Here is a 576,716-nt window from a genome sequence, read left to right on the forward strand (position 1 = left end):
CTACTGCATTATACAAAGGCAACAACGACTTTCTTTCCTACTGTTGAAATAGTTGGTTCCTAAAATGCCCTTACCTAATATTCAAGGGCACAAAGCTAGAAAATAACACCAGCTTTAGGATTCTCTTGCCTATTTTGGAAAGATCCCTGGTGGAGCAGTAGTTAAACGGTGGTTGGTAATGGAAAGGTCAATTGTTTGAACCCACCAGTTGCTCTAGGGGAGAAAGATATGCCAGTCTGCTTCCATTAAGATCTTTGTTGTTGTGTGCCCTTGAGTAGATTCCCACGAGTCTGTAAAGACTTACAGTCTTGGAAACCCTATGGGGCAGTTCTACTCTGTCCTACAGGGTTGCTAGCAGTCTGAACTGACTTAACAGCAGTGGGTTTGGTTTAATAGGGGTGTTGTGACGATTAAATGAGATAATGCATGTAAAACCCTTAGCACAGTGTTTGGGACACCGAATAAGAGCTAAGGAATAGTCGCTAGAATTATTTTTCAGCTCTGGTGAACTCCTGATGGCCCAAATCCTTTCTTTTGCAGGTGCAAAAATTAAGCCTCAAGAGAACTGACTTCCTAAGTCTGTCCTAATGGTATTGTCTCGATAAGCAGCTTAGCTGCGCGCATTAGGTATCTGGGGTATTGGCAGGGCCCGGGGGCATGAACCCGCTGACTCTGGTCTGCAGAGAACTGGACGAGGTTTGAACCGCAAGGTATTAAAGGCTGCGCTGCACCAACGGGGCTGGAGATGGCCGGTTGTGTGCTAACAGCACGCATCACAGACAGAAGCCGTTCGTCTACCTCTATTCTGCTGGAAGCAGCAAGACCCCGACACGCAGTGGGTTGTCAACTCTAGGCTGAGGGCGAGGCAAATAAGGGTTGAGCGCAAATCCCGGCTAGATCCATTTCATACTTTTATTCTTCTCCAAAGGGGTCGAGCTTCTTCTTCAGGGCTGAAGACAGCGAGGCATTAAAACCTAACGGGGTGCCTCGGGCAGGAGTAGAGTACCCCCCCGCCCCAGGCCACTGAGGCCGCCATGCGTTTTCCCGGGCTCCGGGGACGCCCATTTCTCGCTCCAGACTAGTACGAGCTCCCGGCCCTGCAGGCAGGAGTGAGGGCGGCCACGCTCGGCCCCTCACTGCTTCCCGCCACGCCGCTGTGGGACCCTCAGGCAGCCCGCTGCGCACAGCTACGGGGCTAGTCTCCCTAAGATGGCGGCGAGGCAGCCCCTTCCCGCCCGCCATCGCGCTCCTCCGCGCAGTGACCTCAAGGCACGCGCGGGACCAAGGACGGAGAGCAGGGCGCGAAGGCGGCGCGGACCCTCCGGCCCGCCGCGGGCCCAGGAGCCCTGAATCGCCCACCAGGGACGCGACAATCGAGAAGGCAGCCGCCACCCGGGACACCACCGTTTCCTCAGGAGCGAAACAGCAGCGGCACATCCGGGTCCCTCGGCTCGCCCCGCCCCGGAAGTGACGCTCAGGCGGGGGGGCGGAGGCCTCTCTTCAAAGTGAAGCTTTCCTCCGCCATGGCTCGTCTACCTACAAAGTGTCTGGGAGCGCCCTCACTGGCTCAGCCGTTACTCTCTCGCGCTCGGGGGCTTCTTTGCGCAAAGCTGGCTGTCGGGACGCCCAGCTCTCGTCTCACAAAGGAAAAATGCCCGTCGCGCCCACCGCTACCCTGAACTCCCCTCCAGCCTCAGCAGCGCGCGTTTAGCATCCCTCCGCGGGGACTCTCCGTAACCTGGGCCGCCGAGGCGCCTCTCTGCGGAACCACTCCGCGGGTCCAGCCCTCCCGCCGGGCCTGTCAGTCAGCGCCGGGCCCGCCTCTTCCGGCGGCCGCGGGCCCGCCTCCTGCCCGCTCCTCCCCGCCCCTCCCGTGCGAGTGTCTCCCTCTCCCTCTCGCTCCCTCTCTCTCTCCCTCTCTCTCTCTTTTGTGAGTTATAGCAACCGTTGCCTTGTGAATCAAGCGCCATAGTCACCGTAGTCCTGGCGACTGTTACCCATCAACAACAACTACTCCTCTCCTCCTCCTCCTCCTCCTCTTCCTCCTCCTCCTCCTCCCCACCACCACCATCTCCATCACCCACCAACAACACCACAGTAATCCACAGCCGAGGTGAATATGCCGCCGTGTCTACATGTGTGTGCGGGCGCGGGGGCCGTGTGGACGCGTGTGTGTGTGTCCGTGGGGCGAGCCGAGCGCCGCGCGGGGCCGCTCCTGACGCCGGGCCCGCGGCTCGGCCGGCGTGTTTACAGCGGTCCGGGCGGCGGGCACCGGGCTGCCCGGCCCCGGGGCGCCCCCAGGCCGCTGCGGCCGCGGCGCCGCCGGAGGGACGGGGCGTTCGTCCTTTCTTTCTTTGCTGCTCCTCTTTCTGCCCGCGGCGGGCTTGGTGCTCCCCTGCAAGGCGCAGGAGGCGACAGTGTGCAGGGGAGACCCGGGAGCCGGGGGGTGGTGGCGGTGCTGTCGGTCACTTGTAGGGCCTGCCGATGGGTTTTGTTATCTTCCTCCTCGTCCAGGGGTGAACTTTTCCCACCGCCCGTTGCCTGCCTGCCTTGTTGTTTTGGGGCCCCTCTTTGCCTTGTGCTCAGTGGGCTGGCTCTGCTGTGAGCATCACCAGCTTTTCCTTTTCATTTTTATTTTTTTTATCTTTTTTAACATGTATTTTCTTTGTGCTGCTGCAAGGAGTCTTCCTATCCATGCAACTCTCTGCCCTCCCCGCCTTTCTGCCCCCCCACAGCCCGTGCACACACTGGAACCGGGGGCCTCTGGCTTGGCTGGGCTCTTCAGGCTGCGCTGGGAAAGAGGTGGCTTTTTTTTTTTTTTTGAAGTCCCTCTCTTTTTGGGGTGTGTGTGCTTGTGACTTGAACCGGATGCAGGGCATCTGTGATAGTTGGACTCGTAGCTCTTGACAGTGCTTTATCCGTGCTGGGGAGGTGGGGGTGGGAGGGGTGGCCGTGAGGTTCCCACCGTGGAGTGTTGGCAATTTTCATTGTGTTTATGAGACTTTGTGCGTGGTCAACAGGGAGAGGACATGAGAACGCGTTGTGAGAACTCCGTTTACAGTGTTATTCGTGACAGTTATGGTACTTTCAGACTTTTTTCCCTCTCTCTTTCTCTCTTTTTTTTTCTTTTTCGTACTCTCTCTTCCTTTTCCTTTGAGAGTTGAAATTGAAGTCAAGTTGTTCATAAAGAATGTATGAAGCTTCTCAACTTGAAACGTGTGTGTATTTCACTTTCTTTGTGTCTGTTGAGATCTAGGCATGAGTGTACTTAACGTATTCTTTTTTATTTTCTTTGGATGGTGACTTAAACCTGCCCAGGACAGAGAACTTTTTTTTCCTTTTAAGTTTTTCTTTTAAAAAATTATTTTCCTCCGTGGATTTGAATACCTATGAGTACGGTTTATGGTTAGAGTTAACCTCGTTTTACGGGTTTCCTAAATTTGTTCACATTGCTGTCTAATTTTTAGTTAATGGATTATCAGCAAAGCGTTTTGAAAATGAATGTGTGCTAAAACAAATACAGTGTACAGTTCTAGTTTCACATATTGAAGCTTCCAATTTGGGATTTAACAATATTAAATAGCCTTTCTAACAGCAAACGTATTGGTTTAAGTGACAGCAGCTTTTGAATAATATGACAGTATTAATACTTTTTGAGATTGTCAGCGAGCAAGTTGGGTAATTGTAATGCTATTAAGGCTAATATTTTGTAAAATGAGAGTTTGGAGCTTTAATAAAAACTTTTAATTCGTTTCTTTACGGATGATATTTTAGACGAAGATGATATTTGTTCTGAAAGGAATCTTAGCGCATTCAGACTCCTTTATCCACTCCCTCCCCAACCGGGGTTTCCTGCAAATCTCTAATACTAACTTGTGTTTTTTTTCCTGTTCAGATGAGTGTCAAATGCCTGCACACTTTGGATGGCGAAGCTACTGGGTCCCATAAACTCTCTGAAGTTAATAAGAGTTTTGCTGTCTTGAGAGAGTTTCAGAGCTTATGCTATCTAATAGCATAACGGGCTTCTAGTTAAATAGATTATATGGTATCATGTGATTGTTTAATGTTTTTATTTGCAGCGTCCAAGAAATTTTGTGAGGCATTTCACTCATTACACACACTGCGGGTTTCCTATAAATGTAGATTTTCATTCCCAGGTTGATTTGAGGGCAGAACGTAAATGGAATTCGCTTACTTACCCGTTTTCAAAAGCATACGTGTGGGATGAAAGTTGCCGTGAAGCTGCTCTGGGAGCCAGTCGGCATTATGTATATGGATTGATTGATTAGGTAATAACCAGAAATACTCACAAATGGTGATGGGAGAGATTAAACACAACGGCAGACAGTTAGCATTTTTCGGCATTATGTATATGGATTGATCGGCATTATGTATATGGATTGATTGATTAGGTAATAACCAGAAATACTCACAAATGGTGATGGGAGAGATTAAACACAACGGCAGACAGTTAGCATTTAGTTTATTCTTTCTTTAAATTTTTTCCTGGGAGGGACTGTATTGGGTGTCGATAATCTCCTGTGCTCTCAGTTTTGAGACTAATAGGAGTCCGTGAGAATGACCGTGCTTTGAAACTAAAACTATGAGATGGAAGTCACCTGGAACTTGTGGAGATGAGAATTGTGACTCAGTGTATGCCATGATGCCTACCTCAGTCTTTTGGGGATTGTTCTGCCTGTGAATTGAGCTAAAGGGTATAGGCACATTTATGTAACACCTTTGTGAGTGTGGAATAAACTAACATGCATTACTAGCAGTTTTTGCATTGTTGCACACTGTTTTTGTTATATGGGGCAGTTATACCTAAAAACAGTATATTATTCCTCCAGGATTCACATAGCCTCATACTCTCCTTAGGTATGCAAACAAGCTTTATAGACTTACAAAGTTTAATATACTTTAAACAATTTTTTTTTTTGCCCTAAACAAATTTAGTGTGGTAATTTTGTTTTAGCCGTTAAGAAAACCCAGTGAATCTCAAATTGAGATAGATGCAATGCTTTATTTAACTATTGATTCCTGTTACTTTTTGGTAACATTTTTCATTATTCTTGAGAAAGTTGGCAAGGTGTATGCTTTCCTCTCAGCTTTCAACTGAAAAATCAGTAAGTGGATGGTAATGATTTTTGCTATTCAAATTTTGAAGTGTGTGTGTGTGTGTGAGAGAGAGGGTATTTAAGAGAGTGGATATGGTATCAAATGTGTGGGAAGAGTTTAAAAAAAAAGCTTTCCTGAACAATCTAATCTGAATGTTCCTTTGTTCCTGGTGTCCGTAGTAAGAATATGTTACAAAAAATGAGACCACCAAAGGAGTAAACTTTTACACGAGGAAGAGCCTGCTAGTTATTTTGTTTTCATACTCTTAGACTAAAAAAAAAAAAAAAAAATCCTCCATTGACTCTGTTACTTTAAAAATAAATACTTAGTTTCCCTAACTGAATTATTTGCCTTTAACTCTGTTTGGTATATGCTCCCAGAGGCTATCACAAAAGGGATTTTAAATTCCTCTCTGTTCACAGGTGCATAGTGTTCCCATATTTTGGAAATCCAAGATGAAGTGGATTTGACTAAATCTAGCTTGTAAGGGACAGATGGCTGCTTTAACAGGTGTCACTTTCATTTCTAGTGCATTGTGTTGGCACCTCCAGTGGTTCACAAAAGGGCTCTCTAAAGCAGGTGGCATCCTTTCCTTTTGTCGTTTTAGTCTAATCTACTTTTAGAGTTTATCATTTTCCTAGGAAGAGAGGCCTTTTTTTTTTTTTTTAAGTAAAAGTTGAACTACCGAAATCAAGATTAGTCACTTAACATAACTTTTGCTTTTTAGCATCATTCTATTTTCAAGCTGCATAAGCTGTGGATCTTTTTCCAAAAACACTTACTGGTTCTTAGTGGTAATGGTAAATTCTTTTCGAATCTAGAAAAAGCACCCAGGAGCACCGTATACACTCAGGAAACGAATCAAATTAATCTGAAGCAAAAAAACCAGAGCAGATTTAAATAAGCCTGAACATGCCAAGTTAACTTTTCCAATTTTTTTTTTTTTTTTGAACAACAGTGTTATTTTAGCTTGAATGCTATATGTGGAAAATGGGTGCTCTTTCCGTTGTTTGAATATTTGAAATATTTTCAAGCCAGAACATTTTCTTGACCCACTTCAGATGGCTGCTCTATAGTTTTTAATGGTCTTTTAAAATGAAACTTGTTTTTAAGCACAGATGTTTAAAAACATGTACTGCAGTCAATGAAACAGTGTCACCCTGTTGGTTTCTAAGGCTCGTTTTTGCTCTGTGATTCCGTCCTTTTGTGGGAATTTTATAGATCTTATCACAGATGCACCAGAGGGTGCTGTGCTGTTGGCAACGTGAGACTATTATCACTGAGAATGTGAATTGATGAGAAGTTTTACTTAAATAAAAGTTTTTAGTTATATATGCATTCAAGCATATAATAGCCTTGTTTCTGTGGAGCTTAAAATTTAATATATTGTCTTTATTGGAAGTTTTATATCAAGCCCTATTTCTCTCTTGTACTAATATATATTAAAAAAATATATATATTTTTTACTAATATGTATTAGCACACCATATTACAGTATCAAGATTGAGATCTGTGGCATTGTTTGAATGCTCACGCTAGTCCCTTAGGCATGTATATCGATCATCTTCTTAAGCTGGTATTTCAATCTCTATCTCAAAAATTTAGTAACTTGAGAATCTTAATATTTAGGCAATAAGGCTTTGTCATCTGAGTTTATTATTGGCGCATAGCAATATCTTGTACATTCTTGTAACATTTTTATATGGCATAATTAAATGGTGATATGCTTTTTTTATGGTATAATCTAAAAACTGCACCTGAAAAGTATAGGTGGTTTTAATAGTTATTAATAAAAAGAAAATAATAAAGTACTAGAGAATTTGGTTCCCAAATTGCATGTGAATGTACAGTTTGTTGTTATTAGAGTAGTTTGGTTATTTAATTTGGCTTTGTCCAGACTGTCTGCCTCGCTGTGTCATATACTTCTGCTGGGAGTGATCAGACATGGCCTCCTGAATCCGAATGATTGTTCGGTGATGGTTTATTGACGAGGACTGTTGAATCCAATCTTCTGAGCTTCTGGCATCTTTGACTTTCGTTCCTCAGCAATATATACTCTAACAGACAAATGCTGGAACTGTGATAGTATCTTCTTTAAGTAAGCTTAGGAAAGATGGGGTTTCCCAGCTATATCATATAAACTTTTTTGTCCTGATAATGGATGTACCTATACTGTTATCCCACCCAGATTTAACTACAGTCAGCTAATGGTAATATTTTGTAAAAGTAACTTCCTGTGGAGGCATGGCACTTGGGTCGTGATGCTGCGAGCACAGCGTCACTGGAGAATAACATTATTTTGAAATACCAGTCTTGCTAAAGTAGATTAAGCATTTTTCTTTTTAAGAAAATTCCTGCTTTTCTAATATAATCCTACAGTTTATCAGGTAGTTTGTGCCATTGAGATTTTAAAAGCATGTTATGTACCAAGTTGTGTTGCTTGAAAAGCTTTACCTTGTCTTTGACGTTTTATGTTTCATGTTAAGGAACAAGATGTACTTAATGAAAATGAACCTGTTAAACAATTGAATTGTATTTAGAGTATCTGTAAGTAAGTGGGTGTACGTTTTGCTCTTTAAATGGATGGAGTAAGTATGTTAGTTAAGAACACAGGCTCTGGAGTTACATCCCAGATGGGCTTACAAACAGTGTGACCTTGGAAAAGTTATTTACCCTCACTGCACCTCAGTTTTCTCATCTGAAAAATAGGATCAGTAGTGCCTGCCTTATGGCGTTTTGTGAGGATAAAAGGAGATATTCCATGTAATGTGCTTTGCTCAGTATTTGACACAGAATACATGCTAACTACATGTTAGCTGTTATCCTTTAGGGAATACTGAGAAGATACCTGTTCTATTCTCCTTGCCACCCAGGAATCCTTTTAATATATTCCTCTGGCCATCTCCTTTCTAAATGGACTCAAAGTTTTGAAAGACTTTGCCCACTAATTTATATTCATTACGTAGTCATCCCCCACCCCCCCTTTAAAACTGTATCAAAGACTTGAAGCTATCAGTCATAGATTGGGATTACCATTTGATGTAACTGGTCTTGTGAGCACGCTGAGTTAAAAGAGTGCAAGCGCAGAGTTGTGGTTTAGTTTTATTCTGCATTATAATGGACTCCTTTTACAACTTTTGAAAAACTCGCCTGGTCCAGGGATCTCAGACCAAGAACTAATGACGCAACATTTCATAAACTCTTACACTTTCCATTGTCCCTTTCAGTGTTTAATTTACGTTTCTTTTTTCATCTCTGCTATACATGAATTACTCTGAAAACATTTTGAACCATATTTGTAAACTTTATGCTAAATGCTGTCGTATGTATATTGTATCTAATATATATACTTAGTATGTATTATATGTAATAGTCCAGTCAGTTGTGTAAAAATGAGTTCATTAAGAAATTATTCAATAATTTTGTAATACACTGCTTAAACCAAAACCAAACCAAGCCCAGTGCCGTTGAGTAGATTCCAACTCCTAGCGACTCTATAGGACAGAGTAGAGCTGCCCCATAGAGTATCCAAGGAGTGCCTGGCGGATTTGAACTGCCGACCCTTTGGTTAGCAGCCGTAGCACTTAACCACTACACCAAATACACTGCTTAGAACTATTATTATTTAACCCAAAGGGTAGAAAAACACGTGAAGTCACTTCTTGTATATCTGCAGCAATAAGTAATTTTGGAATAATTTGCAAACACCAGTTTTGGGTTTTGTCAGAGAGCTTTGGGGCATTTTTTTTTTAACATGCTAACATGCAGTATGAAAATAGGGAAAAGTCAACTTTGGCTCCCTTCTTTCAAGTTAAAAATGTTTAAAGGAACACTTCCATGTTGGCTATTATATCTAAAGTTGCTATTCAGTGATTTCTGTTTGTTTATGAGCATTTTGATTAAGAATGAAGTATTTTGTCCTCATTTTAGAGTGACCTGAAAAGCCCTCATCTTTCTCCAACTGGACATGTGCTCTCTGCGTTTCAGCTGAAGATTGACCTGATCCTGTACATCGTGGTTTTTGCTGAGAGCGCTGTGTGTTGTACAGACTTTTAGCCTGCCTCACTCACTTTGCATGCCCCCATCCTCCCCACTCCTGTTTAGTGTTTACTGAATTATGTGACTCTCCTTACCTGATTTTTATACAGAATTACCCCCAGCATGTAAATTAAGCCGAGGCTCAGCTCAGCCATCTCCTCTGCTTCCTTTCTCTGGTGAATCTGACAAATGTTCTTAATAGTGGGTAAACCAAACAAAAGCCAAACCCAGTGCCGTCGAGTCGATTCTGACTCATAGCGACCCTACAAGGCAGAGTGGAACTGCCCTGTAGAGTTTCCAAGGAGCACCTGGCGGATTCGAACTGCCGACCCTTTGGTTAGCAGCCGTGGCACTTAACCACTACGCCAACAGTGGGTAAGGCTGTTAAATGTGATGTAGATGATCAGGTCTGTGATACTCTTACCATTTCCAGTCATCTCTTGTTTTCTTGTGAGTTCTATCCCTCTGACTGCCCTGCGGGACGGATACAGAGCCTTGTTCCAGTAGTGATGTAACCTGAGCATGTTTTGGATCCAGAAGGTTCTCTTCCTAGTCCTGGCTTCTGACTAAGCACTTCAGGGTTAACCTTCTAGTTGAGTACAACACTGTTGTCAGTCTCATATGCCTGCTTACTGCTCATGCTTAGCTTCTGGATTGTTTTTTTCTCACTACATTCACTAGAAGCTGTAATACGTAGTCAGAACTCCTTGACTTTGCTTTACAGTGTCTGGTCAAGGTTACCCGAGGTCCCTGGTGCTTCCTGTATAGGCAGAAATGGGGGAAGGAATCACAGGAGCCAAGTCCAAGAAACCAAAGAGAGTGAGGCAGTAGGCCTGAAAATAAAAGTGTGTTAGTTGGTGAGAGAAGAGAGATGATGTGGAAGGAGAGAAGGGAACTAGCCGAGAAAGAACGGACTTCAGAAGTACTATCCAAAGGAAGATTGTTGTTGGGTGCTGTGGAGTCAATTCCAACTCATAGCGAGTCTATGTGACAGAGTAGAGCTGCCCCACAAGATTTCTTAGCTGTAATATTTACAGAGGCAGATCCCCAGGTCTTTCTTCCGCGAAACCACTGGGTAGATTCTAACTGCCAGCCTTTCAGTTAACAGCCAAGCACTTAACAGTTGCACCACCGGGGTCCTTCAAAGGAGGGTAAAGAGAAAACAAAGGTCCTGTTCTGGTACTCTGTATTCCACTAACTTTAAACCCTTAGGCTAGTCACTCGAGCTCTAAGTCTCAGGTTCTCCATCTGTGAAATGGGTCAATAGGGTTATATGACCTCAGAAACTCTTCCCAGCTCTTGTCTATGTTTCCGTGGCAAGATTGACCCCAGGGAAAGGGAAGCATGCCAGTAACACGGAGCTAGAAATTAATATTTACCGTTGGTGTCAAAGGTTAGCATGTTGCTTGCCACTTCTAACGGAAACAACAAAGAAAACCTAGAGCCTGGATCTAGAGTAGTGGCCATCCATACCTATGACAAAGTCTCAGAAGGTTCCACCATTCCAGTGGCCCCTTTGGGGGAACTGTGGCCAGGTGCCCTGATTTCTTCACCCATGTGGGAATTAGCTGACTGTCACAGTTGAGTTCCTGCCTGAGCCAGCTCCTCCACGTGTGTGTGCCAGACAAGTGTCTGACAGTTGGGGCTTCTGCCTGTTGCTCACTAATGAGATATTTAAAACAGGACATGATTTCCTAAGTATGTGGATATGCAGTTGGTCAGAGAGAGAGACCAAGACAACCTAGCAAGCGACTGTCTCTCACCTCAGAAACAGTCAACATTTAGGTTTATGTTGATCTCATTTGTCAACATTTCTTCCCAGTTATTAAATCCTTGACTTTTTCTCTCCCTTCATGCTCTTCAGCTGGTTTTTGAAAAGACCTGAAATCCTGCTCAGGAGTCTGAGCAAGTTCCCAGAGCCTTTGGACTCCGCTGGGGCCCTGCTCTGGGAAGGATGGCTCTGTCCACACTCTTAGTGTTTTTCCACCAGTTACATTGTTGCTTTTCTTTCCTGAATTTCGTTTATACTCAGATAAGCATGATTTTTATTCAAGTTTGGTAGCAGAAAATTTATAGTGCCTTTTGGGCAAGAAGTAGGCATTTTCACACTAGATAGTGTTAATTTGGTAAGTTTAGACTTACCAAGGTTTTAGAGTGTGGCAGGCTGGGAGAGGAAGCCTTTTTTGCCTTAGTTCAGGATAAATTATACATTCTGCTTATCTCTGCTCTTCTAGCAGTCCACTTGGGGAGTTTATAAAACTCCCCAAATACTGTTGATTTTTCTAATTATTTTTGAGTGATACTTTTTATTGAGTAATATATTTTCTGAGCTACCTTTCAAATGTGACTGCTTGATAGCATTCATACAGTGCAGTGTAATAACCACCATCCTCAAAAATGTATCTGGTCCTCTGTAGTGATCATCACTAACATGCAAAGCCATTTGAGAAACTCTTTGCTTGGTAGTTCAGTTTCTTCTCTGCTTTAGTTGGGGTGGAGAGAAGGTTTGCTGGAGAAGGGCAGCAGAAGCAGACACCTTTAGAAATTGTACCCTTTTCCCATGGTAAGATGCATTGCATGCTGTCCCCAGCTCCTTCTCTTGGAATATGGATTTTTTTTTTGGGTGGGGGGAGGAGGGGAGCGAGGTGGGGGACTGGGACATGGGGATGAGAGACAGAAGTCACTCAGGTGATCGAGCCTTTGTCCAGGTCCGTTTCCTTTTGTGGTATGGAATTGTGCAGAGTACATATACTTTTGTGGGGATAGGCATATTTTACTTTATCTTTGTCAGTGATTCCTTTTCTCCTAAAGGATGAGTGTATTTCTATGTGTCCGGCCCGTATATTAGTGGCTGAGAAATCTTCTCTTTTGAGGCTCCAATTTGTAATTTAGTTATGCACAAATATTTAAAAGTAGGAGTAAAAGAAAGCAGTACTGAGAAAATCTAGTTCATATGCCAAGTAATGGAAGCAATGCCTTAATAAATCCACCTCTACGTTTTGCTTTGGGTAGATGGTTTTGTGGATATATTTTTGCAGTAGAACCTAGGTTTTTCCTCTGCTCCTATTGATGCCAACATTTTAAAGATCCAGAGAGGGTAATCTGTCAAATCCGGGCTTCACTGATTGGCATCTGATTATATCTGATGACAGTCTTAGAGATGGGTTTTAATGAAGTGTCAACTTAAGGGCCAGTAATAAAAAAGCATGTGAAAAGATATCAAGTGATCTGAAAATCAGCTGTACCATTTTAAATGTACAATATTTATTTGATGTGCCCCAATGAAAACCCAGAATGAAAAATTCACACCCAGAACGAGATAAACTTAAAGATTCTTAGGTTTGCAGCCTGCTTATATTGCATGCTTCTGAAGGGCTTTCAAAAACATTTTGTTAAAAAAGTCACCTTAACATATTCTCAGGGTGAATTTATAGTAAGAAAAATAGAATTTAGCTTAGATTTGTGTGTGTGTGTGTGTGTGTGTGTGTGTAGACCTTTAGAAGGTCATTCTAATTTGTTTTGCGTGGTGCTGTAGAATCTTCACCAGTATCATTTTGTTGACTAGTTATTGCGTTGTACATATCCTGGGACAGTACTTGGAACATTTGACATTCCTGCCCTGGTCCGGTTTTCTTTAAAGAGGGGCAGATAATTAGAGAAAATGTTTGATTCAAGTTCTGTGGATGACCTTCATGTGATTTTGGGAACAGTTTTTGATAGTCCCTCATATGATGGTTTTGAGGCCACCTTTAGTTAATAAAGACCATGAATACTGACATTGAATTAAATGTTAAAAACAAAAATCACAGTTTGTTCCAATTATAGTAGGTTAAGATTCTGTGCTCCCGGGTCAACATTTGCTCTGTTCCTTTATTTTTAGAAGTCTGCCAAGTTTGAAATATAAAACCTTTCAAATAATGTCGAATGAGTAGAGCTGGATAATAGATGTGGATTTAGGTTTCAGCCAGGGTTTGAGAGCCATATGGCTTGGAGATGAGGTGAGATTTTTCTGTCTTTGAACTTGGAAGGAGACGTGTTTCAGCGTTGTGATTGGATTAGGCTTGCCTGAGCATGTGTTGGGGTGGATGGAAGTGTGAGTGACCATGAACAGGAGCTGCAGGTCAGTCATCGGTGAGAGAGGTTGCTGTGTGATGCTCACACTCTGCCCACCTCCAGTCCTGCTGCCTGGGGTCAGCTTTGAAGGAAATGTTTTTCTTGGGTGCTGTAAGCCTCTTGATTAAATTCTGCTTTTGTTACTGTCCATTGAACTCTTGAATTCTCCAAGCCCTATAGCATGGTCTTGTGCAAGGTGAGCTTTGGGAGTTCTGGTTTACAGACCTTGGAAAGAGTGCCAATAGATGTCACACCATGCCTAGAACAGCACCCTAATCTGAAGCAGTGGGGTAAACCCAAACCAAACTCACTGCTGTCTAGTCCATTCTGACTCATAGCCACCCTGTACGACAGAGGAGAACTATCCCGTAGGGTTTCCAAGGCTGTAATCTTTACAGAAGCAGACTGTCACATCTTTCTCCCGTGGAGCAGCTGGTGGGTTCAAACTGCCAACCTTTTGGTTGGCAACCGAGTGCTTAACCACTGTGCCACCAGGGTTCCTTGGAGGGGGGTAAGAGTGAGGGAAAATAGGGGCCCGATCAGCAAAAACCGTTAGAAAAACTGGAGTCTGAAAAGTGACTAGCATGACGTGGAGAAAACGAAGGGTCATTTTAGGGGCTGGATGAGAAAGCTTGTTCACCATAATCATATCTATAATATTACCACGACTGCCGTTAACGGCATTATTTCTAATATTTTGCTTCAAAAACATTCTGGTGGAGGCCTAAGAAATAATTGAAAACATTAGTCTATAAGCCTGTACTTTAAAAATCATTGCCCTTAAGCTTTATTTTTGAACAGAGAATTAGAAGATTTAAATCAATGTATATTTATGGCCAATACAATTTTGGTTAATTTAGGAATCTTGAAATGGCTCAGATTTTCATTGGGATTTAAGGAGTATCTTGAAAGAAAATAGAGAAAAGAGGCATTAGATACGAATCACATATTTCTAGCTATGTGGGCGTATTTTTTAAGGTTTCAAATTGTAGATGGCTACAAGAGTGACAGAGATGGTATTTGTGTATCAATGAGGATAAAAAAGAAGGTAGGAAGAGATACTGAAAAATGGATTTGGGTGAAATTAGTGGAGAATTTGGAAATAAAGATAACGATGAGGTAAGGTGTTAAAGTAGACTGGTGAAATAATTTGTTGGATGATGAACCATCTTTTTCTTTCTTTCTTTTTTTAACCTTACTGTTACTTTTAACTAGTAGGGGAACCTGATGAACAGATTGTAGTTAATTCCTTTATGGGTACCCCATTTGTTCCTTTATTTGTTGGAAATATTTACAGTAAGGCTCTGGGAACTTCCACTATAGTATGTGGGGTTTGGCTATTATTAAATATATACAGGAAAACATTAAATTGAGATGTTGTAGTAGGTTTTCTTGTAGTTATTTTATTATTATAAAATAATACAATATTAGCATACAAAATAGACAAAATTGATACATTTAATTGAGATAGCTTATTGAGATAACTTATCTGTTAGCTGGAAACCCTGGTGGCATAGTGGTTAAGTGCTACAGCTGCTAACCAAAACGTCAGTAGTTTGAGTCCACCAGGTGCTCCTTGGAACCTTGATGGGGCAGTTCCACTTGTCCTACAGGGTCACTATGAGTTGGCATCAACTTGTCACACAGCATTTTAGATCAGGAAGCTTGTTCTCAGTTGCTGGTCAAGTCTTTTGTTTAATAATTCCAGGCTCGTCTACTTACTGACTTAAAAAGGGGAGCAGGCAAAAGGACAGCAGCCGATGTTTGCAGGACACAGGGCAAAACCTGGATTTGCACCTCACAGCTGAAGCGGGGTTCATCTTTGTACTTCATTGTCTTCACTTGTTTGTGGGTAAATTTAGGTAAATAGGTAAGAGCCATTTTGTGAGTTGATAAGGGAAGAGAACCAACTGGCTTCTGGAATATTCCCTTCAAAGTTAGCTATTCGGTTGGTGGGATCTACCAAAGTCATTTGTAATAAAACGTGAAGAGCAAGCCATTGGCAAGGGCTAAAAAATGATTTACAGCACCATTCAGTGCCATGGCATGTTTCCTATTCGTTATCTTCAGGGAGTAAGGAGGTGCCCTTAGTTTCTTTCTTTGATTGAGACCAGACAGGTGTGAAAGAAGCTCATGTTCAAGGCTAAAGTCTAAGGCAAAAACCAAACCCCAAAGCCCCAAACAAACCTGTATTCGTGTTGGAAACTGTTCTGTAATGAGCAAACTAATATGTATAGCAAAGAGGGATTAATGGTATTTTAATACACAACACAAGACTTAGACCAAAATATCCTTATTTAAAAGCTGGTGTTTCCTTGTTCTTTTAATCTAATTAAATGATTAAGGCATGAAGAAGTAAATACATTAAATAGGGTCTGCATTTTCTAGTTTATGCAACTTAATTGTTAAACTTACTTCTCTCTTATCCAAAAGGTTCAATAGAAATGTAAAAGTCTTCATAAAATATTTTACGGCAGTCTCTTAAAATATTTCTACTACAGGGTAACCAGCCAAACTGAGGAATATAGTGCTACAAAGGAACAAAATGATGCGCTAATTAAATGATCTTATCCCATGACTAAACCTCCATTTCTTTTCTCAAAGGGTGATATTTAATCCTTTCTGCCACTAGGAAACATCTAAGTTAAGTGATCCTGGGTATTAGACTTTCATATACTTGAGCTTTCCAGAAGTAGAGGGAAGATACAATGTATGCAAGAGAGCACCAATAGAAAGTTTAATCAGCCAGACAGTGTTTGAATAAAACATGGAAGTAACCCTGCAGAACCAAAGAGCATGGAATATACCCGCTGATTTTGATAATATTTATAGAAGATTTTGATAGAAATTGGAGCCCTAGTGGCCTCAGTCGTTAAGAGCTCGGCTGCTAACCAGAAGGTCGGCAGTTTGAATCCACCAGCTGCTCCTTGGAAACCCTATGGGGCAGTTCTACTCTGTGTTCTAGGGTCCCTGTGAGTCGGAATAGATTCGATGGCAACGGGTTGATATGAATTTAATGTGATATTAGCTTAAATGTTATTTGTGGTATTTTTTCTGTGCTTTTAGGTACCTTATACTTAAGTATACTTTTGCTTTTTACTTTTATTGTTACTACTGTGTTTTAGGTGAAGGTTTACAGCTCAAGTTAGTTTTTCATACAAAAACTTATACACACATTGTTATGAGAACCTAGTTACTATCCCTATAATGTGCCCGCACTTTCCCCCTTTCTACCCCAGATTTCCCATGTCCGTTCAGTCAGCTTCTGTCCCTTTCTGCCTTCTCATCTCGCCTCTGGACAGAGCTGCCCATTTAGTCTTGTGTATCTTCTTGAACTAAGAAGCACACTCTTCACGAGTATTATTTTATGCGTCATAGTCCGGTCTAATCTTTGTTGGAAGAGTTGGCTTCGGGAATGGTTTTAATCCTGGGTTAACAGAGCCTAGGGGCCGTGTCTTCTGGGATTCTTCCAGAATCAGTCAGACCGTTAAGTCTGGTGTTTTTACTAGAACTTCAGTTCTGCACCCCACTTTTCTCCTGCTCCGTCAGTGACTCTCTGTTGTGTTCCCTGTCAGGGCAGTCGTTGGTAGCCAGGCACCATCTAGTTCTTCTGGTCTCAGGCTGCTGCAGTCTCTGGTTTATGTGGCCTTTTCTGTCTCTTGGAAACTCTGGTGGCATAGTGGTTAAGAGATATGGCTGCTGACTGAAAAAAGGTCAGCAGTTTGGGATCCACCAGGCGCTCCTTGGAAACTCTATGGGGCAGTTCTGCTCTGTCCTGTAGGGTCGCTATGAGTCGGAATTGACTCAACAGCAATGGGTTTGGTTTGGTGTTTGAGTTTTGTCTCTTAGGCTAATATTTTCCTTGTGTCTTTGGTGTTGTCCATTCTCCTTTGCTCCTGCTTTTTATTATTTTACATCCCATGTGGTATCAATAGAACCACAGGCAATTTTATTCTAACGTTTAAAAGTTGTTTCTGTTTTTTTTCAAAATAGTCTACCATGGAGTTTACGATATGGTAGAGCATAAAAACCAGCCATTTTCATTGAAAGAATGATAACATATTGGTCTACCTCTATATTGAAGTAACTCCGCAATAGCAAACAACTTAATATTCTAATTTGGAAGGACACCATCTCTTCACATGGAAAACCCGCTGCTGTAGCGACCCGACAGGACAGAGTAGAACCCCGCCCCACCGCGCCCCGCCCCGCCCCGCCCCGTAGGGTTTCCAACGCTATAATCTTTATGGAGGCAAACTGCCGCATCTTTTTCGTATGGAGCAGCTGGTGGGCCTGAACCCGTTGACCTTTTGGTTAGCAGCTGAGTGCTTAACCACTACACCACCTGAGTTCTTCGGTCTAATACTAGTATCACATTAAAGTGAGGATAAAGGTATGCTTGAATGAAGAGGTTATAACTAGTCTTCCTTTAAAGGCTCCCGTTTGTCCACTTCAGGACAGCAAAAGAGAAATGCTTAATGGTGTGGCCTCCAGGTGTACTTGAAAACTCATGTAGAATTAAAACAAACACACCCATGTTAGGGAAAAGCTACAGCATGGTAAGAAATTAGAAATCAAGAACCTTTTCATATTTTCTGTGGAGAAAAGAATTATGACACCAGTAAATCGATTTGTGGGCAGTGTTGTCGTCTTCTGGTGCTGATGTAACGAATATCACAAGTGGGAGGCTTTAACAGACAAGTTTATTTTCTCACATTTATTTAAACCCATTGCCATTGAGTTGATTCTGATTCATAACAGTCCCCACCAGGGGTCCTTCTTCACGTGTATGTCATAATCACTATATTTAGTGGAAAAAAAATTCTTAGGCCTGGCCTGAGCCTCTTTATGTTTTTGATGAGGGTAAGGGTGGTTCTGTTCATTCTAAACCCACTGCTGTTGAGTCCATTCCGACTCATAGCGACCTTACGGGGTAGAACTGCCGCGTAGTGTTTCCAAGACTGTAAATCTTTACAGAAGCTGACTGTCACAGTTTCTTAAGATTATGGTAAAATCTAGTTATTAATTTTTAAAATTTGAAACATTTGTTCCTGTGGGTCACTCTCTGGTGGGACAACCGCAGAGCACTGGCAGCAGACACAGGTGTTTACAAGCTGAGGCTTGCCCAGCTGGGCTTTAAAGAAAGGTGTTGCCGTGCTCTTAAGAGTGAGCCAGCAGAAAAGGGGCATGTGAAAGACTGCTCTTTATCCCATAACAACCAGAAGCAAGACTAGCAGCCATGCCCGTTATACCACTTCGCATTTCCTTAATCTGAGTTTTTGGAAGGAGATACTGTTTACTGATTAATAGAATGAGACTGTGCAGGAATAAGTAATCGCCACAATTTTGTCTTAATGTTTTATTTGTGTGTGTGTGTTTTAGAAGTAAACCTTTAAGGTCAAATGAGCTTAGTTTTGGTATCCTTTGTGATAAAGATGAACAGTTTGAGCACGTAGACTGTTAATTATTTGAAAGACTACATCTAGAATAGTCCAAGAAAATGACAACCACTGAACTTTCCAGTGGTAACCTGATGCTCTTGCCAGCTTCATCTGCGGTACCAAATCTGAAAGGATACATTTATATAAAACAAGAGTAGGTTTCCTATAGGGGAAAACCGTTTGTCATTTGCTCTTAACAAGGTAAATCCCCAGGGAAAAACCTTTCTTGTAAAACCGTTCCCTTTGGGTTTATCCTCACCCTCAGTAAAAATGGAGATATGATAAACAAAGGTATGATGAAATATGAGTTAGCTCTTGCGTTTTTGCCTAGAAGTTCCTCATTCTTCATGATTTATCATTTAATTTTTATTTAATGCTGCTGTTTCATTGAGTTAAAAGAGACTCAGAATACAGTGCGTTAAATTGATTTTGCTTTATGCTAATTGAAAAGTTTTTTTGTCTTAGTGGCGGAGTCAGATTAATTTACTTTTATATTAAACTATATTCCCAATATGCTGACCCATGAATATATTGGCCGATGAAATAGTATGGAAACCACAAATGCTAACAGATTGCTAAATACTTGCAAGTCTTAAATGGAGGTTTGCATACAGCTGCTGACTTCTAAGATTTGGGTACTGGAGTAACTAAATACTATGCTACCATATTTGTTGAATATAAAGAGGAAAAGCCTAAAATATTGAATATAGCCCTAATATCTTAATATCTGATGAGTTAGTAATTAAGGTACATTTTAAAGTGTTTCTAAATATGGAATAATAGAATCCTCTAAAAAGAAGTTAGTTTGGAGTTTTTCAAAGAGCCCAGCGTTCTGTATTTCTCTGGATCAGAGTCTTTCAGGATTCCTCATTGCCTATTCGGCATATTCATTTAAGAAATATTTATTGAGTTCCAAGATGTGCAACAAGACTGCCTGTAGGCTTTGCTGTCAGGAAGCCTACGGTCTGGTGTACATTCAAAGGCCCCTCACAACTACGTTTCCAAACTTCGGCTTCACCACTCTGTGACTTTTCTGTCTAGATTGTTTTCAAAAAGTATTTAATGGCATGAATTTATGAATTTTGGATATTTCTTCAAATATAGCATCATCTAGCAGGCAGTAGATTTGGGTGGATCTTTAATCAAGGTCTCTGTTCCTCTTTCTTTTTCCAGTGATGTTTTCTTCCCTGTCTATGTACATGTGTTTGAATCTCATGTGTATGTATGTACATGGGAAATTCACGACTTCCTGGGATTTCCATCCTGTCTGGGAAGACTCATTTCTTAGTTTCAGAAGTTAGGGAGTGTCTTTTAAGACCCAGCACCACCTGCCTGTTTCCTAGTTGTGGCCAGGTGGGGAATTCATAATACCGCTTAATATGGGAGAGACGTGGGATGTTATGGGAGTTTTGCTTTGCGGGGGCTCCTTTGAACACCCCGTGCCTCTTGACTTCTGCTGCTGCCTAACCTCCCTGTACCCGCTGGGGCCCCCAGGTGCAGGATCCAGACCTGGATCCCAGGGTTGCACCAAAGCAGCTAGTGGTGTCAGAGGGCAGTTACTGCATTGCAGTCGTCAAACCCGCGGCTGCGTTTGTGATACTCCGCTGATGGCCACACTGTGAAAGGTGGGGCATCCTGGTTTGATGTCCGCTCCAGAGACTTTAGGAACCTTGCTGGCACAATGGTTAAGGGCTTGGCTGCTAACTGAAAGGGGGGGCAGTTCGAACCCACCAGCAACTTCACGGGGTAAAGACCTGATAATCTGCTCCCATAAAGCTTACAGCCTAGAACACCTTGGAGGGAAGTTCCACTTTGTCACATGGGGTCACTGTGGGTCGGAATCGACTTGACCGCTCACAACAACAACAACAGAGACTTTACCCCCAAAACCTTTGTTTTTTATATGGAGCTTTATAGATCCATTCAGCCCCCTTTTGAATGAGTGTATTTTCATTCTGTTCCATCTCTGGAGGTGGTGAGTTTGATGAATTTACTACTTATCCTGAGATAACCTAGGAGCCCTGGTGGCACAGTGGTTAAGTGCTCAGCTGCTAACCAAAAGGTCAGTGGTTCAAACCCACCAGCCTCTCTGCTGGAGAAAAAGTGGCAGTCTGCTTCTGTAAAGATTTACAGCCTTGGAAACCCTATGGAGCAGTTCTGCTCTGCCCTATAGAGTGGCTCCGAGTCCGAATTGACCCAGTGGCAGTGGGTTTGGTTTTTGTTTTTTGGAGAAGTAATCTTAACCTCATTCAAGAACGTGCCTTCAGTTTCTGTGATGAGTTTTGGTGTGCAAGCTGATTTTTAATTCTTACAGTCATTCATTCACCCATTGAGCCAATGTTTGCACCTACAGCGTGGGCCAAGCAGTGAACTGCTGTGGGCGATACAACAGTGAGCAAACCCGTCCTGTCTCTGCCCGTGAGGAGCTCGTGTTCTAACAACTGGGCATGAGGGAAATGGAAGATATGAGTATGTATTGTAACAGATGGCTATAGCTGTGGAGAAAAATAAAGCAAGAGAGGGCGAGACAGGGGGCGGCTGATGGGATGGCAGGGCTTGCAGTTTTAAATAGGGTAGTTAGGAAGACCTCACAGAGAAGGTAACATTTGAACAAAGACCTGAAGGAGGTTAAGTTCTGGATATTCCTTTAAATGTAACTTTATGTATTTATAGTATAGATGCTTTGATTGATGCTAGCCTGCCTTCCATACTGAAGAAGCTGAATTTTTTCACATCTGTCCTCATATAATACATTTCTGTCTTTTTCTTTCCTCCCTTCATCATTTTTATATGCCTTTCCCTGAATATGTAACCTTTTTATCTATATATATTTTGAGGTGCATTGACCCAAGCTATGAATTTCCTTAAGAAAACAAGCAGGTTAAGAGACCCTTTCAAAAACTACGTTTAGTTTTATTTTGAAGGGGTAGATGCGTGTTAAGTTCAAGTTCACCCTACATGTTTCTAAGTCGGAGGTACTTAGAAATACCTGTAACTGTCACTAAAACATATCCTGAATGATTGGATTTATACATGAATTATTGAAAGTAAAAACCACGATTAATAGGCAAATAGGAGTTAGCATTTGCCAGACTGCTAGTTTGCGCCTATGGATAATTGGAGAAAATCTTCCCTCATGATGGCCTCTACGACCACAGTGCACTTCCGTGTCTTAGCAGATGGGGCGCTGGGATGGCATTGTTTACACACCATAGGTACATCTGTCGTTATCTAGTCATCTCTAATCAGGGGTTGGTGGGTTGAATTTATTTGTGGAACTTCGTATATACAAAAAGACACAAATGAGAGGTTATTTAGACAAATAAAAATTACTAGTGGAGGCAAATTGCCTTGAATTCTGTTATTTTGACAAATATGCTGGTATTTTTAGAACGGGGTTTTCAGTGTATTCGTGTCAAAATCATATTTTCCATTTCAATTCAGTGTCAGAAATCCAGCATTATGTGCCTGTCATCCATTATGAAATGTACAGGTTGACAGGATTTGAGGCCATTGTACTGCATTGGAATACTTCAAAAATGGAACAAAGTATAAAATACATATATATTTTTTAACATATTTAAGTTAAGGAAATAGAAACTGGTGTGGAAGCTTAAAAACAGACTTGCATTTCTCTGTTTGAGCGTACAGAATTAGATATACAATACTTACTTCTAATCTTGGTTTCTATCCTTGAAGGTGGGTTGAATGATTATACTTGCAAATATGCCGAGTCGGCTGTGCCCATATTTTAGCAACCTCTAGGCCAGAGTCTCTTGAACTTGAGTAACTAGTTATTTCTGACATTTAAAAAAAAAAAATCAAACCAAATTTAGCATCATCGCTTGTTTGCTGCACCTCCATGTTTATGAAAAAATAATTGAGTTATAAGAGACTTGGTGCATGGAGCCTCCTCCTCTCATGTGTCCCCCTCACCTTTTTATTAAGGAAAACATTAAACACATACAAAAAGAGAATGGTGAAATGAATTCCCATGGATCCATCACTCTGCTTTTTAATGGTTAACAACTCCTGGTCAGTCTCGTTTCCCTATTCCCCTTTACTTTACCTGCTACCTATCATTTCTCACTTTTTACCTGTGGAAAGGGACCCAGATCAAGCTGAGGGCCGAGTCAGGGTTAGCATCAGACTTCTGGTCGCTTCCTCTACAGTATTACCATGTTGCGTCTGCCCCGTCGCCCCGTGGAGGGCTAGATGAAAAAAAAATGGTCAAAGAATAAAGTTTAGTTCCCAGATAAGTATCATTTACGCTTTCGAATTGTGAACTTCAGTATTTCTGGCCTCTGATTTTGAGTTGGAATGAAACATAATCTTTCAAGTTCAGTACAGGTAGTCCCTGACTTTTGACATATCTGAGTTATGGAGTTATGGCGAACCTCACTTACGATTGTCTTTTTTTTTTTTGTACATCTTATCATTGGTAATATTGCAGTTCGTAATTTGCTGATGTTATCTTTCTCACATGTTCACTTGCAGATGTTCAATTTTATGATTTACTGTTGAAAACACTGTCAGATTTATAAAGATACTCATAATAAAAGGCAGTAATAATGAAAACTAAAAAAAAAAAAAGGTATTTGACTTATGTCAGAACTGACTTAGGATGGAATTGTGGGATTGAGTCATTGAAACAGAACCCCCTCATAAGTTGGGGACTGCCTATACAGACTCCACCAAGATCCTTTCCTAGTGCTCTGTGAGAAAGTAGTTTCTTCCTTCATTAAGATGGCTTCATTTATGTCTTCTGAAGATTTCCTATGTGTTTTTCTCTTTCATCAGAAATTGTGAAATATCTATGAGTTTTGGCGTCCATGATATTATGCAGCTGAAATTACCCCTGATGTTTTTGGAATAGTACTTCAAGATGCCTTTTCAGCATCCTCAAAATGCATTTGAAAAAAAAATTTTTTGATCCAATACTGATCTTTTTAAAGTTTTAAAATCTATAAAAGTGAATAATTGTAGTTAAAAATAAAATTTTTAATTTGAAAAGTTGTTTTTTAGTGTTTTTAACTGATATCACTCTTTTAGTCAGTTGCTTTATTGCTTTTAATAAATTTCAATATTAAAAAACCTAAGTGTAGACATCCTTTGTACATCAGCATCCTTTTTGACCTCGGCTAAACAAATTAGAGACATAAATTGGAAGAAACATACATTGGCAAATATCTGTCAGTAGAAAGGAGAAATTATGTTAAATTTATGAGTCTTGGTGTTTTTTTTCTTTTTTACTTGGAAAGATATGACTAATAAAGAGAGTTCTAACTTGTAAGTCATCCCTTACCAACACTGATTATGTAGTATATCAGAAAGCCTACAATTCTTGATAAAATGTTATTGAAATAAAAAAAAATCAGAATTCAGTTTTATTCAGCAAAATTTTTTGAAGATTTTTTTTTTTAAGGCAAGTGGATATATGGAAATGAATCAAATATGATATGCAAGTCCAAGAAAACTAAAATTTGCAGCTGGAAAAAAGGCTTCACTCCTTGGGTAGATAAGGCATTCTCTGTGGCTACATAGTCTTGTCGTTTCTCTTAAGGATACTACGCTTTAAATTTCGGCGATATAGCTTTGGGGATGCCAGGGCCGGTGAACGCCAGAAGCACTCTCCAGAGACTCTTCCAGTATGGAATAGGCACCCCTGCCAGTTTTGTTTATCTTTTCCCCATTGCTTTTTAGTTAGTGCTTAACAGGATCCTTTCTACTCTGTCCTGTAGGGTCGCTAGGAGTCGGAATCGACTCGACGGCACTGGGTTTTCTGGGTTTTAACAGGATCCTAAGTATTAATGTAGCAGGTTTAGAACTTTGATTCTTTCTGATCGGATTCTTCCAGCATTATTAATACACTCGACTGGTAATTGACCAAACATTAAATAACTGCATTGAATGTTAATACCATTTGCCTAACACATACCCTGTGACCCGTATACTCATAAGTAGAACCTGATTTTCATAACTTTGTTAACTTCTGTGTGTAAGTATGTGTGTGCATACTTGTTCCTGTGTCTTTTAATGCTTCGTTCTTGTTTGGAAAAAAAAAAAATCAATTTCTTTTAAAAATATTTTCATACATTAGCCCCTACAACTTCAGAATTCAGCTAAAGTTCTCTTATCCTAAAGGAGAATGGAAAACGATTCAAATTACCTCTTTGTGAAATTGAACAGAGTGAAGTCTTCAAGTTACTAGTAACTTGGTGGCTACATCCTGTCTACCAGCTTCACTGCATCTTTTAAGAAGAGCCTTCTGCCCTGAGTTGTTGCATGCCTTCTTATGGGGTAAGAGTCGAGTTTTCAAATTCCACTTGCTTCACAAAATTGTGGTGTATTTCTGATAAACTACTCTCCTCATTTACAGGAAAGTTACATTAATTGTTGTGAATTTATGTGAATAAAGGATAATTTAATCTTTAAAGTTATGTCATTTATATCTGATAGGATAGATTTTAGATTTATAAAGTTATTGGACATACAATTTTCATGTTTTCTCTTTTTTCCTCAATCATCATGTGTCCTTCTGCAAGTATTCTTTCAGTTATTCCCTTTCTAATGGATTCCTGTTTCTCAGCGATTCTCTCTCCCTGTCCATTTTCTCCCTCTGGGATTTTTCTGTTCTGCTCTGCTCAGCTTTCCTTCCAGGGTGTTTCAGTTCTAAACCTTCTTAACCCACACATTCTCTCCTCCTCGTCCTCAGTTCTTTGGTCAGATGTTGCCTTGGCTCCTCTCAGCTGCTTCAGCTCGCCTTTATTATTGGGTTCTTTGTCCTTTTTTTGGATAGTTCTTCCACATTCCTCTGGTTGTTGCTTCTCGGTACTTTTAGAGAAACGCTTAATTCCCTGGACTCTGCTTCCTGTGGTGTGTAATGAGAAGAGGGAATGAAAGGAGCCGTGGAAGGACAGATAACCGTGGCCCTTTAAAAAAGGCTGAGGTATTGCAGTTGACAGATTACTTAAAAAAGTGCCCCGACTCAGAGGAGTTGGACAGAAGGGCTGTCGCCAACAAGGTAGAGAAAATATTCTCTGCCCTTTTTTTTTTTTTAAATTTTATTTTTAGCTTTCAAAAGTTGCAGGTAATATAAATATATCAAAGTATCTTTAGAAAGTTCTGGATGGATTTTCATAGTTAAAATGATTATTGTTTAATCATGTATTAGTTTCCTTTATCTGTAGTCTTTGATATTTTGTGGTAGAAGACAAACTTCTTTTTCTCTTAAAACACTTTACGAAAAAGGCCTGTCACATAAAAGTAAATATAATTTCATCTTTTGCAGGAGATAGAATTCTTCCCTTAACCTAGGGCCAGTTTTCAAATTCCATCTATTTCACAAAATTGCAGTATATTTCTGATAAACTACTCTTCTCATTTACAGGAAAGTTATACTATCTAATTGTAGTGAATTTATGTGAATAAAGGATAATTTAATCTTTAAAGTTATGTCATTTACATCTGATAGGATAAATTTTAGATTTAATGTAAAACCACTATTGACCAAAAGGGATGAAAAGAAAAACAAAGAGTAATCTGTTTTTATGATAAAAATTGGAATTTCTTCAGTTTCTCAAAGATTTTTTTTTTGGAGGGGGGTTGTTTTTTAGTTTTAGTAACTTCATGACTTCTGGATTTAATTTATTTTTCTATTATCAGAGTTTATATAAATACAATATGGCTTTGTTTTTTTAAAATCATAGTCGAAGGTTCTTAATACTGCTTTTTTCCTGAAACTTTCTCAGTCCAGTTATATCCATTATAACCTTTTAGGGGACTAAGAAAAAACCACTGCTGTCGAGTCAGTTCCTCATAGGGCACTATAAAGAAGTAAAAACTTGCAAAGCGTAGGTGGTATAATTGAAATGTAGATCATAATCTGTTCTTTGTTTGTTTTACCAAATTAGTTAGGGATTCTGAGGATACTTGTTGAATATTTGTGTATGTTTAGCATTTTGTGCCTTTGTTAAAAATCTCTCAGTGTGACTTGTTTTTAATAGGATGTGTCTTGAATGTTGGGCCAATCACTCTTGAAAAGTATTAAGCCCTTTAAACATACTGGTCAGCCCCGTAGAGAGAAGCCTACAGGTTTATTAGTACTCCTTAGCCTGAAGGCACAGCATACCCTTTTAGGTTGCACGGCAACAGACTCCTAGCAACCATACGAGATTGAATCTCTAAGAGTGACCAGGCCGGATGTGATAATGAAGCAAGAGGTACAAACAGTTGTCATGGTTTTCTTTTCACAGTAAGCTGGTTTGATTTGGGGAAGCTTAGCCTTTCAAAATGGGCAAAACTTCTTATAAAAAAACTACCACTGTTTGTGCACAGGACTTCTGGCATTAAAATACCAATAATAGTACTAAATTGAAAAAGCTACAGGCTCCAAAAAATAGCAAAAAAGAAAGTATGCTCAAAATAAAACAAAACAAAAAGTTAAAAGTATGATTACATCAAGAAGTCTTCAGAGAAGTAGTTTTTAAAGAGTTTATTTTTTTTAAATCAAATTCGAAATTTAGCTGTAGCAAAGTAATTATAGTGAGTGTGATTTGTAAACGGTACAAATCATAATATTAGCACTTTTTCTTTGGAATCCTCTATTTTAATTTTGCAGCAACTCCTTATAATTTTGTATATGTAATTGAACAGGGTGTTTATGTAGAACTGATGATTATAATAGATGGAAAATTTATCTAACAGAATAGGCTATTTGAATTATATGTAAACATTGCTTTTTGAAATTATGAACTAATAACTAATAGAACAGATAATTTATTTTTTAAAAAGTAATAAAATATGCAGTCTTCTGCAGTGATAGTAAAAGTATCTGTGATATCCCTGAAGCTGTAGCGTTGGGCTGTAACTTTGTCAATACTTCTCATGTGTAGCCTTTAGTATAAGTTTGCTGATATGACCATGAAAAGGAAATTAATTCAGATACATTCACAGCCTGGAACAGGATGCCTCCATCAAAAGAAACAGATCCTCTGGTGGCTGCTCGAGTTAGGAGTAGACCTCCAGCCTTTGACAGCAGTAAGCTGTAAACACACACACGCTAATACCCTTGATTTGTTCATCTTTTGTGTCAGCATTTGGAAAAGATTGTTAAAGTGGCAGTTATAGTAAAGACTGGCAATTACAGTAAAGAGCAGAAATGAGGTATTTGTGACCTATTATATTTCATTAAAAGACTTCCTTATTAAAACAGCACTGCTTACTCTGATTACTTGACAGCTGCCCTGAACAGATTGGAAAATACACAGCTTCAGCGGAAGGTAAAATCCACCTCTTGAGCAAGCACGTGGCGTAGAACAAGTCAACAGTGTAGTATAAACTATTTTTTTTTAAGCAATAAATTTGCTTTAGGTAGAGATGTTTGGCGGTAATTCAGTGACATGCTCTTTTGTATTCCTGTAATAATTGCTTACTCACGGGGGCTTTTCCCATTGAGATATTTAGTACGCCCACCTAACGTCATACTGGCATCCTACTACCAAAATCCAAAAAAAAACCCAAACCCGTTGCTGTCAAGGCGAGTCCAGCTTGTAGCAACCCTGTAGCTCAGAGTAAAACTGCCCCATAGAGTTTTTAAGGAGCTGCTGGTGGATTTGAACTGCTGACCTTTTGGTAAGTAGCCGAGCTCTTAACTACCGTGCTTTTATTATGAGGCATAGATCCAGGAATCGGCATGTAAATACTACCTTTACCAGGTCGAACCTGAACTTTGGGAAGCTTCACCATTAGCTTAATGAATTTCTGAAATATTTTAAATGTTTTTTTTTATCCCATAATAATGCAGTAGAGCCGTAGTGAGTTTAACACTTGAATTCAGGCATCCCTTTGGCCACAACATAGAATTGTCAGCTTTTCTAGAGAAAAATTTATGTGCCTCTTGCTACCTTAAATATTATTTCTGAAGTTTTTACTGCTGCTGACTTTGTTCCATCTGTATTTTGCAGAGTGGCTGCGCTGCACTCTGTGGAATAGCTGTGCCTGTCAGATATTCTGTATTGTAGGTTAGCAGTGAAGCAGCCCAGCCTGCACAGTGTAATAGTTCATAGCTCTGTTCTACATCCCAAGGCGTGGGCTACATGCTGTGTAGAGTAGACCATGACTAGAATCACAAAGAGCCCTGGTGGCACAGTGGTTAAGCATTCAGCTGCTAACCAAACGGTTGGTGGTTCAAACCCCGCAGCTGCTTCGTGGGAGAAAGATGTTACAGTCTGCTGGGTAAAGATGACAGCTTTGGAAACCCTGTGGGGCAGCTCAGCTGTGTCCTACAGGGTTGCTATGAGCTGGAACTGACTGGATGGCAACGGGTTTTACGAATGAAATCACAGCTCGCCCTTGAAGACAGACACACAGGTTCAGGATGAAGCAGACTTGAGGGAAGATTACCTCCCTCATCTAGTCTTGCATGTAGATTCCTGTCAGCACCACCACAGTATTGACAGAAGGCTGTTGGCGTTGCTTGTACGGAACTGGGAAACTTCCAGAAAGACCCAAATTCTACTCTGTGAGACACTCTTATACCACATAGCTACATCACACTTATACTGCATGGCTGATTCCACATACACAGGTATCTGTGACCACTTCCTGTATCTTTAGTTTGAAAAATAAAACTACCTGGTGCAGGTTGCATGAGGTATGTCAGGCTGCAAACCTTTTAGGAATAGGTGTGACTCCTAGACTTTGGAGTAAGACAGACCTGAGTTCAAATTCTCACTGTCGTTTGGTAAGTAATTATCCTTAAACAAATTCTTTAACTACTTTGATCTCTGATCCCTTATGTCAAAACAGGGATATTACCTACCATGTAGGGTTATAAAATGAGGTAGGTGGATAAAGCGAGCTTAGCACAGCAGCCTAGAATCGGCACTCAGCTTGGGGTAGCTAGTATTGTGATCATCTTTCTTGCCTAGTCCTATGGCATGTGAGGCAGAGAGAGTGGCAGCTGAAAATAGTAACATGGAACTAGAGTTAATCAGAAACAAATCAGAAATGTTTTCAAAGAGGAATGTTACGTACTTCATATCAAGTCATTTTCAGTAGTGGTTGGTGGGTAGGATTTCTTAGTTAAACTGTTAGAAAGTGATCCCTCTTCACAGATTCCATCTGGGGGCAGGATCTTTAAAGAGAACAAGGGTAATAATTGAAGGGGGAAGAAAAGCATTGACAGATTAAAATACTTAGTGCCGTGCATGAAGAGTGGACTTCAAAGAATAGAGAAAATTTAATTATTTTAGTAAGTATGTAGGGTAAGCCTGTCATTATTTAAACACTTAGTCTGTCTTCAAATCTGTCTTCCATGTAAAAGACTGTAGAAGAAGAGGTGAGTGAACTGCCAGGCTTCCGTTGTGGACCTGAGAGAACTGGAAATGAATATCCATGGCTTCTGCTGAGCAACAAGGTGACAGCGGACTCCCGTAAAAATCTGGTTACCTCTGGTTGTTTTTGTCCTCCTCCTTAAAAAATGTACACGCTCATAGATTTACAAAATATTATAGTTTAACTTTTCATATATTCTCTTGGTGCTTAAGGGATCATAAAGGCATTTAATGAGAAGAGAATATTTGTGAAGGGAGTAGAAGTGTTTTGAAATATAATAAAGGTTTGAAGTAGCTAGTGGAATTAAGCTGGTTTAGGCAATGGCTATCCTGTTTCGATTCTTTGAGGCAAGTGATGCCAGCCCAAGCTTAAGGAAAGAAATAGGTACAGAACGTACTTAACTTTGCCTTGATATTTTAAGAGTGTGAAAAGTACCAGGCTAAAGTGACACTTCGAGCCTGGGGGAATGGCTCTTAGCACTACGCAGATGAAGGCTCTCAGACAGAGCCAGTAGCTGTTAGGAGCAGTTCTGCAATTTTTGAATTAATGACTTTTTTCTTGAGTACTACTTATGTGCTTATATTGCTAAACTGTTTACTGACATCAATTTAAGAGTTACATATCACCCAAAAAAGTAAACTCAGAAATTTTAAACTTCAGAGTTAAAGTAGATAACAGCTATTACTTGACCTCAGTGAATGTCTTAACTCTGACTTACCTTGTATGTAAGGTGTAACTGTCCATTTGTAGAACATCATTATACCTCTATGCTTAGTTGAGTATTTATGTCCAGCTCAGGGAAGGTTCATTCCTACATTAGCTTCAGAAATTTTCTCGCCGCATAGAATTTTTTTCTCCTAAAAATGGAGACGTTCATACTTTGGAGTTACTGCTCTTTGCTTGATATTCTTAGCACTTGGAGCGGTTGGACCGGGGGAAAATATAATATGTATACATATGTATTTACGTATATATGTATGTGTGCACACATATACGTATGTAGTCTCAATATAAAGAATTCTGACTTTAGACTACCCTGAAAAGAAGCCCATGCTTTTGTCTTTGTGTCTGTGTGTGCGTGTGTGTGTGCTTTTGTATATGTATCATATACATATGTGCATCAGGGTTGTGTCCTTTCACCATGCTTATTCAGTCTACGCTGAGAAATGATCCGAGAAGCTGGATTATATAAAGAAGACAGCATCAGGATTGGAGGAAGACTCATTAACAATTTGCAGTATGCAGATGACACAGCCCTGTTTGCTGAAAGTGAAAAGGACTTTGAAGTACTTACTGATGAAGAGCAAAGACTTACACCCTTCAATATGGATTACATCTCAAAATAAAACCATTGCCTGTTGCTGTCAAGTCAATTCTGACTCATAGCGACCTATGGGATGGAGTAGAACTGCCCCATAGGGTTTTCAGGGAGCAGCTGGTGGATTCAAACTGCTGACATTTTGGTTAGCAGCCAAGCTCTTAAAACACTGTGCCACCAGGCTGTCTTTCCTCAATACGAAGAAAACAAAACTCCTCGCAACTGGACCAAAAAGCAACATCATGATAAATGGAGAAAATATTGAAATTGTGAAGGATTTTATTTTACTTGGATCAAGAATCAACACCCATGAAAGCAGCAGTCAAGAAATCAAAGCATTGCATTGAGCAAATCTGCTGCAAAAGACCTCTTTGAAGTGTTTAAAAGCAAAGATGTCACCTTGAAGACTAAGGCGCACCTGACCCAAGCCATGGTGTTTTCAGTTACCTCATAGGCATGTGAAACCTGGACAGTGAATAAGACTGAAGGAAAATTGACGCCTTTGAATTAGGGTATTGGCAAGGAATATTGAATATACCATGGATTGTCAGAAGAACGAACAAGCCTGTCTTGGAAGAAATTCAGCCAGAGTGCTCCCTGGAAGTGAAGATGGCGAGACTTTGTCTCATGTACTCCGGACATATTATCAAGAGGGACCAGTCCCTGGAGAAGGACATCATGCTTGGTAAACTAGAGGGTCAAGGAAAAAGAGGAAGACCCTCAACGAGATGGATTGACACAATGGCTGCAACAGTGAGCTCAACCATAGCAATGATTGTAAGGATGGTGCAGGACCAGGCAGTGTTTTTTCTCTCGTTTGTAGGGTCGCTATGAGTTGGAACTGACTCGACAGCCCCTAACAACAACAGTAACAACAACGTATTATTATCTCAAAATGAAGAATTCTAACTTCAGACTACACTGAAAAGAAGCCCATGCCTTATATGTATATATATATTCCTTTTTCTTTATACTTTTCTGTATGTGTACGTATATAGAGAAAAGAGCATGGGCTTCTTCTAAAGGTAGAATTCTTGATTTTGAGATAATTGCTAGGTGAGAAAACGCTAATTAAACTATGAAACTAATCCAAGCTCTCACTGTTGGTAAGTTCTTTTAATACCAAAGTATTTTATGCAAGCTGTATACTCTGTATGAGGAGCCCTTGTAGTTCAACAATTAAGCCCTGGGCTGCTAGCCTGAAAGGTTGGTGTTTTGAAGCCACCAGCCACTCCATTGGAGAAAGCTGTGGCAATCTGCCTCTGTAAAGATTTATAGCCTTGGAAACCATATGGGGCAGTTTTACTCTGTCACATGGGTTGCCATGAGTCGAAATCGACTCAATGGCGTCCAACAAAATAACTATATGGTTCTAAAAATATGGTCAAAGGACCTCTGAGTGTTACCAACCCAACGAGGTCCTCCTTTTTTCAACTACGTAACTGTGTGAGACTGAATTTTCTTCATGTACTTCAGCCAAAACAGCCTATTGAGTGTAGAAGTAGATCTAAGAATCCAGTTGTCTTCTATTAAGCAAGACATTAAAAGAAATTTGCAAAAACTTAAAGTGATGACTCTCTTCTCATTAAATCTTTTGCCTTTTGAAAAATCTAGATATATTTCATAAAGACGTTTTTATGTTCATGTGTAATGGTTTTATTGTACTTTGAAAATTACTGAGTGTTATATTTCTGCATTTTGTTTTCTAATACGATAAATAGGGATAAATATGTCATTGTTGTTGGGGGCTATCAAGTCGATTCTGACTCATAGGACCCTATATGATGGAGTAGAACTGCACATAGGGTTTCTTAGGCTGTAGTGTTTATGGGAGCAGATCGCCAGGTCTTTTCTGGTAGGCTTGAACTGCTGACCTTTTAGTTAGCAGCCAAGCACTTAACCATTGTGCCACCAGAGCTCCTAAACATAGATAGAGCTAGTGATATTATAGAGCCTGCTCCTACCACCTTGAGAGAGCCAGTTGCTTATACCATCCCAGCTCTGCCTTCAGCGATGTCATCTTGCTAGCTTGAAACTTGTCTTGCTGGAAATCGGCAGACACACAAATCTGGCCTTCTGGGGGGTGGGGGGGGGGACGGGAAGGAAGCGAGTTGGTTGCTAAGCATTTACTGGCACACCGCTGAATAAAAAGTTCTTGGGGTTCTCAGTAATTTTAAGCTCTAACAGGAGCCCTGGTGGTGCAGTGGTTAAGAGTTACGGCTGCTAACCTAAAGGTCGGCAGTTTGAATCCACCAGCTGCTCCATGGAAACCCTGTGGGACAGTTGTACCCTGCCCTGTAGGTAGGGTCACTATGAGTTGGAATCGACTCCATGGCAACATTTTTTTTTTTTAAATGGGTTATAAGACCCAAAATTGTTTGTTATAAAACAACTGGTGCTTACTACTATGCAATGCAAACTTACACAAGTCTATGCGGCTGTATGGTCGAGCAGGATCTCCAGCCAGCCACTGTCTCTAGTCCCACTTCCTGTACTGCCGTCTAACAAGATGAACTCCATAAAGTGATTGGAAGTCAAAGGGTATGTCTTGCCCCTTTTATGGTTCTCAACCATGCTAAGTACATAGCTTAATTACTTGCTGGCTGACTTTATTAGAGACTTTATTATGGGGATATAGAAAAGGGAAAAAAGAAAAAAAAGATTCTGTGATCGAGTAGTTAGAGAAGCCTTCAGTGAGGAAAATCTTAAATCTTCATGAGTTGGGTCTTAAAGGTTGTTTTGGAGTTATATGGGCTGTGAGCAAGGGATTAAGCACCTGCTGGAGACTGGTGCGTTCTGGCTGTGATCTCGTTGGGTGGAGTCATCAGTTTGAAGAGTTTATTGGGGAATAGTGAAGCAGATGGAGTGGAAAGGAAAATTAGGCTAGGGATTTGGAACTTATCTGGATAAAGCATAACCAGCCAGTGTGTATTTTTTAAAGTCGGTCAGATGTGAAGATGAAAATGGCCCTTTAGTGATTAACCTGGCAGATCGTGCAAGCAAGGAATGGGTCTGAAGTCGGGTAAACATGTCTTAATCATTGCAGAGAAAGTATGGGGTGAAGAACTTGGGCTTTTACTTCAGCAGGACCTTGTCTCATGTTACTTTCAATTCATCCATAAGAAGTAGATAACACCTGGCCAGTGGGGTTGTAGGCATTACAAAGAGCCTCGCATAGATGCCTGCCTGTGTGCTGGGACCCTCAGAGAGAGGTGCTTTTGCTACCACTACTGCTGTTGAAAAACCAAACCCATTGCCACTGAATCCATTCTAACTCACAACAACTCATAGGACAGAGCCGAAGTGCCCCATAGGGTTTCCAAGAAGTAGTGGCTGGTGGATTCGAACTGCGCACCTTTTGGTTAGCAGCCAAGCTCGTATTTACTGCTACTACTATTATAATAATTATTATTGCTTGGGAGGTTATAATGAGCCTGGGGGACCATCAGTGGAAATAGGATGGGAGGCGGGCCCATCCCTAACACTAATAGAGCAAGAATACAAATGGCAACTTATTATATTTCTAAATATTTAGATGTTGCAAATCCGCTAACAAACTGTGAAATAAAACACACTCTAACCTCCTAACTTAACCAGTATACCTTTACAATAGGCTGGGTGGCGGCCGGATTTTAATTTAGGATTCTCAGATTTCTCTGGACTCGGCTTTAGAACTTAATGGCAGAGGCAGAACTGGCTCCCTCTCTCCCCTTGTCACTGTCCCGCAGCCCACTCCCTTGTCCCCGTATCCTAGATGTTTTCCCATGGCATGCCCATACGCCCACCTTCCCAGCAAGCTGGCCGCACCCCTTAGGAGCTCCCTGTAGTTCACTGCCCACCTAGGGGTGTGGCTGCCTGCACCTCCTTCTGCCCTGGGTGGGATAGCCCAGGGCTGAGCAAGGAGTTTGGGGTCCCGGAACCTCTGGAGGCAGAGTCTAGAGGTCTCGGGAAGCATGACCCTGGACCTTGAGCCATCACACATCCTGTATAAATTATGACCTGATGTATAAAAAGCAGAAGATTTTAATGTATCCAGTATGAGATCTCAGTGATTTTGCAGTAGATTTATTTTGCATGTCAGAGTTTGAGATATATTTTCCCGTTTTTTGATGGCTGATGAGTTCTTGCCTCAAGAGCAGTGCCTGTTCCAGAGAGCCCAAGTAGGCTGTCCACAGTGCAAGGACCAGGCCGGTGGCCACTCTCGCCTGGCTCTTCGGGTAGTGCTGCAGGGGCCCCTCTGAGAGGGTGACCAATCAGCAGGCCTTGTTTACTCTTGGTTGTGGGGTATGAGAAAATGGGAGTGAAGAAAATGATCAAGTACTGGGTTCCAGGAGCCTTGCAGAGCCATGGGGACAGCCTGGGAGCAGGTGAGGTGGCACTCACCATTGTACCCTCCAGCACCTCGTCACCTCCCAGCATGCTGCCCAGCACAGCGTAGTGAGTCCATGCATATTGAAGGACCTGATAGGATATTTCGAATAGCAGTGCCAGAGAGGAGAAGAAAGTCATCGTAGAACGTTTCCGAAACAAGGAAAGTAAGTCCTTGTGAGGCCAGTGTCGAGCTTTGGGTATTTGGGAGGGAGCAACTTGCTCTGATTGGCATGTTAGCCTGTGAGCTACTGGTGTGTGGGGACCATGCATATTTCGTTGTGTGTGTGTGGTACCTAACATAGTAGCTGGTCTTTCTTAAATGAGTAATTGAATAAAATTAAACAGAAGCAGGCTTTTAAGAAGCTCATTGGGTTTTAAGGTCACAGTGAAGATGTAGCAAAGACAAATTTGTATCATCGGTGAACTAGCATGGTAGCTGAGGACTTGTAATAATTTGAGAAACAAGGGAGCCTGAGCAGTTGTGATGGTGTCAGAATGAAGGGGAGAGCAGGGAAGTATGTCTTCAAAGAGGAGGCTGGATTTGTAGCCTGCTTAGACGGCGGAAGCGACACAGATACCTGGTAGTTAAGCCTAAGTTTCCTAACCTGATACTCACTTCAGAACTTGGGTATAGGGGAGGGTGGTTTGAGAAGAAGGTTAGAAGTAAAACAGTAGGTAGAATTATCTTGCAAACATATTTAATTGCAGTTACGGATAGCTCGTAGTCATTTCGCACAAACTTGTTAGGATGTACTGTTCACTCATGTAGTTTATAATAATAACTGTGCATTTTATAATGCCAATAAAGCTGTCAATTTGTGAAATGACGCTAATAAGTAACAGGAAAATCTGACAATAGGGTTAAAGTCGCCAAGTTCTTTTTGAGAACTCTGGCGTGTCGCTTAGCGTAGGTGACTGCGTTTTTGCTGTGTCCGACTTGTAATCGCCCAAATAAATACGCAGCAAACGCCTGTGATTGTTGTGGTGTGCCCCATCTTGTCCTGTCAAGTAGCCCCAAGTGTGTGTGTTCAGACTCTTGCCTGTTCACGTGTACTCAGCTGTGCCTGCTTGCCTTGTTAGTTTTTTACGTGAAGTGGAACACTATAAAAATTTATAGCAACTGTCACTTCGTGTCACCTTTACCTTCAAAAAAAAAAAAAAAACCCAAAAAACCAAAACAAAAAACAGAACTAATTTATGCCAGACAGCTTTGCTGCTGTTTGTAGTTAATTAGGAAGCCCTGGTGGCACAGTGGTTGAGAGCTATGGCTACTAACCAGAAGGCCTGACTGTGGGCATTGTTATCACACCTAATAGTAATAAAAGCTGACACGCGTCTAGAGAAAAGGGTTTCCATAGCATGCTTCTATTAAAAGTGCTTAAAAACCGGCTGCCGTCAAGTTGGTTCCGATTCATAGCAACCCTACAGGACAGAGTAGAACTGCCCCATAGGGCTTCCAGGGAGCCGCTGGTGGATTTCAACTGCTGCGTTTTTGGTTAGCAGCTGAGCTCTTAACTGCTGTGCCACCAGGGCTCCTAAAGTACTTACAGGTATGTTTATTGAAAATAGTTTTAGAGGGCATTAGCCAGTAGATGTGTCGGTAGAGTCCTTCCTTTGGGAAAGAGGTGGTAGATCAGTTGGGGCCAAATTATGGAGATTCTTGAATTATGCCAAGAGAAGCAATTTCTGTATGCATCTCTCCTCCCACTGTTTTTTCCTTTCATCTGATTTTTGGGCTTTCTTTCATTTTGGCAGCATTAAAGTCCTTCATTGTATGTGAAATAAGGAAGCATTTTAGGGAGCAGGGTGGTAGGGAAGGGCAAACCTGTTTGTCGTTAAATATCGCATAGCATGTAGCACAGTAGTGATAACATACCTTATATTTACATAGGAGGCCACAGCTTACAAATTTCTTTAGTGGATCATCCTATTTAACTTTTCACAACTATGTCAGTTGTGTGGCATAGGGTTTGTCTCTATTTTAAATGTGGAAACAGGCTGAGAGGTTAAGAAAGACTCATGAAGTTGCACAACTAGTCAGTGGCGGATCTAGGATGTGAGCCCGTGTCTTGTGACTCTTATTCAAGTATTCTTAACCAATATGTTAGTAATTATGTCTCCCAAGCAAAGAAGTCCACCAGGCATCACCTTAGGGAATGATTGGAGGTAGAGTTGGTGGCCTGCAGGGCAGGCCCACTGTTGCCTGGTTTTCTATTGGGACTCTGAGCACTATTTCTTTGGAAGACAGTTTTAAAGCTGCTGTTGTCTGCTGTGTTTCTTTGAGAGAGGACTATTAGAATAGCAATCTCTACCTCTTGTTTGTATATTTTGCTAGAAGAGATGATCGAGGTTGTGTACCTCTTTTCACACAGCTGAACTCAAAAGTGGAGGTAGTGGGGTAGTCTACTCATGCCTGATTGAGAGTTGCCGTTACCCTGTGTAAACAGCGAGTATAACTAACAAGCTCCCGAGTTAACGCACGAAGCAATGCTGGAGTTTTTGGAGCCATGGAACCGAAGTCTCCGGGACCTTCTATCTGCAAGTTATTTCTCAAAGTGCGTTGTGTGGCACTTAAACATTTCTACTTCACTTATAGTGTTTTAAAAATGAAGTTTTATGAGAAATTACAGATTCTCAATAATGGGTGAGTAGAAACAGTCCCTTTGCAGATTTTAGAATTTTAAATTTGTCATTTGAGAGGAATAAAGTGTAAATTTCCGTTCAACACTAGTCTCAACTGCTTTTTGAGCAATATTTTTGTATTAAAAGTGGTAACATTTGAAAGTTCACAAAACTTCTTGCTTGTGATAGTTGGCATTACTTCAAATGAAAATAATTGTATTCTGCTCATAAGAATTATGCAGGCTTAATGTACAGCATTCAGGAAATACAGAAAGGTACAAAGAAGAAGGTGGAGAAGAATCAGAATCCCACCGCGCAGCGGTTGCCACTGTTCAGATTCTGTCACAGCTCGGATTTCTCTCAGCGAGTGCCCCTGTACTCACTCTCGGTGATCTTGGGCAAGCGTGTCCTCGTGTTCTCTCTTAGACACCAAAGTACAGGCACTTGCTTAGAAAATCTGAACATACAATATGTTTTTTAATTTGACACATCCTGAATATATCCCTTCTCGTTAGTAAATAAAAGTTTTATATCTTTTTGACTATATTGTTGTTGTTAGGTGCTGTTGAGTTGGTTCTGGCTCATAGCGACCCTATAGGACAGTAGAACTGCCCCCATAGGGTTTCCAAGGAGCGGCTGGTGGATTTGAACTGCCGACCTTCTGGTTAGCAGCTGAGCCCTTAACCACTACGCCGCCAGGGTAGTGCATTGTACGATAGCCCCACTATCTATTTAAGCAATTGCCCATTTAGACATGTAGGTGGTACCTTTTTCTCTCTCACAATCCCTATTTTTTTATGTGCCGATATTATAATTGTAATTGCAGCAAACCTATCTAATGAATACGAGCAATTCATCACCTTCCTCATCCACAAAATAACTTCCTACCTGAAAATACCAAATAGTACTGAAGTGCCCTGTGGCGCAATGGTTAAGCATTCGGCTGCTAACCAAAAAAGTTGGCAGCTCCAATCTACCAGCCTTAACTTGGAAACCCTACTGGGCAGTTCTGCCCAGACCTATAGGGTCGCTGTAGGTTGGAGTCGACCCGACGGCGATGGTTTTTGTTTTTTTTAGTAATACCAAGATGGTATCCTGTACTTTGGTATTTTGATTAATTATTGTGTGCGCATTTTTGTGCATCGTCCAATTATTTCCTTTATGAGAAGTTTTAGGAAGTTAGTTGCTGTTTAAAGGCTGGGTGCGTTAAGCCTGTCTTTCTCGGATACCAGATTGCTCTCCAGAAAGGTTGAGCCATTTTATACTTTTGGCAGTAGTGCTCCAGTGGCTCTGTTTCTTTGCGTGCTCTCTGACACTCAGTGTGATCAATCTTTTTGATTTTTGCCAATCTGATAGTTAAAAAAGAATCTCATTTGAATTTCTTTGAGAACTAAAGACAAAAACCAAAACTTTAGAAAGTATATTTTTAGCCATTCTGTTTATTTTGTGAATAGGCCATTTTTGTTTTTAGTCTGTGGCAGGGGCTTCTCCTCCCCTTCCTTCAAGAGCTCTCTTTATCATGTAAGAATGTGAACTTTTGCCATTCAGTCTGCACACATTTTTGCCATTTAAAAATATTGGTTAGGGTTTTTTTTTTTTTAATTTAGTGAGGTTTACTTTTTTTTTCAATATAAATACATCATTTTAAAACAATTGGCATTTCCAAAGTATAGAATGACTATTATAGCTAATATTGACTTAAATTGACTTATTAGATGAGTTAAAGATTTAGGTGCTTAAAAAAATGAAGGTAATACAGGTAGGCTTCAATAACTTTTTATAATCTTAGGGGAAGAATATCAACAGTATTTTCAGATGGGAAGCCATTTTGTGGAGAAGATGGTGATGGATTGTGCGTGTTAATCAGACATGTTCAGTGTGATTACGGCTATAGTAGCCGCATGTAAAAATAGGAATTGTGGGAGGGAAGTACTTTGATATAGTTGAAAGACTCCTGGGTTTTTAAAGACAGATAGACCTGGCTTTGTTTATTTGTTCCTTAATTTAGACATCAAATACTTGTCAAATATCTATTATACGTTGGACATTAATACTGGACTTACCACTTATTAGCTGTTTGACCACAGGCAAGTTACTTACAGTCGCCAAGTCTCAATTTGTTTATCTGTAAAAGAGGGATAGTACCTATCTTGTTTAGTTTTTGTAAGGGTTAGTGATAGTTCACCTGACACATAATTGGGCAACAACAGATGGAAGCCAGTATTAGTGTTATTATTCTTCACAGTAACAAAACATAATGTGCTTTAGCCCATTATTTATGCATAATATCATTGCCATGGTAGCAGTTTAGCATATGGAGTAATTAACTATGATTATTATAATTTTATTAACAGAGGAAATAGAGCGTAGCTAGTTGACTATACTTAGGGCTCTTTCAGGTAAGTAATACCTCCTTATATTTGTATAGCAGTTTACAGTTTTCAAAGTTCTGTCTCATTTCCTGTCTCAATTGTTCTGTACGATGTTCCTATGAGATAGATGGAGCACTGTAATTTTCCCTGTTTCACAAATGAGGAAGCTGAAGCTTGAGCGATGAGTTGACTTGTCCAAGATCATGTGGCTTGTAAGTGATTAATCCTGTTCGTCCTTCCACCTAAAATTAAGATTCTCACTGAGCCCAGGTTGACCTCAGTTAGGGTAGAAGCAGAGAATGGAATCTGACTGTAATTGCCCAGCCTTGAGTTAGCTTTGGCTATCTTGTAGTGTCTTGTGGTTGCTCCCGTTCCAGCCTTCTGAATGTTGGTAGTCGTGTTTCGGTGGTCTGTTACATGGGGGGGCCTCCAGTGAACCATGCCTCTTCATCATCATGCCCTTTCGTAGCCCCTTTTAATCTGTGGTAGGCCTGTGACTTGCTTTAACCAACAGGATGCAGCAGAATTAAAGCTCTGCCAGTTTCGTGGGACCCGAGCCATCATTTAAGAAATCCAGCTACCCTGCTAGAGAGAGACTATGTGGAGAAACCATGTGGAGAAGGAGAGGCCTTGAGATTACGTGGAGAGAGAAGCCCAGTCATCCTGGTTCCCACCTGCCAGTGGAATGCAGCTGCATGCATGACCACCAACAAGATGAGCAGAAGAACTGCCTAGTTGAGCCCAGCCCAGATTGCAGAACTATGGTTGTTTTAAGCAAATAAATTTGGGGGTTGTTTGATACACAGCAGTAGGTAAGAAAAAGAAGCACAGCAATGTTCTTGAAAATAAAAGTTTTGCTAAGGAGTGTTCACTTTTCTTGGCATAGTTTGACAGTTTCAGTTTTTCCCTGGCTTGCTAACATCAACCAGCACAGAAGAGAGGTAATAGTTACAACTCCTTTCCCTTCCCAAAACTCATTTTACTCTAACTTAGTAACTACATGGGTTTGGTGTGTACTTGGGTGAATATGAGGTAAGCCCAATCTCTTGTAGTGAGTCTGTCATGGAAGTCTCAGGAGATAGTGTGGCCTCCTATGTTGAGGTCTCTGATTCCACTTCTCTGCTTACCTTCCCAATCCCAGGCTTCTCTGGCTCTTTTTTGTCCCTGACAGTCGGAGTTGAATTGGATTTGGCCTAGGTCAGCCCAGTAAGAAAAGATGGAATGGCCTTTCTTCCTCACTTGAACTTGGTTTCTGTCGTTCAGAAAAGATTTGGGTGGCCTTTTGGGGCGAAGGGTGGATCTAAGACCAAGAACCACCTTTATTTTCAGTGATTCATGTATTAGTTACCAGGAGAGATGAGCATGGCTCGGGGGCTGCATGCAGTTTATTTTTTACCCCTCCCAGATCAGTTTTAGTTTTACTTACCTTCAAATATTGCGATATAGATTTTTTAAAAAAGTTTCTACTGGAAGTACCAAGGGGAGGGGCAGGGAAAAAACACCAAACCCATTGCTGTGGAGTTGATTCTTACTGATTGCGACCCTATAGGACAGAGTAGAACTGCCCCGTAGAGTTTGCAGGGAGTGCCTAGTGGATTCAAACTGCTGACCTTTTGGTTAGCAGCTGTAGCACTTAACCGCTACGCCACCAGAGTTTCCAATAATTGGATTAAAAAAATCTACATGTGTAATTTAGTAATCAGATCAGGTTTTGGGGGGGTAAGAGGCTTAAAATGCTTTTTTTTATTAAAAACTTCATGAATATAGGTTTAAACGTATTACGGAGCTTGATCAATTTCCAGAATGGCTGAGCAAGGACCTCGGTGAACTTGATCTCCCTCTAAAACGGCAAAACCACAAACTACAGGCAAAACAAACAACTAACTCAACCATTTCAGAGTTCTGACAATTAACCAAAGCCACAAAATGAATTGAAAGTGGTCTATCCAAGAGAAACTACTGAACCTTGCTAGGATAGTGGGGTCCGTGACATTTTAACTTGGGACTGTTCCCATCTCCTGTTCCTCCCCAGCTCAGTGGTGTAGCCAACAGCTGGCAGTATTACAGACAACAGAGAGATCTGACCACTTCTGGAGCACCAGTAAAAGCGCCGTCCCCAGAGCATAGTTAATATTTTGTCCAAGCCTGCAGCTCCCTGGGAAATCTCTATTCTCAGAGTGTAGTGGCTATTTGATTTGACTGGGGAGCTCAGCTCATCTGGGGGAAAGAAAAAGCTTACCCCGGGGCATTACCAAAACAATAGCAAACTGTTGGCAACATCTCAGCTGCTTAAGGCTGATCTCAGCTGGGGCAGAAAAGATCCTGGCCAGGAATTTAAAAGGAAATCCTGGAAAACTGGGTAACTAAAGGGTACTTTAAAAAGCTCCGATGTATTTCAGGATATATAAAAGGCTGTGCAATGTCCAAAGCTGTGTGCATGCCCAGGAAAGACCTGCAAAATTAGAGGACTCCAGTCACTCACCTCTGGCTGACCTTGAGGCTCTGTGTAAGCAGAAAGTAAAGGTGTACCTTCTCACACAGACTCCTTTGGCGAAGGGTGGATGATATATAGGTGAGGCATACTGAACAGTCATTAATAACTATGAAGTTATATTGACTCAGGTGTGACTCCCAGGAAGCAGGCTTAAAAATAAAAACAAGAACTTAAAAAATAAAACATTAGCAGAGCAGTCAGTAACCACACACTGTAGGGAATACAGAATCTACCAAATTAGTTCCTGAAAGTGCTAACTAAATAAGGAGCAACAACAAACATAGCTACAATAAGCCAGCAGCAAAAAATCTTGGGAGAGGCCTGGAGGAATCTGATGCTGGAGTGCTTACAGTATATTACTTAATACAGTGTCCAGTTTTCAACGAAAAAATTATGAGACATGCAAGTCAACAGGACCTTATGCCACATACTCTGGTTAAAAAAGCAGCCAACAGAAAAATGTCCCTGAGGGAGCCTAGATTTTGTACTTAGTAGACAAAGACCTTAAATCAGCCATTATATTGTCCAAAGAACTGAAGGAAACTATGTCTAAAGAACCAAAGGAAAGTAGGAACACAATGTCCCATGACAAAGAGAGTATCAATAAAAAGAAATTATTAAAAAGAACCCCGTAGAAATTCTGGAGTTTAAAAGTATAATAACTGAAATGAAAAATTTATTAAAGCGGCCCAATGCGAGATTTGAGCTGGCAGATGAAAAAAATCAGTAAACTTGAAGATAGGTTAACATAGATTATCCAGCCTGAGAAGCAGAACAGAAAAATAAAAATGAACAGAGCTCAGAGACCTACGGGACCCCATCAGGTGTACCGGGGGTGGGGGTGATGTTGTCGAATCATCTGACTCATGGTGACTCCGTGTGTGTCAGAAAAGACCTGTGCTCCATGGGGCTTCCAGTGACTGATTTTTCAGAAGTAGATGACTAGGCCTTCTGCGGCACCTCTGGGTGGACTTGAACCTATAACCTATCAGTAGTAGCCTAGTGCATTAACTGCACTATCCAGGGATTTCAAGTGTACCGGCATACACATAACGGGAAGCTCAGAAGGAGAAGAGAAAGGGGCAGAAAGGATATTTGAAGAAATGATGAAAAATACTAACCTACACATTCAAGAAGCTCAACAAATTCCAAGTAGAATAAACTCAGATCCACATGTAAACGCTAATAGATTTACAAAAGTCAAGAACAAAGAGAATGTCTTGAAAGCAGCGAGAGAAAAAGGATTTATCATGTACAGGGATCCTTAGTAAGGAGCCTTTGACTTCTCTTCAGCTGACCGCAGACACCATGAAGGCCTAGGATGTCTACAAAGTGCTGAGAGAAAGACTGTCAATCAAGAATTCTGTATCTATAGAGCTAAACTCTCCTTTAAAAATAAAGGAGAAATTAAGGCATTTCCAGACAAACAAGAACTGAGAGAATTCATTGCTGGACAACCTGCCCTGTAAGAAATTATGTTAATATGGTGGAATGATTTGGAAAAGAGCAGCGAGGATGGTTGCACAACTTGAAGAATATAACCAGTGTTACTGAATTGTAGGTATAGGAATTGTTGAGATGGTGTATGTTGTGTTCTGTATATTTTTACCACAATAAAATAAAATAAGAAAGGGAGTCCTTAGGCTGAACTGAAAGGACAGTAGATGGTAACTCTAATTCCCATGAAGAAATAAAGAGCAACATAAACATATTTCTGCATAGGTATTTTGAAAGATACATATAAAAATATATATTATCTTTGTAACTCTCACCTGGTTTAAAAGACGACTATGTTTAACGGTAATTATAACACTATTGATGGGCTTTTAACATATAAAGATATAATTTGTATGACAATAATACAAAGGAGGGGGAAGGAATGGAAGTATATTGGAGGAAGAAATTGGTGTGCATTGAAATTAAGTTAGTATTAATCCAAACTTGTTGTGTGTCATTGAGTCGATTCTGATTCATAGCGACCTTCTAGGACAGAGTGGAACTGCCCTGTAGGGTTTTCCAAGGAGCGGCTGGTGGATTTGAACTTTTAAATAAAATGCAAATTGTAATCCCCAGGACAAGAACTAAGAAAATAATTCAAAAAATGAGTAAAAGAAAGAACAAGGGAATTAAAAAGGTGCATTAGAAAATACGTATTTAGTACAAAAGAAGGCAGGAATCCAGGAGTAGGTGTTCCAGAGCCCAAAGTTACCATTCTAGAATGAGATTATGACGTGGAATTTCCGTGTTAACTAACAGAGTCATGTAATCTTTAAGGAGAAGTGTTCCCAATAGGCATATTGGTTCGTGGGTCCTCTTTGGGCTTATAATTTTATTTTATTTTGGTGGTATATCTATAAAACAGTTTGCTATTTTAACCATTTTTCAGTGCATCGGTTACATTCAAAATGTTGTACAGCTATCACCACTACTTCCAAAACTCCCGTCATCCCAGACGGAAATTCTGTACCTACTCAGCAATAACTCCCTATTCCCGTCTCACCAGCGGGTGGTAACTTCTAATCTGCTTTCTGTCTCTGTGAATTTGCCTAGAGTAGCACTATAGGGTCGCTATGAGTCGGGATCGACTCGACGGCACTGGGTTTGGTTTAGATATTTCATAGTTTGTCCCTCTCTGCTGGCGTATTTTACTTAGCATAATGTCTTCAAGATTCATCCATGCTGTAGCATGTTAGAACTTCATCTCTCTTTATGGGTGAATAATGTTCCCTTTTTTTATGTATAGATCGCATTGTGCTTACCCATTCACCTGTGATGGACGCTTGGCTTGTTCCACCTTTTGGCTATTGTGAATAGTGCCGCTCTGAACATTGGTGTGTAGCTGTTGGTCACTGTCGGGTGCTGTTGAGTTGATTTTCGACTCATAGCGACTCCATGTGACAGAGCAGCACTGCCCGCATGTGGTTTTCTAAGCTGTAATCTTTATAGAAGCAGATTTGCAGGTCTTTCTTCCGTGGAGCCTCTGGGTGAGTTGGAACCGCCAACCTTTTGGTTAGTAGCCGAGTGCTAAACCATTGCATCACCAGGGCTCCCTATGTCTAGTGGGATTGTGGGTCAGCTTTTTTGAGAAACTGCCAACCTGTTTTCCACAGTGGCCGCACTGTTTTGCACTCCCAGCAGCAGTGGGTGAGTGTTCCAGCTTCTCCGCTTCCTCGCCAACACTTCTTATTTTCCAGTCTTTGGTACTAGCTGTCCTTGGGGGTGTGAAGGGAGTGGCGTTTCACTGTGGATTTGATTTCTGTTTCCCTGATGACTAGTGATGTGGAGTATCTTTCATTTGTTTCAGTAGAGCCTTAATTTTATGATACCATTAGATATCATTCTTCAATAGATTTTAAAAATACAGAATTAGAAAAATACATCAAAGTGTCATCCATGTGAAAAGATTCCATTGACCCTTCGTTCTTAAACTGTAACTTTGTTGTTCTGGGCATAAGACAGCACTGTGTAGAAAGGAGGGACACCCTTTATGTTTCTGAAGGTTTGGGCACCCCAAGTTTAGTCCTTTCCCTTCTGGGCTTGCTGTGGTGCTGAACAGGTTTCAGAGGAGCTTCTAGACTAAGACAGATTGGGAAGAAAGGCCTGGCGATCTACTTCTCAAAAATCAGCCAGTGAAAACCCTGTGGGTCACAATAGTCTGATCCTGTTGTTTATGGGATCGCCACGAGTTGGGGCCGACTTGGCATCAGCTAACGACAATGAAAATGTGGAAGAGAAAAGATGAGCAGAAGGCTTGAGGGACTAGGGAGGAGCATGAGGAAAGGGCATCTGGAGAAAAATGCAAATAGGATGGGGCTGTCAGCAAGAGAAATGTTTTAGACAGAATATTTCAGCCGTCTTGAGGGGTATTTCTGTCTGCAGCTTCCATAATATGTGGCTTCCTGTCAGCCGTTCTCCATGGGTGTCCAGCCCAGTAGAGTTGGGATCCCATAACAAGGAATTGTTCGCTGCAATTTAGTGCTGCCACATTTAAAACATATTACGTATGCCTTCAGAAAATAAAACCCACATTTAGCTTTGTGGTGTGAAGAATGTTTAACTGTATCAGACAATATATGTGATTTCCTTGTTATGTGAAGAGTGATTAAATTGAATTTTCTTACTGATTTAAACTATAGTTCAAAAATGAGGCTCTCAGTCTTTTTTCTATCACAGCACAGTTGAAGAATATAGCACATTTGCGTCAGTAATGATGGCTCATTCAATGGGGAGCATCCCTCTGGGTGAGAATCATTCTTAAAAAAATTCTCCAAGTAATTTTAACATGGTATACCCCCTTTCATTACAAGTAACAAATTGAAATCAGATTCCTAAAATCTTATATAAATTCATATTATTAAGAGAGTACAGGGATTAAAATCGAACCTTCTTTTGTGAGACTTTTTTTTTTCCTGAAACAATTTATAGTAAGCCTTTTCAGTAATTTCTTCTTCTATTACCTTATCAGAGTTTTCAAGAGATTTTCATCCCTAGGTTCTTTTTTTTTTTTTGAACATTTTATTATGGTTTAGGTGAAAGTTTACAGAGCAAAATGGTTTCCCATTCAATAGTTTATACACAGGTTGCTTCATGACATTGGTGGCAATCCCCTCAATGTGTTAGCACTCTTCCTCCTTCCTCCCTGTGTTCCCCATTTCCATTTGTCCAGCTTTTCTGCCCCTTCTTGCCTTCTGAACTATGCTTTCGGACAAATGCTGCCCTTTTGTTCTCGCAAGGTTGGTTGTTTTGAGGAGCACCTTCCTTATGGATGTTATTGTTCCCTTTATGGGCCTGTCTGTGATTTGACTGGAAGTGATCTCCAGGAGTGGTTCAGTTCTCAGTTTGAAGGATGTCTAAGGGCCATAGTCTTGGGGATGCCACTGGTCTCTATCAGACCAGTAAATCTGATTTTTTTATAAATTTGAATTTTGTTCTGCACTTTTTTCCCACTTTGTCCAGGGCATCTACTGTGAAGTCAGAGTGCTAGGTAGTGATAACTGGGCACCATCTAATTCTTCTAGTCTCAAGCTAATGGAGATGGTGGCTCATGTGGTCCGTTAGTCCTTTGGACTAGTTGTTTCCTTGAGTCTTTGGTTTTCTTCATTCTTTGGTCTAGACGGGAAGAGAGTGATAGTTGTAAGCTTTTAAGACCCCAGTCACTACACACCAGGGTAGAATGCAGAACACTGTTTTCATGGGCTGTGTTATGCCAAATGACCTAGGTGTCCCCCGAGACTATGGTTCTAAGCCCCCAATCTTAGGTGAGGTATTCGGTCATGGCTAAGAAGTTTCCATGACTGCCTCCTGTGTGCTTTGTTATATATATGGATATATATGCAGTATATAGAAATATGTATGTAGAAATGTCCACGGCCAAACCTATATGTGCTTGTAGGTGTGATCCCCTGTGTCATCCCACACCTGTTCAGCTTACATATCTGCTTATGTATCTACTAGTAAGTTATTGTCTCTTATTACTATTGCGGAAACCCTGGTGGCACAGTGGTTAAGTGCAACAGCTGCTAACCAAAGGGTCAGCAGTTCGAATCCACCAGGCACTCCTTGGAAACTCCATGGGGCAGTTCTACTCTGTCCCGTAGGGTCGCTATGAGTCGGAATCGACTCAACGGCACTGGCTTTGGTTTTTTGGTTTTATTACTGTTGTTGCAGGATTAGGTATGTAATGGTGTTACTGTTGTTGCGTATTACTCTTGCGTACCTCTCAGTGTCTTCCTTTGCCTTGGTCATGTTGTGCTGACTTCCCCCATATTGTATATTGTCTTTCCCTTCACCAAGGTACTATGTGTCTACTATTTAGTTAGTGATTTTCCCTTCCTCCTCCTCCCATCCCTGGTAACCTTCAAAGAATATTTCTTTCTGTGTGTGAACCTTTTCTTGACTTTTTATAATAGTGGCCTCATGCAATATTTGTCCTTTTGTGATTGACTTTTTTCACTCAGCATGATGTCCTCCAGGTTCATCCATGTTGTGAGACATTTCACGGATTCATCATTATTCTTTAATGTTGCGTGGTATTCCATTGTGTGTATCTGCCACAGTTTATTTATTCATTCATTCGTTGATAGACACTTAGATTGTTTCCAACTTTTTGCTGTTGTGAATAATGCTACAGTGAACATGAGTGTGCATATGTCTGTGTCATGGCTCTTGTTTCTCTAAGATACATACCTAGGAGTGGAATTGTTGGGTCAAATGGTATTTCTATTTCTAGCTTTGTATGGATGTGCCATACTGTTTCCCACAGCAGTTGTACCCTTTTACATTCCCACCAGCTGTGTATGAGAGTTCCAGTCTCCCCACAGCCTCTCCAGCATTTGTTGTTTTCTGTTTTTTGATCTGTGCTGTTATTACTGGGTGAGATGGTGTCTCATTGTAGTTTTGATTTGCATCTCTCACTTTGAGTAGGAATCGACTTGATGGCAATGGGTTTTTGGGTTAATGGCTAATGATCCTGTACATCTTCATGTATTTGTTGGCCTCCTGAATATCCTCTCTGCTGAAGTATCTGTTCATGTCCTTTGGCCATTTTTTAACTGGATTATTTGTCTTTTTGTTATTTAAGTGTTGATGTTTTCTATAGATTTTAGAGATTAGTCCCTCGTCGGATATGTCATTGCCAGAATTTTTTGCCAGTCTGTGGGTTCTCTTCTTACGCTTTTGGCGAAGTCTTTTGATGCACCTAAGTGTTTAATTTTTAGGAAGTCCTAGTTGTCTAGTTTATATTCTTCTGTTTGTGTATTTTTAATTATGCTTGATAGTCTATTTTTTGCCGTAAATTAGGGTCCATAGGTTTGCCCCTGTTTTTTCTTCCATGATCTTTATATTTTAGCTTTTACATTTAGGTCTTTGATCCATTTTGAGTTAGTTTTTATATATGGTGTGAGGTAAAGATGCTACTTCATTTGTATGCAAATGGATATCCAGTTTTGCTAGCACCATTTGTTAAAGAGACTCTCTCTTCCCCATCTAAGGGACTGTGACCCTTTGTCAAAGATCAACTGTCCATAGATGGATGGATTTACTTTTGGGCTCTCGATTCTGTTCCATTGGTCTGCGTCTCTGTTGTGCCAATACCATGCTGTTTTGACTACCATGGCTGTGTAGTAGATTCTGAGATCAGGCAGTGTGAGATCTCTTACTTTGTTCTTCTTCATTAATGCTTTGTTTATCCAGGGCCTCTTCCTTCCCGTATAAAGTTGGTGATTAGTTTTTCCATCTTGTTAAAGAAAGCTGTTGGAATTTGGATTGGAATTGTGTTACTTATATCTGTAGGTCACTTTGGGTAGTATTGACATTTTTGTAATGTCAAGTGTTCTTATCCATGTACATGGTGTGTTTTTCTATTTATGTAAGTCTCTTTTAGTGTCTTGCCGTAGTGTTTTGTTGTTTTCTTTGTATATATCTTTTACGTCCCTGATTAGATTTATTTCTAAGTGTTTTTCCCTTTTGGGGGCTATTGTAAATGGTATTGCTTCCTTGATTTCCTTTTTGGAGTTCTTATTGTCAGTGTAGAGGAATCCCACTGATACTTGTATGTATTCCTAGGTTTTTATTACAATGCAAACATGTTTCATTTTTAACTTCTTCTCATTTACTTCCTAAAGAAACGGAGTAGCTATTTCAGGAGGTTTTCCCATAATTTTTGCAAATCTTTATAGCTTGCTCCCTGACCTTAAACATTAGAACACTGATTGGGCCAGTGTTCTAAACATATTAGAATGAATATATAAAACCTGACATTTGAATTCCTTCATATTTTAACATACATGGTCCATTACTGGAATTTATAAGACCCTACATGAACGCGTCGCCACCTTATTATGTAGAAATATGGCCCTGTTTTTGTTTCTGCCTCTAGTTTCTAAAATGTTAAACTTGCTTTAGCGGAGTCTTCTTAATGGTGGTTGTAGCCACTGGGCCGGCTGGTCTGCTTCTCTGCTTCTGAGCAGTCCATAAGTTCCCCATCTTTGGATATATCCTTCGATGTGTACCTAATGTGTTCCTCAGTTCTCTCTGAACATGGTTGTCTCCGTCTCACTTATCCTACTGCATTTGCTTGTGAGTCTTACCATTTTCCACGTCTCTTGTCCAAGTGGAACTGTATTGTCATAAACATTGTTTCGGTGCTAGTAGACTAGCTAATTTGTTGTACTGTGGTGGCTTGCGGGTTGCTGTGATGCTGGAAGCTATGCCACTGGTATTTCAAATACTAGCAGGGTCACCCATGGTGGACAGGCTTCAGCAGAGCTTCCAGACTAAGACAGACTATTAAGAAAGGCCTAAAGATCTACTTCTGAAAATTAGCCAGTGAAAACCCTGTGGATCACAACAGAATATTATCCAACTCACTTGTTTTGGGCACGTCATGAGGAGGGATCACTTGCTGCGTTGCTGAAGGAGGACATCATGTCTGGTGAAATGGAGCACCAGTGAGGGAATGGGAGACCCGTGGTGAGTTGGATTTGCACAACAGCTGCAACATGGACTCGAGCCTGTTAGCGATCGTGAGGGTAATGTAGGACCAGGCAGTGTTCCATTCTGGTGTGCATAAAATCGATTTGAGTTGGAGTCAGCTTCACGGCACCTAACAACAACAACACAGCTTATAGATGATGTTCATGATTGTGTTCAAGAAGACAGATTTAATGCTTGTAATCCTTCTAGTTTTGAAATCTATGTAAGTTTGAGCATTTTCTGTTTTGTAGACCTTTAGTCGATTGGGGTCCCTAGTGTTATATTGTTTCTAACATGTCTTTGACTCCTCGAAAGAACGTACTGTAATATTGTAAGATCAGAGGGGGAAAAACAAAACAAAAACACTGCCTCGGAGGCTGATTTGTATTTACGTTTTGACTCAGCCACTGTTAGCAGAATGATCTTTACTTATATTTCTTATCCTCTCTAAGCCAGAAATCTCATTTGTACCTTGGGGATAATGATACATAACCTTTGCTTTTAAAGGCTTCAATGATATTGGGAACTTGTATTTTTCGGAAGTCTTTTGCTGGTGGCGTAGTGGTTAAGTGCTACGGCTGCTAACCAAGAGGTTGGCAGTTCAAATCCTCCAGGTGCACCTTGGAAACTCTATGGGGCAGTTCTACTCTGTGCTATAGGGTCACTATGAGTCGGAATTGACTCGATGGCAGTGGGTTTGGTTTGGCAAAAAAAGGCTAGGACCTTTTGATTAGAACTGGTGTCTTTCCTTATAGTATATAGGTTTGCTTATTACAACTCTAAGTGATCTATCTTGCATAAACTTACATGTGTAACAAATAATTTCCAGTTTTTTTTCAATGTAGATTAAAAAGTTAAGATAATAGCAAAGCGATTTTTTTTTTTTTTTTTAATTTCAGTGGTTCTCAAAGTATGGTTCTCAGACCAGCAGCATGAGCGTTGCCTCTTAAACATGCATATTCTTCAGTTTCAGCCCAGACCTGCTAAATCAGACACTGTGGGGAGGGGCCCAGCAACCTCCATCCTGAGGCCTGAGAACCACTGTTCTCTATTCATGATTTTCCTCAGTCTTCTCCATTTCTCTCACCTTTGCCTGTTTCAACAGGAAATGTTTGTAGCAACACAACTTTATCAAATCTATGCAAAGCATTTGACTTAGTTTTTATAGATGCAAGACCTTGTGTTTTTGCTTTCATGGTTTACTGTGCTTCCATGGTTTATCTAATATTAAATTAGCTAATTACCGTAGTGTTGTTGTTGCTGTCATTAGGTGCCATCGAGTCAGTTTCGACTCATGGAGAACCCACGCAACAGAGGAGAACTGCCCCATAGGGTTTTCTAGGCTGTAATCTTTATGGGAGTAGATCACCAAGTCTTTTGCCCCTGGAGCTGCTGGGTGCATTCGAACCACCAGCCTTCTCTTTGTTAGGCTGGGGAACAAATAGTACTGGTTCTTGGTGAACACAGAACTTGAGTTGGAACAGAAGTGTGAGGGATATACAGGGTGCCTACAGGCTGTGAGTTTTCTGAATGACGTGAGAGAATGGAGAGCAAGGGCTCACATAGCCACCTGAGTAAGTAAAGGTTGGTGAAAAGCACTTCTCTTGGGTATTGTTCTGTGCTGGCTTAGATCTCTCGGATCTATTCATCCTTATAGTCCCCAAACTCAATACGCATGTAATGGTATCTTAGACTTTTGTAAGTTTCTAGGTAGGCAGCCTTCTTACCTGGAGTTTGAACGCTGTGTTTCATAGCCCCCAGGCCTCTCAGGTCAGTACTGTGGAGAAAAAGAGAACCCAGCAGTTCATATGGGAGGCGTGTGTCTGTTACTGTTATCACACCACACAGAAGACTGCACAGCAGCTAGTACCTGAATTAGAAAACAGATGGAAATGTTCTTTCCTAGCCCCAGACTCTACCTTTTGCCCCAGGTAGCTTATAGTGCCTACTTTGATTTTGTGGAATCCTGTTATATGTGAGAATAATTCAATTCAGCACATCACCATGGCCATTGCCACCAAAGTGCAGGTAAAATATTTGCCCACCATTGAGATCCTTAAGGAGTTACGTAAGTTGATCCAGAATCTGGCCTGTCGAAAGCATTGCTCTTTGCCAACGTTCTGGATGGAGTTCTGATAGAGCTGCTTTTTAATGTATGTCTTAATTATTTGTGTATTTTTAATCACATTGCTAATCTCACAAAGGGAAAGGGCCCAAATAGCCTTTCTAAATTAAGTCTGGATCACCATGTTACTGCAACAGTTGGGTCCAAGTACTGCTGTGCAACATTAATAGAAAACTACCTAATGCAGAGAAAATAACTATTGCATAACAGCTTCAGGATACTGTAACAGTTGCCCAGTCAGAGCTGTGCTGGTCCCACTGGAGTTGCTCAGATATGGATGTGAGATTGCCTAGGATACATTCTTTGGAGACTCAGCAACCCTATCAGTCTACCAAAAGAATAATAGCTGCTATAAATCCGTGTATAAAATGATGAACGTTTCTTAAATGCTTAAAATAGACTGTGAGTTTTTGTTAGAGATAGGCTCTAACTCTGCATATTTGATCCACATACCATAAACTATTTCATTTTTTTTAAAGAATTTTATTGTGCTTTAAGTGAAAATTTACAAATCAGGTCAGTCTCTCACACAAAAACTTATATACACCTTGCTACATACTCCCAGTTGCTCTCTCCCTGATGAGACAGCCCACTCTCTCCCTACACTCTCTCTTTTTGTGTCCATTTCGCCAGCTTCTAACCCCCTCATCTCCCCTCCAGGGAGTCTCAACTGTCCACCTGATCCAAGAAGCTCACTCTTCACTGTCATCCCTCTCCAATGCATTGTCCAGTCCAATCCCTGTCTGAAGAGTTGGCTTTTGGGAATGGTTCCTGTCCTGGGCCAACAGAAGGTCTGGGGCCCATGAACACCAGGGTCCTTCTAGTCTCAGTCAGACCAATAAGTGTGGTCTTTCTACGAAAACCTGGGCTCTGCATCCCACTGGTCTCCTGCTCCCTCAGGGGTTCTCTGTTGTGTTCCCTGTCAGGGCAGTCATCGGTTGTAGCCAGGCACCATCTAGTTCTTCTGGTCTCAGGCTGATGTAGTCTTTGGTTTATGTGGCCATTTCTGTCTCTTGGGCATGTAGCTACCTTGTGTCCTTGGTGTTCTTCATTCTCCTTTGATCCAGGTGGGTTGAGACCAATTGACGCATCTTAGATGGCCACTTGGTAGTGTTTAAGACCCCAGACGCCTCTCTCCAAGGTGGGATGCAGCTTGTTTTCTTAACAGATTTTATTATGCCAATTGACTTAGATGTCCCCTGAAACCATGGTCCCCAAACCCCTGTCCCTGCTATACTGGCCTTTGAAACATTCAGTTTATTCAGGAAACTTCTTTGCTTTTGGTTTAGTCCAGTTGTGCTGACCTCCCCTGTATTGTGTGTTGTCTTCCCTGTCCTATTTCATTTCTACTTTGCCACTTGGAGCAGTGTTTAGAAAATTAACGAACATCTTGGTTTCACTGGAAAACCCAAAGCCAAACCCATTGCAATCAAGTCGATTTCGACACATAGCGACCCTGTAGGACAGAGTAGAACTGCCCTCTAAGGTTTCCAAGGAGTGGCTGGTGGATTTGAACTGTCGACCTTTTGGTTAGCAGCTGAGCTCTTAACTGCTGCACCACCAGGGCTCCAGTTTCATGCAGGACTAGAGAAAGCAAAGAATTATACTGAGAATAGTAATTACTGGATAAGCTAGTGATCTGTGTGCATTATGTCTGTCACTTTATCCTTACAGTACCCTTCTCAAAAAAACCCGTTGCCGTTGAGTTGATTCTGACTCATAGTGACCCTATAGGACAGAGTAGAACTGCCCCATAGAGTTTCCAAGGAGTGCCTGGTGGATTTGAACTTTTGGTTAGCAGCCGTATCACCTAACCACTATGCCACCAAGATTTCCAGTACCTCTTTAGGGTGTTAATTATCTCTATTTTATGGATGAGAAAAGTGGGTTAAGATAGTTTGTGACTTGCCCAAGGTCGTTTACCTAGTAGGTGGTGGAGCTGGGATTTGAACTGTGGTCTCTTCAGCTCTAAAGCTCATGCTTTTAACTACGACTTTACACCTTAATATCCGGTGCTTTAATATTCCTGGCCTGCTTTCAGAAACTTCCCTCGTCCTGTCAATGCCAGAGATAACATTCAATAACTTGACAACGGTGACCTTTCTGAACAAATATAGAGTGTTACAGAACCAGATGGCCCAAGATTACATTTTATTTTTCTGGCTCAAAACAAATTGCCTGCTCTAAGACTGATAAAGTCCAGAAAAGACACTTCTGTGTCCCAGGACTTCATCAGGCCACATGGCCCAGCTAGTGCCCTTTTGCACCAGCCAGCCATGAGTGTAGTCTTACGTCTTCATCCTATAAGTAAGGGCCCAATGAAATGACGATGGGGAGCCAGTTTACGAAATGAGCTCACTGTGGCCTTTGGTAATGGCATTGCACTTGGTAGAAAGGTTCTTCTGCTGTCTCTCCTGTTCAGCGGGTGCAAACAAGGGGAAGGCTGGTTTGCAATTGGACAGATTCCTGAATTCGGCACTCTTTCCTACTGGTGTTTGAGGATGATTTTTCTAACCACTTCATCCTTGATCGTTCAAAATCTGGGTGAGAATCTTCTTGACAGTCTTGAGACAAATGTCTTCAGAAAATAAATTCTATATTGGAAACAGAAGTTACTGTGTCACACATCAGCATAAAAATAATACTTCCATGGGTTCAATTACACTTCATGTGTTTCAGACTTAGAGAGACCAGGTGACACAGGGTAGGCATAGAAATTTTCAAAGGCCTGTTGAAGCCAGTTTAACCACGTCGAACTTGTGATCGACAGTAAATTACAGTGACAGAAGTAGCAGTGGACTTGGAGTCACAGGCCTGTTTGAGACTTGGCTTTGTCATTACTCTCTAAGGATTCTTGAGCAAGTGGTTTCAATTCTCTGCGTCTCAGTTTTCTTACAGGTAAAATGAGGCCCAAGTAATACTATGCACCTGGTTTCGTTGCAGGGTTGTTACGAGGGCCAAATGAGGGGGCATGTGACGGATTTACAGTGATACCTAATGGATGCTGTTATAATGGTGGCATTGAGTATATAATAAGGAATGTCCTGAGTTGAGAGCAGGACAGACGTGCCTTTGGGACTCCATGCAAGTCAGCACAATCTTTTTCAAGCCTCAGTTCTCTTATCTATATAACAGTTCACCTCTCAGAGTTGTGAGAATTATATTAGTGTAGACGCTATTGCTCAGCTTTTATAAGATAGCGATGGAGTAGGAATTACAGCGTTATTCTAAACAGGTTTCAGAAAGTTAGGAAAGAAATAACCAGAGGCTTCTTGTCTGTTCCCAAATACCACAGCAAGGCAAACGATTAGTGTGTTATTAGCGTGCTAGTGGTGGAAGACCGTTGAAGGTCATCTCTGTTGTCCACCTCATTTTAAGACCAGGATCGCTTTCTAATCATATGTTTGTCATTTTCGCCATGTTTATATGCGTGGAGGATAACACTGTCCCAAGCATCATCATCTGTAAAGGATGGCAACCATCTCTCAATCCTCACAGGTGCAGACTTCTAAAAATGTAAAGCCATGTCAAAGAAAAGCTCTGTTTGGCGATGGAATCCTGTTGTGAAAAGAACCTGGGCTTTATGGTCCAATGTTGGGATGCGATCTTGATCCTGTCACTGACTAGTTTGGGGACAATGGGAACTGGTGGTTAGCATAGTATGGCCACCTAACCATGCTATTTCTTCACCCACGACATAGACCAGGTACATCTATACCTTGACCTTGACCAACACTTCATTTTCCTGTGCGATTCTCTGAATCAGATGAGTTTGGCTTTTATGTTATTTATCTTCATCATTCTTGAGCTTTTCTCCCTTGTCCCAAACAGATTTAGGGCAGAGGAATTCAATAGTGATTCCTTGAGATTGTGGGGAGGGGTTGTGGAAAGTCAGAATCTTGGGGACGTGGGTCAGGTGTAGTAAGCAAAGGCTTCCCTGAAAGACTGGTTTAGAGACTGGAACAAAGAGCTGTAATTTTTAAAACTATAATTCTATTAGGCTCCATGTCACACTTTTTTTTCTTACAGTATTGATTCCGTAAGTTTGACTTTGCCTATGTTGATTTGCTCGTATTAGGGGTTACATATGTTTAAAAAATTCATTAGAAAGCTAAATGGGCAGTGTTTTCATTGTGAGATTTTTAAAATAGGGTTAACTGTATTCTTTTGAGAAGGAGCTCTTTTACAGAGAATAACAGAAAAATAATGTTTTATCATGGAAAACTCAGCAAATGCAAAGAATATTTATGTTCATAATCAAGAATAATGACCTTTGTGAGCTTAATACTCAGAGATTCCTTAGTTTGTGTATTGATCATAATAAGCTCGTTTTTCTTTGACTTGATTCTTTTCACCCTGATTTGATATCCTGGAAATTTAAAATTTGAAAAAAGGAAATTCAAAACCAATTAGTTGTTCAGTTTTAGATTCTCATGGGACTCGGTTGAAAAACGGAAGATTGTAGGCGAAGAGAATAACATGCAAACATAGACGCCTGCGATGCAGCGTGAATTTTGTCTCATTTTGCAACATTTTGACTTTGGAATGTGTTTTCTTTTCTCCCTGTCTTTTTGTTAATTAAATAGTTGAACAGAATTTCTGTCATGATCATCTGTGACATATTTTCATTGTGACCAATAATCTATGGGCTTTCAGCTGCATTTTTTTTTTTTTTTAAATGAATTTGTGGGAAGAGGCATTACATCTGTCTGTGTTTTGGCCACACTGACTAGAGGATGGCTATTACAAAAAAAACTGGCAGTTGGTTTTTGGAAATATCCAAATGAGCTGGTTACGAGAAGGGATTCAAATGTGTAGTTTTATTATATCCTCCAACTTGTTTTTACGTTGTCCTTCAGAATATTTAATGTTTTGCAATGAAATTGTTTTTTTTTTTGCAAGGAAAAAACAATCAGACAAAAATATGAGGAATGAATGTTTTCAGTTGTCCAAGGCTAATGTTGACTTAAATAGGCCTCGTTCTTCATGGTTGACAGCTGCAGATAATTAGCTTTTTCTTCCTAACAAAGAAAGCAAATGGAGCCGCAAGACATCCATTGCCTTTTCTGTCATCGTCATAATAACGTATGTATTTAACTTCTGCGGTTCCTTAAATTGACTGAGTGCTAAGCTGCCTACATTACGGATAATCGAAGTGACAAATGAAAGCTGTAGCACATACTTGCGTGGCAAAGGGAGCAGTGATTGACAGCCAAGGTCCCCTCCACAAGAAATAGCAGTGTTCTGGAGCTTAAAAAGGGCCAGAGACATAATTCTTAAAATTGTAGTGCAGATTCACGAAATGAATTTTGAGAAGTGATTGCCACTTGGTGTGTTGGAGTGTCTGTGTGCTCTTTGCTCTGGGTGAGGGGCACAGACAGACAGACTCTCACCAGACTGCTGAATATGAGGAAATTCCTTGTAAGCATATTAGTTATTTGTAATTCAAGAGTACAGCCTTGGAAACGCTATGGGGCAGTTCTTACCTGCCATATAGGGTTGCTGTGAGTCAGAATTGACTCGCGGCACACAACAATTCAAGATGAAGGCTTACAAATCATACATGAAATTATGACTTTGGACTCAGTAACTGAAAACCTCCTTTAGCTGTAACTGATTCACTTTTATTTGAACGAAGCCAAGTAATACATCTTTTCAAATGAGGACGTTAAGACCGGAAGTCGAGCTACCCTTCAGTGACCAGATCCGTTTTCACGTGTCATTGGAACCTGAGGAATGGTTTCTGGAAAGGTGATTCCTGTAGGGCTTGGTGGTTTCTGTTGGTCGTATGGTGGCTAAGTGTGACCACCTTTCAGAAGTACTCAGCCCATTCTGCCTGCCCTTTGTCCAGTGACACACGTCCAGAAGCAGTGGTTGAAAAGACACTTGGTAATTGCTGTTGCATGATGCCCTGTGATGAGCCCAGAAGGCTGGGCTTCATATGTACCTTGGAGATGCTTCTTATTTCCATGGCAGCTCTGTGTGTGTGTGTGTGTGTGTGTGTGTGTCTCAGGGAGGGGAGACCCATGTGTCCTGTACACTGGCAACCTCTGCCGGCCACCACAAAGAGCAGCACTGATCTCTGTTCCTTCCCTTCCAGGTTGCGTGTGATTTTATTGGGCTCAGCTCTCACTTCTTTGGTCCTAACCCTTTTTGTTATCCCCTTTTTAAGATGGGTTAATCTATTGAATGTCTTAATTTATAGTTATTAATAAGCTCCTAGGTCAATGTTCTTATCAATAAACTAATATAAATGAAAGAAATTCTTTTAGAACTTGGGAGAAGTTATGAGTATAACTCTGCCTGGAGAAAGATTTCCCATCTAGGAGGTAAGCAAGACTCATCTTTTTGTGGATTTTAAAATACTTTCTCAGTTGTCTTCAGCAAGTCTTCCATGTGATCCAGAGATTAGGTTTACTTGTGACTGACAAACAGGTCTGATCTCCTGAAAGAGCGCTCGACTTAATGATACATGGAATTCAAAAATACTTATTAATTCTTTAGATTTAGGTGTGCCAGCTATCTGAGAGTGTTCCTGAAAGTAGGCATAAAATCTTACTGGGCTTTGTTATAAATATGGACACACCCTGGTTGGCTGGGGGTGGGGGGTGGTGGGGAGCTGTGTACCATTATTTGCTCTAGCCTTTAAAAATTAAAAAAAGAAAAATTTTGTGTTTGGTGTAAGAGTTAAGGTTGTTTTTTTTTTCATATGAATATCCAGTTGTTCTTATTGAAAATATTTTCCGTTTTCTATTGGATTTCCTTTCACCTTTTTTGAAAATCAATTGACATGAACGTGTGGGTCCATTTCTGGACTCCTCTTCTGTTCCATTGATATCTGTGTTGTATACCAATACTACAACTCTCTTGGTTGTTTTCTGTTTCTCTTCTAAATTTTGTTTGTTGTTGTCATTGAGAATATACACAGCAGAACATACACCAATTCAGCAGTTGCTACATGTACAGTTCAGTGACATTGATTACATTCTCAGAATTGTGCGACCATTGTTACTCTGCTTTTCTGAGTTGTTCCTCTCTCATTAACATAAACTCACTGCCCCCAAAGAGTCCTATCTATTCTTTCGAGTTGCTATTGCCAATTTGATCCCATATAGATAGTTCTTAAAAGAGTACAATTCTCAAGGTAGACCTTTTTTTTTTTATTAGCTAAGGTAAACTATTCTTTGGTTTTAAGAAGACTTAGGGGATATTTTTGGTTTAAGGTTTAAAGATTATCTCAGGGCAATAGTTTCAGGGGCTTATGCAGCCCCCTTGGCTCCAGAAAGTCAGGAATCTATGAGAATTTGAAATTCTGTTCTACATTTCCACCCTTTTGGTCAGAATTCTTCTATGGAATCTTTAACCAAAATGTTCAATAATGGTAGCTGGGCACCATCCAGTTCTTCTGGTCTCATGGCAAAGGAGGCAGTTGTTCACGGAGGCAATTAGCCACACGCTCTATATCCTCTTCTATTCCTGAACCTCCTTCTTCCTCTGTTACTCCAGGTGATTAGAGACCAATTGTTGTGCCTTGGATGGCTGCTTGCAAGCTTTTAAGACCCCAGGCACTATGCAGTGAACTAGGAGATAGAAAGGAAGCACTAAACACTTTACCAAGGATACCCCATTTGAAAGGGTTTTTTTTGTTTGTTTAAACATTGCAAGCTTATCTATTCAGATAAATCACAACTGTGTTTTGAATGGGTAAGTTATCAGACATTTGCACCCATGTATAAGTCTTTAACGTATATTTGACTTTTTTTTTTAACAGCTTTGTTTAGGTATAATTTACATACAATATAATCACCAATTTTAAGCATACAGTTTGCTGCACTGACAAATGTATAGTCGTGTACTACCATCACAATAAAAATATAGAATATTTCCATCAATTTTCTTATATAAAGATATATCTGCTTTGTATCTGTATAGTTTTGCCTTTTTCTAGAATTTTGTATAAATGACATCATACAGTATATAGCTTTCTGTACTTGGCTTCTTTCAGATTGGAAACCCTGGTGGTGTAGTGGTTAAGTGCTACGGCTGCTAACCAAAAGGTCAGCAGTTCGAATCCTCCAGGCGCTTCTTGGAAACCCTATGGGGCAGTTCTACTCTGCCCTATAGGGTTGCTATGAGTCGGAATTGACTTGATGGCAGCGGGTTTGGTTTTTTTTTTTCCTTTCTTTCAGATTGTACTTTTTGAATATATCAGTAGTTAGTTCCTTTTTGGAAACCCTGGTGGCGTAGTGGTTAAGTGCTACAGCTGCTAACCAAAAGGTTGGCAGTTTGAATCCACCAGGTGCTTCTTGGAAACTCTGTGGGCAGTCATCCTCTGTCCTGTAGGGTCACTATGAGTTGGAATGGACTCCACGGCAACGGGTACGTTCCTTTTTACTGCTGGGATAAACCCCATTTTGTGGTGATCTATTATCCTTTTTATATGTTGCTAGGTTTAATTTGTTATGGATAGTTTTGTGTCTGTATTCCTGAGAGTAGCTGGTCTGTAGTTTAATTTTCTTATAATGTCTTTGTCTTTTTTTTTTTTTTTAAATCAATAATGCTGGCCTCATAAAATGAGTTGGGAAATATTCCCCCTCTCTTATTTTCTGAAAGAGTAGCACCAATTATTTTATGAATCGAAAGCAAAGTTCGTTTCGTGCTACTGTAACAAGTTATTTTTTGTGACTGAAATAAGAACTGTTTTAACATGTAGCAGGTAAAGGCAGTTCCTTCTTTCAGATATTTTCCAAATTGTAACTTGTCCCTAAAAACAGAACAGCTCCTGCAGGGATGTTGGAAGAGGTGTTGGTGAAGCTTGATGTTCGGCTTTAAAATCTGATAACTTTGGGTTTAACTTCGATTCCAACAATAAATATCTGAAGGCATATTTCATAGAGATGTCAATACTTAACATGACCTTGGTACATTTACAGATTTTTAAGTCTTTTGTCCTTTCTTACAAAGCCATACTTTGTTCATGCTTCAACTTCGTAACGGGCTTGTCTGTGGTAATTGTTTGTGTAGCAGTGTGGCTGATTTTTTTTTTAATCATTGGTTTAGAAGAATCTCTTTCTGATAGTACCTTTTCCTAGCATGAAACCATCCGTTGAAAGTGCACTAGTTCACAAGTTGTGTCTTTTAGGTGAGAAGCCCGGTAGATGTGTTCCAGCTGCCTCGACTCTGCCGCTTAGTCCGGCTGCTGTGACTTGATCTCACTGGACTGCTTTTCACATGTTTGGGTTTAAGCCCTTCTGTTTTCATTCAAGCCGCCTTCTCTGAATGAACTGTAGGATCAGGATGACAAATGCTATTTACTGACTAACTCAGTGTCTGATTAGATTGTTTTTGGAGGGTTGGGAAATTGGATTAGATGAAATCGATTAAGCATATGGGGCAATAAACACAAAATTTATGTTTTCCTACGAATGAAAATAGCCTGTTGTTCTCTTATGTACTTTTTTTTTTTAATAATTGTTATTAAGCTTTAAGTGAACGTTTTACTCTTACGTACTTTTAAGAATATTAAAATGCTGACTTTGCCAAGATCTTGATAAGCATTTCCTCTGTCCAGTCTATCTAGTTTGACTACAGACCCCCTGAGGAGAGACTCTGTGCCCTATAAATCATCCAGCATGTTCTGGCTTTGATAAATACAACGTTTACTACAATAATGAGATTTCAGAACTGCCGGAAAAGTTTAAATGATACAAAATAGGATTTTATGAGGCGCTTAAACAGATCCTTTTTTTTTCTTTTCATTGTTCCTCTTTTAACAACCATGAACTCGAAATTTCTCTCCTATGTAAATTTGCTAAAAGGCTTAGTTTGCAGTAAATAACACTTGCATAATGACGTAAGAAGCAGTAGCTATAACTAACTCACCAAGCTTATTGTTGATGCTTTGTGTTTTCATATTTTATGAAGTGTCTTACCCCATGAGTTGCATTTACAATCATTTACTCTGTGGAGTAATATGAAAAAACAAACAAGATTTACTCTGCTAAAGGCAGCAGCACTGGGTGTTTTAAAGGCAGCAGCACTGGGTGTTTTAAAGGCAGCAGCGGGGCTACTACTGTAGTGTATATTTTAAACGAATATTAATGAAGAGGAAAAAAAGCAGTGTTGACCCTCAGGGTTGTTATAACTTTACTAAGAAATGTCCGATTTTGTAGATGGTGAGAACTTTCCATCTTCCCAGAAAAAGTGTTCAGTGGCCACATTGAAGACATCAAAGTAAGAACGCGATGGACACGTGGAAAGGGATTTAAAAATGTTCTCTCTCGCACGTAGAGTACAGATGGATTGATTACGTGATTGTCTAAGCATCCTTTTTTCTCACGTAGAAACAGTAGCATGTGTACTTGGAGATGAGAAGAAATTAATGAGCAGTTCTTGCAAGAAATTCTGGATTTTTTTTTGTTTCTATAGTGGGCACACATAGCTTATAACTAACTAACTGGATCATGTCTTAATGTAATTAGTGATGCAGCATATTGTTTGCGGGTGTTTTCAGCCCCTAATTTTCCTACTAAGCCTGGGGGGAAGAGAGACAAAGTAGGAACCCGGAGATTCTGTGCAATCCCACCTCAGTTAAGGTGTACGAAGAATGACATGACCGAGTGACATGTAAAGGGTTTTGTTAACTATTTCAGTTTATTCATTTAAAGTGTATGTTAAAGTTTAAAGCTCAGCAAAGTAAATTTGAATATTGAAAAATTAATGTTTTTTCTTCTTGAAAATGTTTATCTTATACGATAAGTGTATCTGGCAGGGGAAAACTGGGCAAGTAGCAGGTTGGTCGTTTTATTGAGTAAGAACATTTTTCTAACAATGACGGTAAATCGAACATGTGACATTCATATTAGTTTATTTTGTTTCATGCATGTGCGTGTTGAAATGCAAGAGCATTTGGGTTTTATTTGAACTCATTTAGTCCCCAGCATAAATCGGTACTGATAATTTGTGTCTCTCATTATAAGAAAATCTGGCATTTTGGTATTGTTGTTGTTGTTCTTAGGTGCCATCAAGTTGGTTCCGACTCATAGTGACCCCGTGTACAGCAGACCGAAACCCTACCTGATCCTGGCCGTCCTCACAGTCGTCGTTATGATTGAGCCCCTGGCTGCAGCCACTGTGTCAGTCCATCTCACTGAGGGCCTTCCTCTTTTTCGCTGACGCTCTACTTTACCAAGCATGATGTCCTTCTCCAGGGACTGATCCTTCCTGGTAACAGGTTGAATATAATTTAATCGATAGAGTCCAGAGGAGATTTAGCATTCTCTGTGAGTGCCTGACAGTTATGTGTTAGGGTTCCTCAGCCTCTGCCTTCCATCGCCTGTGTGTTACGGACTCCACGACAAAACAAATGAATTTTTACTTTCATGTCCAAATTGGGTCATGAGTCAGGGTAACGGGAGAAAGCCAGAGGAAGATAGACCAGGGTCCTTTGGTATAGAACCAGCTTTTGCAACTGTGAACTTATTATAAAAAAGTTTTTTTTTTTTCCCCTCCACTGTGTCACTGTGTAAAAACCCAATACCCATTGCCATTGAGTTGTGGTGCTGTGGTTAAGTGTTCGGCTGTTAACCAAAAGGCTAGCAGTTCGAATCCACCAGCCACTCCTTGAAAACCCTGTGGGTCAGTTCTACTACTCTGGCCTGTACAGTCACTATGAGTCCGAATAGACTTCCCAGCAATAAGTTTGGTTTGATCACATTCCTGGTGGTACAATGGTTAAACGCTTGGCTGCTAACCACAAGATCAATGATTCAAACCTACCAGCTGCACCGCAGGAGAAAGACGTGGCAGTCAGCTTCTGTAAAGGTTACAGCCTTGGAAACCCTTTGGGGCAGTTCTACTCTGTCCTATAAGGTCATTCTGAGTCAGAATTGACTTGACAGCAACTGGCTTTATGTCACTGCATGGTTATCTGAAAACCTTTTTTTTTTTTTTACTCTCTGATTATAAAAACAACACATGTACAAGAGGAAAGAAACTATTACCTGTAATCTCAACACCCATAGATAACAGGTACTACCTTCTTTAGGTTGTAATATTGAAAAAATGAAACTGTATCACAGTCGTTAGTGGAAGATGCCCTGTTTCAAACTTCTCCTGTTGAATTATAATTCATGCTGAGTAGATGGATTATAAGAAAGCAGGATGAGATGATGGATGCTTAGGGGCTGATGTCATATTTCATGGGAGGGTAGAGAATCCCCATCTAACCGTTGAAGCACAGACCAAAAAAGGGGAAAAAGAAGCCAAAACAGTTTGACCTTCATGAGTGTATGTCTGTGGAAATGCAAGGCTGTATAAACCTAATGTATCATTGAACATGTTATGTATCATTTATATAGTACAGTAAACCACTTAGCGTTTTAAAAATTTATTTTGTTTTCAGTTATATTTCTGCATCCACATGAAAAACCATGTCTTTACGATGGAGGGGTGCCTAGTAAGTGTGCCAATTTTATGCTTTTCCACCCTTTCTGCTCAGAATTTCATCAGTAGCATCTTGTCGAGGTGTTTCTTCCACTTTTCACAGATGCAGTTGGGGTAAAAATCAGTCCTGTTTATCTGAATGAGAACCTTTTGGTAAAATTCCTTTGATTCTAAGATAACTAGATGAAATGTGTTGCATAAATCATGTCATAGCAAAGAGTTGTCACCTGGCACCGGGGCTTGATGAAATTTAAACATGTTGGCTCCTTGCCTGTAGTGTTCAGTTGCAGTTCTATAGAAAATCTGCGTGTACAGACGAAGCAGTTCTTGGTGATTCAAGATTCGTCTCTAGCGATAGAGCTTGTGTGAGTTTATTCCAGACATCCCTAGTCTCTGCTCCCAAGGCAGACTCATCAAAGCTTTGCTTTCATTTCTCATTGTTCTTCCTCTGGCTCACTTAGAAGAAGATGGAACAGACTCTCAGCTTGGTAGATCAGCATCTCCTGCAGCGTAGAAATGTTTTCAGTGATATTCCTGCAGGTAGTCAAATGTGGGCTTGAAGATGCTGCTTTTATTTGCAGCTGTTGGCTCCCTGTCAGACCTGGTCTTCACTTTCATCTGTTACCAAAGGCTCCATAGCCACCTTTTCTCATTGGCCATTTAGTCAGCTCTTAGCCTTTTCATACAGCCTGGAAAAGATCTTCTCAGCATTTACAAAAAAGAGCAGTGAACCCGTGTTCTTCGACTCCTGGAGCTGTAGCCTTCACACTGGGCCAGAATTCCTTCCAAAAAACCACTTTAGGTTTTGCCATTCTCAGACTTTAAAATCTCTGTTGCCTATGGAAGAACATACAGACTTTTTTGGACATCAAACAGGTATAAGCATACCCCGCTTAAAAATGTTTGCCCTTTGTTCCCATTTCCCATTCCCAGTGCTCTCCTGCTCCTTAGGTAACTCCTCTGTTCTTTTATCTGAATCCTCTTGTTTGTAAGTGTTCTTATGAAACACGTAGGTTTATTTTGCGTGTGCACAAATTCTGGGTATGTGCACATTCTAAGTTTGCATTGCAAGTATTATACTCTAGACATTATTTATTTTGCCCTCAGCACTGTTTCAAAGATCTATCCATGTTATTGACAGGAGCCTGGGTGGTGCAAGTGGTTTGCAACTGGCTGTTAACCTAAAAGTTGGCAGCTTGAACCCACCCGTTGGCTCCGCAGAAAAAAAGGTCTGGTAAACTGCTTCCATAACAAACCGGAACCAAACCCAGTGCCGTCAAGTCGATTCTGACTCATAGTGACCCTATAGGACAGAGTAGAACTGCCCCATAGAGTTTCCAAGGAGCGCCTGGCAGATTCGAACTGCCGACCCTTTGGTTAGCAGCTGTAGCACTTAACCACTACGCCACCAGGGCTTCCAACTGCTTCCATAAAGATGTAAAAAAAAAAAAAAAACAACAGCAAACCCATTGCCATCGAGCCGATTACAACTCATAGTGACCCTATAGGGCAGGGTAGAAGGTAGAACTGCCCCATAGGGTTTCCAAGGAAGAGCTGGTGGACTCGAACTGCCAACCTTTTGGTTAGCAGCCAAATGGCTTAACCACTGCACCACCAGGGCCCCTCCATAAAGATTACAGCCAAGAAAACCCTATGGAGCAGTGAGGTTGCCTTGAGTCGGGGGGCGGACTTGAGGGCAGCTAACAACGACAATCCATGTTATTGAGTATACATCTTGCTTGTTTCTTCTAACTGCTGCATGTTATTGTTAGGTGCCATCGAGTTATTACCTATGTACAACAGAACGAAACACTGCCCAGTCCCGTGCCACCCACATGATCATTGTTGTGCTTGAGCCCACTGTTGCAGCCACCGTGTCAATCTATCTCATTGAGGGTCTTCCTCTTTTTTGCTGACTCTCTACTTTACCAAGCCTTCTTGGTAAAGTGATATCCTTCTCCAGGGACCAATTCCTCCTGATAACATGTCCAAAGTATGTGAGACATAGTCTCGCCATCCTTGCTTCTAAGGAGCATTCTGGTTGTACTTCTTCCAAGACAGATTTGTTCATTCTTTTGGCGGTCCATGGTATGTATATTCAATATTCTTCACCAACACCACAATTCAAAGGCATCAATTCTTCTTCGGTCTTCCTTATTCACTGTCCAGCTTTCACGTGCACGTGAGGCCATTAAAAACACCATGGCTCGGGTCAGGCGCACCTTAGTCTTCAAGGTGACATCTTTTTAACACTTTAAAGAGGTCTTTTGCAGCAGATTTGCTGCATAGTATTCTGTAAAGAGCATCTGCTTCATTTTGTTCATCCTGGGTGTTGGACACCTAGATCACAAACCCTGTTATAGTTTATTATAAATTATAAGAAAACCCCCACTTTTTTAGGCTGTCTCTTGGAGCTACACTCCATGCATCTAAAATCAGCCACATGGAGCTAATCACTTTCGTTTGAAAATAAACATGCTTTTTCATATTACCACGCCCTTTGCGTGTGCTCTTCCCTGGGATGTTCCTGGTCTTCCAACAGCTGTTACCTGCTCGCTCCTCGAGACTCGGCTAAGATGTCGTTTCTTTGATAAAGACTTCAGCAGCTCTTTCACGCTGAGCTGGTTGTTCTGTGCCCTGGGCTCATGCAGTACTTATTTTTATCTTGGTAATATGGACGCCTGTACCTTTGCTGAGAAGTCTCTGTTTCCCTCTGGATTCCTTGAGGCCTGGGACCAGATCTTAGTCATCTTTGTATCCTTTGCTCCAGTTTGGTGAATCGCACATGTCTGTCAAGCAATTAAACATTTGTTCAATGAGTAAAGCGTGTGGCAGCTCTTTAAAGAGAAATGCTGACATTGCAAGCACAAGTGATTCTTGTAAGCCAGAAAAGTTTGGGGCACAAATACAAAAGTAGTAGAAAACTGAGAGAATGGCATACGGGAGGCTGCATCCTAAAATGCACTGAGGTTTGTAAAGATTCTAAGGACTAAAACATGGTTATGTCCAGATCATGAAGAAAAACCAGAAGAAGCAGATTAGACTGCTGCTTGGGGTCAGATGGTGTCAGGCTGATGGAACGAAGGCAGAGCTATGGAACTCCTCTCCTGGGCTGGTTTCAACTTTTCTATGGAAAGTGATAGTGAAAATGATATTCAGCTTCGGAAGGGAGAATAAAGGTGGTAGCAAGAGATTGAGGTCCAGGGAAGATGAGAAAGCACGCTGATGCTTCCAACAGGCTGATGCCCCAGGGTCAGGGGACCTACAGATCTGAGTGGGTTGGTGGTTTTAAGCAGTTATGGCCAGTACCAGGGGTGTCACGAAACTAAAGATTGTGCAGATGCTGTTTTTAATTTTCAGAAAAGGGGGGGAAGTGGTGTTGTGCACTTATAAGATTGGTGAGTGTCATCTCTGTCTTGCACACTTCTTTAGCTCATCATTAGGCAGGTGGTTTGTGAGGACTTACCCAGGAAGGGGAGGAGTGTTTCCCCAGAGACCACTTGGGCTCACTAGGAACATGTCACATTAGATGTGTATAACTTTTTTTGCCATGTAAGTGGAGTAAGTTGATTTTAGCAAGACTTTGGACCCTGTGTCTCACAATATGTTTATGAAATAGATGGTCAGATTGAGGCTGGGTTGCCATGAGGTAGGTTCATTGAGTTTACTGACTGGATTGATGTCAGTTTGGAGAGGTATTTCTTGTGACATGACATGGCTCCTTCTTTCCCCCGATCCTATTAATCATTTTTATCACTGACTTGGGTGGAACAGGCCCATTGCATTTGCATATCCCATGAAGCTGGGAGCAAAGCTAATAATTTGGATGAGGGGATCAGGATTGAAAAAAAGCTCAGCCATCTGAAACGGTTGGCTGAAATTCAGATAGTCTGTAATAGGGATTAATGTACAATTCTGCATATAGGTTTCTCAAATTACCACACTAGCCAAGAACCAAGTGGACACGTTTGAAGAGCAGGCCATGTGAAGAAGAACTGGGATTTGTGATACGCCTGTCACTGTTATGTCCGTGTCACAGACCGTTTCAATACAAGTGCAGCCTTTAGCGCTTGGAAGGTCCACTCTCTGACAGAAAATATCATGCTGTTGATTTATAGCTTCCAGGTTTTAAGAAGGGTCTGGGAATTTTGTCATAAAAGGAGTAGTCCAAAGAATCATTGACGTCCTTATTAAAATGTAATTTGTTTAAATATTTTTTTTCTTGAGGTAAATGTATATGTAACAAAACGTTTCCCATTTCAACATTTTTCACACGTACAATTCAGTGACATTAACTGTGTTTAAAAAATTAACTTTTGTTAATTATGTATTCATAAAGTCGATCACCAGAATAATGGCTGCTTTCAAATTTTTAAAGACTGAAAGAGAAATTAGCCATGCCTGTATTTATTCAGGAAACCCTGGTGGCGTAGTGGTTAAGTGCTATGGCTGCTAACCAATAGGTAAGCAGTTTGAATCCCCCAGGTGCTCCTTGGAAACCCTGTGGGCACTTCTACTCTGTCCTATAGGGTCGCTATCAGTCGAAATCCACTTGACGGCAGTGGGTTTTGGCAGCGGGGTATTTATTCAGCTTTTAAAAATGTAAAATAAAATAAGGTATTGAGGACCTACTACAGGGATGGGAATTATACCAGGCACTGGGGATATACCCCAAACCAAACCCATTGCCGTCGAGTTGATTCCGACTCATAGCGACTCTATAGGACAGAGTAGAACTGCTCCATCGGGTTTTCAAGGAGCACCTGGAGGATCCGAACTGCCGACCTTTTGGTTGGCAGCTGAGCTCTTAACCACTATGCCACCAGGGTTTCCCAGTAGGGGTATAGTAGTGATTAAAAACAGAAGAACCAACTTCATCCTTACCCTTTGTGGCACTGACAGTCTGAGGAAGAAGGCAGACATTAACCACATAATTACATGAGCGCACGTAACCTGCACCCATGAGAACTGCAGTGCAGTGGAGGTACCCTGCACCCTGAGAGCATGTTGTGAGGACACTTGCCTTGGTTAGTGAGATCAGGGGAGGCCCGCTTGAGGAAGCGGTGCGGGAGGTGAGGATGAGTAGGCATGAACCAGGCGAAGAGATGAGGAAGGAGGGATTCAGGATGAGTGTCATGGTGGTTGTGAGCAACGGAAAGTCAGTCTGGTGCGTGCAGCGTGCACTCCAAACCTGAAGGTCATGGTGAGAAGGTGATTATCTAGGAGCAGTGCAAGGGCATTTGCTGTCCTTACAGAGGGGGGCTGGCTGGCTGATTTCCATTGGGGAGGATGCCTCCTGCATGGAGCGGACTGGATTGAGGCCAGAGAGGATGTGGTAAGCCACAGAGGAAAGGTGCGTGGTGCTGCAGGGTGGACGAGTCAGCGGAAGTGGGGTCCAGCTCTGCAGATCTGTGGGACAGCAGGAAGAGAGCACTGCATTCGGGCAGGAGACTGGGGTATAAGAGCCACAGCTTGCCCCTCACTAGCTTGGTGGCCTTGTGTATATTACCCTGTTCCCCTGTCCCTGATTTAACTGTAAAATATTTTTCTCAGAGGTTTTGTCGGGAGGAGAAGATTTGGTATACACGTGAATGGTTGCGTCTATTTTTATTCTTCTGAGAGATTTGGTAAACATGAATTGATTAAAAAAAAAAAAAAAAGACATTTGAGCATCAATTCTAAGTGCTCGAACAGGAACCAGCTGGATCAGGTGCTGGGTTGACATCCGAGTGGGCCAGAGCGGGCTGGAGCTGATGCCAGCTGAGACTGCCAGTGACAGGAATGCAGATGGCATGAGCTCCCCTTCCTCAGAGCAGTGACAGAAAGCCCTCCCCAAGCAGGCTTGCCCCCACTTCACAGATGGGGAAATCGACTATTTAGGTCGCATGGAGCATTTCCAGGAGAGCAGGACTCAGCCACTCACCTTTCCTTTCCATGGTACTGCGGGCTGAGTGACCTGGATTCCGTAGTGCTGTGAAGGACACATAGCTGAAGTCGTCTAAAACGGACCACTGTTTCTACAGATGAGCTGGGTAGCAAACTTTAGAAAGCCCAAGGCAGTAACAGCTCTTTTTTTTTTTTTTTTAATTAACTCTTTACATAAACTGTTATTTTTAGAAGAGATTTAGAGTTCTAGAAAACCTGTGACTATAGCACAGAGTTCACATGTATCCCATGCTCAGTTTCCCGTATCACTAACAGCTTTCTCCACCGACAAGTTACTCTTTCCCCCTTTCCTTGCCAGAGTCAGTACGTGCAGCCAACACTTAAGGAGAGTGACGCTCCACCTCCCTGAGGATGGATGGAAAAACCAAAAAAAAAAAAAACAACCAAACCCGTTGCCATCAAGTCGATTCCGACTCATAGTGACCCTATAGGACAGAGTAGAACTGCCCCCATAGAGTTTCCAAGGAGCCCCTGGTGAATTTGAGCTGCCTACCTTTTGCACTGGGTTACCTTTTGGTTAACAGCCGTAGCTCTTAACCACTACGCCACCAGGGTTTTCTGGATGGATGGAGAATTCACCTAAATTATTTTGGAATTCTACTCAGGAGATTTGTCTCTCATTTATTTATTTATTCAGTCATTTTTAATATAAGTATGGAGTCATGAGCCCTGGTAGCAGAGTGGTTAAAGCACTCAGCCGCTAAGCAGAAGTTTGGTGGTTCGAACGCACCAGCCACTCCGAGGGATAAAGATGTGGCAGTCTGCTTCTGTAAAGATTTACAGCTTTGGAAACCCTATGGGGGCAATTCTGCTCTGTCCTGTAGGGTCACTACGAGCTGGAATTGACTCTACTGCAGTGGATTTTTGTTTTTTTTTAGTGGAGTCACGGATATTTATTTTATGTCAGATTATACGATCCAATGCACCTTTATTTTATTGCTCAAATTGTTCCAGCTTGGCCGTTGGAAGCTCTTTCAGTTGACTCCTGTGTCTCTGACATACCCCACCAACGTTGTGATTTTTTTTTTTTTCTTTTTGAGTACTTCCCTATTTTCTGGCTCTATATGATGCACCAAACTCACCTTGCATGTTTGCTGCAGTTCTAGAATCTGCCAGTTCCCCAAGGAGCCTTGCTTCCTTTTACTGGAAAACGGTATTAGAAACCAAGGTATGGGTGCCAATTATAATAGCACCTCTTTTAAAACCAAATCTTGAGCAGAAGAGACAGTTCAGCTACCCATCCAAGGGGATACTGAAATAGGGCATTGTAATATTTAGTTGGTTAATATTGTTGGAATGTAACGTGTCAGGTGAACTGAATGGAATGACCCTAAGAATTTTAAAGGGCAAATTCTAAGAAATATTTTGTTACTTTTTAAAAAACATCTATCCTTGATGTCATTTTATTTTATTTTTGGCATCTTTCACCAGAAGCCTAGGGCAAAACTTCAAAACACAGTAATTTGAAACAGGTTGGGATTAACTCTGGGATATTTGAAAGAGTCGATACTCCATTAGGGAAATGAACAAGCTGGGAGTCCAGGAAAGGCACAGAAGTCATATTTATGTAGAGAAGGATACTTTCTTTTATATAAATTAAACATTTTATATTTGTGTATCCAACAGAATTGGAGGAGAGGATTTTTTTTCTTCCCATTTCTGAAGGAAAGAGAAAAGTAATAATAAGAAGAACGGGAGAAAAAAAAAAAGACCATTGGGCATAGTTAAAAGTCTGCACAGTGGTTCTAACTGACTGACGTTGTGTCCGAGGAATTTTCCCTCTTAGAGGTCTGGCCTTTCCACAATTGAGATTTTCTTAATCTGAAGTGTTTGCAAGTCCATTAGAAACTTTTTAAAAAGGTTTTAAACTGATTTGTACGTGTGTTTTTGCAGTTTGAAAACTACAGATGAACGCTTTTTGAAAGCTTATTATTTCATTTTATTTTTGCCCCGTTTGCTAGGTATGTATTATTTCCTTTCGGTCTTCAGCATTTACCATTTCAATAAGCAAGTTGATATTTCATAGGTCATCCAGCAACCTGGTCAGTAGAATCACAGAATTCAGTAGGTGAACGTGTAACACGTATATAGAGTGTAAAAACCAAAATCATTGTCTAAACATTAACCGGATGTTTTTCCTGGGCCATACCTATTATCTGCCTAATCTCTTGTATGTTAATTTTCTGTCTCTGAGTTTAACTGTACAGAACAGCCTTTTAAATCAGTGTAAAGAGAGAAGTGTTGAATTAAACCGATAGTCTACAACGGAAATGGCTAAGAAGCATAAAACTAATGAGGAAGAGAAGCAGGCAGGTAAATACTGAAGCGAAGGTAAATGGAGCGCCCTCTGATGAATAAGCAAACGTGATTCAGTGCATCGAAAATTGAGTGAGGCAGAGATGCCCTGGGAGCCCGCCAATGAAAATAGCTGGAAAGCCTCAAGAGAAATGGAGGTGAGTGTAGACATGGGGAAAACATAAAAGAAAGGCTCAGGGCCAGGGCCGCTGTGGGCCCAAGGCTGGCAGAGGCTCCCAGGAGAATGTGATACGCTGCGCATCTTCTCCGGGATCCCTTGGACATGGTGAAGCCTATGCACAGAGGCCAGGAAACAATTTGGCCTGGGATGTGGCAGAAAGCATATTAAGTGTCCACAGTGTGCTAGGTGCTACGCTCTCAATAGTTCTTGCATCAGTTCTTTGAAGGAGAAGGATATTATGATTTTATAAGCAACCAAAACGAGGCAAGAGCAGCTTGAGAACATGCTGCAAACCACACAGCAAACTTGGCGGTGAACTCAGACCAGGGGCATCGTTTTTTATTTTTATTGTGTTTTAGGTGAAAGTTCACGGCTGAAGGTCTCATAGAAAAATTTGTACACATATTGTTACGTGACATTAGGTGTAGTCCCTTTAATGTGACAGCATACTCCTTTTCACTCCAGGTTTCTTGTGCTCCTGTCCCTTCCTGCCTTCTGTCCTGCCTTTGGACAGGAGCCGCTCATTTGGTCTTGTTTATCTGCTTAAACTAATAAGCACACTCTTTACAAGTATTATTTTATGTTTTATAGTCCAGGCTAATCTTTGTTTGAAGAGTGGTCTTCGAGAATGGTTTAAGTTCTGGGTTAACAGAGCATTTAGGGGCCATGGCCTGGGGAATTCTTCCAGTCTCAGTCAGACCATTAAGTCTGGTCTTTTTGTGTGAATTTGAGTCAGGGGTGTCATTTTTAATTTCAAAGCTGTTTAGGTATCAAGAGGGATACCAGTTCGGAGTAGCATAGGTGCAAACTCCTCTGGCCTAGGACAACCGTCAATATTTCCTGGAATTTCTGGGTAGAATTGGCTAAGAGAAAGGAGTTTAAAATGGCGGTGGATCAGTTTAGGTAGGTTAGAGCCTGTGAACAAGGTGGGTTATGGCAGCATCTGTATCTCAAGAGGCCTGAGAATGGGCGGAGGCTCACAGTGGGGAGTTCTGATGGAGCCCTGGGCCTGGGAGTTGGGTGTCGAAGGTGGAGAGGTGGCTATTTGATCCTTGTCTCACTTCACCTTCACTCTGAGCTCATCGGAATCCTTGCAGAATGAAGAAGGTGATTCATGAGTCTCCTTTTTTTTCTGGAAGAATAATATTTAGGGGTTATTCTTAGACTCTGGTAGTATGTTAGTCCATTTGTGAATGGGACAGGAGAATGACTAAAACCACTGTGAACTATAAGGACATAACATTTTAAAAATGGTGTGTGTATGTTTACAGAGTAAATCTCAAGAAGAAATTTATTTTATGTCTGCAATTCTTGAAGGTAAGTAGGTTAAATGGAGAGAAAGCATGAATTAATCTTGGTTTATTGCTGGACAGACCTCTAGACTGGCCATTGTTTTTTGTTTTAATAAAAATAGTTGTGGTTCCTTGTCTTCCCGTTAGCTCATAGTTGAGAGCTCTGTTGTCTGTGAGACGTATTAGGCTTATTGCCTGATTAAAATTATCCATGAGAGATCAAGCAGATAAAGGACTTTTAGAATAATTAAAAAAGCATCACTGGTCTTTAAAGATGAGATTTCAGAGATTTCTGAACTTACCTGTGGGAAAGTGTGTTTATGTAATTAGATTCCGGTTCTCCGGTGAACCCTTCTTACTTAATTCACACATGGTGCCCTTCCCTTTTATGGAATATTGTCTTCCCACGTAGGCGTGCAGGAAATGTTGAAAGGAGCCAGGACTTGACTGAACTAAAATGTTTCCCTGGGAAGACCCTCACGGGATAAGTTAAAAGGCCAGTCCCCTGCTTCTGTTAACCCAGTGGAGGCAGGAGCAAAGTTGAAAATGGTAAATGGAAAAATCAGAACAAATTGCATACCCGGCGTTCTCAGGCTAGTCTGAGAAAAATTACAGCAGCCCTTGGCAAATAGTCTCCTTTTGTTTAATGTTCAAGGGACATCTTGGCCCAAAGTTATTTTTTTCTCTTTTCATTTTGAAGTCCCAAACGTTCCATTGCTGGGCTCTGTGAAGCTGTTTGGTTATTATCCCCATTTTACTATCATGTTTCAGGGGAAAAAAAAAAGATTATACTTAATGTGGTTTAACATTGTGTCTTCTTTTGTCCTTCTGAAGCAAAGTCCATTGCTATAGACTATTTGAGTACTTTCCTCTATAAAATGCTTCAGTTTTTTTCCCTGGGTGTTTGTTAAAAATACATTTTAGCTCTTCTTGAGAAGGAATCTTTTCTAGCATAAAGCAAAACGTTATTGCTATAATCAGGCAGCATTTTAGAAGAAAATTACCAAGGTGTGAACGTTTTTTTTTCTACCTACACATCTAAAGCATTAATCTCATAGATTAAGGGTTTCTGAACATGTGAACACTTCTTTAGGGAAGGCATTTTCCTCAGCGAGTAAGTAATGTTTTGTTTTCACTCAGCTGTTTGCTTTAGAACATTTCTCATGTAATTAAAATAATTTTTCCATTAGCTCAGAGTGGTTCTTGACTATTTTCATTCTGTCTTATTCTGCTTTAAAAAAAAGAAAAAGAATTAGTTCTGGCCTGGTTTTAACATAAAATAGTAGTATCCAACAGGAAAGGAGCCCTGGTGGGACAAGATTAAGCGTTCGGCTGTTACCCAGAAGGTTGGAGTCCACCAGTGGCTCCTGGGAGAAGGACCTGGTGGTCTGCTCCTGTAAGGATCACAGCCTGGGAAACCCTGTGGGGCAGTTTTACTCAGTCACGTGGGCTCACTATGAGCCCGAATTGACTCACTGGCACACAACAACAACAACATCTAAGAGGAACCCAATTGATGTCCATGCCAGCTCTAGGCAAGAGAATAAGATGATAAAAGAAACCCCTCAAACCAAAATCTGCCGTAAATCACCCCAGTTATGTTAAGATTGGTTTGAGGAACCTAATCAAACATACACTGGAAAGGCACGAAAAGTATTTGAATTGAAACTCATAAAGAATTGAAGAGAAAGGAGCCTGAAGTTTCAATGATGGGAGTTTTTTTTGATGTCTCGTGTTATCTGCAGGAAGACAGCACTAAGCAAGGTTACATACTGAAACGATAAATCCGCGAATAGCCTTGTTTGTGGGAGGAGGTCACGAGAAGGTTATTTCTCTGGCTGTCTTCCTTGACAAGTAATCAGAGGAGTTCACAGAGATTCTAGTTTTTAGACATTTCATAATTTTGAGAATTAATTTTTGCATCAAAGTTTGTATTACCCTTACTTTTGATTAGACTGTTTTGGTCGGACTGCACAATCAAGTAGGCTTAGTAATAGTTGCTTCAATGAAGGCATTGTTTAGGATCCAATCATATAGCATTAACAAGGTTTAGTTTATGTTATAATTGTGACAACTACCATATGTCTGTCATGCACAGTACTATTTCTTTTATGTATGAAAAAAATACCATTACATTTTTCTTATCTTTGTTTCATTTCCGACACTGGCTAGTATATCTCTTTGTTTATTCACCCACCTGCCCATCATCCATCCATTTAGTCAATTAGCATTTGTTGGACCATTTCCATGTATCGCACATGGGGCTGGGGAAACAGGGATGATAACCATCTTTGAGGAGGCTTTTTTTGGTAGAAAACAGACTCACAGAGAGCTAATTACCCATATGAACAGTGATGTACATGCAAAAGAAGGTATATCTAATTGTGACTTTCGTGTGGGACCAGAGAAGACTTCCACAGAGGAGGTGATGCTTAAACTGAGTCTGGGAGGACAAAATTCATTCACCAGGCTGAAAATAAGGGGGTGGGCATGCAGGAAAGTTTGAGGACAGGAATTAGATATGCATCACATTTCTTTAAGGAGTTGCAAATTTTTTTAGTATGTTTGAAATTTAAGGGAGAATTTATTGGAAACAATGCTGGAAAAGTAGACAAGAAGGTCTCCTGTCCACCATATTGAAGAGTTTAGACTTCGCCTGTAAGGAGTTACAAGGCACTGAAGGAGCTGAAGCTGGGTGAGTAACATGAGAAAATTTACACTTTTGAAACATAAATTTGGCACAATTATAGGCCATTGTTTGGAGAGGGAAGAAAGAAAGACATGCGTGCCACGGTCATTAGATGGCTTCTATTTTTTCAGGAACCAGGAAGCAGTTGTACATCATTGGGTTTTGTTCTCAGACACACTTGACTTCAGATCCTGAATCTGAAGATAACCCTAAACTTCTTCAGCTAAGAGTTTTCATCTGTAAACTGGGGGCAATAGGTGTCTTGCAGTATTGAAAGTCCATGTGTTCAAAATGCCTTCCGTAAATTTCCAGACTGAAAATAGCCAGTTGCTGTCGAGACAGCTCCGACTAATTGTGACTCCATGTGCGTTAAGAGTAGAACTGTGCTCCATAGGGTTTTCAGTGTCTTGATTTTTTGAAAGTAAATCACCAGGCCTTTCTGCCAAGGTGATGCTGGGTAGACTTAGATTTCCAGACTTTCAGTTAGCAGCTGAGTGTGTTAACCATTTGTACCATCCAGACTTATAATAGACATTCAATTATTACTGGTTATTGAACTCTTAAGTGCTTAGAATTGAATAGTAAAAATTATAAATGCTCCCAGCACTTAAGAAATTTATAATAGTTTATCCGAAAAAATAAACAAAAAGAAACACACCTTATACAAGTCTTCTTTATTGCTTTCCTTAAGTGAAAGATAACCTCGTTGAAAATAAACAAATCATTCATCGATCCCGCTCATATGCCCCCAAGTATCTTGAACTGTTCAGAGTGTTTGGTGTTACCTGACTTTAAAGTCTGATAAATGTGATTAAATACATTTCCCCCCAAATGGAAGTGTTTGTTCTATTTTTCTAAATACTGCAGAGATCAAGGAATCCTGTCGCCTATTCCAAGTGGAAATTTCTGGTACTAGGTACTACTTCCCTAACAGGTGATCTGTTAAGTTTCTACTTTTCTCCTTCTGTGACTGGAGAGAACTTTACCTTACAAAGCAGTCCGTTCCATATTTGGAAATCTCCAGTTGTCAGAACATTCTGCGTGCGTAGCTGACACCTCTTCCTTTTAATTTGTACTCTATAAAATCTTAACTCTCTCCTGAAGCCACATATGGTAAAACTAATGTGCCTTGTACTTTGCCTTCAGCTGTTTGCCAAAGCCCATCATTCTGCTTTTGACTCTTCCCATTTCTAGGCTTGGTGTATCCCCAGGTTTTCCAGAGTTTGTGATTGTTGATGTTGCTTTTCTTTCTTTTTTAAAAACGGTTTTGTTGAGGTATGTTTGACTTACAATAAACTGCACATATTTAAAGTATACAGTTTTATAAGTTTTAATATATGTATGTATCTGTGAAACAATCACCACAATCAAGATAGTGAATATATTATCACCTCAGAAGTTTCCTTGTGTCCCTTTATAGTATCCCTTTCCTGCCCCTACCCGCCCTCAACAACACTGACACTTCTTCTTGCAATCACTTATCTGTTCTGTCGTTATTGATTGGTTTACGTTTCCTAGAACTTTATATAAATGAAATCATACAGTGTACATTCTTTGGCTTTTTAACTCAGCATAACTATTTTGAGGTTCATCCATATTGTGTGTGAATAATAGTTCATTCTGGTTCCTGATTTTATTATTGAGTAGTATTCCACTGTATGAGTGTATCAAGATTAGTTTACCCATTCCTTGTTTATGAACATTGGATTATGTCCCGTTATTGGCTGTTATAAATAAAGCTGCATGATCATTGGTATAAAAGACTTTATATGGAGAGATGCTTTCTTTTCTCATAGATAAATACCTAGAAATAGAATGATTGCATTGTATCTTTCTCTTTTAAAGAGGCTTCCAAAGTGTTTTTCAAACAGGTTGCACCATTTTGCATTCCCACCAGCAGTGTGTGAGACTTCCAGTTCTTCTGCATCCTTGCCAATACTTGGCATGCTCAGTTTTTACATTTTAGCCATTCTGAAAATCACCATCTAGGGTCGCTATGAGTTGGATTTGACACTAGGGAAATGCAAATTAAAACCACAAAGAGATACCACTACATACCCATTAGAATGGCTAAAATGTAAAAAAAAAAAAAAAAAGCTGACCATACCAAATAATGCAAGGATGCAGAAGGAACTATGAGTTGGAATTGACTCGACATCAATGGGTTTTGGTTTTTTTAGTGGCCAAATACCAGCAGGTTAACCTGTGGTAGACAGATTTCAGCTGAGCTTCCAGACTAAGACAGAAAAGGAAGAAGAACCTGGCGGTCTACTTCTGAAAAAAACTAGCCAGTGCAAATCTTATGAACAGCAGCGGAACACTCTGATATAGCGCCCGAAGATGAGCCTTTCAGGTTGGAAGGCACTCAAAATACGACTGGGGAAGAGCTGCCCCCTCACAGTAGAGTCGACTGTAATGACGTGGATGGAGTAAAACTTTGGGGACCTGCACTTGCTGATGTGGCATGACTCAAAATGAGAGGAAACAGCTACAGACATCCCTTAATAATAGAAAATGTGGAATGTACGAAATATGAATATAGGAAAATTGGAAATCATCAGAAATGTAGTGGGACGCATAAACACCTCTACCCTAGGCATCAGTGAGCTGAAATGGATGACTGTTGGCCATTTTGAATCTGATTATCATATCATCTACTATGCCAGGAATGACAAATTGAAGAGGAGTGGCATTGCATTCATTGTTAAAAAGAATATTTCAAGATCTATCCTGAAGTATAACAGTGTCAGTGATAGGATAATATTCATATGCCTACAAGGAAGATCAGTTAAAATACAACTGTTACTCAAATTTACACACCAATCACTAAGGCCAAAGATGAAGAAATTGAAGGTTTTTACCAACTTCTGCAGTCTGAAATTGATTGAACATGCAATCAGGATGCATTGGTAATTACTGGTGATTGGAATGCAAAAGCTGGAAATGAAGAAGAAGGATCGGTAGTTGGAAAATGTGACCTTGGTAATAGAAATGATGCTGGTGATTGCATGATAGAATTTTGCAAGACCAGTGACTTCTTCATTGCAAATACCTTTTTTCAACAGCTTAAACGGTGTTCTACACCTGGACCTCACTAGATGGAACACACAGGTATCAAATCACTACATCTGTGGAAAGAGACTATGGAAAAGCTCAATATCATCAGTCAGAACAAGGCCAGGGGCCGACTTCAGAAGAAACCATCAATTGCTCACATGCAAGTTCAAGTTGAAGTTGGAGAAAATTAGTACAAGTCCACAAGAGCCAAAGTATGACCTTGAGTATATCCCACTTGAATTTAGACACCATCTCAAGAATAGATTTGACACCTTGAAAACTAATGACTGAAGACTACAGGAGTTGTGGAATGACATCAAGGACGTCACAGATGAAGAAAGCAAGAGGTCATTAAAAAGACAGGAAGGAAAGAAAGAAAAGACCAAGATGGATGTCAGAAGAAACTCTGAAAGTTGCTCATTACATAGAGTAGCTAAAGCGAACGGAAAAAATTGATGAAGTGAAAGAGCTGAACAGATGATTTCAGAGGTCGGCTTGAGAAGACAAAGTGTCATAATGAATAGTGAAAAGACCTGGTGATAGAAAACCAAACGAGTATAACATGCTCGGCATTTCTCAAGCTGAAAGAACTGAAGAAAGAATTCAAGCTCGAGTTGCGATATTGAAGGATTCTACTGGGAAAATACTACAAAATGCAGGAAGCATCAAAAGAAGATGGAAAAAATACACAGAGTCACTGTACCAAAAAAATTTGTCAACACTCAGCCATTTCAGGAGGTAGCGTATCATCAAGAACCAATGGTACTGAAGGAAGAGGTCCAAGCGGCACCGAAAGCATTGGTGAAAAATAAGGCTTTAGGAATTGACAGAATACTGAGATGTTTTAACAAATGGCTGCAGCACTGGAAGTGCTCACTCATCTACACCAAGACATCTGGAAGACAGCTACCTGGCCAACCAACTAGGAGATATCCGTATTTGTACCCATTCCAAAGAAGGGCGATGCAACAAAATGCAGAAATTATCAAACAGTATCATTAATATCATGCACAAGTAAAGTTTTCCTGAAGATCATTCAAAAGTGGTTGCAGCAGTACATTGACACGGAACTGCCAGAAATTCAAGCTGGATTCAGAAGAGAGTGTGGAAAAAGGGATATCATTGCTGATGTCAGATGGATCCTGGCTGAAAGCAGAGAATACCAGAAAGATGTTTACCTGGGTTTAATGACTATGCAAAGGCATTCAGCTGTGTGGATCATAACAAATTATGGATAATGTTGCAAAGAATGGGAGTTTCAGAACACTTAATTGTGCTCATGAGGAACCCGTGCTTAGACCAAGAGGCAGTCATTCAAACAGAACAAGGGGATACTGTGTGTTTTAAAGTCAGGATAGGTGTGTGTCAGGGTTGTATCCTTTCACCACACTTAACCAGGTCTGTATGCTGAACAAATAACCTGAGAATCTGGACTATATGAAGAACAGGGCATCAGGATTGGAGGAAGACTCAGTAACAACCTGTGATACACAGATGACACAACCTTGTTCACTAGAAGTGAAAAGGACTTGAAGCACTTACTGATGAAGATCAAAGACCCCAGCCTTCAGTATGGCTTGCACCTCAACTTAAAGAAAACAAAAATCCTCACAACTGGACCAATAAGTAGCATCATGATGAACTGAGAAAAGGTTGAAATTGTCAAGGATTTCACTTTATTTGGATCCACGATCAACACCCATGGAAGCAGCCGTCAAGAAATCAGATGAAGCATTGCATTGGGAAAATCTGTTTCAAAGTATCTTTATAGTGTTAAGAAATAAAGATGTCACTTTGAGGACTAAGGTGCACCTGACCCAAGCCATGGTGTTTTCAGTTGCCTCATATGCGTGTGAAAGCTGGACAGTGAATAAGGAAGCCTGAAGAAGAATTGTTGCCTTTGAATTATGGTGTTGGCGAAGAATATTGAGTATACCGTAGACTACTAGACAAGGGGAAGATTAACGACAAGGACCTTCCCCCAGAGCTGACGGAGAGAGAAAGCCTTCCCCTGGAGCTGGCACCCAGAATTTGAAGTTATACCCTCCTAAACTGTGAGAAGAGTATGTTTCCACTTGTTAAAAACATCAACTTGTGGTATTTCTGTTACAGCAGCATTAGATAACTAAGAAAGGACTTCTGCATATTTATTTTATACTTTGAGTTATAATTGAGTACTTTTATTTATTTTGTTGCTCAACTCCTTCTAGCTTTGGCCATTGGGAGATCTTTCACATTGGCTCCTTTGTGCCTTTGATTGCTCTCATCTTTTTTTTCCCCTTTTTTCGGGTATCTTATTTTTTGATAGTACAAGATACCTCAGGCTAGTCATATTTTTTTTTTTTTTTTTTTTTTTTTGCCGTACTCCTGGAATCAGCCATTTGTCAAGGTACCCTCTTCCTTTTATTGGAGTATGAAGCTTAGAAACCAAGACTGAGGCACTGGGTATGCTTGTTGCTTGTAGCTACTACTGGGGTGTCACTGCATCTCAGTAATAGAATTAAAAATATATGTATGTATACTAACACAGCCATATGCCATATCTCTACGCAAATAATGTACATGCTACATGTTTTTTTGCCAACTGTGCCCTCCCCATGAGAGACATTTTAGTAAGCATGCTGTGCTAATTTTTTTTACATGTTGCTGTAAAAAAGCTAGCATAGCACACTTATGAAAATATCTTGTGAACGGAGGATGTACTTGGCAAAAAATGTATAACGTGTTATTTGCGTAAATATATGCTACTTATATCTATAATTATTTCTGTATCTATTTGCGTCTGCATTTAAGCTGAATTGATGTGTCTGACTCTAATCCAGTACAACATGTTCATTCTAACACAATTCATTGTGTATCTGTGTTGTCCTTCTCTAAAGAGACCACGTGGTACAAATGGTTAAGCTTTCGCTGCTAGTTGAAAGGTTGGCAGTTTGAACCCAACCAGCGGCTCTGTGGGAGAAAGACCTGACGATCTGCTCCCATAAGGATTGCAGCCTTGAAAACCTCATGGAGTAGCACCACTCTGTCATGTGGTGTTGCTGTCAGTCGAAATTGATTTGACAGCACCTAACAACAACGACGTCCCTCCCTGACGGTGAGAAACCTGACTCCCACCATCCACCATCCATTTACTTACTTGTTCAACTGCACTGTACACGTGAACCAGTTTCAGAATTGTTGACCTATACCCTACAATCCCTTTTGAGTAGATTTTTGGCGTGAGGTATAGGTCAAAGTTCATTTTTTAAAAAATATGGATAGCCAGTTGTTCTAGCAGTAGTTGTTAAAAAGACAATCTTTATTCCACTGAATTGCCTTTGCACTTTTGTCAAAATCAATTGTCCATTCATGTGTGGCCCAATTTTGAGACTCTGTATTCTTTTTCATTGATGTGTTTTTCTTTTCCCAGGTAGCACATTCTCTTGATATTGTAGCTTTATAAGACAGCATATGATTGGGTCTTACTTTGTTGTTGTTGTTAGGTGCTATCAAGTCATAACAAAACACTGCTCGGTCCTGCACCATCCTCATGATCATTGTTACGCTTGAGCGCATTGTTGCAGCCACTGTGTCAGTCTATCTCATTGACAGTCTTCCTCTTTTTTGTTGACCCTCTGTTTTACCAAGCATGAAGTCCTCCTGCAGGGACTGATCCTTCCTGATACCATGTCCAAAGTATGTGAGATGAAGTCTCGCCGTACTTGCTTCTAAGGAGCATTCTGGCTGTAGTTCTTCCAAGAGAGATTTGTTCATTCTTTTAGCAGCCTGTGGTATATTCAACATTCTTCACTAACACAGTAATTTAAAGGTGTGAATTATTCTTCAGTTTTCCTTATTCATTGTCCAGCTTTTGCACATATATCAGGCAACTGAAAACACCATGGCTGCGGTCAGGTGCACCTTACAATCTCTGCCTTTTAACTGGGATTATTTAGATTATTTACATTTAATGTGATTATTAATATGGTTTATTTTATGTCTATTATTTGCTGTTTGCTGTTTGTTTCTTTTTCCCATCTGTTCTTTTTTCATCATTTTTTCTTTTTTGCCTTCTTTGTTAGTTTACTGTTTATCTCATGGTTTCTAGACCCTTTAGCATCCTGGTTGTTCTTCTGGATATGCTTCAATTTATCTTAATATAGATATGAACATATTATGCTAGGTTTTCAAAGCTTGAATGTCTTCTAAGTTCTTTTGACAAGGGATTTATGTTGGCGTTAGGTGCCATTGAGTTGGTTCCAACTCATAGTGATCCTGTGTACAACAGAATAAAACACAGCCTGTTCCTGCACCGTATTTATAATTGTTGCTATGTTTGAGCCCATTGTTGCTGCCACTGTGTCAGTCCATCTCTCTTTTGCTGGCCCTCTACTTTACCAAGCATAATGTTCTTCTCTAGGGACTGATCCCTCCTTATTTCATGCCCAAAGTTTGTGAGACAAAATCTTGCCATCCTTACATCTAAGGAGCATTCTAGTTGTACTTCTTCCAAGACAGATTTGTTCGTCATTCTGGCAGTCCATGGTATAGTCAATATTTTTCCTCAGCACCATAATTCAAAGGCATGGATTCTTCTTTGGTCTTTCTTAGTCACTTTCCAGCTTTTTTATGCATATGAGGCAATTGAAAATACCACTGCTTGAGTCAGATACACATTAGTCCTCAAAGTGACATTTTTGCTTTTTAACACTTACAAGAGGCCTTTTGGAGCAGATTTGCCCAATGCAATGCATCGTTTGATTTATTGACCGCTGCTTCCATGGGTGTTGATTGTGGATCCAAGTAAAATGAAATCCTTGACAATTTCAGTCTTTTCTCTGTTTATCATGATGTTGCTTATTGGTCCAGTTGCCAGGATTTTTGTTTTCTTTATGTTGAGGTATAATCCATACGGAAGGCTGTCGCCTTTGATCTTCATCAGTTAGTGCTTCAAATTCTTTTCACTTTCGGCAGTCAAGGTGTCTCATCTGCATGTTGCAGGTTTTTAATGAGTCTTCTTCCAATCTTAATGCCGTGTGCTTCTTCATATAGTCTGGCTTCTCATAATTTTTGCTCAGCATACAGATTGAGTAAGTATGGTGAAAGATACAACCCTGATGCACACAGTTTCTGATTTTAAACCGTGCTATATCCCCTTGTTCTGTTTGAAGGACTGCCTCTTGGTTTAGGTACCGGTTCTGCATGAGCACGATTACATGTTCTGAAATTCCTATTCTTTACGATGTTATCCATAATTTGTTATGATCCACACAGTTGAATGCCTTTGCATAGTTGATAACGTAGGTAACATATTTCTGGCATACCCATCTGCCATTAGCAATGATATCCCTCCTTCCACGCCATCTTCTGAATCTGACTTGAATTTCTGGCAGGTATTTATTTATTTATTTATTCTTATTTATAGCAGTTATTATTTTACCAGTTCTAAAAAATTGATTGCTAATTTTACATTTTCCAAAGAGTTAGATTTTAAAGTATATTAATGTTTGAGTTGTTGTGGAACGATCATTTTCAAGGTCAACTAGTGGCTTCTGTAGTCTTCCCATTCCATGATGCAAGGCTGTATAAGGAGGTAGCATATTTTGGGTACCAGGGTGCTTCCTCATAAGAACCATATGGAGAGAGTCATGGGGAAGCCAACTTGATTCCTAAGCTTAGCAGTATTTATCTGTTTTGATCTAGGATATTTTTTACAATTCATTCGGGGAGAGGGGAAAATAAAGAAAGAGATATCATTAGGCTTTTCCATCTCCATTTTCCTACCCATTCCTTCCCAGGTAGGAAGATTGGTGGGATAGTATTTTTCAAACAGTTTGGAAACATTTTTGTATCCAATTTTAAACAAATATGTTCATTATGTGTCCAACATGGAGAGAAAGAATTGTAGGTCTTGTAATTCCTGTCAGGAAGAGAACGGTATGAGGAGAAGGGAGAAAGGAGAGGTGAGGTTAGCTATTTTATCAGATTTCAAAATAGGCAAGTAAGGATCTATATTCTGAATCTTATGAAATGGTGAGGTATGAGATCTGTGTGGGCCCCCAAGAAGTCTGTATCTGAAATAGCTCCATTCGCCTTGGCAAGAAACAAGGATAAATAACTTCTTCTTCCCCCTTTCCTGACCTTGCCTGTTTTCCTAGAGGATTTCCTTGAAGTAGCTTTGTCAGCAGAGGATTTTTGTGGAAGTAGCTCTGGTTTCTAGAAGATATGTAAATCAGGATATTCTGGAAGTAGCTCTGGTTTCTAGAAGATATGTAAATCAGGATATTCTTGTTCATTCTGTGTTCTAAGTCTAGTTCTTAAAATTTCAAAGAAATAGAAGGTGGTACATTCCTGTTACATGCAGGTGTTTTCTGCCCTGTTTACCTCAGACAGTTGGACGTCTATGGTGATGATTTGTAAGCTGATGAATGATGCCAAAATCTAAATGCTTCCTGAATATAGTGGAGCCTATAGTCTAGTCTGTGAATATTAAGGCAGCTTGCCAACTAGAGCTGGCTTAATTCTGCAAGCAGGAGCACTTTGCAGAAGGATTCATGGTAATTAACCAATTCAAAGTGCAATATTTTCCTTTCATTAATTTGGCAGAAAACAACTAAATATCTACAGCAAGAATGTTTTTGACATTTTCGTTTTCTTCTTGGAAAATAATGGATACTTTGAATTGTGCTGTAAAAGAGAACTGCTAGTATTTTGTCATTTCCATTTTAACTGCCTAACAAAAATGTTGATTTTTCAATTAGCAATTATTTTTAAAAATTAAGTAGGAAGAGTTGGCTGTAAGGGTGACCAAAATTGATTCACATTGTGAGGTGATTGTCTTGTAGGAGATTATTAGGGAGTTTATTAACTCAGACCCATTTTTTTTTTTTGAATCCCCTTCCCGTACGTCTGAGTTAAAGAATTCCAGTTGGATGTCATAATTTCCTATCCTTCCTCTCTGTTCAACTTCATTTCTAAGCCAAATACTATGTAGCATTTCTTTCTTCCGTCTCTTTTGGGTTAAAGAAATATTTGTTACCTTAATCAACTAATTCCAAGAATTGGTAATTTTTTTACTTTTAAAAAGGCTTACGACTGTGACCTGGCTTGAGATATTTTTGATAATTTTGGAACAAAGAGTCCAATGATGGCAGACTTTTTCCTAGAGGAATTCTAGAAGTAACTATTTGTGTTAGGATATGCTGATCTTCTTATGGAGCCCTGGTGGCAAAATCGTTAAGGGCTCAGCTGCTAACCAAAAGTTCGGCAGTTTGAATCCACCTGCCGCTCCCTGGAAACCCTATGGGGCAGTTCTTTGTCCAGTAGAGTAGCTGTGAATTGGAATTGACTCAGCGGCAGTGGTTTTGGTTTTTTGGGTTTAATCTTCATATAAATGTTCTTGTCTGTTGATAGTGTTTATCCTTTCCCTCCAAATATAACCTGCCCATTTTTTTAATACTCATACCTTTGATTACTAGTCTCTAGTGGTACAGTGGTTAAACGTTCGACTGCTAACCAAAAGGTGGGCAGTTCAAATCTACCAACTAACTGCTCCTTGGAAACCATTGATGATTCCTTAATTTAACACTTTCCTCTCCTACAATTTTTATATATTTTTGACTATATTTTTGTATCTATACTGTCTTTATAAACTGGGTATATTTAGTTAGAAAGGTACTATCTTATTTGAATTTTCCTTTGGTTTTAAGTATCAGAAGCTCATTTTGATCTATCTAAAAACAGAAGTGTGGAAGGATATTATAGGATAACTCCTGAAATCTGAGAGAACATCTTGGTTGCAGGAGGAACTGGAAACCACAATTAGAAAAGCCATTAGGGACCTAGGTAGTACTCTGCTCATCTTTTTATGTTTGCTTCTATTTACATGTCTCTTCCTTCCTCCCACTTTATAGACTTGCATTCAGATGCACATGACTAAAAATAGCCAGTTGTACCAAACTCAAACCCATTGCCATGGAGTTGATTCTGACTCATAGCGACCCTATAGGACAGAGTAGAACTGCCCCATAGGGTCTCCAAGGCTGTAATCTTTACAGAAGCAGACTGCCACATCTTTCTCCCAAGAAACCACTGGTGAGTTGGAACCACCAACCTTTTGCTTAGCAGCCGAGTGCTTAACCACTGCCCTTAATTCATCAGTTAGAGTGACAAGCCTAGAGAGGGAACAATGTCTCTGTCCTGTTCTAAAATCCCAGTAGAGAGAATTTGGGCCAGCTTGGGTCCAGTGTCTACCCCTGATCCAATCGTCTGTTGCTGAAGGGGCACGATCATACAGTACAAACTCGGCTAAGGCTCATGCAAATAAAAGGCCGTCTATTTAAGTTGGGGCGGATACCTCAACAGGTACGTGCATGGTAAAATTAGGATAACTAAAACCAGTGCTCTGTGTCTGTGGTGACATTTGTCCTTAAAGCACGGCTTCAAACTGGTTTCTACTGGTTCAGTCAGGGCCGATGAAGGGAAATGGGAGCGGACCCGAAACTTTACCGTTTGGGTGATACGCCACGGTACCCAGAATGGGAAAAACTACTGGTCGAAGCTATGGAATGCTAGACTCGAAAGAGGGTTAATGAGCGCCTTCAGGACCCTGACAGGTGACAGTGGATTGTTGGCAGGACTGTGGAGAGTGACACACTTTCAAAGCTGCATGGTTGCCGCCATCTTTGAGTGGAGAAGTGCTATTTCTGAATCTGCTCAAAATCTGAAGGCAAGAGATTTGGTTGCTGTGCAACATGGATGCTGTCCCTGTTTTCTAAGAGAGATACTAAGTTTCCGTCTGGGCTTTGACCTGTAATTTTTCTCATTCCAGGTACTGTGATGAGTCACCCAAATTTAAAAAATTGGGGTTTGTTCCGATGACTCTTCCTTGGCCATGACTGAACCAGTTAGAACTGGTTGTAAGCCCTGGTTTAGACTTGAAGGATTAGATAAGGATGTCCTGCCAGGAAAAATAGTATGTACAAACGTCTTGAAACTGAATGAATACCCTAAACTATTGCCCTCAGGCAGTTTTAATCCTTAAACCTCAAACCACAACTTTTCCTGGAAGTCTACTTTGAATTAAACAACAGCTTAGCCTAACTGGTAAAGTAGGTCTGTGTTGAGCATTGTCTCTCTCAAAAATTTATCTATGTGGGGTCAAATTGACAACAGCATCTCAAACGTTTAGATGAGAAGGTTGGGGGGCAGTGAGTTTACGTGAATGGTGGCGGAATGCTTTGGAAAAGCACAGTGAGAACAGTTACAGAACCTGAAGAATATAGCCAGTATCGCTGAATTGTACATGTAGAATTTGTTGAAGCAGCAGTGTATTCTTTCCTGTGTGTATTTTCACAAAAAAATAAATAAAAGCCTTGAAGTGTAAGGAGCATTGAATGCTTAAGGAAGTAAAGGATGGACATGTGGGCGGGATAGAGAAGAAGAGCGTGGGCTGAATTCATCGATCTCAGCTAGCTCCTGACTGTCCACGTGGACCAAGACTGACTTAATGCAGTAACATTCATTAGAAAATCTGTCTCGTCAAAGAGACCGCTACACTTGGTCAGCTCAAATGCTAAGGTGAAGGATGAGCCCACAAAGGGTGACGCACTTAGTGGTGATATGAGGCAGAATGTGACATTCTGTTAGAAGGTTATTCTTTGTTCATTCACTCATTCCTCAAACATATTCGTTGAGTGCTTTATCATGTGTCAGATGTGGTCCTGGGTACTGAGGATGGACAGAGAGTAACAGAGATGAGACCTCTCTTCTCATGGAGCTTATCCTCTGACCAGCATCATCATCAGTCACATGGGAGCTTGTTACAAATGCAGAATCTCAGGTCCCATCCAGGCCTACTGAGTCAGAATTTGGTTTAATACCCCCATGTGACTAGTATGCACAGTAAAGTTTGAGAAGCACTGTTCTAGAGCAGGGATTGGCAAACCACCGCCTTCCTCAAATCCAGCTGTCAACCTGTTTTTGTAAATAATGTTTGACTGGAATACAGCCACGTCCATTCCTTTATGTGTTGTCTGTGGCAGCTTTGGCATTATAAGGGCAGATCTGAGTAGTGGCGACATAGCCTCTGTGGCCCACAAAGCCTGAAATATTATTGTCTGGCCTTTTATAGCCATAAGTGTGCTGAGTCTTGACTGCGTATAAATCAGTCGCTTAAAATGCATGATGGAGGGAGATTAATTTTTACTTGACTGATTGTGAAAAGCTTTATGGAATAGACAGTGTTTGAACCATTCTGAAAAGCAGCAGTTTTAACATACTTTTAGACTATAATGTGTAATCCAAATGAAATACATTGAAGTCTGACATATAAAACACATTAAAAAACTCAAATGAGTCAGACTTTGTAACTGAAATTATTATGAAAAATGGAGGAGCAGGTCGAGGAGATTTAAGGATGTTGGTGTCATTGTAAGGAAATAAAGGAACAATAATGATAGTATGAATCTATTTTTATAATTTTACTGGTTGCTTTTCAGGCATAATAGTTCATTGGATACTGACAGTATTTTGGAGATTTCTAAGGCATATGTTTATATGTCTATCTTATTTATGAGAGAACAGATTTTAAAAAGTCAAGTGTTTTGCTACTGAGTACTTCAGCAGTAGAGCTGGGCTAGGATCTAGGTCTTCTGATTAAAAGATTAAACTTTACTGAAGCCAGTGATCTGGGGATATTCCATGATTAGGTTTCTAGCATGCTATCCATCTTCCGTTCCAAGCTTCAATCCTGAGCACTCAGCTTTTACCTGTCCGAAATATTGGATTTACATGTCATATTTCCTTTGAATGTCCTTGAAAAAAATTTTTTTTGTAACTGCCTTTTTCTATTCCTGAAAATTATTCTAGTCAATCTGGACATATAGAGCATTTCTGTTATAAAACTGTGATGATTCAAATACAGAAAATCACATGCTTGAGTGGCCATGAGTGATGAGTAATTAAGAGAACCTGGAAAAGTGAGCGACCCCGGTAACTAACCCAGCTGAGGTTTGAGACTGAGGGTTCTCAGTGTGATTATCATCTTGGCTCCGCAAATGGGCTGCAGGTTGGAAGCCACCACTTAGCTAGGAACTTGTGACTTTGTGGGCTGCTCAAAAGTGATTGAGGACTTTGAGATAGGAGGAGACACCAAGTCCACTTCTCTCTTCTAGAAAGCAAATGAAAAGCAGATGTAAAGGAGCCGTAAAGATAACATCCACTACCTGGTAGCTTAAACAGCGGCCATGGAGTTGTCTAGCTTTCCAGAATACTACCTGTGCAGTGTCTTCCCAAATACTTTGCAGGTGAATGCAGTTCAGGCAGAAGAAAAAGAAATAGATAAAGATTAGGACCTCCAAGAATTTGCTAGAGGGGATGATGCCTCCCCATCTAATACAGAGAGAAATGCCTGAGACCTCATACCCTAGAATCAGACAAAGAGGTTCTGTAAGGTATTGAGGCTCCCAGTAAACCTGGAAACAGTTGTTAATTTAGATTTATATATATACACACGTGTGTATGTAAAATTCTATTTCATGACTACGTTGGTGTAAAAATGAATATATTAGTGTTGTATGTTAAATCGTTTCTTTGACCTAAGTATTCAGTTTTTTCTTCTGATTTTTTGTAAACTCCTAAAAGTATTGGGGCCTTTGGAACTGTGTGTAATGGAAGCATCAGCCTGTCTGTCTCTTATCATTTCCTTGAGTGAGCATATCTAGTATCTATATCAATTGAGAATCCCTTGCCCAGCAAAAGTATACTCTTGTTTGTGGGACTGTCCATTTTATATTGCCATTGAGTCGGGTCTGACTCACAGCAACCCTATAGGACAGAGTAGAACCGTCCCATAGAGTTTCCAAAGAATGTCTGGTGGATTTGAACTGCTGACCTTTTGGTTAGCAGCCAAGCTCTTAACCACTGCGCCACCAGGGCTCCTTTATATAATTGATTTTGAAAACTTTAGAACTTCATTATGCTTACCTTGATTTCTCATTTAAATCTCTTGTGGTTTGCCTGGGGCACAGACAGATGTTTCCACAGCCTGTTAATGGAAGACCTTTACACTACTGATGGGTGTATGTGGTACTAAGAGCAGATCCAGAAATTGGTAGATGAGGACAATTATTATAACTTGAGGTTTTTCTGAATTTTCTAGTCTTCTTATTTTGACTTGAATAAAAGTAAGAAAAGATACTTCACTAAAGGAATACGAAAGGCAGTGTGATAACAAGGCATTGCTGACGTTTTGCTTATACTATTATTGTTCATGAAAAAGCAAAATAAGTATGGAAGGAAAGATTATTAAAATTAAGTTTAAAAGTTTTTTGCATTAACTTCCCAAACTATAAAACTTGTGATAATGTTAATACTTTAAAGTGTTTCATCATCATTATAAGACCTTAAAGCTCGAAGATATTTTTTGAAAATTATTCTGCATTATATATGCATTTCACTTAGGTTTGTAATTTACACAAACTTGTATGGTATGGGGTGGGGACAGGAAAAGAAATATGAATTGAGAGGAGAAAGAAGAAGAACAGTTTAAAATAACATGGCCAGGAATTTCTACTACTGGCCTTGATGGAATAACCTACTGGACTAACCAACCACCCCCTCGCCAGCTGAAACAATGATAAAACTGAGCAAAATTTATGGTACAGCTATTTTCTGACACTGGACAGCAGGCAGTCCAAGGCTGTGATCCTTGAGAGAAGGGAAAGTCATACAAAGACCTCTACATTTGCCCTGGCTCTCTGCCTAGGGACAGTTCCCTGACTGTCATGGGGACTTGAAATCCAAGCAGAGACAGTGCTACCTCTGACCTGAGAAGGGAGATGTCAGAGTTTATGGCTGCTGAGGCAGGTGGAGTGTGAGGAGCAGCTCACCAGAAAGGAGACAACTGCAAAGAAAGGGGTCCAGAATACTGAGTGTGGGTTTCTCATGAATTTTTGGTGGAGGGATGGACTGTACATGTGCAAGGTGAGACCTTTGGGCCTACCAGAGGGTATTTACTAAGAATCTGAGAATAGAAAAGATGTTAAAGCTTCCTGGGAGAAATTGGAATTCTGTCCCAGACAAAGTAGGGAGACCTCATTAACATTCCAGACAACCAGCTGAGAACCAAAACGTCTATACCTTAGAAGGAGCACATGCTAGAGTAAGACCTACTCTAGCTTCATCCTAACAAGTCTAAAACCAGGTGTCAACAAAATCTACAAGGGAGACAAAGTATGATCCTGTCAAACTAGAAGAGCTTCAGAAACACCTTGGGCTTTCTTCAAAATCATTCCAAGAAAACATATAATATCAAGCCTGAAGAAGCTCATGGTGTTCAGCCAGTAATTGTACTGCTTGAGAAGCAAAGTCAATACTCTTCAGAGGAGCATAGCAGATTTCAGGTTCTCTACGTTGTATAATTCAGTGTCCAGTATACAATACAAAATTGCCAGGTATGCAAAGAGATAGGAAAAAATGTGACCCATAGTCAAGAAAAAATAGTCAGTAGAAGCAGACCCTGAAATGGCCTAATGTTGGATTTAGCAGAGACTTACTATGGTCTTAGTGAGCAGTTAGGGAATCTTGAAAGAGAAATGGCAAATCTAAAAAGCTGAATGGAAATTCTAGAACTGGAAGGAACAATAATTGTAATTAAAAATTCACTGGTTGAGCTTAACAGCGTATTGGAGATGATATTTAAGTCATTGAACTTGAAGGATAGCAATAAAATTCAATCTGAGAAGTAAGAGAAAAAAGATTGAATGAAAATGAACAGAGAATCAGGGACCTAAGGGACAACACCAAATGGTCTAACATATGTGCAACTGGAGTCACAGAAGGAGAAAAGTATGAGAATGAGGCTGGAAAATATTTATAAATAATGCTTGGAAAATTTCCGTATTTGGTCAAAAATACAAACAGATCCAAGAAACTCAGCAAACCCGGAGCAGGATATATAGAATATAATGTGTTAACACCTAGGCGCATTACGGTTAAACTGCTACAATATTTGGTCATTATGCTGGTGGTGAGGGCACTGTCAAGGGGCTCATAGTATTCCACCACTGCTCAGGAGGGCATGTTCCTCATGGGGAAGGGTATGGTTCAGAAAGGTGGGGCTATTTTATACATTTAAAAGTATTGACTCTTAAGGTCTTTCTGCTTGTCATTGTAAAATAATTTGTTTTTCTGATTGTAAAAGTAATCGTGGTCATGGAAGAAAATATAGAACAGTATAGAAATAAAATAAAAATTGCCTGTGAGCCTGTGGCTTTTGACCCTTTCATTCTACCATCCCAATTTTTTCCCCAAATAACATGTATTTATTACGTATAACTTATTTAGTATATATATAGCTTTCTAAAGCGAGCCTCAAACTCTGATCTCTACCTAACATTTTTACATTAAATTGGGACTAATATTATCTTCTCTGTGAGAAAAGCTCAGGAGCTCACAATGAATTTGGCAGAGTCTCTCTCTGTACACACACACACACAATTTTAGAGACATTACAACTATGAATAAGAAATTATTCACAGATTTGCAGAGAATGAAAACCTTAGTTTCTTAATACTGCTATAACAGAAATACCACAAGTGAGTGTCTTTAATGAGCAGAAATTTATTTTTCACGGGTTAGGAGTCTAAATTCAGGACACTGGCTCCAGGGAATGGCTCTTTCTTTGTCGGCTCTGGAGGAAGGTCCTTGTCTCTTTTCAGCTTCTGTTTCTTAGTTCCTTGGAGATCTTCAGGTGGTGTGGCATCTATATTTCCCCATGTGTGCTTGCTTGCTTCTGTACCTAGTCTGTTTTTATATCTCAAGAGTGATTGGGTTTAAGATGCACTGATAATGGCCTCATTAACATAACAAAGAAGACTGTCTTTATAAAACTCCAAATGGGATTATATCCACGGGTGTAGGGGTTAGTATTCCAATATATATTTTGGGGGGACATAATTGAATCCATAACACTGTTTTGTAATTTCTGCTTCTGTATTAGGAATGCATAATGTCTTATTCAGTTATTAAGACAGTTGATTAACTGGTGACAGCACTGGGTTTTGTTGGGATTAACTGGTAGAATGACTGAACTTTGATATTTACTCTCCCTCCTCCCCCATGTTTAAAAGATGCTGCCCTCCTAAAATTTTCCACAGACACCTATGATACTAAATTTTTTTTTCTCATTCAAGTGATATTTGGATGAAATGAAATTGAAATGATTTTGTACCTGAAGGCCACCAAAGACAGCCTCCTATTTCTTTATGCAGAGATTTTTATCGGAGGAATATAAACTGGAATCTGCAGTGGTACTCCAGTTACAAAGTGCTGAGATCAATTAAGTCTTTTCCTACCAGCATTTAATGATTAATTTTTATATGCAATTCTTAACTAAAATATTTAAAATGATGAGTCACATTAATCCTAGGGTCCTCTACTTTTAACAGGTTTCTTTTAGCAGTTTTACCATCTGTAGCTTTGTAATCTGGTTCTGAGATGTTCTATATTTGTATCATCAGAGCTATGATTTTTTGAGAACTGTGACTGAGAATAATAGTGAGAAACTTTATGGAGCAGGGGGCTGCCTTTGTGGTGTCCACCATTTCCTCATCCTTTTAGACTGAACTACCTCTGATCCAGAAGTTGATGGCTCTTTGACCCAACTTCTAGTTGGTTGTGGCAGATCGAATATAGAGATGGCACCGTTTTGTTTTTACCACACCTATAACTCAGTGCCATTAAATCTGGGGACATAGGTGGAGGAGGTCATTGAAATGGATCTGAAGGCATTTGCAAGTTTTAAAATAAGTGCTTATAAAAATTATCTGCATAGGACAAATAAAAGATGTTCAATGAATGGGGAATTAAATTATGTCTGTGTTAACATGAGAACTGGTTGAGTCTATAGACTCAGTTGGTAAATCTGCTGCAAAAGACCCGTTTAAAGTGTTAAAAGCAAAGGTGTCACTTTGAGGACTAAGGTGCGCCTGACCTAAGCCATGGTATTTTCAGTCGCCTCACGTGTATGCAAAAGCTGGACAATGAATAAGACTGCAGAATTAGGAATAAGGAAGACACCTTTGAATTACAGTGTCAGCAAAGAATATTGCATATACCGTGATCTGCCAGAAGAACAAACAAATCTGTCGTAGAAGTACAGTCAGAACTCTCCTTAAAAGCGAGGATGGCGAGCATTCATTTCACGTACTTTGGACATGTTATCAGGAGAGACTAGTCTCTGGAGAAGGACAACATGCTTGGTAAAGTAGAGGGTCAGTGAAAGAGAAGAAGACCTTCAGCGAGATGGATTGACATAGTTTCTGCGACAATAGGCTCAAGCATAACAATGGTTGTGAGGATGGCGCAGGACCAGGCAGTATTTCGTTCTGTTGTAGGTAGGGTCACTGTGAGTTGGAACTGACTGAATGGTACCTGACGACAACAGCATAGACTTAGTTATAAATTCTAAAACCAGTTTTTGCCTTATTGACGTCTTGTAGGTTCTAGTCTATTTTCATTTGCATGAGGTGCCTTTCTCAGTTTTTGTTGCAAGGAATAAAAAATAATAATTAAAAAAAAAAAAAAAAACTGACTCGAATGGGTTTAAGCCACAAATGAGATGGCATTAGTTCATGTAACTCAGAAGTGCAATGATAGGTTACTTCAGGAGTAATCTAGCAGCTCAGTACCTCCCATTTGTCTGTTCTGGCTCCTGCTCTTGGCTTCATTTCGATGCTCCCCTCTTCACTCTGATATGACTTCCAATAGCTCCTGAGGCTTATTTACATATTTAGCCCCATTAGGAAGAACGTAATTATCTGAGTATTTCTAACAAAATTTTTGGTATTTACTCTGATTCAACCATGGTAGGTCATATTTCCACCTCAGAACCGATTGCTCTGTCTCTGATGGTGGAAGATCCTGATTGTCCTATCCAGGATAATGTGTTCATCCCCAGACACAAGGGTGAAGTCCACTTCTTTGAAACCCTTGGACCCTTAAATGAAAGTCATAGCTTCTGGGAACAGAAACCAAACCCAAACCTATTGCTGCCATCAATTCCAACTCAAGATGACTCATGTATTATAGACTTTCTTCCTGAGGGTTTACTTAGCTGTCATCTAAATGAAAGTAGATTGCCAGGCCTTTCTTCTGTGGTACCTTTGGGTGGGTTCAAGCTATCAACCTTTAGCCTAGTAAACCCAAACCCAGTGTCCAGTGCAAACCACTTGCATCAGCTGGGGACCTTTTGGGAAAAGGAAAGAGGAGCATAAATGTGGAGGGAGACGGTTGTCATTGCACATGTTATACGTAAGGTCGCTGTGAGTCTGAGCTGACTCGACAGTAACTAAGAACAATACATGCCATTGCTCTTTACATCTACCTGTAAAGGATGCCTGTAAAGACCTATGTCTTAAATAAGACATGTATGTTCCCTACTGCTTGGCAAAAAACCAAAGATCTATCTCAAATCTCAGCTTTGTTTTCTTCATACCTACCAACACTTAACCAAAAAAACCAAACCTGCTCTAGTCAAGTGGATTCTGACTCATAACAACCCTATAGGACAGAGGAGAGCTGCCCCACAGGGTCCCCAAGGAGTGACTGGTGGATTCAAACTGTCAAGCTTTGGGTTAGCAGCTGAGCTCTTAATCACGTGCCAGGTTCCACCAGCACTTAGGGAAATCTTCTTCCCCTGAATGGTAGGAAAAGCACTATTGTACTGGGAACAATTTTACATTTGCAGGCCACACAGCTTGTTATCTTTTCTGTGTCGAGAGTTTCCTCTTTGGGTTGTTAAGTAATACAACAGCATCAGAAAGTGAATCATCTAACGTATATTTTATTTTCCCATAAGGAAATCTTACCATGAGGTGGTTTATAGCAACCAAAAACTCTGTATTGGATACGTTAGTGATGAATAACAATATGTTTTAAAAAGCAAAGCAGAATTTATTTGAAAAGTATTCTTAAATACCTAAATAGCAAAGACATGATACTGGTCACAACTATAAAGTTCAATAATTTGAAATCATGAAATTTTACTTCAAGTTGTATAAAAGGAAGAAAATACATTCATGTATTCATGAGCCAAGAGGGTTCAGTGTATTGAAAATTATACATATGGTACATTAAATATGTAATTTTAATGTATCAGAAATTTATCATAAAATTAATATGCTAGCTACAATAACAATCTAGTGTTTAAATCACAGTAATCTTGCTTGTTGCCATTAGCTTTGATGAATTAATATAGGCGAAGGGCTTACAATGCTGAGAATTTCAATTGGCTGCTTTTCTGTGCAGTTATAAGCACTAGATAAAATGTTTGCTTTAAAATCTGCATACTCCTGTCATGGACTGAATTATATCCCCCCAAAAACGTGTATATCAATTTGGCCAGGCCATGATTCCCAGTATTGTGTGGTTGACCTCCATTTTGTGATTGTAATTTTATATTAAAGAGGATTAGGGTGGGATTGTCACACCCTAAGGTCATATCCCTGATCCAGTGTAACAGGAGTTTCCCTGGGGTGTGGCCTGTACCACCTTTTATCTTATGAGAGATGAAAGCAAGCGGAGAGTTGGGGACCTCATACCACCAAAAAAGCAGTGCCAGGAGCAGAGCACGTCCTTTGGACCTAGGGTTCCTGCACAGAGAGGCTCCCGGTCAAAGGGAAGACTGATGGCAAGGACCTTCCTCCAGAGCGGATGGAGAAAGCCTTCCCCTGGAGCTGGCACCCTGGATTTGGAATTGTAGCTACTGGACTGTGAGAAAATAAATTTCTCTTTGTTAAAGCCGTCCGCTTGTGGTATTTCTGTTATAGCAGCACTAGATGAGTAAGATAGCTTTAAAATCTACATACCCCTTCTGTCATATATTTTCATAAAATAGACTAGAAAATGTTAACAGTGGTTTTCTCTATGGAGTTGGTTGTCTGGTGATTTAAATTTTCTTCCGTTTTCCTATATTAAAGTTTATTTTACATTTTAGCTAAAAGACTTTTCAGTCCTTTAGAAAAAAATGCTGATGAGAACATGACCTTCCTTAATACTGTCTAAGCATTTGTGCTTAATCAATGGGGATTTCTTCTCCCCTGATTTTACTGGCTTCCCCCAGGTACTCGGTTTTGATTTACTCCTCAAAACTTGGGAAGCTTTGCATTCAGAATACATTGTAAACACTTAACATGATGATGTGGGTAGAACTTCAGTAGTTCATTAATATCTTATTTTGCTGTTTTTTGTGGCACTATTCGTTTATTTTCAGTGTGTGTTCTGGCTGTCACTGAGTGTGGCTAGTCTACCGGGGGCAACCAGTCCAGGGCTACCAGACACTCCAGTGATTCTTCATTGCTGGCCTGCTTTTTATGGCAGATAGTAGGAATATTTGCCTCTGAGGTTTCCACAAGTTTCCTTACTCCTTAGGACAGATTCTGCTGTAGCCACAGAAGAGAACTATCCTATTTGTTGATTTCAGGTTTGACTCAAGAATCTTTGGCTGTGGGGATCAAAAGCTAAGGGATTTAAATGGACAAAAAATGGTTCCTGACCTCTTGGGTTGTCTGAAGAAAAGAACCAGAAATGAGAGGTGAGGAAGTGAACAAGGCGAAGGACTGGTAGAGCAGGCGGTGAGGGAGAAGTGAAGGACCAGGAATGAGAGGTGAGGAAGTGAACAAGGCGAAGGACTGGTAGAGCAGGCGGTGAGGGAGAAGTGAAGGACCAGGAATGAGAGGTGAGGAAGTGAACAAGGCGAAGGACTGGTAGAGCAGGCGGTGAGGGAGAAGTGAAGAACCAGAAATGAGAGGTGAGGAAGTGAACAAGGCGAAGGACTGGCAGAGCAGGCGGTGAGGGAGAAGTGAAGGGGGGATCTGGACAGTGGCTGCTTTTCCTGGGCAGAGCCATCCTTCCTCAGGTTGCTTCCCTTCCTTCATCTCCATGGGATACGGTGATGAAGCTGATAGACTCTGAAACCTGCATTTAGTTTTTGGGAAGATAGCAGCTCATTTCTTGCTGAGTTAATTGTTAAAGTGACCTCACGTAAGCTTGTTAGCCCTATTGCTTCAGTTTCTTCACCTACAAAATGGAGTTACTAATGAAAATACTTAACTACCTCTTCACAGTGCTGTTGTATCAAATAAGATAATACACAGAAAAATACTTCGTAAGTGGCGACACACACAGAGATGCCATCAAGTAATCTTTGACTCACGGTGACCCCATGTGTGTCAGGGTAGAACTGTGCTCCACAGAGTTTTCAGTGGCTGATTTTTCAGGTGTAGATCACTAGACCTTTCTTCCAAGGCACCTCTGGCTGGACATGAACCACCAGCCTTTCAGGTAGCTGCTGAGTGCATTAACCAACCGTTTGTGCCACCCAAGGATTCTGTAAAAGTGTTATCTAAATATTTGATAATGATATTGATGACGGCAGTCAGCCTTCAAAGCTACGTTAGCTTTCTTACTGTACCCTGGGCTGCTTTTCTCAGGTTTCTGCTGTCTTCTTGGTGGGTGTTAGGCTTGGTGAACCATGGAATGTCCCGTTAGTATTATACTTGGGCTAGAGTTTTCCTGGCCTCGGTTACTCTCCCAAGTGGTGAAATCTGACATTTGGTGTAGTTCATCGTCAGAAACTTGGAAGATGCAGCACAAAGGCTGTGAGCACCCATCCACTGCTGGCTGAGTGAAGGATGGGTGGGTGCTGGGAGGCAGCTCACTGGAATGGTGGGACTGTGGAGCCCTGGTGGTGTGCTTCGTCTACCTAGTCCCCGCATTGCCTTCATCGTCGCCATGAAGACAAACGCGCTAGTAATTCTGGGTGTGAAGTGTGTGTGTGTGGTGTGAAGAGAAGGGAAAGGTAGTTTTACAAATGCAAAGGTGGTGGGTGAAATTTCACTCACGTTATTAAAGGCGTAGAAAGTCTAATCACCCACATAGTTCTCAAAACAGTCTAGTAAGAGTTAGTCACACAGATTTGATACTTTATTACCACACTGATTTAGGCTTGTGCCCATTCAGCCAAACTGAGGAGAGGCTTTGGGGTCAGTGTCAAAATGACAGAGCAAGCCTTACAAATAGTAATTTTTATGAAAATACGAAATTTTTTAGATGCTTAGTAAAAATACTCTGTAGGACACATAAGAGACCCTTGAGAATATTTTAATTAAAAAAAAAAAACTTGTCCTTTTGCTACTTGGAAAAAATTATAAAGTATAATCATATCAACTTGGTATTCTTTACAATTTGATAGTACAGCATCTATTTTTGTGCTTTTAGTAATGTATGCAGCGTTGAAAGCACTGAAGTTGCGTAAAATAAAAAATGTGAAATGTGTTGCACATTAATTTTGTTGTTTTCTTATACCAAATGGAATTTGTTCAAGTGGGTATACTGCTGAACGCTGTCTTTTTAGCCATTTAAAAACAAATTTAGAAATAAAAGTCCTGTCTTCTAAAATATAATGCTCAAATCCATGAATTCTGGTTGAATGGGCACATAATAAGGGACAGTTGAGGGCCCCAGGACAGCCCTGACATGCAACTTCAGTCTCGTCTTGTGTCTGGTAGTATTAACTTTGTCGGCTGGTCCAAAAATACTCCATGTAATAGATTAGTTTTCATTGGTTCGTTGTTTCTTGCTTTGAAAAGAAATTGCCGTAGCTTTGTTTTCACATTGGCTTTCAGATCGCTTCTAAGCTTTTTTTTTTTTTTTAACATTTATTAATTGGAATCAACCTGTTTTTCTGTGCTGATATCCTATTTTAATTGATGTTAACTAATTAAAAAAAATTCAAGCCATAGTCTTGACTAATAAGCTTCAAGTAATTATAAATCAACTTTATGTAATAATAGTTGTCATTTGTTGAGCTCTTACTGGGTGTCAGGTACTACTGTAAGCCCATAAAAGGCTTTAACTTGTTACTTTTTTAATCCGTATAATCACTTGAGAAGCAGGAACCTTTTATTCCGATTTTACAGTTTATGCCCAGTTTACTGTTGAGAAAATGGAAGCGTTGGCAATTCATAACTTGCCCAAGATCATGGCACCTGGCTGTGGTGAAGGCAAGCTATGAATTCAGGAAACGTGGCTTGAGAATTCAGTACTTGTAACCATTAAGTGATGTGTACAAATATAGAATACATTCAGATAAAGCACAAAACGCTCGTGTTAATCAGGCATAGCCCAACAAGTGTACGCATCTGTTTTATAAAATCTGTATCTGGTTCTGTTAAGTGAAAATAGGCATTTAAACAACTTAGGTATTTGTAGAATGCAGCTATTAGCAGGGACTGCTTGTTTTTAAATATTTGTGATAAACTCTATTAAACAAATCATACGTGCTTCCTGGAACTGTTTCCTCTGTAAATTTTGTGAGTTTAAAAAATTTAAAAAGAGTTCTGAAACTGCTCCAGTTCTAATATTTTATGAATTTACCACCCTCTTCTATTCTAAATTTCTGATTTTGCTCGCTTGAAAATCTGTTGATTGGTCTATTTCTTTTTTTTTTTCTTTCACTGGTATTTTGTGAGCTGTGGCATTCCACAAATTCTAATATGTTGTTTTCATTTCCTTTCATGTCAAAATAAAATTTCATAATTTCCCTTTTCATTTCTTCTTTGACCCACAGGTTGCTTGCAAGTATGTTACTCAGTTTCCAAATAAAGGGTGATTTTCCTGATTTTTTTTTTGTTACTGATTTTTTATTTAATTCTGTTGTAACCAGAGAACTTTATATGATTTGAGTTCTTTTTAATTTATTGAGATTTGTTCTGTGGCCCAGAATATGTTCTATTTTGAGAAGTGTTCCATGTGCATTTGAGAAGAATGTGTACTCTGCTGTTAGTGGTAGAGTGTTACATTGTTGCTGTTAGGTGCCCTCAAGTCGCTTCGGCCTCATAGCAACCCTACATGGTCCTGTGCCGGCACAATCATTGCTGTGCTTGAGCCCGTTGTTAAAACCACTGTGACAGTCTGTCTAATTGAGGCTCTTCCTCTTTTACCTTAACCTTCTACTTGCCCAAGCATGATGTCCTTCTTCAGGGACTGGACCCTCCTACTAACATGTTCAAAGTACATGAGACTTGGTCTCGCTATCCTCGCTTCAAAGGAGCATTCTGATTGTACTTCTTCCAAGGCAGATGTGTTCGTTCTTCTGGCAGTTCATAGTATATTCAGTATTTTTTACCAACACCATAATTCAAATGTATCAATTCTTCTTCAGTCTTCCTTATTCATTTCCAGCTTTCACATGCATATGAAGTGATTGAGAACACCATGGCTTGGATCAGGCGCACCCTAGTCCTCAAAGTGACATCTTTGCTTTTGAATACTTTAAAGAGGTCTTTTGCAACAGATTGCCCAGTGTTCTATAAATGTCAGTTTGGCCAGCTTGGTTAATAGGATTCAAGTTTTCTATATCCGAACTAGTTTTCTCTCTACTTGTTATATTAGTTATTGAAAGAGGGGTATTAAAATCTCCATCTGCAACAGTACATTTGACTATTTCTCTTTTTCAATTTAAGTTGTTTTTGCTTTATGTGTTTTGAAGTTCTGATAATAGGCCCATAAACATTTAAAATTGTTATGGTCTCTTGATGAATCGATCCTTTTATTATTGTGAAATGACCCCTCTGCATCCCTGGTAATAGCTCTTTGTTTGAAATCTACTTTTTCTGGTATTAATGTAGCATATCTTCTTCCATCCATTTACTTTTAACCTATCTGCATCATATTTGAAGTGTATTTCTTGTAAACAACATTGATTTCCCTCTTGCTGCTTTATATGATTTACCAATCTCTCCTTTGTGTGTTTAAGCTGTGTTGTTCGTGATTTTTGATATGGTTGGGCTTAAATCTACCATGTTGCTGTTTGTTTTCCATTTATCCCATCTATTCTTTGGTCCCCTTTTCCTCTTCTCCTGCCTTCTTTTGGATAAACAATTTTTATGACTCCATCTTAACCTTCTTTATTGACTCATTGCTTCACCTCTTTGTTTTGTTCTTTCAGTAGTTGCTGTATGGTTTACAGTGTGCTTCTTTAACTAAAGGTAACTTCACAGTATACTTTCAAGTAATATTATACCATTTCATGTATAATAGAAGGAAATCTAGTGATTCTCAGCAGTATATGGGGGGATGTGAAGGAGGGCCATATTGGAATCGTGTTGGGTGACTGTGTGGGAACTTTGAGAAACACCTCAGCTCAGATACCCTTCTCCTGGGCTATTGCCCTTCCCACAGAAACACTGATTGCCTTCTTTGTTTTTCTGAAGGAGAAAACTGAGGCTCTGGTTACAGTGACTTAAGTGGCAAAAACAGGTCCAGCAGAGCATAATGTAATGAATACTGGTCTGTAAGTCAGCTAGACCTGCGTTAGAATCCTAACATGGTTACTTACAAGACATGTCACCTTGGATGAGTTATTTAACCACTCTGAATTTCATGTCTGAAATGTGGGTAATAATCACCTCATAGAATTGTTGTTCTCTGTGCTCATAGAGTGTTTGATTTCTATCTTGGTTGTCAAAATTAAATGGCATCGTATTTATAAGCCACCTTATTAAACGTATTGCATTGGGCAAATCTGCTTTAATGAGTAGTGGTTGTGCAGAGGGTTCAGGACCCGGCATTGTTTCGTTTCGTTGTACACAGGGTCACTATGAGTCAGACTGACTCCGAGGCACCTCCTAACAACAATTAAATTGCTTGGCACAATGTGGGATTGAAATGCATGCCATTTGAGGATTATGTAAATAATTTCCTGACTTCCAAGTAAGGGCTCTTGTTTTACATTCGGAGTAAATGATTTCTTCCAACTTCAGTCACTTGTTTAAACCTTAAAGCAGTTTGTGCACCAGTCAGGGAAGAAATAATTGACATAGATGAGGTTACTAGGTGGGGGTGTGATAATTAAATAGATTCAGAATTTGGGGAGATCTGGACAGTGAATGAAACTCCAGAAAAGCAAGCAAGCGGCTAAGACCTTCAGATACATTACCTGCTGCCTTCCAGGCATCTGTAGAAAGAGAGAGGTTGAGGGCTGTAGGCGTGCTGCGAGAGGGAACTCAGCTTGGATCTCACTGAGTTGCATTTGCAAAAAGGCAGTTCATGGTATGAGACTGACACCCGTTGCTGTCAAGTTGATTCTGATTCATCGCGACCCTCTAGGACAGAGCAGAGCTGCCCCATAGGGTTTCCGAGGCTGTAATCTTTATGGAAGCAGACTGCCACATCTTTTTCCCATGGTGCAGCTGGTGGGTTTGAACTGCTGACCTCTTGGCTAGCAGCTGTGCGCTTAACCAGTGAGTCATCAGGGCTCCTAGAGCCTAAGTAAATGAGAAGAAGGACCTAGGACAATAGGTTTGAAAGTCATCTCAATCTGAAAGTAAAAGTTGAAGCTGTGAAATGTGATTCAAGGGGCAGTGTGTGCAGAGAAGACCAAAGAAGGCCAGGATGCATCTGAGGGCACTCGTCATTGTTGGGGGAAAAGAAAGAAGAGGCGGTCAAGGAAATTAACACGTTCCTCACTTTGAGGTCCTTCTTAGCATCTAACAACAGCGACTTGCGTTTGCTGCTGAGAAAATATTTGTCAAATTTATGTTGGGCTTAAGTCTTGAGAGGAGCTCAGGAGGCGCAGTGATTAACCGAACAGTCAGCGTTTTGAACCCACCAGTTGATACGTGGGAGAAAGATATGGAAGTCTGCTTCTGTAAAGTTTTACATCCTTGGTAACCTTAGGAGGCAGTTCTCCTCTATCATGCAGGGTTGCTGTGAGTCGGAATCCACTCCATGGCAGTGGATTTAGGTCTTGAGCAAAATTTAGTTTAAAAAATCGATTGGGAATTGTTATTGTATTCTAAAATGTTAGTGGTAACTAATGCAGCCACCACTGGTCTATCAGTTTGTCATACTGTGGTGGCTTGTCTGTTGCTGTGATGCTGAAATCTGTGCCACCAGTATTTGAAATGCAGCAAGGTCACCCATGGTGGACAGATTTCAGCAGAGTTAGAAAACCAAAAGGGAAGAACACTCTTAGCATTTCTAAAGCTGAAAGAACTCAACAAAGAATTTAGGCCTCAAGTTGCAATATTGAAGGATTCTATGGGCAAAAAATTGAATGATGCAGGAAGCTCAAAAGAAGAAGGAAGAAATTCACAGGAGTCACTGTACCAAAAACAATTGATTGACTTGGTCTCGGGGACATCTAGCTCAATTGGCATAACATAACCTATAAAGAAAATGTTCTATTTCTGACTGAGGTGAGTAGCGACTATGGTCTTAAAAGCCTGCAAGTAACCATCAAAGATACATCTACTGGTCCCATCCCGGCTGGAGCAAAGGAGAATGAAGAAGACCAAAGACACAAAGCAGAGATTAGCCCAAAGGACTAATGGACCACAACTACCACAACCTCCACCAGACTGACCCTGGAACAACCAGATGGTGCCTGATTACCACTGCTGACTGCTTTGGCAGGGATCACAATAGAGGATCCTGGCCAGAACAGGAATAAAAATGTAGAACAAAATTCAAAATCACACACACACACACAAAGACCAGGCTTGCTGGCCTGACAGAGACTGGAGAAACCCTGAGAGTATGGCCCCCAGACACCCTTTTAACTCAGTACTGAAGTCACTCTTGAGGTTCTCATTTCACCTAAAGATTACACAGGTCTAGAGGGCCAACAATAACACGTGGGAGGGATATGCTTCATAGTTCAATTGTGTATGTGAGAGTAATGGGCACACCAGCCAAAAAGCAAAGATGAGAAGGCCGGAAGGGGCAGGAAAACTGGACAAACAGAAATGGGGAGCCTGGGGTGGAGAAGGGGAGAGTGTTGACACATCGTGGGGTTGGCAACCAATGTCACAAAACAATTTGTGTATTAATTATTTAGTGAGAAACTAATTTGCTCTGTAAACTTTCACCTAAATTGCAATTAACCATTTAACCATTCCAGGAGGTAGCATATGATCAAGAACTGATGGCATTGAAGGAAGACATCCAAACTTTTACTGAAGGCATTGACAAAAAACAAGGCTCCAGGAACTGACGGAATACCAATTGAGATGTTTCAACAAACCAATGAAATGCTGGAATCACTCACTTTTCTATGCCAAGAAATTTGGAAGATAGCTACCTGGCCAATCAACCGGAAGAGGTCCATATTCCAGCTCATTTCGAAGACAAGGTGACCCAATGGAATGCGGAAATTGTCGAACAATATCATTAAAATCACATACAAATAAAATTATGCTGAAGATAATTACAAAATGTTTACAGCGGTACATTGACAGGAAACTGCCAGAAATTTGAGCTGGATTCAGAAGAGGACGTGGAACCAGGGATATCACTACTGATGCCAGATGGATCCTGGCTGAGAGCAGAGAATATCAGAAAGATGTTTACCTGTGTTTTCTTGACTATGCGAAGGCATTCGACTGTGTCAGTCATAACAAATTATGGATAGCATTGCAAAGAATGGGAATTCCAGAACACTCAATTCTGCTCACATGGAACCTGTACACCCTGTCCTGCAGGGTCCTAATGAGTTGGATTCCACTCGACGACAACGGGTTTGGTTTTGGGATTTATTTACCCTCCCATATTGAGATATCATACAAAAAAGCATGACAAGTTTTTTCATTGCTGTCTTACTCAAAGTTGCCAAGAGAACTGCTACTCTACAGAACTTAGCTTATATTTGCTGCAGCTCTCTGGACTCTGTGAAGACGTTAAGGCAGTGAACTACGAGGTTAAAGTCCAGATTCAGCAAGCATCTGTCCCCTGTCTCCAAAGAAGAAAGGAAGCCAGGAATGAATGCTTCAGAGAAATTGTGTCCAGGATCTGCAGTGATTTTAGATATTTTTCGCTATTGAGATTCTTTTTTTTTTTTTTGTAATTCTTCCCAAAGCCAGGATGCACATTATGAAAAAGAGTATGACCTAAGTACTGAAGGTGGCTCATTTAAAAATAAAAGAAAAAGGAAAAAGTTCACTTCTGAGCAACTTAAATTACAAACTACAATATGATATTCCTAAAATACCAATTTAAGCCCCAGGTAAAAACTAATTTGTTTATGTCTTCTTGGGAAGCAGCATCAGTCACCTCAGTTATGAATTGCTAATTATTACTGAGCTGTATTTAACAAAATAACTTACTGGGTCAGCCACGTGCACTTAAATAGTTCTACTTGGTGTACAATACATTACACTTTAGCAACCATTTTGATAACATCCTGTGACGATGTAGGTGTTTCTCTTTGGGCAAGTTGGATTGAAAAAAAAAAAAAGAGCTAGCGTCTTGAGAAGAAAAGGTTAAAAATGGAAAAAATTTAGATGTTGCTGTAAAATAAATTTTGAGGAAATTTCTGCACATTTTTTTAAGGAAAAGGTCTTTTTTTGTTAAACTGAGACAAAATTTTCAGTATATAAAATCTGTGTTTCAAGAACCCATTTAAGAAATGCCATTTTTAGTTTCATCAATACAAAACACATTATAATCTTATTTTTTAAAAATTGCCCTGTTCTCTGTATTTATTGATTTTTATTCAACTCACATTAAACCATAAACACAGATTTTCAGCATTGGTGGTAGCTCTGTTAATACTCACTTTGGAAGAAAAATGAGTTTAGCGTTAGAACTGGCAAACCTCAGTGATAAAGTAAGAGCTTTGTACTTTTTTTCTGGAAGTTCGGAGATAGCCCTAAATTTGCCTCTCTTTCTGAGAACAACCTTGTAATGAGCTTGGCACGCTTAACAAATGAGCAGGCTAGTGTTGTTTTGAATGGTGAGGTAGCTTCCGTTGCAGCCACACTGCATTCCTGGAGGTCACCTAGGGGCTCAGAGGCCTCCCTCACTCACAGAGGTTTGGAGCAACAGCTGGGAAAGTTCACAAATGCCAGCTTCACCTTTTGCACTTTTCTCTTCTGACCTTTGGCCAGGGCTTCAGAATGGTTTGTTCCAGTTCAGACCCTCCTGAGAATTTGCTTTTTCATCCCAGATACACAGATCAGAATCTACAGTGTAACAAGATTCCTGGGTGATTCTTAAAAACAAACCTATTGCTGTCAAGCCGATGCTGACTTGTAGCGACCCTATAGGATGGAGTAGAACTGCCTCATAGGGTTTCCAAGGAGCAGCTGGTGGATTCAAACTGCTGACCTTGGTTAGAGCCAAGCTCTTAACCATCATACCACCAGGGCTCCAGGTGATTCCTATGTATAATAAATGTTGAGAACCACTGCTCTGCTAGTGGTTCTCAGAAGTGGTCCCTAACCAGCAGCCTTACCTTTTGTCTTTCTACTGCTAATTACTATTTATGCACTTAGAAACAAAACTAATTACCTTGAAGTCATGTTAAGAGGTAAATTTTGTAATTCATGGTATCCCTAGTGAAGTGATACGGTAGAGCTTCATTTGGAGATTCAAACAGACCATGACGCAAACTATGACTCAACGGTTGTTACGTCGAAGGACTCTGAGAGCCTGCATTTGTTTGAACAATGCCAGGTAAAATAACGTAATACCACCTGACTGGTTCTGCCCTACAGTGCTCTTACTGTAAAGTGGTTCTACATAGTGTTCCTGAGGGTACAAGCCGGGAATATTAGCCCTGTAGATGAGATTTCACATTAAGCTTTCTTTTGAGACTCCAAATATTTTGGCCTTGCGGTATATATGTAAGTATTGAAAAATAGTTAGCTGTCATTTTTGATGTCTGAAATGCAGGGCCTGCAAGATCAAGCCCCATGTGTAAGGTCAAAATCACTTGTTAAGATGTACAAAAGTAATATGAAAGAAAAAAAAAATTTGATACGATTAAGCTGCATTGCTTATTTGGCCTAAATACCTAGAGCTACTTCAAAGGGCTATTGTGTAGGCTACTATTTAACTTTGAGCCTGACTGTCCTTGTTAGGTGCTGCTGATTTTGAATCATAGTGACTTCATGTGACAGAACAGAACTGCCGCATAGGGTCTTTACGGGAGCAGACACCAGGCCTTTCTTCCGTGGAAATGCTGGGTGGGTTCTAACTGCCAACCTTTTGCTTAGCATGTTTTGCCACTAGGGCTCCTAAACCAAACAAAACCCACTGCTGCAGAGTGGATTAGGACTCAGGTCTTTGTATTTGGGAAAAAGAGGAGGAAAGAGGGAAGGGGAGAAGGGAGAAAGGGAAGATGTTTGATTTACTAGTGTGTATTTAAAAAAAAATTATTTCTGTCTTAATTGAAAAAGAATATATCATTTAGTATTGAGGAAACCTTATAAGAAAAGGATATGGAGTTTGCTATGTAAATAACCTTTCGGTTGCATTTAGAAAATACAGTCTTCGTTAATTTGGTACGTGAGAAAAGTGACTCCAGGGAGCCCTGAGAGGTAATCAGCCGGTGTTCTATGTGTTTTTGCATATGGTATGTAAATGTTAGCCTACTGTATGGTACAGTAAGAAGATCATTTGTATTATGTCATCTTCAAAGAATGGCTACAGAGAAAATAATTTCTGAGTAGATTGGGAAGTGTTGGCTTCTACCTTGTTTTAATATCCTTCAGCATTGTAAACGTGCTGTTTCTATTAGGTGTGTACTACTCGTGAGCTATAAAGTCTGACAGTGTGTATCAGATGATTAAAGAAATCAAACAATATGGCTGTTTTAGGAGTTACATTTGTACAGAACAACTTTTAAATCTTTTTAAAAGAAAACGTGAACGTAACATGTAAAGAGGTAATTGCAAAACATTTGAACCTGGATCAATAGTACAGGTTGTGGAAAGCTTGTAAAGGGGCCCCCAAAACTGATCACCCTTCTGGGTATCTCAGACACTTGGCAGTGAAAAGTGCACCTTGTAAAAGCTGTTAGACAAACCATTGCTTTTAAAAGGTTTCTACCTCACACCCCAAAATTACACTTATTTGCTGCAAGTAAAAATTCAGAACTTGTTCCCTGATTATTTTGTTGGTAATTTACTGTTGTGTTGTTGAATTTTCTTTTTTCCCTCCTTCCTGGCAAACCAGAAATGAGTCTTTTGCGTTTCTTTATGTTGGTGTAAACACAGTCACTTTGTGTGTTATAGTTTACATACAGAATTTATGTAATGAAATTCAAAGCCCGAATACTCAGATACTGTGTATAATAACAAAATACTACGCCTGGAACACCCAGATGAATACTCCATGTATCTGTGATAGAAAAAGAAAAGAAAACAAACAAACAAACAAAACAAGGAAAGAAACAAAACAATTTAGTAAGACAATTCAGAATCCCTGCAGAATATAAAATCCAGTGAGCCATTTTAGTTGTTATCTCCACACACACACACACACACACACACACACACACACACACACACACACACACACACACACACACAAAGTTTGCCATACTTGAAATATTGTTAAACACCCAGAAACACTGCCTTATTCATTTATGTAGAAAGAAACTTGGAAACATCTAAGAGACCCTCTTATTTTAGGATTGCATTCTCCATGTTATTTCATTCTTTGTGTTATAAGCACTTTGAGTTTCTGGCAGGCCTGCCTGCTGCTTTTTGAGTGCCTTCCTTCTTCCTTCTCCTGTAAGCCATAGTCTGATTGAAAGAGCTTTTCAGTGGGGGGCAGGGGGAGGGAGGGCAGGAGGAAGGGAGTCCTGAGTTCCAATGCCAACTCTGGCACTAACTGTTCTACCCACTTGGTTCATCGCTCTGAAGTTTGCCTGTGAAATCGGGCCCTCAGCTACGTGGTCTCCTGGATACTTTCTACCTTTAAAATGCTGTGATATTGGGAAGCAAGCCAATTATTTGAGCCCCCCTCTCCCCGGTTTACTGAATGATGAATTCCCTGAATAGACAGTTCTCCTAAAGTCATTTTGTTGAATTTGCCAGGTACTCTGATTTAAATAAATCTTGCTTAATGACCAGTTTTCCAAATCGTCAACTGCCCAATGCATGTTCCTATTAATGACATATGAAGTATATCGCAGATCATGTTGCATAGCATAGTTGCACAAGCCTTTGGTGTTTTTGGTGGGAAGTATTGATTTAGTGTCGTTTTAATTTGGCTTTAATTTTGTGACGGCAGTTTTACTCCAGACATTTGCAGCAGAAATACTTTATCAGTCCAACTGAGTTGCATGCCAAAATTATCATTTATATTTCATATACTGAATGCTTTTCAGTTACTTAATCAGAAGCAACACGTTCATCTAGTTGAATTAGTTGACAAATTTGTGAATTAAGAGAAGTACGTGATACATTTAACTGGATGGAAAACACGCTGAGAGAAATAAACCTGCTCTGCTATCATTCCTAAGGTCCCGGGCGGGGCGAACAGTTTACATTGGACTACTAACTTAGAAGCTGTCAGTTCACACCTACCCAGTGACACTGCGGAAGAAGCCTGTCGATCTGCTTTTGTAAAGAGTACGACCGGGAAAATCCTATGGAGCAGTTCTTCCCTGTAACGCATGGGGTCAGCACAAGTTGGAATTGACTTGATGCAACAGACTTGTTTTTTAGCTATCATTTATAAAAGGAAGCCCTGATGGCTCAGTGATTAAGGCACTCGGCTGCTAACTGAAAGGTTCGAGGTCCAAAACCAGCAGAGGTTCTGGGGCAGAAAGATGTGGCAGTCTGCTTCCGTAGAGACTGACAGCCTTGGAAACCCTACGGGGCCGCTATGAGTCAGAATCGGCAGCAGTGGGTTTGGTGTGGGGGCTTCTTGGTGTCGTTGATAAACTCCATGGCAGTCAGGACAGCGCAGAGCCCTTGTGATTTAAAATAAACAAATGCTGATTCTCGGAAGTCATCAGCCGGAGGATGGACAGAATCTGAGAATCTAGTTCTGTAGTTGGCCACAGTGCTTGGGCTGCAGCAGAATTTCGGGTAAATTAAAATCTCGAATGCGTCAACTTAAACACCAAAGAAATCGGCAAAGACCCTTTAAAACTGTTTTATTCAATACGGATCACTCTCAACAGTAAACATGGTTAAAAGAAACAAGATTAGTGAATTGGTAAATTTACGAAAGTGGCCATTTGGCAAAATCACGTTTTACAAGTTGATTTTTGGCAGAGTCAGAAAAACCAAACCCATTGCCGTTGAGTCGATTTTGACTCATAGTGACCCGAGAGGACAGAGTAGAACTGCTCCATAGGGTTTCCAAGGAGCGGGTGGTGGATTCAGAATGCCAACTTTTTGGTTAGTAGCCGAGCTCTTAACCACTGCGCCCCCAGGGTGCCTGTCGAGTAGACCTAGTGTTGTGACACCCCCAGCACTGTCTCTGGCAGTGGTGGGGAGCAATGAGGCTTTAATGGAAGAGCTGTACTGTCTTTGGAATTAGAGTACTTTTTCCTCAGCCACATCCTATGGCCCAAGTTGGAACCGTTTGAAAGGTCTTCTGCCTCTGTGTGTTTCTGTGTGTGTGACTTTGTGTTCAACCTGACTTTTGACCCCAAAGACCCATTGTCTGTGTGTGGCAGGGTTTGCGTGAGACCTGGCTACCACAACACAGACTTTTCGAGTTATTGAAGAACTATAAGTAAAGGTTAGGGTCAGAATGGAGACATTGATTTTTATTTTTACTCTGCTCTTGTGGTCACTAGCAGAATATGTGACTGAAGCAACCAAATGAACAGGTCAAGGCGTGTGATGAATGACTTGTCTTATGCAAAGGAAAGGTGACCCTGTGCTCCAGGAAGGATACAGATGATGAGTGGACCGGGTGACTACTGTATGGTATAGCTTTGGGGCTGCAGCTTTCCCTAAAGCTCTGTCATCTTCTCAACTATTGCACTTTACTGCAATGCCATTCGGGAGTAGAGCTAAATGTATTTCACTTTGTGGCTGTATGTAAAGGTCAGGGAGCAGCAACCCCTAACGCAGGTGCCAAAGACCCACCTGAGAGCCAGTCTTTTAGTGAATGAACTGGTTGGAACCGTCTCTTCTTTTGGCTTTTGTGAAGCTTCCACCAGTCCTTCTTGTTCCTTTAGTAGTGGAGTTGATAAAGTTGAGTACCTGAGACACCAGCTCCTAGCTTTCAGAAAGAAAAGACATAGTGCTTGTGCACATCTCACTGTCGACGTTTTCGGAGCCCTGGTTCTGGTTCCAACGAGCCTATCTGTGCTGCTGCTTCGGCAAAGGCCATGTAGAGAAGTCCCGTAAGTCAGGGGTTGTAGGAGTCTTAGCAGAGATGCACGGAATAGAACGGCAGCCATCTTGTCAGGTACTCCATGTTCCTGGAGATGAAATGAAGATTTTTTTCAGAGGATAATATATCCTCTTAAACTATTAACTGAGTTAAAAAAAATTGCAGTATGTCCAATTCCTATAATGTGGATGATTACGAATGTAGAAAACACGGGTACTCTAGACAGGGCTGCATCACAGTTGGTCCGTGAAACATTTAAACTGCCATAAGCCCAATACTGTATATGGCTAGGGTAAAAAAAGAAAAAGAGCAAACAAACAAAAAAAAAAACCCACTTGGCTCCTGGAACCTAGTAGGTGGTAGAGTATATTCAGGTCCTTACTCTGGCCATTTTTATCTGTGTGAACTTGAGGCTTATACAGTTATTTAAGCTCACTGTGCTGCAGTTTTCTCACCTATAAAAAATGGAATGATACTACTACCTACCTCATAGGTCTACAGGACAGATCAAATAGTGCCTGTAAAGCCCTTACATGGCAATGTTTTAGCTAATTAGTAACATTACAACCCTATGGAGTGCGACTCTACTCTGGGGGTCACCATGATTCGGAGTCCACTGGAGGGCAACTGGTCTGGCTTTTTTGGTTAATTAGCAACTAGAGGTTTCCTAGCATACCTTTTTTTTTTTTTTTTTGGTATGCAAAAAGTTTGAATGATTCTTAAGAGAACATAGAAGAATTGTCAGTTGAATGTTGCCAAGCTCAAATAAGTTTCAAGTGGTTAATTAATGGTGCAGTTAGGGCAAGTACTATTAGGCTAATTACTTATTCTTAGCAATTCAGCTATGAAAATTAAAGGTGGCTGAGTGCTTCTGTCTCATAAAAACTAAAGAAGCATACCAAGCCACCTCTTCTAAAATAACATGGTATGGTAATTAGAACAGTGGACCTAGAGTCCACAATTCTGGGACTCGGGTACACTTATTAAAAGTCAGTAAATGATGTGGCAGAAGGCTCAGAGCAGTGCCTGAAGACTCCATTTGTTCATCTGAGTTGATTTAATCCTTATCTTGTTTCTTTATATATTTATATATATATACACACAAAATCTTTTGAGATTTACAAATCTGGGAGTATGTGAGCTATAAAATTCTGGTGAAATAGAAATTGAAAGTGAAGTTAAATTAGAAAAAAAATTCTTTATAACTTGATTGGAAATGCCTATAATAGGTAATTGTATTTATACAGAATTTTTCAAGTATGGAATGTCTCTGATACAACATACTCCAATAGGAATGTTTCAGTAAGGTCTTAAACTCCCTCCCTTTGGAAACTCAACTAATTAAACGTCCTCCGTGTGTTAGGCATCATGGCACATTCAAAGGCAGTAAAGGTAAGCAAGTCCATGTGCTCATGGGGTTTATAACCTGATTGGAGAGATGCATTACACTACGATAATTCCTGTGCACTGAGTAAGGATAGGGTGCTATAGGAACACCAGAGGGACAGCAGGCCCAGACTTGGTAAGAGGAGCAGGCGGAGTGGTGGGTGGTTGACAGGCTGTCTGGAGGAAGTGTCATGGATGCTGAGACCTGAAAGATGAAGTGAAGATGAGATGAGGTGTTTTAAAGCAGAGGATACCACTTCTTCGAATGCCAACTGAGGGTAGTTCTATGTGGCTGGATTGTATATACTCTTGGCAAAATATTAGACAGGAGTTTTATTTTAAAAAGCCTTATAAGCCTTGGTAAGTGGTTTACAGTTTATTCTGAGGGCACTGGGAGCCTATTGGAGGAAGCAACCTGAACTCTGGGACCTGTGTGATAAGATGGGGACATGTGGATAGATTTTTTTGAGTGATAATTAGAAAGCAGAATCATTGGGTTCAGTGATCGATTAAATTTCAGGGACGAGAGAGAAAAGAAGTCTGACTCTTACTTTTTGATCTCTTTAAGGAGAAAAAAATACCAAGATCACTGAATCCTAAGATTGCTACTTTTGTCTAATGAAATCAATAGATTTTGAATTTATGGAGAGACCATGTTTCTCCCACAGTGTGTAACAGTAGTTACTGACAGAAGGTTTATTAGGAATGATGAAAACTTAAGCTGGGCTCTGATGATTCCATTTGAACAGTTGGATTTGTAATGATGATAGGCATTGTCTTAGTTATCTAGTGCTCCTGTAACAGAAAGACCACAAGTGGATGGCTTTAACAAACAGAAATTTATTCTCTCACAGTTTAGGAGGCTAGATATCCCAATTCAGGGCACCAGCTCCAGGGGAATGCTTTCTGTCTCTGTCAGTTCTGGGGCAAGGTCCTTTGCCACCAGCCTTCCCCTGGTCTAGGAGCTTCTCAGCACAGGGACCTGGGGCCAAAGGACACGCCCCACTCCCGGCTCTTCTTTCTTGGTGGTAGTAGGTCCCCCCCTCTCTCTACTTCTCTCTACTTTTATCTCTTGTAAGATAAAAGGTCTAACAGACCACACCCCAGGGAAAGTCACCTTATATTAGATCAGGGCCCTGACCTGAGTAAGGGTATTGTATCCCACTCTAATCCTCTTTAACATAACCTAATCTTGCCTCCTTAACCACAGGTGGAGATTAGGCTTTACAACTCATAGGAAAATTACATCAGATCACAAAATGGAGAATAACCACACAATGCTGGGAATCATGGCCTAGCCAAAACCAAAAAACCCAAACCCATTGCTGTTGAGTTGATTCCGACTCATAGAGACTTTATCAGACAGAGTAGAACTGCCCCGTAGAGTTTCCAAGGAGTGCCTGGTGGATTTGAACTGCCGACCTTTTGGTTAGCAGCCATAGCATTTAACCACACTACACCACCAGGCCTAGCCAAGTTGACAGATATTTTGCGGGGACACAGTTCAATCCATGACAGCTATGGAAGAAAAACAGCTTGATGGGTAGTTAAAAATCCAAAACTAGCTCAGTAGAAGGAATGGTATCGGCTGGAGTTACAGATTTGGGGGAGTTGTTCCTACATAGGCAGTAGTTATTAATAGCTAAACTCATCATCCTTCAAAACAAAGTGTTGAGAGGGCAGAAGGTTCAAAGTGAAGAAATGAAACTTTTGAGGGAAACTGGACTGCCTGGCCAGATAGGTTGGAAAGAAAGAAAAAAGAAGAAAACGTCTTAAAAGGCAAAGGGGAAGAGCTTTTGAAGAAGAAAGATTAATTTCAAGTATAATTTGATAGTACAGTGAGTCTGAAAACCAAGAAAAGGTCATAGAATTTGTGGGTTAAGAAATTGGTTCTTACTAACTTCGGGAAAGACGGCCTTCATACAGTGATGTGATGAAAACCAGGTATCAGGGCATCAGGAGTTGAGTAGATTTTGCAGAAATGGAGGTAGTGACAGTAGAGAACTCTTTTGAACAAGTTTGCTGATAAAAGTAAGGAGACTGATGAGAACCATTACTCTTAATGTACTACCAGAGTTCAAGGAAGCGTTCTCCCCCCAACTCTCAGGGGAGACCATCAACATATAATAAGAAAAAAAAAACCCAGACCCATTGCCATCAAGTCAGTTCTGACTCATAGCGACCCTATAGGACAGAGTAGGACTGTCTCATAGGGTTTCCAAGGTGCGCCTGGTGGATTTGAACTGCTGGCCTTTTGGCTAGCAGCTGTAGCTCTTAACTGCTGTGCCATCAGGGCTTCCAATGTGTAATAAGAGGAGGAGGGAAAAATGAAAATGAAGCTCCTTATGTGAAATTTCACACTTTCTGAAATATCAGAGGACAATAGCTGCTTTTCATCTTAAAGAGTTTATAGTTGATCTTAAGCATTTTAATAATCTCAGTTAGGGTAGTAACTAAAGTTATGAGATAGCCTTAGATAGCCTGCTTTAGAAGGTATAGCTCTGTACACCAAGGAGTTTTTAAAGACACTATTGATTCTGGGGGAAACCCTGGTGGCATAGGCGTAAAGAGCTACAGCTGCTAAGCAAAGGTCGGCAGTTGGAATCCACCAGGTGCTCCTTGGAAACCCTATGGGGCAGTTCTGCTCTGTCCTATAGAGTCGCCATGAGTTGGAACCGATTTGACGGCAGTGGGTTTTTTTTTTTTTTTTTAATTGATTCTGGAGTCAAAAAAATGCTTTAGACTCAAATTGGAAGGACACCATATACACAGCACATCACCAATTCCCCTAAAATAAGCACCAAAGGAACACTGTTTTTAGTTCACTGTCCCTGACTTATTTCTAATATTGCTGGTTTTTCCAGAGAAATAATTTTTTTGTCAAGTAGATGACAATATAAAGTTGGTCAGATTTTTCAATCTGTTTTTAATTTCACCCTTTGGCCAAGTCTTTATTCCAAGTGTGCTGTTGTTGTAGAGTGCTGTTGAGTAGGTTTTTACTCATAACGATCCCGTGTGACAGTAGGACTGCCCCGTGGAGTTTCCTAGACTGTAGTCTTTATGGGAGCAGATCAGCAGGTCTTTCTCCTGCAGAGCCACTGGGTTGGTTCGAACTGCCAACCTTTTGGCTAGCAGCCGAATGCTTAACCATTTGCCCCACCAGGGCTTCCCTTCCAAGTATATACATATGCATTTTTATAATGAAATTTTAATCAGTGTAAACATTCAATTTGATCCATCACACTGTTTTACAGCAAGAATTTGTGTGTGAATATAGATTGTTTTTAAAGTCCACCTACTCCCATGTGCACATTTGCCAAAAACTGGGAGTAATGATAGTTCAGTTTTTTCAGATACTGTACATTTGAAGTGGGATAAGTTGTTTCCATTATTAGCTGTGTTATTATACAGTATTATTTTCCCCTTTTAGATGTGTTGATCTCTTTGAACTTGTCATTAGAATAGCTAAGAGCTACAAAGGGCTCTATTCTCCCCTTTTATTAACAAATGAAAGACCAATAAAAAAGATACAGGGGAGAAAAAAGAGTGAAAAACTGCTCTGTGGGCAAGATAATCTAGGAAGAAAGTTGTCATTGGAGCCTTTCTTGGTGTGAAGAAAATGAATTCCTGATCTGGCCTTTGTTTCCTGTAAAATCCAGAGGGTGTCCTCCCCATGTTGGGGCCACATTGGTTGTTTCCTTTATGGCTCTTTGAGTAATGCTGTCTTTGAAGCTCATGGTTGCCTTCCCTTTGCTCCTGCCCCATCTAAAGTGAGACCACTTGGAAGCCCAAGAAGGCAAGATATTCTCATTTGTCAACCCAAAACAGAAAGGAGGATGGGTACTTCAGAGTGTGGCTAGAAGCACACTAGGCAGTATGGAGGAAAAAAGAGAAACACTAAGTGTTCAGGGTGTAGGAAGCATGAACAGCTGCCACTGGGGTGGATTTGGAAAGGGCATACTTGTTGGCTTGGTGGCACTGAACATCTAGATGTTCCCCCACCTGGATCTTCTCCTCAGTTTGACGTCTTTGGGAAGAGGCAGCATTGATGTTGACGGTTTGTACGCAAAGGAGCAGGATTGAAATTCATGTCTTGGCTCTAGATTTGACATAGGTACCAGGCAGGGTTATAGAGAAAAAGGGTCACATTTGACATTTGGGAATATGCATTATCATAGCAGCATGAATTATAAAGGTTATAGAGCTGGTAGTGAATGGATCTATAGATACTATCTCCAGAGATATTTTTAAAACAACCTATTACATTAGAAGGGGAGCCCTGGTGGCACAACGGTTAAGTGCTTGGCTGCTGACTGACAGGTTGGCAGTTTGAACCCACCCAGTGGCTCCATGGGAGAAAGACCCTGGTGATCTGCTCCCATGAAGATTACAGCCTAGGAAACCCTATGGAACAATTCTGCTCTGTCACGTGGGGTTGTCATGAGTCAGAAGCAACTCGATGGTACACAACAACAACAATACAGCATTTCATTAGAGACATTAAAAACATTGTTTTTTAGACCCCCTTGAAAGTTTTGAGCCACATAGCAGTAGAAAGGGAGGCAGAGCTCTTGGCCTGCGATGGAACAGATCAAATCCTGTCTTTACTGCTCTCCTTGAGATCACAACGGCAATATTAGTTTACAGAATTTCAGACTGACTTTTGGGGACAGCTCCAGGGTGAGATGGGTCTCTGGAGCCCACGTTGCTTTTGACCCACAAAGCCTAGGGCAAGGTAGATGCCACACAAAATTTATGGCCATTGGCTCGGGAAGGCACGTATTTCAGGAGCCATTGGGAATAATGCCCTTCCCATGGCCTGTTGTTGTTGTTAGGTGCCGTTGAGTTGGTTCCTACTCATAGTGACCCTATGCACAACAGAACCAAACACTGCCTGGTCCTGAGCCATCCTTACAGTCGTTGCTATGCTTGAGCTCATTGTTGCAGCCACTGTGTCAATCCACTTCATTGAGGGTCTTCCTCTTTTCCGCTGACCCCATACTCTGCCAAGCATGATGTCCTTCTCCAGGGACTGATCCTTCCTGACAACATGTCCAAAGTATGTAAGATGCAGTCTTGCCATCCTTGCTTCTAAGGAGCATTCTGGTGTACTTCTAAGACAGATTTGTTTGTTCTTTTGGCAGTCCATGGTATATTCAATATTCTTCACCAACACCACAATTGAAAGGCATCAGTTCTTCTTCAGTCTTCCTTATTCATTGTCCAGCTTTCACATGCGTATGATGCCATTGAAAATACCATGGCTTGGGTCAGGCGCACCTTAGTCTTCAAGGTGACATCTTTGCTTTTCAGAACTTTAAAGAGGCCCTTTGCAGCAGATTTACCCAATGTAATGCGTCTTTTGATTTCTTAACTGCTGCTTCCATGGCTGTTGATTGTGGATCCGAGTAAAATGAAATCTTTGATAACTTCAGTCAGTTCTCCATTTATCATGATGTTGCTCATTGGTCCAGTTGTGAGGATTTTTGTTTTCCTTATGTTGAGGTGGAATCCATACTGAAGGCTGTGGTCTTTGATCTTCATTAGTAAGTGCTTCAAATCCTCTTCACTTTCAGCAAGCAAGGTTGTGTCATCCACATAACGCACGTTGTTAATGAGTCTTCCTCCAATCCTGATGTCCCATTCTTCGTATAGGCCAGCTTCTCGGATTATTTGTTCAGCATACAGATTGAATAGGTATGGTGAAAGATTGCAGCCCTGGCGCCCACCTTTCCTGACTTTAAACCGATCAGTATCCCCTTGTTCTGTCTGAACCACTGCCTCTTGATCTATGTAAAGGTTCCTTGTGAGCACAATTAAGTGTTCTGGAATTCCCATTTTTCGCAGCGTTATCCATAATTTGTTATGATCCACACAGTCGAATGCCTTTGCACAGTCAATAAAACACAGGTAAACATCCTTCTGGTATTCTCTGCTTTCAGCCAGGATCCATCTGACATCAGCAATGATATCCCTGGTTCCATGTCCTCTTCTGAAACCGGCCTGAATTTCTGACCCTTCCCTGTCGATATACCGCTGCAGCCGTTTTTGAATGATCTTCAGCAAAATTTTGCTTGCGTGTGATATTAATGCTATTGTTCTATAATTTCCACATTCAGTTGGATCACCTTTCCTTGGGAACAGGCATAAATATGCATCTCTTCCAATCAGTTGGCCAGGAAACCGTCTTCCATATTTCTTGGCATAGACGAGTGAGCACCTCCAGCGCTGCATTTGTTTGTTGAAACATCTCAATTGATATTTCATCAATTCCTGGAGCCTTGTTTTTCACCAATGCCTTCAGAGCAGCTTGGACTTCTTCCTTCAGCACCGTCGGTTCCTGACTATATGCCACCTCTTGAAATGGTTGAACATCGACTAATTTTTTTTGGTATAATGACTCTGTGTATTCCTTCCATCTTCTTTTGATGCTTCCTGCGTCGTTTAAGATTTTCCCCATGGAATCCTTCACTATTGCAACTCGGGGCTTGAGTTTTTTTTTCTTCCCATAGCCTAGTTTGTCCTAAAGAAAATCGTGGAAGAGTCAATGCATTTTAAATATATATATATATGTATATATATATAAATTTTCTGATTCAAAATGCACTGTCATTATAGAAAGTTTATAAGGACTTATAAATGTATAAAATAGAAATTTAAAACTCTTATTATCCCACTCCTCTGAGGTAACCAGTGTTATAGTTAGCAGCATATACCTTAAGAAGTTTTCCTAAGCTTGTCATTCTGTCTCTGTAAATAAAATTCCATCATGGGCATATATACTATTTGGCAACCTACTTTTATGCTTATGACATTGTAGGTGTTGTATCATATTGGTTTTTGTAGATCTGATTCTGTATAGTATTCCATTGAAGGGATATAGACTGGAACAATATATTAGTCCCCCAATTATGGATATTTTGATTGCTTATTGTAAATGATACTTATTGCTGCTATAAATGATACTCCAGTGAACATCTTTGTGCTTGCATATACTTTACATACATGCACACTGACTTATCTGGGCCCTTTTTGTTTTCATAGGATGAATTTAAATTCTTAAGTAAATGGGTTTGTATATTATTTCCCTTTTCATCTGTAAAATATTTTATAAATACAAGGTGAGTGCTGAACACTTTTAGCCCAGTGTCCTAGTCATCTAGTGCTGCTGTAACAGAAATACCAGAAACAGAAAGTAGATGGTTTTAACAAAGAGAAGTTTATTCTCTCATAGCCTAGTAGGCTACAAGTGCAAACTCCAGATGTCAGCTCCAGGGGAAGCCTTTCTCTCTCTGTCCCGTCTGGAGGAAGATTCTTGTCATCCCCTGGTCGAGGAGCTCCTCAGGCACAGGGACCCCAGGTTCAAAGGACATGCTCTGCTCACTGCACCACTTTCTTCTTGGTACGAGATCCCCAGCTCTCTGCTTGATTGCCTTTCCTTTTATTGCTTGTAAGATAAAAGGTAGGGCGGGCCACACCCCAGGGAAACTCCCTTTACGTTGGATCAGGGATGTGGCCTTAGTAAGGGTGTTACATCCCACCCTAATCCTCTTTAACATAAAATTACAATCACGAAATGGAGGACAACCACAAAATACTGAGAATCATGGCCTAACCAAGTGGATACACCAGTTTTTGGGGGGGACACAATTCATACCATGACACCCAGGACATGCTTTTTTCATGTTGTAAAAATTACTGCTTTGATGATTTCACAATAGAGTATACTGATGACATACAGGGCACATGATGCAGATTTGTAATTCATGTGACGTTTGTGTCTAAGGGTTCAAATATACAATTCCTGCCTGTGTGTGCAAAGTTTCTGTAGATGACTGAATCTGTTTATTTTGCTAATGTGGCCTCACTGTGGCCTAGCAGGGTGATGAAGGGTCCCCCTTGTTGGAGTGAAGCCAACCTGGACTTGAATCCTGTCTTAATCTCTTAATAGATCTTCATAGTGACTCTGGGCAAATTACTTTATCCCTGGAAGTCTTACTTTCCTTTCCTTTAGGGTGGGAATATCTACTTCATGGGGGAAATTAATAAGAATTAACCTATCACATAGTACATGTTCGACAAATGGTAGCTATTCTTTTTATTTCATGTATTAGTGAAGATGATAATGTTGTTTTTGTTAGGTGCCATCAAGTTGGTTCCAACTCATAGTGACCCTGGGCACAACAGAATGAAACATTGCCTGGTCCTGTGCCATCCTCACAATTGTTTTGCTTGAGCCCATTGTTGCAGCCATTGTGACAATCCATCTAGTTGAAGGCCTTCCTCTTTTTTGCTAATCCTCTACTTTACCAGGAATGAATGATGCACGTCTCCAGGGACTGATACCTGCTGATATCATGTCCAAGGTATGTGAGACATAGTCTCAACAGCTTTGCTTTTAAGGAGCATTCTGGCAGTACTTCGAAGACAGATTTTTTCGTTCTTTTGGTAGTCCATGGTATATTCAATATTCTCCAACACCATAATTCAAAGGCATCAATTCTTCTTTGATCTTCCTTATTCATTGTCTACTTTTCGCATGTATTTGAGGTGATTGAAAACACCAAGGCTTGGGTCAAGAGCACTTCAGTCTTCAAGGTGATATATTTGCTTTTTAACACTTTGAAGAGATCTTTTGCAGCAGATTTGCGCAGTGCAATGTGTGGTTTGATTTCTTGGCTGCTGCTTCCATAGGTGTTGATTGTGGATTCAAGTAAAATGAAAGCCTTGACAAAGTCAGTCTTTCCTCCATTTATCTTGATGTTGCTTATTGGTCCAGTGGTGAGGGTTTTTGTTTTATGTTGAGGTGTAATCCATGCTGAAGGCTGTAGTCTTTGATCTTCATTAGTAAGTACAGCAATTCCTCTTCATTTTCAGCAAGCAAGGTTGCATTAATAACGCAGGTTGTTAATGAGTCTTCCTCCAATACTGATGCCCCTTTCTTCTTCTTATAGTCTGGCTTCTTGGATTATTTGCTCAGTATACAGATTGAATAAATATGGTGAAAGAATATAGCCCTGACGCACACCTTTCCGGACTTTAAACACTGCTTCTTGATCTATGTACAGGTTCCTCATGAGCACAATTAAGTGTTCTGGAATTCCCATTCTTTGCAATGTTATCCACGATTCGTTAAGATCTACACAGTCGAATGCCTTTGCATAGTCTATAAAACACAGGTATACATCTTTATGGTATTCTCTGCTTTTAGCCAGGATCCATCTGACGTCAGCAATGATATCCCTGGTTCCATGTCCTCTCCTGAACCTGGCTTGAATTTCTGGCAGTTCCCTGTCAATGTACTGCTGCAGCCATTTTCGAATGATATTCAACAAAATTTTCTTAGGGTAATATTAATGATATTGCTTCATAATTTCCGCATTGTTTTTGGATCACCTTTGTTTAGAATATGCATAATATGGATCTCTTCCAATCGGTTGTCCAGGTAGCTGTCTTCCAAATTTCTTGGTGTAGACGAGTGAGCACCTCCAGTGCTGCAGCTGCATCCATGTGTTGGAACACCTCAGTTGGTATTCCCTCAGTTCCTGGAGACTTGTTTTTCCACAGTGCCTTCAGTGCAGATTGGAATTTTCCTTCAGTACCGTCGATTCCTGATCACATGTTGCCTCCTGGAATGGTTGGATGTTGACCAATTCTTTTTAATATAGTGACTCTGTGTATTCCTTCCATCTTGTTTTGATGTTTTCTGTGTCATTTAATATCTTCCTTATAGAATCCTTTGATATTACAACTCGAGGCTTGAATTTTTTCTTCCGTTCTTTCGGCTTGAGAAATGGCCGGGTGTGTTCTTCCCTTTTGGCTTTCTAACTCCAGGTCTTTGTGCATGTCATCATAATACTTTACTTTGTCTTCTTGAGCTGCCCTTTGAAATCTTCTGTTCAGCTCTTTTACTTCATCATTTCTTCTGTTTGCTTTAGCTACTGGATATTCAAGAGGAAGTTTCAGAGTCTCCTGACATCATTTTTGTCTTTTCTGTTTTTTTAATGACCTTTTGCTTTCATCATGTATGATGTCCTTGATATCATTCCACAACCCATCTGGTCTTTGGTCGTTAGTGTTCAGTGTGTCAAAACTGTTCTTGAGATTGCCTCTAAATTCAGGTGGGATATACTCAAGGTTGTACTTTGGCTCTGGTGGATTTGTTCTAATTTTCTTCAGCTTCAGCTTGAACTTGCTTATGAGCAATTGATGGCCTGTAATAGATCTGTGATAAAATGCTCACTGTTTATCATCTTTCAGTTCTTTGTGTTATTGTCATTAAATGCTCCATCCATTAGATTCCTGTTGTTCTCAACATTGGATTGACCAAAAGGCAAATTTATAACTTTGCCTCATAGATTTTGGTAAAGATCTTTATATCATTTTGTGGTCAGGTCCTCCTTACCGTAGTAAAAGGTGATGTTTTTGTTAGTTGTTGAATTGATTCCAACTCACGGCAACCCTGGGTGGTGCAAACAGTTAAGTGCTGGACTGCTAGCTGAAAGGTTGGCAGTTCGAACCTACCCAGAAGCACCTGGTGATCATGGAGCAGCCCTATTCTGCACACTCGGGGCCACCAATAGTAAAGGGTGTAGGGTTAGGATGCTTAAATGTTTTCTTGGTCTGTTTGTCTGGCTTTATTTTTCTTCATTTTTAGCTATTATTTGGGCATGGCCTGCTTTTAGTCTGTCCCCATGATGTGCTTATTATTATTAATTCATGAATGTGAATTTATTCAGCGCAGCAGGTGACTGGACAAGAACTTAGTTCTCATTTCCATGGAATTACCCTGTACCTGATGACAACTTGTCTTGGCAGCTGGAAATAAGTAACAACAAAATAATTGTCATATCATTTCAGCACTTTGGCTCCAGTTGTGTGTTAATGGATTGTTGTGTTTTATTTTTTAAGTAATCACTCCTTTAAGATAAAACCTGCTACAGTCATTTGATTTGATTTTTCTTCTCCAAAAGAAGCAGTGTTTCATAATCTATTCTGAGTCACGGGAAGATTTAGTTAAGAGAAAACCTTTATTTGAAAAGTGAGAAAAGTTACCCAGGCAACCTGTATGTGTTACAGTGTGCTGATTAACCATCAGCAGCAGCATTAATCACCGTCATGGGTTATCACAGGAAGATGACGACCGCCACACAGTCTGCGCTGTGATCGTGCCACAGCTTTTCCACAGATCAGTTTAGTACAAAAGATGGACATAGGAGGGTTACAACGTCAAACCTAAATAAAAGGCAGAGCTTTTGTACTAGAGAAAAATCGGGGATTTTCTTTTTATAGCCCTTCATTTACTTGATTTATTGATTTGATAACGCTCTGTGTTTTCCGCTGAACAAACTTTTCACGGAGCTGTGTTTTAAATAACGAAGGCTTGGTGTTTGACTACAGGTTATAGCTTAACTGGTTTCTTTCATTTGTACTAGGTGTGGAAGGGGAAAAGCCAAGTCATAGTGCTTTATATCTGTAGGTAAATGAATCAACTCAGTATATCTTTGCCATACTTTAAAAAATATCCAAATTATCGCATGATTAAACAACTTCAAAATTTCTAGTATAACTCAATATTTTACGTTATGCTGTTTTCTTTGAAAGTTATTTAATATCTTTAGATTTTTTTTTTTAGAAATGGAAATATTCTCTATTTTTTTAAATCATCTACTCCAAAAGAATCAGAAATATGTACATTTCATTCTAATTTTATGTTCAGGGAAGTAAGTGCTGGTATTTATTTTTTACAAAAAGTATTTCTCGTTTTAGTTGTCTAATTTTAAGAATTGGAGATTTTAAATGCTATAGGCCTTGCTTACTAATATTTATTTCAAAACATTTATTCCGAAATCCTGGTGCCTGATCACAGTATGGAAACCCTGGCAGCGTAGTGGTTAGGTGCTACGGCTCCTAACCAAAGGGTCGGCAGTTCGAATCTGCCAGGCGCTCCTTGGAAACCCTATGGGGCAGTTGTACCCTGTCCTGTTGGGTCGCTATGAGTCGCAATCGACTCGACGGCACTGGGTTTGGTTTTGGGTTTTGGTTGATCACAGTATTGGTGATAAAGGTTTCATGTTTTCATCCTGTAGAATTTCATCTGTAATGATTTTGGATCTTACTCTGTGTAAAAGCACACAGGTGTTAAACTCTTTATTCCATATTTAAAAAATAATAATTTTCAATGATAAAAAATTTTCTTCCTTTACTGTAAATGGCATTCCTATGATCTTATGTTAAATGAGGTTTCCAGTCCTTTTGTAAATAATTTATTCTTGAGTAGAGTCACATTTTAGATGTGATTTATTTTTACTATACGTATTAAGTGACTGGAAACCCTGGTTGTGTAGTGGTTACATGCTACAGCTACTAATCCAAAAGTTGGCAGTTCGAATCCATCAGGTGCTCCTTGGAAACCCTATGGGGCAGTTCTACTTTGTCCTGTAGGGTTGCTATGAGTTGGAATCGACTTAATGGCAATGGGTTTTCTTTCCTTTCTTTTTTTTTTTAATTATTAAGTGACTATCATAATAGTTTTGGTTGAAGCAGGACTTGGAAGCAGCATCTTTTGTCTTTGTATATTAAAGAAAAAGGAAGGGAAGTCTCTGCTGTACTAGAAATTAAATTACAGATATTTATTTTCTATGTGGGGTGAAAACCTGTTTCATTCTTCAGTGTCAAAAGCAATACAGTCAATGTAATGGAACCAAACTTTGTAAACTTTGTGTTTTAGGAGAGCCAATTCTGTCAAGGGAAAAGGCCCCAGTAAAATCAGGCGGCTATTACCTGTCATTAAACTAGCCCAGTTATGTGGTTCTGTTTGAGAAGTAATTGATTAGGCCAGGCTATTAAAGCATCGAATCTGGCATGCACATTGTAGGTGACGAAAGGAATCCTACTGTGCATTTGAGTGTATTTGGTCTGAGAGGACCTTCAGGAAGCTCCACAAAGGGCGTGTGAATGCCTCCAAACTTGCAATATGCATGTTTGTTCCCGACACATGGCTTTGCTAGGTTTTGCCCATCAGGTTGAAGAAATGCTAATCTTGTCGCATTCAGCAGCTGGGTTTTTGCAATATTCTTTTCCTTCTCCTAGGGGTTAATTAGCTTTCTTTCAAAAATGTGGCCTATTTAGCTGTAGATTGGAATGATTCAGCCAGAGCTGGCTGTACAAAGCAGAACCCTTAACAGGCGGGTGTGTCCAACTGCTTAATTAGCCAGAATAAAAAGGTCCTTTGTCAGACAAGCATCTGTTGCTCATGACACACCTGACAGCCACATTAGGCAAGGATGACTAGACTGAAACTGTGCATGCCTCTCCTGCAAGAATATCGGGCTCATTTACATACGGGCTGCATCCTTGACAAGCTGCAGGGGTTTATTTAGCTTATCAGAATGGACTAATGTGACTGCAGTTGTGACTGATAAACAAATATCACTTGAAAGGAGGCTGTGAAGGAACTTAACTAACCAAATTACTCCCAAACATAAACAAAGCCCCAGAACCCACCGCTGGGTGAATGGGAGCACCTCACATGGATACATAAGCCATTATGCGCGGCCTAGAACAAAACGTGAAAATGAAGCATACTAAGACACTACCGTTGCTTTGCAGAAGTGTTGGAAAGCTACCAGAATACTTTGAATGTGTCAGTGGGTTTAAATGATCTGCTTAGCAAAATTTGGCAGGAAGGTTAGACTCCCCAAACATGCTTTAACATTCTAATTAATATGCCATTAAATCAAGCCTTCAGAATTAATCAGGTAAAATGCCTCTGGCAAAATACTTATTAGTTGGGTTGTTTTATGGCCTCAGCAGAACGAGAGGAAGTATTTCCTCACTGTAGTGCTAGAGAGGGATGTCTGTCCATTGCTGTTGGAATTGCAGATTAAATATAGTGGATTAAGAACCCCGAAGATTTTGCTGTTCTGGATCAGCAGTTTCAGGGAGCCCTGTTGTCATTATGATACTGCAAAGCAATCTACGGTGAATTTCGTCAGAGCCAGAACTCAGTGGGACTGCCTTGTTTTTAAAAAAAAAAAAAAAAGTTTTTATAGGCCTCGTAAATTTTCCACCTTTGACAGGGTGCAGTCTTACCACTTTTCTATTGCTCTCTGTTAGTGGAAAATATTTGCATTTTCCTTCTCTGGCAAGTTTCCACCTTACACACGTTCTGGCTTTCACAGGTTTTACAGTTTATAGTGGTTGACATCCTGGGCTGTAGGGCCGGACAGACCTAGGATTGAATTGAGGATCTTCCCCTTACTTATAAAGCCCAAAGTCTGGCTTTGGACAAGTTACTTAATCTCTCTGTGTCTCAGCTTCTTTGTTTGTCGAGTGGGAATGATAACACCTGCGTTAGGGGGCTCTTCTGAGGAGTAAATGAGAAAATGTATTTAAAGCAGTTAGCACAGCGCCCAGCTCTTGGAAAAGGCTATTAAATGAGACACCTGGTTGTGGTTATGACCTTTAGAGCCAATCTGTGGTTGAGAGCCACCTGTTAGGGCAAAGAAAGCCACTTCCTCAAAGCCGACGAAGACAATGGAATCGGAGGAGAATGAGATTGTGTCGATTAGGAAAAAAATAGAGACAAAACTGAGGGGCCAAGCTCTCATCAATTGGCAGGACGCTATCCTGCAAGAGCCAAGGAGATCTGACCATTGAGCAGTAACTTGGGAGTCGACAAGTGATGTTCCAGGAAAATTACTGGCCGTCCTGGGTCAGGCTTGGTGTGCCAGTTTCCATGTGGCTGTAGATGGAGCTAGAGGCTTGATGGAAGTTCTCCAGGAAGCCGTAGCTTTAAGTCTGCAAGCCATTGTTTCTCACACCTTTCTTATCCGCCTGATTGATAATGTATAGATTGCTCCTGCTAAATAGTGGAGATATTTTTCCTTCTAGTTTACCATTTTCACTTTATTTCTTCTGTGCAAGGTCTGTTATGAAACTCAGGACTTCCAACATGGCCTAGTATTTTCAGTGCGTGGGCGTTAGTGCTGCGTCCAAACCCCCTTCACTGTTTCCTAGCTTAGGCTGCAGGACGTAACATCGCTGGGCCTCAGCTGACTCGTGTAAAATGAGGAAAGTCATAGTTCCAGTCACTTAGTTACGCACTGCTGTTAGTGAAGTGGTCAAAGCTTGGGTGTTACTCCTGTGTATAAAATAGGTGGATCAGTCATCGTTATTGTCTCAAAACCCAAAAAAGGCATTTTCCACTTGCAGTCTGGGTTTGTAGGACTAGATTTCTCCCGAGGACTAGGCTTCTCCAAAAGGAGCCACAAACTCAAATGCCTATGGAGGCCAGGCAAGTGAATGAGTAAAAGTCACTTAGTTAAATACTTTCTATAAAAACATACGATGTATTAAAAAACCCACTGCCGTCGAGTCGATGCTGACTCATAGCGACCCGGGGTCTGTAGAACAGAGTAGAACTGCCCCATAGAGTTTCCAAGGAGTGCCTGGCAGATTCGAACTGCTGACCTCTTGGTTAGCAGCCGTACTACTTAACCACTACGCCACCAGGGTTTCCATATGATATATAGACCCAGCCTTTCCAAGTGTTCAGAATTTTCAACAGAATATGGAAATTAGTTTTTTAACACAAAGTGTTCTGATTTCAACTGCTGGTAATTGAAAATTTTCATTTGTGATCTCTGTAAGCCAAACAAACCCTATTCGTGGAGTCTAGTAGCAGTACGTGAGAGGCCAGTTTCTATATCTGTGGCTTATATCTTCTGACAGTGCTCTCTCAGGTGACTTATGGGGAGTTGTTAGGGATTGTTTTAAAAGTATGTTTAATTTTTAAAGAGGTGTTCTTTACATTCTTGCATGTGTTTGGTCTTGTAGGGTAAAAACATCACAAAGCTTAGTAAAGCAAAAAGAAAATTTCATTAGGCATATATTCAGAAAATCTGAATATAATATCTTAGTATGGGTCATATACCAAAAAGGGGTGTGGATTGTGCACAACGCAGTATATGGGAAGGTTCCAAGCCAGCACGTGGGGAAGTCAGAGGAGCTGGTTTAGGGTGGGACGCCCTGGGTGGTGCAGATTGTTAAGTGTTTGACTACTAGCCAAAAGGTGGCAGTTCGAACCCATCCAGAGGCACCTAGGAAGATAGGCCTGGTGCTCTGCTTCCGAAAGGTCACAGCCTTGAAAGCCCTATGGAGCACAGTTCTACTCTGCACACATGGGGTCACCATGATTTGGGACCAACTTGATGACAATTACAAAAAGTTTCAGGATAAGTGACTTTACTCTTAGACACTTGCTCGCCCTTGACTGAGCAGTTTAAATAAGAATCCAGATAGGCAACACTGTTTTCCTCATCTATTCCTGACGAAGACCAGCAGCCATCTCGGAGTTGGAGGAGAGGCTGAGCAAGCGTCATTGAAGACCTTCTCTCTCGTCTTCTTTGTTCCTCACTCATAGGTCCTCCGCTGAAGCACAAATGACGTTGATAGTCTCTAAGTGTGTAATGACTTGAAGGGCGTTGCCTTTACTTTCTTCTTTTGGGAGGGTATTTTTTTCCCCCTCTGAAGGGATAAAGATGAAGAGGGACACGTAGGGTCCTTAATTTGTGTGTCCTCTGCCTCAACTTTTGAGAGCCATTAGTCCTCCAATAGTCTTAATTAGGCATGTTTTATGTACTGAACACTGCCATTTTCAGTCACTTCCAGGCATATATATGGTCTCAGTGCTAGTCCAAAGGATACAGTTGGGGTCCTACATGCCAGCCTGAAGCACGGATGTGTGCGTGTGTACACGTGCAAGCAAGCACATGTTCTCAGTGTGTTTTGGAGGTCAATGCTACTTTTTAAAAAAATGAGCCACCATTTAACATTTGGGAGATTGCACATAAAAGCCTGAATTTCCAGCTGCTTTTGTAAAATCAGAAGAACCGGCAGTTGCAGATTGGCCTTCCCACGTATTCACAATTGCCTGGAGCTGAACTTTACTACTCCGTGTGAATGGGAAGTTAGCCACAGTCTCTGCGACTTTCGTTTTATCTTGTAAACCTCCTAGCCACCTTGGCTTTGTGTATCTGAGGTTTCTCATCTGGAAAATGCACTTTGTGACATGGACTTATTTATGGATTAACGTGTAAAACATTTAGAAGTGTCCATAAGGTTAGATAATCAGTACTAGCTAGCTGTTGCTGCCGTTACCTTTTTTTTTTTTTTAAATAACTTTTATTAAGCTTCAAGTGAACGTTTACAAATCCAATCATTCTGTCACATATAAGTTTACATACATCTCACTCCCTACTCCCACTTGCTCTCCCCCTCTTGAGTCAGCCCTTTCAGTCTCTCCTTTCTTGACAATTTTGCGGCTTCCCTCTCTCTCTATCCTCCCATCCCCCCTCCAGACAAGAGTTGTCAACACAATCTCAAGTGTCCACCTGATATAATTAGCTCACTCTTCATCAGCATCTCTCTCCCACCCGCTGACCAGTCCCTTTCATGTCTGATGAGTTGTCTTCGGGGATGGTTCCTGTCCTGTGCCAACAGAAGGTCTGGGGAGCATGGCCGCCGGGATTCTTCCAGTCTCAGTCAGACCATTAAGTTTGGTCTTTTTATGAGAATTTGGGGTCTGTATCCCACTGATCTCCTGCTCCCTCAGGGGTCCTCTGCTGTGCTCCCTGTCAGGGCAGTCATCGATTGTGGCCGGGCACCAACTAGTTCTTCTGGTCTCAGGATGATGTAGGTCTCTGGTTCATGTGGCCCTTTCTGTCTCTTGGGCTCTTAGTTGTCGTGTGGCCTTGGTGTTCTTCATTTTCCTTTGCTCCAGGTGGGTTGAGACCAATTGCTGCATCTTAGATGGCCGCTTGTTAGCATTTAAGACCCCAGACGCCACATTTCAAAGTGGGATGCAGAATAATTTCATAATAGAATTATTTTGCCAATTGACTTAGAAGTCCCCGCAAACCATGTTCCCCAGACCCTCGCGCTTGCTCCGCTGACCTTTGAAGCATTCATTTTATCCCGGAAACTTCTTTGCTTTTGGTCCAGTCCAATAGAGCTGACCTTCCATGTATTGAGTGTTGTCTTTCCCTTCACCTAAAGCAGTTCTTATCTACTGATTAATAAATAAAAAACCCTCTCCCACCCTCCCTTCCTCCCCCCCCCGTAACCACAAAAGTATGTATTCTTCTCAGGTTTACTATTTCTCAAGATCTTATAATAGTGGTCTCATACAATATTTGTCCTTTTGCCTCTGACTAATTTCGCTCAGCATAATGCCTTCCAGGTTCCTCCATGTTATGAAATGTTTCAGAGATTCGTCACTGTTCTTCATCTATGCGTAGTATTCCATTGTGTGAATATACCACAATTTATTTACCCATTCATCCGTTGATGGACACCTTGGTTGCTTCCAACTTTTTGCTATTGTAAACAGAGCTGCAATAAACATGGGTGTGCATATATCTGTTTGTATGAAGGCTCTTGTATCTCTAGGGTATATTCCTAGGAGTGGGATTTCTGGGTTGTATGGTAGTTCTATTGCTAACTGTTTAAGATAACGCCAGATAGATTTCCAAAGTGGTTGTACCATTTTACATTCCCACCAGCAGTGTATGAGAGTTCCAATCTCTCCGCAGCCTCTCCAACATTTATTATTTTGTGTTTTTTGGATTAATGCCAGTCTAGTTGGAGTGAGATGGAATCTCATCGTAGTTTTAATTTGCATTTCTCTAATGGCTAATGATCGAGAGCATTTTCTCATGTATCTGTTGGCTGCCTGAATATCTTCTTTAGAGAAATGTGTGTTCATATCCTTTGCCCACTTCTTGATTGGGTTGTTTGTCTTTTTGTGGTTGCCGTTACCTTTTGTACGGGCTAAGATTTATTTTGCTGCTTTAGAGTTTGGACTTAAAAAGAAAGAAAATGCTCAGTCACTTTCAGTGAGCCCAATGTCGAGGTCTCAAAGGAAAAACGAGCACAGATTCCAAGTGAAAAGACCCAGTCCTAAGTCTCCTCGAGTGAGTCTCTGAACCTCTCTGGGCTTTCATTTCCTCATCCCTAAAATAAGAAGAATTAGACTCAGTATCTTCAGAGGTCCATTTCTAAAATTGAATGAGATGATAGAAAAGATATGGGGGAAAATTGAAAGAGGTTGTGCTGTGACAAAGAAAACCAAACCTGTTGCAGTTGAGTTGATTCTAACTCATATGACAGAGTAGAACTGCTCCATAGGGTTTCCAAGGCTGTCATCTTTATGGAAGCAGACTGGCACATCTTTCTCCCTCAGAGCGACTGGTGGGTTGAAACCACCGACCTTTCATTTACCAGCCAAGCACTTAACCACTGCCTCACCAGGGTTCCTCAAAGATGCTGAGAGGGGTTAATTTTCTCCTTGAAAGAACTGAGCACTCTTTCAGAATTTCCTTACAGAAAATGAATGTTTACCACCCTGCTCACGGATTTAAACCACAGTGCAGTATTTTTCTTCGACTACCAATTAAATATCGCCTTTGCCCCCAGGAAAGAAAAATTAGAATTCTGGTTACTGCACCATAACAAAGACATCCATATATATTTACTCTGTTGAATGTTTAAGTAGCAAAAGGGGATGTCAAGACCAGGAGACCGGAGGAAGCTCACCTGTTAGAGTAAATACTGCTGCCAAATGTAACCCTATGTTGGTAGGTCAGACTCAGGGGAACTGGACAAATGTGGCCTGGTGAATTGTGAATGAGAGAAAAATTTCATGTCTTTGTGTATAAAACTCCTTTATGTGTCAGTGGTTTCCCCACCTTTCAAAATATGAACCATTATTGGTACTTGGGTATCTTTGTGTTTAAGAATATAATTGAACTTTGATTTTAGTACCATATCATGCTACAGTCAGAGAAGATTCATGGACTTGATCCTTTGGCTAAGCTGTAGGGTATATCAGTTCGTTTTTGGATATGCATTTTTTTTTTTTTTAGATCACCTAATAATAAACTTTAAAGTTGAAAAGGACCTTTGAAATAATTTATGCTAAACTGTACATCTCTGGTGACACCCTGATAGCCTATAAAAGTGTCTAGAAAGTATAGTTCATCACATATTTGCCTCCAGTTAGGCTGTGTGTTCTGAGAATTAAGAGTATCTTGACATAATTTTCAGCCATAGTTTATAATGGAGTGGAAGCAATTTATATGAGGCCCAAGGAAGGCAGATTTCAGTTAAATTCAACCTTTGTAGCCCTAGGATAAGAGCTACTCATGGAGATTTTTTAAAAATGTGGATTAGTAATTTTCTCTATTCATTTAAATAGTGGCCAAAATCACTAAGATGTATGGAATATTATGGCAGTACGTTGGTGTGAGAGGTATTCAAAGGGTTGAACATTAGTCCTGGTCTAGGATGTTAAGAATAAATGTAATGAAGATAGCATATGCAAAGAGAACATTCTAAGCTTTATTTATCTTTTAATGTATTTCAGCGACCATCATGCAGACATCAGAGACTGGGTCAGACACAGGCTCGACGGTGACTTTACAAACCTCCGTGGCTAGTCAAGCAGCCGTGCCCACACAGGTGGTACAGCAAGTCCCAGTCCAACAGCAGGTAAGGAGCTGTCGCTCTCCAAGAAGGTGCTCTTGAACATGGCCGTGTCCAAAGGTTCTTTGGGCTAAGCTTCCTTTCTTCATGGGGTGCTACCGTAGCATAGTCCAGCTCTTAGCTCCAGTCTTCAGATGCTTCTCGAGCATTTCCTGGGCGAGCCAGGCTCTGTGCTAGGCTGTAGGGATGCAAAAATGAATACTTAAATAGAATCCCTGTTCTCAAAGAGCCTGCCTTACCTGCCAAAGAGAATATTTTTTTCTGCCTTGACCGCCGTAATTAGGTTTTCCCTTCCTCTCCTCGCCTCTCTTTTCTTTATCATAACTTCTTACTTCTTTCATATTGAAATGTCAGCAACAATACTTTTTTAAAAAAATATAATTGGCTTGCAGTAATACTTAATAAAGGAGAAGATGTGTGTACCTTCCGGGCAGGGATTTTGCCTTTGTGGTATTTTAGAAAGTGCCTTGTGCTTTCTGGTGGGTGATAATACTGTTTAATGAAAATAAAATTATCTTAAAGGTCTGGGGATCTGACTCATCCCATTTAAAAACTTGGGAATGAGTTCTGCCACTTTTATTCATACTCAGGGGAGTTGGCTTGTATTGGAAAGATGCTCAGAAAATAATGCCATTCATTCCTGTTTATGCTTCTGCTTGCGGATTGTGAACACATTGGCCTGTCATTTCTCCCAAGAGTGGTGAGAAAACAAGTGAGAAAGATCGTATGTCATGTAGCATTCTCTTGAGACGCGAGATTTGCCTGTGATTTCTTAGTATCAAGGAAAATCTCAACAAATATTACTCTTCCAATTGTACATTAGTAGTTAGGGAGAAAGACATCTTTTCCTAAATGATTGCAGAGATTCAAGGTCATATTATTTTTGGGTGATAGGAGTGGGATGGACAGAGAGCGCTAGAGTCACAAAGAGCTGGACGTTTAGACTCTCACAGGTAAGTGAAGATATCTGAAATATTTTTTTTAACCATTCTTTTTTTTTCTTCTTCTTGTGGTAAAAATGTTTATAACACAACGTTTGCCAATTCAGCCTTTTTTACATGTACCGTTCAGTGACACCAGTTAGATTAATCATGTCTTCTATTTTCCTGGATTGCTACTGAGAGGTCCAAAGCTATTCTGATTTCTCATCCTCTGTGTGTGCCCTATGTGATTTTTTTTTCTCTGAAAGTTAATAGAATGTTTTAAATCCCAGTTTCTTGACATCTCATGATGTGCCTTGATGTGAGCCTATTTTCATACATTGTGCTGGAACCTTGATGGCCCTTTTCATTTTGGACATTCACGTTCTCTTCTGGAAATTTCCATCACCAGTATCGATCCTTTGCCACATTCTCCATCACCATTAACCATTTACTCAGTGCTTTCTAAACAACCACTCTTTTTTTCCCCCTCTCCCTTTCTGCCGTTTACCATTGTTTTTTTTTCTTAACATGCTCCTCTTTCTGGTCCCTACCATACACACCTGTCCTTCTAGTTCCTCATGCTGCTGATATGTTAGGTTGAACTACATGCAATTTTGATTTGAAAAAACAACAGTTTCATATGTTTCAGTGTAGGCGTTATGTTTTAATTTTGGTAGACCAACATTCAGTGCTTTCGTTACTATGACGTTATAAATGCTTTTCCAATCTAGCCGTGTAATAAACTGTGATTACCTTCCTTTCCTGCAAAATTATCTTCCCCGGGTTGCATGATTCTGATTCTTCTTAAAGAAGTCTCGTGTCAAGCATTCTGACCCACACTGCACTCTGGATTAAATGCCCTTTGCTCAGCTGCCCTCCTGGGATTTCCCTTCACCATCATCCTGGGAATTGCCTTCCCTCCTTTCTATGTTGGCTCTCCTGTTTCCTGTATCCATGTCTTCAGCTCTTTCTTAACTCCTTTGGGGGAGCACAACTCCCAGTTACCTCCTAAGAAATGGGAAATGTTTGAGCTCTTATGTGTCTGAGAAGGAGTTTATTCTATCTTCACAGTTGTTTGGTGGTTGGGTCGAGGTAGAGCTTTGGGTTGGAAAATTTGTTTCTTTAGGATTTTGAAGGGATTGCTCTGTTGTCTTCTAGTTTCCTGGGTTGCTATTGAGAGGTCCAAAGCCATTCCGATTTCTGACCTGTTCTGTGACTTGTTGTTGTTGGTAGGTACCTTTGAGTCAGTTCTGACTCATAGCAACCCTATGTACAACTAAATGAAACACTACCTGGCCCTGCACCGTCCTCGCAATTGTTGCAATGGTTGAGCCAACTGTTTCAGCCACCATGTCAGTCCATCTTGTTGAGGGTCTTTCCCTTTTTTGCTGACTCTCTACTTTACCAAGCATGATGTCCTTCTCCAGGGACTGGTCCCTCCTGATAACATGTCCAAAGTTATGTAAGACTCAGTCTCGCCATCCTTGCTTCTAAGGAGCATTCTGGCTGTACTTCTTCCAAGACAGATGTGTTCATTCTTTCCTAGTATCAAGGAAAATCTTCAACAAATACTAACTTTTACAGTTGTAAATAAGTAGTTAGGGGTATACGAACATGATGTATTCAATATTCTTCACCAGCTTCCTAATTCAAAGGCATCAGTTCACCTTTGGTCTTCTTTATTCGCTTGCCTGTCAGTTTGTCATACTGTAGTGGCTTAAGTGTTGCTATGATGCTGGAAGCAATGCCACTTGTATTTCAAACATCAGCAGGGTCACCCGTGGTGGACAAGTTTCAGCGGAGCTTCTAGACTCAGACAGACTAGGAAGAAGGACCTGGTAATCTACTTCTGCTAAAAAAAAAAAAAAAACAGCCAGTGAAATCCTTATAGATAGCAGCAGAACATTGTATGTGCCCTATGTGGTTTTTTTCTCCCTGAAAGTTAATAGAATGTTTTAAATCCCGGTTTCTTGAAATTCCATGATGTGCCTCGATGGGAGCCTGTTTGCATACGTGGTGCTAGAAGCTCGGTGGGCCTTTTCATTTTGGACATTCAGGCTCTCTCCCGGAAATTTTCTTCAACGTTTTCATATATGATTACCTCTGCTCTGTTTTCTCTTTCTCAACTTTCTTATTCTACTTTCGATTTCATCTTCCAACCCATCTATTACTTTTCATTTATGCTATCACATTTTTAATATTCAAGAGCTTTTAAAAATTTTTCTGTTATGTTCCTTTTCATAATATCCTGCTTTATTTCTTGGTTATAATAGCTTTCTTTTTTCTCTGAAGATATTTATTTTTTCTAATTGCTGTCACTGAGATTTTCTTCTCCTTCCATTATCTGTTTCCGTCAGGATGCTCTGTTCTGTTTGTTTCTTTTTGTCTCTGTTTTTCGTATTAAAAGCTTTTCTCAGATATCTGGTAGTTTGTCGGAATCGACTCAATGGCAGTGGCTTTGGTTTTTTATTTTGGTATCCATATTTTAAGGAGCTCTGGTGGCACAGTGGGTAAGCACTTGGCTGCTAACTGGGAATTGTGGCAGTCTGAATACACCGGCCGCTCCGGTGGAGATAAGACCTTGGTGATCTGATCCTGTAAAGCCTACAGGCGAGGTAACCCTATGGTGCAGTTTTACTCTGCCCTATAGGGTCTCTATGAGTCAGAATCTACTCAATGGCATGTAACATCAATATCCATATTTAAAATGTGGGGATAAAAAGCTGTTTTGAATACATGAGTGGGTTTTGTTGATTTCAATATAACATCATCTGACCAGGTTTTTAAATTGGGGACCCTCTGATGTTTAGTATCTTCGTTTTGCCTCTTGGGCTGGTCGTATTTTTCAAAGAAGACTCGTCCAGTTTCCTGCTTGCTGGGTGAAAGCTTGGCTGCCAGCATTCTGGATACTTAGAGGGCAGAGGAGAGTTGGGCACTTCTGGTGCTTATTTGCTTCACCATCTCTTTTCTGTATGCTGTCACCTGTGCTTGACCTCCCGCAGGGCAGCAGTTACAGCAAAGAATCAACCTCCAAACTTTCAGCAAAGGCGGAGAAGGCCAGTCACCTCCTGCGTAGGGCTGTTGGAGGGGACCTGGAGATCTGATTGTTTCTTGAATAGTATCACCTTTTATATTAAATACATATATGAAAAACAAAACTTTATATTGCTACCGCCAGTGGAAAATCAGTATCACCAGCTGTGAATAGAAGATCACACACACACACACACACACACACACACACACACACACTTCATTCATGTCTTCCTGTCGTCACGAGTCAAAATCAACACGGAGGCACTTAACAACAGCAACACCTGGACTGCCTTTGGAAGATGTTGTACTTTGCCATATGGCTCGCCCCCAACAGGAGTATATTCTAGTCCCTCAAGTTAGCTCTTTCCTCTGGGACTTTCTAGGCAGGTGAGACCTTATGTCACCTTACACCAAGCATAGAAGGTGAGATCTCTCATTTTCTCTTTGTGAATAAAGTGTTTTATTTCACCTAGTCGGTTCGTGTGAGATTTGCTTGGGGACTCTTCCCGTATGGTCTTTCTAGACTTATTTGGGAGGATTCCCCCCCGCCCCCGCCCCGCCATTTTATTGTTTTTCTTTCCTTTTTATTCCCACTAGGACAGTATCATGTTTGAAGCTCTCCAGTTCATTCTGGCGGTATCTCTGGGATATAAGTTGTCTATAACAGACAAGACAAATGCTGTTAATTTCTTAGGGATGTAACATGAGCTCAGTTGTTAATATACAGCTGTCATCTCGAGTTTTCAGACTGTAGTGGAATGCCTTTAAAAGCTCCTAGGTTTTGTTACTGACTCGTGTTGAATGTTGAAATTGTGGCATTGATGTCAGAGACAGTTATTCCTGTTGATTCAACTTTGTGTTGTGCCCTTGCTTTGGCCATTTTGACATAAAGAGAAAGCCTGTAGCAATTTTTTTTTTTAATGTTGAGACACTCAATATTAAATATTTTGGAGTGTTGAGAAAACAGAAAATTTCAAGATCCTGGTATACGCTGTTCAGTTTCTTCAAAGCCCTAACTGTTCTAATTTAATAAGTATGGCATAAAATGTTGATTATAAAATTATTTCTGTGGTATTTAGTTTATTCTTTATGACCTCAAGACTCAATATGTTACCTTTTCTAAGACTCTTATGATTCAGGAATGAAGAATTTTGAGCATAGAATAGCAAAGTCTGGTTAGATTATACTTTATCCAATTTCCTATTTTATGCAGTAGTTTTTATTATTATGCAAAACATTATAGAGTTTCAACTTCCAAATATGGATGTTGTTGCCCAATTCAATAAAATCTCTAAAATATTCCAGTTGAATTGTGTAGAAACCAAAATTTTGATATTATCTGTGCTATCATCTTTATAAAAAGATGTTTTAGACTGATAAGTCTGTGTAGAATATGATTTAACTAGAAAGGGACATGCCCCGGCCCTGTCCCCCTGCCTTGAGTTACTTGTTAAGCTTCTTGTAGTTTATTCTTCAATGGGTGGTGCAGATGCTTAGGTGCATGGCTACTAACCAAAAGATTGGTGGTTGGAATCTACCCAGAGGCACCTCAGGTGAAAAGCCTGGTGGCCGTCTACTACCAAAACATCAGTTTGTGGAGCACAGGTCTACTCTGCCACGTGTGCTTGCAGTGAGGTGGAATCGACTTGATGACAACTGGTTTGAGTGTTTGTTTGTTTGTTTGCTCTAGAACTGAATTAAAAACCCAGGAGAGGGAAAAGGGAGAATGTCTTTATTCCATTCTCTCCCTTTAAAAAAAAAAAAAAAAAAATTACTGTCTAGTTGATTTCGACTCATAGCAATCCTATGCCAAAAAACCCCCCCCGAAACCCCCGAAAAACCCAAACCCCTTGCCACTGAGTCTATTCTGACTCAAAACAACCCTACAGGACAGACTAGAACTGCCCCGTAGGTTTCCAAGGAGTGGCTGGTGGATTCGAACTGCTGACCTCTTAGTTGACAGGCTAGCTCTTAACTACTGTGCCACCAGGGCTCCATAGAGACCCTATACGACAGAGTAGGACTGCCACATAGAGTTTTCAGGGAGCACCTGGTGGATTCGATCTGCTTACCTTTTGGTTAGCAGTGGTAGCTCACCATAGCTCTTAACCCCTGGACCACCAGGACGCTCTCTCTTAGCCAGCCCAAATTAGGTAGAACCTAGACAGAAGTCAGATCTTTTATTCTTTGTTTTAATCTTAGTCTCCAATTATCCCATGGATGCTGCCGACCTTGAGAATGATTCCTAAATCACTAGGAACCAGGACTCCAAGATCTTTTCCTCCCTGTCAAGTTTCCTAGTTACTTTGGGACTGGGTCCTCTTTCTCTGCCTGTCTTACCTTTTCCTTGGAGAAATGTTTTCATTTCACAAATGTTTTCCCCTCAATGTGGCAGGTATGTTGTTTCTATACAGCTTCTTCTAAACAATACCTCCTATGTACGGTGGAGCCTGGGCCTGAGAGGCTTCTGTCTGAGTTCAAAGAAGGGTTATTTTTCCCAACAAGCTTTGAACACTTCTGTTACTCAGAGACTGTGGTTTTTACCTTTTCCTGCCCAGGGGCTCAGAGGGTTTGGGTGGTGTTTGGTAAGTAACCGGGACACTGGAAACCTCTTTTTATGTGATAAAAGCTCATTCAGGATTACCGTTCAGGAAAGCACCTTTATTTTTGTATAAATCTCCTAGCAAGGCATGATTCTTTGTCTATAATGAGTTATGAAAATGGATGGTGTGGCTATGTGGCTATATTGTTTCTCTTCAGTCACTAGCAATCTATCACATGTTTAGCATTTTTCCCTAAATTATGGTCCGTTTTGCAGAATGAACATATTATTTCTGTGGCCATAGAAATAAATGATATTTTCTTTGGGGCACAGCTCCAACCAGAGTTGTCAGTTAGGTTCCAGGAAAAGGTCAGTCTTCAAGAAGGATAAACGTTAAATGAATCATCTCTAATAGATCTATTTATTATGGGTATCTCTAAAATGATGCTTCAGCCTCTAGGGAATAACTTTTAGGAATTGAAGTTTAATGCGAATCCTTCTGAGATCCTCGTATTCCTTAGACCTTATCGGATTTAGATAAATAAAAGTCCATTCCTCTCTTTCAGTGGTGAGTCATTTGCTTCCTCACTTCTGTTTACCATATTCATATCACCACAAAGAGACTGTGATAATTAGTAATATACTCATGGGGAAGTTTTTTGGTAGAAGCAAAAAAAAAAAAGATTTCCTTTTGTGTGTTAAACCCATAACAGAATATTCTATTGGATCAAAAATTCGGTCAGCCATATCTAAGATGGGTCCCTTTGCTCGTTTGGGGCTCCAAGCCTGAGGTAATGCCCTATTTTGTTCTTGCCTTTTTCTTTCCTTTTTGCTCAAGGTTGAGATCTGCTTTCTGCACATCCTTGCTTGGATGGACATGAATAGAATTCTTTTCATTTGAGACCATTATCTCCTATAATCAGCAGAAACAAAGACATTTTTCCCTGGTTTGCTCTTACTTGGGACTTAATTCCCATTGGCTTGGTTCCCTGAGGGGACAATGTTCTCATAATTAAGACTGTGGCGGACATCCTAAAAGATGGGGTTACATTTTTAAATGAATTCCAGTTGAATGCTTAAAAAAAGAAAAAAAAGCAACCAAAAAAAACAAAACAATGATTTTAGCTCGTGAAAAGTATATTTTTAGAACCAGAGCTGCTGATTTTTAGTATTCATTATAAAAAGGTAAGGTATTTCAAAGGAACATGGTGGTTTACAATTGAAATAAATTTTGCTGTGCCAGTCTGCTACAAAGGCCTTTGAGTTGATCATCTTTACTGAATATTTGTAAAAATAAAATATTTGTAAAAATACTGTTTAAATATTTTGAGTAGTAGTTTTCTCTGTTGAGTGATTAAAAAATTTTTTTTCCATCTGGAGTTTGATCATTGTGCTGAGTTCTATATGCCATATTTTAAGAGAAATGTGTCAGGGACAAGGAGCCCTGGTGCACAGTGGTTAAGCACTCAGCTGCTAACTGAAAGGATGGGAGTTCGAATCCACCAGCCAATTCATTGGAGAAAAGACCTGGCAATCTGCTCTTGTAAAAATTACAGTTTAGAAAACCGTATGGGGCAGTTCTGCTCTGTCCTGTAGGGGCACTATCAGAATCAACTCCATGACAACAGATTTTTTTTTTTTTTGGTACCAGGGACTGTGCTAAGTACTGGGGTTTCAAAGGTAATTCAGTATGGTCCCTGATCTCAGAAAACCAGCTTTAAAAGGAAATAGATGATGTTGTTATAGAACTGGATTCAGAATGCCTCAGGAGCAGAGACGGAAATTGTTCTTGGGAGTGAGAGTCAGAGGTGTCTTCACCAAGGATACAGTAACACTTGAGTTGCATGTTGAAGGAAAGCTTGGGGTTTGCAAGAAAAATAATCGTTATTTCTGATAGAGAAAGGCATAAAAGAGCTCAATAGAAATCCGAATCTGTACAGAGCAGGGGGCCTGGGAGGTGAGGACGTGGAACAGTATTGGCCAAGGATGCCCTGTGGAGGCTGAGTCAGATGACCCATTTATTGTGCCTCCTGGTGTTCCCCTTCCCTCTTCAGCTGACTTAGCTCTCTATGTATTCTCCCACTGTCGATTTCCTGATAGAATCACATGGACTTGTCTGCTCCGTTTCCCTGTATCTGACCACTTCTTAGCTCCATGAACAGTGTGAACGTTATCCACGTAACATCGATACTCTGCACTTCTGGCAAAGCCAGTTCAACCATTTTCTTAGGATCTTTTTGGATTTTTCTCTGACATTTCATACTGCTCACTATTATCTTCTTCCATGGCTTTCGTGCTTCCTGTAAGCTAATTTTTAATACCCAGTATAAAAAAGTAAGACATTCTGCCTACTTCTTTGAGTGCCTTTTCATTAAGGGGAGCAGCAGATTTTGTAAAGATTTTGTACATAGTGTTGCTAGGAGCTGGAACCGACTCGATGACACCCAACAACAGCAACATAAAGTGGGCTTCATAGTCAGAAGGTTATAGATTCAATTCCTGGCTCCAACCCTTTCTAGTTATGTGTCTTCAGGCAAATTGTTTAACCCTTCTGATATTCCAAGTTCCACATCTATAAACTACGGGCAATATAGAGTTATAGACATTAAATAATGTATGTATGAAGTAATTCATGACAGTGGTATTATTGTTAGTTGCCGTCTACTTGGCTCCAACTCATGGTGACAGTACAGCAGAATGAAACATTGACCAGTCCTGTGCCATTTTCATGATTGCTGGCATGTTTGAGTCCATGATTATGGCTATTTGTCAGTCAGTCTCACTGAGGGTTTCTCTCGTTTTTGTTGACCTTCTACTTTATGGCATATGATGTCCTTATCTAGGGATTGATCTTTCACGGTGACATGTCCAAAGTAAGCAAGATGAAGTTTTGCGATCCTTGCTTCTAAGAGCATTCCAGTTTTATTTCTTCTAAGACTGCTTTATGACAGTAGGGTCGCTCTGAGTCGGAATCGACTCAACGGCAATGAGCTTGGTTTTGTTTTTTTAATACGTTTATTATTGTTTTTACTACTACTATTATTTATTATTATTAGTAGTAGTGATACTAGTATACTCTGATTCTTCCAATAAAAAAATTTGGGTTTTTTTTGGCCTCTTTTTTCTGTAAGGTTTGACCTTTGGGCCTCTCTTTTTACCCTCACTGTCCAGTAACTAACTCAACCTTTGCAGCTCTTTCTTTTAATCTTAAAACCAGTGAGCCTCTCACCATCTTTACTAAGCATACACCCATGTCCCTCCCTATAGTGCACTGGATTGTGAATCAGGGAAGCTCAGGCTCCAGACTACACCAACACCAGCTTGTTCTGACTTGCAGGGGACGTTTTGGTGTCTGCTACTCTGAATTCAGGGTGGTAGCTCCAGGGGAAGGCTTTCTTTCTCGGTGACTCTGGGGGAAGGTCCTTGTTATCAGTCTTCCCCAAATTTAGGAGCTTCTCAGTTCAGGAACCCTGGGTCCAAAGGACGGACTATTCTCCTGGCACCACTTTCTTGGTGGTATGAGGTCCCTCTGTCTCTCTGCTTGCTTCTCTTTTATATCTCAAAAGAGGCTGACTTAAGACACAAGCTAATCTTATAGATTGAGTCCTGCCTCATTAACGTCATGGAGGTAGGATTTACAACACATGGGAAAATCACATCAGATGACAAAACAGTGAACAATCACACAATACTGGGAATCATGGCCTAGCCAAGTTGACACGTATTTTGGGGGGACACAATTCAATCCATGACAGGAATACTGCTGGTATTTTATCCAGCTCATGCAATACAATTATTTTGGATGAAGTGTGGTGTTGTGGTAGAATATAATGCCTTAGGAAATAAAGGTGAGAATAGTATATGAGTGTCTTAGCTAGCATGATTGGAATTCGAGTTTTCAGTTAGAAGATATGTAAACTATCCATATAGTGAAACTATGCCAAGGACGTCTCTGAAGTGAAGTGTAGGAGTTTTTTTTTCCTTAACACATCACTTAGCTGTATAGAGTTATTTTAGTTGACTCCGTGATTTTGTTCTTAGGGATATGTAATTCATTTCCCATGAATATCTAATCTGTTTATCAAACTGTCAACTTCAATATCAGTACCTTTTTCCTTGGGAAGTTCAGCTTGTCCTATAAAATTTTTCATGCAAGTGGAGAGTAGAAAACTTTAGGATAGCTGGCACTTCTGTTTAACATATAGTATGAACAATTTGAAACATAATTTAAACAGAGCACTCTTGCCAAAGCAAACAGTGGAATTCACTGTCGGTGCTAAAAATTCACTCTTAGTATTATTGTTGTTGTTAGTTGCCATCGAGTAGTTTCTGACTTAAGGCAGCCCCACATGTGCAGAATAGAATTCCATAAGGTTTTCAAGGCTGTGACTTTTCAGAAGCAGATCACCAGGCCTGTCTTCTGAGGTGCCTCTGGGTGAGTTCAGATCGTCAACCTTTCAGCTGGTAGTCGAGCACTTAACCGTTCATGCCACTGAGGGACGACTCCCAATAGATCTGAGCATATTTATCTTCAGTGTCTGAAAGAATACAGAAGCTTTAAGGCCCAAATCAACATTTTATTTATGGGCTGAGTGGGTTAAGAAAATCTTGCCAAAGAAAGTGACTTTTAAGCTAAGATTTGAAGAACAGAGGTAACCAGTGGGAGAATAAAAGGAAGTGTTTTCTGAGGGTGTGTGTGTGTGTGTGTGTGTATGAAGGCCTTGAAGTAGGAGAGAGCCTAGTGGGTTTGTGGAGCTGAAACAGGGTCCAAATAGCTGGAGAAGAGAGTGGGAGGAGGGTCAATGATGAGAGACGAGGTGTGGAGCTACGGGGCACACTAACTCAGGAGGATTCCTGGGCTTATGAATTGTTTTTCAGTCCGCAGTATAAACTATTTAAGTTTTCAGCAGTAGCTGTCATTCTGACACTGTCTACCGTTCTGCTTCTGTCAGAAATCCAGATGAAACAACTAACCATTACAATAGCTGCCATCTGTGGAGCACCTTGTACGCCAGGCCCCGTGGTTGATGCTTGGCTCATTATCCGTAAAGCTTGAAGCAACCTTGAGAAGTAGGTGCCATTATCTACCTTTAACGGTGAGGAAACTGAGACTCAAAGAATTTAAATAACTTGGCTTTGGATAGCAGTCACTCGGCCTTGACACTGTGCTTATACTCGAGAAACATACTCAAAGGCAGTAATTACAAAATATACGTGTATGCGGTTGATGTTGTATTTCTTTTGGGAGTGGGAGGATTTGTATCATCCTTTCAGCAAATGAATCCTTCTTAAACGTAACTTTGTGAAACCAGTAAATGCTTGAGGAACAGTAGGTGCTCAGTATATATTGGAAGAGTTTACTGAGGAGTATAAACGCTGAGGTGTTCTGATTGAACCATGGTGTGTGTGGATGGGGAAAGGCCTAGGCTTTGTCCCAGTAGCTGCCTCTTGTCCCTGACAGCAGCTCCTGAGATGCCTTTATGGGACCTCTAGGGATATATGCCTGGTGGTGCAGTGGTTAGGCATGCAGCTGCTAACTGAAGGGTAGGTGGTTCGAACCCACCAACTGCTCTGTGAGGGATCTGCTCCATAAAGATTACAGCCTGGGAAACGCTACAGTGTAGTTCTACTCCGTCCTGTAGGGTCGCTGTGAGTTGAAATTGACTTGACAGCACACAACAACAGCAACAGCAGTGATATGGGACACAGTGTGGGCATCATCTCCTCTCCTGGATTCTTCTGTAGCCAGATGAATCGCTCATCGGGATTCTTCAAGCCATTTCCCTGTCTCACACTGGCGTATCAGAAGATTAATTTCATGGAACACATACCACATCCTTTCTATCCACGAAAAATGGTTGTTTTGCCCTTCTTTTTATACAGGGCCTGTCTTAAAAATAGACACACATGGAAGGCCTTTTTGTTTCCTCCCTCCCTCCCTTCCTTTCTTATTGTGCTTTAAGTGAAAGTTTACAAATCAAGTCAGTCTCTCATATAAAAATTTATACACACCTTGCTGTATACTCCTAGTTGCCCTCCCCCTAATGAGACAGCACACTCCTTCTCTCCACCCTGTATTCCCCATGTCCATTCATCCAGCTTCTGTCCTCCTCTGCCCTCTCATCCCCCTCCAGACAGAAGCTGCCCACATAGTCTCATGTATCTACTTGAGCCAAGAAACTCACTCCTCACCAGTATCTTTTTCTGTCTTATAGTCCAGCCCAATCCCTGTCTGAAGAGTTGGCTTTGGGAATGGTTCCAGTCTTGGGCTAACAGAAGGTCTGGGGACCATGACTTCTGGGGTCCTTCTAGCTTCAGTCAGACCATTGTCTTGTCTTTTTAGGGGAATTTGTGGTCTGCATCCCACTGCTCCCCTGCTCCATCAGGGATTCTGTGTTGTGTCCCCTGTCATGGCATCATCGGTTGTAGCCAGGCACCATCTAGTTCTTCTGGTCTCAGGCTGATGCAGTCTCTGATTGATGTGGCCCTGTCTCTTGGGCTCATAATTACCTGTGTCTTTGGTGTTCTTCGTTGTCCTTTGCCCCAGGTAGGATGAGACCAATTGATGCATCTTAGATGGCCTTTTTATTTTCTTTAAAAACTTGTTGACCTCAGTCAGATCCATCATCCTGCAGAGACTCATGGCTCATTTTCCTTATAGCACTCATGGACTGATGGCCTTCCTGTTCGAAGAAAATCAGAATTGCTGTCTTTGCCATGGCTGCTAGTCGCTCAGCCTGAAATGGGATGATGGTCAACTAACATACGTGTCTTCAGCTAGGGCTTCCTTTGTAATTATCTTTTTCCTTGTCTTTCTTTATTTACTGCTTGGTGTTGTGGGTTATGAAGTGTTGCTAAGTTTTGGTCCTATTAAATCTGTGCTTTTCATTATTAGCGATTTTATCTTTTTAAAAATAGTAGGATGACAGAAGAGAAATGAAACGAGAAAATTATGCATGAGAAAAGGTAGCACTTCAAATGTGAGAAGGTAAGGTGATTCTTACATAAAAATGAGTATTAATATAACTAGTTTTAAAGAGATAGCAACCTGCTTGTGAATTTCAAGTTCGCTTTGCATCTCATTCTTAGCAGAATTAAACTACAGTTCAGACTAAAATGAGTTTTGTTGTAAACAAAGCTATAACAGCTATAAAGGGAAATGATAGAGCAAAATGATTTATGAAATTTTTAGAAACAATAGTAAATAAAATACAGTGAAACCTGTGAGAGCTGGAACTTGGCAAGACTGCCTTGTTTTTCCAGGTCTCAAAAATTTTCCGCCTTTGACGGATTGCCGTCTTACCACTTTTCTGTCACTCGTTTTAGTGGAAAAGATTTTTGAGTTTTCCTTCCCTGACAGGTATCCATCTTACACAGGTTCCAGCTTTCAAAGGTTTTACTGTAATTTTACAAACCTAAGCTTTAGTTTCCAGAAACAGTGATTTTTAAAGAATTTTTGGGGGGACTGAACAGACCATTGATTGCAGTCCTGTGTATCACCCTTAGTTATTCTCTGCAAAGCCTTTTACCAATAATTTTGGGAATGTTTTTCTCTTGTTGCTTTTGCAGTTATTTTGTAGGCTTTGCTTTGACTTTTAGGTTCACTACGGTGCTTGTTAACTGAGTGTTCAGTGAGTTGGTAGGCAGCTACAATATTTAAAACTTATGATGACTTAATTTTTTTCTCAGCAATTTTATAAATACAGTTCACAAAAAGCTAGGGTTTCTACAGCTATTTAGCTTTAATTAGATATGAAAAATAAGAAAGCGCAAGAGTGTTTGAGACATTGAGGAACCCTATCTAGACAGAGTACCCCTACCCTAAGTGCTCGTATAAAAATAGCTACTCACAATGCTAATTAGATGGTCCTTAAGTAATTGTCTTAGATCCCAGGAGACAGTTTATTTCACATGTGGAAAATGTATTTAATGTTTGAGCTTATGTATTTTTAGTAAGCAGGAAATAGAATGACAATAGAATGATGTGAAATTTATTCAGTTTAAAGAATCCTCTTACCAGCTTGTGTTAAGAGGACTGAGAATTATGGGTGGCTGCTATGTGAATTCAAATCAATTTCCTAAATGCAGAGGGGCTGCAGTGTGCCACTCATGGAGCTAGACAAGATGAGGGTGCTACGGCCTGAGGTCCTGCTGGCCGGGACTCAGAATCCAGGTGGAGTGGCAGACAGGCACACAGCTCATCCCGACCCAAGCTTGACCACAAGGGTGCTGGAATGTGCGCCGGCCAGCACCCAGGGATCTGCCATTCCTTCTGACTGGGAGCTGATGAGGTTCAGAGAGGAGGCAACAGCTTTACAGGGAGATCTGTAGTAATCTTAAGTCTGCAGTGCTTTCTCTTTGGGCGTCAGATTTCCAGCATGTGGGTCATTCTTTAGTGAGCCCCTGTAGAGAGCAGGAATACCTGTTACCCCTGGATTCATTCCTTGTACCATAGGGATTAATGGTTATGATACACGTGCTGCAAATAGTGTGGATATTGTATTTGTGGTGAATAATGGCTTGGCAGTCTGATTTTATCTGTGAACCTTGTATCATGGCCACAATAAATTATGTAATTGTTGTTAATGTTAATTCAAGGCCTGTGGAGCTGGATGAGTCTTAAGTGTCTAAGTGGGGGGAAATTATTCCCTCTTCCGTTCTCTTTCACTCACTTGAAGTAGCCAAAAGGTCAGTTAGCTGCAGTATATCTGTCATGCTTCACAAATACTTGCTGACCTTACCCCATCCTCACATCTGAGCATAAAGAAAACGACAACCAAAGATTGGGCTTCAGACTCAGAGACAAGATGTGGTAATAGCTGACTGTCCTTGTTGTGTGCCATCGAGTCTATTCAATAGCTGACTAGTAATAAATATGTTTTGATACTATTTATTTTTAGTGTTGTAACAGGAAAAAATGGAAGATGTCTTTCATTTCTTTGTGTTATAGAAGTTTTTAAAGAAATTTAGGTAAAAAGTGGGGAAGCAATTTAGGCAACCATTAACTATATAGGAACACAGGTGCTACATGGACTAGGCGTGGACGCAGGATTGCAGTGCAAGGCGATTATTTGGGAGGTAATCCCTGGAAATACCAGGAGGACATTGGGAAAGTGAGACAAGGAAGGGATTTTATAAAAAAAAAAAAAAAAAAATTTTTTTTTTTCCATTTTAAGGTCCTCTAGAGAAATAGAACCAGTGAGACGTCTGTGTGTGTGTGTCTGTCTATCTGTCTGTCTGCCTGCCTGTCTAGAGATTAAATGATTGATTGATTTGAGGAATTGCTTCACACTGTCGTGGGATACTGGGAAGTCCAAAATCTGTATGTCAGGTGACAGGATGGAGATTTCTGCACTCTTGTGTCCTCAAATCTATAAGTCGGGCAGAGTAAGAAAGTTCTGGCAAAATGTTTGTAGTCTGGAGGCAGAATTAAACCCTGGGGAGAACTTGTTTTTTGCTCTTTAAGGCCTTTCACTGACTGGACGAGGCCCACCCACATCATGGAGGGTCATCTGCTTCATTTAAGGCCAGCTGATGTAACCACATGTGACAACTTTATAACAAAGTCTAAACTAGTAGTTGATGAAACTGTTGGGCGCCGTGACCTAGCCACATTGATGCATGAAGCTAACCATCTCATTATTCAAGTTATAATTGAGGTTCATTGGAGACTGACCATATCGGAGAAGTCTGGGAGCCAGTGTTGCACCCACATCTCAGAGTTATCCCACCGAAGGGGTGAGGAAGCCTAGGCTATTTATACACTGACCGCTGTCAGTTAGTGGCAGAGGTTACTTATGGGAGGTGGGGTGGGGGTGTAATCTCCTGGTATTACTGGCTGTTGGGCAGGGAGGCTTAGAAGACACTGGGAGTCTCAGAAATGCCTCGAAGAAGCGAAAATGCTGTAGTGAGAAACTGGGCTGGTGTTCATTGACGTGGCAGGGGTGAGGGTGGGTGGGTGTGGCGCCCACACCTGCTACCTACGTGGTAGAAGACTGATTACTTTTGGGAATTACTTCTGTGACTAACTAAACTTTTTCTGATTTTATAGCCATCTTTGTCATTAGGCTCTCAAGTCTTGAAACCACAAAGGGATTTTTTCTCTTGGAACATAAACATAGTCCTTCTAGGTGCCTTTTGAGTTTCTCTTCCCAGAGCCGTTTCTCACTGGTCAGAGTACTGAAGGTCTCTGTTCTCATAGTATTCCATCAGCTAGGCAAGGGAAGACTTATTAATTCCTGCTCCAACCTTCTGTTCTCACTAACTGGAATTACTTTAGCCTTTCTTTCCTAATCTTTCAGTAATTTATATTATTCTTTCCTGGACTTTTTCCAACTTCTCTTCATCTCACTTAAGTTGATTAGCCTATTTTCTGTAACTGTTTTTTCAAGATAATACATTTATAGAAGTCTTATATAATTTATATTTCTGGCCCACATGTAAAACTTCATAGCTTATTAATGATTTATCTTCATTTGAATGGTAATTTAAGTGATCTTAGTCACACAAATCACTGAAATTATCCCTACTGTCGTAGCGCATCTGTATCAATTATCTGGTGGTTATCGTAACGCATTTAGAGCTGTGTAGGTAGAAACACTGATTTAATCCTGAGTACTTGGGCCTAATACAAATAAAACGTTAAAATTAAACAGCAGGAATTAACTGTGCTGCTAAAGAAATTGAATTGGCTACATTATTTTCTAAGTATCTAAACTCATTTGCCTTATCTTATTATCTTATTAACTTATTGGCAAAAAAATTACTGTTAGCATGAAAAACAAGGATATCTGAATTTTTAAAAATGAAAGCCACTGCAGGTTATAAACAGGAACTTTGATGTTTAGAGAACTTACCCTTGATAACAGCAATCTCCCATTTCAGTGATATCTATAAACTAGCAAATACACTAAATGGCTCAGCTTCAAATCAGTTTTCCCCTTAAGCGGTGACCCGTTCAGTAGTTCCTTTGCTTCATTTTTTGAAAAAGAGCCTTCATTTCCAGTTGAAGCGCGATAATTTGAGAAATCTTTGTTTTTTAATTATATTGTTGGTCATTACTCCCACAGATGTTTTACCATACTATCATGGCCACATATCATTGAGAAACTTAATGAATTACTGCTTCCCTTTTCTGAGGGAAAACGCCCCTTGCCCAACGCACATACACATACCAGGGCTAGTCGTCTAGACAGTGAAAATAACCATCTAATCTCAGTTCGCAATTGCATTCTGTAAGTATGTTTTATGTATAAGAGAGAAGAGTAGAAATATTTTATATTCACATATATTTTGCATTTTAATTCTCATTGAGCTGTAATTTGTGTACAGTGGAATGCACAGATCTTAGGCGATATAGTCCTGTGTATCTGAATAAGTGCTGGTATTCATATAACCTACATGTCATTCATATAACCTACACTTCAGTTGGGACATAGGAAAACTTCCTGTGCCTCTTCCCATCCCAGCCCTCCATCCCCACCCCAGAAACATCCACAGATTACATGCTAGTAAGTTTTGTCACATAACCTTTAAAAATCATGGACTTCCTATAAGAACTTGAAATGAAAGCGTTGCTAATTTATTAAATACTGTTTTGAACCACAGAGGAACTAGACGACTGAATGTTGATACTATAATTCTAAAAATCAATTGTGAAAAGTATATAGTATTTTTTAATCAGTTTGACTAAGTACTCTGTAATTTGGATTAATATTGACATTGAACCATACATATAGCCTACATGTAGTTATTGGGTAAGGAGCTTTGGGGTGAGTTAAACTTTTTGGGGGGATCATCTCAAATGCTCTAGCCAGCCATCTTGAAAAAATTAAAAAAAAAAAAAAAACTTGTCTGGAAACCTAACTGGTCATTAATTCAACCTAAAATTAATAATTAACCATTCTTTTATCTCTGTTTTTAGTTGTGTGTCCTTGTCTTCCAAACATCTTTTGCTTTTGCTAGTGCGCAGGTATCCTCCATCTAAATAACTCTCTCAACGGTTGTTAGTGCTTACGGAGCTTTATCTTCTTACTCCTCTGGGAAACAGCTCTCTCGTGGGGGTGGTTGTTACATGACGTTGAGTCAGTTCTGACTCATAGCGACCTTACGTACAGCAGAATGAAACACTACCTGGTCCTGTGCCATGCTCAAAATCATTGCTATGTTTAAGCCCGTCTTTGCGGTCACTGTGTCAATCCATCTCATTAAGAATCTTCCTCTTTTTCGCTGACCATCTACTTTACCAAGCATGATGTCATTCTCCAGGGACTGGTCCCTCCTGATAACATATCCAAAGTGTGTGAGACAAAGTCTCGCCATCCTCGCTTCTAATGGTAGAAATTTAATTTCTACTCTTCCAAAGAATTTTATTTTTGTAAAATGGCACATGGGGGAGCTGTTAAATAAGAAAAGTAAATGAAGTAAGGAAAAATAAAGCTGCTTTATTTATTTATTTTTTATTTAGGAATAGCATGAGAGATGAATCTTTTCTGCTTCCTTTGCTATTATCATTTTCTTCTCTTTTTATCTTTCTCTCCCGATGGGCCGTTTGTCTGTATAAGTTTTTGTTCGTTGGTGGTGGCTCAGAGCTGCTCGTTGAGTTCCCATATGTGCCTGCTTTATTTCCTTCACCAAATCCTTGAGGATTTCCTATGCACGAGGTGCTGCCATAGGTGGTAAAGAAGCAGCAGGCGTCGTCCCTGCCTCCGTGGAGCTTACTTAGGAAACAGGTTTCTCTCCTCATGCCAGAACCAGCACTGTCCTTGCAGGGAAGCTGTTTATACTAAGGTGTACATGGCAACACATGAAAATTACCCCCTCACCCAATCTATGGGTATAAACTACAGTGCTGAGGAACAGGCAAACCTTAGCTCAGGGAATCACTCTCCATTTTGAGGTTCTAGGCATTCTGGCAGCCAGCTGGGAAATAGATTCCGGGTGGCTGGATTTTCCCAATGACTGTCAAAATTGACCTCACACACACCTGTCTCACTAGCATGTAGGGACAGCATGGTAGTTAGATCAGTAATACTTTTTGTTTACTGAGTCAAAAACCATGGAGACAATAAAGAGAATCAATTAAGGAAATGAGATCCCTGTCCATGGTCCTGATAAGACCATCTGTCAGCGCTTCAGGACAAGCCCTGGCTCCTTGTCTATGTCTATAGCTACCGTTCTCCTTATATTCCATAGAAATTGACGTCTTGAGAAGAGTGATATTTTAGAACCAATTTCGAGCAAGGAAATCAACTTCTAAAATTCGTGTCAGCCAGTGGATGAGTAAATGTATTTTCTTTTTAATCCACTCTCATAATCTTTGCTTTAACAGTTCTAACAAGTAGCTAATTATTATTCCATGTTATATCTTATTATTTTCTTATCTTTAAATTATTTCAACCCTCATCCTCTCTATTTTCTACTGTTTCTCAGATTCTAAAACTTAGTATCTTGCTCTCGGAGTCATTTTGAAATTGAAATTGTTATCTTTTATCTACTATTGGGCTTTTTTTTTTTTTCTTTTTCACCTTATTCCTTTGTTTTTAAAATTCTACAGTACTTCCTGCAACACATTTTATTAAAAGTGATTCAAATAGTATAAAAGCATGCAGATCAAAAAAACGAAGCGTCATTTATTCTTGTTCTTGTCATTCTAGTAACCTTGTAAATTTCCTTCAAACATATTTTTTAAAACATTCTCTAACTCAGCTATGCATTAATTCACATTTCCCTTAACTGGTTCCAGATATGAACAATTCAGTATTTCTTAGAGTATAAAGAGTTTTAGAAATCGTATATATTATTCAATAAATTGGGTTTTACTTAAGCTAAAAACAGAAAGTAAACAGTGGACCAGTTTATGCTAGTGGGATAAAGATTGTTGATTGATTACCAAAAGATTTGATTCCCCTATAAATGTTGTAGTCACTGCATTTATGTAAATAAGATACTGAAAGAACCCTGGTTATCTTGCATATCGTGACCTCTTGGGAAATAGGTTTTGGATTTCCAGTGATTGATATTTCCTAATTTTCCTAAATTTTCTTTTAGGTGCTTTACCCAGTGGCTTTGAGACTCCTTCTTGTCTTTTGATTTTTTTTTTTTCTTTTAATTTGCTCTGTACCTTGGAAATTAAAGCTTTTTGAGGAGGAATTAGCCTTTCATTTTACCGCCCAAAGCCTTCCAATTTAGGAAGAAGTAAAGATTTGGGTTGGTATATTTGTCACTCTTAATTATGGAATACAAGCAAACAGAACAAACCCAGTGCCGTCGAGTCGATTCCAACTCATAGCGATCCTATAGGACAGCGTAGGACTGCCCCATAGAGTTTCCAAGGAGCGCCTGGTGGATTTGAACTGCTGACCCTTTGGTTAGCAGCGGTAGCACTTAACCACTACACCACCAGGGTTTCCAATTATGGATATCTGAGAATAAAAGTGAGGAAGGGGCAAAATGGCTCTGCCTGTGTTTCTTTCTCTGTGGGGAATCCTGGAAAGCCACAGAGGTGGAAAGATGGAAATAACAATTATTTCGGAGTCCAACTGGATTCATTTTCTATTGCTCATTCAGGCTATTGGCAGAATTAATTTCCTTTCTTTGGGTTGTAGGCTGGTGGTCCGTGTTTCCTTGTTGGCTGTCAGCTGAGGTCTGCTCTCTGCTCCCCAAGGCCACCCACCTTACTTTCCATGTGGCCCCCTCTACCTTCATAACAGTAGCTGCACACTTTTACTCTCTCTGGCTTCCTTTCCTGCAGTCAGCAGGAGAAGCACTCTACTTGCCAGGGTTCACGTGATGAGATCAGGCCCCCTCTATTTTAAGGTCCATTGTGCCGTCTCATATAACACAATCATGGGAGGGATAACTCATCATATTCACACATTACAGCTATTAGGGTTTCAAATCTTGGTGTGGAGGAAGCATATTAAAATTCTGCCTACCACACTATTTTGACATCTATCCATCAGTCTTCATAATAGCTCACTCATAATCAGGGAGAAGCGCATGTCAAATGCTCACCTACCTTTTTTCCCTTATATTTAGATTGGGCCATTAAACAGGCTTAAGGAGCCCTGTTGATTCAGTGGATAAGAGCTCAGCTGCTGATCAAAAGGTTAGCAGTTGGAATCCACCAGCAGCTTCTTGGAAACCCTGTGGGGTAGTTCTGCTCTGTCCTGTTGGACCACTATGAGTCGGAATCAACTAGATGGCAATGAGTTTGATTTTTGGTTTTTTAAGCAGGCTTAAATTGATTGAGATTTTTGCTCCAAAAGATACATGGTGAAATAACTGATTGGAAAGACTTAGTATTATAAAGAATTCATTTTTCCCCCAAATGAATGCCTAATTTCAGCATAATTCAACTAAAACATCCAAGAGGGGTTTCTTGAAACTTGAAAAGCAGATTCCAAAGTTCATGGAAAAGAGTATACATGAGAACAGTTATGAAGGTTTGGAAAAAAAGAATACTGGTGGAAGAAGGGCTTCTACCTAATCTCAGAAGAAACTACAAAGCGATAGTAATAAAAACTGAGTGATATCACAGCAGGAATGTACAAGCAGATCCATGTATAAATAGAAACACAGTTCATGATAGATAAATCATCTCAAGTAAAAAACGGATAAGTGCGATAAATGTTGGGGAAAATTGGATACCTGTTTAGAAAAATACTGAAGTTATACCCTGTCTCAATACCCAGAATAGATATTAGAGTTAATCAGTTTTAAAGCTATAAAGTCAATGGAAACAAATACAGGAGAATTTTTTTAAAAATAATTTTTGACGGCTTATAGGAAGAAGGGAAACCCTGGTGGCGTAGTGGTTAAGTGCTGTGGCTGCTAACCAAAGGGTCAGCAGTTCGAATCCGCCAGGCGCTCCTTGGAAACTCTATGGGGCAGTTCTACTCTGTCCTGTAGGGTCACTATGAGTTGGAATCGACTCGACGGCACCAGGTTTGTTTTTTTTTTTTTTTTGGTTTATAGGAAAAAGATTGATACATTTTTCCAAGTAAAAATCAATAAACAGCTTAAAGTTAAAAGAAAAAGACATGATATATGGGAAGAAAAAATTCAGTATATTTAACAAGATCCTGCAAATCATGAAGGGAAGACAAACAATGCAAATAGACAAATGGGCAAAGGATATGAATAGGCTATTCACAAAAGATAAAAAGCAAACGGCCAGTAAACATACGGGGAGGATTAACTCCATAGAATGTATGACTAGAACCAAATATATTCCTTCGTTACGACACTTTTTTTTTTAATAGAAAAAAGGTAACCTTAATGGTCATCAATAGTGGAATGACTGAGTTAAACTTTATCTATACTATGGAGTACCATACCACAGTACCATGGAACAGATAAAATAGTTGTGCGTTTGCATGAGCACGCACACACACATACACACACACACGCACACACTTGAAAGTGTTCCAATGTGTGTTGCTACATGAAGAAAATCAAGTAGCAGGAAAACATGCGTAATAGTTCACCTGGTTCATTTAGGTACTCTCCCCCCAAAGGATACTGTATCAGAGACATAAATGCTCGCCTATTATTTTCCCATTATGTTTAGTTTGGGGCCCTGTGACACGTTCTGAATAGGAGATTGGAGCAAAAGTGACTTGTTATTTCTGATCCCAGGCATTTAAGAACTGTTTTGTCACCTCTATAATCTCTCAACCCCTGCAAGGCTGTATCATGATGATACAAATACCAGCTAGTGGAGTCTTGGTTAACATGGGTCTCCATATGACCGTATGGAGCAGGGTCTCCTGCTCACGCATGTTAGACAGGTAACCTGTGTGTCAATCCACTGAGATTGGGGGGTTGTCTGTTACGGCAGTTAGCATTCACACACACCTCCAAACACATACGTACGTACGGATAAATTCATCAGTAGGGAATTGGAGGAACACATACCTGTGAGTTTCCGTTACCTCCTGGAAGGGGAGAAGCAGGACATGAGTATGAGCATGTAGGAGAAGGTGATCACATTACATTCTGACTTTTTCTTCATTGTTTGAATCTTTTATGAAATTGTATTTATGTGTAAGTTTTGTTATAAAAATATTGGGATAAATAAAATGAGATGTTGCTAAAAAGTAGTTGTTACGTCAACAGTTCGCTTCAAACTTGACTACAGTACGATTATGGTTGCTACTCATTTTGTTTAGGGATTTTCTTGTTGTTAAACCCATTGGGAAAAAAACCCATGGCTGTCAAGTCAATTTTGACTCTTACCGACTCTATAGGACAGAGTAGAACTACCCCATAGGACAGAGTAGAACTGCCCTGTAGGGTTTCCGAGGAGCGGCTGGTGGATTCCAACCGCCAGCGTCTTGATTAGCAGCTGATCTCTTAACCACCGCGCCAGTTTGTTGCCATCAAGTTGGCTCTGATTCATGGCGACCTTATGTCCAACAGAAGGATAACACTGCCCAGGTCCTGTGCCATCTTCACGATTGTATGTTTGAGTCCCTTGTTGTGGCTGCTGTGTCGTTTAGGTAAACAATAAATTGATACAATGAAGTAACTATTTCCGTTTTATTTCATGTGTGAAATGTGGAAATATATTTTCCTCTAAAATGGAAAATCTTTCGGTGATACTTTTATTAATAGTATGATTTTGTAATGTGTGACAGGTAGTGCAGTATTTTCTAATGTTTGTTCTTTTGCAAACTGTCTTATAATTTTTCTATATCTGAGGGCTGTCTATACTGTTATTTTTTTTTACTTATTAATTTTCTATAAAATGACCTAAATGCAGTAATTTGCAATGAAAACTTTTACTTCTACCTAAAATGAAAAAAATGGCATCCCTTTCCATAAGTAGAAAATAACTATAAATTAAATACGGCCACAATGAAATAATGTTATACAATTTGGCTAGCTGTTGTTGCTTGACAAGACCCCAACAATGAGGCCTACTTTCCCCTAAAAAGTGAGATGATTTAAGTATTAGAGTTGGTGAAGACTGAGACATTCTCATTGACGTATCACAATAAAGAGAATTGAAAATGGAGTAAGTTCTTAGTATATGATTCACTGTTATTTAATGCCTTGCCTTGTCCCAGAAGAAGTACAGCCAGAATGCTCCTTAGAAGTGAGGATGGTAAGACTTTTTTTTTTTCCTCAACCTGTCCTGTCACTTAACCATGCTTTTTGTTGGCATTGCTCCTGTGGTCATAAAGTATAAACATCGTTTACCTAAAAATTACTCTGAACATTCACGGTACTTGTAGGATTCTTTCTTGGGAAAATTAATTAACTACCTGTTATAGATTGAACTGTATCCCCCCAAAATATGTGTTGGAAATCCTAACCCCCTATACCTGTCATTATAATCCTATCTGAGAGTGGGTTGTCTTTGTTATGTTAATTAGTATAGGGCATATTTTAAATCAAATTCTTTTTTTTTTTTAGTTGTGCTTTAGGTGAAAGTTTTACAGAGCAAATTAGTTTCCCGTTCAATAGTTTATACACAAAGTGTTCTGTGGCATTGGTTACAATCCCCGTAGAGTGTCAGCACTCACGCCATCACCACCCTGAGTTCTGCATTTCCATTCATCCACTTTTCTTGTCCCTTCCAGCCTTCTCTTTGCTTTTGGGCACACGCTGCCTTTTTGGTCTTATATAGATGGTTGTTCTAAGGAGCACTTTCCTCAAGGTGTTATTGTTAACTTTATAGGCCTGTCTATTGTTTGGCTGAAAGGTGAGCTCCAGGAGCGGCTTCACTTCCACATTAGAAGGATGTATAAGGGTCATAGTCTCTGCAGTTACTCTCTCTGAGCAGGGAATCTGGCCATTTTTGTGAATTTGTTTTACATTTTTTTTCTCACTCTGATCTGGACCTTCTGTTGTGATCCTGGTCAGTGTGGTAGGCAGTGGAAGCCAGGCACCATCTGGTTCTTCTGGTTCCATGCTAGTGGAGGCTGTGGTTCCTGTGGCCCATTAGTCCTTTGAACTAATTATTTCTTGGAGCCTTTAGTTTCTTCACTCTCCTTGCCCCAGACAGAAAGAGACCAATGGTTGTGTCTTAGATTGCTGCTCACAAGCTTTTGAGACCCTAGACACTACGCACTGGAGTACAATGTAGAACATTGTTTTTATGAACTGTGATATGCCACTTAACCTAGATGTCCCCTGAGACTACGGTCCTTAGCCTTCGAGCCCAGTAACTCAGTCCCGTGGGATGTTTGGTTATGTCTAGGATGCTTCCATGACTATGCTCCCTGTGTACTCTATTATATGTATGAATGTACATGCAGCACATACAAATATGTATGTAGAAATATCCATGGCCAAACTTGTAGGTGCACATGGATGTACTCCCACATGACCTCCCACACGGAGTTCAGCATACCTATCTACCTATGTATCCACTCATAATTTCTTGTATGTTACTACTGTTGTTGCTGGATTGTATATCTTATAGTATTTACTGTTGTTACCTTTTAGTCTTGAATACCTCTCAGTGTCTTGTTGTACTCACTTTCCGCCATGTTGTGTACTGCCTTTGCCTGTACCAAAGTTAACTGTGTCTACATTCTAGTTAGTGATTTTCCCTCCTTCTCCCTCCCATCCCTGGTAACCATCAAAAAATGTTGCTTTCTGTGTGTATACATTCTCTTGACTATTTATAATAGTGGTCTCATATATTTGTCCTTTAGTGATTGGCTTATTTCACTCAGCATAAGGTCTTCCAGATTCACCCATATTGTGAGATATTTCACGGAATCATCATTATTTATTGTTGCGTGGTATTCCATTGTATGCATATACCACAGTTTATTCATCCGTCAATGGGCATTTAGGTTGTTTCTGTCTCTTCGCTATTGTGAATAACGCTGCAGTGAACATGGGTGTGCGTATGTCTATTCTCGTCACAACTCTTATTTCTCTATGATATATACCTAGGATTGGAATTGCTGGATCGTATGGTGTTTCTATTTCTAGCTTTCTAAGGAAGGGCCCTATTGTTTTCCGTTGTGGTTGTACCATTTTACATTCCCACCAGCAGTGTATAAGAGTTCCAATCTCTCCACAACCTCACCAGCATTTGTTGTTTTCTGTTTTGTTTTGTTTTGTTTTGTTTTTTATCAGTGCCATTATTGTCAGAGTAAGGCGGTATCTCATTGTAGTTTTGATTAGCATCTCTCTAATGGCTAATGATAGAGAGCATCTCTTCATGTGTTTTTTAGCTTCCTGAATGTCTTTTATGGTGAAACGTCTGTTCATGTCATTTGCCCATTTTAAAATTGAGTTGTTTGTGATTTTGTTGTTAAGGTGTTAGAAGTTTCTGTAAGAGATTAGACCCTTGTTGAATATGCAGTAGCCAAATTTTTTTTTCCCAGTTTGTAGGTTCTCTTTTTACCTTTTGGTGAAGTCTTTTGATGGACATGAAGTGTTTAATTTTTAGGAAATCCGAGTTATATAGTTTATTTTCTACTGTTTGTGTGTGTTTTGGTTATGCTTGGTTCTCTATTTATGCCATATATTAGGACCCCTAGTATTGTCCCTACTGTTCTTCCATGCTATATATTTTTTTTTTATCGTTTTTAAGATTTACATTTAGGTCTTCGATCCATTTTGAGTTAGTTTTTATGTAAGGTGTGAGGTACAGATCTTGTTTCATTTTTCTGCAAATGGATATTTAGTTTTGCCAGCACCATTTCAAAGACTTTCTTTTCCAGCTAATGGATTTTGACTCTTTGTCAAAGATCAACTGTCCATAGATGGATGGATTTACTTCTGGGTTCTCAATTATTTTCCGTTGGTCTATGTGTCTGTTGTTGTACCAGTATCAAGCTGTTTTGACTACCATAGCTGCATAGTAGGTTTTGAGATCAGGGAGCGTAAGGTGTCCTACTTTATTCTTTTTCTTCAATAATCCTTTGCTTATCTGGAACCTCTTTTCTTTCCATATAAAGTTGGTGATTAGTTTTTCCGTCTCGTTAAAGAATGTTCTTTGAATTTGCATCAGGATTGTATTATATTTGTAGATTGCTTTGGGTAGTATGGATAGTTTCACAATGTTAAGTCTTCCTGTCCTTGAGTATGGTATATTTTTCCATTTATGTAGGTCTCTTTTGTTTTCTTGCAGTAGTGTTTTATAGTTTTCTTTGTGCAAATCTTTTATGTCTCTAGTTAGGTTTATTCCTACGTATTTTATCTTTTTGAGGTCTACTGTAAGCAGTATCATTTTCTTGATTTCCATTTTGGGTTTCTCTTTGTAGAGGGATCCAGCTCTTAAATCAATCTCTTTTGAGACCAAAAAAAAAGCACGCAAGGAGGAAACCAGAGATGGGGTAAGAGAGATGCCAAGTCACATGAAGATTGTCCAGGAGCAGGAGCTCAAAAGAGACAAGGACCTTCTGCCATAGACGACAGAGGGAGAAAACCTTCCCCTAGAGCCTGTGTCCTCAATTCCAACTTCCAGACTCCTAGACTATGAGAAAATAAATATCTGTTTGTTAAAGCCCCCCACTTCTGGTATTTCTGTTATAGCAGCACTAGATAACTAAGATGATATCCTTGTGATAAATATTTTCTTTTGCTTTTAAGCAAAACTGAGAAAAATATTTTCAGGTTTATGATTTCTACTTTTATCCACCATATGTTATGCTGTGGTGGCTTATGTGTTGCTATGATTCTGGAAGCTATGCCACCGGTATTTCAAATACCAGCAGGTTCACCCATGACAGAAAGGTTTCAGTGGAGCTTCCAGACTAAGACAGACTAGGAAGAGGAACCTGGTGATCTACTTCTGAAAAATTGGCCAGTGAAAACCTTATGAACAGCCATGGAACATCATCTGATATAGTACCGGATGATGAGCCCCCTCTGGTTGGAAGCCACCCAAAATATGACTGAGGAAGAACTGCCTCTTCAAATTAGTGTTGACCTTAATGACATGGATAGAGTCAAGCTTTCAATACCTTCATTTGCTGATGTGCCATGACTCAAAATGAGAAGAGACAGCTGCAAACATCCATTAATAATTGGAACGTGGAATGTACAAAGTATGAATCTAGGAAAATTGGAAGTCAACAAAAAAGAAATGGAGCAAAAAAACTTGAATATCCTAGGAATTAGTCAGCTGAAATGGACTGGTATTGGCCATTTTGAATTGGACAGTCATATGGTGTACTATGCCAGCAATGATAAATTGAAGAGGAAAGGCGTATTCATCGTCAAAAAGAACATTTCAAGATCTATCCTGAAGTGATAGGATAATATCCATACGCCTACAAGGACAATCAGCTAACATGACTGTTATTCAAATTTACGTACCAGCCACTAATCCTAAAGATGAGGAAATTGAAGATTTTTTACCAACTTCTGCAGTCTGAAATTGATCAAACATGCAATCAAGATGCAGTTGTAATTACTGGTGATTGGAATGCGAGAGTTGGAAACATAAAAGATGGATCCAGAGTTGGAAATAGAAAATAGATCTATAGTTGGTGACAGAAATAATGCTGGAGATTGCATGATAGAAATTTGCTAGACCAACGACTTATTAATTGGAAATACCTTTTTTCAACAACATAAATGGAGACTATATACACATGGGCCTAGCCAGATAGAATACACAGGAATCAAATAGACTACATATGTGGAAGGAGACAATGGAAAAGCTCAATATCATCAGTCAAAACAAGGACAGGGGCCTACTGTGGAACAGACCATCAATTGTGTCAGGGTTGTATCCTTTTATCATACTTATTCAATCTGTATGCTGAGCAAATAATCCAAGAAGCTGCACTCTATGAAGAAGAACGGAGCATCAGGATTAGAGGAAGACTTGTTAACAGCCTGCCATATGCAGATGACACAACCATGCTTGCTGAAAGTGAAGAGGACTTGAAGCACTTACTGATGAAGATAGAAGACTACAGCCTTCAATATAGATTACAACTCAACATAAAACAAAAACCCTCACAACTGGACCAATAAGCAAAATCATGATAAACAGAGAAAAGATTTAAGTTGTCAAGGATTTCATTTTACTTGGATCCACAGTCAACACGCATGGAAGCAGCAGTCAAGAAATCAGAAGATGCATTCATTGGGTAAATCTGCTGCAAAGTGTTGGAAAGCAATGAAGTCATCTTGAAGGCTAAGGTGTGCCTGACCCAAGATACAGTGTTTTCAGTCATCTCATATGCATGTGAAAGCTGGGTGATAAATAAGGAAGACCAAAGAAGAATTGAATTGTGGTGTCGTCAAAGAATATTGACTATATCATGGACTGCCAAAAGAACAAACTAATCTGTCTTGGAAGAAGTATGGCCAGAATGTCCTTAGAAGCAAGGGTAGCGAGACTACGTCTCACATACTTTGGACTTGTTATCAGGAGGGACTGGTCCCTGGAGAAGGACATCATGCTTGGTAAAGTAGAGTCAGCAAGAAAGAGGAAGACCTTCAACAAGATGGATCAACACAGTGGCTGCAACAATGGGCCCAAGCATAACAACAATCATGAAGGATGGCGCAGGACCTGCAGTGTTTCTTACATATGATCGCTGTGAATCAGAACCAACTCCAAGACACCTAACAACATTTCCATAACCCCTGCCTATCGTGGAGCCACTGTTGGTTTCCCTTACGCTTTTTCTGTTTTCTCATATTCACCTCCAGCGTACTCACACTGGACTCTCAACTCTTTAACTTACCTTTCCTCATTGCCTTCATTTCCCTGTGATTTTACTGGTCCAGAAATATACTATGGGTTCTACTACTTTTCTTTTCTAACAACGTAGCTTTTCTTTTTTGAAAAAATTTTGGTGTATCAAAAGAAAGGTCTGGAGATCTACTTCTGAAGAACCAGCCTTTGAAAACCCTGTGGAGCAGACTTCTGTTCTGACCCACATGGGCTGTCCTCGAGGCGGGATCCACTGGATAGCCACTGGTTTTTATATACGTGTAACAAGACATTTGACATGTCAACAGTCTTCACGCGTACAGTTCAGTGATGTTAATTATGTGCGGAACATTCAACCGTTGCTCTTTGCAGCTACTCTGGAGCTCTGACTTCCCTGCTGCTTTTTCCTTAATAGCTCTTTCTGACCGGATCTTTTTTCCTCCCACTTCTAGTCCCTAACATAGCTATTTACACAAGTCCCATCTTTTTATACTGTTAAGAGCACGCTCACGTCTCCTGTGGGTCTATTAAAGCCGTCCTAATACAGATTTTGACAGTCCTCTGAACTACAGTTTGAAATGTTTGGTGCCAACCACGTATAAGGAATACTTTCTTATGAGACAGGCAGTGAAGACCTTGACATAATAACAAAGACATGAGTATTATTCTTGGCTGACTAATAAGCTTAGCAATAACAATTTCATTTTCCTTATTAGAAAAGGATTTTTTCTTTTGAAACGTACTTCCTTTTATTTTTCTTTAAGCACATCCAAAATAACATATTGTATAAATTTGTCTGCAGTCTATATTAATTAACTGTTGAGCTAGCACATTTTCCTGTGTTATGTACTTTGTTTTGGTATTCATTAATTTTATTAATAATAAAAGATTATGAAAATATGCACAAAATAAGCAAATGCTTTTGTAATACTGCATTTGAATAGTAACATAAGGTATTCCCATTTATATAAACATGTATCAAGTAAGGGAATGCTAGCTTGATTCATTTCTCTGTGTCTCCTAATGTAAATATATCATTGCATATATTTAAATTTGTTGAGATAAGGTTCCCTCCCTCCCCCACCCCCCCTTTGACAGAGAATAGATACATTTCTGGTACTCTTTTTTTTTTTTTTTCTTTATTGCTGACAAGATTCTGATCTACCTGATAACCTTTCAAAAATTAGCCTAAGGTCATGTCTAACTTTGATGTATTTGGGTCATCTTTATTCATTGAACCGTTAATTGTAGGAATTGTTGATTATTTTTGCCAGTTCCACCTTGGTCCATCTCTTTTCTGCTCATATTTTGGCCACTTCACTCTTTATTAAAATTCAGAAGTGGTAGAAAAAATTTGTTCATCCTCTTAAGATAATTTTTTTTGAGAAAGACATTGAAATCAGGGAACAAAATTAATTTTCTCTACAGTTTACTTAATCATCTCCTTCTTCTCCCCTAAGGGCTTGGATGGGGTTGGCAGTAAACGCCTCAGTTTATAGATCTCAGAAAGGTGGCTGGGAAATCCAGGTACTGGGCATGGTAGTGAGATGCCTGCGGGCACCATCTTCCCATCTCTTTTAGAAATGCTAACTGGAGCACTTCCTGCATTAAGGCGGTTGCAACTAAAATAGAAAATAAAACTTAAAATAGATAACAACTTTGTAAATATTTGAACAGAAATTAATGTTTAACAAAAGGACAATATCAAATAATATTTGAACGCATTTGAGTCACAGGTAATTGGGAAAGAGCAAATAGGAAGCTTATTTTCACCTTAAATATGGTAGGAAGGAACTTAGGAATTGAAGTCATAATATGAAAAAATAGTAAATATTTTAAAAATGCTAAAGATCACTCTTCTACCATTAAATCTGACATTTTTCTTCCCCCGTAGATACACTTTGTCAGGTTGAGGAAATTTTCTTCTAGGGTTACCTTACCGAGAATTTTTATCATGAATGGGTATAGAATTTTGTCAAATGCTTTTTCGGCATCTTTTGAGATGATCTTATGATTTTTTTTTTCGTCTTCGTTCTATAAATATGGTAGATTACTTGGACAGGTCTTCTGATATTAAACTGAGCATTCCTGAGCCAGATTCTGCCTGATTGTAGTGTATTATCCTTTAAATATACTGGATTTAATTTACTAATATTTTGTTCAAGACTTTTATATTTATGTTTGAGGTGGTAATAACTCTGCAGTTTTCTTTTAATGTTTTTTTTTTTTTTTTCTGGTTTTTGATATGAGGGTAATGCTAGCCTCAGAAAAATAATTGGGTAATGTTCCCTTATTCTCTATTTTGTAAAATATTTTTGTTAGATTGTCATTTTTTTTTCTTGTAATGTTTGATAAAATTCATCAGTGAAGTCATCTGGGCCTGAGTTTCCTTGGTGGGAAGGGTTAGTAATTATGAATTCAACTTATTTATATATGAGCCCTGGTGGTGCAGTGGTTAAGTACTCAGCTGCTAACCAAAGGGTCAGTGATTCAAACCCACCACCTGTTCCACAGGAGAAAGATGTGGCAGTTTGCTTTCATAAAGATGACAGTCTTGAAAACCCTATGGGGCAGTTCTAGCCTGTCCTGTAGTGTCACTATCTATGAGTTGGAATCAACTTGATGGCAACGTTTCTTTTTTTTGTTTGTTTGCTTTTGTGATTCCATATAGGACCCTGGTGGCACAGTGTTAAGTGCTTGGCTGCTAATTGAAAAGTCGACAGTTCAGACCCACCAGCCACTCCCAAGGAGTAGCTGTTTCTATAAAGGTTGTTGTTAGGTGCCATCCAATTAGTTCCGATTCATAGCGACCCCACGAACAACAGAATGAAATACTGCCCCATCCCGTGCCATTCTCACAATTGTTGATATGTTTGAGCTCATTGTTGCAGCCACTGTATAAATCCATCTCTTTGAGGCTCTTCCTCTTTTTTGCTGACCCTCTAATTTACCAAGCATGATGTCCTTCTCCAGGGACTGGTCCCTCCTGAGAACATGTCCAAAGTAAGTGAAATGAAGTCTCACTATCCTTGCTTCTAAGGACCATTCTGTTTGTCCTTCTTCCAAAACAGATTTGTTTGTTCTTCCGGCAGCCCATGATGTATTCAGTATCCTTCACCAACACTATAATTCAAAGGCGTCAATTCTTTGCTTTTCCATATTCCTTTTCCAGCTTTCGCATGCATGTGAGGCGATTGAAAATACCATGGCTTGGCTCAGGCGCATCTTAGGCTTCAAGATGGCGTTTTTGCTTTTGATCACTTTAAGGAGGTCTTTTGCAGCAGATTTGCCCAATGCAGTAATATGTCGTTTGATTTTTTGACTGCTGCTTTCATGAACGTTGATCGTGGATTCAAGTAAAACTAATTCCTTGACAACTTCAGTGTTTTCTCTGTTTATCATGATAATGCTTTTTGGTCCAGTTGTGAGGATTTTTGTTTTCTTTATGTTAAGATTCAATCCATATTGAAGGCTTTGGTCTTTGATCTTCATTAGTAAGTACTTCAAGTCCTTTTCACTTTCAGCAAACAAGGTTGTGTCATCTGCATAACGCAGGTTGTTAATGACTCTTCCTCCAGTCCTGATGCTCCGTTCTTCTTTTACGTAGTCCAGCTTCTCAGATTATTTTTACTCAGCATACAGACTGAATAAGCATGGTGAAAGGCTACAACCTCGACACACGCCTTTTCTGATTTTAAACCATGCAGTATTCCCTTGTTCTGTTTGAACGACTTCCTCTTGGTCTATGTACAAATTCCACATGAGCACAATTAAGTGTTCTGGAATTCCCATCCTTTGCAGTATTATCCATAAATTATGATCCACACAGCCAAATGCCTTTGCATAGTCAGTAAAACACAGGTAAACATCTTTCTGGTGTTCTCCGCCGGAAGCACTCCCTCTGTGCAGACGACAGCCTTGGAGACCCTGTGGGCAGCTCTGCTGTGCTCTGTGGGGGAACCAGGAGTGGAATTTGATTTGACAGCAGTGATTTAGGTTTTCTGTTTTGTTTTTTAAATGAACTTGAGGCTTGGCTTTTCCATTTCTACAAGAAAGGCTGTTGAAATTGAGGTAGGGATTGTTGCATTGATTCTGCAGATGACTTCGGGTAGGATTACCATCATTACAATTTTAGGTTTTATAATCCATGAACACAGGATGTCTTCCCATTTCCATTCCTTTCACCAGCGTTTTTTACTTTTCAGTGTGCAAATCTCTCACCCCATGGGTTTAATTTATTCCTAGGTTTTTTTCTTTTGGATGCTATTGTAATTGGAATTGTTTTCATAATTTTTCATTTCAAAGTTTTGGTTACTGGTGTATGGAAGCACAAGCATTTTTTGTGTGTTGACTTTATACCTTGCAGCTTTACCATATATGTTTTTTAGCTCTAGCAGTTTTTTCTTGTGTGTGTGTGTGTGTGTGTGGATTCTTTGGAATTTTCAAAATGTAGGATCACATCACCTGCAAATAAAGATAGTTTTATCCTTCCTTTCCGATTTGGATACCTTTTATTTCTTTGTGTTGCCTAATTGCTCTAGCTGGAACTTAGAATATGCTGTTGATTAGCAGCGGTGAAAGCAGGCATCCTTGTTCCTGATTTTAATGTGTGTTGTCTTTCACCATCGAGTATGATGTTAGCCATGAGATTTTCATAAATGCCCTTAATCATTTTGAGGAAGTTCCTTTCTGTTCTTAGTTTTGTGAGTGTTTTTATTAGAAAGCACTTTTCTACCTGGTGTGCTTTTCTACCTTCAATATGTTCTCAGCTCTGCAAAACAAAACCAACCTTCAGACAGGTTAAAACAGAAAACCTGAAGTCTTTGGCAATAAGGGCTGCTCTTCGCCCCCCAGAAGCAGGGACCAAGGTCCTGCACTGAAAATGCAGGCTGCTGCCTTGGAAACCTCTGCCTGGCTACGGAGGGGATGGGGCAAGGGCAAGTAGAAATGTTGCAAAGCTTCTGTCTTAGCCGCTAGTGCTGCTGCAACGGAAACACCACAGTGGGATGGCTTTAACCAAGAGAAATCTGTTTGCTCACAGTCTAGTAGGCTAGAAGTCCAAATTCAGGGTGTCAGCTCCAGGGGAAGCCTTTCTCTCTCTGTGGGCTCTGGAGGAAGGTCCTTCTTGTCAGTCTTCACCTGGACTAGGAGCTTCTCCACACAGGAACCCTGGGTCCTCCTCCCTGAGCTTCTTTCTTGGTGGTATGAGGTCCTCAACTCTCTGCTTGCTTCCTTTTCCTTTTATCTCTTGTAAGATAAAAGTTAGTGCAGGCCACACCCCAGGGAAACTCCCTTTACATTGGCTCAGGGATGTGACCTGAGCAAGGGTGTTATATCCCACCCTAATCCTCTTTAACATAATCTAATCTTGCCCCATTAACCACAGGCAGAGATTAGGATTTACAATACGTAGGAAAATTACATCAATCACAAAATGGAGGACAACCACACAGTACTGAGAATCACGGACTAACCAAATTGACACATATTTTGTTGTTGTTAGGTGCCATCGAGTCGGTTTCTACTCATAGCGACCCTATGCACAACAGAACGAAACACTTTCCTGATAACATGTCCAAAGTAAGCAAGACAAAGTCTCACCATCATTGCTTCTAAGGAGCATTCTGGCTGTGCTTCCTCCAAGACAGATTTATTTATTCGTTCTTCTGGGAGTCCATAGTATATTCACTATTCTTTACCAACACTATAATTCAAATGTGTCAGTTCTTCTGCAGTCTTCATTTTGCATTGTCTAGTTTTCTCTTGAATATGAGGCAATTGAAGATACTAGGGCTTGGGTCAGGTGCACTTTAGTCATCAAAGTGGCATGTCTGTTACCTACTCTACAATTTTCCCTGATTATCCACACACTAATTTTTATTTATGCACATAATATATGAATTTATTTTCATTTAAAGAATCCAAGGGTGATATAAGTATGCTAAATGAAAAATGCAAGTTACCTCACCCTTCCCACCGCATTTCCATGCCACTCAATGTAGTAACCATTGATAAAAATGTGCTGTGTGTTCTTCTGCCCTCCTTTCTCTGCATATGCATAGAGGTGTGTACAGATACGCAGATAGTGCATATATATATATTTTTTTATTAGCTTTTATTGAGCTTCAAGTGAACGTTTACAAATCAAGTCAGAGTGTCACATATAAGTTTATATACGCCTTACTCCGTACTCCCATTTGCTCTCCCCCTAATGAGTCAGCCCTTCCAGTCTCTCCTTTCGTGACAATTTTGCCAGCTTCCAACTCTCTCTATCCTCCCATCCCCCCTCCAGACAGGAGATGCCAACACAGTCTCAAGTGTCCACCTGATATAAATAGCTCACTCTTCATCAGCATCTCTCTCCTACCCACTGTCCAGTCCCTTTCATGTCTGATGAGTTGTCTTGGGGAATGGTTCCTGACCACCAGGATTCCTCTAGTCTCAGTCAGACCATTAAGTATGGTCTTTTTGTGAGAATTTGGGGTCTGCATCCCACTGATCTCCTGCTCCCTCAGGGGTTCTCTGTTGTGCTCCCTGTCAGGGCAGTCATCGGTTATGGCCGGGCACCAACTCGTTCTTCTGGTCTCAGGGTGATGTAAGTCTCTGGTTCATGTGGCCCTTTCTGTGTCTTGGGCTCTTAGTTGTCGTGTGACCTTGGTGTTCTTCATTCTCCTTTGATCCAGGTGGGTTGAGACCAATTGATGCATCTTAGGTGGCCGCTTGTTAGCATTTAAGACCCCAGATGCCACATTTCAAAGTGGGATGCAGAATGTTTTCCTAACAGAATTATTTTGCCAATTGACTTAGATATCCTCTTAAACCATAGTGCCCAAACCCCCGCCTTTGCTCCGCTGACCTTTGAAGCATTCATTTTATCCCGGAAACTTGTTTGCTTTTAGGTCCAGTCCAGTTGAGCTGACCTTCCCTGTATTGAGTATTGTCCTTCCCTTCACCTAAAGCAGTTCTTATCTACTAATTAATCAGTAAAAAAAACCCTCTCCCACCCTCTTTCCCTCCCCCCCTCGTAACCACAAAAGTATGTGTTCTTCTCAGTTTATACTATTTCTCAAGATCTTATAATAGTGATCTTATACAATATTTGTCCTTTTGCCTCTGACTAATTTCACTCAGCATAATGCCTTTCAGGTTCCTCCATGTTATGAAATGTTTCACAGATTCGTCACTGTTCTTTATCGATGCGTAGTATTCCATTGTGTGAATATACCACAATTATTTAACCATTCATCCGTTGATGGACACCTTGGTTGCTTCCAGCTTTTTGCTATGTAAACAGAGCTGCAATAAACATGAGTGTTCATATATCTGTTTGTGTGAAGGCTCTTATTTCTCTAGGGTATATTCCGAGGAGTGGGATTTCTGGGTTGTATGGTAGTTCTATCTCTAACTGTTTAAGATAACGCCAGATAGATTTCCAAAGTGGTTGTACCATTTTACATTCCCATCAGCAGTATATAAGAGTTCCAATCTCTCCACAGCCTCTCCAACATTTATTATTTTGTGTTTTTTGGATTAATGCCAGCCTTGCTGGAGTGAGATGGAATCTCATCGTAGTTTTAATTTGCATTTTTTTTTTTTCTAATGGCTAATGATTGAGAGCATTTTCTCATGTATCTGTTAGCTGCCTCAATGTCTTCTTTGGTGAAGTGCATGTTCATATCCTTTGCCCACTTCTTGACTGGGTTGTTTGTCTTTTTGTGGTTGAGTTTTGACAGAATCATATAGATTTTAGAGATCAGGCGCTGGTCAGATAGTGCATGTATTTTAAACACAAATCATATTGTATGTTTTGTTTTGCAACGTACTTTCTTCATTGGATAATATGTCTTGGGGATCTTATTATTAAAGTGCACGTTGATCTTACTGTATTCTTTTAACATCAGGAAATGTTTTTTTTTTTTTAATGTGTTCTATAGAATGACTTTCTCATAATTCATTTAATCGCTCCAGTTTTCATAGTCATTAAAGTTCCTCTCTTAACCCTATGCTCTTGAAAATTGTTTTTCTTTTTTTTTTCACAATGTTGTACAACAACTCTGTTCAAATGGTGAGTTTTCTCCAGAAGAAATTTACCAAAGTATCAAATGATACGCCCATTTATAAATTGCCTTCCTAAAAAGGTTTATATTACACCTAAGAATGTGTAAGCATACCTGTTTTGTTAAACTTTTGTCAGTGCTTGATATAACTCCTTTTATAACATTCGCAGTTCTGTAGAGTAGAAAGTATTTTGTTTTAATTTGTAGTTATCTGATTACTTTTGATATTGAGTTTTTAAAATCTGTGTTTATTATTCATTTGTCATTTTAATTTTTGTGATGTGCCTGTTAATATACTTTAGCCATTTTTTCTATTTAGTTTATTTCTTTTCAATGTTGATTTAAATTGGGCTATTTACATATTCAGGATAAGAAAAAAAAAAGAACCACCCAACTCTGTTGCCATCCAGTTGATTCTGGCTTATAGTGACCCTATAGGACAGAGTAGAACTGCCACATAGGGTTTCCAAGGCTGACCGTGTAGAACTGAGCTGAACTGCCCCATAGGGCTTCCTTGGAGCAACTGGTAGATTCAAAGCGCCCATCTTTTGGTTAATAGCTGTAGCTCTCAACCACTGTGCCACCAGGGCTCAGTATTCAGGATAGCAAACCCATTGCATGGAGTCCATTCCAACTCGTAGCAACCGTACAGGAGAGAGTAGAACTGCGCCATAGGATTTCCAAAGAACGACTGGTGGATTTGAACTGCTGACCTTTTGGTTAGCAGCCCGAGCTCTTAACCACTGTACCAACAGGGCCCCCTATTCAGGATACTAATCTTTACTAGAAGGATCCCTTGTGGAGGATTAATAGTTAAGTATGTTGCAAATTATTTACTCCAGTGCACTTCCTGCTTTGTAACTTTGTTTGTGATGCCACTTGTGCTAGGAATAGTGTTCTCATTTGTGTGTCCAAATGTGGCTGACTCTAAGACAGCTGGCAGTTGAACTATTTTTAGGAAGGTTTTCTCCATTCCAGTATTACCAATATTTGCATGGTTTTATGTCGTTCTGTTTTTCTTTCTTTTCTGTTTTGTTTTGTTTGTTTGCTTTGTCAGCTCATCAACTAAAGTAAAATGTGGGTGTTCACATGTGCATGTAGGACCATTTTTAAAATATGTCTGCGATTCTTTTTCTGATGAAACTGTAGAAGTTCATTTGTCTCTGTCTTGGCTTATGATAGTTTAGCAATGCAAAAACTTAAAAAAAATTCTGTAGAGAAATATATTAATTTTTATCACTTCTGAATTTCATAGCAAAGAAAGTTTTCCATAATCCTCGTAAAAAGGAATTCATTCATTTTTAAATTTTTAGGAACATGCACTACAATGGTGCCATCTCTGTGTATTGTTAAATGAAAAAAGCAAGGTTCAGAATGGTATGTATAGTTTGCTCCTTGTTATCTTAGAAAGAGCTGTGTGTGTAAGTGTGCCTGCGTGTGTGTAAATATATATGTGTATGTATCCAGACATATACATACTGATACACACACGCATACATATTTTCTTCTATTTCTAAAAATATGTAATAGAAAGAATAGCAATGGAAGGATAAACCAAAAATTTCTGAGAATGGTCACCTGTCAGGGGAAAGAGTGAGCATGGTATAGGTGTCAGGTATGGCATTAAGATTTTCTGTCCAAATGTTCTTCTCGTTGTTGTTAGTTGCTGTTAGAAGGTTCTGACTCATGGCAAACTCGTGGGTGCAAAGTAGAAGGGTTTTCAAGGCTGTGACCTTTCAGAAGCAGATTGCTAGGCCTGTCCTCTGAGGTGCCTCTGGGTGGGTTTGAACTTCCATCCTTTTGGCTTGTAGTTGAGGGCTTAACCATTTGCACCACCCAGGGGACTCCCAAATATCTTCCAAAAAATACAAATTGAAACATTTGCTGGTGATACGTATAACCCCTGGGATCGCTGTTAAATACCCTTGTGAGGGAGCAAAGGAGGAGAATTGATGCCAGTTACTGAACTTGGAGGATGAGTTTTCTTTAAGTTGCCGTTGAGCTGATCCTGACTCGTGGTGACCCCATGGGTGGCAGAGGAGAACTGTGCTTCGTAGGGTTTTCAGTAGCTAGTCTTCTGAAGTAGGGCACCAGGCCTTTCTCCCGATGGGTGATGAGCACATGGGGTTTATTATAGGAGTTTTTCTGTGTGGGAACCCTGGTGGCGCAGTAGTTGAGCGGTACAGCTGCTCACCAAAGGATCCACAGGTCAGATCCACCAGGCGCTCCTTGGAAACCCCCTGAGGCAGTTCTACTCTGTCCTATAGGGTCTCTTTGAGTCCGAATTGACGCCAGGGCAATGGGTTTATATACATATATGCCTCCAGGAAGTTGTTGAAATCTATGGTTCAGCGTAGATGCTACAGTTGTCCTGGACCCAGTACGCACTTACCCTGAAAGGACTGTGAATCTCCTGTCTCACTGGAAAGCAGTCTCACGTTTGTCAACACACCAGAGTCCCCTGAAGCTAAATCTCCCTGCGTGCGTTCGTCCTCCCAGATCAGCTTCTTACCGAGGTCGCCATATTTGTTTTGCAGGTACAGCAGGTCCAGACTGTGCAGCAGGTGCAACATGTCTACCCAGCTCAGGTGCAGTACGTGGAAGGAAGCGACACTGTCTACACCAACGGAGCAATGTGAGTTCACATGCAGGAGCCTCGAGTTCTCCCGCTCTGTCAGAGGCAGCCAGCGGGCCTTCCAACCCCGGCCGCTCTCCCGCACTTTTCAACAGCAGTCTTCACCAGGACGCCTTCGTTGGGGTTAAGGGAACGTTTCAAGTTTCATCTGTGCTCATTAGGAAGGGGCGCTGATTCTCCTTCTCACTTTAGCAGAGGAGAATATTTGAAGTTATTAAAATTGTTATTTCCTTTAATAGTTCCCCCTAGCTTGGGAAAGAACTTATACCTCTTGATGGTGATTTTCATAATACCTTATAGAATTTATACACTTTTTCTTTTAGTAAATAAGGTACATTTGTGTGTGCATAAATTAATAGAAACTGGTATTTGGAGAGATTTTTAATATTTATTCAATTAGGAACTCCACATATAAGTACCTGGTGCTCAGTCTGTCTCATTTCCTATCTAAACCCTTCCAGCCACCTCACGTCCTTGGCCTCAGTGATAATGTAAATGGATGCATTTGTCTCACTTGGCCTTTCAGCCTCTTTGGATTATGATTTAGGAAGTTATTCTAAGGAAGCAGCCTAAGCCGTTGCAGATCACCGGGATTGTTTTCATTTACCATTTGGGTTTTTCTAGGGTTGCAATTTGTTGACTGTCCGTGTTGACCTGAAATGAATTCAGATTCTCTCACTGACCTTTCTCCTGACCTCCCTGCAATGTTGTACCCCCGGAGGATACCTTTTGCTTTCTTTAATCTTACTACACCCACTGTTTCCTTGGATGATTTCGTTGATTCTCGTGACGTTTACCTGTATGCTCCAAGGTCCAGGAATTTTTGTCTGTTCTGTTGCTGTGATGTCTCTAATGCTAGAAGAGCATGTGACACATCGTAAGAGATCAATTATGCTGAAAATCCTGACTGAACTGCATACTAGTTTTATAATCTTGGTCAAGATACTCAACCATCCTGAAGTTTTAATATTTTTCTTGCGGGGAGGCACGAAGATAATAATCTCAGTCTTACTGAGCTTTTGTGATGATCTGATGGAGTCCCTGGGTGGTGCAAGCAGTTTAGCACTTGCTAACCAAAAAGTTGGTGGTTCAAACCCACACAGAGCCACCTTGGAAGAAAGCCCTGGCAATCTGCTTCCGAAAGACCACAGCCTTGAAAACCCTGTGGAGCAGTTCTGCTCTGCACACGTGACTCGACAGCAACAAGTCTGGTTTGGGGTTTTTGCTTTTTGGTGAGGATTTAAGGAAATATATTTAAAGTCCCTAACACAGGACCTGATTGTTTCTGTTATTGTTAGGAGTCGGTTCCGACTCGTAGCAATCCTATGTACGACAGAGCAAAACACTGCCTAGTCCCGCGCCATCCTCAGGATCATTGTTATGCTTGAGCCCGTTGTTGCAGCCACTGAGTCAATCCATTTCTTGAGGGTCTTCCTCTTTTTCGCTGACCCTCTACTAAGCATGATGTCCCTCCTGATAACATGCCCAATGTATATGAGAGAAAGTCTCGCCATTCTTGCTTCTAAGGAGCATTCTGGCTGTACTTCTTCCAAGACAGATTTATTTGTTCTTCTGGCAGTCCATGGTATATTAAATATTCTTCACCAATACCATAATTCAAATGCATAAATTCTTCTTTATTCGTTGTCCAGCTTTCCTATGCGTAGGAGGCATTTGAAAATATCATGGCTTGGGTCAGGCACACCTTAGTCCTCAAAGTGACATCTTTACTTTTTAACACTTTTAAGAGGTCTTTTGCAGCAGATTTGCCCAGTGCAATAGGTTATTTGATTTCTTGACTGCTGCTTCCATGAGCATTGATTGTGGATCCAAGTAAAATGAAATTTTTTACAACTTCAATATTTTCTCCATTTGTTATGATGTTGCTTATTGGTTCAGTTGTGAGGATTTTTGTTTCCTTTATGTTGAAGTATAATCATACTGAAGGCTGTAGTCTTCGACCTTCATCAGTAAGTACTTCAAGACCTCTTCACTTTCAGCAAGTGTAATCTGCATAATGTACGTTGTTAGTGAGTATTCCTCCAATCCTGATGCCGTGTTGTTCTTTTAAAGTCCTCCTTTGTGACATGTCCCAGACTCTCTTCTGCAGTTAACCTACCTGCCCCTGTCAAGGACAGCACTTTGTCCTGACTTTTTAGCTTAGGCTGGGTTCTTTAGACAAGCAAAACCATTAAAGCGTGTAAATACACACACACACACACACACACACAGATTTATATCAAGGAAGTGGCTCACGCGGTTGTAAAAGCTGTAACGTCCCACGTCCGTAGCTCAGAATAGAGGTTTCTCCTGATTCACTTAGCCACAGGGTCTGGTGAACCCAAGATCGGCAGGTCAGAGAGCAGGCTCTTGCTCACAGGCTGTGAAGATCAGTGAATCCCAAGATCAGCAGGCAAGATGGCAGGTAAGCTGCTGGCCCAAGCCCCACAGAGAGAAGGTCAGACGAATAGGAGCCAGTTTTCAGGATCCAGAGCAAGAAAAAGCCACCAAGCCTTGCCAGAAAGTCCACCTATATTGGATTTAGGCCACATGCTCGCGGAAGCTCCCTTTCAAGTAATTGGCTACTCACAGCAGATCCTGTCATGGAGGTAATCACATTATATCACATTTCATCACGGAAGTGATCAAAGCATCATACAACTGCGAAACTATATCATAACTGCCAAACCGTTGAGAATCATGGTCCAGCCAAGTCAATACACAATCTTAACCATCACACTTTTACTTCTATTTTTGTACTATGAATGCTTGTTTTTGTTTCCCCTACTAGGAAGAGCTCTCCCTGGACGGGGACTGTTGTTATTTGGTTGTTGTCTTCCATGTACCGAGGTGACTGGCACATAGTAATGGCTCAGTAAGTTTCTGTTACTCAAGTGAATGTATAACTCTTTACATATTTTAGACACACTGTGAATATTTTTAAACTGCTTGTGGGTAGGAACTGGGCCTCTTATAGCCTGCTTTTGGAATCTTCATCATACAGACTACTGTTGACATTTATGTCAAATAAAAGAGATTCCTGCCAGTGAACCTTTGTGCTACATGGAAAATCACTGGGTTTCTAGACACTACTGCATGTCACCCAGTTGTCAGTTGTCATTTCATCCTTGCATCTGGTACCCCAGAGTGAAGTCACTGTAAAACCTGCCTTTGTTCAAGTGTCTACCATCTCCCATCTAGTTTGATCTCTTAGTTCAAAAACATCCTAGGTAAAGCCATACCAGACCCCCATTGGAGAGCAGAGTTACCATTCTGCTGTCTACTTCCACAGCATTTCTCTTACTTTTATTACAGAATTCTATCAGCTGATAATCCCAGAAAATGTGACAAATAGAGGTTTAAGCAAATTAGGGCTTTTATTTTTGTCAGTAGTAAGAACTCTAGAGGTAGCATATTGGGCAAATCTTTAGCTCTGTATAGTGCAAATCTAAGATACGCCTTAGTGAGAAGATCTTACAGGCTGACATATAGCTGAGGGGGCATAGCTGGACTGGATGCACCATGGAAACCACTGTAGTAGAAGGACTGTGTCCCCATGAAGTGCTGTATATTTCTAGGGAGCTGGGGCAGGAAATGTCTCGCTGGCTATGTGATATGGAAAAATGGCCTTCCTAGAAAGGGGGTTGCCTCTGGAGCTCAGCTTCTGCTATTAGTCTGTTCCTCCACTGAGCTGATTTCTGACCTGCCAAGCCAGCTCATTGCTAAGCCACCATCAGACAAAAGGAACGTGCTTCTAGAACTCTACAGAACCGTGCTTCCTCTTAGTCTGTGTCTGACATTGCTTTAGGAACGCAAGGATATAGGGTCATACTTTGCTAGCATGCTCATAGATGTATGCTTCAGTTCCAGCCATCTTATCTGCATTCCAGGCATTGAGAAGGGCAAAGGTGGCAGAAGGAGTAAGAGGAAAGGAGCCCTGGTGGTGCAGTGGTTAAGCACCAGTTGTTATATAGGGTCACTACGAGTTGGAACCGACTTGAAGGCACCTGACAAAACAATGACATGTATAAGGAAGCAGACTTTCCCAGGAATTCCTAGCTGGGTTTTGCTTTCCTCCCATTGGCAAGGATTGTAGGGCACAGTAATGGCTAGCTACAGGGGAATCTGGGAATGTGAGTTTATAGGTTTCATGACTATATGGTGGAAGACAACAAGGGAAAAGAACAGCTGGAATGGTTGTTGGGAGAGTTAACCCTACAATATCTATCACAATCATTTATCGTTTTGTAGTGGTCTGAGGTGGAGTGGAGAGATTAGGCTATACTGACTACTTAGTGGAGTGTGACTTTGTGCAAGTTACCTCACTGCCTCCCTTTGCACATCTGTGATACGGGGATAATTAGCTGATCAAGAGTACTTTGCAGAGTATCTGAGAGATACTAAGCACTCTGTAAACATTAGCTATTGCTGTGATATTATGTACTATAGTTATTTGTTTACAGTTTTCTCTCCTGCCTGTGATTCTGATGTCTATATATTGTCTTGGACATTTTTGAATTACTCTATCACTAAGCTTAAGGTCTTCCACATACTAGGTAAATATGAGTCGAATAAATTCCATTCATTCAAAAAATCTTCGAGAAACAGCATCTCTAAAGTTGGCCCTTTTATATTATAGGCTCATTTAAGTGCAGAAAGGATTCAAAGTAAATCTCCAGTGCCAGCATGTATTTTCTGTGGCCTGTTGTCTCAGTTGGTTAGATCTTGACTAATGAGGTCTAGGTCAGGAGTTCATTTGACACAAAGTCCAATTAGCTTCGATCTGGTCTGTGGGCCCAGATTGTCTTCCCAGCTCTAGCCGTCCATTTCAGGAAAGTACACCCTTGGTCAAGGGAGAGAAGAGGCATTTTTAGAACACTTTGATTACCCTCAATTGTAATTTGTGATTAAAGGTTCCATACCATCATCTTTGTATTACTAAAGAAAAGTCATTGTACTGCCATGAATTACACTCAAAATTTCAGTAGCTAGAGGGCTACTAATATGTATACAGCAAAACCTGCAAAAGCCAGAGCCTGTATAAGGCAGAGACCTGTCAGAGAAGAAAAACTCAAATACTTTCCACTAAAATAAATGATAGAAAAGTGTTAAGGCCATACCTTGTCAAAAGTGGAAAACTTGAGAGACCCAGAAAAACAAGGCAGCTCACACAGCTTTCAGGGCATATATTTCTCAAATACGACTTTTTTTTTTTCAGCTCAGCCTGTTCCACTCTTTCTGGAATTCTGTAGTGGTCACATTTGACTATGAACAATTTTTGTATCGACTGCTCATTTTAGGGCCTTTATTCTCCCTCTTCGTATGTGTCATACTTCTGTGTGTGTGAAGGAAAAGTATTGCATACTCTTCCACCATTCCACCACGCTGAACTAATAGCCCCTAGCGTTGGAACCCTGACTTGGATCACCAAGTCCCACCGCCGTGTGATAATAAATGCATTTTGCTAATGATTCTCCCAGAAGACAGGGACTCTGAACTTTTATCTTGAACTTTGAAGCACCCAGTACCTGTCCCTACAGCCTGGGCATGCCTAGGAAGGGCTGATTCAGTGATACGCTTGTCACCAGCATCCCCATGCCATGTGGCCATAATGGCACGGGGTCTCACTCGAGGTGATGATGGCTCTCACAGAGACGTGTCATCATTTATGACTGTGTGTAATCACTGTAATTGGATGATACCAAAGCGTTTAGCTGGTTCTTGCTGTGAGTATGGGCAATTACTATCATCCTAACAGGCTTAAAAGTGTGAGTGAGTGAGTGAGTGAGTGAGCAAGCGTGTATTTCAACCGAACGATCGAGACTTCTTGACAGGGCTGGGCAATGGAGTAAAATAGCTGTTCCCTCGAGGGAGAAGGTAACTTACTTCAGCTCTGCTGCTGCTTTATTCTACCATTGCTTCTGTAGGAACCCAGCCTACGCCATTTGTCTAATATTTCAGTGCAGCGCTTTTCCTGAAGAGAATTTGGCAAAGGCTAGGTCCTGGTCTTGCCCATTTCTGTAGCTTCTTCAGATTTATGATCTATAATCCTTTTGGGCGCTGTGGTTGAACAAGCCCGGAGACACTGCATACCGTACAGAGAGAGTCCATTCCAATCGCAAGGTCTTTGTATAGCTAAAAAATGGGAAAACTTAAATGATATTTTTTCCTTTCCCGTTCTTTTTTCTTGACTCGTACCTCTGTCATCGTCTCCTCCATTACACTAGTCAAAATGAAAGTAAAGACAACGTACCACATTATGGCCAAATAAAGAAATATTTTTTTTATTTACCAGGATTTTCCTCCATCAGCCACTCTTTAGTCTTGTTCACTGCTTAGGGGTAGTCAGTGTTTTAAAATGCAGAAGTGAGCATTGCACGGGGCTCTGTTGTAATACAGTTGAGCAGCAGGAAACCTTCTCATAATCTGTCCTTTTGAGTAGATTGTAAATTTCTCATTAACTCCAATAAAGTATTTCCCGAAGTGTGTTTCACACAGCATTCGTTTTGTAAGCGTTCTGTGTCTAAACATACTGGATTCATGCGCCCTCAGGTTCCATTGGCCTTTTAAAGGCTCTGAGAAGTCTGGTAGTTAAGAAACCCAGTATTTTCAAAACGGAGCCACAGAACCCTTCTATCTGAACATTGTCTAATAACATCCCATGGTGCACTTTGATGGATGGTACATCAGTGTGTTGTCATTGAGTGGATTTATTCCAAATCCATCAGCATGTGGACAGGACTCGCATTTTTTTAAATAGTCATCTCTTGAGAAACCATACACATTTTCTGAAGCCATCCAATTATTTTTTTCTATACGTTTTTAAAATGGTTAATAAGAACCTTAAAAGCAGTGCTCTTTATGCTTTTCCTCTTTAAGTGAAGTAGTAATTTTCAGTATTTGCAGGTGGAATTAGACTTCACTAGTATGTCTCATAGCTATAGGGTCGCTAGGAGTCGGAATCGACTCGACGGCAGTGGGTTTTGCTGTATTATGTCTCAGGTGCTTTCTGCTTAGATGAAATGGTTGTATGAGATTTCTGTAATGGAGATGGAAAGGATGCTTTCTTTTATGCTTTTACTGGTCGACACACTCAAATTGCTATAGAATCTGGTTTGGGAATTCACTTGCCATTTGGATTTCAGCAAGTGTGTGTATGGCTGGTTACACTGGAAGTCCTCTTGGACAGAGAACTACCCTTTTGTAGAAAAGAGCACGGAGGTCTCTCTATAATTAGATAAGGGCTCATTTTTTTAATCACAGAAAACAATCTCTCCAGAAAAGGAAGACTTTCAAATACGGCTTCTCAGAGTATCAGAGTTAGGAATCCCATGGAGACTATTTATTCTACTCCCTTCACTTGTCAGAAGAGTAAACTGAGGTCCAGAGGTACAATAACTGGCTCACCCACTTAGTTTCTGGAGTTCACATCTACTGACCCTCAACACATAGTTCTTTCCAGTGATCATAGGTAATGGTCTTGGGATTTGGAGTTGTTTGGGGAATCTGGGGGGAAGGATTGGCTAGTTACAAAAAAATTTTTTTTAATAAATTTTATACATAATGCTATTATCATTTTAGATAATGGTTAAACTTGTGGTTTAATTTTTTTTTTTTTTTTTTTGGCTGATGACTTAAAGGTTAAGAGTCTTTTGTTATTCAGAGGAATCCCTTTTCATGTTTTTTAGTCCATCTTATACTTTATAGTTACGTTGATTTTGTAAATGTACAGTGTTCTTTGGATATTCATAAAGTGTATAGAAAAGTCCATACTGAGTAATTTTCCAGCTTTGGCTCTTACAGTTAAATAGCTTTCAACAGAATCGTTATTTGACTGCCCTGACTATATACCTTTTTATTTTAACCCATTTTGTCCATTAGTAGAATTAAATGATGCCACATTAAGGGTAATTTGCTCTGTAATATTTTCATATCCAGTAGATTGACATCTAGGATAGTTCTACCTGATAATCCTTGAAAGAGCACAGACAATTTTGTTTTCTCCCCTTCCCCTCAATTGCACTTTTTATAATGGGAGGAAATGGAAGAAATCCACATAAAGTTTTTTAGGTTTAGAACCAAATTGTGTTATTAATTTTTTTTAAATGAACTTCAGAGACCTATGTTTAAGTATCATTTCTTTCGTTGACTATTTGCATAACTTCAGACAAATAACTTCCTTGCCCCTGGGCTTCCTAATCTATAAAATGGGAATTTATAGTTAAAGGCATTACTTAATTATTAAGTCACGGTCAGTGCGTTGTTGTTGTTGTTGTTGTTAGGTCCTGTCCAGTGGTTCCGACTCATAGCGACCATACTTACAACAAAATGAAACACTGCCTGGTGCTGTGCCATCCTTACAATTGTTCTTATGCTTGAGCCCATCGTTGCGCCGCTTTGTCAGTCCATCTCTTTAAGGGTCTTCCTCTTTTTTCCTGACCCTCTACTCTACCAAGTATGATGTACTTCTCCAGGGACTGATCCCTCCTGGTAACATTTTCAAAATATGTGAGGCATAGTCTCGCCATCCTTGCTTCTAAGGAGCTTTCTGGTTGTAGTTCTTCCAAAACAGATTTGTTCTTTTGGCAGTCCATGGTATATTCAGTATTCTTAGCCAGTACCACAACTAAAAGGCATCAATTCTTCTTCAGCCTTCCTTATTCCTTATCCAGTTTTTGCATGCATATGAGGCAATTGAAAACACCCTGGGTTGGGTCAAGTACACCTTAGTCCTTAAAGTGACATCTTTGCTTTTTAACACTTTAAAGAGGTCCTTTACAGCAGATTTGCCCAATGCAGTACATTGTTTGATTTCTTGACTGCTGCTTCCAAAGATGTTTATTGTGGATCCAAGTAAAATGAAATTCTTTACAACTTCAATCTTTTCTCCATTAATCATGATGTTGCTTATTGGTCCTGTTGTGAGGATTTTGGTTTTCTTTATGTTGAGGTGTAATCCATACTGAAGGCTGTGCCCTTTGATCTTCATCAGTAAGTGCTTGAAGTCCTCTTCACTTTCAGCAAGCAAGATTCTGTCACCTGCATGACGCACGTTGTAAATGCATCTTCCTCCAAACTTGATGCTCCATTCTTCTTCATAGAGTCTAGCTTCTTGGATTATTTGCTCAGCATTCAGATTGAATAGGTATGGTGGAACAACCCTGATGCACACCTTTCGAGACTTCAAACCACGCAGTATCCCCTTGTTCTGTTTGAAGGACTGCCTCTTCATCTGTGTACAGGTTCCCCGTGAGCACAATTAAGTCTTCTGGAATTCCCATTCTTTGCAATGTTATCCACGGTTTGTTATGATCTACACAGTCGAATGCCTTTGCATAGTCAGTGAAACACAGGTAAACATCTTTCTGATATTCTCTGCTTTCAGCCAAGCTCCATCTGACAGCAGCGATGATATCCCTGGTTCCGCAACCTCTTCTGAATCAGGTTTGAATTTCTGGCAGTCCCCGTTGATACACTGCTGCAGCTGCTTTTGAATGATCCTCAGCAAAATTTAATTTGTGTGTGATATCAATGATATTGTTCGATAATTTCTGCATTCAGTTGGATCACCTTTCTTGGGAATAGGCATAAATATGGATCTCTTCCAGTCAGTTGGCCAGATAGCTGTCTTCCAAATGTCTTGGCATAGACCGGTGAGCACTTCCAGTGCTGCATCCATTTGTGGAAGCATCTCCACTGATATCCTGTCAATTCCTGGAGCCTTGTTTTTTGCCAGTGCTTTCAGTGCAGCTTGGACTTCCTTTAGTACCACCGGTTCCTGATCATATGCTACCAAATGGTTGAATGTCAACCAGTTCTTTTTCATACAAATGACTCTGTGTATTCCTTCCAGCTTCTTTTCATGCTTCCTGAGTTGTTTAATATTTTCCCTATAGAATCCTTCACTATTGTAACTTGAGGCTTGAATTTTTCTGCACTTCTTCCAGCTTGAGAAATTTTGGATGTGTTCTTCCCTTTTGGTTTTCTATCTCCAGCTCTTTGCACATGTCATGTCATTATAATACTTTGTCTTCTGGAGGTGCCCTTTGAAATCTTCGGTTCAGTTCTTTTACTTCATCATTTCTTCCTTTTGCTTTAGCTACTGGACGTTTAAGAGGAAGTTTCAGGGTCTCTTTTGACATCCATTTTGGTCTTTTCTTTCTTTCCTGTCTTTTTAATGACCTCTTGCTTTCTTCATGTGTGATGTCCTTGATGTCATTCCATAACTGTTCTGATCTTCGGTCATTAGTGTTCAACACATCCAATCTATTCTCGAGATGGTCTCTAAATTAAGGTGGGATATACTCAAGGTCATACTTTGGCTCTCATGGACTTGTTTTAATTTTCTTCGGTTTCAACTTGGACTTGCATATGAGCAATTGGTGGTCTTTTCCACAGTTGGCCCCTGGCCTTGTTCTGACAGATGATATTGAGCTTTTCCATCATCTCTTTCCACAGATGTAGTAGATTTGATTCCTGTGTATTCTATCTGGTGAGGTCCATGTATATAGTCACCATCTATGTTGGTGAAAAAAGGTATTTGCAATGAAGAAGTTGTTGGTCTTGTAAAAATTCTATCATGGACTCTATGGCATCGTTTTCATCACCAAGGCTGTATTTTCCAACCAATCCTACTTCATTGCTTCCAGCTTTCATGTTCCAATCACCAGTAATTGTCAATGCATCCTGATTGCATGTTCAATCAATTTCAGGCTGCAGAAGTTGATAAAAATCTTCAATTTCTTCATCTTTCGCCTTGTGGTAAGTACGTAAATTTGAATAATAATTGTATTGACTGGTCTTCCTTGTAGGTGTATGGATATTATCCTATCACTGACAGAGTTGTATTTCAGGATAGTCAGTTTGTCATACCGTGGGGACTTGAGTCTTGCTGTGATGCTGGAAATCATGCCACTGGTATTCAGATGCCAGCAGGGTCACCCATAGTGGACAAGTTTCAGCTGAGCTTTCAGGTTAAGTCAGAATAGGAAGAAGGACCCAGCAGTTTACTTCCGAAAAGGATTAGCCAGTGAAAACCTTATGAATAGCAGCGGAACATTGTCTGATATAGTGCTGGAAGATGAGTCCCTAAGGTAGGAAGGCACTCAAAAGACAACTGGGGAAGAGCTGCCTCTTCAAGGTAGAGTCGACCTTAATGACATGGATGGAGTCAAGCTTTCGGGACCTTCATTTGCTGATGTGGCATGACTCAAAATGAGAAGAAATAGGTGCAAACATCCATTAACGTGGAATGCACGAAGTATGAATCTCAGAAAATTGGAAACCGTCGAAAATGAAATGGAACGCATAAACATCAATATCCTAGGCATTAGTGGGCTGAAATGGGCCAGTATTGGCCATTTGCATTGGACAATCATATGGTCTATTATAACAGGAATAACAAATCGAAGAGGAATAGCATTGCATTCATGGTCAAAAAGAACATTTCAAGATCTCTCCTGAAGCACAACGTTCAGGATTGGAAGGGCGGTAATGATGGGGGAAGAACATGGGGAATTTGTATTGTCTGAAAAAGTATATTTACCTTTAGTATGGTTACTGTTTATAAAATAACCACAAAAGTAAAGCCTGATAATATCTTCTCTGCTGAAATGAATATTTAGAAGCTAGCATGGTAAGTCTTTATTGGGGGTTTTTAAAAGGCTGGGAATCACACTATTGTGCTTAAAAAAAAAAAAAGACTGAAGTCTTTTAGGGTCTGAGTTTAATCCCCCAGCTATATAAAGTCTAGGTCTAGTTCAAAAAGGGTGAACTTCTTACTGACCAGAAGGTTCTAGAGAGAATGGCAGAAATAAATCTTAGTCTCACCCTCAGAAGCCATCAGACCAATAGACTTGCCTCCCAGCGTTGCTCTAAGGCCCCAAACTGCGTCAGTTCAGCTACCTGCCCGATTTTTGAGTCTGGGACATAATACCTGCTTGCCTGGACTAGAGTCATCTGTAACAGGGGTCTTCTTTTTATGTTCCTCTTCTCACTGAAGCCTGTCGGGATTGACCATATATTCAGAATGGCTTCCTTTCTCACGTTACAGTGAAGTTGTTCTTTTCATTGTTATCATTGATGACCTCCACTTGCTTAATCTAATAATAGACGTTCTTCTAGATTAAATTTATGTACCTTCTAGCAGTCAATCAGCTAACCCCTCTGTACTCACATCACTAGCTTCTTTTGGTTTCACTGTCTCTGTATTTTCCTGTTTTCTTCCTACCTTATTGGTACCTCCTCAGTCTTATTATCTGGCCAATATTTTTTCTATGGCCTGAGCTCCAGAATCCAATTTCTGTGTTTACTTATATCTGCACTCCAACTGTTTCTATTGGGATGGTTGCACTTTGTATCTGTTGGCTTTCCCCATGTATCTTCACATTTGTTTACTTGTCATTCTTCAGGTCTCAAGTTCAATGTTGCCTCTTTGGAGATGCCTTTCCTGACCACCTAAAATAGGGTTTTCATACTATTTTCTGACATTGGCCACATTTCATGCACAGAACTTAGGCTATCTATCATTTTCTTGTCTGTCTGTTTTCACTTACTTGTCATTTGTATTCTCCCCCTACTAGTATGTAAGCTTCATGTGGACAGGAACCTTGCTTGTTTTCCCCCCTTTCTATTTCTCACATCCAAAACAGTAGCATATGGTAGGTACTCAGTCTATATTTGTTGAATGAATTAAATGAAGAGTAGCCTTTAATGCAGTCCATAGAGAAGGACATCATGCTTGGTAAAGTAGAGGGTCAGAGAAAAAGAAGAAGACTCTCAAAGAGATAGATTGACACAGTGGCTGCAACAACGGGCTCAACCATAGATCGTGAGGATGGCACAGGACTGGGCAGTATTTTGTTCAGTTGTACATAGGGTCACTATGAGTTGGAATCGACTCGACAGCAATGGGTTTGGTCTTGGTTTAGCCCATAATAGTGGCTTCCAAGCTTTTTTGACTACCACTCACAATCTGAAAGCGAGACATACATTTTATACTCAGGTAAATATGTAAATATAAATACCAGGTATCAGCTCTGTATATGATAGAAATAATTCTTATCCTTACTGGGTGCAGTATGCTCTGAGGTTGTCCAACCCAATCTAGTCCAGTTGAGCCTTGCCTGTTGTTTTTTTTATTTTTCAAACACTGTTGTGACCCATTAAAATCGGTTTTATGGCTGTCTACTGGGTCATGACTCAGGACTTTAAAAATATTTGTTCCCATCACCCTGTATGTTCATTTTTTACCTACTCCTTTAACCTTATGTTTTTCTGATACCCTTCTCATGTGTTAGAAACAGCCACTCCAGACTTCTCATTTCCTTCTACAGATCAGCATCTCTCCTGTGAAGAGGCTTTTGCACATGCTGGACTCTCTTCCTAATGCGTTCCTCTCCCAGTGTTCCACAGGGCTGACTCCTTGTCATTTCGTTTCCACCTTAATCTCTCTCCCTTGGGGGCACCATTCCGTGACCATTCATCTAATGTGGCCTCCTCCCATTTCTTCCGCCTTAAGGTTGTATTTTTTTTTTTTCCCCTTTTGTAGCATTTAAGAAAACTTATCACTCTCTTACTTCTTTTCTTATTTTTTATACCTAACCCTTAATGGTAGAGATCACGTCTGTTTTGTTCCTTGTATCCTAGGTGCAGAGTAGATGTTTAGTAATTATTTCTTGGCTGAAAGCACAGAATCACAGAAAGATGTTTACCTGTGTTCTGTTGACTGTGCAAAAGCATTTGACTGCATGGATCATAACAAACTGTGGATAACATTGCGAAGATTGGGAATTCCAGAACAGTTGACTGTGCTCATGAGGAACCTGTACATAGACCAAGAGGCAGTCATTTGAACAGAATAAAGGGCACTGCATGGTTTAAAATCAAGAAGGATGTGCTTCAGGTTGTTTCTTTTTACCATATTTATTCAATCTGTATGCTGAGCAAAAAATGAGAGAAATTGGACTATATGAAGGAGGATGAGGCATCAGGATTGGAGAAGACTCATTGACAGCCTGTATTATGCAGATATCACAACCCTGCTTGCTGGAAACGAGGAGGACTTGAAGCACTTACTGCTGAAGATCAAAGAACACAGCCTTCAGTAGGGATTACACCTCTAAATAAAGAAAACAAAAATCCTTACAACTGGGCCAATAAACAACATGATGTAAATAGAGAAAAGATTGATGTCATCAAGGATTTCATTTTACTTAGATCCACAATAAACATCTTTGGAAACAAGGGAAATCAAACAGCATATTGCACTGAGCAAATCTGCTGCAAAAGACCTCTTTAAATTGTTCAGAAGCAAAGATGTCACTTTGAGGACAAAGGTAAGCCTGACCCATGCCATGGTGTTTTCAGTCACCTCATAACACATGCAAACGCTGGACAATGAGTAAGGAAGACCAAAGAAGAATTGATGTCTTTGAATTACGGTGTTGGCAAAGAGTATTGAATATACCATGGACTGCCAAAAAAATGAACAAGTCTGTCTTAGAAGAAGTACAGCCAGAATGCCTCTTAGAAGCAAGGATAGTCTCATGAACTTTGGACATATTATCAGGAGGGACCAGTCCCTGGAGAAGGAAGGACATCATGCTTGGTAAAGTAGAAGGTCATTGAAAAAGAGGAAGACCCTCAATAAGATGGATTGACACAGTGGCTGCAGCAATGGGCTCAGACATAGCAATGATGATGAGGATGGCGCAGGACCAGGCAGTGTTTCATTCTGTTGTACATAAGGTCGCTATGAGTAGGAATCGACTCAACTACACCTAACAACAACAGCTATTAGTTAAAAGAAATGTTTACAGAGTGTCCTGAAAACTATAAAACCTGGGACCTAATATAAGATAGTATAATGATGACCATTGAAGATTCATTCTATCTTCATAATAAATTTTATGCTGTGAAAGTTGCCGGCTATTTTATTTCCTTACCACTTTCATACCATTGTTTCATATTACAGTTGACTAGCTTATTGGTGGAGGATACTCAAAACCTGCTTAAAGCAGGAAACATACAATTTAGAGACATTATATATCTGGACTGTGGATAAGACACCTGAAGCTAAAGAAAACAGAAAACTAGTTATAACTAAGGTAAATGGATGTAATCATCCCAGTGAATAAGTAAGCAGGGAACATTCAGGGTCATGCTTAGCTGGGGCAGATACTGAGGCATGCTGGGATGCAGGCAGTACTAATTTCCTGAATTCAGTGGATCCGAGTCTTGACCTTTATATAGAACCTTATAATAGAGTTTGCTGTGAAGAAGCTTCTATGCGCAAGTATGAGCGTATCTATGTGTTTACGTTCCGCACCACATGCATAATGCAGAAGCAGGGAACTATTTCCCTTCTATAGAAATAATATGATGTATTTTTTTCCACAACTTAGACAATGGAAATCAATACAGAAGAGACCAAATGAACACAGCGGCATCTTTTAAATGTGCACAGAATTGCTTGGGAATTGAGCTGTTTCGGGAATGTGCAGTCCGGAAACTGTTAGCTGCTTTCAATCGGATATGCCAAAAATTGAGTAATTTTCTAAAACATATGTTTTAGATATTTCTGTGGGAAACAGCATGCAAGCAGTGACTCTTATGAAGGATGTGTTCATTATGCAATATGAAAGACAAGCTTATCTATCAGAATCAAAGAATCCTGATTTCTAGTACCTAATAAGGAGCTGTTTGTTTTTGCTGTTGGTGCTTCTTTTTATAATTTTTTTGGCATTTACTCAGGAGCTTAGAGCATTTTGATTCACAAACTTGGAAAAGGTTTCTGGGAGATCCCTGTGCATGGATATGCTGCTGGCTCCAGACAGGACTTCTCAAATGGGTTTACATACGCCTTCTCACCTGTAAAGAACAGTGGCTAAGGATATTATGGTCTGCCTGTTACCCAAGCCAATGTTTAAAAGTCTCTTCTGTTTATCACTGCAAGTGTCTATTTGCAGTAGCGAGACAACTCATGACACTTAAATTTCTTAGTATAATTGTGCGTGTGTTTTTTCCCTAGAAATTGTCAATCTTCACTGCAGTGTGCATTTATGTAGTAACTAAGCCTTCTCTACAGCCCCAGGGGACATGTTGAGTTATGGGGATGGTTTTGGAATCAAGCATACTCTGGTAGCTTCCTCCCTGTTCTAATCACTGCCTGGGCACGGGTGACCCTTGATTCCCCCAGAAGGATATACTTGACTTGTTTGAATAATTTCATGGGCTGGAAGAGAAATGAAACCTGTAAATTGAGGAGTGGGTGTGGTGCAGCTGGTCTGGCCAATAAGGGAACTAGCTGGGCTGGGAAGCTTTCCCTCTGGGTGGAGAGCATATCAATGAGAGCAGGGGAACTTGTGGCTAAGCCTGCAGGGCCCTGTGTGGCTCAAAGGTGCCAAGGCAACACATGGAATTTCAGAACTTAGAATATCCTTCCTTCTGCTCTTCTTTGATAAGTTTCTAGCTCATGAATCATGTGCACTAGATGGATATGGTAGCTTTTTGCTACCAGTTTCATATTGGCTTGAGGGCTATATTTTATGTACCTGCAATGTATATAAGAAGCCCTGGTGGCACACTGGATACAACACTGGACTACTATCCAAAAGGTCGGTGGTTTGAAACCACCAGTGGCTCCGTGGGAGAAAGATGTGGCAGTCTGCTTCTGTGGAGATTTACAGCCTTGGAACCCCCCGCCCCCGCCGTGGGGTCACTATGAGTCAGAACCAACTCGACAACAGTAGGTTTTGGGTGGGTGATGGGTATGTTTGCAGTCATTCTCTGAGAACTATTTATATAAAGGGGCCATGCCCCAAAGACTGGGTTATTTAAAGCCCTTAGCATGCTGCTTTTATGGTGGAGGTAGCAGCCTTAGTGGTCATGGAACCTGTAAAACCCAAGTGTGTGTTGGGAGGTATCGCCCAAGATGACCCTGCCTCCTCTGTCTCCTCCTCTTTACCAGTTCAAGTCCTGCTTCTGCAGATCTAGTTCTGGGTAAGAGAGGAGAGTAGCATGTTGATAGGAGACAGTCAGCTATGCTGTAAGGAGACCCCAAAGAGTAACAGAGAGTTCATGTGGCCCCATGCCACCTGTGAGGACTCTTCCCCAGTAGTCATTCACATTTATTACTGACATACATAAACAGGACCTATAGAAGTCAAGTTCTTTTTATGTAACATAATGCTTGAGAGCATGGGCTAAGTTCCGATTCGAAATCCATGATTTACCAGCTGTGTGCTTTGACAAGCTACTTAACCTATCTGTACCTTAATTTTTTACCTTATTGTGAAATAGGAATTAAAACAATACCTACCTTTTAGAGTTCTGATGAAGATTAAACCAGTTTCTACCTGGAAAGACTGAGAATAGTGCCTGTTGCATAGTGTTATGGATTGAATTGTGTACCCCCAAATTGTGTGTCAGCTTGGCTAGGCCATGATGCCCAGTATTGTGTAATCGGCTGCGATGTTATGATCTGATGTGGTTTTCCTGTGTGTTATAAATCCTAACCTCTATGATGTTAATGAGGCAGGATTAGAGGCAGGTATGTTAATAAGGCAGCACCCATCTACGGAATTAGGCTGTATTTTGAGCCAATCTCTTTTGAGATATAAAATAGAGAATCAAGCAGAGAGTTGAGGGACCTTCTACTGCCAAGATAGCAGAGCCAGGAGCAGAGTGCATCCTTTGGACTCAGGGTCCCTGCACTGAGAAGCTTCTAGACCGGGGGAAGATTAATGACAAGGACCTTCCTCCAGGGCTGACAGGGAGAGAAAGCCTTCTCTTGGAGCTGGCTCCCTGAATTCAGACTTCTAGCTGTCTAAACCATGATAGAATATAAAGCCATCCACTTGTGGTATTTTTGTTATAGCAGCACTAAATAACTACGACACATAGTGAATGGCCAGTAAATATTAGCTGTTGTTGTTAGGTGCTGTTGAGTTGGTTCTGACTCATAGCAACTGTGTGTATAACAACGGAATACTGCCCAATCCTGTGTCATCCTCACAATTGTTGTTCTGCTTGAGCCCATTGTTGCAGCCACTGTGTCAGTCCATATCATTGAGGATATTCCTCTTTTTCACTGACCCTCTACTTTACCAAGCGTGATGTCCTTCTCCAGGGACTGTTCCCTCCAGATAACATGTCCAAAGTTAATGAGACCAAGCGTTACCATCTTTGTTTCAAAGGGGCATATGCTGTACTTTTCCTAAGACAAATTTGTTTGTTCTTATGGCAGTCCATTGTGTACTCAATATTCTTTGACAACACCATAATTCCGAGGCATCAATTATTCTTCGGTCTTCTATATTCATTGTCCAGCTTTCCCATCCATATAAGGCAATTAAAAACACGATGATTTGGGTCAGGTGCACCTTAGTCCTTCTTAAAGTGACATCTTTGCTTTTTATCACTTTAAAAAGGTTTTTTGCAGCATATTTGCCTGATGCAATACGTCTTTTCATTTCTTGACTGCTGCCCCCATGGGCATTGATTGTGGATTGATTGTGGATCCCAGTAAAATGAAATCCTTGACAACTTCAAACTTTTCTCTCATGTTGCTTATTGGTTCAGTTGTGAGGATTTTTGTTTTCTTGATGTTAAGGGGTAGTCTCAGCTCTTCATCAGTAAGTTCAAGTCCTCTACTTGCAGCAAGCAAGGGTACACATGGAACCAAAGCATAGTTCAACAGGAGTACAAAGACTTGAGAAAATTGACAATATGTGAATTGAGTGCTGTGTTTCAGGTATGCACACGGTGTTAGGAAAGTAGAGAGAATAAAGCCAAACAGCCTCACAAGGAGTGGTTATGGAGACAAGGATGTAGAAAATAATTCTAAGATGGTGCTTGAGCTATAAGTTGAAGGATGATTAGCAGACAAAGGAAGGGGGTTGATGAAACGTGTAAAGGCCTTCCAGGCAGAGCAAACCACATGCAGTAAGGCAGGGAGACTAGTAAGCATGGTGCTTTGGGGAGACCAGCGGGCAGGCCAGCATGGTGGAGTAAAGGATGCATTTGAGGGCATGGCTAGCCCCAAGCCTGGAGGCTCTCCAGGCATCAGCCCCTGAAAGGTCTTGTAAAGCAGGACAAAGATTTTTAACTTGGTTCTGAAGGCAAGGGAGAATCATGACAAAGTTTTCAAGAAAAGTTTTATTTTCCTGTTTGCATTTTAGAAAAATTCCCCTGGGGAGCAACGTTGAAGGTAGATTGGGAGGAGCCCGATTAAAGGAAAACCAACTAGGAGGCAATTATAAAAGAAAACATTATGAGTCAAGGCAGTTAGTGTGAGAGTAGAAAGGAGGGAGTGGACTGGGGAAATATTTAGCAGGTAAAATTAACAGGACTTAGTAATTCATGTCAGTCAGAGAAAGAGAGAAGTTGGCAATAATTTCCAGAGGTGAGGGTGGGGGTGCTGGCCTCCTCTGAGTCAGGGCATGGAGGAGAAGGAGAAAGAGGAATGAGGGATTTCTTTTCAGTCGTGTGCCGAATTTTACATATGGGGCTTCCCATATGTCATAGGGTTTCCTAACAGAGATAACCAGCTGACTGTTAGAAGCAAAGATTTAAAATGCTGCAAATATAAGCAGGAAATAAAGATTGGAGATACTCAACTTATCTAAGAGTGTTTACAATGAGCATGTATTTATGATCATAGTACATGATGAATATATGTGATCTAAGTAAAAATAAGGAAAAGAATAAGAGTTAAAGATAGAAACCTCAGAAAATACCAGTATTTAAGGTGCCAGAATAATGGAGATTCTAAAAGGTTCTTGAGGTAGTGGTAAAAAAAACACGAAAAGTGTAAAAAAAAAAAAAAGCCATGGAACTTAAGAGGCAAGAGAGGCTGAGCCAGAGGGGACTTAATACAACCACAGGAGGTTTCTGAAAACCTACACACCAGACCATCAGGAGTGGCCAGCTCCAGGGTGTGGGCTTGTAGAGAATGGCAAAAGAACTGAGCATTTTATTTTTTTACTCTATATCCCTTGGCATCGTTTGAAATTTTTTATATAAAAGTATGTTGTACCTTTCTGTACTATTTTTGAAGCTTCCTATGAGCTTATAATTATTTTTTTTTAAAAAAAAAGTTAAAATGCAGGTATTTGCAATGGAAAACGAAAAACAAATCCATCAAATAAGTTTAAGCAGAACAGAAAGAGGAGGGGAAGGGCAACATGGAGTGGCCAACGGTGTCATACATCACGTAGGTCAAAAAAGATAAGGACAGACGGGAGCCTTTTAGCTTGGTATTTGGATTTGGTCACAAGTGACCTTATTAAAAGCAGTTTCAGTGAAAGGCTCAGGGCAGAAGAAGCCTGACTGCACTGTTGGGAAGTGAGGACATGAAACCATCGTGTAGCCAGCTCGTCAGGAGGCGTGACTGTGAAGAAGGTAGTAGATTAGGAGCCAAGGTGAGTAAAACCAGTTGCTGCAGATCCTTGTGGTAGCAAGTAGCTAGCTGTCGTTGAGTTGATTCCAACTCACAGCGATGCCACGTGTGGCAGAGTAGAACTGCCCCACAGGATTTACATGGCCGTGACCTTTCAGAAGCACATCTCTGGCCATTTCTTTCAAGGTGCCCCTGGGTGCGTGCGAATTGCTAACCTTTCTGTTAGTAGCTGAGAACTTAACTCCTGGTGCCAAGAATAGATTTCAAGTCACCCAGGAATGCGAAGTAGCGTGAATAGTTGACAGTCAGCCCCAGTCATTCCAGATGCCGGCATTTCTAAGACTGAGATTTGCAGGAGTTTTTATAAGGAATTGAAACCATCACTTGGCAAACTTTTGGGGTGGAAAGAGACCCAAGTTTCTGTATATACTGGAGGTGGTGCATCAGTCGAGGCCAAGCACTCTAAAGTGTAGAAGAGTCGAGGTATTTATTAAAGGACACTTGTAATTTGGTAAGTAAACCCAACTGTTTCCGGGAGTGAAGTTTGGTACAAAATGCAAAACTTTCCGTGTTCCAAAGTCTTAAAGGATCTATTTTAAATATATATCCACACTGGAAAAAATTAGGTGATACACACAAGCCAGCCAATGTCTTCTTCTTTTTCTTTCCTTCTAAAGCCGAACAACAACTTATCCTTACACAGAAACGCAGATGTACAGCCAGAACACTGGAGGGAATTACTTTGATACTCAAGGGAGCTCTGCACAGGTGACCACCGTGGTCTCGTCCCACAGCATGGTGGGCACTGGCGGCATTCAGATGGGTGTCGCCGGAGGGCAACTCATCAGCAGCTCGGGAGGAACCTACCTGATCGGCAATTCCATGGAGAATTCTGGCCACACAGTGACGCACACAACTCGGGCCTCCCCGGCGACAGTAAGTGTCTGTGTTCTTATTGGGTTAATTTTGCTTCCTGGTAGGCTCTATCGTACATACCACAGGCGGGCAAGAATGTGTTCAGCAGGGTTAGTCTTGCAGCATTCTGCAGACTATAGCATATGCAGTGCTATGCAGAATGGTTCTGCTATGTATGCCCTGTCCCGGTGACATGAACTAGGAAGCTTTAATGATAATGGGAAGTCAGGCGATTCTTACTCATTAAACGGCTGATGTTAATAGGCTTTCTTCAGTGACACCTGTAAAATGCTTGAAATTTCCACTCAAAGAACTTTACACTGATTTGTTTTTGTTGTTGTTGTTTTAATGGGAAATAAAACAGGAAGTAATATAGAAAATAAAACATAACTGAGTTTGGGAGAATGTTCCCATCTTCGAAGAGTAGTGTTGATGCCAGCTCATCCCCAGAGAAGTTACCTGATCTAGAATGGTATTTCCCAAACCTCAGACATTTGAGTTTTGCCATACCCACACCACCTGTGCCATGATTTAGTATTTTTAAAATTGACTCACTTTTAATATAGAGAACCATGTGTGTCATTTTTCTAATGCACATTAAAATCAATACATAAATAGTAACATTTAGAATGTTTACTCCTGTGCCATATGTAAAGTCATTTTGCACTTTACCAGAGACACACTTTCGGTGATTCCGGTGAAACACATTTGTGTTGGCTCTGAGCAAATAATCTCAGAAACACACCTGCATGCTTGAGTTTTCAAGTTTTAAAATTTTTTTAAAATATTTCCTTTGACACAAGGTATTTTAATATGCTGAATCAGAAGTCAAAGAAAATTGTTCAGAATTTTATATCATGAACCTCTGTAACCTGAACTTTCCCCTATCCCCTCAACTAAGCATACAGAGGAAAGAATCCTTTAGAACCACCTAGCTAAAGTAGCCATGGAATTGATTTTCTAGAGGTTTCTTTAGGATGGGGATTTGAATCATGCAGATGCATCTTGTTCTTACCTCTTACCGTAGCTTGTTCTTGTAGCAAAATAGTAGAAAATAAAGAGTAGAAATAAATTCAGGAGAAAGTAATTTGTATTAAAGACTTCATATTCCCTGTTTTGTGGATTTACTTCAAAATATAATAGGTACTTGGTAAGTACTTTGTATATACTTTGTGTTCATAGTAGTGCCTTTTCCATTGTCTGTGTTAAAGCCCTTTATTCTTCATTCCCTATTTGTTACTACCATCAGAACAGGTGACTATCTGTTCTGAGTGGACAAGTGGAGAGTTCTCTTTTGTACTTGTTTGTTTGTCTTATTGAACCATTTCTTACATGTATTTGTCTCTTGCTTTCAAAACATTAAATGCAGTATTTCTAAGCCCTTTAGTTACACTAGTTTATTTTATGTGGATTAGAAATTAAAAGGTATTGCCTCTAGTAAATCATAGTCTCTCTGGACCTTAGCCCCTTCATCAACAAAATCAGTGTTTAGTTATTCTAAATGATCACCTAACTTTCTCCAACTTTAAAATCATGTAAGACAGTATTACAAAGGAATTGCAAAATATTCTAGATATAAAAATAACTGTTTTCCAGAAAAGGAAAAGAAGTAGGAGAGGTGCCAGTACTTTCTAAGCTCTCCTGCTAAAGGCTACCCAGAAAGGGAAGCACTTGCCACTTACCAAGGCTCTAGGAAAACTGAAAAATGGGGAGAATGTGTCCTTTGCTGTCTTCACGTCGTCCATACACACACCCCCAATCCCTCTCCTACTTTGCCTTCACCAGCTGCTCCTCCTTGGCTTCACACTGATTTCTGGCTACCTATTAAACATCCTCATCAACTGGGTTCGGATTTACTAAAACTTGCTAGTTCTGTCACTGAGTTAACTAAACTGTTTATTCAAGGTCATGAAAATACAAGTGCAAGCATTAGGTGGGTAAATGCTCTAGTTTGGTTTTCTTTCCATAAGGGATACACTTCGGTTTTATATAGAACGTGCAAGATGGCATTCCTCCTTAAGTTATCCATTACTCAGATTTGGTGTGGGATTTTTATTATATTAATTGATAAATTAACAAAATAACTAAGTATCCCACTGGACATAGTGGAAAACTGAAAAAAAAAAAAAAAAAAGAATCCGTAACGCCAATTATACATATTAACTTAGACATAAAAGCATGCGTTGTATTTGAGGCTCTGTTGTTAAAAGTGAAAATTCTTCCTGAAGCTCTTTGTTTTGTTTTCGCTTCACAAGAAAATTTCCTTTTTGGCAAGACGAATATAAAATTAAAAGGATAAATTTTGTCTAAAACAAATGAAAGGCACCCTCATCAAAGCTCACTGTTTGATAGTGGCATCCTTATCTAAACACATATCGGCTAGTGTTTGTTGTATCACCTTGCACTTGATGCTGCCATTTATACTTGTTTTGGATCACGCTTTCAGTTGTGCAGAAGATCTTCATCTGTTTAATCCAGTGAGGTTGTGGTTCTCAGCTTACAACTTCACATCAGTCACTGCAGTAGAGTAATAACATTAAAGTGCCATGAAACCTTTTTTTTTTTTTTTTCATTATCTGCCTCTTGCCAAACGTTAGAAATGGGTAGATTTTTGGTTGTTTTGACTTGGAGAAATCCAAAGTGTTTTAAGTAGGTGCCATATCATTAGAGGGAATTTGCTTGATTTCACTCTTTTTCATTTGCCAATAGAGCCATACCAAAGAAGGTATGTGAATGCAGGTCTTCAACAACTTGATGGCCAAGACTCAAGCTATTTCCTTCCCAATAGTGAGCCAGAGGGTGCCATATTAGTTCAATTTTCGTGGCATTTTTTTTTAGTTTTCAACCTGTCACTTGTAACACGGCACATGAAACTGACTAGAGGAAAGGCCTGTCCCATGCCAAAATTTCTACCCAGAAATAGTCGGTTGGCTGCCCCGCAAGAGCCTTTAAAACCCATTGCTGTCAAGTGGATTCCAACTCATAGTGAGATAAGAAAATGGAATGTATAGTCAGTTATTTCAGCTGATGTGAAACTAGGTAAATTTGGGTATTGGAGAACAAAACCAACCAAACACCTTTACTCAATTCCTAGATAACAAGGTTTCCTGCTTTGGTTCTCTGAATAATTGCTTTGACACTTCCATCTGACCTATATCTATACAGAAACACTTCCATTTAAATTTATTAGGAATAATCTCCTGCCACACGGGAGAGTTGATCACAATGTGCAAATCAATTTCTAAAGATAGGCTAATGAGGGATAAAAGAATATTTGGTGCTTGGAATATTTCAATATTTGATATAAAACTATCTTATACTTGGAAGATCTCTTAATCATTTAACAGAGAATTTTTCTTTGGGGATATGATTTACTTTAGTTCTCTATCATCAAATGAAAACATTATTTTATTAAAGGGATTTTAATATTCATTTTTGGCTTTTGTATTTATAACATTTTTCAGTTTTATGGTACTTAGCAATGTTAGCATTTTTCAAAAGATTATAATGGTAACAATTTTTTTTGTGATTAACGTATGATGGCACAAACTGCGGATATTCAGATTTGGTCAAAATACCATTTCTTTTTGTACTTACTGTGTTCTTTGGTCAGCAGAATCCATGTGTGTTTAAATATGTATTTATTTACACACAACCGCACATACATTTAAAAGGCATTTCCTGCCGATAGTGTTAAATAGCAATTTCCAGGAAGATTTTTTAACATTTCTTATTGGACCTTCACCAGGTGTGAGTTCAGCTCAATTGCAACTTGAGTAAATATTTCACATTTCGTTAAATTAATGCTAAAAAAAAAAAAAATCCTGACTCACAGCGACCCTATAGGATAGAGTAGAGCTGCCATTAATGCTAGTAATCTACTTGTTAGTATTTCAGTGGCTCATGGGCATTAAGGTAGCAGAACTGGCTACGGTCATAGCTCTGAGCTTATTGAACTTTGCTCTTCCTTCTAACGACATCTTCATCATGTTTGTTTAATGCATTTGAAACTCTGTTTTTCTTTGTTATTTTTCTGTATAACCATATAGAAAAAAAATTTTTTTTTTTCAGTTTATGGAAATCGGGGATTTTGGGAAGCTGGACACAATTTGCATTGGAGGATCAGAAATCTGTGGATGTTGTTGGTTATTTTTGTGCTCATCACAATGTAGTTTATCCGCAGTAATTAGCATCTGGCTTTAAGTAGCTTTATGTAACACATTGGCGTTCTTATATTTAGACGGTTATTTGTGGTTTTTTCTTCTTGATAGCTAAATAAGATTACATTAATAATTTTTAAGACTATGCTATGACAGTTAATATTTATACCTGTATGTCTATACATTTAGAAGTTATATATGTGAAGTTGCTTTTACTAAAATTAGATTCCACCAGGGGGCTAAAGAGAAATGTGTTGGAAATAATACTGTTTATATTTCCTTTACCTCTTTTGATTGTGAGAGAAAGATGTGGCAGTTTGCCTCCTTAAAGATTATACAGCCTAGGAAACCCTATGGAGCAGTTCTACTCTGTCCTGTAGGGTGGCTACGAGTCAGAATTGACTCAACGGCAATGGTTTTTTTTGGGGGGGGGGGGAGTTTCTTTTGGTTAATGTAGAATATTGTAATTTTTTCAGTTATTTGGAGAGAATTTTGAGCTCCCATCTGCCGCAATGAAGTTAAAGTTTGGCCCATCTTATATAATTTATGAAAAGTTAAGAATTCATTTTAGAATTGTAGATGCTTTCATTTCTGTCTCCTGGGGTTTACTTATTTTTTTTTTTCTTTTCTTGCCTATGTGTAAGGGAGTGCTTTTTCTAAGAAGGTGAATACATTTAGCTCCCAGGAAAATAATTTTGTCTTCTGTTCCTTTACTGGGTTGGTACCGATGGCCTTTTGCTTTATTTTATTTTTAAAAATTGTTTTTATTTATATGAATTAGTTATACATTCTTAAAGTGCACATTCCAAAGGCTTAAGAAAGTGTGTAACATGCTCTCGCTCTCGCCCCGTCCCACAGTTCTCTTCCTTAGAGGCCACCGATGTTATCAGATTTTTCGGTGTCGTTGTAGAGATATTCTACATATATAACAAGCAGAACAACTCACTGTTACTGCTATGCCATTTTTACACAAATGGTAGCAAAACGTACTGTACCTTGCTTTTTTTTTCACTTAACAGTATATTTTAGAGATTTTGTTCATATCAGTACATGAAAGGGTTCCTTCTTTTTTTGGAAAATGACTGTATTAGAACAAGCCGAACTGCCTATCTTCCCAAAGGGGGAAAATTGTTAGCATAATGTTGAATTATTGGATATAGCACTATAGAGATAGAAAAGCAATATAGTCACATGAGATGAAAACTTATGTTTAATTATCATATAAAAGGGTATGCTCGAAAGAAAATACGAGATTTTTAAGTAAGACATGTGCATATATTATGCCTAAATCAAGGTTCTTACTTTATATTACAGAAATAATCATTTCTAGCTTAAATAATTTACTGTCTTCTGTTTAGCCTCAACAATAAAAAACGCTTTCTACCCCTTACATTAGCAGAAGTCTGTGTGGCCATTAGGATCTTAGCATTTTCTGTTTTCCTGTGTCCCACTTTTCCTGGGCCAACCTGAGCCCTCAAATGACGCTCCTCAGACAGAATACCAGGAGCCATCTTCTTCCTGTGCTAACTCTTGAATTGACTGAAAGTTCTGGGGCCTCATTTTCAAAGCACTTAATAAAACAGGCCTTTGAGTGAACTGTAGACTCAGTTCTTTCATGTGTATTCCATTCAGCTGTCAGCCAGCTGTACTCTGCTCCAGCCCCAAAGTTGGTAAAATCTAGAGGCAATAATTTTACCGTTATGGCTGTGAGATATTCCACTCCTAGAAATCTTGATCAACTGCAAGGTTAAGACAAACAGAGTAACAGGGGCCTTCAGCCTTTCCTGTGTGTAGCCTGTGGGTTCCCCTGAATTTTCAAGGCAAAACAGAATTGCAAATTATTTTATTTTTAAGCTATTTCATACCAAAACACCACTTCAGACCACATGTGTGTTGTAACCTAACAGAAGTTGGCTAAATTCTATTTCATACAAAACCTAGATTGGGAATATTAAATAATGTTTTTAGTGATTATGATTTAATGATTCTATTTACGAGTATGGAAATAAGCTTTGGTCCAGGTAACCTCTCACATAGCTTTTGCTTGATCTTTTGGTATATTTACAAATCAAATTTCAAGTTAATTTACTAGATTAAAACTACTAGAAATTTTGGGGGAAAAATCACTTATTTATGTTTCCTGCATGGAGACCGGGAAATAAAATATGAAATGTATTCATGGCAAATTAAAATACACTGTAACCAAGGCCTCATCTATCCTGAGAACAGAAGAACTAGATGGTGCCCGGCTACTGCTACCAACTGTTCTGACCAGGGGCACAATAGATGGTCCCAGTTAGAATGGGAGAAAATTGTAGAACCTTACTCAGATTGTTTGAAAAAAAAAAAAATGCCTAGACTTACTGGACCAGTAGAGACTAAAGAAGCCCCTCAAGACTATCGTCCTGAGATACCCTTTACACTTTGAACTGAAACTACTCTCAGAGGCTACCCTTTAGCTAAATAACAGATTGGTTCATAAAATAAACAGTATCGCCTGTGAATACTGTGTTGCTTTAATTAAAAAAAAAAAAGTCTGTATGAGACCAAATGGCTAACATTTACCCTGAAGCAAAGATAAAAAGGTGTATGTAGGGGGTGGGGCGGGCAGGGAACCTAGGCTAATTGAAGCGGGGACAACCAGAACAAAAATCAGAAATAATGAGAATGTTGACACAGTGTCAAAAATGTAACCAATGTCGCTGAACAATATGTTTGGAATTTGTTAAATGGGAACCTAATTTTCTGTGTAGTCTTTCGCCAAAACACAATAGGGTATTTTTTAAAATAATAATAATAAAAAAGTACACTGTGGTCTATCAGTCACACATGAGTCACTATTAGACCCATAAAGCTTTAATACTGCCTCCTCCACTGGCCTGTCTCCTGATTTCATGAAGGAGTCTGCAACACAATGCCTGTGACCACTTGTCAGTGCTGGAAAGGGAAGGCCTTTCTCCACGTCCCGTTCGCGTCAGTTCGCCCCAGGGTGTGTGATTCCACAGCCGCTTTCTCCGTAAGAATAACTATGCTTGTGTTTATTGGCCGCAGAATTATCTGGTTTCTTTTAAAATCTAGCTATCGTTTGATTATAATTGCTGGTGGCAGTAAATGTCATGGGCCAGGGGTTTTGTAATCTAACTACAGATAGTTAGAAATACTTTTACACAGTTGTTTTAAATTTGCTTACAGTAAGTTTTAATGACTTTTCCATCTGCCTTGTAAGAAAGAAGGGTGTGATTTTTAATTAGACAAGAACCCCTTGCCATCGAGCCAGTTCTGACTCCTAGTGACCCTGTAGGACAGACTAGAACTGCCCCTTATGGTTTCCAAGGAGCAGCTGGTGGTTACCCACTACGCCACCAGGGCGCCTGCCATTGAGCAAAGAGCAAACCCGTTGCCGTCAAGTAGATTCCAACTCATAGCGACCCTATAGGACAGAGTACCCAATAGGGTTTCCAAGGAGCGCCTGGTAGATTTGAACTGCCAACCTTTTGGTTAGTAGCTGTAGCTCTTACCCAGTGCTCCACCAGGGTGCCAGCAATTGAACAAGAGAAGGAAATAAAATGTATACAGATAGAAAGGAGGAAAAGAGGTCAGAATTTGCAGGTGATATGATTGCATACCTGATAAAAATCATAGGGAATCAAATGAACTTTTTACATTACAAATAATTAGATAATAAAGTAGGTACAAAATTACAAAAGCAATCAATAACTTATCTAGAAACAACGGCACATTAGAAAGTATAATGAAAATGAAGATCTCATTTATAATAAAAACAAAAAATGTAACAAATCTGACAGTAAACTAAGTTATGTACACAACCCAGCTCCTGAATAAAACTTAAACGTTCCCAAGGAGCACAAAAGGAAACTCGAATATTTGGAAAGGCGTACCGTATTCTTGGATAAAAAGTTTCACTATCAAACATACTCAGTCTTCCTACATTAACTTAAGATATTTCAGCATGATCCTAATCAAAATACCAATGGATTTTTTTGTTTTACAGGACAGGCTGTTTATATAAATAAACATGCCAGAATAGTGGGGAACATTTTGTAAACAGAAAATAATGGTGGTAGGGATGAGGAGGGTACAGCTTTACTAGTCGTTAAAAAGTCTTATCGAATTACAGTAATTAAAGCAGAGTTGTCTAAGCACTCGAATAGACAAGAAATAAAATTGTCATTGTTGTTGAGTGCCATTTAGTCAATTCCGACTCATAGCAACCCTATAGGACAGAGTAGAACTGCCCCATAGGATTTCTTTGGCTGTAATCTTTACAGGAGCAGATCACTAGGTCTTTTCTCTCACGGAGGTGATGGTGGGTTCAAACTGCAGACCTTTCATTTAGCAGCCGAGCGTTTAACCATTGTGCAACCAGGGCTCCTAATAAATAAAATAGACACCACGGTAGACCAGACTGCTGATAGGAATATCTTACGTGGTAAAGACGGTGTTGTGTGTCAGTGAAGAAATGTTGGACTGTCAGTGAACGACGTCTGGGCCAACCATTTAGAAAAGAAAATTAGACTGGTTTTATACATTACTCCTTATACCAAAGTTAATTTAACTTCAGTGGAAAAATGTGTTCTCTCATTAATTCTCTTATAGTAGAGACCTATGATACAAAATTCACAAGCTCTGCAGAATGTATCGATAAACTCAACCATTAAAAGTAGAAACATTTTGTATGACGAAACTCCAATGAACAAAGGCCTTGGTGAGACAGCAAACTGGGCCTAATGTTTTGAGACATTATATTCAAATGTCTTTAATGTATAGACCACTGTTACCTGCCCATCAGGAATAAAACACCAAAAGTAGGGACAGGCAGGCCATTGAAAAGGAAATGCAAAGTAAAGCTACGAAGCGATGCCTTTTTTTATTTTTCTTACTTGAAACAGCACAGATTTATTCTTTATCTTCCCGAGATAACGTTTTTAATCTCTCATACAAGCAAAACTGAAAAAGTAAGCCTTTGCAAGTGTGTATTAGCGCTGGGCTATTAAGCAAAAGGTTGGCAGTTGGAAAACCCACCCAGCTACTCTTCAGGAGGAAGACCGGTGATCTGCCTCCTTTAGGATTACAGCCAAGAAAACCTTGTGGGGCAGTTCTACTCTGTCACGTGGGGTTGTGATGAGTCGGAAATAGACCTGGAGACACCTAACAACAGCACACATTAAGGATAACTATTTTTATGATGACTAAAATTGCACTGTCCATTTGAACCTTTTTGTTGCCTTGTTAATTTGATCACTTTTATATCATTTTCAAATAACTATAATGCTTTTATCATTCTTATTTAAACCCTTTCCTATTGAAAAGCAAATCTTGTTTGTTAACAGTAAACCAATTAGCAAGTTATCACTTTCCCCTCCTCAGAAGATAGTTTTATTTAAACAATTTGAGATATTTGGGACAGAACTGACATTTGTATTATGTTTGTATAATGGAAATCATGTTGAACTTGGGGTGAGAAATTTGGATTCCAGTCTTGTAGTTAATACCTGTGTAATCTCAAGAAAGTCCCTTGATCCCAGAGACCCTCAGTTCCCTAATCTGTAAAAAGGAGGTAATATTGCTTGCCTTGCCTATTTCACAAAGTTGCTGTGAAGATCAAACAAGAGTTTTTGTGAAAAGGCTTTGTTAAGTTGTAAAGCAGTGTCTTCTATTTTCAAATCACTTTCTTTAATAGTTTTAGAAAGGAAGTAGTTTCTACTGGGAAACCAATTTTAATTATGGTGATAGTTGAATGTATCAGTCTTGACCTTTAGGCTTACAGAAAAGATTAAAAAGCCATTTCAGAGTAAAGAGGATATCCTGTGACCGTAAGGGCAAGGAGTAAGATGATATAATTGCTCTTTTTCCTTTTATTAGCGTCTAATGTAATACTTGTTTGATATTTACATTAAGAGAAAGTTTTAGTTGTCCACACATTATGTTAGTATGATATTGCGTTTGGGCCATGGCGGAGATGTGCACAAATGTGTGTACAAACCGCATGTCCAGGCTACTCTCTTTTTGCCACAGGTCACTCAAATGGAAGAATCCGCACCTCTTCACATTTATGTCCCTGCAAGTCAAGCTGAGGTTGACCTTGTTGGCTCTGTCTGCTGCCCCTAAATGAACCCTGTGCTCCAGCCAGTCTTGATTGCTTGCACCAGAAGTGTCTGGTAGTGCATAAAGTTTACTGAACGTTTTGTAGGGAGCCAAGGGTTTAGCATCACACTCTCTAAAACACAGTCACGCGAAGCCTCTTTCCACCACTTTGTTCTCCCCTGCCTGTCTGTTCCCTCTGCCAATGAGCTTTTGTCTCTGGTCTTCCCAGATCTCAGATCTTTCTACACTCTGTCATCTAGTCAATTGCAACTCACAGCGACCCTATAGGGCAGAGTAGAACTGCCCCATAGGGTTTCCAAGGCTGTAAATCTTTTATTTTTTATTGTGCTATAAGTGAAAGTTTACAATTCAAGTCAGTTTCTTATACAAAAACGTATACGCACTAGTTGCTCTCCCTACGATGTGACAGCACTCTACATCTCTCTACCCTGTATGTCCCGTATCCATTCAACCAGCTCCTGACCCCTCTGCCTTCTCATCTCCCCTCCAGACAGGAGCTGCCCACATAGTCTCATGTGTCTACTTGAGCTAAGAATAAGAAGCACAGTCCTCATCAGTATCGTTTTCTGTATTATAGTGCAGTCTAATCTTTGTCTGAAGAGTTGGTTTTGAGAATGGTTTAAGTTTTGGGCTAACAGGGTCCGGGGGCCATGACCTCTGGGGTCCCTCCAGTCTCAGTCAGACCATTAAGTCTGGTCTTTTTACTAGAATTTGAGGTTTGCATCCCACTTTTTTTCCTGCTTTATCAGGGATTCTCTGTTGTGTTCCCTGTCAAGGCAGTCATTGGTGGTGGCTGGTCACCATCTAGTTCTTCTGGTCTTAGGCTGATGGAGTCTCCGGTTTATGTGGCCCTTTCTTTTTCTTGGGCTTATATTTTCCTTGTGTCTTTGGTGTTCTTCATTCTCCTTTGCTCCAGGTGGGTTGAGACCAGCTGATGCATCTTAGATGACTGCTTGCCAGCTTTTAAGACCCTAGATGCAAGGCTATAAACCTTTATGGAAGCAGACTGCCACATCTTTTCCTAAGGAGCAGCTGGTGGGTTCAAACTGATGACCTTTTGGTTAGCAGCCGAGCACTTACCCACTGCACCACCAGGGCCCCTTAGGATCTTTCTACCCAGAACCTAGTCTTCTCTAAATCTCTCAACCCTTCCTAAGGATTTCCGTTCCTTAGAAGGCAGTGGAGAGTTATAAATGATGGGGAAAAATACAGTTTTTTTGTATTACATTTTTCTCTTAAAAAAAAAAAAAAAGTTTTCTGCCCTGGGAAATATACGATACTGATCCCTTCTTTGCACGTCAGAGAAGAGAATGCCAACATGGTAGTTACTTCTGGGTATCTGGGCCCCAGTTAGCCCCTCAACTCCCCACTTCCTCCCTCTTTTCCTCAGGGGTTGGGTGAGACTTTTCTCTGAGGCCCTTTTTGGGATACTGATTCTTTACTGGTTATTATACAAGCCTTCAGATGGCCCTGGATACTTGGAGACCATGTACCTGTCCTTGATTGCAACAGGGCAGCATTAGCACTTGAGTGAGCAGAAAAAAGTTCCCACCCTGAGCTCTTGGCCCATGTCTATCACATTGTGTCTCTGTCCCACATCAGGAGCTGGGTCCCTGCCCACTGCACATCCTTCCTATAGGAGTTGCTGTATCTTTTGAAGAGCTCCACTGAGCTCTATTTTTTTTTCTCTTGAAATACAGCATCTCTCTGGCCTTTTCTGAGTTTCTGATCCTAATCCCTGGGAAATCAAGGAAGGTTCCCCTCGCTGGTACAACCTGCCACAAGATGTACGTATTTGCTATTCTTGAAGCAAATGGGGGTACCTTCTACCTTACAGAGTCTATGCCTTTTTTTCCGCTTGTATCTGTCCCCCAAGAAGTAAGGTCTGCTTGTTGTCACTGTGGTCATGTTTTTTATCACATGCATTACCTTGCCACTTTCTACACCAGACTTGTATTCAGTGGTGTCGTCTCTAGCCAGCACTCCAGCCTTAGCATACAGCTCCTTTTGCCCAGAGGAAGGAAACCCACTTACACCATTCCCTGAGATTCGGTCCTTTGGAATTGAGTGTTAGTTGGGGAAGCTCAGTCACACCTGAGGTACTTTAACTTTACAATTCTTAACAGGCGCAGGAACCCAAACGGTAGTTCCTCATCTCAACTGGTATTACCTCCCTCTGTCTCTTCCCAGAGTAGCTTCACTCACAGTAAAAATTCAGTGAGGGGAGGGGCCTTGCACTCTCTGATGAAGTCCGTATTTCTGTGCATAGTGTTCATTGTAAACCACTCAGCAAGCTGCTCCAACCAGGTCTGCTTCTTCAAATGATGCTCCTTGTTGTGATACACAACACCAGTCTTTCAAGTATTTCCCCAGGTGGAGCAAGATCATGGGCTTTCCTGCTAAGATGTGGTCAGAAGCTTCGCATGTGATCACAGGGAGTCCTCCACGCAGCCTCAGCTTTGACTCTTCACACTTGGCTCCCTAAGTCTGGGCACTGCAAACTTTGCTGGTTCTTTGCCACTTTTTGGCCCCCACAGTGCAGCATCTTGCTCTCCAGTCCTAGCAACTGCCTCTGCCTTCATGTAGCTCTGGACTAACAGCCCGCATCTTTGGGGGTAATCAAATTCAGGGTAGCTTCCCACTTTCCTGGGAACCTGTTTGAGCTAGTATATTAAAATCATCGCAAATATATTGCCAAGGGTCTTTCATATTCCAGAAAAGACTCCCATTTTTCTAGGCAATCACATGCCCCTAGAGGCTAGAAAGGGTATTGGTTTCCTACCTGCTCTTTCACATGGGGAGTTCCTAAGTCTCACCCAGCCTGCTAGTCTCCCTTAGTACTGTGTTAACCCGTCTCTCCAGGCTGAGCATCTCATCCCAAACTTGATTTCAGAGGAGTTGTCATAGCTTCTTTCTGACGTGAGGCAGTAGTCCAGGCCCACCGTGAACCAGTCTAAACTCGCCAGTACCACGTATCTTTTGTTGTGTTGTTATGTGCATTGAGTCGGTTCTGACTCATAGCGACCCTGTGCCCAACAGAACAAAACACTGCTCGGTCCTGCGCCATCCTTTCGATTGTTGTTACGCTTGAGCTCATTGTTGCAGCCACTGTGTCAATCCATCTCGTCGAGGATCTTCCTCTTTTCCGCTGACCCTGCACTTTACCAAGCATGATATCCTTCTCCAGGGACTGATGCCTCCTGACAACATGTCCCAAGTATGTAAGACGCAGTCTTGCCATCCTTGCTTCTAAGGAGCATTCTGGTTGTACTTCGTCCAAGACAGATCTGTTCATTCTTTTGGCAGTCCATAGTATATTCAATATTCTTCGCCAACACCACAATTCAAACCTGTCAATACTTCGGTCTTACTCATTGTCCAGCTTTCACATGCATATGATGCAATTGAAAATACCATGGCTTGGGTCAGGCGCACCTTAGTCTTCAAGGTGTCATCTTTGCTTTTCAACACTTTTAAAAAATCCTTTGCAGCAGATTTACCCACTGTGTCGTTTGATTTCTTGACTGCTGCTTCCGTGGGTGTTGATTGTGGATCCAAGTAAAAGGAAATCCTTGACAACTTCAATCTTTTCTCCATTTATCATAACGTTGCTTATTGGTCCTGTCGTGCGGATTTTTGTTTTCTTTATGTTGAGGTCCAATCCATACTGACGGCTGTGGTCTCTGATCTTCATTAGTAAGTGCTTGAAGTCCTCTCCACTTTCAGCAAGCAAGGTTGTGTCATCTGCATAATGCAGGTTGTTAATGAGCCTTCCTCCAATCCTGATGCCCCGTTCTTCATATAGTCCAGCTTCTCAGATTATTTGCTCGGCATACAGGTTGAATAGGTGTGGTGAAAGAATACAACCCTGGTGCACACCTTTCCTGACTTTAAATCGTGCAGTATCCCGTTGTTCTGTCTGAACAACTGCCTCTCAATCTATGTAAAGGTTCCTAAATGAGCACAATTCTGTGTTCAGGAATTCCCATTCTTTGCAATGTTATCCATAATTTGTTGTGATCCACAGAGTCGAATGCCTTTGCATAGTCAATAACACACAGGTAAACATCCTTCTGGTATTCTCTGCTTTCAGCCAGGATCCATTGGACATCAGCAATGATATCCCTGGTTCCATGTCCTCTTCTGAAAGTGGCCTGAATTTCTGGCAGTTCCCTGTCTATATACTGCTGCAGCCGTTTTTGAATGATCTTCAGCAAAATTTTGCTTGCATGTAATATTAATGATATTGTTCTATAATTTCTGCATTTGGTTGGATCACCTTTCTTGGGAATAGGCATAAATCCGGATCTCTTCCAGTCAGTTGGCCAGGAAGCTGTCTTCTATATTTCTTGGCATAGACGAGTGAGCACCTCCAGTGCTGCATCTGTTTGTTGAAACATCTCAATTGATATTCCATCAATTCCTGGAGCCTTGTTTTTCACCAATGCCTTCAGTGTAGCTTGGACTTCTTCCTTCAGTACCATTGGTTCCTGATCATATGCCACCTCTTGAAATGGTTGAATATCGACTAATTCTTTTCGGTATAATGACTCTGTGTATTCCTTCCATCTTCTTCTGATGCTTTCTGCATTGTTCACTATTTTCCCCATAGAATCCTTCACTATTGCAACTCAAGTCTTGAATTTTTTCCTCAGCTCTTCCAGCTTGAGAAACGCTGAGTGTGTTCTTCCCTTTTGGTTTTCTATGTCCAGCTCTATGCACATGTCAGTTTGTCATACTGTGGGGGTTTGCGTATTGCTGTGATGCTGGAAGCTATGCCACCAGTACTCAGATACCAGCAGGGTCACCCGTGAAGGACAGGTTTCAGCTGAGCTTCCAGACTAAGACAAGCTAGGAAGAAGGACCTGGCAGCCTACCTCTGAAAAGCATTAGCCAGGGAAAACCTTATGAACAGCAGCAGAACGTTCTCCATGTATCCCAGCATTCGATAACCATAGGAAGTGTGTGTATATTACTGGTTCAGCTCTGGGGGGATTATTTAATAAGAGACGCCACTGGCCGCTGCTTCTTAGTTCAGAGAATCGGCTTTTTCAAAAATAAGCAAAGGTATACTCATAGTCAGAAGAATATACAATAATTTTGAATGAGATAAAGGAAGAAATGGAAAATGTCATGCTCACTTTTTAATTGGAAAAAAATGAATCCTTTAGTCATTTAAAAAACAATTATTTGGCTCTGTGCCATTAAATTAAAAAAAAGGCAAAAGGACATTTATTTTTTAAAAACAAAAGATAATCTGAGAGAAAGGAAAAGAGACATGTAGGGCTAGGTAGGGGAGCAGCTCTGTGAAAGAGAGACATCACCAAGGCCTCCAATTTGTCTGGCTTTTAGCCTGTCAGGGAGCCTCTTGCCAATCTGATTTCAATACTTTGCACTGGAGTTAAAGTGTCAATAACAAATGATCAGTATTCTTGGAATAAAGATCGTGCAGCAGAGAAGTGAACAGAAAAACACTTTAGAATCTATTCATGTCAGTGTGTTTGATACGTGTGTTTGAAATGTTCTAATCACACAGAGATGAAATAAAGGCCCTTGTGTTCAAGTAAAACTAAGGCACTGCCAAGCGTTCTGCCTCACCCCACTTCTAGATCTGTGATTCCACAGGTGTGTTCATCTTCATTCCTTTTCATTCTTCTTACCAGACTCTCACCTCAATCCTAGACTTTCACCATAGCTTCTAAGGTGGTTCTCCTGGCTCTAGATTCTCTCTTCCTACATGGTATCCCAGGTTAGCAAAGGAAGTACTTTCCTATCCGGCCATTTGCCTTGCTCAAAGCTTTTCAGCCACGCCTGCATTCTGTTTAATCCCGCGTGCTGGCCAGGAAACTGCAGTATGCCTTTCTGAGTTGCTTACCTGTCCTTAAGGGAACCTTAGACTTCGGCCCATCTTACCCTTGCTAGTGCATCCGTGGTACCATTTTATCTGGGCCTTCATTCGTCCTGCTTGCTCTACCTAGAATGTTCACTGACCTGCCCCAACGGAATTCCAGGCCTTATCTGTCACTTCTGTACTAAAAAGTACCTTGCCCGTGTTCTACCTCTAACCAGTCCTGCAAGGTATAATTGTCACCTCCCTCTATATTCATTCTGGTAGCCTTTAATCAAATATATATATACATATGCATGCATACATACATAAACCATTATATATTATATACCATTATATATTAAATCTGTGTAATATGTATCATACTGATAGATATATATTGGAACCCTGGTGGCGCAGTAGTTAAGAGCTCGGCTGCTAACCAAAAAGTTGGCCGTTTGAATCCACCAGCCACTTCTTGGAAACCCTGTGGGGCAGTTCTGCGAGTCCTATAGGGTTGCTATGAGTTGGAATCCACACAACAACAACAGGTTTCGGTACAGATATAATTATACACAGATACAATTGCTTACAGATACTTATATATACATATATAATTAACCAATTACCTATATATACATACATATTATATACGTTGCATATTTATTATTTTATTATATATTACATATATATTATACATATATATAATTAATCATTAGCCTACATATAATGTATTAAAAGAAACCACTGCCATCGAGTCATTTCCAGCTCCTGGTAACTCCACGTGTGTCGGAGTAGAACTGCGCTCCGTAGGATTTTCAACGGCTGATTTTTCAGAAGTAGATCACCAGGCCTTTCTTCAGAGGTACCTCTCTAATCTTGTTAGCAGCCATGTGTGTTAACCATTTGCAGCACTCAGAGACCATATGTGTGTATATATATATATATATAATGTATACAAGAGGCTGCAATTCCTTATATATAAGGAGCCAGACTTCTACCAATTAGTCAGCGCAGGATTTATTGTGAGCTTCAGGTTTGTTTTTTGGTTTTTTTTTCAGGTTTACAGGGTTTGGTTTGAAAATCTTTGCAGCTGTCTTTCTCTCTCTCTCTGTTTTCTTTCTTTACACAAACATACACACACACACAGAGCTAATACAGCACCTGACACGCAGTGAGGTTCTGTGTTTGTTGAAATGGAATGAAATCACATGAGACTCTGTTAGTCTAAAGACGTTCCTAACCCTCTGGGGCGTTTCTACTCTGTCCCTTAGGGTCACTGTGGAATCGACTGGACGGCAAGAGATATTATCAGTAGCAAACACTTCAATCGTTTTATACCAGGGCCAGGGGAAAGTTTTTATTTATTTTATTAATTTTGTTTGTTTGTTTGTTTAACCTACCAATACTTTAAATTTGAATGAGTTAAATTTTAACTAGCTGCTAATCTAGCTATTTTAATCATTTTCACTGCAGGAAGCGACAGTGATATAACGTCTTTGTTGAGGTTAGAAACGTGTCTTCAGGGGATATAGGAGAATATAATGCCGAAGCTTTGGGCCAGTGATCTTTTGGATCAGCGAGTCCACTTTTAAGCAAATGTCCCGTCTGTCTTACCTGATCGTCCTTTTGTAACTTAGATATGACAGCTATGGATACCATGGAATGCCATTTAGTGTTAAGCATGTTTATACGTAGGAAAATGTATCATTTTTTCTTATGGATGGAATTTAATCTTTTAAATGATCTGCTGTGAACTGGAAGTATATGACCTCATCAGTTCCCTTTGGTCTTGCTGTTTTAGATGGAAAATGCTAAAGTGTACCATCTCTTTTTTGAGATTTGGTCAGTACTCAGAGGCTTAAACAAATATTTGCTCAAATATCTAATGCACGATAATGGAAAAGTTAACACATTAATTTCATCCTGAATGAGCCCGTCTTAGTTGCCTAGTGCCGCTGCAACAGAAATTTATGTTCTCACAGTTCTGGAGGCTCAAAGTCCAATTCAGGGTCTTAGCCGTGTCGCTTCTTTCTGTGAGCCTTTCTCCTAGTTTGTGGTGTCTACCATGACTCCTCGGCATCTCTTGGTGTTCCTTGGTGTCTGTCTTCCCCCTGTGTGTGTCTTCCCCCTGTGTGTGTCTTTCCCCTGGGTCTGTCTTCCCTGTATGTGTCTTTCCCCTGTATGTGTCTTCCCCCTGTGTGTGTCTTTCCCTTGTGTGTGTCTTACCCCTGTGTGTGCCTTTCCCCTGTGTCTGTCTTCCCCCTGTGTCTGTCTTCCCCCTGTGTCTGTCTGCCCCCTGTATGTATCTTTCCCCTGTGTCTGTCTTCCCCGTGTGTGTCTTTCCCCTGTGTGTGTCTTCCCCCGTGTGTGTCTTTCCCTATTGTGTGTCTTCCCCCTGTGTGTGTCTTTCCCTTGTGTCTGTCTTCCCCCGTGTGTGTCTTCCCCCTGTGTGTGTCTTCCCCCTGTGTGTGTCTCTCCCCTGTGTCTGTCTTCCCCCGTGTCTATCTCTCCCCTGTGTCTGTCTTCCCCCTGTGTGTGTCTTCCCCCGTGTGTGTCTCTCCCCTGTGTCTCTCTTCCCCCTGTGTCTGTCTTCCCCCTGTGTGTGTCTTCCCCCTGTGTGTGTCTTCCCCCTGTGTGTGTCTTCCCCCTGTGTGTGTCTTCCCCGTGTCTGTCTTCCACCTGTGTGTGTCTTCCCCCGTGTGTGTCTTTTCCCTGTGTGTGTCTTCCCCCTAAGTGTGTCTCTCCCCTGTGTCTTTCTTCCCCCTGTGTGTGTCTTTCTCCTGTGTCTGTCTTCCCCCTGTGTCCGTCTTTCCCCCGTGTCTGTCTTCCCCCTGTATGTGTCTTTCCCCTGTGTCTGTCTTCCCCCTGTGTGTGTCTCTCCCCTGTGTCTGTCTTCCCCCTGTATGTGTCTCTCCCCTGTGTCTGTCTTTCCCCTGTGTGTGTCTTCCCCCTGTGTGTGTCTTTCCCCTGTGTGTGTCTTCCCCCGTGTCTGTCTTCGCCCTGTGTGTGTCTTTCCCCTGTGTCTGTCTTCCCCGTGTGTATCTTCCCCCTGTGTCTGTCTTTCCCCTGTGTGTGTCTTCGCCCTGTGTGTGTCTTCCCCCGTGTGTGTCTCTCGCCTGTGTCTGTCTTCCCCCTGTACGTGTCTCTCCCCTGTGTCTATCTTCCCCCTGTGTGTGTCTTGCCCGGTGTGTGTCTCTGTGTCTAGTCTTTGTATGACTCAGAAGTGACCAGGTTCAGGGCCCACCCTACACTGGTATGACATCATTCACATAACAAAGGCAAACCCCTTTTTCCAAACAGTCATATTGACAGGTACAGAGGTTAGGATTTAAGTAGATACATTTTGAGGGGATACAATTCAGTCCATAACAAGCCTGTAGAACTTTATCCTAATTCTCTCAAGTGTTTCATCTGGCTAATTTTCACTCTACCCTCTGTTCCCCTCTCCACTCCTACGCACGTACATAGACCTCACCCTCATGAGACAATGACAAGCCCAAATCAATGGACTGATGGGTTGGAATGACTTCAGTAATTCATTTGGATTAGTATTGGAACTGATTAATCATGCATAACTGATCGACACCACAATTTGTCATCGTTTTTACTTTTCCCCCATTGTTACATTGCTTTCTTAAATTTAGCTTCTCTTTCACACTCATTTCCCTCCATCTTCATAGCATATTCCAGTCGCTGTTGATTTCTTCACCTCCTCTTCTTCCTGAAGGCTTCTACTCAGTCCACAAACACTGAATGGGGCCACTTCAGCCTTTACCTGTTGTAACCTACTGTTAGTACTATAGATCATACCTACCAAAGCCCACCTCCTGGCTTTATCTGAAAACTGACACCTTCCAGACCCACACACTTCCTTTGACATCATCACACATGACGTTGCTTCTTCCCTAACTGCCTTTTACCAAGGTCTAATTGAACCTGTGTTTCCAGCCTCACTTCCTACCTCTTTCCATGCACGTATGCACCCTACAGATAAATGGGATCCATTGCCATCCCCCAAATATGGACACCCCTGTGCTTTCTTACCTCCTGCCTTTATTGAGGCCATTCTTCCTAGTGTACCCTTTCCGCACTTCTGCCTACTCCACCCGTGAAGGCCTTCCATCTTTTAAAGCCTGGAGTTCTGAATCTGAGGAGCCTGCAGACTGAGAAATTGAATGCGGAATTGTGTAGTTGTACTTACATGTACTTTTCCAAGCAGAGAGTTCAGTTTTCAATAATCCTCAGAAGGGAACTGAGACTCCCCAAAAACATAAAGGTGACTTTTATTTCCTTCTACCTTTCTGAAATATACTTTTATTTTTGTTGTATATAGCCTTGTTCATATAGTTATGCATTTATACATGTATATGTTTACATATTCTTTCTTACTAAATTATAACCTCCTTTTAGTTTTTATCATGGTTTCTTGCACACTACCTCTTATACAATAGGTACATACTTACTGTGTATGAATAAAACTCATCCCTTAAAAAATGGAATCAAGGCTGTGATCCTTTAAGGACATGAGAGTTCCCTTCAATGTTTTTTATTTCACGTATATGATAAATACATGTTACTATTTTTGGTGTGCGTCTCAGAAGTTCGTATCAGCCAGGCGGTAACTAAATGTTCTGGTTATCCCTTTGGACTAATTAATGAGGCTCAGAGAATTCATGGGGATTTGGAAACCTGTGGGTTTCCAGATTGGCTCCAGCATGGTTCTCTGAAGCTGGTCATCTTCCATGTGGAACTAGCTCAATGTTTATTTCTTGGCTATCTATCCATGTTTTTCCTCCTTTCTGTTTCCTTGGGCTCCACAAATTCAGTACAGGCCAAAAGAAGTAGTCCACTTGTTACCTGTATTACAGAGTGAAGGAAAGGAGAACCGACATTCTTCAGGTCCAAGGTGTTCTAGAAAGTCAGTATACCTCTGCGCTACCCAGTTTGACCCAGTTATCTCCCTGTCCCTTTTTTGCTCCATCCAATATTCTTCAAAACTTGTCAGAATTGAGAGGGACCTTTCCTACCATCCTGGCCTTCGAGGACTGTTGTTTTGTTGTTAGGTGCCATTGAGTTTGCTCTGACTCCTAGCGACCCTGTGTACTACAGAATGAAACATTACCCAGTTCTGCACCATCCGCACAATCACTGCTATGCTTAAGCCCACCGTTGCAGTCACTGCCAGTCCCTCTCATTGAAGGTCTTCCTCTTTTTCACTGACCCTCTACCTTAGCAAGCATGATGTCCTTCTCCAGGGACTGGCCCCTCCTGATAACATGACCAAAGTATGTGAGACGAAGTCTCGCAGCCTTTGAGGGAGTTATGTGGAAGTGTAGAACCCAGAGAGCGGCAACTTCAGTAATAGAAGCAGATCCTTTTTTTTTTTTTTAAATAATATTTTATTGTGTTTTCGGTGAAAGTTTATGCAGCAAGTTAGGTTCCCATTTGACAATTTCTATGCAGATTTTTCAGTGATACTAGTTACATTTTTCACAATGTGTCAGCATTCTCTGGGTTCTGGTTGCTCTGTTTCCAGCGCTCTAGTTTCCCTGCCCCTTTATCTTCTCATCTTTGCTTTAGAGTAATTGTTGACCTTTTGGTCTCATATAGGTGGCTTTTTCATGGAGCACCATATTCACAGATAATATCCTTTATCTTATGAGCCAATCTGTTCTTTCGCTAAAAGGTGACCTCGGGATGGCTTCAGTTCAAGGTTTATAGAGCATCTCAGGACGATAGCCTCAGGGAGTCCTCTAGTCTCAACTGGCCCAGTAACTCAATTAAGAATTTGAGTTCTGTTCTGTGTTTTTCTCCTGTTCTATCAGGGTCCATGTATTGTAGCCCTGATGAAATAGAAGCAGACTTACACCTTTTTTCCAGAAAGAGAAAGCCTTGTTTATCCAACTTAATATTTCCCTCACAGTTGCTCATGCTTCAGGATCATTTTTATCTTTCACCTAAACCTGTACATCACAGATACAGATCGTTTCACTTTTATTTCGTAGGCTGAAATCACGCTGCAGAGTCTTCAAACTGAAACTTTAAAGAAAATGTAGGTATTTTAGGAAATTAGACTTCTGAGCAAATTCTTCCTAAAAGTGACGTGTGATCACATGGTTTTTTTCAGCCATTTTCTGATCTGTTTCCTTTTTTAAGGCAAGAGCTGTTATTGCTGCCCTTTTAAGAGATGCGATATCCAGGTCTTTTACAGTTTAACATTTGGGTAAAATGTTTGCTTCATTATTACATTTACATCACTCTTCTATAGGTTATCATTTTCCACTTGTGCGATATCACTGTCTTTGGGTTATTTTCAAGTATAATGATAAACTGCATTTATTTCTCATCTGACGGAGAGAATGTTTCAGACACCAGTTTACTTAATTTTCCGATCTAAGAAAAGTTAACGATAGACTATGTTGTGTTACACCTTATGAATTAATTCAGTGTCTATTTTAAGAATTTTTTTTCTTTAGTTCCTTAACCCAACATATTCTTCTCAGAATTACATTTTATTAGTTTTTAGGAAGAATTAAGAGCTTTTTCCTCCCAAGTGGCAGTGTGTTCTTAAACTTAGGAGTGAAATTATTACAATTTGTGCAGTCTTCCCCATATTCTGTGATTAGAAAGTCCAAAATTGTGATCAGAACCAATGAAATATCATTACTTTTTCTGTAAACCTAAAACCTTCAGTTCATAGGAATTATGTTAACTATAAATTTTAAACAAGTGAGTTTTGCATGAAAATGGATGTTTAGGAGAGAATGAGATAATAAGTAGTGAAATTGGATAAAATAACTGAGACTAGAGATCAAAAAGTATTAGTATGCTTTTTAATATTTGAATTTTCAATCATTTAAATTTAATATTCCAAAAGAACACTAAATACCTCCTTTCTTACCCATTGCTTTTCAGACGAGGTATTTTAGGGAAGAAGCAGTAACTTGGGGAAATTATATAAAGAAGTTATTATTTTCCAAGTCATTTGAAAGAAAATTTTATTTAACGTTGCTGTAATTGATTCCGAAAGTTTTACATAGTGTGCTAGTATGCCACCACCAACCAGTTGGAAACTGGAGAGAAAATAAAATGACCTTGCTGTGGATATTACCATCCATGCTTTTTTTCAGGGGGTGGGGGGAGTATATTAAAATTTCTAGACGTCATCAATTTCTATAGCCAATGTAAACTGTACGAAAAATAACTATTTTTAAACATTACTGCTTATACTCGGTTATTGATTTGACCAGATTGTTAAAAATAAAAATAATGAAATCTGTGTTCTCTTTTAAATCATAGAATGTTATTATTTTTTTACTTTAGTCAATATTGTTAATATAGCCCAGTAACCACATCCAAGGTACTCAGAACCTCGTGTCAGAGTCCAGGAGCTGAAAGAGATCTTTAAACATGAGGGTATCAAGAGCTCATCAAATTAATTATCAGCACCTACTCCTTAATCAGTTAAGGCCTTAGGATTGCTCGTGGCATGCCGAGGTTAGGTGGAGTAGATCTTCCTATGGTGGCCCCTTTTCTTTGGCTTTGGATGATTTTTCTCTTCTCCGTACCATTTCTGCTGTCGTTTCTGTGATCTCTGCTTCTCCTCACGTCCTGCCATACATTGTAAAGGCCTTGGTTACATGTACATGTTTGTTTGTGCTAACGACTCTCCACTTCCAAGTTTTAATATAGGACTCAGAGAGGGCCAGGCAGATTGAGTGGCTTTTTGAATATTAGCGAAGGTGACTTTGCACATTTGCATTAAAATACTAACAGAATCTGCAGCAGGAGTTTTCTTTAATGACAGAATAGAAGAGATATTAAATCCTCCTTAGGTGGAAGTTATAGAAAGATAGTGGTTTCTTTCCCACACCTGTGTCTTTGAACTGTGAAAGTAAGAATGTTTTCTCATAACTAGAAAAATCCACTGGGGTTCCTGCTTTCTGTCAGGTTCTCCATTATGACTCTAATTACACAGTGTTCAAAAAGGTTTACTTTTGTTGTTGAGCTTGTTACTAGCATGCATATTTTTATTTTATTTTCTGGGGGTGGAGGGATTAACGGGAAATACACATTTTAAGGAGCGCTATTGGTTGCCACCACTGAAGAAGAAATTGAGTTGTAAAGAATCTATCGAAATTTCTCTGGTCAGCCTTTTATCACTATCTTGTCTTGAGCCCTTTTTTTAATGACATCTATTATCAGATTGAAATGGCGATTGAGACGCTGCAAAAGTCTGACGGTCTGTCCACTCACAGAAGCTCTCTTCTCAACAGCCATGTAAGTTGCCTCTTCTTCACGTAAACTAACCTCCTGCTCGTTTTGCATGCGTTGCCTGCCTCTAAATGCTCATTTTGTTTATTTACTTATTTATTTTGCTTCTTAACCTTCTTTTCTCAGCCCTTTATGATCTCTGTGTCACTCGATGGCTGTTTTGTACAGTGGGATAGCTGAAAAACAAAGCCCCCAGGACACGGCTTTCCTAGGTTCTTGCACTGTTGGGGTACAGATGTAACATTCTTCAGTTAACAACAAGCTGCCATTGATTTATAAAATCTAAACAATGGGGAATTTTAAGTATTTCAAAATGTGTAATGTGTGTTTTTTTTTTTTTAATTATGGAGCAGATAATTATAATCTGCATGTCTTTACCTGGGATGGAGAAATAGTCATGGCTACTTGTACGCCCAGTAATGTTAAGGGGAAAAGTGATTTGTAATGCCAAACCCACTAGAAAATGGTTTGAAAATGATGTATTTACCAGGAAGGCTGTAGAAGGTGGGCAGGTGAGCAATGAAAATGGGCCAGAAGAAGAGATCAGCCCAGAGATAAGCCATGAGTTGCTAATAGCTGAGATAAAGCAGAGTCACAGTCACTGTTTCTTGACGCCTTTTGACTGTTACCAGATGCAGCATCCCTAGGACTCTGGTAAGTGTGTGAGAAGAGTGAGACGCTTTTGTGAAATTCTAAATGTTTTCATCAACTGCTTAAAGTGGGGAACCTGCAGAAATGCTGACTTCCAGTTACTGTGTTGAGGTGATTTCGGAATACATGGAGAAATGTCAGTGGACCGTGACCTACATCCACCATCTGCTTTAATATCAGTGGCATTTTTAGGAAGAATTAAGAGCTTTTTCCTCCCAAGTGGCAGTGTGTTCTTAAACTTAGGAGTGAAATTATTACAGTTTGTGCAGTCTTCCCCATATTCTGTGATTAGAAAGTCCAAAATTGTGATCAGAACCAGTGAAATATCATTACTTTTTCTGTAAACCTGAAACCTTCAGTTCGTAGGAATTATGTTAACTATAAATTTTAAACAAGTGAGTTTTGCATGAACATGGATGTTTAGGAGAGAATGAGATAATAAGTAGTGAAATTGGATAAAATAACTGAGACTAGAGATCAAAAAATATTAGTATGCTTTTTAAATATTTGAATTTTCAGTCATTTAAACTTAATATTCCAAAAGAACACTAAATACCTCCTTTCTTACCCATTGCTTTTCAGACGAGGTATTTTGTCTTATTGCTTTCCTAAGAGGGAGTTTCATGGCAAATAAAAAATAGGCTAACCAACTTGGAGAATGCCTGTAATTTTGATGAAATAGATATAAATTTTAAAAGAATATTATATATTTTGGCCCTTCTTCTTGAAGCACATGACCTTTTTGTCCCTTGACGCCTGTGTTCCGAAAAATTGTGTTCAGTATGTCATTCTTTTATATCTTTCATAAGTATATCTCTCTGTGCTGGAGTGAGTCTGTGGTTGTGTACAAAGCATGTGAAGGGGCCCTAGTGGCACACTGTTTCAGTGCTCGGCTGCTAACTTAAAAGTCAGCAGTTCATTCATACCCACCAACTGCTACGCAGGAGAAAGATGCGGCAGTCTGCTTCCTTAAAGTCGACAGCCTCGGAAACCCTATGGGGCAGTTCTACTCTGTCCTGTGGGGTCGCTGTGATTGGAATCGACTTGCCAGCAGTGGGTTTGGTTTTTGTTGGCTTGGGATTAGTATGTGGGAGATGATAACAAATTTGTCCTTGTGTTTTGAAAATGACAAGTGAAAATGTTCTTCGTTTTCCATCACAAATGTGCAGGCACAGAAGAAAAAAGACCCTGAAGTGTCCAGTAACCCTTTTTTGAACTTTGAGACTTCCAGGAAGTTGTGCTTTGATATTCAGCTCACATTTTGTTTTTATTTGAAGAATCTAGTTGTGTAAAATATGTGATATGTATAATTTTAACATTAACTTTAAATTACCCACCTTAATTAGTATTTCCATAAGCAATAATGTAGGTACGAGAGCATGGTTTTTTTTTTTTTTTGCATATTTTTGTGTATTTGTTGATTTGTTTGAAACTTTTTCAAATATGTTGTTTTTTTTTTAATTATTTTTCCCATAGAATTCACGAAGTGATATTTTATGTTAATGGATGTGTGAATTAAGCTACATAAACAACAGACAAATGTTTCTTACTCCAATGGCTTCATATTGTTTATTACATAGTACGGCAAATCTTCCCCAGTGTTTACAACTGCCAGAGGCTGTTCAGTATACAGAAAGAGTAGGCGCGAATGTTGGCAGTGCAGTGATAATCTTTCTCCAGCCATCCTGGTTCCTTTTCATTATACCTCTGAAATACAGCTCAGTTTATTCAGAAACAAATGTATAGCTAAGACTTTAGAAATACAAATGATTCTATGAATCCTGTGTAAACAGTGGAGAAAGACTTGCTTGTAGCATTGAAACCCCACAGAGCCCTGAGCTGATTGGTTCTGCGGGCCCCTTGTCTCCCTGAACACATAAGATCCTGTTGTCTTTTTGTCCTTGGATAGTTAGTGGTTCTCCTAATTTTTATTTGATTAATCTAAACGACTGGAGTAAGCAGCTGCGTGCATTAGTTGACAGCCACCTGCTAAAGATATTTTTAATTCTGTGAACCTAACTGATTTTCAGTTTATGTAAACAATTTTTAGTTAGAGAAATTTTAGAAAAAATTTTTTCAAAAAATATTTTAAATGTCAATAAACTACATTACCTTTATCCCTCGCTACAAACCAATGCAAGGAGCCCTGGTGGAGCAGTGGTTGAAGTGCACAGCTGCTAACCAAAAGGTTGGCAGTCCGAACCCAGCAGCCGTTCCGTGGCAGGAAGGTGTGGCGGTCTGCTTCTGTAAAGGTTACAGCCTTGGAAACCCTGTGGGCAGTTCTGCTCTGTCCTGCGGGGTCGCTGTGAATCGGAATTGACTAGGTGGCAATGGATTTGGTTTATCCAAAAAAAAAAAAAAAACCGGAACCGCTTGCCACTGAGTCGCTTCTGACCGTGGCTACCCCATGTGGGCACATGTTGAAGGCCGTGTGGGGTCACCACCCCTCACTATAGGACATCAAAGAGGATGATTTGTGGTTTGTGGGATGCTTTGAAGTAAACATGGATTGAATTTTATAAGCTGATGGATCAGTTTCTAAAAAGGATCAAATTCATTGGGCAAAAAAAAAAAAAAAAAACTAGATTTAGGAGAAATTTTTCATGAATAGTGTCTCATATTTACTAGCTTCCAAAGAGGGTTTTACTCCTTGTCATCTTAACCATGACTTTGAAGGTGACAAGTCTATTCTCACTCTATTTGGGGAGGTGGAATAGAAAGATTTCCTCATTGCCCCTTATCTATTTGATTAGTCACAATAATTCGGAAAACTCTTGGTGAGGTCGAATCAACTAAATAACCTCCCTGCAAGAGAGTGCTACCTGCCTGCTTTCCTTTTCACCTGTCTTTTTTCACACATTCAGTGGTGGAGCGCAGCCTTCAATTCTGTATCCCTTTTTTCAGCACATCCTTAAGAGCCTTTGGTACTGCTCATGTGTTTTTATCATTATCTTGCTGTTATCTGGAGTGAAGTGCCAGTATAAATTGTCTGTTGCATAGCCCGGACAGCCACACCTGTGACTGAGCACAGTTACACCGAGGGCAACCTGTGTCCTATTCACGACATTAACATAATGGCAATTGTTTCAGTACTGGCACCTCAGAGACAGCCAGTAAATAATTGGGGACAAATGAAAATTCTGAGAGTGAAGATTTTTATATGCTTTTTTCATCGCTGCATCCCCGGAACAGAGCCTGGGGCCGAGTGGGTACTCAATAAATATTTGCTAAATGAGTGACTGCAAGAAATAAGGGATAAAAGGGAACGACCCTCACCTCACCTTCAGGATGCCTTTGCCAATCAAACGTGTGTGTTTCTATGGGGGCTTATCCAGGCACTGTGTCATAGGTAACTGTGTGAGCATGGTGGCCTCCACCTTGCATGTAATTTTCGTGAACAAATACATGCTTATGATATCATTTCCCCATGCACCTTATTTGCAGCCTCCAATTTTAAGAATAGACCTTATTTTATCCTCCAATCTAACCCTTTAAAGAGTTCCAGGCAAAGGTGGCATCATTCATATTCTTGTATTTTAGATTTGTGCTTTTGTGTAATTCTGCCTATTACTATAATATTTTTTATTGAAATCATTTTAGTTGTAATTTTTTTCAATCTACAGAGCTGCTATGGATAAATGGTTAATAGCTGCCAAAATTAAACTAAAAAAAAAAAATAGAATATCTTAATTCACTCTAACACAGACTTAAGTTTACTTCATGCTCTTTCTCAGCTATAAGCAATGTCAGTTGGCATTTTGTGGTTGTATTGTATTCAACTTGGGATCTTTTCTATTATAAATTCAAATTCCAAAATGCTGTTAAATTAATTGTTCCCAGTGTTCACATAATGTTTTTAAGCATGTGTATTTAAAAAAAAAAAAAATCCTTTTAAAGTATATTAAAAAGCTTTAGGCTTTGTTTTATATGCCTTTTACAATCCATCAAATAATTGTTTTGTGACTTTTGCCACAGTTTTTACTGCTGAATATATTCAGCTCAAAGCAACACCTTTGCTTTGTAGTCAGTCTTCCTTGGCTTTGCTGTATTGTAAATGTAACGTATGACAGAAATAAGGTCTGTCAAAATGTATATCGTCAGTGAGCTGAACTTAAAATGAATCCTAATGGATAATAATCCCAGATGGGGGAAAATGCCAAATGTTATATTTAGACGTATACTTGGGAAATGCAATATATATATATATATATTTTTTTTTATTTGTCAATCAGTATTTCCCTTTGGGAAAAGAGGAGCTGCTCCTCATCTTTAATCTCCCCTGATTAATCTAGATTAAATGTAAAGGTTGAAAGATGTAATCACGTTAGTTTCCACTCTTAAACGAGCTTATGTTAATTCATTAGTAGAACAATCAGTTTTAAAGATAAAGGTTAAAAGTTCCTATGGTATTTTATGGGCCTTTTAATCATAAATGTAAACAAACATTTTACAAGACATTTTACAAGAGAATAAAAGAAATAATAGTTTAATTCTACAATACTAAACGTTAAGGGTGTTGAGTTCTCGCGTCCAAATGAATTTTATTAAAGGCAAAGCTCAAGGGAATATATCTTGCAATACGCATTCTTGCCTTTTCTTGGAGTGTATGTCTTTGGGTTACACCTAACCTCCAAGTTTCTTTTACAGTAAAGTTAACGCTCTCTTACACTGCATTTCAGACTCAAATGTCTGATTTACAGTGTCATCATTGTGTCAGAACCTAAGAGTTAAACACTAGCATATAAAATACAGATTACAATCTCCAGCTAAACCTCCAAGTGTGACCTGGCAGACCCTAAATCACTTCCCACTGACTTTCCACAGGAAGTTGCTGGGAGATCTGCCCTTGCTGGTTGAGTAGGTTGGCAGGTTTCCCAAAGGGGAGGGATGGGCTGGCCTAGTGCCACCTCCCCTCAGGGCTTTTACCTGCATTTCACTCCCTTTTGCCCCTTCAGGTGATCGCCAGCCTTCTGGGAAAGAATGAAAGTTCCTGGTGCTGCAAACGGGTTCGGAGATAAAACGGACTTTGCTACTATCAAAGTCAGAGCCACCAAAATACCAATCCTGTAGAATTTTTCCAACTAGCTAGTACTGATTATATGTATATATTTCAAATAAACTCAGCTAAAAAAACAAACTAGTTTAGAAATGAAGAGTCATTAAGAATGTCAAACCACAGTGAGAACAGTTTGCCCAGCAGTCAGTGCAGTCGTTCTGACTGGCTTAGCCACTTCAGAGAACTGCGTAGCCGATTCAGTAAAAGCCTCAGTTTCTCTAAGTTACTCACTTTAGGCATCAGGCTACTAAAGAGTGTAAGCCAACTTTTGCTATAATTATCCTACTATTCCTGTGAAAATATTTCTCCATTAAGAATTGTCTGATTAGCTGTTTTGTGTGTGTAAACGTAACTTTGGACTGAAAGTATTTTTTATTGAACTTTAATATTTACATTTGTTTTCCCTTTCATAAAAGGCAGTGTATGTTAGCATCCTTTGATTATTTTACTATTGGATTTTCTCGTTCATATTCTCTTATAACATTTTTATTACTTTGATTTTATAAGTCATGAGGAAGTATTCAGCTCTCATTTTCAGGTATTCGTCTTTACTTTTAAGTAAGTATTGCAGGAAGACTAGTTACACCATTAAGGCAGGCCACAGAAAGTTTTTGTTTATATCTCTGGTTAAACAAATTATTTTCATTTGCTTTATGTTTTATTAAAAGTATTTTCTATCAGGTCATTTTAATTACTCATATATCTTTGGCTATAAGGTTCATATTATAAAATTGATTATTTTCTATTTCTGAAAAAATAAATGCCCTCTTAAAAAAAAAAATATTAAGGTTTCCTATATAGCAATATGTCATCCTCATTAGCAGAGGGAGAAATATTGCTGTTTTTTTTTTTTTTTTTTTTTTCTCACCCCTGTTAAGAAATCATCTTTTATGCTTTGGACACTTGGCAGTATTTTATGGAAATGAATACATGCATACACAAACTTGTCTCTACTGCTTTTAACTTTTTGTACTTGCGTGTCCCATGCTTGTAGATGTGGGCACTTCACTAGTTCAGTTGCAAAATATTATTTTCCCCAAAAACTATTTATGGTTTTTGTATCTTTACCTTTCCAGGGATTTTTTTTTCCCTTAACGTTTCCTTATATTCCTTTGGTATCAAGGGCCTGTATTTCTTTCTGTAATAAATCAAGAAATATAAATGAGGTTTGTATTGTTGTTTGGTGCCACGGAGTTGGTTCCAACTGATAGGGACCCTGTATTCAACAGAACTAAAACTGCCCGGTCCTGTACCATCCTCACAATTGTTGCTGTGTTTGAGCCCATTGTTGAAGTCACTGTATCAATCCATCTCACTGAGAGTCTTCCTCTTTTTCCCTGACCTTACCAAGCATGGTGTCCTTCTCCAGGGACTGGTCCCTCGTGATAACATGTCCAGAGTATGTGAGACAAAGTCTCAGCATCTTGCTTCCAAGGAGCACTCTGGCTGTACTTCTTCCAAGACAGACCTGTTCGTTCTTCTTGCAGTCCATGGTATATTCACTATTCACCAGCACCATAATTCAAAGGCGTAAATTCTTCTTTGGTCTTCCTTATTCAATGTCCAGCTTTCACATGCATATGAGGCGATTGAAAACACCTTGGCTGGAGGTTTGGATTACTGAATATTAAATGTAGTCTCCGTCAGTTGTGTTTATAGTCAACAAACTTTTAAAATTTTAAACACTAAAGAAACATCCTGACCCACTCTTGTAGGCAAAATAGTCGTCTGAGCCTCAAAAACTTGGATTTCTAGATCAGCTTACCACTCCACTTTTACACCAAATGAATATGTATAAGTGAACCTGTTCTCTCTGTTGTTTGTGATACTCAGAGATCCTGTCGAGACTTGTTTATGACAAGATGGTTACAAATGATTCCTAACCAAATAGTTATTTTTGACCTGTAACAGCTCCAGTCATTCTAGAAATGAATAATGTATATTCTGTGAGAGGGTTGTATGTGTTACAGAGGCAATATAAACATTTCAATAAGTATGTCCACAGGCATATGTGGTCCATAAAGAACTTCAGGTCTTCCTAATGGGAGCATTAATTTTATTTGAAAAGTCCCCTGTGTTGGCTTAGTGGCCACATCTCCTAAGCCAACAATCTGTGTGAGTTAATGACCTACACTAGTTGCATAAGCAATATGTAAGAATACTTGAACTTAAAGTAGTATTGGAAACCTCAGTTGTCATCGTTAAAGACAATAATTCTGAAAATACTGATAATGATTTTCTTATTTTAAAAGTCTGAAGGCTCAGTTTCCAAGTTTGATCGCAAATCTTAAAATATATAGGCAAGAAGGAGAAAGGCTTTAATTTATTTGAGTTTCCAAATCATCATTTTTAGGGTGTGACCATAAATTCCTAGAGGATGGGGGTCAGGTCATATTCATCTTTCCATCACTAAGTGCCCAGCACATTGCCTAGGTGGTGCTCAGTAAATGAATGTTTCACTTTCCGTTATTTGCATTTACCTTGAATTGCATTTAAATATCAACAACTCTCTATCACAGTCTCTTAAATATGGCACAGAAATTTTGTTGAGGCAAGTAATGTGAAATATTTGGCAACCTATAAACCAAAGCTTTTATTTTCCTTACGCCTGCGATGACCGGTATGGGAATAATCGGGAAACAGGAGTTGAAAACTCAAGCACTGGGTTACCATGTGATCTTAAGAAATCGTTTGTCCTTTCCTCTCCTTTTATAAATGAATAAATGAACAAATGGAATAATTTTGCTGTTGAAACTCAATAATGTTTACCCACATTAGATTTTTTTAGTACTTGGATATGATGTATGTACTCTAAAGCTTATTTTTAAAAAATACGCACATGACCACATAAAACTTGAAAAGGGGTGCCACAGACTGAGTGAATACTGCTTTGCAACTACCATCGTAATGTGCCTTCCGGGGTCATCAAAAAATGCATCTTTGAGGTAGAAAAATTCAAACAGCTGTAGTAAGTGATTCTTTTCCATTACATTGAAGTCCTTACCCAAACCAAGTGAATTTCTTTCCTTCTGGGGAAGAAATGACTGAGTTTTCCTTTTATGCTTGAAGAATACATCCTAGTAAACCATACCATTATTGTGGTACCTTGTGGCAGTTTCAGAAAAGTAAATTAGAATTCTGTAAAAGTGAAGAGAACCTGAACATAAAAACTTACACGAGGCAGCCGGCTGCTCCTGTGTTGTAAGGAACCAACGCTACAGACATACGACATGCCATGCCGCCAGGCTTGGTGACGTGTTTTGATCTGTAGCGATTATAAATTTATGACCAGTTAATGGGATTATATGAATTCTTCAAAGAGGTGTTTGTCTCCAAAACAGGAATCAATACAGCAAAAATTAGTATGTTTCTACACGTACTTGAATGTTTGAAGAAATGGACGTTGTCTGAGGTCATAAGTGATATACAGCAATTTCCAGTGTTTGTGGAAGTTTTCAAAGCCAGAGCATATTGGGCTTTGAATTAGAACAATTTGTGCTATCATCAGGCTGGACGAAGAACCTCTAAGTATTTTTTTTACATAGCGTGTACAGTGTCTTGTAGAGATCTTAGTGAATTGTCTGGTTTCTCTGTGTTTATTCTGCCTTCTTTCCACCAGCTCCAGTGGCTGCTGGACAATTATGAAACGGCAGAAGGAGTGAGCCTTCCCAGAAGCACTCTGTACAACCACTACCTACGCCACTGTCAGGAGCACAAGTTGGACCCAGTCAACGCTGCCTCTTTTGGAAAACTAATACGGTCAATTTTTATGGGGCTGCGAACCAGGCGATTGGGAACTAGGTTAGTACTGAAAAATAAGATCACGTCCTGATCTCTCTTTTTCGAACTACAGCAGTTTTGTATATTGTTTGGGCAAATGTACTTGATTACAGACACTATATAAAGAAAATAAATAACATGAGCGTAGCTTATAAAATCCCGCGGGATAAGGAAAGGTCATTCCTCAGTAACTACTGTGAAACCAGAGTGTTGTATTTTCTGGAACATTAGTGGAGCAAAGCGTTGAGAAAAGCCACATCTCAGACCCCATGGAGATTAGCAGACCATTCCATTAACTCAAGATTTGCAGGGGACGCTTCCAAAACTAATACATATCACGTTCTTCTTTTTGAAAATAGCCAGTGATACAGTGAATGGAAAACCATGTATCTCTTGATTCTCGCAAAGTCTCATTTAAATGCCTTTATAAATAACAGTTCTACTTGAATAGAGTAAGAAATTAAAGCTGGGTTTTTCATTTCATTCCTGGGGAGATCAATTAAAAACCATTCGGTAAACTTGCAAAATACGAGACTTTGAAGCCCTCAGGAATGACATGAGCCTATTTGCCCTGTTATCAGCCGGGTTGTTTTTGCTCTTCGCTGTGAAAGAGTACGTGTGTGCAAGTGAAAATACTATGGTGCAGCTCCATCGCATGGAAGCTAATAAAGTGACGAAGACTCAGCGCTTTTCTCAGTTTTCCTTCTTTGGAAATTGTTATGTTTTTACTAATCAAAATGTGATAAAAAGGAGACAGCGGAGCTTCATTTTTCCCATTCCATAATTTTAAAAATCAGCATCATAAAAATATTTTAAGTACCTGAGCAGAGGATATAAATGGCTTTGATTTCCTAAATCTTAGAGGGAAAAAAAAAGTATAAAAACAGAGATGTTATACTGTGTGGCATGAGGTGATATACCTCTCATGAGTTACAAATCACAGCTTCGTAGTATTCGACTAAATAGTTTTTAGTTTTCTTAATAAAATAAACAGAGCCTTAGTAATTGACTTCATTAAAAATTTATACGGAAGAGAGAAGTAGTGTCAGTGTTGTGAGATTTCCCAGCTTTGTACGTGTTCGAAGTGTGAGTTATTCCTCCTGTCTGTTACATTTGAAGTGATTGCACGCCTTTCACGTTGCTGGAGGTTCCATTCGCCCATAAACGTATTTCCTTCTGTCTGTGCTTCAAAAGATAGCATGTCTTAAACTGGAGAATACGGTTAAGGCCATTCACACTGAAGGAACTAGTTTCAGTCCTGGAGAATATGGTTAAGGCCATTCACACCCAAGGAACTAGTTTCAGTCCCTTGAAAAAAGGTTTTTGTTGCTCTAGGTTTTTTTTTTTTTTTCCTCCAGAAATGTGAAAATCCTTATATGGAGACCTAACCTCCTGTGTCCTAGCTGATGGCATGGTAGTTATACATACGTGCCAGTATTCTGAAACTCTGGGCTTTATTTAGCATTCCAATAGCTGTGTTGTTGAGTTCCTTTTGTTACTAAAAGGGATTTCAATGGGTCCTATTTTGAGGCTCCATTCAAACCTTGAAACACATGTTTAAATTGGAAAGGGACAAAATTGGGGTTGTTTGGGTTTGTGAATGAGAATCCATACTCCCTAAGTACCTATTGCAATATTGCAGCTTTTACTCTCTGACACTCTTTTTGTCTTCCCCCCCCTCACTATGCAACAATTATGTCTCCTGTTCCCTTTAAAATTGTATGTAGTGTTTGCAGTTAGGGACGGAAAGCGAAGCCTACGAGAACCAGGAGAAAAGCAACCCTCTGGGGAGAGTTTAAACAGACGCTGTGTTACGAAGATCGCAGACCCCTAACGTAGGGAAGCTGCCGCTGGTAGGGGGAGGCCACCGCACAGGCTTCCTACTGCGGGTGAGCGTTCACTTACTGCTCCTGACCCAGGGGACAGAAGGAACACCCGCATAAATCATGAGGCAAACTCAATCAGATACTTTGTCTTCATTCTTGAACTATTATTTATCCATCATTAAAATTGTTTGGGGAATCCATTGAACAAGAGCTAGACCTTTTCTCAAGTTTTTAAACTGCAGTAAAAAATAAATAAAATAAAATCACCATGCTTTTAAATGAAGGCAGGTCCCATCTTCAAATTAAGTTTGAGAATGGAAGATCATGGGACATGCTACTCTCAGTTTTCCTTTCTTTGCAAATAGATACGAGTGTTTTTACTACTCAAAGTATGATGAAAACCATACTTAGGGGAACTTTCCAGCAGACTACAAAGAACCACCCCCCCACCAACCCACCCACAATGCTGATTTGGAGGAAACAGCAAAGAAACCAGGCACCCCATCTCTTTTGCAGTCCCACAAGAGAAACATCACTTTACAGATAGTCGCCCATTTATGTCCCATGATTATAGGCTCCTCCTTCCCACCCCTACACCTACTCCCTAACCCAGAAAACCAAACCCATTGCTGTTGAGTCTATTGAGACTCAATGACCCCACAGGACAGAGTAGAACTGCCCCAAAGAGTTCCCAAGGAGTGGCTGGTGGATTCAAACTGCTCACCTTTTGGTTAGCAGCTGAGCTCTTAACCACTGTGCCACCAGGGCTCCATCTACTCCCTACCACTCTCCAGTTTGTAGAGGAAAACACTACTAACTGGGTTTGTGGTGTTTTATGTGTTGCCGTATTCTGCAGTGGGTTCTGGAGACAGGATCTAATCTCTGCAGGTGGAGTCTTTCTTTATAGGCCTCAGTCTACTTCTGGTTTATTTTGCTGACGATATACAGGCATTCAGACGCCTTGCTTTTTTTTTTTTTTTTTAACTAACACTATTATTTATATAATATGATTTTACCATCTTTTCAAGCATATGCAGTTCATCTTAATGTATGCTATTTAATCTTAAAAGTAAAATTCTGCTCTATTTTTTTATGAAATAGTTAATCCATGTTCCCCTGGCATTTCTTTTTGTTAAAAAAAGGGAAGGAGTACTGATGTCTTAATATATATAGACCAATGAGAAACCACTGTTTTTTCTTAGCAAAATTTACATATTCAAAAATGTTATTTTTGCAAGGATTTGCAAATTCCATTCAGAGCAAAACATTGCCATTTCTAATGGCAAACAGAGCTTTTCTCATGAACATGGGGAAATTGTGAAATTTTTATTCCAGGGTGGAAATTCGCCATTTTCACAGAAAAACTTTCCCATGTCTGTTGTGACGTTATTCAGCCTGCAAAACTAACATGAATCCATGAAAACAGAAACTATTAAACTGTGTTTCAGAAATAATAGATTAAATGCCTACTTTTTAATACTTCTAAGTCCTTTCAGGTCTCAAAATATTAAATAATGGACTTCACCACATCATCTTGCAACAATAACATCATCTTACATTGTCATCCCTGAAGTACAGAGAACCAGAAACATGTGGAACTTAGCCAAGACAATAGAATTAAGATTTTTTTCCCCTTTAAGTTTGGTTTGTGTGTCACCTCACAGGAAATTCCTGTGTAGGCTGCCACCTTTATCCTGTTCATGACTTTTCATTGACCAGAAACATTTCTCCCCGCCTTGCCTCTTCCAGACTAATATAAATTTAAAACATAAATTTGAAAATAAAATGTAATTGAGCAGGCTGAGCAGACTGTTTGACTAATATTTAAGTAAAAGCGTCTAAGGTTAAGGAACAATTCTTTTTAGGGCCCTGAGCTGATTGATCAGAATCCCGTTTTGGTTTTTCGAATGTAGCCACCATCAATGTGCGCAGGTATCAAGAACAGGTGAATCATAAACATATAACGTTATATGCTACTTTTATCTCATTTTTCCCCCAAACTTGAATTTAACTGGACATCCCATGTGATTAATATTGGTCTGACTGACTTTTTGTGTTTCCAATGTTTGTTGTTCTTATATGAAGAGGAAACTCCAAGTACCATTACTATGGGATTCGCGTCAAGCCAGAGTCCCCTCTTAATCGTCTGCAAGAAGACATGCAGTACATGGCCATGAGACAGCAGCCAATGCAGCAGAAACAAAGGTAGACTCTGGAGTTACCGCCGACATGGCAGAACTATGCATTTCTTCAGATGTTTGGGGCACCTTTTGTCTGAACAAATACCTAAGCGCACAAGGATGTCACTGTTGTTGACGTGCTTTCACTCCAGACAGTTCTCAGATATGAATTAGAATGTCAGTGATTCTGTCTAGCTCCCAAGTTCTTTAAAATCACTTATCAGTCAGCCTGTTGTCCCTTCGATGTGAAGCGTGCCATCCCACAGTGCTCAGACAGGGAAATGAAGCACAACGCATTATAAGGCATGGACCCAAGCAAGCACCACCTGGAGAAACTCACTTCAGTATTCGTGAGATTCTGGGTTGCTATTCTTCACATCCCCCACATCATTCTTTTTGATGCAGAATGAATCCCTGCAGAATGCTTGGGACTTTGTAGGTTTTCTTTGAATCCAACTTCTGTAGACAGAATTGTGGATATTAGAGCTGTAAGAGATCTCAAGCCTTCATGAATGAGTGGATGGATGGATGGATGAGTGAATAGAATCACAGGTCTTAGAACTGAAAAATAGCAGCCTAGCCTGGCCCTGTAGCCCCATGACGATCGATCAAAGCATTAACAGCCCTGTTTTTCAGATGAGTCTCTTAAGAGTTTGGATGATTTCCACAGGCCTATCAGGCTTCACCTAGCCCAGGGCCGCCTCCTCCCATGTGACTTATGTCATAATTTAGAGTAAATAGAATGAAAAATTCCTCCCTCTTTGCTGATTCAGCTCAGCCATGACTGTAGTTAGAATTTTCTTTTCCACTGAGCATGCAGTAATAGGTAGGGGACAGGAGACCTCCACATAGGTAGTCATCTGATCTGCATCAGTCTGCCCTAACGCAGCGGCCAGGGGTGATGAGTTGCCTTGGCCAGATCACCTCTACATCTGTACCGTGGCTTTACCCAGAAGCCTCACCACTAAGTCAGTGCTGCGGAGAGAACACTGTATCCCCCATCACTTACTCAGCAAGCTATGATTGAGTCTCTACTGTGTGCTAGGCCCTGCATGCAGATAGGACCGCTCCCTAGCTTTGAGGAGTTAAGAAATTAGAAGGCGAAGTAAATGGGGAATTAAAAAAAAAAAAGGTTATACAATCTGAGAAATGCTAATGTAAAGCTTTGATCAAGAAACTATTTGAATACAGAGGACTTCTCAGCACAGTCTGTTTGGAGGAGGAGGATTGGGGGCTTCAGAGAGTAGGAACTATTAGGGTAAGGGCTCAGAGGAGTCAGAAAAGGGGATCATCAGGCAGAGGGGATGCTGGAAACACAGGCACCTGGAGGGAAAAGCCATAGTGTCTTTGGTAAATGGTCCAGGATTTGGTGAAGCTTCTGTTTTAGGAGCAAGCTTGAGGAAAGGGCCAAGGAGTTGAGTGGGAAATGAGATTCCAAAGGTAACTTGGATCATAAATGAAAGGACTCGGTCATATGTGAAGCTAATACGTTTGTTTTTAGTGCGTTTGAAGCTGTGTAAGACTTTTAAAAACAATGGCATTTCCAGATTTTTTTCTAAACAGATAACTTTTTTATTTTGGATAAGACGTCTGTAAAGGGAAGAGGTGGACATGAGGCCCCTTTCTGAGAGCCCTCATCTCCAGTGAGAGTGTTTCAGATTGAAAAGTTAGTTCAGGATTGGCTGTTACATACAGCTATCTCAACGGTTTTAGATTTTTAATTCACAGATTCTCAGTCTTATTTTTTAAATGGCTGATCCATATTTTTTGATTTATAGCCACTGAAACAAGAAGGACTCTAAAAATAAAGGGAGAAATAAACCCTAGAATAGAACCTTATAAGGTTGGAGATAGAGCTTGTGGTGGGGGTGGTGTTAGGTGTCATCGAGTCGGTTCTGATTCATAGCAACCCTATGTACAACAGAACAAAATGCTGCCCAGTTTGTGTGTCGTAGTAATGAAGGGTCGTCGTCTTGTGGTGTGATTACTTCTCCCACGTTAGGGTGGCATTTATTGCTTTTACTTTCTGGTGTGGTCCCTGCCCTCATGCTTAGGAGCATCACACAGTTGAGATGATGGTGAGAACAAGAGCTAGAAAAAGAAAATGGAATTTGATTCTGAAGTAGCATAATCAAGAGCTAGAAAAAGAAAAAGGCGTTTGATGCAGAAGTAACATGTACTCAAACTTCCTTATGAACAAAACCCAGCTAATTGTATCTAAGACAGCTGAAGCCTACTTCGTTCTGTGATTCAGCTGCAAGGAATCGTCACAAGCTTTCACGGACATGGAAGCCTTACAGGGATGTTCTTGAGTACCGCAGGCTTGGGTTAAGTGACCAAGACCTAGGACACTCTACAGTCTCCTTAGGAAAGAGAATCCAGGGCCGTAAAGGTTATTAACAAGCCATAAAACCCCCTGCAGTTTGGGTGTGCTAGTAATTGCTCTTAGCAATCCGTATAATGTGGATGTAGTTAAGAAATGATATAAAAATTCTCAGGAATGGTAATTCTGCAGACTTCAGTCTCTTACAGAGTTGGCTTTCTTTGAAGTAAGAATGTTAGAGAGACAAAGTAGTACAGAAACTTCCTTCATACCTTGTTTTTTTAAACGTTCCAGGGTTTGGATTATGGGCAGTTGCAGTTGGAACGATGTCTTGCTGCCTGATTGCAGAGGGCTAGTGTTGTCAACAGCACATTGTTGGGATTTGCAGAAGGACAGACAGCAGGGGGATTCTGTTGTCTCTGCAGGAACCTATCGATTGGCAGGACTGATAGGCCTTAAGTGAGCCAGTTACCCATTATGCAGAAACACTTGGCTGGTAGAAGAAGAGTTTCTCTTCAGGGCTGTGCATGTAAGGCTCAAGTGAAGAGTATTTCTTGAAAACAGGGAAGAAAATAACTCATCGTATCATTTGCTTTATGGCTTTAAAATAAAATAAAACACGATCATTCCAAAGCTCAGATGATGCTATTCACTATATTAAAATTCACACTAGAAGGTTCTGCTGCCGTCTCGTTAAAATACAAATGACATATGGAAGATTTAACATATTTTATAATAGGTACTAGAACTGAATATTTCAGGATATCCAGATTGCCTAAGTGTCCCCCAGCTTGTTACCTGCGTCTGTGTGCACATAGCTTCCGCAGTATTGGTTTACATACGCTGATAGCGAGAGAGCTGAAGTTACGCAGTGAATTATTTGACCAAGTAAAAGGAGCTTTCAGCCTTCACTTCGTAGAACTCTCTGAGAAGTCTGGAATCGTAGTAGCTCTAGGGGTAATAGTGATTATTGTTCTGAGTGGCTTTACCGTGTTCAAAGCTCTTTTACATCCACTATCTCATTTAAAGATTTTATAAGCTGGTGGTGGAAATTTCCACTTCTCCACAAGTCCGATTCCCAGCAACAACACCATGTGCAACACAGCCGTGGGTCTGGAAATAAACGGAAAGGGTGTCTGATTGAAAATCAGATGTCACAGAGCCCGCGGTTTAGCTAATTGAAAAGATGAAGTCATCCTCAAGCCATTTAACTAAAATAGAGAAGCAGATTAAAGCCCACTTGGTTTCCAGATGATTGGAGGATGTGGCTGCTAGCAAGTGGGAACATCAGCAGCAGGGTCTTCTGTTTATTCTTAGGTTATTTGGTTCAGCAGGTGGACACACAGTGGATGGACAAGTAGACTGAGGCACTGCGGTGCCACTCCAGCGACTGTATCCAGTCTAACCCACGTAGTAACCACTTTTCATATTGATGGCATTATGGGTAATCACGAAGGGGTAAAATACCCTGATAAAGAAAGTAGGAGAATGGGTGTCTTAAGCTGGGTTCTCTAGAGAGGCAAAACCAGTAATGTGTATAAATATATATAGACAGATTTATATTAAGGAAACAGCTCACGCAATTGTAGGGGTGGGAACGTCCCAAGTCCTTGGATCAGGATAGAGTCCCTTCCCAATTCACAGAGCCGCAGAAGCTGGAGAACCCAAGATGAGTAGGTTGGAGAGCAGGGACCCCACTCACAGGCTGTGAAGGTTGAGGAATCCCAAGTTTGGCAGGCAAGACCGCGAGGTTTCTCCTAAGTCACTTAGCTGCAGGGGCTGGAGAACCCAAGATAGGTAGGTCGGGGAGCAGGACTCTTGCTCACAGGCTGTGAAGTTTGGTGAATCCCAAGATGGACAGGTAAGCTGCTAGCTCAAGTCCCAAGAACCAGAGGTCAGACAAGAGACAGCTGCTGAATCCAGAACAAGCCAACGACCTTCGCAAGGTGAGCAGGAAGGAAGTAGTGGCGGAAGGCAGAGAGATGAAGGCTGAGGGGATGGTAAGCCGCCACAGGTCCACCCCTGCCGGTACCACTCAGCAGATTCCGTCATGGGGGGGATCACGTATCAGATTTCAACAGGGAATTGATCGCAACATTATACAACTGCCAAAACACTGAGAGTCATGGCCCAGCCAAGGTGACACACAATCTTAACCATCACAATGGGTAACAGATTTATATATATATATGTATATGTATATATATGTATATATCTTCTGTTGAAAACGCTTCGTATGAAAGTAAGTTTTGCACTTAAAAGAGGTAGTCTTCAATTTTTAAGGATATGAACTCACGGTCTAATTTGCTTACCCTAATTTAGACAATGGGTAAACTAGGTTCATGTGGAGCCAAAAGAAAATCAGTAATTTTCAACTCTGCAAACCACAAAAATGTTTCCTGTGGTTTATTTTTAATATTTAAAAGAAGTACATAGAGAGTATTGGCACGTATATTTTAGGTATTTTTCCAAAATCCTAGTAGCAAAAGTGGAGGATAGAGCCTGGTGCTTTTGACAGTGTTGCTTGGCTGTGTTTGATCCAATAGCCATTCTCAAAATATTAAACTCCTCAACAAGTACATATTAAATGCCAATTGCATAAAGACTGTATACATTACATTGAAAAAAGATGTCAGAGGGTCATAGAATGCTAGAGGTAGAGGAAGTCCAGCCCATTCTCTTGATGAGGAAACTGAGGTCCATAAAGGGTAGATAACTTATCTACAGTCATATAGCAACCAGGACAAGAACCCAGACCTCCTGTTTTATTCTAAATAATTCCACCTTCAAAGAGGTAAGATAAGCCAAAGAAACATACACATGTAATAAAATATGTACATATGAAATAAAGGCAAAAATCACATTTTAATGAGTATGTCCCCAAAAGACGAGGGACTGTGCCACTTCCTTCCTCTTTGCCTGGTTTCTCCACGAGAATTAGATTCTGTGAAAGAAGAAGTTTTGTAGCATTGAGGGCAGGGAAGTAGTCAACAGGAAAAATGGAATAGAAAGGCTACTTTTATGTTGGCTCAGATTGGTGTGAGGGAGGAAATCTAAGAACCTTTGTCACTAGAAACGCTTTCTTGATGCAGGCCTCATAGAGTAGTGGAAAGAACTTCGTACTTAGAGTTAGTAACTAAGAATTTGAGTACAGCCTGCTTTGGTACTTCTGCAGCATGTATGACTTAATTTCACTAAGCCTTAATTTCTTCATCTGCAAGGTGGAAATTAGTAATAACAAATTATTATTAGAATTATTACCATAACTATGTGCATCAGAGAAAAATATTTAGGAGTAAGGGTGTTAGAACAAGGGGATACTGCATGGTTTAAAATCAGGAAAGGTATGCATCAGGGTTAAATCTTTTCACCATACTTATTCAGTCTGTATACTGAGCAAATAATCCGAGAAGCTGGACTATATGAAGAAGAATGGGCATCAGGATTGGAGAAAGACTCATTAACAACCTGCAATATACAGATGATACAACCTTGTTTGCTGAAAGTGAAGAGGACTTGAAGCACTTCCTGATGAAGATCAAAGACTGCAGCTTTCAGTATGGATTACACTTTAACATAAAACAGAAATCCTCACAACTGGACCAATAAGCAACATCATGCTGAACAGAGAAAATACTGAAATTGTCAAGGATTTTATTTTACTGGAATCCATACACAGTGCCCACAGAAACAGCAGTCAAGAAATCAAATGACATATTTCATTGAGCAAATCTGCTGCAAAGGACCTCTTTAAAGTGTTAAAGGCAAAGATGTCACTTTGAGGACTAAGGTGCACCTGACTCAAGACCCAGTTACCTCATATGTGTGCGAAAGCTGGACAATGAATGAGGAATACCGAAGAATTGATGCCTTTGAGTTATGGTGTTGGCCAAGAATACTGAATATACCATGGACTGCCAGAAGAGTAAAAAAGTCTGTCTTGAAAGAATTAGAGCCAGAATGCACCTTAGAAGCAAGATGGCAAGACTTTATCTCATGCACTTTGGATATGTTATCATGAGGGACCAGTCCCTGGAGAAAAACGTCATGCTTGGTAAAGTAGAGGGTCAGTGAAAAAGAGAGAGAACCTCAACGAGATGGATTGACACAGTGGCTGCAACAACGCATAGCAATTATTGTGAGGTCAGTGCAGGACTGGGCAGTGTTTTGTTCTGTCGTACATAGAGTCACTATGAGTCGGAACTGACTCAGTGGCACCTAACAACAACAAGGGTGTTCTGGAGGAAAATGAAGCCAGGTAAATGGGCAGATTTGGCTTCCCTTTTTCTCGACCTCCAAAACCAAAAAGAACCAAACCTATTGCCTTCGAGTAGATTCCGACTCATAGCGACCCTATAGGACAGAGTAGAACTGCTCCATAGAGTTACCAAGGAGAGCCTGGTGGACTTGAACTGCTGACCTTTTGGTTACCAGTAGCCTTAGCACTAAACCACTGTGCCACCAGGGTTTTTTCAGCCTCGACTGATGTTAAAGCTTACCATTCCTTTCCTAGACCAGGAGTTCCCTGGGGTCGTCACAGAGCAGAGCTTCTAGGGCAGGTCAGTTGCTCTGAGGCAGCTGAGTGTGGCAAGAGTGTTTAGTGGGAAGATGATTAGGTACCTGTGCATTTGGCTTTCAGAGACAAATACGGAATGATGGCAGCAGGGCATTTAATGTTCATTACACCACCGCCGCAGTCCCTCATGCAATGATCCTGTTTTCCATTGAAGAGAGTCACAAGTAATCATAATTCAGTAATTATCAATCTTTACAAGTCCATGTTCACTACAATAATAGCGACAGTCACCACTTACTCATCCCCTTCGTGAGCATTTATTGAATGTTTAAAATGTTCTTCGGTAAGAACATTATAGGCAGGATCTCATTTGGCAATTGTAATTTACTGATAGGGAAGTTGAAGCATATCAAATTTTGATGGACCCAAGAGGCTCACTAATTTATTTTTTTCAGATGCCCCCCTCCTTTTTTTTTTTTTTTTTCTCAGCATTAGGATGGAGCCAGCTTGTCACTCTTCGAATAAAAAGGGGACTTCTCTCTCCAGAATCTCTTTAACAGTAAGGGTCGTGAAATTGTCATGCATATTGTAATAGGAACATATAAGTTCCATACAGTTAACCAGAAATTACCCCTGCCAAGAGGATTCCATGAAGGTATTCAGATTATAAACCTCATACATCAAGAAATCATGTCTTCCTTGTTCAACATGCTATCCTCAGCACCTTGGAGAGCATCAAGCATATTGTCAGTGCCCTGTAAATACTTCTTGAATGAATGAGTGATCCACTGCTCTTGTCACCAACAGCTTCAAGCTCCCTCTTTCCCTGCCCCTCTCAAATTTTCTACTAGAACTGCTGCCAGTTAACACATCCACCCCCATTTGAACTTAACTTTTTTCCTCCCTCTCCTTGCCCCATTAGAGATACAGAGTTAATCAAGAGTGAAATAGTTATTAGACCAGTACTCAGAAAGCCACCACCAAAAATTGAAGCGATAAAATAACTATCATGAGCTGACAGGGTAGAGGTTTTAAATCATTTAGATTTATTATAGACATACTCAGTGTCACAGCAGTTGGTTCTTATTCTGAAAAAGCATCTCTTTGCAGTCACTATTTTCTTTTGATCCATTCATGTTTGCATCACTTGGTTCATCTCAAACATCAAGTCTAAAGACTTTGTGGGGCAGTTTTTCCAGAGAAGACTTCAGCCATTAAGGAGAATAAAAGATAGGCAACTTTAAATGTGTTAATATGGAACAGTCTCCAGGATTTAGTATTCAGAGAAAAAGCAAGATGTAAGATTTCAAGATTCAAATAGAAAATATTAGCCTCTTTTCCCGACTGTGAGCTCAACACTTTGATTTGGTCTTTCTATTTGGTGTACTTTCTAGAGTTATACTAATGACTCTATTTACACTTCATATTTTGCATGTGCATTTTTCAGCTGCTTTGAAGGCACTTTCCCAAGTGTTTCATTTAGTCCATTGAAAATCCTTCCCCGTAGTGCCGTTAGTTGAATGTGATGGCAAATATATACCATCGTTGCCTGGCAGTGAGCTGCTTTAGTATCTATGCATGTGGGGTTATTGACAGAATTAGATATTACTCTTACAGAAGGGTTACAACTGTCCAAGTCCTAAATAGCAGCTATCACTAACCCCATGGGGGAAGATTCCTAATACTTTCCCGTGTTTTCTGTGTCTGTGACAGGTTTCTTGCATACACTCAGCTGTTAAAGCATTAGAGTTTCTTTGATTTCTTAATCATTAACAACTTGCGCTCTGATTGCCCATGGAGTTGCAAGCTGTTAAAATTATCATTTATTTGTCTCTTACTAATTTTGAAACCAAGCGCTTCGATGCAGCACAGGTCTTTCTTGGCGTACACACAACTCCAGAGCACTAAGAAGCTACTCTAAGAAAATACTGGATTTGTAAATGAAATGAGGATAAAGGGGAGAAGAACACTCTTAGTTCCTAATGAGTTCAGGTTTTAAATGGATTCAACAAAGAGTTGTGGTTTGGTTTGGTTTTAATAGAAAACATCCATGTTGTTTCCGGTGTAACGTTTATGGCGAATATTTTACGACGAGGGTAGAGAGGCAGGAAATGTAAAAGATATGTTTCAGTACTAAAAGCTAGGCCAGTTAAAATTCAATGAGAGTTGAAGGTAACGTTGGATTATCGTGTAAGTCAACAGAATACAAAAATGATCTCGGAAAAATTCTGCTTATACGAAACCTTTTCAAAACCGTGGACCTACAGTAAATGTTCAGTAAAAAAAAAAAATAAAGATTTGTTTAATTGATTTAATGTATATTCAGATAAGTTAATGGCATGAGAAAATAAAATAAGTTACCTCGAGCATTTGTTCCATTCATTCATCCATTTAAAGATATTTATTGTACATTCCAAATGAAGTTTATTGAAAAGAAAATTTTAAAAATTGATGACATTCTATTTAAAAAGACCTCTTCTGTTAGGTTATGGATGTACTTCTGTAAGTTTGAGCTGAAGAAATCTGTGCTCCCCATTCAATGTCATTCTTATGAGGCATGTTGTTGTTGTTGTTAACTGCTGTCAAGTTAGCCCCTGACTCACGGGGACCCGTGCACAACAGACAGAAACGCTGCCCGGTCCTGCTCCATCCCCATGACTGGTTGCAGATCAGACCATTGTGACCCACAGAGTTCTCATTGCCTGATGAAATAGATTGCCAGCACTGTCTTCCTAGTCATTAGGTACAATCGTACATTGATTGTAATGCATTCTGATTTTAATTACTTAATAGGAATCTCTCTCTCACTTAAGAACGTCCACTGTCTATAATACTATCAGTGGCTCCATCATCCTAAGGAACTAGATAATTTTGCTTGCAGGCTATAGGAGGCTTGCAAAGCACTGTGCCTAAGTGAACAGCATCTGTCCTCTAAAAAGTTACAGCCTAAGAGGAATTTATGTCATTTTCTTTTTTGGTCACATCCCACTTCCCATTGATTGTATGTCTGTTAAGCACCCATAGTGTCTAGATGCTGACAGGACCAAGGAAACTTGATAAAGCCCAGCTGGACAGTCTCATCGTTTATTATCCCATATTAAAGCTTGATGTAATTCGAGTCTATAGATGCACTTCCGTTTTCTCTTCTCCAAGGTAAAACCTCCCATTTCTTTAATCACTTTTGTTTAAATTCCACGACTCCCAGACTTCATTAACTTAAACCAAGAAACATGCCTATTTTCTAAGTGATATAAAATTTTATCACTGAAAAATGGAAGCCAAAATCAAATGAAACCTGGAATGAATGGATGTGGGCAAGAAATTTCCTTGAATGAAGTAAGAATGAAATTGCTCAAACCTGCTAGAAGAGAATAGCTAGCAACTGCTCTCCCTCACAAATCCACAGAGTACTTGCCGCACAAAGTTTCTTTGCCTCTGTAAGATGGTTCTTTAAGGAGAAAAAAAATCAGAACCCCCCCCCTGCCCATAAATGGCACTTCTACCACATCACAATACAAACTTCTCTGGCATCTTTTGATAGGGCCCTAATTAAAAAGTACTTTCCAGATCGCCTCTCCATTAACCAAAAGAGTAGCTTTGAGTTATTTTATAACTTTAGAAAATAGCAGCCAGCATACTGGTGATGAGGGGTCATCATCACTCACGTGATAACCAGCAGTGTGAAGTGTGTTGCCTCTTCCTTTCACCCTGCTCACCTTCTATCTTTTCATAGTTATTTGAGAGATATCGTTAGGTGAGAAATCAGTGTGAATGTCGTTAGCTGTGACTTTGCGGTCTTCTTGAGTTCATTTATCTAAGTTAAAATTACTACTTTTCAAGATTGAGTCATTTCCTGAGGCCACCTGAGCATAAATTAGTGTGATGTCACCAGGTCCATCCAGTTGATACCCATTGCCAGGACACAGGTATCTTTGCATATGTTCTAGCCATGTGTTAGAGCTTGGTTACTCATAATAACATAATGTGAATAATACAGTTGACTTATGGTATTAGTCTAAGAGCCAAGTGGTAGATGGTGAGCATATTAGGTGGTTTTAATTATAAATATCATTAGAAATAGGAAAAAGAAGAATGGAAGGACAAACACCATAATGTCAGTCATGGTATCTCTGGATAATAAACTGATAGTAGGTTTTCATTTCCTGTCTTATACTCTTCTGCTATTTCCAAGTTTCTAAAATGAAAAAAAAAATTAATAAATGCAGCCTTAGAAAAAGAAGAGATCGTAGTTGTTACTCTCTCCTTATTTTGTATTGGCATGTTCTAGGATACTTGCCCAGGCTTTTGTTCATCTGTGGGATTCCTCTCCCATGCAGCCTTTCCCCCTTGGTCATGCTGCTGAAGCTCGTTTCTCTATCTTAGCAGTATGGAACGTGCATATGTTTGTATGACTAAAAAAAAAAATGACTAGTACCTAAAAATAAATGCATAACTGTAGATGACTTTGATTCTTTTTTTTTTTTTTTTTAATCTTGATAATAAATTAGGTTTGTAGATGGATTCTTGGGTAGATTTTGCTACAAGCCTGTGCTTATGGTCTTTGTATTTGCAGATGGTAAGAGTTCAGGAAGGTGGTTAAGTTGAGACACCCAAGAGGTCTTAGATAATAAGGGAAGTAGAGTGGCAGACTTTGGAGGCTGAATCAGATTTTGGAGATATTAATTAACAGGAAGCCATTCAGCAGCATTTCTCAGGCCCTAGCTCTAGATGTTAGTTCAGATTGAAGTTCCACCTAATTTAAAATGTTTCTGCCTTGATACAATGACCATTTAAAATTACATTTAAACTGTATTAAAGCTATCATCATGGGCATCCTTGCCACTGCTGTCCAAGAAAATAACTCTTTTGGAAATTATTTTCCAGAGTGTGCATTAAATGGGCTTCTGCGATCAAAACTCTATAATGTTGACTCTCAGTAGTAGCTTCAGGTGCCAGAAAGAATTCTTATTTTCTGTCTGATGTTGCATGTGTGTACAGCCTCAGATTAGGAAACAAGTGATTATAAACTTTTAAAAAGTGATTTACTCTTTTAGCTTGATCACAGTGCTTCTGATTTTTGTAACTCTGTAGATGGTATATGTGTTTCTTGTTATTGAAAGAGTTAGGAAGTGGAACTTCCACATCTCGCATATTCCTGGATTTTCAAAAAATATCTCCGTCGTAACTTTATGAGACTGTCAAAGAAAAAAAAAAAAAAATCCTGCAGCTATCTTGAGATGTTAAAGAAGATAGAACAAAGTTGAATGCCTTGGGAGTTTTGAGTAGTACAAAAAAAGCAAGGAATGCTTTGGTTTACTTGTTTTTTTCCGTCTAATATTTTAGGTACAAGCCTATGCAGAAAGTGGATGGGGTTGCAGATGGTTTCACAGGAAGTGGCCAGCAGACAGGCACATCTGTTGAGCAAACTGTAATTGCCCAAAGTCAACATCATCAACAGTTTTTAGGTATGTTAAGGTGTAACGCGTATTAGTTGCTATTAGGATTTCGGAAACAGAAGAACAAAAACAGTCTCGTTCTCCAAGTGCAATGTCTGTTATAGATGTTAATTACATGGAAAGATTGTGTGTGTGTGTGCGCTGAAACTGCGCACATCATATGATAGTCCTAGTTCACGTCTACTTTCTCGTGTTCGTTAGAGCTTTTTTATTACTTTCATCTTGCGCTATTTAGGGCTTTCAAATGCATGTGCATTAAAGGCATAGTGCTCACTGCGATAAAATTATTTTCTAGAGTATGCATTAATTGGGCTTCTGTGACCAAAACTCTATCATGTTGACTTTCAGTGGTAACTTCAGGGGCCAGAAAGAATTCTTATTTTCTGTGTCTGATGTTGCATGTGTGTACAGCCTCAGATTAGGAAACAAGTGATAATAACTTTTAAAAAATGACTTAGTCTTTTAGCTTGATCACGGTGCTTCTGATTTTTGTCATTTTGTAGATGGTATACGTGTTTCTTGCTATTGAAAGAGTTAGGAAGTGGCACTTGCCCACTGTACGTGTTCCTGCCGTAGCCAGAGGTGCGTAAATGGCACTCGAACCGACAGCTCTTCTAGAGATGAGCATGCATAATTTCCATGCGACAGACGAAGATAAGCTGAAGCCATCAGAGAGTGCGTGTGTGTACGTGTCTGCGTGTGTGTGTTTGCATCTGTGTGTACTTTCTGACAAAGACGACTACAGTGGACTCTTCGCTGGCGATAGCTACTGCCGTTGAAAACGCTATGGCAGTGGTCCCCCGACTCAAGCCCTCAGGCATGTTTTCGGGGACCTTTGAGCTCTCAGCCAGAATTTTATTTTTTTATTGTGAGTTTTTATTTCAACTATCATTTTAAAAAGACAAAAGCATCTTCTGTATCACCCAGAAGACTAGAAATGAATACCGCTCTGCCACTTTAGTGTCCACGTTCGTGTTTGAATTTATGAGCAAGTAGGCACCAAGGTGTACCGCATCAATGTCCAGAGCGAGCGAGCAAATAACAGAGAGAGACCTACTATGTAAATTTGGCCTTCATCCCAAAGGAGGGCTAAGTGATGTCCCGGCACCCTATGTCGTGTAAATAGGAAGAGTACTGGAAGAATCAGCCACCAGGCAGTGCCTGTTGGTATAGGCTTTTCAAACCCAAAAGGTTCTGTGTCGCAGCAGCCAGTCCCGTGTTCGTATCACAAGAGCTAATCTAGTTACAAGACAGTGGCAGGATCCGTCACATCAAGTGAGTGTTGTTAAGTTTAAGTTATTTTTGTAGTTTTCTTTGTATTATTTGTAGCTCTTTTGGTGTATGATTATAATAGAGGTATGAGCACAATGAGTATAAAGCTATATGTATTCATGGTATATTTGTAAGTAACATAATACTACAAATAACTAAAACTTGATACCAGCAAGTTCAAGAGCTTTTTCTTTTACTGGGAGCTCTGTTTTGAGAGACACCGGGGTATGCTATTCCCAGTATAATTGTAGTGACAGTGTAGTTTCCACAAAATTTTTAGGAACATTCTCTCTACTTGAAGAATGGCCATAAGTTGTCACTGTAGTTAGAGTTAATATTTGTGTTGCTGCTGCTGCTGCTGAGTTTCGCTTGTAAAAGTACTAATATGAAAAGCCTTTGCTCTCTGGACCACTGACCTTTAATTTTCTTTTTCCTTTTTAGTCTTCTTAAATTTTCCCTCATTAGTCTGTAATTGGCACCATCCACAATCGCATTTTTCTGTTGTGTTGTCATGGTAACAGATGCATCTCGAGCGCTCCCGGAGTTCGGAGAAGTTGAGATCTCTTCTCTGCCAGATGGTACCACCTTTGAGGACATCAAGTCACTTCAGAGCCTTTATCGAGAGCACTGTGAGGTAAGTCTTTTCAAACGCTGTATGCACACACACCAAGTTTTGCCAGACGGTAAAACAGGATAACAAAGCTTATCCTTAGAGGACAGATGCAGTCAGTTCGCATTTCACTGGGCGCTAATAAATTGATTTTTCTTTTTTCTTCTTGTCTCATTGTGGAGCGGTGAGAGATGCAGGAAACAGACAGTTTTACTCTCCATCTCAGCTTATCCTGGTGTGAAGCCTTTGATTCAGCAATTCCACGTGTAGATATTTATCCTACAGATATACTTACAATGGGTGAAGAGACAAGTGCGTGGGGAATTTGTTACATTATTGTTTTTAATGAGAAGTTGGTTATAACTTCAACATCTAACAGGGAACTGGGTAAATAAATTCTGGTACGTTTTGTATAGCCAAATACTATACAGCCATTAACAAGAACAACAACAAAAAGAAATGAAACCCGTTACTGTCGAGTCAATTCTGACTTGTAGGGACCCTATAGGACAGAGTAGAACTGCCCCATAAGGTTTCTAAGAAGCGGCTGGTAGATTCGCACTGCCGACCTTTTGGTTAGCAGCCAAGCTCTAAACCACTGTGCCACCAGGGCTCCTTAACAAGAACAGTCAACTCTAAATGTACTAATCCGGAACAATTTCCAGGATTTAACGTTAAGAGAAAAGAGCAAGATGCAAAACAGTGCATATCGATAGCATTCTGTCGTTTGAGTGAAAAAGAACATGCATACTTCCAGGAGGAAGAGCAAGAACATGTTGACAGTGGTCGCCTTTATGTAGGAAACAGGGTGACTGGGAGTCAGGGGAGAGAGAAGCAAGTTTTCGGTATTCTCTTTTTACCTTTTGCCTGTTACACCGTAAGCATGTTTCTATTAAAAAATTTCTAGAAGTAAAGCACTTTAGTTGTTCCTCCCAGGGGTCATTGAGGCTGTAGTTTTGTTTATTCTGGTTTGTGTTTGTGGCTAACTAGGTTTCTTTGGAGCCCTGGTAGCGGCACAGTGTTTAAGTGCCCAGCTGCTAACCAAAAGGTCTACAGTTCAAACCCATTCAGTGGCTCCACAGGAGAGATGTCCTGGCGAGTTGCTTTCATAAAGATGACAGCACGGGAAGCCTTCTGGGGCAGCTCTACTCTGTCCCTTCCGGTCACCTGGAGTTGGAATCACCTCTGTGGGGCAGTTCTACTCTGCCCTACAGGTTGCCATGAGTTGGAATCAGCTGGATGACACACAGCAACAAGGTTTCTTGGGGTGTCTTCTATCCATCCATTTACTCCCCTCCCGTGTATTCCGTATCAGAACTGGTTGAATTGTCTCCAAGAGGTGCACTGTCCACTCCATCATGTGAAGGCACCTGTAGCTCACCTGGTGGTTGTTGGGTGCTGTGGAGACTTGGTTCTGACTTGTAGCATCCCCATGTGACAGAGTAGAACTGCCCCGTAGGGTTTTCTTGGCCGTAATCCTTATGGAAGCAGATCACCAGGTCTGTCTCCTGCGGAGCGGCAGGGTGAGTTGGAACCACCAGCCTTCCCATTAACAGCTGAGTGCTTAACTGTTGCACTACCAGGGCTCCTTGCTCAGCTGGTAGGAAGGGCAAGGAGCTGCAATAACAGTTTTCTTAAGTGTCCCCCCTTTCAAAAGAGGGTCCTCTTTAGAACTTAAACAGCTTTATTCCAGGGGTATTTATGGTCGGTCTGCTTTGGAGCCAAAGATAATCCTTTGGATCTCATGGGCAGCCCTCCCATCTGCTGACAATGCAGTGTGGCGAGACGTCTCAGCTCACATCATTCACAGGCCACCCTGTTCCAGGACTGAGAACAGCTTGAGTGAATCTGAGTGCGTGTCAAGGGTGCTAGGTTATTAACAATAAAGGGCAAGTTTTCTCCTTGACATTGACTGTGCCAAACGTGTTCCTCAATGTGTCCTGCTAGTTCGTTCTCAGTTTTTTTTTGGAATGATGAAAGCCACTTAAGATTCATTTCTCTATGCTTTTCCCAATAGTGAAGAGTGTCTGGGCAGCCCTCACATATTCAGAAAGAATTTCTTTCTTTCTACACCTACCATCATATGCGATAAAGGTGTGTCTAGACACCCTAAGCGGTTTCTTATTTCTTTCTATTAAGGTGGACCTCACTTTGAGCAAAAGCAGCCTACACACGTATAATTGGGAGCATGACAAGTGACTTTGACAAAGAATGTACAGTTGAGGTTGTTCTAAGTGACAGGCTCCTCCAATAAGGTTATAATGTTCTTTAGATTACCGAATTTTCATTAACCTAACAGATTTTCAGGAATCAATAAACTCTCTATATGAAGGGATAGGGCATATGTAGGAATTCCTGTGGGAAGTGGTGCATCCTCCCTTATTGCAGAGTTTCTAGTGTTCATGTCATTTCTGGCAGGGCATACTCATATATATAAAACAGAATGCTAATTGCTTTTTCTCAGCAAACTTCCAAACTTTCCGAGTGCAAGTACCTGAGTGTCATGTCTAGTCTTGTAAATAGCCGTTTGCACTAAGGCTGCAGAATATGGGTTATTTTAACTTATGTTTGTTCATATCTTCTAGTCTGAACATATTGGAAAGTGGGTGGACAAATGATAAAATGTTTTATTCATTTGTAAAACTGTCTCAAATGAGGCTGATGTGAATGTCCTTTTCGAAAGAGTTATTTGCAGCTATTTGAATTGACTGATACTGAATTTAGGTGCACTGAAATCCTTGACTTGCATTATTTTATTTCATATTACCTCCTGATTTTTTTTTTTAAAGAAAGATTAATATACCTGGTTTGGCTATTTGGAATTTTTACGATTTGTTTATCAAAGATACTTTGTGTCACTAGTTGTGTTATGTTAAGGAACAAGTATAATTTTCTACACAAGTTGCTGAGACTGTAATTTTTTCTTTTAACAGAATGTTCAGTGCACTAACAGGTATCTCATACACAAAGCTTCTTAGGTATTAATAGTTGCTTTACCCTTCTAGGAAGCCCTGGTGGTGCAGTGGATAAAAGCTTGGCTGCTAACCAAAAGGTCGGCAGTTCAAATCCCCCAGGTGCTCCTTGGAAATCCTGTGGGGCAGTTCTACTCTGTCCTATAGGGTCGCTATGAGTCTGAATTGACTCGATGGCAGTGAGGTTTGGTCACACTTACAGAGACATCTCTGGGGATGTGCCTTAGCTACAGTTGAGAAAGCAGCTATAATGATTTGCCCAATGAGAAGGTTTGGGGTTTTTGCTGGGAATTAAGGACATCGTCTGTAAGCCCTTTGGAAACCCTGGTGGTGTAGAGTTAAGAGCTACAGCTGCTAACCAAAAGGTCAGCAATTCAAATCCACCAGCACTCCTTGAGAACCCCACGGGGCAGTTCTGCTCTGCTGTAGGGCCACTATAAGTCAGAATCGACTCGGTGTCAATGAGTTTGGTTTGGTTTATAAACCCTTTATTTTCAGGGCCTGGACTTTTCATTTTTATTGTGGCCGATATTAAAGACTGAGGAACACCTTAATTGCTCCCTTCTCTCCATGGTCCTCATCCACTATGGGCAGCATTTCCTACTAGTTCCCAGAGAGTGCTCCCAAGCAGTTTGTTTAATATCTGATGTGGTCTCAGAGTGTTTTAGTATAGAGCCTCAGTCATTCTCTCTCTCCTGCACAGGGTCAGGCCCACACAGTAGGACTCAGAGATAGGAAGCTATGGCTTGCTGGCTTTGCACTCTACTGAAAACCCTCCCCTTGGCTCCCTAGCTCACCCGCAGTTCTCACTTGCCTTTCCTTCCGTGAATCGTGATCTTCAGAGGGCCGTTTTACCCCTCCTCATCCTCAGTACCCACAGCATCAAAGACCGTGTACTGACCAGGTCTGTCTTTTATGCTCAAAATGAATCAGAAAATCATGCGTTGTTTGCACAGACAAGTTATTCCTGGTTTATGCCTGCTTTCATCCTAAGCTCATTTAGAAACTAATTGGGATTACCAAAAAAACCCACTGCTGTCAAGTCGATTCCGACTCATAGCGACCCTATAGGACAGAGTAGAACTGCCCCGTAGAGTTTCCGAGGAGTGCCTGGTAGATTCAAACTGCCAACCTTTTGGTTAGCAGCAGTAGCACTTAACCACTATGCCACCAGGATAAAAAAAAAAAACAGGGTGAAATTAAATGTGATCGTCGAAAATAAAGGGGGAAAGTGGCAGATTTGGCATCACCAAAAAAAAAAAAAAAGCCCTTGCTGCAGCTAAAAAATGATCCTGACCCTACTGCCATCAAGTCGATGCCAACTCATAGTGACCCTAAGGACACTTTTAACTGTTCCATAGGGTTTCCTGCCGATCGACGTGGTGGAGCAAACTCATTTATGATACTTTTCTTTTCTTGGAACTAAACATCCTAAAAGCAGTCCAAGTTACAAAACTGAAAAACCCATTGCCGTTGAGTCAGTTCTGACTCTGGCAACTTATGGGACGGATAGAACTGTCCTGAAGGGTTTCCAAAGCCATGAATATTTAAGGAAGCAGAATGCCACATCTTTGTCCTGCAGAGTGGCTGCTGGGTTCAAACTGCTGACCTTTTGGTTAGCAGCCAAGGCTCCTTGCATGTGATCCTAAAAAAAAAAAAGGAGATAAAAATTCAGGAGGAAAAGGAGGTGAGGCCCCAAGGTTAGGAAGCGCCTCTCCAAGGGAATGTGCAGAGAGAGGCTAGAGTTCTTGGAGGCTGGGTAAGATGCATTATGCAGGCAAGGAGAGCCACTTGCTATGCTGTTTCCTGCTCAGAGCAGCGCCTCCTCGAGGGCCAGTCTCACTCACTCGTGGGAACACCCTGGAGCCTGGAGAAGTAGCCTTAGTCAAAAAAGCGCCAGCCGCCACACAGGCACCGCCACAGCCTTCACTGGTGTCCTGGTTGATTGGCAGGCTGGAGGACTGGTGTGAGTGCACCGTGCTGGCTCCAAGAAAAGGGGGCCGCAGCAACCATGAAGGCAAAAGGATGCAGTGGGTAAAGGAACAAGAGAAAAGTACGAGAAGAAAATGGAGACAAAGAGAAGCAAGCATGGTAATGAGGGGTAAAACAGGGAAAAGTGAGGTTATTATGGGAAGAACACGTGTCACCCTGCTTAATCTTTCTAGAGTTTTTTTTTTCCCCCCTCTCTTTTGTCCCCCCTAGCAAATATCTTGGTTTTATTCGCCTCTGCTGGCAGAATTCAGCTCAATTTCAACATGAGTTTAAATTCTGAACCCAAAGATCTTTGCCACGTGAAACCCTGTCATATTATGCTGTCTTCACACAACCCCATAAGTAAAATCGTAAGGTCGTGTCGATACCCTTTTGTTTTTCAGGCAATATTGGACGTTGTTGTGAATCTTCAGTTTAGCCTGATAGAAAAATTGTGGCAAACATTCTGGCGCTATTCTCCGTCAACTCCAGCGGACGGCACTACCATGACTGAGTCAAGGTCAGAATCAGTGTGCTTTCCCGATCCATCTTCATGGCTGAGTAGATGTCACAGTGATTAAATTAGAGATATGTATACCAGTTGTGAACCTTACCTTATAACATTAAATGAGTAGACTGATGCTTTGGCCGTCCTAGAAATGAACCACAAACTGCTCTCTTGAGGTTTCAGCGCGTGTATACAGCTCCCGTCTTTATTGATTTGGGGGAGCGTGGTAGAGCTGTTTCATCCTCATGGAATGACTGTCATATCTGCCTTTCATACCGTCAGAGATATGAACGTGCACAGGCCGCTCTGGGGGAGTGTTGTATGTGTATTTATATATATCCAGCCGCATGGCGCCAGCGCAGTGGTGGTATAGTTCTAACCTCAGTAATATTTGATAAACTAAAACTCTTTTTAAAGTCCATTTTCTTTTTTATCCTCATTTGCCATCTATTCATTTGCTACATTTATTCACACCAGCAATCTGAGTGAAATAGAAAGTCGACTTCCGAAAGCAAAGCTGATAACTCTGTGCAAACATGAGTCTATCCTGAAATGGATGTGTAACTGTGACCATGGGATGTACCAGGCTCTGGTGGAGATTCTCATCCCCGACGTGCTTAGACCCATTCCTAGTAAGTTACATGCAGACGAGTGCGGCGCTTTTCTTCTCGTACGTTCCACCCAGGAAGGTTGGGGAAGTGACTTTGCGATCTAGAGGGACTCTCATCTCATTTAGATTTGCTGAAGAGAAAACATGCAGCCCAGAGTATCGCCAATAAAAAAGCAGCCTAGAGTAACACTCTAGAAAAAGGGGGGGAAAATGTTTTCCAATCTTCCCTTTTCTTTTTGATAAGAAAGCCGACCTTGGGATGTGCCAGCCCCGGTAACTCCCAGGCCAGTCAACCATGTCAGTCGGTTCCACCCAGGACAGAGTCCCCTTCCTAAAGCCCCCAAATTATTGAAAAATCTATACTTGTGAGGCCAGCCTCTTCTATAGTTGCTTTTGATTGGAAATGAATCGATCTTGGTTCCCAGTGAAGCTGAGTTCCCTTAAAGGGGTGTTTACTTTGTCACCCACATCATGTTAAGAGACTACAATGCAGTTTCCATGAGCAGGAATGGTTAACTGACATTTTGAGAGAAAAATCTATGTAACTACACGAGCATTGTATTCCCACCACGAAGTGGCTAGGAGTTACACAGATGACTTAGATTACTTCATAAAGGGATGGAGCTTTTTAACCTACCTTGTAGCAAACACAGCTGTTTTCTGCAAGTGTCGGTATAAATGCTACTGAGGATTCCAGCATCAGAGACAGTTCAAACGATATGACACCTATGTCTTTCTGAACACACTGTACTGACCTTCACGTTTAAAGAAATAGGGTGGAGCTTCCCCTCCTCAGTGGCACTAATAAAGTGAAAGCAATCCCTTAGCTTGTGAAATTGGCAGCCGTGTCCTTCGAGTATACTATTCACAGATGGCTAGTGTTAAATTATCCCAGAAACTATTTAGATATTTAGTACAAGACAAGGTGAAGACACACATCCATGTGTATGTTTATACTTTCTTTTTTCTAAATCTAAATGACAACAGTGGACAGTGTGAGTTCTTTCTTACATTCCCCAAAACTGTAAAATATATCTTCAGAACATATTTGCATATCATATCAATCAACACACACATAAATTTGTATAGAAACAGGTAAAATAACAATCCAGCTGCCATTTTCCACTCTATCTGCACTAGGTGTCCTCACTAGAGATTGATTAAAAGTGATGTTGTCATGGAAAATTTCAATGTATCAATTCTCTACTGATTTCTGATCCAGACTTTGATTTTCCTTGTTTTTTTCTCTTGCTCCCCGTGCACTGAGTGATAATCTCTAGAGAAGGTGAAGGAGGCTGCATGGGGTAGCTCATTAGCCTATGACATCTTGCCACCAACGAACAGTATCTCTCACGAGATATGAGAAAAGATGCCAGTGAGCGCTTGCTTTCTTGAGGCAAATCAGCCACTTCGGTATTCATTAAAGAGTTCTAAACTCTCTGGCTTCTTCAGTGTTAGCATCATAAGACTGTGACCTGTGAGCTCACCGGTTCCCTCATATAAATTATGTATCAATTTTAGACGATTTAAGTTCCATGATTTTAGGGACCCAAAACTCTTGAAATTTGCCTTTTGCAAATTTTTATTTTGCAACCAGTGTATTCTGTCAGGTAGTTTGTCTGTCACTTCATTAGACAGCCCAGCTTCAGGGATTTTTGGACGAGTGTCGTTTTATAGTTTCTCTGAAAGGACACGATGCGTTAATTAATTAATGGGCCATCTTGCCAGGGACATTGGTTAACTTTATTCCCATTATATAAGGAGGCTTAATAACATAAAATTGGAAAAACACTTTAGAAGATAGCAGCTATCTTCTGATGATAAGCCTTTTAATGTTAATCTGAGGCAGGTTGAGGCAAGTCAGCTTTGGAACAGAGTTTAAATTCCAGACCATTCAGACAGGTTGTCAGTCAATCTTCACAATTTTGATCTTACATGAATCCCTATAGAAAGAGCAAACTGAATTTTGTTTAAAAAGAATTTATTTTCCTGGCTACTCGTATTTTACGCTACCATTTTCTGTCCAGATGGAATTCCTTTTTTTAGCCCCCCAAAAGTCTGCACATCACACTAATTTAAAGTCAGATTGAAGCTACTATATTCAAAAATATACTTATCCGAAAATTTTAGAAAATGTGAAGTGTAAAGAATTGTATAAGACTCAACTGCTAACACTTGAATATATAATGACGAGTGTAATTAAAGGTGGCCCAAAATGACATTCAGTACAAAAAAGTAAAAAATATTTAATATAAAAATCTATCTTTTTATTTTATTATCACCTTAGTATCAAATTTATTGGGATAGAATAAGACCCAGGTGTTAAGTATTTTTGAGTCACATGTATTGGTTCTCAAGTTTTTTCAGATTAAATAATTATTATTTATGAATTACTGGAAAATGTGGATAGCCAAATTGGATCTTGAACCAAATTTTACTGCATTTCAAAAAGGGTTGTTAATTTTTTTTTTCACTCTTTTTCATTTCCATCCATGCCTGCCCTCCATGGTTCTAATACATAATACACAGAAAAAGTATTTTTCTTTCTTTTTTCTTTTTTTTGGCTAACGTGGGAAGCTTTGGAAATTTCAAAAGAAGTTTCTTTCTCAAGAAATTTCCAATAGACGATTCTTGTTGCTAAGAGTTTGCACTTGAGTGTTTTTCCTAGTGAAAATTCAGGCCATTTAATCTCTCCTCTCATTTGACCAGTTAAATCTTTTAAAAAAGAAAAGATAAGAACATTTTTTTAAATTATTAAACTAGTAAAATTGATTTATTTTGCAAATAAGTTGAATAAGCTAAATTATTTCCAGCCCAGCTCTAACAAAAGTAATAGTTGGAAAAGCATGCCAGACTCATTTGAACACAGAAAGAAAAACCAGGGAACTTAATTCTGTCATTAACAATATCCTCAGTTACCTTGGGCAATAGTGTAACTTCTCTGTTTATTTTACGGTTGACTACAGATTTTAATACTACCCAAACCAAAACAACAAACCCACTGCCATCCAGTCGATTCCGACTCAGAGCAACCCTATAGGAGGCAGTAGAACTGCCCCACAGGGTTTCCAAGACTGCAAATCTTTACAGAAGCAGGCTGCCACATCTTTCTCCCGTGAAGTGGCTGGTGGGTTCGAACCCCCTACCTTTTTGGTTCACAGCCAAGAGCTTTAACCACTGCACCACCAGGGCTGCTAATACTGCCTGCATAGGTTAGTTTTATGCTATGAGTGCTTCAAACACTTAGTTATTAAGTACCCCAAACTGCTGCCTACACTGTGGAGCCACAGCACAGATGAGGTAAAATCATTGATTGAAGTACTTGTTGAGCTAGAGAGGAGTTTTTACTACGATAAGGTAGCCTCAGCAAGCAGGTCCCTTCCTCTAATAGTCACAGTCACCCCGATAACTGAAGGTGTTTCTCATCATCTTGTGACCGCCATAAAAATCTCTCGTGGACCTTACCCCTATTTCAGGTTTTAGCAGATGTGTGAAGACTATGGAATGGATTGTTTTAAGAATATTATTCTCTGTTAGGAATATTTTAAGACTCGTGTTCGGTGCAATAGCAATTTTATCAGACTGATCTTTTATCCACACCTGCCAAATGAAATGGAGAATAGTTATCCAGAATTTTCAGGTCAGGCTACTTTTGTTTTTACCTTGCGTTTCAACAAGAGTGCGAGAGATTTTGGACTTTTTTGGTGGATAACTACTCCAGTTCATATGCTCTACTGTAAATAGATAGATGCAAAGAGAAAGCTTTGCATTACTTTTCGGTTTAAATAAAGGAAATAGGTTAGAAGCTTGAAACAATCAAGATGAAGACTTTTCAGAGAAAATAGTCTGTAAGCATAAAACAGTTCATGAGTGTTTTATCTAAGATAGAAAATTGTATCGACAATCTATAAGTATATTCACAACTGGTATATGTTGCTACAATGTTTTCATTTCCCAACAATGTGAAATAAGGATCTGGAAATACAATAGCTTCAAAAACAAAAAACCCAAAATATAATTCTCGTATGCCTTCAAAATTAGGAGTGATGTTAAATCAAGTCTCATCAATCAGGACCATGGAAGTTCTGTGCTACTTCTGATGTTGTGTGTTCCTTTATTCTAGCATAAAGATTAATGTTCTTTGGTATCTTTTTCATTCTGCTTTTATTCTTTAACATTTAGGTGCCTTGACCCAAGCCATTCGAAATTTTGCAAAAAGCCTTGAAGGTTGGCTTTCCAATGCCATGAACAATATTCCACAGAGAATGATACAAACCAAGGTACCGTTTTATGCCTTTGCCTTTTCTCTTGTGTTTAGCAGATTGTTCTAAATTGTGAACTTTATCTCTTCGCCATGAAGTGTTGACATTATAATATATAGAACCTTTTAGAATTGATTTTATATATACGTATTTGTTGTGGTTGTTAATACCCTTGCAAAGATAATTTGCGTTAGAGGTGTTCGACAATGCTCTTTTCAGGCAGATTAGAGAAGCAGTTTCAGCGTGGTTTATAAACAGGACTTTTTCTAAAATAAGTATTTCAGATTGCCAAGAATAGCCTAGAATGTTCGAATAGTTATCATTGGAAGAGTTTTAGATATTTTTGAGCCCCCTGCTCTATCTTCGCATTCTGAAAAGTTCATGTACTTTAAAATTCTTTCGCTTTTCAAGGTGGTTTGTATTTTTTAACAGGAGAATGCTTTTGTGAGTCAAGTCATCCTTTCTTAAGGTGAACAATCATCTCATCATTGATTGGTATATATCAGGAATGCAAGTTACTTTGTGAGAAAAATTCTAGTCTTCACTTCGTCTCCTACTAGCCATGTTTCTTTAGATGAATCTGTGAACATATTCTCATGGCAAGATTGGGCTCGTTCTGTCTGAATTTTGGTGCCCAAAATCACGTTTGTGGCTTTTTGTCAGTGATTCTGTCCACTGTCAGATTCCAGCAGTGTACTTTGGTTTTCAATCTGGTGGCAAATTGGTAGATGGAAGCTCTCGTCACTGACAAGTATCTATGGGAACACAAGCAGCTCCCACTTCTTCCTGCTTTGGGCTCAAAGTTTGCAGTAAAACTTGCTATCTCTAGAGTGTAAGAACAGAGCATTTCATTGATATGCCCACCTTAGACTGTTGCTCTACAGCTGTGCTGGTCAGTATGGTTCACCGGGAACATAAACCCACCCACTGCCATTGAGTCACATGGCTGTTTAAATTTGAACTTAAAATTAAAACTTAAATTTTAATTCCTCAGTCTTACTAGCTACATTTCAAGTACTCAGTATCCTCATGTGGCTAGTGGCTACCACAGCAGGCAGCACAGAGGCAGAGCACTTCCGTCATCACAGAAAGTTCTATCTGGAAGCATGGTTCTAGGGTACCACGTTGATGTGGGCACACGAAGGAGATGCTATCTGATTATGACAGAGGAAGTCTTTCCAGCTTACGCCCATCAGCTGTATAACAGTACTTCTCATGGCTGAAAGCACTTCTCTGTCCAGTTAGTTCAAAGCGCGATCCAGCGGCAGCCTTGGTCATCTTACTGATCTCCAGAGTTGTTCCTGAGATGATATACCTTGCTGGAGGGTACCCTCTGCTCTTCCTCTCTCCCTCATATGCAGCCTTTTATCAGTTGAGTGCTAAACCGGTGAAGACAACCTGCCCTGACAGAGGAAGCAGCATAACTAGGTTAAAACTGTGGCCCTTGGAATCAGAGTACCAGGGTTCAAGTCCCACCACTGCCAAGTAGTTTTTGTGTAATCTTGAACAAGTTACTTCGCTCTTTAAATCACAATATGTGTCTAGAAGGATTGTTGATAGACTTGAACAAGCTGATATATGTAAGGCATTTTGACATGTAGTATGTGCTTAATTAATATAAACCACAAAGTGGAAAAATGTACAGGACACTTCTTCAACCAGGGTGTGTGAGCTTTTCCCCACCTTCCACATGGTCCTAAAACGTCTCACCATCAAGATAGAGTATTCTGTGTCTCACAGACCCCCTCTGCTACTCAGCCATCTGGTGAGCCAATCACCTGCTTCATTTTTATTTTTGTTATTGAGGATATACAGCAGAATGTACACCAGTTCAACAGGTCCTGCGTGTACAAGTCAGTGACGTTGAGGACATTCTTCGAGTTGTGCAACCATGCTCAGCCTCCCTTTTTGGAGTTATTCCTCCCCTATTAACATAAACTCACTGTCCTCTAAGTTTCCTATCTAATCTTTCGAGTTGCTGTGGTCAATTTGATCCCATATAGATCGTTCTTAAAAGAGCACAAAGCTCAAGGCAGACATTCTTTTCTAGTTAAGTTTAAATATTGTTTGGTTCAAACACTTGCTTCTTAAATACTTGTATCAACTAAATGCAGTACCACCCATTGTTGTGAATATGTTAAAATGCTCATTAGCTCTACTGTGCATGTAGCAAGTTTCAATGAGATCAGAAGATTTAGATATCTACCTAGGCTTCTTTGTCCTTCTCCGTTATCTACCATCTTTCAACGTAACCTGGTTCATTCAAGGTCCCATCAGGAAACAAATGGTACATTCAAAATGGGATTGCTGAGAGAGTCTAAGAAGGGTCTATTTTCCAAGCTGTGAACAGAGTTAACACCAAGGTGGGATGGCAAAGCACCCCAGGACTAGTAGTAACGGCAAGTCCTAAGCATCCAACTGTAGGAGACCTACTTCTACCTAGATCTGTGGCCTGAGGCAGAGAGGCAGGTGCTGCCAAAACCAGGATGGAGCAGAGGTCCTGGAGGAGTGAATGCTCTGACCACTGTCTCTTCTCATCCTCCAGTCTCCTCCTAGGGCCTTTGATTGGCCAAACCCAACTGACAGACGGTGGGCAAGGGAGGTGGTTAATGCTGAAGGTCAAGTCAGCCTTCCTGGGCACAGACCCGGGAGGAGAAGGATGGGAAGTAAGTAGATCTTGAGGGGCCAATGGAGACTTCCTGGATTGCCCTTTTGCAGAAATTCAAATTCAAAAAGGCTTTTCAAGTTGCTTGTCTCTCGTAAGTTTATTAGTATACCTTTGCTAATAAAGGCTATGAACTCTCTTGTTTCCCCTCAAAATTACCTGTTCCTATAAAGTAAAGGTAGTAAGAGTGAGTCTGAATGGCAGTGCTCTGCCAAGTCAATTTTTTATCCAATTAAAAAAATAGAAACTGTGTAGTTAGTCTTTCCAAGTAAAAAGAAAGTTTATTCGTCCAGTTTTTAGTTGACTGTCATACAAAGTAAAAAGGAATGAAAACCAACATTTTTCCTGCTTCCTTAGGGAAAGTCGTTTCTGGCTTTGGATGGGTGGTTCCTTGCAAGACTGGTTCCATTAATACTGCTCAGATGTTGAAGAGTGTGGGTGTTTGTTTTAGTCCTGACCTCAACCTACTCAAAAGGAAAACAGTACTTGGTTTAGAGATTTAAATGCTATAATTTACATGTACACTCTCTCACCAAATGAATTTGAAGTACGTGTCAGAGGGAAGCATTTAAAACTTGGCAAGGGAAAATAAGATCAGAAGGTTGCAGAAGCCTCCTTCCCTGGAGGGAAAAGCACCATAGTGTAACTGGGCTTCTTCGCAGGTTGCTGCTGTAAGTGCCTTTGCCCAGACTCTGCGAAGATACACGTCGCTCAATCACCTGGCCCAGGCGGCCCGCGCAGTGCTCCAGAACACGTCTCAAATCAACCAGATGCTAAATGACCTCAACCGTGTCGACTTTGCCAACGTCCAGGTAACCCGCTCCCTTCGGACCGCGTCCTTTCAGGAACGGGCTGTCTTGGCTTCTTAGTGCTGCCGTAACGGGAATACCGCAGCTGGGCGGCCTCCGTGAACAGAAATTTGTTTTCTCATGATTCAGGAGGCTAGACGTCCAAGTTCAGGAGGCTAGACGTCCAAGTTCAGGGCTCCAGGTCTAGGGGAAGGCTTCTCTGTCTCTTGGCTCTGGGGTGAGGTCCTTGTCTCTTTCCAACTTCTGTGCAGTGGCATCTATCTCAGCCCATCTATGCTTCACTGCTTCTCTTTATTCTGAAAAGTGACTGGCTGAAGACACACCCAATACTGACACAGCCTCATTAACATGACAACGAAAAACTGTGTTTCCAAATGGGGTCACATCCACAGGTATAGGGGTGAGGATTCCAAAGCATAGTTTACGACGGGGGCAAGGCACAACTCAGCCTGTAACAGGTACCCAATTTGTTCTCGAATTTCTTTTCCAAGTTTCGTATCTGTATACAGCCGGGGCCTATACTCACAGTGTCCTGAAAAAGAGGAGCTGAACTCAGACATGACTTTAACATATACCTGTTTTGTTTTGTAGTGGTTAAGAGTTCAGCTGCTAACCAAAAATCGGCAGTTCAAATCCACCAGCCGCTCCGTGGAAACCCTATGGGGCAGTTCTAGTCTGTCCTGTAGGGTCGCTGTGAGTGGGAATCGACTCAACGGCAACCGGTTTTCGTTTTTTGGTTTTTGGTTTTGTGTTTAAAATCTGCCGAGATTCATAGTTCTGATAGCAACATAATAGATCACCAGGATTTGAAGTACAGTTAAAGGAGTAATGAACTCAGTCATTGAATTTAGACAAGAGATGAAACGCTTCCCTCTGCTAGCTGTGGACTCTTGTGCAAGTTATTTCACTGCACTGGGCTTCACTCTCCCCGTCTTGTGACGCCCATCTTAGATTATTGCTTGTGTATTTAGTGGTGTGTAAAGGCCTTTGCAATAAATGGTAGCAATTTCCATTAGTAGTGCATCACCGTGAATGAACTAAGAAAAACTCTGTTTCAGAGTTTAAGTGCCTAAGAAACATTTGTTCATTTGATAAAAATTAGGTACAATATGTTTGGCTGTTTTGATGCATGCCACAACCTGGATGAAGCCTAAAAACATTATGCTAAGTGAAAGAAGCCGGCTACAAAGGACCACATATTGTATGAGTTCATTTGTATGAAATGTCCAGAACAGGTGGGGTAATGAAGATGTTCTAAAATTGATCGTAGTGATGGCTGCACAGCTCTGTGAATATACTAGAATGGGTAAACTGTATGGTATGTGAATTATATCTCAACATAGTTGTTATTAAAGAAAAGACATAACATCGTGTTACAATAAATTATTTATTAATTACTCCAGCTCCCAGAAATTTAAATTTCCAGTTCTGGTCTAGTTTTATAATCTAAAATATACCAAAAAGTAAAATTCAGGGCTTGATCCATTTTAGGGTACAGTAAATTGTGTTGCTAGGTCCTGTCAAGTTGGTTCCGACTCATAGCAACCCTGTGTACAACAGAACGAAACACTGCTTGGTCCTGCACCATCCTCACAATCATTGCTGTGTTTGAGCCCAATTGTTGCAGCCACTGTGTCAGTCCGTCTCATTGAGGGTAAATTAATAAATTAGTGAATATCATTGTGACCTTCACAGATTGCACTCAAACTTGTGATGTGTATAAAGCTTTCTATCTATCTGTAACCACACATACATACATGCATACATACAAATATAGCTTTTACAAGAACAAACTGTCTCAGCTTTACAAAACCATTGACTTTACATTTTCCAAAGGAATTTGCATCAGCTGATTTTAGTTGAGAATATTAAACGTTCATATTGCCTTATACTCTATTCTGTAATGTTTGTATCAAATCTTCATCTTAAAGATAGGTTTAAAAGTACCTTAAGAAATGTTAAATTATCAAGGCAGCTTCAAATTTCAAAAAGTAATTTAAGCTCAGTACCAGAAGATAATTTTAAGAATGCTTTCTGATAATATCAGAGAAAGGTTTGAAAGGTTCTGTTAACATTATCTTCATATATGTCCAAATGTCCGTAATCCTGTGATGGGCTTGCACACGCGAGGTCTTTTCGGTTATAGACACCAACCTCTAGGGCGTCTTTACGTATAATGGTCACCGTGTGTCTGCTCTGCTGTATCCTCTGCCCTCTGCCCTGGGTGGTGTGAACAGTTAAGCACCCAGCCGCTGACCTAAACTTTGGAGGTTCAAGTCTACCCGGAAGTGCCTTGGAAGAAAGACCTGCTGGTCTGCTTCCCCAAAAGCAGGCGCTGAAAACCCGATGGAGCGCAGCTCTGTCTGACGCACGTGGAGTTGCCATGAGTCAGTATGGACTTGATGGCAGCTAATTTCCTCTCAGTGATCCACCACCATGACCATTATCAGGGCTGGAAACTGTCTGGTTACTAAATATTTCTCCTCCAGAAACTCATCTTCCCTGAGAGGGTCCTGAGCACAGTGCTGGCCCTTTACGTCCTCTACATTTTTCTTCTCACCACTCTGCTCATTTTAATGAGTAATCTCTTGAGGTTGCACATTTCATCTTTCAAGTACTCTTTCTTTCCCTGTTTGTTCCAAACTTTGTTCGGCTTTCTCAGAGTCCTCTGCCTCTCATTCCGTCTTCATCACCCTTTCCTGTTCTTCATTTGGCACTTACCGCTGCCGCTGCCGGGTTAGCCTCAGTCGGACTTCCCAGTATGCAGGTGATATGCTTGTAATGAGGAAACTTTAATGTAAAAAAAATGGAGTTACATGTAAGTGTCAATATTTTTATATGCTCTGAAGAGTGTGGAGGTACCAAAAAGGTCCTTTCAGGATATTCATCAATTTCCTTTCACCATTTCATTCTCCTTTCATTAAATCTTCTTTTCCTCATGCCACCAACATTCAAGATAGGTTTTCTATTGTAGTATAATTGGCTTTCTGTTTTACTTCATTGGTAGCATTATAATGGTATCATTTTCTGATTTTTTTTTTTCTTTCTTGTAAATGGATAGTTTTTCTTTGACACTACGGGCTAAATAAATATGTTCGGATGGACTGACCTGACATCCTAATTATTGCATGTACTTGCGTTTCTGTTTTTAGAAGTCATTCTGATTTCAAAGCCCCTGACTCCTTACCATTTTGAATATAAATTTGAAAAGCCTAAATAATATGCCATTAGGTTTTAAGTTATCATTTTCTCTTAGCAAAAACTACCTACCACGTAAACACTGAGTTTGAATTTATGGTAAGAAATGAAATTAGATTCTTCTAAGACACCAGTAAGTTCTTCATCTCACTTATCAATACACAAAACAGAATCTAAAAGAAAAAACCACCTCTCTTTTCTTTGATGCTTGCAGTTCTTCCCTGGGTACTCTCATGAACTCTTGATCAGATATAAAATTCCAGAAGTCATTTGACAGTATGTATTAGAAGATCTTAATTATTTCTTTTTTATAAACCTATCATACAGGAGTGGAAAAGTAAGCAAAGACATAGATACAGGGTTCTTGCTCCTGGCATTGATAATAGTGAACTGGAGCAGCGGTAAATATCTGATTATATGGGATTGGGCATATAAATAATGGTATATTCATTCAGTGGAACAAATTCAATCATTTAACAGTATAGATCTACATTTGCCCCCAAAGAAAGACGATTACCATGTATTGGCAAGTGAAATGAAGCAGAATGGCTAGTCATATGTAAACTATGACCCCCTCTGGTTTTAAATACCCACATCTACATAAGCATTTATTGCTTGTGAAAAGTTGGAAGCTCATTGTACTCGTCTCTTGGTGTTGGCATTTTAGGTATTCTTGATATTTTTTCCCCCTTTTTGCTGATTTCTGTTTTCAGTTTTTTCTATGATCATATTTTCATGTACTTAAAATGTTTAAAAGTGCTGTTTAGGAGGTAAAACCTGAAAGACTTGATGATTAATTAGATGAAAGAAAGAGAAGATGCTAGATGGTGTCATGGACGGAGAATATTAGGGACAAAAACAGGAGGCTTCTGCAGGGAAATGAAGTGATTTGAATGGGGCATTTTCCACCTGAAGTGCCTGCAGGTTGAAAGGTCCCTTGAACAGGGAAGATCCGTAGACAAGAAGAGAAGCTGGAACTGGGGGGAGGGGGGAGGGTATGGAAAAATGGAAATTCAGGATTTATTCCTTGTGTGGATGGAAGCTAAAATTGTCAATTTGGACAAACTTGTCCTCTGAGAACATATAGGATGAAAGCTAGCAACGCTCTTCAGAAAAATACACACCATATTTACAGCATTTTATATAGAGAATTAGAATCTTCATAGACACCCACTCACAATTTTTTTCAAAGTTGCCCATCTTCGAAAACTCTCTGGACACAGTGAGCCTCAACTTAAAAATTCTCGTTAAATTTTATTTCTCTAAATTTCAGCTTAGGGAATCTAAAGCCTCCAGAGATTAAAACCTTGCTTAAGATCAGTTTGGTTGATTCGGGACCTGGATTAAAATCTATGTCTTTTGACTCTCAGTCAGGTACTAAAACCAGTTATTAACATCTTGACCTTGAGAGAACAGTTTTTGTTTTTGATCTTAAAATGCAACATAATACTGGAAACACCATAAAGCTTATGGCAACCGCTGAAAAGTGGTCTTAAAGTTTCCCGTTTTCGTTGCTGTTACCAAGCACGAAACCTCCCAACCAGAACCAGAAGGAAAATTGCAGTAATTGAACTTCTTGGCAGGTAGCACGCCTACATTTTCTCAGATATGTTTTGGTTGTTGCTGGTGGTGGTGGTTTTCAGTTCTGTGAAGGAATTTGCATTCATCGCCTTGCTGTGATCGCCCTTGAGATTTCCACTCCCAACCCATAAAACCCATACAGCGTATGCTTGAACCACGTGTTTGTTTCCATTTTAATCTTCAGGGACCACTTCTGGCCAGTTGAGTCTATTTATCCATTCTGACTTACCCTAAATCCTCTCAAATGAATTGGCTTTAACGTTTTATCCAAATGGAGAGAAAAGAGAGAACTTTTAAAGGCGGCATGAAAAATGAAATAACTAGGATGAAAGAAGACTGCACACTGTAGGTTCAGGCTTCAGTTTTTCTTAAGTAATCATATGCTTTAGTCTTTCGCACACACTAGCTGTACCCGAGTGAGCAAGGAGAAATATTAAACCCCTAAAGTTAATACAGGAAGCGGTGGTAGAATCGCAGTGCACCTCCAGCACGGGCACCACCCGCCTGTCAGTAGAGGCTTGCGTGTTGCTGTGGTGCTGAGCAGGTTTCAGGGGAGCTTCTAGACCAAGACGGTCTAGGACGAAATGCTTGGAGAGCTCCTTCAAAAATCAGCCAGTGAAAACTCTGTGGTGCACAATAGTTCAATCCCCGTGTGTGTGAGGTCGCCATGAATCAGGCGCCGACTCGACAGCCAACAACAACAAAATTCAGAAAGGTGGTGGTCATTTTCTCGACAGCTGACAGATAGTTGGTCATGTCTTTGATTCCCTTCAGTGTCTGAAGCTCTCAGTATCATTCTCCATCCGTGCACATGGTTTGCGTGCTGCCATTCAATGGGAAGGCGCCGCGTTGAACTTTTCCTTTCCTCTCTGCGTACTTTCCCAGGAGCAGGCTTCCTGGGTGTGCCAGTGTGATGACAACATGGTCCAGAGACTAGAAACAGACTTCAAAATGACCCTTCAGCAGCAGAGCACCCTGGAGCAGTGGGCTGCCTGGCTGGACAACGTGATGATGCAAGCCCTGAAACCCTACGAGGGCAGACCCAGTTTCCCCAAAGCCGCCAGGCAATTTCTGCTAAAATGGTCTTTCTACAGGTATCACATTTATTTCTCCTCAGCTTTGTTTTTCACATTCTTGCAGATCTGTGTGTATATGTACATGCTCCTCGGACAAAAGAAGAGTGAAGACTTTGAGTTTGCGGAACCTCCCTGCTGTGATTGTCTTCAACCCAGCTCTCCTGGAGTCATACCGGGAGTTCATGGAAATCAGTTTTCTGCTAGGAAAAAATCAAAAAGCTTCTTGCTTAAAGCCCTGGAGGTCCTTAGATGGGAATACTGGTGTCTAGGGTTCTGCTCTAGATAATGTGCTCAGTAAGGGTCAGAAAGGGCTGCAGTCCTCCCTCTTCCAAACAGACCTTTTTTAAGCTTCTTTCTTTAGGCCTAGCCCCACCCTTGTTTCTGCTCTCTGACTCACTGATTCTCCAGGTGTGGCCACTGGACTAGAGACATCACACCCCTCACTTGGAAACCTGTTAGAATGCACATTGTGAGGCCCCTTCCCCAAATCTACCTGAAACAGAAACCGAGGCTAGAGCCCAGTGGTCTAAAGCTTAACCCAGCCTCCAGGTGTGCTGAGCTGTGCTCAGACCCGTCTAGTTAGTTTCCTCATTTTAACAATTATGACTCTTTTCAAAACTGGCTGCACATCAGAATTAACATTAAAAAAAATTCCTAGGTGCCTCCCCAGACCAACTGAACCAAAATCTTGGTGGTCAAGGAGTGGAGATGAGAAATGGGGGCAATTGGGAATTTCTTTCAAAAAATCCTTCTGGTAATTTGAATGCACACCCAATCTAAGGACCAGTAACCTAGAAGACATTGAGTAACATAGCTTATGAGTTAACGTCAATCACTTTTTTGACGTGGATGTTTTTGTAGACATGGAAGCACCTCAAGGGAAAGGCTTTCTGATTACATGATACTAGGATATCAAATGTTGAGATGAGCTGGTGACTATAGCTTTGCCACAGGGGCTAAAAACAGAGCCCATGTAAATTGGCATTTATACCATATATTTGTAGGGTGGAATTGACAAATGGAGCTCCAATTTCATAAGTTAAATAAGTTGTTTTTTTTTTTTTTGTGCTTTAAGTGAAAGTTTGCAATTCAAGTCAGTGTCTCATTACAAAAACTTATACACACATTATTATGTGACCTCAGCTGCTCTTCCTACAATGTGACAGCATACTCCTTCTCTCTACCCTGTGTTCCCCGTGTCCATTCAACCAGCTCCTGTCCCCCTCTGCCTTCTCATCTCACCTCCAGACAGGAGTTGCCCACATAGTCTCATGTATCTACTTGAGCCAAGAAGCTCAATCCTCACCAGTATCATTTTCTGTCTATAGTCCAGTCCAATCCCTGTCTGAAGAGTTAGCATCAGAAATGGTTCCAGTCTTGGGCTAACGGAGGGCCCAACGGCCATGACCTCTGGGTTCCCTCCAGTCTCAGTCAGACCATTAAGTCTAGACTTTTTACAAGAATTTGAGGACTGCATCCCACTCTTCTCCTGCTCCATCAGGGATTCTCCATTGTGTTCCCTGTCAGGGCAGTAATCGGTGGTAGCCAGGCACCATCTAGTTCTTCTGGTGTCAGGTTGACGGAGTCTCTGATCTATGTGCCCCTTTCTGTCTCTTGGGCTCATATTTACCTTGTGTCTTTGGTGTTCTTCATTCTCTTCTGCTCTGGGTGGGTTGAGACCAATTGATGCATCTTAGATGGCTGCTTGCTAGCGTTTAAGACCCCAGACGCCAGTCACTAAAGTGGGATAAAGTGAGATGAAGAACGTTTTCTTAATACATTTTGTTATGCCAATTGACCTAGATGTCATGAGTTGTGTTTTTAATACTGGCATTTTTCTTCTTCTAAGGAGCCCTGGTAATGCAACAGGTAAGCACTCGGCTGCTAACCTAAAGGTTGGCAGTTGCAACCCACCCAGCAACTCTGCAGGAGAAAGACCTGGTGATCTGCTCATGTAAAGATTACAGGCTGGGAGACCCTGTGGGGCAGTTCTGCTCTGTCACATGGAGTCACCGTGAGTCAGAATTGACTCAAGGGCACCTAACAACAGTTGTTCTTCTGGTGGAGGTTGATTTTTTTTGCTTCTTTAGATAAAGGTTGATCTCATTGCTGTGACCTAAAAGCCACATCTACTTTGAGGTATAGGCAGTGCCTCATCAGATCCTATGAAACCATGTGTGTATCAGAAAGTAGTGGCCATAAGCCATGCCACTGACTGTGGCTGTGGGCACACCATTGTCATCCTCAGTTTGGACATCAGTGGTGATGCCAAAGCAAGTTGTGAGAAGAGAAGATACAGGAATAAGTAACCGTGTAGGAACTAGCAGCCACTGTGCTCCCAGGAAGCCCAGACTACAGGATGTCCATGTTGTTCTGGCTACCTTTATAAAGATGGTACCAGAGATCTGTAAGTTATGATGGTAGTGACGTGGTTCTTATTATAAGTGGGAATGTCTTTCTTTCTCAACTGATTTGATCTAATCTTTTTTTCTCAATCTACAGTAGAGGTGTAGACCCATAGTGTACCTTTAATTATGAGTAAAATTGTCCCTTCCTCATGGAAATAGCATCTCGTATCTAGGCCAGGGTCAAATGCAGTGGAAGAAAACCTGCCAAAGCTTGTCGTTGATGTTTTGCTTTGTGTTTTGTAGTGGAAGTGCTCCAGAGCGCTTTCTCTCCTGTATTTAGTACCTTTCGTCCGCGTGATTTGAGACGTACCTTCTTAAGGTGTTGTCTGACTCTGTGACCCACTGACGCGCTGCAGTGAAGCCTGGGCTAGCTTTGGATCTGGGTGTTAATGAGAAGGGTGCTGGTAACAAATGGAAGTTTCTCTAGATCTGTGGGGAAAACAGCGTCAGAGCATTCGCAACATAGCTGCCCCAGCAGTCACAGTAATAGCAAAATTCAAAATTTTAATTTGGCAACGTTTAAGAACATTGCAGGTACTTACTCTCTCATTTGCTTGGGAATTGACTTTTATTCATCCATTTTCCCCATGAAAATAATATAGCTCCGTGAACGATAGCTGAAGCAGAAGGCCACCCTAGCTGGCTGTTCTGCCACCTGTACGACCGAAGGCTGGGTCCATCCATCCTCTGAATCAGAGGAAGAAAGGTGGTTTTTTTCTTTCTCCCCTACTGCGTTCTTATGTTGTTAGTGTTAGACTTGCCCTTACTCCTTCCTGTGATTTTTTTTTCCCCTATATTTAGTTGATATCATTTCAGAAATACACTCCTGGAGCCCTTGTCTCCACAGAGATCTGTTGCAGGTACCTTGAAAGGAGAGAAAATTACTTCCTTGTACCTTTTGCTCTCTGCAGATACACAAACCCAGTAGATCATCACTTGCCTGCCCTCCATCCTCCCGGAGTTGGGGATAATTGGCTTGTTATTATTAGACACTATTATGGTTATTATTTTCATTTCAAAAGGACTCGAAGGCTTACAGTTCAGGGCCAGAGAAGGAAAGGCAGAACCAGGCAGATGCAGACCTCCTGCTGGTAGGCAAAAACAATGGCTCAGGAACACAGGAGCCTTTAAAATCTGAACTGTTTTCTACTGAGGCCTGAGAACATACTCAATAATGAAAACCGCCTTCACCAACTATAAGAGACGTAGAATTCAAGAGGGTTTTTTTTTTTTTCCCACTTCTTTTTCCCAAATGTTTTTGGCATTGTCATAAGAATTTGCAGTCACATACACAGACCCTTCGTGTTCTGAAGTCAGATACCCAGTCTCACAACTCGTAAAGTTCTGTCTCTGTACTCATCTTCATGGAGACATACTTGAAGTGAGCTGGCACGGAAGTGTGATAGCGGTAGTTAGTACATTGCAGCACACACTGCCTGCTCCAGAGGGGGTTCACCTGGCTTTGAATGGCTATTATTGGCTCCCTGGGAGGTAGAAGAAAACATCGCCCCCTTTCTTGGGCAGACATGGAGAAGTCATGGGGACTTTGTGTGTTTTATGGGTGACAGAACACAGCCTTCCTCTTTGCCATCCAAAGGGTCATCCAAATATTCCACTTTTAAAGAAGAAAATTAAAGCCTTGACAATGCAATTTGAAAGAAACATAGGGAGCCCTGTTTGCCTACAAGTGGACAATTTGTAACTCTCCCAAACTGGAATTCTCACTTTAAATCAGCCGGAAGCACTGTTCAGAGAGAATTCACCTGGCGGGGACAGGTGTGGCTTCTCCCCTTTCTTCTGAGGCAAGGGGTGATGCACCCTCAAATACACAGACCAGCAGCTGAGTGTCACGTGGTAGGGTGTGTGTTTCACTTTCCACACCACGAGTTAGAAAGACAAATACACAAAGGTATTTTTCATCTGTTATAAAATAATTACTGTTTACAACTCTGATTATAAGAGGAGCTGAATTCCCGGTAACTTAGCAACATGACATTCAATGGAGTCAACTTGGCGACATATCTTACAGAGATCTGCATCGGACAGTAGATTTCTAGTTAAACTGTTAATTGTGTCATTTCATCCTCAGCACGTAGGGCAAAGGCCCAAGACGGAGAGAATAAAGCAGACGTCGCGTTAATAATATGATGCAACTGCTGCTTTTCTAAACGTGTGGCCATAATTGCATGACAAGCTTACCAGTATTTAAATAAGAAAAAAATTACTAGATATTATAATTGAAGGTCAGGCCTTCCCCCCCCCCCCCCATTTTCCAACAGAATTTAGAATTACGTGTGTATTTTGTGCTGAAGGAAGGTGATTGCCCAGCCTTCCAAAAGTTTCCAAAATACTGAGAATAAACTCCGAAGGCCTCAAGGGGTCGCTAGGAGTCAGAGTAGTCTTGACAGCACCCAACAGCAGAACGTGGACACATCTCAAGATAATTACCTTGAGTGAAAGAACCCAGACCCCCCCCCCCAAAAAAATCCAAAGACCTCATCAGTGCCCTACAAGACCCTCCTCAGTCTGGCTGTGAGTGACTCCCAGGCCCCGTCATGCATGCTGCTTCCCTTTGCTGACTGGCCTCCAGCCACAGGGCCTGCTTGCTGTTTTCTGAACACAGCACACATAGTTCTGCCTCGAGGCCCTCGCTGTTGCTCGCCCTTCTGCCAGGAGAACTTCACCTGTATGTTCACGGGGCTCTCTTGCCCTCTAAACTCCAGTTTCTGCTCAGGTATCACCTCCTCAGAAAGCATTCCCCCCAACTCCCTAGCCTAAGATGCCTGCACCCATCACCTCTAGCTTCTTAATCTGACTTATTTTCTTTCAAAGGATTTATCAGGACCTAACTTTATAAAAAAAAAAAAAATTTTTTTCTTCTTTTTTTTAACTGTATATTTTATATCTACCTTGTTGATAGAGTAGGAACTCCTACTCACGGTGACGCCCTGCACCACAGAATGAAACATTGCCCAGCCCTGTGCCGTCTTCATGATCCTTGGCATGTCTGAGTTCATGTTGCAGCCACTGTGTATTTTGAGTGCTTTACAACCTAGGACATTCATCTTCCAGTACTGTAACAGACAGTATCCTATTGTGATCCATAGGGTTTTCATTGACTAACTTTTAGAAGTAGATCACCAGGCTTTTCTTCCTAGTCTTAGTCTGGAATTTCCACTGAAACCTGTCCATCCTGGGTGGCCCTGCTAGTATCTGAAATACTAATGGCATAGCCTCCAGAACCATAGCAACATACAAGCCACCACAGTACAACAAACGGGTGGCTCAGTAGAATGAAGAGCTCTGTGAAAACCAAAATTTTATCTGACTTGTTCTAAAAGAAGATCCTAACACAATAAGTATCTGTTGAATGAATAAATGTGAATTTTCTTGGAAAAGAAATAATCGACTTTGCATTTTTATAATGATACCAGAAAACAACTTCTCAGTATGAACATTCTTCTTAGCCATTTACATTATTTCAGGGTTATTACTTTTTAAGGAAACACTAAGGCCTAAAATTTGAATTTAGAAATATAAAAGAAATATATAAACTATTAATTCTATATCTGTGATAGTTATCCCCGCAAAGATTTATTGACATTCACCTGACCCAGGATTACCGTATTTTTACTCAAATAACATGCACCTTCTACATTTGCTTGCCAACCGCTCCCTCCCCACCCCAGAGGTATTTTCCTAAGTGAGCTACTTTTTTTTACAGCAATGTGTAAAAAAAATTGGTGTAGCAGCATTTATTAAAATACCTCTCAGAGAGAGGAAGCTGTTGGCAAACAAACGTAAAAGGTGTGTATTATTTGCATAAAGATACAGTATTTCTTCGCTATTACAATGATTATCTTTTCCAACAAACATTTTTCTGATTATAAAATTAATATGTGCTCACTTCATACAATTTGGAAAATGCAAAATATATGCAAAGTATAAACTTAAATCACCCATAGTTTTAATTCCCAAAAATTACTACTAATGAGATGTTTTCTTTTAGTGCTATGTAAAATGGGGGCCCAGTTGTTTGCCCTCGTTTTCATGCCTGTATTTTCCCTTAACATTTTTCATTTAACATTACATCTTGAGCATTTGTTAGTAAATGTCTTCAGAAGCATAACTTTTGATGTTCTCATAATATTTCATTATGTATATGTTTAATAAGTTATTAAAACATTCCCTTATTTTGAACACAACAGAGAACCCCTGAGGGAGCAGGAGAGCAGTGGGATACAGACCTCAAATTCTCATAAAAAGACCAGAGTTAATGGTCTGACTGAGGGTAGAAGGACCCCAGAGGTCATGGTCCCCAGACCTTCTGTTAGCCCAAGACAGGAACCATTCCCAAAGCCAACTCTTCAGACAGGGATGGGACTGGACTATGGGATAGAAACTGATACTGGTGAGGAGTGAGCTTCTTGGATCAAGTAGACACATGAGACTATGAGGGCAGCTCCTGTCTGGAGGGGAGATGAGAAAGCAGAGGGGGCCAGAAGCTGGTTGAATGGACACGGAAAGAGAGAGTGCAGAGGAGTGTGTTGTCTTATAAGGGGGAGAGCAGCTAGGAGTATGTAGCAAAAAAAAAAAAGTGTATATAAATTTTTGCATGAGAGAATGGCTTGATTTGTAAACGTTCACTTAAAGCACAAAAAAAAAAAAGAAAAAAAATCCCTTATTTTATTCTTACACATTTAGGTGTTCTTTGGTGGTTTTGATATTACAAAAATATTGTCATGAGTATTTTTTGTACAAAGCTGTACATGTTTCTCCAGATAAATTCAGGTAAAAGGGTATGAACTTTTGAGGGTGACTAATTTTTTTTTAATACCATTTAAAGAGGTGTGCTGTCTCAGTGCTAATTCAATAGTCCCATTTATTTAGGGCTAGGATTTTTTTTTTTTTAACTGTATGAAGAGTTATGTAAGTGGGCTTATATTATTTATTTTGCTTCTGTAACCTAAGATTATATCAGAGACATCTTTCCTGTCTACCTGTTTGTCAACGTCATTTTTTTAACTATTGCATAAAACTCTGTATAAGAATCAGCCCTGATTTATTCAGTCAGCAGTCTCCTAATTGACATTTAGCTTTCCCCTTCGTTTCTCACTATTACAAATATTAAAAATGTCTTTGCTCACTTATGTACATTTCTGGAATGAGAGTTGGTAGGCCAGAGGATTTGTGCATTTTAAGTTTTGGCAGATAGTGCCGACGTGCTGTCCACAAAGATTGCATGATTTTCCCTTACCATCTGCAGCCCTGGGTTTCTCAGCCGCTCGCATACAGTGGATAAGGTATACTTCCCTGCTGTAATGTGCGTCTTTTAATTCTGAATAAGACTAGTCACATTTTTGTGTATCTGTTAGCTCCTTGTCTTCTCCACGCTACATTTTAAATATTTGCTATCTTTCCTCAGCAAGAGAGCTGCAGTTAGGAGCAAATATTCCACCCTGCATTGTTTAATGTTTCAGGGTCGTTTTTACTTCCCGAGAGCAGATGATTAGAAAGGCTAAAAGTGTTAGGCAGCATTTCATCGTTTTTTGCTTTTGCCCTTTTTAAGGAGGCATTTCTCTACCCGTTAAAGATGTTTCATAGGAACAGAAATGTTTCATCTCAAATGGCTGTTACATTCATAGTAATTATTTTTACAAGTGGGTGATGCGTCACTTGATTTTGAGAAAGGCGTCCGTAGATTCGGAAACAGAATTTTATCATAGATTTTGTCATAAATCACAGCAATCATCTATTTTTAGCCGTTCGCTTATAGAGTTCTAAATTCAGTCAGGCCACAATTTTGTTTTGAATATAAAAAGAGTTTCTTGTTTGTATTTTATTAATAATTATTCTTTGTAGTTTGAAGCTAATATTTGCATTTTATAAATTAAATGTTCACATTTTTCGAAGGTATGAATTCTTAATTGGTTTTACTAGCCGCCTTTCTTGTGGAAAATAACCGTAATTTAAATGGAAATCAGTAAGAAAGTAGGAATCACCTAATAAATTTGCCTGGGACCAAAACTTGCAGGGATCCTTGCACGTACTATCTATGCTCTGTGTTGCCAGTATGGGAACATGGCTTAGTGTATTTTGTAACCTTTACCTGTTGCAAATACATATTTTTTTCCAAAGTGTACCCCAAAGGGCATTACTACTGAGAGGTGACCCAGTGTTAACGCACCATCAGTAAGATTTTCACTTTCAGTTGCTTTTTTTTATGAAGGCGATGAGCTGTCAACCTTTCAGAATCTTTATTCAATTTGTGAGTTTAGTAGAGTCGAGAGACTTGCCTCTGAGAGTGAAACAGCGTTCCCAACGCAGACCTGTTTCGCTTTAGTAAGGATCAAGCCTCAGTGAGGATCACCCCTCTGGCACCCCATTTAAACCAGCTGAACCAACCGCTTTCAGTAATGAAATTGTTTCATGGCCAACGTTGTGCCCTACCAGCCTGCTAGGCCCCCTAACTGCTCTCTAATCCCAGTTCCTCACGTCGGCTGCACGTCTGTCTTTTCTCTTGGAACAGCTCAATGGTCATCCGGGACTTAACCTTACGCAGCGCTGCTAGCTTCGGCTCCTTCCACCTGATCCGTCTCCTCTATGACGAGTATATGTTCTACTTGGTAGAGCATCGTGTTGCCCAGGCAACAGGAGAGACACCCATAGCGGTCATGGGCGAGGTAAGAGAGGCCGGGAGAGCTTGGGCCCACTGGGTTTTTCAGAGAGAGCCTGCATCACATCTCAATCTGAATATGTTAATTATCGACTAAAGTCTGGCTTCCTAACCTGTGAGTCTTAGACCCTGGAGGGGCGGTGGTGTTATTGCCAGGGGGCCACAAATCCCTCTGTTGATAAAGTATTTCCCTAATCAGAGGATCCTAAAATTGTAGATTGTATCATGTGGCAGTTCATGAAATGTTTGGTACAGCATAAAGGTGTCTGTAAAAGAAAATTTGGGAACCACTAGGTGACAAGTAGCCTGCTGAGTGGAAGTAAGAGTGAGGCTTCTGATAAGGCGGAGGGCTGAGACATACAGAGGCGGGTGTGTTCTGTAGATTCTTTTTCCCAGGGCCCAAGAACAAGCGAATGTTTCTATTTCAGGGGGAAAATCATGACGATGATGGTGACGATAGCAGCTAGTACTCTGGGGGCACACACTACGTGCCTGACACAGTTCTAAGTGCTTTACATGCAGTAAAGCATTTGACGCTTCAAACAGCCCTTTGCGATAGGCACCACTTTGTTGTGTTTCACAGATGGGCATCTGAAGCTAACACAGGAAAGTGAAGCATAGAGATTATTACATAGCTAGTAAGTGGTGGAAACCGTTTTTCAACACTCAGCCTGGTTTTCAAACCCAGGCTTCTAACCATGAGGAGGAGAACGTTCTCTTCTTCAGAATTTCTGGATGGCGATCAAAATGTCTTATCTTTTGCCAAGTGTCGAAAACTAAAACTCTGAAGTTAATATAAACAAGGTTTGTTTAGTAAGAGGGATAGATGCCAATAACTGGCTCATTTTGTTAGAGTTAATTGAGCCTGTTTCATATCTTGCTGTATTATACTAAGTTAAACAATATTGCAAATTACCCAGATTGTAGTAAGCAATAAAGGCGACATTCATTTTTAGTGAAGAGTGAAAATAAATAGTATTAGATGCTTTTTCCTAGCTTAATAATTAACAAGGACAAACCAAAGCCAAAAACCAAACCCGTGGCCATTGAGTCGATTCTAACTCATACCAACCCTATAGGACAGAGTAGAACTGCCCCACAGGGTTTCCAGGATGCAGCTGGTGGATTCAAACTTCTGACCTTTTGTTTAGCAGCTGAGCTCTTAACCACTATGCCACCAGGGCTCAAACAATAATAAAGGTATACGTAAAAAACATATTAAAGTACTTATCACTTCAAGGGCCTCCATACATTTCCTAGTATAAATAAAATACATGTCAAACTTGTTCAGGACGTCACTTGAAATATTCTCTTTTCCCTTTCTTGAAAATTGCTTGGTGTACATACTGATCTACATGCACGTGTATGATACTATCCAGTGGTGACTGGGCCTAAGTGATGCCAAACCTGTGTGTGAGATTAAGCAAGAATCACTGTCACTCAAGTGACCCAAACAATCTGCGCTTTTAGATTGGCTTCCCCTCTTTGCCTCCTTCTTTAGTTCTTTTATAGATGCCTGGTTTCAGAATGCCCTGTTGGCTTATAGATTAAACCCATTGCCGTCGAGTTGATTGCGACCCTAACAGGCAGAGTAGAACTGCCCCACAGGGTTTCTGAGGAGCAGCTTGGTGGATTCGAACTGCCAACCTTTTGGTTAGCAGCTGAGCTCTTAACCACTGCACCACCAGGGCTCCCGGCACATGGGTTAGGTACTGTAGAATCTCTCAGCTCGGAGCTCCAGAGTACTGAAAGGACGTGCCCCTTTGGTTTGTTTAATGCACCTGCCATCCACCTCATATTCTACGGGGCTTCTTAACAGGACCAACGGGGTCATGATGGCAGGGGTCCTCATTAACGCCATGGGCTAATCTTGATGAGCCCTGCTGCCTGTCTAGGGAAGAAAGGCAGTGGGCCTGAGCCGGTCACACCGGGGAAAGCTCAGCTACCTCCTTGCATGCTTGTACCAGCAGCCCTGGCTCACCAGAGTTCAGGTGGGCTGCGTAGTCTGCGCTGCCGAGCGATCATCCTAATAGGCATTCTGTTTGTTAGCACATCTAAGCAATGTAAGTTCATGACAGATTGCCGCACAAGACAAAGATAAGATGTAAATAAAATCTAGATGAGAAAGAGAAGATGAGAAAACAAGGTATAAAATATAGTCTATAAAGTTTGAAGAGCTAAGCACACCTCTTGATTTCTTTGCTTACTATCACCTAATGCAGTTTGTGGGAAAACCCTTAGAGCTGTTTGTGCTCACCCATTATTCAGCCCAAAAGGCCAATTAAGGCCAATGTTATAGGTTTGACATTGCTGCCCTGTACACCTGTTGTCCACGGGCACATCTTCGTATCTAAAAAGTCTTGATTCTTGGGAAAAGGAAAAGGAAACTCGGGAGAGAGAAAGGCTGTACACTCATGTTTGCCCCACAGTGACACCCAGCCACCCTGGAAACCAGACTGGAGGTGAGAAAGGTTTTTACTTGATGAGGCTCAGTTGCGTTCCTAGCTCACAGGGTGACTTCCTTTCCCAAACACCAAGTCCAGATGTGCCTGCTTGCACAGCTGAGCAGCCCGTCATGCCCAAGGCCATGGAAATCTGTGAAAATCACTGTTACTTTCGACCGCAGCAAGTGGTTTTCAATCATCAGTGACAACAGTAACCACAAAAACAATAATAATCTCCACTGCTTTTTGACAGCTTATTATACACTTAAAGAAAAAAACCATTGCCATTGAGTCGGTTCCAACTCACAGGGACCCTGTAGGATAGGGTAGAACTGCCCCATAGGGTCTCCAAGGCCATAATCTTTATGGAAGCTGACTGCCACATCTTTCTCCCACAGAGCAGCTGGTGAGTTTAGACCACCAACCTTTCAGTTAGCAGCGAGTGCTTAACCACTACACCACCAGGACTCTTAGCGAAATTAAATCTTTGATCTATCTACTAACAGATCTTTAACGGTAAATGGCACTACGATCCCTCCTGTTAATGAAGCTGGAAACCTGAATGTCTTCTTCATGTGTCCTTCTTAACTTGACCCCATATCCAACCAGTAGGAAGTCTGTTGCTGTTACCTCTAAAAACCTCTCAGATCACCTGTCTCTCTATCTCCACTGCCATCATCCTGATTCTGTGCCAAATTCCTGCTCTTTCCCAAACCCCCCGTAGTGCAGTGAGCATCATCTCAGGAAAATGCAGAGCTGACTGTGTTATCTCCTTCTGCAAAGTCTCGGTAGCCCTTTCCTTGGTACAACAGGCCTTGCGTGGTCTGGCCCTGCCTCTCCCATCAGCTGAGCCTCCCACTTCCTGCTCATTCTGTGATGGTCGCAGTGGCCCCTTCTCTGTTCTTACTCACCAGGCTTTTCCATTGCAGGATCCCTGCCTAAGCGGTCTTTCTGCCGGGAACCTCCTGCCCACCCCCGCGTGCCCAGTCTAACGCTTCCTTGTCCTTCACGGCTTAAATATCAGTTCCGCGAGGAGACCTGGTTTCCCCAGACCACCTTAGATACCCCTGTTACGCTCACTCATTTAATAGGGTTACCTTTCATTCTAGAACCTACACAGTCGTAATTGTGTGGGCCTCTGAATGACTTGTGTAATTGAATATATAAGGCCTGGGGAAAATAGAGAACTTTGAATCAGAAGAACTGAATTTATAGTGGTAGAATCTTGGGCAAATCGTGTTCACTTAATGTTGTGTGCCACTGAGTCGATTCCGACTTCTAGTGACCTTGTAGGACAAAGTAGGACTGCCCATAGGATTTTCTGGAAGCAGACTGCCACATGTTCCGTACAGTAGCTGCTTAACCACTGCGCTATCAGGGACCCATTCACTTATGTTGTGCCCTAGATTCTGATCTCTGACATTGATTTATTTGTATAGTTTATAAATATCTGTTAAACACCTACTCTGGGCCCAACACTGTGATGGTGAGGATCTAATGATGACAAATGGATTTCGACCCAGCCTTCAGGGACCTTGCATTTTAGTATGAGACATCCGAGGAAGTGATGTTTGAGGTGATATCTGATGGACAAAAGGGGGTCCTGGAAATCTGGAGCTAGGTGTGCAGACCACTGCAGGCACCGACAGACACTGCCTGAGATAGGAGGGAGATGGCCAAGGGAGAGCTGTCCTGGGAGATCTAAGGCTCAGGTACCAGGAAGACCCACTATACACAGTCCAGTCCAGCAGACAAGAGGCAGGATTGGGTGAGGCCAAAAAAGCAAAGATTTCTAGTGATAGCTGGCATCATTCCAAGTGCTTTACGTATATTAATAACTCAAGACAACCCTATGAGCGAATGCCAGCACTATCCCTGTTCTAGAGATGACAGAATGAGACCCAGTGCCACCGAGTAAATTGCCCAAGGTCACAGAGCTAAGTTGTGAAGTCAGGTTCTGCAGCCAAGCTGTTGGGCACCAGGGTCCATGTGGTGGGCTTACGTGCCTTGTTACCTGACCCAGGACAGGGTGGGATTGGGACAGGAATGGTTCAAAAATCTGTGAGGAGAAACCAGGAAAAGAATCGAAGACTTCAGAAGGCATTTGTTTAGCTTTTATGGGTGCCTTATTTGGGGAGAAGGAGCCCTAGTGGTGCGGTGGTTAAAGCGCTCAGCTGCTAACCGAAAGGTCAGCTGTTCAAACCCTCCATCCGCTCTGTGGGAGAAAGATGTAGCAGGCTGCTTCTCTAAAGATTTACAGCCTTGGGAACCCTGTGGGGCAGTTCTACTCTGTTCTTATAGGGTCACTGTGAGTCAGAATAGACTCAGTGGCAGTGGGTTTGGTTTGAGTTTATTTGGGGAGAGACATCAGAGAGCTAACAAGGTCCAGAAGCAAAGAAGGGGGGAAAAAAAAAACACAGTTGCTGTCGAGTCAATTCTGACTCAAAAGAGCGTTCCTTTTCAGGTTATTTAAGAACAATGAATGTATCTTTTTATTAATTTGAACACTAACAAATTTTAAAATTAACATTCTTTGCGTTCTTTGAGCACTCATGAGAGCCCAACACGTGTTTTACATATAAATGAAGTATACAAGCATGCAAAATACTGTACTTGCCTTCCTTTGACAGTAGCATTTAAATTGTTGCAATGAAGAATACTGTATAATGGAGACCCCCAAACTGTAAACAGCCCTGAAAACTTTTCTTCTTCTAGATGTCAGTCTGCCGCCACATTAATACTGATTAGTAAGTTATTTAAAGAATTTGCAATTCCAAATTTCCATTATTACTTTTTCGACTAGATGGTAAAAAAGAAAACTGAATTTATTTACTGCTAGAATTTACTAGGTAATTTTTTTAATTTTTATGTCTTATAAATGAGCCCACAGGCTTTCTGGCAGCGGTGAAGTTTTAAGAGTAGGAATAAAATATAAAAAACAAGTTGCATCTGTCTGCACACCTGTTAAATTAAAAAATAAAATCATAAGGCTGACTGAGCAACACTGATCAGAAGAATTAAACAAACAAAAAAAATCCTTTTATTTGGTTTTTATGGTTCTTTGGAATCTCTAATGGGGAGTTCATGGTATGTGTCCTTTATCTCTTTTAAAATATACACAGTCCATTCAGAGAGTCACTGAAACGATAAAATTTTGATTGTTTCATAAAACGATTTTTAATCTATTTAATCTACTTAAATGCAAGTTATCTCTGTAGCTAATTCTTTGAAATAAAAATAGGAACCAAAAGATGCTTTATTGTTCTGTTGTGAATATCAGATAGAAAAGAATACTTCAGTAATATCTTTAGGGAAAAAAAAAATCGAAGCACCCTTAAGAATTTACCATTAAAGGAAACACGTCTTGGACTCATCAAAAAAAGTAGAAGGGGAAAAAAATCTTCAAAACCTAAAAACCAGAGAAGAGCAGTATTAATTCAGGAGGCAGGCTTGGGGGATGAAGGTTCAGCGAAAGCGCTCCATTTGGTAGGAGTACAATTGTGGTAAATAATAAGCATGGATGTTTAAAGTACAGTCCAACCAGGGAAAAACAAATTCCAGCGAGCATTGTTCTCCTGCAGGGGGAATACACTGAAATATGCCCGTGGAATAACAGGCTTGTTACATTTTAAAAAGAGTGAATCGTATCACAAGATCCTTTGCAGGGAAAAAAATCTTCTTGGAAAAGTAGCAGCTTAGAAAATACAAGGAATACTCGCCAAGAGTTATGTTGCCTATTTTATAATAGAGCTTAATTATTGCTTGCTGTGTTGATATTTTTCTGATTGAGGTCCAGCCTCATGACAATCACTGTGCTAGGTGCTTTACATTCTTATTTAATATTCACCAAAACCTTGCAAAGGATGAGTTAGTAAAAGGAAGACAAAGGTTAAAAGTTGCCCTCAATCAGAACCAGCAAGTGGTAGAACTAACTAGAACGTAGGACTATCTAACTCCAAGTAGCCAAATAGGCTTAATCAAGGTTTTAATTTTTCACCATGTATATGATTTGTACGGAAACCCTGGTAGTGTAGTGGTTAAGAGCTACGGCTGCTAACCAAAAGGTCAGCTGTTTGAATCCACCAAGGTGCCCCTTGGAAACCCTATGGGGCAATTCTGCTCTGTCCTGTAGGGTTGCTATGAGTGGGAATCGACTTGACGGCAATAGGTTTTTTTTTTTTTTTGGTATATTATTTGTAGGTAATTTCAGAATAGGGACCAATTAATATTTCTCTGTACTGTACAACTCCCCCAAACCCACACATGCACACGTTCTCGCAGCCATGCACAAAGCAGGAGGCTGGCCCACAAGCCTTCATTGTGTTGTCGGAGGGCCTCTTTTCTCTTCTTTACAGGATGCATTTGGTAGTCCTGCCACCCTTTCCCCTTTCCACGTTTTGTTAGCCGATGCACAGAACATGCAAACAAAGTGGAATATTAGTTTAAGCATATTGCAATTAGAAAGATGAATCTGCCAGAAAACAACAGCAGCAAAATTACACCCTTCAACTCCTCCATACCCGCCCACAGACCAGACCAGAATCAAAATTATATGCCTAGAATTTGTAGTTTGGGTTTAGCTACAACTGTGTTCCCTATATTAGCAGAATTTCTGACCCTTGAAAATCAACAAGGAAAGTGCCCCCTAGAGGAGAGAGGCAGGAGACCCTTCTCCTGCACCCAGTTCCTGGGAGTTGGCTGTATAGCTCCTCTCCCATTTTGTTCTCCTTCTGCCTGGTGTGTCATTCTGTACCTTTCTCTCCTTGCATTTGAGAAAAGAGCCTATTGGCTCAGCAGCATAGGGCCACAGCCCCCTGGGACCCCTGCTCATTAGCTTCTCATACTTACTTTCCTTCCCTGCTTGCTCTGGGCCTTACGCTCTCCTCCCATCCCCTTCAGGGAATGGAGAGGATTTTGCATGTAACTGATCTAAACCCAGTCTCACCATAAATGGAAAAAAAAAAAAAAACCCATTGCCGTAGCTCTTAACCATTATGCCATCAGGGTTTCTAGTTCCACCATAAGTGCTGGGAAAACAGTCAAGGAAAGAAGTACCAAAGAATGATGGAAGGACCAGTTACCAATCTTTTGTTTGTTTTACTGGATTCCTTTACTCAAGAAAATAGATGGAGAAGTGCACCTTCTCCCCAGAACATGCCTGTTAGTGATATCTGAGAGGACCTCTGTGTGAAGTTGGGTCTTCATAGTGTTTACTACTAGACAACAGTTTACCTAAAGAGTTTGGAAGTGGGAAAAGAGAAGAAAATAGAAGTTCAAGATTTCTTAGAGCATCTCAAGAACTAAGAGAATCACTATAGACATCAGGAGGCAAAGCTTAGCACACAGGCCCCTTCAGCAAAGTCCACCTATAGCCTATTTGTTCAGGAAGAGATAGTCTGATAGTGCTGTGGACAGCCCCAAACGGGGAGCCAGCTGTGTGTAAAGATTCCAGGCGGGGATGAAGCGTGACAGCGCCACCTGCTGGCCCCTCAACCACACTCTGTTAGCCTGTGCCTAGTTCAGCGCTCTGGCTTTGAGATAACCTTTCAGGTGTCTGTGCCTGTGGCCCCAGGTGTAGATGGTGGTTGCCGGCTCTGCTTATAAATAGCCCTTGTTGGAGAGGTGCACGTTCCTATAGTCACAGGAATTGTTTTTTGCTTTTCTTTATACCATCCGTGTATTACACTGCTGTAAAATGAGAGGTTTCTACAAGAAATATGGGCCTTGAGCCCTGGTGGTGCAGTGGTTAAGAGCAAGGCTGCTACTTAAGAGGTCAACAGTTTGAATCCACCAGTCGCTCCTTGGAAGTCCTATGGGTGATTCTGTTCTGTCCTATGGGGTTGCTGTGAATTGGAAGTGACTCAACAGCAAACGGGATTGGGTTTTTTGGGGTGATCCTAGCACAAGCCCTTCAAAACTGATAAATGCTTGTTGTAAAGGTTTTCTTGGTACAAAGGGAACATGTTTCCACATGCGCCCCCTTCCTGCCATTGACCCTCCAGTGTGATCATCTCTCCAGTTGATGGTTTCCAAAACAGAAATGAGATCACCAAAATTAAGAAGCGAGCCCATCCTGACTGAGCTGGGAGCATCAAGGTTCCTTCTCGCCCACCCACCGGCTTACCAATCCACAGCATCTGTTGCCAGGCCCACCCTCCCGTCTGCAGGGCCCAGGGTTCCATATGTCTAAATATTGAAAAGTTACGACTCAAACTATAAATAAAATCTGTTCTACCCACCTACCTTGAAAAATAAATCTTGATGAGCTGGAAGGCCGGCTTTGAATTTAAGATGCTCAGGCCTCTCTGATTTCCGTGCCAGAAAATGGCTACATAGACAGAGGCAGCCTCTGGCCCCACACAAGCCCTCTTCTCTTCACGTCACACCCACCCCATGGCATGGATAGCCTTGTGCTCATTCTTGTGGACACCCTGCCCCATGCCATGGACAGCCTGGTGCTCCTTTTTGTGGATACCTGCCCCATGCCATGGACAGCGTGGTGCTCCTTCTTGTGGACACCCACCCCATGCCTTGGACATGCTGGTGCTCCTTGTGGACACTCCGGTCCATGCCATGGACACTCTGGTGCTCCTTCTTGTGGACACCCATCCCATACCATGGACAGCCTGGTGCTTCTTCTCGTGGACACCTCAATGTCCACACTGGACACCAGTGCTCAGGTGGTGTCCGCCCCTTGCAGACAGCTGCTGTCCCTTCTTCCCCCTGAAGGGGGCGCCTGAGGAAGTAACCTGCACGGGCCTAGAGCGGAACTGGAGGCCTCCAGGCAGGGGTGCTGGGGTCTCGGCTAACAGGAGTCTGGACGGGTCAGGGCACACAGGCCCCAGGAGGGCACCTCCCCTGGATCCAGTGGACTCCTCACACCGGGGGAGCGCTGTGGCCACGGGGAGACCAGAGGCACCCTCGCTTGGACCTAAGTCGTGCAAATGTTGATGCTTTTGAAGCTCTTTCTCCTCAGAAGAATGAAGGCCTGTTTTCTTTGTCACACAAACCCTTCGCTGCCTGTGCACTCACTCCTGAGTGCTTCTCAGAGGTTGTGAAACTGATATGAAGGAACACAGCTAGCTGTGTCCCAGAGGGGGCAGAAAGGCCAGGACAGTTAGAGGCAAGATGAAAACGTGCCACCCTATTCACAGAATAGGAACTCCGGTGGAGTAGTGGCTAAGCACACAGCTGCTAACCAAAAGGTAGTGGGATTCAAACCCATCAGCTGTTCCATGAGAGAAAGAGCTGGTGATCCGCTGCTCTAAAGATCACAGCCTTGGAAACGCTGTGGGGCAGTTCTCCACCCTGTCCCGTGGGGTGGCTGTGGGGCAGTGCTCCACCCTGTCCCGTGGAGTGACTGTGGGGCAGTTCACCCTGTCCCGTGGGGTGGCTGTGGGGCAGTTCTCCACCCTGTCCTGTGGGGTGGCTGTGGGGCAGTTCTCCACCCTGTCCCATGGGGTGCCTGTGAGTCGGATCCACCCTGTCCCGTGGGGTGGCTGTGAGTCGGATCCACCCTGTCTCGTGGGGTGGCTGTGAGTCGGATCCACCCTGTCCCGTGGGGTGGCTGTGAGTCGGGTCCACCCTGTCCCGTGGGGTGGCTGTGAGTCGGGTCCACCCTGTCCCGTGGGGTGGCTGTGAGTCGGGTCCACCCTGTCCCGTGGGGTGGCTGTGAGTCGGGTCCACCCTGTCCCGTGGGGTGGCTGTGAGTCGGGTCCACCCTGTCCCGTGGGGTGGCTGTGAGTCGGGTCCACCCTGTCCCGTGGGGTGGCTGTGAGTCGGGTCCACCCTGTCCCGTGGGGTGGCTGTGAGTCGGGTCCACCCTGTCCCGTGGGGTGGCTGTGAGTCGGATCCACCCTGTCCCGTGGGGTGGCTGTGAGTCGGGTCCACCCTGTCTCGTGGGGTGGCTGTGAGTCGGATCCACTCTGTCCAGTGGGGTGACTGTGAGTCGGAATCGACTCGACGGCAGTGGGTTTATTTATTCACAGAAGGCCAACGGCATACCCTGCTGGGACTGCCGGCCGGCCCCAAGGAGCAGGTCCACCAGGAACGCAGGGCAGGTCTGCCTTTGTGCGAAGCAAACTGCCAGAAATCTCAGCCTCTCAGCAGGCTGCAATAAGAGCTCTTTGGAAGTACACAGAAAAGTACACCACAGACAAAAACAGAACTGAGGAGTACGAGGCTTTACCAAGCGGAGCGCTAGCATTGCTTACAAACTTTATAAAACCGGAAATTGCTTTAAAGACAGCAACTGTTTTCCCGCAGTTGTGAAACCCTGTACAAATGGCCACATAAAATGCTTTGCTTAATTTGAATCTCACTTGGGAGATATTTAAAGAAAAGAGTAGCCCTTAATGACAGAAATTGGAAGACGTGTCCATCATCATCAAAAACAGCCACAAATAGTTGCCATGTTCTTTTTGATCGGTTCTATTAATTAAGGTTAATGGAACTGAAGTCAAAGCAGCTATGTATGATTTGTAAAATTCAGAGCACTACAAAGGTCAAACTAAGTACAGAGCGTTGAGAAAATTCAGATTGGGCCCTGAAGTTCCAAATCTGCGCGTGAACGAACGATCCTCCTTCTTCTGTTGGAGAAGCCGAAAGGGCCTCACACTTTGACTGGATTCTCCAAAGAGCAGAGAGAGGAGGCACTGGTTAAGCCTGGGTCCACTTGCTGATTTTATCCTGAGCTCACCAGCTGTTTCCAGCTCTATGATCACCGCCTGTCTTAGTTCTCTAGTGCTGCAATGACAGAAATACCACAGGGGAGTGGCTTTAACACAGAGAAGTTTGTTTTCTCACAGTTTAGAAGGCTAGAAGTCCAGTTCAGAGTGCGGGCTGTAGGGGAAGGCTTTCTCTCACGGTCGGCTCTGGAGGAAGGCCCTTGTCTATTCTGAGCTTCTGCTCCTAGGCAATCTTCGTGTGGCTTGACATCTCTCTTCCCCCATCTCTTCTTGCTAGCTTGCTTTTAATCTCTTTTATATCTCAAAAGACATTTACTCCTGACACACCCTATACTGAGCCTGCCTCATTAACATAACAAAGACAACTCATTCTTAAATGAGATTATAACCATAAGTATTTTTAAAGAACTGATTCCGACTCATAGCGACCATATAGGACAGAGTAGAACTGCCCCATAGGGTTTCCAAGGAGTGGCTGGTGGATTCAAACTGCCAGTGTTTTGGTTAGCAGCCGTAGCTCTCAACCACTGCTCCGCCAGGTTTCCGACCATAAGCGTAGAGGTTAGGATTTATAACAGATATTTGGGGGGACACAGTTCAATCCGTAATGTCACCAAGCACACAAAACACATGTATGCGCCATCCTTGCTCAGGCCAGCCCTCCTCATGGTGTTTAAAAAACAGCTGCTGTTGAGTTCATCCCAACTTACCTGACCCCGCGTGCGTCAGACTAGAACCGTGCTCTCTTGGGTTTTCAGTGGTTGATTTTTTGGGTTAGGTCACCGGCCCTTTCTTCTGAGTCTCTTCTGGGTAGACTTGAACCTCTAACTCCAGTCCTAGATCCAGCTTATGGTGTTGACAACCTTCACCTTGAGTCACAGCCTGACGCACACCTCTGTTCCCAAGCAGCACATCTCGTGACCCTGCTCTGCTGGAGGCCTTGCATTTTGAAATCACCGTCTCTTAGCCTGTAGTTCTAGGATTTCATCAGTGGCATTTACTACAGTGAGGAGCCCTGTGCCACAGTGGTTAAAGTGCTCAGCTGCCAACCAAAATGTCAATAGTTCCAACCCTCTAGCCGCTCCGTTTTCATAAAGATTGTAGCCTTGGAAACTCTATGGGGAGTTCTCTGTCCTACAGGGTTGCTTTGAGTTGAGATCGACTCGACGGCATCAGGTTTGTGTATTTACAAGTGTTTGTAAAATTGTCATTTTGAAAAGTCTGTTTTGAAATAATATGTCTTGGGTAGAAGCACTGTCTAGCTCTTTTTGCAAACACGAGCACATTTAATCCTCATGGTAACCCTGTCTATTTCATGTATAAGGAAAGCTAAGCCTCAACAAAATGGATTGACACAGTGGCTGCAACAATGGGCTCAAGCATAGCAACGATTGTGAGGCTAGCTTAGGACCGGGCAGTGTTTCATTCTGTTGTGCACAGGGTTGCTGAGTTAGAGCCAACTCAATGGCACCTAACAAGAGCAAGCCTCACAGAGTGTGCCTTGTCCAGGAATACCTAGCCGGCTGCTGTAGGGCTGTGGTTCAAACCTAGGCCAGGCTGACTCCACATCTTTTGCTCTTCTCCCATGCCAACCTGCGCACCTGAATTGAAATTCCATGTTCCCTGTCTCACACCTGTGCAATCTGGGCAAGTCATATATCCTCACTGAGTCCTTGTTTTCTCCTCTGCAAAATAAAAACGAAGACAGTGTCTTCAAAGGACTCTTGTGAGGGTTAAATGAGACAGGTGGGTAGGTTGCCTTCCCCTTTCCTTTAGTATATAAATAGCTGAGATTCTGTGTTTACTCAGGAAGACCATATTTGATTTGCTTCTAATTATGGACTAGGTTTTTAAAATGCATTCTGCTCTAATAATCCAAATAATTATGTATACAATTACACCTTCACTTTTTTGACCATACTAAGGTAAAGTTAGTAGTTGAAATTAATAAAACCTAAAATAAAGGCATGTAAAGGCTTTAATAATATTGTATTGCATGGAGAAAAATAGCTTATCAACAGGTTTTGAATGTTGAGTCAAACGATTCATGAAATTACAAAGACCCCAGCGGCATTCCTTGGGATGCAGCCAGAGTGGTAATCAGAGGCAAACTAATTCAGTGCTTTGAAAAACACCACCAGCAAAATGGAACAAAGAAAATAAGTCAATTAGAAAGGAAAATAGCAACATTAGGGAAGAAAGATAAATATGATTAATCTAACTAGACAGCCATAGCTAGACTGGAATTAAATCTTAACTAGTAAGGGTGAATGAAAGATGATATGATTCCGAAGTGGGAGAAAAGGACTATATATAGAATTTACACAAGTCAAAGGATGAAAGTAAATTCCAAAGAGACATCTTATTCCAACTGTAAGATAGAAACTACTTCAGAGATTTCTGGCTACTCTGAGTAGATAACCGACTCATCGGCACCTACCACCAGTGGGAACTATGTTAGTGCCTGTGACAGTCGTAAAGGTGGTCTTCCCTAGAGCAAATGATTCATTGGCAGAAACTGACAAAGTGTACACACACACACACACACACCTGTATTCTTTTCTACATGCATGTATCTAAAGCTAACGCTACTGCAAAAACTGGTTTCTGGCATGGGACCATGTTGTTGTTAGCTGCCACCAGGTTGCCCCAGCTCATGGTGACCCCATGTACAACAGAACCAAACGCTGCCCGGTCCTTTGCCATCTGCATGATCAGTTCCAGATTGGACCGTTTTGATCCATAGGGTTTTCATTGACTGTTTTTTTTGGAAGTAGATCACCAGGCCTTTCTTTCCAGTCATGTTAGTCTAGAAGCTGAAACCTGTTCAAGTGTTACAGCAACACGCAAGCCCCCACTGAAAGATGGATGGTAGCTGCGCGCGAGATCCGCTGGCTGGGAGTCAAACCCTGGTCTCCCACATGCAAGGCGAGAATTCCACCCGTGAACTACCAGTGCTCTCACTTTATTGTAAATCTGTGTAAAAACTGTTCCTAAAGACTAGCCGAGGCTCCCAAAGTGAGAGTTAAAGATTTTTACTATTTGGCTTATTTGCTGCTGCTGATCAGGGACCCCAGGCCAGCAGGAATGCCTGGGGTCATGAGGTCAAATGGATTTTGTGGATTCTGCTGTATATGTGACCTCGGGGTCACTTCTGTCAACCACTGCCTGCCAATACCCTAGCCTCTGACAGCATGGATCCTCCCAGAGCCATTGTGTAGTGCTAACAAATGGGGGCTTCCCAGGGTCCCCCGGGCAGCTGATGGCACAGCTGGTGGCACAGACTGACCCTCGAGAAACCATCCGAGGAGCAGGATGCGTTCCTAGACCATGGTGTGTAGCTTTAACGCTAGAGCTCGTTTGGATGTCCAGCTGAGGGTCCTTCTGACCCCACCACCCAGTACACAAGTTTCTCATGTATCACTAACAAATTCCAGTGTGCCTGTGTGCACAATGAGTGTATCTGTCTGCCTGTAAGACTCACACAGAGACGTCTCGGTGTGATGTGGTCTCTGTCAGGAATATTTACCTGCCTGCCCAGCATGGCTGGTCTTTGTTAAGAGGGCAGTTATGTAAGGTCTGTTTCCCATGGCAGTCTTCCAGGGCACCAGGATAGTGGAGTCAGACTGGCTTCTGCATGTCTGCTTTTCAGTTCTTAGGAGATGATGATGGTGGTGATAATAATAACAACAACAGCTGTAATAACAGTGATCGTTTGTCACGTGCTTACTCTGCGCCCAGCACTATGCAGAGTGTTTTCGTTTGCTTCCCTGGAAAGAACCACCTTACCCCTATGAGAGAACTCATTACAGATTGGCTTAAACAGGTAACCTGGCTCCGCAGGTAGAAAGGTCCTGGGTGGCCCAAACAGTTTGTGCTCCACTGATAACTGAAAGGTTGGCAGTTCCAACCCACCCAGGAGTGCTGTGAAAGAAAAGACCTGGCAATCTGCTCCCATAAAGATTGTTGTTGTTAGGTGCCATCGAGTTGGTTCCAACTAATAGTGACCCTGTGTACCACAGAGCGAAACACTGCCCAGTCCTGCGCCATCCTCACAAGTGTTGCTGTGCTTGAGCCCATTGTTGCGGCCACCGTGTCAGTCCACCTCATTGAGGGTCTTCCTCTTTTTCACTGACCCTCTACTTTACCAAGCATGATGTCCTTCTCCAGGGACTGGTCCCTCCTGATAACATGTCGAAAGTATGTAAGATGAAGTCTCACCATCCTTGCTTCTAGGGAGCATTCTGGCTGTACTTCTTCCAAGGCAGATTTGTTCCTTCTTCTGCCAGTCCATGCTGTATTCAATATTCTTTGCCGACACCATAACTCAAAGGCATCGATTCATCTTTGGTCTTCCCTATCCATTGCCCAGCTTTTGCGTGTATATGAGGTGATTGAGAACACCATGGCTTGGGTCTGGCGCACCTGAGTCTTCAAGGTGACGTCTTTGCTTTTTAACACTTTAAAGAGATATTTTGCAGCAGATTTGCCCAATGCAATGCTTTGTTTGATTTCTTGACTGCTGTTTCCACGGGTGTTCATTGTAGATCCAAGCAAAATGAAATCTTTGACAACTTTAGTCTTTTCTGCATTTATCATAATGTTGCATATTGGTCCAGTTGTGAGGATTTTCGTTTTCTTTATGTTGCGGTGCAATCCGTACTGAAGGCTGTAGTCTTTGATCTTCATCAGTAAGGGTTCGAAGTCCTCTTCACTTTCAGGAAGCGAAGTTGTATCATCTGCATAACGCAGGTTGTTAATGAGTCTTCCTCCAATCCTCATGCCCCGTTCTTCTTCATATAGTCCACCTTGTTGGATTATTTGCTTAGCATACAGATTGAATAGGTATGGTGAAAGGATACAACCCTGACGCACACCATTAAGTATCCCCTTGTTCTCTCAGAACAACTACCTCTTGATCTACATAAAGGTTCCTCATGAGCAGAATTAAGTGTCCTGGAATTTCCGTTCTTTGCAATGTTATCCATAATTTGTTATGATCCACACTGTCAAATGTCTTTGCATAGTCAATGAAACACAGGTAAACCAACAGCAAAAAGATGGAAGCAACCAAGGTGCCCATCAACAGAAGAATGGATAAATAAATTACGGTATATTCACACAATGGAATACTACACATCAATAAGGAACAATGATGAATCCATGAAACATTTGATAACATGGAAGAATCTGGAAGGCATTATGCTGAGTGAAATTAGTCAGTTGCAAAAGGACAAATATTGTATAAGACCACTATTATAAAAAAAAAAAAAATAAGAACTCAAGAAATAGTTTAAACAAAGAAGAAAATATTCTTTGATGGTTATGAGGGTGGGGAGGGAGGGAAGGGGAGGGATATTCCCTAATTATATAGTAGACAAGAACTATTTTAGGTGAAGGGAAAGGCAACACACAATATAGAAGTGGTCAGCACAATTGGACTAAACCAAAAGCAAAGAAATTTCCTGAATAAACTGAACGCTTCAAAGGCCGGAGTAGCAGGAGTAGGGGTCTGGGGACCATGGTTTCAGGGGACATCTAAGTCAATTGGCATAATAAAATCTATTAAGAAAATATTCAGCATCCCACTTTGGTGAGTAGCGTCTGGGGTCTTAAAGGCTAGTAAGTAGCCATCTAAGATGCATCAATTGGTCTCCATCCACCTGGAGCAAAGGAGAATGAAGAACACCAAAGACACGAGGTAATTATGATCCGAAGAGACAAAAAGGGCCACATAAATCAGAGACTACATCAGCCTGAGACCAGAAGAACTAGATGGTGCCTGGCTACAACCAATGACTGCCCTGACAGGGAACACAAGAAAGAATCCCTGATGGAACAGGAGAAGGGTGGGATGCAGACCTCAAATTCTCATAAAAAGACCAGATTTAATGGTCTGACTGAGACTAGAAGGACCCCAGAGGTCATGGTCCCCAGACCTTCTCTTAGCCCAAGACTGGAACCATTCCCAAAGCCAACTCTTCAGACAGGGATTGGACTGGACTATGGGATAGAAAATGATGCTGGTGAGGAGTGAGCTTCTTGGCTCAGATAGACACATGAGACTATGTGGATAGCTCCTGTCTGAGACTATGTGGGCAGCTCCTGTCTGGAGGGGAGATGAGAAGGCAGACGGGGACAGGAACTAGCTGAATGGACACGGGGAATACAGGGTGGAGAGGAGTGTGCTGTCTCATTAGGGGGAGAGCAACTAAGAGTACATAGCAAGATGTATATAAGTTTTTGTATGAGAGACTGGCTTGATTTGTAAACTTTCACTTAAAGCACAATTCAAGGGAGGGGGCACCAGGAGGAAACACAGGTAAACATCTTTCCGGTATTCTCTGCTTTCCCCGGGATCCATCTGACATTGGCAATGATGCCCCTTGTTCCATGTCCTCTTCTGAACCTCGCTTGAATTTCTTGCAGTTCTCTGTCAATATACTGCTGCAGCTGCTTTTGAATGGTCTTCAGCAAAATTTTACTTATGTGTGATATTAATGATATTGTTCAATAATTTCCACATTCGGTTGGATCACTTTTCTTTGGAATAGGCATAAATATGGCTCTCTTCCAGCTGGTTGGCCAGGTAGCTGTCTTCCAAATTTCTTGGCATAGATGAGTGAGTACTTCCAGTGCTTCATCCGTTTGTTGAAATATCTCAACTGGTATTCCATCAATTCCCGAAGCCTTGGTTTTCGCCAGTGCCTTCATTGTGGCTTGGACTCCTTCCTTCAGTACCATTGGTTGCTGATCATATGCCACCTCCTGAAATGGTTGAGCATTAACCAATTCTTTTTCGTATAGTGACTCTATTCCTTCCATCTTCTTTTGATGCTTCCTGCGTCCTTTAATATTTTCCCTGTAGAATCCTTCACTATTGAAACTCAGGGCTTGAATTTTTTCTTCAGTCCTTTGAGCTTGAGAAATGCCAAGTGTGTTCTTCCCTTTTGGTTTTCTATCTCCAGGTCTTTGCACGTGTCATTTTAATACTTTGCTTTGTCTTCTCAAGTTACCTTTTGAAATCTTCTGTTCAGCTCTTTTACTTCATCAATTCTTCCTTTTGCTTTAGCTGCTCGACATTGAAGAGCAAGGTTCAGAGTCTCTTCTGACATCCATCTTGGTCTTTTCTTTCTTCCCTGTCTTTTAATGACCTCTTGCCTTCTTCATGTTTGATGTCCTTGATGTCATTCCACAACTCATCTGGTTTCAGGTCGTTAGTGTTCAGTGTGTCAAATCTTTTCTTGAGACGGTCTCTAAATACAGGTGAGATATACTCAGGTTCATACTTTGGCTCTCGTGGACTTGTTCTAATTTTCTTCAGCTTCAACTTGAACTTGCATATGTGTAATTGATGGTCTGTTCCACAGTCAGCCCCCGCCGTTGTTCTGACTGATGATATTGAGCTTTTCCATCATCTCTTTCCACAGATGTAGATGATTTGATTCCTGTGTATTCCATCTGGAGAGGTTCAAGTGTATATTTGCCATTTATGTTGGTGACAAAAGATGTTTGCAATGAAGAAATTGTTGATTTTGCAAAAGTCTATCATCTGACCTATGGAATCATTTCTATCGCCAAGGCCATATTTTCCAGCTACCAGTCCCTCTTTTTTGTTTCCAACTTTCGCATTCCAATCACCAGTAATTATCAATGCATCCTGATCACATGTTTCATGAATTTCAGACTGCAGAAGTTGGTAAAAATCTTCAATTTCTTCATCTTTGACCTTAGTGGTCAGTGCATAAATTTGAATAGTAGTCATAGTAACTGGTCTTACTTGTAGGCGTATGGATACCATCCTATCACTGACAGCGTACCTCAGGATAGATCTTGAAATGTTCTTTTTGAATTCAATACCATTCCTCTTCAAGTTGTCATTGCTGGCATAGTAGACTATATGATTGTCCGATTCAGAATGGCCGGTACCAGTCCATTTCAGCTCACTAATGCTTAGGATATCGATCTTTACATATTTCACTTCATTTTTGACAATTTCCAATTTTCCTAGATTCATACTTCGTATGTTCCAGGTTCCGATTATTAATGGATGTTTGCAGCTGTTTCTTCTCATTTTGAGTCGTGCCACATCAGCAGATGAAGGTCCCGAAAGCTTTACTCCATCCACGTCATTACGGTTGACTCTACTTTAAGGAGGCAGCTCTTCCCTAGCCGTCTTTTGAGTGCCTTCCAACCTGAGGGGCTCATCTTCTGGCACTGTATCAGACAGTGTTCTGCTGCTATTCATAAGGTTTCACTGGCTAATTCTTCTCAAAAGTAGATCACCAGGTCCTTTTTCCTAGTCTTTCTTAGTCTGGAAGCTCAGCTGAAACCTGTCTGCCATGGGTGACCCTGCTGGTATTTGAATACCTGTGATATAGCTTCCAGCATCGAAACAACACACAAATCCCCACAGTATGAAAAACTGACAGAAACATGGGGGCCCATAAAGATTACAACCAAGGAAACTCTATGAGGCAGTTCTACTCTGTACCACATGGAGTTGCCATGAATTGGAATAGATTTGACAGCAACAGGCTTCATGCATATTAAGAACTATGGTGTCTATAATATAAATATGGTTATGCTTACTCAGCAATCCTTTCTCCTCAGGATGGGGTCAGCTCTTCCAGCAGGGAAGGTGTCCTTAAAGGTGAGGTCTTTATCCTGAGCTCTGTGCTCTTTTGCCTGTCTCTCCAGCCTTCAGTCTCTCTTGTCTACTTCTTTGGGAGCCCTTGGATCAGCATCTTTTGCTGCCTTGGCTCCCTGACTCCTCTGAGGGGTCCACTGTGCAAGAATTCTGGCAAAAGACTTCCTCACGCACTGTGACGGGTCAGCTACTGCTGCTGGAGTCTGGAGACTGGTGTGCGGTGGTCTCTTCCCATCTGGGGGCTGCCTGCCCCTTTGCTCAGCCAGTTTCCTTCCAGGATACCTATACCTAAGGGTAGGAATCGGGCCTCACAGTCCTGTAGTGAGTTGCCCCTTAGCTGTTTGTCCACCCAGTGAGGGTCACACACAAGGGGTCTCAGGTTCTGCCCACAGTTGCCCTGGCTGTACTGCCTGCTTGTCCAGTTACACTCAGCAGCCATTGCTGGTCTCATCATGAATTCCTGGCCTAACAGATGCCCCTGGCTGCCTCGACCAGCCAAGTTTGAGTCTGCTCTTGTGTGCTGTTGTCTAGGAGGGGCTTATTGTCAGGACTGGTCAGGACCTGGGAAAAATGCTTCCTACTAGGATAGGAAGTCTTCCTGAAAACAACAGACCTGCTTTCTCTGGATTTGAATTTCTCTGTACATGAAAGGCCTCGTGTTTCTAACCACACTGCACTTTGTTGTTGTTGAAAATAGACACTGCAAACTCAAACCAAGCCAAACCCACTGCCATCGAGTTGATTCCAACTCATAGCGACCCTGTAGGAGAAAGTAGAACTCCCCACAGGGTTTCCAAGGACCAGCTAGTGGATTTGAACTGCTAACCTTTCGGTTAGCAGCCAAGCTCTTAACCTGTGCCGCCAGGGCCCGATACACAACAAAACATACACCAATTCAACTGTTTCTACACGTACAATTCAGTGACATTGATTGCATTCTTCAAGTTATACAACCATCCTCACCCTCATTTTCTGAGTTGTTCCTTCCCCATTAACATAAACTCAGTGCCGCCTAGATTTCCTGTCTAATTTTTTGAGCTGCTGTTATCGCTTTGATTCCATATAGATAGTTCTTAAAAGAGCGTACTGTTCAAGGCTGAGATTCTTTACTAGTTAAGCTAAACTACTGTTTGATTTCAAGAAGACTTCAGAGGGTATTTTTGGCTTAAGGTTTAAAGATTATCTCAGGGCAGTAGTTTTGGGGTCATTTAGCCCCTTGGCTCCAGAAAGTCTCTGGAGTCCAGGAGAATTTGAAATTCCTTCTGCATTTTCCCACTTTTGCTCAAAGATTCTCCAATAGAATCTTTGATCAAAATGTTCAGTAATGGTTGCTGGGCCCCATCCAGTTCTTCTGGTCTCATGGCAAAGGAGGCAGTTGTTCATGGAGGCAATTAGCCACACGTTCCATATTCTCCTCCTTTTTAAATCTCTTACATTCCTTCTGCCATGTCTGGAACATATGCACACACGTGCACACATGCATGCATGTACAAACACACACCCTCTTACATTCTAAACTGAGGGCTAGAATATCTGGTCTCAAATTTAACGCCACCATATTTCTTCTGTGACTTTAGACAAATCCACTCATGTTTTCATAGCTGCAAAATGAAATCAAAGCTCTCTGCCTTGCCAGATCTGTAAGTTCGTTGTGAGGTGAAATGAAGAAGCAGATTCATTCATTTGATACATATTTATGCAGGCTTTAATACATCTCAGGTGCTGTGCTAGGTTCAAGGTACAGGTATGAACTTTTCAGGTAAGGTCCCTATCCTGAGGGCACCGACCTGGTGTTTGGGAAGGCAGGTATCAGATAAGAAAACAGAGCAAACGTCGCAGGTTGTGGCTGGTGCTTTAAAGGAAGGAAGCATGGTGCCGAGACAGAGAGTAACAGGAATGGAGTATGTGGACCACCAGGGAAGCCCATTTAAGGCAGCGGTATTGAGAGAATGGTAGTTGAGGACATGATATTGGAGAGAACACCTACTACATAGGATGAGCCGTGGATGTATTTTATAAGCTGTAACACACATAAATGAACAGTAGCCCCCTCCAGTGCTTTGGGCAGCCAGGGAGCCTATAAAACAATAAAGAAGACTTCAGTCTCTCAAGTCCTAGTTTCGTAATAATCTCTGTACTTCCTTGCGGGCATCGGGTGGGTTTCCCAATCGTTTTTCAATCCAAATCTTTTACTTCTCCCTTCTCTCCTGATTCTGATTTGCTCTAGCCTAATCTAGGGACTTGTCACCTGTCCCCATCTGTCATACCTGCTGCCCTGTCCCCACTCAGTCTTCCTGCCACTGGTGGTGTCCTTTTGCCACTCGGACCTGCTGCTCCAGCCATAAACCTCTGTGAACATTTGCAATGGGGCCTCATTTCTAAGACCTTATTAGCCTCATGCTTCTGAAACCTTCTCTAAAGTTTGATAGACAGACAGACAGATACATGGGTACATAGATGGGTACATAGATGGGTACATCGATAGATAGCTGCCTGCTGTCCAGCCGACTCCAACTCATGGTGACCTTATGTACAATAGAATGAACGTTGCCCAGTCCTGTGTCATCCTTACAATCGCCTGCATATTTGTATCCACCTTTGTGGCTATTATGCCAGTCCCACTGAGAGTCGCCCCCACCACACTGAGGGTCCCCCTTGCCTTTTCTGGCCCTCTACTTCACCAGACATGATGTCCTCCTCCAGCGGTTGATCCCCTCTGATGACATGTCCAAACCAAAGGGGTCAATGTGTTATTTTGTTCCATAGGGTTTTCATTGGCTAATTTTCGGAAGTAGATCATCAGACCTTTCTTCCTAAAAAAAAAAAAAAAATTTTTTTTTTTCCAGACTAGGAAGAAAAAAAAAAAAGTCTGGAAGCTCCACTGAAAATCACATCAGCTGACAAAATGGTGAACAATCACACTATTGGGAATCATGGAGGAGCCAAGCTGACACACATTTTGGGGGTGGGGGTTACACAATTCAATCCATAACACTTTCTAAGGAAAAATTTTTGTGTTAAAGAAGTTGTCATAATTCCAGGGTTAAGTAGCAACTAAAAGCAATGTTTCTTTGGAAGAAAATATTTTCAAATACGTTTAGTTTTTTTTAGCCACTTGTAGTGCTTTTATAAATCATTCATGACAGTAATAATTTAGTCACAAACAACTTGTAGAGATTTTTCAAAAATGTAATATTCACCTTTTGTAGGTAAGAGGTAGATTCAGGATGCATCGTTGCCAACTTGATTCCAGAGTTGGATCTTAAGTGTTCTTAAGTAATCATTTAAAATAAATAAAAATCTTATTGTGTTGTGTCACTTAGAAATGACTTATAAAAGATCCTTCAGCTTTGGGCATTCTGTGTTTATAGTTCTAAAATATTTAAATAATACCCCAAAATGAATAAACAGTCCCTGTGGTTTTGTTGTTGTTGCTTAGATTATATACTTAAATTCAAGAAATCCTACAGAATTAGAACTGTCATTTTTATTTCAAATATTACAACTGCCTGAACCACTGGATCGAGAACAACTTTAAAGAGAGAGTTCAGTGGTTATGACTCTGTGTTTTCCCCCCAGTGGGATGTAACTGTAAAGTGACAGGACAGACTTTCAGAGAAGCACACTGGGAGCGATGTGTCCAAGAGACCCGGGGCCCCTTCACAGCGGTCCCCTAGGAAGGCTACACATTTGGTCCAGAAACGCTGCCGCGGCTCAGGATGTTGAAGAATGCCTCTTTCTGAACTGCCCAGAACGGCTAAGAAATAATAAGGAGTAAAATGGCGCGCTAGTTTTCAAAATCCTAAATTGTGGCAAAGATGAATTTGATTGTGGTGAGAAGTCAGCAATCTTTCCAGGACCAAGTGCAGTCAAGAATATTTGGAATACTGTTTGGAATGATGATGGAATGTAGAGTAACCAGATGGGCTTCCTCGCATGATACATGAGCTAGCTCTTGAAATTGGTTATCACAGAGGAATTCCAGAATCTTGGACTTTGGAATAAATACATAGGCCCCCAAGGCAGCTACTGTGAAGAACTCCTTTAGGTGAAGAAAAAAAAAAATTATGTGTATATGTTTGCAAAATAAGATCAGTTTTATTACTTTAGGGACATACCTTATAGATGAAAAAATACTCCTGTCATGGAACTCTTTATAAGCAAACCTCCAAATGTAAGTAGAGTTCTGTCTCATCCTTCCTAAGCCTGTTGACAAATCTGAATTTCCAATAATGACTTATTCTGAACCTTCAGCTTAAAAAAAAAAAAGTGCTGTGACCATTTAGGAAGTGGGTGCTTCAAGGCTCCACTTCACCTTTTTCCGCTTAGCTTTGTTACCTCTGCTATTTGATTTCCTTTATTTGGTATATCCATTTTTGTTCACTGTAAGCCCCCCCCCCAATGTATTTTCTCGCTGTAGAATAGTGATCAAGCTATTGAACCGAGGTAGGAAATACTGTCTAAGCTGGAGGTTATTAACTGCACCATACTGTTTTAAGCTCTTTTTGTTTGCATTGGTAATGCTCAGATGCCTTTCTTATTTAAAGTGGGACCCTGCTACCTTAGCAAATAGGGCCACTAGTTGACAAGATAAAAGCCTCAAATTAAAGATTTTGTGAAAAGTAACTCCTGTCAACCTGAGACTCTCATGTTTTTCGCTTGTACTAACAAAAACTTTAAAAGCTATTCAACCAAACAGCTGAACGGTGTTTCTCAAATCTAGAGACTCCAGGTGGACTCCTGGGCCAGGCCCAGGGACTGGGGCTGACACGGCCTGCTTGATTGGAGTTTTTCCAAATGTAGTCCTCTTCCGGGGGTCCTTTGGGTAAGGCGTCCCTACTTCTTCATTGCTCAGTAGAAATAATAAAAGGTAAAATGGAGTGTGGAAATCAGGAGAAATTGTTACCCTTTTGCAAAGAGGCTGAAACAGCTAAATTGTGACATAGTTTGAACTGTTCAGATTGGACAAGTTTGATGGGAAAATCCTGTGACCCGGGTAGTCGGAATTCAGAACGGTCCTTAGTTTACGGTTTTACAAAGTCCGGCTGTGGCGCTTTCACTGTGGGCTAATAGATTGTTACTGGATTCTGCCTGATAGTAACTGTTGCACAAATGACTATTGTTTTGCAGTTCGGTGATTTAAACGCCGTGTCTCCTGGAAATCTGGATAAAGGTAAGGATTGAAAAGAGTATGAACTTCTATTTTCTTTTTTAATGGAGAAATTCTCATAGGAGGAAACGTAGTGCATGCTCCAGCGCTCTGTGTGGTGGAAGCGGCACAAAGTCCAGGTGAGGGTGACATCTACGTTCTTTGGGAGCCTTCATTATTTCTCCTTTTTCCTCTCCGCCCCGCCTTCTTTACGTGGGGCCTACAAACTGCGGAGAATTTAATTTAAAGACGGTTTCAAACTCCTTTCGGCTTGTTGCCTGAAATTTACAACAAAAAGTAACAGGAAACTTTCTGGCTCTTGCTGGAGTCCTGGAGGGAAGAGATAAAATTGGGCCTGACAATTTTATTCAAGGTCTACCAGGTCCACCAGGTGAGGCTCTGGGCCCTGAGCCTCCCCACCTCACCAGGTCACACTCTCAGTAGGAGGAGAAGGCAGAGATGATAATGAAATGTACAGTATCCAGGCTTCCTGGAGCCACGAAGCCTGGATGAGCCCTCAGTGCTATTGCCCTGAAATCATCTGTGAACTTTAAAGCAAAAATATCCCCTGAAGTCTTCTTAAAACCAAACAATAGTTTAGCTAAGCTAGTACCGAATGTCTGCCTTGAGCATTATGCTCTTTGAAAAACTATCTATATGGGATCAGATTAATAACAGCAACTCACAAGTTTAAATAGGAAGCGTGGGGGCAGTGATTTATGTGAAAGGGGGAGGAACAACTCAGAAAAGGCGGGTGAAAATGGTTGCACAACTTGAAGAATGTAGTCGATGTCACTGAATTGTACATGTAGAAACCGTTGAATTGATGTGTGTTTTGTTGTATATATGCTCAACAACAATAACAAAATAAATAAAATTAGAAAAAAGAAATTTACTGTAAAGGAAGGTCAGTAGGGGCATAGATGAAAAGGCGACATATATACCCCTTAAATTTTAATACAGACATCGCCGCTCTAATATGATTCTACGACACACAGTCCTGAAGAACCTCATGGTCTTCAAAATCACGTGGTAAAAAGAACAGGGCTTGAGGGGAAACGAGGTTGGGCGGTTAAGCACTCAGCTGCTAACCAAAGTGTCAGTGGTTCAAACCCACCAGCCGCTCCGTGGGAGAAAAGACCTGGCGATCTTCCCCCATAAAGATTTCTGCCTAGGGAACCCTATGGGGCAGTTCTTTTCTGTCCTGTAGGGTCACTATGAGTCAGAACTGACTTAATGGCACACAAGAACAACAACAGGATGTCTGTGGAATTGCAGGGGCATTAAATTTGTCCCGAGGAACTGGAGAAAGACCTTGCTTTTGGGTGATTGTTTTATATTCTACCCAAAGGAACCCTGTCTCCACAAGTGGCCCTAAGTACACTGATTGGCGCACTTAAGTTTATTTCTGACCATTATCCCACTGCTGTTTCCATCCACCACGGGGTAAATGAAAGGACTTTCCCATCCCCTGTTCCCTCTCCACCCCCTACCAGCTTGAAAACCATTTTTTTCCTTTCAGTGCTGCCTCTTGTGTTATTTTAACACTGTTTCTGAGGTGCAGGAACATTGGTAGATAAAGGTTAGGGTGATGGAGAGGCACAGAGAAGCAGGCTTCTCCCTCCCCCTGGCTCCCTGTGGTGTGGCCTGCGGGTCCTGTTCACCCCAGACACAGTGCCTCTTAACGTGTGGCCAAACAGGCACGTTCAGGAACTAATGACTGAATGTGAACTCTCAAGAGTTTTTGAGGATTTTCTTCCACAAAATGAGAATTATTTTCTTGATGATAAAATATTGGCTGTACAGAAAAATCTCAGGTAATACTGTCATAGAGTGGGTTCTCTAGAGGAGCAAAACCAGTGAAGCCTGTATAGATACATATATAGAGAGAAAATTTTACTTCAAGGAAATGGCTCACGTGTTTGGGAGAGGCTGCCAAGTCCCAAATCCATGGGTCAGACGACAGGCTAATGACCTCTGTTGGCTCTCATGGTTGCAGGAGCTGGTGAACCCAAAATCTGCAGGTCAGGCAGCAGGCCGGAGGCCTCTGCTGGCTCACACGGTTGCAGGAGCTGGTGAACCCAAAATCTGCAGGTCAGGCTGCAGGCCGGAGGCCTCTGCTGGCTCACTCCCAAGAACTAGAGGTCAGATGCCGAGAGCACAGCAGGGCGGATAGAGGTCAGATGCCCAGAGCACAGCAGGGCGGATAGTGGTCAGATGCCAAGAGCACAGCAGGGCGGATGGAGGTCAGATGCCCAGAGCACAGCAGGGCGGATAGTGGTCAGATGCCAAGAGCACAGCAGGGCGGATGGAGGTCAGATGCCGAGAGCACAGCAGGGTGGATAGAGCAAGCTTTGCCACAGCATTTGTTTGGATCATGAATGCAGGCCACACACCCAGGGAAACCCCACTTCAGGCTGATTGGCTGTTCACATCAGATCACAGAAGGGGAGGTGACCGCATAGTGTCTGCCAGACCATTGAGAGTCACAGCCCAGCCACGCTGACACAGAGCACTCGCCATCACAAATACAGAGAATTAGAAACTACTGGAAAGTGAAACTGCGCAGTCACAGAGTACCACCATTAGGCTTTGGCGTGAGAACGCTTCTTGGCATTTTTTGTTTATAAACAGATGCAAGAGCAAAATAAAACCAAAAAGAATCATATAAGCATCTTTCAATTATACCCTTCTTGATAAAACCGATGTCTACCTCATGCATGGCACCCCCTGCTCCCCTTTAGCCTTTGAATGTGCAGACTTACATTAGCAAGTTCATTTTCCAGAGGCAAACCAGTAACGGCATGAAGTAGATGGGCCAAGGCATCTTTTGCCTTATCTACGAGCATTTCTTTGTTTTTCACTTAATGACGCGTTACAGACATCGTTTCCAGTCAGTACGTGTTCATCTCAACCTTTATAATCACACACACCGCTTCTCAGGAGCTGGCACAGCGCACAACCTGCACAACCGTACCTGGAGGTCCTGCTACCTCCCGTCACTGTTTGGAACCATCTTTGCCCCAGTTGATGACAGGAGAAGAGCCAGGAGCCCGTTGTGGGCAGCTGCATGAACAGCAATCCCTGCCGTGGCTGTGGCCCAGCTGGTAGAACTAGTCCGTGCACTGCTTAGAAAGAGCCCAACTTCCTCTGTGCGTGCTGTGCCAGAGAACTGAATATAACAGAGCCCTGACTCTGCTTCTGTGAATCAATGTAATAAGCCAGATCTAACCATAGGTTTAGGTACATGTTTAGTTAAATTGTTGTTGGGTGCCATCAAGTATGTTTTCAACTCGTAGCGACCCCATGTGACAGAGTAAAAGTACCCCATAGGGTTTCCTTAGTCATCTTTACTGGAGCAGATGGCTGGGTCTTTCTCCTGTGGAGCTGCTGGGTAGGTTTGAACTGCTAACCTTTTGATAAGCAGCCAAGCGCTTAACTGTCGTGCCACCACGTTGATTATATGGTTTCTCCCTCTCTCTGGTAAATATGTTGAAATGTTTCCTCAGTGGTTTAAAAGGCAAAGTAAAAAGATGATTAAGACAGAAATATATTCCTCGCTTTTAAAAATTGTCACTCGTGACAAGGTACCCTCTGCACGGTTCTGGGGAGACTCACGCCGTGGTAAAGCTATCCGTGGGCATTTTTTCTCCACTGCACTTTTGAATTTTAACATTGCACACTGGAAAAAATTAAATGGGATTCCATTATAATTCCATTCTAGTTAATATAAAATGTATTAAAATCGGGGGGTATCAGTGACCGCTTAATAACATGAATTTCCAGAAGCGAATACCGGCTATTAACAGTGTATATCAGCGTGGCTAGGAAGGAAAATTCATTGCACATTTTTAATTTGATACTGCCTCCTCGGTCTTCATAATTTTTTTTTAATAAAAATTAAAAAGCCAAAACCAAAACTCTTCGCCATGGAGTCAATTCAAACTCACAGCAACTCTAGAGGACAGAGTAGAACTGCCCCATAGGGCTTCCAAGAGCAGCTGGCGGATTCAAACTGTCCACCTTTTTTGATTAGCAGCCATGCTCTTAACCACTGCGCCACCAGGGCTCCTTAATACTGTGGGCTACGGCGCTGATGTGTGCCGAGAAACTGGACACCGCCCCTGCCTGTACGTGGGGTTATTTGGTGAATCTCCATTTGTTAACACCAGCACAGATGAAATTTCCGTCCAGCGTAGACTTTTTAGGCAGTCTCAGAGAACTTTTTTGTTTTTTTTAGTTAGCATTTTCTATCTCAATACATTTCCCCGAGGTCAGCATCGTGGCCCAAAGCAACTACTTTATGATGACAGAAGTTATGCCATAATTCAACATAGTAGCTGTAAGAAATCCCAGAGGTCTTCCTAAAAGCAGTGTTGGAGGCGCCCATCACAAATTAGCCAAAAATAAATTATCTTTGCTGCGTTTGAAAGGAAGGGGCCCTGGTGGCACAGCAGTTAAGTGCTGGGCTGCTGACCAGAAGTTTGGCTCCAAGGGAGAAAGAGCTGGTGATCCGCTTGCATAAAGATGACAGCCTGGAAAACCCTGTGGGGCAGCTCTCCTCTGTCACATGCGGCTCCTGTGAGTCGGAATCGACTGGAGGGCACCTAACGACAATGATGACGTTTTGAAAGGAATACAGGTACACCAGTAGCGCATGACACAAGTAAAATCTGTTGAAAGGAAAACCTCCGGGGGCTGGTCCCCCGAGAAGAGCTGAGAAGCTGCTGTCCTAGTGGACCGTCTGAGAGCCTTTCTGAAGCGCGTGTTGCTGGCTGTGTTCCGCTTCGCCCTTGGGTAAGAGTGTTGGTACTGTTTGTTTGTGCAGATGAAGGCAGCGAAGTGGAGAGTGACATGGATGAAGAGCTGGATGACTCTTCAGAGCCTCAAGCCAAAAGAGAGAAGACGGAGCTGACCCCGGCGTTCTCGGTGGGCTGCCTGCAGCCGGTGCTGGAGAGCAGTGTGCAGCCGAGCCTGCTGACCCCCATCCACAGCGAGCACGTTGTCGCCAGCCCCCAGACCATCCGGCAGTGCAGCACCACGGGCAACACGTACACCGCCGTCTAACGCTTCTCACGGCTTCTCCTCCCAGCTTACTTTTACCCTGTTGATAGCGGGCTTCAGTTGAAAAATGAATAAGCCTGAAGGTCGAATGTTGTCAAATTCGATCTGTGCTGAACATTACCTTTTTGGAGTTGTGGAATGGAATGGGTGTATGTATTTTGCCAGGTCTTTTTTTTTTTTTTTAGTGTAAACACATTATTTGCCTCTTAATAAGAGTTTTTTTTTTTTTTCCTTAGTTTCAGATGTCAAGAAGGAATTTTGCAACACTTAATGTCAATATTTTTGTTCTCTTATAATTAAAAGGTAATTGACATTTTAGTAGCTTCAACTATCTTATTGGTGACTGTTAGTCTTGGTTGTCTGATTTCATGTGTAAGTTTTTAACGAGATGCACTTCTGTGAAGGTCAGAGGAAATGCGTTGCTTTGATTTACACTGGAGCCCTGCCGATTCGGCAGCAGATGCAGCCAATTTGCTTTTGAAAGGTGCTTTTCCTGGGACAGAACCGTAAGACAACACTATTTTGCTAACGTTTTGGGGGACGGAGAGAAAAATACAGAGCAATTTGATTACAGTGCTAGAGGGTTGGAGGGTCGTCCGCTTTTCTCGGCAGAAAAACTGAGCTGTGCATTTATCCGTGGAGAGTAAATGCCAGCGTTGCAAGCGATTGCGCTAATATGTACGTAATGTGTGTACATAATCATTAGACCACGTTAACAACGCAAGCTTCCGTTACACCTCGAATCCTAACTCTGCCGTGCAAACCAGTTCTGCTGCAGAAAGACTACTGACTCTGTATTTGGGACCACCGCACAGATGCAGTCTGCTGGGAAGGGGGGGCTGTTGTAGTTAGATGCTGAAGCTGAAAGAGAAATGAGTTGACTTTTTTTGTTTTTTGTTTTTTAAGTGTACATGCTACTTATGCTGAGCTGGAGATACAGGAAACCATTCCATTTGGATGACTTTCTTTTATTCCAGGTCTTTTTCCTAATAGTAGTTCAATATGCTGCTATTATAAAAGAAAATATATAGAATGCACGGAATGTAGCAACTTGCATATGGTGATTTCCTTCAAAACTATGTCCTGGTTTCTAAAGTGTGTGGATTTCAATTTTAAGCAGAACCTGAAGGCAGTGTGACTGGCACACCTCACTGTTACCGATTCTCAACTCTGTAGGATTTGGATGGGTGGCTGGATGGACCATTGCCATTGAAGATTGTACATCAGGGATCATCGTACCTCGGCTATTACATGGTGCCTTAACCCAGAACTGAAGCTAAGGTTTAGTAAGGTTTCTTTTTGTTCACGTGAATGACTCTTCCGTCCATTTGACAAGGTGTGCCTGTCATTTTCAGATCCTGAAGCTAAGGGCGGGTCACATGTTCTTCGAAGGAAGTTTAGGGAAAACAAAACCAGACAAAAACTTCCCGTTTCGAGTGACCGAGAACCTATTTTTTATTCTTCGAGCTGAATATTACTTGATTACAAACCAGATTGCTTAAAGGCGTTGGAACAGCAGGCAAGTTTTAATACCAACTTGTTGCATAAAATCGTATCTTGTTTAGACCATTCGTATCTAGTTATCATTTTAGAACATTAATAGAACAAGCAGGTACTTTTCGAAGTGCATCTTTTCAAGTCCAAATGTCTGTATGTATGTCCAGGTGTCTGTGCGTCCATGTGTACACACGAGTTCCGGCTGCAGAGTCAGAAGGTGGAGGAGCCCTTGAGCGTATACGCCGACCTGCTTCATTTACACGAAAATCCAAGGTTCTTTTAAGCACTCAATTATTAAATTTTTTTTTTTAAAGGCACATGCATTCATTTAAGTAGTTGTTTAAAAAGAAAAACAAAACAACTAATCAGCAAAAATAAAGCCAAAAATAAAGCCAGAGGGAAAGCACAACGCGGTTTACAGATTACTGATGAGGCCTGTATCGAACTCAAGATGTTTCTCTTTCCAGTTTTATTGGGATGGGGGGCGGGCTTGGAAAGAAGAGCCGGCCTGTGGGGTTTAAAAATACCAAATGGCTTCTCGGGAAATACACGGCAGATTCACCCTGCTCTTGCTTGATTGCCTCAGACTACTCAAGCAACTAAAAGCAACCAAGTTTCTTAAGTAAAATTTCAATGTTTTAGATGTGATTTTTTAAAAAATTGATTCAAATTTTATATTCAACAACTCATATTCGCAAGTCTGCGCTGGCATCACCTTCACCTAGATGTCATTCGAATGTTCGTCTCCATTTTTCCTCCCAAAAAGGCAATGAATTTGCATCATCATTAAAAAATAAAAAAAGAGAGACAAAAAGCAGAACTTCTTAAGCTGCAGAGACTATGTGTTTACGTCATTGTGCATTACCGAATGTTTACAGGTAAAATTAAAATCAAAAAATGAAAAACCCACTCTTCATCACGACTCTCCTTCCAGAATTTTGTTGCGTTTTCTGTCTGTACTCGCCACCCCCAGAATTTTGCTTTGTCTGTATTGGACCAAATGTGTTTACTGATTTCATCTTGTTTAGTGCACGACTCTAAATGTATTTATTATCATTGTTTCCTTTCATTTTAATGTTGGATACATCTGTCATTAGAGGAATCTACTCGTAATGGGCAGATTTAGATTGCTGAGCATTAGGGATGGGGACCCGCCAGGATCCAGCTTTTCTTCCAGTAGTTCATGGTTTGCTGGGAATTAGGACAGATTAGAAATTAAGAAATGCTACCACGTTTCAGTTTGGCTCAGTGAAAACATTATGATCGCCCTGCAGAACACAGTTAGGAATGTTATCTCTTTGTGGCTGAGGTTAGTAGTTCTGGCCGATACACAAAATAATACCTTCCGTTCCTGTTACTTCTAGTTTTTTGTAGTTTGCAGTAAGACACACGCGCGCGCGCACACACACACACTCACACTCACACACATTTTAACATATCTTGAATCTGACTTGGGAAATATTTGAAAATGAAAACAGAATAACTTTTTCATTCGAGCAAATTGAAGCAACTACACTTACTGCATTTTTTGAGCATTTTATTCCATTTTCTTCACTCACTGCACTTGTGACTTCTAAATAATATTAGACACTAGCACTGCTCTTGGAGTAGATTTATTGACAAATGCCACGGTACACATGGTAAGAAGAACTTCGTATTTTCCAACACTGCAGTCAAACACGAGTTGTGAAAGCTGTCTCCGTAGACCAGCCGCTGTACTTTCAGTGTGGAGGAGTGTAAATAAGGTCTATTGGCTCATTTTAGATTTCAGAAAAGTGACTTCCAGATACTCAGATTTGCATCAACTTTGAGAATCATACCCAAAAGACTTGTATTCACTGAAACCAGTGAACAATGGGATGAAATGGGGGAGCCGTCTCCTGGGAACACAGGGCCCGATTTGCAGATCTTTCTCTGGATACCAAGTTGCTGGTCACCTCTTTCAGGATTTTCCTCCAAACTCTGTTTGGACCGACTGTGTAAGTCGTGCCGCCTTTTCAGAACTCCGCTTTCCTTTTTGTGCTTTTCTCTTGTACTGTATAGCATGGTTTACGCGCCTCTCTATAGATGGTATACTTTAAACAAACATCAGTTTTATCAAACGGTTTTAACCCTGAATACCTAAACCTCGGAGCGTGAACATTGTGGCCGCCTTTGATTTGCAGTAGCTGAGAGAAAAGGAACTCGTTCTTGTAGAGTACCATAACAGTCCGTCATTCGGGAGTGGACACACCGACGCCCTCTGCTACACATGCTAACCGTGATATGGTTCCCAATTTTTTTTTAATTCTTCAAATGATGTATTTGAGATGCCTAAAAGAATGCTGTGCTTGAAATACAAGCGTAAAAGGAAAAAAATGTGTGTCACTGTGATGTCAGTCCTCCCAGCGTAGATGCAAGTAGAAAGTCAAAATTGGCAAGTCTCAATTTGAGGCAGTAGTTCCGTATAATAGAGGAAATCGACCTCTGTTGTAACCTCCCCCACCCCCTGCCAAATTCCTGGTGACAAAGTAGCAACCACCCACAGGTTGCAGTCAGAACTTTCGAGATGTGTGAGTCACACCCAATCATGGCGGACGGACCTTGGCCTGCAGTGCTGTTGAAAATTGGCCTTTTCTCTAGATCAGACTGACTTCCGTGGCTATGGTTAGAGCCAGCCAGTGAATGGAATCTTCGCGTTTCTGCAAGTTTGGTGATTTAAAGAAAACTGGAATAGAAGCATTAATTCAGTGCTTAGTTCTAGTATTAGAAAGCCCCTTTGATGTAATGCCTTGTATTAACCCTTTGAGCATTGTAAGATTTACAAGGGGGGACAAAAGCCTTTCAGATCATTTATTTAGACTAGACCGGTAAAATAGACTCTATATCCAAATGTCTAATTATGCTGGTTTGTTTTTGCTTTTATTTTTTTTTTTAACGGGGGAGGGGGGTAGGAAGAGAAAGTGTTTCCAGGCTGAACACTTGCATTTTATATACAACTCTTAATTTCCTTCAAGAGGGCTTGATATATTTATTCCCAGATATTCACTGCCATCTAAGTAAGTGTACTGTTTACAGAAAAAAGAAAAAAAAAAAATCAGCTTTTCTAGCATCATGTCACAACTCTCTAGAAAAGGACAAAGACACGGGCCTGTAGACCTATGTCATAACTGGTTTCTGCACATTGAAAGTACCTAGATTGCCTTTAAAAGGTATGAAAAAGGGTTACGTTTCTTTTTCTTCCCCCCCCCCCCCCTTTTTCTTTTTTCCTCCAAAACAAAAGGTCTCATTTTATTTAGCTTTAGGAAGGAGAAGTGTAGATGAAGCCTTCGGAAGAAATGAGCGGACACAGATAAGCTGAACTCTTTGGGGGCAGTTAGGCTATTTGGGGTTAGATCTCTCATAAAGCATTGTTTGGGAATTTCATTCCGAGCATAATTTTATCTATGCTCTGAACCTGTAATACTTTGTCAGAAAATTATAGATAGGATGGAGAGCAAAGCACTTAATTTTAAGCTCATCTGTCAGGAGATGCTACAACTGACTACTGCTTCTGGTGTCTATACATGTCGGTCTGCTTACACGACTGCCGATCTTGTTCCAGGGACGCGCTTCATGCACCTGGTCCCCTTGTCCCCTGCCTGACCTACACCAGGGCAGCGTGGTCTGCAGACAGATTGGCGCTGCCCTTGCTGGGGGCAAGGGCGAGCGTGACCTCTTCTGATGTCTAGTGTGACAAGGCACCCATAGCCTAGCGCGGGAATGCCGTCAGCATTGCTCCGCAGGCAGGTGAGGAAGTCAAACCGTGCAGATGACTCCCGCGGTAACATGCAATAGTCAAAGGGTTTTAATTTAACTCTCTTCTTTTGGATTCTTCATGATGGTTTACTGTAAATGCTTCTCAGTTTGCATGCCTTGATCATTGCTGCTAGTGATTTTATGTGCCAGTAGACCTGAGTTTAGTTTACCGATTTTACTTAAATAGCGAAAGCCACTTACAAAGTGACTGCCTAGGGTTTGGTTTATTTTATTTTATGGTTTTTTTCTTTCTTTCTTTTGTTTCTTTTTCTTTTTTCTTCTTTCTTTTGTTTGAAGTAATTGGTAATTTGTCTTATTCTCAAAAATATGTTTTCTCTCTTTCAGTTGGTTCTGGTACTTCTTTTATGTTCCCTCTTTGCTTTGTTTTTGAAATAAATTTATGATGTTGGGATTGGAAGCCCTGAGTAATGAAATCTTTGGTAAGAATTGTTTATGCAGCTCAATAATGTGGACAGGAAATCTTTGTTAGAAGAATTATGGTCCTAGGGAGAAAAAAAAATTTCCCATTGACTGTTGATAACCAAGTAAATTTTCCTTCAATAAATTAGTATTTTTCAACGAATGATTGCCTTGTTTTCACCTGCTAAACACAATTTCAAATGACTCGATAAAGGAGGTATTGAATTTTCTTCGTTTAAAAAGCATCTTTTGTACCAAAGCAAATTTCTTCCTCTCCTCATCTCCATTCATCGATTTGGACCTTTGGTGGCGACCAATGTGTTGGTTCCGGAAACTTTAAGTGAGTGCCTTGAGAAAACGGGGAAATTGTGCCTGAGGTGGTAAACTTTTAATTAGGTTAATTGTAGTGCTTACCAATCAGTAATTCTACTATCACTCAGGGCTTTCGTACCTTCTAGGTCAAAACTCCTTTCATTGTGTTTTTTTAAGATAACTGTGTTTTTTTTTTTTAAGTGCCATCATTTGAATTTCACTTAGTAAGTGGCAGATTGCGTCGTTCAGTCCCACAAGCACAGAAACATAGTGACACTAGGAGATATTTGAACATTTATTTTACAATCGAGTGAATATATTATGTAAATGAGGTAAGCAACTTTTGTAGAGATTGTATTGCGTGAGATAATGTAATGTTCTTTTCCAGTTTTTGGACTACAGTTGAATAAACTTTTTAATTATTTAAAAACATCTTTACCGAATAACACGTGATGGTTTTTTGTATAATGTATTTGATTTTGTAAATACGTATTTCCTGATGTGATTTTTTGTGAGAAATGCTAAATCTTTTAGTATATCATGTCCTCTCAAAATTGGCAGGAGCTAAATAATAGTTTGTGGGCGATTTGTATTGTGGACTGTATAATAACTGGGGAACTTTTATAATTATAAAAATATATATTAACTTTTAGTGTGTTGTTTAAACAAATGACTGGAACATACTAAAGATATTAGTAGGATTTTTCTGAATATTTCAGACTTGAACTCAGGCTAGCTTTCTTGTGTTTTTCAAAACAAAATTGTGTCTTGTCTTTTAAAAATCAATAAATTTGTTTCCTTGTTACAAATACATTTGAAATGGCGTGGTTTCTTCACCCCCTCGAATCATCACCAGAGAGCCTGTATCACACAACTTTAGAGGGGAGTCTGTGCGCCCTTTGCCACTAGCTTAGAAATAAAATTGTTTCCCTTTTTTTGCATCAAGTGAAATTGGCAGTATTTGCACGTGAACAACCCAGGAAGGGAAAAAACAAAATTATGAGCCCAGCAGGGTACAAATCTTACCCTCTAAGAAAATTAGTGATTGAGTGCTGTTTAATTTCCAAAGCTGTCAACATTTCCATTGTAGACCCAGATTTTTGGATGTTTATAGTGTGCTTGTTTTATGGCACTTCACATTGGTATATTTGGCACCCAAGTTCCCTGTGTAGATGGAAATAGCTTGTTAAAATTTGTCTCTGTACACTTTATGGGGGCAGATCACCAGGTCTTCTCTCTTGCAGACATTTTAGGGAGCCCTGGTGACATAGTGGTTAAGAGCTCAGGCTGCGAACCAAAAAGGTCAACAGTTCGAATCCACCAGCCAGTCCTATGAGGCAGTTCTACTCACTCCTATAGGATCCCCATGAGTCAGAATCAACTTGATGGCAACAGGTCTTTGGTTTTTGGTATAAAGACTCAAGGAGCCCCTGAGTGGCGCAAACGGTTAAGGGCAGGGCCACCAACCCAGGGTCGGTGGTTTGAACCTGGCGATGTGCGTCTGAAAGGCCATAGCCTTGAGAACCCTGTGAAGCAGTTCTACTCTGCACACATGGGGTCACCTTAAGCCGGAAACAGCTCGACAGCAACTAACAACACTGGTTTTCATTGACCGGAGCAGAGATTCCTAAGAGGCTTAGGTTTCAGGCGTGGTCCTCCTTGCTTCATAAAGCAATCACCCAGTTTCCTTTTGGTAACAGGTCAGCCACCAGAGCAACTCCCTTCTCTACCTGCTTACTTGGTGGCACCGGGAACCCAAAATGGTCAAGGGACAGTCTTAGGGACTACCTCAGCTTCCAGCTTAATGAATTCATGCCTGGCTTTCTGGTGAAAGCATTCCTGCCTTGAATACTAAGACCTTCAAAGCCACCAAGTACAATGTTTGAGGTCCAAACGCCAGGAACCTGTTAAATGGCTTCTCTAGTGTAACGGGAGCCCTGGTGGAGCAGAGGTTAACAGCTCAACTGCTAACCAAAAGGTCGCCAATCCAAGTCCACCAGCTGCTCCTTGGAAACCGCATGGGGCAGTTCTACTCTGTCCTATAGGGTCGTTATGAGTCGGCATCAACTAGACAGCAACAGATTCCAGTGTAACAGAGGGGCTCCCCCAGCTCTATTGTTAGATTCCAGGAGCCATGCCTCCTGATTTGAGAGAAACACTACCAAATATTGACTGCTGGTTTAAGTCGTATACAACATTCAGTGAGACTGCCCCCCAAATTTATTATATATTGTCTCCCAACGGGCACCACAGCTGAGCCTTCACCAGGCCATTCTGTTGTTCTACAGAACGAGTTGCTTCTGGGTGATGAGACACGTTGTTGTTAGTTGCCGGCAAGTCGGCCCCAACTCATTGTGACTTTATGTATCACAGAATGAAATGTTGCCTGGTTCTGCGCCATCTGCAGGATCATTGGTATGTTTGAGTCCATTGTTGCGGCCACTGTGTCAATCCGTCTCATTGAAGGCTTCCTCCATTTTCACTGACCCTCAACATTACCAAGCACGATGTCCTTTTCCAGCAATTAGTCTTTCCGACAGTCAGGGAGTTGAAATCTTACCATCCATGCTTCTAGGGAACATTCTGGTTGTATTTCTTCTAAAACTGATTTGTTCGTTCTGGCAGTTCACGGTATATTCAATATTCTTCACCAGCACCGCAATTTGAAGACATAAGACCACTGAATCTGTACTGGAAGCCTACATCCTTTAGTCATATAATTAGTTCCTGAATCAGAGATAGGAGCCCTGGTGGTGCAGTGGTTAAGCACTCAGCTGTTAACTGAAAGGTCTGCAGTTCCAACCAACCAGCTGCTCCCAGGTAGAAAGACCTGTCAATCTGCTTCTATAAAGATCACATCTTTGGAAAGCCCACGGGGCAGTTCTACTCCATCCTATAGGGTTACTATGAGTCAGAATCAACAGCAATGGGTAATCAGAGGTGACATTGTGTGAAACTACGTGTTTATGAATAAAATACCTACAAAAACAAAAATGGTAGTGCCAGCAGGGAAGGCAAATCCGGATCTGGAATATATATTTCATGAAGGGAATTGGATCTCTCTATGATGAAAAAGAAACAATCTAATAAACCTGCCAGTTGGTCCCCGGGAGGAACACTGCCGTGTGGGGAGACTTAGCGTTGGTTTCTGCTCTTGGAAGTTGACAATCAGCAGTAGCAGTTGCCATATCAGATTTGGAGAGGGGAAGTCCATATTGTCAAGCCCCTGTAGAGCCTCTTCCATGCTGCCATGGCCACTTTGTACACAGTCACATTGAGCAAATACCAATATGACTGATGAAAAAGATTGACCATCTTCCTCAGATCCTAAAAAAGAGAGAACATTTTGAAATACCTGAGTGTGCCAGGAATCAGCTAGGTTACATTTCTGCCAACCAGCAAAATGGGAGCTGGAAATAGAGATATAAAAAATACATTTTTCGCCCAGTTGAGTTTAAGGGTTGTGAAATCTATACCCAATAGAGTGAAATTCCTGGGTTGGAGCCATGACCTGGTGCTCCTGGAAGTGACATATCCTCTCTCAGCATATTTCAGCGTTTCCATTTTCTTGGCACTTGGATGTCAGATTTATTAGGAAGCTTGAAGGAAATAAATAATCTGTGGCATCAAGGCAAGTGACCGCTGGGAATACTGACCCACTGGACTTCTTGCTCAGGACGGAAGGACCAGTGGAAGGTTCTGGAGAAGCGGTCACCACCAGCCCTAACGACCCAATGACCTGGTTGGGGGCCCTTCTCTCTCTGCTCACCAGGAACAAGTATTTAGTCGTGGTCACTCTCATCTTTTACGAAAAGAGTGTTCTTCAAATTTGACTTTATAATTTTTTTCTCAAACCAAGAATAAATTTGGGTATAAAGTTCAAATTGACCAAGACCTAGTTTTAACCCCACACAACACACCCCACCAAGCAAAGATCAAAATAGGAAAGTAGGTGAGTCCTGGTTCCCGATTCCTTAGACTTCAGATTAATTCCCGTAACAGAACTGTCAAGCAGCCCGGAGGCTTAAAGTGTCAAACCCCGTACAGAAATAGGAGTGAAAGTAACCAGTCCAGATGGGGAATTTATTCCAAAAGGGGGCCAACAACTTTGTACCTCGGGCTGACCAAGCCAAGAGCACGGTAGTCAGGTATCTGCTTGGAAATTGGACTGATTTGATCACCCACCAAAGGGCTTTCAGAATCAAGATATATCTGCTCTGAGAGGAGCACAGATCATAAAGTTTGGGTGTTGTTTGTGACTGTGACCGCTTGCTAGAACATTTGTTATTCTCAGATACCTGCGTGGCTCACTCACACGCACGGTCTGCCTCTGCTCCAGTGTGATCTAAGAAGTCTTCCCTGACCACCTGCCTCCCTCCCAGATTTCCCCATGTCCCTCACCCTGCTTTATTTTTCCTACAGCCCTTCCTACATTTGCCATGTTCACTTCTGCATTGTCTACCCCCTCCTGCAGAATGCAGGTTTCGGTAGGGCAGTGGTTTGAACGACTGCATAGCATCAGTGCAGAACTGCTGCCACATGGCCATCGGCAAATATCTGGTCAGGATTTGAACTGGTGAATGATCCACGTCGGCCTCAAACATAGCCATTGCCAGTTCGTAACCATTCGTACCTGCATCTCTTGCTAGTCACTTAACATGTTATGAACTCATGGTGAATGTTGGAGCATAGGCAGAGGAAAACGATACTGACTCTCAGTTCTACCCAAAGTAATGTATGAATACAACGCAATCCTGATCCAATACCAACAGCATTCTTGAAAGAGATGGAAAAACTAATCATTAACTTTATGTGGAAAGGGAAGAGTAAAGCTCTTTTGAAGAAAAAGAATAAAGTAGGAGGACTCTCACTACCTGACCTCAGAACCTACTATACAGCTACAGTAGTCCAAATAGCCTGGTACTGGTACGATGACAGATACATTGACCAATGGAACAGAACTGAGAACCCAGGTGTAAAGCTATCTATCCATGGTCACCTGATCTTTGACAAGGGGCCAAAGTCCATCAAATAGGGAAAAGACTGTCTTTTTAACAAATGGTGCTGGCAAAACTGGATGTCCATCTGCAAAAAAAAAAAAAAAAAAAAGAAAGAAACAGCACCCATACCTCACACCATACACAAAAACGAATCCAAATTGGATCAAAGACCTAAATATAAAACCAAAAACTAAAGATTAAAGAAGAAAAAATAGGATTAATGCTAGAGGCCCTAATAGACGGCATTAACAGGATACAAACCATAAAAACACACAAACTCCAGAAGTTAAGCTAGATAACTGGGATCTTCTAAAAATTAAACACTTAAACGCTCAGCAAAAGACTTCACCAAAAGAGTAAAAAGAGAACCTACAGACTGGAAAAAAAGGTTTTGGCTATGACAAATCTGACAAAGGTCTAATCTCTAAAATCTACAGGAAAATCCAACCCCTCTACAACAAAAAGACAAATAATCCAATTAAAAATGGACAAAGGAAATGAACAGACCCTTCACCAAAGGAGACATTCAAACAGCTAACAGACACATGAGGAAATGCTAGCAATTACTAGCCATTAAAAAAGATGCAAATCAAAACCACAATGAGATACCATCTCACCCTGACATTACTGGTACGAATCAAAAAAACAAAAAATAATAAATGTTGGTGAGGCTGTGGGGAGACTGGAAGTCTTATGCAGTGCTGGTGCGAATGCAAAATGGTACAACCATTCTTGAAAACGATGTAGTGCTTCCTTAGAAAGCTAGAAATAGAAATACCATATGATCTAACAATCCCACTCCTTGGAATATATCCTAGAGAAATAAGAGCCTTTACACAAATATATGTACACCTGTGTTCATTGCAGCACTGTTTACAATAGCAAAAAGATGGAAGCAACCAATAAGGAAGCATTAACAGATGAATGGATAAATAAATTATGGTATATTCACACGATGGAGTATTACTCAACAATAAAGAACAATGATGAATCTGTGAAGTATCTCCTAACATGGATGAACCTGGAGGGCATTATGCTAAGTGAAATAAGTCAATCACAAAAGACAAATATTGTATGAGGCTACTACTATAAAAACTCATGAAAAGGTTTACACACAAAAAGAAACAATCTTTGATGGTAACAAGGGAGGGGAGCTGTGGGGAAGAAAAACACTAAATAGACAATAGATAAGTGGTAACTTTGATGAAGGGTAAGACAGTACACAAAACTGGGGAAGCCAGCACAGCTTGTCCAAGGCAAGGCCATGGAAGCTTCATAGACATATCTAAACTCCCTGAGGGACCAAATTACTGGGCTGAGGGCTGTGGGGACCGTGGTCTCAGGGAACATCTAGCTCAATAGGCATAATATAGTTTATAAAGAAAATGTTCTACATTCTACTTTGGTAAGTAGTGTCTGGGGTTTTAAAAACCTGTGAGTGGTCATCTAAGATACTTCACTGGTCTCACCCCATTGGGAGAAAGAAAGAATGCAGGAAACCAAAGACTCAAGGGAAAGATTAATCCAAAGGACAAATGGACCACAAATACCACAGCCACCACCAGACTGAGTCCAGCACAACTAGATGGTGCCCATCTACCACCAGTGACTGCTTTGACAGGGATCACAATAGAGAGTCTGGACAGAGCTAGAGAAAAATGTATAACAAAATTCTAACTCCCCCCCAAAAAACGCCAGACTTACTGGTCTGACAGAGACTGGAGAAAGTCCAAGTGTATGGACCGGGACACCCTTTTAGCTCAATACTGGAGTCACTCCTCAGGTTCCCCCTTCAGCCAAAGATTAGACAGGCCCATAAAACAAAATGAGACTGAAGGGGCATACCAGCCCAGGGCCAAGGACTAGAAGGCAGGTGGGGACAGGAAAGCTGGTGATTGGGAACCCAGTGTTGAGAAGGGAGAGTGTTGACATGTCTTGGGGTTGGTAACCAATGTCACAAAACGATATGTGTACTAATTTTTTAATGAGAAGCTAGTTTGTTCTGTAAACCTTCATCTAAAGTACAATTAAAAACAGAAAATGATATTGACTTTGTTTTCCGCCCTCTACGGTAGCATGAGGAGTCCTGGTGGCACAATGGTTAAGCGCTCATCTGCTAACCTGAAGGTCAGCGGTTTGAATCATCCCAGCAGCTCCATGGGAGAAAGACCTGGCAAGCTGCTTCTGTAAAAAATACAGCCTAGGAAACCCTCTGAGTCGGAATCGACATGAAGGCACTCGACAACATGACGGCATAATAAAAGTATTTCCAGCAAGTTCTGGACCTAAAACTTGTTTCTCTTCAATGTTAGTGATTATGGCAGAATTGAGGAGTTGAAGAGGACCCTGGTGTGCCATTTGGCCTAGTTCCTTTGTTCTCACCAAGGTCCAAGTAGATTAAACGTTCATCAAAGAAGATGAGGGAAATCGGTGAACAAACAGTGGCCAGGCTCAGAGCTAGATTCCGTTTCACAGATGAGGAAACTAAAGCGTCACTAGTGCTCCCCAATCTCCTTCCTTCATGCCACGACGCGCACAGATTGTTACAGTGCAGTGTATGAGAGGGCGCTCACGGTCAGAGGCAGAGACAGGGCTCTGGCTGCCCCAGGCCTTGGCACACCGTTTGCCTTATACCAGTGAGCCGCTGTAGTGAAACAAGTTCCTGTATGTGGCCTTTTGTCTTGATTCTTTGGAAAAAGAGCTTGAGAGGTTTCCCCCTGAGATCTGGGGAGTTACTTTTGCCCTAGTTTTCTACTGCAGAAGGTTTGTTACCTTTTGTCCAGGTTGATTGACATTGCCTGAGTAAACTGTAAACAACTTGGTTTCGATACTTCTTGTCTGGACCTGGGCTGCAGCCTAGCCTGTGATCGATACGCACCTTGCAGGGATTGGTCAATGCTATGCAAATGAAGTGTCTGTGGCCTACTGGGAGGGGATTGGTCAGTTTGTGGCCCCCACTGGGAAGGCCATGCCTTAAAATTGATAAGGAGTTGTGTATTTGGAAACCCTGGTGGTATAGTGGTTAAGTGCTATGGCTGCTAACCAAAGGGTCGGCAGTTCGAATCCACCAGGCGCTCCTTGGAAACTCTATGCGGCAGTTCTACTCTGTCCTGTAGGGTCGCTGTGTTCGGAATCGACTCGACGGCACTGGGTTTTTTTGTTTTTTGTTTTAGTATATATATACAGCCAGCCCCACAGAGGTTGGTCAGACAGGAAGAAAGCAGAAAAAAGAAGCAGAGGGAAAGGAGGCAAAAAACTTCCTAAAAGACTGTAGCACTGATCAACGGCTGTGACACTGAAGACAGAGGCCTAGCAGCAGAGCCAATGACTGAAGACAGTGAGAGGCCTAGAGGGGGCCCAGCAGCAGAGCCAGTGGTAACAGATGGCAGGGCCAAGGGGAGCCTGTACTGAGGAGGTCAAGGGGAGCCTATCCTCAGGGAGCCAAGAGGAGCTGGAGAGCTGTCCTGCACTAAACAAAGGAGGCTTTGCGTCCTGATCCTGATACTGAATTGTAGCCGTTGAGCCGGACCCTGAGTTGTACCCTCTTCCTTAATAAACCACTAAACTGTCAGTATGGGTCTGTGAGTTCTGGGTGGCCGTTGCAACGAATGGATTATCAAACCCAGAAGACAAGTAGAGAGTGCCATGAGAAGGATAGCTGGTGTCAGAATTGGTAAAAATGTTGGACAGTGGAGGTATGTCTGACCTCCACCTCATAGGGGTCAGCCTCAGGCTGATCCTGGTCATTATCACCTCCTAAGTTCGACAGGTGCTGATGCTGCTCTTACTACTGCTCCTACCATTTTACAGCCACGATATGCCTGTCCAGAAACCCTGGCTCAAAGGGTCGAAGTCATTTCCCAAGACAGCAAACAAGAGGCACATCTTGATTGGCATTCGGTTAGTTCAGAGCCAGTCTCTGGGTGGCACAAAGGGTTAAGCACTTGACTCCTAACTGAAATGCTGGCAGGATCAAACCCACCCAGAGGCACCTTGGCAGAAAGGCCTGGTGGTCTGCTCCCAAATGATCGCAGCCTTGAAAATCTTGAGGGGTGCAGCTCTGCCCTGACGCACATGCGTTCTTGGGCTCACCATGAGTTGGAATCGACTCGAGGGCACTAATTTGGTGGGTTTGTTTTTGTTTTTCATTTCAGAGCCAGAGCTGACCGTGGTGCTGTAGTGCCCTAAACTCATGTTCAGCATCTCTTAGGCTCCCAGGTGCTGGAGGTTTGGAGAGAAGAGATTCGCGTCTTCTCCGTTACACCCACAGCCTGCTGTTTCAGTGTGGCAGACGTATTTCGTGAGGAGCTCTTGCCCGCTCTCAGGGTGTAATCTGGCCCCCATGGCCCAAGCAAGGCCATCACAGAAGTTACCATTAACTTCCCAAAGCCCAGGCCGTTTAGTCTTAATGCCACGAGGTGGCTATCAACCATTCAGGCTAAAGCCATGTTGTTGTTAGGTGCCATCGAGTCAGTGCCAACTCGTAGGAACTCCATGTACAACAGAACGAAACACTGCTCCATCCTGTGCCATCCACACAATCATTGCTATGTTGCAGCCGTTGTGTCGGTCCATCTCGTTGAGGGTCTTCCTCCTTTTTGCTGACCCTCTATTTACCAAGCATGATGTCCTTCTGCAGGGACTGATCCCTTCTGATAACATGTCCAAAGTATGTGAGATGAAGTCTCGCCATCCTTGCTTCTAAGGAGCGTTCTGGTTCTACTTCTTCCGAGAAGTACAAGCCATACTTGGTTGGAAAAACTTTTCTACCTCTTGCTAGAACAGTCCAGCTGGAGCTACAATGAACATAAAATCCTTAACTAGATGCTTGCCTCCAAAGTCCACGTCATCCACATTCACACTTGAAGGGAACTTCTTAGTTCAAAGCAAAACCATCGGTGCTTGTTACTTTCATTTTTGGTGCCTGAAGGGCCAACCTTGACAATTGTTCCAAAACAAATGTGGTCAGATGTCAGATGTAATCCAAAAATAATCAGATGCCACTTTCAGGGGCGGAAACCAGCCAAACCAGAAAACCAGACTCACTGCTGTCGAGTTGATTCTGACTCACAGAGACACTGTAGGACAGAGTAGAACCGCCCCATAGGGTTTCGAAGGCTGTGATCTTTACGGAAGCAGACTGCCACGCCTCTCTCCCGTGGAGCACCTGGTGGGTTCGAACTCCCAAACTTTCAGTTAGCACTCTAGTGGTTAACCACTCTGCCAGTGGGGCTCCTAGAAACTTGTCAGGGACCCCCCAGTGGCAGACTTACCCTACATTGCAATACAAGCAAACAAACGAACAACCAACTCCTCCGTCACTGGGCACCCAGCCACACAAAATGGGGTGATGAGTTAGCTAAACAACTGCTACTTACACCGTGTCAAATGGTGACCGGGGAAAGACGGTAAACCCAGTGTCCAACAATTTGGTGAAGTTCATACAATGGAGAGGAAACCCGGTGGTGTAGTAGTAAACTGCTATGGCTGCTAACCAAAAGGTTGGTGGTTTGAATCCACCAGGTGCTTCCTGCAAAGTCTATGGGGTGGTTCTACCCTGTCCTATAGGATCGCTATGAGTCAGAATTGATAACAGATTTGGTTTGGTTTATACAATGGAGAATACTCGGCATGGATTAAAAATCAAAGTTATGAAAATTATTTGCAGTTTATTATCTTAGTTACCTAGTGCTGCAGTAACAGAAATACCACAAGTGAGTGGCTTTAAAGAACAGAAATGCATTTTCTCACAGTTCTCGAGGCTGAAAGTCCAAATCTCGGGCCTCAGCCCTGACGATGCCTTCTCTGGCCCCTCTCCTAGTTTCTGGTGCCTGCTGGCGGTCTTTAGCGTTCCTTTGCTTGTAGAGGGGTGATCACACGTTGTCTGGCTTCCCCCCGTGTGTGTCCTTTGTGTCTATTCTGGCCTTTTATACCTCAGAAGTGACAGTTTAGACTCCTCCCTACTCTGGTATGATCTCATTAATATAACGAAATAAAAACCTTATTTCCAAACAGGATCATATTCAGAGGCATCAAAATTAAAACCTAACTTGTTGCCATGGAGTCAGTTCTGACTTATGGCATCCCTGTGTGTTACATGGAGACCTGGTGGTGCAGTGGTTAAGAGTTTGGCCACTAAGCAAAAGGCCAGCAGTTTGAATCCACCAGCCACTCCTTGGAAACCCTATGAGGCAGTTCTACTCTGTCCTATAGGGTCACTGTGGGTCAGAATCAACTCCATGGCAACAGGTGTTTTTATGCGTTACAGAGTAGAACTATGCTCTATAGGGTTTTCTTGGCTGTAATCTTTATGGAAACAGATCACCAGGGTTTTCTTCCACAGCACCATTGGATGTGTTCAAACCGCCAACATTTAGGTTAGTAGTCTAGCACAAACCATTTGTGCCACCCAGGGACCTTTGCATGGCTACAAGGGCCAGGATTTCAACACATATTTTGGTGGGGACACAATTCAGTCTATACCATTCATGACATATTTTTGAGTTCAAATGCAGATTTTTAAAAAAAACAACAACAATTTTAAACATCTATGGATATGTGGTGGTACAGTGGCTAAGAGCTCAGCTGCTGAAAAAAGGTTGGCAGTTCGAATCCACCAACTGCTCTTTGGAAGCCCTAGGGGGCAGTTTAACTCTGTCCTATAGGGTCTCTTTGAGCTGGAATCGACTCAACAACAATAGGTTTGGTTTTTTTTTGTTTGTTTGGCTTTTATGGGTGTGTACAGAAAAATATTCGGAGGGAATGCACCAAAATATCAACAATGATTATTCCCAGATGCTCGCATTAGGATTCTTATTTGTTTCATTTTGCAAGTATATAGTTTCTGCTTTTTCACAGTGCCCATGGAGTACTCATGTGATTGCTGGAAGTCAAACAAAATATATAAATAAGTAAATCCACCTACTTAATCCACCCATCCATATACCCAAGGGAAAAGCCTGCAGCCCATGTAAATATTTTGCTTGGGTGTTACCTTCAGCTGCCTGACGGAGTGTGTCACACCAGGCCAGTACTGTGCTTTGCCCCCTTTCTGTTGATGGTTGTGTCCCCTCCCCCTCCCCAAACGCCCCCACCAGCTACCGTCTCGAGCAGCCCTGGAAATTCCAGTCATTCTGACAGGACTTTCTTCCTCCTTCACTTTATTGTGAATTAATGAGTTCTCTTCTCCCTGTAGTCATACTTGCTCTTGTAGTCTCTGGGCCACACCTGACTATGTTCAGTTCTGAGCCTCTTGGTTGCCTGCAAGAGACTGGAGTTTTGAGAGAAGATTTCAGCAAGTACTTCAGGGGCCCTGGAGGTGCTGACTTAGGAAGCTGTTGAAATGCATATGTGTGAATATGTCAGCTCTGCTCTGACTAAATAGGGAATATGGGGGAACAAGCTTCCAGTTTGTGGAGAGCAAAAACACAGGAGCAATCCAGAGGGTGAGTGAGGAGAGTCCGTTGGTGGCCCTTACCAGGGGTGAGGTGGGGTGGGTGAGCGTGAGGGGCAAAGTTTTCTGAACAGACAATTCCACCTCAGAGTGGATGTTAAGAAGGGTGTTCGCAGGAGGCTCGCCAGCTCTTGAGGAAACATTGAACAAAGTGAATGGGAATGAATGAGAAGAAAGGAATTTGGGCCAATGGCATGATGAATTGCAATTGACTCGATGGCAACAGCCGGGTTTTGGGGGAGTATGGTAAGCATGCTCTTGGAATTCCTGGGTGCTAAGCACTTGACTGGCAACCAAAGATTGGCAGTTTGAATATACCCAGAGGCACCTTGGAAGAAAGCCCTGATGATCTGCTTCTGAAAAGTCGTAGCCTTGAAAACCCTGTGAAGCAGTTCTCCTCTGCACTCGTGGGTTACCACGGGTTTGCCATGAGTCGGAATGAACTAGATAGCAACTGATTTGGTGTTTTGTTTCTTTGTTTATGTGGTTAAAAAACCTGTTGACTCTGGGTCAATTTTTGGTCAAGGGTGCTCTGATTTCACATAGCCTGGGGCAAGGACCTGCAAAATCTCATGGTGGGGCAGTGTGGGAAGAGAATGGAATTTAAAGTCACACACATCTGGTTTTAAAGCTGGCTTTCTGATGGTCCCTAACTTGTTAGGACCCTTGTGTGAGCCTTAGTTTCCCTATCTGGAAAAATGATGGGGGAAATAGCCCCTTGGGTAGTGGTTGTACAAATTAAATAGGTAATGCCCGGGACTTGTCACCTCCTTATTGTTGTTGTGGACATCTAGTTGGCTGAGACTATGGTGACTTTCCATATAACAGAATAAAACAGAAGAAATGTTGTTTTAGAAGATGTGGTTCATTCAGAAGAAAACTAAAGACACAAGGGAAAGGTGAGTCCAAAGGACTAATGCAACAGCTACCACAGCCTCCACCAGACTGAGTCCAGTACATCTAGGTGGTGCCTGGCTACGACCACTGACTACTCTGACAGTGATAGCAATAGAGGGTCCCAGACAGAGCTGGAGAAAAATGTAGAACAAAGTTCTAATTCCCAAAAAAAGACCAGACTTGCTGGCCTGATAGAGACTGGAGAAACCTGAGAGTATGGCCCCCAGACACCCTTTCAGCTCAGTACTGAAGTCACTCCTGAGGTTCACCCTCAGCCAAAGATTGGACAGGCCCATAAAACAAAACCAGACTAAAGGGGCGCACCAGCCCAGGGGCAGGGAGTAGGAGGCAGGAGGGAAAAGGAAAGCTGGTAATAGGGAACCCAAGGTCGAGAAGGGAGAGTGTTGACATGTCCTGGGGTTGTTAACCAATGTCATACAACGATGTGTGTACTAATTGTTTAATGAGAAGGTAGTTTGTTCTGTCAACCTTCATCTAAAATACCATAAAAAAATTAAAAACAAAAAAAAAGATTGTAGTTCATTCAGACTTGGTGACTCCTTAAATGCAGGTGCTGAGGAATAGGGGGACACAGCACTCCAGCTATCCCAACCCACCCTCAACCCATTTGCTGCTTCTCCTTCCATTTAGACTAAATACAGTAACTTCTGAGAGCTGTGGTGAACCCCATTACTTGGAAAGATTTCCAAAAATACCCATGCTGAGGCCCCACTGCAAAGATTCTGAATTCATAGATCTAGGGTGTAGCCCAACACCCGTAGTAGTTTACGAAAGCTTTCCAGGTAATTCCGATATTTCTTATGTTCCTCAGAATTGCCAACCACTGAGGAACATGAGAAAACCAAAACCAAACCTGTTGCCCTCGAGTCAGTTCCGACTCATAGTGACATCATAGGACTGAGCAGAACTGCCCCAAAGAGTTTCCAAGGAGCAGCTGGTGGATTCAAACTACCAACCTTTTGGTTAGCAGCCTGAGCTCTTAACAATTGCGCCACCAGGGCGCCACTGAGAGACACAGACTGAGGGACACAGAGGAATGCAAAGCAAGGACAAAAGAGCATAACAAAATCTCCTTCATCCTCTCCACCTAGAGGCTCCCAATTCCTGTCTCTAGAGGGAAACACTTTTTATCAGGTTCTCTGTTATCCTTCCAGAGAGTTCTATGTATATATAAGAGCCTGTGCTTCATCTTCCTTTTTTTTGACTGGCGCAGCCGTTAAAGCAATCCACTGCTAACCAAAAGGTTGGCGGTTCAAAAACACCAGCAGCTCCAAGGGAGGAGATGTACAGTCTACTTCCGTAGAGATTTACAGCTTTGGAAACCCTATGGGGTCGCTATGAGTCGGAATCTACCCTGTGGCACCGGGTTTTAACATATTACGAAAGATTTGAGCAGAAGATTTCAAAGGCCAGCTCAAGAAGACAAAGTAAAGTATCATAGTGAAATGTGCAAAGACCTGGAGTTAGAAAACCAAAAGGAAAAAACATGCTCAGTACTTCTCAAGCTGAAAGAACTGAAGAAAAAATTCAATCTTTGAGTTGCAATATTGGGAAAAAATACTGAACCACAAAGGAAGCATCAAAAGAAGTCGGAAGGAATAAACAAAGCCTCTGTATCAAAAAGAATTGGTCAACATTCAACCATTTCAGCAGGTAGCATGTGATCAAGAACCAATGGTATTGAAGGAAGGAGTCCAAGCTGCACTGAAGGGAGTGGTGAGAAACAAGGCTCTAGGAACTGACAGAATACCAACTAAGATGTTTCAACAAACAGATATAGCTCTGGAAGTACTCACTTGTCTATTCCAAGAAATTTGGAAGACAGCTACCTGGCCAACCGGCTGGAAGAGATCCATATTTATCCCTATTCCAAAGAAAGGTGATCCAACCGAATGTGGAAATCATTGAACAGTATCATTAATATCACATGCAAGTAAAATTTTTCCGAAGATCATTCAAAAAGCTGTCGCAGCAGTACATCAACAGGGAACTGCCAGAAACTGAAGCTGGAATCAGAAGAGGATGTGGAACCAGGGATATCATTGCTGATGTCAGGTGGATCCTGACTGAAAGCAGAGAATACCAGAAAGATGTTTACCTGTGTTTACTGAATATGCTCAGGCATTCAGCTACGTGGCTCATAACAAATTAAGGATAACATTGTGAAGAATGGGAGTTCCAGAACTTTTAACTGTGCTCATAAGGAACCTGTACGTAGACCAAGAGAGAGTCCTTCCAGCAGAATAAGGGGATACTGTGTGGTTTAAAGTCAGGAAATGTATGCATCAGGATTGAACCCTTTCACCATACTTATTCAATCTTTATGCTGAGGAAATAATCTGAGAGCTGGACTATATGAAGAAGAATGGGGCATAAGAATCAGAGGTAGATTTATTAACAGCCTGCATTGTGCAGATAACACAACTTTACTTGCTGAAAGTGAAGATGACTTGAAGCACTTACTGATGAAGATCCAAGACTACAGCACTCCATATGGATTACACCTCCATATAAAGAAAACAAAAATCCTCACACCTGGACCAATAAGCAATAACATGATAAATGCAGAAAAGATTGAGGTTGTCAAGGATTTCATTTTACCTGGATCCACAATCAATGCCCGTAGAATCAGCAGTCAAGAAATCAAACGAAGCATTGCCTTGGGCAAATTTGCTGCAAAAGACCTCCTTAAAGTATTAAAAAGCAAAGATGTCACTTTGAGGGCTCAGGTTCACCTGACCCAATCCATGATATTTTCAGTCACCTCATATGCATACAAAAGCTGGACAAGGAATAAGGAAGACGAAAGAAGAAATAATGCCTTTCAATTATGGTATTGGTGAAGAATATTGAATATACTGTGCAATTCCAGAAGAACTAACAAGTCTGTCCTGGAACAAGTAGAGCCTTGGAACAAGTACAGCCAGAGTGCTCCTTGGAAGTGAGGATGACAAGACTTTGTCTCACATACTTTGGACATGTCATCAGCATGGACCAGTCCCTGAAGAACATCATTCTTAGCAAAGTAGGAGGACAGTAAAAAAGAAGACCATCAACGAGATGGATTGACACAGTGGCTGCAACAATGGGCTCAAGCATAATAACGATTGTGAGGATGGTGCGGGAACAGGCTGTGTTTCGTTCTGTTGCGCATGGGGTTGCTATGAGTCGGAACTGACTCCATGGCACCTAACAACAACAACGTATCGTGGAGATTGCTCTATAGCAGGACATTTAATCTCCCTCCTTTTTATAACAGTTACATTATATTCTGTAGTCTAGAATCTGTTCGATCCCCTTGTTAAGTTGCTTCCATCTCTTTATGCAGTGAATATCCTTGTCTATACATTTTCTGCACTTGTGACACTATGAAGTCTAGTTGCATCCAAGGTGCATTTAAGTGGTCCAACTATGTTGTTGTTGTTTATTATTGAGTACCATCAAGTTTGTTCTGACTCATTGTGATCCTATGTACAACAGACCAAAATACTGCCTGGTCCTGTGCCATCCTCACAATCTTTGCTATGTTTGATCCCATTATTAAAAGCATTGTGTCAACCTATTTCGTTTAGGGTCTTCCTCTTTTTTTGCTGATCCTGTACTTTACCAAGCATGATGTCCTTCCTCAGGGACTGATTCCTCCTGATAACACATCCAAAGTAAGTGAGACGGAGTCTCACCATCCTCTCTTCTAAGGAGCACTCTGGCTGTACTTCTTCCAAGACAGATCTGTTTGTTCTTCTGGCAGTCCATGGTAAATTCAATATTCTTCACCAACACCGAAATTCAAATGTGTCAATTTTTCTTTGGCCTTCCTTATTCATTGTCCAGCTTCTGCGTGCATATGAGGCGATTGAAAATACCATGGTTCGGGTCAGGTGCATCTTAGTCCTCAAAGTGACATCTCTGTTAGTCCTCAATGGCACAAGAATTAAGCACTTGGCTGCTAACTGAAAGGCTGATGGTTCGAGCCCACCCAGTGGCTCTGTAGGAGAAAAGACCTGGCAATTTGTTCTGTAAAGTTTACAGCCTAGGAAACTCTTTGGGACAGTTCTACCCTGTCAAATGGGGTTACTATGAGTCGGAATCGACTCAGTGGCAGTTAATAACAACCTTTGTTATTAGTGAAAATTAAAAAGTTCACACAAATGTAGGAAAAGATTCATTGTTGTGTAGCCAGGACTGTTCAGTGGATTAAGAACGTGAATGCATTTTTACAAGAAAATTGATTAGTGTCAACCCCGCCCTTTTGAAAGTCAGCTAATCAGGAATGACTCTCAGTCCAGTGAACATGCCTGTAAGTGCCAACCAACCAAACTCTCACCTGAGAAACCACGCTTCTACAGATGATGTCAGCCTGCTTCGAAACCAGTTACCCACAAGTGAGCTCCGACTCATGGCAACCCCGTGTGTGTCAGAGCAGAACTGTCTCCACAGGATTTTCAATGGCTGGTTTTTTTGAAATATATTGTCAGACCTTTCTTCTGAGGTGCCTCTGGGTGGGTTCGAACCTCCAACCTTTCAGTTAGTAGTAGAGTGTGTTCACTGTTTGCACCAACCACGGACCCTGAAGTCACCAATCTCTGAACTCCCTGCTTTCAAAAACAAACAAAAATCCTGTATATACTCAGCTGCTTGCCCTCTTCAGAGAGACTGTGCCTGACCGGCAAAGCTTCCCCTTACCATAATACTCAATAAATTAGCTTTGTTTTTTATTTCTGATAGTGTTAACAATGGTCTTCTCATGCTTTGATGTTGAAAATACTCTAAAATCATACTTTGCATATGCATTTCTGCTCATTAATATGTTTCTTAAGGAGCCCTGGTGGCACAGTGGTTAAACACTCAGCTGCTAACCAAAAGGTTGACAGTTCAAACCCACCAGCCACTCCGAGGAAGAAAGATGTGGCCGTCTGCTTCCGTAAAGATTACAGCTTTGGAAACCCTATCAGGCAGTTCTGCTCTGCCCTGTAGGGTTGCTGGGAGTCGGAACTGACTTAAAAATGTTTCTTATACGTACATTATAATTCTAGAGTATGTTATACTTTCAGGCTGATAGAAGAGATTTCAGGGTAAATTATGGATTTTTGCTTAGATTTCTTGACCTTAAAATCTAGCCTCCTCATAAGCTTTGACTCCAGCCTATCTGCAATCCATTTTTAGAAGTGGAATTTCTGGGTGATAAGATGTGTGTATTTTGAATTTGTGTAGACACTGTTCTGCAGAGATCAGACCAGTTTACATCCATCATCAACGAACGTGATACTTATTTCTCTGTTCCTTAACTAATACAATTTAAAAAAAATGTTCCGTTATTCTACTAAGTGGAAAAAAAAAAAAGATTTTTCATTAGCTTTTTTAACCGGCATCTTCCAAATTGAGTGAAGCTCAGCCTGTGGCTGACGTATAAAAGACCTTTGTATTTCCTGTGTTGTCAGTTGACCTTATGGACTAAATGATTTTTAAAAATTGTCCTCAAGATTGGTTATTTCTATCAATTAGAGTAATACAAAGAAATCAGGGAAGTCATCGTAATTCAGTTTTACTTAGAGTCCATTTGCCAATGAGTGTGCTGATGTTGTCAGATCAGTTCTCATAGTGACCCTGTGTATGACAAAACGAAACACTGCCTGGTTCCGCGCCATCCTCACAATCATTGCTATGTGTGAGCCCATTGTAGCAGCCACCGTGTCAGTCCATCTTGTTGAGGGTCTTCCTCTTTTTCACGGACCCTCTACTTTTCCAAGCATGATGTCCTTCTCCAGGGACTGGTCCCTCCTGATATCACATCCAAAGTACGTGAGACAAAGTCTCACCATCCTTGCTTCTAAGGGGCATTCTGGCTGTATTTCTTCTAAGACAAATTTATTCCTTCTTCTGGCAGTCCCTGGTATATTGAATATTCTTTGCCAACACCATAATTCAAAGGCATCAATTCTTCTTCAGTCTTCCTTATTCATTGTCTAGCTTTCGTATGCATATGAGGTGATTGAAAATACCATGACTTGAGTCAGGCGCACTTTAGTCCTCAAAAGTGACATCTTTGCTTTTTAACATTTTAAGGAGGTCTTTGGCAGCAGATTTGCCCAACGTGCTATTTGACCAATTTATTTCTAATCGTCAGAAAAACGACTCATTCTTATTTGAAGGAAAAATCATAGATTGTCTGAAGACCAAAGAAGGGGAAAGCTTTGCAAGTGCTGAGGTGCGGGAGCCCCCACCGCCCCCACTTGCGTTAAGCCCACACAAGTTAAAGTGGTTTTCTATTTTTAAAGAGCAGAGATTGCAGCTGTTCTAGAGTGCAGACACTCTTGGCAGGTACCTGGGGAAGATAATTGGCAGGTAGCCGGAAGGTCAGTGCTAAGCACTCAGGAAGACCTAAGGACGCCTGTGCTCAGTGAGCCTGCAGGTGGCGCACTCACAAATGGCTGTCTGGAGCTGCTCCGACCCACAGCCAGCGGCTGAGTTCCTTCCTCCCTCGGGAAGAACACATGACACAATGTTAATGGCATTATGCATGTAGTTCTCAGGATTACTGAGCGCTTTGGCACAAATGATTGTTATTGCCATACCGTATGCTGTAGAACTATGCCCTCTGGGGGATGGGAACTATGTGAAATTAGCCCAAGTAAATGAAAATGAAGAAGGTAATTCTGGCCATTTCTCCTGGAGGCTGGCTTTACTGTTGCTGTTGCTAGTTCCCTTTGAGTGGATTCTGACTCATGACGGCCCCATGTGTACAGAGTAGGACTGTGCTCCATAGGGTTTTCTCGGCTGTGACCTTTCGGAAGCAGATCACCAGGCCTGTCTTCTGTGGCACCTCCAGGTGGGTTCAAACCGCCAGCCTTTTATCTAGTAGTCAGGGGCTTAACCATTTTTGCCACCCGGGGATCCTAGTTTTACTATTACCTCTCCCTGCTTTTATAAGGCAGAACCTCTGTGTGGTGCAAATAGTTAATGCTCTCAGCTGCTAACCCAAATGTTGGAGGCTCAAGTCCACCTAGAGGTGCCTCAGAAGAAAGGCCTGGCAATCCACAGCTGAACAACCAGCCATCAACAACCCTATGGAGTAATAGTTCTCCTCTGACACACATGGGGTCATCATGAGTTGGAGCTGACTCATGGTGTTTTTCTTTGGGTTTTATAAGGCAGAGACACTTGAAGCCCAGAGAGGTTAAGGTGGACCAGCTTGTAAGTGAGAGCGAGACGGAGCCACAGACCTGCTGAATCAAACCCTGTTTCCCCCGTGATAACCAGAAAACTATAAGCCTACATACCTGAAAATATTCTCTCTTCAGCATGTTCTGAGAATGCTTTCCTTAATAGTGACATCATTTCCCAAGTATAAAAATTCGTGGCTGAAGAAGGAGACTAGCCCCTTACTGCACAGCTGCAGAAGGTTTGGGTTTATTTGGAAAGCTTCCGAAACTAAGGCTGCACTTGACAAACAGCCCAAATACAGTGGGTTCAGTTCTGGTCTCAAGGCTTGGGAAAGCTGTCTAAAATGGCCTGCTTTGCATTCGAGTATCTGTAAAAAGTGTTTCAAGATTTATTTTTATTGTCTGCAATTAGCTCAAGTATGTTGCCTCCTTGTGCTCCTGCACCCTTGGAAACTAAGCTGCTTATTCCCCCTTCCTCCAAGAAAACACCTCTCCTAAGAGCAAAACGATACGTCTTTGTCCTATTGTGCAATTTTTATTTTTAACTTGTACAGTAAAACTGTCACACTAAAAATGTCCTCATACCAAAAATTAATTTTGATCCTTGAAAGGTAAAAATTTCTGTGCTCTGTGTGCCTCAACGCTCTTAGCAATCTAACTGAGTGCTTCTCTTTCCCCACAGACCGTTATCTTCCCTTTGACAAATGTGGCAGAGATTCTGGACTTACCCCCTCCACCCCCCCACCCGCCCCACCCCCACCACCCCACCACCCCACCCCCACCACCCCACCACCCCACCCCCACCACCCCACCACCCCACCCCCACCACCCCACCACCCCACCCCCACCACCCCACCCGCCCCCACCACCCCACCCCCGAGGCACGTTTTCTGTTAAGAAGGAGAGCTCAGAAAGAACAGGCAGGGCATTTAAAGAAAGCAGATTGTGAAAAAAGGACGACCCAAGGGATTAGTGGCTCAGCCTTTTGTTTCTCATACTGGTGACCAACTCCTGAACGTGAGAGTTGTTGATCTTTGCCTTACAGTGGCACAGAGGAGCTTGAGACTGAACTGTGCCTGCTAACGCTGCATGAGTTTACAGTCAGTTCCAGTGTCACATAAAAAAACAACACACCTCTTGCCGTTGAGTTGATTCCAACTCATAGCGACCCTATAAGGCAGAGTAGAACTGCCCCCTAGGGATTCCAAGGACCACCTGGTGGATTCAAACTGCCAACCTTTTGGTTAGCAGCCCAGCACTTAACCACTAAGCCACCAGGGTTTCCTACAGGTTCCTAATTACAGGTAGTCCCCAACTTACAAAAGATTCCCTTCTGACCACTCGGTTGGAAGTTGGCTCTGATGTAAGTCAAATACCTCTTTTTTTTTTATTTAACTTTCATTAGTATTGCCTTTGATTATCAGTATCTTTATAAATCCCATCTTTACTTGTGTTTGGGAGTTGGAAACATTAACATAAAACATCACCAAGTTACATGCTACGCCATTGTATATAGTACATACATAATACTAATGATAAGACGCCCACAAAAAAAAAAAACCCTACAGACAGTCGTAAGTGAGGTTCATCAAACTTGAATATGTCGTAAGTCGGGGACTACTGGTATTAACAAAGGATCCCTAGTGGTGCAACGGTTAAGCACTCAGCTGCTAACCGAAAGGTTGGTGGTTTGAACACATCCCAGCAGCTCCACAGGAGAAAGACCTGGCGATTTGCTTCTATAAAGATTATGGCCAAGAAAACCCTGTGGGACAGTTCTAGTCTATCACATGGGGCTGCTATGAGTCGAAATCGACTTGACACCTAACAACAATAATTATTAACAATGCTTTGCTTTCCTTAATTTCTCATTTTGATCAAACCTTAGTCTGTTAGTTGCTGTCAAGTCGGCTTTGACTCATGGCGACCCTACATACAACAGAACAAAAACGTTGCCCAGCCTTGCGCCATTTTCACAATCATTGATATGCTCCAGTCTACAGTTGTGGCCACTGTGTATCCTGAGTGCTTTCCAACCTGGGGAAGTCATCTTTTAGGACCGTATCGGACAGTGTTCTGATGTGATTCACAGAGTTTCTGTTACCTAATTTTTGGAAGTAGCTCACCAGCTCTTTCTTCCCAGCTTGTCTTAGTCTGGAAGCTCCAGTGAAGCCCCTTCAACATCATAGCAACATGCAAGCCTCCAATGACAGACAGGCGGTGGCCATGCATGGCGTGCATTGGCTGGGAATCGAACCCGGGTCTCCCTCGTGGGAGGCAGGAATTCCACCACTGAGCCACCAGTGTCCAACACGGGCATCTCGCTAGGTCCACTTATTCAGAATCACTGGGGACAGGCCTCAGCAATCTGGATATTAACAATCTTTCTAGAGAATTTTTTTTTTTTTAAATAATTTGTTTTCGGTGAAAGTTTACACAGCAAATTAGGGTTCCATTTGGCAGTTTCTACACATATTGTTTAGTGACATTAGTTACATTTTCCACAATGTATCAGCAGCATTTTCTTTAACTGCATTCTGGTTGCTCTGTTTCCAGCGCTCTAGTTTCCCTGCCCCCTTATCTTCTCATCTTTCCTTTAGAGTAATTTTTGACCTTTTGGTCTCATAGAGATGGCTTTTTAATGGAACACTGTACTCACAGATAATACCCTTTATTTTTGTGTGCCAAGCTATTATTTCATTAAAGATGACTTCAGGGGGTAGTTTTGGTTTAAGGTTTAAGGAGTATCTCAGGGCGATAGTCTTCGTGAGTCTTCTAGTCTCAACTGGTCCAGCAGGTCTGGACTTTTTAAGAATTTGAGTTCTGTTCTGCATTTTTCTCCCATTCTATCTGGATCCATCCATCGTGACCCTGATCACAACGGTTGGTAGTGGTAGCCGGGCACCATCTAGTTCTTCTGGTCTCAGGGTAGATGAGGCCATGGCTTGTGTAGGCTAATAGCTCTGTAGAATAGTTTCTTCTCTAGGACTTTGGTTTCCTTCTCTTTTGCTCCTGTTGAGTGGAGGCCAAGAGCTGTATCTTAGATGGCTACTATCGGGTTGATTCTTATGCGATAAATTATGACCAGTATTGCTCTTCAGAATGTGGACTAGTGTTAACAGTGGCCTGAAGATAGACCTGCAACCATGTGATAATTATAAATGAGTCAATATATAGAGAGCATTGAATAAATATTACCTATTTTTCCACAAACATACAATATTAGAACTGGAAGGAAATATTAAGATTAACTGGTGGAACAATTTTCTTTTAAGTATGAGGAAATTGTAAAGGGTATCAGCGCCTTAGTTAAGTATATGTTGATGCATTTTTTTGTATCATTGTCTATTTTATTCTTTCTACAATGGTAGTTAACACCTTTGGCTGCTAGCCGAAAGGTTGAAAGTTCAAGTCCATCCAGTGCCTCAGAAGAAAGGCCTGGTGATCTTCTAAAAAAAAAAAAACCAGCCATTGAAAACCCTATGGAGCACAGTTCTACTCTGAGACACACGGGGTCGCCATCAGTCAGAGCGGATGCAACGGCAACCAGTAACAATGTTCTGTGATAAAAGAGAAAATCAAATGCCTTCTGGTTTGTGGTCAGTTACTGGGAGAATAAAAGTGGGTCAGCTGGCTTACTAAGTCTGCCTTATAATTCCTGCTTGGAGATCAAGAACAGGCCCTTTTGAGACAGCACGCCTAAATCTCCGACAAACATCACTTCTCCGTGAAGAACTCCAGGCTGGTGTTCCACGAGATAATTTTGGTTTAACTGTCTATGGCAGGGGGTCTGGCCCTGGATTTGAATGGGGGTTGTCAGATCAATAATAATTGTTCGGTTCTTTTGAAATGCCCCTCCCACCCTCCAGCCCTCTTCTCAGCTTCCCAGCTTGTTTCCTCCCATCTGTTTCCTACCTTTGCTTTCACCTCCCTACACGCCAATCTGGAAATAGAGCTGCTGTTTGTTTGGTAGATTTACAAAACACGTCACTGTGCCTCTGGCCCAAGTACACTACCCATCACAAGCCATAAATGACAGAACAAGAAAAACAAGGACAAGCTGCTACTTACATGCCTTCACAACAAATAAGTCCTTTTATCTAGGGAAAATGGACTCATATCCTATATCCACCTCTCGTTCATCAGGTATTCACTCTGTTCTTTTTCTCTTCTCCTCCTTCTCTTTCAAGGAAAAAAGCTGACTTAATGCCAAGATGAGCTGGTTTAAAGAAAAAAAAAAATTGAAATAAATATCCTAAAATAATTTCAGTGGTTGCCTTCAGAAGAAGGAAGAGGGTTAATTTAACTTTTGTCTTTTTACTTTTCCACGTGCTCTTGAATGAGTAATACTACTAATGATCAACCCAAACCAAACCCTCTGCCACCAGGTTGATTCCAATTCATAGCACTGTAGTCACTCTGTCTACCACTTGCCCTCGAGTCAATCTGACTCATGGTGAGCCCCTGCGTGTCAAAGCAGAACTGTGCTCCATGTGGTTTTCAGTGGCTGATTTTTTGAAAATAGGTCGCCAGGCCTTTCTTTCGAGGCCTGTCTGGGTGGACTCAAACCTCCAACCTTTTGGTTAGCAGCTAAGAGTGTTAACCATTTGCACCACCCAGGGACTCTGATTACTGCATACTAAAAAAACCAAAGTCCTTTGGTGTAGAGTCTATTCTGACTCATAGCGACCCTATAGGACAGAGTAGAACTGCCCCATAGGGTTTCCAAGGAGTAGATGGTGGATTCGAACTGCCAAGCTTTCAGTTAGCAGCCGAGCGCTTAACCACTGCTCTACCAGGGCCCCAATTACTATGTAGTGTCATTTAATTGTCACAATAAACTTAGAGGGTTATTGTGAGTTTATTGTAAGGGAGTTCATAAAATCAAAACATGTCAGTAATTTGCCTTTTTGGTTACTCAGGTAAAAAGCAGTAGCTGGGATGGGGCCCCAAGCCCGCCTCCAAAGCTTCTTCCCGTGCTCTCAGCATGGTTTCCGCTCCCAACTCTGTGGGGCTCCCTTTCACTTCTCGCCAGTAACAACCTAGAGTCCTAGACACAGACGTCTAGATAAACTGCTGCTTTCTCCGGATGGGGCCAGCAGGGGCGCCGATGGCAAGTGGCTGTGTTTCTCTTCGTCACTCTGTCTCTGTGACCCATCACCTCAGCACACCAAGCTGCAGAGGTTTATCAGACAGCCTGCACCACCTAATGGAGGCCATCAAAGGAAATGATGACCTGGGATGGGGAAACTGCATGGCAGGTGAGACTGTCCTCTGAGCTGAGGGAAACCCTCTCAGAATGCTCCCGGGTGCTAACTGGGCTGCTCTTATCTGTGCAAGACCAGACCTCCTTCTACATCTGACTTTGACCACACCCGTGGCAGCTGACCCCACCCACAGGAGTTGCTTGCACCTCAGGATTCATTCTCCTCCCCCCCCCAAAACCAAACTGGTCACCACCAAGTCGATTCTGACTTCAGGCGACCCCACGTGTTATACAGTAGAAGGGCTCTATGGGGCTTTCTTGGCTGTAACCTTATGGAGGAGCCCTGGTGGCGCAGTGGTTAAGAGCTGGGCTGCAAACTAAAAGGTTGGCAATTCAAAGTCACCATCCTCTCCTTGGAAACGCTATGGGGTAGTTCTACTGTGTCCTGCAGGGTCGTTGTAAGTCAGCATCGACTCGACAGCAATTTTTTTTTTTTTAAATCTTAACGGAAGTGCACGCTGTTTGCACCCCTCGAGGGTCTTTTTTGAGTCTAGGTTATTCATATGAGAATCATGTTCCATGGGCCTCGCAGAACCAACCAAGGCAAGGTTCGGGGCTCCAAGTGCCATCGGGGAGAGCAGGATGGACAAAGAGCTCTGCTTCAAGGTCACCCATCAGCGGGGGCTGTTGGTGCACCTCTATTCTTCTGATTGCCTACAGCTATGACTCAATCCATTTATTTATTTATTGCCTTTACTTGTGTGCCTCATAGAGAATTTCCTGACTTCAGAGATTACCTTTACACATGTCTTAGTTTCTATAGCAGAAGTAGCACAAGTGGGTGGCTTTAACAAACAGAAATTTAGCTCCTCACAGTTTAGGAGCCCAGAAGCCCAATTTCAGGGTGCTGGCTCTAGAGGCAGACTCTCCACATCTGCTACAAAGGAAATCCTTGTGTCAGCTTCTTGGCGTTCCTGGAAATCTCCACATGGCATCTGTCTTTCCCCAACTCATGCTGCCTTTCTCCGGTGCCTAATCTGCTCTTTTATGTCTCAAAAGTGATAGGTTTAAGACATACTCACGCTGATGTGGTCTCAATAACATAACAAAGAAAATCCTATTCTCAAATGAGATTGCATCCACAGGTATAGGGGTTAAGATTTACAACACATATTTTGAGGGGAACAAAATTCTAACTCACAAAAAAAGGCCAGAGTTACTGATCTGACAGAGACTGGAGAAACCCCGAGAGTATGGCCCCCTGACACCCTTTTCACTCAGTACTGGAGTCACTCCTGAGGTTCACCCTTCAGCCAAAGATTAGACAGGCCCATAAAACAAAACGAGACTAAATGGGCACAGCAGCCCAGGGGCAGGGATGAAGGCAGGAGGGACAGGCAAGCAGGCAATGGGAAACCCAAGGTCAAGAAGTGGAGAGTGTTGACATGTCGTGGGGTTGGCAACCAATGTCACAAAACAATATGTGTGTTAATTGTTCAATGAGACACTAACCTGCTCTGTAAACCTTCATAAACCTTCATCTAAAGCACAATTTTAAAAAAAAGAAAAAAAAAATACAAGAAGAAGCTCTTCTTTTATTGTCATAAATTATATGTGTTTCCTTTATCTTAAATTTTATTTCAATGGTACTTCTGCCATAAAATTTTATCCTGGTTGTAATATACTTTATGATTAACATTTTTTATACTGACCTTATTATAATTCTGCAACTAAAATGTATATATATTTAAATGCAACTTTAAAACATGTCTCCGACCATAAGGCCTATTTAACAAGAAAATTCCTTTAATTATTAATATACTTGTCTTAGTTGTCTAGTGCTGCCATAATAGAAATAGCACAAGTGGATGGCTTTAACAAAGAGAAATTTATTTCCTCACGGTAAAGTAGGCTGAAAGTCCAAGTTCAAGGTGTAGGCTCCAGGGGAAGGCTTGCTCTCTCTGTTGGCTCTGGAGGGAGGTGCTTGTCCTCAATCTTCCCCTGGTCAAGGAGCTTCTCAGGCGCAGGGACCCTGTGTCCAAAGGACACACTCTGCTCCTGCTGCTTCTTTCTTGATGGTAAGAGGTCCTCCTGTCTCTCTGCTTGCTTCTGTCTTTTATATCTCAAGAGATTGCCTCAAGACACAATCCAATCTTGTAGGCTGAGTCCTGCCTCACTAACACAACTCATTAACATCACAGAGGCAGGATTTACAACATACAGGAAAATCACACAGCTCAATTGATACACACATTTGGGGGAGGGACATAATTCAATCTCTGACAATACTTTTCATTGATAATCACGAGTGAGGTAATTGCTGTCAATAAGTTGTACACCTGTAAAAACTTAAACTGGCAAAAGTTCTGTGAGAGATATATTTACAATGACGACAAAAACAAAAGAGTAGTTGCTGAGGCTGCTTATGTACGACCAAACCCTCATGGGATCCAGTTCCTTGGTTTGGAGGTTTAGGGTCCTGGTTTCATGAGACATCTCAGTTAATTGGCCTAACAACGTGTTTAGTGCTTCTGTTCTACCTCTGAGTTCATTGGGTAGTGCCTAGGGTCTTAAAAGCTGCAAGGACCATCCAAGGCACAATGATTGGTCTCTGTCCACCTGGAAAAACAGAGGAAGGAGAGCCAGGAACAGGAGGAGGATATGGAATGTGTGGCTAACTGCCTCCATGAACAACTGCCTCCTTTGCCATGAGACCAGAAGAACTGGAGGGTGCCCAGCTACTGAATAGTTCATACTGAACATGAATGAACATTTTGATCAAAGTTTCCATAGAAGAATCCTGATCAAAAGGGGGATAATACAGAACAGAATTTCAAATTCTCATGGACTCTAGACTTTCTGGAGCAACGGAAGGTAGATGAACCCCTGGAACTATTGCCCTGAGATAATCTTTAAGCCTCAAACCAAAAATATCCCCTGAAGGTTTCTTTAAACCAAACAATAGTTTAGCTTAAGTAGTAAAGTGTCTGCCTTGAGCATTATGCTCTTTTAAGAACTATCTTTATGGGATCGAATTGACAACAGCAACTTGAAAGATTAGGTAAGAAGCTTAGGGGACAATGAGTTTATGTTAATGGGGGAGGAACAACCCAGAACCGGAGGGTGAGAATGGTTGCAGAACTCAAAGAATGTCATCAATGTCACCAAATCATACATGTAGAAACTGTTGAATTGGCGTATGTTTTAGCAACAACAAAATAAATAAAATTTAGAAGGGGAAAAAAAAAAAAGAATTCATGTGACAACCAGAACGGAATTAGTAAGAAAGCTGACACACTGTGAAAATGTAATCAATGTCACTGAATAATTTGTGTAGAAATTATTAAATGGGAACCTAATCTGTGCATAAAGTCTTACCGAAAACACAATAAAATATTATTTTAAAAAAAAACCACAAATGAAGATTAGCCACAAAGCTAAGGAAGCTTAAGTGTCTGGGTCCCTTGTTTGCAGAGCCCCTGTGATTGCTGAGGATCCCTGGTGGCGCAGTGGCTGCTAACCGAAAGGTCAGCAGTTGGAACCCACCGGCTGCTCCATGGAAGAATGATGTGGCCCTTCGCTTTGGTAAAGATTTACAGCCTTAGAAACCCTATGGGGCCGTTCTACCCTGCCCTATAGGGTCGCTATGAGTCAGAATCAACTAGAGAGCAGTGGGTTTGGTTTGCGGTTTGGTTTGAGGTTTCTGGGAGTTGCCAAAAATCACATAGTAATCTATCATCAAAAATTATTTTTAGTGATCTCTCAGTTGACAACTCAATTAGGACGCCCTTGGTTTTATTAAAAACAAAGCATTGGATAGCACTTGACTTTTGAAATAATGACTGTAATTTACTTTCTCTACACCTACAGGCAAGACTTTGAGTTGTCCTTTTGGTGCCCTGGAGGTTTTTATACTCCATGGCAATTAAAACTTGTTCCTGTGGAGTCATTGCGACTCATAGCAACCCTACAGGACAGAGTAGAACTACCCCATAGGGTTTCCACGGAGTGGCTGTTGGATTTGAACTGCCAGCCTTTTGGTCAGCAGCCATAGCTCTCAACCACTGCGCCACCAGGGCTCCCTGTGGCAGTTAGCCATGGCAGAATTTAGGACGAGCGAGAGGTAAGCCATTCCCAGTGGAGCAAGGAGAAAGGGAAATCCTCATCTCCACTGTAGGCCTTTCTCTGGCAGAAGGATTTTAGGATAAATACATGGAAGAGTAGAGGATTGGATATTGAGTCCTCTAAAATGATCCATGCTTGGTGTTCCTATACCTCATCTTGGCGATCACTGCTGTAGTGTAATTTTTACGTCATTCTGTCTCTCTCTCACCTCTTCCTAGGCAAATTTTGTTGTTCTTACTGTTGTGTGCCATTGCACTGATTCCAACTCTTAGTGACCCCATGTGACAAAGTAGAACTGCCCCATAGGGTTTCCTGGGCTGTCATCTTTACAGGAGCAAATGGCCAGGTCTTTTTCCCACAGAGCAGCTGGTGGGTTCAAACTGCTAACATTTCGGTTAGCAGCCAAGCACTTAACCACTGCACCACCAGTGCACCTTAGGCAAATATGAAATTGCAGAAATAATATAGTTCCTTTTCTAAGGAAGAAGATAAGCATTCTTGCTAACTTTCTCCATGATGGTGCCCCTCTCTCACAATGAATCCAGACCTTTTCTATACTGGGCACGTACTTTAGTCCTTCCAGTAGTTAGTTCCTATAGCAACTTGAGTCTAGTGACTTCACCTAGTATGCCTCCCCTCCTCCCTTCTCCCCCAGCCCCGCTCTCAAACTGCCCCCAGCACCCCTGCCAGGAACAGGAAGTGGGCCCATCACCAAATCCTGTACTTCCTCACGACCATCCCCTTAGCTATACAAAGGCTCAGCTGAAGATTTAAAATGATGTCTTGTAAGCACACCCTCCTCCTGGAATGTGTGGGTGGATAAAAGGGGTGGTTTGGGTTCTTCTAATGCCCCAAGGAGTTGAGCGGTGCTCCCCACAAATATAAACCCACATCTGCATGACTGTGAACTTATTTGGAAAAAACGTCTTTGCAGATGTGATTAAGTTAAAGATCTTGAGATACAATCATCCTGGATTATCCAGATGGCCCTACATCCAATGACGAGGGTCTTTATAAGAGATGGAACAGGAGAAAACAGACACATAAAGAAGTGGAGGCAATGTGACCGAGGAGGCAAAGATTGGAGTGTTGTGGCCAAGGAAGCCAAGGAACGCGACACCCACCAGAAGCTGGGAGAGGCAAGGGAGGATTCTCCCCAGAGCCTCCAGGGGACATGTGGCATGCAGACACAGTGACTTCAGACTGCTGGTCTCCAGAACTGTGACAGAATACGCTTCTGTTGTTTTAAGGCACCAAGTTTGTGGTAATTTGTCACAATATCCCTAGGAAACCAATGCACCTAACAACAACAAACCACTGGCTATATGACTTAAATGCACACCGTAAGGGAGTCATTCTTTTGAGTTAAAGCAGGGGCTCTGAGTTTATTTTGAAAAATTATGTTGTAGATACAGAGCTCTCTGGCAAACCCCATTAAAAATGCATTTTTATTGTCAACTAACTGCCCAGTTCCTGATCATATGCCACCTCTTGAAAGGGTTGAACATTGACTAATTCTTTTTGGTATAATGACTCTGTGTATTCCTTCCATCTTCTTTTGATTCTTCCTGCGTCGTTCAATATTTTCCCCATAGAATCCTTCACTGTTGCAACCCGAGGCTTGAATTTTTTCTTCAGTGCTTTCAGCTTGAGAAATGCCGAGCGTGTTCTTCCCTTTTGGTTTTCCATCTCCAGCTCTTTGCACATGTCATCATAATACTTTACTTTGTCTTCTCGAGACGCCCTTTGAAATCTTCTGTTTAGTTCTTTTACTTCATCAATTCTTCCTTTTGCTTTAGCTGCTCGACGTTCGAGAGCAAGTTTCAGAGTCTCCTCTGACATCCATCTTGGTCTTTTCTTTCTTTCCTGTCTTTTCAGTGACTTCTTGCTTTCTTCATGGATGATGTCCTTGATGTCATTCCATAACTCATCTGGTCTTCAGTCACTAGTGTTCAATGCGTCAAATCTGTTCTTCAGATGGTCTCTAAATTCAGGTGGGATATACTCAAGGTCATATTTTGGCTCTCGTGGACTTGCTCTGATTTTCTTCAGTTTCAGCTTGAACTTGCATTCAGCAATTGAGGGTCTGTTCCACAGTTGGCCCCTGGCCTTGTTCTCACTGATGATATTGAGCTTTTCCATCGTCTCTTTCCACAGATGTAGTCAATTTGATTTCTGTGTGCTCCACCTGGCGAGGTCCATGTGTATAGCCGCCGTTTATGTTGGTGAAAGAAGGTATGTGCAATGAAGAAGTCATTGGTCTTGCAAAATTCTATCATTCGATCTCTGGCATTATTTCTATCACCAAGGCCATATTTTCCAACTACTGATCCTTCTTCTTTGTTTCCAACTTTCACATTCCAATTGCCAGTAATTATCAATGCATCTTGATTGCATGTTCGATCAATTTCAGACTACAGCAGCTGATAAAAATTTTCTATCTCTTCATCTTTGGCCCTAGCGGTTGGTGCATAAATTTGAATAATAGTCGTATTAACTGTTCTTCCTTGTAGGCATATGGATATTATCCTATCACTGACAGCGTGTACGTCAGGATAGATTTTGAAACGTTCTTTTTGACGATGAATGCAACACCATTCCTCTTCAAGTTCTCATTCCCAGCATAGTAGACTATATGATTGTCTGATTCCAAATGGCCAATACCAGTCCATTTCAGCTCATTAATGCCTAGGACATCGATGCTTATGCGTTCCATTTCATTTCTGACGATTTCCAATTTTCCTAGATTCATATTTCATACATTCCAGGTTCTGATTATTAATGGATATTTGCAGCTGTTTCCTCTCATTTTGAGTCGTGCCACATCAGCAAATGAAGGTCCCAAAAGGTTTACTCCATCCACATCATTAAGGTCGACTCTGAGGAGGCAGCTCTTCCCCAGCCATCTTTTGAGTACCTTCCAACCTGGGGGGCTCATCTTCCAGCACTGTATCAGACAATGTTCTGCTGCTATTCATAAGGTTTTCACCAGCTAGTGCTTTTCAGAAGTAGACTGCCAGGTCCTTCTTCCTAGTCTGTCTTAGTCTGGAAGCATATGATCAGGAACTGATGGTACTGAAGGAAGAAGTCCAAGCTGCATTGAAGGCACTGATGAAAAACAAGGCTCCAGGAATCGATAGAATATCAATTGAGATGTTTCAACAAACAGATGCAGCCCTGGAGGTGCTCACTCATCTATGCCAAGAAATACGGAAGACAGCTTCCTGGCCAACTTACTGGAAGAGATCCATATTTATCCCAGCTTCCAAGAAAAGTGATCCAACCAAATGTGGAAATTATAGAACAATATCATTAATATCACACACAAGCAAAATTTTGCTGAAGATCATTCAAAAGCGGCTGCAGCAGTATATTGACAGGGAACTGCCAGAAATTCAGGCCGGTTTAAGAAGAGGACATGGAACCAGGGATATCATTGCTGATGTCAGATGGATCCTGGCTGAAAGCAGAGAATACCAGGAGGATGTTTACCTGTGTTTTATTGACTATGCAAAGGCATTCGACTGTGTGGATCATAACAAATTATGGATAACATTGAGAAGAATGGGAATTCCAGAACACTTAATTGTGCTCATGAGGAACCTTTACATAGATCAAGAGGTGGTTGTTTGTACAGAACAAGGGGATACTGATTGGTTTAAAGTCAGAAAAGGTGTGTGTCAGGGTTGTATTCTTTCACCATACCTATTCAATCTGTATGCTGAGCAAAGAATCCGAGAAGCTGGACTATATGAAGAAGAACAGGGCATCAGGATTGGAGGAAGACTCATTAACAACCTGTGATATGCAGATGACACAACCTTGTTTGCTGAAAGTGAAGAGGACTTGAAGCACTTGCTAATGAAGATCAAAGGCCACAGCCTTCAGTATGGATTGCACCCCAACATAAAGAAAACAAAAATCCTCACAAGTGGATCAACGAGCAACATCATGATAAATGGAGAAAAGACTGAAGTTGTCAAGGATTTCATTTTACTTGGATCCGCAATCAACAGCCATGGAAGCAGCAGTCAAGAAATCAAGAGACACATTGCATTGGGTAAAATCTGCTGCAAAGGACCTCTTTAAAATGTTGAAGAGCAAAGATGTCACCTTGAAGACTAAGGTGCGCCTGACCCAAGCCATGGTATTTTCAATCGCATCACATGCATGTGAAAGCTGGACAAAGAATAAGGAAGACCGAAGAAGAGTTGGCGCCTGTGAATTGTAGGGTTGGCGAAGAATACTGAATATACCATGGACTGCCAAAAGAATGAACAAGTCTGTCTTGGAAGAAGTGCAACCAGAATGCTCCTTAGAAGCAAGGATGGTGAGACTGTGTCTTACATACTTTGGACATGTTGTCAGGAGGGATCAGTCTCTGGAGAAAGACATCACGCTTGGCAGAGTACAGGGTCAGCGGAAAAGTGGAAGACCCTCAACGAGGTGGATTGACACAGTGGCTGCAACAATGAGCTCAAGGATAACTATGATTGTAAGGATGGCGCAGGACTGGGCAGTGTTTCGTTCCGTTGTGCATAGGGTCGCTATGGGTCGGAACTGACTCTACGGCACCTAATAACAACAACAAAGTGAGGAGTAGGTGTATAACAAAAACTTGGCCATTTTAACCATTGTAAGTGTACCATTCAGTGATCTTACTTGCATTCACTGTGTTGTATGACCATCACCACTATCCATTCCCAAAGGTCATTCATCACCCCCAGCAGAAACTCAGTGCCCCTTTAGCAATCACTCCCCATCCCCTTCCCCCCAGCCTCTGGTGACCACTAATAAACTTTTTTCTCTATGTATTTGCCTACTCTAGATGTTTCATATAAGTGGGATCACACACATCTTAGTATAAATCAGGTTTTCTCCCCAGATTAACTTTCTAACTTCTCAGCATTTGGAGGCTGAATGGGTGTCCTATCATCTAGTGCTGCTCTACCAGAAATACCACAAGTGGATGGCTCTGACAAAGAGACGTTTATTCCCCTACAGTCCAGTAGGCTAGAAGTCCAAATTCAGGGTACCAGCTCCAGGGAGAGGCCTTCTGTCTCTGTCAGCTCTGGAGGAAGATCATCACTCTTCCATTGGTCTGGGAGCATCTCAGCACAGGAACCTCAGGTCCAAAGGACGTGCTCTGCTCCTGGCACTGCTTTCTTGGTGGAATGAGGTACCCATGTCTCTCTGCTCGGTTCTCTCTTTTATATCTCAAAAGAGGCTGACTTAAGACACTACCTAATCTTGTAGACCTCATCAGTGTAACTGCCACTAATCCTTCTTATTACATCACAGTGATGGGATGTACAACACGTAGGGAAATCACATCAGATGATAAAATGGTAGACACTCATACAATACTGGGAATCTTGAACTAACCAAGTTGACAGATATTTTGGGGGGATACAATTCAATTCATGACAATGGACTTTTTCCAATGGAGGATAAAGGGATTCAAGTGCTGCCTTGGAAGGTCTTGAGTAGCATACATGTCCTGAGTGACAGCAAGGAAAGGCTTGGGGACAGTATAAAGGAATGGGGAGGGCAGACAAAGGTCTTGAGGAAATTGGAGGCAGGAGAGGCGGAATGGCAGCAAGAGTGGGGTGGGGTGTGAGGTACACTGCTGCTCTCACACCTGGACCCTCTCCATGGCTCCAACTCTTTCAGAAATATCTGACTCCCAGGGGCTTCCAGAGGCAAGAGGCAAGAGGAAGTGAGAATGATATAAAAAGAAGAAAGACCAGGGTAAAAGAACTTAGATGAGAGAGAGTCTAGAAATAGAAGGAGGCTGAGGGAAGAGAAAATGGTGGTAGAGTGAGGGGAGGAGTCAGAAGAGGAAAGGGGAGTTGTTAGGTGACGTGGAATCATTTCCAACTCATGGTGGCCCCATGTGACAGAGTAGATCTGCCCTCCGTAGGGTCATCTTGGCTGTAATGTTTATGGAATTAAGTCACTAGGCCTTTCTTCCCAGAGCGGCTGCATAGGTTCGAACCACCATCCTTTTGGTTAGCAGCCAAGCATTTAACCGTTGAGCCACCAGGGGTCCCTGGATGGGGGAGAAAGGGAGGTAAGTGAGACCATTGTTTTTGTTGTTAGGTGCCCTCAAGTTGGTTCCAACACACAGCGACCCCCCATGTATGACAGCAAAACATCACCTTGTTTTGTGCCATCTTCATGACTGTTGGTGTTTCAGCCCATTGTTGTGGCCACTGTGTCAATCCATCTCATTAAGGGCTACTTTGTCAAATATGATATCCTTTTTTAGCCATTGATCTTTCCTGATGAGGTGACCAAAGTAAGCTATTGAGATGCCATCCCTGCTTCTAAGGAGGGTTCTGGTTGTAGTTCTTCTAAGACCGTGTTGTTTGTTCTCTTGGCAGTTCACGATATAGTAAATAATAATAAAAAAAAAAATAGTAAATACTCCTCGCCAAATGGCACCGGGATTTCATAAACCCATGACCGTGGCTGAGTTTAACAGGCCCAGTAGGAACCTCTAAAGTCATAGGCCCCAGGGTCTCTAGAGAAGCTGGTTCTCCCAAAGTCAGCCTGGTCAGTCAAGAAGGACGCTATCTTCATGGACTGGAATAGATTTATAAACCTTGCTGCCTTCCTGCAATCCATCTGTCAGGGGCTCACAGACCAAAGACCAAAAAAGCTTGTTCAGAATCTGAAGAAAAGGCCCCTCAGTGACTTGACGGCACTGGGTTTCGTTCGTTTCTTCATGGCACATGTGTCTCAGGGGAGGGGGACCCTTTCAAAACAAGGACTGGCTCCTTTTCTTAATCTTGGCAGCAGAAGACTAATTTGTCTGCCATTTGACTGAGAAAGTATGGCTTGGTTCCCAAAGGTTTGGAGACCACGCCCTTGGACACTGGCCCAGTGGAAGTAGGTAGCTGCCTGGTGTCTGGAGCTCCCTTTGGGGCCAGAGTTCCTGGCTCTCCCGGCCCACTTTTGGAGAAATGGCGCACAGCGGACCAGCAAGGAAGGTTTGAACTCCCAGTGAGGTGATGGGGGGTGAGTGCGGTCATTCCAGCCCAGCCAGTTGCTAGGGGCGTCTCTGGGCACCCCCCCTCCCCCGCATTGCTGCTGTCAGGACCCTGTCGGGGAGGAAAGGAACGGGGACTTGGGGACCTCGCTTACACGTGGATGCCAGTAGCCCCAGACCCGCGCCGAGAGCGAGCGCCCGCCCAGCCGAGAGCCCTGGCTGGCCCAGGTGGTCCCAAACGGCCGCCCTGGGCCGCAGAACTGCCCCGGCGAACAGCAGGTGTCACCCTTCTGGTTCCAAACCCACCTCTTCCAGGTGCCTGGCGTCCTCCGTAAACTTGGGTTCCGAGCAGCGGCCCGCGGGGCGGCCGAGCGGGGTTCCGGGGAACAGAGGGGCCGATGGGGCAGCGGCAGGTGTCCGCAGACCCCCGCGGAAGCCTCGGGTGTCGCAGGCCGGCCTCGCCGCGAGGTGGGGAGTGACCCGGCTCGTGGTCCCGCCCTTCCTCTCGCGCGTCCCGGACGGAGGCAGCTTCCCGGGCTCCGCTGAGGCGCTGGGACATGGGGGCAGTTCCCATTCTGGCCCGGGTCCCTGCGTGCCTGCAGCGCCGCGTGCGACTGCGCCTGGCGACCGAGGAGCAGCTGCTGGGCCCCGGGCTGCTTGCTCCCCACGACCCGAAGGCGCTGCGGCCGGACGTGCGAGCGGCGGGGACGGTGGAGACGACGGTGACCGACGGTGAGGCTGGCGCGCGTGTGCGGGGCTGCGGGGGTGTGTAAAGTACGCGTGAGGCCAGGGGTGCGGGTGGGTGTAAAGTAGGCCTGACGGGGCTCGGGGGTGCGTCCGCGCGTGTGGAGACGGGCGGCTGTGTGTATAACGCAGGCCTAAGGCCCGGCGAGCGCGTGTGGAAGGGCGAGTGTGGACAGGGGTGCGGTGTCCACTCTGAGCGCGTACAGGGGTGGGGGTGAGCGGCCGGGTACAGTGCGCGGTGTGAACGCCCCGGGCGCGCGTCCCGAAGTGCAGGTTGAGCCTTCCCGGAGCCCCCAGCAGGTGCGCGCCCCTGGCAGCTCGCGGAAGGAAAAGTGGGGCTCCCTTTCCAGTTCTGGGAGGTCCCGGTCGATCCAATTGTGTCTTAATTGCGCTCGGAGCACTTTGGAGATTGAGCAGCCAGCCTCGGGGATCTAGCGGTGGCCTCACTGTAGATGAGGAAAGTGAGGTCCCGCCCAGAGCCCGAGGAGCTCCTCGCAGGAAGGGTGGTCAGGGGCAGGTGGGGACCCCAGCCCAGGCCCGGCCCGCGTCGCTGTCGTTTTCTTTCCAAAACGGTGGGCCACCTTCCAGTGGCACCTGAAAGCTTTCCGGTGGGCGAAGTTCTGACGTGTTGGAGGGATGGAGTGGGTTGTTCTGCAGGCCAAGCTGCTGGCGTGTGGCCCGCGCGCCTTCCACTTGGCGTTACTTTTGAGTTCAAAAGGTTACTTTACCAAGGAAGTGCAAGCGCCGTCCCGGGGCTCCGCTAAGGAGCTGCTCAAACTGTAGTAGGATCTGGTCACTCTTGAGAACTTGAGAAATCCCATAGTCTCTGGTCCCTGAAAATGAACAAACTTGCTCACAAAATTTTGCGTGTAAATAGGAGGGTTCACGCCCCTTCCTCCCTTCCAGCTCATATTAAATCCCGGGCCACAGTGAGCATAATCAGATCACTGGGGTTTCTTTGGTCCCGGCACGTTGAGTCTACGGGGTTTAGAGTGCTCTGCGCTGGGGTTTGGCTCAGGAATGTCGGATAATCCGCAGGTACTGTGGCCGGCTCCCCGTGGTAAGTAGGCGGCGCATTCAGTGTTATCATTCCCAAAGCCTACGAACAGTGTCAGGCCCTTAGGAGGCACTCAGTGAGTACTTGTTGGAGCCCTGGTGGACCAGTGGTTAAGAGCTCAGGCTGCTAACCAAAAGGTAGGTAGTTTGACTCCACCAGCTGTTCCTTGGAAACCCAGTGCAGGCAGGCAGTTCTACTCTGTCCTGTAGGGTCACTATGAGCCGGAATCCACTGGTCCGGAATGGTTTTTTTTTTTTTTTTTAATATATATAGAATGAAAGAAAGCTCTGGGACACGTCTTCCTTTGTAGGCTGAATGGGGGTTTGGATCTTTAAAAAAAAAAATATTAAATGGCATTTGACTAGTGTCTTAGGAAGTTTGAGGCTTGGGAAGGGATCAAAAGCCTTATTTACCAACTAATCGATTTCTGTGTTTGGATGCCAGAAAGGAAAAGGGGTAGCTTAAGTGTTTCTTCAGGCAACTCTGAACCTCAAGGAGCCGGAAAAGAGTTTGGTTTAGTTTGTATCCTGATGGTGCGGTTCTTAGCTGCTGAGAGTCAGCCCCAGCTCAGGCCCAGCTTGTGTGTAGCACAGCTATCATGTCTGGTAGTTGTAGGGTGGTAATTTTGTTTCTTCTGTAGCCATACCCACAGAGAAACAGAAGAGCAGATTTATGTATTACCTGCCAGCATATGATTTCCTTTGCCACAAACATGTATTAAGAGAAGAAATAGCTGGGGTTCAAGCTGGTTGGAGTTGTAGACTTCCCAATACATTACGCAAAGAGGACATAATTATTCCACGGAGAGAAATAAGCTTCCTCTCGATGCAACAACCTGAGTCCAGAGATGACCTCTGTGGTCTATATTGGACCAAAAACCTAAAACCAAGCCCTTTGCCCTCCAGTCGATTCCAACTCCTAGTGACCCTACAGGACAGAGTAGAACTGTCCCATAGGGTTTCCAAGGAGCGGCTGGTGGATTCACATTGCCAACCTTTTGGTTAGCAGCTGAGCTCTGAACTACTGTGCCGCCAGACTGATGGAAATGGGAAGGATAATTAGAGCTAAGGCAGGCCCTCATTGTCACAGATTATGGCTAAATTCCTTGGGAGAGACTTGCTAAGAATGAAGCAGAGAGCTGGCTCTTCTCACAGCTTGAGTTCTCAGACTCATTCTGTATACATTGATGCAGGTATTACAGCTCGGCGCTCCTCCGTGGAGACCTTTGGAGAGAAACTATCCTAGGGTTTTCTTCAGGGTAGCTCATTTTACTGCATCATCAGCTAGACCTCTGTGGTTGGTAGCTAGGCAGAGCAGGCTTAAAACCCATTCTTTTTTTTTTTTTCACTTTTTTAATTGTACTTTAGACAAAGGCTTACAGAACAAACTAGTTTCTCATTAAACAGTTCGCACACGTATTATTAATTACTTTGGTTGCCAACCCCAGCACATGTCAACACTCTCCCTTCTCGACCTTGGGCTCCCTATTACCAGCTTTCCTGTCCCCTCCTGACTTCTAGTCCTTGCCGCTGGGCTGGTGTGCCCCTTTAGTCTTGTTTTTTTTATGGGCCTGTCTAATCTTTGGCTTAAGGGTGAACCTGGGGAGTGACTTCATTACTGAGATAAAAGTATGTCCAGGAGCCATACTCTCAGGGTTTCTTCAGTCTCTGTTAGATACTAGGTCTGGCCTTTTTTTGTGAGTTAGAATTTTGTCCTACATTTTTCTTCAGCTCTGTCTAGAACCCTCTATTGTGATTCCTGTCAGAGCAGTCAGTGGTGGTAGCTGGATACCATCTGGTTGTGCTGGGCTCAGTCGGGTGGAGGCCGTGGCAGTTGTGGTCCATTAGTCCTTTGGACTAACTAATGTTTCCCTTTTATCTTTAGTTTTCTTCATTCTCCCTTGTTCTGGAAGGGGTGAGACCAGGGATGGGGCCGCTCACACGCTTTTAAGGCCCCAGACGCTACTCACCAAAGTAGAATCAGAACATTTTCTGTATAAACTATAAAAACACATTTCTTTCTAACGCTCTTTCTGGTATACTCTGGTGTTCTCAAATATTGTATGTTTAGCAGGGGGATCTTGAATGGGTAGGATTTCTCCTGGGATGAAAGTTGGCCTTATTTCTTCAGGAACGTAACCAATAAGCAGTATACCTTTAGAAAATTATACAGTTCCTTAGCTCATATCTGGAGTTGATTGTTAAACAAATAGACCCCGGAGGAACTGCCTGGATTCAAATCCTAGTGCTGCCACCTGCTAGCTGTGTTACATGTAGCAAATCATCCACCCTCTGAAAACTTCAGTTTCTTCACTGTAAAATAAGGATGGTACTACAGTTATTCTGAGGGCTAAATGAAACAATTCCTGCACCATGCGTGAGACAATGCCTGGAGTGTATTAGGAGCTCAGTAAGTATTGGCTACTGTTATTAAGGAATCCCTGGGTGGTTCTGATGGTTAACGTGCTCAGCTGATAACAGAAAGGTTGGAGGTTCGAGTCTATCCAGAGGTGCCTCGAAAGAAAGGCCTGACCATCTACTTCTGAAAAATTAGCCATTGAAAACCCTACACAGCACAATTCTCCTGAGACATGTGGGGTTGCCATGAATTGAATCAGCTTGATGGCGACTGTTTTATATAAAAAAAAATTATTCTTATTAATATTGTATTTACTTTCTATACAAAAAACAGGAGCCTTGGTGGCACAGTGCTTAAGAATTCGGCTGCTAACCAAAAGGTTGGCAGCTCGAATCCACCATCTGCTCTTTGGAAACCCTATGGGGCAGCTCTACTCTGTCCTTTAGGGTTGCTATGAGTCTGAATCAGCCAATGGCAATGGGTTTGGTTCTTGGTTTACACCAAAAACAAACAAACAGCTTCCTGAGACTGTTGTGAGGATTAGCTAGGCAGGGTTTTTATGAAGATTTTCCAAAGGAGGTGCAATTAAATCTGGTAAATAATAACTTGGAAAAATGGAATAATCTTTTAGACCCCCTTTCTCAATAGCTTGATATATAAAGAATGGAATAGAGAAACCAGTTTATTTCTATATTAAGCCCTCCACGATTGACAAAGACTTGATGACGGGAACACACTAAAGGCTCCAGCAAGCTGTGTGCTCTGGCTGGTGAACAGTCAGCCCTTCTTGTCTTTTCTCCTGCCAGGAGGCTGGCTGAGAGCATGTGTAATACCTCCTCTATCTGAGTCTTCCCCCACGACCTAGTGCCCACCAACAAAGACCCACTGCTGCCCAGTTGATTGCTACTCATAGCGACCCTGTAGGACAGGGTAGAACTGCCCCATAGGGTTTCCAAGACTGTCATCTTTAAGGAAGCAGACTGCCACATCTTCCTCCCATGGAGGGGGCTGGTCAGTTTGAACCACCGACCTTTCAGTTAGCAATTGAGCATTTAACCACTGCTCCACCAGGGCTCCTTACTACACACTACTACACACTAGGCATCAAAAAAATGTTGCTGGAAATGACACTGGTGAAGAGTGAGCTTCTTGGATCGAGTAGATACATGAGACCACGTTGGCAGCTCCTGTCTGAGGGGAGATGAGAGCGCAGAGGGGGTCAGAAGCTGGCTGAATGGACATGAAAATAGAGGGTGGAGAGAAGGAGTGTGCTGTCTCATTAGGGGAAGCGCAACTAGGAGTATACAGCAAGGTGTATGTAAGCTTTTATGTGAGAGACTGACTTGATTTGTAAACTTTCACTTAAAGCACAATAAAAATTAAAAAAAAAAGATAACTACGATGAGCAATGTGGTCCTTAAGCTTTGGGACAGTCTCTGCTCAGTTTTTCATCTTCAGTTTTGTTGTAGATTGAATTGTGTCCCCCAAAATATGTGTTGTAAACCCTAACCTCTATGCCCTTGGTTATAATCTCATTTAGGATTGTCTTTGTTATGTTAATGAAACAGGATTAGCATATGGTGTGTCTTGAGTCAATCTCTTTTGAGATATAAAAGAGATTAAACAAATAAGTGAGATGGGGAAAGAGACATGCCAAACCCAGGAGCAGAAGCTCAAAGAGACAAGGACCTTCCCCCAGAGCCAACAGAGAGAGAAAGCCTTCCCTAGAGCTGAGCCCTGAATTCAGACTTCTAGCCTCCTAAACTGTGAGAAAATAAACTTCTGTTTGTTAAAGCCAAAAAAAAAAAAAACTAGTTTCTGGAGTGAATTAACGCTTTTAATCAAGAGTGTTTGTTTAAATCTTGCTACAATAAACTTAAAATACTGAGCGAGGGAGAATGCAGAATCAGAGCTGCCCAAAGACGAACTGGTCACTGATTTTACTCACAGTCTAAAGGGAGAGTCAGAATACAAGGAGCTCTGGTGGCGCAGTGGTTGAGCACCCGGCTGCTGCCCACAAGGTCTGTGGCCTGAACCCACCAGGTGCTCCACGGGAAAAAGATCTGGTAGTCCGCCTCTGCAGAGATTCCAGCCTTGGAGTCCCATGCTACCCTGTCCTGTAGGGCTGCTGGGAGTTGGAATCAGTTCCACGGCAACGACTAACAAGGAGATCAGTAAGTATATGGAGTCTGTGAGTGGCGCAAATAAAGGATTAAGTGCTGGACTACTAACCGAAAGGCTGGAGGTTCGAGCTCACCCACCCAGAGGTACCTTGGAAGAAATGCCTGGCAATCTGCTTCCAAAAGATCACGGCCTTGAAAACTCTATGGAGCACAGTTCTGCTCTGATACACACAGGGTCACCATGAGTCGGAATCAGTATATGCAGCGGGGGCAGTGGGTGTGTGGGGGCTTGGAGGGTAGCTGGCACATAGGAAAGGCTGCATACAGGGACTTGAGTTTAGGTGGGAGAAATACTTGACTGTTTTCATATCTCAAGTGCGCCCAAACCAAGAACTAGAAAAGGGAGGGAAAAGAAGTATGGGGGATGGGCCTGCTTCTGCAGGCCTCCCCACCCCACCCCAAACCCTCTGTAAGTCCCATGCCAGAGGGCTGGAGGAGAAAGAGATTAGGAATTCAAACTGTATTACACAAAGGCTGGGGAGAGCCTGATCTCTTGCAGAGAGGAGAGGAAAATTCTTTCCTTTCTCAGGTTAGTTTTTTTTTTTTGTTTTTGTACTTTAGATGAAGGTTTGGAGAGCAAATTCATTTCTCATTAAACAATTAATACACATATTGTTTTGTGACATTGGTTAACAACCCCACGACATGTCAACACTCTCCACTTCTTGACCTTGGGTTTCCCATCACCAGCTTTCTTGTCCCCTCCTGCCTTCTCGTGCTTGCCCCTGGGCTGGTGTGCCCATTTAGTCTCATTTTGTTTTATGGGCCTGTCTGATCTTTGGCTGAAGGGTCAACTTCAGGAGTGACTTCAGTACTGTGTTAAAAGAGTGTCCAGGGGCCATATTCTTGAGGTTTCTCCAGTCTCTGTCAGACCAGCAACGCTATTCTTGTGTGTGTGTGTGTGTGTGTGTGTGTGTGTGTGAGTTAGAATTTGCTGTACATTTTTCTCCAGCTCTGTCGCAGACCCTCTATTGTGATCCCTGTCAGAGCAGTCAGTGGTGGTAGCCGGGCACCATCTAGTTGCGCTGGACTCAGTCTGGTGGAGGCTGTAGTAGTTGTGGTCCATTAGTCCTTGGGACTAATCTTTCTATGTGTCTTTGGTTTTCTTCATTCCCCCTTGCTCCAGATGGGGTGAGACCAATGAAGTATCTTAGATGGCCACTCTGAACCTATTAAGACCCCAGAAGCTACTCACCAAAGTAGAATGTAGAACATTTTCTTCATAAACTATGTGATGCCAATTGAGCTAGATGTTTCCCGAGATCATGGTCCCCACAGCCCTCAGCCCAGTAACCTGGTTCCTCAGGGAGTTTGGCTGTGTCTATGGAGCTTCCACGACCTTGCCTTGGTCAAGTTAGTCTTTTAATTAATCTGGAAGTTAGGAGAAGTGTGTAAATTAGGCACACAGATGATCAAGTGTAAAAAGGCAGTGGTTTTGGTCTCTGAAGTATTGTAAAAGCATGTTTTGTTTTTTTGTTCCCTTGTGAATACTTATCTCATTAGGCACATATTTATTGTTGGTAGCTGCCGTCAAGTCCACCCCATTCATGGTGACCCCATGCACAATGGAATGGAACAGTGCTTGGTCCCGCACCATCGCGTCATTGGTTGTGGATCAGACCATTGTGCTCCATAGGGTTTCCACTGGCTGACTTTTGGCAGCAGATGGCCAGGCCTTTCTCCCTAGTCTGTCTTGGTCTGGAAGCTTCGCTGAAACCTGTTCAGCACCATAGCAATAAGCAAACCTCCGCTGACAGACAGGTGGTGGCTGCAAATGAGGTGCAATGGCTGGGAACTGCGCATGGGTTTCCTGCATGGAAGGTGAACCACCATTGCACCCCATTAGGCAAATCAAGGGGAAAAGGGCACAAGAAAAATTAGAGAACACATTCTTGTATCACACGGGAGCACTGCTCTTCCTCCATCACATTCCATGATAACAGAGTTAATAAGGAGCCCTGGTGGTACAACGGCCAAGCACCTGACTGCAAACAGAAAGGTTAGCAGTTTGAACTCACACTGTGCTTCTGTAGGAGAAAGACCTGGCGATCTGCTTCTGTAAAGATTACAGCCAGGAAAACCCTATGGGGCAGTTCTACTCTGTCACATGGGGTCGCTATGTGTTGGAGTTGACAGCACCTAACGATAACAGCAACGACAACAAAGTGGACAGGCTCCTGTGATATGAGCATCTGTTACGTTTCATCCCACAAATATTTATTGAACACATATTCTATCCCAATCACTGCACAAGTGGTAAATGACTTAAAGGAGACTCACCCTCATGGAACTAATATTTTAGTCGGGGAGGACCGTAGCCAAAGACACAAGCAGGATAATCTCAGATCGAGGTGAGCGTTTTGAAGAAAATGCATAGAATGATGAGACATAGAAGGAAGACAAAGAAGGGAGCCCACTTTAGAGAGTGTAATCAGGAAAGGTCTCTCTGAAAAAGTGATATTTGATCTGAGGCAGGAAAGACTAGAGGAGCCAGCTAAGGAAGATCTGGAGGAATAATATAGGCAGAAAGAAGAGCAGACAGAAAAGCCCTGAGGCTCTGAGGAAGGAGATGGGGCGCTTGAGATGGCCAAAGTAGCTGAAGCTTGTGGGGTTGTGGGGAGATAACATGACTTAAAGTTAGGGTTCCACTTGTTACTGCAGCATAACAAGCTCCCTCAAAACTCAATGACTTGCAATAACAATTTTATAACGCTCCCAGATTCTGTGGGTTAGGAATCAGGCGGGGCTTGGCTGGGTGGTTCTTCTGCTCTTTGCGATGTTGACCGTGGTCACTCAGTGGCACACACCTGGTGGCTAGTCTGGTCTGGACGGTCTAAGAAGGCTTCATACACCTGGGTTGGGACCTGGGTTGGAATGTGTCTTAGTCATCTAGTGCTGCTATAACAGAAATACCACAAGTGGATGGCTTTAACGAAGAGAAATTTATTCTTTCACAGGCTAGTAGGCTACAAGTCCAAATTCAGGGCATCGACTCCAGGGACAGGGACCCCGGGTTCAAAGGATGCACTCTGCTCCTGGTGCTGCTTTCTTGGTGGTATGAGACCCCCATGTCTCTCTGCTTCCTTCTCTATATCTCAAAAGAGATTGGCATGAGACACCATCTAATCTTGTAGATCTCATCAATAGAACTGCTGCTAATCCATCTCATTAACATCATAGTGATAAGATTTACAACTCGTAGGGAAATCACATCAGATGATAAAATGGTGGACAGTCATACAATACAGGGAATCATGACCTAGCCAAGTTGACAGATATTTTGGGGGGACACAACTCAATCCATGACAGGATGATTCAAAGACGAGGACTATCAATGGAGTGCCTACACGTGTGGCCTCTCTGTGTGGTGTGGTTTTTTCACACCGTGGTTTCCTCACACCATGAACTTCTTACATGGATGCTCAGAGTTCCAAGTGTGATTTTCCCAGCAGACAAGGCAGAAGCTGCAGTGCTTTTTTTTTTTTTTTAAATGATATTGTGTTTTCAGTGAAGGTTTACACAGCAGTTTAGGTTCCCATTCAACAATTCCTGTACAAATTGTTCAGTGACGTTGGTTACATTCATCCCAATGCGTGAACATTCTCATTATTTCCATTCTGGTTGTTCCATTTCCACTAATCTAGTTTCCCCACCCCTTACATTTTCATCTTTGTTTTAAAGTAATTGTTGATCGTTTGGTCTCACGTAAGTGATTTTTTAAAGGAGCACGGTACTCATGGGTGGTATTCTTTATTTTGCGAGCCAATCTGCTATTCAGTTACAAAGTGACCTCAGTAGTTAGTTTTGGTTCAAGGTTTGATAATGGTCTCCAGGAGTCCTCTAGTCTCAGCTGGTCCATGGTGTCTGTTTTTTTTTTTTTTTTTTAAATAGGAATTTGAGGTTCTGTTCCACATTTTCCTCCCATTGTGTCAGGACCCACCTATCGTGGCCCTGGTCAGCTGCACTACTTTTTGTGACGTGTTGGGGGAAATCAACCAGCATATCACCTGTTATACTCTGTTGGTCAAAGAAGTCTTAAACTTACCTAGGTTCAAGGAGAGAGGACACAGACCCCACCTCTTTATGGAAAGAGCATTGAAGAATTTGGGAACCATGTTTTAAAGTTGCCATGGTCTGACCAACTAGGTCATGTAGGATGTAAGCGAGATACATATAAAACCAAACCCAATTGCCACTGGGTTGATTCCAGCTCATGGTGTCTATATGTTACAGGGTAGAACTGCATTCCATAGGATTTTCAAGGCTGTGACCCTTTAGAAGCAGATCTCCAGGACTTTCTTTCAAGGTGCCTCTCGATGGGTTTGGGCTGCCACTGTTTTGGTTAGTAGTCAAACACTTGACATTTTGCACCACCCAGGACTCCAGGATATATGTGTATATGTGTATTTGTAGGTATAAGTACACACACACACACACACACTCAGTAGTGGGTTTTGTTGTTGTGTGCCACTGAGTTGATTCCAACTCATAGTGACCCTACAAGACAGAGTAGAACTGCCCCATTGTATTTCCTAGGCTGTAATCTTTATGGGAGAAGATCGCCAGGTCTTTTCTCCCCCAGAGTGGCTGGTGGGTTCAGACTGGGAACCTTTCAGTTAGCAGCTGAGTGCTTAACCATTGTTCCATCAGTGCTCCTTATGGGGTTATAGAGGAACTATAATTACATCCGTCTCTATCCAGAGTTGAAAACCAGCTGAGAAATAAGACATAGGAGACAGAGAAATCAGGACTGGGATCATTACTAAAAACTCTGGCTGAGAGCCCCGATTTTGCCATGTACCATGGTGGACTTCATTATTTACTCCCAAATTGAGCGTATCCCCCTGAAAACACTGCAGACCTCCCCCTGTGGGTAAGCACCCCAGAAAACACCTCTGCAGGCAGGCAGACCAAGAGGAAGTGTGGAGGGGACTGACCTGGGTGGGCTCCCTTCCTTCTCCCAAAGGCATCGATCAGAGAAGCCTGGGAGGAGAGAGTGGCGTGGGGAGCGGGGCCTGCATTGCTACTGGGGTTCAGTATTTTTGAATAGGGGCAGGAACAGCATTAGTGCGGGGAAGTCCTTCTTCCTGAGGGGCATTGCTGCATGGTTGGCGTGCCTGCACGGTTCACAGTAAGTGCCAGCAAGACTTCTTTCCCACCTCAGTTTCTGTGACAAGGGAGCCCATGGTCAGGCATTGCTAGAAAACTCCCTTCATACGGGCACGTGAGGGAGGAAGAATCCAGAACCCCTTCCCCCAACAGTCACAGACTCAGCACTTTCCGTCAAACCATTTGAAAAACACTACATTTCTCTTGGGCACAGTGTCTGCCTCCTCTCCTCGTAAGCAGATGACTACTTATATTCTCAGTCAAATCTGACCTTGCTACCATTTAATCCCAGCAACTGTTAGATGTTACTGCCGCCCCAAAGAGCTGTTAACCAACATGAAATACTGCAGGACCCTGCCAAGCCACTCCTTTCTCCTATTGTTATTTTACCAGGAGCAGCAGCGCTTTCATGACTTCATTGACGCTTTACCAGAAAGCTATTTAGTGTGACTGCCTTGAGATGCTCGGCTAGGTTTTGAGTTTCAGCATTATGGGATGGATGCATACCAGTCAAGAGAATGAGTTTCCTTCCTCCCTCAGACAATGATGGTATCTTGAATGGATGATGGATGGAAAACCATCCAAGGAACTGGGGTGGCTGAGTCTAAAGACACCGGAAATGAAAATAGATGAAAAGACTTGTGTTCCTGGCCAAACAAAGGCCCTTTAGGGCTTCTTTCTGTCCCTATTTTCAATGGTTATGCTAAGTGGTGGTTCTGTGTTCATCGCCAGTGAATGAAGCCGGTCGTTACTGGCAATCTGCTGATTAACGTGTACAGTAAACGCCCCTTGGGAGCCAAAAGAGGCAGCGGGCTCTTGTGAATATTAATTTTAAGAGTTAGTACTTGAAACAAAGAGACAGTTGAGGCAAGACAGTTCCATATCGGTGACAAAATATTTGTGCTTTGTGTTGTGAATGGCCACAGGGCATTTGAAATAAACAATTGCTTTACAAGACAAGGCTTATAAAAATATCCCAGATTAGAACCACTCTGAAGGGGAAAATCTCTTCTCCCCCATTCTTCCCTCAAAGATGAAATGCACACGCCTCCCCCTGGCTGTTGGAAGCAAAAAGTAGGAAGTGAGCATACTTTGCAATCTGTGTCCTCATCCTGGGGTCCTGGTGGTGCAGAGGTTAAGAGCTCGGCTGCTAACCAAAAGGTTGGCAGTTTGAGTCCACCGGCTGCTCCATGGAAACCCTATGAGGCAGATGTACTCTGTCCTGTAGGTTTGCTATGAGTCGGAATCGACTTGAAAGCAAGGGGCTTTTTTTTGGTTTATCCTCTTCCTGGAGTCTCTGGGAGGTGCAAACAGTTAAGCGCTTGACTGCTAACTGCAAGGTTGGAGGTTTAAGTCTACCCAAAGGTGCCTTGGAGGAAAGGCCTGGCGACCTGCTTCTGAAAAACCAGCCATTGAAAACTTCATGGAGCACACTTCTACTCTGACACGCATGGGGACACCAGGAGTCGAGGACTAATTTGATGGGAGCTAACAACGACAATGGTGGCGTAGTGCTTAAGAGCAGTTCTACTCCATCCTGTAGGGTCAATATGACTCGGAATCAATGTGGCGGCAATGGGTTTGGTTATTTTTTTTTTGGTTTAACAATAACTCCCGGGCCAGCCATCTAAATAAAAGTGCGCATGACTTTCTCCTTTTGTTAATTGCTTCCCACCATTTTAACTTCTGTTTTATGTTTTATGATGATTTCGCTGATGTGACGTTTGGATCAGCCATTCCGGTTCCCCATTTACTAGCTGGGTGTCCTTGGACAGGTTTACTGAACCTGCCTGAGCCTCAGTTTTCACTCCTGAAAGCAGGGGTCATGCCTACGTCCTAAGATTCTGTGAAAAATAAACAGAATAATGAGAAGTAAAAGAAAAATGCAAAATGATTTCTATTAATATTGAAAGTAAATGAAGTCGAAACCATCCGATGGAAATAATGCAAAGATATTTCGCAAGTAGTTGTGTATAGTTGTCTTTCTCATTCACAACGTGGCTGACCTTGTGAATGTCAGCCTCTCTGCTGGGGGACTTTTTATATGCTGTTCCTTCTGCTTGAAATGCTATTCCACGCGCACACTGCACCTGACTTTTTTGCATATTTGGGTCCTTCTCATTCTTTGACCAATCCTGGTGGGAAGGACAAGACTCGCTTGGGGGCACCACTGGGTTTAGACATATATGGAATCAGCCTAAATCCACGTGAGAAAGTGCTTCTCCTTCAAGAAACCAGTTGCCATTGATATGACACTCATGGCGACCCCATGTGTATCAGAGGAGAAATGTGTTCTATAGGGTTTTCAGAAGTACATTGTCAGACCTTTCTTCCAAGGTGCTTCTGGGTGGACTTGAACCTCCAGCCTTTTGGTTAGCAGCCAAACGCATTAACTGTTTGTGCTACCCAGGGTGGGGTCACCATGATTCGGAATCGACTGGACAGCCACGGGTTTTTTGTTTTTTTTTTTTGGTTTCTCATCCTTTGATTCAAAATTTGAAAGTCACATTTTCAGAAAGACCTTCTCATGCTAAACTCCCACCACCCCACTGCCTCCACCGCAACGGATCCCAATCCTCTCCTCCCTCATAGCAGTGACCTCAACTTGTAATGAGAAGTAAAACATCCTTGATTCACCCTTGGTTCAAATGAGGTTGGAATCACAGGCCACAAATCACAGGGCCTAGTTAATGAGAAACCTTGGGAGGAAGGAAGGGACCCAAAGGCTTCTGAGAATGTGAGGGAGAAGGTGGAAGCCTGTTTTCCGATCAGAAGTGATAAAGACATGAAAAATAAAGAGCCAGGCCAAGTGACAGGACTATTTAGGGTAGAGCTGTGCACGTTCTGAATCTTGTCATCATGAAATTGAGCTCCTAGCCAGGCTCTTTACTAAAAGGGGTAAAAAGGTCCCTACTGATATTTTGTTTTTAGCTATAGGGCGTTTATTGTTATCTCCTGGGAAATAAAAGTCAATCTTAAGGCTGTTATGACGACCGAAAAGCTTGTTTAACATGTTTGTTATGGAAAATTGTATTGACTCACTATTTATTTGTTTTAGAAAATTACATTTGTTAGAATGTTTGTTGTAGGAAATTGAGTTTATTCTCCTAAGTTGTGTCGTACATAGCAGCGCGTTGGTAAATAGTTTACTGACTTCAGTAAATCTTCTTGTATATAAGTGACAGGAATTAATTTCATTTATTGGTTTATGCCATTCCTATGTACTGTGCATCTTCTGTGTGCCAAACACTGTCCAAGGCACTGGGAAAGTAGCAGTCTATTCCTTATCTGTTGTAGGGGCATTGGCGGTTCAGTGGTAGAATTCTCACCCTCCATGTGACGGACATGAGTTGCATTCCTGGCCAACATACCTCGTGTGCAACCACCACCCACCTGTCAGTGCAGGCTTGTGCCTTGCTATGATGCTGAGCTGGTTTTAGCAGAGCTGCCAGACTAGGACAGACTAGGAAGAAAAGCCTGGCCATCTACTTCTGAAAATCAGCCAGTGAAAACCCTGTGGATCACAACAGTCCGATCTGCTACTGATGACAGGGATGGCATAGAACCAGGCAGCGTTTTGTTCCACTGTGCATGGGGTCACCATGAGTTGGGGGTCGCCATGGGTCAGGGGCCCACTCAACGGCAGCTAACAGCAACAACAGTTATCTATTCCTGCATAACAGGTTACCACAAACATTGTGGCTTACAACAATACATCTCAACAGCTTCTGTGGATCAGGAATCTGGGAATGGGTAGCTCAGTCCCCTCTTAACGTTCATCAAAGGCTGCACTCATAGGCTGCACTCAAGGCGCCAGCTAGGGCCGGGGCCAGGCTTGACTGGGAAGGACCCCCTTCTAAGCTCACTTATGTGGTTGTTGGCTTAATTCAGTTCCCCAAAGGGTGTTGACAGAGTTCTCAGTTCCTGGCTAGCTGTTCTTTGGAGGCTACCTCAGTGCCTTGGCTCATGGGTCTCCCCAACATGGCAACGTGCTTCATCAAAGCCAGCAAGAGAAGGAGCCTGATAGCGAGGCTGAAGTCTCACCCTTGTGGAGCTGGATCACAGAAGTGACAGCCCATTACCTCTGTAGTATTCCATTAGCTAGTTACTTGGCCAGACCGCACTTGAGGGGAAAAATTACATAAGAACATGAATATCAAGAGGTAAGGATCATTGTTGTTGTTATTAGGTGCCGTTGAGTCCATTTTCAACTCATGGCAGCCACATGTGACAGAGTAGAACTGGCCCATGGGGTTGTCTAGGCTGTCATCTTTTTTGGGGGGAGGTGGGGGTTAAAACAACATAAATTTATTATCTTACAATGCTGGAGGTCAGGAGTCCAAAATGGGCTTCACTGGGCTGAAATCAAGTTGTTGGCCTCTAGAGGCTCTAAGGGAGAACCTGTTTCCTTGTCTTTTCTGTCTTCTATAGGCTCAGTGGTTAAGAGCTTGGCTGCTAACCAAAAGGTCAGCAGTTCAAATCTACCAGCTGCTCCTTGGAAACCCTGTGGGTCAGCTCTACTCTGAGTCAGAACCAACTTGGCAGCACTTAATAACAATAACAACAACATAGGCTGCCTACATTCCTTGGCTCATGTCCCCTTCCTTCATCTTCAAGTGCATTGTGTCAGTCTTTGCTTCCATCATTACATCTTCTTCTCTGGACCTGATCCTCTTGCCTCCCTCTTATAAGGACCCTTGTGGTTACATTTGGGTCAGCAGAATAATCCAGGATAGTCTCTCCATCTCAAGATCCTTAATTTAATCACATCTACAAATTCTCTTTTGCCATTTAATGTAACATATTCACAGGTTCCATGGATTAAGACCTGGATATCATTAGGCCTAGGCTGTAATCTTTCTGGAAGCAAATTGTCAGGTCTTTCTCCTGCAGAGCCGCTGAGTAGGTTTGAACCACCAACCATTTGGTTAGCAGCTGGGCGCTTAACCACCACGTCATTGGGGCCATCTTAAAGTCTGCCTGGCTCAGCAGTGAACGAAAGAAAGTTACCACTTACAGAGCTTACATTCTGGTAAATTCGAAAAGCATCAGAATCCTTTGTCATGTGTAAAACCCATTGCCGTTGAGTCTATTCCAACTCACAGCAACCCTACGGGACAGAGTAGAACTGCCCGATAGAGTTTCCAAGGAGCATCTGGTGGATTCAAACTGCCGGTGTTTTGGTTAGCAGCCATAGCATTTAACCACTACGCCACCAGGGTTTCCTTGTCATTTATATATATATAAATGATTCGTTGCTAAACACCAACACCACATGAAGTACTCTCTTGTTTAAATTAGGAATCAGATGTAGTTCTACCTTAAGCTTCTCAAGGTGTTTGCAGTTGAATTACAGAACTAAAACATGTCCATAAAAGTGTAGGGAAATCTCCCAGCAAAGCTGCAGTGATCAATGGAACAGAAAACCAGCTGCAGTGTGACTTTGGCTCCTAGATCCTTTGCTCTGCTTTGGACAGCTGGATAGAAGAGGCCCCCATTTATGAAGACTTCTATGTTTTACTCAGCTTTTCCTCATCACTTCTCTATTCCTTTGTCTGGAGCTTTAGCTAGCTTTTCGTCTGAACCCCTGCTGCTACTAGAATCTGGTGCACACAACTATCACCACTACTTCTCTAGGTGGATAGGTGACAGTCTGCACCACACACTTGATGACCCAAAATCAGATTCTACTCAAGAGTAGTGAATGGACTCTTAGGCTTATATATCTGGTAACAGCCCAAACCAGCTGGTAATAGGACATAAGTGATTCAAGGGCTACAACAATCAAGACAGTGCAATCTAGTAGCCCATCTACGTATATTGAAAGAAAACAAAACAAGATAAGACTCAGTGAGCAAATATAGAATAAATCACTCCAATATCTTACAGATGGCTCGGAGACAGCAGTTGGTATCAAACCACATAAAGAAGCAGACCATAACTGCTTCTACAAGTCCCTAAATTAAAGAATCAAAATCTTTCCCAAATGAAGATACAATCCTGGAATTGCCAGATGCAGAATATAAAAAACTAATTTACAGAATGCTTCAAGACATCAGGGATGACCTCAGAAATGACATAAGGCAATCTACAGAAAAAGCCAAGGAACACACTGATAAAGCAGTTGAAGAACTCAAAAAGATTATTCAAGAACATAGTGGAAAAATAAGCTGCAAGAATCCATAGAGAGACAGCATTCAGAAATCCAAAAGATTAACAGTAAAATCACAGAATTAGACAACTCAATAGGAAGTCAGAGGAACAGACTTGAGCAATTGGAATGCAGGGTGGGGGATCTGAAGGACAAGGGAATTGACACCCATACAGCTGAAGGAAAAAAAATCAGATAAAAGAATTAAAGAAATGAAGAAACCCTAAGAATCATGTGGGACTCTATCAAGAAGAATAACTTGCGTGTGATTGGAGTTCCAGAACAGGGAGGGATAACAGAAAATACAGAGAGAATAGTTGAAGATCTGTTGGCAGAAAACTTCCCGGACATCGTGAAAGACGAAAGGATATCTATCCAAGATGCTCATCGAACTGCATTTAAGATTGATCCAAAAAGAAAATCACCAAGACATATTACCATCAAACTTGCCAAAACCAAAGAGAAAGAGAAAATTTTAAAAGCAGCCAGGGATAAAAGAAAGGTCTCCTACAAAGGAGAATCAATAAGAATAAGTTCAGACTACTCAGCAGAAACCATGCAGCCAAGAAGGCAAAGGGATGACATATATAAAGCACTGAAGGAGAAAAACTGCCAGCCAAGTATCATATATCCAGCAAAACTCTCTCTCAAATATGAAGGTGAAATTAAAACATGTACAGATAAACATAAGCTTAGAGATTTTGCAAAAACCAAGCCAAAGCTACAAGAAATACTAAAGGAAATTGTTTGGTCAGAAAACTAATAATATCAGATACCAGCACAACACAAGGTCACAGAACAGAACATCCTGATATCCACTCAAATAGGGAAATCACAAAAACAAATTAAGATTAATTTAAAAAAGAAAAAAAGCACTCAAAACAGGGAATCATTGAAGTCAATATGTAAAAGATCACAATAATCAAAAAGAGGACTAAATACAGGTGGCATAGAACTGCCATATGGAGAGGGAAACAAGGTGATATATGACAATACAAGTTAGGTTTTTACTTAGAAAAATAGGGGTGAATATTAAGGTAACCACAAAGAGGTATAACAACTCCATAACTCAAAATAAAAACCAAGAAAAACATAATGACTCAGCAAATATAAAGTCAAATACTATGAAAATGAGGAACACACAATTTACAAAGAAAAACGTCTCAGCACAAAAAAGTAAGTGGAAAAATGAAATTGTCAACAACACACATAAAAAGGCATCAAAATGACAGCACTAAACACATACTTATCTATAATTACGCTGAATGTAAATGGACTAAATGCACCAATAAAGAGACAGAGAGTCTCAGACTGGATAAAGAAACACGATCCGTCTATATGCTGCCTACAAGAGACACACCTTAGACTTAGGAACGCAAACAAACTAAAACTCAAAGGATGGAAAAAAATATATCAAGCAAACAACAAGCAAAAAAGAGCAGGAGTAGCAATATTAATTTCTGACAAAATAGACTTTAAAGTTAAATCCACCACAAAGGATAAAGAAGGACACTACATAATGATTAAAGGGACAATGGACCAGGAAGATATAACCATATTAAATATTTATGCACCCAATGACAGGGCTGCAAGATACATAAAACAAACTTTAACAGAACTGAAAAGTGAGATAGACACCTCCACAATTATAGTAGGAGACTTCAACACGCCACTCTCGGGGAAGGACAGGACATCCAGTAAGAAGCTCAATAGAGACACAGAAGACGTACTTACAACAATCAACCAACTTGACCTCATTGACTTATACAGAACACTCCACCCAACTGCTGCAAAGTATACTTTTTTTTCTAGCGCACATGGAACATTCTCTAGAATAGACCACATATTAGGTCATAAAACAAACCTTTGCAGAATCCAAAACATCGAAATATTACAAAGCATCTTCTCAGACCACAAGGCCATAAAACTAGAAATCAATAACAGAAAAACTAGGGAAAAGAAATCAAATACTTGGAAACTGAACAATACCCTCCTGAAAAAAGACTGGGTTATAGAAGACATTAAGGAGGGAATAAAGAAATTCATAGAATGCAACGAGAATGAAAATACTTCCTATCAAAACCTCTGGGACACAGCAAAAGCAGTGCTCAGAGGCCAATTTATATCGATAAATGCACACATACAAAAAGAAGAAAGAGCCAAAATCAGAGAACTGTCCCTACAACTTGAACAAATAGAAAGCGAGCAACAAAAGAATCCATCAGCCACCAGAAGAAAACAAAAAATAAAAATTAGAGCTGAACTAAATGAATTAGAGAACAGAAAAACAATTAAAAGAATTAACAAAGCCAAAAGCTGGTTCTTTGAAAAAATTAACAAAATTGATAAACCATTGGCCAGACTGACTAAAGAAATGCAGGAAAGGAAACAAATAACCCAAATAAGAAACGAGATGGGCCATATCACAACAGACCCAACTGAAATTAAAAGAATCATATCAGATTATTACAAAAAATTGTACTCTAACAAATTTGCAAACCTAGAAGAAATGGATGAATTCCTAGAAAAACACTACCTACCTAAACTAACACAATCAGAAGTAGAACAACTAAATAGACCCATAACAAAAAAAGAGATTGAAAAGGTAATCAAAAAACTCCCAACAAAAAAAAACCCTGGCCCGGACGGCTTCACTGCAGAGTTCTACCAAACTTTCAGAGAAGAGTTAACACCACTACTACTAAAGGTATTTCAAAGCATAGACAATGATGGAATACTACCTAACTCATTCTATGAAGCCACCATGTCCCTGATACCAAAACCAGGTAAAGACATCACAAAAAAAGAAAATTACAGACCTATATCCCTCATGAACATAGATGCAAAAATCCTCAACAAAATTCTAGCCAATAGAATTCAACAACATATCAAAAAAATAATCCACCACGACCAAGTGGGATTTATACCAGGTATGCAAGGCTGGTTTAATATTAGAAAAACCATTAATGTAATCCACCATATAAATAAAACAAAAGACAAAAACCACATGATCTTATCAATTGATGCAGAAAAGGCATTTGACAAAGTCCAACACCCATTTATGATAAAAACTCTCACCAAAATAGGAATTGAAGGAAAATTTCTCAATATAATAAAGGGCATCTATACAAAGCCAACAGCCAACATCACTCTAAACGGAGAGAGTCTGAAAGCATTTCCCTTGAGAACGGGAACCAGACAAGGATGCCTTTTATCACCACTCTTATTCAACATTGTGCTACAGGTCCTAGCCAGAGGAATTAGGCTAGACAAAGAAATAAAGGGCATCTGGATTGGTAAGGAGGAAGTAAAATTATCTCTATTTGGAGATGACATGATTATATACACAGAAAACCCTAAGGAATCCTCCAGAAAACTACTGAAACTAATAGAAGAGTTTGGCAGAGTCTCAGGTTATAAGATAAACATACAAAAATCACTTGGATTCCTCTACATCAACAAAAAGAACATCGAAGAGGAAATCACCAAATCAATACCTTTTACAGTAGCCCCCAAGAAGATAAAATACTTAGGAATAAATCTTACCAAAGATGTAAAAGACCTATACAAGGAAAACTACAAAGTACTAGTGCAAGAAACTAAAAAAAAAAAAAAAAAAGGACCTACATAAGTGGAAAAACATACCTTGCTCATAGACAGGAAGATTTAACATAGTAAAAATGTCTATTCTACCAAAAGCCATCTATACATACAATGCATTTCCGATCCAAATTCCAATGACATTTTTTAATGTGATGGAGAAACAAATCACCAACTTCATATGGAAGGGAAAGAAGCCCCGGATAAGTAAAAAGTAAAGCATTACTGAAAAAGAAGAAGAAAGTGGGAGGCCTCACTCTACCTGATTTCAGAACCTATTATACAGCCACAGTAGTCAAAACAGCCTGGTATTGGTACAACAACAGGCACATAGACCAATGGAACAGAATTGAGAACCCAGATATAAATCCATCCACATATGAGCAGCTGATATTTGACAAAGGCCCAGTGTCAGTTAATTGGGGAAAAGATAGTCTTTTTAACAAATGGTGCTGGCATAACTGGATATTCATTTACAAAAAAATGAAACAGGACCCATACCTCACACCATGCACAAAAACTAACTCCAAGTGGATCAAAGACCTAAACATAAAGACTAAAACGATAAAGATCATGGAAGAAAAAATAGGGACAACATTAGGAGCCCTAATACAAGGCATAAACAGAATACAAAACATTACCAAAAATGACGAAGAGAAACCAGATAACTGGGAGCTCCTAAAAATCAAACACCTATGCTCACCTAAAGACTTCACCAAGAGAGTAAAAAGACCACCTACAGATTGGGAAAGAATTTTCAGCTATGACATCTCTGACCAGCGCCTGATCTCTAAAATCTATATGATTCTGTTAAAACTCAACCACAAAAAGACAAACAACCCAATCAAAAAGTGGGCAAAGGATATGAACACACATTTCACTAAAGAAGATATTCAGGCAGCTAACAGATACATGAGAAAATGCTCTCGATCATTAGCCATTAGAGAAATGCAAATTAAAACTACGATGAGATTCCATCTCACACCAGCAAGGCTGGCATTAATCCAAAAAACACAAAATAATAAATGTTGGAGAGGCTGCGGAGAGACTGGAACTCTCATACACTGCTGGTGGGAATGTAAAATGGTACAACCTCTTTGGAAATCTATCTGGTGTTTTCTTAAAAAGTTAGAAATAGAACTACCATACAACCCAGAAATCCCACTCCTCGGAATATACCCTAGAGAAATAAGAGCCTTTACACAAACAGACATATACATACCCATGTTTATTGCAGCTCTGTTTACAATAGCAAAAAGCTGGAAGCAACCAAGGTGTCCATCAACGGATGAATGGTTAAATAAATCGTGGTATATTCACACAATGGAATACTATGCATCGATAAAGAACAGTGATGAATCTCTGAAACATTTCATAACATGGAGGAACCTGGAAGGCATTATGCTGAGTGAAATTAGTCAGAGGCAAAAGGACAAATATTGTATAAGACCACTATTATAAGATCTTGAGAAATAGTATAAACTGAGAAGAACACATACTTTTGTGGTTACGAGGGGGGGAGGGAGGGAGGGTGGGAGAGGGTTATTTACTGATTAGTTAGTAGATAAGAACTACTTTAGGTGAAAGGAAGGACAATACTCAATACACGGAAGGTCAGCTCAACTGGCCTTGACCAAAAGCAAAGAAGTTTCCGGGATAAACTGAATGCTTCAAAGGTCAGCGGAACAAGGGCGGGGGTTTGGGGACTATGGCTTAAGGGGGCTTCTAAGTCAATTGGCAAAATAATTCTATTAGGAAAACATTCTGCATCCCACTTTGAAATGTGGCATCTGGGGTCTTAAATGCTAACAAGCGGCCATCTAAGATGCATCAATTGGTCTCAACCCACCTGGATGAAAGGAGAATGAAGAACACCAAGGTCACACGATAACTATGAGCCCAAGAGACAGAAAGGGCCACATGAACCAGAGACTTACATCATCCTGACACCAGAAGAACTAGATGGTGCCCGGCCACAACTAATGACTGCCCTGACAGGGAGCACAACAGAGAACCCCTGAGGGAGCAGGAGATCAGTGGGATGCAGACCCCAAATTCTCATAAAAAGACCAGACTTAATGGTCTGACTGAGACTAGAAGAATCCTGGCGGTCATGGTCCCCAAACCTTCTGTTGGCCCAGGACAGGAACCATTCCCGAAGACAACTCATCAGACATGGAAGGGACTGGACAATGGGCTGGAGAGAGATGCTGATGAAGAGTGAGCTACTTGTATCAGGTGGACACTTGTGACTGTGTTGACATCTCCTGTCTGGAGGGGAGATGGGAGGGTAGAGAGCATCAGAAACCGGCAAAATTGTCACGAAAGGAGAGGCTGGAAGGAGGGAGCGGGCTGACTCATTAGGGGGAGAGTAAGTGGGAGTATGTAGTAAGGTGTATATAAGCTTATATGTGAGAGACTGACTTGATTTGTAAACTTTCACTTAAAGCACAATAAAAATTATTAAAAAAAAAAAAAAAAAAAGCAAAGATTGATGACTATCCAAAAACTAGAACAGGGAAGAGAAAAGTGGATCTGAGTTGTGTGCACGGCTCGTAGCCTAACCAAGTCCAGATAATGACTTCCTAGATCCCACGGTATTTGTGTTGTTGTTGTGAGTCAACTCTGACTCATGGCGACTCATTTTCAACAGGACAAAATCTTGCCTGGTCCTGCATCATCCTCATAATTGTTTGCGTGTCCGAGTCTATCACTGTGGCTGTTGTGCCAATCCATCTCATTGAGGGCCTCCCTTGTCTTCTTGGGCCCAAACATGATGTCCTCCTCCAGTAACTGATACCTCCTGATGATATATCCAAAGCAAGCAAGTTGGACAATATTTTGTTGTGATCCATAAGGTTTTCATTGGCTAATTTTCCGAAGCAGATGGCCAGGCCTTTCTTCCTAGTCTTTCTTAGTCTGGAAGCTCCACTGAAATCTGCCCACCATGAGTGACCCAGCTGCTGTTTGAAATACTAGTGGCATAGCTTCTAGCACCATAGTAACACACAAGGTGCCACAGTACAACAAACTGATAGACGGGATGTTGTTGTTGGATGTCACCGAGTAGTTTCTGACTCATAGCGAACCTGTGTACAATAGAATGAAACACTGCCTGGTCCTGCACTACCCTTGCTTCGAAGGAACATTCTGGCTGAACTTCTTCCAAGATGAATTTGTTTGTTCTTTTGGCAGTTCATGGTATATTCACTATTTTTCACCATCACTGTAATTCAAAGGCAGCCATTCTTCTTTGGTCTTTCTTATTTATTGCATAGTTTTTGCATGCATATGAAGCGATTGAAAATACCATGGCTTAGGTTAGGTGCACCTTAGTCCTCAAAGTGACATCTTTGTTTCTGAACACTTTAAAGAGGTCTTTTGCAGCAGATTTGCCCAACACAATTCATTGTTTGGTTTCTTGACTGCTGCTTTTATGGTATTGATCGTGGATCCAAGTAAAATGAAATCTTTGACAGCTTCAATTTTTTTTCCATTTATGATGATGTTCTTTATTGGTCCAGGTGTGAGGATTTTTGTTTTCTTTTAAGTTGGTGCAGTCCATACTGAAGATTGTGGTCTTTGATCTTCATCAGTAAGTGCTTCAAGTCCTCTTCACTTTCAGCAAGCAAGTCCAGCTATATGAAGACGGGTGACGAAAGGTATTTGTAGATAGTCCAAATGAATGTGAGATGCGGTTCTGCACTTGGTAAAAAGCGTCGAGGCACAGTTCAGTAAGTGGCTGACGCTGTCAGGAGAAAAGAACAGAGCTGAGATGCCAGCCAGCTGTCAGGTGTAGAGCCCGAGCTCTCATTCTGGGGGTCTGTCCTTGGAAAACAAAAGCTTTGTGTAATTGCTTCCCCAGTTTCCTTTGGATAAAGCTGATTTTTTCCTTATAAGGCAGCTCATTTCTGATTTCCTATTTTTTCTCACTCAGAGAGGGAAAGCCTATTAGCCTGTTTCCACAAGATGGCAGTTCCTCAGGATGTGAATTCCATTTCCTTAGAGTTCGGAATCTCAGGCCAGAAGAGCAGAGGATATGTCAACTAGAGGCCATGAGTATTAATTTTTTACAGCCGAGGAAACCGTATGAGGCAGTTCTATTCTGTCCTATGGAGCAGCAGTGAGTTGGAATGGACTGGACAGCACACAACAACAACAGCAGCATAAAATAATAGCATAAGAAGAGACAGTGGTTCAGAGAGGTGGCAGAAATGGACAGGTTTGCATAAAAACTAGTTACGATCAAGTTGACCCTAGCTCACGGTGACCATATGTGTGACAGAGTAGAACTGTGCTTCACTGGATTTTTTTTTTTAAATAATATTTTATTGTGTTTTTGGTGAAGGTTTACACAGCAGTTTAGGTTCCCGTTCAATGATTTCTACGCAAGCTGTTCATTGATTACGTTCTTCACAATGGGTGAATGTTCTCATTATTTCTGTTTTGGTTGTTCTGTTTCCATTAATCTAGTTTCTCTGCCTCCTTATATTCTCATCTTTGTTTTAAAGCAATTGTTGACCAGTTGGTCTTGTGTAGGTGATTTTTAAAATAATTTTTATTGTGCTTTAAGTGAAAGTTTACAAATCAAGTCAGCCTCTCACATATAAACCTTACTACATACTCCCACTTACTCTTCCCCTAATGAGTCAGCCCACTCCCTCCTTCCAGTCTCTCCTTTCGTGGCCATTTTGCCAGTTTCTAACCCCCTCTACCCTCCCATCTCCCCTTCAGACAGGATGTAGGTGATTTTTTTAAAGGAGCACATTACTCACAGGCAAGAGTCTTTACTTTCTGAGCCAATTATTTAGCTACAAGGAGACCTCAGGGATTAGCTTTGGTTCAAGATTTGCAGAGTATCTCAGGGCAGTACTCTCAGGGAGTCCTCCAGGCTCCATCAGTCCGGTGGGTCTTTGTTTGTTTGTTTTTAGGAATTTGAGGTTCTGTTCCACATTTACTCCCATCCTATCAAAGTCCATCTATTGTGGCCCTGATTCTGTAGGGTTTTCAGTGGCTGGTTTTTTGCAAGTAAATTACCTGGCTGGTTCTGGAGCCCAGTCTTCCCAGAGCTCAGTTCAGCCTTTTTCCCATCAGTCTTTAGAATGGGTTCTCTTAACCAACTTTGTATCTCTTGACTACCACAAATAATTGTGATTTTCCTCATTCATTTACAAAGAGGACTTTTCCCCCATAAGTCATAAACTCCTTGATGTTCCAGTTAGAATGGTAATGTTTCATCTGGTGTTGAAACATGTCAATAGTGCAGATTCTCTACTTCTGAAAACTCAGCTATCGAAAACCTAATGGAGCAGAGTTCTACTCTGACGCACCTAGAGTCACCATGAGTTAGAGTTGACTCTGTGACAACTGGATGGCACAAATGGTTAACACGCTTGGCTGGTGACCCAAAGATTGGAGGTTTGAGTCCACCCAGAGATGCCTCGAATGAAAGCCCTGGTGACCTGCTTCTGAAAAACCAACCGTTGAAAACCCTGTGGAGCCCAGTTGTATTCTGACACATGTGGGGTCAGCATGAGTCAGGATCATCTTGACAGCAGCCAGTTTTTTTTTTTTACATCCTTTGCATTTTCTGAATTCTGACTCTTCACTTTCAGTTTCTCTTGACTGTGAACTTCTTGTGGTCAAGCATTCCGTCTTACTCATTTCTCCATTTCTAGGATGACACAGTAGGTCTAGGTTCTAGTGGGCATAGTTATGCAGCATCCAGTACAGAGAGCGGTATCTTTCCTTGGCAGATAGGAACCTAGAATCCATACCACCTTTATCCAGGCTTTAGGACAATGAGCTCATTTATCTGTAACCTTTTTTGTAAATGAACCAGTTCTTCTTTGGTTTTCATAGTTAATTCTATTCCTTTTGGAGCAGATTCTTTTTAACCAGAATGCATGCCTGACCTTTAGAATAATAATAAGATAAACAAGGGGAACCAGTTGAGCTAATTTGCAACGTCTACTTCAAGAAAGCATCATTTAGTGTTTTGGAAATAATTTTCAGGTTTTTCCTTTTTTTTTTCTTTTTTACCTTTTTTCTTCAATGTGTTGTTGTGCTTTTCATTAGGTCAATTCACATGGGGCAGATCATTTGCAATTTGTAAACAACACTCGCCTTTGTAAAAGGTCCTGTGATTTCTAACAAATAAAGCTCCTTCGAAAGTCAGAGAGACACTTTCTCCCTGAAGCTTTGATCTCATGCAATAGGGCCTCTATACGGCTTGGCGCAGAGCGTTAGCCTTTAAACAAACCTTTTTAAAAGTAGCATATTCTGTCATTAGCAAGTAGCAAGATTATAAAATGTCGTAATCATTTTCATTATTTCTGTTAGGAGCCTCTGTCTGATACAAACGGTTAATGCTCTTGGCTACTATTTAAAAGGCTGGAGCTTGGTGTCCACAAAGAGGCACCTGAGAACAATAGTCTGGGAATCTACTACTGAAAACCCAGCCATTGAAAGCTCTATGGAGCACAGTTCTACTCTGATACACATGGAGTTGCCATGAGTTGGGGTCAGCTCAATGGCAACTGGCTTATTCTTTCATTTAAGACTATTTATAAAGTACCTTTCTATGCCTGCACCATTCTACCACTTTACCAAACCCATTGCCATTGAGTTGACTCTGACTTATAGCAACCCTATAGGACAGAGTAGAACTGCCCTACAGAGTTTCTAAGGAGTGGCTGGTGGATTTGAACTCCCGACCTTTTGGTTAGCAGCCTGAGCTCTTAACCACTGTGCCACCAGGGCTCCAGTTACTTTGTATGTCTCTTACTGTTGGAGTGGCCCCTAACAGCAACAATTTACTCTTGATAATTTGACCTAACAGAGTTTGTTGTCAGTAGTTGATATGCCCAAGAGCCCCTGAATTTATGAAAAGTTACGTTCTTTCCCTTACACTTCTTGGCTTGTTCCTCCACCATCTTTTAAATTCATAGAATTTAAGATACGAATAACACAATATTAATATAATAAGAGACGAGAGACATAAACCACAGAAGAACTGAGGCATGAGAGGTAGAGTAGTGAATGCTAGAAAGAACCATGAACACATATCCATCTTTTTATAAGAGTCTTGAGAGATTAATGACCAAATATCACATTTCCTACTCAGCCAAGTCTTCTATCAGGTACCTGTGTACCACGTAACCGTTCCTCAAGATTCTCTTCCTTTTTTCCACACACTTGAACCTTCAGCTAGTCAACCATTAGGAGGGTCCATCTTTTTGGACAGACCCTCAAATACATGCCCATCTTCTATGAATCTAGGATGCCCAGTTTTCCTATGAAGTTTCAAGTATAACAATGTTAGTTGTTATTGAGTTGTGTCCAACTCATGGTAATCTTATGTGTAACAGTACAGAACATCACCTGATCCTGTGCCATCCTTACAGTCTTTGCTATGTTTGAACCCGTTGTTGCAGCCACCATGTCAATCCATCTCATGGAGTAATTCCTTTATTTTTGCTGATCCTCTACTTTACCAAACATGATACTTTATGAAACATGATGTACTTTTCTAGTAATTATTTTTTCCTGATGACGTGTCCAAAGTAAACAAGTCAAAGCCTTGGCATCCTTGTTTCTAAGGAACATTCTGGCCATACTTCTTCCAAGATGGGTTTGTTCATTCTTCTGGGGGTCCATGGTATATTCAGTATTCTTCACCAACATCATAATTCAAATGCATCAATACTCGTATGTGTAAATCTAAAAAACACATACAGAACTTGCATACTGAAAACTACAGAATATTGATGGAAGCAATCAAAGAAGATCTAAAAAACTGGAGAGATAAACCACATTCATGGATTAAAAGACTTAACATAGTAAACATACTAAATCTCTCCAAATTTATATACAAGTTTAATGCAATTATGATCAAAATCCCAACAAGGATTTTTTTTTTTAAGATATTGAAAGGATTATTCAAAATTTATATGGGGAAACAAAGAAACTAAAGTGACCAAAACAATTTTCAAAAAGATCAATAAAGTTGGAAGAATGAATTTACCCCATTTCAAATTTTATTAAATTGCTTCAGCAATTAAGATTCTGTGGTATTAGTCAAGGGACAGACATATAAATCAATAAAAAAGAATAGAGACTCCGGAAATAGATCCCCACATATGTGCCCAACTGATTTTTGACAAAGATGTAAAATCATTCAATGGAGGAAAGGTAGCCTTACACCAAATGGTGCTGGAGCAATTGGACATTCATAGCCAAAAAAAAAACAAGGGCCACAAAAGCTCTTGACCTATGTATCACTTCTTTTATTAAAATTAACTCAAAATAGATCATGAAGCTAAATTTAAGTGTAAAACTTCTAGGGAAAAACAAACAAACAAGCCCGGAGAAAGTCTTTGGGATATAGACCTAGGCAAAATGTTCTTAGATTTGAAACCAGAATCATAATTCATAAAAGGAAAAGTTTAAAAATTTTACTTCATCGAAACTAAGTACTTTTATTCTGCAAAAGACTCTGTTAAGAGGATGAAAAGCATGCTGCAGACTTGAAGGAAATAACTGCCAAACCACATATCCAACAAAGGACGTATATTTAGACCAAATGAAGATTCTCAGAACTCGACAGTGAAAAACCAAAAAGCTAATTAGAAAATGGGCAAAAGACAAGAAGAGATATTTTACTGGAGAGAATATACAGATGGCAAATAAACACATGAAAACATGTTCAACATCTTTAGCCATCAGAAAATGCAAATTAAAACCATAATGACATATAGCTACACACCTCTTAGAATGACTAAAATAAAAAATAGTAACGACACCAAATGTTGGCAAGGACGCAAATAAATTGGATCATTTGTACACTGCTGATTGGAATATAAAATAGTACAGTTACTCTGTGATATGTATTGAATTATGTCCTCCAAAAATATGTGTTGTAAATCCTTACCTCAATACTGTAGTTATAATCCCAGTTGGGAATGTGTTGTATTTTGTTCTCTTAATAAAAAAGAGCTTAAGCAAGCAAGCAAGCAAAGAGTAGAGATGGGGAACGAGAGCTGCCAAGCCACTTGATGATCCCCCAGGAGCAGCAGCTCAAAGGAGACAAGGACTTTCCTCCAGAGCCGACAGAGAAAGCCTTCCGCTAGAGCCGGCACCCTGAATTCAGACTTCTAGCCTCCTAAACTGTGGGGAAATAAATTTCTGTTTGTTAAAGCCACCCACTTGTAGCGTTTCTGTTATAGCAGCGCTAGATTACTAAGACAGAATTTGGAACCAGAACAGTGGGGTGTCACTCTAACAGATACCTAAAATGTGGAAGCAGTTTTGGAATTGGGTAATGGGTAGAGGTTGGAAAAGTTTTAAAGTGCCTAATAGTAAAAGCCTAGATTGCCTTGAAGAGACCATTGGTAGAATTATGGGCATCAAAGGCAATTCTGTTAAAGGCTCAGAAGGAAGTGAGGAGAGACATAGAGAAAGCCTCCATCATCTTAGAGAATACATATGGCTCCATCAATAGAATGTTGCTAAAAGTGTGGACATTAAATGTGCTTCTGGTGAGGCTTCAAAGGAAAATAACGAACATGTGATTGGACAGTGGAGGAAGAGCGATGGTTGTAATGCAGTGGCAGATAACTCATTCGAATTATGTTCAAATGTTAGGTGGAAGGTAGGACTTGTAAGCGATGAACTTGGATATCTGGCTGATGAGATTTCTAAGCAAGATCTTAAAGGGTCCACATGGTTTCTCTTTGCCATTTGTAATAAAATGCAAGAGGAAAGAGATGGACTTAAAAAATGAACTGTGCAAAATGAAAACAGAACTTAAAAGATTTGGAAAATTCTGTCGTACAAACTAAGGACATGTGTCCTAGAATGTTCACCAAGGTTGTGACTCCACAATCTTTGTCAAAAGGCCTTTCTCCATCAGCCTATGACTGATGGATCTAACCAACTACCACAGCAGAAAACTAATCAGCTTAGACTGAAGGGGACAGAGAAAGAACAGAAGGAAAAAACACTGCCTGCCTCTTGGAATTCCACAAGCAGGAAACAGGCCAAAGGAGCTACATCTGTTGTCCTTCAAGAAAAGAAAAGGATCACCCTTGGAGTGGCTCACAGATCAACAGAACTGTTGGAAGGAGCATGGGAAGCATGGCCTTCAAGGTTTCAAAGGGTGGGGCCATGGTCTCCTGGATCTTAAAGGTGGGGCTGCAGACTCCTAGGTTTCAGAGTTGGATCTTTACCAACTTGGTTATCAAGTGTGGGGCATCCACTAAGGTCTGCCAGGGGATGGGGCCATTGCCCAGAGCTGAGGCAGGGCTGCCATGCTCAAGGGGCAGAAGAATGGGACCTGCCAGGGCTGAGGGGATAGGGTCACCGCTCAGATGGACTAGGGAAATGGGGCCATCCAAAGCCAAGGGAGCACAGTTGCCATCCCAGTGGGCCTGGAAGGCAGAGCTGAAGCCCAGGGCCAAGGTATCTCCACCCATAATCCAGAGGGAATGGCCAACACCCAGAGTCTGGAGGGCAGGGCCACTGCCTAGATGGTCTCAAAGCCTTGAGAGCTAACATAAATAGTTCTGCTAGGTTTTGGACCTGCTTGGTGCTGTTATCCCTTCTTTCCCTAAATTTTCTCCCATTTATAATGGTAATATGTACCTTGTGCCTGTTCCACCATTGTATTTTGGAAGCAGATAACCTATATTCTAGATTTCACAGATGCTAAGATGAAGAGAAATTTTGCCCCAGGATGGATATGCCTAATGTCTCACCTGTACTCGGTTTAGATGATTCTGATTTTAGATTTGGAGTTGATTTAAAACATTTGGGATGGGTGTGATGGGGTCAATGTTTTGCATGTGGCAAGGACATGAACTTTGGGGGGCCAAAAGGTGGTGTGTTATTGATTGAATTGTGTCTCCCAAAATATGTGTTCTAAATCCTAACCTCTATGCCTGTGGTTATAATCCCATTTGGGAATGGGTTGTCTTTGTTATGTTAAAGAGGCAAGTTTAGTGTAGGCTGTATCTTGAGTTGATCTCTTCTGAGATATAAAAGAGATTAAACAAGGAAGCAAAACACAGAGATGGGGGGAAAAGAGATACCAAGGCGCTTGAAGATCACCTGGGAGCTGAAGCTCAAAAGAGACAAGGACCTTCTTCCAGAGCCAACAGAGAAAGCCTTTCCCTGGAGCCAGCACCTTGAATTCAGACTTCCAGCCTCCTAAACTGTGAGAAAATATATTTCTGTTTGTTAAAGCCACCCACTTATGTTTTTTCTGTTCTAGCAGCACCGGGTAACTGAGACACTCTGGTAAACAGTTTGGAAGTTTCTTAAAAAATAAACACGCAACTCTCATGTGACCCAGGTATTGCACTCCTGGGCGTTTATTCTAGAGAAGTGAACACTCATATTTACACAAAGACTTGTGTATGAATGTTTATTGGAGCTTTATCTGTGAAAGTCAAAAACTGGAAACAACCCAGATGGCCATCAGGACGTGAAAGATTAAATGAACTGTAGTACATTCATACCATGAAATCCTGTTGTTGTTGCTGTGTGCTGTCGAGTTGGTTCCGACTCATAGTCACCCTATAAGACAGAGTAGAACTGCCCCACAGGGTTTCCAAGACTGTAACCTTTACAGGAGCAGACTGCAACATCTTTCTTCCCCGAAGCAGCCGGTGTATTCAAATCTCTGATCTTTCTGTTAGCAGCTGAGTACTCAGCCATGGCGCCACCATGGCTGCTTCATGGATTACTACTCAGCAATAAAAGGAACTGGCAGTTGGTACAAGTAACAACCTGGATGGATCTTCAGAATTATGCTGTGTGTCTTTACTTGCCAATTCTTACATTTTATCAGTTTTGGGGTGGTTTTGATTGATTGATTTTTATCCTCATTATAGATCGTATTTTCCTACTTCTTTTCATGCCTGGTAATTTAAAAAAATTTAATTCTAGACTGTGAATTCCATTGATTGTGAGTTTTAACTTTGTGTGTTCTGGATATTTTTGTGTTCCTGTAAATATTCTTAAGCTTTGTTCTATAGTTTGCTTTTATAACTTGTTACCTGCAGCCAGAGCAGGGCTTAGTGTAGGACAAGTTATTACCCATTATTGAGGTTAGGGAGTCCCTGGGCGGGAGGGGGGGGTGCAAACAGTTAAGAAGCTGGGCTACTAACTGAAAGGTTGCCAGTTTGAGTCTACCCAGGGGTGCCACAGAAGAAAGTCCTGGCAATATACTTCCAAAAATCCAGTCATTGAAAACCCCATGGAGCACAGTTCTACTCTGACACACATGGGGCCGCCATGAGTCGAAGTCAGCTCACCAGCAATTGGTTTTGGTTTGTATTGAGGCCAAGACCCTTCTGAGTACTCTACCCGATGGCCCATGAGTTGTGAGGTTTTCTAATCTGGCCAAATGGGAATAAGCACTCCTCTTCTCCATGTGTGATTTCTGGCCACTGTTTCTTCTAAGGAAACCCTAGTGGCATAGTGATTAAGTGATACGGCTGCTAACCAAAGGGCTGGCTGTTCGAATCCACCAGGCGCTCTTGGAAACTCTATGGGGCAGTCCTACTCTGTCCTATGGGGTCGCTATGAGTCGGAATCAACTCAACAGCAGCTGGTTTCTTGTAATCCCGTTAAGTGGCTCTGCCCCTTACACACACACGAGTCACCACTGTGAACACTCAAGGGGGACTGTCTGCAGCTCTCTGGAGTGCTCTCTCTCTGGGTGTAACTCCATACTTTCTGGTAGTTGGCATTATTGACTTGAGCTGCCTTGGCCTCCTGGACTCTGAGCTCCACCTCCTCAGTCGGGGCGGGGGTGGGGGTGTTTACAAGACTCTGCCGATGTCCCCACAAGATTCTGCTGATGTCCCCCTCCTTCGCTGCAGCCTAGGAACTCTCTCGGTTGGTAAGCTGGGACAACCCTGGGGCTTACCTTGTTTGTTTCCTGTAGGCCAAGCATCAATATCCTTAACTGGCTGATGTCCAACTCCTTGAGAACTCTTGTTTAATTTGTTTTGTTTTTCAGTTGTTTTATGTGGAAGCATAAATCCAATCTCTGTAAGTCCATCTTGGCTGGAAGCAGAGTTCAACAGTTACTTATATTAAAAAAAAAAAAAAAAAAGATAAATCATGACTTTAATGGGAACACACAGTTTTTATGACTGAGGTGCCTGTAGCTTGTAACCCACCACTGGCAACAGATTATTCCTTTATTTTCTGATTTGCTTCATCTACCTTTTTCCAATGACAAGAAAATATACTGAAAACCAAACCAGGTGCTATTGTAATATGTATATTCCTATATATACATATATATATACCAAAACAAATATATGTATTGTTTTCAGATGTTTTCGAGTCCATTCCAACTCATAGTGACCGTATGTACAACAGAGCTAAACACCACCCAGTCCTGTGCCATACTTAAAATAGTTGCTCTGTTTGAGACATTGTTGCAGCCACTGTGTCAATCCATCTCTTTAAGGGTCTTCTTTTTTGCTGACTCTCTACCAAACATGATGTCCTTCTCCAGGGATTGGTTCCTCCTGGTAACATGTCCAAAGTACCTGAGATACGTCTCATCATTCTTGCTTCTAAAGAACGTTCTGGCTGTACTTCTTCCAAAGTAGATTTGTTTGTTCTTTTGGCAGTATAAAAATGGCTTGGGAGCAGTGCCTGAGCTCCTCCAAACCCACAAGTGGGGAAGGGAACCAGGATCAATAGCACAAGGCTGACTCAGAGCCTCCAGTCTCTGCCATCTCTATCAATTCTGACACCAATTGCTCCTCCCACAGGACACTCTACCGAGTTCGATAATCCATAGCAATGGCCACAGAGAACTCACAGACAATATGCACAGTTATGTGGTTCATTAGGGAACTAACAGCTACAATTCAGGCTCAGGAACACTCAGGATACAGCTCCTTCATCAGGATAGCCTCTCCCCAGCTATGTTCTCAGGCACGTCTCTCCCTGATCTTGGCCTCTGCCCAAAGGCACTCAGCTTTCTCCTTCCGTGGGCAGGGGAGCCCATTGCACCATCTCCTGCTGCCAGGGCTCTGTTGCTGCATCTCTCCTCCTTTGGTGATAGTGGGCTGCTCTCTGTGCTCTGGAGTTGGCTCTCTTTTAAGGCAAAGCTGACCAATTCCCTTGGTAGGCCACAATTACCCTATCACACAATCACCTGGGTGAAAGTTACAAACCTATGACTAGAAAGGCTACACACAAAAGTAATCGCACTTCAGGCAGTCTGTGGTATATTCACTAATCTTCTCTAGCACCATTATCCAAAGGCATCAGTTCTTCTTTGGTCTTCCTTATTCATTGTCCAGCTCTTGAATACATATTAGGCAGTGGAAAATACCATGGCTTGGGTCAGGCGCACCTGGGTTGTCAAAGTGACATCTTCGCTTTTGAATACTTTAAAGAGATCTTTTGCCGCAGATTTGTGCAATGCAATATGTTGTTTGATTTCTTGACTGCTGGATGTTGATTGTGGACCCAAGTAAAATGAAATCCTTGACAACTTCAACCTTTTCTCAGTTTATCATGACGTTGCTTATTGGTCCAGTTGTGAGGATTTTTGTTTTCTTTATGTTGAGGTGCAATCCATCCTGAAGGCTGTCGTCTTTGATTTTCATCAGTAAGTGCTTCAAGCCCCCTTCACTTTCAGCAAGCAAGGTTATGTCATCTGCATAATGCAGGTTGTTAATGAGTCTTCCTCCAATTCTGATGCCCTGTTCTTCTTCATATAGTCCAGCTTCTCGGATTATTTGCTCAGCATATAGACTAAATAAATGTGGTGAAAGGATACAACCCTGTCACACACCTTTCCTGACTTTAAACTATGCAGTATCCCTTCGTTCTGTTTGAACGACTGCCTCATCTGTGTATAGGTTAGTCATGAGCACAATTAAGTTTTCTGGAATTCCCATTCTTCACAAAGTTATCCATAATTTGTTACGATCCACACAGCTGAATGCCTTTGCATAGTCAATAAAACACAGGTAAGCATCTTTCTGGTATGCTCTGCTTTCAGCCAGGATCCACCTGACATCAGTAATGACATTCCTTGTTCCACGTTATCTTCTGAATCTGGCTTGAATTTCTGGCAGTTCCCTGTGAATGTACTGCTGCAACCGTTCTTTAATTATCTTCAGCAAAATTTTACTTGCATGTGATGTTAATGACATTGTTCCTTAATTTCTGCATTCTGTTGAATGGCCTTTCTTTGGAATGGCACAAATATGGAGCTCTTCTATTTGGTTGGCCAGGTAGCCGTCTTCCAAATTTCTGGGCATAGACAAGTGTGCATTGCATTCATTGTTGAAACACCTCAGTTGGTGTTCTGTCAGTTCCTGGAGCCTCATTTTTCGCCAGTGTCTTCAGTGTAGCTTGGACTTCTTCCTTCAATGCCATCAATTCATGATCACCTGCTACCTCCTAAAATGGTTGAAGGTCAACCAGTTCTTTTTGGTACAGTAACTCTGTGTATTCCTTTCATCTTCTTTTGATGCTTCCTGGGTCATTTAATATTTTGCTCATAGAATCTTTCAATACTGCAACTCAAGGCTTGAAGTTTTTCTTCCACTCCTTCAGCTTGAGAAATGCTGAGTGTATTCTTCTCTTTTGGGGTTTTCTAACTCCAGGTCTTTGCAAATTTCTTTACAGTACTTTACTTCATCTTCTCAAGCTGCCCTTTGAAATCTTCTGTTCAGCTCTTTTATTTTGTCATTTCTTCTGTTTGCTTTAGCTACTCTACTTTCAAGAGCAAGTTTCAGAGTCTCTTCTGACATTCATTTTTTTTTTTCTGCCTTTTTAATGACCTTTTGGTTTTTTCATGTGTGATATCCTCAATGTCATTCCACAACTCATCTGGTCTTCCATCATTAGTGTTCAGTGCTTCTTCACATCTATTCCTTATACTCAAGGCTGTTCTTTAGCTCGCATGGACTTGTTTTAATTTTCTTCAGCTTCAACTTAACAAGCATAGAAGTAATTGGTGGTCTGTTCTACAGTTGGCCCCGGCCTTGTTCTGACTGATGGTATTGAGCATTTCCGTCATCTCTTTCCACAGTTGTAGTTGATTTGATTCCTGTGTATTCCATCTGGTGAGGTCCGCATGTGTAGTCACCGTTTATGTTGATAAAAAAAGGTATTTGCAATGAAGAAGCTGTCGGTCTTGCAAAATTCTGTCATGCAATATCCTGCGTCGTTGCTATCACCAAAGCCATATTTTCCAACTGCTGATCCTTCTTTGTTTCCAACTTTTGCATTCCAACCACCAGAAATTATCGATGCATCTTGATTGCATGTTTGATCAATTTCTTACTGCAGAAGTTGGTAAAATTCTTTAATTTCTTCAGTTTTGGCCTCAGTGGTTTGTGTGTCACTGAGGTTCACTCTACTTTGAGGAGGCAGCTCTTCCCCAGTCATGTTTTGAGTGCCTTCCAACCTCAGGGACTCATCTTCTGGTCCTATATCTGAGAATGTTCTGCTGCTATTCATAAAGTTTTCACTGATCAATTTTTTAGAAGTAGGTCAGCAGATCCTTTTCCTGATCTGTTTTAGCCAGAAAGCTCCGCTGAAACCTGGGTGACTGAGCTGGTCTTTGAAGTGCCAGTAGCATTGCTTTCAGCATCAGAGCAACGTGCAAACCACAGGACGACAAACTGACAGACAGGTGGTGGAAATACACATATATCAAAACAAACCAAACCTGTTGCCGTGGAGTTGATTCTGACTCATGGCATCCCTGTGTACTGCTCTATGGTATTTTCTTGGCTGGACAATGAATAAGGAAGACTGAAGAAGAACTGATGCCTTTGAATTATGGTGTTGATGAAGAATACCGAATATACTATGGACTGCCAAAAGAACGAACAAATCTGTCTTGGAGGAAGTACAACTAGAATGTCCCTTAGAAGCAAGGATGGTGAGACTATGTCTCACATACTTTGGACATGCTCCTCTATCAACCTAAAGGTTGATGGTTTGAACCAAACAAGCAGCCCCATGGAAGAAAGGCCTGGCCATCTGTTTCCGTAAAGATTACAGTCAAGAAAAGGCAATGGGGCAGTTCTACTGTGTACCACATGGTGTCGCTATGAGTCAGAATCAACTTGATGGCAATTTTTTTTTCTTATTAACTTGTTCACTTGTTTTGCTTGTTTTTAATTGCTGACCCACTGTGGACTCTGATTATGCACGTCTGTCACGGACACTGTAGGTGACTAGATTCTTTTTTATTTTAACTAGAACAAATTAATTGTTGACAGTGGACAGACTTCCAAAAATGCAGCCTTCTATCTCAAATCTGTTAGTTCTGGCAGAATATCTTCTGAGTGGGTAATAGCTAAGTGTGATATATATACTCTCTATTTCGCTGCTTTCTTTTTTAATTCTAAGCTAACTCTCCCCACCCCTTGATTTTTGCAAATTTTCTCATTCCCTAAAATTTCTCGAATGATGAACGTTTGGCCTTTCAAATGGCAGATGTTATAGTTAATATGGGGGCAGTCGTGGTTCAGTGGTAGAATTCTCCCCTTCCGTCCGGGAGATCCGGGTTCAATTCCCGGCCAATGCACCTCCACCACCGTCTATCTGTGGAAGCTTGTGTGTTGCTGTGATGCTGAACAGGTTTCAGTGGAGCTGCCAGACTAAGATGGACTAGGAAGAAAGGCCTGGTGACCTACTTCCAAATATCAGCCAAGGAAAATCCTGTGGGTGACAACAGCCCAGTCCACCACGAATTGAGGTGCTGGCACAGGACCAGGCGGTGTTTCGTTCTGTTGTCCATGGGCTCACCAAGAGTCGGAGGGCTGACTCTATGGCGGCTAACAACTTGGCTCCTATGAACTAGATCTTGGGTTACGTGAAATCTTGGGCTCTAGGTAACACACTAAATTTCAAATATCTTTGAAGGAAAGTCGCCTTAACAATCAGTTTGGGTCAGCTAACACTAAGCCCACTTTTGCTGCATAATCTGATTTTTATAATCTGGTATTTTGTTTCTCTCATCTCAATCAAGTCATATCAATTTCTCCTTTTAAAACTTTGTTGTGTGAATTAAGTGCAGGCAATTATTTGATTACTGCCCCTGTGCTAGTTGGAGCCTGGCGTTTAACGTGGCTGAGGCCCACAGGCCGCAATTTGAACAATCGGGAGAGTTTGCTCTAATTACCATCAATCCTATCATTAACCACGACAGACGTTCCCTCCCACAGAGTTTTTTTTTTTTTTTTTTTTAGTACCAGTTAGCTCCTGAACTCCCCCTGAAGGCCAGATTTCACTATAGTCAAGTGGATTTCACCGTCAGCTGGCAGAACATAAAGTCAGAGCCCATGTTGGAAAAACACTGAAGTCCCAGGAGGTGGAGTCTGAAGAGGTCACGCTAACTTTAAGAGATGCGCTGCTCAAACAAATACGCCACACACGCAGGCCATCTGAAAGAATAATTTGTGAAAGGATTATCTGCGAGAAGGCTGTTTAATTTTCTAACAGGGAAACAGATGGAGATCAAGATGTGAAGCATACTTATATTGTTACATTTTGGTCATTTATATAAAATACACCTGCTACCGTATGGAGCCTTCATGGGATGGAAAATACGAAAAGAGGAAATATTTTAAGAGGAATATTTATTGCCATGTTATGCCAGCTTATTATATAATAAGTACATTTTAAAATAAAGATTTAAATGTAGTCTATATTCAGGGCGCTACCACATTAAAAACTTCACCTTCACATTTGCCCCTTCGTATGCCTCATGTTGGAAACCCTGGTGGCACAGTGGTTTAAGAACTACATCTGCTAACCAAAAGGTCAACAGTTCGAATCCACTGTGTGCTCCTTGGAAACTCTGTGGGGCAGCTCTACTCTGTCCTATACGGTTGCTGTGAGTTGGAATCAACTCGATGGCAACAGGTTTGGTTTTTGGTATGCCTGATATTAGTGTATGATGCAACAAATCTTTTCTTGAGATGGTCTCTAGATTCAGATAGGATATATTCAAGGTCGTATTTTGGCTCTTGTGGACTTGTTTTAATTTTCTTCAGCTTCAACTCAAACTCGCATGTGAGCAAGTGATGGTCTATTTTATAGTCGGCCCCTGGCATAGTTCTGACTGATGATATTGAGCTTCTCCAACATCTCTTTCCACAGATGTACTAGATTTTTGATTTCTGTGTATTGCATCCAGTAAGGTCCATGTGTATAGTCACTGTTTATGTTGTTGCAAGAACGTATGTACAATGAAGAAGTTGTTGGTCTTGCAGAATTCTATCATACGATCTCTGGCATCGTTTCTATCTCCGAGGCCATATTTTCCAACTTCTTCTTTGTCTCCAACTTTTGCATTCCAATTGCCAGTAATTATCAATGCATCTTGATTGCATGTTTGATCAATTTCAGACTGCAGAAGTTAGTAAAAATCTTCAATTTCTTCATCTTTGGTTAGTGGTTGGCATAAATTTGAATAATAGTCGTATTACTGGTCTTCCTTGTAGGCGTATGGATATTATTCTGTCACTGACATCATTGTACTTCAGGATAGATCTTGAAATGTTCTTTTTGACTGTGAATACAGCACCATTCCTCTTCAACTTGTCATTCCCAGCATAGTAGACCATGAGATTGTCCAATTCAAAAAGGTCAATACCAGTCCATTTCAGCTCACTAATGCCTAGAATATTGATATTTATGTGTTCATTTCATTTTTGATGATTTCCCATTTTCCTAGATTCATATTTTGTACATTCCACATTCTGATTGCTAATGGATGTTTGCAGCTGTTTCTTCCCGTTTTGAGTCATGCCACATCAGCAAATCAAGGCCCCAAAAGCTCGACTCCATCCATGTCATTAGGTCGACTCTACTTTGAGGAGGTGGATCTTCCCCCAGTCATATTTTGAAGCATTGACTAAAGACCATATGAGTTGTGAATGACATCAAGGACATCATACATGAAAAAAGCAAAAGGTAGTTACAAAGACAGGAAAGAAAGGAAAGATCAAAATGGGATGTCAGAAGAGACTCTGAAACTTGTTTTTGACAGTAAAGCAGCCAAAGCAAAAGGAAGACATGATGAAGTAAAAGAGCTGAACAGAAGATTTCAAAGGGCAGCTCGAGAAGACAAAGTATTATAATGACATGTGCAAAGACCTGGAGTTAGAAAACCCAAAAGAAAGAACACATTCAGCATTTCTCAAGTGGAAAGAACTGAAGGAAAAATTCAAACCTTGAGTTACAATATTGGAAGATTCTATGAGCAAAATATTGAACGAAGCAGTAAGCATCAAAAGAAGATGGAAGTAACACCCAGAGTCATTGTACTAAAAAGAATTGGTCGATGTTCAACCATTTTCGGAGGTAGCATATGATCAAGAACCGATGGTATTGAAAGAAGAAGTCCAAGCTGCACTGAAGGCATTGAGATGTTTCAACAAAAGGATGCAGTGCTTAAGGTGCTCACTTATCTACGCCAAGAAATTTGGAAGATGGCTACCTGGCCAACCACCTGCAAGAGATCCATGTTTGCACCCATTCCAAAGAAAGATCATCCAAGAGAATGCAGGAATTATCAAAGAATATCATTAATATCACATGCAAGTAAATTTTTTTCTGAAGATAATTAAACAACGGTTGCAGCAGTACATCGACAGGGACCTGCTAGACAGTCAAGCCAGATTCAGAAGAGGATGTGGAACCAGGGATGTCATTGTTGATGTCAGATGGATCTTGGCTGAAAGCAGAGAATACCAGAAAGATGTTTACCTGTGTTTTATTGACTATGCAAAGGCATTTGACTGTGTGGATCATAACAAATTATGGATAACATGATGAAGAATGGGAATTCCAGACAATTGTGCTCGTGACGAACCTGTACACAGACCAAGAGGCAGTCGTTCAAACAGAACAGGTGGATACTGCCTGGTTTAAAATCAGGAAAGGTGTGAATCAGGGTTATATCCTTTCACCATACTTAGTCAATCTGTATGCTGAACAAATAATCCAAGAAGCTGGACTACATGAAGAAGAATGGGGCACCGGAATTGGAGGAAGACTCATTAACCCCCTGCAATATGCAGATGATACTACTTTGCTTGCTGAAAGTGAGCCAACCTTTGGTATGGATTACACCTCAACATAAAGAAAACAAAAATCCTCACAACTGGACCAATAAGCAACATCATGATAAATGGAGAAAAGATTGAAGTTGTCAAGGATTTCATTTTACTTGAATCCACAATCAACGTCCAGGGAAGCAGCAGTCAAGAAATTATGTGCCATATTGGATTGGGCAAATCTGCTGTAAAAGACCTCTTTAAAGTGTTAAAAAGCAAAGATGTCACTTTGAGGACTAAGGTGCACCTGACTCAAGCCATGGTATTTTCAGTCACCTCAATATGCATACTACAGCTGGACAACAAATAAGGAAGACCAAAGAAGAATTGATACCTTTAATTATGGTGTTGTTGAAGAATATCGAATATACCATGGACTGCCAGAAGAAGGAACAAATCTATCTTGGAAGAAGTACAGACAGAATGCTCCTTAGATGTAAGGGTGGTAAGACTTTATCTCATGTACCTTGGATATGTCATCAGGAGGGATCAGTCCCTGGAGAAGGACATCATGCTTGGTAAAGTAGAGGGTCAGTGAAAGAAAGGAAGACCTTCAACAATATGGATTGACACAGTGGCTGCAACAGTGGGCTCAAGCATAGCAATGATTGTGGGGATGGTGGTAGACCAGACAGTGTTTCCTTCTGTTAAACGTGGGGTCACTATGAGTCAGAATTGACTCGAGGGAACCTAACAACCACAGCAATACCTGATATGTAGCCACATTTAATAGTTTATGATTTTAAATGAGATACTCTTCTTCATTGCCCACTTGGTGTTGTAACTGTTGGCTGTTGCTATAAAAGATGAGAAATTTATGTGCTTTTGCTCCTACCTTACTTCTCCTTTTGTCTGTTGATTTTGTTGTTAGCTGCCATCCAGTTTGCTCTGACTCAGGATGACCCCATGTACAACAGAATGAAACATTGTCCAGTCCTGTGCCATCATCACAATCATTGGTATGCTCCAGCCTATCATTGTAGCCACTGTGTATTTTGAGCGCCTTCCAACCTAGGGCATTCATCTTCCAGCACTGTATCAGACAATATTCTGTTGTGATCTATAAGGTTTTCCTTGGCTAATTTTAAGAAGGAAATTACCAAGCCTTTCTTCCTAGTCTGTCTTAGTCTAAAAGCTCTGCAGAAGCCTGTCTACCATGAGTGAGCATACTGGCACTTGAAATGGTAGTGGCCTAGCTTCCAGGGTCATAGCAACATGTACGCCACCACGGTGTGATAAACTGACATATGGGCGTTGGACTGATTTTGTTAAGTGTGTATTTTTCACGTGATTGATGTTTTTACCATTTATACCCTGTTCCACATCCCCCAGTCTCCTTTGCTTTGTCTATAAGCTCAATAAAATAGCACAGGATTACGATGACGCCAAGTGGTGGTTAAGACTTATAGAGAAAGAAATGGAATTCCCTGGGTGGTGAAAACAGTTAATGTTCTTGGCTGCTGACTTAAAGGTTGGCAGTTCAAGTCTAACCAGAGGTATCTTGGAAGAAGGGCCTGGAGATTTACTTCCAGAAAATTGGCACTGAAAACCCTGTGGAGCACAGCTCTACTCTGACACGTGTAGGTTTGCCAGGAGTTGACTCTGTGGCACCTGGTGGTGTTAGGTAGCTAGGGAGGTCAGGAAGACTGCTTCTGGGAAGAAACACTTGAGCCAAGACTGAATGGGAGCAAGAGTGAACAGTATTGCAAAACCCTGTGGCTGGCATATGGAGTAGAAAGGACTAGAAGAGGCTAGAAATGAGCGAGCAGAGCTGAGCACACATAAGAAGAGGTTGTAGAGCGGCTGATATCTGCATCTGCAGGTCCCTCTGGGCTATGCTAAGTAGCTTTTTTTTTTTTTTAATTAAATTACCCTCCTTTTTCAGTTGTTCCTCCTTAATTTATAAAAACTTACTGCACCCCGGAAGCAGCAGTCAAGAAATCAAAAGACACATTGCATCGGGCAAATCTGCTGCAAAAGACCTCTTTAAAAAGTTAAAAAGCAACGATGTCAACTTGAAGACTAAGGTGTGCCTGGCCCAAGCCATGGTATTTTCAGTTGCCTCATAAGCATGTGAAAGCTAGACAATGAATAAGGAAGACCGAAGAAGGATTGACAGCTTGGAATTATGGTGCTGGTGAAGAATATTTAATATTCCATAGACTGCCGAAAGAATGAACAAATCTGTCCTGAAAGAATTACAGCCAGAATGCTCCTTAGAAGCAAGGATGGCGAGATTACGTCTCACATACTTTGGACGTGTTGTCAGGAGGGATCAGTCCCTGGAGAAGGACATCACGCTTGGTAAAAGCAGAGGGTCAGTGAAAAAGAGAAAGACCCTCAACAAGATGGATTTACACAATGTCTGCAACAGTGGGCTCAAACAACAGCAATTGTGAGGATGGCACAAGATCAGGCAGTGTTTTGTTCTGTAGTACATAGGGAACTGACTTGATGGCCCCTAACATAGCAACTACCTCCCTAAGGTTCCCATCTAATCTTTAGAGTTTCTGATTTGATTCCATACAGGTAGTTCTTAAAAGAGCATAATGCTCAAGGCAGACGTTTTTCACTAGTTAAGCTAAACTATTGTTTAGTTTTAAGAAAGCTTCAGGGGATATATTTGATTTTGAAATCTAAAGATGGTCTCAGGACAATAGTTTCAGGGATTCATCCAGTCTCTATGGCTCCAGAAAGTCTAGCATTCTTAAGAATTTGAGAATCTGTTCTACACTTTCCCCCTTTTGATCAGGATTCTTCTATGGAATCTTTGATCGAAATGTTCAGTACTAGTATCCAGGCACCATCCAGCTCTTATGATGTCATGACGAAGAAGGCAGTTGTTCATGGAGTCATTAGCCACACATTCCATCTCCTCCTCCTGTTCCTGACTCTCCTTCTTCCTCTGTTGCTTCAGGCAAATAGAAACAAATTATTATGCCTTGGATGGCCCTTGCAAGCTTTTAAGACTGCAGGAACTATGCAACAAATCGGGAGGTAGAACAGAAGTACTAACCATGTAATTAGGCCACCTAACTGGAACTGGAATGTCCTATGAAACCATGACCCTAAACCTCCAAACCAAGGAACCAAATCCCATGAGATTTGGTGAAGAAACCTGAGCCACTACTCTTTTTCTTTTTTGTTTTTATGGTTGCTGTAGATTTGTCTATCACGGAGCTTTTGCCAATTCAACTTTTTACAGGTGTACAACTTATTGACAGCAATTATGTTAGTTGCCTGTGCAACCCTACACCTATCAATGCGATATCCCCATCACCGTAAACCAAAACTCAGTACTCCATGAGCACTCACCCTCCTTCCCCTCTCCCTATGCTAAGTAGCCTTTGTCTTAAGGTACAGACCTTTGGGACCAGCCTGCGTGGGTTTGCTTCCCGGCTATAGCCCTTACTTGCTTTGTCACCTGGGCAATTCTTTGTGCCTCAGTGTCCTCTTCTGTAATGTGAGGATCGTACATGTTATGGGTCTGTTTAAAAAGCCTGAAGAACAGTGCCTAGCGCTGTGAGTGAGTTCAGTGACAATTAAATGAGTTAGTATAAAAATCACTTGGAGCGAGACCCAGAACATTGCCCTGTGACCATCGTTAGTCGCCGTGATTACTGTAGAAATGATGCTTCCCGCTGAAGTGTGGCTTGCTGTAACTATTTACTTGTATCTTGTCTTGCCCGTATTTATTTTGGAGATATGCCTGGGAAAGACATACTATATTGGAAAGGAGACGGAGAAGGGAAATGAAAGGATTGTGTCTCTCTACTTTTCTCTTTTGAAAACTATGATTTGGGACTTAGGAAGACTTTTGATACAGTCAGGAACCTCTGTGTGGAAAGGACTACTTTCCACTTTCCATTCCTTACCCCTGTCTAAGAGCACTGAGGTCCTGTGGGTAGCATTTTGCTGCAGGTTAACAAACAGCATGCTTCAGGCGCCTAGATGCGCTTATTCAGCGCCTGGATGCGCTTATTCAGCGCCTGGATGCACTTATGCAGCACCTGGGTGCACTTATGCGGCGCCTCTTGATCCCTGATGTTGAGGTGGATGTGCAGTTGCACAAATCTTGCAGATAAAAATCTGCTTTTCCAAAGCCCCGAGGACTACTTAGACCTACCTGCATAAAGGGAATGAAGGGATTTGATTTCAAGCTTCGTTGAGTTGCGAAGGTAAAGTTATATATAACTTGTTTCATTGGAACTGTTACTTGGGAGGCGTTATTGATTTTCATTGGTGAGCGCCTGTAATGTGTAACATTTCCTTCAGTGATGACTTTAATTGCAGCTGTGTTAAAACAGCTGCCAAAACACAAACACGGGAAGAGAAAGATTTCAGCCAGAACACTTCTTTATTCAGCGCCTGCCTTGTGCTATTTGGAGCAGGTGAAGCCGTGTGTGTACATGTTCATATATGTGCGTGTGTGTGCATGTGTGTACTGTGTGCTGTGCACTTGTGTGTGTACATGTGTATGTGTACCTGGGTGTGTTGTCTGTGTACATATGTACACATACATGTGTGGCTATATGTGTATATCTGTGTGCATGCAGGCACAAATGTGTACATGTGTGTACATGTGTGCATGTGTACGTGTGTCATGTGTACGTGTCATGTGTGCATGTGTCGTGTGTGCGTGTGTGTGTCATGTGTATGTGTCATGTGTCCGTGTGTGCGTGTGTACATGTGTCCGTGTGTGCGTGTGTCCGTGTGTCATGTGTCCGTGTGTCATGTGTGCGTGTGTCATGTGTGCGTGTGTACGTGTGTCATGTGTACGTGTGCATGTGTGCATGTTTGTGTACGAGTGTGTGTGTTTTCCACAAGTACCACCAAGTGTAGTGGCTCTTAAACGATACTATCTTCTGCATCCGTCTGCACCCTGAAACAGTGTTTCCCTTTATCTCCCTTTGTCCTTGTTAATCAGGAAACACCGCCAGATCCCTCAGCTGTGGCCTAATTTAAAAACCTGAGAACCAGATGCTTGAAAATATAATGAAATATAATAAATACCATGGCAGTTTTTAAATTACAGCTACAAAACATATTGTAGCTAATCTCTACTGATTAGGAAGGGCGTTCAGAAAGCACAGAACATTGTCAGGGGAGAACGATAGCTTTATCTGCCTAATTCAATGTAATTATCGGTCATGAGGTTTTCCTGGAGTGTGGGCGGATGGGCCAAAATGTGTTTGAAGATGGAGAATATCAGTCAGCAAACTCCCTTCTAGATTTTTGTTTCTTAATTCTGTAAAAAACACAGAAATAAGTTCAGTGTGAAGTCTTCGCTCTTCTTTTTCTTTGCGACAGTGTCTATCGATTGATACTCCTTAGCAGCTGCAGTGATCATCCGAACGGGACTGGTGATTTTACTAGGCGTGTTGGTGCCTTGTACATACTGACGGACATAGTCTTCCTACAGATGTTAGAAAACCCAATCTTTTCCAAAGTTTTAAAAAGTTACGTAGGTGTGATGATGTTCGTTCTTGATCCCCCCTGACCTGGGCTCACGTGTCACTCTCCCAGAAGCAGCCTTCCCTGACCTCCCTAACTACCTAACGACCCCGGCTGCTGTTCAGTTGGTTCTGACTCATGGCGCCCCCTGTGTGTCAGAGTGGAACTGTGCTCCGTAGGGTTTTCAGTGGCTGATATTTTGGAAGCAAATCCCCAGGACTTTGTTCTGAGGCACCTCTAGGTAGACTCAACCCTCCTGCCTTCTGTTAGCAGCTGAGCACATTAACCATGTCCACCACCCTGGGACTCTGTATATGCTAGAGGGTGGGCAAAAGACAAAAAAGGTTGCCTTGAGTTTCCAGCATTTGTGAAAATAAAGGCAGCTAGAAAGCGAGGATGTTTTTTTCTGTCTGTTCCTTCATAGAGGAATGCCTTAAACTTGTTTTCGATCCTGTGGCTTTGCCGAAGCCTAATGTAATGATATAGGGTCGCTATGAGTTGGAACCAACTCACTGGCACCGAACAAACAAAAAAACATCGTAATAATGCATGTCAACTTAGAAGGTGCCTTTTGGTGAAGCCCGGGTTTCTCAAGCACCGGTAGACTGAGTCCACCAGATCCCCATTGAATGATGAAAACCCCAGGAAAGAGCATTGCCAATTTTTTTTTCTTCCCAACAGACTGCCAAGTTAATAAGGGGCTAACTATAAAATAGTAGTGACACTCTGAACCAGAAAATCTGTTCTTCTCAGCTCTGATGCGTTTCAAAATAGAATTGACCTGCTTAGATACTCAGAGCAGTTAATACAGTTAGTTGTCCATGGCTAGGAGCTCAACGCAGAGAAGACACCAGGAGAAAGAATTAAATGGTGCATAGGCGAGAGCAGGAGGGAAGGAAGAGGACCAGGAGGTGGGCTCAAGGAGCTCCTGGCCCCCAGGCTGGGCCCAGTGTTAGGGAAGTTATAGCCCAATGGTGAAGGCACAGACCCGGATCCTGATGATATTTACAAAAGCCTGCAGACTCGGTTCCCTTCAGCCCCATGGTTTTATGGAGGTGCTGTGCAGGCCAGGATTGGTGTGACCTGGGGGAGGTGAACAAATGGGAAGTGGGCTAAAAAGGAGAGGCTAAACCAGCCTGCCCCGCACCCCGGCCTTTACCAGCCATCCCAGCTATTACATATATTGGAGTTCTGTGTGAGATTTTGTTAAAACATAATGAAAAAGGTTCCGCTTTGAAAAACATTAGTATTGTCACAAGAAGCCTTGGTGGCAGAATGGTCAAGTGCTCAGTTGCTAACCAGAAGGCGAAAGGTTTGAACCCACCTAGTGGCTCTGTGGGAGAAAGACCTGGCAATCTGCTCCCATTAAGATTACAGCCTAGAAAACTCTTCCAGCAGTTCTACTCTGTTACATGGGGTTGCTATGAGCTGAAATTGACTTGACAGCACCTAACCACAACGACAATTCACCATAGGTTGGAATTGACTCAACAGTAGCTTTTTTTTTAATTTTTAGTATTGAGAAAAACAGCACTGGACTGAAAATCAAAGAGCTGATTCTTAGTTTCAGTTATTCATTTAGAAATTAATCTGCTGTGCAACTTTGGTCAGGTGCTTTGACCTCTCTGTGCCACTATTTTTTCTCATCTGGGTGATGAGGGGCTCAGAGTAGAATTTCTGAGGACCTTTTCAGCTCTAACATTTTGGGAATTTTCAAGTGTATTCATCAATCTACTGCGCTATTGTGAAGGAGAATTATATGGTTGCTGTGATAGCTAACGTTGTATGTCAGCTTGGCTGGGCCATGGTTCTCAGTGGTTTGGCAGTTATGTAATGATGTAATTTGGTAGTTATGTAATCAGGTAGTTATCTTCCATTTTGTGATATAATGCAATCACCTCCATGATGTGACCAGCTAATCAGTTATAAGGGGAATTTCCTTGGGGCTGTAGCCTGCATTTAGTATATGTGGATGTTCTGGCAAAGGTTACTGGCTTTCACTCACTCCGGATCCTTCATCCGGATTGTCATCATCTGACCTCCAGTTCTTGGCACTTGAGCCAGTGGTCTGCTATATTGCCTGCCAATCTTCGGATTCGTCAGCCTCCACAGCCTGTGAACCAGCAGCCTGCCATCTGACCTGCTGATCTTGGGTTCTTCAGTCCCTGCAGCTCCCTGAGTCAGGAGAAGCCTCTAGCTCGTTGCCTGACCCAAGGACTTGAGGACTTGAGACTTGCCAGCCTCTCCAACCATATGAGCCATTTCCTTGAGATAAATCTCTCTGTCTCTCCCCCTCTACACACACAGACACACACACACTTCTCTAGTTTTGCTTCTGTAGAGAGCCCAGCCTAAGACAGTGGCCTAAGTATGTATTTATTCACAGATGAACTGCAAGGAATACCTAGGAGAGTCTAGGCTTTCAATATGAAGTTATAAGCGGTGTGAAATTCAAATGAGGTTGTTTATGGAAGTTTGCAGTTCCGTGCACTCACAGTTGCTAGTGGTTTCATCCAGGCAGAATCTCGATGAACAAAGAACCGGAGCCCTAATTCATCAATTTCAGAAACTCTGGTGGTACAATGGTTAAGTGCTTAACAGCTAACCAAAAGGTCGGTGGTTCAAACCTACCCAGCGGTTCTGTGAGAGAAAGACCTGACAATCTGCTCCCGTGAACATCACAGCCAAGAAAACCCTATGGGGGCAATTCTATTCTGTCACATGGGGTCGTTATGGTCAGAATCAACTCAACGGCACCCAGTGACAACACCGCCAAGTATTCTAGTTCAGGTCTATAACTGGAGCAAGGATCGGGCCAGCCCTGCTTGGGTAGATGTGCTGAATTTTACGAGTAACTAAAAACTTCACAATGGAATGGTCAGAAAACTGTCCTTCTGACGCATTTGGTAAATGTTTATAGCTAGCTGGACACAATTGCATGGGGTACTTATTTACTTTTGTACGAATTGTTTGATTGGGCAACACTCATGATGTGACTGTGTTTCCAAGGCAAGGACTTGTGCAGCCCGATAACATTTTAAAAATTGTGTTCCGTACAGAGTTTCAAATTCTTGAGGAACGCAGACTTTCAGGAGCCATTGAGGGTGAAGGAACCCCTAAAACTATTGTCCTGAGATAGTCTTTAAACCTTAAACCAAAAATATCCCCTGAAGTCTTCTTTGAACCAGGCAGTAGTTTAGCTTTATCAGTAAAGAACGTCTGCCTTGAACATTCTGCTGTTTTAAAGAACTGTCTGTACGGAATCAAATTCACAACAGCAACTTGAAAGGTTAGATAGGAACCTTAGGGGGCGGTGAGTTTATGTCAGTCGGGAGGAACAGTTCAGAAAAGGAGGGTGAGAATGGTTGCACAACTCAAGGAGCGTAATCAGCGTCACGTGGAGAAATTGTTGACTTCGCGTATGTTCTGCTGGACACATTTTCAACAATGCCATCAAAGATTAAATTATTAAAAAAATCGTGTTCCTCTTTGGCCCTCTGTTCATTTTAAGTGTATTATCCCAGCTGAAGGGCCAAGCTGCTTGTTAGGGAGCAGGGCCTCTGAGTTCTGTGAGCATCTCCTCTATTTGCCTGGGTAGGTCCCTCGGCCATTCGCCAATAACTTAGAATGCTTTGCAGGATTGCTGGGTTTAGGCTAGCTCTCTGCTTATTTTGAAATATATTGGCTGGCATGCAGGTAGTTTGTTTAGAATGATCTCTGCATTAAAGGGGGAAATGAAGTGCCCCAGGAGAAGGGCAGAGTCAGCCCATCACTACACAGAGCAATTACACAGCCACGTATCCATATCGCTTCCCGTGGCCCTGAGCGTATTGACTGGTGCAGGGCGTTCATATATGGCATTCACAGAGAACTGTGGGTATGCCAGGCGCTAAACACTACACTCGGATCATTACCTGATAATGCCTCATGAGGGAGGCGTTTTTATTATTACCATCACCATTGTTATTATATCCCAAAATCATTGTAGCTGATGACATTGAGGCTTCTCGTTGTTGTTCTTAGCTGCTGCCAGGTCAGCCCCCAACTCATGGCGACCCCAAGCACAAGGGAATGAAATGCTCCCGGTCCTGCACCATCCTCATGGTTGGTTGCGGATCAGACTGTTGTGATCTCTAGGGCTTTCATTGGCTGATTTTCAGAAATAGATCACCAGGCCTTTCTTCCAAGTCTTAGTCTGGAGGCTCCGCTGAAACTGTTCAGCATCCTAGCAACCCGCAAGCCTCCACTGATGGATGGGTGGTGGCTGCGCATGAGGGGCCTTGGCCGAGAATCAGACCTGGGTCTCCCTCATGGAAGGCGAGAAGCCTTAGGGGGATGATGTAACTTATCCAAAGTCTCATAAGCTGTCCTCCAGTGCTTAGCAAGCTCGCTTAGTTCACCGTACTTGGTGGTGGTTTGTAGAAATTGAAAAGACATATGGCGATATCTTCTTCCGTCGCAAGTACACTTGCCTAGTCTTATAGCCCAGATTTATGTGTGAATATAAATTGCAACGAGACTGCATGGTTTGTATTAGATTAGTTCACTCTCAAGTCCGGTCAAGTGTCATGGACACAAGATGACCTCTGACTGTCATTTCATAAGAGCCTTTGCATTGTGGCTGGCAACTTTGCAGTTTATTGGCAACCCACCCATCACGGTGTCCAGACAAAGGGAAGCATTTCTCGACTGCAGTGGCATTGCTCCCGAATGCCTGGCCGCCGTTGTCTCAATGATATTTTGTGGTTCTCTGGCTGAGAATATTCCATTTCCTTTCCTTTATTGCACCTGAAAGCAAGTCAGAAGCCTGAAGTCTTTATCTTGTTCAGTGAAGACACGCAGACCAGCAGCGAGAGAAAAAGATTCATTAGACATTGTCTTTCAGCCTTTCTAACAAGGGAGGAAAGCAAATAGGTGAGCTCAAGTGTCAGGTACCTGTGCCGGCTTGTTTTTCCCGCCCCACATGATTACACCTCTCAGAAGATGCCAGCACGTAAAGTAGCCTTGACTCCACACTCTTCCGGCAATCACAGTGACACAGTCAGGTAGCACAACGTTAAGGCATTGTGGCTGATGTCTGCTGAGTTCTCCTGGACGCTTCCGGCGGGGCTTGTCACCAGTTTTCCCTCTTCTGACCTCACCGAATCTTATAAACAGCCTTGAATCCTCATCAGAAGTCGACAGGGGTGTAAGCTGTAAAGGAACGCTTTCTACTCCCTGCATCCCTTCCCACCGCCCAGCCAGACTCTCTGTTTACACTGATTTCTTGCACTTTTTCTTTTACATGTTGCTTGTTAATTATTTTCATTTAATTTCACAGATGTGCAAATTGTCTAAAAGTTCTTGAGAGCGTGGAATTATTTTCATTTTTCAACATAAAGGTGTCCCCCCCCCCGCCCCATCTTGGCATAGAAGTACAGCAAACTCAGTACGAAAAGAAAAAAAGGCAACTGCAAAGGTGAAAGGAAGACAAACCAAAACCTGCCCATAAGACAAGCATCATGAATACTTTGTGTTCCTGATCTTGTTGTCGTTGTTGGATGTCATCAAGTTGCTTCTGACCCATAGCGACCCCACGTGACAGAGTAGAACTGCCCCACAGGGTCTTCTTGGTTGTAATCTATATGGAAGCAGGTTGCCAGGTCTTTCTCCCATGGAGCTGCCGGATGGGTTTGAGCTGCCAACCATCTGGTTAGCAGCCGAATGCTTAACCGTCGCACCTCCGGGTAAAACCTGCAAAAGCTGGAATCTGTATGTAAGGCAGAGAAGACAAATTCAAGTATTTTCCACTAAAATGAGTGACAGAAGAGTAGTAAGACTGTGCCCTGTCAAAGGTGGACCACTTTTTGAGACCCAGAAAAACAGAACAGGCCTGTCGTGTTCCGGCTCTCACAGGTTTCACTATAGATAAAGATTTAGATTAGATGTAGGTATATAACTTGTGTTTAGAATGTAAGAATGTAAATAAAATTGGTGTTCTGGTTTTTCACCTACCACACCATAGCATTCTTCCACATTAGGTAAAAACGCCGTAAATATCATTTTAAGTCACTGCAAGGTAACATTATGAAGAAAGAGCCAACACAGTCTTCTCTATTAAACTGGGGAAGAGGATTCTTAATATGCGCAAGGTGTCTATCTTCGCCAACAGCCTTTTTCAGAAGGATGAAATCTGAGAAGCTTCAACCACGGGTAAGCACAGCGTAGGCACCCAGGTCAGGATGGCCAGGAGCCTTTGAGTTGGAGCAGAGACCTTGAAGCCCCCTTCTCTGCCAGGCATTAACATTTTGGGGGGCGAGAGGGAGGTTTTCTGGGAGCGTCAGGATAGCAGGTCTTTAGAAGCCTTTAAGACCATACCAAGGATTCCCTGGGCGGTGCAAACAGTTAAGCACTGGACTATTAGCTCAAAGGTTGGAGGTTCAGACCTACCCAGAGTTCACTTGGGAGACAGGCCTGGTGATCTGCTTCTGAAAGGTCACATCCTAGAAGACCCTACAGGGCAGTTCTACTCTGCACACATAAGATCGCCATGAGTTGAAATCAACTCGACAGCAACCAGCAACAAGGCCATACCAGTCTGAGAGTCTTTGCCGTTCCACAGAAATGTTGAACCATTGTCATCTTACCTGACGCTTTTTGAAAATATTCACTTGCTTTTTTTTTTTTAATTCTTTTGCTATATAAACAATATTTTGTTTTCAGTATATTATTATGGGAGGAAGTATATTTGGAAATTAAGATAATGCATTGTACGATCAGACAAGCATAGATTCAAATCCCAAATCTGCTAAATGTGTTGTTTACTGTTGTCCTCCCCAGAGTTGAATGTGTGAACTATAATTTCTATCTCATGGATTTGATTTGAGGATTAAGTGGGATGATATATGGAAGAATTTACCACAGTGCCTGGTACATGTATGTAGTCTACAAATGCTAGCGTTTATTAATATTATTTCATCTGAAAATATTTGGAAATTGTTGTTGTTAGGTGCCATCAAGTCGGTTCTGATTTACCAAGATTACATGTACAACGGAACAAAACGCTGCCCAGTCCTGTGCCATCCTCACAATCATTGCTATGTTTGAGTCCATTGTTGCAGCCACAGTGCCAAGTCCACCTCGCTGAGGGTATTCCTCTTTTTATCTGACCCTCTACTTTACCAAGTGTCTTAGTTATCTAGTGCTGCTATAATAGAAATACCACAAGTGGATGGCTTTAACAAACAGAAATTTATTCTCTCACAGTTTAGGAGGCTAAGAAGTAAAAAATCGGGGTACCAGCTCCAGGAGAAGCCTTTCTCTCTCTGTCGGCTCTTGTGGAAGGTCCTTGTCATCAGCCTTCCCCTTGGGTCTAGGAGATTCTCAGCATAGGGACTCTGGGTCCCTTCTCATGGCCTTTCTTTCTTGGTGGTACAATGTCACTTTCTCCTCTGCTCAATTCTCTCTTTTATATTTCAAAACATATTGACTCAACTTACAACCTAACCCAGTAGAATGAGTCCTGCTTCATTAACGTAACTGCCTCTAATCCTACGTCATTAACATTATAGAGATTAGGATTTACAACACATAGGATAATCAGATCAGATCACAAAATGGTAGACAGCCACACAATATTGGGAATCATGGCCTAGCCAAGTTGACACACATTTTTGGGGGACACAATTCAATCTATAACACTAAGCATGAAGTCCTTCTCCAGGGAATGGTTCCTCCTGATAACATGTCCAAAGTACATGAGACGAAGTCTCAACATCCTAAGGAGACTTCTGGCTGAATTCTTCCCAGACAGATTTGTCCATTCTTCTGGCAGTCCATGATATATTCAGTGGTCTTTGCCAACACCATAATTCAAAGGTATCGATTCTTCTTCTGTCTTCCTTATTCATTGTGCAGCTTTTGCATGCATGTGAGGCAATTAAAACTATTGTGACAGCTCTACTGTGTCCTCTAGGGTCAGTATGGGTTGGAATCAACCAGATGGCAACAGATTTGTTTTTTGTTTTTAGGTTTTTTTTTGGGGGGGGGAGGGTCTGGCGCACCTTAGTCCTCAGAGTGACATCCTTGCTCATTAACACTTTGAAGATGTCTTTTGCAGCGAATTTGGAAATTAGGCATCTTATTTTTTTTCTAATATATTATCTTTAAGATTTTAAGGTGCATTCTTAAGTCTGCATTTATCTAATTATTAAAGATAAAAAATGTAATAACTTTTGACTCTTAAGGAATATAAGAAATTTTGTGTAATATTTTCCCTGTCTCCACAATTTATTCCATCAAAATTATCATGAACCTTATAATTTTTACTTGGCTTCTGGGAGCATCTTAGAAATAAGTCATGTATATCTATGATTCCGTTATATGTAGTATGTCTACTACTTATGTACAGTGTTGTTTCCCTCAAGATCCTTTCTCCACTAGGTATGATTTGAGTTTCTGAATTAATAAAAAAAAAAAATTAATGCAATGTCAATAAAACTCTCAACAGAATTTGTTTAATTTCAATTTAGTAAAATGATTCTAAAATTTATTTGGAAGAATGAACAATAAGAATGGTTTAAAAAATGTTTTGAAAAGAAAAACTTTTAAGGAAGACTTTCCCCTACTAGATATTTAAACTGTGTCATAAAACTCCGAAACTACAATTGTGTTGTACTCTCTAAGACTGGACAGTAGATTTGTGATATCGTAGAAAATCCAGAAACAGATTTTAGTGTTTAAAAAAATTAAATATATGATAAGAATGCCATTATAATCAGTAGGAGAAGATAGATTATATAGGTAATTTTGGTGGGATGAATAAAGTTAGATCCTTACCTCACACCATATAGTAAAATAAATTTCAACACTAATTTAAGGGTAAACTCATTGCAGTTTTTAAGTCAGTTACCATGTTTGTGATTTTCACACAGACTTTATCTTAGCCTACACCTTTCTTATAATATGTAATTGAGGTTTTTTTCCTGCAGTAAATCTTTGTTTTTTAGAAAGGTGACTCCTTTATTTAGGAGCATTACCATGCTTTTCCTGTGCAGCAGAATAATTTCATAGGCCCAGGTCAGTTTTTCTTTCCTTAATTATTTTTGCAGAGAGTATAATTGTTTTATAGTAGTAGAGTAAGTTTTTAATGTTTTGAAGAGGGCTTGTAGGGTCTCTTAAGGAGAACTCTGAAGGGGCTTGTCAATGTATACCCTCAGGTGCCCATTGTTACCAAGTAGAAACCCCAGGTTTTGCTCAGCCAATAAGCGAGAGGCTGAAGTGGGAGAGTATAAAGGTACCTTTATTTTGTTGCACAAGGAAAGGCAGCAATCGGGGCTCTTGCTGCCAAGACTGCTTCAAGAAGGTGAGGGAGAAAAGTTATTTTTAAGGAGTTTAAAAGTAGGGAGTTCATACAAGTTACATCAGCAACGTTCTTAATCATACCATGCAGGTGCCAGGATTTTCACAGGCAGGCCAAGGAATGGTACTGTAATTTTAATGCAAATTGCGTGGATGGCCAAGCAATGGAACTGGAAATGGCGAGGCCGGCCAAACAAGCTACAGTGGAATTTTCTACAACCTCTGTGTTACATCATGACTTATGTCTAATTTTTTGGTTCTCTACCTCTTTAACTTTATATACAGTAGATGCTCACTGAGTTCCTCTCACTTCAGGATTCAATTTACTATGGAGAGTATCCTACTAATTTGGATTTCTGTGGTTTCCAAATTAGGCATTTGACTTGTATATCTCATGTAACTGTTTCATCAGATAGCAACTGGAAATGCATGCGAAGATACTGACACACTTAGCATTTTAATTGTTTAATGGTAGGGGGATGTTCCCAAGATTACCCATGAACCCCGTGGCTGAGTGATTCTTTCTTTGCAATGCCCTCTTCACTTTACTGGGTTGTGCCTGTAACTTGTTGCATGGTAGGATGGCTCCACCATGAACCTTGACATTTGTCTCATCACCTAAAGATTCCCACTCTTGGTTTCTAACATGCTGGGTATATTCAGCAATTTAGCAGTCTTAGAAAATTCTAGAAGCAATTCTCAAGGTAAAATTAATGGACTTACTGTGAATAAAAAGTTCGTCAAATGGCTTCTGGGAGAAAGTAGAGAAGAGTGATGTAATTAGTGTAAAAAATAATAGGTTGGTGATCAGATAATAAACACTGATAAAGAAGTCTGATACACTGGTATCTCAAGCTTTCCCCATTGGTGTGAAACTGATGTTTGTACCTTTTTTTTTTTTTTTAGTAAAGCTTGCAATAAAATCATTGTTTACTTCTCCTTTTCCCGCACTTGCTGGGAGAATTTATGGCTAGGAATACCTTTGTCTATTTTTAAACTGTGTGAGAATGCGCTTTGGAAAGATGAGTATTTTTTTCTTCTTCAAAATACTCTTGTAATAATCTTTATCTTGTGTTTGGCTGAATTTCCAACATGTTATAAAAATGATCGTATAATCAGCATTGTACAGTAAGAGTCATTGTCATATTCCTTAACCTGTTGTAACCCCACGTGTTACAGAATAGAATTGCTCTGTAGGGTTTTCTTGGCTGTAATCTTTGTGGGAGCAGATTGCCAGGCCTTTCTTCCATCGCACTGCTGAGTGGATTAGAACTGCCAACCGTTCAGTTAGTAGTACAGCACAAACTCTTTGCACTACCCAGGGTTTTTCTTTAATTAGCTACTTACTGAGAAAATTTACCTTGTATTGACTTAGGACTTTCAGGTATTATAAGCACTTGGAGTATTTATTTGGACATTAGGTTTTGAATGAAGGTTATTTTTTTAAGGGAATAAAATTCATTGCATCACTGCTGTGCACCACTCCCAGTGGTTTAAAATGGTAATTTAGTCCATTTGCTAACAAAGATATGATTTCAGTGTTCTATAATATGAAAGATATGTGTGACTTGTAAAATCTGTAGGAACCCATTTGTGTATTCTGAGATGGAAAATAGGCGCAGGAAGCTTTTGTCATATCTAGTAAAGATGAATTAATTAAGGTAGCCGTTGGTTTGCTAATCTGTAAACCTGTGCAAATTTCCTTGTATCATGTTTCCGATTCCAAATCAGAGTGGGACTAGAGTAATTTTAGTTAATGTTCCCTTGAAATGATAAGGAACTTTTCCATGGGGACCTTCAGTTTCAGTCACTTTGTTGTGGCTGATAGGTGTCTGAGATGATCCATGAATTCATATTTGAAAGGTTGCCACCTGGCAAAGCTTTTAGAAGTCTTTCATTTTCATGCAACACTATGACTTGCATATCTGTGTGGTTTCCTCCTGTACCTTCCTTTGCAGGGTTGTGCTGATCCCACAAGGGGAGAAAACACAGGCTGTGTCCTTTTTGTACAGAGGAAACTAACTTTCACTGCGGTCTTAGTTACCTAGTGCTGCTATAACAGAAATACCACAAGTGGATGGCTTTAACAAACAGAAATTGATTCTCTCACAGTCTAGGAGGCTGGAAGTCTGAATTCAGGGCACCAGCTCCAGCTCCAGGGGAAGGCTTTCTCTCTCTGTCGACTCTGGGGGAGGGTCCTTGTCATCAGTCTTCCCCTGACCTAGGAGTTTCTCAGTGCAGAGACCCTGGGTTCAAAGGACTCACTCTGCTCCCGGCCCTTCTTTCTTGATGGTATGAGCTCTCCTCTCTGCTTGATTCTCTCTTTTATACCTCAAAAGAGATTGACTCAAAATACAACCTAATCCTCTAGATTGAGCTCTGCCTCATTAACATAACTGCCTCTAATCTGACCTCATTAACACCATAAACCATAGAGGTTAGGATTTACAGCACACAGGATAATAGCATCAGATCACAAAACGGTGGACAGTCACACAATATTGGTAATCACGGCCTAGCCAAGTTGATACACATTTTGGGAGGATACCATTCAATCCGTAACAGATGTTTTCCCCAGAGTTACTCAGTGAAGTGGCACAGGTAAGTTTAGAATGTGTTCATAACAATTACATGATGGAATTTATATTTTATTTCTTTTTATCACTTATCTCAATACCCATCATTAGCTTCTCTATCCAGTTGGCCTATTTTGGTAGTTGACATGGCCAAAAATCCAAGCTTGACCATTCGGATGTCCTGAGCTCTTTTGGCCTATGGACAAGCTCTTAAGAACAACATATGGTACAAATGTCATGTATTGTGTCAAATATTACCATCCCTACGACAGCAGTAGCTGATGATTCACTCCTAGATAGAAATACCAGTAAGAACACATGCCAAATGTAACCTCAGACATTTTTGAATCACAGATTTTTCATGAAAAACAACTCAAAGCCAGCCAAGGAGAGCGGGACCCACTCAGCAATGTCAGATTTGAGCTGGCCTCCCTGGCTTGGAGAACCAGGGGGTCAGGCAGGTCTCGTTGTTGTACTTGTCTCCTTCATGCAGCTGTGCGATCTGCAAGGACCCCCTTCAGAAAGCCTCTTCTTCCTCTTGTTTTCTGCTTTTCTCAAATATTTTTGCTTAAATTCAGGGCTTATTCCTCCCCTCCCCCTATGTTGAAATGTTAATAAATGTAACTGTGTAACACGATTAGTTGGAAATGTGTCATGTTGAGTACCATAGTGCATGTTATTGGTTGAACTGTCCCCCCAAAATATGCATTGAAGTCTTAACCCTTGTAAATGTGACCCTATAGAGGCTTCTTTTGTTATGTTAAAGAGGTCGTACAAGGCTATGCTGGGTCCTAAACATAATCACTCAGAAATGTCTTATAAAAAGAACAGAATAGACACAAACATATGCAAAGCGGAAAACAGATGCCACGTGAGGGTTTGTCCACAAGCCAAGGTATCCCCTGAAACTCTAGGTGCTACTGGCAAGGAAGGGCCTCCACCTAGATCCACAGCCTGAATTCAGACTTCTAACCTCTAAAAGTGTGAGAAAATAAATTTCTGTTCGTTGAAGCTACCCACTTGTGGTATTTTTTGTTACAGTTGTCCTAGGTAACTAAGACAGTACCCAAGCATTTTCTTTGAAATAACAAAATGCGTTTTAACTGAGTACGTATTACACACTGGGCACGGTGCTAGAAATTAAGTAAGTTACACAATAACCCTACCAAGTAGATATTAATATCTCCTCTTTAGATGTGGAGAAGCCAAAGCTCAGAGAATCTAAGCCACAAGCCTACGGTCTCAGGTCCAAAATGGTTTGGGAGCCATTTTTAAAGTTTAAGTTCAACCCTCTTGCACAGAGCGATGGCCGCCTCTCGGCTGTCTGCCCGTCAGGTGATTACCGTATTTTATGGAAATAATGCGCGCCTTCTGCATTTGTTTGCCAGCCGCTCTCTCCCTCTCCCCCTTCCCAGGCAATTTCATAAGTACCACTGTGCCAGTTTTTACATGTTGCTGTAAAAAAAAAAAAAAAAAAAAATTAGCATATGGAAATACCTCACGGGGGAGGGAGCTGTTGGCGAACAAGCGCGGAAGGCGTGCGTTATCTGCGTAAAAATACGGAACTTGTGATTATTAGTTGCCGTGGAGTTGGCTCTGAGTCGTGGTGTCACTGTGTACAACAGAAGGCCGTGTTGCCCACTCGTGCACCAGCTCCATGATTGTTGGTATGTCTGAGCCCATTGTTGCAGCCACTGTGTCAACCCGTCTAGTTGAGGGTTTCCTTTGCCTTCACTGGACCTCCGTGTTACCATCGTGATGCCTCCTCCAGTGACTGGTCCCTCCTGATGACGCATCATCTAAAGCAAGCAAGCCAGAATCTCAGACAATATTCTATGATCCATAAGGTTTTCATTGGCTAATTTTTGGAAGGAGATCACCAGTCCTTTCTTCCTAGGCTCTCTTAGCCGGGAAGCTCCACGGAAACCTGTCAACCGTGGCTAACTCTGATGGTATTTGAAATACTGGTAACACAGCTTCCGGCATCCGAGCAACATGCTGGCTACCCCAGTACTACACACTGACAGATGGGTGGTGGAGATGATTATTTATAGGACGGGAAAAGCAACCTTGCCCTCCTTCCCTCCCCCACCCCGCCAGATTAGCTGTGGATAATGGCCCAGTTACAGAGGCAATGTCACCCACTCCTGTCACCCACTCCCACTGCCGTCGAGTCGATTCCGACTCTTAGCGACCTATAGGACAGAGGCAATGTATGCAGTGGAATTTGGGAACAGCCACTTAGGATATTATTACTTTTAAATCTTACTTCAGACTTGTCATTGCCCTAATGAACCTCAAGAAGAACTCCTGTAGGGAGGACCCCGATGCAGCAACGAGAAAGAGCAGCTAGTGTAAATTCAGTTTCCTATGAGATGGATTTCAGACATGAGGATCATGGGAGCCCATACTCCACCTAACCCCAAGAGGCTTGCTTTCATCAGCTTTATAAACCAAACATAGAAATCCCTGAGTGGTACAAATGGTTAACATGCTCAGCTGCTGACAGAAAGGTTGGAGGTTCAAGTCCATTGAAAGGCACCTTGGAAGAAAGGCCTGGCAATCTACTTCCAAAAAATCAGCCATTGAAAACCCTGTGGAGCACAGTTCTACTCTGACACACATGAGGCCTCCAGGTGTCAGAACTGACTCGATGCCAACTGGAAAATAAACCAGAGATGAATGGCCAGCTTGAGTTTCCTAGATGTTTGTCCCTTTTCTGTCAGGGAATAACTAAAGTCTTTTCTAAAGATCATTAAATCAGCCAGTTAGAATGTTCTGCCCCCCAAACTCTTCATAGTCTACTCTATTGTTAGGTGCCATCAAGTTGGTTCTGACTCATAGTGACCCAGTGTACACTAGAACGAAACACTGCCCTGTCCTGCACCATCCAAACAATTGTTGCTATGGTTGAGCCCATTATTGTAGCCACTGTGTCAATCCATCTCCTTGAGGGTCTTCTTCTTTTTTTTTTGCTAACTCTGATCACTTACAATTTATCTATTTAATTCTACAGAACCATTGTACATTCTGTTCTTTTTTGATTTAAAAGGACAATCTTACATAACCACTTTCTTAGTTGTCTAGTGCTGCTATAACAAAAATACCGTAAGTGGGTGGCTTTTTTCAGTTTAAGAGACTAGGATTTCAAATTCAGGGCACCATTTCTGGGGGAAGGCCCTTGCTCTCTGTCTACTCTGGGGAAGGTCCTCGTCTCTTTTCAGCTTATATTCCTGGGTTCCTTGGAGACCCTGTGGTATGTATCTTCCCTTCATTTGTGCTTGCTTGCTTGCTTGCTTGCTGAATCTGCTTCTTTATATCTCAAAAAAGATTGAATTAAGACATACCCTACACTAATACTGCCTCATTAACATGACAAAGAAACCCATTGCCAAATGGGTTTAGAACCACAGGTATAGGGGTCAGGATTTACAACACATATTTTGGGGGGATACAATTCAATCGGCGACAACTGCCGTCCCCCCAGATTATAGCTCCGTTAATTTTTGAACATCCCAGCCAAATTGTATTCCAGACATCTTTGACAAAAGAACTCTGTGCTTGTGCTTCTTGGGCCACACTAGTACAGCATAGTGTAGTGGTTAGAGCTTGCCTCTAAAGTTAGACCACCTGGGGTGGGAGTGTGTTCTGCCACCTGCTCTCTTTGTGAGTTTGGCAGGTTACTTCATCTTCCTGTGCCTCCATTTCCTCATCTGTAAAACTGGGCTACAGTAGTACCTAATTTAGGGGATTGTTTAGGGATTGCATGGGACAGAGACTATAAAGTATCTAGAATATGCCTATCAGATGGTATGAGGTCAATGCTTGGTGGCTGTTACTGTTACACCTTGACAAGTAATGTGCTTTAGGTAGAGCTAGTGTTCAATACCCAAAACCCAAACGCACTGCCATTGAGTCAATTCTAACTCATAGTGACCACAGGGTTTCCAAGGCTGTAAATCTCTGTGGAAGCAGACGGTTGCATCTCTCTCCGGTGGAGCCATTGTGGTTTCAAACCACCAACCTTTTGGTCAGCAGTCGATTGCTTTAACCACTGTGCCACCAGGGCTCCTAGCATTCAATAGACCACTAATACGCTTTTAATAGCCATATGGAGAATGCTGTCAGGAACTATATTATGTTTTTCTCCAGATTTTTATTGCTCTTCCCTCTTTGACCCTATGTACAGGAACTAGCTAACCTGTTTAACCTCAATAAAAATTTTGTCTATAGATGTTTACATAGAGCTTGAAATTAATACTCCTAAAAAACTCAGACAGGGCAAGGAAAGGTCTCCTGTCAGAGAAAATAATATTTCCTCCTGCTGTAAAACTGGGGAGAGTTTGGCCAGTTCCTCTCTTACTTTTAACTTGATCTTAAAGACATCAAACAATTTTTGGATCGCATTCTTTTAGATAGAGAAGAAAAGTATAAGGGGTATGGTTTTATTGCCGCAAACTGGGATTGAACTCAACTGACAGCTGATTAGAGTTAGAACAAAATATGGCCCGTGTCCAAGTTCTCCTCAGCCATAATTGTGATTTTTGACTGATGTTCTGTAATATTTAATTGGTCGACATTCAATTACTCTGTAAGAGGTCAATTCATGGTGTTACTTAGGGGCTTACTTTGCAACTAACCCAGCCTGGAGGGTTCACCAGGAAGTAACATTGCTTACCATTAATAATGCCTATTTTGAAAATTTTCCAAGATAAAAATATCACAGCTGTGCTCTGTTTGAAAAACATATGGCGCAGCCATTCTTTTTCTCCTCTGGGTGAGAATGGATTCAGAGCTGTTTCTTCAAGTACATGTTGGCTCTATCCCTGGTCCTCTTATCAACTCCTTTGGCCCACCCACATGAAGGTGGGGTGGCTTATTCTTTGAGCACGGATCCTATTTACGCTCCTCACTTTTCAATATCGAAGCGTGTAGGTCTTGTTTTTTAGGCAACACCGAATTATGGGCATCCTGGTCTCTTGAGAGAGACTACAACACAACCATCTGCTACCTAGAGTTTAATTAAACTCAACATTGTAAAACAATACTCATGAGAGTAGGTATCTAAAAAAAATGAATTTCATCCTTTTCTCTAGGTAGACTAAACTTTATCTTGGATAAAACTAGGCCTTGTGTAACTGGAGAGTATTATTTTGATCACTTGTAGAATAGCTTTTCATTTTTTTATAATTTGCCATGAAACCTCAATGTCAGTTGAAAGAAATTAAGTAGTAGCTGTATTAAATGTTCCCTTGTATTCCATGTAGGGATGTTGAAAGTGTTATCTACCATACAATTCTGAGTTCTCCTCATGAAAATCTGGAGGACAGATTTCTTTAAGTATCCCTGATTTTCAGAGCCCTGGTGGCGCAGTGGTTAAGAGCTTGTCTGCTAACCAAAAGGTCTGCAGCTCGAATCCACCAGGCACTCCTTGGAAACCCCATGGGGCAGTTCTACTCTATCCTGTAGGGCCACTATGAGTTGGAATTGACTCAACGGCAATGGGTTTGTTTTATCCCTGATTTTCATAAGTAAATGATGTATATTTATTTTCTGGACACTATACGCTGGTAATTCATTGGGTTTACCTCTTTGTGTTGGTTGATAAGAAGCTCAGATAAGTTTATAGCCCAATTCTGGCAAATGAGTAAGTCTTTGTGGAATGCATATCTGTGTACTTACCCCACCTTCAAGCAGAGAGGTAGGAGAGCCCCGCTGATTAAGAACGTGGTCTCTGAAGCTGGACAGCTTGGGCTCACCTCTTAACACCTCCATTTGCTAACTTAGTGACCCTGGGTAAGTTCATTTCTTAGTCTTTTATGTCTCAATTTCCTTCCCTGTAAAAGGGAGACAATAGTATTTACTTTCTCATTGGTATGTTGTGAGAATATGTGTTGTTATTTATGTGTAGACAATGAATAAGGAAGACTCAAGAAGAATTGATGTCTTTGAATTATAGTGTTGGTAAAGAATATTGAATATACCGTGGACTGCCAGAAGAACAAACAAATCTGTCTTGAAAGAAGTACAGCCAGAATGCCCTTTAGAAGCAAGAATGATGAGACTTCATCTCACATACTGTGGACATGTTATCAGGAGGGACCAGTCCCTGGAGAAGGACATCGTGCTTAGTATAGTACAGGGTCAGTGAAAAAAAGAAGACCCTCAGCGAGATGGATTGACACAGTGGCTCCAACGATGGGCTCAAGCATAACAAGGATTGTGAGGATGGTGCAGGACCAGGCAGTGCTTCGTTCTGTTGTACATAGGGCAGCTATGAGTTGGAACCAACTGGACAGCACCTAAAAAGTTTCTCAGAGAGTGGCCTTAGTCTGTGGGTGGCTGGATACTTGGGGGTCTCATATGTTGATTCCCAGGTTTTTCAGGGAAGTTTAATAGATCAAGATTGAGTTAAGGAAAGGAAAAAAAAAAAAAAGGCACCTGGTCAGGTCAGGAACGCTCACAATTCAACATGCAGCATGGTGTTTTTAGATGCAGTGTGCTTGGAACATATGCGTGCGAACTGTACTGTTTGTGAACCTACACTCATTTCTCCGGAAACGTATATGATTTTTTAGTAAAATGTGGGAAGACAGGCAAACTCAGGCTTGGTGGTCTCATTATTTATGATGCACTTAGCGAACTCTGTATGGAAATGCATTCTAACAATTCCCTCAGGTGCAAAATCAGCCTTGGTTTATGCAGCCCTACTATTCATTTTCTGTGCATTTCTGTTCTGTATAACACCAAGTTCTTACTACCACTTCCAGGCATTTGAGATACATTCTATGTTTCTCTCTCTGGTTTTCTTTTTTAAATATCTTTTATTATTAAAAAAGCAAAGCATATTAATTATTGGAAAAATTTAAAAATGAAGACCAGCAAGAAAAGTATAACTCCTAATTCTACCTATGAAAAAAAACTAAAAAATACTCTTAATACTTTAGTACATATGCTTCCAGACACTTTTCTAAGCATATCATTTCTCACCTTTAAAATTAAGGTTATGCAAAACATTTTATTCTCTTAAGAAATAAGAACAACTATCCAGTTAACATTACTTTTGGTAATTCCATGGTGTTGCTTTATGTGGATGTACAATTATCTATTTAATTCATCTCCTATTGCTTGTCATTGTTTTTTTTTTTTCTGTTTTTCATAAGTACAAACAGTACCATGATGAATAGAATCGTAATTAAATCTTTCACCCACTCTTTATTACATTAAAAAAAATAAACTCACCAAACTGCATTACTGGGTCAAAGGGCATGACTATTTTAAACTGTGCTCCATAGAATTTTCTGTGGCTGGTTTTTTTTTTTTTTTTTTTTTTGGAAGATTGCTAGGCCTTTCTTCTGAGGCACCTCTGGGCGGAATTGAACTTCTAACCTTTTGGTTAGCGGATGAGCATATTAACTCTGCACCACCCAGAGACACAGTTCTATTCTGACATACATGAGGTTACCATGAGCTGTAATCGACTCAACTGCAGCTGATTTTATTTTAAAAGGTTTTGATATGTATTGCCAAATTCACATTTTAAAATAGTCTATCATTTACACTCTCATTGTATGAGTGTTCCATTTCTCTGCATCTTATTACATACTTACTACTAAGATTGAAAAAATCCTCACAAATTTGATAGATAAAAATGTTATTTATCTCTTTGTGAGTCTCTAAACATGTGCTGGTTAAAGTTGTGTGTCACCTTGGCTGGCCATGTTTCTCAGTGGCTTGGCAGTTATGATGTAGTTTGGCAGTCGTATAATGATGTAATCACCTCCATGATGAGATCTGATGTAATGTGATCACCTCCATGTTGGGATCTGCTGTGAGTAGCCAATCAGTTCAAAGGGAGTTTCCTTGGGGGTGTGACCTGCATCAAATACAAGGCTCGGGGGCTTTTGCTCACTCTGGATCCTGCAGCAGTTCTTAGGACTTGAGCTAGCAAGTTGCCTGCTGATCTTGGGATTTGTTGATCTTCAAAGCCTATGAGCAAGAGCCCTGCTCTCTGACCTGCTGATCTTGGGTTCACCAGCCCTTATGGCTAAGTGAATCAGGAGAAGCCTCTCTCCTGATCCACAGACTTGGGATGTTCCGGCCTCTACAACCACGTGAGCCATTACCTTGATATAAATCTCTCTGTATATATATTTATATGCTATACTGGTTTTGCTTCTCTAGAGAACCCAGCCTAAGACAACCCATTTGTTATATATCCCAGTATATTTTCCAGTTTCTCATTTGTCTTAGTTTGTGTGCTTTGTAAGAATACACTGTTAAATATATCTTATTCTTTCACAGATCCTGCCTTTGCTATCAAGCCTGGAAAGCTTGTACAGATATTCCACAGCTCAAGTTTATGTGGAAATTTACCTATATTTTATTCTATTGCTTTTTGGTTCTCAATTTTTTTCAAGTAAATCTTTAATCTACTGGTAATTACATTTGGGGAGAAATAAGAGGTAAATATGTAACTATTTCTATTCCTGAACTATTTATCCAGTTGTCCCTACTCATTTGGACTATATATGTGCTTTCTAAAAAGAGCTCTGGTGGGGCAACAGTTAAGTGCTCAGCTGCTAACCTAAAGGTCAGTGGTTTGAACTTCTTCATGGGAGAAAGAGCTGGTGATTTGCTTCCCATAAAGATGACAGGAGAAAAACCCTATGGGCAATTTTCCTCTGTCATATAGGGTCACTATGAGTTGGAATCTACTCAACAGCACACAATAACAACAACACGTGCTTTCTAAAGTTAAAACGTAATTCAAATTACTTAAAAACTTGCATTGTGTCCGATAAAAACATGCTGATTTCAACATTCAAGCATCTTTCTGTGTCTGCAGTAAAAATACAAGTGCTGAATCAGATCAAGTCTTAGTGCTTTTTATAAAGATATTTTTTATTCCTTTATAAAGTGAAGCCTGGGGAGAAATGATCATTGGGTTCTTTCTTGGTCATCTAATGCTGCAATGACAGAAATACCACAAGTGGATGACTTTAACAAACTGGATATTTATTCTCTCACAGTCTAGGAGGCTAGAAGTTGGAATTCAGGGCACTAGCTTCCTCTCTCTGTCGGCTCTGGAGGAAGGTCCTTGCCATCAGTCTTCTGGTCTAGGAGCTTCTCAGTGCGTGGATCCCAGGTCCAAAGGACTCACTCTGCTCCCAGTATTGCTTCCTGGGCGGTATGAGGTCCCCATATCTCTTTTATATCTCAAAAGAGATTGGCTCAAGAAATAACCCAATCTTGTAGATTGAGTCCTGCCTCATTACCATAACTGCTGCTAATTCCACCTCATCGACATACTAGATATAGGCTTTACAACACATAGGAAAATCACATCAGATGACAAAATGGCGGACACTCACACAATACTGTGAATCATGGCCTAGCCAAATTGATACACATATTTTGGGGGGACACAATTCAATCCGTAACAGACTCCCAGCGAGGCTCCTTGGTGATAGTCATCTCCTTACCCTTTCTACAAGCCTAGGATCTCTTGGGAAGTTGCAAGGCACAGGCGAGTCAAGATCTGCAGTATTATGAGAACATTAGAAAAACACTCCCTAATTGGTCTCTAAAAGTAAAAGAATGTTGAAAGTGTTCTACATTCTGAAATCCCAGCTGGCTTATCTATCTAGCAATCACCTCGAAAAAGAAAACATGAGCTGCTTTTGTACTTGATAAAACAATAATGATACCATTAAGGAAAACTGGAAATGCCTCCTAGACCATTGATTATCATGAAAGCTGGTGGCACATAGAGCTGAAGTCACTCGGTAGCAAACTCTATTATTTTGTATTTTGCTATATGCACACAAAAGAGCAAAAACATTTAATGATCTACAATATTTCTTAGGGTAATTGAAGTGATCATTGAAATGAACGTAATGTAATGGTGTTAGAAATTATTTTTGAAGGGTTAGTCAAATGACTAATGAGATTTGGAGTCCTGTTGTTCATGTCTAGCAATTCTATTTTTCAAATCACGAAGTTGCTGAGAGTATAGGCTTACGTGCTTGTAAGGGATGAATGAGAAGAAGGGAATAAGAAAAGGAAATGTGCAGTATGGTGTGGTCATTAGGTGCCATCAAGTCAGTTTTGACTCACAGTAGCCCCACGTGATGGAGTATAACTGCCCCCATAGAGCTTCCTAGGCTGTAATCCTTAGATAGAAGCAGATTGCCAGGTCTTTCTCCTACGGAGCCAATGGGTGGGTTCAAATCGCCAACCTTTCAGTTAGAGGTATGATAACCAAAAAACCCGTTGCCGTCGATTCTGATTCATAGCGACCCTATAGAACAGAGTAGAACTGCCCCATAGGGTTTCCAAGTAGCAGCTGGTGGATTTGAACTGCCGATCTTTAGGTTAGCAGCTAAACGCTTACCACTGCACCACCAGGGCTCCACAGAGGGACTTATAAAAATAGAATAGGCACCTCTCTCTTTTAGATGTTTTAGAGTGTTTCTCAAACTTTATTTTGTATCCGAATCACCTGTGATCTTGATAAAATTCACATTCTGATTCAGTACCTGGGGTAGGGCCTGAGATTCTGCGTTCTTAACACTCCCAGGTAATGCAAAGGCTGCTGATCCTTGGGCACACTCTGAAGAGCAACAATTTAGAGGAACTTCAGTTCTTTCCAGCTCTGCAATTTTAGGCCGAGCTAACAATTAAGAACACTTAATTGTGCTCATGAGGAACCTGTACCTAGGCCAAGAGGCAGTTGTTTGAACAGAACAAGGGGATACTGTGTGGTTTAAAGTCAGGAAAGGTGTGTGTCCTTTCACCATACCTATTCAATCGGTATGCTGAGCAAATAATCCAAGAAGCTGGACTATATGAATAAGAACAGGGCATCAGGATTGGAGGAAGACTCATTAACAACCTGCATTATGCAGATGACACAACTTTGCTTGCTGAAAGTGAAGAGGACTTGTGAAGCGCTTACTGATGAAGATCAAAGACCACAGCCTTCAGTATGGATTGCACCTCAACATAAAGAAAACAAAAATCCTCACAACTGGGCCAATGAGTAACATCGTGATAAATGGAGAAAAGATTGAAGTTGTGAAGGATTTCATTTTACTTGGATCCACAATCAACAGCCATGGAAGCAGCAGTCAAGAAATCAAAAGACGCATTGCACTGGGGTAAATCTGCCGAAAAGGACCTCTTTAAAGTGTTGAAGAGCAAAGATGTCACCTTGAAGACTAAAGTGCGCCTGACCCAGGCCACGGTGTTTTCAATCACATCATATGCATGTGAAAGCTGGACAATGAATAAGGAGGACCGAAGAAGAGTCGAGGCCTTTGAATTGCGGTGTTGCTGAAGAATTTTAAATACACCATGGACTGCCTAAAGAGCAAACAAATCTGTCTTAGAAGAAGTACAACCAGAATGCTCCTTAGAAGCCAGCACGGCGAGACTGCGTCTTACATACTTTGGACATGTTGTCAGGAGGGATCAGTCTCTGGAGAAGGACATCATGGTAAATTACAGGGTCAGTGGAAAAGAGGAAGACCCTCAATGAGGTGGATGGACCCAGTGGCTGCAACACTGGGCTCAAGAATAACAATGATTGTGAGGCTGGCACAGGACCAGGCAGTGTTTTGTTCTGTTGCGCATAGGGTTGCTATGAGTCGGAACTGACTCGACAGTACCTAACAACAACAACAATATTTACTTAATAAGGAAAGGCCTCGGGTTTAATTATCCAAATATATTTCTGTTTCAGTGGGCTGAACATCCATGCTACCATCCAGAATCTTGACCCTCAAGGAAATTACTTACTACCTAAGGGTGATAAGGAAAGCAATAGGCTGTTCTCAGATTTCTCTAGGCGGAATGGTCAAACTATAGCGTAGCCAACAGAACTTCGTCGGTGGTGAGCAAGGGAAATACTGCTACAGGGCATGCAAAAGAGACTTGTGCAGTGTTGTAGGAGGGTAGAAAAGAGCAGCCACCATAGAGTGTCCCTGCAACAAGCCACCCAAACCACAGCAGAGCTGCTTCTCACTTGTAGAACTTTCCAGAAGACCTGATCATCTTTGGTCTGTTCTCTAATCAATGATAATTGATTACTGGTGTGTGTAGAAGACATGTGGATATGAATGTGTATGTGTAAATTGGTAGATAATTTAAGGTTTTTTGCAGTTTTTTTTTTTTAAGGCAAATATAACAAACTAAATAAAATCCCAACTTTGTAGATTTCCCCTTGCAAAGAGGTTAAAGGAAAATGTTAAAGGTCTAGTCCCAGATCTGCCGCTAGCTAACTGTGTGGTCTTGGACAAGTCACTTTACTCCGTGGGCCTTGGGTCCTGATTTTTAAAATGAGGGAGTTGGACTAGATGGCATGTAATGTCTTCTGTAGCTTTCAAATCAATGCTGTCATAGAAATTGCTTGATATAAAGCTTCAGCTTTGACTTGGACCCTTTCTTTTGTTTTCATAGAGAATTAAGACATTTCACATTATAGGACCAGAGAGCCTCCCTTATAAATCAAACATATTTTATTTCTGATTCTGAAGATTGTTTTTAATTGGAACAACCTCCTTTCTTTTGGCAATGTCAGTACATTTTCACTCTTTTATAGTTGATTAGATTTTTACTCTTTGGCTGCTTTCATAAATTTTTTTCTCTTTGATTTGGTACAGGGGCAGATCACCCCATAGACAAGGTAAGCACAGGCTTACTGTGCTTATTTCCTAATCCGTAGAATTTCACAGGTTTTTTGATCATGTGAAATTGTTCACTGCGGATTAGGAAGCAAACACAAGTAAACCTGTACTTAACATTGCTAACTGGGTCATCTCCCCTGTCGGATTGTAAATTTGAAAAGAGGCTTTGATACAATAGGAAGGAGGTGTCAGGTTGGGAGAGAGACAGATGCCAGCCATACCTAGAAGCAAGTCTTTGATGTGATAAAAAAAATGTGAAATTCTTCACTATAGATGACCTGGTAAGCAAGGTATGTACAGTGCTTACTTTGCCTATTGGGTAGTCCACCCCTGGTTTTGTATATGAAGATTCCCCAAAGGATCTAAATTTAGAATTTGTTTTACTTTACTCAGATTGTGTCTTATGCTTCCAGTGTGTGATCCACATTTTCCATCAGTTCTAGAAAATTCTCATCCATTTTCTTTTCAAATATTACTCCCCTCCATTCTCTCTAGCTTCTTCACCTAGAATTCCTATTGGCTGTATATTAGATCTTCTGGTTCTGTCTTCAGTCTCTTAACTGTTTTCCGGTGTTGTTTCTCTTTCTCTGATGCGTTCTAGAAGATTCCCTAAATTGTGTCTTCAGTTCATTAATTCTTTCTTCAGCTGTGTCTAATTTGTTTTTAAACTCTTAGTTTAAGCTTTTTTTTTCTTTTTAATTTCTAAATTTTCTCTGGTTCTATTTCAAGTCCACCTGTGTTTTCTTCATCTCTCTTGCTCTTTCCCTATTATATCTTTTTTTTATGTACTTCTTTCATAGTTTAAAAAAACATGTAAATTATGGTTGATTTCTCGTTGTTGTATTTTGTGCAATCTGGACAGTTATTTCTTCCATCTGTTGCATTTGCTGATTTTCTCTCTTGACAGTTTATTAGCTTCTGCGATTCATAATTGTTTTTTGGTAAATTCATCCTAGGTGGTGACTTTTTATGTGTGTGGGAGGTGGTGGGTGGGTGGGTGTGGTGGGGGAGGGAGCCCAATGTGCTATGAGTGGTTAAACTTGTTTATACAGAGTCATTTTTGTTTGCTTCTCCTGGAATCTTAGGATTTTAAGTGGTCCTAATTGAACTTTTTGTTGTTGTTAATTCTTGGAGGTTTGTGTAACATGGGATTTTTTTCCCTTATTTATTTATTTTTGTATCCTCTTGGTAATTTTTTTATAATTTATGCCAATGGCCCTGCACAGATGAGAAGCTTCTTTACTGATTTTCCTGGTTAGTGCACAGAGTTTTTATCATTCCCTTTTAAAGGAAGCTCTAGACTTTATCTAGGTCCTCTCCTTGGTCCTGGGGAACTCTTACACCACAGTTCAAAAGCCCCCTGTGCCTCCACCAGAGAGATGATAAGAGCCATGGAAGATAGTTTGGGAAGATGTAACACATAATTGATTGGAGTTTCAAAAGGGAAAAAAAAGAAACAATGAGATAGGGGCCATCTATGAAAAGTAGATGTTTCGTAAATGCCAAATCATAGCGCATTATAGCATTGAACATTTGAAACCAGTGGGGCTGATGTTACAGAATTAAAACAGCATTAGATCTGACATCAGCCATACCTTGGGGTGGATGTGGACTCTGTAATTTACCAGTTATAATCTGGCCCAGCTACTTTACCAATTTAGCCCTGATTTTCTCATCTCTAAATTAATACTAGCCTCAGGGATGGATTATCCAATAAGCAAGGGGTATACAGGCTTAGGAAACCCTGGTGGCACAAGGGTTAAGAGCTAGGGCTGCTAACCAAAAGGTTGGCAGTTCAAATCCACCAGGCACTTCTTGGAAACCATATGGGGCAGTTCAACTCTGTCCTATAGGGTGACTATGAGTTGGAATCGACTTGATGGCAGTGGGTGTTTTTTTTTTTTTTTTGGCTGACACATGCTTAATTGTGCTTACTTACTAATCTGTAGTGCACAATTTCACCTCTGGTGAGTGATGCTAAAACCAGGTGAGATTGTGCACTACAATTAGTAAGTACGATGAAGCCCATGCGTGGAGCTCTGGTGGCGCAGTGGCTAAGAGCTTGGCTGCTAACCAAAAGGTCAGCAATTCAAATCCACCAGCTGCTCCTTGGAAACCCTATGGAGCAGTTCTACTCTGTCCTATAGGGTTGCTATGAGTTGGAATCGACTCTACAACAACAAGTTTGGCTTTTTGGTATTGTTGGTACCTTGATGTAGTGAAAATCATGTGAAATGGTGCACTACAAATTAGTAAGTAAGCACAATAAGCCCATGTGTACCTTGATATAGTGAAAACCAGGTGAAATTGTGCAGTACAGATTAGTAAGTAAGCACAATCAAGCCCACGCATACCTTGCTTACCGTAAGCTGGTGCGTACCATGCTTATTGGTTAATCTGCCCCTGACCAGCCTCATAAGGTCATCATAAGAATTAATTACTAAGATGTGTAAAGTGCTTGGCACTTATTAGGCACTCAGTTGGTGGAGATTTTTATAGTTGATGATGCTATCTGTCATCATTATTATTTACCTAATAAAGTTGTAAGGGTCAGGACACCATAGGGCAGTTTTCACAATGGCCACTAGGTGGCAGAGAAATTCTAGGTGTGGCCTTTCATCTGGATAAAAAACCAAACCCGCTGCCATCGAGTGGATTCCGACTCATAGCGACCCTATAGGACAGAGTAGAACTGCCCCATAGAGTTTCCAAGCAGCGCCTGGCAGATTCGAACTGCTGACCTCTTGGTTAGCAGCCGCAGCACTTAACCACTAGGCCACCAGGATTTCCTTTCATCTGGATGGGACCATTTATTTTCCACAAAAATATCAAGGTGATTATTAGGAGGTGTTCTTCCTTTGTGTTGTTAGAATATTTTTATTTCTTTTATTTAATGGCTCTCTGAGCTTCTTGAAACTCCTCAGCTTTAGGCCAGACTGCAGCTATTGCTTTGAAAATGAGGCAGTGGCCTAGCCAGGGAAGTTGTTGCAGCGTGGGTGAGCTAGTACCTTAAAGTGGAACGAGCACAGTCTTTGGGGTAAGACTGGACAACTGGGTTCCCATCCTGGCATCTCGGCTTGAGGCAAAGCCCCTGAGTGTCCTGAGGCTCAGTATCCTTATTCACGAAACCACAAGTATCCCGAGAAGTAGGTTTTACTGTCGTTGTTGGTTGGTGTCAAGTCAGTTCTGACTCATGGTGATCCCTTGTGTGCAGAGGAGAACCGCTCCATGAAGTTTTCAAGGCTGTGACCTTTCGGAAGCAGATTGCCAGGCCTGTCTTCCCACGCACCTCTGGGTGGGTTCAAACCCCCAACCTTTCAGTTAGTAGTTGAGCGTTTATCCGTTTGCACCCCCCAGAGACTCCTGGTTTTACTGAAGGTATTAGTTTATTCCCTGCTGCTTTTATTAAGGATTTAGGGTGATTTGCAAAGATGCAAAAAGAGCAATATGATTAAAAAAAATAAGTGAAGAGTTGAAAATGTTATTTATTCAGGATAGTAAGTTTTGATCATCCCTTTGCTCACTAAGCCTTTAGGGAGTGTAAGGTTCTATGGCTGTGCCTGAAGGTTGTCAAATAAAATGGCCAAGGAGGCAGATGTGTAAATAAAACAATCTATCATTTCAAGCTAATTTAAATATTTGCCGTAATAGAAATATAAGCAGTTTGTCCTGCCTTGAAATTGAGATCATTCTATAGAATGTGAGCCGGAAGTTGAGCAAACATAAAGAACTTCGGGAGACAGGTAAAGCATAAGCGAGTGGGGTGAGGGCTGGAAAGATAGAGGGACCCTCATGAGCCCAGACCGGGATATGGAAAGCTCCAGAATATTCTGAGAATGTTGAGCAGTTGGATATGGCTGAAATGTAAGGTGGAGAATGAGAAAGAAGCCTGAGAAGGTAGCTGCACCCAGGTTGGGAAGGGCCTTGAATGCCTCACCTAATAAAACAAGCAACCATCAATAGATCAACATTTCCCAAAATATCTCCCACATAATTTTAATCCTGAGGAATGCTCTCTGGTAAAAGAGGTTTTTGGTTGTTATAGATGAATTGTGTCCCCTCAAAAGATATGTGTTGGAATCCTAACCACTATTCCTGTGGATCTGATCCAGCTTGGGAATGGTGTTTTCTTTGTTATGTTACTGAGGCCCCATATCAATGTAGGGTGGGTTCTAAACCTAATCACTTCTGAGTTATAAAACAGCAGATTAGACACGGAAAAAGTACAAATGGGGGAAGATGGACACCAAGTGAAGATTGTAAAGGAACGGAGTGTGCTGGGGCTACAGAAGCTGAAAGAGTCAAGGATCTTCCCCCGCAGCTGACAGGGTGAGAGCCTGCACACTTCTAGCCTCCAGACTGTGACAAAATAAAATTCTGTCCTTTAACGCTACCCACTTGTGGTGTTTCTTTTATGGCAGCATTAGCTAACTAAGACAGTGGCTAAATAAGTTTGGGAAATACTGCCTACCTGCCTCTCTCTATAGAACTACATTGTACCCTAGACTGTAAAGGCTCTGAGAAGTCCTGAAAGAACTTACTGAATCCAGCATTCTCACATCCATTTGTCCAAGAAACTCTTTTCTTACAAAACACTTATTAGCGTCACATGTAAATACTATTCCAAAGAACACAACGTGGAAAATACTCTGGGGGCAAAGAGGCGGTATGGAGGATGCTGGCCGTCCATTTCATCCTCAGATGGTTCTCCCAGCCTCTGTTATGGATTGAATTGTGTCCCCTAACAATAGCGTTGTAAAGCCTAAGCTCTACACTTGTAAATGTAATCCCATTTAAGAACAAGGGTGTCCTTTGTTATGTTAACAAAGCCATATTAGTGCAAGGTCAGTCTTTAGCCAATCACTTTTGAAATATAGAAGTGCAGGTTAAGCAGAGAAGAAGACAGATGCAGGGAAGACTGACACTATCTGAAGACAACGAGACAGACCAGCCTACAAGCCCAGGAACTCCAAGGAGGGCCGGCTAGAGAAGCTGAGACAAGGATCTTCTCTCAGATTGGACAGAGAGCCTTCCCCTAGAGCCAGTGCCCTGAATTCAGGCTCTAGTGTCCTGAACTGTGAAAAAAAATTGCTAGTCAGTAAGAGAGGCAAGGCCCATTCTCTTGATCTGACCCCACGGTCTGTTCCATGTTCCTTTTCTACATCTGTAAAATGGAAGATCCTGGATTTCTAGGGGTGTCTTTTGAAGTTTTGCCAAGTGTGGCGAAAGGGGGTGGATGGAGGCAGAGGGGGAGGGTGGGTTCACCATCATTATGAATTTCTTTGAGAGAAACTGAGAGAGCATGTAGGTGACTGAATTCTGCGCTGTTGTGTGCCATCAAGTTGATTCCCACTCATAGAGACCCTATAGGACAGAGTAGAACTTCCCCCACAGGGTTTCCAAGGCTGTAATCTTTACAGAAGCAGAGTGCCACATCATTCTTCCATGGAGAAGCTGGTGGGTTGAACCATCGACGTTTCGGTTAGCAGCCGAGTGTTTAACCGTTGCCCTACCGGGGCTCCTTAATTTTCCAATTGTTGTTGTGTTGTGGAATCCATAGCGACCCTATGTACTTCAGAATGAAACACTGCCTGGTCATGCGCCATCCTCACAATCGTTAAATTTTCCAATAGGGATGCTTATTCATTTCTTGTTTTTTAGAGCTCATTGTGTATTGGGGATACTAAGTCTTTGTTATTTGTGTTGCACGTATTTTCCCAGCATTTCATTACCTTTCATATTTTTTAATGTATTTAAAATATTTTTTCCATGTGCAGATTTTACAATTTTGAGTAGTACTGGAACTTTCTAGATTTTATGGCATATCAAATATTTAATTTAAATAGAGACTAAAGGAGGAGGGTAAAAAAAGGGGGATCCATGGGCTGGGCAGGAGCCCTGGTGGTGCAGTGGTTAAGTGCTTGGCTGCTAACTGCAAGGTTGTGAGTTTGAATCCACCAGCTGCTCCCTACAAGAAAGATATGGCACTCTGCTTCCATAAAAATTACAGCCTTGGAAGAGTTGTGGGGCAGTTCTACTCTGCACACATGGGGTCTCCAGGGGTTGGAATCAACTCAACAGCAACTAGTAACAACAACAATGCACAACGGATCTTAAAAGCCTAGAATCTTCCTTCCTTCTTCATTCTATCATCCTATTTCTAAACCATAAAAGGAACAGTTGGTAAAATACTAAAAATTCTAATCTCTTGTAAAAAAAATATTTCTTGTGATTTCAAGAGAAAATATTTAAAAGAGACCTGTCATAGATTGAACTGTGTCCCCCCAGAATATGTGTAGCAATTTGGCTAGGCCATGATTCCCAGTATTGTGTGATTGTCCACCATTTTTTCATCTGATGTGATAACCCTATGTGATGTAATCCCTGTCTGTGTGATGTTGATGAGATGGGATTATCAGCATTTAATGAGGCAGGACTCAATCTACAAGATTGGATTGTGTTTTGAGCTAATCTCATTTGAGATATAAAAGAGAGAAGTGAGCAGAGAGACATGGGGACCTCATACCACCAAGGAAGAAGCACTGGGAGCATAGTGTGTCCTTGGACCTGGGATCCCTGGGCTGAGAAGCTCCTCGACCAGGAAAGATTGATGGCGCGTACTTTCCTCCAGAGCTGACACAGAAGAGAAAGCCTTCCCGTGTATCTGATACCCTGAATTTGGACTTGTAGCCTGCTAGGCTGTGAAAGAATAAGCTTCTCTTTGTTAAATCAATCCACGTGTGGTACTTCTGTTACAGCAGCACTAGGTGACTAAGACAAAGCCCAAACTCCCTTTCTACATCTGTGTCCAGTTGTCTCCCTGGTGGGAGGTACAGATGCCTTTGAGATGTTAACTGGGCTGCAATAACGAAACCTGCAACTGTGTTTTTTGCCAGGAAAATATTTTCAAAACTTCTACTCTATTTAACTAGCCAAGACATTTTGTGAAAAATATTTGTGACTGTTCCTATCAAAAGGTACTCATTCATTTGAAGTAATGGATGAAAATATTAGGTCATCTTAGCTTTGTGTGTATGTGTGTGTGTTTGTTTTGAGTGTGGATAAATGCATGTGCCTATGCTCGTGTGTGGCAGAGTAGACTTTTACATATAACTGTGTTCTTAAGTCAATACACTTAATATGCTGGATTTCGTAAGGGAATATGGAAGACATGAAGAATCGGAACCGAGATCTATTTTAAAATGAGAGAAATAACAATCACCTCGTATTGCCTTAATAGTATTTTAGAATTTATAAAATTATGTTACCTCTATTTTTTCAGTCTTCAAAAAAAAAGCCCATGAAGTAAACGCCAGTATTTTCATTTTATGTGATGAAAAAATGTGACTCGGGTCAGATTGAGTGATGGAAGTTTTACAGTTAGTAAAGATCAGAATTAAAACAAAATCCCAGGTTTATAGCTCTTTCCACCCCACTACAGCTGCCCCAATGCTAAAGGCCTGTCTGAGTGTGTAAGAATTTGTCAGTTAGTTCCCAGTTCCGTATAGATGATTCTGGTGGGACACTAGCCTCTTACCACAGGCCCTACTTACTGAAGCTGAGTCCAGCATTACTGCGCTTGCCGTAGCATGTTGCGGTGGAGGGAACGTGGGTTTTGGAGTCAAGCTGTTGTCGTTAGGCACTGTTGAGTCAGTTCCAACTCATAGCAACTCCATCTACATCAGAACAAAACACTGCCAAGTCCTGCACCATCCTCATACGTATTGCTGCTTGAGCCCATTCTTGCAGCCACTGTGTCAATCCGTCCCACTGAAGGTCTTCCTCTTTTTCAATGATCCTCTACTTTACCAAGCATGGTGTCCTTCTCCAGGGACTGGCCACTCCTGACAACATGTCCATAGTACATGAGACATAGTTTCACCATCCTTGCTTCTAAGGAGCATTCTGGCTATATTTCTTCCAAGACAAATTTGTTCATTCTTCTGGCAGTCTATGATATATTCCCCCAACCTGTCTGTCAGTTTGTCGTACTGTGGGGGCTTGTGTGTTGCTGTGATGCTGGAAGCTATGCCACCGGTATTCAGATACCAGCAGGGTCACCCATGGAGGACAGGTTTCAGCTGAGCTTCCAGACTAAGACAGACTAGGAAGAAGGACCCGGCAGTTTACTTCTGAAAAGCATTAGCCAGTGAAAACCTTATGAATAGCAGCGGAACACTGTCTGATATAGTGCTGGAAGATGAGCCCCCCCAGGTTGGAAGGCACTCAGAAGATGATTGGGGGAGAGCTGCCTCCTCAAAGTAGAGTCAACCTTAATGACATAGATGGAGTAAAGCTTCCGGGACCTTCATTTGCTGATGTGGCACGACTCAAAATGAGAATAGCTGCAAACATCCATTTAATAATTGGAACCTGGAAAGTATGAAGTATGAATCTAGGAAGACTGGAAATCGTCAAAAATGAAATGGAACACATAAACATCGATATCCTAGGCATAGTGAGCTGAAATGGACTGGTATTGGCCATTTTGAAATGGACAATCATATAGTCTACTATGCTGCAAATGACAACTCGAAGAGGAATGGTATTGCATCCATCGTCGAAAAGAACATTTCAAGATCTATCCTGAAGTACAACGCTGTCAGTGAAAGGATAATATCCGTACGCCTACAAGGAAGACCAGTTAATACGACTATTATTCAAATTTATGCAACAACCACTAGGGCCAAAGATGAATAGAAGATTTTTATCAGCTGCTGCAGTCTGAAATTGATCGAACATGCAATCAAGATGCATTGATAATTACTGGTGATTGGAATGTGAAAGTTGGAAACGAAGAAGGATCAGTAGTTGGAAAATAAGGCCTTGGTGATAGAAACAATGCCGGAGATCAAATGAGAGAATTTGCAAGACCAACGACTTCTTCATGACAAATACCTTCTTTCACCAACATAAACGGAGACTATACACATGGACCTCCCCAGATGGAGCACACAGAAATGAAATTGACTACATCTGTGGAAAGAGACAACGGAAAAGCTCAATATCATCAGTCAGAACAAGGCCAGGGGCCGACTGTGGAACAGACCATCAATTGCTCATATGCAAGTTGAAGCTGAAACTGAAGAAAATCAGAGCAAGTCCACGAGAGCCAAAATATGACCTTGAGTGTATCCCACCTGAATTTAGAGACCATCTCAAGAACAGATTTGACGCATTGAACACTAGTGACTGAAGACCAGACGAGTTGTGGAATGACATCAAGGACATCATCCATGAAGAAAGCAAGAGGTCATTGAAAAGACAGGAAAGAAAGAAAAGACCAAGGTGGATGTCAAAGAAGACTCTGAAACTTGCTCTTGAGCATCGAGCAGCTAAAGTAAAAGGAAGAATTGATGAAGTAGAAGAACTGAACAGAAGATTTCGAAGGGCCTCTTGGGAAGACAAAATAGAGTATTATAATGACATGTGCAAAAAGCTGGAGATGAAAAACCAAAAGGGAAGAACACGCTCGGCGTTTCTCAAGCTGAAAGAACTGAAGAAAACATTCAAGCCTCGAGTTGCAATAGTGAAGGATTCCCTGGGGAAAATATTAAATGATGCAGGAAGCATCAAAAGAAGATGGAAGGAATACACAGAGTCATTATACCAAAAAGAATTAGTTGATATTCAACCATTTCAAGAGGTGGCATATGATCAGGAACTGATGGTACTGAAGGAAGAAGTCCAAGCTGCTCTGAAGGCATTGGTGAAAAACAAGGCTCCAGGAATTGATGGAACATCAATTGAGATGTTTCAACAAACAGATGCAGCGCTGGAGGTGCTCACTCATCTGTGCCAAGAAATATGGAAGACAGCTTCCTGGCCAACTGACTGGAAGAGATCCATATTTATGCCCATTCCCAAGAAAGGTGATCCAACTGAATGTGGAAATTATAGAACAATATGATTAATATCACATGCAAGCAAAATTCTGCTGAAGATCATTCAAAAACGGCTGCAGCAGTATATAGACAGGGAACTGCCAGAAATTCAGGCCAGTTTCAGAAGAGGACGTGGAACCAGGGATATCATTGCTGATGTCAAATGGATCCTGGCTGAAAGCAGAGAATACCAGAAGGATGTTTACCTGTGTTTTGTTGATTATGCAAAGGCATTTGACTATGTGGATCATAACAAACTATGGATAACACTGCGAAGAATGGGAATTCCAGAACACTTAATTGTGCTCATGAGGAACCTTTACATAGATCAAGAGGGAGTTGCTCAGACAGAACAAGGCGATACTGATTGGTTTAAAGTCAGGAAAGGTGTGCGTCAGGGTTGGATTCTTTCACCATGCCTATTTAATCTGTATGCTGAACAAATAATAAGAGAAACTGAACTATATGAAGAAGAACGGGGCATCAGGATTGAAGGAAGACTCATTCCTCCAAGCAACCTTGCTTGCTGAAAGTGAAGAGGACTTGAAGCACTTACTAATGAAGATCAAAGACCACAGCCTTCAGTATGGATTACACCTGAACATAGAACAAAAATCCTCACAACTGGACCAGTGAGCAACATCATGATAAATGGAGAAAAGATTGAAGCTGTCAAGGATTGCATCTTACTTGGATCCACAATCAACAGCCATGGAAGCAGCAGTCAAGAAATCAAAAGACTGATTGCCTTGGGCAAATCTGCTGCAAAGGAACTCTTCAAAGTGTTGAAGAGCAAAGATGTCACCCTGAAGACTAAGGTGCGCCTGACCCAACCGTGGTATTTTCAATCGCATCATATGCATGTGAAAGCTGGACAATGAATAAGGAAGACGGAAGAAGAGTTGATGCCTTTGAACTGTGGTGTTGGCGAAGAGTATTGAATATACCGTGGACTGCCGAAAGAACGAACAAATCTGTCTTAGAAGAAGTACAACCAGAATGCTCCTTAGAAACAAGGATGGCAAGACTGTGTCTTACATACTTTGGGCATGTTGTCAGAAGGGATCAGTCCCTGGAGAAGGACGTCATGCTTGGCAGAGTACAGGGTCAGCAGAAAAGAGGAAGACCCTCAACGAGGTGGATTGACACAGTGACTGCAACAATGAGCTCAAGCATAACAACAATTGTAAGGATGGCGCAGGACCAGGCAGTGTTTCGTTCTGTTGTGCACAGGGTCGCTATGAGTCGGAACTGACTCGACCGCAGCTAATGACAACAACAATGATATATTCAGTATTCTTCACCAGCATCATAATTCAAATGCGTCAATTTGATTTAAATTCCAGTTCTGCCACTTGTTAGCTATGTATGTTGTTGTCGTTGGTTGCCATCGAGCAACTTCCACTCATGGAGACCGGTGTGTACAGAGTAGAACTGCTCCATAATAAGATTTTCAAGAATGAGACCTTTCCGAAACAGATCACCAGCTCTTATTTCCAAGGCACCTCTGAGTGGGTTTGAAGCACCAATACTTTGGTTAGTAATCCAGCGCTTAACCACTTGCACCAGCCAGGAACTCCTTTAACTGTGTACGTTTGTGTGTGAACTTCCTGTCGTCTTCGCCTAAGAACATGGCATTTATAACACTTGCAATGGAGGTTGGTTGTGCTATCCCTGACAGATAGTAGGTGCTCAAGAATTACCCAGGGGGCATTACCTGGACTCTTCTGGCATGGTTACAAGATAGACAAACGTTGACATGGGGAATATAGGGGATGGAGGCATGGAGCCCAGGACATGGAGGCAAGGGCCAAATGAAGTCAGTTCTGAGCCCTGCATTAAGAATTAGTATATGGCCATAGTCAGATCGTGTCTATATCTGATTCTCAGGCTTACGTATGTTCTTTTGTTGTTAGGTGCTGTTGAGTCGATTTTGACTCATAGCCACTGCATGTGACAGTAGAACAGCCCCTTGGCTGTGATCTTTAAGGAACCAGATCATCAGGTTTTTCTCCCATGGAGCTACTGGCTGGGTTTGAACTACCGACCTTCAGTTAGCAGCTGAGCTCTTAACCATTACACCGCCAGGGCTCCCTTACATATGTTTAAAAAAAAAAAAAATAGGGGGCATTATATCAGCTGCCAAGTGAAAAGTCAGGTGCCAAGTGAAAAGTCAGCAGTTCGTATCCACCAGCCGCTCCTTGGAAACCCTATCGGGGTCACTATGAGTTGAAAGGGACTTGGGGGCAATGGGTTTTATATTAAGAAGATAGACGGGGGGAGACTTGAGACCATGAGAGAAATATAGGAATGGTATTCATGAACATTTTTCACAGTGCACAAAATGGATTTTCCTAATTCTTTTTTTTTTTTTTTTTTAAATATATACCCTTTATTTCTGACGGTGCCCATGCCTTTAAATGCCTACTCAGCAGAGGCACTGAATGCTGCCTTGTGGGGAAGGAGTCAGTCCTGATCACTCTGGGATACAACAGTGCTTTGCTGAGGTTTGAGTCTCATACCGGTAAGTTTTTTGTCTGTCCCATTCCCTGTCTTTTCCAATGATCTTGAACCTCCTGACTGCTAACTTTGAGCTGTTACTGATTGGTTGGATTTCATAAGCATGTTTCCTAATGTGAGTTGTCATTGATTGTTGAAATGATTTAAAACCGGTTCTGGGGCTTACTTATTACCATGGCCACAGGCCAGTCTTTTCCTGGAGTATGAGAGCTCTTTCTGTTTGTTTTTAGCCCCCCTTTTGGTCCTCCTTCATCCAAAGCTGCAGGAGATTGTCCAGTAACCATCGTTACTGATTTTCCTTGAAGTTGAGGTTGTTTGCAGAAATGTGATTTTTAGTTTGAGTGTCAATCAGAATGAATTCCTCCTGCTTTTTTCTTTGAATCATTTGTTCAGTGTTCTTGGACTGTGGACAAGAAGTGTCAGGCAAAAGGAAAATAAGCTAAGGTATGTTGTTGTTGACTCATAGTGAACTCATATGACATAGTAGAGCCGCCCCATAGGATTTCCTAGGCTGTAATCTTTACAGGAGCAGATCAGCAGGCCTTTTCTCCCACAGAGCTGCTGGTGGGTTCCAACCACTGACCTTTTGGTTAGCAGCTGAGTGCTTAACTCTTGTGCCACCAGGGCTCTAAATTAAAGTATAGCTGGAAGTATTTTAAAAGGAACAAAAAGGCACAGAGGATGCATGACCCTAGATTTCCAGCCTGATAAGAAAACTAGGCCAACATTTCTTGATTTTGATGTGTTTTGGTGTGGTTCACATGTGAGGAGTATATATGTTTATTTTAGGGGTTCGCTGAACTTTTTAGATCTGTGGGTTGGTAGTTTATATAAAATTTGAAAAAAGTTTAATCCTAGTTCTTCACATAATTTTTGTCTAGTTCTCTTCTATGGGTCTCCAATTATACATATGTTAAGCGACTCTGTAACTCCTGGTTCAGAGATGAAAAAGTACGTTACTTACAGAAAAGGAGTAGTTAGCCAGAGTGTCAGCATATTGTGTCAGTTCTCAGAGGCTCAGTTCCCATAGGGAGCTGCAGAAGGCCACACGAATGCCTGTATGTGCAGTGAGTTATACGAGAGGAACGCTGAGTTTGGAGAACCCAGCATTTTATAGCAAGCAGTAAACAAGCCTGCTGTTTGTTCCAGAGGGAGATATTACTTCATATCTCAAGGTTGCTCACTGCACATACAACCCTGAGAAATAGTCCTGGGAAGCAGTGATTAATTAAAAAAAACAAACTCGTTGCTCGAAGTCAATTCTGACTCATGGTGATTCCATGTGTTAAAGAGTAGAAGGGCTCAATGGGGTTTTCTTCTGCAACACTGCTGGGTGGGTTTGAACCACTGCCCCTTTAGTTAGTAGTTGAACCCAGACCATTTGTGCCACCTTGGCATGTCCAGGAAGACATGTACAAGTGTGAGAGACCCATGGAGGGGTGTTTCTTAACACTTTTCCTCTGAGAGGAGGAGGGGTGGAATTTCCTCATGTATAAGCATGCAGACACCCAGTGAACTGGTAGTGCAGGAAACCTCATTTTTGGGTCAAATCAAACACAGTCACAAACACATGTGAGATATGGACAAGAAAATTTGGAATTCCTTCTACCACTGGAGAAAATAATATCAGCAGTGTGGGCTCTTCCACTGGGCAATCTTCTCCACCATTCAGTTGAGACCAGCCTCTAGTTTTGGTTAATTGTAGCTTCCCTAGCTCGGTTGCAGAGAAGGCGGAACTTCAGCCCCCTGAGGTATCCTGAGAACTGTGGACGGAGACACAGCCATAAGGATCAGTAACCACCTCTCAGTACTTTCCATGCACCGGAGGGAACCAGACAGCCATTAGACAACCATAACTCAAATAGACCTGGCGATCTACTTCTGAAAAAACCAGCCACTGAAAACCCCACAGAGCACACTTTTACTCTGACACACATGGTGTTGCCATGAGTTGGAGGCTACTAAGCAGCAATTGGTTTAATGACATCTGGATTCAATTTATTTACTTCTGCTAATTTAGGATACAGTTCTCTTTGACCTGTTTATAAAAATTTTATGCCAATCAAAAAAGCAAGGAGGAATATTTCTAAATAAGGAGCCCTTAGCTGCTCGTTCTGTTGTACGTGGGATTGCCGTGAGTCAGAACCAACTCGACGGCACCTAACAACAGCAACAATAAACAGTTTGAATCTACCAGCTGCCCCTCGGAAACTCTATGGAGCAGCTCTACTCTGTCCTGCAGGTTTGCTATGAGTCGGAATTGACTTGACAGCAATGGGTTTGTTTTTTTTTTTTTATGTGAAACTGATATTTCACTGTAACTTATATTTCAGGAATGAGCACAGGACCTTGCTTTAGAACGCTGGCTAAGATCTATTTGTTCTGTTTGAAGGAGAAGGATACATGCCAGGAGCTGCAGACTCTACTCGACAGTTTTCCCAAGAATCCCTCATAATTTCGTATCCTGGAGTTTATTTGTTGCATGAGCTCTGCTAAGAGTGAATCCTTGGTGGCACAACAGTAAAGCACTTGACTGCTAACCAAAAGGTTGGTGGTTTGAACCCACCCAGTGGCTCCATGGGAGAAAGACCTGGCGATCTGCTCCTGTAAAGATTACAGGCTAGAAAACCCTATGGGGGCAGCTCTACTCTGTCACATGGGGGTTGCTGTGAATCGGAGTCGACTCACAGCAACAACAACAACAGTAATAGTGAATCTCAGCACCGAAGGGTTTGTAGATGCAGGCATTGCCGAGTTGATGGTCCTCCTTGCTTTAACTTAACGCTAGCTTGCCAAGTCAGTGAATGTCTTTGGAGTTTGTTACCTGTTGGATTTGCCTAGCCCTGGACATGGCACAAGCCCAGCAGCGGATCCCTCGCTCTGGATCTGCCAGAACAGGTTCATGACGGGAAGGACTGAAGTTCTCAGTGGCAAGCGAGGAGCAAGCTAGCTGTGACTCGGAGGGTCCCAGATGGCCTGGGTCCCAGGTGACGGTAGGATCTTGATTGTCATTTATCAGCCTGGGTGTAGACAGAAAGCTGTCTGCTGGTGTCACTGCCCATCAGATACAATTGGGGAGATTTTGAGAAGTGCTCTGCTTTCCGAAGTAAGAGAATGTGGAGTTTGAAATGTGAGGCTGCTGGTTTATATTTAGAAGTGAGCAAACAGCTGCCAAGTATCTGTAACTCGGGTTAAAAACAAAAAAAGAAAAAGACAACCAAATCCAACCGTTGGGGGGAGATGACCTGTGTTGATAATTTGGTGGCAGTACTGGGGAAGAAATGATCAAACACCCAGATATGTCTGTGTGAGGACCTTTTCTTACCCCCTCCCTTCTGTCTTCAGGACTGTGATGCCATGACTTACGAGCTTAATTTGGTGACACATCCCATAATCTCCAAGAATCTCAAAGGCCACTGTGAAATACTAGAAACACAATAAATTTCAACTCATTCCCTTTTAGAAAGGAGCCCTGGTGGTACAGTGGTTAAGCGCCTGACTGCTAACCAAAGGGTTGGTGGTTTGGACCTACCTGCTGCTCTGTGGGAGAAAGAAAGACATGGCAGTCGGCTTCCGTAAAGGTTTCAGCCTTGGAAATCCTGTTGGACAGTTCTGCGCTGTCCTACAGGGTCACTGTGAGTAGGAGTTGACCTAATGGCAACAGGTTTTGATGTATTTATTTTAAAAAGAGTGGGAATATTTGATAATGGTGGAAGCCGACAAAGAAAACCATTCGAAGTGAAGAGGCTTAGATCGGTATCTGTGAAGCACTGACTGGGTACCGACCAGATGCTGGGCAAGGTTTGGTCCCTGTTCTTTCATTTAACAGATATTTATTGAGCATCTGTTACATGCCAGGCACTCACTTACATCCTGAAGAAATAGTACTGAACAAATAGAAATCCTTATAACCATATAAGGAGCCCTAGTGGTGCAGCGGTTAAGTGCTTGGCTGCTAACCAAAAGGTCAGCAGTTTGAACCCATCCAGTGGCTCCACGGGAGAAAAGCCTGATGATCTGCTCCCGTAAAGATTATTGTTGTTGTTAACTGCTGTTCAATCAGTTCTGACTCACAGCAACCCTGTGTACAACAGAACGCAACACTGCCCAGTTACGTGCCATCCTCACAATTGTTGCTATGTTTAAGCCGATTGTTGTAACCACTGTGTCAGTCCATCCCATTGAGGGTTTTCCTCTTTTTCACTGACCCTCTCCTTTACCATGCATGATGCCCTTCTCCAGGAACTGGTCGCTCCTCGTAGTATGTCCAATGCACATGAAATATAGTCTCCCATCCTTGCTTCTATGCGGCGTCCTGGCTGTACTTCTTCGAAGACAAATTTTTCATTCTTCTGGCAGTCCGTGGTATATTCAGTATTACTCACCAACACCATAATTCAAAAGTGTCAATTCTTCTTTGGTCTTCTTTATTCCTAGTCCAGCCTTCGCATGCATATGAGGTGATTAAAGATACCACGGCTTGGGTCAGGCGCATCTCAGTCCTCAAGGTGACGTTTTTGCTTTTTGACACTTAAAAGAGATCCTTCGCAGCAGATTTGCCCAATGCAATACATCATTTGATTTCTTGATTGCTGCTTCCTTGGACCTACCATAAAAATTACAGTTCTACTCTGTCACACGTGGCGCTATGGGTCGAAATGGACTTGACAGCACCCAACAACATAACCTTAACTGACGTTTTAATGGAGGAACACAGATAGTAAAGAAATAGACCTATGGTAAGTTGTGTGGGGTAAGTGCTGAAAAAGAAAAATAAACCAGGGTAAGTAGGAGAGGCGTCCCTGGATGGCGCAAATGGTTAAGCGTTTGACTCCTAACTGAAAGGTTGGTGGTTTGAACCCACCTAGAGGTGCCTTGGACTAAAGGCCTGGGGATCTGCTTCCAAAAGGTTATAGACTTAAAAACCTTATGGAGCGCAGTTCTGTTCTGACACACATGAGGTCACTGTGACTTGGAGTTGACTCGACAGCAAATGTTTTTTTTTTTTTTTTTTGGTTTAAGAGACAGAGAGTGACTGGGATTGAGTGTTTGCAGGTAGGGTTTCGGGGACGGCCTTACTGATAAGATGACATTTGAGTAGAGAACTGCAGTGGAGGTGGTAGGTAGTATGCGTGTGTGTGTGTGTGTTGGGCTAAGGGTGGTCCACACAGAAGAAATGCACGAGCAAAGACCCTGTGGCTGATGTGTTCCAAGAATGGCAGTAAGGCCAGAGGGCCTGGAATGAAATGCACGAGGAGGAGAGCAGAGAGCCGGAGGCCGGATCAGCTCAGAAGCTGGAGGCCACAGGAACCGTGGGGTTTTATTCTCAGGAAGGTGGGAAGCATTGAAGGGCTTGGGGCAGAGGCTAGACGTGGTCTGAGAATCGCCGACTGTTGCGTAACTTTGAGGTCGCATTCATGCCCTCACTCATCTTCCTTCTCACAGCAGCTGGTGTGGCTGCTTTATCGTCGCTGTTTATTTTCACTGCTAAGCGAAGACACGGAGGCTCAGAGACATTCAGGAAGGTGCCTGTGTTAGTCATCTAGTGCTGCTGTAGTAGAAATACCACGAGCGGATGGCTTTAACGGCAGAAGTTTATTCTCTCACAGTCCAGGAGGCTAGAAGTCCGAACTAAGGGTGCCAGCTCCAGGGGAAGGCTTTCTCTCTCTGTCAGCTCTGAGGGAAGGCCCTTGTCATCAATCTTCCCCGGTCTAGAAGTTTCTCAGCGCAGGGATCCTGGATCCCAAGAACGCGCTCTGCTACCAGCTCTTCATTCTTGGTGGTAGGAGGTCCCTCTCCTCTTTACTCTATCCTTTTATATCTCAAAAGAGATTGACTCAAGATACAGCCTAATCCTGTAGATTGTGTCCTGCCTCATTAATATAACTGCCTCTAATTCTGCCTCATAGAGGTTAGGATGTACAACACAGAGGATAATTACATCATGTCACAAAATGGTAGACAGTCACACAATACTGGGAATCCAGGTGTAGCCAAGTTGACACACATTTTGGGGACAAAATCTGTAACAGTGCCCAAGGGACAGGAAGCATGTAAGGCCCACGCTCTTTCTACCGTTCCAGACTGCCCCATCACTCCTTATTTATTCTAGACTTTTTTCTAGAATCCTCGTATTACTACAAGATCAATACCACAAACAAGGAAAAGCCACCTTTTGTGAATGTTTCACTAATTGAGAAAAACAAAGACACTGGTGGACTTTATTCTTGGTGTCCATGCTGCAGGGGAAGATTTCTCCATCTTGGTAAAAATTTTTCAATTTGAAAAAATTTCAAACTTACAGAAAAGTTGCATGAACAGAACAGAATTTTCAAAATACTCTTTACACAGATGCATCAATTTATGATATTTTGTCAAATTTGATTTATGTCTTCCTCTGTCTAGGTGTGAGTGCGTCACTGAGCATATCCTATGAACGAGAATATTCTCTTACATAACCACACTACAGTAATCAAATCTAGGAATTTAACATCTCTACAATATTTATATTTAATCAACAATTTATAGTCCGATTTCAGAAACTGTTCCAGTAATGTTCTTATAGCATTTTTTCCTTCCTCTTTTAGTACTGAAACCAGTCCGCAATCATGTATTGCTTTCAGTGGCCGTGTCTCTTTGTTGTTGTTGTTAAGTGCCATCAAGTTGATTCCAACTCATGGGGCCCCATGTGACAGAGCAGAACTGCCCCACTGGGTTTTCTAGGTTGTAATCTTTACGGAAGCAGAACACCAAGTCTTTCTCCTGCAGAGCAGCTGGGTGGGTTCAAAATACCAACCTTCCGGTTAGCAGCTGAGTGCTTGATTGTTGTGCCATCAGGGCTCCTTCATGTCTCTTCATTCTTCTTTAATTTTGAACAGTTCCTCAGCCTTTTTCTTTCTTTCATCACACTGAGATTTTTGGAACGTTTTTAAGGAATTTTTGAAGAATATAGACTGGTTATTTTATAGAATCCAAGTTGTTTGTTCTGATGTTTCTCTCATAAGGTTCCAGTAACGTATCCTCTTTCAGAATATTCTCTAACTGATATTGTGTCCTTCTTAGGGTGTCACATCAGGGAGCACTTGAGGGACCTACAGTACAGTATCTTGGTGGCCATTCCATGTGCACTGGAAAAGAACGTGTGTTCTGTTATTGTTGGGTGGTGTGTTCTCTAAATATCTATTAGGTCAAATTGGTTGAACTATGATGATTCTTTGTCTATTGGTTCTATCCTTAATTGAGAAAGGAAACCCTGGTGGCGTAGTGGTTAACTGCTACGACTGCTAACCAAAAGGTCAGCAGTTCGAATCCACCAGGAGCTCCTTGGAAACTCTATGGGGCAGTTCTACTCTGTCCTTTAGGGTGGCTATGAGTCAGAATTGACTCGATGGCAGTGGGATTGGTTTTTTTGTTTTTTATTGAGACAGGAGAGTAGAATCTCCAACTGTAAGTATGGATTTGTTTACATCTTATATTTCTTTGGAGTCGCTGGGTGGCACAAACAGTTAAGCACTCAGCTACTAGCTGGAAGGTTGGTAGTTCAAACCCACCAAAGGGCACCTCAGGAGAAATGCCTGGTGGTTTGCTTCTGAAAGGTCCCAAGCCTTGAAAACCCTATGGAACACAGTTCTACTCTGCACACATGGGGTCTCCATGAGTCAGGATGGAGTTGATGGCAACTAATAACAACACCAAATACGAAAATTGAGCTTCCATTGATCCTACCTGTGATTATTCTTCAGAGAATGACTCAAGAAACCAAACAGTAAAAACTGCAAGGTTCTGGGAGCTGTTTTTCCTTTTTTATTTTCCCCTCTCCTATGGGGAAAACTCATGCTTCAGTGAAACCCAGCCAGAGCCTGGCTGCTGCATGCGGCCCTGCTCTCTGTATTTATTATGGTAAACCGTATCCTCTCGTCCTTGCCTCCTGCTGAACACATGCAAGAAACATCTGCATACTACTGAAGTATTTATGGATGAAATGACATGTTGTCCAGGATTTGCTTTAAAACATCCAACCAAAAAGCAAAAAATAAAGATGAATTAAGTTTGACAAAATCCCGTTAAGTTTTGAAGCTTGGTGATTCAGTTCTTTGTATTAATCGATCTTCTCTATGTATATCTGAAAATTCTCATAATAATAATAATAAAAGTATAGAGTGCAAGAGTCCATAAAAATAGGATTTGGGGTATCACAAGCAACTAACTTTTCTCCAGGAAACCAATCTTATTTAAATGCTGGTCAATCGACCTGCTGGTCAATCGACCTGCTGGCCATCTGAGGTGTATTGATCAAGAGCTTTGGAGCTGCCTTGAACGTTTCGTTCTGTTCTACGTGAGGTCGCCATGAGTTGGAGCCAGCTCCACAGCAGCTAAAAGCAAGCCAGGGTTTCTGAAGAGACACATAGCTCTATTTTCATGTTCTCAGTTCAGTAGCCACCTGATTCTTTTTCCCCTTTTTCTCTCTTTCCATCACAGGCATTATTGTAGGTGCCTGCTTTCATGGACAGACTCCGTTCTAGATGTAACTTCTGCGTGAGCAGCAGAGAGCCCCTCTCAACTGGGGAGCATTTTTAGCTTTTGCTCAGATTCCATTTAAGCTTTATTTTTACACTTCATCTTTGCCAAAAGGCCAAGAAGCAATATAAGGTTTATTCATTATTCTATTTGAGAAGAAAATAATACTAATACAACCGTTGTTGGCATTTTGGTTTAGTTCTTGCCGGCATTTTTCTTTTGTATGCCATTTTTGAAGAGTTGTGATCGTTTTTTACAGAGTATTTTGTATCTTGCATTTTTTTTTTCATTTTACTCTCTTGTAAGCCCGTTTCCATGTTTCTTCGACTCTGTAAGCATCATTGGAAAGATATAAATAATATTCCCAGGTTAACTCCTGTAGTTTACTTAGCCAAATCCTCTATTGTAGAACTTTTAGGTCATTTCTGGTTTTTTGCTATTGTAAATAATACATCATGTTTTTGCTATTATAATTACTAATTACAACCTTTTTTTGGTTACATATAAATAAAGGTCTTTGGGTATATAGGTTTTAGATGGTTTCATTCAGCTCAGTTCCCAGAAGTTGAACAAATGTGTCAAAGGACATGAACAAAAAATTTTTTTTCTGGCTCTGATACATACTGCCAAATTATTTTCCCAAACACTTGTTCCGATTTACAGAGATACCACCAACAGTGTTGGAGAGTATCATCTCTCTGCAACCTTACCAAAAACAGGGATGTTGTAGGTTTTTTTAAAAAACAAAAGTTTTTGTTGATTGACTTGTCCCAAAGAATGTTGCCTCTTTAATTTGCATACCGTTGCTTCCTATTAGTGTGAAGCAGCAGGGGATTTTGTTAGAACAGCTGACTTTGACCAGGGGACATTGGGTGCCTTCATGTCTGACTGTGTGAGACCCTCACTCAAGCATTGGTAGTCATCAGAGCTATTCGTGAATATTCTGGTTTCCTTCCTCTAGTGGTATGGTAGGACTGCACTTCCCTGCTCCCATGACGCAGGTGTGGATGTATGACTGACTTTGGATAATGAAGGTGAGTTAGAGAGATGTAACTTCTGGCTGAAGATTTGACAAGCCAGGGTGCGAACAACCACGTTCCTGTTTTCTCACCGCCATGATCTTTCTAAGCCTGAGTCCTTGGGCGAGCAAGGGGAAGCAAAGCCCCCATGACCTGTGATGAACATGCAGCACGAATGAGCAACACCTGTCGTTCTAAGCTCCTGAGATTTGGGGATTGTGTTACAAAGCCCACCTACCTGTCCTACTGATGTGAGCAGTGTGCCGGGCCTCAGCCCAGGCCTCTAGACCCACTCCTTCCCCACCAAGCATTGCGGTAGGTCCTGAAGTCAGGACCAAGAAAAGACAGGGTGTGGTGGTATTTATGTCTAATTCGTTCAATTCCAGGCAACAAAGTGCGTGACAACACCATGCCATCTGCTAGCTCAAATTATTTTTGTCGTCTCAGATTAATTCTGTTTTAATATTCGCAGAGAAATGACTGGCTTTGGGCAACTGTTAAAAATTTGCTTTTCCTCCACAACAGGCTGGAAAAGCTAATAAAAAGAGCTAAAATTTATTGATATTTCATTAGTCTTAGGGACCGTGCCCAGCATCTTATCGACATGGTCTCTTATTTCTCCTCACAAGGTGACAAGGTCAGTGCTGCCATCAGCCTTGGTTTACAGATGAAGAAACTGAGGCTCAAAGTGAAGGTCGCTTGTCAAGGTCATTTGCCGGTTAGTAGCAGCACTGGGATTTGAACCATGTTCTGTGTCATTCCAGCTGCCGTGCACCAGCCACTTCTCCACAAGGCCATCCCGGTTCTTCCCAGGCTTTCCATGTATCCAAGTTTGGCTCATTTTGGTTCTGCCCAGTCTTTGTCCTTTACTGGTGTTATCTTTCCCTCCCACAGGCCTTTGCCATATTGTCATCAAGGCTTTTAGCCTATGTATGATTTTATCTGGAGTCCCTGGGTAGTGCAAACAGTTAATGAACTCAGCTGCTAACCAGGAGGTTGGAGGTTTGAGTCCACCCAGAGATGCCTTGAAAACCCTATGGAGCACTGTTCTACTCTGACACAGGTGGGGCCACCATGGGCCAGAGTTGACTCAGAGTCATGTAGAACAGTGAGTGCAGAGAACTAGGTCAGAGTTAGTGATATCTTCAGGAACTGTTCCCAGCCCACACTTTGGCACGGGCATCCTGTTCCTTGGTTACCTGGCAGGAAGCCCATGGAACTTGAGGGTGTGTGGGTGACCAGCTCCTGCCCTCTGCTGAGTCACCCCACACCCTGCCCAGGGCTTCTTTCTTGCCTGCAGGGCTCCCTCTGGCTGCTTCCTCTGGGTTCCTTTGGCTGGTCAGAGAGGAGGGTCCGTCAGACCACCTCCTCTTGCAGGATCATCTGGGCATCTGGCCTGGCCCTCTCCTTCCTGCCGCCTGCCTCTGGCTGTTACTGTCTGTTAGCATCCCTAGCAGAGGGTGGTGAGCCCCAAATCCATCGATTCTGCAACTTGTTGGCAGCTCTGCAGAGGGCTCAGCAGGAGAGGAGGCTGCTGACTTAAGACGAAATATGATTTCTGTATCAACTGTGGACCTCAGTCATCTGCAGTATGCATATTGCTTGCAAATTGGCCAAATCCGCCAATGGCTTCTTGAGCGCTCTTGATGACCTTCACAGCTACCATCAGCTCTACCTGCTCTGCCAGCCAGTGAGCCTGAGCAAGGCCAGGAGCTGCATCACTGATTTCAGGCGTGCCCCACTGCAGCCGTGGCCTTCAGGGTGGGGTGCTGCCTAGCTCACCTGACACTTGTCACTCCATGATTTCTCTCGCCTGTGTGCCCATCTGCCTGCACTGCTAGCTATGTATCTAGAGCAGCAGTGGTCAGCAAAGCTTTTTCTGTAAAGTTCTTGTTGCTAGGTGCCATTGAGTTGTTTTCAACTCCTAATGACCCCATGTGACAGAGTAGGACGGCCCCATATGGTTTTCTAGGCCGTAATCAACTCTGCCCTTGTGGTGTGAAAGCAACCATAGACAGGTCAAAAATGAGTGAGCTTGGCTGTGTTCCCATAAAACTTTATTTTTGGACTCTGAAATTTCTCTAATTTCCATATGTCGTGAAATATTATACCTGCTGTGATTTTTTTTTAACCGTGTAAAAATATAAAAAACTATTCTTAGCTTCTGGGCTATACAAAAACGTGTAGGGGGCTGGATTTGGCCTGGGGGCTGCAGTGTGCTGACCCCTGATCTAGAGGCAGGGTAGGATAGGGTGGTGGTTAGAGGCATGGCTTCATTGATGCAAATCCTGGTCCTGTCGCCACTCCGCCATGTGACTTAACATCGGTGACTTCATCTTTTTAAGCTTCGGTTTCTTTGTTTGTGATAATCCCAGGACGTACTACCGAGGGCTGCTGGTTGATTGAGGTAATTAATGGGCGTAAGGTACTTTGCCCAGCACTGTAAGGCTCCACTCTGGACCAAGTGCTGGGCTAGGCACTGCGGGAAACCCAGAAATGAGCCCGGCACAGCTGCACTCGCCGGCAGCCTGGAGGCCATGGGAGGTGGCTGCATGCCTCAGGAACTGTCACATAAGGCAGAGTGGTTGTGGCCCTAAGGGAGGCACAGCAGCAACCGTTTGTCATCTGACTGTGCAGCACTGCTCCTGGGCGTTTCTGCTAATCTCCTGCCATGCACAGCTGGGCTGTGTCATTTGAAATCCAACCTCACCATAGCCCTTGCAGCCCACCCCTCTGCTCTTCCCTCTGTTCATGTCTGTCTTAGTTTCCTGGTGCTGCTCTCACAGAAATACCCCTAGGGGGTGGCTTTAAAGGACAGAAATTTATGTTCTCACAGTTCTGGAGGCCGGAAGTCCAGATCAGGGTCTCCGCCGTGTCAGGTCCTTCCTGTCGGTAGCCCTGGGTATTCCTGGGTTCCTTGGCTTGTAGGTGATCCGCCCGTAGCGAATGCCTTCCCCTGGGTGTGCTTGCCTCTGTGTCTAAACTGCTGTTTTTATAACTCAGAAGCGATTAGGTTTAGAACCCACCCTACAAGGTATCATCTAATTAACAAAGAAAACCCTGTTTCCAAACAGGATCACATCCACAGGTATGTTGTTGTTAGTTGCCATCAAGTTGGCTCTGACTCGTGGCAGCTCTGTTAGTCATCTAGTGCTGCTATAACAGAAATAGCACAAGTGGATGGTTTTAACAAAGAGAAATTTATTTCCTCATGGTAAAGGAGGCTAAAAGTCCAGATTCAGCGCGTCAGCTCCAGAAGGCGTTCTCTCTTTGTTGGCTCTGGAGGAAGGTCCTTGTCCTCAATCTTCCCCTGGTTGAGGAGCTTCTTGGGCGCGGGACCCTGTGTCCAAAGGACGTGCTCTGCTCCTGGTGCTTCTTTCTTGGTAGTGTGAGGCTCCCAACTCTCTGCTTGCTTCCCTTTTGTTTTATCTCCTGAGAGATAAAAGGTGGTGCAGACCACCCCCCAGGGAAACTCCCTTTACCTTCGATCAGGGAGGTGACCTGCGTAAGGGTGGTCTTACAATCCCACCCTAATCCTTTCAACATAAAATTATAATCACAAAATGGAGGACAGCCACACAATACTGGGAATCATGCCCTAACCAAGTTGATACAAACATTTTGGCAGGGGGTGGGGGGGGACATAATTCAATCCATGACAGCAACCTTATGTAAAACAGAAGGAAAACGTTGCCTGAGTTTAAGCCCACTGCTGTGGCTATTGTATGTGTCAATCCATCTCATTGCGGGTTTCCCTCATTTCCTTTGGCCCTCTACTTTACCAAATGTGATGTCTTTTTCTAGCAATTGGTCTTTCGTGATGACATATCCAAGCTACCGTGTTTTTACGCAAATACTGCATGCCTTCTGCGCTTATTTGCTGACTGTGCCCTCCCTCCGAGAGGTTTCCTCTTCACAGCAATGTGTGGAGTGGATCAGCATGATGGCATTTGTGAGGGTGCCTTGTGGTGGGGGAGGGTGCAGCTGGCAAACAAATGCAGAAGGCACGTGTTATTTGCATAAAAATACTGTAAGCAATTTGAAGGTTCACTGTCTTCGCTTCTAAAAAGCAGCTTGTTATATTTCTTCTAAGATTGATTTGTTTGTCCTTTTGGCAGTTCACAGTATATTCAATATCCTTCACCAACACAACAATTCAAATGCATCAATTCTTTGGTCTTCTTTTTTCATTGTCCAGCTTTTGCATGCATCTGAGTTGATTGAAAATACCATGGCTTGGGTCAGGTGCACTTAGACATCAAAGTGACATATTTGCTTTTTAGAACTTTAAAGAGGCCTTTTGCAGCAGGTTTGCCCAGTGCAATACTTACAGAGGTCAGGGTTTCAACACATATTTGTGGGGAGTGGGAAGCACAGTTTATCCATACCACCACAGCTTGGCAGTCGAGAGGTAGACTGCTGCCTTCGTCCTTTGTCGTGGAGCCCCATGGTGCTTGTGACAGAGATCCCTTGTTCTTGGTGAATTTCTATTAAATGGAAGACATTCTCATCAAACATATGCGATTTGTTGATAAAATGATAAAATGAAAAATATATGGTAACTCATGCTTTCATGTGCTTGCATTATTTTAACTTCCGCTCAAAAAACAATCTTACCCTTGCCTCTTTGTAAGGGTTCTGATTACTTTCTTTGCCCAACCCGGCCACCAACCAGATCCTGACTGGTCTCATTACCCAGGGTCCAGCTAGCCTATACTCCTCTTTAGTTATAGAATTCCTTGATTCAGCCCATGAAGACAAAAGATAACAAAAGGAGTCATCATCAATGACTGGGACCTCCAAACAAAAATAAATAAATAAGCCCAAATCCTGTTGCCATGGAGTCTATTCCAACTCTGCAAAGCCATGTGTTATAGAGTAGAATTGCTCCATAGGGTTTTCTTGACTTTAGTCTACAAAAGCAGATCACCAGGCCTTTTGCAATGCAACTGGGTGGGCTCAGACCATTAACCTTTGGGTTAGTAAAACCAAAAGCCAACAAAATCCATTGCTGTCCAGTTGATTCCGACTCATGGCGACCCCATGTGTTACAGAGTAGAATTATTCCATAGAGCTTTCTTGCTGTAATCTTTGTGGAAGCAGATCACCAGGCTTTCTTTTGCACTGCCGTTGGGTGGGTTCAACCCATCAACCTTTGGTAAGTAGAACCAAAAGCCAACCAAACCCATTGCTTTCGAGCTGATTCCAAGGCATGGTGAACACATGTGTTAGAGGTTATAACTGAGCTCCATAGAGCTTTCTTGGCTGTAACTTCATAGCTCAGCCCCTGTCCACTGGGAAACCAGGCCACCTCCCTGCCCACACAGGGGACTCAGAGAGAGTGTGGGTGACTGTACACGTGAAAAATGTTAAATTGGCAAATGTTTTATTATATATATATTTTTTACTGCAATAGAAAGAAAAATTTTCCTGCTCAGAGCTTTGCTTCAGGCCATTCCCCTCCTTCCTCTCTGTCCAAATTCCTCCTTTCACCTTTGGCTCACAGTTCACCTCTCCAAGCCTCCTCCCTGATGGAATCCACAGTGCTCTGTTTCCCTGCATCTTGTGAATACCCATGACCCTGCACCATTTTGTTTGTTGCGATGCATTGCTTTGTAGTAGTTCTTGTGTGTCTCTCTCTAGTCATATATTCCTTGAGGGGGTAACCTCATTTCTAATTTTCTTTGTAGCCCCTCTCCACAGCCCCCACTACTGTGCATAGCACACAGCAGGTGATCGAAAATGCTTTTGAATAAGCAGCTGACTCACTGCCACCACTCCAGCGCCCTTAGTTCTGGTTGTTCTGAGGCGCGAAGCCTTCCAAGAAAATCTGGCTTTCTTAGTTTCCTTCCATAGTGCTGGTGTGAATTTCAGTTCTAGACCTTCAAAGAAAAAATCAGAAAGGGCCATCTTACACTTGGGTAATCGTGAAAGAAACAGATCCCAATGGAGGGGGCCTCTAGGGGTCACTTGGATGAAATTCACACCCATGTCTACTCATTTTCTTCTAGCAAAATAAAACAATCTCCAGCCTAAGCTAACGGCACTTGCTACGTGCCAGACACAGAAAGATAGATAGATAGTAGGTAGGTAGCTAGATACATAGATAAACCAAACCCAAAACCTGTTGCCATCAAGTCAATTTTGACTCATTGCAACTTTATAGGGTAGAGTAGAACTGCTCCATAGGGTTTTTAAGATTGTAATTTTTATGGAAGGAGACTGCCACATTTTCTCCTGAGGGGCAGCTGGCGGGTTCAAACCACCAACCTGTCAGTTAGCAGCCAACAGCCTAACCACTATGCCACCAGGACTTCTAGATAGATATAAATAGATAAACGTTTGTCTATATACCTGTACTGTTTATCTGGACTCACTGGGTTGTGCAAACAGTTAACGCACTTGGCTGCTAACCAAAAGGTTGGAGGTTTGAGCTCGCCTGGAAGAATCTTGAAAGAAAGGCCCGGCAATTTATTTCTGATAAACCAGCCACTGAAAACCCTTTGAAGCACAGCTCTACTCTGACACGCATGGGGTCGCCATGAGTCAGAATCAACTTGATGATAACTGGTTTATGTCTTGTATCTATGCTTGCATCCGTATTTTTATAATTCCACAACTTCCCTAGGAGGTAGATATTATTATCATTCTCATTTTACAAGGGATGAAATGCAGACAGAGAGAGGTGAACTTATCCACCCAAGATCACACAACTAGCAGAGGATAGAGTCAGGATTGGACTCTAGATGGGCTGCTTTCCAAAGACTGTGGTCTGGCCTCTGCACTACACTCAGTCTCCTGTACGTTATACCCCTTGGGAATAACTCGTGTCTGTGTGTGTGCATGTGTCTGGACAACCAAGGAAACAATTTTAAGGTACAAAAATATTTTATAAACTTGGCATTCTTGGTGCTTTACTGGAATATGTCATACATTGTGTAATTGATAGGTACTTAGTTTATTTAAAAAAAAATTTTTTTTTTTTTTAGTTTATAAGGACAATGAGAGCTCAGCTTGTGTATTTTTTTTTAATTGTTGTTGAAAATACACATACACCAATTCAACAATTTTTACACATATAATACAGTGACGTTGATTACATTCTTCAAATTGTGCAGCTATTCTTACCCTCCTTTTTCGATTTGTTCCTCCCCTATTGACATAAATTCAGTGCCCTTCAAGCTTCCTATCTAAACTTTTCAGTTGCTGTTGTCAATTTGATCCCATGTAGAATTTTTTTAAAAAGAGCACAATGCTCATGGCAGGCATTCCTTGCTAGTTAAGCTAGACTTGTGCTTGGTTTAAAGAAGCCTTCAGGGGGATATTTCTGCTTTATGGTTTCAGGGTTAAAGATGGTCTCAGGGCAGTGGTTTCAAGGGTTCAGCTAGCCTCAGTGGCTCCAGAAAGTCTGGATTTTCTGAAAATATAAGTTCTGCTCTATTTTTTCCCCCTTTTGATCACAGTTCTCCTTTAGAATCACGGATCAAAACGTTCAGTAATGGTAGCCAGGCACCATGCAATTCTTAGCTGGTGTATTTTTATACATCACTGACAATACTTTGCCAGCCTCGAGTAAGTGATAACTAGTCTTCAAAGAAAAATCTCCAGAGAAGGAAATTCTGTGGTTACCCTTCCCTGTCATGATTTTGTAACACTTGTAATCAAACCCGGTTTCTGTCTTGCCAGTCTCTACAGCTCCTGCTGAAGCCATTTCCCAGTTATTCATGTTACGTCAACACGTTACATCTTAATTTTGTCTTTGCGTCTTTTCTTCTCAGCTTTGCTTGATTAGTATTTGGACAACTGATCCCAAGTTCGAACACTCCCTGAGGGAATGCCTGTGTTTTAGAATTCCCACTTTCTGGAAATGCAGACACTAGTGCAGGAATGAACATCAGACCTGCTAGTTGGACTCTGAGGAAACTGTGCCTGTATCTCTTCCCCAGTACGTACATGGAGATCATAACACCCGTCTGGAGTGAGGACTGAACTCAGTGAGGCCATAAATGTGAAAGCATTATAAAATAGAGCACTTCCTAAATATGTATTGCTTTTGAACCATGGCTGAGACTGGTAGCAGAAAGCAGCTCTCTTCTTCACTCCCGACTGTTCTTTTGTGTTTCTCGCCCCTCGTGCACTTTCTCCTCCAGCCTCCTCTTCTCTTTGCTTCCTGGGCAGCAGCTCCTGTGAAGACAGTGTGGCTCCCATCTGCTTCCAGCATATGGGACCAAGGCTGTTGCTTCCAAAGTTCTTGTGTGTGTTGTTCAGAGCAGGGCAGGTTATCCTGTGGGAAGTGAGGCAGAAAATTGCAGAGTGATCCCACCGGTCTTTGTTTCTTTGTCAAATCGTCCTTTAGTACTGATGGAAGAAATCGATCCATCCATCTGTCCATCCGTCCACCCGTCCATCCATCCCCCAACTTTTACCACAAAAAATTTGAGTTTCCTCATGTATCTATATAATGAAACACAAACATTAATTGACACAATTCAAGATCAGGAAAAATATAGAAAACACAGAAGGCGAGGCCAAGAGGAATTTAAAACATGAATGTCCATATTAGAAAACGAGTAGCCGTCAAATCAGTTCTAACTCATGGCGACCCATGAGTGTCAGAGTAGAACTGTGCCACAGTGTTTTCAATGACTAATTTTTCAGAAACAAATTGCCAGGCCTTTCTTCTGAGATGCCCCAAATAGATTCAAACCTCCAGCCTTTCGGTTAGCAGCTGAATGCATCAACCATTTGCACCAGCCAGGGACTCCATCCATATTACAGGACTCACGAATATTACCTCCAACTCAAATTGGCACTGAGCATCCTAGCACTCAAGCAAAAGGGGAAATACTGTCAGTTCACAAGGTTCCCAATGTCCCATAAGGCAGAGCAAATCTTCTCTTGGCACTTAGATCTAGAGAAAATTTTTCATATGGGTTCCTAATAAGATTTGGGCCATCATTCGTACTAGAGTATCAGGGGTTCCAGACCCAACACTCATTCCAGGGCTGGGCTGCAGTTAATTCTTCAGGCATCATAGAAAGAACTGCTGGTTGTGGTTATAAAAACGTTGACTGATGACCAACATCCCTGGATTTATTTCTCCTGACTCTGGGTCCATGGTCTCCTCATTCCATATGAGGAACACGCAAGTGGATGTTCACCAGGAAGCATAATCCAAGTGCTGCTGACCCCATTGGTGCTTTCAGAGGAATAGATGGTTGGGTCAGTTTGTTAGGGGAACATGATAATGCAGACGATGCTATGGGCATCCTTCCTGTAGTGGGATTGTTCCTCAACTGTAGAGTCCACATTCCTGAGTCCCGTAGATCATCACTGATTATGGGGGAGAGCCAGAGGAGGTAAAAGGTCCAGTAAAACCCCATCTTCACTGATGAAATCACACACTGGGTCAGTCAACAGTGCAAATGTGTTGTTTGGGAATGAAGCTGACTGGTTCACCTGAACTTAGCTAATCGCTCCACACTTCGAGTTTGAACCAGGCTCTTATGAGAGTCTGCACCAAAAGGACCAGTTAAGGTCATTGCCAAGACCCTCAGTGGCTCCTTGGACTGCATTCTTTTATAAGCTTGAAATAAAACTCTTAGTTGATTGTAAGGTAGCATGATAAACTCAAATGCCTGATAGAGGTCAGGCAGGTCTTGGAAATGCACGAAGCAGACAGGTTACAAAGAGTATAGTGGCAAACCAGACAAAAAACCCATTGCTGTCCAGTTGATCCCGACTCAGCAATCCTACGAGTAGAACTGCCTCGATAGGATTTCCAAGGAGCAGCTCATGGATTTGAACTGCTGACCTGGTTAGCAGCCATAGCTTGCCATAACTCTTAACCATTGCACCACCAGGGCTCCAGAGAATAGTGGTAGCTGGGGCAAACTAGAGATCTCATAGCCATTCAAAGGGTGGCAGCAGGCTTCTTCCCTTGTACTGGTTGTTGCCACACAGAAACTCAGACCCAGTTTTCTGGAACTGAGTCTTTGACTCCAAGTAACATGAATATGGGAGGGTCTTCACTGTGATCCACCACCCGTCTCTCAGTTTGTCGTACTGTGGTGGCTTGCGTGTTGCTGTGATGTTGGGAACTTTCTTGTGCAAATATCACAAGATGCATCTGTCTTCCTCCTTTTAACAGATGAGAAAAAGTCATGTTGCCTATTTAGGAGTTCAGAGAGTGAATAGATTTTGGCTGAAAATACATCACGGATCTAATTCGGTTTTGCCAGTGAGACCTAACTGGCAATGTTTGATTAATTAAGCTTTTCTCCTCAAGTAAGAGAGAGCAGTTGAGCCTGAATGAATTCACACACCGCTCATTGGGGAAGAAATGTCACAGAGACAAGAAATCCTTGATCCTGAGTTAATTGCTTTGGGAGAACCGGACCTGTGAGTAAGTGGAAGTGGAAAAAGGATACCAATAAATGAAGAAAAGAAAAAAAAAAGAAAAGGCGGGGATGAATGCTTTCATTCATTCATTTAATGAATATCTACTGCATTCCTACTGTTATGGATTGAATGTGTTCACCCCAAAAGATATGTTGAGGTCCTAACCCCTGTATCTGTGGATGTGATTCTATTTGGAAACAGGGGTTTTCTTTGATTATGTCAATGAGGTCATTCCAGGGTTAGGTGGGTCCTAAACCTAATCACTTTTCAGTGGTGTCTTATAAAAATAGCAGAACATACACAGAGGCAGACACACAGGAGAGGGCAGGTATATCTACAAGTCCAGGAATGCCAAGGATTGGTGGCAGCTCCTAGAAGCTGAAAGAGACAATAAAGGCCCTTGCACCAGAGTGGATGCCCTGAATTTGGACTTCTAGGCTCTTGAACTGTGAGAAAATAAATTTCTGTTCTTTAAAGCCACCCACTTGTGGTAGTTTGTTACAGCAGCCTGAGGAAACAAAAACACCTAGTATGTGTCAGGTATTGTATTAAACAGTAGGATTTAATGGCGAATAAATCTTTTTACCCTCATGGACAGAAAACAAAAGCAACTAGACAGATAAAATTATAATCATTGTACCATACGTTATGCCTAGAACCAATGAGGGGCTGACATCGAGAAGAAGATCAAAATGGCAGGTGTTGGCGTCACCCCATCTTCTTTGAATGATGCCTGGGGATGTGATCCCCTTCTCCAGCTCTAGTCAGCTACGAAATACGGTGAATCAATGCGGTCCACCTTAAGCCAGATCCATCTTAAGGGGGGAAAAGCCCAGACCATGAGACCAGAGGGAGGAGCATGGGACGGGCGGGGGTAGGGGGGCACCTGGAGCGAGTGATCAGCATCGTTCCTTTCCGTGTTGTTGTCGTTAGCTGCCATTGAGTGACTCATGGTGACCTTCTGTACGGCAGACTGAAACATTGCCTGGTCCTGCGTCATCTTTACGGTCACCAACATGTCTGAGTTCATTGTTGTGGCTTTTGTGTCAGTCCATCTCACCAGAGGTCTCCTTCACCCTCTTTGGCCCCCTACTTCGCCAAACGTGATGTCTTCCTCCAGTGACTGGTCCGTCCTGATGATGTGTCTAAAGCAAGAGAGTCAGACAACGTTCTGTTGTGATTCAAAGTATTTTCATTGGCTAATTTTCACAAGTAGGTGTCCAGGCCTTTCTTCCTAGTCTGCCTTAGTCTGGAAGCTTCACTGAAACCTGTCCACCATGGGTGACCCTGTGGGCATTTGAAACACCAACGGCATAGCTTCCAGTATCATGGCAACACGCTAGCCACCACAGTACAACAGAGAGGTGGCTGCTTTGTTTACTGCCTACCGTAGAAAGAAAGTTTAATTTGCCACACTTGGGCTGATAGACTAGAGAGCATTGAGATGGACCGTCTGTAAATTATTCACGAAAGCCCACAAGCAGCTCTGCAGCAGTGTTTGACATTTATGTTGTTGTTGTCGGGTGCTGTCAGGTCAATTCCGACCCATAGCAACCCTGTGCACAACAGAACAAAACACTGCCCGGTCCTGCGCCATCCTTACAATCGTTATGCTTGAGCTCATTGTTGCAGCCACTGTGTCAATCTACCTTGTTGAGGGTCTTCCTCTTTTCCGCTGACCCTGTATTCTGCCAAGCATGATGTCCTTCTCCAGGGACTAATCCCTCCTGACAACATGTCCAAAGTATGTAAGACGCAGTCTCGCCATCCTTGCTTCTAAGGTGTATTCTGGTTGTACTTCTTCCGAGACAGATTTGTTTGTTCTTCTGGCAGTCCCTGGTATATTCAATATTCTTCGCCATCACCACAATTCAAAGGCGTCAACTCTTCTTCGGTCTTCGTTATTCGTTGTCCAGGTTTCACATGCATATGATGTGATTGAAAACACCATGGCTTGGGCCAGGCGCACCTTAGTCTTCAAGGTGACATCTTTGCTTTTCAACACTTAAAGAGGTCCTTTGCATATATATGTGCATAAGCTACACAAGGTGACTATCACCCTGTCAGTTCTATATTTTCTGGTATAATTTTGGGACATGTGATCAGAATAGCTGAGGCAGTCAGGCAGGTATTACCCTCTTCTGGCATAAGAAGATGCTAGGATCTTGGTGAATAAATTCTTTGTACAGAAAGCTCCATAGACAGCATCGTTTGAAAATAGCAGCTAGTATTTAAGAGAAGCAAACAAGAAAACAGATCTCTTCAATCTGGTCTTTTAGGAGCAACAGAACAGAAAGGGGATGGCACGTCTGAGTGGTCTGTATTGGTCCACGAGGATAAGGACATGCTAAAACGGAGAGGCAGTGCTTTTGTCAGAAAGGAACCAAACCAAGCCTAAGAATCAGAGGAAAATTGTGGAATCCTGGCCATGGCACGGAGCTGCTGCAGCCCAGTTAATCTGTCTATGTGAGAGAGAAAATGATGTCTGTGTATTTGTGGTGAAAAACGACAACACATTTTTATAGCAAGGCTCTTTATGATAGTAACGGTTTCTCCAGACCCAGCTTCAGAAACTGTGTGGGCAAACGTGCCCTTGGAATGAGCTTTTTTATTATTTTAATTCTTTTTTTTTTTTAATTGTGGTGTGTGTGTATACACACGTATACATATATGTATGTGTCTGTGTGTGGATATAAAAAACTCATTGCTGTTGAGTCGATACCAACTCATAGCAACCCTATAGGACAGAGCCCCACAGGGTTCCCAAGGCTGTAATCTTTACAGGAGCAGACCGCCACATCTTTCTTCCGTGGAGCAGCTCATGGGTTTGGACTGATGACATTTCGTTTAGTAGTCAAGTGCTTAACCATTGCACCACCAGGGCTCCTTAAACACACACACAACAAAACAGTTGCCATTTCCACATTTTTTACACGTACAATTCAGTGACATTAATTACTTTTACCATGTGGGGCAATCACCGCCACTAACTTCTTCCAAATTTTTCCATCACCCTTAAGAGAAGCGCAGTATTCCCTAAGCAGAGACCCCTCCTCCCCCTCCCTCTCACCCTGGCACCACTAATAAACTTCGATCTCTATACATCTGCCTATTCTGTGACATGACTCTTCCTGTTAACCTGGGGTGGCACCTCATCCTTATCTACCCTGCCCATGGTCCTCAGGCTCCTGGGAGATCCACACAGGGACCTCTTTATTCACAGCGGTGGTTCGCACCCATGCCCTCCACCGTTTCTGCCCTGAGGAGCAGAAGGAGCCAATATGGAAGTGTGAAGTCCCCTGCTTAGACATGGCGCTCTCAACTGCTGGCCGAGTCTCCTGTCCTCCGGGAGCCGTCCTGGTCCTGCCAAGCTAATGGCATCTTTCACAGAAGGGGGTCTGCAGAGCAAAAAGTTCCTCCATCCAAAACAGTGGACCCCTTGCTAAGATGCTCTCCAGAGAGAAAATTACCAGCTGGATTTTACGACCCCTTCCTTTTGGAAACCCTGGTGGTGTAGTGGTTAAGAGCTACGCGTGCTAACCATAAAGGTCAGCAGTTCAAATCCACCAGGGGCTCTTTGGAAAGTCTATGGGGCAGTTCTGCTCTGTCCTATAGGGTGGCTATGAGTTGGAATCAGCTTGATGGCCATGGGGTTTTGGTTTTTTTTTTGTTTGTTTTTTCACTCTTCTTGGCACAGTGGTTAAGAGCTTGGCTGCTAACTGCAAGGTCGGCAGTTTGAATCCACCAGCGGCTCCTTGGAAACCCTATGGGGCAGTTCTACTCTGTCCTATACAGTTGCTATGAGTCGAAATGGACTCGATGGCACAGGGCTTTTGTTGTTGTTGTTGTTGTTCGTTCCTCTTACTAAAAGTCCTACTCCACCCCTACCCCGCAGTCTGGAGAATGAGGAAGAAGAAAGTGAGTGATTACTCCTTCTAGGGTCTCCAGGGAGTGTCTGTCTTTAGTGGCTACCAGGGTTCTTTCTTCTGGAAGCTGAGAGGAGGGATGAAATCAACAAATCTGCTGCTTTTCCTTTGTGTATCTTTGCATCTGTGTGTGATATATGGAAACCCAGGCACTTCCTGTCTTTGCACATGTTTGTTTAGGTAAGGGTGAAGTGTGAAGAAAACATTCTCACAGCGGCAGAGTTCACTGTAGATGGAAGCTAACTGATGACAAGTGCCAAACCTACCAGGATCCTGGTTTCCCAAAGCCTGTGGCATGTATCCTATAATTACAGCTCAGATTTGTGAGACAACAGCCCTGATTTTTTTGGTTTCTCAAAGATGGTCCACGTACCAGGATTATAAGAACTTGTGATTAGAGTGTCTGTAGGGTAATAAGCCTGGGTTTTTAAAATAGCACACACAGTCAAGCTGGCATACGCAGATCAGTATTTATCTTCTCAGGTTCTTTATGTAATCATGGATACTGGTGGAGGACGCAACTTCCTTGAAGCTTGTCTTTTACATTTTCCTATGGAGACACGTGGTGTCATACTACTTATAGTCAAAATTTTGCTTTTTTTTTTTTTTAAATTGTGGTAGAAATGTATATAATACAGCATTTGGCAATTCACCATTTTTTACAAGTACGATTCAATGTCACTGATTACGTTCATCATGTCGTGTAATCCTTGCTGGTTTCTGTTGTCAAATTCTCCATCCCCGTTAACAGACACTCAAGGCTTCCTAAAACTACGCTTTTCAACTTGTCACATATCCCGTTTTGCTAAGTTAGACAACCATCATTTGGGGCTGTGTTAAAAGCTCAAATTTCCCCCCAAAGGATGGAGACTGGCAACCATAGTTATACTTGTTAGGTGCTACGCAGTCGGTTCTGACTCATAGTGACCCTGTGCGCAACAGGACAAAACACTGCCTGGCCCTGCGCCATCCTCGTGATTGTTGTTATGCTCGAGCCCATTGTTGCAGCCACCGTGTCAATACATCTATGTCAAGGGACTTCCTCTTTTCCACTGACCTTCTACTTAACCAAGCATAATGTACTTCTCCAGGGACTAATCTCCTGATAACACGTCCAAAGTATGTGAGACATAGTCTCGCCATCCTTCTTCTAAGGAGCATTCTGCCAGTACTCCTTCCAAGAGAGATTTGTTTGTTCTTCTGGCAGTGCAAGGTATATTCGATATTCTTTGCCAACACCATAACTCAAAGGCGTCAATTCTTCCTTGATCTTCCTTATTCATTGCCCAGTTTTCACATAAATATGAGGTGATTGAAAACACCATAGCTTGGGTCAGGCGCACTTTAGTCCTTAAACTGCCATCTTTGCTTTTTAACGTTTTAAAGAAATCTTTTGCAGCAGATTTTCCCAGTGCCATGCATCTTTGGATTTCTCGACTGCTGTTTCCCTGGGTGTTGATCATGGATCCAAGTAAAATGAAATCCTTGACAACCTCAATATTTTCTCCCTTTATCATGATATTGCTCATTGGTCCAGCTGTGAGGATTTTTGTTGTCTTTATGTTGAGGTGTAATGCATACTGAAGGCTGTGGTCTTTGATCTTCATCAGTAAGTGCTTCAAGTCCTCTTCACTTTCAGCAAGCGAGGTTGTGTCGTCTGAATTTGTAGGTTGCTAATGAGTCTTCCTCTAATCCTGATGTTGCATTCTTCTTCATATGGTCCAGCTTTTCGGATTATTTGCTCAGTGTACAGATTGAATAAGTATGGTGAAAGGATACAACCCTGACGCACACCTTTCTTGACTTTAAACCATGCAGTATCCCCTTGTTCTGTTTGAATGGCTGCCTCTTGGTCTATATAAAGGTTCCTCATGAGCACAATTAAGTGTTCTGGAATTCCCATTCTTTGTAATTGTTATCCATAACTTGTCATGATCTACACAGTCAAGTGCCTTTGCTTAGTCAATAAAACACAGGCAGACATCCTTCTGGTATTCTCTGCTTTCAGCCAGGATCCATCTGACATCAGCAGTGATAGCCCTCGTTATACATCCTCTTCTGAATCAGTTTGAATTTCTGACAGTTCGCTGGGGATATACTGCTGCAGCCACTTTTGAATGATCTTCAGTAAAATTTTACTTATGTGTGATATTAATGATATTGTTTGATAATTTCCACATTCAGTTGGATCACCTTTCTTTGGAATGGGTACAAATATGGATCTCTTCCAGTCAGTGAGCCAGGTAGCTGTCTTCCAGATTTCTTGGCATAGACGAGTGAATGCTTCCAGCGCTGAATCCTATTGTGGAAACATCTCAGTTGGTATTCTGTCAATTCTTAGAGCTTTGTATTTAGCCAATGCTTTCAGTGCAGCTTGGACCCCTTCTTCAATACCGTCAGTTCTTGACCATATGCTGTCTCCTGAAATGGATGAATGTCAACAAGTGTTTTTGGTACAGTGACTCTGTGTATTCCTTCCGTCTTCTTTTGATGCTTCCTGCATCGTTTAGTATTTTCTCCATAGAATCCTTCAATATTGTAACTCGAGGCTTGAGTTTTTCTTCAGTTCTTTCAGCTTGAGAAATGCCGAGCACTTTTTCCCCTTTTGGTTTTCTATCTCCAGGCCTTTGCACATTAAATTATAATACTTCACTTTGTCTTCTTGAGTTACCCTTTGAAATCTTCCGTTCAGCTCTTTTACTTCATCATTTTTTTGTTCACTTTAGCTACTGGACGTTCAAGAGCAAGTTTCAGATTCTATTCTGACATCCATTTTGGTCTTTTCTTTCTTTCCTGTCTTTTTAATGACCTCTTGCTTTCTTCATGTATGATGTCCTTGATGTCATTCCACAACTCGTTTGATCTTCATTCATTAGTGTTCAATGCATCAAATCTATTTTTGAGATGGTCTCTGAATTCAGGTGGGATATACTCAGTGTTGTACTTTGGCTCTCATGGACTCATTCTCATTTTCTTCAGCTTCAATTTGAACTTGCATATGAGCAGTTGATGGTTTGTGCCACCCTCAGCCCCTAGCCTACTTCTGACTGATGATATTGAGCTTTTCTATTGTCTTTTTCCACAGATGTAGTTGACTTGATTCCTGTATATTTTACCTGGTAAGGTCCACACGTATAGCCAGCCTTTATGTTGTTGAAAGAAAGGTATTTGCAATGAAGAAGTCATTGGTCTTGCAAAATTCTATCATTCGGTCTCTGGCATTGTTTCTATCACCAAGGTCTTATTTTCCAACTACGGATCCTTCTTCTTTGTTTCTAACTTTCGCATTCCAATCGCCAGTGACTATCAATGCATCTCGATTGCACGTTTGATCAATTTCAGACTGTAGGAGTTGGCAGAAACCTTCAATTTCTTCATCTTTGGCCTTAGTGGTTGGTGTGTAAATTTGAATAATAGTGTCATTAACTGGTCTTCCTTTAAAAAAAAAAAAAGTTGCCATTGAGCTGATTTTGGCTCATAGTGACCCTATAGGACAGACTAGAACTGTCCCATAGGGTTTCCAAGGATGGCCTGGTGAATTCAAACTACAGACCTTTTGGTTAGCAGCTGAACTCTTAACCACTAAGCTACCAGGTTTTCCTGGTCTTCCTTTATCCGTTGCCATCACATTGATTCCGACTGATAGTGACCCTATAGGACAGAGTGAAACTGCCCCATAGAGTTTCCAAGGAGTGCCAGGTAGCTTTGAACTGCCAACCTTTTGGATATTATCCTATCACTGACTGTGTTGTACTTCAGGAACAGACCTGGAAATGTTCTTTTCGCCAGTGAACGTGATGCCGTTTCTCTTTAGTTCGTCATTCTAGGCATAGTAGACCTTATGACTGTCTGATTCACAATGGCCAGTACCAGTCCATTTCAGCTCATTAATGCCTAGGATATTGATGTTTATGTGTTCCATTCATTTTTGACGATTTCCAATTTTCCTAGATTCATATGCCATGCATTCCACGTTCCAATTATTACTGGGTGTTTGTAGCTGTTTCTCCTCATTTTGAGTCATGCCACATGAGCAAATGAAAAGTCCCAAAAGCTTGACTCCATCCACATCATTAAGGTTGACTCTACTTTGAGGAGGCAGCTCTTGCCCAGTCGTCTTCCGAGTGCCGTCCATCCTGGGGGACTCATCTTCCAGCACTATATCAGACAATGTTCTGCTGCTATTCATAAGGTTTACATTGGCTAATGCTTTTCAGAAGTAGACTGCCGGGTCCTTCTTCCTAGTCTGTCTTAGTCTGGAAGCTCAGCTGAAACCTCTCCACCATGGGTGACCCTGCTGGTATCTGAATACCGGTGGCATAGCTTCCAGCATCACAGCAACACACAAGCCCCCACAGTACAACAAACTGACAGACGTGGAGAATTCACTAAGTCAGGCAACCATTATTTGGGGCTGTAGTAAAAACTCAAGTTTTCCCCCAAAGAGTGGAGACTTGCAACCATAGAGAAAATTTAAATTTGCTGAACAAATGAATTTACCATGGATTTGAAAGCCCAAACAACTGAGATCCCCAGGACTCAAAGAACTCACAGATGGGTGGCAAAAACCACAGCTGGCAAACTGAGAACTCAGTGAGAATTGGAGCGCTGACAGGAGAATAGGAATGGGTAAATATCGTCCAGGATCTTTTTAAGAGAAAAAAATTTAGAGTATAGGAAATGGGAATTGAACAGACCTGGTATTTTTGATCCCCCCAAATTTGATAAGTAAATAATTGTTGTTGTTGTGTGCCGGCAAGTCAGTTTCTACTCATAGCAACCCCGTGTGACAAAACAGATCTGCCCCATAGGGTTTTCTTGGCTGTAATTTTTTTTTTTCTTCTGAACTTCATTGTTTTAATATCATGAAATAAAAATACTAAATATTGTGCAAGTTTTTTACCACATGAAGAGGGAGTAGTACCTTAGTGTTTTTACCAGAATCTATATCAGCCAGCACTAGCCACCGTACCAACAGCTTTACCCAGAGATTTTTTTTAAATGAATTCTGAGGTTTTATCATGACTTTTTTTTTTTTAATTAAAAAACCTCAGAAAAAACTTACAGCTCTTTTCTGTTGCAGATTTACAGTTGCCGTAATATTCCTATTAAGCTGCTTTGGAGAACCGTCAATAAATATAAAATTGCCTTTAGCCAAGAGTGCTGAGTGGGTCATCTTATTTCACATTGGCCAAGGTCTCCTGTGCTGACATGGAAAAGACACCGTGCACTTATTTGGGATAAGAAAACATGTGGTCTCAATAACCTTCTTCCTGTTTAGAAAGGCAAATGACCGAGTCCTGAAAAGTTCAGATTATAATAGATAGTTGATGGTTAACTATTAATTCATGTGAACCCCATTTACGTAAGACAAACCAACAGCCGCAGAGAGTCATAAAATGCCACAGGTGCTGAAGAAAACTATGTCTGGAAATATTCATAGCGTCTGTCTTTCCTACCTCTAAGCTGGTTTAACCACATCAAGTCAGAGCAACATCAGCCAAGAAGGAAAAAGTAAATGGTGCTAGTGCCCAGCATTCAGTTTGGGGCTATTGCAGCTCAGAGTTTTCCTACCACAGACAAAATACGATGAGGGCAGCATTTATTTTATAGGAAAATATAAATAAAATAAAATACTGCTAGTTTCATAAAATATTGGAAACGAATTTTGTTTTTTATAAATAAATAAAATGGTGTTTCTCTTTTTAAAAAGTTTTAATCACCATTCTTTTTGCTAAAAAAAAAATTCAAAGTTATGTCAATCTTTAAGGATAAATTTTGGGGTATTTAAAGTGACATGTTTGGAAAACTGAACCACATTTTTAATTGCCAGCATTATGCTTTGTTCTTGGAATAAGGACGAAGCATAACGCCGGCAATTAAAAATGTTTGTTTCTTCTTTTTACATCCCAATTACGAACGCTGGCCGTATTGATTCTGTGGCAGTAAATTGACCTGGAAGAAAGTCAACGTCTTAATAGAATCAAGATTCTTTGCGGCCGCTGTAGGTTCTTGCGCGCCAAGGTCTGGGCCTCATCAGGATCATCTTCAAGCACTCCCTCAGCCCCAGCCACAGCACACTGCATCTGTAGGGGAACTGAAGCTGTAAAGTACAGGTTATCTGCCAATAAGAATCTGGTCTCCAATGAATTGGTGGACTCTCTTTTTCTTCGGCATGGACTTAAGAATTTCTAAAGTCTGCTTAATATCTGGAATCTGACCCTTTAGCCTCCTTTTCTTTTGAGCAAGATTGAGTTCCACCAGAACTTATACTTCTGGTGTTGTTCATCCAACTTCTTACTACCGTATCTTCAGTCTCATTCCCAGGCTGTGTCATGAAGGAATCTACGTCTTCCACAAACACGGCCATGGGAATCCCCCGGTGGAGCCGCCGCCTGGTCCCGTGGCCACTTATCTGAAGTCAGTGGCCACCCTTAGCAGCCGCCATCTTGGGAAACGAGTCTTAGCTGTAATCTTTACAACAGCGTATCACCAGGTCTTTCTCCCATGGAGCCACGGGGTAGGTTGAACCTCCAGCCTTTCAGTTAGCAGCCAAGCATTTAACCATTAGCCACTGGGGTTCCTTCTAAGTAAATAATTAGGTCCAGTATTTGGAGAATACACTAAAAAATCTTGTTGAAATTAAGATCTACTCTATCTCAGCCAGCCGCTCCTTGGAGACCCTGTGGGGCAGTTCTACTCTGGCCTATGGGGTCGCTGGGAGTTGGAGTCGAGTCAATGACAACAGGTTTGGTTTTTTTGGATTTTGTGTCTCAGATGTTGCCTCTGAGAATAAATTGGAGAAACAAGGGCAAAATGACAGTACAATGAAAGGAATTTGTAGCTTTATGTGTACTTGAGTGATTCAGAATAAGAAGTGTTGACACAGAAAAAGCTAACAACACAGATTCAGTGAAAAAGCTGTTATAAAACAGCAGACTACAATCCAATCATTGTAAAAAAAAAAAAATAGAGGTATAAATATACAAAGACAAATTACCGGGAGATTATATCCCAAAATGTTATTAGTGGATATTGCTGGATTTTTTTTTCTTCTTTTGCTTTTCTAAATTTCATATGATTAAGTTACATACAATTAGTTTTTTAATGCAAAAGAAACAAATCATGTAATATATTGATTTCAAGTTAGGAGGACGTTGTGAAGGAATGGTGTCTCTTCTACCCTAATGTAGAGTTCTTATTATATGAATGCTGGCATATTCTGTTAACTGGAATTTCCAAAACTCTCTTGTCACCAGAATAACCAGGTATGCAGTTAAAAATACAGATGTTTTCATCAAAGATTCTATAGAAGAATCCTGATCAAAAGGGAGACAATTAGGAACAGAATTTCAAATTCGTAAGGAATCCAGACTTTCTGGATCTATGGAAATTGGATGAGCCCCTTAAACTATTGCCCGGAGATAATCTTTAAACCCTAAACAAAAAACATCCCTGACGTCTTCTTTAAACCAAATAATAGTTTAGCTTAACTAGAAAAGAATGTCTGCCTCGAGCATTGTGCTCCTTTTAAGAACTCTGTGTATGGGATCAAATTGACAACAGCTACTCAAAAGGTTAGATAGGAAACTTAAGGGGCAGTGAATCTATGTTAATGGGGAAGGAACAATTCAAAAAAAAAAAAGATGAGAATGGTTGTACAACTCAAAGAATATAATCAATGTCACTGAATTGTATGTGTAGAAATTGTTGAATCTGTTTACGTTCTGCTATAATATATTCTCAACAACAACCAAATAAAACAAATTATTAAAAGAAAAAAAAATACAGATGCTGGGCTTCACCATAAAGATTCTGATACAGTAGGCCTGGGATAGAGCCTGGGAGTCAAACCAGAGTGAATTGGTTAAATTATGGCACATCCATAAAAGTTGAAAATATCTATCCATTAATAATAATGGGGAAGAGACTAGGTAGTGACCCAGGAAGTTATTCATAGTTGATTAAATGAAAAGAGCAGGTCATAAAACAGGATGATGAAATTTTATAAATAAGAGAAATTTGTATACATACACACAAAGATGGAAAGAACGTGCCCCAAAATATTAACAATCATTAATCGCCAGAGTAATGGGATTCTGTGTCATTTTTCTTTTCTCCTTTCTTGTTTTATTGCATTTTCTAAATTTTATACATTCCTTATGTGTTGGTTTTGTAGTTTTTTTTAAATCGCTTATAAAATATACCTCATTTCCTTTATGAGGGTATAATTGTAAAAGATAAGAGTTGATAGAAAAATTTTGTATTGGAGAAAAATTTTTAACCAAAGAAGCATTCCGTTTTCATAAAAGAGAGATCTACATGGAAACACCAGCTAGATAAGGACTTTTAAATTGGAACGAGCACTTGGGAGTGGGTGAAATATTATTTGATCAGGGTACATTTTAAGACTACACTTGATTTTTATTTCCACCGAGGAGGACGCTTCTCTTTACCCATCTTCAAGTTTCTGTAGCAGGGACTGAGGTTAGGTATATTTGCATAATTATTTTCCACTGAGATCTTTTTAGGATCAGTCTGCCCTTCACAGGCTGCCTGGCCAACTATAAATGGTTTCATCTACCTGATTAGTCACTTGCACAAATTGATTAAATTTGCATTTCAGACCTATTTACTCAGTGACTGCTAGTTGGTTAGTACTATGCTCTTGAGACCTAGAGATGAATAAGGCTTAACCCCCGTAAACCATACCCTAAAAGGGCTCGATTTCAGTAGAGAGATGAACATTTAAAAAAAAAATCTATAAAGTCAATGGAGCCATGGTGGCGCAGTGGTTAAATGCTTGGCTGCTAACCAAAAGGTCAGAGTTCGAATCCACCAGCCATTCCTTGGAAACCCTATGGGGCAGTTCTAACATGTCCTATTGGGTCACTATGAGTTGGAATCAACTCAACTGCAATGGGTTTATAAAGTCAGTAAATCTTAAACTGAGAACATGAGGTCAGAGCAAAGGTCCCTGGCTACATATGAGAGTGAACTCTGGAAGCTTTTGAAAATATAGACAGTGCTCTGTCTTTACCCCCAGAAAGCTGAATTCCCAGGTGTAGGGTGAGATCCCAGCATCCACATTTTGAAAAATCTTCCCAGGTGATTCTGATGTATAGCCAGGTGTTGGGATCCACTGAATTAGAGCAGCTCCTTCTGCCTGTGGATGTCCTGGAACCCGGCACTGAAGAGATGCTAGTTGACTTGACCTTGCAGGGTATAAATAGACATTTGGTGACAAAAGATAATCTAAACCCAGGAGATCCGGGGTTCAAAGTCAAAAGGCCGGGACAGGATCAGGGAATCTGTTCTGGGAAACTTGTAAGCGGTTCAGCATGGCGGGTGTGCAGAGGGCATAGAGCAGGTCGACTACATGCAGAAGGAGGGTACGTGTGCAGGGGGCAGGGGCTGATGGGAGCATGAGTGGTGGTGTGCAGAGTGTGAGGGGCTGGGCTCATCGTGAACAAGAGTGTGTGGGCAGTGGGGATCCAAGAGTGGTCTGTAAGGGAGAGGCCTTAGGCAGTGAAGACTACGGGCAGGACTGGAGAGACATTTCTGAGGTAAAGCCACAGAATCTGACAATTCTGCCTGCGGTCTGTCAATAGTCTCACTCCTAGGGGTTTCTGAGCCTGCACTTCTGTGTTTTTCCCTCAGAAAACAGGAAGCATTCCTTCCTATTCCCATAGCCCCAGTTATTTTACCTTTTTTCCACCAGTATTTGAAATATTAGCAGGGTCACCCATGGTGTACAGTTTTCAGGGGAGCTTCCAGACTAAGACAGACTAGAAAAAAGGCCTGGTGATCTTCTTCTAAAAGTTAGTCAGTGAAACTTTATGGATGACAACAGCACACTATCTGAGTCGCTTGCTTTGGACACGTCATTAGAAGGGATCAACCACTGGAGGAAGACACTGTCTTTGGTGAAGTAGATGAACAGCAAGGGTGAAGGAGACCCTCGAGACGGATTGGCACAATAGCCACAACGGTGGACTCAAGCATGCCAGTGACTGTGAGGATGACGCAGAACAAGGCCAAAGTTGATTCTGTTACACGTAAGTTCCCCGGGAATCGGAGTCAGCTTGACGGCAGCTGTCTATCTATCTGTCCTTCCGTGTGTTGTTGTCGTTAGGTGCCATCAAGTTGGTTCCAACTCATAGTGACCCTGTTTACAACAGAACGAAACACTGCCCAGCCCTGCACCATGCTCACAATCATCGTTATGCTTGAGCCCATTGTTGCAGCCACTCTGTCAGTCCATCTCTTTGAGGGCCTCCTCTTTTTCGCTGACCCTCTCCTTTACCAAGCATGATGTCCCTCTCCAGGGACTGGTCCCTCCTGATAACATGTCCAAAGTATGTGAGACGAAGTCTCCCCGTCCTTGCTTGTAAGGAACATTCTTGCTGTACTTCTTCCAAGACAGATTTGTTCATTCTTTTGGCACTTGATGGTATAGTCAAAATTCTTTGCCAACACTACAATTCAAAGGTGTCAGTTTTTCTTCGGTCTTCCTTATTATTGCCCACCTTTCACATGATTGAAAACACTATGCTTGGGTCAGGTGCACCTTAGTACTTAAGGTGACATATTTGCTTTTTAACACTTTGGAGGAGTCTTTCCTAGCAGATTTGCCCAATGCATTGTGTCTTTTTTTTCAATAATTTTTATTGTGCTTTAAGTGAAAGTTTACAAATCAAGTCAGTCTGTCACATATAAGCTTATATACACCTTACTCCATACTCCCACTTACTCTCCCCCGATAAATCAGCCCGCTCCCTCCTTTCAGTCTCTCCTTTCGTGACCATTTTGCCAGTTTCTAACCCTTCTACCCTCCTATCTCCCCGCCAGACAGGAGATGCCAACACAGTCTCAAGTGTCCACCTGATACAAGTAGCTCACTCTTTGTCAGCATCTCTCTCCAACCCATTGTCCAGTCCCTTCCATGTCTGATGAGTTGTCTTCGGGAATGGTTCCTGTCCTGGGCCAACAGAAGGTTTGGGGACCATGACCGCCGGGATTCCTCTAGTCTCAGTCAGACCATTAAGTCTGGTCTTTTTATGAGAATTTGGGGTCTGCATCCCACTGATCTCCTGCTCCCTCAGGGGTTCTCTGTTGTGCTCCCTGTCAGGGCAGTCATTAGTTGTGGCCGGGCACCAACTAGTTCTTCTGGTGTCAGGATGATGTAAGTCTCTGGTTCATGTGGCCCTTTCTGTCTCTTGGGCTCATAGTTATCGTGTGACCTTGGTGTTCTTCATTCTCCTTTGATCCAGGTGGGTTGAGACCAATTGATGCATCTTAGATGGCCTCTTGTTAGCATTTAAGACCCCAGACGCCACATTTCAAAGTGGGATGCAGAATGTTTTCCTAATAGAATTATTTTGCCAATTGACTTAGAAGGCCCCTTAAACCATAGTCCCCAAACCCCCGTCCTTGCTCCGCTGACCTTTGAAGTATTCAGTTTATCCTGGAAACTTCTTTGCTTTTGGTCCAGTCCAGTTGAGCTGACCTTCCATATATTGAGTATTGTCCTTCCCTTCACCTAAAGTAGTTCTTATCTACTAACTAATCAGTAAATAACCCTCTCCCACCCTCCCTCCCTCCCCGCCTTGTAACCACAAAAGTATGTGTTCTTCTCAGTTTATACTATTTCTCAAGATCTTATAATAGTGGTCTTATACAATATTTGTCCTTTTGCCTCTGACTAATTTCACTTAGCATAATGCCTTCCAGGTTCCTCCATGTTATGAAATGTTTCACAGATTCGTCACTGTTCTTTATCGATGCGTAGTATTCCATTGTGTGAACATACCACAATTTATTTACCCATTCATCCGTTGATGGACACCTTGGTTGCTTCCAACTTTTTGCTATTGTAAACAGAGCTGCAATAAACATGGGTGTGCATATATCTGTTCGTGTAAAGGCTCTTATTTCTCTAGGGTATATTCCGAGGAGTGGGATTTCTAGGTTGTATGGGAGTTCTAAGTTTTTAAGAAAACGCCAGATAGATTTCCAAAGTGGTTGTACCATTTTACATTCCCACCAGCAGTGTATAAGAGTTCCAATCTCTCTGCAGCCTCTCCAACATTTATTATTTTGTGTTTTTGGATTAATGCCAGCCTTGTTGGAGTGAGATGGAATCTCATAGTAGTTTTAATTTGCATTTCTCTAATGCCAAATGATCGAGAGCATTTTCTCATGTATCTGTTAGCTGCCTGAATATCTTCTTTAGTGAAGTGCATGTTAATATCCTTTGCCCACTTTTTTTTTTTAATAACTTTTATTAAGCTTCAAGTGAACGTTTACAAATCCAATCAGTCTGTCACATATAAGTTTACATACATTTCACTCCCTACTCCCACTTACTCTCCCCGTCTTGAGTCAGCCCTTTCAGTCTCTCCTTTCTTGACAATTTTGCCGGCTTCCCTCTCTCTCTATCCTCCCATCCCCCCTCCAGACAAGAGTTGCCAACACAATCTCAAGTGTCCACCTGATATAATTAGCTCACTCTTCATCAGCGTCTCTCTCCCACCCGCTAACCAGTCCCTTTCATTTCTGATGAGTTGTCTTCGGGGATGGTTCCTGTCCTGTGTCAACAGAAGGTCTGGAGAGCATGGCCGCCGGGATTCCTCCAGTCTCAGTCAGACCATTAAGTTTGGTCTTTTTATGAGAATTTGGGGTCTGCATCCCACTGATCTCCTGCTCCCTCAGGGGTTCTCTGCTGTGCTCCCTGTCAGGGCAGTCATCGATTGTGGCCGGGCACCAACTAGTTCTTCTGGTCTCAGGATGATGTAGGTCTCTGGTTCATGTGGCCCTTTCTGTCTCTTGGGCTCTTAGTTGTCGTGTGACTTTGGTGTTCTTCATTCTCCTTTGATCCAGGTGGGCTGAGACCAATTGATGCATCTTAGATGGCTGCTTGTTAGCATTTAAGACCCCAGACGCCACATTTCAAAGTGGGATGCAGAATGTTTTCCTAATAGAATTATTTTGCCAGTTGACTTAGAAGTCGCCTTAAACCATGGTTCCCAAACCCCTGCCCTTGCTCCGCTGACCTTTGAAGTATTCAGTTTATCCCAGAAACTTCTTTGCTTTTGGTCCAGTCCAGTCCAGTTGAGCTGACCTTCCATGTATTGAGTGTTGTCCTTCCCTTCACCTAAAGCAGTTCTTATCTGCTAATTAATCAGTAAAAAACCCTCTCCCTCCCTCCCCCCCTCGTAACCACAAAAGTATGTGTTCTTCTCAGTTTATACTATTTCTCAAGATCTTATAATAGTGGTCTTATACAATATTTGTCCTTTTGCCTCTGACTGATTTCACTTAGCATAATGCCTTCCAGGTTCCTCCATGTTATGAAATGTTTCACAGATTCGTCACTGTTCTTTATCGATGCGTAGTATTCCATTGTGTGAATATACCACAATTTATTTACCCATTCATCCGTTGATGGACACCTTGGTTGCTTCCAGCTTTTTGCTATTGTAAACAGAGCTGCAATAAACATGGGTGTGCATAACAACTACCTTTTGATCTAGGTACAGGTTCCTCATGAGCACACTGAAGTGTCCTGGAATTACCATTCTTTGTAATTATTATTCATAATTTGTTAGGATGCACACAGCTGGATGCTTTTGCATAGTCAATAAAACACAGGTAAACATCCTTCTGGTATTCTCTGCTTTGAGCCAGGATCCATCTGACATCAGCAATGATATCCCTGGTTCCACGTCCTCTTCCGAATCCAGCCTGAATTTCTGGCAGTTCCCTGTCAAAATACTGCTGCAGGCACTTTTGAGTGATCTTCAGTTGAACCCTGAAGCTCAATGCTGTCAGTGATAGGATAATATCCATACACCTATAAGGAAGACCGGTTAATTTAGGCAATAACCACTAAGGGCAAAGATGAAGAAATTGAAGATTTTTTACCATCTTCTGCAGTCTGAAATTGATTGAACATGCAATCAGGATGCATTGATAATTACTGATGATTGGAATGTGAACATTGGAACCAAAGGGGAAGGATCAGTAGTTGGAGAATATGGCCTTGGTGATAGAAATGATGCTGGAGATTGTATAATAGAATTTTGCAATACCAATGACTTCTTCATAGCAAATACCTTTTTTCAACAACATAAATGGTGACTATACATGTGGACCTTGCCAGATGGAATACACAGGAATCAAATTGACTATATCTGTGGAAAGAGACAACAGAAAAGCTTGATATTATCAGTCAGGACAAGGCCAGGGGCCAACTGCGGAACAGACCATCAATTGCTCATATGCAAGTTCAAGTTGAAGCTGAAGAAAATTAGCACAAGTCCATGAGAGCCAAAGTATGACCTTGAGTATATCCCACCTGAATTTAGAGACCATCTCAAGAATAGATTTGATAGCTTGAACGCTAATGGCCGAAGACCAGACGAGTTGTGGAATGACATCAAGGACACCATACATGAAGAAAGCAAGAGGGCATTGAAGAGACAGGAAAGAAAGAAAAGACCAAAATGGATTTCAGAAGAGACTCTGAAAATTGCTCTTGAACATCCAGTAGCTAAAGTGAATGGAAAAATGATGAAGTCAAAGAGCTGAACAGGAGATTTCAAAGGGCAGCTTGAGAAGACAAAGTCAGGTATTATAATGACATGTACAAAGACCTGAAGTTAGATCCCTCCATCTAGAGAATACCAAATGTGCAAAAATGGTAACTATGGTGATAGAACGAGGTTTGATATTTATATATGCTGTTGTGTACCATTGAGTCGATTCTGACTCATAGTGACCCCATGTGACAGAGTAAAACTGCCCCATAGGGTTTCCTAGACTGTACTCTATGAGTTGGAATCCACTTGATGGCACCTAACAACAACAGTCTTTATGGAAGTGGATCACCACCTAGGTCTTTCTCCCACAGAGCTGCTGGGTGGACTCTAACCGTCAACCTTTCCATTAGCAGCCCAGCACTTAACTGTTGAGTCAGCAACAAAAAAGAGGAAGACCCTCAACGAGATGGATTGACACAGTGGCTGCAGCAACGGACTCAAGGCTAGCAATGATTTTGAGGCTGGTGCAGGACCGGACAGTGTTTTGTTCTGTTGTATGTAGTGTCTCTATGAGTCGGAACTGACTCAATGGCACCTAACAGCAACAATATATGCAACATACATATAACATAAATATATGTGAATATGAAAAACACAAATCATGTGAATGTATCATGTACTTTTTTTTTCTTATCATCAACAATCACTCTCTCCAAACCATAGACTAAGTATAAGTCTATGAGCTTTGTAAGCCCAGCCTCCACCTGTGTTCCATTCTGCTCTCATTTGACATTTTGGAATGCAGATAAGTCTGGCGAGTATAAACACGAGTGTTCCACCTCAGCGTAGCCCGATTTCCACCTTGCCATTCCTCAAAGGCGTGTGTTCAGGGATGAGCACGCCATTGTAGTCTTCTCATGTGTCCTCGGTTAGAATACGTTTGAGAATGCAGAGTGAGTTCTGTGGTTTCCGAGATGCAGAAATGGGTCTGTTTTCTCCCCCTTGCAGAACTCAGTGCATTTTCAAACACCTTGAAAAGATGCAGTGATCCGAACAAGGAAGCCTCTGTGTTCAGCCAGCGGACCAAAGAGGCCTCGGCTGCACAGTACTTCCAGGTAGGGAAGGTGCCCCAGGTGGGGTTGCCTTGTTTCAAGGTGGTGCACACCTGTGGCCAGTGAGCAGACAGGGCGGAGAAGAGACAATTGACACTCTACTGCAGTGGTTCTGAAAATGTGGTTCCCAGCCACCAGCAGCAGTAACAGATGGAACTTGTTAGCAATGCAGATTCTCAGTCCCCTCTTCTCCGCCCCCAAACCCACTGCCAGTGAGTCAAATCTGATTCAGTGACCCTATAGGACAGAGTAGAACTGCCCCATGGGGTTTCCAAGGGGTGGCTGGTAGATTTGAACTGCTGACCTGTCTTAGTCATCTAGTGCTACTATAACAGAAATACCACGAGTGGATGGCTTTAACAACCAAAAAAAGCCAAACCCACTGCCATCGAGTCGATTCTGACTCATAGCGACTCTGTAACAAAGAGAAGCTTATTCTACACGTCTGAATTCAGGGCGCTGGCTCCGGGGCAGTCTTTCTCTCTCTGTCGGCTCTGAAGGAAGGTCCTTGTCATCAGTCTTCCCTTGGTCTGGGAGCATCTCAGCACAGGAAGCTCGGGTGCAAAGGACACGCTCTGCTTTCTTGGTGGTATGAGGTCCCCAACTCTCTGCTAGCTTCCCTTTCATTTTATCTCTTGAAAGATAAAAGGTGGTGCAGGCCACATCCCAGGGAAACTCCATTTACATTGGATCAGGGATGTGACCTGGTAAGGGTGTTACAATCCCACCCTAATCCTCTTTAACATAAAATGACAATCACAAAATGGAGGACAATCAGAGAATACTGGGAATCATGGCCTAACCAAGTTAATACACACATTTTGGGGGGGATACAATTCAATCCATGACATGACGCTTTGGTTAGCAGCTGAGCTCTTGACCACTGCACCACCAGGGCTCCCTTCTCCCCCAAAACCAAACCAAACCTGTTGCCATCAATTCAATTCCAACTCATAGCAACCCTATAGGATAGAGTAGAACTACCACATAAGGTTTCCAAGGAGTAGCTGGTAGATTTGAACCACTGACCTTTTAGTTAGCAGCTGAGCACTTTAATCATTGCCCCACCAGGGCTCTCCTCTTCCTTAAGAAATTAGAACCTACTACATCAGGAAGTCCATAGGTGGGCACGGCTATCTGGGTTTTAGCAAGCTCCCTGGCTGATTCTAATGCACACTGGAGTTTGAGAACTGCTCACCTGCAGGAGTCCCTGAGTGGTGTAAACAGTTAACACGCTCGGTTGTTAACTGGAAGGTTGGAAGTTCCAGGCCAGCCAGAGCTGCCTCAGAAGAAAGGCCTGGTGATTCTGTTCTGAAAACCCAGCCAAGGGAAACCCTATGGAGCACAGTTCTACCCTGATACACATGGGGTCGCTCTGAGCTGGAGTTGACTCAGCAGCCACTGGTCGGGTCTAGACTGTGCTGCATCTCATCCTCTGTTTCCTGCCTCCACACACCCCATAATCTAAGAAACGGGGCCAGGACTGGAGGTTTTGCGCCTCACCTGCCTCACCCTAGTCCCAGCCCTGGATTCAAATCCTCACTCTGTCATTGATCACGTTGTCAGGGTTTGGCAAACTGCTGCCTCTTTCTGAGCCTGGGTTTCCCCTGCTGGGGAAGATAGTTCACCTGATTGCAGTGATGGCTTAATTATGTAGAGGGTGTTTACGAAGCTCTTAGTGTGGTGCCCAGCACGTGGAAAATGCTACCAAATGGTGGCTCCTAGGTGATGGTATTTATTGCTAACTGTCAGTGTTCGTGGGCCACATCCCCCGGAGGGCTCGCCTCTGTTTCAGTAAGGATTAGCTCCACCTCTCTACCTTCTGCCCTACCCCACCCACCCAGGAACCTGTCAGTTCTGTTTACCTCTCTAGGCTGACAGGCTCATCATGGAAAGCCACCTCTTTGGGCTCTGCCCCATTTCTCTCTTGACTCTATTATTATTATTATTGTGTTAAGTATATATACAGTCCCTAGGTGGCCCTAGAAACCCTGGTGGTATAGTGGTTAAAAGCTACGACTGCTAACCAAAAGGTCGGCAGTTCGAATCCACCAGGTGCTCCTTGGAAACTCTATGGGCAGCTCTACTCTGTCCTCTAGGGTCACTCTGAGTCGGAATCAATTCGAGGGCAATGGGTTTTTTAGGTGGCCCAGGCAGTTTGCAGTAGACTGCTAATCTAAAGGTTGTCGGTTCAAACCCCCCCAGTGGCTCTGCAGAAGAAAGGCCTGGCGGTCTGCTTTCATAAAGATTGCAGCCTAGACAACCCTGAGGGGCAGTTCTGCTCTGTCACATGGGGTCACCATGAGTGGGAATCCTGCTGTGCTTGAGCCCATTATTGCAGCCACCGTGTCAGTCCATCTCATTGAGGGTCTTCCTCTTTTTCATGGACCCTCTACTTTACCAAGTATGGTGTCCTTCTCCAGGGACTGATCCCTCCTGATAACACGTCCAAAGTACGTGAGACGTAGTCTCGCCATCCTTGTTTCTAAAGAGCGTTCTGGTTGTACTTCCTCCAAGACAGACTCGTTCGTTCTCTTGGCAGTCCGTGGTATACTCAATATTCTTCCACACCGCAATTCAAAGGCGTCAATTCTTCTTCAGTCTTCCTTATTCCATATATATGTATGTTGTCGTTAGGTGCTGTCGAGTCGGTTCTGACTCACAGCGACCCTACCTACGACAGAATGAAACATCACTCAGTCCTGCCCCGTCCTCACAATCATTGCTATGTTGGAGCCCATTGTCGCAGCCACTGTGTCCATCTATCTTTTTGAGGGTCCCCCTCCTTTTCACTGATCCTCCACCAAGCACAATGTCCTTCCTTTGGGACTGGTCCCTCCTGATAACATTCAAAGTACGTGAGACTAAGTCTCGCCTTCCTGGTTTCCAAGGACCATTCTGGCTATACTTCTTCCAAGACAGATTTGTTTGTTCTTCTGACGGTCCATGGTATATATAAACAAAACATTTGCCATTTCGACATTTTGTACATGTACAATGCAGTGATGTTAGTCACATTCATCTAGTTGTTCAACCGTCACCTTTATCGGTTTCCAAATTTCCCCATCACCCTTAATAGAAGCTCAGTGCCCCCTAAGCAATGATCCCCTTTCCCCCTCCCTCCCAGCCCTGCTAACGACTAATAAACTTTGGTCTCTATACATTTATCTATTCTAGATTTTTCTTATAAGTGTGATCACGCAATATTTCTCCTTTCGTGACTGACTGACTTTGCTCAGCATCATGTTTTCAAGTTTCATCCATGTAACATATATCAGGACTTCGTTTCTCTTTATGGCTGAGTAGTATTCCGTTGTATATGCCACATTTTGTTTATTCCTGCATCTGTTGATGGAATTTTGGCTGTTCCCACCTTTTGGCTATTGTGATTAATGCTGCAATGAATGTTGATGTACAAGTCTCTGTTCGAGTCCCTGCTTTCAAGTCTTTTGGGTTTGTACCGAGGTTGACTCTATTATTTTTCGTCTGTTCCTTCTCAGCCTCTGCCTTAGGAAAGGACCTTGGGCACCCATCCCATCAAGATCTGAGCCTGAATCTATTGTATCTACCAGCAATCAGAAGACTGGGGTCGAGTTAAAGGTAGAATCACTAGATTGATAGCTAGATTGGTAATTAATTATATTCCTTTCTCTTCTGAGTTCTGAACCAAGTTAGAAATAGATACAGATGTCAGGTAGAAATCACAATATCAGTTTTATTGTTGGCAATGCTGGTTGGAGAACTGGGCTTGGACCTACTATCAAATAAGGCTTCCTAGTCCTTCTTCCCGAAACTCAGCTTTCCCCCATCTTGGGCAGACATGGACACTCTCTGCGTCTCTTAGTGCCTCAGCTTTCCTGGGTGTTAAATGCTATGCCTGTCTCAACCAAGATGGCTGTAAGAACCTGATGCTCATGAAGGTGCTGCCTTGTGGGTTGTTTACGCTCCGTGCCCTTCTCTCTCCCTTTCAGTTTTACAGCTACATCTCCTAGCAGCAGAACATGATGCAAGATTTTGTGAGGACCACCATTTATCACAGAGCAATCCTTCAGAACCACATTGACTTTAAGGACAAGGTGACGCTGGCAGCAGATTGTTAATCTCATACCATTTTAAAAAGCCTTGTCAGGACCCCGAGTCAAAATGAAGCTTTGAGTGCCAGGAACTCGAGAGACTGAAGGCACTATGGCTTGGTGCACAGAGCAGGTCAGGAGCTTTATTGCTACATAATGAATAGCTCTTTGTGAATTGCTCTACTTCAATGTCTTCATAGACTCATCAAGTGCACGCATTTATTTTCTTCACAAGAAAATGGATCTGAATGATTGCTAACACATTTCACAACAGTTATACCTCTGTCAAGGAGCCCTGGTGGTACGATGGTTAAAGCGCTCAGCTGCTAACCGAAAGGTCGGATGTGCAAACCCACCAGCTGCTCTGTGGGAGAAAAGACCTAGCAATCTGCTTCTGTAAGGTTTACAGCCTAGAAAACCCTATGGAGCAGTTGTACTCTGTCCTGTTGGGGTTGCTATGAGTCGGGATCAACTCAATGGCACACGTCAACAACAACTGCGTCCGGAGACCGACCCTCAAACTGTTAATCATACTAATAATTTGCTTCCTATGACGCTGCCACTGAATTTTCACAGGAATTATGTCACTTGACCATTTCATTTGTCTATCTTTTCATCTCTAAAACTGAAGATATTGGGCCAGATCACTCCTAGCTCTAACCTCATTTGATTCTACAAAATACTGTGTTCCTGACAACCTGGAATGGGTGATGTATATGCCAGAGAAATACAATAGGCATCTATCTGTTGGGGGTCTATGAACCAAAACCAAACCGAACCCAGTGCAGTCAAGTCGATTCTGACTCATAGCGGCCCTACAGGACAGAGTAGAACTGCCCCATAGAGTTTCCAAGGAGTGCCTGGCGGATTCGAACTGCCGACCCTTTGATTAGCAGCTGTAGCACTTAACCACTACGCCACTAGGGTCTATGAAGGTGATAATTAATTACCTGGCTGCTCATTAATTATATCCCTTTCCCTTCTGAGTTCTGAACTGACTTAGAAATAGATGCAGATGTTAGGTAGAAATCGCAATATCAGCTTTATTGTTGGCAATGCTGGTTGGAGAACTGGGCTTGGACCTACTGCCAAATAAGACTCCCTAGTCCTTCTTCCCCAAACTGAGCTTTTCCTCCCATTTGTGTGCTGAACAACTGGTCTACCCAGACAAGTCCACATGGGGGATTCCAAACTCATGCTTGAGTAGGGGTGGGCAGGCTGGCTTCTCCCTAGCACCTGGGCTATGTGTGCTTGGTCCTATTTCCCAGTGTCTCCAGTCAAATGGCTCATGCCTGCCATGGGGAGGAAAGAGGAAGCGGACCACTCTCACCTCCAGCACTGCTTCTCCTGGGAGTAAATATCCCTTCCACTCAGAAAAAGGAAGGAGCAAGCTCTCCCAGTGTTAGCGCTGAAAATCCCATATCCTCATTCTCAGGCAAGTCAGGTTGGTCACCTTAACTCCTCATCACCATAAATCCAAACCTTTTTTAGTCCTTTTATGTTGCTTTCATTATATTGGAGACCATTCTAGAATAACCCCTGTGTGTCTGTGGAGGAAGCAACCTTTTCATTAAACTCTTCTAGTGTTTCTCAAAGGAGTGCTGGTGGTACAGTGGTTAAAACACTTGGCTGCTAACTGAAAGGTCAGCAGTTCGAACCCTCCAGCCCCTCCATGGGAGAAAGATGTGGCAGTCTTCTCCCGTAAAGATTATAGCCTTGGAAACCCTGTGAGGCAGTTCTCCTCTGCCTTATAGGGTCACTATGAGTCAAAATCAACACACAGCACACAACAACAGTCTTTCTCATTGAAATAGGCTACCCAAAAGGAGGCGGACTTAGTATGAGCAATACCCATGGCTATTATTTATTGTGGAACTTATTACGTGCAAACATTGTGCTAAGGGCTTTTGGGGTGATATGTCCATTAATCTTCATTACAGCTTTATGAGGTAAATACTATGACTCATAACATTTTAAAGATGAGAGAACTGAGGCCTAGGAAGGTTAATTTATCTGGTTTTACGCTACTGAAATGGAAAGGCCAGGATTTGAACCCAGGTAGTCTTACTGAAGAGCCCACATATAGAACCCTTGAAAGGAGCTGCTGGGAAGGCTGGCTGCAATTGCTATGGGAGACTTTTGTTTCCCTGGGCTAAGGATGGGGCAGAGCCCTGGTGGCACAGTGGTTAAGAGCTCGGCTGCCAACCAGAAGGTCAGCAGCTGCTCTTGGAAACCCTGTGGCCCAGTTCTACTCTGTTCCATAGGGTCACTATGAATCAAAATTGACTCAATGGGAAGGATGGGATAAAAACATTTTGGTTACTTGAACATCACCCTGCATGTATGAGGCAGTTTTGCACAATGGTTATGTTCAGCAACTCTGGAGCCAGAGAGCTGAGTTCAAATCCCTGCTCAGCCATTTACCATGTACTTGCTGTAGACCTCTGTCCTGTTTGTCATGAGATCTTGGGCAGGTTAGCTGCTGTTTCTAGGCTTCCATTTCCTTATCTGTAAGAGTGGACAGTGATAAGAATAGTAGCTCCTTCTTAGGTGCTTGCAAAGTCAAGATGATACAATGTGTAAGAAGTGCTTAGGACAGTGTCTGGGCCATCATATGAACTCAATAAATACTAGCAAATATTATTATTGCTCCACCACCCTCTGTCAGTTTGTTGTATTGTGATGCTCCGGGTGTTGCTATGATGCTGGAAGCTATACCACTGGTATTTCAAATACCAGCAGGGCCACCCGTAGTGGACAAGTTTCAGCAGAGCTTCCAGACGAAGACAGACTAGGAAGAAAGACCTGGTGATCTACTTCCAAAAATTTAGCTGATGGAAACCTTATAGATCACAACAGAGTATCATCCAATATAGTGCTGGAAGATGGCCCCTCAGCTAGAAGGCACTACACAATAGCGACAACAATGGGCTTAAGCGTACCAATGATCGTGAAGATGGTGCAGGACCAGGCAACATTGTTTTCTGTTGTCGTGGGATCACCATGAGTTGGAGCCAACTTGACAGCAACTAACAACAACAAGGAGCCCTGATGGCGCAGTGGTTAAGCACTCAGCTGCTAATTGAAAGTTGGTGGTTTGAGCCCACCAGCCCCCCTGTGGGAGAAAGACGTGGCAGTCTGCTTCTGTAAAGATGAAAGCCTTGGAAGCCCTATGGGACAGTTCTACCCTGTCCTAGGGGGTCTCTGTGAGTCAGAATTGACTCGATGGCAGTGAGTTTAGCAACAACAAATTATTATTGATAGTGTTGGGGTGGTGCTGTGGTTTCCACCTCTACCGTGATCATAAATCTTTCCAGTCTCGAGTTTCCATCCTGCCTCTCCCATGCGGTGTTGATCAAACTCCTTTCTTGGCCTGAGCATTGCTGGCTGAGAGCTCCATTTGGAAACCATCCAGGAAACTGACCCTGCTGGAACCCACCCCACCTCCCCTCCTCAGAGATTCTGCTAATTGCCATCTGGCTATTTTTAGTTTCTTCAAAGTGTGCTTGGGGCACAAGCAGGGAAGCCCGTCCTGCGGAGGGTGTGGGGCTGTGTGAGCTGCGGGGCTTTAATTTGGAAATGTTTGGACACTTCATTTGTCAGAGCACCAGTTGCTGCAAAGTTCTGAGAGTAAGCAGGAGCTGGGAGCTTATTATTTCTTGAAATCAGCGTTTTCACAGAGGATCAAGTCCCCAGTTGCAACAGCTGCTTAGGGCATCCAACGTGATGTTGGCTTAGACAGAAGGGATTGAGGGATTTGAAGGTTTAAAAAACACACACACACGTAAACAACAAAAAAAACATGCAGAGCAACCTGTCCAACTCTCAGCTGATATTCTGATTTGCAGAAGCTGACTTTCAGGCTCTTCTGTGGGGGTTTTCTTCAGTGTGGGCGGACCATGCGTTTGGTCAAAGGCCCTTGAGCCCATTTCTGATCCTGCTCTGAAATTCTCCTCCCACTTTCAAACACTGTGCACCCTGGGTGAGCGAAACAAACTAATGAGGCCTAACCTTCATTGTTGATGGAAATAAATGCCACAGTGAGGCCTGGCTCAGAGCACTGTCTCTGGGTGATGAAACAGCCCTTGCTTCCTTTCATTTCTTCTAATCCTCTACTTCTCATAGCCCGGGGATAGCAGAATCCCTGTTCAGAGTTGTGTAGGGAAGAGGAATAAGAAGGAAATGGCTGATGATTCCTGCTACCAGATGCCATTAAGTCAGCTCCAACTCGTGGCAACCCCATGTGTGTCAGAGTAGAACTGCACTCCATAGGGCTTTCAATGGCTGTAATCTTTCAGAAGTAGATTGTCAGGCCTTCTTCTGAGGCACCTCTGGATGGATTCAAACTGCCAACCTATCTGTTAGTAATTGAGTACTTCACTACTGAGGGACAGATGCTAAGTGCTTTGTATATCTTATTTAATTCCTGTGTGTCAGTTGGGGATCTTAGCTGTGAGCATCGGAAACCAACTCTGCTAATTTAAGAAAAAAGAATTCACTAAAAGGATACAGGAAGATCAGAGAACTAGGCTTGGAGACCTACCCGTAACCAGTTGCCATCAAGTTGACTTCAATTCATGGCAACCCCGTGTGTGTCAGAGTAGGACTGTGCTCCATAGGGTTTTCAATGGTTGGTTTTTTGGACATAGATCACCAGGCCTTTCTTCCTAGGTGCCTCCGAGTGAACTCGAACTGCCAACCTTTCAGTTAGCACCCAAACACATCAACCATTTGCACCACCCAGGGGCTCCAGGCTTGGAGGCTACGTGTTATTGGTGTTGTGTGCCATCAGGTTAATTCCGACTCATAGAGACCCTGTAAGACAGAGTAGAACACTTCCGTAGGGTTTCCTAGGCCATAATCTTTATGGGATTGCAAAGTGATATTTTATTTATCTGTGTACTTTGATATGTGTATTGGGAGGGCCCACTACCTGTCTATTTTGTCATACTCTGGTATCTACATGTTGCTATGATGGTGGAAGCTATACCACCGATATTTCTAATACCAGCAGTCACCCATGCTGGACAGATTGCAATGTTGCTTCCAGACTAAGGAAGACTAGGAAGAAAGGCCTGGTGACCTACTTCTGAACACTGGCCAATGGAAACCCTGTGGATACAACAGACTATCATCTGATAGAGCACTGGAAAATGAGCCCCCCAGGTTGGAAAGCACTACACGGTAGCTGCAACAACAGACTCAAACATACCAAAGGTCTTGAAGATGGTGCAGGACTCAGCTGTGTTTTGCAGTGTTGTTCATAAGGTCACGTAAGTCAGAGCTGACTTGAAGGCAACTGACAACAACATTGGGAGGACAGTGATAGTGAAAAAAGCCTCTACGAGCAAAAAATATACTCTATGGTTTGGGCTTTGGAGAGCAAGGTTCAAGAAAGGTCATATATCACAGAACTCAGCCCTGGATTACTTCTCTGTGATAGAGGTGAAGAGGAAGACCTAGAAAAGGGGCCTAGGTCTTCACACACTTTGGCCTCTTAAGCCCTCAGGGGGCTCTCAGCATGGATTTCCTGCTTTGGTGTCTGAAGCCAATGTCAGGTCAATGCCAGAGTTCTCTTCTCCTGGAAGGTTGCTGGAGAAAGACGCCCAAGTCAGCAAGGGAAAATGCTTCCATTTGGTATGAGACCAAGTGCAGCATTCAAGGTGGGCCAAGAAGACTGCAAAAAAGCATTGACCACAGACTATTTGGGCAGGACGGAGTTGGGACTTTAGGGTAGAGTGGCTGCACTCAGAGATTATCTTTGCCCCTTTTAAGATGTGTGACATGTGACCTTAATATTTCTGAGGCTAATTTTAAATTGAGAATAAGAATGCTTAACCTCACAGTGGCTGGAAGAATTTAGTAGGATCCTGTCTGAAGAGTCTCAGTATAGCACCAGAATGCCGTAGACGTAACTGTGGAGTCTGAAAGAGCAAATTATCAGAGCTGCAACCATTTGGCTTGCCCAGGCATGTGAGTCAGGATAGGCCACATTATGCTGCTGTGACAAACAGCCCGCAAATCTCCTGTGACTGGTTTAGGCTTGGGTGTGGGATACAGTTTTGTTAATGAAACCTTGAGAGGAAGTCTCCTGGGAGCTACTGGGAAAGAGTTCCTCCCTTCTGAGAGAGACACAGGGAGAGACACTCTCCTTGACATGGTGAAATTTGGATGTGATGCCCAGAGGGATTGGATTAAGACACTCTGGAGTCCCACCACCTTGAATTGTTTGCTTTTTGGAGATGATAATTTTCCTTACTGTTTTAGCTCTTTTGAGTTCGGACATTCTCCTACTTGAAGTCAAAGACATCTTAACTAATATAAGCAGAGAAACTAGTTGGGAAACTTCTGCAGTATTCTAGGAGAGAGTCCAAAAGAACAAGAAGGAAGAATTCACTGTGAGGCAGAGGAGTGGAAAGGTTTCAGAGATGCTGGGTTCTCAGACCCTGAAGGACTTGGAGGCTGAAAAGGAGAAGAAAAAATCTAAATTGACTCCAGGTTCCCCCAAGAGAGCTTTGTTTCTGGCGGATGTTGTGTGTCCGGTTTGAATTAGTAGTGGCTCTGTTTTGTATCATTCTCACTCCAGGACCCAGGCTGATGGAACAGCCTCCATGGGAAGCATTACCAGTTCCTGTCGCCAAGGGAAGCGAGGAGTCAAGCATGGCATTACAGTTCCTAAGTCTTCTACCTGGAAGTGACCCGTGTTACTTCCGATCGTATTACATGGGCCAACGCAAATCATATGGTCACTCCTAACCTCAACAGGGGAGCCCTGGTGGAGTAGTGGTTAAAGCGCTCAGCTGCTAACCGAAAGGTCGGCAGTTCGAACCCGCCACCCACTCTGTGGGAGAAGGATGTGGCAGCTTGCTTCCGTAGGGATTACAGCCTTGGAAACCCTATGGGGCAGTTCTGCTCTGTACTATAGAGTGGCTATGAGTTAGAATTGACTCAGCGACAACAGGTTTTGGTAACTTCAACAGGGCAGGGGGGTGCAGTTCCACCATGTGCCCATGGGAGAACCAGAAACATTTGGTAAGCCGCCCTGGTGACTCTCACACCAGGTATCACATCTGCAAACTGTCTAAAGACGGAGTAGGTTGCTCAAGTGTTATTCTCAGTGCATCTGCTGTGCATGAGGGGTGCTAGGAAGGAAAAAGGGAGGTTGAAGGATTAGATGGTTTTATTGGTTAACTTCACATGACCTTCTGCCTGGTGGCTTCCTACCCACTGATGGCAAGGCATTTTAGGAAGTTCTGAGGGTTGCATTTTTAAACCTTTCATCTTCCCTCTGAGACAGTATCCTGAAGGGTCAGCTTGAGGCTGAAGGCTTACGGAGAGGACTCTGAGCAGCAGTAACTTCTAAAGCAGATGACTTTGTTTTAATATTCGCTTTCTATAATAAGAATATATATTGATAAAGAGGACACGGTCAATAAGAAGCAGTTAAATTGGTCAAAACAATCAATGAATAAGCAGTTCAAAGTGCTGTGCTAGGGAAAAAGGCACGGCCTTCTCTAGCACTGAACTAGGAATTGGGCTTGGCTGAACTTGGCGCTTTTACCTAATTCCTCTCTTCACTTAATTCCACAAATCTGACTTATGGACACAGTCACTCAGCATCAGAGTGATGGCTTACGTTCAGGATTTAGAAGTTCCTAGAAACCCAGAAAAGGCAGGATCACAGAAAAATGTCACATCTGTTGAATTTCCTGCAAGTAACCACCAACATACCACCAACATCTTAGTCGGGGCTCCCTGAATCACAAAGCAAGAGCCAAAGGCTCACGTGCTAATACTTTCTTGTTGTTGTTGTGTTGTTGGGTGCCATCGAGTCAATTTCAACACATAGCGACCCCGCTTGACAAAGTAGAACTGCCCATTGGCTTTGTAGCCTGTGATCTTTACGAGAGCGGGTCTTTCTCCTGAAGAGCCACTGCGTGGGTTTGAACCGCCGTCTTTTCGGTTAGCAGCTGAGCACTTAACCTTTGCGCCAGCTGGGCTCTTTAATACTCTACTAGGCAGTGCAATCCCAGGGAAGCAGAAATAAGGGAGAAGGGATGTGGGGCAGGGAAGAGGGCAGAGCCAGTGTAACGGGGGATGTTCCTGCACTGGCCACAGCTTGATGAAGATCTGATTGGATGGTGCCACAGAGCGTCTTCAGAGAGGCCACATGAAGCCAGCACACCACATCATCGAACAGTTCATGCAGGAGAAGAAAAGGAGGCCAGTTTGTCCCTTGGCTGTCCTCTCCCATTGGCCGAAACATGCCTCCACAGGTCTCAGGTCCCTGGCACCGCAAGATTACACATTCATGAGCACCAAGTGGGTGTTGGAGTGTGTGCTTCATGCCTCAACAGCAACAAAAAAACAAGGCCATCTTCACGTGACAGCTGCCTCCCCCTGTTTGTGCTCAAGCCTGTGTCTAACCTGCTCTGTCTGTCTCAGAAGTGATTAGGTTTAGGGACACCCTACACTGACGTGGCTTCAGTAACATAACAAAGGGAACCCTATTCCCAAATGGGATCATATTGCTAGGTATAGGGGTTAGGGTTCCAACACATATCTTGGGGGACACAACTTAATCCATAACAGACACATTTCACCAGAGCCCCAGGTGTAATTTCCATTGTCTCTTAATTTTGTATCCGTATTTTTGGCTGAACTTGGAATCTAAGGTGTTTTATTTATTTTCTCTTTTAAGTTTATTCTTTGTGAAAATATACACAGCAAAGGATACGCCATTTCAACAAATTCTACATGTACAATTCAGCGACATTCTTCAAGTTGGGTAACCCCTTCTCGCTACCCTTTTCTGAATTATTCCACCATCGTTAACGTAAAGCCACTGCCCCTGAAGCTTCTCAGCTAACCTTTCGGGGTGCAGTGGTCAACTTCATCCCACACGGATAAATCGTTGAGAGAATGCAATGCTCAGGGCAGACATACATCACTAATGAGGCTAAACTGTTGTTTGATTCAAAGCTGACTTCCAGGAACCGTTTTGGTTTGAGGTTTAAGGTTTGAAGTTTATCTCAGGGCAATAGTTTCAGGTGTTCACCCTGCCTCAGTGGTTCCAGAAGTTCTGGATTCCATTGAGAATTTGTAATTCTGTTCCATGCCCTCCCCCGCTTTTGATCAGAAGTCTTCTGCAGAATCTTACATCAAAACGTTCAGCAACGGTAGCCGGGCACAAGGTGTTTTATTTTTAATTGAAGAAGGCTCTGGAAGGATTTTTCTGAATGTGATGCATCTTTCTTTTGGGCCACTTGTTTAACCAACTCTATTTCCTAAACAACAGCCATGTGTGTTCTTGCTGCCATGATTTATTCATGGGAAGGTGTAAGGAAATGTGAATATTGGTATCCCTAAAAGTATAGACAGTCTATCAGCCAATTCCGGAGACTAGGTGACATTTTAAATTGGTAATGCTCCTAATTACCCAAGCCCTAGGAATCCGTATGGAATACAGCCACAGCTCCAGAATTAATAGAAGTGAGCACTGTGAACCCATTACTAACAGCACGCTCTGTTAGAATAACAGCACAGCGGCCACGTCAGTACAGTGTGGTGTTGCCTGTAGTTAAAACCACACACACAAAACCTCTTGATATTTCCTAGTCTATGAAAATTTTTTCTTGCTAGTCAAGTTTAAATAAAAATTTATATATATATATTTTCTTATAGACAACAATACTTTGTTTCCTTTTCAAATATTGCCGGGTGGGAGTTCCGTATTGAAATGCTGGGATCCTACAGGATGGCGTGCAGAAACAACGTACGGTGATAAGGAGCGGGAGCTTGGAGGGCGGCCATGCCCGATCCCCCTTAGCGCCCCTCGCCTACGGCTGGGTGGTCTGGCCTGGCTGTCTCATCTCCCTGATTTTCAGCTTTCTCATCTATAAAGTGAACGTAATTATGCTGTTCACTCACAGGGAAGATTTAAAAGCAAAGTAAAATGCCTAGCTCAAAGCTAGTGCTAAAAAACAAAAAAAGCTCTTCCATTTATTTGGGTATTATTTAATTTCTTCCAGCAACAATTTATACCTTTCTGTGTATCAATTTTCTCACATCTTTGGTTAAATTTATTCTTTGGTATTTTATTCTTTTAGATGCTCTTGGAATGAAATTGCTTCTTTAATTGCCTTTACAGAGTGCTCATTTCTGATGTCTAGAAACCCGACAGATTTTTGTGTGTTGGCCTTTTATTCCGCCATTTTGCTGAACTTGTTTATCGGCTGTAGTAGCTTCTTGTGGATTCTCTGGGGTTTTCTATACATAGCATCATGCCATGAGCAAAAAAGGGATGGCTTTACTTCTTCCTTCCTGATTTAGATACGTTTATTTCTTTTCCTTGCCTGATTTACCTGGCTAGGACTTCCAGTACGATATTGAATAGCAGTGGTGAGAGCAGGCGTCCTTGTCTTGTTCCTGATCTTTAGGGGAAAGCTCTCAGTCTTTCTTCATTGAGTGGGATGTTAGCTATGGGCGCTTCATAAATGCCTGTTATCACACCAAGGAATTTCCCTTCTATTCCTGGCTCGTTGAATGTTTTCTTCATGAAAGGGCATACATGTGGAAAATGGTGAAGTGGTATTTTTGTGTGTGTATATATATATGTATATACACACCACAATAAAAAAAAAAAATATTTTTTTAAGAAACAGATGATGGTATACTATATACTATTCTACATATTGGTTTTACAAATTTTCCCTAAATGTGAATTAAAAATCTTTCTATATTTTAAATAATGCTAAGCTAAGTCACTGAGGTTCAGGCCTCGGCTTCAGCAGTGTCTGGGGACAGGGACCCAATACACATTATCCTCCGCTAGCCTCTCAATAGGTCCCTCAGTAGCACAGATGGTTTGTCCTCAACTACTAACTGAAAGGGTAGCAGTTCGATCCCACCCAGGCCCACCTCGGAAAAAAGACCTGAGGATCTGCTTCTGTAAAGATTACAGCCAAGAAAACCCTGTGGAGCAGTTCTGCTCTGTGACATGGGGTCGCCATGAGTCAGAATCCACTGGACGGGTTGGCCTCGCAGCACATGGGTCCCAAGTGCTGGTCCTTTGTGCCAAGACATGGCATTTTGTTGGTTTAATTTCCAGGTCCGAACACAGAGAGAGAGTAGGAGAAAGTTCCCGTAAATTCCATCAGCCCTCTCTGCCTGGCTCCTTCACGCCCTCCAGATGAACCTCCCAGCTTCATGGAGGGGACGTGTAAAAACAGTACATACCTCGCTTTTGGATTTTTCAAGACTTTAGTTCCAGTTATTTCTGAACACGTGTGTATCATTCCAAAAAGTGTCTGATACTGAATTCACGCTGATAGATTTGATGGAAAAACCATCCCCACTGCCATTGAGTTGATTCCGACCCATAGCAACCCTATAGGACAGAGTAGAACTGCCCCATAGAGTTTCCAAGGGGCGCCTGGAGGATTCAAACTGCCGACCCTTTGGTTAGCAGCCATAGCACTTAACCACTATGCCACCAGGGTTTCCAATTTGATGGAACAAACTCATTAATGACACTCTCATTTTCTTGGAACTAAACGTCCTAAAAGCAATCCAAGTTACAAAGAAACTATAATCATAACAGCAATGATTTGAGGAATCCTGATTATGCACCAGGTGCTTTCCTTAAATCTTGTATCGTTTAATCCCTACTGTAGGTGTAAGGGAGCCCTGGCGGCACAGTGGTTAGGAGTTCGCTTGCCAACTGAAAGGTCAGCAGTTCAAATCTACCAGCTGCTCCTTGGAAACCCTATGGGGTAGTTCTATTTTGTCCTATAGGGTTGCTATGGGTCAGAATTGACTCGAAGGCATTTGGTTTGATTTTTTTTTTTTTTTTTTTTTGGTAGATGTAGAAAAGTAAGCATTTAACATATGAGAATAACGAGTCTCACGGAGCTTCAAAACTGCCAAGATCACACTGCTAGTAAATAAGTTGGTATTCCAACTGTACCTGGCTTCAGCGCCCAAAGTTGGCGTTGTGCCGACAGCCAAGCACCTGTTTGTGTTTTCACCCTGTCTTTGTCTTCCCCTTTCCTTCCAGGTGGCCCTAGATGTTGGTTGTGGATCAGGAATACTGTTGTTTTTTTGCTGGAGAGGCTGGAGCTAGCAGAGTTTACGCGGTCGGTGGAGGCCAACTCAGCCGCTGTATGCTGAGGTGAGCCCTTGGATTTTAAGGAAGCCACTAATCAGGTGCCATGTGATGGAGGTCATTTTGAAGAATTTTTCCTGTTTAACCAGTCTCTGATTTTTTCCTTTTGTAATGTTGCTGCTAAAAGATTCTGTCTTTGCTGCAGTGACTGATATGAAAACAAGTATAAAAAATTTCAGTGGCACTAGAAATGTAGCAAAGCCTTTTCCCTCCCCATCCCCGAGGCAGCAGATGGAGCTGGGGAGCCGGTAGGGAATGTTTTCTTGTCTTTAGTGATTTACCAGAGGGAAGAGTCAGATTTCACTGAAGTCAGAATCAACTCCACGGCAACAGGTTTTTTTGTTTTGTTTTGTTTTGTTTTTGTCTTAAGTGCTGTACTGACTGCGTCTGTACTTACCAGTTGCTGTGGGGTTGATTCCGACTCAGGGCAACCCCATGTGTGTCAGAGTAGAGCTGTGCTGCATGGGGTTTTCAGTGGCTGATTTCTTAGTAGATTGCCAGGCCTTTCTTCCAAGTTCCCTCTGGGTGGCTTTGAACCTCCAGCCATTTGCACCATTGCTTTTGGGTTAAGGGGCTATCATTGCATGGTGACAGTTGGAGCAGGAGACAGGTGTCTGGGTTTCCAGGGGCTTTTTCAGATTTCAGAGTCTGAGGGGAGGGCAGGAGATGCTTTGTTTTGAATACAGTGCTCTGTCATCATTATGAAATGTGTACAAACATTAGAGAGCTAGTCAAAGTCAAAAGCAGGCAACAGTGACTTTCAGTAACGTTTAGGTATAAGAATACCCCTATCAAGCTACGGAGGTTGGATGTGTGTGTGCGCACGGCGCATGAACGGGGTGATGTGCCTGTCATTCACACCTGGAGGAGGCCTGGATTTTAATTAAGGAGTAGAGTGACAGACAGAGAGGAAAGCTTGACTGCTTCTCTGCATCCCTGGACAGCTGGCAGCTCTGAGCGATGGCTGATGTGAAGTGAGGGAGCCACCAGGGACCAGGAGATGAGTGTCAGCATACCAGGCTCGGAGGGAAAGGGTGCCAGGGCCCAGTGGCACTGCTGTGTTGTTGCACTCTTGATTCTTCTTCCAACCACATCCTGGGGAGAACATTTTCAGTCATTTGCTTCCTCACTCTTTCTTAAATCCATTTTTATTAAATATTGGAATCCCTGGGGTGGGAAGTCCCAGGGTGGTGCAGAAGGTTAATGTGCTTGGTTACTAACTGAAAAGTTGGAGGTTTGAGCCCATCCAAAGGTGCCTTGGACAACACACCTGGTGATCTACTTCTAAAACCTCAGCCATTGAAAACCCTGTGGAGCACAGTACTACTGTGACATACGTGGGCTCTCCACGAGTCGGAGGCAACTAGATGGCAGCAACTTTTGAGTGGTGCAAATGGTTTATGCACTGGGCTGCTAACCAAAATGTTGGAGGTTTGAGTCTACCCAGAGTCACCTCGGAAGAAAGTCCTGGCAATCTACTTCTGAAAAGTCAGTTATTGAAAACTCCGTGGAGCATAGTTCTTCTCTGACACGCGTGGGGTTGTCAGGAGTCAGAACCAACTCCACAGCAACTGGCTTGTTTTTACGCAGAAAAGAATTTGTAAAATATATACAGTGTAAAAAACCAAAACAAAACCCATTGCCTTCAAGTCGATTCCAACACATGGTGACCCTATAGGGCAGAGTAGAACTGCCCCATAGGGTTTCCAAGGCAGCAATCTTTACGGAAGCAGGTTGCCGCATCTTTCTCCAGCAGAACGGCCTGTGGGTTCTAACCACCAACCTTTCGGTTAGCAGCCAAGCACTTAACCACTGCGCCATCAGGGCTCCCTATGCTATAAAGAATACCCATTTTAAGAAATATATATAACATTAACCAAGCCAAACCCATTGCCCTCAAGTCAATTCCGATTCATAGTGACCCTCTGTAACAGAGTAGAACTACCCCATAGGGTTTCCGAGGCTGTAATCTTATGGAAGCAGACAGCCACATCTTTCTCCCATGGAGCGGCTGCTGGGTTCGAACCGCCGACCTTTTGGTTAGCAGCTGAGCTCTTAACCACTGGGCCGCGAGGCTGCGTGTATAGCATTAGCACGCCCATTAAAGGCCTTTTTGCCTTGTCCTGATCGCGTTTCCTTTCCTCCCTATGCAGAGGGAAAACCATTGCCTTGAATTTTTGCTTATCATCCTCTTGGTTCTCTTTATGGTTTTACCGTATATGTTTCTGTCTATCCCTCAAAATAATTTGTACATGAACTTTCTGTACATGGTGTCTTAGTCATCTAGTGCTGCTGTAACAGAAACACCACTTTAACTGTTTGACTTTAACAAACAAGTTTATTCTCTCACAGTCTGGTAGGCTAGAAGTCCAAATTCAGGGCATCAGCTCCAGGGAAGGCTTTCTCTGTGGGCTCTGGAGGAAGGCCTTTCTTGTCAATCTTCCCCTGGACTAGGAGCTTCTCCACACAGGAACCCTGGGTCCAAAGGACAGGCTCTGATCCTGGCACTGCTTTCTTGGTAGTATGAGGTCCCCCACTCTCTGCTTGCTTCCCTTTCCTTTAATCTCTTGTAAGATCACAGGTGTTGCAGGCCACACCCCAGGGAAACTCCCTTTACATTGGATCAGAGAAGTGACCTGAGCAAGGCTGTTACATCCCACCCTAATCCTCTTTAACCACAGGCAGAGATTATGGTTTATAACACATAGGAAAATCACAAAATGGAGGACAACCACACAATACTGGGAATCATGGCCTAACCAAGTTGACCCATATTTTGGGGGGACACAATTCAATCCGTTAGACATGGAATCAAAATGCATGTATTTTTCTTATTCTTTTTATTTACTCAACATTATGTTCCTAAGTCATCATTGTTGGTGCACATAGCTGTCGTTTAATCATTTTTATGCTGTATTATGTTCCATTGTGTGAGATACCTCACGTCCTTATTCCCTGGAGTGACACATGGCTGCAACTATGGGCTCAAACATAGCTACTATTGCGAGGATGGTGCAGGACCAGGCTACATTTCGTTCACTTGTACACGGAGCCACAGTGAGTCGGAGATGACTCGATGGCACAGAACATCAACATTCCGTTGCACAGTTGACAGACTTAGGGTGGCCTTATGGACTGAATTGCATCCCCCCAAAATATGTGTATCAATCTGGCTAGGCCATGATTACCAGTACTGTGCGATTGTTCACCATTTTGCCATCTGATGTGATTTTCCTATGTGTTGTAAATCCTACCTCTATGCTGTTGATGAGATGGGATTAGTAGCAGTTATGTTAATGAGGCAGGACTCAATCTATAAGATTGGGTTTTTGTCTTGAGCGAATCTCTTTTGAGATATAAAAGAGACAAGCAGCAAAGAGACGGGGGACCTCATACCACCAAGTAAGTAGAGCCAGGAGCACATGCTAATACTATATATGGAACCTTGCAGCACAGTGGTTAAGAGCTTGGCTGTTAACCAAAAGGTCGGTGGTTCGAGCCCACCAACTGCTCCATGGGAGAAAGATGTGGCAGTCTGCTTCCACAAATATCAGAGCCTTGGAAACCATATGGGGTAGTTTTATTTAATTTTCTAGTGTCACTATGTCTCATAATTGACTTGAGGTCAATGGGTTTGGCTTGGTTAATGTTATATGTATTTCTTAAAATGAGTATTCTTTATAGCATAGGGAGCCCTGATGGCGCAGTGGTTAAGTGCTTGGCTGCTAACTGAAAGGTTGGTGATTAGAACCCACAGGCTGTTCTGCTGGAGAAAGATGCGGCAATCTGTTTCTGTAAAGATTACAGCCTTGGAAACCCTATGGGGCAGTTCTGCTCTGCCCTATAGGGTCACTATGAGTTGGAATCGAGGTCCCTGCACTGAGACGCTCCTAAAGCAGGGAAGATTGGTGACAAGGACCTTTCTCCAGAGCCAGCAGAGAGAGAGAGAGCCTCCCCTGCAGCTGATGCCCTGAGTTCAGACTTTTAGCCTCCTAGACTGTGAGAGAATAAACTTTTGTTTTTCGAAGCCAACCACTTGTGGTATCTCTGTTTTAGCAGCACTAGATGACTCAGACAGGTGGATTCCATTATAAAGTATTGTTATGAACAGTCTTGTACACAATCCTTGCTGCACCTGTGCAAGAATTTCTCAGGTAGATACCTAGGTGTGGGAGTGTCGGGTCTTCTGGCATGCACACCTTCAACTTGGCTATATGATGCCAAACTGCTCTCCAAAGTGTTTATACCAATTTTTACTCCCACCGTCAGTGCCCTGGTGGTACAGTGGTTAAGCAATATGGCTGTTAACCAAAAGGTCACCAGCTCGAATCCACCTGCTGCTCCTTGGAAACCCTGTGGGGCAGTTCTACTCAGTCCTATAGGGTCGCTATGAATCAGAATCGACTCTGACAGCAACAAGTTTGGTTGTTTTGTTTGTTTTTTAATCAGTATATGAGAGTGCCCATGGTTCTACACCTTTGTCAACACTTGATATTGTCAGATTTTGACGTGTTGACAATCTGGTGCTTATAAAATTTCATATCACCGTGTTGAAATTTGTATTTTCCACTTACAAATGAGTTTCTTTGCAAGTGTTTTGGCCATTTGTGTTTTCTCTTCTTTGAAATACCTGTTCAAGTCTTTTGACATTTTTTTTTCTTGTGAATTTTTTGTCCATTTCCAATTAATTTGTAAGAATGATTTATATATTCTGGCTATTAATCCCATGTCAGTGATCTACGTGGGAAATGTCTTCTTCCAGCTTTTCCTTACCTTTTCTCTTTATGGCCCCCGTAAACTTTAATATGGAACTCTAAATGAGAATAGAAAAGAGGAGAGTATAAACTTACAGAGAACTCCATAAAGTGCCTTCTGCTTAGATCTCAACAGATCTTGAAATGAATTCTTAATAGTAAGGAGCTGAGTTTAAAACTTTGTCTCAGGTACTTCCTATTCCTTTATCCATAGTTGTATTTAGTGTATCCTACAATCCTGGTTGCTGGATGCCATGGAAGAAACGTGACGATTGACGTCTAGTCCTCTACCCGGGGAGCTTCCATTCTAATAAAGGACTGATGCGATTGTATCTTCTGTCAGAGACCAAAAAAAGATTGGCATGAATAATTCAGGGGTTTTCTTTTGCTCACGTGTTTTCTCATATATTTTAAGGTGGTTTGAGACACATTACGTAGATGTTTTTAAAACGTTAAAAACCTGGTGTCGTCGGTTGTGGTATTTTAAGGGACAAAACCAAAACCACACCCGTTGCCGCTGCACTGATCCCAAATCACGCGCCCCGGTGTATTACCGAGTGGGACTGCTCCACAGGGTTTTCTTGGCTGTCATATTCACGGAAGCAGCTCACCAGGCCTTTCTTCAGCACCTCTGCTGGGTGGGTTTGAACCACCATATGCGAAAAATTTGGCCACCCAAAGCCCCAGTTTAAGAGAAGCGAGGAAGAAATTAGCTATATATATTCTTGAATCCCTTAGCCATAATACAACCTTAATACAAACTTTTGATAACCACCAGTACACCTGGGAGGAGCCAGCATTCCAGAACTGTCTTTGTGATTGTCTTCTCTAAAGTAATTCCCGTTCTGGTTAAACACATGAGCAAGACGGTTGCCTTCTCACGAGGCAGGGCTACCCTCATGGACGTTTTTACCCAGAGTGTGGCTGCTGTGTAAATATAAGGTCTCTAGCAATAAGCTCAAGGAGCCCTGGTGGCACAGTGGTTAAGAGCTCGGCAGTGGTTAAGGTTGGCAGTTTGAATCCACCATCTGCTCCTTGGCAACCCTATGGGGCAGTTCTACTCTGTCCCATAGGGTTGCCATGAGTTGGAATCGAGTTGATGACAATGGGTTTGGGTTTTTTGGTTCTAGCAATAAGCTAAAGGAGCCCTGGTGGCGCAATCGTTAAGCGCTCGGCTACTAACCAAAAGGTCATCACTTTGAACCTACCAGCCAGTCCACAGGAGAAAAGACCTGGTGATCTGCTCCCGTAAAGATTACAGCCTAGGAAACCCTATGGGGCAGTTCTACTGTGTCCTGCAGGGTTGCTATAAGTCAGAATCAATTTGGCACCAAACAACAGTAGCAATAAGCTGGGGGCATTAGTGGTAGAATTCTTGCCTTCCATGCAAGAGGTTTGGGTTCAATTCCCAGCCAGTTCACCTCACGTGCAGCCACCACCTGTCTGTCAGTAGAAGCTTGAGTGTTGCTATTAACTCAAAAAGTTTTAGCAGAGCTTCCAAACTAAATGGACTAGGGAGAAAGGCCTGGCAATCTATTTCCAAAAATTGGCCAGTGAAAGCTGTATGGATCACAACAGTCTGATCCGCAGCTGATCGTGGGTGAGGAACTGGGCAGTGTTTTGTTCTGTTATACATGGAGTCAGGGCCAACTCAAAGGCAGCTAACGACAATAATGAATTGCAAAGCACCATGATTTTATGCTGTCTTTGGTTTTAGCTTCTGTGAGGGATGCTTTTGTCTCAGTCATCTTTCTTTTCTGTATACGACTGGAGCGAGGTGGGGATGGGTAGCTTTCTCAATGCTGTCAGCGTTTGCAGGGATCCCCTGAAATCCTTGCAGGCAAGTCTCTTCTGTCCCCTGGCCTCCCCTGTGTCTCCCCATGTGGTCTTTGAAGGACAGGCCAGTGTAACACGTATTCCAGGCCAAGGATAATGCTCAAGGGTGGATTTTACCGAAGCCTGGTCCCTCCTGATGAAAACTGTGGCCTCTCCCAAGCCTGTTGCTCCCACTGTTGGTGTCTTAGATGTGCTCGTGGCACCAAGCCATTTTCACTCTTGCGGCAGACACTGTGTCCCAGCTGGTGATTGCTGCTTCTCACACCGACACTTCTCTGTACAGCTTGTGGGTGGCAGAATGCAAGTGTGAACAGTACACAGAAGATTTCTACTCTAAGAATAGGCTCGCGTGGCAGCTCAGTGCATAGTGCATGGTGCTCCTGTCGACCTTTTCATTTCTTGGTAATTCAGCCAGCAGACATTTAATTCTTTCCTCTGGAGTCCTCATTAAATCGCTCAGAAAAAATGAAATTGCAACAAGAAAGAAAAGCGGCCACATTTAGCCACCATCGCCTATCCCTGCGTCCTTCTCCACACACAGGCTTCAGAGTATTTTCGAATGGCATTGAATTCAATTTCTATTGCACTGAGTGGCTCAGCCTGATTTGGGGAGCTCTGGTCCTCGATGGCAAGATGATGCTCATGACTCCTGGTCTGGAGGGCTTGCACCTGGAGCTGCTTCTTTGCAGCAGAGTCATGAACTTGACCTAGTGTAGCCTCGTGCCCTTACCCTGGGCTCCATATGACATTTCTGGGTCAGCAGTAAGACACCACCCCTGTCCATGGAGCAGGGCAGAGCGAAGCATCTCCCATGCATATCCAACCTGCGAACCTGCCCACCCGTAGGTAGCAGCCCTCACTTGCTGTCTGCATTTTTCTTTTCTTGTATATGAAACTAAGGTGCCTACAGACCAAACAGAAAAGAAAAAGGCATTAATCAAAAATGATGAATATACCGTGGACTGCCAATCAGTCTTGGAAGAAATAAAACCAGAACATTCCTTAGAAGTAACAATGGCTAGACTTGGGCCGCGCTGACTTCGGACAGGTCATCAGGAAAGACCACGTGCTAAAAAACGACCTCATGTTTTGGTAAAGTAGCGGATCAGTGAAAATGAGGGAAACGCTCAGTGAGATGGACTGATACAATGGCTGAAACAATGGACTCATACCAAAGATCGTGAAGTTGGCAGGGGACCGGGCAACGTTTGGTTCTGTTATACATGGGTCACCATGAGCTGGAGCCAACTTGATGGTAACTAACAGCAACAATATGACATGAAAGGTGAGACAGTCCTTAAAAATGAATTACCACAATGTTTCCAAGGGTGCACCAAAGAGACCCTTCAGGGACTAAGAGAGGGAAGCTCCCCCCTTAAAATAAGAGCAACACCCCTCTTTTCACTTTACCTGCTGGACTTCTGGATCAACTCTTGTTTGAATAAAGAGCCTGGAAACCAGAAACACTTCTGAAATGGAGGCCCAATTTCCTCAATTTTCAAAGAAGTCTTGCTCAAATTCACAGTTTCCTTTATTGTGGAAAGTTGTCCCTGTTTCCCACATTGGCTTGTCTTTCATCTGGATATTTAAACCACAATTCACAGCCATGTCTTAGCTCGCTTTGTGGTTTCCAGAATCTACTTTCCATCAGCCACAGCCTTTACTCACAGCCACCCACCTCCCTCTTCTACCTTCCCTCCTTACCCATCTACCCGGGACTAGCCGGCCAGCTAGCCAGCTGCCATGGAGTCAGTTCCAACTCATGGCGCCCCGTGTGTGTCAGAGTAGAACTGCTCCATAGGGTTTTCAGTGGCTGATTTTTTTCTGACGTAGATCTCCAAGCCTTTCTTTTGTGGCACCTCTGGGTGGACTTGAACTTCCAACCTTCTGGTTAGCAGCTTAGTGCGTTAACCATTTGCCCCACGCGGGGACTCTGGGTGGCACAAATGGCTTGCATTTAACTACTAATATAAAGGTTGATGGCTGAAACCTGTCCAGTGGCACTGGAGAAAAAGGATTGGCAATCTGCTTTGGTGAAGATTACAGCCAAGAACCCTATGGAGCAGTTCTACTCTGCAACATGTGGGGGCGCCATGGATTGGAACAATTGGATGGCAACAGATCTGGTTTCTTGTGTTCGTTTAGGTCTGATTTGATTCTGGGCTTTAGAGGGGAGAGGCAGCAGGTTTGGAGAAAGGCTTGTAGCTTTAAAGCATGCAGTGATCGGGCCACGCATTTTCTTGGCAAGAAGAGCAGGGAAAGTGGAAGAGACGGTCATTTAAACCCACCGAGTAAGGAAGGCACCACTGGCTGGGTCCCCAGGAATGAAAACCAAAGGAACATTCAGATGGCTGATTACTAATCATTACTATGTCTTAGAACTTCCCTCATCTTTGCTGAGAATTTGCCTCCCCTTCCTCCCCAACTCTCCAACTCTGCCTTTCTCAGCCAGCTCCTGGGAGTTCAAAAGTTCCACCCTGTGGGAGGTCCTCAAGAGAGAAAATACCAAGACCTGTGAATTTTGCTGGGTGAGGCTCTTTGAGAGCCGACCACCATGTGAAGAGCAAAAATTTCGGTCAAATCAACAGGTTGCCTCCTCCATACGATGCCCAGAAACCACCCTGACTCCTTATTTCCCTCTGAATTGACGAATCCTCTCTCGCTCCAAGCTGATGGCTCTGTGTTCCTGGTAGCCTCAGATGGGCGTCCAGTCTGGCTCTTTCATCTGCCGTGGCTGAGGGAATGATAACTGGCTTTGCCACCCGGGTTACTTTTTAATGATCTGAAAGACCACTAGAAGCCAGCATTTCTTTTGTGCGGTTCCTCATTCAACAACCTAATAGCTGTCCAAAAAAAGCTTTCTTAAAAAGAAGTCAGTTCCTCTCAGGCAGAAGCGATAATACTTCGCGATTCTCTGATTAAACTATCATGCTGCGCGTATTACTGGGCATCCCACCTGCTGGAAGTGGACTTGCTACTGAGGTTTCTTGGTCTCAGCACTGCTGGTTTTCTGCCAGCAAGCCGTGAAATGACAGAAGAATGTCCTGAAACTGGAGTACGAAAGGCAAGAAAAGTGCCCAAGACGTCGCTGGGCCCAGCTGCCTCCCGAGGTAATGCTGGAAGGGAAACGTGTTTTTCTTTAGGGTCCCCTCTGTGCATATGAACTCCAACCAAAGCTAGCACCGCAGGGCAGACAACACCAAAGTGAAAACACACTGCTTCCTGTCTCTGCCGCCCCATCAGACACACAGTCTCCTCTAGCAGGTACCAGGCTCATCACTGAAAGCAGGAAATCCTTCTCTCGCCTCCCTAAACTCTGAAAAAATACCACATTTGAAACCTGAAAATCTCCAAAACAAGTAGTGTTTGAAAAAGCAACTTTCTACATGTTGAAACTACTACCTGTCTGTCATTTTGTGATGCTGTGGTCGTTTGTGTGTCACTACGATGTTGGGAGCTGTCCCACCAGTTATTTCAAATTCCAGCAGGTTTCAGCAGAACTTCCAAACTAAGACAGACTAGGAAGAAAGAACTGTAGATCTTCTCCTTCTGAAAATTAGCCAGTGAAAACCCTAAGGATCACAGCACATTGTCTGAGACTTCAACTCACCTGCTTTGGGTATATCATCAGGAGGGACCAGTCACTGGAGGAGGATGTTGTGTTTGGTAGAGTGGAAGGCCAGCGAAGGCCAGGGAGACCCTCAATGAGATGGATTGACACAATGGCCACAACAATGGGCTCAAACATACCAACGATCGTGAATATGGCACAGAACCGGGCAACCATTCATTCTGTTATACATAAAGTTGCCCCATGAGTTGGAGCAAACTCGACGGCAGCAAACAACAACAGCAGGTGTTGAGTCGAGTGGTCAATGCTTAAGGCAGCTACCTGATCATCACAGTGTAGAAGCATCTAGGAGGTTTTGATTGTGTCTCATGATCAATAAACATTTTTGGCTGCCCCATCAATACATCCATATTGATTTATTTTGGAAATTGCGTATGTATGACTGTATTCACACATCATGTACATTGTAAGCATACTCCAAAGTTAAAATGATGAAATACCACTTCACACTCATAAATACTAAAGCTTAAAAGACTTACAATACCAAATTGGCAAGGAGGTGGAGCCAATGGAACTCCAATATGTCACTGGTGGGAATGCGCAATGAGACAACTTTCGAAAAGAAAGTTGGGCAATTTCTCATGAAGTTAAACATACCCAGAGATTCCACTCCTAGGTGTTTACCTAAAAGAAATGGAAGTATATTGTCCACAGAAAGCTCTGTCCTTCAAAACTTGGAAACAACCCAATTGTTCATCAAGAGATGAAAAGATAAGCCAATTGCTCTGTTAAGCATTGAAATGTGTCTCCTCCAAAATATGTGTTGAAACTTTAACCCCTGTACCTGTAAATATGACCCTGTTTGGAAATATTTATAAGTGTTATGTTAATGAGGTCATACCAGAAGTAGGGTGGGTCCTAAACCCAATCACTTCTGAGTTATAAAAAGAGCAGGACAGAGACACACGCAAGGGGAGACACCATATGAAGACAGATACACACAGCAGATGCGTGCACAAGCCCAAGAGTGCCAAGGACTGCTGACAACTAGAAGCTGAAATAGAAAAAGAAGGACCTCCCCCTGGGGCCACACCCTGAATTCAGATGTTTAGTCTCCTGAGCTCTGAGAAAATAAATTTCCGTTCTTTAAAGCCACCCACTTATGGTACTTTTTTGTTAGGACAGCCCTAGCTAATAATGATGGGGTATATCCAACAATGCAATACTGTTGTTGCTGTTGTTAGGTACCGTCGAGTCGGTTCCAACTCACAGTGAGCCTGTGTACCATAGAACGAAACACTGCCCAGTCCTGGGTCATCCTTACAATCACTAGTATGCTCGAGCCCATTGTTGCAGCCACTCTGTCAATCCATCTCGTTGAGGGTCTTCCTCTTTTCCGCTGACCCTGTAGTTACTAAGCATGATATCCTTCCCCAGGGACTGATCCCTTCTGACATGTTCGAAGTATGTAAGTCGTAGTCTCGCCATCCTTCCCTCTAAGGAGCATTGTGGTTGTACTTCTTCCAAGACAGATTTGTTCGTTCTTGTGGCAGTCCATGGTATAGTCAATGTTCTTTGCCAACACCACAATTCAAAGGCTCCAGTTCTTCTTCGGTCTTCCTTATTCATTGTCCAGCTTTCACATGCTTCTGAGGCGACTGAAAATACCATGGCTTGGGGCAGGTGCACCTTAGTCTTTAAGGTGACATCTTTACTTTTCAACACTTTAAAGAGGACCTTTGCAGCACATTTTCCCAATGCAGTGAGTCTTTTCATTTCTTGCCTGCAGCTTCCATGGGTGTTGATTGTGGATCCAGGAAAAATGAAATCCTTGACAATTTCCGTCTTTTCTCCATTTGTCATGATGTTGCTTATTGGTCCAGTTGTGAGGATTTTTATTTTCTTTATGTTAAGGTGTAATCCATACTGAGACTGTGGTCTTTGATCTTCATCAGTAAGTGCTTCAAATATTCTTTGCTTTCAGCAAGGAAGGTTGTGTCATCTGCATAACATAGGTTGTTAATGAGTCTTCCTCCAATCCTGATGCTCCGCCTTCTTCATATACTCCAGCTTCTCCGATTATTTGCTCAGCATACAGATCGAATAGGAATGGTGAAAGGATACAACTCTGACACACACCTTTCCTGACTTTAAATCACTCAGTGTCTCCTTGTTCTGTCTGAACAGCTGCCTCTTGATCTATGCTCCTCAAGAGCACAATTAAGTGTTCTGGAATTCCCATTCTCCACACGTTATCTGTAATTTGTTATGATCCACACTGTCGAATGCCTTTGCATAGTCAATAAAGCACAGGTAAAACTCCTTCTGGTATTCTCTGCTTTCAGCCAGGATCCATCTGACATCAGCAATGATATCCCTGGTTCCATGTCCTCTTCTGCATCCAACCAGAATTTCTGGCAGTTCCCTGTCGATATACTGCTGAAGCCGCTTTTAAATGATCTTCAGCAAAACTTTACTTGCATGTGATATTAATGATATCGTTCAATAATTCCCGCGTTAGGTTGGATCACCTTTCTTGGGAATAGGCATAAATATGGATCTCTTCCAGTTGGTTGGCCAGGTTGCTGTCTTCCAAATTTCTTGGCATAGACCGGTGAGCACTTCCAGCACTGCATCCATTTGTTGAAACATCTCAATTGATATTCCATCAATTCCTGGAGCCTTGTTTTTCGCCAATGCCTTCAGAGCAGCTTGGACTTCTTCCTTCAGTACCATCGGTTCCTGATCATATGCTACCTCTTGAAATGGTTGAACGTCAACTAATTCTTTTTGGTATAATGGCTCTGTGTATTCCTTCCATTTTCTTTTGATGCTTCCTGTGTCATTAAATATTTTCCCCATGGAATTCTTCACTGTTGCAACTCGAGGCTTGAATTTTTTCTTCAGTTCTTTTAGCTTGAAAAATGCTGAGCACGTTCTTCCCTTTTGGTTTTCTATCTCCAGCTCTTTGCACATATCATTATAATACTTTGTCTTCTAGGGCCGCCCTTTGAAATCTTCTGTTCATTTCTTTTACTTCATCAATACTTTCTTTTGCTTTAGCTGCTTGACATTCAAGAGCAAGTTTCAGTGTCTCCTCTGACATCCATCTTGGTCTTTTCTTTCTTTCCTGTCTTTTCAATGACCTCTTGCTTTCTTCACCAATGATGTCATTTGATATCATTCCATAGCTCATCTGGTCTTTGGTCATTAGTGTTCAATGTGTCAAAGTTATTCTTGAGATGGTCTCTAAATTCAGGTGGGATATACTCAAGGTTGTACTTTGGCTCTCGTGGACTTGCTCTGATTTTCTTCAGTTTCAACTTGAACTTGGCATATGAGCAATTGATGGTCTGTTCCACAGTTGGCCCCTGGCCTTGTTCTGACTCATGATATTGAGCTTTTCCATCGTCTCTTTCCACAGATGTAGTCGATTTGATTCCTGTGCATTTCATCTGGCAAATGTGTATAGTTGCTGATTATGTTGATGAGAAAAGGTGTTTGCAATGAAGGATCCATTGGTCTTGCAAAATTCTATCATTTGCTCTCCGGCATTGTTTCTATCGCCAGGGCCATATTTTCCAACTACCGATCCTTCTTCTTTGTTTCCAACTTTTGCCTTCCAATGACCAGTAATTATCAATGCATCCTGATTGCATGTTTGATCAATTTCAGACTGCAGCAGCTGATAAAAATCTTCTCTTTCTTCATTTTTGGCCTTAGTGGTTGGTGTGTAAATTTGAATAATAGTCATATTAACTGGCCTTCCTTGTAGGCATATGGATATTATCCTTTCACTGACAGTGTTGTACTTCAGGATAGATCTTGAAATGTTCTTTTTGACGATGAGTGCAATACCATTCCTCTTTAAGTTGTCATTCCCGGTATAGTAGGTTATATGATTGTCCAATTCAAAATGGCTAATATCAGTCCATTTCAGCTCACTAATGCCTAGGATATTGATGTTTATGTGTTCCATTTCATTTTTGACGATTTCCAATTTTCCTAGATTCATACTTCTTACATTCCAGGTTCCAATTATGAATGGATGTTTGCAGCTGTTTCTTCTCATTTTGAGTCGTGTCACGTCAGCAAATGAAGGTCCTGAAAGCTTTACTCCATCCACATCCTTAAGGTCAACTCCACTTTGAGGAGGCAGGTCTTCCCCAGTCGTCTTTGGACTGCCTTCCAACCTGGGGGGCTCATCTTGTGGCGCTATACCAGACCATGTTCCGCGGCTATTCATAAGATTTTCACTGGCTAATGCTTTTCAGAAGTAGACTGCTGGGTCCTACTTCCTAGTCTGTCTTAGTCTGGAAGCTCAGCTGAAACCTGTCCTCCATGGGTGACCCTGCTGGTATCTGAATACCGGTGGCATAGCTTCCAGGATCATAACAACACTCAACCCACAATATGACAAACTGACAGACAAGTGGGGGCATGCAACACTAATAAGTAAAAAAAAGGAACCAACTAGTAATACATATACCAACATGGACGTATCTCAAAAACATTATGCTATGTGAAAGAAGCCAGAAACAAGAAAAGCACATACTGTATGAATTCATTCATATGAAATTCTAAAACAGGCAAAACTAATCTGTAGAGACAGAAAGCAGATCTGGGGTTGCCTAAGGCTAGGTGGTGGTAAGCAGGGTGGAGGGAGCAGGATTGATTATAAAGAGGCTTGAAGGAAATTTGGGAGGAAGGGCGACAGATGTTTTCTCTACCTTGATTGTGATGGTGGTTTCATGACTATTTTTTATTAAAACACATCAAACTATACACTTGAAATGACTGTTTCACTATATGTAAATTATGTCTCATTAAACATGATTTTAAAAAACAAAAGTGGACTTCTATCCAACATCATACTGGAAGTCTGAGTGTAATAATATGAGAAAAAAATAAAAGGGCTAAAAAGAGGGGGAAAGATAAGGATGAAATAAACAATGTTTTTAAATATTGTTTTTTTTCCACTAATGGTACACAGAAACCTATGTTGTTGTTAGGTGCCACTGAATCAATTTAGACTCATGGTGACTGTATAGGACAGAGTAGAACTGCCCCAAAGGGTTCCCCAGGCTGTAATCTTCACAGGAGCAGATCCCTAGGTGTTTCTCCTGCGGAGCCACTGGGTAGGTTTGAACAGCTAACCTTTCGGTTGGCAGCCCAGGGCTTAACCCATTGGGCCACCAGGGTGATAATGTGATTTAAAGGTCTGGCTCTATGTTAATTTTATTTAGACACTTGGTTATAAGGTCTGTGAGGACCTCTGGTAGAGTAGTGATTAAGTGCTCCGCTGCTATCCTGAAGGTCACCAACCACTCTGCGAGAGAAAGACCTGGCATTCTGCCTCGGTAAAGATTACAGCCCAGAAAACCCTCTAGGGCAGTTCTTCCCCATCCCATAGGCTCTCTATGAGTCAGAATTGACTTGACAGCATTGGGTTTTGAGTCTGTGGCCAAAAACGAATACACGTACGTGCACAAAAGATAATCAAATGGAGGAAAGGCAAAATGGGTTGAGCTAACTAGATTATGATATTCATTTTCAACCCATCCACCAACTATGCAAAGTCCTTGAAATTCAGTGAATACTTTTCTCTCTCCCCTGATGTCAGTCAGGTCTTACCAACTAATCAGAGGTGTTGCATTTTTCCATTTTTAAGAAATAGGTTTAAAATTACCAAAATTCTTCTGGAGGATTTTTCAAGAAGTTAGAAGATTACATTTCCAAGTTTTTAAAATATTGCAGGTACGAGACTTTTTATATGATTTCAGCTACAAAATCACGTAACGGTGAAACAGTCCCAAGTAACGATTTTCAAATTCTTTCCATAGTGTGAGTTTCTTTTGAAAAACAGTTTTTCTCTCATTCATTACTAAAAGTCATCTTTACCCTGGGAGGACAAATTAAGTTTATTTTTTTCCAAAACGCCTGCCAGTTAGAATAATTCTGACAGCTACTTGCCATTACAGAAAATCTCAGCAAATTACAACTCTTGTCTTTTTTTAACAAGAAAATTTTATAATTCATCTGTAAGTGGAACAGTTCTTGATACTTTGCTATAAAATAACTAGTGAAGGCCCTCTGCTAGAAAGATTTTCAAGGACATCCCCATATTATTAAAAAGTACTGGAAACAGTTTTTTTTTTAAAATAATTTATTTTGTTGTTATTGTTGTAGAAAATATACACAGGAGAATATATACCAATTCAACAATTTCTACATGTGCAATTCAGTGACATTGATTACATCCTTCAAGTTGTGCAGCCATTCTCACCCTCCTTTTCTGAATTGTTTCTCCCCCATTAACATCAACTCTGCCCTCAAGCTTCCTATCTAAGCTTTCCAGTTGCTCTGGTCTATTTGATCCCATACAGACAGTTCTTTAAAGGAGCACAATGCTCAAGGCAGTCATTATTAACTAAGCTAAACTATTGTTTGATTTAAAGAAGACTTCAGGGAATATTTTTTATTTAAAATTTAAGTCTACTATCTTTTAGAGGCTTTTTTTTTTTTTTTTAAATCATAGTGTTGTGGACACTGGGTTTTTAGTATTGTGGATTCAATGGCCTTTCCCCAAAATATGTGTTGGAATCCCAACCTCTGTGCCGTGGATATAGGGGTTTTGGAAATATTTCTTTTTAGGTTAACAAGGTCATGTTTACGTAGGGTGTGTCCTAAACCAAATCAGTTCTGAGATATGAGGAGCAGTGTAGACACAGAGACAAGCAGACACAAGATTGATGCCACATGACAATCGGCAAGGAACGGAGGAACAGAAGCTGAGAGAGACAAAGGTCTCCCTTCAGAGCTGACGGAGAGAGCCTTTCCCTAAAATTGGTGCCTGAGATTTGAACTTCTAGCCAACTGAAATGTGAGGAAATAAATTTCTCTTCTTTAAAGCCACCCACTTGTAGTATTTCTGTTACAGCAATGTGAGGAAACTAACTAAGGCAATATAAAATTAACCATATTGATGAAATCCCGAAGGCCATGTGGACTTCTGACCATGTGCCTCCAATAACTTTCTGACGTACGAACTTCTGACCGTGTGACTCCAATAACATTCTGACGTACGAACTTCTGACCGTGTGTCTCCAATAACTTTCTGACGTACGAACTTCTGACCGTGTGCCTCCAATAACTTTCTGACGTACGAACTTCTGACCGTGTGCCTCCAATAACTTTCTGATGTACGAACTTCTGACCGTGTGTCTCCAATAGCTTTCTGATGTACGAACTTCTGACCGTGTGTCTCCAATAACTTTCTGATGTACGAACTTCTGACCATGTGACTCCAATAACATTCTGACGTACGAACTTCTGACCGTGTGTCTCCAATAACTTTCTGATGTACGAGGCTGTGAGTGTCACATGTGGAATTGTCTCTGGAACTTTCTCTTTATGTGAAGTTTTCAAAGTTCTCATCAGAGTAACTGCTCCATCAGTGGTTGCATTTACACAGCTTTTCCTATGAAACTTTGGTTTTGTTAAAAATCACAGAATCTTCTCAAGTAATCATTCCTTTAGTTGGCTCACAGAAAAGCACTTGTTCCAGTATTTGTTGTTAAAGCAGAATTCAAAATATAACAAAGCTCATGTGATGAGATTTGTACTTAATACAAACATATAGCATACTTTCAACAGAGCACAATTTTTCTGAACTGTTTCTTAAAATCATCAGTAATGTTTTCTCTGTAGTATCAATCATATTTACTCTTAAATAAATGCCTTTTAGATTTTTGCCATGTTATTCGATGTATTATTTCACCATTTTTGTCACAGCAGGAAGAACAAATATTTCCCATTGGTGAGTGACTCTTATCTTTTATTATTATGTAAGGAATCACAAAGTAGCATATAAGGTTTGAAGAAATTTTATGAAGCTAAAGTTAAGTAATGCTTAACTTTAAACATTGCTGGAAAAAAATTATAGAAGTGTATCTTCACGTCTCAGACCCTAAATTTTTTTTAAATCTGTTGCAAATTCTGGCATTTTTTTCTAGCACAGTATATACCCTGAGACAAATATTGTTTTGTGTGATATTTGGTGTAAATATAGATTTCAAATAGTGTTCCCGGTGATTTGGAATTTTTAAAACTGTCTTCTCATGAGATCGTTAGCGGTCATCAATATCACACACAAGTAACATTTTGCTGAAGATCATTCAAAAGTGATTTCAGCAATACATACACAGGGAACTGCCAGAAATTCCAGCCGGATTCAGAAGAGGACGTGGAACCGGGGATATCATTGCTGATGTCAGATGGATCCTGGTTGAAAGCAGAGAATACCAAAAAGATGTTCACCTGTGTTTTATTGACTATGCAAAGACATTTGACTGTGTGGATCATAACAAATTATGGATAAGATTGCCAAGAATGGGAATTCCAGAACACTTAATTGTGCTCATGAGGAATCTATACATAGATGAAGAGGCAGTTATTTGAACAGAACAAAGGGATACTGTGTGGTTTAAAGTCAGGAAAGGTGTGTGTCAGGCTTGTATCCTTTCACCATACCTATTCAATCTGTATGCTGAACAAATAATCTGAGAAATTGGACTATATGAAGAATATGGCAGCGGGATGGGAGGAAGGCTCATTAACAGCCTGCGATATGCAGGTGACACAGCCTTCCTTGCTGAAAGTGAAGAGGACTTGAAGCACTTACTGATGAAGAGTGAAGACCACAGCCTTCAGTAGGGATCACACCTCAACAGAAACCAAAACCAACCAAACCCATTGCCATCAAGTCGATTCCGACTCATAGTGACCCTGAAGGACAGAGTAGAACTGCCGCATAGGGTTCCCAAGGAGTGCCTGGTAGATTCAAACTGCTGACCTTTTGGCTAGCAGCTGCAGCTTCTAACCACTACTCCAGCAGGGTTTCCCTCAACATAAAGAAAACAAAAATCGTTACAACTGGACCAATAAGTGCCATCGTGATAAACGGAGAAAAGATTGAAGTTGTCAAGGATTTCATTTTTCTTGGATCCACAATCAATGCCCATGGAAGTAGCAGTCAAGAAATCAAAGAATGTATTACATTGGGCAAATCTGTTGCAAAAGACCTCTTCAAAGTGTTAAAACATAAAGATGCCATTTTGAGGGCCAAGCAGCGCCCGACCCAGGCCATGGTGTTTTCAATTGCCTCATATGCATGCTAGAGCTGGACAATGAATAAGGAAGATGGAAGAAGAACTGGCACCTTTAAGTTATGGTATTGGCAAAGAATATTGACTATACCATGGACTGCCAAAAGAATGAACAAATCGGTCTTGGAAGAAGTGCAACCAGAATGCTCCTTAGAAGCGAGGATGGCAAGGCTTTGCCTCACATACGTTGGACATGTTCCCTGAAGAAGGACATCATGCTTGGTAAAGTAGAAAGTCATTGAAAAAGAGGGAGACACTCAACAAAAGGGACTGACACAGTGGGTGCAACAGTGGGCTTAAGCATACAAAAGATTGTGAGGATGGCACATGACTGGACAGTGTTTCATTCTGTTGTACACAGGGCTGCTATGAGTCGAAACCAACTGGATGGCACCTAACGACAACAACATTGCATGGGCTCTGAATCCTGGCGACCTATGTGTAACAGAATGAAACATTATCCGGTCCTGCACCATCTTCATGATTGTTGGTATGTTTGAGGCCATTGTGAGAATTCGATATCCATTATTTTTGCATCAAAATGGACCTGATGCGGAGCTGGTAGTAAGAAGGGTCAGCTCTACCATCTTCTTGTTGTTTGATCATGTATCTATTATGATGAGAGCGGCATGTCTTGGAGCCTGAGATAGAGTGAAAAATGGTATTATGTAGGAAGAAAATGGGTGGCTTGATATCCTCAATTGGCTCTTTGTTTTTTTTCTATGCAGGTTGCCAGGCCCATGACTAGTAAGGCAGGCAGTTCCTGATTTCTGATGGGGTTCCATTCCAAAGACTCCATTGTAAGTCAGTTCAGATGTAAGACAAACACCTTATTTTTTTTTTCTTCAGTTTTTGTTATTATTGCCTTTTATTATGAATATCTTTATAAAGCTGATCTTTATTTGTCTTTGGGGTTAGAAATCTTACGTATAAACTTACAGATCTATTTTAATAGTACATGCATAAAAAATACACAAATCATAAAATTTTACTCCAATAATGAAGAAAAGTTGGATAATATTAGCATTTTGTCCCTTGTGGTAATAGCTCCACTTGTGGAAGGTTCTGGATCATTTGGATTGTCCTTGGGAATGGGATGGCATTTCTATTCAGAAAAATAGTGAGAGTTGTCTGTTTGGTCCTTTCCTGTTTTCCTCCATATATTTTGTGGTAACATCTCATTGCTTCCCAAATCTGCCTATCGACTTAAGCAAAGTAATCAGTATTTGGGTCCATGTTTTCAACCAACCGAAGCATCTGATTTGGTTTAGAAAAAACTTTAGCTAATCCTTTCATTGTAAAATGTTTTGACAACTTCTCTATTTCCTCTTTCTCATTGTTACTTTTTTGTTCAGCATTTCTTCCCTCTTCAAAATCCATTAGGTTCTGATCGGTCATTTCCCCTTCTCCGTGATCTACGAGGCTTTCCACATTGGTGATATCAAGTTCTAAATTAAGTATTCTTGCCATACGGATGATTTTTCCACTGATCTTTTCCATCACATTATTCTGATCAAATGCCTAGAGCATGTTCACATAACTCAGCAATTTTTTTCCAGGTTCTCTGTGTCTTAGTTATCTAGTGCTATAACAGAAATATCACAAGTGGATGGCTTTAACAAAGATAAGTTTATCTCTTCACAGTAAAGTAGGCTAAAAGTCCAAATTCAGGGTGTCAGCTCCAGGGGAAGGCTTTCTCTTTCTGTCAGCTCTCTCATCAATCTTCCCCCAGACTAGGAGCTTCTCTGCGCAGGGACCTCGGGTCCAAAGGACGCGCTCTGCTCCTGGCACTGCTTTCTTGATGGTGTAAGGTCCCCAACTCTCTGCTAACTTCCCTTTCCTTTTATTTCTTGAGAAAAGGTGGTGCAGGCCACAGGGCATACCCCAGGAAACTCCCTTTACGCTGGACCAGGGATGTGACCTGGTAAGGGTGTTACGGTCCCACCCTAATCCTCTTTTACATAAAATTACAATCATAAAATGGAGGACAATGAGAGAATACTGGAAATCATGGCCTAACCAAGTTAATACACACATTTTGGGGGAGGACATAATTCAATCCATAACACCCTGCATGCATTTTCCCCTAACTTCGTCCCAGGAAGGTGTACTAATGATAAGATGTACAAAACAAAACATAAAAAAGTGGACAGCCATAACTGCAGTTCATCATAACTCGAACATGGCATATCTTGGGGACTACCCATGTAATATAGAGACTAAGAGTATGGATTCTGAAATCATGGTGTCTGGGTATAAGCCTAGTGTTATTAATTGAATTGTGTCTCCCCCCGCCAAAAAAAATATGGATAGTCTCACTCCTGTGCCTGTAAATGTGACCCTGTTTGGAAATAGGAGTTTTCTTTTGTTTGGTTAATGAGGTCATAGCAGAGTAGGCTGGGTCCTTAACCTAATCACATCTGAGTTATAAAAAGAGCAGAACAGACACAGAGACACACACAGGGAAAAGAGGAAGACAGAGTACACAGACAGATGAATCTAAAAGCCCAAGAATGCCAAGGATTGCTGGCAGCTACTAGAAGCTGAAATAGGTAAGGAAGGACCTCCCCCTAGAGCCACACCCTGAATTCAGACTTCTAGCCTCCTGAACTGGGTGAAAATAAACTTCTATTTCTTTAAAACCACCCACTTGTGGTTTTTTGTTGTTGTTGTTGTTGTTATGGTAGCACTAGAAGACCAAAACATGTGGCTGTACCAATTACTGGCTATCTGACCTTGGGCAAGCTTCCCGAACTCTCTGCACATTGGTTTCTTCATCTGTAAAATGGAGGTAATAATAACAGTACATTCTTCATGCATTGACTCCTTGTAAAAATGGTGCAGAGGCGGCATCTGACCTTCTCTAACTTCACGAGGCAGAAGGTGAAGCAAGATCAACAGCCCGAGGCTGATTGCTATGAGGACATGCCTCCTCTCTCTGCCATCTTTACCAATTCTGACACCGACTGTCCCTCCCACGGCACTCTCTCCTTATCTGCTGAGTTCAGTAATTTGTTGCCGTGGCCACACAGAGCTCACAGACCAAACTCACACTTAAGGGGTTTATCATGGCCACACAGAGCTCACAGACCAAACTCACACTTAACTGGCCACATAGAGCTCACAGACCAAACTCACACTTAAGGGGTTTATCAGGGAAGTAACAAGTTATAATTCAGGTTCAGGAACACACAGGATACAGTTCTCTGATCAGGAGAGACTCTTCTCAGCTGTGCTCATAGGCATGTCTCTTTCTGGCCCCTTTGCCTCTGTCCTGCTTGGGCAAGTGTTTCAAAGCTCTTTTAGCTCCACCAGTAAGTGCCCAGAGGTACCCCACTCCATCAGTAAAGCTCGGCCTGAAGGTGCTCAGCTGTAGCTCTCCACTAAGTGCCCGGAGGCTCCCTACTCAGCCAGCAACCCTCCTGTCCAAAGGTGCTCAGCTTTCTCGCTCCACGGGCTCCTGGCTCACCTTAATGTGTCTTGCCGATCTCCTGCCTCTGCTGCCACCCTTTCTATGCCACCGCTTCTCTCAGTCTTCAGTGTTACAGCTCTCTTTTTCAGTCTCCTGGTTCCAGGATTTTCTCAGTGTGGGGATCTCAGGTCCAAAAGATGAACTCTGCTCCTGGCTCGGCTTCCTTGGTGGTGGTGAGATCCCTTCCTCCCACCGCTGGGATGGCTCATTTTAAGCCTAGCAGGATGGCAAAACTGACCAATCTCTTCAATAGGGTTCCATATACTTTTTTATATCGTCTCATCCAACCATCGTAGCCCTAATGGTGCAGTGATTAAGAGCTATGGCAGCTAATCAAAAGACTGGCAGTTCGAATCCACAGCCGATCCTTGGAAACCCTATGGGGCAGTTCTAATCTGTCGTGTAGGGTTGCTAAGAGTCAGAATCAACTCCGCAGCAACAGGTTTTGGTTTTATTCGATCACTGTGGCTAAGTCACAAAGACTGTGCTTGAAGGGCCATGTTAAGCAATTCAGTACGTCACACCCCCTCCCGCAGCCTCCTGCCCTGTGCGTTGACAGATCTAGTCAGCTTCTGCCTTCAAATACACCGATAATCCAGCCATTTCTCGCCACCTCCGGCACTTTCCTCCAAGTTAACCATCTCTTACATGGGCTACTAGAGTAGCTACCTAACTAGTCTTCTTGCACCTATACTTGTCCCTCTTGTTCTGTTCAGCCATAATGACTCTTCAGAAGTGTAAGTTAGAACCTGTCACTTCTCTGCTGAAATGTTCCAGTGGCTGCCATCTGACCTTGAAGAAAGTTCAGAGTCCTGGCCACCCCTGTGACTGCATCTCCTACCCTATTCCCCTGGCTCACACTTCTCCAGCCCCTCTGGGCTCATCAGCATTCTCAAAAACAACAGCACACTCCCACTTCAGACCCTTGCTCTAAGTGGTCCTCCAGTGGGAAGATTCCTCCCCCAGATAACCACAGAGCTAGCACTCGGTTCATTCCGTTCTCTTCAAATGTTCACTTAAAAGAAAGGTCTTCTCTGACCATGCTTATCTAAAGGAATGCACGTTCTATTCCTTTACCTCCTTCGCTTCTCTTTGTGGCACTTTTATACCAGTCTTAGTTCCCTAGGCTGCCATAACAAAATACCACAAGGTGGGAGTTTTAAAGGACAGAAATTTGTTTTCTCACAGTTCTGGAGGCTAGAAATCCAAGCCAGGGTATCAGGTGTGTCGACTCCTTCTTGAGAGCTCTGAAAGAACTGTTGCGTGCCTTTCTCCTAGTTTCCTGTCATGGCCAGCAATCCTTGGCGTTGTTTTGCTGCTTGTAGAAGTATTTGTCTCAGTCACCACATGGCATCTGTCTTCCCACTGGTGTGATTTAATTAATAACATCTTCAAAGAAAGACTTTATTTACCCAAACAAGGTCACATTTACAGATACAGGGCTTAAGACTTCAACATGTCTTTTTGAGGAATACGATTCAATTTGTAACATTACCTAGCATATTTCAAGTCATTAGTCAATTTGTCTGTCTCCTACCACTAGTCCAGTGGTTCTCAACTGGGGGTGACATTGCCCCCAGGAGACATTTGGCAATATCTGGAGGTATTTCGGGTACACCTTAGAGAAGGGATACTGCTGGCATTTGGTGAAGGATGCTGGTGAAGGTCATCTACATGTGGAGAGAAGGACCACTGGCAGCCCCTAAACAAACCACTTTCAGACCCATGACCCAGAAAACAAACTACTTTCTCCTCCAGGTCCGTATTGAAAAAGCTCCTGGGGGAGGGTTTTGGTTGGCACAGTTGTCTACCTGTGGACCAGTCATTATTGTCTGAACAGTGTCAGTACTGTGGTTGCCTGGACTGGGTCACATGCCCAGGCCTAGGTGGGGAGGGGTGGCTGTCAGTGGCAGTTCCCAGCTTCACAGGATCAGAGCAAAAAAAAAACAAAAAACAAAAAAACCCAGTGCCGTAGAGCAGGGGAGTAAGAATTTCTCCAGGAAGGTGAGATCAACAAAGGGTTCACACAGTGCCTGCCTCCTGTTATCACCCTGAGCCGATAAAGTCTCTGAAAGCATTTGTAAACTGGAAAGCTGTGTCCAAATGCTAATTGCCATTATGATTCCATTCAGGTTGAATAAAAGCTGCAGAATGTAAGAAGGTAAATGAACGCTGGTGGCAGGCAACTATTGTTCCAGGCACTTAGGTGGGGGAGACTACGGCTGCAACAAGTAAGCAAGAGGTTACCAGCATACTGGGTAAATTAACAACAAAAACTGCTTGGTATTGGGTCTAGAAGTGGTGCTTGTCACTTAGGAAGGTGGCTGCATCTGCAAGACAACAAGTATCAGCTGTAATGCGAGGCATTCTGCAGTATGTCTTTCCTGAGTATGACGATGTCCCGGGCTTGGTCTCAAGGGACATTCTAGGAGACTAAAGCACAGCCCCTGTCTCGGAGAAACTTCCCACTCCATCCAGATCTGATAGCTCCAAATATGCAGATTATGTCAAGGAAGGATCCGGACAAATTGGCTGAAGTTTCCACTTTTCCTCCTGATGGCTTGACAGCCAGTTTCTCCTGCTTCCTGAATGATGTTTAATTGAATTCCTGCGCTTGAGGCAACGACTCTGCATTGCAGCTGTGTGCGGTGTGTTTGAAAGGGCTTGCCGGCAAGGCCAAAAGGCAGGAAGCACAATGCCGTGATACCTTGATGAATGGATCCCTTGGGAAGGAGGCGCCTTTATAATGAAGTCACAAAAGAAACCATAAATCCTCCGAAGCCCGCAGCTTGCATGTGTGAGTGCAACCAAAATACTTCCAAGACAGCCCTGTGGAAGGTAAATAAGGCCAACATGAGGCAGAATTTTAAAACATCTGACTGCTGTGTGTCCAAGAACCATTCCTATAATCATCTTCCCACACACATCACACACACACACACACACACACACGTGCACACACACAGAAACACATGTGCATCCACACACGCACACACACATGCATACATATACACACACATGCATACCTATACACGGAGACATTCACACAGACACACACAAATGTACACACACGCATGCGTATACACACAGACATGCAGACACAGACACATGCTCAGAGAGACACACACAAACACACACAGGCATGCATATACACACAGACATGCACACGGAGACACACATACACACATGCACGCATATACACAGATGCACACACACACAGAGACACATGCCCATGCACACACAGACACACACGCATATACACAGAGACACACGGGAACATACACACACAGACACACACACACTGCATCCCTCTCTGGTATGTGGCCTTTGTTCCCACTTCCAGCTCCCAATTCCTCCCACTTTTCCAATCACCAGGGAAGAAGACAATCATTGTCACTTTCTCTTGTTGACTGACCAGCTGGGTTACGCTTGTATTAATGAATTTTACCTACTCCATCGGCATTGCATTTTTTAAATTGTGGTAAATATATCTGTAACAAAACGTTTGCCATTTTAACATGTTTTACAGTGCAGTTCAGTGACATTAATGATGTCCATCCTATTGAACAACCCTCACCACTATCCGGTCCCAAATTTTTCCATCACCCTTAGCGGGAGCTCAGTGTCCTCTAAGTAAGGCGTCCTCCTTCCCCCTTCCTCCCTTTTGCCCCCGGTAACCACTAATGAGCTTCGCTCTCTGCACTGTTGCCTATTCTAGATGTGAGCTCACAGAGTATACGTCCTTTTGTGACTGTGCAGCGAATGTTCAGGCCCTCAGCTCTAACTGGGGGAGGTGACAGCTACTGAGGAAGGGCGGGGGGCTGGGATCGTCATTACCGTTATTGTGGCAACAGTCTTGAAGGTGAATCTGAGTCAGTCTTTTTGTGAGGGTATGTTTGATAGACTGAATTGTGCCCCCCTCCCCCGCCCCCACCAGTGTGCGTTGTAAATCCTAAACCACTAAACCGGTGGATGTAATCTCATTTGGGAATAGGACTGTCTTTGTTATGTCAGTGAGGCTATATCAGGGTAGGGTGTGTCTTCAGTCAATCACCTGAGATACAAAAGGAGCAGTTTAGGCACAGAGGGCAGCGAGGACAAACTGGGGAAGGTCAATACCATGTGCAGATGGCCAAGGAACTGAGGAATGGAAGCTGGAAGGAGACAAGGACCTTCCCCTGGAGCCTACACAGAGAGAGAGGCTTCCCCCTGAATTTAGGCTGCTGGCCTCCTAACTGTGGGATAATAAACTTCTGTCCCTAAAGCCACTCACTTGTGGTGTTTCTGTTAGAGCTGCACTAAGAAATTAAGACAGTAGGGGACAATGATTTGGGGTCTGCATCTCTGGGGGCCCCCCACTTCCCAGAGCCCTCACCGTTTGAAGCTTTTTGCCGCCAGATCTGACATCCAGAATGGCTTCTCCCTTGCTCTTCAGTCCAGGAGCCTGAGCTGCCTCCAGGGGAGTGAGGGTTCACAGAGAGTGTCTCCCTTCATTTTCCGTCATCACTTGCTACCTCCCTTTTCCTTTGTTGGGGGAGGCTTTTGCCTCCCTCAACTACCTAATCCAGGGCCTTAGCTGCCAGATGCATGGTGCCGGAGGGAAAAACCCAGGGACCAATTACCCAATAAGCAAACTAAACAGGTGCTTAGGGCATCAGCAAAACAGGAGCACTCGTTGTCCAGAGCAAATACCCATACATGCCAAGGAGACAGAACACAAGGAGAAGCGAGCACCACAGTGGAAGGGAACTAGCAGGGCACTGAATGAAATTGGTAGCATTTTATAAACTTTGTATACAGTAACAATTATGTTTCCCTTTTTGTTTTGGACTGATTGGGTATAACCTCACATTCAGTTCTCATTTGTCTACCACATAAGAACACACCAGCAGCTCTATAATCACGTGACTCATGACGTATCTGGTCCTGTGCAGAGCAAACAAGAATGCGTGCTCAGATTGAGTATTCCCTTGTATCTGTACCATGTTCTTTGCTATCGCTCTCACCCCTGTCAGGTATCAGCAGTAGTCCAGTGAACTGTGAAGATGCAGCATCAAAGGACAGAAAATGAGGGTGCAAGTTTTTAAGAATTATCTTAAGATGAAAAACACTTGTGCAGATCTGCAAAGGGCCAGCCAACGAACATTGTACAGCAAAGCAATGAAATTATTTCTAACTGCCTTGTAAGTACCATTTCTTTTCACTGTCTCAGACCTGAAGAACAAAATTACATGCTCCAAATCAAATTTTTTTTTACTTGCTAATTGCCAAATATAAATTTTTGTGTTAACATTCAAATTCAAATGTAAATTTTATTTTATAAATTTTACTTGTTTTATAAATTTTATTTATTTTCAATTAAAGTTTCTTCCTACAATCAAACCGAAGTTAAAAAGTGACATAATTTTATAGACAGGTAAATTGAAATGGCAAGAACTAAGTAGAGTGCAAAAACGAAAGCTCACAGAAGATAAAGAGAAAAGGATTTGTGAATCCCTAAAGACAATTCCAAAATTAACTTCCTTTTTCAAACATAATGAATCAGAAGAGACCTGTTCCATTGAACACTTGAGTTTAATGGGTGCAAATCATTGTACTAGTACTGACAATGCTGAAATTACTAATAGCAATATGAATATAACAATTTGTTCCAAATTCTCATCCATTCCTTGCTGTGGTAAAAAAAAATTAATAATGGTTTAGGAAGTGAACCTATTTTAGAATCTGAAGTTGTCACATCTGCAGATCCCATAAATAACAGAAATACAGATCTTGCTTTGTGGAATCATTTTTCTTCTAATGATGTATTATTGGATTGAAAGAGGGCCACGTGATTGTCAGCACCATAGTGGACCATTTGAAAATTCATGTTGAAAATTTTTGGATGATAAACAAACAAGGTTCTGTAGCCAAAATATATTTCTAAGGTGCAAAGCTAATGGTAAAAATTATAAGAGGGATTGGCTATCATATTCCCCATCAGTAGACTCTGTATATTGTTTTATTTACAAATATTCAACCCTAAACCATTTAATTCTTAATTTGCTACAGATGGATTTAGCAATTGGCACAACTTGAATATGGTTGATAAATGTGAAAACAGTTCAATTCAGAGAGATTGTATGTTGTCATATTTAAATCTAAGACATGGTTTTGGCTTAACTCATGAACTGGAAACACAAATTAATAAAGTCAGTATTGGAAAGCCAGCTTGCAATACATGTTGCTGTTATTGTAGCAATCACTGAACGTGGACTGTCTTTTCGAGGAAGAAATGAAATGTTTGGGTCCCCACAAAATGCAAATTTTGGGGGTTTACTTGAATTTGTTACTCAGTTTGATCCATTTTTAGCAGGTCACATCTCAAAATATGATAACACAGGCAAGGGCAACCCATCGTATGCCTAAAAAAAGGGTGAAGAATTAATAAATTTAATAAGTGATAATGTTCAGTTAACTATTTTCAGTGAAATAAGTATAGCTCAATATTTCAGTTTGTCTGTAGATCCACTACTGATCTTTCTTATACAGATCAGCTAAGTACTGTTTTGTACCAGAAAGAAATGGTCGACATTCAGCCTTTTTAGGAGATAGCATATGATCAAGGATCAATGGTATTGAAGCAAGAAGTCCAAGCTCCACTGAAGGCATTGGCAAAAAACAAGGCTCCAGGAACTGACAGAATACCAATTGAGATGTTTCAACAAACAGATGCAGCCCTGGAGGTGCTCCCTCATCTATGCCAAGAAATTTGGAAGACAGCTACCTGGCCAACCAACTGGAAGAGATCCATATTTGTGCCCATTCCAAAGAAAGGTGAGCCAAGAGAATTAGAAAGTATTGAACAATATCATTAACATCACATTCAAGTAAAATTTTGCCGAAGATCCTTCAAAAGCGGTTGCAGCAGTACATTGACAGGGAACTCCCAGAAATTCGAGCCAGATTCAGAAGAGGACGTGGAACCAGGGATATCACTCCTGATGTCTGATGGATCTTGGCTGAAAGCAGAGAATATCAGAAAGATGTTTACGTATGTTTTATTGACTATGACTGTGTGGATTGTAACAAATTATGGATAGCATTGCCAAGAATGGGACATTACAGAACACTTAACTGTGTTCATGTGGAAAACCTGTACACAGACCAAGAGGCAAGCTTTAAAGTCAGGAAAGGTGTGTGTCAGGGTTGTATCCTTTCACCATAGTTATTCAGTCTGTATGCTGAGCAAATAATCCAAGAAGCTGTATTATATGAGGAAGAATATGATATCAGGATTGGTGGAAGTCTCATTAACAAGCTGCATTATGTAGATGACACAACCTTCCTTGCTGAAAGCGAGGAGGACTTGAAGGACTTACTGATGAAGATGCAAGACTACAGCCTTCAGTGTGGATTACACCTCAACATAAAGAAAACAAAAATCCTCACAACTGGACCAATAAGCAACATCATGATAAACAAAGAAAAGATTGAAGTTGTCAAGGATTTCATGTTACTTGGATCTACAGTCAACACCCACGGAAGCAGCAGTCAAGAAATCAAAGGACATATTGCACTAGGCAAATCCGCTGCACAAAGCCTCTTTAAAGGGTTAAAAAAAAAAAGCAAAGATGTCATTTTGAGGACTAAGGTGCATCTGATCCAAACCATGGTATTTTCAGTCACCTCATATGCATGGGAAAGCTGGACAATGAATAAGGAAGACCGAAGAAGAATTGATGCCTTTGAGTTATGGTGTTGGCGGAGAATATTTAATATACCATGGACTGCCAGAAGAACGAACAAATCTGTCTTGGAAGAAATACAGCCAGAATGCTCGTTAGAAGCAAGAATGGCAAGACTGCATCGTACATACTTTGGACATGTTAGCAGGAGGGATCAGTCCCTGGAGAAAGACTTCATGCTTGGTAAGGTAGAGGGTGAGTGAAAAAGAGGAAGACCCTCGACACAGATGGATTGACGCAGTAGCTGCCACAATGGGCTCAAACACAGCAATGGTTATGAGGGTGGCGCAGGGCCGGGCAGTGTTTCGCTCTGTTGTACGTAATGTCACTATGAGTTGGAACTGACTGGACAGCACCTAACAACAGTGAGTATTGTTTTAAGATACGTATCTCTGAGAGATGGAAAACCTGTTGAGCAGTTTATCACATTTACTAGCTTAGAAAGTCATACTGCTGAAGAAATTGCCGATCAAGTACTTCACTATTTATGTGAAGTTTGCAAAATGGATTTTTCTAAGTACAGAGGCCAGTACTGCGACAACGTTGCCAGTATCTCAGGGCGTCATAAAGGCAGCAACACAAAGTTTTGGAATGTAAGGGACATGCTGTTTTCATACCATGTGCTGCACTTTCACTTAATCCTGCAGGATGTAGCTCGGTAGATTGGAAGCAATTGCTCTTTTTTCCACTCTCCTGTTACTCTACACATTTTTTGCCTCCTCTGCCCATCAGTGTTGTTGTTATTGCTGTTAGGTGCCGTCGATGGGCAGTTCTTAAAACATATTTTGTCAATGACTGAGTGTTAAAATTTTTTTCTAATACACATTGGAAATAGCAACAAGTGCAATTCTGAAGTCGTACGCCCAGATTCTAGGTGCCTTAGAAAATGTTGCTGAAGACCGGACACAAAAAAGAGATACCAGAAGAGAAGCTGAAAACATCGCCAACTAAATGCAAACGCTGGTGTCCATGTACGTATGCTAGTACGTGTTCGTGATGGCTGTGTGGTTACACTGGAAACCCTGCTGGCGTAGTGGTTAAGGGCTACAGCTGCTAACCAGAGGTCAGCAGTTCAAATCCGCCAGGCGCTCCTTGGAAACTCTATGTGGCAGTTCTACTCTGTCCTATAGGGTCGCTATGAGTTGGAATTGACTCGACGGCACTGGGTTGTTTTTTTTTTTTTTTTAATGTGGAGTAATATGTTGCAGCATTTTCATCAGACATGTCAAGCTCTCCAAGATTCAGAAGTAAATTTAAAGACATGCACAGACCTCTACCAGCCATTAACAGGGTATTTATACAATTTAAGAGAAAATTTTGGAAACACAATAAAACAAATACTGCCAAATACTGATTATCAAGCAGTTCACTGTTGCAGAGACATTAGAAAGAAACAAGGAAATGATGGAGGCCCTCCAGAAGTGTCATTCAGCGCCAGAGATCTATCTCATACAACCTCATACTATACCATCATTGACACACTTGAATCTTGCAGGAAAAGAAGGGCGACAGTGTCTGAAGTTCCTTCAAATAGATTTGCCTTCTTTAACAACGTGGATCTACCTGACGACGAACCCATGAAGGCACCCAGGAAGTTAGCGCGGGCTCATCCTGATGTCCCAAATACAAAGTTTTGCCATGAGAACTAAGTTTACGGATTCCGGAAAGACAAATTTTCCTTATGTAGGTATATAAAAAAATATATAGGATCCCATAATAGAAGGTAAAATACAACGTGTGTTTCCCAATGTTGAAATTGCTTACACATATTCCTAACTTTAATGATCACAAACTGCACAACGGAACACTCATTTTTGTCCCCCAAAGAGACGCAAAAACCCCTCAGCATACAACAGTGATTCCAGAAAGACTCAGTTCATTATCCTTATTACGTATGGAAGTAGATATTTTCTGGCAGCTTAATTGTGATGAAATCATTGAAGAATTTGTAACAGCAAAGAATAGAAAAGTTTTTAATTGTAACGTGTAAGAGATGAAAGATCTGTCTAAAAATAATATATAGTAATTTGTTGTAATATTTGTTTTCTGATCATTAAGTCTTCTTTTATGATACCTTTTCATTTGTTCATAGCTTTTATTATGAAACAAGCATCAAAATCGAAGTATGAGCTGCTTAAAGCAAAATTGATGAAAGTTAGTTTTTCATAGTGGGCAATCGACAAAATTTTACCTTGATTATTGAACTAAGTTCGTAGACTCATTTTCCTTGGTGTAGACTATGTGGAATATTCTTTTTGCAGAAAATGTGCTATATAGTAAAAATCTTGGTACCCTGCATTCACTAAAAATTTTATAATCCAGTTCATCTCATTCTGCTAAAATGGCATGTTACACTTTTGCACTCAGTCACTTACAGCCACATTTAAAACGAAGTTACATCGTGGATAGCTAAGACACACGCACGTATACATGTATAACTTATATATCCCATTGGAATGCGTGAGTAAGCAGAGGAGAGGGCACCGTGGATAATCAGTTCTTAGGGCCCCCACATGCCTTAATCCGGCCCTGGAAAAACCAAATGGTCCCTCCCTAAAAAAGCGAAAAGGAGCCCTAGTGGCTCAACCCTTAAGCATTTGGCTGCTAACTGAAAGGTCGGCAGTTCGAACCCACCCAGTGGCTCTGTGGGAGAAAGATCTGGCAATCTGCTCCCATAAAGATTATAGTCAAGGAAACGCTATGAGGCAGTTCTCCTGTGTCACGTGGTGTCTGTATGAGTCGAAATCAACTCAACAGCTCCTAACGACAACAAGAAAGCCAAGAGACAAAGCCAAGAAGCACACCTGTCTTGTGCTGCTGTAACAAAAATACCAACAGTGGGAGGCTTGAAAGAAGAGACATTTATGTTTCTCACAGTCCTTCAAGCTGAAAGTTAAATTCAGGGTCTCGGCTGTGCGGGTTCATTCCTCGTCAGTATCCCCAGGTGCACCTTGGCTCCCTGGCATTCATTGGCATGTAGACGATCCTCACAAGGTGTCCATCTTCCCCTGTGTGCGTCTCTGTCTTTTTAGAACTCAGAAATGATTAGGTTTAGGGTCCATCCTACCCTGGTATGGCCTCATTAACGTAACAAAAGAAACCCATATTTCCAACCAGGATCATATCCACGAGTACAAGGGCTAAGAATTCAACACATATTTTTAGGGGACACCATTCTATCCATAACAACTTCCAAAGAGGAGGCGAAAAGCTTGGAAGGTTTGAGATGGTTACCTGGAGTTGGGGTTTAGATCTGAGGAGTCAAGCAACCATAAAAGACGAGAATGAGGCTGATAAAGCAAAACAGGGACAAGAGGGTATTCCAGGCCCACACCAGCGTTAGCAGGCTCTAGCTCATATCTGGTTTCTGGAAGTTGGTAGCGTAAGAGCCTGAGATAGAGTGAGTATTAACCCAGTCTTATATGATCTATTCAAAATCTGGGCTTTCCCTTCCTTGCCTTGTTGTCTCTGGTTCACAATCCTCTGCTATTACACACACCGCTTTCTCTACTCAAAATGCCCTTCAGCTCGCATGCTTACCTGGTGGTCTCCCACGTGTCCTTCCAGATTTTACTAACATGTTACTCCTACTGTCAAGCCTCTCTAACTCCACATATTTTACTTTAGTTGTTCAGAGATCCATCTAGATTATTCGAGTCCCTGGGTGGCTAACACTATTAAGCGCTTGACTACTAACTGAAAGGTTGGCATTTCGAACCCACCAGACGCACCTCAGAAGAAAGGCCTGGCAGTCTGCTTCCGAAAGATCACAGCCTTGAAAACCCTATGGAGTACAGTTCTACTCTGAAATACGTGGGGTTGCCATGAATCAGAATTGCCTCAACAACGTTCACTGGATAAACCTCTGCTGAGAACTTGCTACTGGGGGTTCAAAAAGCGCAAAGACGTGTCTCTAGCCTCATGGAATTTAATAATCTAGATGTTTTGAACGAGGTTGGTCGGTCCTTTCTTTGAGCTCCATTAGCTTAAACAACCACTCACGTGTCACTCAGATTCTGCCTTTTATGTGAGGAAGTGTAGGATGTACAGCAGCCTCTGGGTGGTGAATGCCGTTAAACGCTTGACTACTAACTGAAAGGTTGGCAGTTCGAATCCACCCGGGGGTACCTCAGAAGAAACCCTGGCGATCTGCTTCTGAAAGATCACAGCCTTGAAAACCCTACGGAGCACAGTTCTACTCTGAAATAATGGGTTGCCATGAGTCCGAATCTCCTCAGCAACAGCTGGTTTGGTTTTGGTTTTGGTAGAGTGTATAAACCGTCGCCACCGAGTTGATTCCAGCTCATAGCCACACTATAGGACAGAGTAAAACTGCCCCACAGGGCTTCCACGGGGTGGCTGGTGGATTCCAACTGCCGGCCTTTTGGTTAGCAGCCGAGCTCTTAACCACCACGCCATCGGAGCTCCAGACAGTGTATAGCTCAGTGCTTTCAATGGGACAAGCAGTTTACTGAAATGTTAGGAATGCACACTCTGGTGCCAGTCTGCTTGGGTTTCAATTCTGACTGCACAGCTTCCTGGCTCAGTAACCCCTGGCAGGTGACCTTTCAGTTTCCACGTGAGCAAAATGGGATAATAATACCGCATCGCTTAGAGAACTACTGTGTGCTTTGATAAATTAATATACATAAAGCACACAATACAGCCCGTGCCACCAGTAGGCCCTGCGTTGGCGCTGGTGGTTATTTTTGGCTGTGTGCCTGCCTGCCTCCATCACTAGCCTGTTATGAATGGGGACCGTGCTTGGTCATATTTATGATGGCATGATGTCATATATAGCACAGCAAACGGCAGAATACTTTGTGCCTGATACATGAACTTGGAATTGGATTGATAAAGCTAAGTGTAAGGCAGAGACCATTCGGCGTGACGCAAGGCTGGAATTGAAAGTCGGCCTGCATTGGTGAGGTATGTAGGTGGCAAATTACGCTTCATTCCGCCATTCACAGAGCTGGGCCCCAAAGGCTTGCCGGGAAGGCATCTGAAACGCCTCCTCTCTGTTGGCCCCTCCTGCTTTCTTAGAAGTGCTTGGGGAATTTAGGTGTTGTGCGTACAAATGCTGCTCTGTCTTCAGGATGGAGAGGGCAGCCGCTGGAGCACTTACCCGCAGCTACTGGCGTCATTAAATGCTGCATTCTGTGGTTCTCTACGCCATGGTCATCTTATCCGTGAATGGCAGGAAAGAGAAGGGAATATCAATGGAATATTTCTTCCTCGGAGGCCTGAGTGGACCATCTGGCCATCCTTAAATCTGGGTGCCAGATTGAATAACATGCTTTGGGTGACTTTTTAAATGTATTATTCAGGGAGATATTGTTTTAACCTCTGCGCTTCACACAATTTCTGAACTGATGGAAATCTTTTTCTCTCTGTGCTTGAAAACGATGTGGAACCCAGCTCAAGGGAGACCCATAAATCAGCGTGAGAATTCCTCAGCTGGTCAGAATAGCAGCTAAGGATGGAAAAGGTGGTTGAATTCTTCTGCATAAAGCAAGGACAAGGAAGAGGTGCAGTTGTTCAGTCAGCAAGTATGAGCCACGGTCAGGATCCTGAACGATGCAGCAGCTTGAAGCCCCCTCTTGTTCCAGCAATAGTGGGGGACACCTCCATGTGGGGGTCTACGCAGTGGAATAAGAAAACTGCCTGGGGGGCAGCGGGCTCTGCTTCTACCTTGACTGGGTTGCCCATTGGTTTCTGAAGTTGCAAGTCACTTCGCTGTTTAGTCTCTTCTTTCCTACAGTCAGGTTGTTGAACTCCCACCAGGATCTCTTCATAGAGGCCCCGTCTATGCTTTCACATCTTCCATCACATAGACCCTCAGTCTTCACCTCCAGGCTAAATAGTTTCTAGTTTCAGACAACCCACCATTTAATAACTCTCTTGGAATCGAGTATCTATTTTCTAAATTATATCGTCTCAAACTGGACACAAGACTTAAATGAGACCTCAGACCTGTTTTACAAGCCAACCACATGACACAAGGGGCCCACAGGGTCTACTCGGCTTCTTAATACTGAGAATTTATCTGAATGGAGCAGCAAAGAGGTGTCTCCACATGCAAGATCAGAGGCTCTATTCATCATCATCGTGTGTCTTTGCAAAGTCTTGGAGTAGAACAGAAATTGAGCGAAGGAAATACAACGAATGAGAAGCGTCCATGGATTTCGCCTTCCAACTCAAGGCTTCTAACAAGGGAGATTGAGGTCACTGAGAACCACAGACATAGATGAGGGATCTTCCAGAAGGATGTCAGCAGTCCCTTTTCAACCAGATGGTGTTGAAATCCTCGGGGCTGGTAATGAGCCAGTTAGCGCATTAACTCGTGCTGGTGAAATTGTCTTTGGCAGACTTCACCGGAGGCACCGTGTGCTTTGGGGCCGTCTTGGAAGAAAGTTGCTTTCTAAGTGTAAAGGGATCTGGGTCACTCTGCCCAAGTGTTGCTGTTAGTTGCCATTGAGTCGGCTCCAACTCACGGCAGCCCCACACACGACAGAACAAAACGTGGCCTGGTGCCGCACCATCTTCCCGAGGTCGTTGAGATGCTTGAGCCCATCGTTGCTGCCATTGTGCGTTTTGAATACCTTCCAACCTAGACGGCTTATCTTCCAGCACTAACGTGCTGAGACGGTATTCTGTTGCGCTCCGTATGGTTTTCATCGGCTAATTTCAGATGCAGATCGTCAGGGCTCTCTCCCGAGTCTGTCTTAGTCTGGAAGCTCCCTGAAACCTGTCCACCCGGGTGACCCTGCTGGTATCTGAAAAACTGGTGGCATAGCTTCTAGCATCACAGCAACACGTGAGCCACCATAGTCTTGACAACTGACAGACAGGTGGGGGTGCATATAATGGGGAGACATAAAGAATATTCCAGAAACAGCTTCTACTCACTCACTGTTTATGTACCACAGAAGACCAGCCTAGAAGGAGGGAAGGGCAAAGAGTGATCTTGTCTCTTTCAACTGTCTCAGTGTGTTTAGTAAGTTTCCAGACTAACATGGAAGATTGCCCTCCAAGACCTGACCCAGCACATTGGTGAGGTAAGTGGTTAACAAATGTTGTTGTTAGGTGCTGACTAGTGAGTTCCAACTCATGGGGACCCCATGTACCACAGAATGAAACACTGCCCAGTCCCGCATCATGCTCACAATCATTATGCCTGAGCTCATTGTTGCAGCCACTGCATCAATTCATCTCGTTGAGGGTCTTCCTCTTTTCCGCTGACCCTGTACTTTACCAAGCATGACGTCCTTCTCCAGGGACTGATCCCTTCTGACAACATGTCCAAAGTATGTAACATGCAGCCTCACCATCCTTGCTTCTAAGGAGCATTCTGGTTGTACTTCCTCCGAGACAGATATGTTCGTTTTTTTTGGCACTCCGTGGTATATTCAATGTTCTTCGCCAACACCACAATTCAAAGGCATCAATTCCTCGGTCTTCCTTACCCATCATCCAGCTTTTGCATGCGTATGACGCAATTGAAAATACCATGGCTTGGGTCAGGCACACCTTAGTCTTCAAGGTGACATCTTTGATGTCAATTAATGAATACTTACTATGTATCTTTGATGTGCCAGGTCCTCAGCTAGATGAACAGTGTAGACGTGACCCCTGCTGTCGGAGACTTCCAGTCTGCAGGGGAAAAAGCCTGCAGAGTAAACTCACATTCCAGCAGAAAGCAAATAAGCCAGCCAATAGGATATACAAAAGTACATTTCTTCACTCTTACCCATACACACACACACACACACACGCTCACAACTGGGTGACTTGCTTCTACAGACATGAAATGTTCTTAGCACTTGCTTTCTCACTTGGTGCAAGCAGCCTTCCCACGCCTAGCCAGCTTGCCTGCCTCCCTGATGTTCTCCCTCCCCAGCTGGGCAGCATTCTGGAACATCATCAGAGGACAAGGCCTCTGCAAATCAAAGTTGCACTGTGGGTTTTTTTGCTGGTGACCAGACTCTAGGACTGCCATCGTTTCCCTCATAAAAGCTTCATATGACTTTTTTTCTGTCACCTTTGGAGACTCTGCAGTGATAAAGGTGTTCACGCTTGCCAGTGCAGAGAAGCCCTGGGGCTCCTCAAACTCTACCCTGAAATCAGCCTAAAGAGACCCCAGGAGGAAGAGCCTGTGTCTCTATCTGCTTCCCTTCGGCCGCTGTCTGCCTCATCTGCCATCCGCTGTCTTTCCTCACTTGTGGGTTGTCCCCATTGTGCTGCCTGCCAGTTCTTCTCTGCAAAGGGTTTTGCCTTCACATTGCTGGCTGCTTCCTCCAGGGACCCATTTATTCTTTCTTCCCAGCAGATTTCAGAGGGCCCTTGTTATGGATTGGATTGTGTCCCCCAGAAATGTGTGTCAACTTGGTTGGGCCACGATTCCCAGTATTGTGTGATTATCCACCATTTTGTCATGTGATGTGATTCTCCTATATGTTGTAAATCCTACCTCAATGATGTTAATAAGGCAGGATTAGAGGCAGTTATGTTAATGAGGCAGGACTGAATCTATAGGATTAGGTTGTATCTTGAGTTAATCTTTTTTGAGATATAAAAGAGAAAAGTGAGCAGAGAAGAGAGGGACCTCATACCACCAAGCAAGAAGAGCCAGGAATGGAGCACATGTGTCCTTTGGACCTGGACTCCCTACACTGAGAAGTTCCTAGACCAGGGGAAGATTGGGACAAGAACCTTCCCCCAGAGCCAACAGAGAGAGGAAGCCTTCCCCTGGAGCTGGCACCCTGAATTTGGGCTTCTAGCCTCCTAAACTGTGCGAGAATTAGTTTGCTAAAACCACCCACTTGTGGTATTTCTGTTATAGCAGCCCTAGATGCCTAAGGCAGCCCTGTTTTCTGCATGCTGATGAGTAAGCACCAGTGGCCTGAGAGCGTGTAGAGAGCTAAGCATTCACCTTGATGACAGGTGAGAGGTGGGCATGGTCTGAGGGAGGGGAAGGAAAGGAGAGACACAGTGGCCATGTGCAGTTGTTCTTCAAACCCTTCTCTGAAAGGAGCCGAGGATAATGCTACCGTCTCTGGTAATAGTTACAAGCTAATCTTGTTTAAAAGAGCCCTGGTGGTACCATGGTTAAGTGTTCGCTGCTAACTGAGAGGTTGGTAGCTCAAACACACCAGCCGCTCTATGGGAGAAAGACCTGCTGATCTGCTCCCGTAAAGATTACAGCTTAGGAAATCCTATGGGACAGTTCTACTCTGTCAGATGGGGTCACTGTGAGTCAAAAATTGACTTGACAGCACACAGCAACAATAATCCTGTTTAAAACAAACAAAAAAACTGTTGCCATGGAGTCAGCTCCAACTCATGGCAACCCTGTGTGTGTCAGAGCAGAACTGTGCCCCATAGGCTTTTCAATGGCTGTGATCTTTTGTAAGTAGATCACCAGGCCTTTCTTCCAAGGCATCTCTGGGTGGATTCCAACTGCCAACCTTTCAATTAATAGCTGAGTGTTTGACCATATATGCCACCCACACTGATCATTGTCCTCCAAGTATGCCCTGCCTGGTTGAATATTGGGTTGAGTATTGGCCTGCTTAGGGCATGGCTTCCTGATTCTCAAACTGAAGGGTCAGGACAGGTAGTTTGCATAGAACTTCATCTTAAGCATTTTAAATAACCTAAGACCATTGAGGTTTTTGTTGTTGTTGTTGTTGTTTTTTAGTAATATTTTACTGTTTTCAGTGGAGATTTACACAGCGGTTTGGGTTCCTATTCAACAATTTCTGCACAAGTTGTTCAGTGACATTGGATACACCTGTTCACAATGTGTGAACATTCTCATTATTTCCATTCTGGTTGTTCTGTTTCCATTAATCTATTTCCCTGCCCCCTTACATTCTCATCTTTTGTTTTAAAGTAACTGTTGACTGGTCTCATATAGGTGATTTTTTAAAGGACCAAGTAAGGGTAATAGTCATTTTTTTTTGAGCCAATTTATTGTTTAGCTACAAGGTGACCTCAGAGGTTACTTTTAGTTCAAGGGTTGAAGAGTTTCTCAGGGCAATTGTCTTAGGGGGATCCTCCAGTCTCAACAGTTCAGTAGGTCTGGTTTGAATGTTTATAGGAATTTGAAGTTCTTTTCCACATTTTTCTCCCATTTTATCAGGGTCCTTCTATTGTGACCATGATTGGAATTGTTGGTAATGATAGCTGGGCACCATCTTGTTTTTCTGGTCTCAGGGTAGATGAGGCCGTGGTTTGTGTAGACTACTTGTCCTGTAGACTAGTTTCTTCTTTGAGTCTTTGGTTTCCTAGGCCACTGAATTTTTGAAAGTAAGATGAATGTTGCTTTTTATAAACATGTAAACAGATGTTCAGAATTGCCCATAAAGGAATGGGGCTTAAACCGAGAGAATAAAAGAAGTATTGATTTATGTCCTGCTGTTTGGAGATGGCTAATTGTCTTTTTTTTGTTTGTTTTAAAGTAATACCTGTATATGGGAAACCCTGGTGGCGTAGTGGTTAAGTGCTACAGCTGCTAACCAAGGGGTCAGCAGTTCAAATCCACCAGGCACTTCTTGGAGACTCTATGGGGCAGTTCTACTGTGTCCTATAGGGTCGCTATGAGTCGGAATCGACTCGAAGGCACTGGGTGGGTACCTGCATATGAGCGGGGTGGGGAGGGATATCATACAATATAGGAAAGTCAAAAATAAAAAGGGGAGCCCTGTTGGCACAAGAGTTAAGTGCTGGGCTGGAACTGAAATTGGCAGTTCGAATCCACCAGCAGTTCTGTGGGAAAAAAGACCTGGTGATCTGTTACCATAAAGATTACAGCCTAGGAAACCCTGTGGGACAGTTCTACTCTGTCCTGTAGGGTCACTTTGAGTTGGAATCGACTCAATGACACACAACAACTACAACACAAGTAATCATCTGCAGTCCACCTAACTCACACTCAATCCCATTCCCCAGTATTAACCCCTCTGAACTATTTCTTTTTTTTTTTTAGTTCTTCAGCTGACTGCCATGATAACTTTATATCATAATACCCTTATTTCTGTTTCTTCAATTATCGACCTTGTATAAACTTTTATAGTGAATTAAATGGCGGCCCAAAAAGATCTGTCCAGGCCCTAATCCCTGGAACTTGTGTATGTGACCTTATTTGGTAAAAGGGCCTTTGCAGATGTAATTAAGTCAAGCATCTTGGGATAAGGTCATCCTGGATTAGCGGGGTGAGTACTAAATCCAATGACAAATGTTCTTATAACCAACAGAATAGGAAAAAGTTACAGGCATAGGGAATAAGAGGAAAAGGCCTTGTGGAGACAAAGCCACAGACTGGAGTTATCCAGCCATAAGGCAAGGAATGCCTGGAGCCACCGAAACTGGAAGAGGTAAGGAAGGATTCTCCCCTAGAGCCTTCAGGAGGAGCACTGCCCTGTCAACACCTTGATTTCAGACTTCTGCCCCCAGAACTGTAAGAGAATAAATTTCTGTGGTTTTAGGCCATCCAGTTTGTAACAATGTTAACGGCAGCCCTAGGTAATTAATAGAGTCTCTGACTGTTATGGATTGAAATGTGGCCCCCCAAAATGTGTGCCAACTTGGCTAGGCCATGATTCCCAGTATTGTGTGGTTTTTTACCGTTTCATGATCTGATGTGATTATCCTATGTGTTGTAGATCCCAACCTCTATAATGTTAGTGAGGCAGGATTAGAGGCAGTTATGTTAATGAGGCAGAACTCAATCTACAGGATTAGGTTGTATCTCGAGTCCCAATCTCTTTTGGGACATAAAAGTGAGGAGAAGGACCTTCTACCACCAAAAAAGAAATGCTGGGATTGGAGTGTGTCGTTTGGACCTGGGGTTCCTGCACTGAGAAGCAGCTAGACCAGGGGAAGATTGATGACAAGGACCTTCCCCCAGAGCTGACAGAGAAAGTCTTCCACTGGAGCTGATGCCCGAATTCAGACTACTAGCCTTCTAAACTGTGAGAGAATAAATTTTTGTTTGTTAAAGGCATCCACTTGTGGCATTTCTGTTATAGCAGCACTAGGTAACTAAGACTGTGCAAATGGTTAACATGCTCGGCTGCTTAACGAGAGGCTGGCGGTACAAGTCCACCCAGAGACACCTCCACCTCGGAAGAACTGTCCGGAGATATATTTCGAGAAATCAGCCATTGAAAACCAGCTCTACTCTGACACACATGAGGTCGTTATGAGTTGGAGTCAATTTGATGGTGACTGGTTTTAGGACACTAATACACTGTAGACTCCCAGGGCAACAGAAAATGAACGTAGGCTCCATTTTACCTTCCACTGGAAGACTTAGAAAAGAGTGATTATATTTATCAATGTGTTTAAGCAACATTGTTGTTGTTAGGTGCTGTCAAGCTGATTTTCATCTCACAGTGACCCCATGTTACAGAGTAGAACTGCCCTATAGGGTTTTCTGGGCTGTAATCTTTATGAGAAGCCCTGGTAGCTCAGTGGTTAAGAGGTTGGCTGCTAACCAAAAGGTTGGCAGTTCGAATATACCAGCCACTCCTTGGAAACCCTGTGAGGCAGTTCTACTCTGTCCTAGAGAGTCGCTAGGTAGCAGCTGAGCTCTTAACCATTGCGCCACCAGGGCTCCTTTAACAAGATTGGTTCATAGCTGTTAGCAGAGTGGTGTATCATGCCTTGGCTCTTTTCTGAGAAGGGTCCGAAGAGGACACACCTTCCACACTAGAATCTCTACTATGGCATATCCCAAAAAGCAGGTTAAGAACGTTAGCCAGTGGGCAAAACCCAGTGTTGTCAGCTGCATATATTCCATATGCCCGAGGGAGGAGGAAGAGAGGCCATGCTGGACCACATGGTAGTCCTGTGGGTTTCTGCTCTTCACATTTTCTGGCTCAGGATTTGGACTTCTGTCCCACACACCCTTATAGGGGCCTTCCTTAGCTCTGATATTTAGGATTGCAGACGAACCTGTTCAGTTTTCTCCATCCCAATCCAGTCCATCCTGGTTTCGTCTTCTAGAGTTCCTTCAGAATTTCTCCTCCCCTGCTAGCTCTTTTTACTGTTCATGCATGTGAAGGTGTCTTTGTGATGTACGTCATTTTCTGTATTTCTGCGAAACCTCAGAAAAGAGGGAGGCAGGTATGTTTGTTTCAGTCTCTACTTTTACTGAATTTTTTTTTCTTAAAAAAAAAATTGCTTTGTAAAAATAGCACCTTATTAAAAAGAAATTAAGCAATTCAGAAAACAAGGAAGAAAAATTTTAACGCCCCCCCCCCCGGCCCATAAATAATCCTCATTAATATTGGGTGAACAGAAAGAAGAATGGCTAGAGAAAAATGTTTCTAGGAAAAAAGGATTATACGTTAGGTGGTATTTAAGTAAAAACCATTACATGAAATTTTATTGAATTTAGAAGATGAAAAAGATACTGAGGTATAAGAGAAGGAATTGCCAAATTTTAAATAAATGTTTCTTCAGCGAAAGAGGTATTACCTCTTAAAAGATCCCTCTAAAGTTATGAAAAAGGAGCCTTGGTAGCGTAACGGTTAAGCACTCGGCTGCTAACCAAAAGGTTGAGGGTTTGAACCTCCCAGGGGCATGACCTGGCAACATGCTCCCGTAAAGATTACAGCCTGGAAAACCACATGGGGCAGTTCTCCTCTGTCACATGGGTTGATTAGGAGTCGGAATCAACTCGAAGGCACCCAACAACAATTACAATGTTATGAAAAACATTAATAAATTGGAAACCTTTTTTTAACCTCATGACAAACCTTATGAAAGAGGTAAAGTCATTAATACTCTCATATCTCCTTCCTACTTTCCGTTTTGTTGTTTTAGATGTATATATATTTTTATACCACCAAGGTGTGATGTTCACATCACAATATAATCAAAATTCTTGCAATCGCTTAGTATTTGTTCTATAATGAAATGGATTCATTTCTTACCATCAGCCTTTCTATCATAGCTTCTTTATTACCAAGTTCTTTATTGAGAATCATCTCTTAATTGCATGGATTTATTTTTCTTTTTGGCAAAGCATTTTTTTGAAAAAGGGTTTATGTGTGCTACATACCCTGAGTTCTTTCATGTTGAAAATATTCTCCTATTGTCTTTATACATGAGCAGTGCTTTCTCTGGGTTTAATATTCTCCTGCTCACACTTTTTTTTTTCCTGAATTTTGTAATCATCGCTCCATTGCCTTCTCAAAATGATGTAACTATGAAGTTCAGTGCCAGCCTGATTTTCTTTCACTTTGAAGGTGATTTAGTTTTCTGTTTGAGTTTCCAAAGAATTCATTCTTTATCCCCTAAACTCAAATTCTTGAGCAGAATATAAATCCATATTACTGTCACTATATTAAATTTTTCTATGACCCCTATGTTTTTTTGTTTTTTTGATGAGTAGATTTAGTTTTTTTATTCCAGGGAAATTTTCTGTTAATATATCTTTGAATTATTTTCTATTCCATTTTCCTATACTTCTACGATGTTAATTAACTTTATGTTGCGTTGTTTTTGAACCGACTCAAAGGCAACTGGTTTGTTTTGGTTTGGCATCATTTTTATCTGTCTTCTATGTCAATTATCTTCTTTCTAATTGTAGAAGTCAGTTTGTCTTTTTTAATCTGCATCCATTATGATTATCTCAAACTTTTAGTAGCATAATTAAAATTTTTATGATATTTCAAACATACAAAAAATAGGTGAGTGTCTTAGTCATCTTGTGCTGCTATAACAGAAATACCATAAGTGGGTGGCTTTAACAAAGAGAAATTTATTCTCTCAGAGTCCAGTAGGCTAGAAGTCCAAATTCAGGTGCCGGCTCCAGGGAAAGACCTCTCTCTGTCGGCTCTGGAGGAAGGTCCTTGTCATCAGTCTTCCCTTGGTCTGGGAGTATCTCAGTGCAGGAACCTCAGGTCCAAAGGATGTGCTCTGCTCCTGGCACTGCTTTCTTGATGGTATGAGGTCCCCCTGTCTCTTTGCTTGCTTCTATCTTTTATACGTCAAAGAGTTTGGCTTAAGACACTATCTAATCTTATGTATCTCATCGATATAACTGCCACTAATCCATCTCATTACATCATAGTCGTAGGATTTATAACACACAGGGAAATCACATCAGATAATAAAATGGTAGACAGCCATACAGTCATACCAGGGGATCATGACCTAGCCAAGCTGACAGATATTTGGGGGGAACACAATTCAATCCATGACCTTCAGTGTAAATATAAAGAATGATAACCAAATAAACATCCCTATTCCCAAACCCAGCTTAAGAACTAGCATAACTATATATTAACATTCCCTACACACCCCTCTCAGATTCCATGCCCCTCCCTTCACTCCCAAGGGTTACCTGTATCTTGAGTTTTGTTATCATAAAAGCATTGCAAAAAGTAATCTTACTATATCCTAAACAATACAGTTTACTTTTAAATACTTTTTGACCTTTTAATAAAAGGAATCCTACTACATATTCTCCAGCAACTTACTTTCTTTCCTGTTAAAATTCTGTGAAATTAATTTATGTTAATACATGCCACTCTTGTTCTTTGTTTCTCCTTGGTAAATAGTATTCCATACAAAGACTTTATGGGGGCACTTGGAGGAATGGTGTTCTTGAAAGGAACCTGAAGTAGGTTCTTCACCTGTTGATATTGAGGCTATGACAGAGCACGCTGATGGAAAGTGCAGGTGATGGCTGGAGCTCGGGTGAGAAAGAGCGAACCTAAAGATGTAGTGTGGACAGTCATTCACAGCAAAACCGTAGTTAGAATCATGAAGATTAACTGACTCTCCTGAATAGAGACTGTAGAGAGAGAAACAGGGAACCCAAAACTTACCCTTTAGCTCAGGCTTTCTCTCCACAGGACTCCATGAACTCACTTCTGTAAGAATGGAATGATGGTGGAATGGAATTCCAAGAGTCCTCGTGCATGGGCAAATGTGGACAATGGATGATATATTCAAATAGTATTCTCCATTGTTCTTTCTTAGATCAGAGATAACTTGATTTTTTTTTCATATGCAAGGAGAAAAGACATTTAGTAAGCTTATAGTGAACAAATTGGTGCATCACACCTTAGAAGATAGGATTAGATGTGAAAGATACTCCAGCCATTTGAAGGAGTGGTCAGGTATTGAGAAGGTACAGGCAGGCCATGACAAATGTACAGCGCACTTCATTTAGGATGAGGAAAAGGAACAAATTACAAAAACATAAAATGAAAGGTTTATGAGGATGTGTAAATACAATTGACAAAGATCTAATGATCTCAGGGAACTACAACTTTAAAAAAAATGCTGTATATATTTATGCTGGCACATATGTTTGTTAGGCATTTTTTCAAGTAGTAGAACAATATAATTATATGATCACCTTGTCATTCTTGATATTAAGAATATGTTAGATACCGCATTTTTACACAAATAACGCACGTTATACTTTTTGCCAACCACACCCTCCCCCGCGAGGTATTTTCCTAAGTGTGCCATGCTAACTTTTTACGTGTTGCTGTATACAGTGAATATAAAGAAAAATATATTTGATATATAATAAGTATATTTCGATTTCCTCTTATTCCTCTTAAGAGAGTTCAAAGTTATTAAGGAGGATACAGAAGACATTGAAGAAAAATGAGGATATAACTATAAAATGTAGTAAGAAAAGGTTAATGAGCATGGTTTTATTTATTTTGGAAATCAAAACACCAAGGGATAACTTAATAAGGATCAGGATCATTATAATATCATTAATATTATAATAAAGAGTGGTTTTCCATCTTTATTGCAGGTAGAACTAGGGGAGTAAGCTGAAATCACTAATAAAAAACAATTTCCGAGAATGTACACATGTGTAAACACACACATATACACAGGCCACACATACTCGCACACGTACACATACATGTGTATGTTTATTTGTGAAGAGTCCATAGGTATACATCAAAATATTAATAGTTATTATTTGTTCAGGTCTATAGGTGTTATTTGCTTCTTATCTATTTCTTTTAATTTATCTATAATAAGCATGCAATATTTGTACGGTAAGAAAAATGGGTTATTTTTTCTGGAGAAAATATTTGCAAATCATGTATCTGATAAGGATTTAATATCGAAATAATGTAAAGAACTCCTATAACTCAACAACAAAAAGACAGACAACCCAATCAAAAAATGGGCAAAGAACTTGAACAGACATTTCTCCAAAGAAAATCTGCACATGATCAATAATCACATGAAAAAAATGCTCTTCGTCTTTAATCATTGGGGAAATGCAGATGAAAATCACAATGAGATATCACTTCACATCCACTAGGATGGCTATAATAAAAATAAATAAATAATGGAAAAAATTTTAAATGAGTTTTTTTCTTTAAAAGTGTTTCTACAAACAGATAAATATGCTGCTTTCCTCTTGCCCCACACCTAATCTCATGAATAATCTCATGAATAATCCGAGATATGCAGATGACACAATTTTGCTTACTGAGCGTGAAGAGGACCTGAAACACTTATTGATGAAGATCAAAGACTACAACCTTCAGGATGGGTTATGCCCCAACATAAAGAAAACAAAAATCCTCACAACTGGACCAGTAAGCAACATCAAGATAAGCAGAGAAAATACTGAAGTTATCAAAGATTTCATGTCACTTGGATCCACAATCAACACTCATGGAAGGAGCAGTCAAGAAATCAAAAGATGCATTGCAGTGGGCAAATCTGCTGCAAAAGACCTCTTTAAAGTGTTAAAAAGTAAAGATGTTACCTTGAAGACTAAAGTGCGCATGACCCAAGCCATGGTGCTTTCAGTCGCCTCATATGCATGTGAAAGCTGGACAATGAATAAAGAACTGACGCTTTTCAATTTTGGTGTTGGCGAAGAATATTGAATATACCATGGAGGGCCAAGAGAACTAACAAATCTGTCTTGGAAGAAGTACAACCAGAATGCTCCTTAGAAAGAGGATGCGGAGACCCCGTCTCACATACTTTGGACATACTATCAGGAGGGACTAGTCCCTGGAGAAGGGCATTATGCTTGGTAAAGTAGAAGGTCAGCAAAAAAGAGGAAGACCCTCAACAAGATGGATTTACATAGTGGCTACAACAGTGGGCTCAAACATAGCAACATTTGTGAGGATGACACAGGACCAGGCAGTGTTTCCTTCTGTTGTACACAGGGTTGCTATGAGTTGGAACCAACTCGACGGCACCTAACGACAACAATCTATAAAACTTATTGTTCGTAAGATTCTATATAACAACACTGCTGGTTCCCCATTTTGTCTTTTTCAGATTCTGGTGAAGAATAACCACCTTGCAGATAAGATCACTGTCTGGCCAGGGAAAATTAAAGAAGTCTTGCTTCCTGAGGCTGTGATTGCTTCTGAACCAATGGGGCATATGCTGTTCAATGAATGGATGCTGGAGAGCTACTTTCACTCCAAAAAATGGCTGAAATCCAACGGTGAATTGGCCAATTCCCAGTTTAGACAACAGGCTACCTTTTCCCTAAACAGTTGCCACTCTCTTTTCCCCACCTTTGATTCTGGACAGAAAGGAAGAGAGGGCATTTCTATTACACTGAATTCTTTGGTCTTTTCGTCTTGCTCTTCCACAACAAACGAGCTGGTCTCCAGCCACAAGAATTCGGGTTTTCATGCAGAGCATAGAATTCAATATGGTAGAAGGACGAGCTCACAGTTATGCATTTTTGTGCTGGTTCTTTCTTATCTTTCTTAAATGAAAGCGGGCTTACAATTGACCTTTAGTCTCTGATTTCCTCATCTGATATTGTTATTAGGTGCCATCAAGGTGATCCTGACTCAGAGATTCCGTGTGGCAGAGTAGAACTGCTGTAATTTTTTTTTTTTTTGTACTTAGACAAAGGTTTATGGAACAAACTAGCTTCTCATTAAACAGTTAGTACACACACTGCTTTGTGACGTTGGTTACCAACCCCAGGACATGTGAACATTCTCCATTCTCCACCTTGGGTTCCCTATTACCAGCTTTCCGGTCACCTCCTGCCTTCCAGTCTCTGCCCCTGGGCTGGTGTGCCCCTTTAGTCTCGTTTTGGCCATTTTAACCATTTTTAAGTGTAGACTTCAGTGGCATTAATTACATTCACAAAGTTGTGCAACCATCGCCACTATGTATTTCCAAAATTCTTCCATCACCCCAAATAGAACCTCTGTAACCATTCAGCCATATATTCCCATTCCCCCATGCCCAGCCCCCGGCAGCCTCTCAGCTACTGCCTGTGTCTACGAATTAGCCTATTGTAGATATTTCATATAAGTGGAATCATACAGTGTTTGTCCTTTTTTGTCTGGTTTACTGCGCTCGAACTACTATAATCTTTACAGAAGCAGACTGCCGCATCTTTCTCCGGTGTAGTGGCTGGTGGGTTCAAACTGCGGAGCTTGTGGTTAGCAGCCGAGTGCTTAACCATTGCGCCACCAGGGCTCCTGCATGTTTAATTTCCTATATGTTTCAAAATTTAGGGGCTCAGGAATAGACACTAAAAAAAAAAAAAAAAAACTCAAGCAAAAATAAATAAATAAATTCAGGCAAAGTACACCTCATGTCAAGAACTTCATTAGCATTCCTGCAGTAAGAAGGCTGGGGCCGATCTCCGAAGCCCTGTGTTCCTGAGACATCACGGGACTGTGGGGATGAAAGAAGCAAAGCTGCTTGACTTGCCTCCTCGAGGCCCCGAAGGAAGGGTTTTTTTTAATGGTATTCCTTCTGGATTTTTTCAGATGGTTAGGTGTTTTGATATGATGAGATTTTAAACATAGCTAATGAACATGCACCTACCGAGCCTTTCGGAGCTGAATATTTAGACCTAATATCTGGGCATCATTTTATTCCCCTGTGGTTTGAAGTGGTTCTAATATTTTGTATTGGGATAAGTATCTTTAACTAGACATGCAGAGATGAATATTGATTTTTATCAGCTTTCTAACCTGTGTGTTCCTGAGGGGAGGGATGATTGATTTTTTTTCTAATTATTTTTATTCTCCATCAAAGGAAGAGGTAGGTTAAAACATCAAATAATAATAAAAAGGCTCACAACGAAAAATAGTAACCGTGTGCCGCACCTCTTCTCATTCCAGACTGGTCCCCTAAGGCAACTGCTTTCAACCCTTTTTACTGTTTTGTTTTTTTTTTCCCTGTTATTTATCTACATATTTCGCTATAAAATTCTTCTATCTCTATTCTAGTCACTCTCAGATTGAGAATTTTGCTCTCCTACAGAGCATCTCCTTCGCTCATCAACGCGCCACCCCCCCCCCCCCCCGACACACACACCATCCGCTCAGTTATCTCTTGGTGTTGTCAGGCGCCATGGAGTCAGTTCCAGCTCACCGTGAGGCCATGCACAGCGGGACGAAACACTGCCTGGTCCTTCACCGTCCCCACAGTCATTGCTGTGTTTGAGCCCGTTTGCTAAGTACTTATGGCTAATTGTTTCCATGTCCCCACAGATCTGACACGTATCGATCAATCTGTGCTCTACGGAGGCCTCCTCCTGTCATCCTAGGCCCTCCTCCACCAGACAGGAACTGCTTGCTCTCTGTCCAGTCCTGTTGCCTGGCTGGCTTCCTTGGACTTACTATCACCATTCGTTTGTCTTTTCGTTTCTTAGTCTACACCATCATTGCAGCAAAGGATAATCCCTACCAGCTTCTGGAGAGAAGACGCTGGAGAAGGTATTTTTGATTGAGTCCCCCCCAGTATAATCATTTGGCAGGGTGGAGAGTTCTAGCTTGGAAACAGTTTTTGCTCAGCATTTTAAGGCTTCTTCTTTGGTTTCTGGCTTCCAGTATTGCTACTGAGAAGTCCAGTGTGATCTGACTCCTGAACCTTGGGAGTGACAGTTTTTCCCTCTGGAAGCTTGTAGTATCTTCTCTTTATTTCCAGTGTTCTTGGTGTGAGTCTTTTTAATTCTTGTGCTCAACTTCCAGTGATCATTTTTAATCATAAGACTCACGTCCTTCAATTCTTAAAGTTTTTTTTTTAATATTTTTACCTTTGATGATTTCCTCCTCTCCGTTTTATCTAATCTCTTTGGAATGCCTGTCAAGCTTGGGGCTCAGAACATCTTTCTCTAGTGCTTTCCAAGCAGTGATACGTGTTACTTTTCTAAGGTTGTCTCATATTTGTCTATCTTGAAATTGAAAAATTACCAGTCATTATTCTTTTTGATACCAATGCATGAGATTTAGATGGGGGCCTAGGAATGATGTTACAATAGTGTTTTGTCTTGTCCATCTCTGAGAACATCCTAAAATAAAACTAGATGTTCTATTTCAACAGACACGGAGGGCAGCGTAAAGTATGGGGCCAGTGACCTTCAGGTGAGATTCCAGTCCCTGGATTTTGCTCCTTTACTTATTAGCTTTGTGATCTTGGTCTGATCCTTTGAATTTCTCTGTTCTTTAGTTTCCTAGTTTGTAAAATGAGTAGAATAATAGTTGTTGTTAGTTGCTTTAACTCCAGCTCATGGGGACCTTATGTATAAGAGAATGAAATGTTGCCTGGTCCTGTACCATTTGCAAGAACGTTGGTATAGAACGATAAAAACCAGTTGCTGTCAGGTTAGTTCCAGCTCATGGTGACCCCATTTGTGTCGGAGTGGATCTGTGTTCCATAGGGTTTTCAGTGGCCGATTTTTTTAGAAGTAATCACCAAGCCTGTCTTCCGAGGTGCCTCTGAGTGGACCCAAACCACCAAACTTTTGATTAGCAGTTGAGTGTGTTAACCATTGCACCACCCAGGGACCCCATAAATGGCACCTACTTCATATCGTCGTGAGAATAAAATGAGTTAATACAGGCAATGTCCATAGCAAAGTGCATGGTCAAGAAATGTTAGCTATTACTATTATTGTTTGTTGTTGTTATGGCAGCATCTCTGATTTCTTAGGCCATCCTCATTCCTGAAGTTAAGTTTGTGTTTCTTTCATGTATAATTTGATAAATGGCTATGAAGAAGAATCTCTCTAAAGGGATAGGAATAGTAACGCTGATCACCAGGTCTACCTGACTAGAAAGTGCCAGCTTCCAACCTGCTAGTCTGGCTGCTCGTTTGCCCCGAATGAATCTGCCTTTCCCCTGACATCTGCAGACGCCAGGAACGAGAGAAAAGTGTGCACTTCCCAGCGTGGGGATGACAAGCCTCTGTAGAAACGCAGGGTCTACCAGCACATTTGAGCAGCTAGTCGGTCTGGTTATCACAGATATATGCACAAAGACTGGGGATGGAAATAATAATGTGACAGAATTTTGATTATTTCCAAAGCTAGGTTGTTTTTACAATAAGTGAGGGTGAAAATAAATAGTAAAAAGGAGCACCTGGAATTCCAGAGGAGACCCTGGGTGGCACAAACAGTTAAGTGCTGAACTACTAGCCAAAAGCTTGGTGATTTGAACCCACTCAGAGGTGGCTCAAAAGAAAGGCCTGGCAATCTGTTTCCGAAAGGCCACAGCCTTGAAAGCCCTGTGGAGCACAGTTCTGCTCTGTGCACATGGGTCTGTTCGAGTCGGAATCAACTTGATGGCAACCATCAACAGTAGAATTCCAAGCCCAGGACATACAGAAGGGAAGAGAGGCAGGAGCTGAGAAGGTAATCCGCCAGGTTAAGTGCCTCTCCTTAGCCTGTGCCGACTTTTCTTGGCCGACAGCTTTCTGACTTGCTTTGCCATTTTCTTTTCTGTCCCCTCCAATTTTCTGCCTGATTTTCTTTTTCTTGCTTTGAGGCAAAATTGTATTTTAGTGATTAGGTGATACCTACAATGAACTGAAGAATGTGCTTTGTCTCAGAAGGCAGGGGAGTGCACCCCTTCAGTCAGAAGGCAGGACGAGTCAATTTCTGGGTCTGTTGTCTTTTGCTTGTTAGGAACCACGTTGCCGACTTTCACGACATCCACCGGGCCCCCTTCTCTGACAAACAGCTCCGCATAGAACACTACGCCATCCAGAGCCAACGTTTGGCAATGCGCTCCTCACTGGCCTTCCTTTTCCTTCCTGAGAAACCACTGTTTGTCAACCACTGACAGTTTGGACTATATAATGTGAGGGGCTGTCCTATGCCCTATGGAGCCCTGGTAGTACAGTGGTTAAGCATTCAGCTACGAACTGAAAGGTCAGCTGTTTGAATCCACCAGCTGCCCAGTGGAAGAAAGATGTGGCAGTCTGCTCCCAAAAGGTTCACAGCCTTGCAAACCCTATGAGGCAGTTCTACTCTGTCCTATAGGGCCACTATGAGTCAGAATCTACTCAGTGGCAATGGGTTTGAGTTTGGACCTATGCCCTGTAGGATGTTTAGCAGCATCCTTGATCTCTACCCACTCAATGCCATTAGACCTCCCCATAGTGACACTTAAAAATGTATCCAGACATTTCCAAATGTCCCCTGGGGGTAAAATCACCCCCCCCACTTGAGAACCACTGGAGTAGACAAACCAAGGAGCTGCTTTTACAGTATCAGACATCCAAAAGACCACCTTGCTGCTAAAATGACAACAACATCCCCTGCCTGCCTGTTGTTCCTCCCTTTCCACCATTCCCCATTCATTGCTTTGACTTAGGGCAATTGCTTCTGTTAGAACGTGCCTTTGACGGAAAGCCTATCATTCAGTAACCCTCCATGTAAATGAGTTGATCCAGCCTTTTCTACAGTTTTCCCATTGATTGGCTGTTGGCTTTTGGGCAACTCGCTTTACCCTTCTGAAACTTGGTCTCCTCCTTTGTAAGATGAGAATGGATACAAGAGCCCTGCCCGTTCTAAGCCATGCCTTCTGGGGTTCTCTTCTGAGCCCTGACTAAAGAGAAGGACGGAAGGAGATGAGGGTATTGACTCTGTGGAAGGGAGACTGAGAACAGATACCATTCACATGGGAATGTTCTGGGTGGGAGGGTGTGCACGTGTGCTGGCAGGTGGGTGAAGATGGATGCGGAATTTGAGATTTGGGTTCCGGCTGAGGTGTATAGAACTCTTAGCACAGAGATGCCCAAAGTCAATTCCTGGACTTTCCATTTTATAATCCAAACAGTATCCTTGGTGAAGGGACAGCAAACAGGGAGTGCTGTGACTTCCTGGGTTAAAAAGTTCTTTGAGGAGTGGGGTCAGAAGGCTAGAAATTTTCCCTCTTCCGGTGATTTTTTCCTGCAAAATGGCCATTGCTCTTTGAGTTCATGCTGACCCTAAGTGTTTATATTTCAAATGTGACTCCGCGAGCCAATGGAGGGGCTGAGGAAGAGTTAGGAAATAGAGCAACAGAGTAGACCAACCTCGTGGGGAGGGATTGTTGTCTGGGGAGTCCTTGTGTGACCTCCCAGCTGTATCATCCACTGCCTTCTTGCTACCTTGGGCATATTAATGATCACAGGCAGATTGCCTAGGCTCCCCATCGGCATACAGGCATGCTGCTAAAACAAACAAGCAAAAAAAAAAAAACCCAAAAACATTCTCTAGACCTCAGTCCCCAGATAGCCACTGGCCCATCTCTCCAAGCATTCTTAAAGCAAAATTCTTCAGAAGACCCCTGAGACTATGGTCCCAGGACACCTGCTAACTGAGAAGTGAAGCCACTCCCGAAGTCCACCTCTCAGCCAGAGATTAGACAGGCCTATAAAACAAACAATAGTGCATGTGAGGAACGTGCTTCTTAGTTCAATCAAATGTACAGGATCAAACGGGCAGCACCTGTCCAAAAGCAAAGACAAGAAGGCAGGAAGGGACAGGCAGCCTGAAATCTGGAGAAATGGACACGGGGAACCCAGGGTGGAAAGAGAAAGGGAGAGAGTGGTGACGCATTGCGGGGATTGCAACCAACGTCACAAAACAATCTCTGTATAGATTTTTGAATGAGAAACTAATTTGCACTGTAAACTTTCACCTAAAGCACGATAAAAAAAAATTAAAAAATAAATAAAAAACCTAAAAAATTTGTCTATACTCACAGGCTCCAGTTCCTCCTTCAATTTCTCCCTGAAGCCGTTCTTCCAAAATAGCTCTTACCAAGGTCGCCTGAGCCCTGTCTGCCACATTGCTAAATCAGTGTTTGAGTCTCACTTCTCAGTTTACTCAACCTATTTACTCATAGCGAAGATGTCACCTTGAAGACTAACGTGCGCCTGACCCAAGCCATGGCATTTTCAGTCACCCTATATGCATGCGAAAGCTGGACAATGAATAAGGAAGACCGAAGAAGAATTGACTCCTTTGAATTGTGGTGTTGGCGAAGAATATTGAATATACCATGGACTGCCAAAAGAACGAACAAATCTGTCTTGGAGGAAGTACAACCAGAATGCTCCTTAGAAGCAAGGATGGCGAGACTGCATCTTACACACTTTGGGCATGTTATCAGGAGGGATCAGTCCCTGGAGAAGGACACCATGCTTGGTGGTAGAGGGTCAGTGAAAAAGAGGAAGACCGTCAAGGAGATGGATTGACACAGTGGCTGCAACAATGGGCCCAATCATAACAACGATGGTGAGGCTGGCGCAGGACTGGGCCGTGTTTCATTCTGTTGTACGTTGGCTTCGTATAAGTTGGAATTGACTCGACAGCACTTGACAACAACAACAATAGTTTACTCAATGGCAGCATGTAGCAGTGATTAAAAAACTTTGACCCACACTCTTGATTTTCCTCCTGCCTCCCAGGTCACTTTCTCATGCAGGCCTCCCCGGTTGTTCCTCATGTCCCTGGCCTCCTGATGTCGCGGTGCCCAGGGTGTAGTCTTTGGACCTCTGCTCTGCCTACAGTCACTCCCTTGGTGAGCTCACCCATCCCCATCTATCTGCTCACTCCAAATACCATCTATCTGCTAATGACTTCCAAATGTCCATCTCCAGCCCAGACCTGACCCCTGCACTCCATATTTTCATAGCCATCTACCTCGTGAACACCCCTTAGAGAAACTTCTTGTTGTCTTCGACTCATAGCGACCCCATATTACAGAGCATAACTGCCCCATAGGGTTTTCTTGGCTATAATCTTTATGGAAGCAGATAGTTAGGTCTTTCTCCTGTGCAGTGGCTGGGTGGACTCAAACTACCAACCTTTTGTTCAGCAGCCAAGCACTTAGCCATTGCTCCACTAGGGGTCCTCTTGGAGAAACTTACTCATGTCCAAAACTAAACTTCTGATCTCCCTCCCCACTACCCCAAACCTGTTCTGCTTATAGTCTTTCTATCTCAATTGACGACATTATCCTCCCATTTATTCAGGCCAAAAGCCTTCAAATCCTCTCTTATTCTGTCCGCTGTAACTCAACCATCAAGAAATCCTTTTGGTTCAACCTTCACAATATCTCCAGAACCTGACCAGTTCTCACTACATGGTTTTTGACGGTGATCTGAACACCATCATCTCTCCTCTGGATGATTGCAGTAGCCTCCTAACGTGGCTACTCTCACTATAGCCAAGTCCTTATGTTTGCGTATGTGGTTCTTCCCTGTCTGACTCTGTTTCCAGCAACTGGGCTCGCTCTCCTCCAGCCACACAGCCCTCCCAGCTGTTCCTTGGACACGTCAGACTGCTCACACCTACCCCAGGGCCATTGCACTAGCTGATCCCTCTACCTGGAATGCTTTATTACCTGCATGGCTAATTCCTTCACCTGCATATAACCTTTGCTCCAATGCCACCTTCTTATTGAGATCAACCCTGACCACCCTATTTAAAATGATAATCATTCCACTCCTGACCCCTCTTCTTCTGCTCTGTGTTTTCTGTTTAGCGTTTATCACCTTTTCTCTTAGTCTCCTGGTGCTGGAGCTGCTGTAACACAAACCCCACAAGTGGCTGACTTTGCAGAGCAGAAATTTATCTTCTTACACTTCTGGAGGCTGAAAGTCCAAATCAGGGTCTCAGCCATGTCAATTCCTTGCTTGTTGGTAGCCCTGGGCATTGGTGGGTTCCTTGGCATTCCTTGGCTGGCAGATGATCACATGGCGTCTGCCTCCCACCCCCGCCCCCATGTATGTGTGTGTCTGTGTCTCATCTGCTCTTTTTATAACTCAGAAGTGATTAGGTTTAGGATCCACCCTACTCGGTTAGGTTACTGACATAACAAAAGAAAGACTATTTCCAAACAAGGTCATATTTATGTAGAGATGGAGGCAAGGATTTCACACGTATTTTGGAGGGGACATAATTCAATCCATATTGTTGTTATTGTTGTGTGCCATTGAGTCAATTCTGACTCATAGAAATCCTGTATGACAGAGTAGAACTGCTGCATAGGGTTTCCTAGGCTGTGATCATTACCTGGAAACCCTGGTGGCGTAGTGGTTAAGTGCTACGGCTGCTAACCAAAGGGTCGGCAGTTCAAATCCACCAGGTGCTCCTTGGAAACTCTGTGGGGCAGTTCTACTCTGGCCTATAGGGTCGCTATGAGTCAGAATTGACTCGACGGCACTGGGTTTGGTTTGGGTTTTTTGGTAATCATTCCCTGGACAGATCGCCAGGCCTTTTCTTCTACAGAGCAGCCGATAGGCTAGAACAGCTGACCTTTTGGTTAGCAGCCAAGTGCTTAATCGCTGCACCACCAGGGCTCCTTATACAATCTATAAAAACCCAGAATATTCAACCTATAACACATTCTAAAAGATGTCATTTCTTTATTATGGCATATTGTCTGTCTCCCTGCTGATAGGATACAAAGACCAGAAAGACAGGAAATTTGTCTGTTCGCTAAGGTCTCAAGCACCTGAAGCAGTGCCTGCCCCAAGTAGGCCTTCAGCAAATATTTGTCGAATGTGTGAGAACTCCGGGAGTCTCAAGCAGGAGCAGAAATAACTACTGTTAAGATTTCCACTGATGCCTTTCCAATTTTTTAATTCTTTTTCTTTACAAAATTGGAACCATTCCATAAACACCATTTTATAACTAGATTTTATTTTTTTTACTTTGATAATAAGGCTTTGTTAACCAATTCTCATGTCTTGGAAATAGTCTGTAATGCAGAGTATTTCTTTTGTGGCTGTATTATGCTGTTTGTCTCCAGCCCTGATGTTCAATATTCAATTAGTTTAATTCCTTTCTGTAAGAAACAACACTAAGGTGAACCTCTTTGTACAGTAATCTTCCTGTGCAATCTGACGATCTCTTTAAGAAAAGTTGCTCAAGACAGAATCACTGGATCAAAAGGTGTGAAGTAGAACTTTTTAAAAAAGTTAGTTGTACATATTGCCAACTTGCCCTCTAGAAAAGTTTCACCAATTAACACTTCCACCAGTGGTATATGAGAATGTCTGCTGAGTCTGGCCCATACGGGGTATGTTTTTTAAAATGCCAATTTGATTTGCAAAAAAAAATGGTGGCCAGTTTATTTTTAATCTGTATTTCTTTGATAGCGGGTGAGTTTGCACGGTTTTATTTTTAGTCAACAAGGACAAAAAACTTTTTTTCAGTGTATAAAGTTATCAGAACGCACAGCCTTTCCTCTCAACATCCCCCTCCCTTTCTGGAGGCTTCTGCATTAGACCGCTGCCATTGGGGCCCTGTGTTCCCTTGATCCAGGCAACAGGAGGTAATGAACATTGGAGGGATCTCAGAAAGCTTGTTGATTTCCATGAGGAGAGCAAAGATGGGAAAGGCTGGCTGGGTAGAGAGAGAGGGAGGCTGGGTGGAGAGAGAGGGAGGCTGGATAGAGAGAGGGAGGCTGGGTGGAGAGAGAAGGAGGCTGGGTGGAGAGAGAGGGAGGCTGGGTGGAGAGAGAGGGAGGCTGGGTAGAGAGCAGCTTGCTGGGTGGAGGAAGAGGCTGGCTGGGTAGAAAGAGGCTGGCTGGGTGGAGAGAGAAGGAGGCTTGGTGGAGAGAGAGGGGGTCACAGAAATTGAATTTCGGTGAGTTGTGAAGGAGTGGGAAGCCCTGGTGGCGTAGTGGTTAAGTGCTATGGCTGCTAACCAAAAGGGCAGCAGTTCAAATCCACCAGGCGCTCCTTGGAAACCCTATGGGGCAGTTCTACTCTGTCGTATAGGGTTGCTATGAGTCGGGATCGACTTGATGGCAGCGGGTTTGGTTTTTTTGGGTGGGTGAAGGAGTGAGCTGAGAGGCTGAGCAACAACAAGCTGCCTAAATGAGATCATTGGATATAAATGAGTCTGTTATCTATCCTAACCTGACTTTCCTATCAACAACACTCAGCCCAGTTGGTTCATTCTTCACTTCACTTCATAAGCGTGCGCCTGGTTTTCCTCCTACCCTCCTAGGCCCTAAGGAGCCCTGGTGGCGTACCAGTTAAACACTCAGCTGCTATCTGAAGGACTGGAGGTTCCAACCACCAGTGGCTCCATGGAAGAAAGTCTTGGTGACCTACTTCCTCAAAGACTACAGCCGAGAAAACCCTGCGGGGCAGTTCTGCTCTGTCGCGTGGGGTCTCTGTGCATCGGGCCATCCCAGCGACGACATACAGCAACTGGCCCCTTCTCCTCAGTCTCCTCTTCGGTCCCAAATCTTTAACGTTGTCACTCCAGGTTTAGTTCTTAGAGGTCTTCCCAGAAACATACTCAGGGCGAAGGTTCTTCGGTCTTTCATAGTAAATCCTTCTAGCATTCTCACCTCCCTGAGCCTCCTGACCTCCTTCAATCTACGCTGTGGAAGTTCTGGAGTCTTCACCTCATTTAATGTAGGCCATCACGGTGACTAGTCTTCAAAGAGATATTCTGGGAGACTATTAGGACTGAGTCCTGGTGTTTTGCTAGAACACTGAATTCTATGATGCACCATGTCAATGAATCGCACCCTTTCCTGGCTTATATTTTACCCTCCTTAGGCCCTCATCCTCAAAATCCACTCCCAAACGTATTTCCCTGCCTCTTAGCCTGGACTCCCGGGGGGGGGGGGGGTGAAAATGGGTAATGTGCAAAAGGTTGGAGGTTCAAGTCCACCCAGAGGCACCTCAGAAGTAAAGCCTGGTGATCTACTTCCAAAAAAATCAGCCACTCAAAACCCTATGGCCAAGGCACAACAATTAGTCTCTATTCGCCTAAAGCAACAGAGGAAGGAGAGTCAGGAATAGGAGAGGAAATGGAACGTGTGGCTAATTGCCTCTGTGAACAACTGCCTCCTTTGCCCGGAGACCGGAAGAACTGGATGGTGCCTGGTTGCCGTTACTAAACATTTCGATCAAAGATTCTATGGAAGAATCCTGATCAAAGGGGGGAAAATGTAGACAGAATTTCACATTCTTGTGGACTTCAGACTTACTGGAGCCGTGGAGGCTGAATGAATCCCTGAAACCATTGCCCTGAGATGATCTTTAAACCTTGAACCAAAAAATTTCCCTTGAAGTCTTTTTAAAACCAAACAATAGTTTAGCTTTAAAAAACCAAACAATAGTTTAGCTTAGCTAGTAAAAATATCATCTCATATCATTTCGTAGGGTCTCTATCTTGAGCATTATATGCTTTTTTAAGAACTACCTCTATTTACCTCTATGAGATCAAATTGACCACAGCAACTCGAAAGGTTAGGTAGGAAACTTAGGGGGCAGTGAGTTTATGTTAATGGGGAGGAACAACTCAGAAAAGGAGAGTGAGATGAATCCAATCAATGGCACTAAATTTTACATGTAGAAACAGTTGAATTGGTGTACGTTTTACTGGGTATATTCTCAACAAGAAGATAAATAAATTTTTTAAAAACCCACAGAGCACAGTGCTACTCTGACACACATGGCGTCGCTGTGAGTTGGAGTCGACTCAATGATAACCAGTAACTGGTAGCAGAAAATACCCAGTCTCTGCAATTTCTGTTACGTCCTGTCTTTCTGGAGTAGGAATTTTACTTTCTGCTCAGGCTGCTCTTGAGTTATCAGCTTGACAGCATTGCCTATAAAACCCATTGCCGTCGTGGCAATTCCGACTCATAGCGACCCTATAGGACAGAGTAGAACTGCTGCATAGGGTTTCCAAGGAGTGGCTGGTGGATTCAAACAGCTGAACTTTTGGTTACCAGGCATAGCATGCTAACCACTGTGCCACCAGGGCGCCTTGACAGCATTAGGGACTATTAACCTCAAGGCAATGAATGATAGTGAGGCAGATCTTGAGAACAAAAATTACCTTGCGAGGCGCTGGATTCAGGAAAGGTCACTGAGCAGCCTCCAGGCAAGGGGAGGCTCTTCTCCTCCAGTGAGAGAGAGGCGAATTCTGCTTCTGCTGGCCTGAAGGACTCGGGGATTTGGAAGGCGTTTTGGGGATTCTCATCCTGGTCCAGCTGACTATCCAAATGCCAGGTCTCAGGAGGGATTCTCATCCTGGTCCAGCTGACTATCCAAATGCCAGGTCTCAGGACCATACTCTGTCCCCATGAGAGCCCTAGCTTCATTGGTTTTCTGTTTTGCAACATATATATATGTTGCTGTCATAGATTGAATTATGTCCCCCCCAAAATGTGTGAATCAATTTGGCTGGGCCATGATTCCCAGTATTGTGTGGTTGCCTTCCATTTTGTGATTGTAACTTTATGTTAAAGAGGATTAGGGTGGGACTGTAACACCCTTACTAAGGCCACATCCCTGATCCAATGTTAAGGGCATTTCCCTGGGGTGTGGCCTCAACACCTTCTATCTTAAAAGAGATAAAAGGAAAGTGAAGCAAGCAGAGTTGGGGACCTCATACCACCAAGAAAGCAGTGCTGAGAGCAAAGTGCATCTTTTGGACCTGGGGTCCCTGCACGGAGAAGCTACTAGTCTGGGAGAAGACTGATGGGAAGGCCGACAGAGAAAGAAAGCCTTCCCCTGGAGCTGGCGCCCTGAATTTGGACTTTTAGCCTACTTTACTGTGAAGAGATAAACTTCTCTTTGTTAAAGCCATCTACTTGTGGTATTTCTGTTATAGCAGCACTAGATGACTAAGACTGTTGCCAACCCCACAACATGTCAACACTCTCCTCTTCTCGACCTTGAGTTCCCCATTGCCAGCTTTCCTGTCCCCTCCTGCCTTCTCGTCCTTGCCCCTGGCTGGTGTGCCCCTTTAGTCTCATTTTGTTTTATGGGCCTCTCTAATCTTTGACTGAAGGGTGAACCTCAGGAGTAACTTCATTACTGGTCTAAAAGGGTGTTCAGGAGCCATACCCTCAGGGTTTCTCCAGTTTCTGTCAGACCAGTAAGTCTGGTCTTTTTGTGTGTGTGTGTGTGTGTTAGAGTTTTGTTATACATTTTTCTGTCCAGGACCATCTATTGCGATCTCTGTCAGAGCAGTCAGTGGCGGTAACCGGGCACCGTCTGGTGCTGGACTCAGTCTGGTGGAGGCCATGGTAGTTGTGGTCCATTAGTCCTTTGGACTAATCTTTCCCTTGTGTCTTTGGTTTTCTTCACTCTCCTCTGGAGAGCTCTAACTTTGAATAGAACCTGCCAAGATTACGCACCGAGTCACCCTGAAGCTCTTCTGTGCTCACTGCTGTACTAGTTTCTTTGGGGTGGGAGAATGGGGCATTTTCTGTTTCATGGCTGGGGTTTGTACTTGTCAAATTCTGCAGCTGATGCTCAGCACAGTATGCCTTAAAACTCCAAGGAGATTGGCATTTCCTTCAGTTCTGCTAGAGGGGCAGTCTGGGCTTCAGTCTGGACTTCATAGCATGTCTTAAATTGGCAGTTGGCTGCTCTGAGATTATAATTTTCTTTTTGCAAAACCACCAATACTATTAACAGAGCCTGGCCTACTGCTCAACCCATGTAATCACCAGCACCCCAAAACGTCTCAAGCACACAGCCACCATGTCCCAGCACTTCCCCTTCCACCATTACTGCATCCGTGTTAACCGTTCCTGAGACCCTTAGTAATTGTGACGAAGCTGCATGCCAAGGGTTACCACCCCACTCACCACCAGCACTGAGGGTTCACTGTCATCAGACTGGTGAGTAATTCCATCATGGGGGTCTACATTCTAGGGCCAATTGTCTCAGGTTCTCCAGAAAGCAGGGCTTTAGGCAAAGCTTGGAGTCCTTGGGTGGTACAATGGGTTAATGTGCTCAGCTGCTAACCGGAAGATTGAAAGTTCAAGTCCACTCAGAGGTACCGTAGAAGAAAGGCCTGGTGATCTACTTCTGAAAAACCAGCCACTGAAAGCCCTTTGGGGCACAGTTCCACCCTGGCACGCGTGGGATTGCCGTGAGGCAGGGCTGATTCCTTGACAACCGGTAATAAGGCAAAGCTTAGTCCATTTTCTTAGGGAATGGAATCTCGGTGAAGCAGGAATGAGGAGAAAGGAGAGCGAGGTAGGAAAGAAGGGAGAGTTAATGCAAAGACGCACTGCTGAGCTGACCGCCACTCAGGATCAAGCACCAAGAGACTGCTTAATTTCACAGCAGCGTATTTGACTGGTCGAATGGACTACATCTCGGGCCAGTTTATGCAGAGAATGGAAAGAAAAGAGTATATCCACTGGTTCTTATCTCCCATTGGTCAAACGCTCACCCCTAGCAAGAGATCTCTGTAAAGTACTAAAAAGCAAAGATAAAGATGTCACCCTGAGGACTAAGGTGTGCCTGACCCAAGCCATGATGTTTTCAAATGCCTCATGTGCATGCAAAAACTAGACAGTGAATAAGGAAGGCCGAAGAATTGGTGCCTTTCAGTTCTGGTGTTGGCGAAGACTATTGAATATACCATGGACTGCCCAGAGAACGAACAAATATGTCTTGGAAGAAGTATAACCAGAATGCTACCTGGAAGCAAGGATGGCGAGACTGCGTCTCACATACTTTGAGCATGTTATCAGGAGGGATCAGTCCGTGGAGAAGGACATCATGCTTGGCAAAGTAGAGGATCAGCGAAAAATAAGGCCCTCAATGAGATGGATTGACATGGTGGCTGCAAAAATGGGCTCAAGCATAGCAACAATTGTGAGGACGGCACGGGACCGGGCAGTGTTTCGTTCTGTTGTGCATGGGGTCACTATGAGTTGGAACCAACTGAACAGCACCTAACAACAACAGACGTTAACTACCCCACACTTCTGGGTTGTACATGGGTGGACACCAAATGGGTCTCATGGCGTCTCACACCTCAACAGGGATGTCCCTGGCAGAAGGTAAGAAGTACAAAGTACACACCTGAGGTAAGGCACGGTCAGGCTGTGCCCATATGAGGTCAGCTGATGAGGTCAAATTTCTCCATCACCCTTAACAGAAGCTCAGTGTTCCCTAAGCACTGAGTCCCACTTTCCCCCTCCCTCCCTCCCAGCCCAGGTAACCACTAATAAACTTTGGTCTCTGTACACTTGCCTATTGATTAAGCAATTCCATCTGTGGGGATATGCCCAAAAAAATTGAAAACAGGGACTCAGACAGATACCTGTACACCAATGTTCGTTTCAAAACTATTCACAATAGCCAAAAGGTAGAAACAGCCTAAATGCCCATCAACAGATGAATGCATAAACAGCATGTGGTACGTGCATACAATGGAATATTTCTCAGCCATAGAGAGAAATGAAGTCTTGATACATACCACAACGTGGACGAACCTTGAAAACATTATGCTGAATGAAGTAAGTAAGCCATAAAAAGATAAATATCATATGACCCCCACTTAAGGGAAGAAAGCTTCTTAATGGGGGTGAGTGGATTTTCTGTTAGGATAGAACGAAGATGGAAAGATTTTTAGTAGAGTAAAATATCTGAATTATGCTTTGAGAGTGCATAGGAGTTTATATTAGCCAGAGAAAAGTTTGCTTGTATCACAGAACCTCCCCTTTGTTGAATCTTAGAGACCAGTGCTGACTTCTACAATAGGACGGAAGGCTACGTATGGCACCATTCTTCTCAGACAGACGCAGACCACTGGTGGGCAGGGGAGACGTGTGGAGATGGGAGAAGCACAAAAGACCAAGGTGGACCGGAGGAGAGACCACGAGAAGGAAAGAGTGCACGGAGGGAAGGTTCTCTAATGCCTCTTGTCTTAGTTACTTGTTAGTTGCTGACTAACTAGTCAAGTTGATGCTGACTCAGAGCGGCCCCCTGTGTTGCAGAGTAGAACTGCTCCATAGGGTTTTCAAGGGTGTGATCTTTTGAAAGCTCATCTCCAGGCCTTTCTTCTGAGACACCTCTGAATGGATTTGAACCCCCAACCTTTCAGCTAGTAGTCTAGTAGACTCCATTTTAACTACCTAGTGTAGTCATAACGGAAATACCACTAGTGGTGCCTTTAAGAATAGAAATGTATTTTCTCACAGTTCAGGAGGTTAAAAGTCCAAATTCACGATATGGCTCTAGGGGGAGGCCCTTCCTTCTTGGTAGCCCAGTGAGGTCCTTAACGTTCCTTGATGTCTGCCTTCCCTCCATGTGTGTCTCTGTGTCTGTTCTGCTCTGTTTATACCTCAGAAGTGATTAGGTTTAGGACCCACCCTAAACACTAGTATGACCTCATTAACATAACAAAAAAAAAACTCTGTCCAAACAAGGTCATAGTTACAGGTACAGCAGATAGAATTTCAGCATGTATCTGTGGGGGGAGAAAGGGAGACACGATTTAGTCCGTAACGCCTCTCCAAGCCAGGCTCTGGGCAGAGTAGTTAGTGTGAAGGTGGATGGGGCGCCTCTTTCTCTGTACACTGGGTATGTTAAAAAAAAAAAACAAACCCTTACCGTTGAGTCGACTCATAGCGACCCTATAGGACAGAGTAGAACTGCCCCCATAGAGTTTCTATGGAGCGCCTGGTGGATTCGAACTGCTGACCTTTTGGTTAGCAGCCATAGCATTTAACCACTATACCACCGGCGTTTCCCTGGGTATATCTAGGAGTTGCTAATAGGAAGCTTGTTTTTCTTCTGGTCTGGATTTGCAGGCCTCCAAGATGTTGCATGTGTTATGGCAGACTGGGGAGGAGAGTAGAATTGCAAATGTGAAGTCAAGAGGAAAGACAAGCATCGATTCATCCCCTTTTGTGCCATGAAAACTCCCTCAGCCCCGTCTTCCAAGTCAGCAGATGAATTCACTGACCCACTCCGCACCCGACAATGTATCTTAAGAGACCCAGAGAGACACAGACGTCCATCTGCTTTAATTATTTTATGATGCATTTCAGAAGGAGGTTGAGATTTCTAAGAATTAGAAATGTGGTCCAGCCAGAAAGTGTTTCAAGCCCAGGCAGTGGGCTCTTTGCCCACGGCTCTCCGTCTGCCCAGGAACAGTGCCCGTGGGCATCAAACTGCATGAGGCTGCTGAGTTTTAATTGGTATCCAACACGCAGAGCAAATGGCCCACGCACCCCTCTGCGAGCTGAGGTGGTGTTCTGAGAAGAAAAAGCAGTTTTCAGCCTTGATCACTGCCAAGTGGGGGCTCATTTTGCCCCTTGGGGTTTTCTCATCCTCCTGGTTTGGCCCGGATTTTTAGGGCAGCTAAGTCCCTGGGAGGCACAAACTTTTGCACTTGACTACTAACCTAATGAGCCTCGATGGCGCAGTGCTTAAGAGCTACGGCTGCTAACCCAAAGGTTGGCAGTTCAGATCCACCAGCCGCTTCTTAGAAACCCTATGGGGCAGTTCTACTCTGTCATATAGGGTTACTATGAGTCAGAATCAACTTGACGGCAATGGGTTTACTACCCTAAAGGTGGGCAGTTTGAACCCACCCAGTAGTACCCATGGAAGAAAGACCTGGTGAACTGGTTCCATAAATCTTAAAGCTGAGAAAACCCTATGGAGCCATTCTCTAAGTAACACATTGGGTCGCCATTAGTTGGCGTCGGCTGGGTGGCAACGGGTGTGAATTAGGGTTTTCGTTTAGTAGTCCTCACTCCTGGCTACACATTAGAATTACCTGTTGAGATTTGAAAACGAACAGGCACTAGGGATGCACCCCAAAACAAATATATGTGGTTCAGGCATTGGGACATTGGTGGTTCAGTGGTAGAATTCTCCCCTTCCGTGCAGGAGACCCAGGTTTGATTCCCAGCCAATACACCTCATGTGCAGCTATCACCCATCTGTCAATGGAGGCCCCTGTGTTGCTATGATGCTAAATAGGTTTCAACAGAGCTTCCAGACCAAAAAAAAAAAAAAGACTAGGAAGAAAGGCCTGGCGATCTATGTCCAAAAAACAGCCAGTGAAAACCCTATTGTTGTTGCTGATAGGTGCTGTCCAGTTGGCTCTGACTCATAGCAGCACCACATAAAACAGAACAAAACTCTGCCTGGTCCTTCACCATCCTCACAGTCATTGCTATGTTTGAGTCCATTGTTCCAGCCACTGTGTCATTCTGTTACACTGAGGGTCTTCCTCTGTTTAGCTGACCCTCAACGTTATCAAGCATGGTGTCCTTCTCCAGGGACTGGTCCCTCCTGATAACATGTCCAAAGTATATGAGACAAAGTCTCGCCATCCTCGCTTCTAAGGAGCATTCTGGCTGTACTTCTTCCGAGACAGACTTGTTCTTTCTTTTGGCAGTCCATGATATATTCAATATTCTTCAGTAGCACCATAATTCAAAGGCATCAATTCTTCTTCAGTCTTCCTTATTCATTGTCCAGCTTTCACATGCTTACGAGGCAACTGAAAATACCATGGCTTGGGTCAGGCACATCTTAGTCTTTAAAGTGACATCTTAGCTTTTTAACACTTTAAAGAGGTCTTTTGCAGCAGATTTGGTCAATGCAATATGTCATTTGATTTCTTGACTGCTGTTGGAAACACTGGTGGCGTAGTGGTTAAGTGCTACAGCTGCTAACCAAGAGGTCAGCAGTTCGAATTCACCAGGCGCTCCTTGGAAACCATATGGGGCAATTCTACTCCGTCCTATAGGGTCACTATGAGTCGGAATCGACTGGACAGCAATGGATTTGGTTTTGGGTTTTGGTTTCCATGGTGTTGATTGTGGATCCAATCAAAATGAAATCCTTAGACAACTTCAATCTTTTCTCCGTTTATCACGATGTTGCTCATTGGTCTTGTTGTGAGGATTTTTGTTTTCTATATGTTTTTTATATGTTGAGATGTAATCCATACCAAAGGCTGCAGTCTTTGATCTTCATCAGTAAGTGCTTCAAGTCCTCTTCACTTTTGGCAAACAGGGTTGTGTCATCTGCATGTCCCAGACTGTTGATGAGTCTTCCTCCAGTCTTGATGCTGCACTCTTCTACAAAGAGTTTAACTTCTCAGATTATCTGCTCATGGGCTGTGGATCACAACAACTCTTATCTCCAACTGATCATGGGGATTGCCCAGAGCCAGGCAACATTTCGTTCCATTGTGCATGGGCTTACCATCAGTTGGGGGCTGACTTGATGGCAGCCAACAACCACTGTAGTCAAGGCATCCCAGGGAATCCCAAAGTATAGGTAAGACTGAGACCTTCTGGGCTTTCTGGAAAATTCTCTCTCTGTGCTTTCCCCTCCCTTCTTCCCTCTCAGATAGGCTTTTCTACAATGATTTATTTTCCTAACAACATTCCCACTCTCGTTCTAAATACAGAAAAGATAGTTTAAATTTAAGGTATTCTGTTTTCAAGTGTTTTCCTAGAATTTTAAGAGCTTTGTTTTTGGTATTTGCATCTAAAGTTATCTGCAGATACGAGCTGGTTTTCCCTGTGGGCCACCTTGACTCTGGTCCTTGTTGAAAGAAAGATATTATGAAATGAGTAATGAAGCTGAAGAAACATGGATGAATGATTTTCTGTTTCTTCATAATTGTTATTGCCACCTGTGCCCACACAAGGGGCCATTTAGGACACCAAGTCCTCCAGTCCATTCATTGATTTATTTATTCACTAAATAAAGAAATACGGAGAGATCAATATTTTTGGCCCTAACAATATACCAGGGCCTTGCTTAGTGCTAAATATACACTGATGAGTAATAAAATGTTTCTATTTAATGCAATTCTGATCCAAATCCCATCGACATTCTTTAATGACATGGAGAAACAAATCACCAACTTCATATGGAAGGGAAAGGGGCCCCGGATAAATAAGACATTACTGAAAAAGAAGAACAAGGTGGGAGGCCTTACTTTACCTCATTTTAGAACCTATTATACCGCCACAGTAGTCAAAACAGCCTGGTACTGGTACAACAACAGATACATGGACCAATGGAACAGAATTGAGAATCCAGACATAAATCCATCCACATATGAGCAGTTGACATTTGACAAAGGCCCCAAAACAGTTAAATGGGGAAAAAACAGCCTTTTTAACAAATGGTGCTGGCATAACTGGATATCCATCTGCAAAAAAATGAAACAAGACCCATACCTCACTCCATGCACAGACACAAGCTCAAAATGGATCAAAGACCTAAATATAAAATCTAAAATGATGAAGATCATGGAAGAAAAAATAGGGACAATGTTAAGAGCCCTAATACATGACATAAACAGTATACAAAACATTACTAAGAATGCAGAAGAAAAACTAGATAATTGGGAGGCTCTAAAAATCAAACACCTATGCTCATCCAAAGACTTCACCAAAAGAGTAAAAATACTACCTACAGACTGGGAAAAAGTTTTTAGCTATGACATTTCCAATCAGTGCCTGATCTCTAAACTACATGATACTGCAAAAACTCAACTACAAGAAGACAAATAATCCAATTAAAAAATGGGCAAAAGATATGAATAGACACTTCACTAAAGAAGACATTCAGGTAGCTAACAGATACATGAGGAAATGTTCACAGTCATTAGCCATTAGAGAAATGCAGATCAAAACTACAATGAGATTTCATCTCACTCCAACAAGGCTGGCATTAATCCAAAAAACACAAAATAATAAATGTTGGAGAGGCTGTGGAGAGATTGGAACACTTATATACTACTGGTGGAAATGTCAAATGGTACAACCACTTTGGAAATCGATTTGGCGCTTCCTTAAAAAGCTAGAAATAGAACTACCATATGATCCAGCAGCCCCACTCCTCGGAATATATCCTAGAGAAATAAGAGCCTTTACACCAACAGATATATGCATGCCTATGTTCATTGCAGCACTGTTTACAATAGCAAAAAGATGGAAGCAACCAAGGTGCCCATCAATGGATGAATGGATAAATAAATTATGGTATATTCACACAATGGAATACTACGCATCGATAAAGAACAGTGAGGAATCTGTGAAACATTTCATAACATGGAGGAACCTGGAAGGCATTATGCTAAGTGAAATCAGTCAGTTCCAAAAGGACAAATATTGTATAGATCACTATTATGAGAACTTGAGAAATAATTTAAACTGAGAAGAAAACATTCTTTTGTGGTTACGAGAGGGGGGAGGGAGGGAGGGTGGGAGAGGAGCATTCACTAATTAGATAGTACATAAGAGCTGCTTTAGGTGACGGGAAAGACAGCACACAGTGCAGGGGAGGTCAGCACAATTGGACTAAACCAAAAGCAAAGAAGTTTCCTGAATAAACTGAATGCTTCAAAGGCCAGCATAGCAGGGGCAGGGTTCTGGGGACCGTGGTTTCAGGGGACCTCTAAGTCAATTGGCATAATAAAATCTATTAAGAAAACATTCTGTATCCCACTTTGAAGAGTGGCGTCTGGGGTCTTAAACGCTAGCAAGCAGCCATCTAAGATGCATCAATTGATCTCAGCCCACCCGGATCAAAGGACAATAAAGAACACCAAAGACACAAGGTAATTACGAGCCCAAGAGACAGAAAGGGCCACATGAACCAGCGACTACATCAGCCTGAGACCAGAAGAACTAGATGGTGCCTGACTACAACCGATGACTGCCCTGACAGGGAACACAACAGAGAACCCCTGAGGGAGCAGGAGAGCAGTGGGATACAGACCTAAATTCTCATAAAAAGACCAGACCTACTGGTCTGACTGAGACTAGAAGGACCGCGGTGGTCATGGCCCCCAGACCTTCCGTTGCCCCAGGACAGGAACCATTCCCGAAGCCAACTCTTCAGACGTGGATTGGACTGGACAATGGGCTGGAGAGGGATGCTGGTGAGGAGTGAGCTTCTTGGATCGGGTGGACACTTGAGTGTATGTTGGCATCTCCTGCCTGGAGGGGAGATGAGAGAGTGGAGGGGGTTAGAAGCTGGCAAAATGGACATGAAAAGAGAGAGTGGAGGGAGAGAGCGGGCTGTTTCATTAGGGGGAGAGTAATTGGGAGTGTGTAGCAAGGTGTATATAAGTTTTTTTGTGAGAGACTGACTTGATATGTAAATTTTCACTTAAAGCACAATCAAAATTATAAAAAAAATGTTTCTGCTTTTCAGTGGGTGAAAACTTAATTGTAACATTTAATTGTAACACAAGGCTTTAAATGTTTAAATGAAAATACTTGAGCTGGATCTCAAAGATTGAGTAGTGAGTAGCAGGGCAAAAGAGGAACAGAGGCATTCTAATCAATCAGCCAGCCAGTTGCCATCAAGTTGAGTTGATTCCAACTCATGGTGACCCCATGTGTGTCAGAGTAGAGCTCTGCTCCACAGGATTTTCAGTGGCTGATTTTTTGGAAGTAGAGCACTGGGTCTTTCTCCGAGGCACCTCTGGGTGAACTTGAACCTCTAACCTTTTGGTTATTAGCCTAATACTTAACCATTTGCACCATCTAGGGACTCCTGGGGTATTCTAGACAGAGGGAAAAACAATCAAAATCTCAGAGGTGAACAATGGTCCAGGCTATTCCAGAATCAGCAAGTAGCTCATGGAACTTGAGTTGAGTTGAGTTGCATGTTGAGTTGAGTTGCTTGTTGAGTTGCATGGTGCAGACTGGCTGTTGACGTAACGTTACTAGACCTGCCCGGCGTCACTGTTGCCCGTGAGTGCATCTGAAGTTTTGACTTGTGATTTAGAGCCTTGCTTTATCTGATCCTTCACTCAAAATCCCACTGCACCATGATTTTTCTTATGAATAGTCTGTGTGGTGCCCCTCTCCTTCTCCAGGTTGATGGGATTGGGGGTTGAGGAGGATGGGGACTGACAAATAGCACTGCTGTGACTGTGCAACCACTCTCACCCCCCTTTCCCAAACTGTTCCTCTCCCATTAATGTAAACTCACTCCCTCAGTTTCCTATTTATCCTTTCAAGTTTCTGATGCCAATTTGATGCCCCATAGGGTTTTCAAGGCTGTACCTTCAGAAGCAGATTGCCAGGCCTGTCTTCTGAAGCCCATCTGGGTGGATTCAGCCCACCAACCTTTCAGCTAGTAGTCGAGCACTTAACTGTTTGCGCCATCCAGAGACTCCTCCTGGCTCTCTAGGGGAAAAAAAAAAAATCCTGGTGTGAACCATTTGCCAATTTCTGTGGGGTAAATACTCCCCCTCTGGCTGATTTCAAACTACCAATGGGTCAGCTCTGATGAGCCATACAAACTGGCTCCATTTCATCATTGGACACAGCCCTTGCTTACAGGCGATACGCTGCCTGGTGCCGCCATCACAGGAAGTGCCCTCATGAGGGTGCAGGCCGGTGGGAATGGAAGAACAGGAAAGGGAATTGTTTCCCAAAACAGCAGGAGTGTTGAGAGGCTTTGAAATCGGAAGTCAAGCTTGGGTTGAGGTAGTGAGAGGGCCGAGGAATTGTACGTTAGGACTTGGACAGCATGACACAGAGCAACGTGTGAGCATGCAGTCAAGGGAGGGGGCTCAAAGTCCTTCCTGCGCCATGTATCTTTCTCAGTAATCTCCCCACAAGTAATCTCCCTCAAGTGAAGTACCTCCTTCTTCTCTCTTTCTTCCCACCCCAGGTCAGGTAAAAAAAAAAAAATGGCAGTGGCCATTGGGTCACCTCCAACTCATGGTGACCCCATGTGTGTCAGAGTACAGCTGTGCTCCGTAGGGTTTTCGATGGCTGATTTTTCAGAAGTAGATCACCAGGACTTTTTTCCAAGGTGCTTCTGGGTAGACTCGAACCTCCAACCTTTTGGTGGGCAGCTGAGCACATTAACCGTTTACACCACTCAGAGACTCCCCAGGTCAAGTGCAGGTCTGCAGACTGTCCAGAAAGAACTCCCCCTCTGCCACTCCCTAGAGAGTAGATGCCCTTGGCACGTTCTAGCGCTCCCTCCAGGGCTAACTTGGAGCCTCGCCGCAGATCACAGCTATGGGGGCATGGGGACTTGGGTGAGGAACAAGGTGCACGGTGAGTCTCTCCGTTCAGCGCCCATCTGTCACCGACTGTACATTTGTGCCTCCTATTTTAGGTCCAGCCATGCTTCTGTAGGGTCAACCTGTCCAGTCTCCAGGGTGCTGCAGTGGACAAATACTTCAGACAGCCAGTTGTAGTAAGTGTGCGCTGTCCTTACAGGCTTTCTCCCCTGTGTTTACGTATCGACTCACTCATGCACTCACTCATTCATTCACTCATTCGTTCACTCTGTCACTCATCCACTCACTTATTCACTCACTCACTCACTTATCCACTCATTCATTCACTCTATCACTCACTCACTCATTCACTCACTCACTTATCCACTCATTCACTCACTCACTCGTAACACTTGTTCACTCACCTAGCACATACTGTTCTGCCAGGCCCCATGCTTAGATGTCACCAGAAGAGAAGAAGTGGCTCCAAGAAGCACCAGGTTTTCAAGGCTTCCAACTCTGATCTCCCGGTCAATTAAGAAAATAGAGAATGTTGAAAACAGGATTATCTAACTACCTTTCAATAAGTAACTTCAAATCCCCCCACTGCCCTGCCCCACCCCGTACACCCACTCAGCCCTCACACATGCTCAGTAATTCACACCCTGGTTAATTCCAGTGGCCCAGACGCAGTAGAAGAGGCAGCATTGCCTCACAGTGAGAGCAGGAGCTTTGCTGTCAAACAGATCTGGGTTCCAGTTGTGGCCTCTTCTAGCTGTGTAACCTTGGGCAAGCTTTTTAACCTCTCTGTGCCTTAGTTTTCTCGTCTATAAAATGGGGAAATGATAGATACCATAATTTTGTATCATCTGAAACTCTTTGATTTGTAAGTGGAAAAAACCCAGCTCGGACTGGCTTAAGCTAAAACAGAATTGTTGCTGCTGCTGCTGCCATTGACTCGTGTGACCCCGTGCACTACAGGATTGGATCGTTGCGATCCACAGGGTTTTCATTGGCTGACTTTTTGAAAGTAGATCATCAGACCTTACTTCCTAGTCCGTTTTAGTCTAGAAGCTCTGCCGAAGCCTGTTTAGCATCATAGCAACACGCAAGCCTCCACTGACAGACAGGTGAATTACTGTCCTTCGGAAATCGCAAAGCCTGGAGATAGAGCTTGCTTCAGCGACCTGTTTCAAGGGCCCAGACAATGTCACCAGGATCTGATTTTTTTATCCTCATCATGTCTCTCTACTTCTCTGATTTGACTCTGCTCCTAGGCAGGCTCTGCCCTCCTGGCAGCAAGGTGGCTGCAGAAGCTCCAGCCTCATATTCTCACAACTCCAAGTCCACAGGAGAGATTGCCTTTTGCTAATTGCTTAGGCAAAAGCCCCAGAATTAGTTTGTGGCATTAATTGCTGCCGAGTTGGCTTCAACGCGTGGCAACCTAGTGCCTGATTGTCCCACCTTGGGTCATGTGCTCATCTGTGAACCAGTCACTGGCTTCAGTGGGGAAAGTAATGCTCTGATTGGTCAAGCAGGAGTCACATGCTACCCTTGAGCTGAGGACAGACCATGTCCCTGTGGAACTTCTCATACAGAGTCTGGAGAAGGGGTAAATCCTCACACATAAATAAATTCTGGATGATCCAAAAAACACCAGATGCTTGCTTCATCGTGAGGAATAAATGAAATAATCTAGAGGTTGCTGGGTGGGGCTTGTCTAATAACCTAAGTGTTGGCAGTCTGAGCCCACCCAGCAGCACTGCAGAAGAAGCGCCTGGTGAACTGCTTCTGTAGAGATTATAGCCAAGAAAACCCTGTCACATGGGGTTGCTGTGAGTCAGAATCGACTCGACGACAACAGGTTTGGGTTTGTTTTTTTTTGGCATATAGTAAGAGCTTAATAAATGTTAGCATTTATTATTAACATTATCATTATTATTAAGCTCATGCCTCCTAATTCCTAAATCCTTGCTGAGTTAACGCTACAGGAGGGAAGTCTGCAAGCTTTCTCGAGTTCAGTTAACACCTTTGATTTTTTTTTTTTCCTCAAGAACACATTTGATATTAGGATTTTGATGGCTCAGACAGTCAAGTACACAGTCAGCTTCATGGACACGGAAGGGAGCATCTACACAGGTGGGTACAAATCGGGGCTACTCTGGATTTTTGAAATCTTCAGAACTTCAGTGTAGAGTTTTGCTGCTCAAACAGGGGCGTGATTTCCGGTGTGAGTCACACACGGGAACGGTGGCGTCAACACTAGTTTCATTTGTGGAAACAGGGAGATAATGATGCCTCCTTCATAAAGTTCTTTTAAGAATTGAATGAGACAGATGAAGTAGCAACGCACTTATATAGCCAGACACTGTTCTAAGCCCTTTGCCTATAATCCCTCTTAGTTCTCACAGCGATCCTATGAGAAAGGTACAATTGCTGTCCCACTGTTACAGACGGTGATACTGCGGTAGAGTGGCATAATGAGTTACACGTGACCACAGAGTTCACAGATCTGTTAGAGCTAGGATTTGAGCCTTTCAGAAGACTCCAGAGTCTCTGCTCTTAGCCACTTGGCAACAAGGCCTTTCAAGCGAGAACATATGTATGAGTGTACCCAGCCCAGCGCCTGATCACAGTGCCAGAAAGAAGAGCTACAGCTGGTCGAGGGGGCACTGTGCTAAGTGTTCTGCAAGCACTGGTTCATTTTCCAAGAGGGCTTTTGATAAATGTGAGTTTGGGGTCCCTTCCATCCCCTTGGAAAGACTCTTCCCTTTCACTAATAAACTGCCCTTTTCTCCCTGAGAAAGTCAGTGTTAGTTTTTTTTTTTTTCTGGAAAAGTAAGTGAAGACCAGCCAGGCTCTGATTTGCCTGGAGCTACCAGGGAAGCCAGAGTCACGCTTCAGAAAGCACCGCTGGCTCACTCAAACCATCATCTATCTTGAGATAATGACGGACAGAAAGTGCTGTGTCAGTCAGGATAGGCTCAGACATGCTGCAGTAACAAAAAAAAATCTCAGTGGTTTATAACAAAGAGTACAGGTGCCTTCGCCCCTACGTTCTTTAACTATTGTGGACTAGCTTCAGCTCTGCTTGCCGTCAGCTACTCCAATAACCAGGCTAATAGAGCAGACTCTATCTGCAACAATGCTGGTCACCTAGGAGAAAGAAAGATTCCTAGGTGGTGCAGATGGTTAAGTACTTGGCTACTAACGAAAAGGTTGGCAGTTCAAACCCACCCGGAGGCACTTCAGGAGAAAGGCCTGGTGATCTGCTTTAGAAAGAGCACAGCCATTGAAAATCCTGTGGAGCACCATTCTACTCTGTGCACATGGGGTCACCATTAGTTGGAATCAACTTGATGGCAACGAGTTGGTTGATTTTGCTGTCTCCAGGAGTCAAACCCAGTTCCAGAGGCTTCGCCTGCCTTGTGGAGTTCTAGATCATCCCAGCACAGTGGTGTGGGCTGGCAGGGTATTGACAAGAAGCTTCTCCCGTGTGTTGCGTCACCTAGCGTGAATCACACACTGCTAGAATCTGCTGCCCAGCTGAAAGTGCGTACGAGAAGAAAGCCACTCATCCGTGGGTGTTCCCACCCGGCTCACAAATGTATCTGTTGGCAAAAAAATAATTCCGGGCGTTTCTTCTTTCTCTCTTTTCTTATTTCCTTGCGGAGTAGAAATCCCCTTTGCGTTCCACTTGGTGTAGTCTGGCCTCATCCATGGCCTGGCCTTCTGGTTGGACGTGGCCTTTGTGGGGTCTCTGTGTGTATCTTTCCCCTGCTTAGCCCACCCAGCCCACATACTGTTCTCTGTGATTTGTGATCACTGTTAGAAAATCTTAAAAAAATCCATCTAAATAACGATACTGTCTGTTTCTCCAGTTTTCAAGAAATTGGACACTGATGCTAGTGTCCCGCTGCGATTTTAGAGCGAAGTGAAAATGCTACCATTTTTCTGTAGCAATCCGTCAGCTCGAGCTAAAACACTGTAAAAACCTCTGAAGCCAGCTGGATTAGATTCGGAGGCATGAGAGAGGATCTGTGCTTTTTCAACCCTCCTCTTCTTTTCTGGAATCCCTGGGTGGTGCAGACAGTTAACGTGCTGACTGCTAACCGAAAGGTTGGAGGTTTGAATCCACCCAGGGGTGCCTTAGAAGAAAGGCCTGGTGATCTAATTCCCAAAAATCAGCCAGCGAAAATCCTACGGAGCACAGTTCTGCTCTGACCCACGGGGGTCGCCATGAGTAGGAACCGACTCCGCAGCAACTAACAGGAACAACATCCGTACCGTAAGAGGATTCCGTAAGTTAAAAAGAATGAAAACTGTTTATCATCCTGCACTCCTAGTCCAACCCATTAATGTGGGCCTGGAGCACAGCTGGCCTTTAACTCTTTTCTTGCCCCGCAGGGTGACAGTCTGGCTGTCAACAGCCACCACGGAACCTCTGAGACTCACTGGTGCCAGGTGAGCTGCCTTCTCCAGATGCCTCTCTTTGCCCAGGAAGGCAGGACTGTCTCAGGGAAAGTGCCGTTTGTAGCCAACAAACGGTAAGCAGGAAAGTACAAACACGATTTCCTCTCCGTTTACTGGGCATTGGTGGTTCAGTGGTAGACTTCTCGCCTTCCATGTGAGAGACCCCGGTTCAATTCCTGGCCAGTGTACCTCCTGTGTAGCTACTACCCATCTGCCATTGGAGGCTTGCATGTTGCTAGCCCAAGACAGATTAGTAAGAAAGGCCTGGCGATCTACTCCTGAAAACCATCTACTTGTGAAAACTCTGTAGATCACGGCGGTCCTAGCCAAAGCTGCTTATGTGGGTGGTGCAGGTCCGGGCAGCATTTTAGTCCATTGTGCGTGGAGTTTGCTGTGAGTTGGGGGCTGACTCAATGGCCACTAACAACTGGGCATTGAGGGATCGGAGTGAGAAGAAGCTGGCCAGCCCCTGAGACTCAGCCCCTAGAAATGGACAGCAGGCTTTGTAAAGGCCCGGCTGGGTGTGCACTGCTGCCCTTAGCTCCAAAGCCTGCAGAGTGAATTCCACCCTCTGCCCCGAGTGTGCAAGGAAGAGGAGCTTCGGATAAACTCCAGGGCAGCGTTCTCCACTGAGCACGGAGGAAGGAAGGAAATCCGTTAGCTCGTGCGAGCTCGCGCCAAAGGCTTGAATTATCAAGTCTTTAGACCCCAGAGCAGCTTCCTGGGCTTACTTACGTCTGTCTAGCCCCAGACCTCCAAATTTAGGACAATAAAATGGATCCACACCACAGGGGTAGTATATGGCGTGGGCTGACGGAGTTCCGAGGTCTCTGCAGCAATTGCCTGGATTTGCCCTGTTGTTGAGATGCACTCTTTCCTTTCACCGGGTTGAGCTCTGCTGGGTGAGGTAGAGGAGGGAGGGCAGGGGAGTGGCCCAAGGGCTCTCGGGGTATGAAGGCCACTCGGGTCATCTCATTCAACTTTCTTCCTTCTTCCCTCTTGCCCTGCCTTGAGCCTCTGTTTGAATACTCCAGTGACGGGAAGCTCACCACCTACCAAACCGGCCCTTCCATTATTAGTCTTTTTTTGTGTAACTGGTCCCTGGGTGGTACAAATAGTTTGCACCCAACTACTAATTTGACGATTCAAACCCAGTCAGTGACGCCACGGAAGAAAGGCCTGGCGATCTGCTCCCATAAGGATTACAGACAAGCCAACTCAAGGGGGCGGCTCTACTCTAACACGTGGGATTGCCATGGGACAGGATCGACTCCACAGCGACAGGTTGTTTCTTTAGTTACATAAACCTGACATGCTAATATAAATTCAAAAATCCGAAAGCTTATAAAGTCAAATGGGAGCGTCCTCCACCTCTCATCCCTTACCTTGCCCCCCACCCACCCTCCCACCCTTTACCCCAACCCCTGATGTGAGGTCCCTCACCTCTCAGGTGGCTTTCTGTACATGTACTAGCAATTCTCACCATCTGGGGGCGTCTCACAGGAAGATGACACTGGCATTCTTCAACACGTTTTTATCTGCTCCCTGGCATCAGTTACCCGATGCGTGGTTTTCATCCGTTAATACATTTTGCCCCTCTTTTTCTACTTTTTTTGTAGTAATGTCTTTGTAGGTTGTCCAGTTAATGGGACTCTCCTGGACAGCTATGTACAAAAACAGGATTTCCTGTGGCAGGCAGACGCGCGAGGGTCTCCTGCTGTCTGTTTTTCTCCACCCAAAGCCTCTGTCCTTCTCTGCCGCCACAGTGTCACCCTGCTTCCTGCAGTTATGGCGCCTCCTGTGGCTCTGTGAGTAGCCCCACTTCCTCTGCTTTTCTCAACCAAACCCAGGTCCGGGAGCCTTTCTGCCCAGAGCCCCGCTCGCTCCAGTTCCTGCACAGGATGCCGCAGGCAGGGATCTACCTTTCGAGTTTCAGAAAATGTTCCTTGCCTCCAGGAATGCGTTTTGCTGGCACACGCTGAGCTATGCTGCCCACGTTCTGCCCTCGTTTGGTTCTGCTTCCGTGTGGCTTCCAGCCAATCTCACCTGCCTTTGCAGCCCTTGTGCACATCTGGGAGACTGCAGATTCTGCCTCCTGGCGTCACAGGCAAGGAGGCCTGCAGTGTCTTTCGGTTTTCCTGGTTACAGGATAGCTTCCAGGAGGAAAAGTGGAAAATGCTGACTTCAGCCCTGTTCATCTGGAAGTTTCCACCCTCTTCCTAAATGTTCATAAACCATCTGCTTAATGACCAGTTCTAAAAAAAAAAAAAAGTGCTAAAGAGCAGTAGTCTTCATCTGCCAGGAGTTCTGGAATTTTCCCTTTTCTCTTTTTGCAAACCCAGATAACGTTCTCTTGCCTCTTAGCTGAGTGAATTGAATGTTGCGTTATGTGTTTTCTGACGCATCTTGGGTTTCATTTCTGTCGGGCACATTTCCTACCCTTCCCTCCTCTGTTCCCCGTCGTAGGAGAGAAGGAAGCAAACCACTTAGCTCACACACTCGCTGCCTCGTAGCTCCCTGGGCTTCTCCAGCCCTTGCCTGACCCATTGTGTTACTATGACGTCCCTGTATGTGAGCGTCCCAAGAAGAAGGACTGAGTCTTACTCTGTGGCGTCTCCGTCCTCGTCAAATCCACCACAGGGACTCATCAGTGCTGTGGAATGACTAACTGCACCAACGAGCCCTTAGTTAATGACACTTTTGCTGTTAAGAATTTAGTCTGTTGGTTTTTTGTTTTGTTTTATTTTTTGTCAGTCACCTTGGAGTTGAGTCATAGCGACCCCGTGTGTTACAGAGTGGAACTGCTCTACAGGGTTTTCTTGGCTGTAATCTTAATGGAAGCATATCGCCAGGACTTTTCTTTCGCAGTACCGGCTGGGTAGATTCAAACTGCCAACCTTTAGGTTAGCAGCCAAGCACAGATCGTTTATGCCACTTAATGAGTGAATCATGAGCTGACAGTCTCTTTCTTATTAAGGGCTTAGCCTAGCACATTGGAAGGAAGAAGCCTAAGATATCATGGGCATGCCATACTTTGCAGGAGGGAGAAAGGAAAGGGAGGAGGGAAGAATTCCTTCCACTTAGCAGACCAGAACCCTTGCGTACTGAAAAGAGACCAGATTTTGGAGTCTGATGCATCCTGATTTCATCCAGTCTCTTCTTGATATTTGCATGACCTTGCTATTGGAGTGACCTTAAGCAAATAAATTAACCTCTCTAGCACCCAAGTTTCCTCATCTCCTCGTCTATAAAGTATAGCTTATAAATGTCTCACCAGGCTTTTGTGAATAGTAAAGGAAAGAACGTAGTTCAGTAATCAGCTCGTAGTAGGTCCCGGGGTAGTGCGAACGGTTAATGCAGTCAGCTGCTAAACAAAAGGTTGACAGTTATTCCACCCTGAGGTGCCTCAGGAGAAAGGCCTGGAGATCTACTTCCAAAAAATCCGCCATGGAAATCCCTGTGGAGCACAGCTCTACCCCAACACATATGGGGTCGTCATGAATTGAAGTCTATTTGATGGCAGCTGATTTTTTTGCTTGGCTGCTTACCTAAAAGTTGGCAGTTTGAATCCACCCTGTGGTACTGCCAAAGAAAAGCCCTGGTGATCTGCTTCCATTAAGATTACAGCCAAGAAAACCCTGTGGAGCAGTTCCACTTTGTAACACACGGGGTCGCTATGACTTGAAATTTACTCCACAGTATATTTTGACTCCATGTCCTCTGTCCTTATTCTATTTCTTGTTCCCAATGTATGTCTTCAGGGTTTTTTTGGTTTGAAAATTATGGTTTTCCTTGGTCGTTCCAACAAACCTCCAATTTACTGAATGCCAGTGTTCTTCACGCTCTTTTTTCAGCAAGGTGCCCCCCTTTTGTACTGCTCTGAATGGGATCTCCTCCTTCCTCATTGTCAAATACTCCTTAAACCCTGACCTCTTGGGAGGACCCCCCCCCACCAGTGCAGCCACCACAGTGTGACAATAACTGCCTTTCTCCTCCCCACTAGGGTCATTTGTGCTTTTATTGTTGGCATTTCATTTGTGACAACCTCCCATCACTCCTGAGCTGCCATTCATTTTATTGCTCTGGGCAATAACATAGAAGCCACCTTTTTATGACTTTGTGAGATTTATATCCCTGGAGTACACAGAAGTGGTCTGCCGAGTTTTTTGATCACACACACCTATGAGTAAAATCACTTCATTTACGTCCCTCCAAGAATACTAATACAAGTATCTCTGGCTTTTCAAAAGTTCACTTTACCCCACTTCACTTTATCTTTTAACGAAAGACCTACATGGTAGTATTTATCTTTTAACTATGTGCAGACACAACCATAATAATGGTAACAGAAAGCCTGGGACACTAATAATCTCTCTCTCGCTATATATATACGTATATATTTTATCTCTATGTATTTATCTCTCTCTATGTATAGGTGTAGATTTCTACATATAAGTGCGTGTAGACAGACAGAGAGAAATAGAAAGAGAGATCTTTATTTATGGGGCACAGTTCTACTGACATACATAGAATTGCCATGAGTCAGAGC

General features: G+C 42.0%; 1 protein-coding gene and 1 pseudogene across 7 annotated transcripts; one reads left to right on the top strand and one right to left on the bottom strand.

Moving 5' to 3' along the window:
• The first annotated feature begins 1,727 nt into the window (after positions 1-1,727).
• On the top strand, positions 1,728-317,597 carry RFX3 (regulatory factor X3). 7 transcript variants are annotated; one of them, XM_049895335.1, is made up of 17 exons: positions 1,728-2,113; positions 137,671-137,795; positions 178,532-178,629; positions 199,708-199,966; positions 224,267-224,341; positions 233,662-233,843; positions 237,734-237,853; positions 250,011-250,132; positions 251,917-252,029; positions 257,353-257,468; positions 257,934-258,088; positions 262,249-262,346; positions 265,656-265,805; positions 271,467-271,675; positions 280,595-280,748; positions 305,653-305,695; positions 310,500-317,596. In XM_049895335.1, exons 2-17 carry the CDS (start codon positions 137,679-137,681, stop codon positions 310,736-310,738), a joined length of 2,250 nt encoding a protein of 749 aa, XP_049751292.1. In that variant the 5' UTR covers positions 1,728-2,113; positions 137,671-137,678; the 3' UTR covers positions 310,739-317,596. The 7 variants fall into 7 exon arrangements, with proteins under 7 accessions (XP_049751292.1, XP_049751291.1, XP_049751290.1 ...); XM_049895333.1 differs by lacking the exon at positions 1,728-2,113 and adding an exon at positions 2,151-2,802; XM_049895338.1 differs by lacking the exon at positions 1,728-2,113 and adding an exon at positions 12,634-25,010.
• A 150,531-nt stretch (positions 317,598-468,128) lies between these two features.
• LOC126083143 (prefoldin subunit 3-like) lies at positions 468,129-468,697 on the bottom strand (annotated as a pseudogene).
• Between the last annotated feature and the right edge of the window lie 108,019 nt (positions 468,698-576,716).

This window comes from Elephas maximus, chromosome 9, assembly GCF_024166365.1.
Source record: "Elephas maximus indicus isolate mEleMax1 chromosome 9, mEleMax1 primary haplotype, whole genome shotgun sequence".
NCBI lineage: Eukaryota > Metazoa > Chordata > Mammalia > Proboscidea > Elephantidae > Elephas > Elephas maximus.

Excerpts from the sequence above, each read along its gene's own strand:
- RFX3 (XM_049895333.1), top strand. The coding sequence starts at position 2,655 with ATGTATTTTCTTTGTGCTGCTGCAAGGAGTCTTCCTATCCATGCAACT. Across the intron at positions 250,133-251,916 it reads ACATCATCAACAGTTTTTAG|ATGCATCTCGAGCGCTCCCG; the intron begins GTATGTTAAGGT and ends TCATGGTAACAG. Across the intron at positions 262,347-265,655 it reads AGAGAATGATACAAACCAAG|GTTGCTGCTGTAAGTGCCTT; the intron begins GTACCGTTTTAT and ends GCTTCTTCGCAG.